Below are 492,014 nucleotides of genomic sequence, written 5' to 3' on the forward strand. Positions count from 1 at the left end.
GCGTGGTCAGATTCTGGGAACTGGAGTTAGAGATTGTTGTAAGCCATCATGTGTGTGCGTGCTTGTGACCTGAACCTGAGCCCTCTGCAGAAACAAGTGTTCCTAAGCATCGAGCCGTCCTTTGTATTTTTATTTTTATTTTTATTTTTATTTTTATTTTTATTTTTATGGAGTTGTCTCTAAATCTAGCCTCCACTAACGAGGGTAGTAGTGGATCAGTGGTAGAGCACATTGGCTGGGGCAAGACTTCCCATCCTTACAACCCACAGTTCCCTGGACCATGGTCCTCCCCAACGTTGACTTCTGCTTCAGAGAGCCGCAGGGTGAAAAGGCTCCAGGAAAACTGTCCTGGGCCACCTGTTCCTATCCTTGGACTTTCTGACGTGGACCTGGTGCTTCTGGTGGCAGCTCACCTTCATCATGAGTGCTAGGATTGGAGATGGGAGGACCCTGTCAGGCGAGGCCCCTATTCCAGAAGTGGGACAGAGTGGAACTTAGTGATTTCCTTGTCCCCTGGTTGCCCCACAATAATACCAGGCCTTGGGATTAGCTTATCTCTCTATCTTTCTCCCGCCCGAGTCTCCCTGTGGTTGTGCTCCTCTATCGCTCTGCTTAATCAATACCTAACGCTTACAGCAGCTTCAGTGGGACGGATGTAATTCTAGAACCAGTGAGAGGCACCTAGTCCCTGCCTGCGCCTGGCTGTCTTCATTTCTAGAGCTGTGAGCAGGCTAAGCATTCAAATGCCTGTCAGTACGGCGGCTTTATGAAGCTGCGGCTACCCAACTGTGGCAACCAGTGTTTTGAAATTCTGATCACAAGACAATCCTTGAAGGCAGCCGATCACCTGCTTGTGGGTTTACAAAGTCTTCTGCTTGGGTGATGGACTCTTATCTCTGCTGCGTAATCACCCGCTCTGTTCTCTTTTTTTTTTCCCCAAGGGGCGTCAGTTCCTTTGGACAGCAGGCTCCTGGTGTCTGCAGAGTAAAGGACTTGGGTTGAATTGCACCTCGACCAGGTACTTTGTACTGGTCAACAGGCTCGGCAGAGTGGCTTCTGTAGAAGGGATACCCAGCCAGCACCAGACTTCTGAGTCATGGACATGTATGAACCACTGGCTAGTGGTATCCCTTCCCAAACTGGACCAGATATTGGCTCTCAAAAGGCTCACCCCCCCCCCCTTTTTTTTGTGAGCAGAACAATACTAGCTTGGTGAGTCAGGTGCCTCTCTGCCTCCTCTCTCACACCCTTGTCTCTTATTCGGTCATAGGTGGCCTCATCACTGTCCTTCTGGAAGAATAAATAGAGGCTTGGATTCTTTCTCTGTTTCATCAAGATGAAACAACAAAAACAACAGGAGAAATGCAGACACAAGCTCATTAATTTGTATAACAGAAGAACCAGCAGCCAGGAGCCAGGCATGTGTCACACGCCTACCTCCTACTGAACACTTGGAAGGTCCAGTGGGAGAATCAAGAGTTCAAGGCCAGCTCTGGCCCCATGAAACTGAATGTCTCCTCCCAGATCCTAAAACAAAACAAAACAAAACAAAACAAAACAAAACAAAACAAAACAAAACACCAGCCAACCCCAGCTAACAGGTGTCTCTGAGAGATGAACAGTGTGGAGAGGGGCAGAACTTTTCTGGGACTAAGAGAACTCAAGTTTCAAGTCACCTGCTCTTTTGGAGTCTGTTTTCTTACCTGAAAAGCAGACAATATGGTCTGGAGGATGGCTCAGTTGGTGCAGTGCTAGGTTTGCAAGTGTGAGGACCTGAGTTTGACCCTAGCATTCTTGGGAAAGCAGGTGTGGTAGGGCATGTCTGTAATGTCATCCCCAGAGCTCACTGGGCATCCAGCCCCACCAGATCCTAGTGCAAGACCCTGTCTCAAAAAACCAAAGTGCATAGTTCTTGAGGAATAGCACCCGAAACTGACCTCTACCCTCCATATGTGTCCCCACAAGCCTCCAGCTTGAGGAAGGCCAGAGTAAAGCTGATAAAACTTCTGGTGGGGTTGCAATGCAGCGTGAAGTTGCCTCTAAAGCTAACGAGGGTCCAGGCACCTTCAGTCCCACGTATCACGATCAATTGTTGTATGGAAGGGGGAAGGGAGGGGAGCTCACTATGGCTTGCAAGGAGGAAGGAGCTGAAGCTCCAACCTCTGACACGTTCCATGACATCAGACCTCCTCAGAGTTGCTTCCTTGTGGGTTGACCCTGGGGCCATATGGGCATGAGGGGGAATCAATCAGTTGCTAAACTGGAGGTGACCTGTGACCTCTGGGCAGGGATGCTGTTTCTTATTTCATTCATGTCTGTCTCGGTCCACATTATTTACTGATCACTTTTCTGGAGGGTGCTGGGGTAGGTAGGGATTTTAAAAAACAGACTTTGAAGAGGACCTGGGTTGGGTTCCCAGTACCCAGTTTGGGCCGCTCCCAAATGCCAGTAACTCCATCTCCAGGGGCTCTGATGTCCTCTTTTGCCCTCGGTAGGCAACTACATTTGTGTGTATATACACAAGGGGACACACTGCGTACACATAATTTTAAAAACCCTTTTTAAAAAAAGATTTATTTATTATGATGTATGCAGCATCCTGCCTGCATATATGCCTGCAGGCCAGAAGAGGGCACCAGAGCTCATTGTACATGATTATGAGCCACCACGTGGTTTCTGGGAACTGAACTCAGAACTTCCGAAAGAACAGATAGCACTCTTAATCTCTGAGTCATGTCTCCAGCCCATTAAAAAAGTCTTCATTAAAAAAAAAAAACTAACACTTATAAAATGAATTTTTGTAAGTGTACATGTGTATATATATGTGTGCACCATGTGTGTGCCTTGGCGGTCAGGTCATTGGATCCACTGGAATTGTAGTTACAAATGGTTGTGAGACCCAATGTGAGTGCTGAGAATTAAACCAGGGTCCTCGTGATATGAATGTATTTGGCCCAGGGAGTGGCACTATTAGGAGGTGTGGCCTTGTTGGAGGAAGTGTGTTGCTTTGGGGGCAGGCTTTGAGACCCTCTTAGCTGTCTGAGGATCCAGTCTTCTCCTGGTTGTGGCTGGATCAAGGTGTAGAACTCTCAGCTCTTTCCCAGCATCATGTCTGCCTGGATGGCTGCCATGCTCCCACCTTGATGATAATGGACTGAACCTCTGAACCTGTGAGCCAGCCCAATTAAACATTGTCCCTATAAGAGTTGCCTTGGCCATGGTGTCTGATCCCAGCAGTGGAAACCCTACCTGAGGGTCCTCTGCAGGAGCGAGTACTCCTATCCACTGAAGCACTCCTCCAGCCCTCACTCCTTATCTCTACATTCTGATGTATCTATGAGAGGAAAGACAATTGCTCGGTTCATATGAAAGAACACGGCAGGGGCTTGGGACTTAGCTCAGCAACAGTGTTTGCCTGGTGCATGCAAGGCCTTGGGATCCATACCCAACACCACAAAACAAAACGGGTGGACCCACAAGGCAGGGCATCTGGGAACTCTCAGACAGGGATGCAGGACCTCCCGGCACACAAAATCCCAGTGGTAAGATGAATTCTCTAAGACTTGGAAGCGGGAGGCTTCATTCTTCTTTCCCAGGGCTCCAGGCTGGAGGACGGGTGTCCCACCCCAGTGAACCCAGGCAGTAACAGGGCCGAGAAAGAAAACTTATTTATAGTAAAATTAAAAGGCAGCATCTTTTTTTTTCATAAAAGAAACATAGTATATGACATCTCAAAATTTACGAAAAAATAATTTCTATCTAAATCTATAAAGAGGGGTTGCAGAGAATAAGAATGAATGTTTTTGATTTATTCAAAGTTTTGATCTAAAACCTTAATGAAATCTACCACCTTTATTACAAGGGGACTGACGGGTCTTGAGTGGAAAGAAACAGGGTCAAGAAAGATGGCACTGGACACTGGAGAGTGACCCAAACTGGCTGAGGGTGCAGGTTTGGTCCGGTAGATCGCTGCCTGGCTGAAGGCGCGCTTTGTTGGAACTGAACGTGGGCGCTGTTTGAACAGTACAAATCTGCATAAGAAAACTAAGGAGGACCACGGGACACAGACTCTATTTCAAATCAATGATGTCTTCCTCAGAGGAGGCCGTGAGCTGGAAGGGGCTGCTGCCTGTGCCCGGGCTGCCCTCTTTGTCCAATACAGGGTCCTGCTCAGAGCTTGTCGAGTGGTTCTGGCCCTCGGGAATGGCTTCTGACGCTGGACTTTCCAACACTCCCGATGGGATCCTGGAAGACAGAAGCTGCTGTCACAGGGTGACTTCCTGTGGGCCTCCCTAGCAGTCTGTGAAGCCCGTCTTCTCCGTGTCTCTGGCCACTCAGCCTGCTCAGAGCACTGACTCAGGGTCCCGTTATCCGTCCCCATTCTCACCATCTGGTCCTAGCCAGCCCTGGGCTGTATGCGTCCTGTTCTTGACCCCCAGCAAAGTGCACCTTCCACCTGCCTTTCTACCGTTATTATTATTGTGTTGTTTGTGTGTCTATGTTGTTGATCATTATTTTTTTTTTTTTCGGAGCTGAGGACCAAACCCAGGGCCTTGTGCTTGCTAGGCAAGCACTCTACCACTGAGCTAAATCCCCAACCCCCATTGTTTTTACTTTTATTTGATGCAAATGATGCTTTGTATGTGTGGATATTGTTATACCATGTGCATCTCTGTGCTCTCGGAGGCTTGAAAAGGGCACCAGATCCTCTAGAATTAGAATTACAGATAATTCTGACCTATCTCGTGGGTATTGGGAATCGAACCTGGGTCCTTTAAGATCAAACAATAAATGCTGCTAACTGCAGCATTAATATTATTACTGTGAGAGGGTCAGGCTGGCCTTGAACTTGCAGTGATTCTTCCGTCTCTGCCTCCCGGGCGCTGATACTCCAGGCCTGAGCCATCATGCCCAGCTACTTGCAGTGGGTTTACTGTTGTTGATTAAGACTCTATTTGCCGGGTGGTGATGCTGCACACCTTTAATGCCAGCATTCAAGAGGCAGACGCAGAGGCAAATGATCTCTGAGTTTGAGGGCAGCCTAGTCTACAGAGTGAGTTCCAGGACATCTAAGGTACATAGAGAAACTGTCTCAAAAAAGCGAAATTTAAAAAAATAAGATTCTTGGGGTTGGGGATTTAGCTCAGTGGTAGAGCGCTTGTCTAGCAAGCGCAAGGCCCTGGGTTCGGTCCCCAGCTCTGGAAAAAAAAATAAGATTCTCTATTTTAATTTTTGATATTTTGAGACAGGGTCTCATTTTGTAGCTCTGGCTGGCCCAGAACTGATTATTTAGAGCACACTGGCCTTGATCTCAAAGACATCTGCCTTTGTGGCCGAATGCTGGGTTTTAAAGCATGTGCCATCATGCCCAGCCTGGCTTTAAAAATATATATTTAGGGCTGGAGAGATGGCTCAGCGGTTAAGAGCACCCGACTGCTCTTCCAGAGGTCCTGAGTTCAATTCCCAGCAACCACATGGTGGCTCACAACCATCTGTAAGGAGATCCGATGCCCTCTTCTTTAAAAAAAAAAACAGGGGCTGGGGATTTAGCTCAGTGGTAGAGCGCTTACCTAGGAAGCGCAAGGCCCTGGGTTCGGTCCCCAGCTCCGAAAAAAAAGAACCAAAAAAAAAAAAAAATATATATATATATATATATATATATATATATATATATATTTAGGGGGTTGGGGATTTAGCTCAGTGGTAGAGCGCTTACCTAGGAAGCGCAAGGCCCTGGGTTCGGTCCCCAGCTCCGAAAAAAAAGAACCAAAAAAAAAAAAAAAATATATATATATATATATATATATATATATATATATATATTTAGGGGGTTGGGGATTTAGCTCAGTGGTAGAGCGCTTGCCTAGCAAGGGCAAGGCCCTGGGTTCGGTCCCCAGGTCCGAAAAAAAGAAAAAAGAAAAACAAAGAAAAGGAAAAAAATATATTTAATATTTATTTTTTATGCATAGTTATTTATCTGTCTGTACCATTTGAGTGCCTGCTGCCAGAAGGCGGCATTGGATGCCCAGAAGCGAGAGTTACAGGTGGTTGTGAAGAGCCATGTGGGTGCTGGGAACTTCTGTCCTCTGTAAGAGCAGCCCGTGCTCTCACCCACAGTCCTCTCTAGCTCCCTTACTGCCCTTTAAGTTTCACGGCTCACCTATGGCTGGCTGAGATGATGTCATTATGGTGAGATCTGTTTCTCCACAGGAGGCTGAAGCAGGAGTGAGGCTGGCTCTTCTGACCAGGCAGGCTCGTGCTTCTGTAACTGGGGTATGGGAGGCTCTCTGCCCAGATAGCAGACACCTCACTGCATCATCTGCCACTCTGCCATGAGGGATGGATGGCCTGCTGCTGAATGCCTGTGACCCTCTGCAGGTGGACGAGACCTGGTCCCCTCCCTGTCTCCCCCAGCTCAGTGCTGAGTAAAGAGTGCGGCTTGGACAGGTGTTCTGTCCTCTCCTGAAGGAGCGCAGGCGCTGCTGCTGAAGGAAACAGCAGGCAGCAGGCTGTGAGTCGTGCATCCTGCACTGCTTTCAGAAGGGCTCTCCCTGCTCACAGGGCCACCAGTTCTGGAAGAGTCTGGCCCTAACTCTAACTCTCACTAAGTGTGATGGTTTGTGTATGCTCGGCCTAGGGAGTGGCACTATTAGAAGGTGTGGCCTTGTTGGAGTAAGTGTGGGCTTTAAGACCCTCATCCTTGCTGCCTGGAAGCCATTCTTCCACTATCAGCCCTCAGATGAAGATGTAGAACTCTCAGTTCCGCCTGCACCATGCCTGCCTGGATGCTGTCTTGTTCCCACCTTGATGATAATGAACTGAACCTCTCAAACTGTAAGCCAGCCCCAATTAAATGTTGTCCTTGTAAGAGTTGCCTTGGTCATGGTGTCTGTTCATGGCAGTAAAACCCTAACTAAGACACTAAGCAATCTTAATTTTTGTGTATCTTCATCAAACTAGTGGGCCAAAAATGGTCCCTTCAGAGTCACCAGTGGGAGGGGGACAAGCAAGAGTAACAGGCATGTGTGTGTGCATCTGTGTGACTATGATCAGAATACATTAGATACATGTTTCTCTCTAGGGCTGGGTGTGGTGGTGTATGTCTTCAATCCCAGCGTTAGGGAAATAGGCAGGAAGATCTCTGTGAGTCTGAAGCCAGCCTGGTCTATATAGTGGGTTCTAGGTTAGCCAGGGCCAAAGAGTGAAACCTAGTGTTGAGACAGTGTTGAGACAGTGTTGAGAAAGGCTCTGCATCTGTGTTGACAGGAAAGGTTCTGGACCCCTTCTAGAGTGATATGGATCAGGTATGACAGGGGGAGACCTCCTGAAAAACTAGAAAAATGCAAGAGAATCAAATAAGGCAGGTAAAGATTCTTTGTGCCATCCTTCACGTGGCATGAATGAGGACTCATTATAACCAGTTATTAATAAAATTAACTCATAACAAGACAGCTGCCTGTCACATGCTCAACAAGGACCATCTTTTCTTTTTTTTTTTTTTTTTTTGGTTCTTTTTTTCAGAGCTGGGGACCGAACCCAGGGCCTTGCGCTTCCTAGGTAAGCGCTCTACCACTGAGCTAAATCCCCAGCCCAACAAGGACCATCTTTAACTCATCTGTGCACCCTGCACAATCCATATGGATATCTTAATGAGACTAGCATTTCGGTTGTGAGATTTATCTACTACAGAATACACAGCTTTGGTGAGATTTATCCTCAGAGATGCTGAACTGACCTGCTAGGATTCCAGGTCACTTTGCCTCGTTCAACCTTTCAAATGGATCTAGTCAGAACTTCAGTCAAGCCCTGAGCCTTCTAAGCATGCGGAGACTGGATAACAGATACTAAAGTTAGCTTTCTTAAAGTCTAACCGAATTTTCTAATTTTCCTTCCCTTTCTAAGAGTTTTTTGTTGTCCCTGTTCAGCCAAAAGAAGTTATATAGAGTCGTCAGCCCAATTCCCTGGGTTTGGGGGTCTGGTAATGGTTGTTACAAATAATAAAAGAGTTGTCATTTTAAGGGATAATTTAGGAATGGTCATAATTTTGAACAGGGAAGAAATAGGTAGGATTAATTGTGTAGCCATAATCTTAATTGGTATAAATCTTTGATAAAAAGTTACATTGGTACAAAGTTTGTTTTGATAGGGGTTTAAGGTTTTCATTGGTATGGATTTCTTATATCAATACAACTCATTTAAGAATATAAAGCTTAGGGTTGGGGATTTAGCTCAGTGGTAGAGCGCTTGCCTAGCAAGCGCAAGGCCCTGGGTTCGGTCCCCAGCTCCGAAAAAAAAAAAAAAAAAAAAGAATGTAAAGCTTAGACCCAGTCCTTCTATAACTGCTGTTACAAACTGTTTTTAGTTGAGTAAGCAATACAAGTTAGGGGCCAGATAGCAAACTCATGGTTGTGTTAGATTCTGACTGAATTATAAAAGGGTGTTTTCAATATATTTCAGTTAGAAATGGCTGAGAGTAGTCAAGGTTGAACTTTCAGATTACTTTATATATATAATCTTCAAAAACATCAGAAATCCACAGAATGTGACATTTAATATTATTTAATTATTTGACAATGAGACATGTCTGTTCTTCACAGCACCCTCTTCTTGGTTCAAAGAAGAATTGGGCATCTTCACACCCTCCAAGTGGCAAGGCAGCCACTGGGCAGAAATTGCCTGTTTGATCTGCAGATGAAACAGTGCCCAGGAAAAGGACACATTATGCAAAATAGTGCACTGTTGGCTCTGCCAAGACAGGGTAAGCAGTCCTTAATAATTCTGTTTTGCAGGGGTCTGTCAGATAGATGATCCTGGGCTAGAAGGCCAAAGACTGATTCTCCAAAGTTTCGAGGAATGAGGGGCTCTCCAGGTAGTCAGCTGTCTCTCCAGTTGTTTGAGAAGCTATGTTTGGGTGCTTCCTATATACCCAGGTGATGTTTAAGTTGTTCTCAGAAATCTGATGGGGTTGAAGATTAGTTTTAGTCTAATAATCAAACTCAAGTTGTTTAACATTGGGAGAGAGGTTTTAGGTTGGAAGACATGGCTTTCAGATAGGGCTACAGGCTAAAATCTAAATATAATCTAGGGATAGAATCATAATTCTTTCAGTTAGGAATGGTGGTAGTGTACTTTATCTAATTGACAAACATAATAGACTATATGTCATTTGTCTATCATACTATATAACTGTTGTGATTGTTATGTTTTTGTTCAATTTATGTCTGAGAAGAGGGGCTGGAGAGATGGCTCAGTGGTTAAGAGCACTGGCTGCTCTTCCAGAGGTCCTGAGTTCAATTCCCAGCAACCACATGGTGGCTTACAACCACCTGTAATGAGATCTGATGCTCTCTTCTGGTGTGTCTGAAGATAGCTGCAGTGTACTCATAAATAAAATACATCTTTAAAAAACATTTTTAAAAAGTTTTTTAAATTTATTTTTTTTATTGGACAGAAAGGGTGAGGTGTAGGGGGTAGTCCTATTCCCCAATTGGTTCTTGATCTATCAGTAAAGAAAGCCTTGGGCCAATTGTTGGGCAGAAGGTACAGGCAGGACTTCCAGGCCCCTGAAGGTAGGGTGGGGAATACAGGGGATGGGGGGCAGTTTGAGGTGCTTTGGGGAGAGGAGAACTGGGCAACCATGTGAGGTCTCAGGAGGAGCTGGGGTCTGTGGCCACTATTACAGGCGGGTGGTCATGGATGTTTGGCAGGGCCTAGATGGAACTAGCCACTGAAGTTTAGGGCGGGTAGGAGGTACAGAGCTAAGAGGATAGATAAGGGCAAGTTTTCCAGGTGGGAGATAGAAGCTCCCAGCAATTGTGTCAAGAAGGCAAGTAGAAAAGGAACAAATTGTGTATCTTTTGTCCAAGGATTCATGGGAAGCTGGGTGGGGGCTGGTATCATGGTCACCTCCTGGAGTAAGGGTGGGTAGAGATTCAAAACTACACTACAAAAAAGTCTCTTTCTGTCTTGTTTATCTCTCATACACATGTGTACACACATGTGTACAGTTTTGTGAGTGTCAGGCAAGGCTCTAGCTGAGCTGTCTATAGCCTCTCATTATATTTTAGTGAACATTTGTTTGATTGCTGGTGACAGTGTCCTCTTGTCTCAGCCCTGTGGTGTTAGCTGTCCTCTCTGGGACCTTCATAGTGGGATGGGTGCTGACCTTGCAGGGTGCTGGGCTAGTAGACTCTTAGTGTTGGTATTCTTTCTAGGTTCCTCCCTACAGTTACCTGGCAACAGCCAAGTGTGCCTGACTCACTATAGAAGTAGCTGCTTGTCCACTCCTCACTCTCTTATCCTCTTACTGTCTTACTCCCTGCCCCCCTTTTCCCTCTTTCTCCATCCCTCTCCCCCCTCTCTCCATGTGTTCCTGGCCAGCCTCTACCCCCCCCCCTTTCTCTGTCTCTATTCCATCCTCAACTCCCCTTCCCATGCCCTAAATAAACGATTCCATACTATATCTGTGTGGCTGGTCCCTCAGGGGAAGGGGTCCTCAGCATGGGCCCACAGAGGCACCCTTCCACCTGACCATACCCAGCTCCATCCAACAGATCCTGGTTCTTTCCTTCTTCTTTATAAAACACAACACCTGGGCGTGCTGGTGTCCACTAGCCACCATACAGCAGTGCAGGGCCACCTTCTTCTTACCTGTCACTGCTAGCTGACCTCATAGTCTCTGGCTTGGGGCTTCCTTGGCTTTCTTCCAACCGCTTCCGGGTTTTTGATTTAGCCCTTGGTGCTCCTTCTGACTTGGGCCCACCATCATCAGAGAGGCCTGCAGTACAGAGGAAAATCACAGGCCAGCAGGCCATTACCATAGGGGGCAGAAAGTTCTTTGCAAATTTCACACAAGCATATGATATGTTTTGACCACATCTATCCCTTCTCCCTCCATTTTCCCTGCCTACTTCACTTTATTTTATTTTTTAGTTTTTTGAGACAGGCTTTCTCTTTGTAGCTCTGGCAGTCCTAGATTTGCTTTGTAGACCAGGTTGGCCTCAAACTCAGAGATCCACCTGTGTCAGCCTTTGAACTGCTGGGATTAAAGGTGCACACCACCTTCTGTTCTCATTGGTACATTGTGAGACCCAAGACAGTAGCAAAGATGACAGATTGTTTTTCGAGTAGTTTTCTTGTTGGTGAAGTTTTCTTTCTCTGATCGTAAAGTATACATACACTGCAATACACAAGTCCTGGAGAAGCCTAATACAAGCAGCCAAGTCCCTAAAGTCCTGTAGTGATCCTAGGAACTGCCTGCCCCTTCCTCCCCTCCATGGAACATGGCTTGGTCAGCTGATGCAGGAAGAGAGGCCAGCAGCATCCCTGGAGGAAATGGTCGGGTGTGGATTATGATTGATGGATTAATAAATCTCTTCTGAGAGGGAGTTTGTTTAAATTGTTTTATCATGTTATTTATTTGGGGATGAGAGGACAGCTTGAGTCAGCTCTGTTCTTTAGTCATGTATGTCCTGGGGCTCCAACTCACATGTAAAGCTTGAAGGAGTATTTGAAGCTCTGAGCCACCTCACCGGCCCGTGGTCCCCATTAACCTCTGGTTTTGACCTCTGGTCTAGTTATAAGCTGGGACACAGCCTGGCGGAGGTGATTACCTAGCAGCTCCCTGCGGGTCCTGCTTGCTATCTCTTTAATTTCCATGCGGGAGAGGGACAAGGAATGTGTGACAGGAATGGCGGCGACTCCAAGGCCGATGGAGGTGGGCGGGGTGATGACCTTGGAGACTAAGGGCGATTTCAGAGGTCGCTCGATGCTTCTGCCCACAAGGTTTCTAAGTGGAATCTTGTACAGATTTTTAGACTGAATTTCACCTGAAACACAATTTGGAAAAGACCAGAACTTTAGGCTCATGTTATTTACAACAGAACTTCTTCCTTTACAAGTTTTCAAGTACGAGCCGGGCAATTGTGATGCACGCCTTTAACTCCAGCACTCAGGAGGCAGAGGCAGGTAGGTCTCTGACTTTGAGGCCAGCCTAGTCTATAGAGAGAGCCCAGAACAGCCGGGGCTACACAGAGAAACCCTGTCTTAAAAAATAAAACAAAAAAAAACAAAAAATAAATAACAACAATAAAATCACCAAACCAAACAAAGCTCCCCCCAAAGTTTTAAATTACATTTATTGAATGTGTGTGTGTGTGTGTGTGCGCGTGTGCGTGTGCACACGTGTACCTCTATGGAGGTCAGGAGTTACAGGACTCAGGTATCTATTCTCATTTGACACAGGGATTCAAGTCAGTTCATCAGGCCTGATGACAAGTGCCTGTACCTGCAGGACCATCTTGCTGGCTTGAAAATAATTTCTTGTTCCTTAATAACATTAGCATGAAGAAACCCCTTTCTCTTTTTTCTATTAACTTACTTTTTTATTCAGTTTTCATCCTGATTGTTGCAAAGCTTCCCTTTTTCTGAGTGAATTTTTTTTTTTTTTGGTTCTTTTTTTCGGAGCTGGGACCGAACCCAGGGCCTTGCACTTCCTAGGTAAGTGCTCTACCACTGAGCTAAATCCCCAGCCCTTTCTGAGTGAATTTGATAAAATACACTGGTTGTCAGTTGTGCTCGCACAGAAAAATAGGTGAGGCAAGGAGAGCAAGGGCCTGTGCCTGGGACACTCATCCTAACAAAAAGTGATAAAGAGGATGGATGGACAGATGGATGGAGCAAAAATGCACACGAAACCCTTGCTGTTCCCAGCCCTGCAGGAGTCTGGTAAAAGCCTCTGGGGAAAATGAGCAAAGCTAGAGTGACACACTGAGGCCTGAGGGCTGCAGATTTAGCTTGAAACTCACTAGCACCGTCCCCACCCATGAGGAACACATGAAACTTGCAGCTGGATGCCCTCTGGCCTATTTCCCTTTTCCACACTGAGGCAGTGCCTTGCATGATGGGATTTCTTCTCTTTGTGTTTGTTGCTTGAGTGCATGTGGAATTCTCTGTCTCACTCAACCTCACAAATGCTGGGCATGCAACCAAGCAAGTCTTCCTTTTTTACTGGCTTTTGATAGTGACAATGTCAATAACTTCTATCCCTACTTTGAATTTTTGTTTTTTGTTTTTGTTTTCCAAGACAGTATTTTTCTGTGTAGCCCTGGCTGTCCTGGAACTCACAGAGATCCACCTGCCTCTGCCTTCTGAGTGCTGGGATTAAAGGCGTGTGATGCTATGCCCGGCCTGAATAGTACTTCTTTAGCAGTGATTATGTCTAATTCTGACAATAAGCCTAAGACATGAGGCCCTAAAGCATCTATTAAGACGACAGGACAAGCTAGATTTTACCTTCCCCCAGGGAAGAAGGAAACAGTGGAGTGTCCCGGGCCGGTGGTGTCTGAGGAGATGTGTGTGCACTGGCCCCCTTTGAGCTGCCTCCAGATGAGCCCTCATGCACAGTTGTGGCTGCTGTGAAGTATATATCTGACTGGAAAGGAAGAGGAAGTGTTAGCAGCTGCCTTGAATGCCTGACTGGTTCCCAGGCTAGGGTATGACTTCCTGACTCAGCGGAGCAGGCAGTGCAGGCCTGTGTCTGACTTTTCCCCAAGTATTTGCTTCCCTCCTCTCTGCACTTGCCTCACATCTGCACACACAACACAACACACACACACACACACACACACACACACACACACACACACACACTTCTCTCAGGAGTCTCAGAATTGGGACAGAGCTGGGGGAATTCCATCAGGACCATTGTGCAGTGGGAAAATGGAGGCTTGCTCCACTCAGTCAGTAGAGACTCCACATGCCTAAATGTGCTGATTTTGGTAACCCCAGTCATGGGACATAACATGAGTCTCTGAGAGCCAACTCTCGGGAATTTCACAAGTGAGAGCTTAAACATGGCTAGCAATAATAATATTTTAAAGCTATGAAATTAGCTTTGTGTTGTAGTGTTTATCCACATGTGTGTGCAATATGCATGACTATGTAGCTGCATGGAGGATGAGGGAGGAGGGATGGAGGGAGGAGGGAGGAGGGATCCTGCTCCATCTCTCTGCACCTTCCTTTCTTAGGACTGGGTCTCTCGCTGAACCTGGAGCTAGGCTGGTGTCTAGTAAACCCTAGTCACCCACCCGTCTCTGTCCCTTATTGCACCAGGCATGTTTGTGACCACACTCAGAATTTCACATGAGTGCTGGGCATTGAACTCAGGTCCTCATGCTTGCTCTACAAACACTTTACCTGAGGAACCTCTCCCCAGACCAAATGGTATAAACTTAAATATGTCAGAGATAATGATCCTCAGCATCAGAATTCAGCTGTTCTTAATTATTCGGCTATATTTACTGTTATTTGGGAACTGCTATGCGGCTCTTCCTGACTCTGGTGTCATCACATCCAGTGGATGGGCTCTCAGCACCACAGACACCGTATGAGCTGGGATGAAAATGTGTCTAGGGCTACATCTGGAGTAAGTTCTGGTTTAAGAGGTGTGATTTTTTTCTGGTGATAAATATTTTTTAAAACTTGCTTAGTTTTTTTTTTTTTTTTGGTTCTTTTTTTCAGAGCTGGAAAACTTGCTTAGTTTTATATATGTGTGTGCGGCCCCAAGTATATGTCCTAAGCACTATGTACATGCAGGAGCCCAAGGACTGGATCCCCTGGAATAGACATTGTGAGCCACCACATAGGTACTGGGAACTGAACCAGGGTCCTTTGCAAGAATACTAAGGGGTCTTAACCACTGAGCTAGCTCTCTAGCCCAGAAAAATAGCTCAACAGTCGATTGCATATTAGATGTTTTTACTTCTGAGTTAAAGTTTTTTTTTTTTTTTTTTTTTTTGGAGCTGGGGACCGAACCCAGGACCTTGCGCTTGCTAGGCAAACACTCTACCACTGAGCTAAATCCCCAACCCCCCTGAGTTAAAGTTTTACTTGTATCCCAGGCTAGCTTGGATATCACTAGGTACTTGAGACTGGCCTCAAACTCAACAGCAGTCCTCCAAATAGCTTGTAAGTGCTGGGCGTCCATACGTGAGCTACATATCGGGCTCACATCTTGCTGCATGACAGATCTCTTTACATAACACATTGGGACAATAACGAGTAGATCGAGGTAGGAAGCCAACTGTAAACTTAGGGTGGAGTTGAACCTGTGGCGTGGTTATGGATGCAAGGGCTCAGAAAAATCAAAAGTGTATTTTCTGAGAACTAAGTGTTCTAGGTTTTGTGAAGAGCATTATTTTACATTATCTGTAAACTAAGACTGTTACACAGTAAAATCACAGTCCACGTGCACACGTGTACATATGTTTTAAACATGTACATATTTTGGAAGCACCGGCTGTGTGTGTGATGCACACAGCCGCAGTGCAGCGGGGCAGAGGGGCAGCTGCCTCCGACCTGCATGATTAAGATCAGGGGTGAGAAGGGGGCCGTAAGGAATGGGGCAGGGCACGGTCCTGTGGGAGCGAGAGGGGCCTTCGTGAGGTTGAATCACGGTGTGGACACTAGACAAAGACACCCTGGGAAGCCATCTTTTCCAGTGTCCTCTGAGTTGCTGGCGTGGGTTAGTTGATGAGCCATGTTTCACATGGCTGCAACTGAAGCTCGGCAGTAAGCATGGAGGAAGGTGCAGGCTCAGGGAAAGGCCACCAAGCCTGGAGGCCTGCCCTTCAGATCTGGGAGACACACGGTGAAAGGCAGGGGCTAACTGAGGCAGCCTGTCCTCTGATTTTTTTTTTTTAAGATTTATTTATTTTATGTATATGAGTGTACTGTTGCTTTCTTTAGACACACCAGAAGAGGGAATCAGATCTCATTACAGATGGTCATGAGCCACCATGTGGTTGCTGGGAATTGAACTCAGGACCTCTGGAAGAGCAGTCAGTGCTCTTAACCACTGTCCAGCCCCCTGTCCTCTGATTTTTAACGTGTGTTTTGTGGTGCATGCATACAGACACATAGTCACAGACAGACAGACAGACACACACACACACACACACACACACACACACACAGTAATCCCACTGACCAATCCTCACAGCAGCCCTACCCTCCTGGCATTTTGACACAGAACCCCTGTGCTGAGGTCATGAGCAGTTTTTGCTCACTTGACCCCTCTGGATGCTAAGGCCATGAAATTGCATTCCGCTCACCCTGGAGGCTACGAGCTGCAGCTGTGGCACAACCGCCGTGTGGACCAGGTTCCCATTCACCACCAAGCGGATCTCCATGGAGTCGGTGGTGAAGGCCAGGAGGTATGGGAAGGCGCAGACTGCAAGGGAAACAGATGTGTTAATGGGATAGGTGGCCACACTTGCTCAGTCATCATTGTGACTTACCCCACACTCGCCAGAGTGCATCTTGACACCCTTTTGGCATGTGAAGGCTTGGAAAGTTCCCTTTGCCCTTCCTGCCTGGCTCGGCCCATGTGTCTCCAGCACTGTCACCCGTCTCTGTGCCCCTCTGGTCTGTGTTCCAGGCAGTAGTTGTGTCCTTCAGAGCACCCCTGCACTGAGATGCTTCTGTCACAGGTGGAGTTCCTCCTCGCAATATCACGATGACACGCTGACCTCTCGACCACAGCTACCTCTCCACTGTCCCTGTGTTCTCTGACTGGTCCTTCAGCTCGATGTCCACCCTGACCTCCCTCTGTACTCTGCATAGGTGACCTGTCTGTTCTTGGGTATCCTTGGTGACTCTTTCTGCTGTGCTCTCCAGTCCTCTGTGCCTGCTCTCTGCAGTGCTTGATTCAAAGCCCAGAGGGCAGTTTCCACTCCTCCTTTTGGCCTACCTCATCTGTAGTCAGAGCCTGACCAGGTGTGTCTCTCAGGTCTGTTCTCTCAAAGCTCTGCTGTGGGTCTTTTAGCAGACAGGTTTTTTTTTCCTTTTGCTTTTTAGATAAGTTGGCCTTGAATTTGTTAGAGGTCCCTGAACATCGTATGAACCTCCTATCTCCATTACCCATGTGCTGGGGTTACAGGTCCGTGCTGCCACAGCCTGCATCACACCGGGGTGACTCTCTTATACCTACTGTGGCTCCATAAACACAACCTTCACTACTCGTATCCTGGTATTTAGTTTTACAGGTTTTATTCCTATTATTAGTAGTGCTGGGACTAGAATCCAAGGCCTTGTGGCTGCCAGGGAAGCTCTGCTCCTCAGAGCCATGTCTTGGCATCTGCGAACTTGGCTTTACTTTTGAGGTCAGAGGACAACTTGTAAGGGTCAGTTCTCTCCTTTAACCATATGAGTTTGGGTCATCAGAACTCATCAGGCTCCTAGCAAACATCTCTGCCAGCTGAGCCTTCATGCCAGTCCTGGTACTTTTTTCTAACATTTCAGTAGCAGGTATTTTGCCAGCCCCTGAGGTTTTGAAAGCTCGGGTTTCAAGGCAGGTAAGAATAGCACTGAGATATGTGTACTTCTCCCCCAGCTGGTCAGTGTACTAGCTGGAGACCTGGCTTGTGGATTTTAGAAAATGCCTGCTAGGTACTGCCAAATTCTATTTAATTGCTTTCAAATTTCATGTGCCTAGGAACCGAGAAGAGCCAGGGGACATAAGAGTTATCTAACAGCAAACTCCTTGAAGGATGTCCAAGCCCCCAGAATATTCAGTAGTTTGGAAGGAAGTTCCAGTTGTTCACAGGGGACCAAACCCTGCAGGTGGGATCAGTAGGGGCACAGAACCATGATAAGGGTTCTTCTTACCAATTGCATATGGAGCCTGGTTCCAACAGAACTGGAAATCCGATGCCGAGGGTTGAAGCAAAAAAGAGCCACCGTTAAAGGGGCAAACCTTTTTATAGATGCAACTGTCTGCAATGAAAACAAGAGCGACTGGTTTTGTTAGAGATGGGACCTAGATCCCTGCAGCCAGAGTCACAGCAGCTAGGGCAGCTAGGGCAGCTAAGGCAACATCCTCCTAGTAGTTCTCTGTACCCAGGCTGGACTCGACTTTGCAGCAATGCTCCTGCCCCAGCTTCTCATGTGCTATGATTACAAGTGTTAGTCACCATACCCAGCTCTCCCTGCTAGTTTATTACAAATAGCTGTAGTCAACCCTTGAGCCAAACTCTGAGGGTTGTGAGGCAGTTACCATGTATGCTAACAAATGCCATCGAGAGAAAATTTCCGTGTGCTAAGCATGGAAGACTGTCTGACTTCAGAAACTAGATGCTGCTATCCTGTAAGCTCACTTTGCAGATAAACGAAAGGCTGAAAGAGATAAGGTGGTCTGTCCTGAGTCTCATAGCTCTACCAGGGGCAGAGTGTTTGGAGGAAGCTAGGCCAGGCTGCAGAGTCCAAGTGCTTCCTGCCTATGCATACCATCATGCTAGACAAAGATTCAGAATGGGCAGCCCAGGGGTAGAGGAGGCCTTTCTACAAAGCAGGTCACTCTTGAGCCTCACTTGTGACAAGCATAGTGGGAGTTGCATATGCCCCCTTGTCAGGAGACAACATAGGACAAGCTAATAACTAGCAGGTGATCTTTCTGAGATGAGTCTGCCTTGGATTAAAATAATTCAAGACAGATTTGCTCCTATAGACAAGGCCCAGGAGCAAATCATTTTAGGAAAGATTCCTGCTACTAATATGCTTTTCCTGTTGTTATTAAGCATATATAACAATCACTAGGTATTAGCCCACCCTTTTGAGAAGATCTCTGTAGAATCACGAAGATGTCCTGTCTTGTAGTGAAGCTATATAGACAAATAGATGACTTTTTAATTCTTTTTTTTTAAAAAAAGATTTATTTATTATGTATACAGCATTCTGCCTGCATGTACACGTGCAGGCCAGAAGAGGGCACCAGATCTCATTATAGATGGTTGTGAGCCACCATGTGGTGGCTGGGAATTGAACTCAAGACCTCTGGAAGAGCAGACAGTGCTCTTAACCTCTGAGCCATCTCTCCAGCCCCGACTTTTTAATTATTAATTAAATAAGAATTCCTAAAATTATGCCAGTATTTATTAAGCTTTTTATAGTGGGACTGCTAGTAGATCATCCCTGATAAAACTGCAATGAGAGGGTTGGGGATTTAGCTCAGTGGTAGAGTGCTTGCCTAGCAAGCGCAAGGCCCTGTGTTCGGTCCCCAGCTCTGAAAAAAAGAAAAAAAAACTGCAATGAGAATTCTGCCAGTCTCTGTCACCAGTTAATTGCTTCTTCTACTCAGAGCACATTCCAAGAGGTTGTAAAACCATTAACCAAAGGTCATAAAAAGGGACCTTATTACATATTATAGGTGCTGTTATATATTATAGGACTTTATTATTGGTGCTAGGGCAGAAGACCTGGGTTTATCTATACAAAACTTCACTAATAACTTAGTTATGGTTTTTAACTCTCCATGAACCTGTGGAACTGTTACAGGTGATGAATGTTTAGCTAGATAATTACTCCTACTGGATACTGTTGTAAAAGTTTTATTTGATTTATGATTTGAATTTATGTGTAAGCTTGTGATGAACTTTTTACCACATGATCATATATTCTGAATGATGTATAATTACTGAGGACAAAGAGAGGAGTGTGAATTTCCCTTGTTCCACTTAGGATCTTTCCATTTCCCCCTTTTTCTTAGAGAGTTTTCATTGGAAACTTTTTGCAACTTAGAAATAAATGGTGGGTTGGGGATTTAGCTCAGTGGTAGAGCGCTTGCCTAGAAAGCGCAAGGCCCTGGGTTCGTCCTCAGCTCCAAAAAAAAAAAAAAAAAGGAAGAAAAAAAAAAACCTCTCTCTCTCTCTTCCTCTTCCTCTCTCTCTCTAAAAAAAAAAAGAAATAAATGCTAAATTTACTTTTCATTCCAATTTTAGTATATGTGCTGCCGAAACGAGCACTAAATTTACTTTTCAAAATGCCCCTTTTTCTTCCAGTGAGTGACTTCAACTAGCAGGCTGAAAGTTAGAGCTGTGCAGTTCCTGCTGAGATAGGACAAAGGCTACTTTATTTAATCCCCTGCTGTTTTAGCAAGAGGTGCTAAGTGCCAGAGACTGCAGTTTCTGGTCTCAGAGGAACACAGAAGGCAGGTCAGTTACAACAGCATAGTAACTTAGACTTAGATAAGTAAACTTTTTATTATATAGCAATCCTAAATACCTTATAAGTCAAAAGTCTTACCCTCCAACAATGCTCTTCTCCCTCTGCTGCCTTAAGAGGAACCCACAACAAAAAAGAAGACCATGCTGGCCCCTGCACCCACCCTGTAATGGATGATGGAGATTCTTGGCTGTCAACCTGATTATATCTACAGTGTAGTCAAAAGACTAAATCTTTTAAAACTAAAACCAAAACGGGTAGTAAAACCTGTGAGGGATTTTTACTCAATATTTGAAGTGGGAAGATCCACTTCTATTCCAGATCTCTGAGGTGATAAGACCCACCTCCAGTCTGAGGCACACCATCTGCTGACAGCCTATATAATGACATAGAAGAAAGAAGCTCTTGCTTTATGCCTGCTTGCTTGCCCTCCATAGCAAGTTCATTCCTTCACTGGCATTAGAGCCTAGTTCTTTGAAATTCCTGTGTATATTGAAGACCAGCTGAGGGACATCCAGCACCCTAGACTGAACAACTATTGGATTCTTGGGCCTTCTGTTTATAGGCAGCCATTGTTGGATTTGCTGGGGTATAGTCTGCAAGTCATTCTAAAAAATTCCCTTTATATATAATATATTATACATTATTATATATATATGTATATGTATATGAGAAAGATCAATTCTCTAAGTTCTGTTACTCTATAGAACCCTGACTAATATACCCTCCTAACATATTGCTAGAAAACTTGGAACTGAACTTCAGCTGCACTAAGGCCAGTTTAATTCAGTTACCTGATCCTGGTCTATTCTGACCTCTGAATATTAGTGTATGTGGCTCAAATCTTCTCAAAGTAAGAATGTCTTTGTAGAAACAAGATCTCTTCTTATTATAGAAGCTGTTTATGCCTACCCATGTATTTTTTTTAAAAATAACAATGGTAATAATGGTTGCATATATGATTTGAGACAGTGTCTTGCTCTGTAGCTCAGGACTTGCAACCCTCTTGATATGCTCTGTTTATGCAGGTAGGTATTACAGGACTGTACCGCCATGTCTATCTTAACATTAGTGCACTTAAGTTTTGTTTATTTTTCGTTGTATGTATATGAGTGTTTTGTCTGCATTGATATCTATGTACCCCATGTAAACCTGGTGCCTGTGGAGGTCAGAAGAGGACATTGGATCCTCTAAAACTGCAGTCATGGATGGCTGTGAGCCACCATATGGTGCTGGGAACTGAACCCTGGTCCTCCTCTACAAGACAGAGAGCAGTCATTGCTCTTAACCACTGAGCCATCTTTCCAATTTGTTTTAAGGTTTGTATTTATTTATTTATTTATTTATTTATTTTTTATTTATTTATTTATTTATTTATATTTTTGTGGGGTGGGGAGGAGAGGGTCAGTTCGTTCCCTACATAGATGTTTTTTGTTTTTGTTTTTGTTTTTGTTTTTTTTTTTTATTAACTTGAGTATTTCTTATATACATTTCGAGTGTTATTTCCTTTCCCGGTTTCCGGACAAACATCCCCCTCCCCCCTCCCCTTCTTTATGGGCGTTCCCCTCCCCCTCCTCTCCCCCTTGCCGCCCTCCCCCCAACAATCTAGCTCACTGGGGGTTCAGTCTTAGCAGGACCCAGGGCTTCCCCGTCCACTGGTGCTCTTACTAGGATATTTATTGCTACCTATGAGGTCAGAGTCCAGGGTCAGTCCATGTATAGTCTTTAGGTAGTGGCTTAGTCCCTGGAAGCTCTGGTTGCTTGGCATTGTTGTACCTATGGGGTCTCGAGTCCCTTCAAGCTCTTCCAGTTCTTTCTCTGATTCCTTCAACGGGGGTCCTGTTCTCAATTCAGTGGTTTGCTGCTGGCATTCGCCTCTGTGTTTGCTGTATTCTGGCTGTGTCTCTCGGGAGAGATCTACATCCGGCTCCTGTCGGCCTGCACTTCTTTGCTTCATCCATCCTGTCTAATTGGATGACTGTATATGCATGGGCCACACCTACATATAGATGTTTTAACAAAGCCACAGGGCTGCATTCTAAAGATTCGCTGTTTTGAGAAATGCTTGGGCTAAAACTTGTCCCTGTGGGAGCTCAGAGCAGAGAGCTGGTGTTCTACCTTCCCTGGGCTATTCCTTGTTAAGTCTTGAATTTTGAAGATGCTACCTACCAGACAAATTTCTGTGTTGATAACTGGGTTTTCCATTTAATTATAAATTATTTATCAAAGTATCTGATCTATGAGCTATAACTAGAATTGCTACTCTAAAAATTGACGATTCTAGGCTGAAAAACTGTGCTTTTAAAATTTTTAGTTAAACCATATCCAGGAAATAACCTTATTCCCATTTGCTCAAAAATAATTTAAAGAGTTTATTCATTTCATGTATGTGAGTGTTCTGCCTGCCTGTCACCTGTTGCCAACAAGGCCAGAAGAGGGCTTCAGTTCCCCTGGGGCTGGAGGTCACAGATGGTTGTGAGTTGCCATGTGGTACTGGAAACTGAACCTGGGTTCTCTACAAGAAGGACAGATGCTCTTGGTCCCTGAGCCATCTCTCCAACCCCCCACAAGCTCATTAGCACATGAAAAGCTGGAGGAGTGTCTGATACATTTGCTCAGCCCAAATGCCTTCTACCTGACCTAAACTAACATAACTGAGTACACAGGCTTGATTTAGGCTGATTTATTAACAGCAGAGAAATGCAAAAAGTCACAGTTCACAGCTCAGCATGCTGGCTCACATCTCTCATCCTGGCACTCAGGAGGCAGAGGCAGGCAGATCTCTGAGTTCAAGGCTATTCTGGTCTACAGAGTAAATTTCAGGGTAGACACTATGAGACCCCATATCAAAACAAAAATAAAAATTAAAAAATAAGTCAAAAATTCAGGTACTCTAAAATAACAACAGAAACTCATGAAATTACTCTCTGGTCCTAAGCAGCCATGTATACAGTACAAATAAATGCTGTGTTTAGACTTGGGTTCCATTTTCAGGATAACCAGACATGTATGTGGAGCTATCCCAGAGTATAAAATACAAAATCTGAAGCACTCGAGGCCTAGGCACTTCAGATGAGGGGCATTCACTGGTCAGTAACGGAAGATAACATCTGTTACTGAGGTCAAGAGGGTCAGAGGCAAACCCTCCCTAGGCTGAGTCGCTACACAACCCTGAGGAAGGCAGCTCACCTTTCCAAGCCTCCTTCTCCTGGCTCGGGTGGAGGGAGATAACAGCCCACTGTGGGCCACTGTAACTGGGAATCTGAATGACCTGGGACAGCTGGCATACACTAAGGGCCTGCTAGCTAGAAGCCACTGTCTTCACCCCAAACCCTGCAAGCAGGTGCATGGTGGCAGCCCTGGTAAGCGTGCCACTGTGAGGCGTGGGCTGCAGCCGGTGCTGCAGGGAGGGATACAGATTTTAGATGCTCCCTGCTGTGATGACATATCCAGCAATGTTCATTAGATCAGCGGGAGGGAGTAGGGAGACCCTGTTCTACCACCCCCAAAACAGGCTGGTTCGTGCACGAGAGCAGAAGGCTCCCTGACTTACAGTTGTAGCAGAGGAGCAGGCCGGCTTCTCCGTCCTCATACACATCAACAGCTGCAACGAAATTGACCTGCAATGACAGCGGGCAGCGCCATGGAGTGTGGCATCAGGTCCCTGAAGAACTTCCTTAAGCTCTGGGCATCTAGCATTGGCCTTCAGGGTGGACAAAGCCATGTTTGCCCCCCCCCCCCCCATACCTACACCTGGGCCTAGGGTCACAAGGAGCCGCAGGTGTAAGAGCAACCTCTTTGCTCTCTCTCCTCTCTGGGTGGAATGTCCTCACCGCATTTCCCTGCCCCTCCAGAAGCTGTGAGTCCAGCATCCTGCTTGTGTGTTCCTGAATGCCATTTACCCAGAATGCTCAGGGTCACAGGGCTGCCGAATGTGCCACTCACTCCATGCTCACACCAATGTTCCAGCAGACAGCACTGAGCCTGTCTCACAGGACGTGAGGTGAGCGAGCCCCTTAGCTGTGGGACCCACAGACCCAATCTTTTCCTGACATGTCGCCTGGGCCTTCAGTGAGGGCTCTCTGTGCTAACACCCAGTACGTCTCCATTTCTGTCTCCATAAAGACAGCATAAAACAGTGGAGTGGGTCTGGGACATGCTTGGCCCTGGGCTGTCACTGTCCAGATTTGACACAGGGTGCTCGGCCTGGGCTGCAGACATCCCTTGGCCTTCTGGAGCCCAGAAACCCCGCCCTTTGAAGGCAGCTCCATGTGACCCAGCCTCAGGAGCACAGCATGTGCTACAGATGCACAGCATGTACTTTTATTATTATTGTTTTGAGGCAGGGCCTTATGTAGCCCAGGCTGGCCTCAAAATACTATGTAGCCCAGGTTAACTTTGATCTCACAATTCTCCGGGCCCCCTCACCTGACTAGAGGATTTTGAAGCACATCACAGTGACATCTAAAATTAGAAGACACAAGCCCCCACTGTCTTTTATTGCCACCTGTTCCCACCACTGTTGGCTCACCTTGTTGGCCTCTACGTGGTGCAGCCGAAAGGCTTCCCCTGTGCTCTCATTTACCACATCGAACTGATGGCGATACGCCACACAGATGAGGTTGTCGCTCTCCTCTGTTGGCCCATCCACTAAGGCCATCACTGCCGGGGAGTCACACAGACAGATTTCCTGTGTGGACGAGGAAGAGTAGGACACATCAGGACACAGTGGCTGACTTCAGGCCGCCTCTACTGCCTGCCCCTCCTTCCAGAAGAGTCCAACCTGTCTGGCCACAACGGAGCTGTACTTCAAAGTTGGCAGAGGTCTTACTGGACTCCTTCCTGTAATCTCTCCTCAGGTCTCTGACTCCACTCTCTGTCTCATGACTTAGTAATTAAAAACTGCTGACCACTTGGCTGAGAGCCTTGCATGCACCAGGTAGAGTGCCTCACAGATCCTTGTACCAGCCCCTGGAAGTGGGTGTGGTATTACTCTACAGAGGAAGAAACGCTGGCTTGCTTACAGTCACAAAGTTTATGATTTGAACTCTGCGAATCTGATTTAGAGCTCATAGTACTAACTGTTCCACATAAGGATTCATTACAGTGTAATCTTGAGAAGGCAGGCACCTTAGAACGAGATCTTAACCTGCTTTAGTGTAACGGGGAGTGTTCTGTCCCAAGAACAGCAGCAGAAACCTATGAGCATGGTAATTCAGGAGGCCTTCATGAGTGAAAACACCTTAGTTCGCCTGCTGCCACACTTGGCTCTCACTGCTGAAGTTGAGCACACTCCATAGCTTGATGACTTTAGCTGACTTTTGTTTTTATGAAACATGGCCATCCTGGAATTCACTCTGTAGACCAGGCTGGCCTCAAACTCACAGAGATCTGCCTGCCTCTGTCTTTGGAGTGCTGAGATCAAAGCCATGCTCTACCATGCCAACAATTGGAGGGGTTTGTTTGTTTGTTTTGAAAAGAGGTGGGTGATGGGAAGGGACAGTTTTCAGAAGGCTTTGATACCTGCAGACAAAGGTGGCTAGACCCCTCTGCTCTACACCTCTTCTGCTTCTCCAGCTACCAAGACCCGATTCTGGCCTTTGAGCAGGTCTGATCGACACGCTTGGTCCCTGTGTGCTTTTCTACTGCCCAAACCATGTTCTGAATGGTTTAACATTCCACTTCTTTGCATTGAACTTTCCAAAAGTTCCTACCTTCTCCTGAGCCAAAGTCAAAGTCTGTTAAGGCTTCTAGGGCTGCAGACAGTCTGCTTCCAGATTTCTTCAGCTGGTCACTTTATCTCCCAGATCGGTCACTCCTGCCTCACTGTGGCTTCACCAGGGTTCAGGGTCCTTGGCCCTCTGTGTGCGCTTGCCCTCAGCACCCCCTTTCTGCGGCCCTCCTTGCACTCATGCCTCATTGCGCATCTGCTCAGCAGAGCCGGATTCTCCTCACTCTACCGTTACCCATGCTCTCTGCGCCTACGGTTCCTGCTTAGACTCAGCACTTTTTCTTTTTTTCTTTTCTTTTCTCTCTCCCTCTTTCTTTCTTTCTCTCTCTTTCTTCCTTCCTTCCTTTCTTAAGTTGGGGAGATTAGGTTTGAGACATGGTTTCTCTGTGTAACCCTGACTGTCCTGGAACTTGCTTTGTGGACCAGGCTGGCTTTGAACTCACAGAGACCTGCCTACCTTTGCCTCTAGGTGCTGGGATCGAAGCCATGTGCCACAATACCCAGCCTCCGGGTTTGGATCAGGTAGGTGTTTGTCTGCTCATCTAGAAGGCAGGCTCTACGGGAAGAGATACTCTGCCCTGCTTTATGCTCATGCCCAGAACTCGTAGAAACTATTGTGAACGAGCACACAGTACAGCTTAGATGTCTGGACAAGTTAGGGCACAGGAGGCTGGGATCCCAGAGGGGTTACTGAGAAGTGGGACAGGCTTAGGACTAGAGAGGGAGACTGTTAATAACTGGGTCAGGAGATAGCAAGCTGCAGAGCAAACCTACCCTGATATACTGGAATTCCTCAACAGGAGACTCAGACATCGGGGACAGGAGTGAGGTACCTGGCACCCCACTTGGCTTGTTGTGTGGTTTCCTTGTGATGAGAAGCAGTTTATTGCGAATTGCAACCACGATTCTCAGTTCTCTGCTGTGGTGAGTATTAATAGCATATAGGTGGCATCCTGGGAAGAGGAAAGATGACATTCAACACTAGCAGGGAGGGTGGTAAGCCTCCAGGCTGGGGACCTTGGGGATGGTTCCTAAGAATCCTGGGACTGAAGTGTAACTCAGGGACAGACAATGTTTTGGACGCCTGGTGTTGTGGTGCTCAATTTGAAACACCTCCCCCTGTTCATGTGTTTGAACACATGGTCCCCAGCTGGTCTCACTGTTTTGGAAATCTGTGGAACCTTAAAAAGGCAGAGCCTCACTGGAGGACATGAGTCGCTGGGGGTAGGTCTTACAGACCAGCCCCACCTAACACTTCCTGTTTGGGCTCTGCTTCTTGACTGCAGATGAAACACGGGCAATCATTGCACCAGAGCAAGTCCTCCTTCCCTTAAACTGCTTCTCGAGGAAAATAACACACCAGGAGAGATGACATAGAAACATGGTTAGGAAAGGTACACGCCTCTATTCCCCAGCTTGTGCACTTGGTTTTGTTTATTAGTACTCTTTTTAGGTTTACTTATGTGTGTGGTGATTGAATGAGACCGGCCTGCATAGGCTCACATATTTGAGTGCTTGGTCCTCAGGTGGTGCAACTGTTTGGGAAGCATTAGGAAATGTGGCCTTGTTGGAGGAGGTGTGTCACCCAGCTTTGGGGTTTCAAAAGCCCACACCATTCCCGGTTAGCTCTCTCTCTTGTTTGTTGTCTCCAGTTATGAACTCTGAGCTCCTGCTCTAGGGCCATGCGCCACTGACTGGCCATCTGAAACTGTAAGCCCACTGTCAACTGCTTCTTCTGTAGTTGCCTTGGTCATGCTATCTTAGCTCAGCAGTACAAAAGTGAGACAATGCGTCTGAGTGTTTGGCCTGCATGTGTGCACATGCACCATGTGTGCATCTGATGCCCGAGGAGGTCAGAAGGGGCGCTACAGGCAGCGTGATCTGCCATGTAGATGCTGGGAATTGAACCTGGGTCCTCTGCAAAAACAACAACTGCTCATGGCCTCTGTGTCAGGTCTCCAGGCCCAGTGCTTGGCTTTGTATCTGCTACACAATAGAAACGGAAGTAGAGGTTGATCAGGACTCCAAGAACCCAAATCCCAAAGTGTCTTTTATTATAGATTAGCAAAGAGAACTGAACTCACTTCAAGACCTGTGGCCCAAAGGCTGAAACTGCTCGTCCTCAACCTGCTTTCCTATTTTTGTAGCTTCTTAGGGAAGTCGAGATTCCATTTAGGCAGTTCTGGGACTCGAACCCAGGGCTCTGCTGGAGTTTGGCAAGTGCGCCTCCCCAGGGACTGAATGCAGGGCCTCAATCTGTCCAGGTAAGCACTCCCCACCTGAGCTCCTCCCCAGCCCTCACCTTTGGTTTTCTCCAACTTGTTTTCTCGGCAGTCAGATCTGCTCCTTCCGGTCTGCCTGCCATCAAGGCCTTTCTGCACCGCACTCAGCCGAAAGACAAAGAGGCGGGCATCTTTCCCTGGTGACAGTGAGAAGGCAGAGTACTCCCAGTCAGACACACAAACCAGGGTTGGAAAGTTTTCCGGGATGCAAGCCACTGTAGCTACCCCATAGCATGCTTGCTCCACATAATCATGGGAGAATGAAACTCCCCTTCCCTCCACTATCCTGACAAGTGGGCCACCAAAGGACCACAGCACTGACAGCGGGGAGGACACAGTGACAAGACCCCAGACCCAGCGACCCTGTGGTTGGCTGCAGTGGGCCACCCGCCATCTTGCTCTTCTCAGAGCAGCCATCTGAGGGGCAGCACCTTTGTCTGCTCTGAGAACCAGAAGGTCCAGAGTCTCAAGCACGTGGATCTGCTTCACGGGTAGAGTTCTGTCAAACACGGGCACGGATGGGAGGTCATCTGGAAAAGAAATCTGGTTACCCTGCTGTACCACCTGTGATGCATGCCCGGGGCTGACCTGAGCCTCTCTGGTCAAGGACGTGGTTAGCTTCTAGAGCTCTCATAAGGTCTTAGAAGGAGTTCAAGCACTGTTCCCTCTGTGTGGGAGAAGTACCGCTATGCCCCACTCAGTGGCATGGAGAACTCTCTATGGGGGTGGGCAGAGCAGCAGGGATATGAAAGGAAGCTAAGTTTTTGATTTTGCTTTTTTTTTTTTTTTTTGTGTGTGTGTGTCACCAAAGAAAGAGCAGGGGAGCAGGGTGTCTCAACCCCAGGTTTACTGGGGCTGTAGTAAAGGACGGAATGACACAGGCGGGAGAAGCTGCAATTTTTAAAATCTTAAATGTTGTAATAGAAAGTATCATATCTTCTACTATTGCATGCATTTCTCAAGAACGTAAACTGAATACTTTTTACATTTAAATATAAACACATCCTATCCCTAGCACGCCCTCTGTCTGTATCAGTAGTCCTCTGTCTGTATCAATAGCCTGCTTCTATGGTTTTTTGTTTTGTTTTATTTTGTTTTTCAAGACAAGGTTTCTCTGTGTAGCTCTGGCTGTCCTGGAACTCACAAAGATCCACCTGCCTCTGCTTCCCCAGTGCTGGGCTTAAAGGTGTGTACCAACATTGCCTGGTTTGCTAATACATTTTTTAAAGAGACATTATTAATTTTAGTTATATGTAAGCCTGCATATGGATATGTGCATGAGTGTACAGGTGCCCTTGGAGGCCAGAGCCTTGAGATCCCCTGGAGCTGGAGTTACGGATGGTTATGAGCTGCCCACATGGATGCTGCGATTTGAGCTCAGGACCTCTGGAAGAGCAGCAAGTGTTCCTAACCTCTGAGCCATCTCTCCAGCACCCCCATATTTAAGTACTTTTTCAGATAGGAATTCGAAATATTCTTTTTTAGAGACCAAAAAAAAAGGAGGGGGAGAAGTATTAGTTAAACTGTCTGCATGGGGGAACAAAGGATGGTACATGAAAACTCCCAGCGAGAGTTCCAGGGAGTGAACTTCTCAAGACATGGTAACTACAGACGCAGTTTGACTTTGAGGATATCAGAAGTTGCAAATGGTAATCGCTACTTTGTTGCCCCTACAGGCCGAGGTTGTATCAGCTGAGAGAATCCCTGTTCTGCTGCAGAAGGACGAGGCTGAGAGCAGCAGGGATGGTGCGGACATCTCGGGCAGAAGCCTCTAGCGTCTTTTCATCTACACTTTTCCTGGCTTTGTTGTGGGCCTGGATTACTGAGGATGGGGAGGGGAACACCCATAAAGAAGGGGAGGGGGAGGGAGGAGGGATTAGGGGGATGCTTGCCCGGAAACTGGGAAAGGGAATAACACTAGAAATGTATATAAGAAATACTCAAGTTAATAAAAAAAAAAAAGAATTTAGGTGCAAGGAGGTGTGGGGCTTGGGCCTTTCCCAGAAAGAGAAATGGCACTCGGAGCTGATCCCTCTCTGGGTGATTCCCTGCAGGGGCAGGGCCTCTGTCATCAGGACCAATAGCATTCTCAGTGGAGAGGGGCTGCAGCTCCAGTTGGCCCGGGAAGTTCTGGATCTGTCTGTAACAGGTCCCATGAGTTAAACAGCCTGTCCATGTTCCCTAGTCACACAGAGCTTGCTTCTAGTCCTTTAGTGGGGCTTAGGGCAGATAGTCTACCAGCCACAGTCCTTCCTTTTCTTCTCATACTATGGACTCGGTAATGTTGCCAGGAGGACTTGTCTGTTCAGAACATGGGACGATAACTCTGGCACTGTTGTATCTGGGTGAACAACTGCAATTATTTTATGGGTCCATAGGACTGTCAGGAGTGGCCGGTCAGTCACAGTCTCTAAGGGCTTAGTGGGGGCCAGACCCGGAAGCATCCTACATTCTTTAATTTAGATACCTCATTTACCAGAATTGTTTGGCACTTGTAACATTCCTAGCGAACCAAGAATGAACCAGATGCTCAGAAGTGTTCAGAAAACTTGTTCACTCCTGAAACCTGTGGAGCCAAAAAGGACGAACCCAATGCCCTTGTATGCTGGAAACAGAGGCACACTGTGTACCGCTGAGCCTAGCATGGACAGCATGCATTCCCCCTCTGATCTTCAGCTAACTAAAGGGTCTGTATGCAGACAGGAAGGAGAGAAGGCAAGAACAGGAAAAAGTGACAAATGTAGTGGCTGCTTGACTAATTATTCCTTTTTGTAATGTTGGTATGAAGACAAAGTCTTCAGAGAGAACTTTCTATTACCATAAAACCGAAAAGGGGACAGCCTACTTACTCAGTGACTTGTCCCTTAAAGCAGGATTTGCTGCACTCACAGTGCAGAGAGTCTCGAATCTTTAAAAACTGTGACCTTAAAGGCTGGAGAGATATCTCAGAGGTTAAGGGCACTGGGTGCTCTTCCAGAAGTCCTGAGTTCAATTCCCAGCAACCCCACGATGCCTTATAACCATCCATAATGTAATCTGGTGCCCTCTTCTGGCCTATAGGCATACATGCAGGCAGAACACTGCACACCTAGTATATAAATTAATCTTTAAAAAAAGATTATGACTTTAAAAGAAGTAGAATCTCCAGGGCAAGTCTAATGAAATTAAGTAAAAGCTATTGGGCTAGGACAGGAGTCAGCCTGAACCGAAAGGGACAGATGGACTCACAAAAGCTGTCTGTGCTATGACCACATGTAGAGCAGAAGGCCAGCTAAGGAGGAATGGAAGGATAGCACATGCTGAGGTGCAAAGAGAGCTCAGGCCTTCTTCTCTGCAAAAGCTGAGGGTGGGTGCCAGTGGACAGGAGAGGAACAGCCTGCATGCCTCCTCCAGGCTGCCACAAAAGACTTTCCTTTGAATGGAGGCCACCATTACACTCTGACCCAAAAGGTACGATTGCAGAAAAGACTTGATAATATCGGTTTGGATCTTAATCTTTTTTTTTTTAATTCTCTCCTATAGTACATCCTGACCTTGGCTTCCCCTCCCCCCAATCCTCTCATCTTCCCCACCCCACATTGCCCTGAGGTTATATCCAGTCTTGACCTGGGATACTTTTCTTTGATTTCAAAGGAAAACTAGAGAATGTTAAACATTTCCTAGTGGTAAAATCCTATAGACCTATTTACCCAGGACTAAGGTTTTAGAAATTGGCATCAAGGTCAAAACAGAAATGCAAGCAGAGTTTGCCGTGTTTAAGTGGAGTGGTTGGTATTGTACCAAGCTCTAGTCAGACCTAGTCAGACCCACCAAATAGCCACGTGATTTTACACAGGCCATGATATTACTTTAGGTCTGTTTCTTCATCTATAAAATTTAAAGACTAAATATCTAAGATCTGCTTTGAGTTTTGAAAATAAAAAGAAACTTTCAGTTGCACTTCCCCAGGATTTTGTGAGCTTTTACAGATCACTGGCAAAGATGACAATGGCCTTTTAGTGACTGGCTATGTATTACAACCAGCTGCAGGCCCTCAGCCCTGCTGCCCCCTCTTTGCAGTTACAGGCCTTGCCCCCAGTGATTTCTCAGCCTTTTGAAGCCAGAGGCTCAGAGAAGATAGATTTTCTTTTTGGAGATGGGAAACCCAGGCCTTATAATCCTAGGAGGTGTTTTTTTTATTGAACTATATAACCCCCCCCCACCCTTGGTTTTCTTCTATTGATATTTTATTGATTTCATTACAGATATAATTAGGTTATGGGAAACATGATCAAGACCTATATGGAAAATCCCAGGTAAGGTCGGTTTGCTCCTGCTGCCCCGCAGAAAGCAGCTGGCAAACAGCTGGGACCTAGTGAGTGTGCTCAGGCAGAGGTCTGGGGGACAAGAGGGCTTACTGTAGAGAGGGAAGGTGACATCGTTTTAGGCTACCAAGCCACTCTCACCAGAGGGTGCCTCTAGACTAATGTAAAGGCACTTCCTCCTGTTCTGGAGTGTACATTCCCACCAGTGCCGTAGTGAGGCCTTGCCTGTGGTGGTTGCTGTGTGAGATTATCTCCCAGGCAGGCTGGTCCAGCTCACTGTCAGAAGGCGCCATTTAATACTGAGTAGCAATCTGTCTTCTTGCCAGAACATTTCTGCTTCTATATAGCCATCAAAACAGTTTAAAATTCATTTAATTTGTTTTAGACATCAAGTTTTTTTTCCAGTCAAGATTTTTTTAAAGGCTTCAAGAAAGCTGTGTCCTCTAAGAAAATGATGTGAAATAATGTCTCTTTTTATTTAAGGTTAAATGCTGGGACCACAATGAGTGTTTGCTGAAGAAGAACCTTTTAGTAGGTGGCTTAATATCCAGGAACTGATTGGAGATTGGGGGAAGGGATGAGCCTCCCAGCATGCTAAGCAGAAAATACACCCCCTTGGAGCACATGTCTGAAATGAGGGGTTCCATTGATTAGAAAATCAAACCTGGCTAACTCCCCTAGGGACCAGGCATTTATGGTCTAAAGGAGCAGTCACCCACCTCAGAAATACCACAAGTCACACAAAAGAAGACATTCAGGAGTGCTACTCACTAACCATCCACTAGCAAGACGCCGGCATCAGTGGAAACCAGCAAGGCCTGGCCCCAGGGATCTGCACACACAGCTTCGTGAGGGAAATTACAGCAGAAACATTGGGGCTCCCAAGGCTGTGAGGCAACACAAGCATCGGAGAGTAAGTGTACCAGAAAAAACCACACTGTGTCCCACAGACGGAAACAGTAACACAGATACTGCACAATAATGAGCGGTACCAGACCTGGGAACTACTAGGTCTGGACTCAGTTATCCTTCTCAAGGAGAAAAACCTCCTTTTAAATATGGATGCCACAGGAAAGCAGTGACTTCTGCACTTCTAGCACCGCTGCCTGTCTCTGCATGACCATATTGTTGTTCTTTGGGCAACAGAAACCTTGGTAATGTTTTTAAAGCAGTTTCCTTTAACACCTAGAAGTTGGGCCAATTGGTGCCTTTTACTTTTTTTTTTTTTTAAAAAGAGGGTTGGTGTTAGTTTAGCATAAAGAGAAGCCCCACATAGCTATTTTAAAAAAGGTAAGATTTCTGTGTTGCTGGTTCAGCAAAATCATTAAACCACACAATGCAAGAGGTTGAGATTGTCTTAATATATAGGTGTTTACTGACCCACACGAAGCTACAAAATCTTACAGAAAAAGTAGCAGGCATTTTGCAGGAAAACAGCAAGAGCTGCTAATGAAGTAACTCCAGGTCCCCATGTGGCACGTTCACATCCACGCACACTTTTTCCAGCCTCCGTGTGAAATGTCACACTGCATCAACACTTCCTGGGACCTTAGCTTCTTTCTGTTCCAGGGATAAAGTTAGCTCTCCCTCACAATGGCCCCCTGAGGTGGATGTGAAGGCCAGGAGTTGGCAGCCATTGCTTACTAGGGTCTTAGTCATACAGCATGGTGGATGGGCTTTTGTTTGTGGCACTGAGAACTGAACCCAAGGCCTCTAGCATGCTAGGCAAGTGTCCACCCACAGAGCTATATTCCCAGTGCTGAGAGCTGCAAACATTTTAACAGACTTCTACTCCTTTTTAGACACCTTTCTTAGCCCCATGCCTTGGAAGTCTTTGTGGGTTTCTGGGCATGAGGAGAAGGGTGATATATCTTTACTTCTACTCTCAACTAGACATAAGGGTCTGACATTACCCAGATGGGCAGCAGGACCTGGCAGAACCTGTCTTTGCTCTTGTAGGTGTGTGGATGCCCAGTATAGACATGTTCATATCCTCTAAGTTCATAAAAGGCTGAGGACCACAAGCATCACCAGAGCTGAGGCTAACACTGTGGCTTATCTCCAGCTGAACCAAGAGTGGGCTTCCCCTTTAGGACACCCATAGCCTCAGGCTTGCAAAGATGGGACCTGCATGGTTCTGAAGAGGCAGCCTAGAGGATATGGAAACATTTCCCAAGCTGAAAAAGGAAAACACAGACAGTCATTTATTGAAATCTGTCTGGCAGCTCTGAGTTGGCTAGAAGTGAAAATGTATTGAAACCAGCACTTTAGGTAATACTAAACCAGAACAATGGAGCTGTATGTGTGCATGGTGTGTGTGTGTGTGTGTGTGTGTGTGTGTGTGTGTGTGTGTGTGTGAAAGAGAGTGTGTATTTGTGAGAGAGAGGAAGAGGGAGAGAGTGCATGGTGTGTGCATGTGTATGAGACTGTGTGTGTGTGTCTGAGAGAGTGTGTGTGTCTGAGAGAGTGTGTGTGTGTCTGAGAGAGTATGTGGAGGGGGTCTGCGTATGCAAGTACATGTGAACGTCCAATGTCTTTTCTCAGTTGCTTTTCTACTTGCTTTTTGAGACAGGGTCTCTCACTAAACATTAAGTTCACCAGTTATGCTAGACTAGCTGGCCAGCAAGGTTTCAGAGAGACCCCATCAAGTACTGGGGTTTTAGGCATGAATTCCCACACTGGGCTGGGGCTCTGGGAATCTGAACTCAGGCCCTAACTTTCCTCATTGAGACATCACCCCAGCTCTCACCTGGGCTTCTGAAAATATTATTATTATTTGTTCATATGGGCATTTTGCCTGCATGTGTGCTCATGCACTCTGTGCATGCAGGGTGTTTAGAGGCCAGAAGAGGGCATCAGATTCCCTGGGGCTTTTGTGCAAACAGTTGTTAGCTGTCATGCCGGGGCTAGGAGTGGAACCCAAGTCCTCTGGATGAGCAGACACCAACTGAGTCTTAGTAGCAAAGTGCCCCCTGGCAGGAGGCAGAAGGGCTCTTCACCTGGAAGACCCAAGACTCTCTGCTTATAAACTGACCCCAACAATGGAAGCAGCTTTTTCTTTTGTGCATTGTGAACAAGTTTTTATTTATTTGGGATATGTGTCTAAGAACTTAAAAATGTCAGAATGAGCACCGTTTATAAGGCGTTTAGGAACTCACACATTCCTACTATGCACACAGTGCAATGTTGCATTAAGTTCTAAAAACTGCATTAACTAATTAATTGTGTGTGTGTGTGTGTGTGTGTGTGTGTGTGTGTGTGTGTAGCACTGTGTGCCTGTGGAGGTCAGAGGACAAGTTATCAGTTTTCTCCTTCCAGCCCCTGTGGGTCACAGGACTGATCTCTGGGGGTCAGGCGCAGTGGGAAGCGCCTTTAGCCACTGAGTCATCTCTCTGGCTCTCAGTTACACTAAAAAGCATAGACGTGGGTGTTGGGAGAGGCGAGAAGGGAATCCCTTGGAGCTGGAGTTACAGGTGATGTGAGCCGCCTGTGTGGGTGCTGCCACCTGAACTTAGGTCCTCTGCAAGTGCTCTTCCAGTCCCTAGTCTGCTCTTGATGAACACTTTCCCTATCCTACCGGCTTTCAAAAGTGAAAATAGGAAGTAGAAGACTGTAGGACTTCCTGCTTGGCTACTTGGCTATATGTTATGTAATGGTTTCTCACCTGAGTACCTCTGAGCAGCTTGATGGTTAACTCTGTCATTAACGTGACCCAGTGTTACTTGAGAAGAGAGTCACAGGGAGGAGGTGTCTACACTGGGCTGACCTATGGGTATATCTGTCAAGGACTGTCTTAATCGATGAGGAAAGACTTGGTCCATTGAGGCAGTATCAATTCCTAGGCAGGTGTGCTGGACTATCCAACAGTGGAGAAATCAAGCAAGTGAGGATTCGAGCAAGGGAATTCTTTCTGTTCTTTATTGTGGGTGTGATGGCAGCTCCTCTCTAAGGAGATGCACTAACCTAGAGCCATGAGCTAAAGTATTCCTCCCCGCCCTCCATTGCTTCTCACCAGGATCATTTATTTCAGCCACAGACAGGAAACCAGGACAGTGGCCTTTCGAGCTGACTCCCAGCCTATTGGATTAGAGCAGTGGCTTTCGACAGTCCCAATGCTGTGGCCTTTTAACACAGTGCCTCGTGTCGTGGTGACCCCAAACATAAAATTATTTCACTGCTACTTCCTAACTGTAATGTTACTACTGTCATGAATTGTAAGTATCTGATATGGGGCCCTCCAAGGGGTTGTGCCCCACAGATTGGGAACTGCTGGGTTAGAGGCTGACAGTGACTTGGACATACTCTGAGAGTCACTGCTCCGGGATCTTGCTGTTGGTACTGGGCTGAGGTCAGGTGACATGAAAGTACATGGAGCTTGAGGAGCACAGTGGAAGAAAGCACCTTGACTGAGCCGGCCTGGCCCATGGCTTGCCATCTGTGAACACACAGGCTATGTGACCTGGGTTCCTGAGGCCTCTGAAGGAGACACCCTCCTGCCCCAACCGTTTCCATAAGTCATGAGCACAGAGGACATTCACAGCTCTCAGAAGTGCTAAGCACTTACCTCCTTTTTACATATCCCTGATGCTGCCAAGCTTGATGGGGCATCCCCTCTCACAATGGACTTGAGCTTCAGGGCCTGATGAACAGAGATGTCCCTTAAGGTTTGGGATCAGGCAGTGAAAGGTCAGCAGGTGAACAATTAAGGTTTGAGAAAAAGCAATGAGTCAAGAGTAATTTGGGGTTAAAGTTGAAGGTCCTCTAAGGAGATGGTTAAGCCCCACTCAGGGTTATGGCCCAATATACAACCAGTGTTTCTAGTGTGTAAATCAGTTCTATTAGTCTTGTGATTTCTAAACTAAGACTGCTGAAAAATAGATGCCTAGGTTCTTGCCAATCTTGATAGCTCAAGATCCCCTAAAAGGAGGGACCAAATATTTAAGATATAAAAAAAATGTTTACATACCTATTTTGTGTGTGTATGCTACGGTGCAAGGATGAAAGTAAGAGGACATTTGTAACAGTTAAACAGAGAACAGAAGACAACTGTGTCAGTTATATGGAGGACAGAGGACAACTGTGTCAGTTATATGGAGGACGGAGGACAACTGTGTCAGTTATATGGAGGACAGAGGACAACTGTGTCAGTTATATGGAGGACGGAGGACAACTGTGTCAGTTATATGGAGGATGGAGGACAACCGTGTCAGTTATAGGGAGGACAACTGTGTCAGTTATACAGAGGATGGAGGACAACTGTGTCAGTTATATGGAGGACGGAGGACAACTGTGTCAGTTATATGGAGGACAGAGGACAACTGTGTCAGTTATATGGAGGACGGAGGACAACTGTGTCAGTTATATGGAGGATGGAGGACAACTGTGTCAGTTATAGGGAGGACAACTGTGTCAGTTATACGGAGGATGGAGGACAACTGTGTCAGTTATATGGAGGATGGAGGACAACTGTGTCAGTTATAGGGAGGACAACTGTGTCAGTTATAGGGAGGACAACTGTGTCAGTTATAGGGAGGACAACTGTGTCAGTTATAGGGAGGATGGAGGACAACTGTGTCAGTTATATGGAGGACGGAGGACAACTGTGTCAGTTATATGGAGGACGGAGGACAACTGTGTCAGTTATAGGGAGGACAACTGTATCAGTTATAGGGAGGACAACTGTGTCAGTTATATGGAGGACAACTGTGTCAGTTATATGGAGGACAGAGGACAACTGTGTCAGTTATATGGAGGACGGAGGACAACTGTGTCAGTTATATGGAGGACGGAGGACAACCGTGTCAGTTATAGGGAGGACAACTGTGTCAGTTATACGGAGGATGGAGGACAACTGTGTCAGTTATATGGAGGACGGAGGACAACTGTGTCAGTTATATGGAGGACAGAGGACAACTGTGTCAGTTATATGGAGGACGGAGGACAACTGTGTCAGTTATATGGAGGATGGAGGACAACTGTGTCAGTTATAGGGAGGACAACTGTGTCAGTTATACGGAGGATGGAGGACAACTGTGTCAGTTATATGGAGGATGGAGGACAACTGTGTCAGTTATAGGGAGGACAACTGTGTCAGTTATAGGGAGGACAACTGTGTCAGTTATAGGGAGGACAACTGTGTCAGTTATAGGGAGGATGGAGGACAACTGTGTCAGTTATATGGAGGACGGAGGACAACTGTGTCAGTTATATGGAGGACGGAGGACAAATGTGTCAGTTATAGGGAGGACAACTGTGTCAGTTATAGGGAGGACAACTGTGTCAGTTATATGGAGGACAACTGTGTCAGTTATAGGGAGGATGGAGGACAACTGTGTCAGTTATATGGAGGACGGAGGACAACTGTGTCAGTTATAGGGAGGACAACTGTGTCAGTTATATGGAGGACAACTGTGTCAGTTATAGGGAGGACAACTGTGTCAGTTATAGGGAGGACAACTGTGTCAGTTATAGGGAGGATGGAGGACAATCCACTGGATACACTTCTCACCTTTTATATGTGAGTCCTAGAGACTGGATTTAGGTGTCATGCTTAGTGGCTAGCTTCCTTACCTGCTTATCCATCTTGCCAGCCCTAGGTGTCTTTAACAAAGCGTGATACATATCTTGAAGCATGTGTCCTGTGATCACAGGACTCTCCTTTTACTTGCCTTGCTGCCTAGAGCTCTGGTCCTAGATATCCCTACCTGCTGCTGGAGGCCCTGACCTCTCCTACTGTGCTGTAGGTCATGGAGGGTTTTAGTGTTAAATCTGGTGATTCTCAAAATAGCTTCCTCTTCTTCAGAGAATTCCTACTAGGCAGGTGAGAGATCTTAGCTCCTTTGCCAGGAGTTATCTGGACAGCAGGAGCTGTCCCCCTGCAGTAGAGCATTATTCTTTTGCAAAGGGAACCAAATCTACACAGCTGTCAAAGCCTTTTGTCTTTCCACCACAATTTTGAGATAATTATGAAGCCTGCAGGTGGGAAGTCTTTTTGTCAGCTTGATGCCAGCCAGGGTCATGTGGGGAGAGGGAACCTCAACTTAAAAAAAAAAAAGCTTCCATTGAACTGGCTTGTGGGCAAGGGTGTGGGACGTTTTCTTGATTAACAATTGACATGGGAGCTCACTCTGAGAGCTGTGAACCAGGGCATGTGGTCCTGGGTCGTGTTGGAAAGCAGAGTGAGCAAGCCGTGGAGAGTGAGGTGTAAGTAGTGTTCCCCCACGGCCTCTGCTTCAGCTCCTGGCCACAGGTTCCTGCCCTGAGCTCCTGCCCTGACTTCCTTCAGGGACAGATTGAAAGCTAGAAGAAGTAAAGCCTTTTACCTCTGGGAAACCTTTGGTCAGGGCGTTTATCCACAGCAGAAAAATGTCCACTAGGACAGCAAGGAAAGCACAGCCTCCGCCAGGCAGGCTCACACCTTTAATCCCAGTATTAGGAGGCAGAGGTCAGCCTGGTCTACAGAGTGAGTTCCAGGACAGCCAGGGCTACACAGAGAAACCCTGTCTTGAAAAAAACTAAAAATAAAAAAAAAAAGTCTGGTTGTGGACTGTCTAGTTTGGAGGGACTTAGAACCACACTTCTCAGGAGCTGTGGAATCAAACATACCTGCCCTATTCTAACAAACTCGGCCTGGCGGGCCTCCTCTTTCTTCCGTGCTGACTTGGGTGACTCGGGTAAAACATCACTGAAAGATCGCCGATTGAGCATATTCTGAAAAAGACAAACAGGGTTGGGATTCCTAAGACAGTTGCCAAGTCTCATCTTTTGGTGTCTACACACATGTGCGCGTACACACACACACACACACACACACACACACACACACACACACACACACCCATTTGTCTAAACAGTATTATTTCTGCTCTCAGCATCCGTTCAGCACTGTGGCAGATACAGGAATAGAGTCCAGACACGTACGCCCTGCACTGTGTAAAGACTGAGAAAGAGCATGGCCAAGCAAACCAGCAGCTTCATTTCCTAGCCTTGTGACCCAGGCCACCACATTGCCCAGCTCCAGGATCCAGTCCCATGGAGTGGCCCTCCAGGAACCTAACATATTCCATGGCAATGGTACCCCTGGGACTGTGTGGTCCTGGGATCCTATGTGTTAACTTCTGAGTCTCCTTGTCCCCTAGGCATGTGGTGGGGATCAGTGAGGTAGTACACAGAGGATACTTATCACTGTGCTTGGTCTTTCCCTCTAGAACATTCATCAAGCCCTGGCTGAGTGCCACTACTCCAACAGACATGGCAGACCTGGCCTCTGTCTGTGTAGGCACAGAGCCTGACTGGATTAGCATGTTTGGTGTGGTCACAATATCTTAGCTCAGGCCCGAGGACATGAGGATTCATTATGGTGGCTTCTCTGAAGCCTCCCCTGATCTCTGTAGATTTGTTGTGGGGTCCTGGGGCTAGCCTGGTCAATCCCTGAGAATTTTTAGAGTACACCAACCAGACCAAAAGTCAAGTGATGCTATAAAAGGGATCATGTGCAGAGAGAAAGGCCAGTTTGTTCTAGTTTATTTTCATAGCTTGTCTCCCTGGATGAGTGACAGACACCTCTCATTTACATACATCATTAGATGTTAATTACTTTTACTGGACTTTATGAATGAATAATCAAATTTTAAGAGAATTATTCACTTGTCAAATAGGAAAACTTAAAAATTAAATTACATTTATTTATGTTTATATGTATGTTTTGTGTGTGTGTGTGATGTGTGTGTATGTGTGTGTGTGATGTGTGTGTGATGTGTGTATGTTTGTGTGTGTATGTGTGTGTGTATGTGTGTGTGTATGTGTGTGTATGTGTGTGTGTATGTGTGTGTATGTGTGTGTGTGTATGTGTGTGTGTATGTGTGTGTATGTGTGTGTGTGTATGTGTGTGTGTATGTGTGTGTGTGTGTGTGTGTGTGTGTGATGGAAGTTAGAGGACAACTTGGGAGTTGGCTCTTTCCTTTTGCCATGTGGGTCCTGGAAGCAAACTCAGGTTGGAAACCTCCTAAGTAGCACACACGCTAGAGGTGACAAGAGAGGATAGAGTCATCAGTGTACACAATGCTCTGGGCCTACAAATATCTAGCATGAGGTGGCTTTCCATCAGTGGAGACAAGAGTTCCAGTGCGCGACTGACTATAGAGGCAGATAGAAAACCACTAGGAGACCCAAGAAGGCACCTGGTCTCTTTTTTTTCTTTTTTTTTTTTCGGAGCTGGGGACCGAACCCAGGGCCTTGCGCTTCCTAGGCAAGTGCTCTACCACTGAGCTAAATCCCCAACCCAACACCTGGTCTCTTTTCTCTCTTCACAACCAGTATTTTGGCCAGGTCATCAGCTCTATGGTGCTAGCACCAAGGACAGCACCACCAGCACTCAGCTTTGGCTTGGAGGGGCTGACTTACACTGTGCCCATCTCTAGCCCACTTTCACAGGCTTTGAAAGGAATACGTTGTTCTCACACAGACGCTTAATGACCCTCCCGGTTACTTCGAGGCAGTCTAGGCAGCAAGTACCATGGGAACCCAGCTCTCCCCAGGGCCCATGGCTAGAACTGTGCCTTCCAGAACCCCCATAGGAGAAAGGAAACCCAGGTACCTTATGCAAATCCGGCATCAAATCCTGGTATAAGGAGCGGATCAACATGTCCAGAGTACGCCGGCGTTTCTGGGCAAAGGTTGGGGTTTCCAAAGTGGCTTTTTCACCGTTAATTACTAACACAAGTGAAAAGAGGCATGTTACTGTCATTAATAGCTATCGAAGAGTGTTCTTTTCGAGCAGAGTCTGCACAGTGAATGCTAACATTATGGTTGGGTACGGAGTGTCTCCCAACATGTGAAGGGCATGGACCCAGCAGGTCGATCCAACCACTGGGAGTTACTGTAGGTCATGAAGGCTCGTTCTCATCAGTGGCCAGTCTCCTGGTGGGTTAATACTTTGATTATTGGCAGGCAGTGGAGACATGTGGAAATGGGGTCTAGTTGAAGAAGCAGGTCACAGGGATCTTGTCCTCTGCTTTTCTCTTGCTCTCCTTGCTTCCTGGCTACCATGAGGTGAGCAGTCTTTCTCCATCATGCCTTGTTGCCGCCATGCTCTGCCTTACCTCAAACTCTCAGTGACAGACCCATGTGACAACTGAAGGCTCCAAAAGCACGAGTCAAACAGCCTTCCCCTCCTCTCCATTGTTTTTCTCAGGTATTTTGCCACCATGATTTCAACTGACCAAAGGAGTTGCCTGCAATGTCATTGGTTTAACTCCCTTTCATGGGAGAATGCTTCCAGTTTAAAATCTGAAGTATGGATTTATGGATTTATATTCCTGTAGGCATGCTTACCTTCCCATTCTTGTGGGACAGTAAACTTCCAGAACAGAGAGCAGATCTGATCTTCTATTTTCCTCTAGACAGGGTTTCTCTGTGAAGTCCTGGCTGTCCTAGAACTCACTCTGTAGATCAGGCTGGTCTTGAACTCTCGAGATCTGCCTGCCTCTGCCTTCCAAGTGCTGGGATTCAAGGTGTGCACACCACTGCCTGGTAGCTGTGGAGTCTTGAGCAATTTCGTTCTACCTTTCTGGGGCTTCAGTTTCTACCCTACACAGGGGTATGATCCTATCTTTATAGAGGGCTGCTGCCATCTAAGTGAGATAGTGCATTACACAGTGCAGTGCTAGGCACACGGAGCTGGGTAAGTAGTTACCTTAGTTTTCTCCTACAGAGGGCCAATGGGAAGAAGAATGAAAACAGGACTCATTGGGAACAAGGTGTTCCCTAGATACATTCTGTGTGCTGGGGAAGTCGGGCTTGTGGGTTACATGACCTCTCTTAGGGGGTTTTGAAGTGTGCATGCCAAGGTGTTTTCTTTTCCTTTCTTGAAGAGTTTCCCATTAGTATCTCAGAAAATTACTTTCCACCTGTTCTTTTCCTCCTTCCTTCCTTCCTTCCTTCCTTCCTTCCTTCCTTCGAGACAGATTCTCTCTCCATTGCCCTTACTGTCCTGGAGCTCACAAATTTCCACTTGCTTCTGTCATGCTTGGCCCCCAAACTACATTTTAAGTAACTAATTTTGACAGAAGGGAAAGACCTGAGTTTTGACTGAACCATTTAGAGCTATTTTGGATTTTTCGACCTGGCTGGCTTCCTCCATTCTGCTAAACCTGCTGTGGGATTCAAACAGCCTTCTAGTTTCAGGCTTCTATTGTGTTGTTGACTGTGCAGCCCAATGGTCCTACAAACCCATATTCCAGCACTACAGAGCCTCCTCTGTCAGACCTGTGCTCTAGCACTGCAGAGCCTCCTCTGTCAGACCTGTGCTTCAGCATCCATGATTCTCAACCTAGATATATTTTTTAAAGGCAGCATTTCACAATGTAGCCCTGGCTGACTTCAAACTCAAGAGATCCTTCTGCTTCTGCCTTCAGCTTCCTAGGAATAAAAGCACTGCTCCTATACCCAGACAAACCCAGCTATGTTTAAAGCTTTACCATCAGGTCAACTGACCCCCAATCCCATTTCTCCTAAGATGCTGAGGGTACTGATGTGCCTCTCCTAGGCCCTCTGTGGACATGTCATCTTAATGTATGGGTTCCTCTCACAGATGGGTCCCAATGCTGTCCTCTAATTCCTCTGGGATTGAAGCACTGCAGGCCCTGGGCCTAGCCATGCTATTACTATCCCCTAGAGCACTTATCGACTGGGCCTGGCTCCTTCCTTCCCTTTGGCTGCTGGCTGCAACAACTGCTCCCTGTTTGTTTCTTGCTTCCTATTTGATGGCCTGGGCTTGAACCACATGGAATTTCCCAAGTCTGGCTGGATGTTTTGAAAATGCAGAAAGGAACAGAATCATCATCACCTTTGCCAAGTGGTTTATAGTCTGCTGCTTCTCATGCTGGGGGCAGAGCTTTCCCCCTAGACCCTGCTGTGGCCCAAAGCTGGGAGCTAACAGTGTGTGGGGGGCACCGGGCTGCGCACCCTTAATGGCTTCCTCTACCAGGAGAAGGTTGTGAAGCATGTGGAGACCTCTGCAGGGGTTCCTGGAGGGATGACCACTGTCAGCCAGCTTGGCTAAGAGTGGCAGGTATCTGGTGACTGGAGTTGAGTGACATTTATCCTTTCAAGTGCCACTGAGACGGATAGATAAGACATGGAGGCTGGAGAGAGGGCTCAAGGGCTCAGAAGCACTTGCTGCTAGCGGCCCATGTATTTAATCCCAGATCAATGGCAGAAGCAGGCAGATCTGTGAGTTCAAGGCCTGGTTTATATAGTAAATTCAAGCTAGTTGGGGCTACAGAATGAGACCTTGACTCAAAACAAAACAAAGCAAAACAAAAAATTTCCACTCCCTGCTCTAGTAGGGGATCTGGGCAGCTTATAACTTCAGTTCCAGAGGAATAACCCAATGCCTTCTCTTCTGGCCTCCATGGGCACCTGCATACACATGCACATACATACCCTCAAGCATACACACATACAATTAATCCTTAAAAGATAGTACAAAGGAAGGACAGTGTGCCATCCAGCTCCTGCCTGGCCTGCAGCATTAGTTTTGACCAATTCTGAAAGAGACTGAGGACTTGAAGCTGAGGAGCCTGAATTGATGTGGGATTCTGTGAGGCTCTGGGGCTCTGGGCTCAACTGATGCCACCTTGGGGCCAGGTGACCAAGCTGGACTCAATGAGAGGACAGGAGCTTTCCCAAATTCTCTCAAACTACATGGCAACAGTGACAGAATTAGGCACTGTGTGTGTGGGTGTGAGGGGCAGGTGGATGCCAGCAAAGCAGCTGCAGTCCCTACTGGGTCTGGCAGAAGACTGGGGCCGGCTGCAGAGGGCACAGACTGGGCACTGCTGGAGCTCCAGGGCTGACAGACTAGGCTTCTATGAAGAGACAGCAGTGGGTGAAGCCAAGTGACCTGACTCTGATCAGTAGGTCCCGATGGGCCTAAGCATGCTCTAGGATGGTGTGGCTCCATCTGTCATACAGAAGATGAGAGCTCAGAGTCAGGCCCTGGGAGTCACCAGTGGGCTGAGGTGCACGCGCTCTGGCTCGCTGACTCTTGTGGCCTGGGGTGGGAAGGTTCTACTCATTTCACTCACAACCCACCTGCCTGCACACTCATACAGCCCACAGCTCTCTGTCCCTAAGGGTGTATCACAACCATAGCTCCCCACCTCCACTTTTCTTCCTAGAGACACAGATGTGTGTGTGTGTGTACAAATATATAATGATGGAGACTCAGATGACGGCACCAGAACCCAGGGCACACAGGTCCATTAGAGGCCTCCGGCACTGGGTGTGGTGAAGGGATAAGCTGCAAAGTCGTGGGCAGGATTGAGGAGCAGATGAGGCCCCAGAAGAAAGCCTACCTAACGTTACCAGAAACTAGACACAGGCCCTGGGTGAACCGAATGTGAACAGCCCACCAGCACTTCTGTATGCAGTGTTCTGGGAGAGTATGGAGAACGCATTCGGATATGGAACAGCCAGAGAAGCATTTCCAAGTGACTACTTACATTTCACAAGCAAAAAGTCCCTGAATTCCTGGTGGTCTGTAAACACCGGAGGGGAGGGCAAGGGTGGGCCAAAAAGTGGCACACTTTCTTCTGAAAATATTTTCAGCCTATGTAGAGAACATTCCAGATTAGTTGGCTCTTTTCTTCAAGGATCAGTAACATTTTTACAAGTCAGTGTGTCGCCCTATGTAATATGTGAGGAGGAGTCATCCCAGAGGAGCCCGTGTCACTTCTGAGCACTCTCTCCTAGGGGAGAGGCCATGTCCTATGGACAGGCTGGACAACAGCAATGGTGCCCTGAGCAGCTGCTGCATACCAGGCAGGTGCTCTGGATTTCAAGGCCTGCTGAACAGGAACATGCCAGAGGTAACTGTGCTCTTATTCTACACCAGGCTCAAGGTGCCTGGGGACAGATGTCTCACAGATCCTCAAGGTCAGTAAATAACTGAGCTGAGGGTCAACCCACTTCTCCTAAATGGTGGGAATTAACATTACTTTCACAACATCCTTCTAATAGATTCATTGTGAGAAACAGAAGGACAAGTGGGCAAGGGGCACTCCCACCAAGGTCAAACAGACAATTTCCCCTGTAAAGTACAAACAGTAAACTAACCCTGACCCTTAGGCCTACTGTGCATAGCAATACTACATGGAACAAAAACCTTCCCTGAAGAGAGGCAGAATATTCTAGAAGGTGAGAGTGTGTTTAATGAACCCCCGCAGAAAGCACATCAGGGTCATCTGAGGGCCAATACCAACTGGTGACACAAATTTTAGAATCAGAGACGAGGTCATCACCTACCTGTAGTTGTCATTTTGCTGGTCATACCTCACTAAGGCAAAAATATCTGTGGGGACAGTCAAGGTAACTCATCAACACCCTTGATGCTCACACCCAACAGCCGTGCCCTGAGAATCCTTGCAGAAGTGTTCTTGAGCAGGCCTCCCTGTGGCTAGGCACTTACTGCTCTGAAGTTGGGACAAAACTCCACCTCTTTACAAGAGACAGACACACAGGGGAGCCCTGCATCTAGTGTCAGCATCTGTGAAGTCTTCTCCTGGGGGAAGGTTAGGCGGCTCCTCCACAGCTCTCAGAGGAGTGTCTAAGAAAATCCACCGAGCACCCAGCAGCCAGCAGAACCAGAAGAGCAGTTCCTGACACAGGGTACTCATCTATTTCACCACACATTCCGAAATGGGGAAACAATCGAAATGTTTCTGCTGGACACCTTCCCTCTCCTTCTGCCTCTGGTAGACAAAACAGACTGAGCCAATGTGGCTGCTGGCAGCTTCTAAGCAGAGGCGCCTCTGCTTGGGATAAAGCTGGAGGTGTCCAGAATAGCTCAACTGCTGAGGGTGTGGATCAGCGGCAGAGCACTTGCTGAACACGTGGGAGGCCTGGCTTCCACCAGCGTTTAAGAAGAAAGGATAAATGATACGCTTCGGGGCTTCAATCTCAATAAAACTCTTTGAAAAGAAAGTCAAATAGCACAACTACCCAGTCGTGCTCTCATCTCTCACCCCCAGCCCTGCTGCCGATGGGGGCTCAAGGCAGCAACCCTCGGGTGCATCCACTCCTGTACTCTTTGGGAGGAATTCACACTGACTGCCTTTTGGTTCCCTTCAGAAACCCACGTGCCCAGGCCAACGTGGAGAATGTCTATTAGAGAGCACCCTAAAGTGTCTCTAGCTACCCAGCCACCTTGTCTTCTGGGGCTCTCCTCAGAGAAGCCTTCTGTCACCACAAAAAGGGGAATATTAGTGCTGCAACCCAATGACTGGGGGACATTATGCTGTTAGTAGGATGAGCAAAGGAGGTTCGACTCCCTACCCTTGTGGAAGGAATTTGGCCATTTCAATTTTTTTTTTTTTTTGGTTCTTTTTTTCGGAGCTGGGGACCGAACCCAGGGCTTTGCGCTTCCTAGGCAAGCGCTCTACCACTGAGCTAAATCCCCAACCCCGCCATTTCAATTTTTAAACACTTCATTGCAAGCTCTGTTGTCTGGCTTCAGAAGACAAGTCAGTTTTGTCAGCAGGCACCTGATGTACAGTGGTCTGTCTCCCAATATTTTTACTGGGGTCTCTTGGGAACAGAAGTAATGAGACTAGACTTCATTCTGACAATGACCACTAGACATCCTTTACTTACTGTGGCCAACCTTCAGAGCCTTGAGTTTGGCTCTCCTGGCCTGTAACCATGGCAAGTAGGCCATGATTGAGGCCTGGCAGGCCAGGATGAACACATGCCCTGGGGTTGTCTGGCTGAGCACTCTTTAGAAGTGAGCTGAGCAGGATTAGGGGACATGAGTAACACTGTTAATGTTACCATGACACATTCTTCAATTTAGCAGTACTATGGGGCTTAGAATAATTTCTCATGGTGACCTCCTGCCTCAGCCTCTCGAGTGCTGCCCTTACAAGTGTCAGTCTGCATACCCAGATATTTTGTTTTCATATTTGAGACAAGGTTTTGCTATGTAGCCCCAGCTGGCCTTCAACCTGTTGTCCTCCTGCCCAGGCCTTTCGGAGTGTTGGAACTACAGGCATGTGGTAACAGATTTTATACTTGACATCAGCTTCCCAGAGGATGATTCGTCACATTCATTCACTCCCAGTGCATAACAGGGAGCTCCCCTCATTTCACAGACTTCCTGAGGAAAGAGAGGGCACCCTAAAAGTCAAAGCTGGCTGTGGTGGCATCATGTGTTTGCAATCCTAGCACCCATGGGTCTGAGGCAGCAGGGCTGGAAGTCAGCTGTAAAGCACTGTCTTCTGACCTACAATCCCACAGCCAGAGCGCCAGCCTGTACTCACCATCAACATCCACTGTGGATGAGGAGGGGTTCCCAAGGCCCTGCTCTCCCTGAAGAGCTATAGGCAGTTAATGGCTGCTGAGGTACAAAGAGTCATTTTCTGGTTAAGAGCACTGGCTGCTTTTTCAGAGGTCCTGAGTTCAACTCCCAGCAACCACATGGTGATTCACAACCATCTGTAATGGGATCTGATGCCCTGTTCTGGTGTGTCTGAAGACAGCGATGGTGTGCTCACATACATAAAATAAATAACTCTTAAAAAACAAAAAGAGTTGTTTTCTCAATGGTGTAGCCACTGGTAAGTTGCCTTCACTCGAATAAATGGCCGCTTGCCCCAGCCTTAAAAGCATCCCTGGTTAGGTATAGTAGGACACACGCAGTTGAGGAAGCAGAAGGGCCTTGTTGGGAAGAAGGGGTGATCAGGAGAGGGAGGATGATGGGAGGGCAATGGAGGGTGTGGTGAAGGTAACCCTGCATGTGTATAAATTAAGAAACACAATGAAACAGTCCCTGAGAATTCCTGCTTGCTGCCTCAGAGGTGGGGAAGAAGGAAAAATGCAACACTTGGTCAAAACTGCCCAATGGTGGGTGTCAGCCTAGGTGCTCAGGACCTGCCTATTACATGTCCTGTGAGGGCCCGTGAAGCTATTGAGCTGGAACATTTATGAAGACCCAGGATACGTGTAAAATGGGAACGGATCATGGAAGGCTTAAAGGCAGGAGAGGACTCCTCTCCTTCCTGGAACACGATGGTGACAATATCGTTTCCAATGTGGCGCTTCCTTTCCACCTGTGAGGAGTAGAAATGATATGGTGAGAAGAGCTGCTCTGACAAGGGACACTCGGTCAAGACACTCTAGCAAACCACCACAGCCACTGCCCAGCCCAACCTCTACGTGGCCTTGACAAGCCACTGGGCTCGCCCAGTGAAGGACTCATCTCGACAACCCTCAGCTAAAAGCCCCAGCCATCCTGAAGGCCTGCGTCCTTCCAGCCTGTGTTAGCTCGTGGAGGACTAAGGATGCTTACTCGGTCTTTGGTTTGCCCGTCACTGAGAGCTGGAGTCATCTGCTCTCACCTTCACTGTGGCTGGCTGAAACCTGCAGTCTGGCATGAACTTTAGCAAAGGTAACTGTGGGCCAGTGCCCAGACTAGCTTTTAAAAGGACTGGAAGGGGGCTAGAGAGATAGGTGGCTCAGTGGTCAAGAGTGCTTACAGCCCCAGAAGGTCTAGGCCTGGGTCCCAGTACCCCTGCCAGTTGTCTCACAATGGCCTCTGACTCCAACTCCAGGGACTCCGATCCCTATGGTTTCTTCTGACAACCACACACACATGCTTCAAATGAACTCACACATGTACATGAATAGGGAAGAAATTCATCAGTCATGAATAAAGAAATGAAAGGACAATCGGATTTTGCCACCTTCGTCTCAGAACATATACTTTTGGGGTCCTGAGTCAGTGCAGAAGTGCTGATGAGGAAGTCACTGAGAGGCCACAGAAGTGGCCTTGAGACTCCATTCTGTGGGGAAAGGCAAATCTGCCAATGTCCTCATTGAGCTTCCAAATGATCCCAGCTCAGCTGCAGTGGTTGAGAACCTCTATGAGACAGCAGAAGACTTCTCTGCTGAGTCGTCCACACAGAGCCTTAAGAAACCAACTAATTACCTTCAACTGGTAGGTTCTGGAGTGGTTTGTAGCATAGTAATAAATATGCAAAGTGTAATAAATATGGTCTGTTCTTGCCAACTTATCTTGTCTAGCCTCGTATGGCCAAACATCTTCCACATAGTTATCTGTCTAAGCTCAGGCAAATGGCACCTTCTCCAGGAAGGCCTCCTTGACTTTTATTAGTTATCATGCTCTTTCTCCCTTGCAGCCACAGAAGTTTTGTGATAGCATTAAATTTTAAGTGTGTGTGTGTGTGTGTGTGTGTGTGTGTGTGTGTGTGTCCACCAAAGCCAGAAGAGGACATCAGACTCCCCGGAACTGGAGTCACAGGCATTTTGTAAACTGTCCAATGTGGGTGCTGGAAACCGAACTCTGGTCATCTGAAAGAGCAGCAATTGCTTTTCTCTGCTGCGCCTTCTCTAGCCAGGGATGTCATTCTCATATGGAATGGCCCTTGGTTATGCTTCCTGTCCTCGACTCCATACCATAAACTCTTGGAGGCTCGGTCCCTGCCTGACGCCTGGCATATAATCCCCTTTACCAGTAAGGAAGTTAACCGGCGGAGAACAACTGAGTGCGAGTCAGTGCATGATTGCTTGGTATCACTGAAACACAGACAACAGAAGAAAGAGAAAGAAACAGAGCCTCTGTGAGATCACATTGTAACTGGGAGTTGGAGAAAGGATGGTAAGGCATTCCACTGGAGCTTGTGTGTCTGCTGTGTGGGGGGTGCTGGTTCTGATGCTTGAGCCCAGCACCTCACATGTTAGACAAGCACTCCATCCTTGAACCCCAACCCACAGTGTAAGTGTTCTGATGCCGCTGTTGACATGTACAAGGTCAAGAGCATTGAGGGTGGCAGAGAAGATGGTGCGTTCTACCCTTTCCATGTGGTCAACAGGCCTAGCAGCAGAGACACGGGGCTTCCCAACCAACCAGAGTAGACAACTTGCACACAGCAAGTCTCAGCCACACGTGCGTCCTGTTTCAATATACCTGACCAGAGCTCTCCTAAAACAAGGACAAGTTCAATGCCTTCATGGTCTCCATAGCCCACGAGACTCCCATCAGCTACTTTTTCCAGTCAGACACAAAACAGCACTTAACATTTCACCCCTCCCTGCATGTTCTCCCCAGAGTGCCTCTCCCCCAGTTCTGCAGTATCACCCCAGGGCACTGATCCGCTGTGCGCATCACCCTTTTACTGGAGTCAGAATTTTACATGCTCAGTGAAAAGCCTTCCTGGTCCCTTTGAAGCTTGTACTCGTTTGCTGAGCAACTGTCCATTTACATCAGTGATATTTATTCATGGAAATGCCTTCTCTGGATGCATGGAAAGGTGGTAAGCGTCATACAAGCTGGGCATAACTCTCCAAACCTCATCTGTCTAAACCAAGCCTGGGGATGGCTCGGCAGTTAAGAGTACCTGCTGCTCTCACAGAGGACCTGGGTTTGATTCCCAGCCCCCACGTGGTGGCTCACAAGTCTCCCTCACTTCTGCTCCAGGGGCACAGACTCCCTGTTCGGTCTCTGTGTATACATCGAAGTGCACGTACAGACGCAGGCAAAAACACTTAACACATTAAAGCCAAGCCAATCACCGGCAGCCCATATATTAGCTGTACCTGTTCTAACAGGTTGGATTTTTTTCTCCTAAAACCTTTCCCAACCTCTGAGTTGGGAAAGGAGAACTCTGGGGGACATTCCCAGCATGGCCAGACCACGTAGATAGTCATGGTTAACTCCATCAATCTGAAAGCCGCTCCTAACACCACACGACCATCTGTCTTAGGATTTCTTGGGTGTGATAAAACACCATTGACCAAAGTCAACGTGGGAAGGAAAAGCCTTACTTCAGCCTTCAACTGTCACATTCCGTCATCTAAGGAAGTCACAGCAGGAGCTGTGCAGGACGGGTGCTGCTTACTGGCTCGTTCCCCATGCCTTGCTCAGCCTGTGTTCTTATAGCAACCAGGACCACCAGCCCAGGGGTGGTACCACCCAGTGAGCTGCCAGTCCCCACATCAATTATAAATAAGGAAAATGCACCACAGGTCAATCTGGCGAAGCTCTCTCCTCTCAAATGACTCTAGTTTATGCCAAGTTGATACAGAACTAGGTAGCATACTAACATATCTCATGTTCCAGACTCCTATTCTGACAAGGCAAAAGGCACACTGACAGAGACGTCCCAGGGAGAAGACAGAACAGTCTGAAAGGTGTCTCCTTGTGATCTGAGCAGTCTCTCAGTTACATGTGCTGCAAACCTGACTCCAAGTGTGGAGTTGCTAAGGGATTGGGTCGGGGGGAGGTTAGAGGAGAGCCTGGTGTGAGGTGATGAGGTCTTGGGATGGGTTAAAAAGTTTCTCATGGGAGTTCATTCTTGCTCAGTTAGTTCTGTCTGTAATCTAACCTGGACTTCTCATGCTTCCTCTATGCCACGTGATTTCTTCTATATCTGTGCCACATGCTAACCACTGTGAGGGCCTCACTAGAGCTCAAAATACCAGTGCTCTTGAAACTACATGACTCTGAGCTACATAAACTTCTATATCGTGCTCCCAAGCTCCAGGTATTTTGTTATGACAACATAGTGTAGACATTTAGTCTTTAAAATCATAGCTACACATGTACAAGTACATACATATACACACACACAGGCCCGCTAATATCTCTGATCCTGTCTTGAAGAGGACAGAGCCAGTAACAACAGGCTTCCTATGCCTTGTTTGAGTTCACACAGACTGTAGAAAAGTGCCCAAGTTGGTAGTTAGTAACTGAAGTGGAGCTCACTCAAATACATCTCGTCTCTAATTGGATACAGCACCGCAACGCTCAGATACATCCAGTCATGTGATGGTTTGTGTTCTCAAAGAGCCCAAGGTCACACGTACCTGTTGTCTGTTCTCTTTGGAATACGGCAACATGGTGGAAACGTGAAACATGACCTCATGCCCTTGGTACACAGTATAGACCGAGTTGATCCCTGTGGTGTTATCTGTAAAACGCAAGGGCAGAGTCAGTGGCCCGGTTTTACATGAAGCGGCTGAAGGCATGCAGCTCACCATACACTCTCAAAGGCTTGGGCTTGTCAGCTGTGGTGAGCGAGAGAGAGAGGCTCACCGAGAGAGGCTCACCGAGAGAGGCTCACCGAGGGAGGCTCACCGAGGGAGGCTCACCGAGAGAGGCTCACCGAGAGAGGCTCACCGAGGGAGGCTCACCGAGAGAGGCTCACCGAGGGAGGCTCACCGAGAGAGGCTCACCGAGGGAGGCTCACCGAGAGAGGCTCACCGAGAGAGGCTCACCGAGAGAGGCTCACCCTCTACTTCAGACGAGGCGCCTTCTCATGCTAAAACCCCTTCCCTTCCTGTGGCCGTGGGGGAAGGATACAGTTCACACAAGCTGTGATGCGCATGAAATCAAGGTGAGGTTCTGAAGAACTGAGCAGTGATTAAAGACAGCCTCTGGATGTAGATGGACCAGCCTGAGTTCTCACTGGCAAGGACTGACTCCTTTCCCCTCCCCAAATGTAAATCCTTTTCTGTAATTTAATTTTTAAAGCTTGTTACTTAGTGTTTGCATGTGTGCACATGTGTGTGTGTCTGGGGTCCACATGCAGTGATGTCTTCACCTGCTCTCCAGCTGATTCTCCTTCACCTCTGGCTGTGGGGTTTAGAGCAGTGTTCGCTATATACTGCTGTGTAAGTTCTTCCAAAGCTTGGCGGACTGAACCAAGGACTAATACATATTTTAAAGGGTTATTTATGTTTATTTTATGTGTTTGAGTGTTTTGCCTGCATGGATGCCTGTGCACCATGTGTGTGAAATGCCCATGGAATTCAAGAGGGTACTAGATCCCTTAGAACTGGAGTTACGGACAGTTGTGAGCTGCCATGTGGGTGGTGGGAATTGAACCCAGGTCCTCTGGAAGAGCAGCTAATGCTGTTAACCACTGAGCCATCTCTCCAGCCCCCTCTATATTTGTTTGTTTATTATTCACTGATTTGGCTTGAGTAGATAGCTAGTGAGTCCCACAAACTCTCCTGCCTCCATCTCCCTAGTGTTGGGATTACAAGCATGTACCCCACACCTGGCTTTTATTATGGGGTGCTGGAATCAACCTCAAGTCCTCATGCTTACATGGCAAGCACTTTACCAGTGGAGCCATCTCCCCAGATCCCCATGCTACTTTTGATAAGTCACCCTACTTTTCTCTTATCCTGTTTCTTAATTTGAAAATCAACACAGGGAAGACTCAGCAAGCTGGTCCTTGCAAAGCACTTAACCTGGCAGAAGACCTGGTGAGCAGAAGAGCTCAGGAGATGGTAGTCAGGACTCCTACAGTGAGGCCGAGAGCTGACCGTGGTGGTGAGCTCGCAGGTGCTCAGGAACACATCACACACGTGTGAAAGTGTGTCAGGGGGAAGCTGGTAACCGAGGCCTTTCCACAGCCATCCTCACACATTGCTGTCATGCTCTGAATCTGTGTGTGCCGCCGGAAGAGAGGCTGTCAGGCAGTCAGGCTACCTGGACAGGAAGTCTGTCACATTTAGGCTACAGGAGCCATGTACTACTGCCTGACTTTCTTTGAGACTTGACTGAAGATCAAACAAAATAGCAAACATGGAAGCCCACAATGTGGGGGAAATGCTCCTCAGCTGGAAGCTGACCTAGGGGCTCAAGCCTGAGTTTGCCCTCTCGCCCCCTCCGAACATCCCAGGCTTCCCCTTCCACACCCAGCTCTCCACCCACTACGTCAGGCCAGAGACCCAGGGACCCGCTGAGAATCCTTCTTCCTCTTCATCTCCACTTTCTTAATATCATGGGACCCTGTGCCCCCCACCCCAGAGTCCTCTACCTCAGAGCTGGGATTTAAACACTTGTCTCCCGGCCAGCCTGCTGTTCCCCAGCCATGACAGCTCCCCGTCCCCCATTTAGACTGTGGACTCTGGTTCTCTAGGGGCTCCCCTGGCCTGCTCCCTCTAGGTTATCTTCCTCACAGTTCTGCCCTAAGGAGATCTGGCTGCTTTCCTACTCAGTGACAAGCAAGGGGACTTCAAACTCCCTGCAGGGCCACCCCTCCCCTTCTCTAGTCTATACTGCAACCTTCTTGGTCCTTCTGCTCCTTCCAGCCAGAAAGCCACTCTCTTGGATTCTAGAACACACCATGTTCTTTCCTGCCTCAGGGACTCCACAGATGCTCCCTGCTTGAAATTCTTTTCTCAGGACTCTCCAACTGTTCCCCACTCATCACTCCACATTCCCCCAGAGAAGTCTTCTGTAATCCCCAGAGTCGGCAAAGTGCCCATGCACTCTCTGCGCCTCCTCAATCCTGTAGGCACCGACTGCCAATCTATTTCATAACCATCATCCGTGCGACGCCTGTGCTATCCAGGGGACTCTAGGCTCCTGCAAGGCAGGGATCATGCTGAGCCCAGCCCGGTCCTGGCATACTGATGGTGCTTATTGGTAAAGGCAACTGTGGGACAATGGAGACTTTTGTTGTAAGGCAGCTTTGCTGTGTGACTCTCACTGAGGCAAACTGCACTCGCGACTGTGTTACCAGGTTCTATAACCTCCCGAGATCCCACAACAGATGTGGTCCTTCACTGATTGAAATGTCATTCGTTTATGCATTGGCTGATCATGTCTCCTGGTGCGTCCTATGAATTCCAAGGGCTGATTATTCTTCTAAAGCCAAGAACTGGAGTCAATGACCATGCTCATGTTCATGTCATACTGGGGATAACTCTCAGTCTTTCCAGCTTCTGGCTCATATGTTCCCCTCTCTTGTGTATAAGTAACAGAATTTTACTAATTTTGATAAGGGGCATGCTTACTTTTGGTGTCCAGACCGCCACGGTAGCCTGTCCAGCCCTTTAGAGTAATGGTGTCACCAAGGAGATTTAAAAATTTTTGAAAAGCTTCACTTCCAATTTCTGCAAGAAAAGGCACAGATGTCAATTCTCTGGTCCTCATTTTCTTACCACAAAGAGGTCATAGATAATGAGATACCGTTGCTGTGCACAGTATCAAAGCATGAGGTCGCATCACCTCTACCCAAGGGCTATAAAGAAGTCTTGTAATTTTCAGGAACCCAAGAGAAGGAAAACAGAACCAGATGAGCCAGGCCTGGGCGTGCAGAATTGAGGGATGAAGGTGCTATTGTTGCTCTGCCCAATGATAAACAGGGATGGTTATGGAAGACACAAATACAGGAAGAGGATACTGTCTTTATATTCACTCAACCAGAGACAGCAAGGAAATATTTTACACTCTGTAGAAGTAGGTTTTCTAAGCTCACGTGTGTTCCTCACAGCCTCTGGCTGTGTTCTCTAGTGCCCATTGCAGGGACTGGCGGACTTTAGGTGACAGTAAAATACGGAGCAGATGAGTGAAGCTGGTCAAGGACCACCTTATAAAACTGTGAACTGCCTCCCGGATTGGAAATTGGTTCAGTGGTGGGGAAGGGTTCAGTCAGAGGCAGGGGTGCAGGGGGGATGCTCACCATTGCTGAACATCTCGTCGTCTGTGAGCTGCCCATCTTTGGCAAAAAGAACCCCAAATTTGAAATTCACAGAGCCCTTACAAGGAGACAGCAAAAGATACCCCAGTTAGTTTCACCGCTAAAGCGCACCTAGTTGTAAGCCAGTGTTTGCCATTTAGGATCACTGTAGTCACTGGAGTGGGCACTTGGGGGATCCTTTCCTCCCATTGGCCCCAGTACTGACCGATGTTAACACGAGTCACTCATTTTTTGTAGGTTAAACAATAGTGTACAGGTGAGGTGATCCGTGTTTGTTTCACTTAATCCAATTGTAATTTCACTACTGACAGCATCAGTGCAGGGGCATTGTGGTGCTTCTGACAAATGGCCCCAGGCACCCAAGGTCTGTACAATGTTCTGACCTACGCATCAGCAGCAGTTCCAAGAAGAGCAGGGAGCTAATTGTAACTGAGAGCCAAACATAACAATCTTAGGCTGACGTCTGGTAGGCTCTTCTAGAAATAGATATGGAAATTGTGGGCAATTTATACTAAGAGCTCACTCCCCCATTCCTGCAGACATTTACTCTGAACAAGTCCAGATGTGCCAATGAAGCCAAAGCAAGCAGCGGCTATTCCCAGTCTGAGTTTCTAATTCTCCACTATGTGGATGACTGATACAATCTGAGCCTGTGGAAATGACAAACACCAATGGAAGACAGTAGCTGCTTCAGGGAAGAGAGGTAGACAGAGGGAAGGAGTCAGGGAGCAGGAAATAGGGTCTCAAACTGTTACTTTTTGAAGACGTGGTTATTATTTATGTGTTTGTATTACCATAATTCATTATCACACTGTATTATGTGGAGGTTATAGTCACCATGCAAGTGCAGGTACCCTCAGAGGCCAGAAGACAGTACTGGATCCCTTGGAACTGGGGTTACAAGGCAGTTATGGATTACTGGATGTGAGTGCTGGGATCCAAATCTGGGTTCTCTGTAAGAGCAGCGCATGTTCTTAGTTACTGAGGCATCACTCCAGCCCCTCAACTCTATGGTTTTAATGACTTTGCCCTTAATCTGGGCAGGGGATTTGTATATTATCCTCTATTCTCTGTGGATGCCTGAATTAGTTAACAAAGAAAGAGTCCATTGTTGGAAGAATATCAATACCACAAGGCCATCTGACCCATCACTAAATGAAGGGTTCTGGATGTTGGTAGTTAAGGTGTCGGTGGTCAGTGGGATCAGAGGTGAGAGGTCAAGGCAAGGGTGTTGGGATTCGGAGGTTGAATGCTAAAAGTAAGGCTCTGGAAGCCCAGCCTGAGCTGGTGGCTCAGTGACTAAAGTACTCACCACAGCTGCCAAGAACAGGGATTCGGATCCCTAGAACCCACAGAAATGCCTGGTACGTTTGGTAAGGTGCCTGGCATTCTAGTTTAGGAAGGCAGAGAGAGGGGCAGAACAAGCTGGCTAACAAAAGTGGACATATCAGGGAGCTCTGCATTTGATTAGGAGATCCTGCCTCAATGAATAAGGTAGAAGAGGGATAGTGGAAGAGTCCTGACATCAACCCAAGGCATCCATATGTGTGAGTATGTGAAGCCACACATGCACACACAGCATATACACATACAGCATATGAAGAGAAGGATCTAAAAACTCAGATCTGAGGTTTGTGCTTCTAAATTCTCCTCTGTCCCCAGTACACCTGGGAGACAGATTCACGTCCTTCTGTAACAGTGGCTTTCTAGATAGACACATAAGCAGGGCGGGCATTTCCGCCTGAATATTGAATACTGGATACTGGAACTCTCCCCAGTTCTTGGGGGTGATGTTCTTCCTCCTAGGCAAGCCTCAGTTCCACTGACAACTTTCAGACAGGCCACCTCTCCCTGCTGCTCTACCACAGCACCACTCACTCTTTACACCACCATCCCCTCTGTAATTCTGACCTTGAACAGGTACATGTATGTATCTGTTTCCCTCTAGGATCACACACATTTTACTACTGAATCTGCAGGGCAGAGCAAAAGGCTGGGCAGTGAGGAAGACAGACAGGTGTGACTCAGTAGCTGTGTATAAGCAGCAAGAAAAACAGCCAAGCTGGACAGAAGCACTTGCTTTTTATCAGCTGCTCAGGTTTCAATGCTTTGTTTTTTTTGTAGATTTTTTAAAGGCTTATTTTTATATTTTTATTATTTTAAATTGTGTGTGTGTGTGTGTGTGTGTGTGTGTGTGTGTGTGTGTGTGTGTGTACATGAGCACAGATGCCTGTGGGGGCTAGAGGTGTTGTTGGATCCCCTGAAGCTGGAGTTAGAGGAGGTTCTGTGAGCTGGGAATGTAACTCAGGTCCTGTGAGGACAGCATAACAGTCTTAACCCCAAGTCATCTCTCCAGCCCCAATTTCTGTAGTTTTGTCAGGACTTTGACCTCTTTTGGGTTTCTATGGCCATCATGTTTCTTCTTTTTTTGGAGCGATGACAGCAGTCACACATCTCTAAGATGCTGGCACCTCTTCTGTTTCTGAACCCTCATAAAAAGCAGTCACAGCAATGTGTAGTCTAGCAGACAGCCAGCCCTTTTGGAGTAATCACGAGAGGACTGAAGCAGTGAGGCAATGGCCCTCTATACTTGGTGTCCAGCTTGACAGCATCAGGAGCCCTGGAGGGGTTGCTAGGAGACAACTGGCTCCCAGCCCAGTGTTCCAAGCTCAGGAAGTAGGTCTGGCATCTGGCTTGGAAGTTTGCATCAAAAAGATTTCCCTGAGATGTTCTCACTGCTGGTCCTGGAAACAGACTCTAAGAACCAGTGAACAAAAAGAACTGACTGGGAGGCTTCCAGGAAGCCTGGGATTGGGTCCAACGGAGCCAGCAGATAGTAAGGATAGGGCAGGGGATTAGGTATATATACTAGCAGCTCAGGACCAGAAAGGACCCACAGGCCACAGGCAGCGAAGTCCAGGAACAAGAGATTTGGCCGTAAATGAACAGCAGGCAGACCTGGGATCTAGGTCTTTTGACTCTTTCCAATAGCATGACAGTATTCACAGGGCAGGTCTGCACTGAGCAAAGCTGAGATCACAGGCAGAGATATCAGTGGCCATGAAACTTCATGGGGATATTCTGAGATTGGCAGCATGATACCAGTACCCTGGCTGAGGCCTTGGAGGGGATGGAGTTGTGAAATGTGTTATTGGGTCAGGCTGAAGCACTACAAGGTCACTGGGCAAGGAGGATGCAGGATGGGGATTATCTAGGTACCCTGGAATGATAAGATTTTCCTTCTTCGAGGTCACCTATAGGGACAAGAGCATGATTCCAGGTTTGCCATGATGAACCTGGCCTGCATCTCTTTTTATCCGCTGTCCAGCTGTTAATACTCCATAAAGAGCCCCAGTTTAAATTAGAAATTACACAGAACCTTCTGCTTCAGGTGGACATTTCAGGAATGTTGTCATAGGGTTCTCTGGTACTTTAAATATGCTTGGTTCAGGGAGTGGCACTATTAGGAGGTGTGGCCTTGTTGGAGTGGGTGTGGCTTTGCTGGAGTAGGTGTGGCCTTGTTGGTGGAAGTGTGTCACTGTAGGGGCGGGCTTTGAGAGCCTCCTCCTAGCTGCCTAAGGATCCATCCAGTCTTCTCCTGGTTATAGCTGGATCAAGGTGTAGAACTCTGAGCTCCTTCTCCAGCACCATTTCTGCCTGGAAGCCGCTATGCGTCCTGCTATGATGATAATGGACTGAACCTCTGACACTGTAAGCCAGCCCCAATCAAATGTCCCAATATGAGTTGCCTTGGTCATGGTGTCTCTCCACAGCAATGGAAACCCTAACTAAGACAGGATCTCTTGAAATAACCTGGTGCCTGAGGCTTCTCAGATGATGCCCACGTTGACTAGAAAGCACTCATCTGTTTTCAGAAACCAGGGTCAACATAGTGAGCTGTCTTATACTTTAGGAGAGGTAGTTTGATCTGGGACTACCTGATCATAACAGGCCATTTTGAGTTGTCATCCTCTGGCTCTGGGTACTGAACATGGCTTTACCATGCATGCTAGGCATATACTCTACCACTGAGCTCTAGCCCCCAATGGACTACTTTGGAAGAAGCCACTATTCACATCAGCGCTTCATGAGGTCTGGATTTGGAGGGATATAGGGAGCTTTCTAGTCCCAAGTTCAGTCTGGGCCACCAGAGGAAGCTGCCATTTGGAGAGTTAAGGTACTGATTTTCTCAGGACACAGTCCTGCTCAGACACACAAACAGGCCACATTTGTCATTTATATTTATCTAAAAGTTAAAATATTTATTTTTATTTTATGCATATATTTGTTTGCCTGCCTATATGTGTACTACATGTGTGCTTTGTACCTGTGGTGTCCCTGGAACTGGATTCACAGATGGTTGTAAGTCACTGTGTGGGTGCCAGGAACTGTGGACTCAAGTCTTCTGTAAAAGCAGCCAGTGCTCTTAACTGCTGACCCACCTCTCCAGCCCCTACTTCTAATTTTATCTATGGAATTAATACTCCAAATTATATTCCTTTTTAGAAAAGTGAAATCTGAGCAGAAAGTTCTAATGAATCCAGAAGAACCATTGGAACTGAGGAAGGATGGCCTTATTTAAGACAGCATGGCTGGGGGGTTGGGGATTTAGCTCAGTGGTAGAGCGCTTGCCTAGGAAGCGCAAGGCCCTGGGTTCGGTCCCCAGCTCCGAAAAAAAAGAACAAAAAAAAAAAAAAAAAAAAGAAAGAAAAGACAGCATGGCTGGGTCCTTGATACTGTTGCTTGGTCCTTGATACCTGGCTTGTATTATGACACAGCCAGAGTCACCTGAAAGGAGGGAGCCTTCATTGAGAAAGGACATCCATAAGATTTGGCTGTAAGTCATTTTCTTTCTTTTTTTTTTTTTTTCTTTTTTTCGGAGCTGGGGACCGAACCCAGGGCCTTGCGCTTGCTAGGCAAGCGCTCTACCACTGAGCTAAATCCCCAGCCCCTGTAAGTAATTTTCTTAATTAGCGATTGTGGGAGAGGGCCCATCTCACTGTGGGTGGCGCCACCCGTGGGCTGTTGGTCCTGAGTTGTATAAAGAAAGCAGGCTGAGCAAGCCATGCTAGGCAAGCCATGCTAGGCAAGCCATGCTAGGCAAGCCATGCTGAGCAAGCCATGCTAGGCAGGCCAGTAATAATCAGCAACCCTCCATGGCTTCTACATCAGCCCCTGCTCTCTCTGAGTCCCCGCCCTGACATCCTTCAGTGATGGTCAGTGATGCATGAGAGGTAAACCCTTTCCTTGCCAACCTCTGGTCATCGTGTTTATCACTAGCCAAGACAGACGGCCTTTTGTAGGCATGGGGTTCTGCCTGCTCACAGCTCACTGGTTTACCTGATGTGTACTGTAGCACAAGACACTGAATCTCCCGTGGGGACGCCAGTCTGTGCAGTCATGAACACACAAAACACGGGCACCACGCCACCAGCTTCACTTTACTAAGTAGCTAATCTCTCAGGAACATCACCACTGCTCCTTACTAGGCTTCCCCCGCCCATCATCACAACTCACGGTTTACCACTAGAATGGACTAGAGTTAAGGTCAATGCTCCCAACTGATTCTAGCTGTGGGATTAAATGGGAACGCTTGGGACACTCATCTCTCAGAAAGCTCCCATGAATGATGACCTCTGCTCACCCCTTCCCAAGTTATCAACAAGGGACATTTGCCTCTTCAAGCAAACAGTCCCTTAGTAAAGAGACAAAATTGAGATCTGGCCTGTACAGTGTAGGCCAGAAATGAACCAGATGCTGCCACCACATTGGAGTGCTCATAACAAGTGCACTGCAACACATTTGAATTCAGGGCATTTTATAAAGATGTGTCAGCTAGGTGAGGTGACAGATTAGGCTTGGGGTATCAGGGAAATGGAGGAGTCAGGATTTTACCAAGTTTGACCCAAACAACTAGATAAATGATATTTCCATTTCTGCTGTGGGTAATATACTCAGTTATCTGGTGATAACATGCTGTATATCTCTCTCTCACACACACAGGTGCACAGTCACATGCACACACCTACTCGCACACACTTAAAACGGGAGTAACAGAACGAAGCCTGCAGACATCTAATGCATAGGCATCCTACTAGATGGAAATGAGCCCCTCTGTACAATACATTCATAGATGTATGCAGATTTAAGTAAATTTTTCTATTTATAGATGACTGTATGGAAAATTCTTCAGGAGACCTTGGAAAGCCCATTTAGCCAAACCTCTTTGTGAGAACGAGCTCATACTGCAAATGCACAGAAGTCTGACTCAGAGAGAAGGCTGTGCTCACAGTGAAGGTGACAGAGAATAAATATGTTCATAAACCACTTACCTCTTGCTCTTCCAGAACCAGCAAGTCCTGTCAAGCAAAGATTCAGAAGTTATGTTTATGTCATAGTAATTAGTGGATTTTGGCTCTCTGTGAAAGCCAAGCATGACATAGTCACATGATTTGATGTTATGATGTTTTGGAAATAATAGAAGTTGGTTATGGGATCTCTCTTTAAGGGAAACGAAATCAAAAGTAAACAACAACAGAAAACAAAACTCTGGCTGGACACACATCCCTCAGGGATCTCTGACGGACAGTAGTGCTCACCCTCCCTGAATCAAGCACACTTCCTGCTTCAAGACAAAACTTCTTTAAAAGGAGACAACATTGAGAAACAGAGAGCTCAATACCGGTGTCAAAGGCTGATAGCCAGGGTAGATGTCTGGTTCACACACATCCCATTACTTGCCCAACATCTAGTCAGCTGCCTGAAGAGACCCTCTCCTAAGATCAAATGGGGCACGGTGACCCTAAAGAAGCCTGGCTTTGAGTCCTTGCTCTGCTCCCTCCAGCTGTGCTTGGGTACAGATTATTTGACCTGTGTCTATTCCTTACTCATGGTTCAAGGATAAGCAGGTCACTATGGAGAATGACAGGGTGAGAGTGGGGGATGCCTTTCATATGACCTCAGGCCATCTTCCCGTCTCACGCCCAGTTACTTCACAGTAAACTCCTGAAGAAGCTGGTGAGCGGATCCCAAAGGTTCTCATAGAGGTCACTGGGTGAGTGAGGTGGGGAAGGTGGATCCTGGAAAGTCATGGCTGCTGGCTGGTGAGAACAGAGAGGAAGAGGTCCAGGAGAGAGGTGGATGAGACTAAGGGACCCTCATCCTCTGTATCAACCGGGGAGCTGACAGCTCCTAAAGAGGTATGCAAGTCACACAAAATCCTCCATTTTTGGTAACATAAGGGCTCTTTTGTTCAGAATTCAGCCATCTGAATCCCAGGGAAAAAAACAAGCCTGCTCTGTGTTTTAGACTTTGAGACACATTTCATATTTGCATGCCATTACACACTTCACTGAAAGATACTCTCTTCCAGAATTTCCTTTGATGGCAACCACCCAGCCATGCAGCCCCTCATTCCAGAATTACAGGTAAGGAATTGGCGATTCAGTGGACTCAGGTTAAGGTCACATGGTCTGGTTCTTCTGACACCTGCAAGGGCACAGCCACGGTGAATGAGACACAGGGACTTCCCAACTGCCTTTAGTCCAGCGGGCCTCAGAACTGGGGCATTTGGCTACAGCCCCTGGCCTGGTGACAGGATTTTCCTCAGTGGCCAGGCTCTGGGAGCAGCCTTGCAACAGGAGTCCCCAGGGTCTCAACATTCAGCCCTGGCAGCAGGAGGGATGCCACCGGCCACCAGGCCACACTTTCTTTTGCAGCCTCCTTGCTTTGGATTCTATCTGCTTAGGAGAGGGTGCTCCTGCCAGGCATTGTGGTCTACCAATGTCCCACTCGACAGCATCAAATTGTAAAAAAACTTTCATTTCTGGATTTGTAGGTACCAACTAGGTCTCTTTTTGTTGTTTTCCGGTTTGTAATTTTATCCTGGAAGGTCTATTTTATATCAGTAATGGTATTTCTTAGTATAGTTCTGTTGGTGATTATTCTTTGTGTCTGTTTATACATGTTTGTTACATACATATGTACATATGTAGACACGTGTGTGCCACAGATTGTATGTGATGCCAGAAGATAAGTTGTGGTGCTGGTTCTCATGTTCTACATCGTCTGAAACTGGCTGTCCTATTGTTTCCACTGTGACGGGCTAGCTGCCCCACAGGCCTCTGAAGATCCGCCCGTCTCTGCCTTTCATCTTGCTATAGGAGTGCTGGGACTGTGAACTACGACTTTAGCTACTGCTTTAAGTGGGCTCTGGGGATCTGAAATCAGTCTTCAAACTTGTGCCAGCTCCTGGTATTGTCTTTTATGGAATTTTGATTTTGATTATTAGTTTGTTGCTAATGTTAAGTTCTAAAAAAACCAAAATATTAGGTTTAAGAGTGCATGGTTTTCCAGGCAGCGGTGGTGCACGCCTTTAATCTCAGCACTCAAGAGGCAGAGGGTGGTGGCTCTCTAAGTTCCAGGCCAGCTGGACTACAGAGGGAATTCCAGGACAGCCAGGGCTACACAGGAACCCTGTTTCCAAAACCAAATTGGTTTTACATGTACTTAAAAAGCCAAGAAGTGCTTTAAAGTTGAGGTTTCCTTCTGTATGTTCTTATTTATCCATAGTCATCAGGAAAAGTTAGCTTCAACTATCTAGATGCAAAGGTGGTAGAGAGGGGCAGGAAGATAACACACATGCCCACCTCTCCCACTTCTCCAAAGCCAACTTAACCACACACCACGCATCGCCTCTGGGAGGATTTGGGTCAAGAAAAAACACCACTGCATCCTAGCAAGGAGAGGTAGAGGGACAGCGCCTTCCTGCTCACACCGAGGCTGGTTCAGCTACTGTTCACCCCGTGAGTCCTGTGACTGACAGGGTTTCTAACAGTCATGTGTAGAAGCTGGGGACAGCTCTGAGAGTGTGACTGTTGTGAGAGAAAGGCACCCCTGGGCAGCTCCTCCAGGACTTTGGGGTGGGGCCTTTGGAGTGGGCTAGTCAAGGTGACGAGAGGGAACGAAGCAAGAATCGGTTCTTATACCTGGTGTGGGAGTATTCCTGTTGCTCAGTCCTCCAGAGGCTAGGGAGGAAGGACATGAGCTTGAGGTCACCCTGAGGTGTGAAGTGAGTTCTAGGGTAGCATGGGCCATATGGTAAGACCCTGCATTTAAAAAGTCCAAGTTGTATTATGAAGTACTAAGGCACATTGCTACTGATATAGTTATAAGTCTAATTTGTTTTTAAGGCTGCCATAACCACTTTAAGCATAGCACAGCTTAGTTTGCTTAGTTTAATCTAACACTAAATTTTGCCTGAGTTTATTCTAGCAGTGTACAAGTACTATTTAATTGTGTTTTGTTTTGTTTGGTTTGGTGCCTCTCTCTCTCTCTCTCTCTCTCTCTCTCTCTCTCTCTCTCTGTGTGTGTGTGTGTGTGTGTGTGTGTGTGTAATGCACACATGTGCTTTGCAGCACAGAGGACAATCAGAGGACAACTTACAGGAGTCAGTCCTCCCCTTCTACCCTGCCAGTCCTCATGGTTGAACAAACAATATTTTACAAATTAAAGGAAAGGAAAGGCATGAGAATATTCAACTCTGTATGTTGAGTTAAGCAAAGTCGAAAGGCAATGGGTAGCCTTAGTGTGAAAGCTCACCTTGAAGGCATACAGAAAAAAACTGTATCATCCATTCTGATCAGTCCTCTACCGCTCTCTTGAGTCATTTCCCCACAAATGAACACATTCACCTCACTCAGCACAGGCCCCCCAATGCCTCCTGGACACAACTCCAGGCCTCCTCTCCAGCCTCTTTGCCATCTAACTCTGGCACAACCTGAGCTCAGCTTTGCTCTCTTGACCAGCATCCTGGTGAGGATGGCTACAGTTTGACCAGCATCCTGGTGAGGATGGCTACAGTTTTAAGTTTTCAGAGCTAAACTGATTACAGCTACATGACAAAGGTTATATATACATAAAAGACAAATATATATGTATATTTAAACCTGACAACCTGACCTCAATTATGACACCACACTTCCTCCCTCTCCCTGGGCAGACTAGCCTGCCCTATCATTCTGGTAAGGTGAGATCGCATCTATGCAAGTTATAAAACCGTAAAGCCCCATGGCTTCCTTTACCTTTTGTATCTCAGGATGAAAAATTTCCCTAGGTCCTTTCTCAAACTTGTCCAGGTTCATGGCACTGAAACAGAGCAGAGTGAGCCGGTGAGGCAGGGACTGAAGCAACAGGGAGTGAGGCACAGTTTCTCTGGATAGATGATATTATCGGAAGAATCGTGGTAGATTCTCTGAACGGCCTGACACACTGGGAATGTAAATCAGCAAGGGAGGGGAGAATGAGTGAATCCGCGAGCTTCAATTGCCACATGTGACTGTCCCCCCAGGGCACTCGTGCAGTTAGAGGCAGTCATCAGGGACTCCTCACTGTTCTCCCAGACTGCTATTGACTTATTTGTTGTCCGTCATTGGCAATTTCATATAGCATATGATACTCTTTACCTCCAAACCCCAAAGCCATAGAGACCTAGGTCTAAATCTTGTAGACTCCTGACTCTGCTGAATCCCTCCTGCTCCCCGAGGCCCTCATTCCTCATAGGCGAATGGAGACAACTGTAGATGGACTTTGTGCAGTGGAATTAGTCACTGAGAAAATGCTAGGCAAACAGTCGTGTCTGACACAGAAGCTACTGTCACCAGGGTGTCATATCTTATCTGGGGACAGTGACAGCCTCCATCTGGCGAACAGCTTTCCCCAGGCCTAGGAAAGAGATGAGAGGGAGGTGGGGAGCCAGGGGCAGCAGCCAGATGTGGCAATCCTTTCACTCGCTGTTCAGTGAAGAATAAAGTATTCCCCAGGGAGCCGCTGCTGACATCTGGGCTTCTACTGCAAAGTATAAAAAGAAAATGAAAACCATTTTTTGATTTTTTTCTAAGCCCGAAGTATCCAAGTGAACACAAGAAAAAAAAAAATAGCAGTGGGCAAAGAATGTGCGCACAGAGAGAGGCTCAGGAGCCATGGCTAGATAGATCTGCAGGATATTGAATATGCGATCCCTCTTTGAACCTCCACTTTATCACCTGTGACAGTGACGGTCCTGCCGTCTGGGGCTACCTTGAAGACTCTAGGAGGGAACGACTGGCTTGTTAATCAAAGGAAGCTAATGCACAAGGACCCTAGGAACAGGCAATCCACAGAGGCCTCCACGCTGTGTGGGCTCTGTCCTGAATACTCACCTTAAGATGGACTTCACAGACAGCGTTTTGGTGGGACTGTAGGGGAGGCATATTTTTTGCGTACCCTGGAAGAATCAAAGAACCAGTGAGTGATGAGTCCAGCACCCTTCACCTCGTAAGAGCCTCACCTGCTCACTGTGGTGGGACCAGGCCTGTGTGTTTGAATTCTTCTTTAAGGGTGGATATGGAAATAAACATTCTACATAGGGAAAAAAAAAAAACCCTGCCCCGGCTGACCACACCCTCCCTCTGGTTACATATTTCTGGTTCTGAGCAGAACTCTTCAACATATCAGCCCTCAGCATCTTGGTGCCATGGTGCACAGCTGAGCCATCTGCTACAGTCTGGATATAAAACACACAACTGCCCATGTGTTAAAGACTATGTCACTAGTCTGCGTCACTATTAGAAGGTGCTAGAAGCTTTCAGAGCTGGATCTTGTGGGAAGTCTCAGGTCACTGGGGTGATGTGCTCTCAAATGGGGATGTAGACCCCTGGTCTCTTGGTTCCAAGTGGCCATGAGGTGAACAGCGTCGTCTGGCTCCACAGACCCTGCTGTGAGGTATCGCTTCACCACCAGCTCCAGAGCGCAGACAGATGACCAAGGTCTGAAGCCCCCACAGCTGTGAGCCAACACAGACCTTCCTCTTTTCATGGCTGCCACCATCTCTGCTTAACAGAAACCCACGAACCACACCATCTAATCTGCTGAAAGGGGATTTGTTTGGTCTCTGAGCTAAAAATCAACTAAAGCCCAAACAACCCAAAAGTCTGTGTTTGTTCAATGAGACTCAAGTACCGTGTCACCAGGTCAAAGATCCTTAACCAGAAGTCACCCAAATCTTCAGCAAGGATTTCCTAATGTTTCCATTGCAGGCTTATTTAAGTCATTTGTTCATTTAATAAGAACTCACTGTGCTAACTCATAGGACGGGCTGGATAATTTCTTATCTATTGCACAGGACCAAGGAGCTGGCCAATGGTCCCGTTCTAGACCACCCAGACCAGATGAGTTGGTCTAACCGTCTCTCCCCACCACCTACACAGGAGCTCCACAGAGAGCAGATGAGGTCATCAAATGGAACCCACTCAAAGGCTACTTTGTAATTCTGGCAAATCATAATACTGGCATCACTAACCACCAGGAAAGGGTCGGGACATCTTTGCAGGAAATGAACAAAGAAGTAAATACTTGTCTTGTGTGTTGTGGGACACTTCTATCAGCTTCTCTGTCCAAGCCATGATCAAGCCTGGGGGTAGAGGTCCTTGGCCTTTTCCAGCCTGTGATCTCTGTTAGTAAAGAAACCAATGGACTTAGAGACCCGACTCTCGCCACTGGTCATGAACAATTATCCCCATGTTGGGCCCTCTACCCTATTCCTGGGCTCTTCACTGGACCAACCTGCCTTTGCCATACAGATTAGAAACACCGTCAAACTCACTTTTTAAACTTCCCAGGTCCCACTACCCGGAGCTGAGCTCTTCCTGTGGCTGCTCAGCTACATAGGAGGCTGACCTGCTCCAGGTGCCTCAGCTCTGTGCCTCTGCTTAGCCTCCTCCTCCCCACCTCCTCATCAAACACACCAGAAGCGACTCTAAAGGCAAGCCCAGAACAGCTTGTGTTAGGTGACAGTGACACCTTCACAAGTAACTATGTGCACAGGAGCCTGGGCCTTGCAGACTCTGAACTTACGGTTTTCTTCACTACACCCTGGCAAAGTTCTCTCTTCCCATCTCCTGTTTACAGCTTTCCAGAGTCAATACTCAGATAAAACCACCCTACTTTCAGGTGGAAACATCAAATGCCATAAGTAGAAGTCAGTAGGTATCAGGCAACCAGAGGCAAGCACTGTGCAGGCTCAGAAGAACAGGCTGGGTGTCACCTAGTCCATGTAATAATGCACATGTGCACGTATGCACGCATGCTTGCATGTGTACATGTGAGTGCACATGCCTTTGCACTCCCGTGTGCACTTGCAGAGACTCCCAGAAGCGTGCTGGGACAGGCTGAGCAGACAGACGTTGATCTTCCTCTGTTCACCTGCTGTACTGTCTGGATGGAGTTTCTCCAGTGAGTTCGAGTTGTTTCTATATATAATCTTCCCATGTGTTTAGACGGGAGCCAGCACAGTGCTGGGCTTTACCCTGGTTTCATTCCCAACACCTAAAAACCCAAGCATATATACACAGAACAGGCCGCTTACAGTAGGGCTATACATTTTGCTGTTCTAACTGCATTTAACCTGAGACAGCACAAACCTTTGTGCACTGGAATGGGCGGAGCCTCATATTTGTACTTCCCACAACCCCTAGTGCTAGCTTCCAGTTCCTGGAACTTTGTAACTGGCTTCTGTCAACATTCTGACTTTACTTTTCTCACTTCTCTTTAATATATCATTCGTAGCTAGGAGCAAACACTTACCCTGCTGTTGGCCCACAGGTTTAGCATCTACAGGAGAGGCTTTAGATGAAGGGATGGGCACTTGTCAGTGGACGGGGCTAATGCTCTTGATGGGCAGCCCTGGGCTACTTTCATGGTAGTCACACTCACACTTCTCTAACAGTGGCCAAGAGAAGTTCCACAAAATACTATTTATTGTCTGTTAATCTTTATTCCTTTTGCCTGGAAAACTCCTCATCTCTTGTTCTACTTTGCCAGTGCCTACAGCCTTTATCCTTCAGATCCCCGTGTGCAAGCTCTCTCTGACCTCATTTACCGGGGTCTCAGTATCTCCATTAGCTTTGTTCCCTAGAGGGTGCTGACCACGGTTGCTATTAATACAGACAACTGCTTCAGAAATGGAAACAAGTCAGCTTTCCCCTGCATTTGTCCTGCCCGCCCTTCCTGAATACCCACCAACCAACATAGGTGATGTCAAGAAGAAAGAAGACAGGACATCAAGGAAATTCTTTCTAGAAAGCAGAAGAGGTTGGAAGGAAAGAAGGAAAAGAGGGGGGCTATGGGGTTAGATGCCAGACCCCGAGGGCATGGTGAAACTGCAGTTTTCCCTGTAGTGGCAGCACGGCACTGGGGCAAGAGGCTTCTTCTTAGGCAGGACCTCTCATAGGAGTCTGAAGCCCATGTGGCCCCTGTGGAGCCATGGTGAAGGGCAATAGCTGCCAGCATGGATGACTGGCAAGATACAGACATGGGACTAAGGCCATGGCTTGCAGGGGTGAGTCCGGGGTGAGTGAAAGAGCTGAGGCCCAGAGGTGAACAGAAACCTGAGACAGCCAAAGAGGATCTTCACAAGGGTCAGATAGCAAGACCCATGACTTCAGGATACAAGCTTTCCCAGGACCTAAGACACCAGAAGGGACCCACTAGTCCTCTACCAGAGGTCATGGGGGGGTATGCATCCCTCTGCACATAATTAATTCTATATGTAAACTTCTTACTCAAATGTGTTCTGCTGTCATGAGGTCGCAGCCCCTCCTCATATACCTAGAGACCAATTGCTAGAGGAACAGCAAGAGGGAAAGTCCAATTATCTACCCCAAACCACTCTTCCTGAGGAGGATCCTGAAAACAGAAGGGTCTGGAATGTTGTAATGAGCACACATAGGGCAAAAACAGATTGATTGATTAATTAATTACTTAATTACTTAATTAAAAAACCCAGAAACCAGAAAGTCATCTGCCTGGTGTAGAGGGTGAGGGGCTGGATGAAGGCACAGAAGTTTTTCACTATGAGAACAATGGACACTCGCTTGCGTGTGTGTCTCCCCACAACCCCGCCACTCACAGGAGGCTTCTAGATGTGCTGATGGCTCTGCATGTCACATAGGAGTGCTGGAAGCAGGATTATGACCCCATTTCTGGTGGTGACACGGGGAGGGGATGTGTTGGTCCTTTCAAATCTTTTGAGTCATTGGAAATCACCTATCCCTGTAAGCCTTGGTCTCACTCAAGTCCCTTGTTAAGGACACACCTCTGATGGAAATGAGTGAGTGAGAAACACCAAAAAAGATTTTTACCCCAAAATCGCTTCAGAAAAAGATCAATTCCTGAAAATACTATAGAAGTTTACTTAAATGGGGCGGCGGGAGACAGAGTTGTTAAGCTAGGTCCTGGAGTTAACTATTCATTCAACACAGACTCCTGGAGCTGTGACACATGGTGTGGACACTAAGGGAGACAGGAGTCAAAGATTTACACACAGAGTGAATTACGTACAGTGGCGACACCTTGGTCTCTGAGCTCTGGAGTATCTTGGTCTGTGCATAGACCATTTTATTTCTGCAGTTGCAATAGCAGTGGGTGAGATTTGCATAGTTAAGAATATATCTAGTGGTTCTCGATATCTGTGGGGTCACCTAAGGCCATCAGAAAACATGGATGTTTACATTATGATTCACAACAGTAGCAAACTTACAGTTAGGAGGTAGCAACAAAAATAGTTTTATGGTTAGGGTCACCATAACATGAGGAACCATTGGGTTCGGTCCCCAGCTCCAAAAAAAAAAAAAAAAAAAAAAAAAATGAGGAACCATGATAAAGGGTCACAGCATTAGGAAGGTTGAGAACCACTAATCTAGCATTTAGTAAGAGCATAATAAATGTTAGTTTTTATTCTTCTTATTATTTTAGCTCACTATTTTAATGTTTTTTGTATTCATTTATTATATGTAAGTACACTGTAGCTGTCTTCAGACACACCAGAAGAGGGCATCGGATCTCTTTACAGATGGTTGTGAGCCACCATGTGGTTGCTGGGAATTGAACTCAGGACCTTTGGAAGAGTAGTCGGGTGCTCTTAACCACTGAGCCATCTCTCCAGCCCCTAGCTCACTATTTTAGAAGTACCTAATCGTAATTTGTTGAAGAGTAGTGGTTCCTAGAAATTTTTTCTTGGCCTTTTCTTTGTGAGATAAAGCCTCATATCCCAAACTTATGTGTAAGTGGCCTTGAAACTCCTGATTCTCTTGCCCCAACTCCCAAGTGCTGGGATTCCAGGCATGCGCCATTGCATCTGGCTTATGCAGAGTGTGGATCGGACACAGGATTTCACACAAGCTAGGCACATGCCCCATCAACAAAGCTGTATCCACAGGCTTTCTTTCTAGGTCATCTGAAATTGTTAGTTTACTGCTATACATTTATGTATACATGTAGGTGTGTAGGGGTGTGAGTGTATGTTTTAGGACAGCCAAGAGAAACCTGGTCTCAAACAACAACAACAACCCCAAAAGTAAGCTAAGATTAATGAAGTAATATGTTCCATAGAATATACTGCTATTTCCCAGAGGCCAAGACTTAGGAAGTGGCTGTGTCTAGCGTGGCTTAGAGATGGGGAGAAGCTGTTGGTAAGCTTGGAGGCCCCTGCACAGAACAGTGGGATTCTGAACCATACAATGAGAGGAATCACCTGAAAGGCACCAACTGAATGGAGATGGGGCCAAACTGCAAGGTCCCCCAGCACGTGTGCGGGTCAAGCAACAGCAAAGAACAAACACAAGTCAGGTACTCACTGTTTTCCGCCACAGAATCGCACGATACTGAGGGACACGCTGGTTATTCTGGTCAGAGAGTGTGACAGACAAGAAGAAGGGACTCTTCTCGGCATCATTTCCAATGTAATTCTGATGGACTAGAGAAGAGACAGTTGGTGACCCAGCTGGTTCCTTCAGACAGAAGTGGCCAGCACTCGCATGCTAGCCTGCGGCTGACTTGGGTAGGAGTTGAGCACTCGAATGCTAGCCCGAGGCTGACTTGGGTAGGAGTTGAGCACTCGCATGCTAGCCCGCGGCTGACTTGGGTAGGAGTTGAGCACTCGCATGCTAGCCTGCGGCTGACTTGGGTAGGAGTTGAGCGCTAATCATGCACACACTTCTCTCTGCAAGCAAGTGGCTCAGAAATGACACGTGTTTCAATGGCAACTGAGACAGGGTGAGAAATCTGCCCAGAGCCTGATGGGAAGGCTTCCCACACTAAAAATGGCCCCTTCCTCTGTATGTCGTAGTGTCAGGTGATGTCTGGAGCTACTGCAGCCACTGTATGGTCCTAAGGAGGGCAAAGCCACTGCACTAAGGTTGAGAAGCAGAAAAGGTGGAAGGTTCTAGGCCTTGCTACCACTGAACTGTTGCTGCCACCAAGCACAGAGCCTTCCCTGGCTGAGCTGTAACTTGCTGTGTCAATTATGCTGGCCTCAACCTTTGCTGGATTCCTTCTCGTTTAACCCAGTTTGAGGCTTTGTATCACCTCTTTGGATGCTGGTGGCATTCAAACTCACAGCTTTTGGCTGTGAAGCCAACACTGTGGGTGCTCTGTGCCCAGCCATGGAGAAGATGACTGACACATTTCTTTCTTGGTAAATGCTTCTATACCCTCACCCACCTAAGAACCCTGCCTGGCCAGATCTGACCTTTTTAGAATAATACTGTTACAGTTTTCCTTGTCATTATGTGCAGCATGTTGGTGTGTGTGTGTGTGTGTGTGTGTGTGTGTGTGTATTGCCCAAACATGTATGTGTGAGTGTGCGTGCATGCCTGTCTTAGGAAGCCAAGGGAGGATACTGGGTGTCTTGCATCACTGCTCTCAGCAGGATCTCTCGCTTGACTGGACAGTCTCCATTTTGACCACGTCACCTGCCAGTGAGCTCCCAGTATCTCCCCATGTTGGTTTTCCAGTGTGGTGTTGCAGGCATGCTCAGCCATGTCCAGATTTTTTACATGGGGCTAGGGATTTGAACTCAGGTTGTCATGTTGCAGTGCAATGGCTCTTGCCATCTGAGCCCTGCAACTGGTTTTTAAAAAGACATCACTCACTCCTACATCCTGGCTTGAGTATCATGTTCCACAATGGATCCCCTATGGCGTATCTCTGACAGTTCAAATTCACACCAGTTACTCTTGCTCTCTCCAAGTGGACAGCCTAAAACCTATGCGCAACTGAGCTCTCAGTGTGTATTAGGCACCAAGTTTTGTTATCCTTGCACCTCTCATTGGAAGGACTAGAAACAGACCCACTTTACAGACAGAGAAGCCAAGTCCAAGTCCCAAGACTAATGAGAGCAGAACCAAATGCACATCGGATCTATAGGCTCCGTGAGGGCAAAGGGTGTGGTTCACTTTGCACTGCACTTCACGGCTACATACACTGTCCACCAGACAAGTACTTGTCACTGGTGAGGGAATGTGGCAGAGTCCACAGTGTTATAGCCAAGAGGTGGCTCAGGAAACTTGTTCTCCTTCATGGTCTCAAATGAAATGCTTAAAATTCATGCAGATAGGGAACTGACCTTGCTAAGTTAAAGCCTTTTTTCCATTCTGAAAATTCTTATCTATCAAAGCACTCATTGCTATGAGCTAATTCCCTCTTAATAAGGGATTAAAACAGCATCAAAACCCCAACCCCCACAGCACTCCTCACAACAGACCAACCCGCAATCAAGAAAGCTCTGAGTTGAGGCTTTTAGCCCACAAAGCTCACTCCTGACCTTACCATAGAGTGCTCTGACACTGTTGTCCTGAATTACTTCATCCACTCATGCACTGTTTGAAATTATGCAGGTTTGAACATTTCTTCCCCCAGTCACCTCAATGACATAATTACCTTGTCCTAAAAAGTACTTGAAATACCACCGGGTGTGGTACTCTGGGTTTTCTAAGTGCACGTCTGTCCTTCGCCAAGTGCCTGGCAGAGCAGCTGCGTTCTGTATGGACCAAAGCAGAGTTGTGTCATTAAATGTGTACTCAGAAAGTGAACACAAAGCTAGCAACAAGCCAGAAGCTGAAGAACCAGGAAAAAAGTCAGCATTACAAGCACACACATAAGGGCTGTAACCATGTTCTCACCATCAATGACGCCCAGTCTACAAATCTTCAGGGTGCAGGAACAAACACGAGTGAACTCAGCTCTAAGAGTAAAGCTCTCTCTTGTCTGGTGTATGGCATATGGATACCTGGGGATCTTTGTCCCCTAGGCACCAATTCTTGCTACCCTACGCCAGCACGTTTCATCCAGAGGACATCTGTGCATCTTACTCGAGTTCATTTGCTTTCTAGAACTTGTAACTGCATCTTATCAATCACCTAGTTGGTGTGTAATATGGACAGACACAGGGAATAAGCCTATCAGAAGACAGTCGTTATTAATGCTTTGCATATGTGATGATTAATCCTGGTTGCCAACTTGACAGAATCTGAAATCAACTAAGAGGAAAGCCATTGGGCACATCTGTAAGAGGTTTTCTTGATTAGGTTGTCTGAAGTGGGAAAACCCACCCAAAATGTGGGCCACACTTTCTGGTGGAGGCCTGAGAAAAGGAGGTCTAAGGAAAAAGGCTTTTTATACCTTGCTGTTGAATCAACTACCCTGTTACTGTTGTCACTGCTGCTGTCACTTCTGCTGTTTTTCTTTGCTGATATCAGAACCCTGAAGACCAGTGGATTTCCAAGAATTCTCCAGGCCTTCAGCATCAGACTGGGACTGCTTGAGGCATCTATCCTTGTGGACCAGGTAGCTACTGGATTCTCAGCCTTTCCAGTATGAAGCCAGCCATCATTGGAGTACTCAGATCACACAGTGAAAACTGAGCTAATAGATCTCCTTTTAATGGACATTCATCCCATCACTTCTCTTGCTTTAGAGAACTTCAATTAACAGCTGAACTGCCCTCCACCATCCACACACAGCTATGTTTTCTTTCTTTCTCCCTTTCTCCCACCTTTTAAGGACTGGGTTTCTCTGTGTAGCCCCGGCTGTCCTGAATTCATTCTGTAGACCAGGCTGGCCTTGACCTCAGAGATCTGCCTGCCTCCAGAGTGCTTCGATTAAAGATGTGCACCATCAACACTTGGCTGGTATTTTTTTTTTCCTTAACAACATGGAATCATACAAAACCATGCAGTTTGAAGGATTTCCTTTCCACTTAATATGTTTTTACACACACACACACACACACACACACAAACGAAATATCAGGGTTTTTGTTTTGTTTGAGACGGGGTGTCTCTACAAAGCCATGGCTGTCCTGGAATTCACTATGTAGACCAGGCTGAACCTGAACTCGCAGAGCCCTCCTACCTCTGCTTCCCAAGTACTAGGATTAAAGGCGTGTGTCACCACACCTGGCTTATCAGTTTTTAAGTGGAAATAATGTTTAGTCGATCGATTAGATTAAGGAATTCAAATATAAACACATTAAGATTACATCTTTACTATTAAATTGTTAAGAAATGCCAAGGTATAGGGACACACACACACATGCGCGTGCACGCACATGCATTTGAGGAAGGCTCTCTCCCTGAAAACGAAGCTTGCCTTTTCTCACGTAGGCTGCAAGTCAGCACTCTGCAGTGACCTCCTGTCATTCACAGGTGCCTGTCTGGTTAGTAGGTGCCGAAATCCAAGCCCTGGATATCAGGGTTGTGCAGCAAATACTCTTAAACCATGAGCCACCCTCCTTCCCATCCTTCACTGCGCGCCGTCTGTGTTTGGCAGCCAGCATCCTTACTCACTGAGATGTCTTGCCGACCCACTTCTTTATTAGGCACTTACTCCCCTGAGAATTAACCTACTCAAATGATAATGGCCTTATCCCAATTTCTTCATATTTATTGGTCATTTATGATTTTTGTTTTGTGGGATACCTATTATATCTTTTGTTTCCCTGAGTATTGTATAGTATTTTAAAAATGACTTCTGAAACCTTTGAGACACAGTGCAAATCATTTATTTCTTCTAAATAAATTTTTACTTCAAACTTGTTTATGGCAACTTTGGCCTCAGGGATGTTCTAAATTCCTCAGGTCTGCATCGGGTGGGTCTAATGTGTCCGTGTTGCATTAGAGAGACTCCCCATCTCATTACTGATAAATCTGCTCACTGTCGTCTTATACACGTTCTCGCATGCTTCACTGTCACCAGGTGGATACATATTATCAAAGATCAATTTCACTAACTCTGTGTCAACTAACCCAGATCTAATTATTGAACGATCTGTCACTTATTTTATTTTCATAAAAGATTCATTTGTTTTTTTTTCATTTGTGTGTGTGTGTGTGTGTGTGTGTGTGTGTGTGTGTGTGTGTGTGAACTTGTGCGTGTCATGTGAACACAAATGCCCACAGTGGTCAGAAGAGGCCATCAGATCTCCTGCAGCTGGAGTTTCAAGTAGTTGTGAGCGCCATGTAGGTACCAAGAACTGGACCTGGGTCCTCACCGAGAGCAGTGAGAGTTCTTCCCCTCCGAGCTGTCTCTCTAGCTCCTCTTCCCCTATCCTCATGACATTAAATCTTCTCACTGTGAACACGTGGGTCTTGATGGCCAGGCTGAGACTGTGTTAAAAGTTATTGGAGAGAAGCTCTATGGAGTTTACATCATGTCATGGATACAGAGTATCTAGAACATGTGTTGTGATTCTGTGACATGTGACTCGTGACATGCCTTGGTGACTTTCTAGATAGTTGTGATCAGTCCATACCATGTTAAAGTTCTCTTCAATTCTGAACTTACATAGAGGCTTTCAGACTTTTTTCTTTGCCAGATCCAGACTAGCTTAAAGGAGGAGAAGGCCATGCCGCAATAGCGCTTCTGATGGTGAAGGGGTCTTGGATTGCTGAACCTCCCTATTGGTCATGATGTGTCCTCTGAACTGACCGCTGGTCTTTAGGGGATGGGTGTGCCGTGGTTGTTCCTGAGGGGATCTGCTGGTCTCTGCTCTGTGTGTTTCCGCCATGCTTTCAGGCTCACACTGCCTCGTGAGGTGAATGAGGAAGCCGTCTGTGCCACAGCTCTGGGCATCCTGACATCTGTTGAGTGCTCTAAATGCCAAGTTGCATGCAGAACCTTCCCGCTGCCTTTGTCTGGAACCAACAGGTTTATGAGGAAACTGAATGCTGCCCAAGCGTGTGCTGCTGGCCAGCAGAGCTGGGGCTGAAACTCCTCCGGTCTTATGTGGGTTTTGCTTGTTTTTAAAATCTTAACAATTACATTACTGTTTGTGTCCTGGGAGTAAAACTGAAGGTTAACAGTTTGTTGTTTTCTTCAGAGACAGGCTTTCTGGGTGTAGCTCTGGCTGTCCTGGAACTTGCTGTGTAGACCAGGCTGGCCTTGAACTCAGAGATAAGCCAGCCTCTGCCTCCTGAGTGCTGAGATTAAGGTGTGCACCACCACTATCCAGTTAAAGTTTCTTATTTTGTCTTAAGATTTTTTTCTTGATTTTTCCCTCAAAACTGTGTTTATACATATATAAATAGTTATTTGGGAGTGATTTTAAGCTTACCTAACTCTAAGAACAATTCTGTAAGAGTAAGAACAGGTGTATTGTGTATGTGGAGGCCTGAGGTTGACGTTACCCCGCCTGTCATTGAACCTGAAGCTCACGGATTGGCCAGGCTTTCCAGACAGTGAGTTCCAGGGCCCCAGCTGTCTCTAAACCCCACACCTGCTGCTGCTGTGCCTGGCTTCTAACATGGTGCTGGGGGTCTGAACTCAGTCCTCTCATTTGTACAGGTTTTCTGCCAACAGAGCCATCCACCCAGAGCACACCTTTCCTCCTGAGCCACTGAAGGCTCAGTTGCACAAGGAAAAGCTCTTTATCCCTAAGCACTTCAGTGTATAGCTCTCAGGAAAAGCGGCCTTTTCTTATAGAACTAGAACATAGCCTTTTCCTTGGTGCTGGGGTTTGAACCTTGATCCTTCTATATGCGAGGCAGGCACTCAACCATTGAGGCACATCGTCAGTTCAGCTTTACCAGTTCCCCAAGGTTAACATCTATACAATACATTGTCATCTGTATTCCACACTTGTCACCGTGCTCAATGCTGATGAAAGCTCCCAGCTTTGGCACATGAGCATTTTGTTGCTGGGTCTCATTTAGATTCCTTTCAGAACATTCTCAGATTTTTGTCTTCCGTGACACTGGCATTTTGAAGCACGTCATGTTCTCCCTTCCTTGCTTTTTCAGTAAAGCATTCTCTGTCTTATGGCTGTCTGATGTGTCTTCACAAACCCAGCCAGAACACCACGTGGGGCAGGCTCGTCCTCAGCTCATCTGGATAAACTCCCTGTTGGAAGGTTAACCGTGAGCACCTCACGGTGTCTCCTCTTCGTCCTGACCTTTTGGGGTGACTCAGGAGCAGCATCGGGTTGGCTTGTGCTCCTTGGAGAGCTTCTGCGTGGTTCGTTGTCTGCAGTCACTTGTCTTTCACCACGAGTCCCTGGCGGCACACATGCTCCACAAACCGTTCCATTATGCAACCAGGTACATACAGCTAAGGCACGATCCTAGGGCACACTGGCCAGCCGCAGGTCACAACCTTCTCAACAAAGGGGCACCCAGGCTAGGGAGCTGGCCTCAGTCACTCAGACTCCACAGAGCTCTGAGAACGCCATGACCCAGGCCCCGGCAGAATTCTGGAGCTTCCGGGCCCAGGTGCAGACGCTAGAGCCGTTTCTTTTAAGCAGAGCCTTAGCTCAGTGCTCCTCAAATGCGCTGCAATGTGTGCTTTTGGCTCTGCTACTGACAGAGCTCTCTGGGTGGAGCCTGTGAATCTTCTCCACTTTGTCCCTTCGTTTTCTCTTTCTTCCCCTCCTCCTCCCTTCTTCCTCCCCAACCTCCCTTCAGTCCCGAAGACCAAAGCCAGGCCCTCCTGCATTTGAACAAGCATGCAGGTCATTCTGGCCTTGGAAAAGCAATGGTCTATATTACCATTACAGAGCCTATGAAACCTGATGCTGGCTCAGCTCTCTAATATATTAAAACCCCATGTATCTGTACCATACATTATCTTTAAAATGTTTTCCCTTTATCATAGTCTGTGTTTTAGGCGTTTAAAAACAAAACTCTGAGAGGGGCTTACAGGCTTAACTGCCAGAACCTTTGATGTTTGTGCGTTGGACCCCACATGCCCTCCCTGCGTACCCCAGGACTGAGCATGGACACTGAGGAACAGAAGAATCCAGCGAGAGGCGGGGCTGTGAGCAGTGACATTCTGTGTACCTACTGAGCCAGCTGGAAAGGGTCAGGTCGCTGTTTTAAGGACGGAAGAGTTATTTCACTTGTATCTTCACTGAATACTTAATGGAAGGGGGTGGTGGGGCTAGTACCCAAAAGTTGTCCGTCTCACAGAACGAGACGCCTTTTCTTCCTGTTAAATGCACACAGTGAGGAGAGTTGAGTGCACATAGGAATGACAAAGGAAATGGAGAACGAAGCAAAGCCCTCGGCCCAGGACCCACAGAAATGAGCTCTGCATTCTGATGAGAACAGAGGGTGAATAGGAGGACAAAGTCAAATGGTTTCCTATGTGGGTCAGCCTCGGAACTACGGCCTAGATTGAGACACAGTGCTTCTGGACAGCCCCACCATTCATTTCCCCAACCATTACCCGATCACAGCCAACTCCAGACTTCTCTCACCACGGGTGCTGGACTTTCACGTGAGGGAAACCCTCTCACGTGCATTCATTTAAGCCAGGCTGGTTACCCTTCAGTGCTGTGTCATCTTGTGACTGGTGCAGTGACTTACTTCTTCACCTCCATCTGGCCCATAGGACGGATCCCAAGAGCGAGGCACTCCTGTCCTGTGGTTGGATGTTTCGGCTGTATGCACCTGACGTCACTGTGAACAGGACTCTCCTTGGTGGACACTCACACTCTCAGGCACTCGGTTTCAGTCGGGATAGCCAGATAGACTTCCAAAGAAGACTCACCACCAGGGGCTGGGGATTTAGCTCAGTGGTAGAGTGCTTACCTAGGAAGCGCAAGGCCCTGGGTTCGGTCCCCAGCTCCGGAAAAAAAAAAAAAACCAAAAAAAAAAAAAAAAAAAAAGAAGACTCACCACCTTATGCTCCTACTAGCAATGTAAATTTAACCAAAACCCATGTAAAATACCTGATTCTGCTCGGATGTCTCCAAATATTTGTCTTCTGACAGGAAATCCCCACATACATTCAGGCTACAAATGAGACCAGTTTTATGTTATGGTTGTGAGTCCTCAGAGTCCTCTCCATGGTAGGGGTGACAGAGGGCTGGATGCATTTAACTAGCTTCACCTCCCAGGCTAACTTCGCGGTAACACCAGGACAAGGCAGGTTGGACTGTTTCCTTCTAAAGATTCTCTCTCTCTCTCTCTCTCTCTCTCTCTCTCTCTCTCTCTCTCTCTGTTTTTAAATCACAGTGGCAGTGACTGCAGTGGGAAATGTCTCCCACAGACCAGGAATCTGCAACTATTTGGGAGTGTTGGATGGTGCAGCCTGGATGGAGGAGGTATGTGTCTGGGAACAAGCCTTGACATGACACAACCTTGTCCCATTCCCCTCTCACTCTGTCTGCTGCCTGCATTAGCGGACATGAGTTCCCAGCTTCTTGCTCCTGCCACAGTGCCTATTGCTCACTGCCATGCTTCCCAACCATGACATACTCTTCCCCTCAGGAGCCATAAACCAAAACACACTTCCTCCCTTGAGCTGCCTTTGGTCCTAAGATGTTAGCACAGCCACAGAAAAAATGAACATTGAAGCGTTACAATTATAAAAATAAACATAAGCAAAAAAAGTGAGACCAGACAAAACTGCAAATCTTTTCTTCTCCATATTCCACATGCCAATCCACTTCTTTCCCACAGTAAAACCATGAGACAAAATTGGGTTGAATACTCCTCGGTCTTCGTTATATATTTACAAAGACGTGGAGGTTGGGGATTTAGCTCAGTGGTAGAGCGCTTGCCTAGCAAGCGCAAGGCCCTGGGTTCAGTCCCCAGCTCCAAAAAAAAAAAAAAAAAAAAACAAAAAACAAAAAACAAAGACGTGTTTACATATACACACACACACACACACACACACACACACACACACACACACACATGCTCTATACATTCACACACTGTACCTACGAGTACACACATTATACACACAGTAGGGGTACGTATTATACTGACACTTGTTTTTTCATTAAAGAAAATGCCTTGAGGCCTGTGGATGTAGTTCAGTTGGTAGAGCGCTTGCTGAGCACGCCACGAGGGTGTGAGGTGGGGTGGTGGCTCTGCTCCCATCCCCAGAACCACAGAAAGCAGGCACGATGGCACAGGCCTCAAGTCCTGGCATTTGAGAAGTGGAAGCAGGGAGATCAGTTTAAGGCCACCCTAGGTTACACACATTATAGCTAGGCTGAGGCAAATGAGCTCAAAAGAAAGAAGGAAGCGAGGGCTGAGGGAAGGAAAAGGAAAAAAAATCTAAAAAACCTCTATGGAGAACAGCTGGATCTGCCTTGTTCCTGTTAAACACTTGAGTATGCATGGTGGCACACATCTGTAATCCCAGCACATGTGAAGTAGAGGCAGGAGGCTCATGAGTTCAAAGCTCCCATAGGCTACACAGAATTCTAGGATAAACTGAGTAAGCTATGTGGTAAGACCCCAACTCAAAATCAAACACAAAAATTTAAGACCCAAACAGCAATTCCATCGACTAGAGGCTTGTAAAATACGTAGCTTGCATAGAAATGAATAAATTAAGATACTGAGGCCCCACCTCATTGTTACTCTCCAGAGGTACATAGTTTTTAAAGATTATTTTTAAAATTATTTTCAGTTATGTGCAGTGTGTGGGGATATGCATCTAAGTGCAGGTGACTGCAGGGGCCCCAGGTGACCTCAGGATCTACCTGTAACCTCTGCCCTCTAACGCTGGAGCTGCGGGCACATGCAGCCATGGCTCTGGCATGGGTGCTTGTGGTTAGGACTTGGGCTCATGTTTGCAGAGAAGGTGCTCTTACCCCTGGGCACTTCCCTAGTCCAACCTCACTCTATCTAAAGAACACAGTTCTGCAATTAAGCATGCCAGTGTGCAGCTGGACTGAAACCTGCAATCAGTCTCTAGGATAGAAATGAGGGTTGTTCTGGGTCTTCCCTGATTTGAAGTATGGCTGCAATACCGGAGAGGAATTGCTAGCCAGATGATTCACTCTTCATTATTAACCGCTCCTCCCCCAGACAGGATTTTCACATCCCCAAACAGTACACAACCTCCTCGTGCTGACAAAGGTAAGTGTGTGAAGAGCTGGAAGGCTGTTCCCGATGTTCTGCCATTGACTAATTGACATAAGAGGGAGCAGGGAGGGAGTCCCCCGTGGTCCACCCAGGGCAATGCTCGTTTTAATTAATATTTGGAATGAGCACACAGATGGCAGGACAAGCTCATCTGAAGGAGACGCAAAGCTGCTCAGTGGGGGAGCTAATAGGACAGGTGACAGAATCAAGATGTCACAAAACTCCTGACAGTTCGTAATTGTGGGATGTGTTAATGAGATTACACTCAATGTGGACTATGAAAACCTGGTGCTTAAGTAGAAAACACAAACCGCCGGCAGCGAGACCAGGTGCCGCAGAGCAGGAACGTCTTGACCCTATTCGCAGAGACCTGACTCAGAGACAGTAAGTCACACTAGTGCTAGGCTGGGATTTAAACCCTGCAGCCGTCATCTCCACCACGCCCTGATGCTGCCTCGCATGGCGGCCACAGTCTCCTGAGCTCGACTGCCACACAGAGGAGGCTGACAGTTCTCAGAGCACCTCCAGTAAGAACAGCTGGGTCTGCTGCTTCTGTGGCTCTGTGACGCTTACCCAGTGTCCGGCATTAAGTTGTGAGGACATCAATTTAAAAGGCTCCGGGTCGTGAGGGCAGCGTTGTGGTATAGCATTTTCCTAGAACAAATGAGGCCCTGGGGCTGGCTGTTCTCAGCACTGCAAACTATAATAAAATAAAATGCCTTTATTTGGGTATGCTAATCACCCTTATTTGATAACTCCATGAGATATAGATGTATTGAAAGTTTACATTGTGTGACTGGGGACGAAGCTCAGGCAGAGTGCTTGCTTAAGATGCATGAAACCCTGAGTTCAATACCGAGCATGCACGAACTGGCATGCTGGTGCATGCAAACCTGGCGTCCAGAGTTCTGAGGATGTGGAGCAGGAGGTCTCATCCTTAGAGAAACTGAGATTCTTTAAAGAGGCGGTGAGTCTCCCTTTGGCTACTGTGGGTAGACCAGGCCCACACAAAGTCTGCTTGACTTTATGATGATCTTTGAAAGAATATGTGAAATTATCAGCACCTTTTATGATCCCATGATGGTATTTCCCTTTCATGTCTGCTTTGTTCAAAGCTCTGGAAAATTCTTATCTGTCCCTTCCAGGGCTCAGTTTAGACAATTCATCTGTACTTGTGGGGTCTCTGTCCCCTGCCACAGCTGAGTGCTTGCTGGTGATACAGGAACTGGAGCATCCCTACCTCATCTGTAGAGCCATTTTCCACTCGGAATCTTCCTGCTCTTTGGATGGCTCCATCTGCATCACTAGAGATGAGCTAGGAGGAAAAGAACATTCAGTTAGGTACCCGGGCCTCCATTTGCAAAGTTCCTGTGATTCCTTTTTCAAAGCAGCCCCATCTCCCAACACTAGCTGGTGGGCACAACCTAGAAACAGTCTCTGGGAGCCTCAAAGCCCTAGGAGCCTGAGAGCAAGTCCCATCTAGATGGAACATTTTCCCAAACTGAAAAACATTAAAGCTACGATCCACGGACAAACAGTCCTGATCCACAGCACATGTGGACAGATAGCAGCTCGCAGATGGCAGACCTCAAAGCTAAGCCCCAAGCTTAGCCACCTTCCTAGAAAAGCCTAGAGAACAATTAGTGGCTGGCACAAACTCAAGGCATAGCCACCAGAGAAAGCTCTCGGGCTTCGTTCAGTTTTAAATAGTTTCTGGAAGGCCAATGTGGCCCTTTTAGGGCCAGCTGTGTGCAGCTTGCCAATAGACGAGCCTTTAGGGAGCTCGACGCTGGGAAGTAGTGAGCAGAAAGCAGACTGGAGCTCAGCCCAGCAGTCCTTAAGCTGCTCTCAAGACAGCTCCCTTCCAGCCTACTCAGAGCAACGTGGGACAATGGTGTATCTAGGCTTTTCAACTGTTAAAATCTCCCTGCAGGTTATAGAAAGGTCTGCCAACAATGTCCACATCCAAATGTATCAGAACACATTTGCCTCTCTCGGGGGGTGTCCTTCTCCCCTCTAACTCAGGCTCTTTCCACACCAGAATACAACTCTTACAACTGCTACCTCATACTCTCACCCCTGTTTAAAAGACATGAAGGTATGAAATAAAGCATCCATTTTCAGAACCACCCCACCCAAGCAAGTCCCACCATATTAAAGGATCTGAAAAAGAGACTGGAATATTTTTATCATGGTAAATATAAAAATAGAAGGCAGGGGTATATTTGAGTTCAAGGTCTACATAGAGAGTTCCAGGTTAGTTGGGGATACAGTGAGATTCTGTTTCACAACACAAAGGGGTAGTGGGGGTGGGGGTATGTTGGAGAGATGGCTCAGCAGTTAAGAACACTGTTGCTCTTGCAGAGGACCTGGGTTCAATTCCCAGCACCTACGTGGTAGCTCACAAGCAAATGTGATTCTAGTTTCAAGGGATCTGATGCTTTCCTCTGTCCTCCACAGATACTGGGTATTTACGTGGCACCCAATATACTGGCTAAAATCTAAATGAGAAACAAAGAGGACATGAGGGCCAGGCCTCATGCTTAGACCACTCGATGCTCTTGCAGGCGACCCAAGTTCAGTTTCCAGTGCACACATGGCGGCTCACAAATGTCTGTAACTCCAGTACGAGGGGAATCCACCCTCTTCTAGCTTCTGGGGGGCACCAGGTATACATGTGGTGCACATACATACATGCAGGCAAAACCCTCAAATGCATTAAGCAAACAAACAAACAAACAAAAACCCAAATGTGAACTTGTATGCAGTTTTCCTTTATTACGTGCTCCTGTATACCTTGTATTCTTAGCCCCTAACACATACATTTACCTTGTAATAACAACACAAAGTAGGCACTAGCATTAATCTCAGTTTTAATGAGGAAAGGGTTAAAAAGAAATCACAGCTAAGGTTGCATGTCTAGTTGACAAAAGCAGAGCTTAGATGTGATGGTGGCAGCCAGGCCTCAGAAGCTGGCAGCTATCCTCCAAGCATCACCTCACCTAACAAGCCCAGGGTGTACTACCAATCCTCTGCCTACAAACTAACCTCTGGATACACACAGAGGGTGTCTATGTCTATGGCTGGCTATTGGCAGTGTACAATCTCACAGTGTCTTAAAGCAAAGAGTGGGCAATGGAATTTCACCTTGTCCAAACAGAGGTCTGAGTCCCTATTTTGAGTGACGGTGTCTCTTTTCTTAAGAGCTTCAAGTCGTACTGTCAAGTAATGTGTAGTTGGTGGGGTTTAGGTCATACATGCTAGTTTCCCTCTGGAGAGACTGAGGGCTAAGGTCAACCCCATGATCAAACCCACCAGGAAGCCAGTAGGTCTCAGCCAGTGCTCTGAGCATCACAGCCATCCAAGCCAGAGCTCCAATGGAGAGGACGTTTGGGGCTCTATGCGGGACTCACATGGATTCTTGTTATGCTGACTGTGTCCTTTTGGCCGTCACAAAAGTGTGCTAACAGCTCTGTCAGTGAGTTCCACAAGTCTTCCTAGCAAGCTATAAAAATGGAGGGTGCTCAGGGCACACACTTTGCAGGTGGGATAAGAAGGGAAGGGGAGCTTGTGCACTGACCTTCTCTGAGGCCAGTTCTAACTGTGGGTGAAAGAGTCTAAGAGATGGCTCAGTGGGGGGAGCCAGCCTGGTAATGAGCTCGATTCCCAGAATGCACACAAAAGGAGAAAAAGAGATTCTACAGAGTTGTTGTCTGGGCTCCTGTCCACACATATACTATGGCATGTGTCCCCCCTCCCCACAAACACACAAAATAGTAATGAAGTGCAAGTGAAAGACAAGGTTAGGGTCCAGGGACAGCACAGAGAACAGCAGAGAGGCCATGAGCATGGAGACGCTGCTCCAGGCTGCAGCAGGGACTTGGGATGAAGTGTCTGGGCGTCACATCAGGACACGGCAGGAGCAGAGCACCACGGTCAGCTCACAATGTCTCTCGTGGGTAGAGGAAGGGCAGAGGCCATTCACTCTCACTTGCTACTCCTGAAATCTGGGTTGGTAATGTCCTGGTCATGTGAGCCTCATGGAGGACTTGGGAGAGGAGCTGATGCCATTCGTGACTCACCCACATATCCAAGAATGAACATAAACAGTGTTTCCCACTACGCCCCCAACACTGCCAAGCACAGGCAGCGCATTCTTTCCCTTTGCTGAGATTAGGACACGGGGCATAAAGCTTGTCTCAGTTCGGAAGTCTGAGAAGAAAGGAAGAACAAACTTCATGATTTAATAGTTGGGAAAGAGTGTGTGCCCTCTGAACTCAGGGTCATGAAATCCAGAAAGGGACAACTCAGATCTCAGATGAAGACTCTCTCACCCCTACCTGCCTGGCTGCGGCTGCCCCCTAACTGACCTAGTCTCATATACCCCTGCTTCCTTCCAACCCTGCTTTCATGCAGTGGCTGGAGGACCTGGTAAGTCCCAAATGTTTGTGACCCACAGTCCCACCTCCCTGCTGTCTCTCCTCTTCCCTCATTTACAAGTTCCTGTTCTCTTCCCAATCTACCCAAGTTCCTATTGCTTCAAGATGCCTTCTCTGACCTCTTGCCTGGGCAAAGGCCAATCAGCAAAGCTGTGTTTTATGTCCTTTCCGGTGATTACTTGATTTCACTGGGTCTCTCCTTGGTCACACCCTTTGTTCTTTACTAAGCTCCATGAGGACAGTGACTGCATTCCTCTGTGGCCACCACAGCATCTGCAGAGCTAGGCTCACTGTGTGCTGTAGAGTAGAGATTTATTGGGTGTCTATAAACAACAGATGGAGGCTGAGAGCCTATGGAAGATGGAGTTGATCCCTGGAAGGCACAGTAGGCTCGTTACTCGTGTGCAAAATGTCAGATAGTCTACTGGTTACCACATGGGAAAGGACAAAGAGAAGGAAGGGCCATGCAACCCCAGTCAACCAGCACAGGGGGAAGTCAGCCTGGGGAGTCCCTGATAAACTCTTGGAGGCTTAAACAAATGCCACTGGCATGTCCTAGAGGGCCTTCCCAGACAGACTGAGGTGGAGCACTGGCTAGGAAGGAGGTTGTGCTAGTGACGTGCAGGCTGGATGCACAGTGGCAGTCCCAGTGAGGCCTGCCCTGTCCCCATTCTATAGCTGTCTAGGGCCTACAGAGACTGTCACACTGGATGATGAAAAGCAGAGTGCCCCAGATAACTAAGGGACCAAAACCCCCAACATTACAGAAAAGTCTTTTAGCACAGTAGAAACGCTGTTGCCTGGTAGCCCTCCTTATCTAATTACTCCTCACAGACATCTGGTCTGGCCTATTAAAAGCACAGAAAACCTGGCACAGAAAATCGACACTAAGCATTTTGTTAAAGGATTGGACTTGGTATCCTCCAGAACCATCAGGATGCCCATAGCTCAAACCCGTAAGACCTCTCTTCCAACCCATCCTAGGGGCACAATGGTCTATGTGCTATGAGGTCCACTTCCTTCCATGATGCCATAGTCATATTTGGACACAGAGCTGGACTGCATTTCCCATGAGGTAGCTGATCACCTGACTTGATTGTCTCCATCAGCAGGTGTGCAGAAGTCCTGGGTGGCTTGTATGGAAACACCCTCAAGAGGGGAATGCCTTTTCTCGGTCCCTTTCCTTAACTCTAGCAATAACCCCAGAGGTCAGAACCACTGAATCCCATACAAAGATGGGAGAATCACCCTGAACCTGAGTGGGGAGCCTGGCCACCAGTCACTCACAGTAGCCAGCTGGGTGTGAGGGGAAATGAACGCATTAGATCTTGCTTCACTGTTCTTCCGTCTGTAAGGGAGGAAATAAGTAAGTTCCACATTCAAAACACAGAAACTGACCAGAAGCATCAGAACATGTGTATTTGAAGAATAAAGAGCATAATGGGCTTTGCTATGTAGCCCAGGCTATCTCCGAATTTATGATCCTCCTGCCTCAACCATGTGAGTGCAGGGACTACAAGAATGTTCCTCTATAGCTGCTCATAAGTGTACAACTTCTCAACACATTTTTTCAGCTCAAAATATGAAGGTAACATTGAACAGTAGCACGAATAACCCTATAAAGACAATATAAGAAAAGTATCCTGGAAACTGCTGTAAAACTGTGTAGATCCTATTCATTATAATGCAATGGGACGGGAGACTCAGTGTGAAGAGCAAAGCGACTGGAACGCAACACCTACACTTGAGGAGTAGCAGATTATTAGGTTGTGACAATGAGGGCAGTCACAACATACGGTGCCACAGATATTTTAATTACAAGAAAACTCATATCTGAAGTGATTAAACAAGGAGGAGGAACAGGAACTGAGGCATTTGCTTCCAGAAGATACGACAAGGAATCATGGAGCACAGCCAGGGCAGGGTGCACAGGGGCCAGGAAAAAGTCAGAGAGCAAAATGCAGGATGAGAAGGAAGAGAGGTGACAGCCTGAGGTGGCCACTACAAAGCAAAGGGCCCGTGGGTAAGGTGGGATACCCCTATCACCTCAGCTTGGAAACTGAGGCAGGAGGAGCACAGCACCATCCTTGATTACAGTGAAATCCTGCTTTTAAAGGAGACAGATGTACCCCGCCTAAGAGAAGAAAATATGGTCCCTAAAAGGAAAGGCTAATTTTAATGAGACAGACAGCTATCTGGGCAAACAGTCAGAATCAAGAGGGGAAAGAAATTCAAATATTAACTGTAAAAACTAAAGACGTCAGCTGTCAGGACACTACCACAGAGGTGGACTGGCTCTTCTGAAGAGGGCCTAGTGCCCACACACTGCGACGACACAGATGGGTCAGGGCCATGTCAATGACACAGAAAGCAGGGCCACTTTCTTAGGGAAGAGTTTGCTAATCAGGGTAAGTGACTCAATGTATCTATTACATGTTTGATTTTAGAAAAAGAGTCTATGTAAACAATATCCATCTGCAAAATTTAAAAATTAATGTAAAAGAAAATAAAACAGGAAATATGTTATTAAATACCATCTAGTAAAAATGTTATTAGTTTCATATTAAAGGTAATTAAATGACAACTTTCTTAAAAATTAATGCAAATATGTATTTCCTCAAAACCAAAAGCGTTCTCTGTTATGCTTAGTGGCTCTGATTCTCAGGGCTGTGACTTCTGTTCTCGGCAGCTCATGGTTCCTGTCCGGCCTGCACTGTGCCCTTGGCCTTCAAGTGTACAACCCTAGGAACATATTACACTTAGAAAAAAACAAATTTCCAAAAGGTTATGTAAAGAACATCTTTAAGAATAGTGTTTCATCTTTCCCCTCTTTTCCTTGTAAGTGGAGATTGTAAGGGCCAGGCGACCGGCTCAGGTCCAAGTTTCCTTCTGTTGGTTCTGTACCTGAGGGCAGGGTAGGGGAGTCCATCTTTGTTCCACATCTCTACAGTGAGCACAACAAAAGCTGGAGGCAGGAGATTCAAGTTCAAGGTCAGCCTGGGCTACATGGAAGGTTTGGAACTAGCCTGGGCTACTTAGATTTTTTTTTTTAAAGTACCATGTATGGGTAAACCAGATGAAGATTCTATCTGCATCTAAGTGTGCAGAGAGAACTCAGTAATGAAAAACAGTTAATGAGCCCAGAATAGTCCCTGGACATGGTAGGCACGACACAATACTATACTACTACACTACATGCTATTGTGATAATGGTTAACTTAAGATCTTCCGGTTGCTATTAAAGCATTAAGGAATGTATTGCTGATCAAAGTGCCGTAATGCTCGATTCAAAATCTTGGAAAACCTGTTTAAACATTGACATAGTTGGCAGAAAGAAATGGGGAGAGCACATTGTCAGGACCTGTACTGACTGCTGCATTAACAAAGATAAACACAGCCCAGTTCTTGCTCTAGAGGACCCCGATGCTACTGGGTGCATGTGAGAGGGACAAAGGCGTATAAACAGATAAATCACAACCCAACCTGGTTAAATGCCACAACAACAGAAGCCAGCGAGGGTGCTGTCTAGAGGAGGTCAGGAAATGGAGACCTGCTCTGCTCTGCCTGAGGGAGCTTTGGAAGGTTCCAGTGCTCTAATGCAATTTATTCTGCAACTCTAATACAATTTATTCTAGTATAGGACCTCTGAGAAATGGTTTTCAATATACGTAGGCTTATGAAACTGTAAACATTGGTCAAGAAAGCAGACTCCTTTGAAGTTTTATACGCAAATCACACACACCCTATACACATACCTTGCTTAGAAAGTATTCAGAAGGGAATAAGGTTTTAGCTTTGAATCGGTAGAAGGGCAGAGTCTGCAGCGTGGCTCAGTCCTGGGGTCTGTCTCCGCAGTATCAATACACACAAGAAAAGGGTGGGAACAGGCAGGAGGGTGGCTGGATGGAGCCATGCTGCAGCTGCGTGTGGTGCTGTGTGGTTCATCTCCTGTTCTGTTGTGCCTCACTTCCTGTCTGTGTGCACTGCATGCAGGGAGGGGTAAAGACATGCTCTGGGGTGCAGGGGTCCCCTCTGGCTGTCTCCTTGTTGTCGGTCCTGCTCTGCTGGGACAAGAAACAAGGTTGCAATATGGGAAGATTGGCAGTCAGGGAGCTTAGCATCCTGGTGTCTCACTAAGGCATCCTCGAATCTATGGAGAGATTCCAGGGGGACAAGAGAATCACCGGCCACAGGCCAGTTAGCCTGGAGCTCACAGTACAGTGACAGAAACCAAGGAGACTGCCTCAGCGTGCTTGCTGTGTCCATACACAAGTACTTAAAAAGTTGGGGTGATCTTTTCATTTACAAGGGTCCTATTTGCTAGCACCTCTGTTTTTCTTCGAGAAAACAGTAGGCAAGATGGGGGGAGGGCTCTTTTCTAACCACTCACAAAGAGAGCTTGGAGGAACAGTAAAGAGTTCTGCAGGGCTGAGGGGTCAAGAGCCTGAGAAAGACGTTTGGCCAGAGGATGTTCTGAGAAGCAAGAAGGAAGCTTCTCTGTGCAGTACCCAGCTCCACTACTACCAGGCTTACAGCAGGCAGGCCAAGTGCGATTCAGCAGGCTGGGAGAGAGGGTACCCTGGCCCCCCTATGTACTTGTAGAATCCACATTGGCAGCAGATATTGGGGTCAGAGTTTGTAGAGGGAAGGTGTTAGCCCAAGGGTCTGACAGAAGTCACAGCTTCGTGGCCTTGGCCATCTTGTTAATGCTGCTTTGTCAGGCTCAACAGATCTTCAGTTAATAGGCCTAGGGCCAAGAGATCATTTGTTCTTTAGGGTACTTGCCCTGAAATCACATGAACAAACTATCTGTGGGATCACAAAAGACACAATGGCGTCGTGGTTTCATCACCTAGGAAATGCAGCGTAATCTGCAAGAGGGTCAGCTGCTGCAGGCATACGCTGCTGGAAAATGCTCCAAAGGAGCAAGTAAGGAGGCAGGACCAAGAGAGGACCTCTGTATTCCAGAGTTGGTGACAAGGATATGCAGGTTAACAAGCTTAATCAGGGGATGCAGTAAGGAGTCCGTTCGGTCTCTCCGTAGTATGGCTAGTTAACGAACAGTGACTACTCACAAGCTGAAAGGAAGACATACAGAAAAGTGGCTCCAGATCGCTGGCACTTTCTCCAGCTGTGGTAGGAGCTGAGCAAACACGACTCCCATACTCCTCTTCCAACCAAAGCCACCGTTCTATGGAACTTCCAGAGCTGCTGGATCAGATCAGCACAGGAAAGGGACCTGCCTGCCCCTCCCCTCTGCAGACCACTACAAGACAGACACCAGCTAGATGCTAAAAGTTACGAGCAAGCTTTGTATAAGCTGCTGTGCAGCTGCTTGGATCAGTGAAGCTCCAGCCCAAGAGGCCAGTGATGTCTGGGGGCTGGGTGGATATTCTGAATGCAGAAGATACAAGGTCTGAAGAGCTGTTTGGTGTTGCTTGAGGGTTTTGTAGGAAGAAAAACAATATAACAACCCTGTAACTTAGAGCCATGAAGCCCTGTGCCCTCCAATCATAAAAACAAAGTGGAAGCATGTGTGCTTTAACAACTCTTTACTATAAAGCTGAAACAAAAGGGTAGCAAAGCAGACGTTCCTTGAGGGAGCAGAGGACATGCTGTCCTTATCCCAGCCAGCTCTGTAGCACACAAAGCCCATTCTCGTGGCTCAGACAGGAGGCTCCCAGGAACCTCAGATGGATGATGAGGGGCTTTCCTGGGGGAAAGGAAACAAAACAGTTTTTGAAGACGTAAACAGCAAATCTAGGGGCAATTGTGCTTGCCTGTCTTTGCCTGTCTTTACAGCCACATGGGAGGACAGGGCTGGAGGATCAGGAGTGTGAGGCCAGCTTGGGCAAAACAGCAAGACTGTTTCATACAAAGTAAAAGGAAACTGAAGTGGGCGTAATCCTCAGTTTAGAAGCTGAGCAGAGTGTGAGAAGGGACAGAGTGAACCAGAAGTCGGAAAAGGGAAGCTGTGTGGGCACGGAGGGGTGGGAAATGCCCGCTCTCTTTTTTGATGCTGGGAGTGGAACTTAGGCCCTTGTAATTATGCAGCAAGCACTTTGTGAAATTATTTCCCTGGCACCTTGATTCTTATTCTAAAGGTCACAGCCAGAGAATGAAATTAGACATAAATAAGAAATAAGAGATCTAGAGAGGAGACAATGCTGTTGATAAGAGTGGTCATTATTCAAAAGATGACACTTGTTTTTAAATAAAGAAGAAGAATAAAATACAGAGGCCTATTCTGTGTATTAATGCAATTGCTAAAGACACACACACTGAGTCTTCACAGTGACTACCCCCAGGCTATTGTAAGATATTAAAGATGGACTCCATTGTTGTCTCTGTGCTTTTCAGTTATTTCAAACTCTCCTATAGCCAGCATACATTCTCTTCCAAACCACAGAAGGGTATTAAGAAGTATATCCACTTTTAATGTCCATATCCATATGCATATGCACAAAAATAATAAAATGTAACCAGAAGAAATCACCAGATACTGGATTTTTAGCAGAACTGATGCTCTAGCTGGTATATGGACATCTGGCAGTGAGCTTGGAGCTTGCTGTGAGCACAGTGAATAAGTGGTCCCCATGCTAGGCAAGTTAAAGAATATCTGCAAATAATTACAAGGCAAAATATGACTGGCATCCTGGAGAAATGCAAAGAGATACAAGGTTCCAGAGAGTAAAAGATGAGTGGACCATTAAGGCAGACAGGGAAGGATGCAAAGAGCTGAGGCTTGGCAGAGGCATATGGAGAAGAGCATTCTGGAAGGATGAGAGAGTATGAGGAGACCTGGGAGGCTCTGACAGTCACAGGTAGAGGGCTGCTTGCTGGACTCTGGGCCCACGAGCTAAGGCTCAATGACGGATGAGAGCAGGCTGTGGAAGCTCTGGGACATGAACTTCATTGCCCGGTAGCATGAGGTTGAGGGCCTGATGCTGGTACCTGTTTTGGCCAAAAGCATCAGGATATTGCTAGAACTGTACATGAGGGCTCCCCATAGTAGTAAGGAAATCAAAGCTCCACACTTCCTGTTAATTACAGCTGAGGGTGCAGTCAAACTAGATCTCATCTTATCGAGAACCTTTGAATGGAATCTTTTAAGTCAGGGGAGCCAGGAAAAAAATGCCAGGTCAAAGAAAGAGGAAATGAAACAGATGGCACCCAAAAAGGGACGTGAGAAGCACGCCTCTCTGTCTGTTCCCATCCCTACCTCTGCTGGAGAACAGGCACGAAGCACGTAAGGAAACAAATATCACTTTCAAAATGGAAACTCCTAAAAAATGCCAGTTGATTCCAGACAAGTGAGCTGGAACCCAGAGCTGAAGCACAATGTTCTATGTTGTTAGGTATTATCAAGTTTAGGGGGTACTGGGACAAGGTAAGATCACAGTATTTTGTCTTTTATAAAGATTTACTTTTTAGTTTATGTGGTGTGTGTGTGTGTGCGCACATGTGTGTGTGTGTGTGTTAGTTAGTATGCAGGCACTCCCAAAGCCAGAAGAGGGTGTCGGATCTGGAGTCCCAGTGGCTGTAAGCCACGCAGCATCATGGCTGAGAACTTAACTTGGGTCTTCTGGGGGAACACCAAGAACTCTTAATCAGCTAACCATAGATCCTGGGGTTTTAAAGCAAATACAACTGCAGATAAAGTACGTGTATGGGCGAGTGGGCAGCCTATCATTTCCTATCTACGTGATCTTGGGCAAGTTAGCTAGCCTTTCGGAACCGAAGTAATCTCTTCTTTTTTTATTGGATATTTTATGTATTTACGTTTCAAATGTTATTCCTTTTCCAGGGTCCCCACTCCCATCCCCTTCCCCCTGCTTCTGTGAGGATTCTCTCCCTCCCTCCTACCCACCCAACCCCACCTCAACACGCTGGCATTCCCCGATACTGGAGAAACGAGCCTTCACAAGACCAAGAGCTTCTCCTGTTGATTCCAGACAATGCCATCCTCTGCTACATAGGCAGTTGGAGCCATAGGGTCCTCCATGTACATATACTCTTTGGTTGGTGGTTTAGTCCCTGGTTGGTTGATATTATTGTTCTTCCTATGGGGTTGCAAACCCCTTGAGCAATCTCTTCTTTAAGATGGGGAGATCACCTCTGTGGATCCTATGAGATTTCAATTATTTTGCATGTATAAAGCACCCAAAGAACCAATAGCATTGGCTATGTACACTGATGTGAATAGCAAGAAGGCCTTTGGTGACCTTGCTAGGACTGGTTTGGATGGGAGCAAGAAAGGCCACATCAAAAGAAGGGAGGAGGGGAGTCACCTCCTTCCTGAGAGAACTGGGGTGTGGCTCAGTACAAGAACTCAGAGAATGGCTGAAATGCTTTCCCTGACTGAAATGCCCGCCAGTTTATGGGGCCAGCTCAGTTTGAGAGACTGAGACACCCCAGTAACTGCAACTGAGTAGCTAAGAAGTGGAGGCTGAGAAGCACATGCTCTCCACAGTACCTGCTTTTATTGAGGGTAAAGTAATTCATTATAAACTCTTATCCCCTCTAACAGTAACTGAGGTGTGAAACTGGGGCCTTTTCTGGTCTACCAGTCACAGTAGGAGACATTGGAATATTTTTGTCATGAATTTTGCTGCTAAATTTACTTAGTAGGTAAAGGGGGCACAGAGGTCTCTAAGGAAGAGGCGGTGAAGCTCCTGGGACTGTGGAATGGGTATGTATGCCCGGTGAAGACGATGCTATGCCCTGAGTCAGCAGAAAGCTGTAAGAGGAGACTCTTGGCTTAAGGGCCCCAAGGCCCAAGATGCCTGCAGAGGCCGGTTAATACACCGAATAAACACGTGCACTTCCGAGAGCCCACAGCTGTTTTCAGAGTCCGTGTGAAGACAGGCTGACAAAAGACATCTTTTGTCGCCCATTTTTAACAGCACCATATGAAGTAAGAGAGCAGTTGTCACTCCCATGTTCACAGCACATTGTCAAGTTCTATGGATTTGATGGCAGACCCACATAAACTCAGAAGAAAACCTGGGGCTTTTCTGAAACTTTCAGAACTGAAAACACTTTCTTCTCATCAGAGCAGTGTGCAAGACAACCTCATATTTCTGCCAAGTGGAAGCTCTGCTTTTAGGGGCTGCAGAGACAGCTCAGTGATTAAGAGCACTTACTGCACTTGCACAGGACCAGGGTTTGAATCCTAGCACCCGCCTGGGGCAGCTTACAACCACTCGTGACTCCAGTGTCAGGGCACTGGACACCCTCTTTGGCTTCTGGAGGCTACTACATGCATGTATATAGTACACACAAGCAGGCACGCACATGTATATAACAATAATTTTAAAATGTTTATGGTCACAACTGGTGATCCACACTGCTAACCCCTGGCCACAGGTCTGTGAGTGGACACGGGCATGCAGTGGGCACATGAAGGACAGAACGCCATGGCACCTGAAGGTGAAGGCCAAGGCTACAGTGGAACAGGCACTATGAGAGACTGTGTTCAGACACACATGAGGACCTCGCCATGACCCAAGTAGGAAGCTGTTCTATTCCACTCCTTGGATTGAAGAATTAACCAAATAGGCAAAGTGTTTGCAGTTGCTGATTATGTTATCTGGTTATAGAATATAAAACGAACACACAGATCACGATTGAAAGTGTCTCCTACGGTAGAGCAGGGCACCACTGGAAAGGCCACGAAGCCAAAGAACACCTCACAAGCTGAACGAGCCAGAGATGTGCTGAGCCAAGATGGCTGGGGAAGTAGACAGCCATGCAGAGGCTCGGAGCAGAGAGCAAGGCGTGAGGAGGGAACCAGAACACACAGAAGTGATCTGTGGCCTGGGGAGGAGTGGGGGGTGACACTCGGCCCACAGAAGGCAGGGAGCAGGGAGAGTGGCAATCATCCTGCCTGGGCCTGCTGGCGTGAAGGTGACAATCTCAGGGCTGACATCATCTGGTATTCTTACATGGCGCGTATGCGGCCACTGGTACAGCCTTGTGCCCCAGTGATCCATGTCACTAACAGGCCTTGGTGTTCAAGGTGGTCACTAAATGGTAGTCTGCTAAATCTCATGTTTTGTTGGTGCTGGGAAAATGAGTCATAGAATTGCACTGTAGAGAAAAATAGGGTGGCTGTTGGGGCAGCAAGAGTCAAAGCCATTTTACACACCAGACAGGTGTGGTGGGAGCAGACACCCACTGTCTGCTGCTCAAGGCGGGGTAAAATGTAGCTTTGTTTACATCTTACCTCATGCTTTAAAGAGGTTTGAGGCAGCTTATGGAAATACATCTTACTCAAAGGATAAAATTAGACACAAAGCACAAGAGGTTAAGATTAACGTGAGTGTTATAGGAGACAAACCACAAAAGACAGTTCTGAGCTTCCTGGAAGCCACTGCAAAGAGAGAAACCCCTTTAACATGCACTACATACATGCAGTGCCTAGAGAAGCCAGAAGAGGGCGTTAGAACCTTGGGAACTGGAATAACAATTGTTGCTGTCAGAATGGGAGATGTGGCCTAAGACATAGACCTGGGTTTAAACGTTACTTCTGCTGTGTGTTAGCTGTGGGACCCCAGACCATTAGTGCATGGACCCATTCAGGACTCACACATGTTTTCTGGGCATCCACAGGATGAGGCAGAGCCAAGCAACACCTACCTCATCTGGTTGTCTGAGAACATTCATTATGCAACTGCATCTCCATGTTCAGCACAGCACATGGTAAGCATCTAATAAATGTTAGAACTAATAATAGCAAAGTAAAGTCAGAGCCACAACAGAAGACATCTGAAGGCCCCTCCAGTGCTACTCTTGAAATTGAGGCCCCTCAGGGAGCTGATCGGCTGTGTAAGACTCAGACACAAGCCAGATACACTAGAGAACATCTGCCCAGACAGGGAGTTTAGTTGTAGAATGTTTAATTCTTGATATTCCTGAGGGAAGTATGCTGTTACCCTCTCTAATCTCTCAATTTGGTTGTGCTATGTGGAATATGATTTTGCTCATAAAATTCCCACCATTTCCCCATAAACAGAAGGCATCATCAGCTCCAAACGGAGAACAAAATTGCTCTGTTAGGGATGCTGACCCAGCAGCTGAGTTACTCATTAGCAAAGGATCGTCTCTGTAGAACAGGCCCCTGTGCCTGGGCAAAAATACAAACGACTCCTCACCAAAACATGAGGGTGGCTTTGAGAAAGCTTGGCCAGAAAAGCACTTGCTCAGTAAGCATGGGGATCTCAGTTTGCTCCCCAGAAGCCATGTTCAAAAGCTAGGCACCCAACTAGACGTCTTCTGTCACCAAGTAAAACCTCCAGTGTCGCAATGGGTTACATCTTGCCAAGTCACTGGACGAAGGTACATCACAGACACCCCCACCCCAAACATCATAGGTTACCGTCAAAGGTGTTGGTTTTTCTCTCCTCAGCCTTGGTAAAGCTCTACTGCTGAAGACATTACAATGAGCTGGTGGAGGCTGCACCCCTGCTGATGGCATTCAGGTGACCAGAAGGTACAAAGTACTAGATGGAGGGGAAAGTATTCATTAGTGCCACCTAGCTGTGATCCCATGAACCTACAAGCCGTCCACAGGATGTGCCAGTGTAATAGTGGGATAGGTTATGGGCCTGAGCAGCCACTGTGTGAGTTGAATACTGGATTTAAGGCCCACTTCATGAGATGTAACCCACACCCGACACTGCCAACATGGGGAACTGACCCAAGACTGGATAGGCCATGTCCCAAGGGAAACCTACTGCTGTTACTGTGCTAAAGGAACAGCGATGATATAGAATAACAACAACAACAACAACAATAATAATAATTTTAAAAAATGAGAGAACTACCGCAGCTTAGTGTGCAGGGAGTGAAGGGCTTCTCAGCCTTAAATGGATGACTTTATCAAACTTCTCCCCTCAAGGCTCAGAAATGTATATGGAAACAGATGACTCCAAGGAAATGTCTTACAGGCATGACAGGGTTGGGTGAAGCACATGTAACGTCACAGAGACCGGCTGCATGCATAAGACCTGTACAGGTTCAAACCAGACAAAAGCCCAGCACTGGGGAAGGGATGCAGACACAAAATCCCACCCTTAACCAAGAAGCTATTTGCAACTGATACCTGCTGGGAAGGGAAAGTCTGTTCTCTCCAATGGAGTGTCATTAGGTATATCAACCACACTCAACACCCATGCCCAGGAGTAGTTGGTGTACACAAGATGAATTCCCATTGTGTGTGTGTGTGTGTGTGTGTGTGTGTGTGTGTGTGTGTGTGTGTGGTGTGCATGTGTATGCACACATGGACTTTCTGTTTTGTTTTGCTATATTTTGTCTTATTGAGGTTCTCACTTTAATTTTCGCTTTTTGTTTTTGCTTTCTGACAGAAAGAGGAAGAAAGAACATGATGTTGGTAGGCAGGGAAGCAGGGAGAATCTGGGATGAATTGGGGCATGGGAAATATGCTCAAAATATGCTTTCTGCAATCTTTATAACAACAGTAGTAATAATAAAAGTGGAGCACAGTGGCGTGTGCTTGTGTTCCACTCCCCTTCTGAGGAGACATAGGTGGGAGGAATATTGGGCTTCCTGGCCTGGCAGCCTAGCCTATGTGTTGAGTTTCAAGACAAGTGAGAATCCCTGTCTTAAGAAGCAAGGAGTGTGGGACCTGAGGAATGTCAGCTGATGTTGACCTCTGGCCTACACACACACACACACACACACACACACACACACACACACACACTGAACAAGAAAACTCTGAGGATCTTCCAATATGAAAGTCTGCAGATTCGAAACAGGTTCATTGCCAACTATACAGACAGCACATATCTTTTGAGGCCACTCTGAGTTCCTAACAATAAAACCCTGCTACCGTTGGAGGCAAGCATCTCTCTGCTTCTTTCCCGCACAGCAGAGCAGCAGCGTACAAAGAATGTGGGCTCGGTCGCTAAGACAGGATGCCAAAAGAAATGGACAATATTCCGAGCTATGCCGATCTGAAATCACTTGCAGATGGTGACTTCGCAGAAGTATCGAGAGGCAGGGGTGCATGACGACCTGCAGCTGGACTGCACTGGGCAGAGGTCTATATTGTGCCCACGCCATTTATCACTTCTACCACATCAGTTTCCTGCCTATCCAGTCAAAGGCCAAGAACAGATCAATAAAAGCTACAAATAATCTTTTGCCGCCCCTGACAGGTTTCGATAGAAAGTAATGAGAGACAGTTGATGCTACACTTGCTGGGCCTTGCTTGGCCTGTTGCCAGGAGAGACTGGCCTTGCAATCCATCAGGAAGAAAAACTGCATCTGTTGAGGTGGGATGGCCAGCAAGCTAATGAGTCTAACTGTGTCGGTGGCGGTCAAAGGGCTTGGTTTCTCTTTTGTTTTTGTTAGAAACTGTTCTCCAATTTCTCTCAAGCTAGAACTCTCGTTCTTCAATCAGTATTATTGAGCTATAGTCCATGGCTATACAAGCAAACAAAGAGCTGGGATTTCTAGCTGGGAGAGGCTTACTAATCTGTATCCTTACTTATGGGACCAATGAAAGAGGCAGGGCTAAGAGTTCACTAGCAGAAGAGTTTCATGAGATGCTTTTAAACAATCCATTGCATGAGAGAATGTTGTGAATCCATTGTGTGTGTGTGTGTGTGTGTGTGTGTGTGTGTGTGTGTGTGTGTATGGCCCATGTGTGCATGCATAGAGGCCAGAGGTGGTCTTTGGTGTCTTCCTCTGTTCCTCACCACCTGATTACTGAGATGGGGTCTCATCGAATCTGGATCATCGATGGGCTCGACTGGCTGGCTAGTGGTCCCTCAGGTCCCACCTGCAGCTGTTTCCCGGGCTAAGGTCAACAAGCGTGTGCTGCCACACCTGTTCTGAGGTGCGAAGGATCTGAACTCAAATTCTTAGCTGCAAGCACTCTCCCTGCTGAGCTCCCTCCATAACACGACACCACTCATGTTTAAGCTGGCCTCCTCCTCAGAGAGTGTCTGCCCTCTCCACAAACTATTGAGGGAGGCTTTCTAGAGGCTCATTTGTATCAAATGACCCCATTGCTGTGATACATACCTGATCTAAGAGGAATGGATCTATAATTTTCTATTTGAAATCTGAAATTCAAGAAATGAAGAGATTATGATAGGAACTAAGAGTTGGAACCTATGATCCAGGGGGATTGGGAAATTAATACCAAATTGAATAATACAAAATCATGAAAATTTGACCAATCTAGTGTCAGGTTCTAGAGATACAACAGTGAAGAAGACAGACATGGATCCTCCCTCACTGCAATGGATGTGAGAGTAGTGGGTAAGTCAACTGCTGTCCAGTTAAGGGGCAGCGGGGGTGGGTGGACTGGGAGGGCTGAGCCTTGGGAGGTGGCATCAAGCTCAGGCATGAGAAGCACAGAGAATCCTTGCAGAAAGCAAGTGCAGAGGCTTTGGGGCATGGTAAACTGAGGCTGCTCTAGAAACCAGTGAGGTCAGAAGTCAAAGCATGGCGAGTAAGAGGCAGGAGACTAGAAAGGGCGAGATGGAGTAAGGGTCACAAGGGTCACAAAGATGATAAGGGCCAAAATGACCACAAGGGCAATCAAGGGGGAAAGGATCGCACATTCGCAGCATTTTGGACTATCGCTCTGCTGGAAGACGGGCGTGTAGTGGTACCAATGAGGTAGAAACTCGAGGAATGGACAGTCCAGCAAATGGTGCTGGGAAAGTCCAGTACACAAGTGTAAAAGAGCGGGGTGGGGAGGTGGAGGAAGCTCTCCATTCACACATCTGTAGAAGCGAACTCGAATGAATCAAGGATATGTAACTATAAAACCCTTAAAAGAAAGGGGACCAGACAGGTGATGTGCAACAGAGGCGGCTGGTTTGCAGAGAGAAGACTGGGACAGACAAGGAGAGGAGAGGACGAGGCATTCCGTGCGTTTTTTCCAATGAGACTTGCTCAAACACATCCGGCAAGTTACTCCATAGTAGAGGCAGACTGAATGCCTAAGGCTCAGCCCGCATGCTTCTTGAAAGGAAACAGCTCTGGGTACCGCAAGGGGCACGGCTGAGATCCAGGTGGTTTGCAGGCTAGGGACAGAGAGGCAGCTGCTTTCTGAAGCTAGACCACTGACAGCTGACAGACTGACTTATCTCTCCACTGCCACTGAGAACCCAGCATGGTGCCCACCACATGGTAAGTCTTCAAAAAAGGAGAGAAGTCTAAAGAACCCTGTCCTGAGTCTACAGAGATCTGGGCTTTTCATGACATTTATGGCCAACCAACACCTGTGGAATGAAGTCCTAAGTCTACTCTCATTACCAAGGTGAATGGCCATGCTTAATTCTGCCCAAAGATTTCTATAGCTGTTTTTTTTTTTTCTTTTCTTTTTTTGGAGCTGGGGACAGAACCCAGGGCCTTGCGCTTGCTAGGCAAGCGCTCTACCACTGAGCTAAATCCCCAACCCCTATAGCTATGTTTTTTAAAGGCAACATTTATGCTAAACTTTTCCTGGCACTGTTCTCTCAAGTCTGAGTTCTGTGGTTCCCAACAGTCTTCTTCATGCCAGGTTAAGAAAACCCAGACTCATTTCCTGATGAACAGAGAACATACATATCAGATTCTTTTTAACCACACAGTAGGTCATCAACATGGACATTTCACATCAGGGGGTCCAGCCAACCGCATGGAAAATATTAGGAGGAGACTGTCTTTTATGAACATGTGTGGGTTGTTTTGTTTTCCTCTAACTTACAGTAACTGCTGGCTCTGTGGCATTTACATCGTATAGGCATCGTGAGTACCCAGGGGTGACTTAGAACATGGAGAGTATGCATCAGATATATGCAAAGATGCTCTTTATGCAAGGGGCTTTAACAGCCTTGGATTTTAATATCCAAGAGAGACCTGGAGCCAACCCACCCACAGATACCAACTGCAGTATATCTGAGGCACAATTCTTAGGCCCCGAAGCTGGACTTCTGTTCATCCCATCTTTCTCGGTCGTTCTAACCATCAGTGTGGATGTGGTTTCTGATGTGGAAAAACCAGCACAATCATTTTATAAAAGGAAGGAAACTGTTACACACAGAATGGTTCACCATTCAATTGGACTGCCACATCCAAATCAAAATGGTGACTCTGCAGATGACACACAAAGAAGTTACTGACAAAACAATTAAATAGGAAAAAGGATAATGCAAAATTCAGTGGATGATTTTATTATAACTTGGAAAAGTAAAATGTATGGCATTAAAGAGCAGAGGGGCTGAAGAGAAATGGAAACACTTGCTACAAGGTAACAAGACTGTCCACTGAATTCTAAAATATTTAAATGTTAATTAAATATTTATTTACTTATTTTTATGTGTGACTGTTTTGTCTGTATGTATGGCTGTGGCTGTGGAGGTCAGCAGAGGAGTCAGAGCCCCTGAAGCAAGAGTTACAGTCGACTGTGAGCCACCATATGGGTACTGGAACTTAAAACTGGGTCCTTCGGAATCATAGCAAATACTCTTAACTGCCGAGCCATCTCTCAACCCTATTTAAATGTCATTTTATAATATTTGTAGAGGGCTAAATGTCATTTTATAATATTTGTAGAGGGCACACACAACTCCGAGGGAAATCATGAACAAACGGAAGAGGAGCTTTCTGTCCATCGGCGTCACCAGCCTGTTAGCTGTGGATGCTGGCTCTTCAGGTGTGGTCCTGGGCCCGGCGACATCAATGGCAGTCTGGGGACTTGTCAGAAATTCAGACTGTGGGTTGGCTCTAGGCCTGCTGTGTTTGTAACTCAGTTTCCCTGCTGACTCTGATGTCTGCTTAGCTCATCTGCGGCTCTCAAGGAGCATTCTGTTGTCTGTGCTATGCACACGTCTCCAGAGTTCATCCCTCACACCCATGGTATATCCCTAAGCACCACCCTCACTGTGTGTGCACAAGGGCTCTGGACACTTCTCGGACCCAGTCTGGTCTTCATCTGACTATGGAAGGTCTACCTCTGCTACTGAATTTCAGCATCGCTACTGTGGCAGGTTAACGTGGAATCCGCCAAGGGCTGAGGAGAAAATGTTCCTAGCCCTATTTTGTGGATGAGAAAACTGAGGACAAGAGATGCTCAAGATCATGTGAGTAGCAGATGATGAAACAAGAAAGATTTCAGAGCACACACCGAGAAGTCACTTTACTGATGACTGGTGAGGTCTGTGGAGGCGTGGAGACGTGGACCAAAGCCTGCTCAGTGTGTCACCACCACTTCCTGCAGCCTCACCTCTGCCAGGCAGGGCCATTTGCTCACTGCTCTCATGGGACAGCATTGCCACGCATGTCTGCTATCTATTCATTACCACCCTCCCATATCCTACCATTTTCCGTCCTTCATGAGGCCTTCTAAGTCGCCTCCCTCAAGTTCCCTTGTAGGGTGGGTGGTTCCCTCCCTTCATGCTCCTATCATGTCACCTCTGTATCTCTCTCTATTTAGCCTTCCTACTCTGAATTATACTCTTGCTCAGGCTCCTTGAGGAGAGGCAGTGTGTAAGGGGTTAACAGTGATGGAACAGGCACCGAATCAACTGACATATCGTGGATGTGGCTATACTCATTGTTGAGATGATGCATCGAGTCTGCTCAGCTAAAGGACGGAAGCCCCTGAGAAAAGGGGCCAAGCCCTCCATGTATTTTATACTTGCAATATGCTGAGCCCTGGGCCAGGAGCACAGTCCAGTCTGCTGGACACGCTTAGCATCAGAGGGCTGCTAGCACTCTTGAAAACTGTTCTCCTAGTTAAGGCGTGTAAAGGTTCAGCTCGCATTAACAGTGGGAACCTGGCTGCTAAGCCAATAGACAGAAGCAACTCATTTTTAGTCAACACAATAGTAGAGTTAGTGACCAGCAATAGCTAGTTCCGTTTATAAGCACATTTTGAAATTGGTTCAGATCCCAACGCAATTGGAAAACTAAATCACAATCCTGTCTTAAAAACTGAGTTCATCAATGCTTTCATTTTATTCCCCTCTTTCATGAGGAATACACACTCTAAAAATCATATCACCAACTCTAATGTCTCTTGTTATAAAAAATTAGATATTTTCATTTTAGACATTTATCATCTGTCACAGTTACTGACCTGATACAGCGAATAGGCTTATAACGGGAAATACCTCACGTGTGCCAACTCCTGTCCCATACCCAGGAAGCAAAGATAGACCCCGAATGTTTTAAAACTAGATCTATAAACTTTCAGGAACAAGATAATATAAAAATGAAATGCCAGCTCTCTTCATTTACAAACCACTTAATTCTATGCTCTGCTTAATAGGGAAGAATACCGAACCACCACATGTGTTTAACAACCGGCATGAGATTAAAAGTACTGGCAATGAAGAGGACTGGAGGTGACAAAATGCCCATAACCTCTCAGCCATCACTGACTCGAATGGAACCTTGCACCGGACACAGTCTCATAGGAGATGCACAGCAAAGGGGTTGGCAATCCCTCGGTCTGAATCAGTACCACTACTGAACAGGCAGCATTAACTTACCAGCTCCACAGATCCATAATGTTTCCTACTGAAATCCCCACGTCTACAGCCTAGGTCTTCTGAGACAGAGCTGGAACAAAAATGCTTCATCAGTATTACACATAGCGATCTGGCTACACACCTTCTGAGAAAGGAAAAAAAAGAAAAGGAAAGAGAGAAAGAAAAAAAGAAGAAAAAAAGGCTGCTATGGAACAGGTCTGCAGTGCCCCAGCCGGCGCCTCACTGCAGGGAGCATCCTTGCCACAGACACCGTCCCCAGCAGCCATTGCAGAGTCAGGCTTTCATGAAGCCCTCAGTCAAAAGAAAAATGTCCAAGTCATCCCTAGAAGTACAGGTAATGATTGAATTAAATATTTAGCTCACTTGGAATCAATTGAAATTCCCAAAGCTATTGGCGGCTTATGATTTCACTCAGCATTACCGAAGGGGATGGCAGCCCCGCAGGAACTTGAGGCAAGGGACAAAGCTGCCGAACCAGATCTTGCAATTATCTTTTGCTTAAAAGAGTAGAGTCTCTTTGTCCCAAATATGCAACATAAAAATAACCAGCATCATTTAAAGCTGCATTTTAAGGAGGAGACAAAAATTCCCAAATCCTCATAGGCTCCCCTCCCTTCCCCCAGCTTTTAATTTAAGATTTTTACGTGTTAACATGAGAGAGAGAGAGAGAGAGAGAGAGAGAGAGAGAGAGAGAGAGAGAGGGAGAGAGGGAGAGAGAGAGAGAGAGAGAGAGAGAGAGAGAGAGAACGAGAACTAGCAGAAAATATAAAAATCTAACATCTGAGTATATTTATTTTTGACATGGCAGTAACTAATACTTCCCACCTCCCCTCCATCCCCACCCAGACAGGCTTAAATCAGATAAGCAAACTCACATGCCAAGGTCCAAGAGCAATTAAAACAAGGATGCAAATTGCTACTGCGTTTGCACTGCATGCACAGCTCCCCTCTCACAAGGCACATATCTAATGGGCTACTCGGTCTACCTAGGACTCCACACAGTAGCCATGAACCCACAGACAGCCCCCCAGTACCGACAGTGTTTGTAAGTTTGGCTTGACCATGTCATGCAAACAGCTCCAACACAACAGAAAAGAAGCTGCAAGGATCACGTTTCGCCAATTCCAACTGGTCGGACTGTCGCATGCAGAGACAGGTGCACTCGGTACCTTTTCATCCTTCCTTACAAGGTAGCTACATTTTCTAAATGACAGCCCTCCTGGCACATTCGGCAAGAGACTGACTCTGATGTTCAGCGTCCACAGAGCTGACTCTCTGCCAGGACACTGTTTGATAGGCTCCAAGAAAGACAGCATGAGAGAAATGAGATTAGAGTCTAATGGTATTCTGCCTCCACCATTTCACAGAGATGGCTGAATTAATCTTATATGAGAAATTTAACCTTTTCTCGCCCTCACTCCTTTAGCTTAAAATGTGTGGCATATCAATGAAACAGCCTGGCAGGGGTGCCTAGGCTACCTTCCTGCTTGGGTGGGCATGCTCTACGCCCCTCACTTAAAACACTCCAACAATCTTTAAGAGAGACTAACACAACTTTCCTCTGTGGTCTGTTCCAGTCTGGCCTCTCTGGTCAGAAAACACTCTTGGAGACACTGTCCCTGTCCTGCATTTTGGCTCCCATGTCCTTTCCTGTAAGGCTGGGTCACCATGGGACAGCAGCTGTTCTCGAGAGGTGGGTCTCTGTACAGCAAAGACCAGGCAGGATGGGTGCTCTGCCCAGACTGCAGTCCCACTGAGGCTTCAGTGAGGACCAGATGAAATCACCCTCAGCAGCAGGTCAGACTCAACAACCCCTAGCACGAAGAAAGCAAAGATGGGGGTTCTGGGCCCCTCCCTGGGCTGCCACTGAAGGGGTTCATGACATGGGGCCAGCACCTTATCGTTGTAAACAGCCAAGATGACAGCTCTCAGCCCCGTGACTCTGCCGCCCGAGAGTATCTACCTTCCCTAGATGTCTCTCAGAGGGGCAATAGCACCCCATGAAAACATGCAAACAACCAAGGGAGCCACGGCTATACGACACGACACCTGCTCTTGGCTGCCCTTCCCTCCCTCCAACACATTCCATCTGGCATGAGCTTGCTCACGGGAAGAACCAGGTCGAGGGCACCGATCATGGACTGTAAGAGGCATTCAAAGCAGCTATATGTCAAAAATCCCTCCCTCCCCAGGCGTCCACATACAAGGTTTCCAGTGGCAGGGGTCGTCCAAAGCTCTACCAAGAACGTGGATTGTTCCATCCACTGCCTGGCACAGGGTGGCTATGCACTAAGCATGCAGTCAGGATGTACAGACACATCAGACAGATCTTCCTAGCTAGTGCTCGGCAGTGCTCCTCATAGGTACTAAGACAGGTTGCCTGGTGCCCTTCTCCCTGATGGGCCTTTTCAGCCTCTCCATTTAGGAAGGCCTGGCCTACAAGGTAGACACTGCTGTGTGTCTAGACTGACAAACCTACTTCCTTTTCTGGACTCACTGTTGGACTATATTTGCTTTTTCTTGTGATGAGACCATGTGATCTAGCTCTGGTCAAGACAGGATTGGACAAAAGTGGCGTATCCTGCCTGAAGTCCCGTGCTGGAAGGCGCAGGGTGCAACAGCCTCCCTGGTATAGTGGGATGGGAGACTTGGAAGGCCTGCAGCAGGGCAGAGATTCAAGATGAAGAATCTAGGACTCCATGTGCCTATGTGGATGGCATCGGTGGAAGGAAAGGCTCATTTACCAAATTGTCTTACATTAGGTGCTAGGACCACAATCACGCAATATGTGGCCCAGATTTAGCAGACAGACAGAAATAATCTAATCTTGGGGGCTAGAAAGGCAGTGATCTGCCTTACACACAGCAAAATATTTGGCAAAAGTGAGATCTCCAGCAATTCAGAAGGTGGACCACATACCCCCTGAAGCAGCAGCTCCTGGAAATGACCTGACATTATTAAGAGTGAATTCATGTATTGGCTCCCACTGGCTTCTTCACAGGGAAGAGAGCAGGTTCTAGAAAAACCTACATGGCTGTTCTGGTGTGTTTTCACTATTAGCTTAACATAACACAAGAACTGCCTCAATCAGACTAGCCTGATTGTGGGCTTGCCTGTGAGAGACTGTCATTGATGACTGATAGTGGGGAGGGGGGACCAGCCATGAACAAGCTAGCAAGCAGTACTCCTCTGTTCCTGCTTCAAGTTCCTAATCTGTTTGAGTTCCTGTATTGACTTCCCTCAACCACAGACCACTGCCCGGAACTGTAAGCTGAAATAAGCCCCTCCTCCCTTAAGTTGCTTGCGGTTACAGTAGGGTTTTTTTGCTTGTTTTGTTTTTACCATACCTACAGAAAAGCAAGCTAGAACAATGGATTTAAGTAAAGTAACACAGTGCTCTACCACTGAGCTATATCCCTAGCGTGTGTGTGTGTGTGTGTGTGTGTGTGTGTGTGTGTGTATAACTCTATTTTAGAATAGAGTCGTTCTAAGTTCCTGAGGCTAGCTTTAAACTTGGATCCTCCTCCCTCAGCCTCCAAAACAGCTGGATAGCAAGCCTGTACCACCAGGCCCACCAGAGTAAGCAACTCTTCGTGCTGAATGCCTGGGGAGGGGGGCTTTCTGACACAGCTGTTCTGAATGCCCCACTACAACCTAAGCAATAGGATTCGTGCCCGGTTCCCACCATGAGTAAGCTCTGCAGCTAGCATGAGGTCTGATGTGACTTCTGTAGAAGGGGATTCAGAAGATGCACAGACCAGGATGACTCTGCTTCAGGACAGCAATCCACTGTCTGCTTTGAAAGCAGCTTTCTTGGAACGAAGCCACACCCACTGCTTAAGGCATTACAACAGTGGCCTTGAGTGGCCCCAACAGAAACCCCTGATGGCTTGTAAAGCTTGAGCTCTTAACTGAGTGACTCTCAAAAGGAGACAAACAAAAGACACACTGTCATGCCCTGCAGTGGTCTCATGAATCCCTACAGTTGGTCTCGGGGACTTAATATCCATGAAACACTCTACCTGACTCCCCAGAGAGCTCTGCAACAATGCAGATTTCCTGGTCCTGGTCATGGACCCAGAGACCAGGTCTCTGAACACAGAGAATCGTGTTCAGCCATCTGCCAGCCAAGCAAGCAGCCTGGGGAATTCTGCTGCAGGTGGTCACAGGTGACACTTTGAAAACTGCTCTTCCAGATGCTTCTGGAATCCCTGGAAAACCTGGTAACCATGCTATCGTTCATAAGGAAGCACCAGGCCTAGGTTCCTGCTGATGGGAGGAGGTGGGTGTTTTCCCTCCGAGCCACAGCTGCAGCCACAGACCTGGCTCCTCGCCTCTCTGGACATCAGTTCCCTCATCTTTGAATTGTGGGTGAAATATCCTGTTTAAGAGGGTTACAAAGAATCCATGAGGAAGAGCAGCCAATGTGCTAAGTTACATGAAAGCTCATCTGAGTGTTTGCTATGATTATAACCTCAATTATTAATCTCTGTTTCTCTCAGGATTTTAGAGAGATCCAAGACGAGGAACTTGACATAAATAATTAACCTTTAAAAGACTTTTAAATAAACTCCTTCTTCCCTCATGCATCAGTAAGAGAGAGTCTGATCTAAGTGGCAGGCTTCCTGGGGCCAGACTGAGGGGAATGTACCAATTTTGGCACCCATCTCCTCCTATCAGGGTGACTTCAGTTAGAAAACACTTGAGACCTACTGCTGTCCTGACAGAATAGACAAATGAGGCCTGGTTAGAATGGCCACCTGAAGCAGGCAGGTGCAGACAGGAACCAGGAAGCTTCCAACTCCCTCTGTGCCATGCTGCCCAGGCTCTAAATAGAAACCCTTCTGTTTCAGCAAATTGATGTGTAAGGATGCTGGATCACACTTTGGAAGCTTGAACAGTGTGGAGGACCTCCATGCTAAGTCTCTACATATGGCCTGGGATGGAAGCAAAACCTTCCGCTCCACATACAGGCTAGAGCAGCTGCTATTATGCAAGTCAGATTCCTGGAAAGCAGGATCAGGTCTTCTGCAGAGTCAAGAGCTGCTAAGACTGAGTAAGAAGACAAGGGGAGACAGGTGGGTCCCAAGGGGAAGCCCCCCCCACTGGCCCTGAGATCAGTGCCAACCCTCACAACTGGCCAGACCCATGCAGCCAGGTTCCCATGGGTCTCAGACCCAGTTAATGGTTAAAACCATCAGCATTAATAAATTCTCTCTGGGTCAGTGAAGAGACTTTGTGAGAAACACCAGGCAGTTTTCTGAAGGTCACTAGTAAGAGAGTTCAATGTCGAGAGCTCCAACCCAGGCCCTAACCCCCTGACAAGCACGTAGTAAGACACTGATAGAAAGGATCCCCCAACTGAAGGCCAAATAAACTTTTTAATGGTGCCAGACTATAGACTGAGGCTTGGAAAGAATCCAGGATTTCCTAACAACAGGTACTAAAATAGCATGGTATACAAAACACCAGTTGTCTTGCTTCCTGAGATATATCAAGGACACAGAAGAGCAGAGCTCTGATTGTACATCCATTTCTAATGATGACATACAAGACTTCTAGTGAGGACCTGGAAGAAATCAGAGAGGAGGAAGCAAGGAGAAAGGTTTGTGGAGTGAATGCACCCCCAAATCAGGGCCCTCTGATTGTTTTTATTTTTAATTTTTATTTTTTAATGTGCATGGGTGTTTTTACACATAAATGTATGTGCATCACATGTCTGCATTCCTTCAGAGGCTAAAAGAGGGCACTAGGTCCTCTGGACTGGAGTTATAGATGATTATGAGATGCCATGTGGGTGCTGGGAATTGAACTCTGGTCCTCTAGAAGAGCAGAACATGCCATTAACTGCTGAGTCAACTCCCCAGCCTGCTAGTCCTCTTTTTCTTTTTCTTGAACACTTTGGAATATATTCTTCACCTAATATTTATGTATCCACTTCGTTTCGAGAAAGGCATGTACCCACAGCCTACCCGGTTCCTTAGCATAAAGAGGCCTGAGATCATCACTGCACAGCTCTCTTCGATAACAATCTCTTCCAGTCTTTAAGACTGCTGCTCTGGAATGAAAAGGGGTGGCCTGCACAAATACTGCAGAAGGTGTAAGACGCTTCCACACTCGCTCACTGTAGAAGAGGCCATTTCTGATTAAATGAGATACACAGTTACATATGATCCTGCAGTTACACCATGGGGCATTTATTCCAGAAGAATGAAAATATTATACCCACAAAAACCTAGGAAACACATTCAGCTTATGTTTATTAATAATAGCTTCAAATTAGAAACAATTCAGATGTCTTCCTAGGGGCAAAGAATAAAATAAACTACAACATATGCAACCTTGGAATACTACTTACCAACTAAAAGGACTAAAACCATTATGCACAACAATGTGGATGACTCTTTAGGGAACTATGGTGAGTGGATTTAGCTGTTCCCAAAGTTTTCTTTGTTACAGTGCCTCATATAGCCTAGGCTTGACTTGAACTCACTATGTAGCTAAGAATAATCCTCCTGTCTCCACTACTGAGTCCTGGGAATAAGTATGCACCCCCACTCCTGGCTTTATTTAGCATCCTTGAAATGACAGGTTCTGGTTATCACAGCGCCCCCACCCCAGATGGAACTTCCTGCTTCTTATCTGTGGTGCTGGACAGTCTTTTACCCATGAGATCAGACTACATGTAGAACCGGGGTGATTTAAGCAAGACAGTGGGTTCCATCTCTGTTTCCTGCCTGAGATGCTGTATGTTGCTGGACTCTATAGTCATGCAAGATGTTCCCAATAGTATTCTCTGTGCTAGTTCTCAAAACTGAATACAAGTCTGATTATATGTCAAAATAGTTTCACTAAATCTCTAGGGTAGAGTGGGACACAGCCGTACCTCTAGCTTCCTGGTAGGCTGGGGCAAGCGGAATGCGGGGGTTCAGCAATTCAAGGCCTGTGCAGGTACCCAACAAAACCCCACTTCAAAGAAAAAGAAAAGTTTAATAAAACAAAACAAAAACCGTGTAGGGTTGGAGACGTAGCTTAGTGGCTAAGAGTGTCTGCTGTTCTTCCAGAGGACGTAAGTTTGGTTCCCAGCACCCACATAAGTGGCTCATGACAACCTGTAACTCCAGTTCCAGGGAATCTGACACTTTCTTCTAGCCTCATGAATATGTCACTCACACACACACACACACACACACACACACACACACACACACCCCACCACCACCACCACCACCACCAACAACAACAACAAAAACCCCACCAAAAACCTGTATCTAAATCAGTGGTAGTAAATACCTTCAATCCCAGCACTTGGGAGACAGAGGATCTCTGTAAGTTTGAGGGCAGCCTGGTCTACATAGCAAGTTCCAGGTCAGACAGGGCTACACAGTGAGACCCAGTCTCAAAAAAGGATTGTCACCATCAACAAAACAAAACAACAACAAACAAACAAAATCCCTGTATCTGACACTGGAGGGCACATGCTCAGTGGGTAAAGTGCTTGCCACAAGCAGGAGAACTTACATTCACCCACATGAAAACCTAGCACAGCAGCACACATCTATAACCCAGCACTACCAGGGTAGAAACAGGTGGATCCCCAGAGCTCACTGGCCACCCAGCTTTAGTGAGAGACCCTGTCTGAAGAAAAAAAAGATGGACCATCAGAGGAAGACAACTCATATTGACTTCTGGCATCCACACCCATGTGTGTGCACAAACATGCGTGCACACACACACACACACACACACACACACACACACACACACTCAGAGTCTACAACCCTTAGGACTTCAAAGGATGCTGGCCAAGTGCCTGCCACTAGCACATGCAGTCTGTCACACACTCCTCAGCTCAAGACCCAACTTTTCGACGACAATGTTGGCTTACATGAGGTTAAGACCAGAGGGCTTTTTGGCTCAGTACAGTATGTTTGGAAGAAACATTGTTCCACTCTGGCATCTATAAACTCTATGAGCAAGTGTTAATATAGAAACTATAACCAGCCAACATCTATGCTGCTAACCACCTCCTTTAACTGCCTGAACCTTTGAGGAAATACTTCTGTCCTGGTTTTCACTGTCAATTTGACACAATCTAGAGTCACCTAGGAAGGGGAAACCTCAACTAGAAATAGCCTCAGTGAGACTGGCCTGTGGCCATGCCTGTAAGAGGCTGTCTTCATTGATGACTGATGTGGGCAGGGCTAGCCTGCCATGGGCAGCACAGTCCCCAGGGGCTGGGCTGTAGCCAGAGACTGGGCTGTAGGAGAAAGATAGCTGAGCACTCAGTGAGCAAGTCAGTCAGCAGCACAGCATTCCATGGTTTCTGCTTTGGTTCCTGCCTCCAGGTTCCTTCCCTGACGTCCCTCACTGATGCTAAATAAAACCATTCCATTTGTGCTTGGTATCTTCCTTAATCAGGTTTTTAAAAAATCTCAAAAGTGAGCCCAGATATTTTTAATCTCCTCCATTATGGTCTTAGTTTTTCTGCCCCAAGAGCTCTCACTCTTTCCCTGAGAAAGTTTTAAAGTTTGCTCTAAGAGTATTTTTTGCCTAAATATAGAAATGCCCAGTTTGCACTGCCAACTCCTTGATATGCAGCTTCAGGAGTGGGATCTACGCACCTGCAACTTTAACAAAAATATATTCCATCCACGGTGCTATTACAGCCTGCGCAACACTGGCAGGCTCCCTTTTCACCCACCGGATGCCAGCACAAGGCACTTCCTCTGTAAAATCCCACAAACCACCCGTCTCTGTCTCCTTTCCTTGAGGCGGGGAGGATTCCAGAGACTCCCAGGTCCAGAGACTTAGGCACCATCTGGCGTCCAACCCAGTGTCTTCGACTGAATGTCCCTTACCAGCTACTTCAAAAGGCTCTCCTTACCCACACTCTGCCCCAAGGGTCTCTATTCTTCCTGTTAAACAGGTTTTCTCTATATCAAGTTGAAATACATGCAGCTTAATTTCCGCCAGCTGGTCCTAAATCTACACCCTTTCATTTTTCCTAAACTTCCTCGCCATCACTGACGCCCCCGGCCACCTGTCTAGTCTGGCTCTGCTCCCCTCTCCTCCAGCCCTCCAGCCACACAGCCTTCCTCTCTTTCTTCAACTTGCTGAGTTTCTTCTTGCCTTAGGGCCTACGGTGTCCTCTCCAAACTTTGCCTTTTCTGTACCCCCTTTCCCTACGCTAGAAATTACACAGAGAGATTTGATTAGCATTTGTCTCTCCACCAGAATTCTATCTTGTTGCTTCTGTTCAAGACTGAATCCTTAGCATTTGACATAAACCTGGAAAATTGTCCCTTCATAGGGTTTTGTTTTGTTTGCCTGTTTGTTTTAATAATGGTTGGGTGGGTCAATGAATGCATGGGTACATGCAGGTCAGTCCTTTGGGGTCACACAAAACAAATTAAGGTCACTTCTATGACAATCTTTCACATACACACACAGGCACACACAAGAGTTCCCATGCCCTGGAGGTTTCTCCTGCATGGGAGGTTGGGAGTAACACTGGAGACAGGTCAGTCACACTGCAGAAATGACTAAGTTTGGGACAGGACAAACACACAGACCATTTTAGAGTCCTCTCTAGGGTCAGGCTCAGAGAGCCCACCCCTGTGCTCATGACTCCCACAGATTGCTAAAGTGAGCTGAGTTACACAGTGCAGACATGAAATTTGTTTTTTAATCAGACATAAAAATATTATAAGTGCCTCAGGTTAATCAAAACAAAACATTTCATATGCTAATACCAGACCAGTAGTGTGACTGAACAAAGAAAATGCAGTGTGAGCTACCACAATGGCCAAATATCCCTTCGCCAAGCTGGTGTTGTGGCCGGCAGCTTTCCTAAAAGGCACTGCACCTGAGGCTGACACACTACAAACCCAGTGACCTGCAACCATCAAAATGAACCCGACTGATCTGCTTCATAATCCTGTGCTTTTTCTGGGCAGTGGTGGCACACACTTTAGTTTCAGCGCTCGGGAGGCAGAAGGAGGTGGAGCTCTGAGTTCAAGGCCAGCTTGGTCTACAGAGCAAGTTCCAGGACAGCCAGGGCCACACAGAAACCCTGACTTGGGGGTGGGGGGTGGTTCTTGGGTTTCATGCAGATAAATTATAGCTTAATGAAAACTCCAAAGCCATGTGAACAAAATTAGGAAACAAGACTTAGATGAACTAATACCTATACATTTAGAGAAGTTATATACTCATAAAAGTTGCCTGATGGGGTTGGGGATTTAGCTCAGCGGTAGAGCACTTGCCTAGCAAGCGCAAGGCCCTGGGTTCGGTCCCCAGCTCCGGAAAAAAAAAAAAAAAGTTGCCTGATAATTACTTAATCTGTCTAGTCCACAAGTAACTCATGCCATGACCCTTGGCAAGAAACAGCCCCTTCACAGGCTTCAGTAGTGACAACAGGATTTGATCAATGAACTAATTCAACAAGTGCTGATCACAGTACATCCTGTTGAATTTGATGAGAAGAGGCATATGAAATGACTTATGGTGGTGTCATGGTTTGTGGAAAATGTAGGAGAAAGCTAAAATTTACACACACACACACACACACACACACACACACACACACACACACACACACAATCACTTTGGAAAAGTACCTAGATGTCAGGGAGGAAAATTTTCTTCCTCACTCCTTATGCCTTACTTATTCCTTCCTTACTCCTTACTACCTGATGCCTGCAAATTGAACTGTCTAAAGACAGAGTAACAGGATTAGAAGAGGCAAGCACAGCCATTTTTAATTTTATACAAAGGAGACTTGAAAGGAAGGAAAGGAAGAAAGACCAAAGAAACAATTAGATCTGGGGACCTATTATCACTTTTAACATAGTGTGGTGAGGAGAAGAGAGAGGGGAGGAGGGAGAGAGAGATTTGAAACTCCCAAGGTGGATGTGTAGAAAAGTGATGGTGGGCAGGGCTCTTTAGTGAGGCTTGTTTATTCCTCAGATGCCTTCATTTTCCATTTGAAGGCAGCTGTTCTCTTGGTTTGGGAGAGGAGGGGCAGTTTCACAGTGGGAGATGAGGCCCTGCTTTCCGTAGAGACAGGGAGAGCCTCCTGCCTTTGTTTTTTCTCAGTTACTTTCACCTCAAAATATTTCTTATGCCAAAGTGGCATATTGTGCTTCCTTAGTCGTCAATACCAATATGTCAAAAGTGTAGTCAATACCAATATGTCAAAAGCATAGTCTTAAAACATAGTTTGTTGAACTGATATGAACCTTGCCTTGAGTAACCGAGGAGAGAGATGGCCCTGGACTACCTTTTAAAATGATTTTGGTGTGGTACTTTGAGTGTGTGCACTGGGTTAGATCTACTCCATGAGGATCTACGCTCAGATGCCCTCCAGGCACACCCAGACTACACTGTGGGGGAAGCAGCCCTTCCTTGGTGCTTTTACAGATCACATTATGAGCCTAAATTGCTTTCCATAACACTTGCTTTCTAGGCTGCTCTGACTCAGGGACTCTCCTAAGAAAACGAAACTAGGAAACTCACAGCACAGGGTGTTTGAGAGAAGAGAGGATGTTCTTCAGAGTAAACAGATAAATTGATCACACAGAAGATATGCAGGAGACAGAACTACTAGAACTAAGAACATGCATTACTCTAAGAGACTACAAGAAAAAGCCAGCCACTCCCTAAGGTCAAAGCAGGATTTACAGACATGAGTACTGTGAAGGGGAATTCTGGGTGGCACCACTGACATAAAAAGGCACACTACTATGTGATCAGTATTCACACTGTGTCCTTGTGATGTTCTGGTTCTGTACTGACGAGCACCCCAAGTGGGTTTCCGGTCCTTATGGAGTATAAAACTGGAAAGAGCGAGACTTGAATAGTCAAAGGTGTGCCGTTCTTAGCAGTGGCATAACCTCCTTAGGGAGGGACGGTAGCTTTTGGCGGTTATTCCTGCAGGGGCTGTGGAGCTCAATCCTGAGCTCTGGGCATCCAGAAAGGGGCCAGGCTGTCCTCGCAGAGAGCAAGGCCATCTTCTTGCCTGTTTTTAGGTCACACAAAGCAGCACAGGGTGAGTCCCCTCTGTGGGCTTCAGTCAGCATTGTCTTATACTCCATGCCAGTGACTGGCCTTCCCCCTTCAACTCAGGCTCCCTCCCTCCCTGGGTACTTCATCACCCCTGAGCCTGCACACGTGACCTCAGTGCTAATCTAACTCCTCACAGCAAAACCTAGCTCAGACCTTTCCATCTGCAAACTATAACTTTCAACTGCTAAACACAGTTCAACACATATCCTATCAGCCCCTCTGAACAATAGCACACCCTAAGTCAGACCCTGTCCTGGTCTCATGGGCCAGACTGCCACCTCTGTCCTGCCATCTGGGTCTCCTTTCCCATCAGTATCTAGTTAGTCCCCTCCACAGCATTGACTTCAAGACCATGTGATAGGATCTGTGTATATGGACTTTGTTCTTCAAAGCGGCAGGGCACACACCTTCAAATCTCAGCAACACACAGATGTAAACAGAAAAATCTCCCTTCTCCTGCCCCAATTTTCTCTGCTCACAGCAACATGAATGGCTTCTCATCTTATTGCCAGACATACTGCTGTCCATATTCACAAAGAAGAGTAATGCAAACCCACCTTCTTCTCCTTCCTTCTAATTTATCATGGCTGTGCGTTTGGGTATGTTTGAGAGGGGTGGTGTGTGGAGGCCAGATGAAACTTGGAAACTTGGTGGACTTGGTTTTCTCCTTCCATTTTTATATGGGTCCTGAGGATGGAATCCACATGCTGCAAGGCTTGCACAGAAAAAGCTTTACCTTCTGAGCAACTCCGCCTGTCCTCCCACCTCTTGTTCTGCATGTGCGGTGCATATACAAGTTCACATGTGTGTGTATGCATGCACACATGTGAGTACATTGTGTGGGCATGCCTGTGGAGGTCAGAGGTTGACATCAGGTATCTTCTTCAACCACTCTCCATATTATGTATCAAGGCAAGGTCAGTTGAACCCAGAGCTCACTGATTTGGCCATTTTAGCCAGTTTGCTCCAGGAATCTTCTGCCTCCATGAGTACGGGGATTATAGGCAAGCCACCATGCTTACCTCTGAACTACACTTGTGTGGCAAGGGCTTTACCCACTTAACCCTCTGCCAGCCCTCTCTTTCCTCCTTTTAGTACAAATGGGGGCACACTACCAACCAGCTTCTGCACTCACAGGTTCACATCTGTGGATTCAACCAAATGTGGGTTGAAAGTCTCTGCGTCCTCACCCTAAACTGTCTCAGCATCGGTAGTCAACACACACCGGCCCCTTTCTTGTTCGCTAAACAATACAGCACGTATTTACGTAGCACTACATAGGGTTTATGAGTGGTGTTGGGATGACATGATGAACAGGGGAGGAGGTATCTAACTTATAAGCAAACTCTGCCCATACATGCATGGATTTTGCTGTCTGCAGGAGCCCACATGTCCTAGGATGCGTCTCCCATGGAAAACAAGTCATAAGGGCACACACCACCCTCCTCACACCCTTGTTGCAGTTAGGCTTGGTGTACCTTGGTAGGTTTTGCTAATCCAGTAAGGCTCCTGCATTATTATGACTGTGCAGTACTCTACTGAATCCAAGTGTCCTATTTTCTCCAGCCACTACTCTGCTTACGTGGCTTCTGGTGGCTTCTGGTATTTCACTACTGCGGATGAGGCCTCAGCATACCCCTGTGGACCCCTGCGGTCCCTCCTAGTGTCTTGCCTTCCCTCTGTTATTCCACTGTGTCTCTTATTTCCTTCAGCACAGACCTGCACTGTTATGAAGCCCCTCAACTGGCCTCTTTGCTTCCTCTTAACTGTCACCTCACAAATATTAGTGGGTCCTTGCATGTTCAGGGCACTTCGGATAAGTCAAGTGAATAAGACACAGGAGAAAGCCACTTTGAAACCACCCTGGCCTTTCTCTTCTCCATGACTGCAGTCAGAAAGGGAGTGACAGGAGTCAGGCGGGTAGAAAAATGCAAATTTCCTTGTTGTCAGTGTTTTGTTGGCAAAAAATAGGCCAAGTTCTACAGCCAAACAGGCTCCTTCTGCTTCTCCTCAAGATCAGACTCTGATCAACCCTAGGGGAGAGATGCACATGTAGAGGGACAGATGGTTGCTCGGGTGGTGGCCAAGAGCGCTGTTGTCTCATGACTGCCAAGCTCCCACAGGGGACAGATAGACAGGCCTCTATACCAACCTCTAGCAGACTCAGGTGGGTTTTCCCAAATGGAAACAGGAGGCAAAGTACAAGTCCCACCACCAGCAGCAGATCCAAAGGAGGGTGGGACAACTCGAGGGCTCTCGTGGACTCTGTCTAGTCACTCAGTTTAGGGCCATCTCCTATATCCCCTTTCCCATAAAAACACAACAAGAAAGGGAATGGAATGTACCTAATTGTAAACCACTCTTATCACTCAGTACTGTGTTTTAAGACAAAGTGGCTTTTCATTAGGAACATGTGTGGTCTTTCAAAGCTTCTGAAAGCTATTTTTCAATGCCTACAATAAAAACAACATTGCTCAGTAGTATGTATCGGTAAATACATGGTAATTTCCTCAAAAGATCAAAGGTAAACTATCACTGAGACCTGGGAGAGAAGTGAGTCTGAATTACGGACTTCTTGGAAGTGTGCCATTACCCCAGTGGGGAAGACGACCTGACAGACAAACAGAGGGCATCAAATCTAACTTCTTCCCTCCTGACTGACATACTTAGGAAACACAGCCCAGAATGGCCAGCCTTCTGACAGTTTCCTTTGTTGTCTCCCCATAGATTGAGCTATAACACCTCTGTGAAGAAATTTTACCTCATGGTCTGATTAGTCATAGATTAGAAAAGTGAAGAACCCTTCAGTCCCAGCATGCCTTGCTTCTCAGAGATGTGTCATGGCTTCTTGATCAACACAATCAACCAGTTCTCACTGCTAAGACTTTTGATGCACTTGTCACCTTCACCCAGATTCCCGGCTCCTACCTCTAGGTATTCTCAGTAAACAGATACCACGAGCTTTGTTTTTGATGAGACCTCCTCAGTTCTGTGTGTGGTGAGCTGTACTATGTCTCTTCAACCACTAGCTGCATCCTGTCCTCTTGCCTCCTGGCCACTCCTTTTCTTCTCCAAGGCTGCTCTGCTTACCAAGGCTATCACATTGACCCTTGATGAGGGACACTCCCTGGGAGACCAGGAAGAACCTGTGACCCAGGCTGGATAACTAGAGCCCTTCCCCAGAGTCTTCTAACTGGAGAGAAGTGTTGTCCCCTGAGTCACGAAGCTATAAAGATAATCTGGGCTGCCTGGGGTCACATGGCCTGTGTCAGGGGAGCACGAATGGGTAGAGGAGGCAGATCTGGGGTGAGAGGTGGAGGCAGGGGTGTGAGAGTAAAGGAAAGCCATCCTGACAACAGCACTGCAGGCCTTGCATCTTGTCATGCCAGAAGCCAGACCCGCTGCTGTCACCAGCCTGGCTCTATGAAGCTTTCTACCCCCTTTCCTGCTTAAGCTAATCTGAGTTGAGTTTCTGTGACTTAAACTAGCTGACAGCCCCCTCAAGTCCATCTTTTACCAGCCGCCGACTTCCTCTTCGAACACACTTGGGATGTGACTAGTACACACACACACACACACACACACACACACACACACACACACACACACACACACCTTAAACAATCCCTTGCTCTCCTCTTGGCCCACGCAGAGCCTCACAGTGCTCCTAAAACTCAGTCACCATCTCCCAGTGAGTCTCTGCTCTGACTCTGCAGATTCCGATTACTTTTTGACAACTAAGCTAGCAGAACACGTCATTCCTCAAACACACTCCAATACCATCCTGCCCAAGCCTTGCCCATGCTGACCTTGCTCCTAGGACACCCCTATACAACTCTGTTTGTTTAAATCTACTGGAGAGAAAATGGGGGTCCCACTGCTTTTTAAGGTCCATTCTGCATTCCCAAGTCTTTTCTAAGTAGGCTCAGTCTATACATGCATGTAACCTCTTCAGCTTCATAGCACTCGCCTCACGCTCTTGCCTTGGCTGGATCTTAGGCTTTGTGTTGTCATGTCTCAGGGCCCTGAGGCCACAGTCAGAACTCTGAGGCTCAGCTCCTTGCTACCCATGCATACTGAGGTCCGTCCTAATTCCTCTAAAACACTTGTGAGGTCAATCCTTCCTAGAGGAATCCAGCCACCCTACTAGCAATGTGGTCCACCAGGTGGCAGCCAACATCTCACCTCCAAATAGGCCCTGCCCCTTACCATATAAGCCAGCCCTCCCTCCCTCACCTCTCACCCCTCACCCCTCACCCCCCAAGTCCTACCAGCTTGGGCAGCTATTTCATTTAGTTTTCTGACTGTCTAGCCGCCTTGACCCACCCCTTCATATGTTTCTGCATGGTGCACTCTGGAACTTGTAGTCTACAAAGGAGGTCCTGCTTGCTAACCAACTCACCTGAGCTATTGCTAGACAGTCTGGGATCGCCTACAACCTGCATGCCAAATTCTATGCCCTTAAAGAACAAGGGGGGTAGGAGGCCAAGCCCTATTTCTTTGGACACTGTTGGTAGCTGAGGCCCTGGGTGAACTGTGTATTAAAGTACAACTTAATTCCACTTCAATAGAGGTGACAATGAATTTTCAATTGCTGAAGAGGCAAATTATGGGTGGTATGGGAGTGGCTTTGAATGGCAGTGGGGACTCAAACCAGTTTCCCTTTGGATACACTAGGAATTGGTGATCAGGAAGTTCTCTTTCCATATTGTCTTTCACATATCCTCTGAAATTCTCAAAGCTATCAATGGCTTCTACTGCCTAACAGTGGTTTAGAGTCCTCAGTGGGCAGAGAGGGCTTCAGGACTGATCTATGCCCACTTCATCATGGTGGTTACAGTTGTCTCAATGTTGGTCAGAGATGAGAAGCATCTGGAGCTTGTGACCAATTCTAGACATCAGAACTTTGGAGGGACAGTGGGGGCTTCTGTAGATTCTCCACAGGTGACTGTCTTGCACAGGCCAGGCAGACAATGGCTGATCTCCCACCTGTTGACAATGCTGGAACACACTCTCCTGGATGTTAGCCTTTCTATGCATTGGCCAATGTTCAAATTAGTCTCGGTGCTATCTCCCGCCTGACCGAGCTCTTCCCACAATGCTGAACTCATCCTTCCCCATCCCCCAACACTCACTTCCCCATTAACCTTTTCTCTGTTTCTCCCACAGCTTGCTCCTCTGGTTCCTTGGTTGTGTTGTGAGCTCCTTGGAGGCAGGCACCTGAAAACGGCTCCTTTCATCCCCTCCAGGTCCAGAGTCCCCGGGGGGTGGATCTCAGACCTAAGTTGTTTCTTAGACTTCCTGGATGATTCTGAGCCAAGCCCTTCCACCTGCCTCTGACCGCCCTAACACACTAGGTACAGCAAACCTGACAATTACGTGTTGGACGGACCAAGCATCTCCTCTGTCTTGAAGCCAATCACATCGTTGTACCTCAATATTACTGATTCCCATGAAGAGCTAAGCTTTTCTTTCCTGTGATACCTTCATCTAACCTTCATTTTATCACATCCTAGGACAAAGGCCTTGGGTGCAGGAGCATACAGAAAGGTATGGGACAACCCCAAAGCACTGAAAAGTCTCCTGATGCATTAGGTACTTTACATTAGCATTAATATTTCTTCTGTGTTGAAGTTGTTTTCTTTTTTTTTCTTTCCACACACAATCTGATATTGATGGGAAGAGAAGAGAACCTCCCTTCTACACCAGGATGCTGCAGACACACAGAAACACTTCCTAAATAGTTACTGAGTCAAGACAACCATGTCATGGCACTTTCCCTAGCCTGTCAGAACTCTCCTTAGCAACGACACATGTGAGTGACTATCTGCATAGGAGCTATAAGTCCCCTAAGGCAGAAACAGGGATGGCCACTCTCATCATGCATGATACAAGGCTTGGCTAAAGGAGATGCCCAGTGAATATTGCCGAATATGTAAGGAAGACATCTCAGAAGCAGAACATTCTCCCAAGGCCCCTCCCCCACGTAGAGAGACATTGAACAAGGGCCACAGCAAGACACTCCTCTTTTACTTACTTACAGGTTGACCTGGGACTCTAGTTCAGGATCCTTTGTTGGCCAAGTCTGAAGGGGCTGGATGCCGAAAGAGAGAGATGACTTCGCTTTCCAGAGGAGGGTTTGTGCCAGCTGACTCCCACAGGACCCCTTGGTCAGTGGATCCATCAGTGGGCCTGGAGGCTGAGGTGCTGTGCTGAGAGAAGGAGAGAGTTATGGTGCTGATTATCAGAGAAGAGGGTAGCCTCACCACAGCCCAAGGACAATGGCCTATTGGTTCAGGAGGACACTAAGGCACAGTAAACTCTCAGGTGCCAAGCAAGGCTACATCATGACCTGTTTGTAGTGTTTCTCAGCCAACTGTGTAAGGAGGAACTGCTTGGGATCAGTCCAAATCCCAACACACCCCTCAACTATGATCACATCAGCCATAAAGATAAGTCAAAAGGATCTTCCTATGATTTGGATATGATCTGAGTGTCCTTGAAGGGTTAGTACATTGAAATTTAATCCCTACTGTAAGTATTAAGAATTTAATCCCTGGGCTGGTGAGACCACTCAGCGGTTAAGAGCACTGACTGCTCTTCTAGAGGTGTTGAGTTCAAATCCCACCAACCACATGGTGGCTCACAGCCATCTGTATGGGATCCGATGCCTTCTTCTAATGTGTCTGAAGACAGCTACAGTGTACTCATATTTAAAAGAAAAAGTGAAGTGTCTTCTTTAAAAAAAAGAAAAAGAATTGAATCCCCACTGTGAGACATTCTAATTATAGCATGCAAAGGCAGAACCTTTGGGAAGTGGTTAGGATTAGATGAGGTCACTGATGTTGGTTGGGCCCTCATAAGTGAATCCTGGTTGGCTTAGGAGAGCAAGCTCAGAGGTACGTATACACACACACACACACACACACACACACACACACACACACACACACACCTTGCATAATCTCAGAATTCTTCCAGAAAGAAAAGTATCACCATGCAGTCCCCCTCCTAGACACCATGACCATGACAACTCTTATAAAAAAAAAATCTTTTAGTTGTGGCCGGCTTACAGTTTCAGAGGTTTAGTCCATTATCATCATGGCAGGAAGCATGGCAGCCTGCAGGCAGACATGGTGCTGGAGAAAGTGCTGAAAGTTCTACATCTTCAACTGAAGGCAGTAGAAGGGGATGGTGTTGCACACTGAGCAGAGTTTGAGCATAGGAGACCTCTAAGTCTGCCTCCACAGTAACACATTTCCTCCAACAAGGTCACACCTACTCCAATAAGGCCACACCTCCTAATAGTGCCACTCCCTATGGGCCAACCATTCAAACACATGAGTCTATGAGAGCCATACCTATTCAAACGCACGTTCAAACATCCACTCCCAAAGGCTTGTAGTCATAGCATAATGCAAAATGCATTTATTCCAACTTCAAAAAGTCCCCACAGTCTATCACAGTCTCAACAACGTTTAAGAATCTAAAGTTCAAAGTCTCTTCTGAGATTCATGCAATCTCTAAACTGTAATTCCCTATAAAGGAAAATCAAAAGGCAGATCATATACTTCTAACGTGCCGTGGCACAGAGCGTACATTACCATTATAAATGGAAGCGCAGTAAGGAACTGGGGTAAATCTCCATGTCTGTGTCAAAGTGCTCTTCAGATCTCTAGCTCCTTTCCCCTTCATTGGCTGAACACAATTCTTTCTCTTGGGCTGTTTCCAATACCTGTCAGCCACTTTTTCCTACAGGTATACCAAGGCTCTGGCATCCTTAACCTCTTGGGGTCTCCAAGGTAATCCAGGTTTCCACACCTGGCCTCAGGGAACTTGAACTCAGAGATCTGCATGCCTCTGTCCCCCGAGAATGCTAGGGTTTTAAAGGCTCCTTCTACTGGGAGTAAAGTCACGTACCAGGTGACTCCCGGACCTAAACTTTTTTAAAATCCCCTTTCACAAGATGGAAGCTTAGCTGGGTGACATCTTGCCCTGAGGTAATTCCACTTAATATCTTTAATCTGTTTCTCTCCTTGAACGCAAAATTTGGCTCCATTCTGCTTCCTGATGCCCCTTTAATCCTTGAACCATACATTTTGTATTTTTCTCACTTAGTTTGCTAAAACATGTTACTATGGACAGAGTACACTCTAGGCTATTTTGGAATTTCCTTTGCCAATGCAGTTAATCAGGCTCTTCACTTTAGCTTCAGGAAAAACTTTTTGGATAAGGGCAAAAGCAGCCACAATCTTCATCAAAGTATCACAAGGATTATCTTTAGGCAACGTACTAAGTCCTTTCCTCTGAAACCTATTAAGCTACCTACACAGTTCTCAGAACCACTGTCTTTCATGCTCCCACTAGGATGGCCCATTAAGTCCCATGTAAAATATTCCATTACTTTCCCAATCCAAAGTTCACAAATCCACATTCCTCCAAACAAAAGCATGGTCAGGCCTGTGAGAGCAGTCCCTGGAACCAACTCCTGTCCTAGCATTTCCATTGTTGTGAAGACACACCATGGCCATGACAACTTTTAAAAAGAAAACATTTAACTGGGGATGGCTTACTGTTTCAGAAGTTTAGTCCATTATCATCATGGCAGGAAGCATGGCTGTGTGCAGACAGACATGGTGCTGGAGAAAGAGTTGAGACTTCTATATCTTAATCTGAAGGCAGCAGAAGGGGACTGTGTTCCACAGTGGGTGGAGTTTGAGCACAGGAGACCTCAAAGCCTGTTCCCACAGTGATGCACTTCCTTTAATAAGGCCTCACCTCCTAACAATGCCACCCCTATGGGTCAAGCATTCAAACACATGAGTCTATAAAAGTCATACCTATTCAAACCACCACAGATTGGAACTGAGAACCAAAATAAAGTCACCCAGCCAACAGTATTTTGTTATGGCAATGAACAATTTATATATAAAGATGCAGTGGATATTTTTTAAAAAATCGGGGTTGGGGATTTAGCTCAGTGGTAGAGCGCTTGCCTAGGAAGCGCAAGGCCCTGGGTTCGGTCCCCAGCTCCGGGAAAAAAAAAAAAAGGGGGGTTGGGGATTTAGCTCAGTGGTAGCGCAAGGCCCTGGGTTCGGTCCCCAGCTCCGGAAAAAAAAAATAAAAAAAAAATAAAAATAAAAAAAAAATAAAAAATCACCAGCTAGCTGGGGTTGGGGATTTAGCTCAGTGGTAGAGCGCTTGCCTAGCAAGCACAAGGCCCTGGGTTCGGTCCCCAGCTCCGAAAAAAAGAAAAAAAAATCACCAGCTAGGGGCTGGGGATTTAGCTCCGTGGTAGAGCGCTTACCTAGGAAGCGCAAGGCCCTGGGTTCGGTCCCCAGCTCCGAAAAAAAGAACCAAAAAAAAAAAAAATCACCAGCTCACTTATACAAGAGGCAGACCTGACTGAGCAAGGAAAGCTATGTGTAAATGCTTTGTGAGACTAGCAACGATGGGGACTGATGCCACCGCTCCCAGTGCCCAGTAGCACTCTTGGTTCATCTAATGTCAAGTTTAAAGAGCCTTGAGGGATAGAGAAATGGCTCAGTGGTTAAGAGCACTCACTACTCTTGCAGAGGACCTGGATTCTATTCCCAGCACCCACATGGTGGCTCACAACCATTTGTCACTTTAGAAAATCTAGTGCCCTCTTCTGAATCAGGCAAACAAATGGTGCATAGACAAATATTCAGGGAAGACATTTATATACATAAACTTAATGAATCTAAAAAGGTTTTAAAGCTGTGACTAGCCATCAAAGGGCTCAAGACTGACAACAGAACTAGAGACACAGCGAAGCGAAGCCCTCTTCAGGAGTAACAGCATCTAGTGTGCAAAGGGCACATGCCTGTCGATGTGACAACTGGACTGCACATAGGAATACTCACTAAGAAGGGCACTCCTGAGGTGTGCCTGTTCCTTTCCAGATAGCACACCGAGGGAGATGGGACAGACAGTTCTGGGAAGGAGGGGCTGGTCTGCTGGGAAAGCAGCAGCCATGGTCTCTCCAAGTGGAATGATTTCAATCAGTAGCATCTTGGCTCCCCTCAACCCCACGTGAAAGACAACTGAATCCAACTACTGGGCAATGGAAAAATAGAAAGAAGGAGTGAGAACACATCACTCAAATACCTTGAAGCTTTGTTCTGGGCCCATGGCCACTCATGTTTGGTTCAAAATAAACCATTTTCTTAATCTCTTTGAAAAAAGCAATATTTAATAGCATTTGGTCAAGAAGCACTTTTTAAACTGAATTTTTCTGGAAAGATTGTGACAAGGGAGCAGGCAGGAAGACTAGAGGGTCAGGGCAGTGTCACCTGTGAGGGGGTCTACATAGGGAGCTACATGCCTCTGGGTATTTGGAATCAGACAGGCATTGTCCATTCTGAGCTGCTCCAGAAGGTGCTAAGAAGGCCCCAGACTGAGATACGCTTTTTAAAAAAAGCCGTTCTATGCCTAATGCAGAAGGAATCCACATCTACCTGTGTCCCTCCTGTCCCTTAGACCATTCTCTTGCTAAGAGTCTCTGGTGTTCCTTCTTTGTAAGGGGTGACCCAGCTCTCCCCATCACCTTTTCTGGGTTAGAGAAGCTGCCTGCAGTACAACTGACCGACAAGTCCACTCGCCTCCCGTTTACCCCACAGTAGCTAAGCAGACTCAAAGGCTCACACCTCTCACCTGGGACAAAAGGTAAAGAGCTATCCTGGTACATGAACAGCTCTTGTGCATGTGTACGTGTGTGTGTGTGTGTGTGTGTGTGTGTGTGTGTGTGTGTGTGTATGTGTGTGTATGCATTTACATGTGTACAGGACTGTGTGGAGGTCAGAGGTTGACATCAGTTATCTTCCTCAGTTGCTCTATATCCCCCCTTTCAAGAGTATGAGTGATTTGCCTGCATGTATTTTTTGGGCACCATGTGTGTGACTGGTGACTGCATTTGTGAGCCACCATGTGCTAGATGCTGGGAACCAAACCCAGATCCTCTGCAAAACCAGTAAACACTCTTAACTGCTGATCTATGTCTCCAGTCCCTACATTGTATGCTTCAAGACAGGGTCTCGTACTGAGACTGGAGCTCACTGAATGCCTACACTAGATGGCCAGGAAGACCCAAGGGTCCTCCCACTTCTGCCTCCCAGTGCTGGGATTACAGGCATGCACTGTAATGAATGCTGCAAATGTGAACTCCGGTCCTCATGCTTGTCCAGCCGGCCATTCTCTGAGCAGCCCTGCCTCCGAGGCTCAGTGCCACCGGAGTTTGTTGTTGCTCCAGCATTAAAACAATAACCAATAAACAAACAAACAGGCATAGCTTCAAAACAAGCAGCACTTTCTTTTCACATGAGATTTCTTTTGATTACGAAGATCAAACTTGCATGCAAAAGGCTGAGAACGGGGGCTGGGGATTTAGCTCAGTGGTAGAGCGCTTACCTAGGAAGCGCAAGGCCCTGGGTTCGGTCCCCAGCTCCGGAAAAAAAAAAAAAAAAAAAAAAAAGGCTGAGAACGTGCTCTCCAAGTCCAACAAGGGTTGGAGGAGCAGCAGGAAGCTGAGCGAGGCTTCACGTTCAAGCATAGTCCTATAAAGGGACAGCTGGCTAAAGCTGTGCTGCTCATCTTGGTGGCCACTTTGACCACATCTGGCTACTAAACAGTTGAAATGGAGACAGGCCAATGGGGGCTGCATTGAGTGCTTCTGGAAGACTTAGTACAACTGACACTCACCAAACATCTCACTGATAATTTCTTACACTGATTACATGTTGAGTTCTGTGTTACATATGCAGCCCTCTGTGTGGACATGTGCAGCCCAGAGGTTAACACTGGATGTCTGTTGCACTCTATTTTATGTTTTGAGACAGAATCTCTCACTTGACCTGGACCTCAGTTGATCTGGTAAGACTAGATAGTCAAAGAGCCCCGGAGTCATCCTGTGTCTACCTCTCAGAGACAGGATTACAGGTATGCTCTGCCGTGCTCCCCAGGCTTCTTACATGGGTACTGGAAATCTGACCTCAGGTCCTCAGTTTCGCATAGCAAATACTTTCTTGGCTGAGCCATTTCCCCAGCCCTGGGATTCTTTTTAATGTGGCTAGTAGAAAATGTAAAATTGCATGTGACTCATTTTCTGTTTCACACAGTGCTGCTCAAGGAGAAATGGTGCCCTCGAGTTTTCTCTGAGGTAAGGAGCTGGGTGATCGTTATCCTGCAGCATCAGTCCTCAGCTGAGGACCACTGTCTTATTAGGGTTTCTGCAGCTGTGACAGAACACTCTTAGTAAAAGCAACCTGGGGAGGGAAGTGTATACCTTCTTCTTACAGGTTACAGCCCATCGTCCAGGGAAGTCAGGGCAGAAGTGCAGCCTGGAGCTGATGCAGAGGCCATGGACGAGTGCTGCTTATTGGCTTGCTCAGCCTGCTTTCTTATAGCACTCAGGACTACCAGCCCAGGGATGACTACCCACAATGGCTGGACCTTCCCATATCAATCACTAATTATGAACTTGCACTGCACACTTGACTCCAGGGAAATCTTAGAGGCATTTTCTCTACCCAAATGACTCTAGCTTGTGTTGAGTTGACATAAAACTAGAGAGGATAAGAGCCTCTTGCTAACCTGACACACCAATGCATTATTAAACAATAACCTTTTCTAAAGGCTAATCCCGAAGACCTCATAATAACATCACAATGCAAACATAGTATAACTTTAAAAGTCTCACAGTCTTTAAATTCTTAATACTTTAACCAGGCGTAGTGGCATATGCCTTTAATCCTAGCACTTTGGAGGCAGAGGCTAGCCTGGTCTACAGAGTGTTTCAGGGCAGCAGAGCTACATAGTGAGGCCATGCCAGAAACGAGACAAAGCAGAACAAAACAGATACTTTAAAGTTCAGTCTCCTAAAATAGCCCGTCTTTCAAAGTTCAGGCATCTCTAAAATACCCATAGTCTCTTTAAACTCTCTAAAATCTCTCTGAAACTCCAGAGTCTCTCCAAAATCTCTTAATTGTGGGATCCAGTAAAAAAAAAAAAAATTAAATACCTTCTTATTCCAGGGTGAAGGAACAGGGCAGTCACAATCTTCAACAGAGTGAATATCAGTGTTTGAGGTCTGGGACTCACTCAGGATCCTCTGGGCTACCAAAGTCCTCGGTAAAACTCCATGTCTCTAGCTCTGAAGCAATTAGGCTGCATTTCCATCAGTAGCCCCTCCTGGGCTCTTGTAAGGGACTCTAAGCCTGGTACATGATGCCAAGCTCCAACTTCTGCCCAGGACTATCAATTCTGGGGCTCCGGCTGTAACTGAGGCCATACTTTCACCAATGGCCTCTTCAGCACTAAGTTTCAGCTGCTCTCCATGTCTCTTTCATGCCTTTAAAAACGGTATCAGCTGAGAGACTCTTACACATTACCAAGTCCGGCTGTCAGCATGAGATGCAGCCCTGTCCTGTCTGGACCACAAATGTTCCTAAATTTACAATCCTAGATGGTTCTGGTCACTTTCTAATCACCGCTGGTTTCTCAGCTCCAGCTAACCCATAAAGCAAAGGTTTCACATCAACTGTGCTTGGCTCTCGTTAACTACGGTGGACTCTTAAGCTCCAGCTAACTGGACACCATGGTTTCTTAGACAAAATATCAAATGGTTCCTATAGTCTTTAAGCAACTCTTCAACTTCCCTCTGAACTTTCACAGCAAGGTCTCTAACATCTCAATTAGAGATAGAGTCTCTATCTCTCAGCATTATCTTTTAAGTTTCTACAGAGGTTCATTTAGCTCTGAACACTCAATGGCTTTCCCAGCCCAAACTTCTAGCCTTTCTAGTTCCTCCCTGAAACGCTGTCATTCTGTATATATCAATGCTCTACTCCTGGTACCAATTTCTGTACCTATTGATGCTCTTAATTCTGTGTCAAACACAATGACCAAAAACAACTTGGGAAGTAAAGGGTTTATTTCATCTTATAGCTTATAATCCATCACCCAAGGCAGGAATCAAGGCAAGAACTGAGCCACAGAGGCCTTGGAGGAGTGCTGCTTTCTGTCTTGCATAGCCTGCTTTATTACACACTCCTAGATCACCTGCCCAGTGTGATCTAGGACACCACCTCAAGTGTAGACCTTCCTACATCAATCACCAATTTAAAAAACCCACTACAAACTTGCCTCCAGGCAATCTTATGCAAGCATTTTCTCAATTGAAAATCTCTTTTCCCTAATGACTCTAGCTTGTGTCAAGTTGACATAAAACTAGCCAGGGCAGTGATGTAACACCCCAGTACTCAGAGCTCTCTGGCAAGTAGGCAAGGCAGCTGCAGGTGCGAGGGGGTGCCCTGTGGATGGTGGAGATGTGTTGAGAAGGTAGAGGAAGATGTGGAGAACACAGAAATGTAGAAGGTTCTACGGCCGCTTAAAGGACTGAGAGGACTGATGGCATTCTCTTTAGCTAACGGTTTGGTTTCCTTAGTGGAATCTCTGATCTTTCACTTGACCAAAAATGCAGGGGCTCCCCAATATAACGGGACTACTGTATTTATTTACAAGATTTTAGACATCAATACAGATATGGACCAGACATGGAATGTTACAGAAAGAGAGAAAATGCTACATGGATATTCTCTTAGCTTCTTAATTTTATAGTATTGGTAACATTTCAACACACTACTTTCTAGCTTTTTTTTTTCTAGGTTTTACTTTAAAGACTTGAGAATAGTATCTCTTTGAAAGCCACCATTTCCATTTTGACCTAACTTTACCCACCTTTGTGCTTCGATTCTCTTCCACACCATTTGGATTCTGTCTTGTCACTGTTCATTTTCATCTACTCATTCATTTTTTTCATAACTTTTTAATTTTAAAAAGTAGGTTTCCTTATCCCTGGAGCATAGTTTGTCTTTATTGTCTATGTAAAATATTCACTCGAAGGACTTCTTAGGGAATGGGAAGAACTCACAAAAATAGGCAAACTTGTTCAATAAGAGAAAAATGTATCAAAAGTAAGCAAATGGCCAAAGTCCACACTGCAACTCTGGAGGTTTGCTGGTATGTGTGGACACAGGGAAAGAGACAAGGAAATTTCCCATCTTGCGTAATGTGAGGAAAATAAGCAAGAGTGCTTTTCGGACCTAACCTGCTCACGTTTGCCTTAAAGGGACAAGGACTGGCAGGTGGCTTGGGCAAGACTGGCAGTGGTATCTTCTTTATACTGCCCGCCTGGCTAATGAGAAGAAGTATTCACCCGAGAAAAAGCTGAGTGAATGATAAGCACAGCTTAGATCAGAACTTCTTGAGAGGTTGTGAGTAAACGTTCATGTGAACCCACCCAAAAAAGGACCCACCAGCCATGGAAAATCTCCAGAGACTCTCTGAGATGGGGCTGGCTGCCTTCTGTGTGTAGGAAGGAGGATACCAATAGAAAGCCAGACAGAGGGTCAGATGTGCTATTTTCAAACCTACCCACCATTTATTCAGTGATATTGTGGACTGTTCTCTTCATTCAGATAGTATTCACAGCTAGACAGGCATGGCCAGGCCTGCTAAGACCTCATGATGCAGACAGTTTGACATCACAGAAAACCATAAGTGCGGCACAGAAGGCAACTGCACTGGCAGGAGGCAGGCATGACAGCATAGACCAGGAAGCTCAACCTCAGCTCGGGCACGTGTCTCGCCACGCTCATCACTGGTTGTCAGCTATGCTTTACTAAGCGCCTGTAAGGTAGTACATCCCTTTAGTTCCTGGAGACTGACCCAAGAAAATCTCGGAGTTCAAGGTCAGCCTGGAACAGAGCAAGTTTTAGATCCAGGTGTGATGGTACACACCTTTAATCTGGGCCACGCCTTCTGCTGGAGGCCTACATAACGACATTGAAGAAAGAAGATTCTTCCTTCTACTACTTGCATTTCCTAGCCAGCACATCTGTTGGAATCTACTTCTCTACAGAAGAGCAGCTAAACAACCAGCCTTGTGGGACTGAGTAACTACTAGATTCTTGGACTTCCCATCCACAGCTGCCCACTGTTGGGTTAGGTGGACTGCAGACTGCAAGTCTTCACAATAAATTCCCTCAATATAGAGAGACATTCCATAAGTTCTGTGACACCAGAGAACACTAAGACAGCGCCTGAGGAACTACAGGGAGGCACACCCACCCACAAGCATCTGTGATCTCACACACTGCTTGTACTGACCATTTACTGAGGAAAACCTTACTGCATATCAATCAGGATTTGTTCCCATCTTCAAACCAAGCTTTGGATGTCTGGGCTGACAGCCATCAAGTGAGCAGTATTTCCTAAGGAGCTGCAGCAGTGGATGAAGCACCCAAGTCAAATCCCTCCACTCCCACTACACTCTCCTTATCTCAGAGACTTTTTATACTTCATGATGGTGAACTGTCCTGCTCAGACATTGGCTTACCGGCATGTGGTCTATTTCATGCTACTAGGATGTCAGCTCCGTAAAGGAAGGAACCCTATCTCCCTGTTCACAGCATTCCCACACACCCAGCACACAGAGGGACTGTGTGACCAATTTGTCCAATGAATCAATGCCTAGGTAGATGCCAGGAGCACAGAATATTCCGTTTGAGGAGGGAAAACATGCTAGGAATCTTGGGCCTTTCAAAACTCTTTGATTAGCCATGCCTTTGGATCAGGCAGCCCCACTATCTCATTAGTCTCTTGTCAGGGAGCTGCTTTGTGAGAACTGAGCGGGCTGCACCTATGGCACATTGACCCAGGCTTGGGTGGAAGAGACGTGAGGATATACTTGCTGCCTGGCAGCCCCTCTCTCTGGTCAAAAATCAAGGCAGGCACTCATGTGCTCAGTTCCATCTGGGCTATGCCATCGCTTTTTATGCCTACAGAGCCCAACTCAGTTACATCTGAAACAGGGGTACAACTGGCCGAAGAGAGATGCTGCCCCCGACACACTGTGACAGGACTCGCTCCCTGCCCTCTTATATTGTGACAGGACTCGCTCCATGCCCTCTTCCTCACATTGCAAGAGTTCAAACTGCAATGTCCTTTTGCTGTGCTGAGAGTTCAGGCGTGATTTAGATTCTACCGATCAGAGGTGTTTCAGAGAGCCTCTGAAATGAAGCCAGACAGGAGGAGAGAGACAGGCATCATTCTGCTCTGCAGAGGGCAAAGGGGTTCTGTGGATAAGAACTTGGCTGCCTTTCAATTCCAGAGTTTTCTGAAGCAGCGGTAACAGTGGTAGAGACTAAGGCAGTGAGGCTCTGCAGTTAGTGACGGCAGTAACAGAAGTTTCCAACCTCTGATTTAGCTTTCTATGCCACTCAGTGTCTCTGGTGTTAGGAATTCAAATCCAGAAGCTTATACATTCTTGGAGAACTTTCTAACTTGCCCTCTAGCCCCAGGTTCCTTCCCTACTGGTTTCTTGTCATGAACCTTTCTTTCCTGATGACTGCAAATCACTAAGAGAGTACAGACTAATCAGCCCTCTGCTTCTTCCAGGACATTATAAACAGTTCATTCTTTGTGTCCCTAGTAACCCCTTCTGTTATGCTGAGAAGGGTGGATTCTGTTATCTGTAACAGATTACTGTTCCTTTGGCCTTTCGAGTGTTTGGCTGATTGGATTGTTACAGTTTGTCAAATTGGCTTAATAACAGACAGAACTCTATGTGGCATAGGACAGGGTTCAGATTTCTTCTAATTGGAACAATGTTCAAATTCCATGAGCAGCAGAAAGAGGCAGTGTACTTCTATTGGAACACATAGGAGTGCAGCCCTGGAGTAGAAGAGAAACTTTACTTCATGCACTAAGTACTTCCCTAGCATGAAGAAGTGCTACGACGACAAGCAGACCACAGTACACAGACAGACTTTCCAGGTCACCGTGAGGGCGCACACTTTGTTCTCGATGTTGACAACTTGCCTGACATTGTGTTAAGTCATCTATTGAAAACTGTGTGATCCTAAAGTGTGCTGAGAAAGTAAAATGGCTGAAAAATCTGAGTCTAGCTGGCCATGCACTAACATGGCCAACAACTGAACCACATCTTAAGGCCACTCTAGCTTGGAGGTGGGGTAGGCACTGGCTGTTAGGGAGCCCTTCATACACCAAGTTCATTCTGCTTTATTAACCTCATGTCCACTGTGATGGTAGATAGAGCTCAGGGCCACACACCCAGTTGGCCCCATTCACTTTTCAGGAAAGGCCACCATTATCTCCTTTGTAAATGTTTCTTTTATCTCTTTTGTTTTCCTTCTTTCTTTCTTTCTTTCTTTCTTTCTTTCTTTCTTTCTTTCTTTCTTTCTCTCTTTCTCTTTCTTTCTAACAGATGAAACACTTTCCCCATTTCAAAATCTTTTTTCCTTTACTGGATAGGTTTTGTCCAGTATAAACATCTTTACAAAAGAAAAAAAAAAACAAGTCAACATACATAAACCATGAGTTTTTTCTAACACACCCTGCTACTCCTGCAGAAGTGACTAGTTGTTGTTTCCAATCCTCTCCTGTCATTATCTCCCCCTTATTCCAAAAACAGTCTTGTCAAAGGCCAGCAATGACCTGCAAGAGGTCAGACCTAGTGGTTACTTCTTGGATGATTTGATTTGATTAAAAAAAAAAAAACAATAACACTCCTCTTTACATAAACTACGACTTTTTACTTATGTGTGTATATTAATTGCATACATGGGGTGCATATGAGTATATTGTCTGCATTTGTGGGGTGCATACATGTGTGGATGTGGAGGTCGAGTGATGTTGGATACCTTTGATTGCTCTCCACCTTACATATTGAGGCAGGGTCTCTCCATAGGACCCAGGGATTGACGATTTGGCTAGCTGGGTGAGCCAGCCTCCTCTGGGTTGGAGGTAGGTCAGCACACCCCCTGGAGGACTAGAGAGCTAAATGTGGGTCCTCACAGCTGCACAGCATGTACTTTTTCTACTGAATTGAGCTCTTCAGCCATATATTTTTTTTCCTTACGCTCTTCTGAAAACTTTCCAGAATTATACAATACGGTCCTAAAGTCTCTGTTATCTCTTAGTTCCACATTTTTTAACCTATATTCTAGTAATCCCTAATGAAATGAAAGGTCAAAACTTTGCTACATTCTTCCAAACATTTATTACCCAAAGATCCATCTCTACATCATCTTTTAAGGCAAACACCAAGCACACGGGGCTGGTGAACTAGTGGGCAGAGCAGGGTAAAGACTCAGGTCGGCTGTCAAGCTCAACGACCTGAATTCAAGCTTAGGATCTACTTGATAGAAGGGGAGAACCAAGTCCTCACCAGTCACTTCCCTGATCTGCACATGTGCACTGTATGAGTAGAGTGTGTACACAACTCCACACTAGATAAACAAAATGCTAAATTTTAACTGCTCTGAACTGAGATGTACTCTAGGTTAAAATGCACATCAGATTTTGATTGGAAAAAAAGTAAACTATCTTGGTATTTTAAAATATTTGTTACATGTTAAAATGATAATATTTTTGACATACTGGGTTAAATAAAAGAATCAAATTGGTTTCATATATTTTTGTTTTCAACAGTATGGTTGCTAAGGGAAAAAAATTAATTTCGTATGTAATTTCGCACACTGGGTGTCCCCCAAAGAACCTGCAACTTTTCACTGAAATGCCTATTCTAGATAGCTTTCCAATCAGAAACACAGGTTGACAGTCGTTCCCTCTAATGATTTCCGGTGATCTCATACAGTTCGGTAGACATTTTTCTCTCTTAACTTTTGTCAGTCTGAATGTTTGTGCACCTCTCCAGAGTCATCCTAATTCACGTGCTGAAATTTAACCGTGGTCTAATTAGTATGGAGAGAGCACCCTTGGGGGCTTAGTCAGGCACAAGAGTTTTCCCAGTGCAACTTCCAAAGGAGGCAAAGCTTATTGGCTGCAGTTAAGTCTATACCATATAACCACACTTCTAGAAGGCTCTGTATCTGAGAAACAAGCACTCATCAGTTACAAAATCAAGTGGTGACCTAAGTTTGGATTTTACAGCCTTGGGAACTGTGACAGCACATTCCTGCTGGCTACAAATTACTAATAATGTACTCTAAACGGCCTCTGCCAGCAAGCAGCTCCACAGAGGACAGCCTTCTACTTGAGTCTCTTTGGAGTCAGGCTCCTATCTGTTCTGTCCTCTCAGACTATAAGGTTTAGGAACAACCCGATGTGTTCCCCACTCCACCCTACCCCCACTGCTGCCCTCATATGTATGAACACTGCTTTAGTGTTTCCCAGCAAGTCTTGCTTTAGAGTTCTCAGTTCTCCAATCTGCCTACAGCACTGTCTGTCAGACTTCATCTCTCTTCAGATCTTCAGTTCTGGAAACCAGACGACCAAACCTAATTTCTCATATTAACCTTCTACAGCAAAACTAATTTAACTATTGTCTTCCTCCAAGAAAGGAAGCTGGTTTGCATTAATTTAAAATCTTAGTGAATAATGAAGGTTGGTTTTGCTTCTCCTGCCCTTAGGAGAACAGATATGATATGAAAATTAATTTTCTTCTGTTGGCCTTCGGAGCCCATTATGTTGGCCCAATGCAAGATGGCTTTTCATAGTCTTTCCTAAGAAGACTGCTGTTTATCCAAAAGAAAACTGTCAGTAGCAGCTTTATTTATGATTAAATACTTAAGGCCTTGACACAAAAGAATAGTGACGTAATATAGAGGAACCAAAGACAGCAAAGGCCTTTTAAGTATCATTAACAAAACCACCCCAAACCCAGAAGGCCCCTACAAAACACCAAAACTCCAAAGTCGGAAGAAGCATATGGAAGAAGGGAAGGCAGTCAACTGCATGCATAATGATAACTGCTCATTTCAGAGCCCAGTTTGGCCTGGAAAGCAACAGGAACAAGAAAGCACTTGTCTTGGCATCAGATCCGTTCTAGAAGACGTGGGCTTTCTGCATGACTAATGAGGAGGCCATCATGTACGGAGCAATATTTGGAAAAGGACAAAATATGTTTTCCACTCATAATTCCAACTCTTCTGTCTAGTGGGGGCTCTGCAGCCACTGTGGCTATACTCAGCAACTGTAATGTAATCATGGAGTTAAGATAGTCTTTTAGAGGGCTGGAGAGATGGCTCAGTGGTTAAGAGCACTGACTGCTCTTCCAGAGGTCCTGAGTTCAAAACCCAGCAACCACATGGTGGTTCACAACCATCTGTAATGGGATCTGATTCCCTCTTCTGGTGTGTCTGAAGACAGCTACAGTGTACTTATATAGAATAAATAAATAAATCTTTAAAAAAAAGATAGTCTTTTAGAACAAGAACTAAGTCATAGCACCAACCCCACTGTGGCTATGGACAGCGCCATGACACCTGGATTTTAGGGTTTCCTATATCTAACAGCACTCTGGTCAACCCAATACCCATTTCCTTCTGAAAAGAGCACTGTGATTTCCCCTAGGAAGTCACTACCTACTGGTCTCTATGAATGGAAGTGGTTTACCCATCAGTTCTGAGTTGAGTCCATGATCCAGGTCTGACCATTTGGTTCAGGGATGTTCCCTAGCCAGTGACAGTCACTCCAGACATTTACTGAGAATAAAACAGTATCTTTCTGGAATAGGAAGGAAACCTATAGTAGTTAACTTTCTTTGCCTATCTTGAGAATAAATCAAGCTGGTTGGCTTTTGTCGGCTTGACACAGGTTATCTTCAAAGAAACCTCAGTTGGGACAATTCTTCCATCCGATTTGCCTACAGATGGGATGTTTGCTTGACTGATGGTTCATGTGTGAGGCCAGCCCACTGTGGGTGGTGTCAAACCCTGGGAAGGTGGTCCTGGGCTATATTAAAAAGTAGGCTGAATAAGCCCTTAGAAGCGAGCCAGTAAGCACCATTCCTCCGTGGTCTGTACTTTAGTTCCTGCTTCCAGGTTCCTATCTCAACCTCTTTCAATGATGGACTATGGTGTAGAAATGTAAGATAAACCATTTCTATCCTACGATGCTTTGGGTCATGCTATTTATTACAACTAGGACAAAAATCAACACTGAAAACAAAGACTCGGATGACATCACTGATGGAGGACCCAGACCGCCTCCTCCCAAAGCTTGATCCTACCCAGAATTATGCAACTGCATGAACCAAAGCTTCTCTCTTGCTTGCCATTCATAGCCTTTGAGGATATTTGAAAACATGCTCATAAGTCATGGATGCAAGCCTATCAAAATGATGGTGTCTTATTAGTCCTGTATGGAGGAGAAGATTTCAATGGTGATTACAGTTGAATAGCCAGGAGTGAGAACTACCTAATCTAAGCCATTATCATTCACCTTGAGTTCAGACCATGGAAATGACACTGGTACCACAAGTGGTTACACAGACAGAAGTATGAGTGATGGGCGGCAAGGACGAGGCAGGCTTCGACAATGCTCTTAGGAAAGCAACAGAGCTGCTTACTAATAAAGTGCTTTAAGTTAGGCCTAGAGAACTGAATTGGCAAAGTGCTTGGTATATTAGCATAAGGACTCCATGTTAAAAAAAAAAAGCTGGATGAGGTAACATGTGCTTGTAACTGCTGGGAAGATAGAGACAGATGGAAAGTTCCTAGGCCTCACCGGTTAGCTAACCAAGCCTAACTGGTGATCTCCTGACCTCCTGGTATATGAGAGACCCTGACTTAAAAGAACAATGTGGATGGCTGTTGCTGCTGCTACTACTACTACTACTACTACTATATCAAACACATGCACACGCACTAACCTGGGCCCATGGGGACTCACAGAGACCGAATCACCCAACCAAAGAGTATGCATGGGCTGGACCTAGGTCCCCTACACATATGTAGCAGATGTGCAGCTTTGTCTTAGACAAAGATCTAAAAATTAGATCGGGGCTGTCTATGACTCTAACTCTGTTCCCTGCCTTTGGATCTCTTTCCCCTAGCTAGGCTGCCTTGTCTGGCCTCAGTGGGAGAGGACGAGCCTAGTCCTGCTGCGACTTGATATGCCAGGGCAGGCTGGTACCCTTCTCTGAGGAGAAGGGGAGGAGGGAAAGGAGAGAAGGGGTTGTGAGGGTAGGACTGGGAGGAGAGAAAGGAGGGGCTGCAATTGGGATGTAAAGTGAATAAACAAATTAATTAAGGAAAATAAACAAAAGAATTAAAGACTCCCTGACCTTATACAGAACATGAAGAATCTAGGTGACCAGCTACAGAAATTGCTGGAGAAAAGTTTCTTGCATTACCATGGAGGATTGGCTTTCAAAGTGGGAGGGGCTTGAGAGGGGCCATTGAGAGGAGCTGGAGGAGAATATGATCAAAATACATTATATGAAGTTCTCAAAGAACAAAAAAAATTAATGAAAAAATTCACTTGGTAAACTCAGAAGCTCAGCCTCTGAGAACTGTGGCAGCCCAAGTGACACAGCTCAGCAGGTGGCGACTATTTAACATAACACAGGTTCATTCCTCATCTTTCTTGATGGTTAGAAGTGGGGGCAAAAAAAAGCAACAGAATCTTAAAATACCATGTACCTGCCTATTAGTGTCTTACACGAAGTAGACGTGGCTAAGAACTTTCATCAGAAAGTTAATCATTCTGTCCGCAGCTGTCAGTCCCAATGCATCCCACACTCCTGGAAGGAGCACTTCACGTATGTTAGGTCATTTAAAGCTCACATCAATACAGGCTGCTTTAAAGATGCATTAACCAAGATTTCTAGAAGGCTAAGCAGCTTTCCTAAGTTCACATGCTTCGTTGAAAACGGCCAGGTCCTTGTGCATGGATATCATCTGATGCCTCCAAGTACACAAAGCTAGTCCTTCTCATTGCTACCAGCCTGATGCCCAGGGCCTGGGCCATTTCTTGCACCTTCACTTTCCTTAGCTTGCTGTGTTTGCACACCAGTTATGGGAACCAACAGGACAGTTAGCAAGGAGAAGTGCCAAACTGTCAATGCTGCAGAAAGTGCACATTCATGTAGACACACACATCCACACGCAAAGGTAAGAAGATGATTAGGTGAATATGGTTAAAACTCATTCCCAAAGGGCTTACCCATGAGGCAGGGGCATTTAAACTTGATACAGTTGGCCATGAGAAGTAACAGATGTGGCAAGGTTTTCCCTCCTGGTTGTGTTCAGAAGCAGCCAACATGCTCTCGGACAGCTGCAGGCCTCTGGATCAATGGGTTTGGTATAAGGAGCCATGCACCCCTTCGATTAAGATGTATATAAGAGGTTCTGACACCCAGCCAGAATTGTGAGGTCATTTGGATTACTGAATTAAGGAAGTTGCTTTTAGAACAACAAAGATAATGGAGAATTACTTTATATGTTAACTTTAAAATTTAATTAAACATGGAGGAAATGTAGATGAATATTTATCTATTTAAGTTAAGGGATTCTTTTACATGAGCATAAACAAGAGGAAGAAATCAGTGGGTCTAAAGTTCAAGACAATAGTTAACACATACACACACAAACACACAAATACACACATAAACACACACACATATACATACTACACACACAAACACACATACACAAATACACACACAAACACACACACAAGCACACACACACAAAAATACACACAAACACACACACTACATACACACACACTACACACTACACACACCACACACAGACACACACACACAAACATACACAAACACACACACAAGCACACATACACCACACACACAAACACACATGCAAACACACACACACACACACACACACACACACACACACACACACACACTGGAAAACCACCACAGGGAAAGTGAAAAGGCAAATAATTAACTGGAAAAAAAATATCTGCTATATATTTACCCCCAAATTTCCCCTTATAATAAATAAAAAGAGCTTCAATTCTATAAGGAAAGGATAAATATTCCAAAGGAAAATGATGATTATGTATACACATACCCTAAAATAAGTAAAAAGTATGATTCATGAAAAACTTCATTATTAAATAGAGAAATTCGGGGTTGGGGATTTAGCTCAGTGGTAGAGCGCATGTCTAGCAAGTGCAAGGCCCTGGGTTCGGTCTCCAGCTCCAAAAAAAAAAGAAAAGAAAAAAAATAAATAGAGAAATTCAAATTAAAACAAGCTATTACTTTGGCAAATATAATAAGGCCGAGGGGAGCCCTCTGGAATCTCGATTCAGAAGACTTTAAGAGGCTCTTTTGTTCTGACCCATAATTCCCATCACTTTCGTGATCTTATCTTATGGACCAGTGAGGTCATCACACGGAAGTGACTACACATAGATTAACTGCAGCTCTAGGAAAAGTGAAGTAGTAAAAGATAGACTAAAAATAGTTATACATCCATATAGTAGATCACACAGCAACTGAAAAATTTTAAGGAATATGAAAGATTTCTTCCAGTGTTTATGATGTGCTGAGTGAAAAGTCAATTAAAATGATAAATATTCATGGAGAAAAGGTCAATTATACCTATAGTAGGATTATGTATCAATAAACTATCCACTGAGTGTGGTGGCCTCTTATCCCAACAATTGAGGGGCAGAGGCAGGCAGGTCTCTGAGTTTGAGGCCAGCCTGGTTTATATGGTGAATTTCAGGCTATATGAGACCTGTCTTAAAAACAATCAGGCAAACAAACAAACAAACAACAATAAAACACTACCACCATCAAAATAATTTAATTATCCTGTTTATAATTTTCTTTCATTTTCAAATTTCATTCGATAAATTATTTTTAGAAGACAAGAAAAAAAGCTAATCCTGATTACCTACAGGCCACAAGATAACGTCACAGTGTTGCAGAGAACAAAAACACCTGGAGGCTTGGAAGTCATTTAGTCCTTGAAGAATCTGGTCATGAAGACAAAGGGGAAGGAAACCTAATTTCTATGCCAGTGCTGACCACTATGGTAGGCATTTCTCGTCCTCAAGCTCTTATGGGAACTGCTGGAGGAGGTGTGTGAAGGACAGTCTGAGAAAGCCAATTCATGCTGATGCGAGTCTTGTGGAGGTGGTAGTGCTGGGACCAAGGTGGTCACTTACACTGAAGGGAGAGCACAATTCAGCACTCGGGTGTCTTAGTGAAGTCCACAGCCACAGGTGTCTGTGGCTCCCGCACTCTACAGGCTGCACCACACAACCATTCATCTCCAAAAGTCCTGTAGCCGCACTGTCCTAAGCACTCTGCCTCAAACCTGAGAGATTCTCTTCGCTCCAATCTCTTCCTGTTTTTCATGCTCAAGCCGTAGAGAGTGTTAGCTACCTGGGTCTCCTATCTAAGGGCAATGCTCCACACAGGTCACCACACACATATTTAGAACCTTTTTGGCAGATGCCCAGGTGCTGATAACACAAAGCAAAGCCTGAGTTCAAAGAAAGACTTTCAAAAGGAGTTGGTGAGCAGTTCTACAGCCTGAGGGAGGAGTGACGAGCCCTTCAGACTTTGTGATGGGCCAGGCCTGAGCCAGCCGTGGTCTGTGGTGGAACAGGGGCGAGGACAGCCTTGGTATCTGTTCTCATCACACAGCATCAGAACTGTTGGAGCAGTGTGTCAAGGACTGAGTCTGAGAAAGGCCAATTGAGGGCATCACACCTTCCTTTAAGGATCTTGGCTGGTTTGCTCTGGGCCTTAGCAAATGAACTCTCTTTTCTGCCTCAGTGGAGGTTAGAGTCCCATATCTTTTCCTTGTCCTTACCCATGCTATGGCAGTGAAAAACTCCTCAGGGGTACAAGCAGAGCAGTAGGCTAGGGGGAAGGAGGTTGGCTTCGGGATAACCTTTCTAAGGCCGTTATTACAGAATATTGGTGAAAATCTGGCCGCGATGGTGGTGCTGGAGTCATCCTGAAAGGAAGGATGGAAGCAGGACCCATTTCAAGTTACAAGGAAGGTGGGAGTAAGCTGGGCATAGGCTTTGGCATCAGCCGCAAAGGGAAGGGCGTGTCCGGCAGCAGCCAAGCTTCACCTAAGGCCAGGCTGGCTCCTCAGGAGGGCGCCAGTTAAGGAAGGTAAGTTCGGGAGGGGCTCGGACAACCTGGGAAAGAGAAAGGACCTAGGAACTATGCAGGGTGCCCCCCACCCCAACCACAGATGGGCGGGGCCATAGGCAGCAGGTGTCCAGGCACCCGGGGTGTGAGGAGGATTATAGAAAGCGAGAGGAGCCTAAAGGGTGTCCTTTTGGGGGCTTAGGGGTTCCGACCTTGTCCTTGAGAATTTAGAAGCAGGCAGGTAGCATTCTCCACAGCCCAAGACCTCCCTGAGCTGTGGCGTGCAGGGCCTGTCACAGGGCCGAGGCTTCGGACGTCCACAGCATCTGCTGGCCGGACACAGGTTCCCCAGCCCTCCCGCTGGGCACTCCCTCAGTGTGGCCCGGCCGCTCTACCCCGCTCTGTGCGGACTCCCTCCCACGCCGCGGCCTCGCCACGCTCTGTCCCCTCACATCACCAACCCCCCACGTGGCCTACTCCCCTCTCCCGCCCCTAGAGGCTGCACCCCTCGGGGCAACGGTACCTGGGACTCTCAAAGCTGCACCCCCTGCGCCGCAGCGCCGCCCTCTTCTGCCGCAGGAGCGCAGCGGCCGCCCCGCCGGGTTCCTGCTCCATCGCCCCGGGCGGGGGCCGACGGCTCGGGCACACTCGGGTGGGCTCGGGCCTCGGCGGTGTTCGGCTGGACGCTCAGCTAGCGCGCCGCAGCCCACGCCCCGCCCCGCACCCCTCACCGGACCCAAGCCCCGCCTCTGTCCCGCCCCAAACTCCAGCCAAGCCCGGGACCTCAGGCCCCGCCCCGAACTTCAGCCTAACCACTCCCTCATACTCTCCACGGGGCCTAGGCCCCGCCCCTACCCTAGCAGGTTCCCTTAACATTCCTTAGGATTTACGCCCCGCCCATACTCTAGCCGCCTAACCACGCCTCAGGATTTAGGTCCCGCCCCACCCTAGCAGCCTAACCACGCCTCAGGATTTAGGTCCCGCCCCACCCTAGCAGCCTAACCACGCCTCAGGCTTTAGTCCCCGCCCCTACTCCAGCAGGTCGCAACCACCACTACCACGCCTCTGGCTTTAGGCCTCTCCTCTGCCCCGCCCCCATTCTAGCAAGTACGCCTCTACCGAAACTCCCCGGCTTTAAGCCCTGCCCCTAACCTATCCAAGTCCGCCTAATTTCTGGAGCTAGTCTTAGGCACCGCCCTGATCTCCTACCGAATCCTCTCCCTTAGGCCCGTTTGAGGCCTTGGCCCGCCCCCTGCCTCGCCCCTAATTCTAGCAGATCCTCCCTCATCACTCAGTTGGATTTAGGCCCCGCCCCCTCTCCAGCCTATCTGAATCAGGTTCAGGTCCCGCCCCTGTCGGTCCTTGCCCCGCCCCAATCAGGCAAGTCCCCTCTCAGCTCGCTCAGGCTCCACCCATGTCCCGCCCTAAGTACCAATCCTTACCTATTAATGAACTCAGGCCCCACCCCAAATCTTTATCCAGTCAGTCTCTTTGCCCTTCAGCTTTGCCAAGGCCCCGCCTCATCTCCTTAGCCAAACCCACCTCACGCCCTAGTCTGGGCACAGGCCACGCCCCGAGTTTCTGATCTCTGTTTCCCTGGCTCACCTCCGACCAGTGCAGGCCCCACCCTGCCTCTACCCGGAGCTCCAGCCACGCCCCTCCCGAGCCAGCCTCACCAGCCCTCCCTCTGCGTTTCTATGTAGCGTATGCAGGCTCCGCAACTTCGTTGGGTCCACGGTCCATCACTTCCGCTCTTCACCATCCCCACAGATCTAGGCCATGCCCACCTACCCCTCCACCACAGAGCGCTGTATCGGTCCTCCACACCGCAGCTCCGCTTGCTGGCTTCGCTGCTGACCCTCCTCACCTCAGCACCTCCTGGTCCTTTCTATCGTAGTACCGCCTTCTTTTGGGGGCCGCCTTTCTCCATGTCCCGCCCACAGGCATGGCCCCCCGACCCTGGAGCTCCGCCTCTTCTCCCTTGAAGCTGAGGTCTGTACTTGGAGCTATTCTGCGTCTCTCATCCCTTGGCTGTTCTGCCCTAAGATCCCTCAGGCTTCCCTGCCTACACTATAAGCCCCGCCCATCTAACCCCGCCCACGTCGCCTCTTCTTCACTTCAGGGGTGCCTGGATGATGCGGGTCTTCCTGGATGAACTGGGGTCCACCACGAGGTACTCAAGTTTGTAGCTGGAAGGGTGAGGAGCTCAAGAACTAAATCAGGACTTATAGATCTTCCTCTGGCTTGCTCACCTACTTTTCTTACCCAGCCAAGTCCCACCTGCCTCGGGGTACCACCACCTACAGTGGGCTGGACCCTTCACAGTGCCACCTCCACCACCACTACCAAAAATCCTCAGTCTACAGGCTAATCTGATGGAGGAAACTGCTCAATTGAGAGTTCGTTTTCCCAAGTGTAGGTGTGTGTTAATTTGTGCAGCAGGGCTTTCACTGTGATCATGCGGTTCTGGTCTCCCTTGATGCTGCACACTCGGGTGAGACAGGAGCAAGAATGGGTGTGTATGCCTGGGAGCTGCCACTGAGATCTCCAATCTAGTTCTCTAGTTCATGCTTTCCTGCTCATTCACGCTCCCGCTCCACGTCTCCCTCTCTTCCTCTGTCCAGCGTTATTCATACCCTTCCTTCCCTTCGCCTCTAATCAAACTGGAGTGGGTTTGCTTTTTGCATCATGACTTCCTCCCGACATCTCTTTTCAGATATCACATTGACTGGAATTCTCCCTCAGTAATCTCTGCTTTTCTCAATGTTCATCCTTTCCTCTCTGTCTCCCTCTCCCCAAACCCCGCTCCTACTACCAGCTTCCTCAGTGTTCTGCAACTTCTAATCTGAAAACTCCCAAGGCCCCCTGTTTCTTAGGCATTCCCAGACCTTCCTCCAAGAGACCCACAATAATGTCCCTGTCCTCTCCCTCCTATATATTTACATGCCAGTTACTCTCAGATCAGTCCTGAACAGTCTATGCCTTCATGTCTGCATGTAGCACAGCAGCTGCCTGCCAAATTGACTGCATGTGACACTAATAAATGGAACGATATTTATTGGAAAACACATTTAATTTCAAAGTAAACAAAGATGTCTGTACATGAAAGTATTTAATTAGTGAAACAATTATCAGTGTAACAAGCTGAAAAATACAGCAACTTGATACAAGACTGAGGTAACAAAATACTTCACCAAAAATCTAAAGAATCCCAAGGAGGGATGATGTTCCATGGTTATTGCAGATGAGACAATTTACAAATGTTAGAGAAAAATCCTCACATAACTGCATGCAGGGTCTGCTGGGAAAAAAAAGCTTGGGAGGTGTAGCAGATTTAACAAGAAACAGAGTAAGATGTAGAGTAAGATGTGAAAACTTATTTCCAGTTTACTTGGAAGAACACATAAGAAATTGAAAACTACTCTCTACACAACATTTTGAATGCTAAGTGGGAAAACATGCATTTTGGCACAAAATTTATTAAAGAGTATACCTCACTAATAAATACTATTACTTCATTACTGAATGGTCACAGTCCTTCCAAAATGGCTTGCTGCTGTGAGTGGCAATTTGGGGCTGTCCACGGGACACACACTTGTGCAGCAGCAGGTTACAAGGTGGACCAAAGTCCAAGTCCTCGGCTCCCAAGGACTTGCAGCTCCCACTCATACTGTATTTGAATGGAACACTGAAGTTAGAGTAAACAGGGAGGGGAGGGAGTTGTGTATTCTGCAAGCACTCAGACCCTACTCTCTCATTCTACCTTTGGCGTCCTCCTTGTAACCATTCTTGAACAAAGACCTGTATCTGGCTGTTCAGAGCCAGACAGCTTCCAGTGTTGGGACTCCAGCTAGTACTCATGGCAACTTACTCTCCCAACATCCCCATTCAGTCTGAAGTCTTCCTGGAGGAACCAATGCACAAGATTTGTATTCAGGGGTAGAGGAGAGGCAGGGTCTTGCCAAAGTTGGCGTGCGAGGTGGTGATTATTTGATCACTGACTGGTAAGTTCTACAAAGGTCAACATTGGATTTGTCTTGTTTCTAGCCATTTCAGTCTGGGTAGAGCCTGGTGAATAAGAAGTATTCACTAGAGATATGGATGAATGTTTGTGCAATAAATACACTTTCAAAAGAGCTTTGTGCAGGGTGGGGTTTTTGTTTTTGTTTTATAACATGAAATCACCCAACATATCAATATGACATAGGGTCACACAGAAGAGAAGCTGTGCTTTTGGCAATATTCAATAGAGGTTGCAAAGCTCTGGACCCCACATGCAGATGAAAGCAGTCTTGGCTTATAAATGGCTTCCCAGTTTTACAGATCATTTTCCACCTGAAAGTTGATAGTAACAAACAAACAAGGAAACAAACAAAATACCAGCACACCTTTCTTAGGCTTGAGAGGCAAGAGTTAAGTGACGGAAGAGACTCTGGCCTTCTTGGTAAGAAGGAGAAATATAGAGAGCCTGCTAGCAAGACACGGCTGTGTCCACCTGCTCAGCATCTTGGTCCAACAAATGCCCCGGGGCGTCTGGTCAGGGGAGGGGAAGGGCCAAACTCTCCTGCTGGCTTATGTAGGAGAGTGGTTCAGGTGCTTCCTACCAAGTCAAGTCTCCTCAAGGTATCTTGCTTGCCAGCATACACTTGGCTAACTTTGAGTTACAAAACTTGTACATTAAAGAGGGACAGAGGTTACTCCTATTGTAAGTGAGTGGGCTTTTCTTGGGACTTCATAATACTACCAGCTGCCCATCCCAGTTTCTAAATGGCATTCTACAGCTCTCAGGTTGGGGTGCCATGGTCTGTCTGCAAGGCAGTAACTGGCAGGACCACCAACAGTTTCACAGTATGTGTGCTATGGACAATGGAGCAAAAGTGCAGAACATTTTCCTTCCAGGCTAAGAATCCACCTAGGACCTCTGCCCCTGTCATGTGACCTGGCCACCTCCCCTGCGACAAGCCAGCACTGGGGATATTAGCACTGAGCTTGTATGCTTGGCCTAAGTCCCTGCTTGGAGAGTCAAATATCTTTTAACTCCATCTACAGGGCTCTCCTGCCATGTTCGAGGCTCACAAGAGTCCCATGAGGCTTTTCACTAATAAAGTCCAAGCAGTTGTCTTCAAGAGTCCATGATAAGGATGCTTGTGGGAGGGGAGGGAATTTGGTTTCAATTAGGGAGATTAAACACTTGGAAAATAATTGTGATTGTGCTCTTTCAGATTAGGCCTGGAAGAAAACACTTGTGTCTGGTAAGACAAACCTGTAAAGGGCAGAAAGTTCTCTGAGTGGGACTGAAGTTCTGGGGCTTTTGATGTCTGACACTGATCATGTATGAACTCCAGAGCAGAGGCGCCTCAAGGAAACTAGAAGCTGACATGCTGGCTTTCTAGGAGTTAGCAGGCAGGATCAGGGTTGGTAGAGGTTAAAGAGTGACCATATATGGTTCTGCTTGGAGATGCCTGGAGTGTCTGACACTGTCCTTCATCTTCTGGATTCTAGCTGGAACGATGTTGGAAGAATCCGCTGCACACACCTGGACCCCTGGTGTGGGTGGATGTGCAAGGCAGCTGTGGTCAAGGTTTGATGCCATCAACTTTACCACGTGGAGTTCCTCTCAGCATGAAAATATCCAGGCTCTGACCACAGGAAGGCTAGCTTCAGAGTACGGCAAGGCTTGACCAAAACGTACCTCCATGGTGACAACTACCTGCCCCCACCAAGTCATCCACATGTTTAGAGCCATGTCACCATTTGTTTGTAATGCAGTGCTTTCTGGTGGCAAGTTCATGGTCATGGTGCTGTCTGCAGCTTCTCCACTGTTCTTGGGACAGACTCATGATTGGTTAATATGATACCTACAGGGACCCAGAAATTCAGCCTTTTCCAGAAAACTGAGGGTTTTTCTTGTCAGAGTTAGGGTACCCAGATTGAAAGAGGAAGAGGAAGAAGAAGAGGAAGAGGGACAGAGAGCATTAGTGATGACAAGGGGCAATACACTTGGATTAAAATGTGCAAAGTGAAAATCACCTTACTTATGACAACAGGTGACAGATAAAGGTTCATGAATGCAGAGGCTGGACATCTCACTCCCTAGGGTTTGGCTTTCTTGTCACCTGGTCATCAACAACTGGGCCCTTGGACTTGGAAAACTTGCTGGTGACTACATTTAGAACAAGACTGAGGGGGCTTAAGGCCTCCGTGTCACTCAGCTCCCTGTGTGATCAGGAATCAGTGTGGCCGGCCCTGGCAGTGGTGGCAAGGGTGAGAAGACAGGAGCACAATTCTGTCCTGTGGGAGAATGCGGGGTGGCATAGCTTCTGACCACCGATCACTATGGGGGCCTCCAAGCTGCTGGGAGAAAAGGCCCCAGATTCCCACACCAGCATGGCAGGAGTGGGAAAGAGAAGGAAGGCCATAGGCCCACCAGGAAAGCTCATGGCAGGGAGCAAGCAGGCCAGTGTCCAATACACGGTCCTGAAATGATTCTGCCTCAGGCGGGCTGACAACAAGACCCAGGAGGGCCTGGGGCCCAGGGAACAGGCCGTCCAGATGAATAGCACCCATAGGAACAGAAAACGAGACACGATTTAAGGCATCGTTTGTTTACAGTAAAAGAACTCAAGGGACCCTTAACACGGAGCTTCTGGACTCCCTTCAGACTTTTCTTAGAGGACAAGGCTGTAACTAGAGCTTCAAGCAGGGCCTCAAAGCCAGTAAGTATGTGATGTTACAAGTCTTGTGCCAAAATGTATGTTTTTCAGAGAGCTCTCTCTCTCTCTCTCTCTCTCTCTCTCTCTCTCTCTCTCTCTCTCTCTCTCTCTCTCTCTCTCTCACACACACACACACACACACACACACACACACACATACACACACACACACACACACGCACGCACGCAGAGGATGCTTTTGGGGGTATACAAAATCTGAGGCGGCCCTGTGGGTGAGTGGCCTGTGCACTTGGGGTGTAACAAGCCTGTCCAGCAGCCCATCTCTGCTCTCCAGCCCTCTTGAAGATTACCACCATCTACTCTGTGTGCAGCACAAAGCACGGAGAACCCAACATGGGTCAAATGCTCCCCTGATGCAGAAGCAGCTGGTGAACAGATGATGGTCCAGAGAGGTGTACAGTTTGGGGTCTGACAACCACCTGGTGGGGTGCTGCTGCAGGATGATTCATGAGAGTTGCTGTGGGTTGATAGGTGGATCTCACACTGGGGAGCCATCCAGGACTGTGAGGCCACAGCCATATTCCTCGAGTCCAGCTATGAGACTCCAGTGCCTTGGCCCACAGCTTACGCCCAGAGCTGCCCTCCTCCGCCAGACCTAGTCTAGGCTCTCAGAAGCCTTTGCTGTCACGCCAAGTCCTGCAGATACTCATTCAAATGACATAAGGTTTGCGGGTACCTAGAAGAGAAAGCTCGCCCTTTTGTCAAAGTTTCAATCCACAGAAAGGGTCAAGGGTAGGGTAGTTCCTACAGTTAGGGCCTTACAAGTATGGGGAGGGAAGGACATGGCAATGAGAACTGCCACTGGGGAGTGACTGCCTGTGCCAGGCAATACTCTGACTGTTTCATATGCACTGTTTCTGGAGTCCTCACATGAACTCTATTGGGCAGATGCTAGAAGGGTCACCATAATGAAGATGAAGAGACTGAGGCCAAACATAGAGTTAGTGCTGGGACCTGAACCCACATTCTTCAGCACCATCCTCTCAGTCAAAGACAACTAACTGTGTGGTGTGGTGGTGACTGTCTCTGAGGGGAAACTAGGCCAGAGTGTGGGGAATGTCTTAAGGGAGGGTGGAGAGTGGCTAGGAAGGTGCAAGTATGGGAAGATCATCTTCTCCAAAACCTCCCCACAGGCTGCCAGTTCCCTGCCAGAGCACTGCCTGGCCCTCAGCTGCCTCTAGACCCCAGCTCTGAACTTCCCCCTTTGGCATTACTTTTGTGTTCTAGTTGGTATGATTAGACACTATTTCACAAAAACAAAAACAAAAACCCATCTTGGTGTCAGTTTCACCAAAACGAGAAATCAGAGAAAGATGCAGTTCCAAGAACGTTCATGGCCTCATAGGAGCAAGGAACAGGGAGGGACTCAGTTCTGAGATGACAGGCAGAGCTGATGGAGAAGAGAGGTGTGGCAGTGACCCTGTAGCCACACGTGGTGCAGAGGAGCAGGGAGCAGGGGGAGCACACAGGCATGGCTGTTTTAAGTGAGGTTTTTACACTGTGAATGAGGGCTGGGCATAGCTCAGTGGCAGCACTTGCCTAGCAGCTGAGGCCTGGGTCTCCTCCCTAGGACCACAGTAAAATAAGACAGGGAAGTAACACACACCAGGAGAGGAGGGGAGTTAGGGAGGGAGAGACTGACTTAGGGGAGGGGAGGTCTCAGGACCTGTCAGGGTTTCTAGGTTCTGTCTGAGGTGAGTATATAGTGTTTCTCTACTGCTGTTTTTGTTTGTTGTCTTCTTTGGTTGTTTATGTAGCCCAGGCTGGCCCCATGATCTTCCTGCCTCAGCCTCCTGAGTGTTACCACATCTAGCTCTACTGTTGTTTGTTTCTTACACACACATTATAAATAAGCTTAAGTAGATTCAGTGTCAGAACAAACAAGTTTAAGACGTGCAGATAGAACCAGTCTTCATCACAGATTCCATGAGGAAGGCCACACCGCTGTGATGCCCTTTTCCATGCCTTTCCTGAGCTGTCTCTCGGGTGCACGGTGACTGATTTAAGTAAGCCTCTACCATGGAGTATTGAGGTTGTCCCCAGGTTTTATACATCACAGTATAAAAGCAAATTGGTGAAAAGCAAATTGGAAATAAAAAAGAAACAAGGTGGGGTTGGGGATTTAGCTCAGTGGTAGAGGGCTTGCCTAGGAAGCGCAAGGCCCTGGGTTCGGTCCCCAGCTCCGAAAAAAAAAAAAAAGAACCAAGGTATAAAAAGACAATCCTTCTTTCCCTACGTCTGAACACTGGAGACAAACACATGACAGGACCTGGCCATGGCATACCGTACTGGCCAGTGCATGAAATCCCACTGAGGAGTCTCCTGGACAACATGCCAGTCTGCTGCATGTGTTTGCTGCACTTTCTGGCTGCTGTTATTCCTGAACATGAAGTCACTCAGGCCTCCCCTTGCTGCTCCTGGCTGAGATTGTCTTGTCCCCCCACCAGGTGCCTATCTCAAGGCTGCCAGGCAGACCTAGAACCACATGGCGTCTTGCATACAGGTCCTGGGGCCACCTATGTATGGCTGGTGAGCTTCTCTTTGCTGATAGCTCAGGGAAGGGAAGGAAGCCCAAAGCTGATGAGACTGGAATGGAAGATCCAGGTTTTCCTCTTAATGCATCTTGCCGCAGCAGCGACCTCGTTCAAGCTTCAGCCTCTTGCTCTCCTTGTTGCCCTGAGATGGCAGTGGGCGCAAATGGGAGATGGGCAGTGACACTGATGTAATGGGTAGCTATAAGCAAGCTTGGCCAGGAGTGTACCTCTATGGCAGACTAATTACCCAGCATGCTTGAGGCCCAGGGGTCAACCTCCAGCACCACTGAAAAAGCCTTTGTCTGTCTATCTGATCATCTATGCCACAGGTAAGTAAGCACTCTAAAATTATACAATTATAGTTTCTTGTGTACCACCGTAGAAATCTTACATGAATGTGCTCACATACATACAGTAAATCTTCACGTGTATTTAAAAGAAATGAGATCATCCTTGCCTACTCCAAAGCCTTCTGACCTCCATAGGCCTGCCACCATCTTGCTGATAGCTGTCTGGTGTTGCTCAGGGAGCTCAGGCAGGCTGGAGGTTTCTGGTGTCCTATCATGGACGGCACCACAGTGAATGTGCTTTGACATTTGGTCGTGAGGACAGGGTGGGCACACGGCAGGCGCACAGGTCAGTGTACTCTGGGCTTCCTTGTGGCATCAGTGCTGCCCGTGTGGCATGCAGGAAGGACACTCCGACTCAACCCCACCTGTGTTAAGGATGGAGGCTGCCATTTCTGTGACAGGTGTGCCCGTCAGGGGCTGTACTCCTGGCTCTCTGTCTGGGACAATGACAGGGACTCTCAGTCAGGAGCTACAAGGTGTTGAGAATCAGGTGAACTGAGTTGGGTCCCAGCTCCACCATTCACTCACTGTGGCACCTTGCACAGGTGTCCTTCACTTCCGAGCCTCAGGCCCCTCTGTGTACAATGGAAACACTAAGAAAACCCACAACATAGGGACATAGAAACACTCTGCCAACGGCTGCATGTAAAGCCATGGGTGACAAGGAAGGGGGTGGGAACAGCAGAGGAAGAGGCTAGACCAGACCTAGGTCCAGTAGCCTTGCCTGGCACATGGTTGTCCCTAAATATTTTATATATTACTAAGACACTCCCCAGGTAGCGGGCAGAGAAACAGACCTATTAGTCAGTTTGCAGTTTCCCTATGAAATCAGCTCTGGGGGACAAACTAAATAGATGCTAGAGCTGGAACACTGGATGACATCACACTTGCCACCTCCCTGTTCCCCAATGGGTATGTCTGTTGCATTTTTTTAGTGGTCTAGGCCAGGCTTCATTCGTGCAAGGGTTGCCTTGACTCATGGGAAAATCTTAGAACAGGTGCCTTGGGAGCATCCCTAGTGGGCTCTGAGGGAAAAAGGGAGACCTGTTGTCTAAAGGTTTCTGCTGACATGCAAGATCTGAGGAAGTTACCTGAGGCCTGTTGCTTTTACACGCATCATCCAAATGCTTGTGCCACAGTATCGCATGAAAACGGGAGCCCGTCTGGAACTTGTAAACATTGCCTGATATGGAAAGGAACCCCTGGTTAGGAAGGACACGCAGGAGGGCTGGCCTGAGTGTGCTGTGGGGGCATGAGTCTGTATGAGTAAGAAAAGCTGCCATAGGCCAGGGTGAGCCCACATGGCAGGCCAGGTATGTTTGGGCTTAAGACCCTTAACAACCAGGTTCCCAGCAGTTCTCAAACCAGTGTTTTCAAACATATGAAATAAAGTACAAAGAAAGTCACTGACACTGAGATTCCATACTGAACTGCCTACACAGCATGCTGTGCAGGGAGTCTGTCTGTCTGTCTAGATCCTAGAGCTGGCAGCAGATATAACACCATGCTGGGATGTCAAGAGGAGCACCAAAGAGGTCCTGAGATGTCTGCAATCAGGCTTGCTGTGGAAATGCCTAGAATTTCTCCTGGAGACAAAACCCACAGAATTTCTGAAATTCTTGCTGATGCTTACATTCATAATGGAAGGAAGATAACCCTACTTGACACTGAAAACCAAGATACAATTTTTCCTATCTAATTTATAGACTCCTTTAATTCTATCAGTGGCATTGGCCCCTGACCTCATGTCCCATTGCTTCTGCTTGGGGACAATGCTTTCCTCTAGGCCAGTAGTCCTCTGCCTGTGGGTTGTGAACCCTTTGGGGGTTGCATATCAGATATTTACATTGTGATTCATAACAGTAGCAAAATTAGTTATGAAGTAGCAACAAAATAATTTTATGGCTGGGGGTCACTACCACATGCAAACTCGATTAAGGGTCACAGCATTAGGAAGGTTGAGAACCACTGCTCTAGGCTCAAAAAGAAGTGGCCTGTGGTCCCCATGGCCACAAGGGCTCATGGAGCTTGCACGGGCATAGCTTTCTTCCTAATGAAAACCTCACTGGCCCTGGCAGTAGGTGACGCACACTCAGTCACCCCAATATAGAGCAGAGGGCCTGACACTCGACTGCCTCTCTACCCAAAGAGCTCCTTGAGGTGGTTGGGCACCCTTACTTCTCAGCTGCAACTATAAGAACATAAACTTAGAGGCCCCTGGACTGGACCCCTATCATCCCTCCCAGGGAACTTGTTAGACATGATATGTCTTGGTCTCTAGGCAGGTCTGCATACCCCAAAGACAAGCTTTATGTGGCCCGATTCCCCGGATGACTTGTCTGTGCGTGGTTCTGAACTCGTACATGTCTATTACTGTAGAAGCATGGGTAAGCGTCTAACTATGTGGCTGCTGTTAGATCTCTGTTTTGTACGTTGGGACACCAAGGAAGCTGGATGTGGACGGCTGGACATGTCAGTGAAGACAAGGTTCCTGGGCAGGATGGTACCAGGCCCTTTAGCAGGGACCAAGAGGGAAGTGGGGAAGATCAGCTTGGAGCTTTTGGAAGTCACGTGGGTTCTGAGTTGCCGTTGGACCTGGACACTGTGCAGTCTTATAGTAAAGCTACGTTGAGAGTCCCTGAAAACCAGGTCCCAAGACCCTCCTGGTCCCAAGGTTTTGCCTCATCTAACATTGGTTGCTATTTACTCTATGACCCTTGGGCTACAGACTGAGAGAGGACAGAGCCATTAAAGTCAAAGGCAAGGTCACGCTCACTGCTCAATGGAAGCACCAACCAAGGTGTAAGCAGCAAGAGGGACTAGACAGGGCGCCACACAAACCTAGGGTAAAGGGAAAATAGTGATCTCAGAGCTTCAGGGTACACATGTGCTTAGAGAGAGAACAGAGGCTCCAGCCCGGTCTGCCACCCACCTTTGTCAGGGTTATTCAGCTGGAAGATGTCTGGGTGCTCGGGGTCATCAGGCAGCTGCACCATCCAGCCTACGATGGAGACCTTCTTGCCAGGTGTAGATTTATACTAGGAAAGAGCAACAGTCAGCTGGGAGGCCTGGGCCCACACCCTGAGCCAGGGAGACTGACACAGGCCAGACAAGGGCTGCACCCTAGCCCTTGTAGCCATGGGGGTCACTCCCACTAGAGGAAGTCCAGCATGGGCCATCTTTTCAGGGGACTTACATGTTTTCTGTCTGTGCCCCGCAAGGACTTGGCTCCATAGTAAAGGAGGGTGGATCCTGAGAGTACAACCCAGTACCTGGTCCACGAGGGCAGCTGCAGAAAAAGGACAGGCAGAGTAATGATACTGGGGAAGGCAGTGGCCTCCGACTGCCAGATCATGGACATGGCCATCCCAACTCATGCCAGCCCAGGCTTCCTCTTCTCTGCCCTCTGTCATCCCTTGGCAGTGCCAGCTCTACCCAGGTCCGGGAGATCTTCTCTCCCTCTTACTCCTTCCTTTCTTCCCCTTGTGGAAGGTGCCTCAGGGCATAAATCTTGTGCACCAGGAAAATAGACACGCCAAACTGCCGCCTAGGAATGGAAGGCTCTGGTTGTGGGCTGCTCTGACAGACTGAGGGCTGGATTTCCAGGCCTTCAGTAGTGCTTGCATGTCTGCAATGCCAATGTAAGTCCCCACTCTGGAAGGAAGACACCACACGTCCCAGGTGCAGGTTAGTCAGCATTCTGATACAGTCATAGTGGGAACAGCTATGCCACAACCAAGGAAAAGGTGTCTTTCAGCCTTTCTGACACAGTAGATGCATAGCAACAGACACATGCTGAACTGAAAGAGGCTCAAAGAACACTTATCTTTACTGTTTGTGAAGAATGCAGACATTTTCCATTCTGCTTAAAAATGCTAGTCCCTGGCTGTTGAGATGGCTTATGGGCAAAGGTACTTGTCCCCTACCTCAACAACCTAAGAGTTATTTGTCCCTAGGATTCAAGTGTAGAACTGACTCTTGCAGTTTGTCCTGTGACCCACTATGTACATGTGGTGTGGTGTGGAGAGGGAGTAAGTCCTCCCCACGGGTCTGACATGGGGCCCAATGCTGTAGGAAGCTTTTTAATACTCCAGCCTTATGAGACTGGGGTGGAAGCTCTTCACCTTATTCATCATCCAATGATCTAACTGGCAACTAGAGACACGGACTCTAAGAACACCTGCAGAGGCAGGGGACAGGTCCTTGGCATCTTCACAGCAGCTGGTGTCTCTAGACACCTCTGTAGACAGGAGTTGGACCAGAGCAGGACAGGAGGCAGAACAGATTTGGTGAGGAGAGGCAGTATGAGAATGAGACTGCCAATCAAGGAGCTGAAGCTGTCATACGGGGTCATGGTGGCTGCGCCATCCAAGTCTGACACAAAGGCTGGTAGCAGGCACAACGATCCTCCTGATGCCTTGTCCCCATGCTTTCCCCACTGCTGCTCGAATGCTGCTAGGGAGGGAGGTAGTCTACATGGGAGCACCACACAGTGAACCATGCTGCCTCCTGGGGCTGAGTGTCCAGGCCTTGTCTATCCTCTAGACCCCCATCATGGCTCTAACTTGCCCATGTAAGGCTCTCTCCACAGATGACCCTCAGGAAGAAACATAGTTTCATCCTAAGTCACATATAGAGAAACTGACCACCCCACCCCCAACCTCCAATGGTTACAGCCAGGGGTAGGAACCTGGTTGGCAGGTATGGTGGTTTGAATAGGAATGGCCCCCATAGGGTCAGGTGTTTGAATGCTTGCCCATAGGGAGTGGCACTATTAGAAGGTGTGGCCTTGTTGGAGGAAGTGTCAGTGCAGACACGAGCTTTAAGGTGTGATATGCTCAAGCTAGACTTAGTTGGGTAGGCCTCTGCTGCCTGTGGATAAAAATGTAGAACTCTCAGCTCCTTCTCCAGCACTATCTGCCTGTATACCACCATTTCTCCCACTGCGACAATAATGGACTAAACTTCTGAAACTGTAAGCCAGCCCCATTAAAATGTTTTCCTTTATAAGAGTTGTCACGGTGTTTCTTCACAGTAATGGAAACCCAAACTAAAATCACAGGACTCTAGACCACCTGAGCCAACACTGCCTCTGATGAATGCATGTGTGACTTACTGCAGGCTTCCGGCCTTCCTTGAGCAGGGTTTTCCGTCTCAGAGGCCCCTCCATAGTGGGCACAGTGGCTGAGCTTCCCACAGTACAGGTGCAAGGGCTCGTGGGGCTGAAGGGAGACTCTCAGTTAGATACGGCCCCAGAGCAGCTGAAACCTGGTACCTTCCCACTCACTGTGCCTCCCAGGTGAGTCTATGATGTTCCCATAGTCAGAGGACTCTTGGGGTTGGGCCAAAGTCACCAAAGAAAGAGTAGGGTAAGCTCCCTCAGAAAGCTTTCACCAAGTTTCTCCACCTTAGCCTGCTCTCCACTTCCTGCTGTCTGCTTCCCATGCTCAAGCCAGCTCTGGCAGGCCCTCCTCATGTTAGCAGGAGGGTGTAAAAGTCGTAAGGTACAGTGGAAGGAGGAACAGAAGCCCCACACTACCAGCCTGCTGTCCCAGTGACAATGTTCAAGTCTTGTCTCATGCTTTAGAGTGGTGCTCTTGTTTATCAGATGTCCACAGGCACCCGGCTTAACCAAGCCGGTCACCAAGCCAGGAGTGAGGTCAGACCCTGGGGAAGTCTCTTCCCTTACTCGTGACCTGCAACTCAGTTCCAAGGATGTTCTGATCCTAGGTCCTAACCATGTCTGGTTGTCATCCCATCTCTCCACCAAAGCAAAGCTACTGTATCTTTTAGACGACGGCCCAATGCTGTCTCAGGTTCCTGCTTCCAGTCCTGCCTCCCCCATGTCCTCTCCATGCACACAGTTCTCCACTAAACCTCCCTGGGTCCCCCTGTGTCTAAGGGGCAGGTGATATCCTTGCTCCTGCTGGATGTGGCTCTGCCCACCTTCCCACCTCCTCTCTGGTTTCCCACAACTCAGGGGATCTTACTCTCACTGAGCTGCCTATTCCTATTGCCTCACAGCCCTGGTCTCTCCTGCTGGGAGCTTTGGCCCTGTGAGTCCCTCTTCATCATTCTTTCAGCACTATTTCCTCTGGTGTCCCCTCCTCTCCCCCAGAGGGCCCATACCTCTCTAGAGCAATTGGAGCACCAGAGATAGTGTTATGATATATCTGGCACAGAGCCTTTCCCTCAGTAAACACCCCAAAACCACCTGTCACATGAGAAAATGAACAAATGTATACCTGTAGACACAGCTCCGAGTTCTGGGAGAATTCCGAACTGGAACCCGCCAGTTAGGCCCCAGCGTGGCATAAAGACGTCCCCTGCTTCAGAGGAAAGGGAGTACATTTTAGTCAGTCTGGAAAAACCAGCTGATCCTTGCGGCGTCAAGAGCATCCCAGACAGTGTAGGTCAGCCCAGCCCCTCCCCTCTTCCTCCTTGGGTCCTTGCTCCCACTACAGCACAACTGGGACAGATCTGGAGCCACCTGGCCAGGGAAAACTTGTCCCACTAAGTCTCCAGCTAGGAAAGCACAGGGTCTCACTGGACAATTTCATGAACATTTTGACTGTTCGCCCTTCTCCTGGATTCTCCAATGTGAATCCGAGGTGAGCTGTTTAACAGAAATGCCATGTTGTCCACAGGTTCCAAGATAGAAGCATGGAATGGTGAACAGTCCTGCACATCTGGCCAGGTCACATGGAGTGGCATTCACCAGGATGTTTCTGGATCCCGTTGCTACACTTCACTTCTGAACTGGCTCTTTGCTGGCTCCAGTGTCCTCTGGAACTTTTTTTTAAAAAAAGATTTATTTATTATATATGAGTACACTGTAGCTGTCTTCAGACACACCAGAAGAGGGCACCAGATCTCATTACAGATGGGTGTGAGCCACCATGTGGTTGCTGGGAATTGAACTCAGGATCTCTTAACCACTGAGCTATCTCTCCAGCCCATGCTGGAACTTAATGGCCTCCAAGAGCTCTGATTCCAGGGCCTCCTTGTGGGCTTGGCCTGGCTTCTCTCTTCCCTGCTCCTGAATCAGGGGAGTGTGCCACTTCAGTTCCACTTCTTTGTTGTGAGGGGCAGGCACTGCCTTGCCCTGTCCTTGCCTGGCTCTGAGGTATAACCTCTGTCCCCACCTAGAGCTTCTCTGCCTGATGGCCAGTGGATGACAGAACTGTCTGTATAAAGCAGATTGAAGTTTCTCCTTGTCTAAATGTGGTCTCTGTTGTTCATAGCTGGCCCAGGCTGTGACTTTATTGCCAGTGACTCTAGTGTGTGTGGCCTGAGGACAGCCTCTCTTCCTGAAGCCATGAGTGTCACACTTGACTGGGCGTCTGTCTTCCAACTAAGAAGACATTTCTGATGGCCATCTTGGAGCCCAAGTTCAGGGCTGGTCAGCTGTGTTGGTGGCCCCAGGATCCTCCTTTTCTGTTCTTCAGCCCCTCCTTTTTAAGCACCGGTTAACCTAGGTCCTCACAGCAGCTGGTCTCTGGGTAGTCACGGGCTGACTCTGCTCTGCTGCATCCACAGCAGGCTGGGGACATGCCGATTCAGTCTTCCTTGAGACCTGTGCCTCTGCTGTAATTGCCAGTGGGTGGAACATGTAGACATTACCACTTCCTGACCCCGACACACGTCCAGCCCCAAACCAAAGCAGCTCCCAGTCCTTGTTGAACAGCTGCTCTCCTAAGTGGCTGTCCTCCCCAGCCACTGGCAGGAATTTCAGAGCCAGCTCTGACCACAGAATTTTCTGAAGTGCTGTCCTCTGTAGCTCTCTGTGCTTAAGATATGCCTCTTCCTCCGCTCCTCAGGACTACTGCCTGGAGTGGTAGCTTTCCCTCCGCCAGACTCTTGAAGGTCTTCTCCCTGTTGCTTTATGGTGGTTGGAAGTTAGGACTGTCCGAAGTTGCCAAGGTTGCAAGCAGGAGGCACTGCTCATTCTGTGAGACCACCTGGGGCTGCATCTTTGACAGATGTTGCTAGAATGGACATCTGTCAGAGAGCAGCCTGAAATCCATCTCTTCCAATCAGTCTAGGCTGGTAGGCAGCCAGCACTCAGGCCCTTTCCAGGGGAGTCCAGTGTGAGGGACTGGGCATGAACAGAGACAGAGCTGCCTCACTCACTGCGGTCACACAGAGCAAAGAGGCTAAGGTGGTGTACGCTCATGCACACCAGGCCTCTGTGTTCACTCTCACTGTGCTAGTCCAAACTGCACTATATTCCTTCCTGTGCTTGTCCAAGCACCACTATACTATCCTTCCCAAAAGGAGAAACTGAGGCTCAGCACACAATGAGGATCTATTTGTCCAAGGTATAAGCCTCATCAACCAAGATTTGAGTAAAGGTCTGCGTGACTGCAGTCCAAGCCCCTCGCTATGCCAGGAGACAGGACTTTTACAGCAGAGAGTGGCAGGGACCGACTCTGGGCGCTGGGTCCATGCCTAAATTCTGTGTCAGGCCTTGCTAGCATTCCATGTTGCCATTTTGAGTGTCACAGCTCCCACAGCTATGTCTGTGTCCATGTACATGAGGCTAAACGGCCAGGAAATTCTTAGGTCTGAGGATCTTCTCAGATCGGGTGGGGCACTTCTCAGTTCTGTGCTCTGCAAGGGGCTGCCCAGCACTTCTGTGTCGCTGTCCTGTCAGATACTTACAATGTGCCATCCATACGCTTTGGAGAACACACCCGCCCACCCTACAGAAGGGATGCTGCCCTCACGCCTACGTAAGATGAAGACACTGAAGTCAGAGAAGATGCTGGCCTGCTGTTGAGATGGGAGATGCAAGTGTCCACAGAGAAGGCCTGCTTCCAACATGGGGTGAAGGGCCTCACTGTCCCACAGGGAGGGTGAACACCACGGCCTGTCCTTGGAACCACTTGGCAATCCCAGGTGTGAAAGGGCAGCACAGTGGTGGCCTTTCCCACCCCTTAGAAGAGAGTCGGGGCAGTATCTATCCTCTCCCCATGAACTGGGGGAGGAGGCTTGTGTCAACTTGGAGCAGCCAGGATCTTCCATCCCGGAGCTGGGCAGCCTGGCACCTCCCAACTGCCCTAAAATACCACAAAATGCAGAACGTATGGACAATAGTATTTAATGAGCCTCCCAAACCATGGGGCCCCAACTTCAGAGCCACAGGAATCTCCTAGAGTCATTCTGAGAACATGTAGCTGAACGCAGAGCCCCTCCACTTCAGGTGGATCTGAGGTATCCCAGACCAGAGGCTCACGGGACATTTGCTCTAGGGAAGATGTAGGCAAGCAACCAAACAGAACAGCTTACCCCACAGGGCTCATAAGACAATGACAATGACGATGATGGTGACTAGATGAGACGATGGCACTGCTGGGGCTGTCGAGGAGGAGGTGGAGAGGATGGTGGAGTGAGGAGGAGATGGTGGGGCAGGCAATGTGCTCAGCAGTATTCACTGTCTCATTTAACCTCATGTATAGCGCTACAAGGTAGGCACTCACTTTACCCAAGGCCACAACACTGGAAGAGGAAGCCCAGGTAGAAGGAACCTGTACCACCGGCCTCAAGAACACCTGGGCAGAACAAGGCATTGGTTCCTAGATTTGCACCAGATTGTTGGTGTCCCATAGTTGAAATTCATAAGGCAGCTGCTCATATAGGAGGTGGAGAACAGGAGACATCATAGATGACAACCATATCTAGGCCCTTGGAATCTTGGTCCTAGCAAAAAGTCATATTCCTATACCTGCTACTCTCGTGTCTCAAATTCTCAAAACCGCACTGGGAGTGCTGCGTGGAAGGCCCATGAGATTCCTGCACCAGTCACGTTGGCTTCCCTGGCAGGCCCAGAGAAGCTGCTAGTCACACTGGGTCACATACAGGTGAGTCTCTCTCATTTGTGGGCAGGAAATGCCAGCCTGACCCCTGAGGAGCCCCGGGAGAGCCATTCTTGTAGCTCCATCTGAAGGACCTCCGCTCTCCTTGTGCACATGCCCTTCTTGGGTAATGTCCTGGAGTCACTAAATGGTGCCTAGAAACCATACTAGTAAAACAATGCATGTTTTCCTGAGTGTAAACCGAAGCCAGATTTCTCTCCTGGCCATCAGGACTTAGGTCAGGCTAGAAATCCGGCTTGGTGGCTGGGTAAAACCACCACACGATCCTAGGCACTGTGAGGCACCTAATACCCTCTGTGTGCTGAGACGTTCAGAAACATGGGAGGCAGTGGGACCAGCAGGCACCCCAGAGAGGCAGTAGGAAGGACAGGCAGATGGAAGGATGGCCAATCCATTTCTAGACTGGCTCTGAAGGAGTCAGAACAAGAAGCTGGGGGCTCCCATGAAGCAGCTGCTGACTGACAGGACCCAGCCTTGATCACACAGCCAAGGACAGGGTCTAGCTCCAGGCCCAGACCCCTTTGCCTAGTCTTCTCCAGAGGAGTCTACCAGGAGTCTTACTCACCTCTAAAGAAGCAAAGCAAGATATGGTGTCTTCAGAGAACCATATAATTAGCTTGGCAAATCAATCAACCGGGCTGCCACCCTGTAAGCCTGGGCAGGGAAGCTCAATCCATGCATATGGGCAAACCTACAGAAGCCAGAAGTCAGGGAGCCCTAATGAGGGCTGAGATCCTGGGCTTTGAGTTTTGTCACTCACACAGGTAGGCTACAGTAGAGGGAATCACTTGCTCTTGAGCTGGGCCCAATTCTCTCCAAATACTGCAAAACTTGGGATTTGGGAGACTTGACACATCTCCTAGAGTCCTCTGACCATAAGGAAGGATGCATGTCTGAAACCATTTTGGGCTGCAGACCTGGCATTCTTGCTACCATGACTCCCCTTGTCGGCTGCTCTTGTTAAGAATGGTGGCTGATTGCGCTCACCAAGACCAACAGGAAACCTCACCCAGAACAGAGACTGTATCAACCACCTTCCTAGGATCCTCCTCCCCTGACTAGTGCTACCATAGAAGCCAGCAGTGGTTGGTGGAAACTGCTTTCATTCCAGTCCATACAGTCTATGAACGGCAACCTGAGGTGTGCTTGACATTCTAGCCTTGTCTCTGGTAGCTTTCTTGTTGGGCAGAAGCACCCACTACGGCACTGCTGAGAGCCCAGGCCGATGCCTCCTGCAGCAGCTCTACACTCGGGCTAAGGGTTGAGCATGTGTACCTCTACTGCGCAGCTAAGGGACTCGGACTCAGATAAGTCTAAGACTTAGACTTAGGCTCTGACATTAGACTCCCTGCTTTCAAGATAGCAGAATATAGCCTGTAGAAGTCTCCCAGAAACCCTGAGCATTCACAGCTACCTTTCCCACCCCAGGTCATAACCTAGAACCCACTTTGTATCCTCATGCCCCAGGACCATCACAAAGGCTCATCAGGGTTCGCTTCAGCAAACTCCTTCAAGCCTGTTAACTACCAACTCTTGGAGAAGCTGCCTGAACTTACAGCTGATGCAGGTTACCCCACTGGACAACACTGTGCACTGGATGATGCACAGCAACCTCTGTGCCCCTTCCCCTCTGCAGGGAGGAAGACAACCCTCTACTGTAGAGAGAGCTGCCCCTTCCTCGAGGGGAGGGTCTTTTTCTCCTAGTCGGCTACTGCTCACCACTGCCCACCCCCACTGCCCACCTCCCCTTCCAGGCAATGTCTGCCTGGGAAGAGGGTTGGGGAGGATTTGTGATAAACTCTGACACTTACTTTGTCACTTCTTCAGAAACAATCAGTGATCATTTCTGATGACATCTTTAGGAATGCCAAATGCCAATTACTTTTCTGAGTAAAAAGACAGACTAACACTGGTGAGGTTCACAGAATACAAGGGTGGCAATCCTGTGCAGCAGAGATAACCAAGGCCAAGGGTGCTGCATGTTTCCATTTCGGTCTCTATTCACCTCCATAACCCACCTCATTTCTCCTTTCAAAATCTTTTTAAAAAGACTTTGGACCTAAGGGTGATACCTGTTTTCACCTTAGGGTCCAAACTTGCCTTTCAATCTAAGTATAAAAGTGGCCATTGGCCAAGCCCTGAGGCTGGCTGGTCTCTAGGGCCTGAGGCTGGCTAGAACCTGGCCTGGTGCCCACCTCCAACCCTATTCTCCAGTCCATTTAGCACTGCTGTGCTATACATAAAGCCTGCAGGGCCCTCTCCTCAGGGAAGTGGCACGGACAGTGAGACTTTCCTTCTGCCTTCGCCCCTGCAGGCCAGGGCTGTCTGATAAAATCACAGAAGATTGGGCACACCCTCACTTTCCTCCCGACTCTGGTGTTTCTCTGCCTTTTGCATTGGTGTCTGGCTGTGTTTCCACCTGGCTTGGGTAGAGCTCACGACCAGGGCTTGGGGAGCTATGGGTTAGAGGCTAACCATCTAAAGACTATAGTTTCTGGACTCCATCACACACTAGCCACACCCCATTCCTCTTCACACCTTCATTCCTTTGAAGGAGCCCAGTCCCTTTCTGCACCCTTGTCCCGTATCTTCTGCCTTTGTTCTAGCATGCTGTACACCTTACAGTATCTGTGGATCTGGTAGGGAGGCTCCTTCTGGCAGATGCTGGCCTCTGGGACCAGCCAGGGGGACACCTAGAATCCAGTCCTCTCTAGAGAGGAAGAGCATTGGTCTGGAGGAGACCTGGGAGTACACGGTGGGGTGCCTGGGGGTTAGAATGAAGGGGGCTCAGGAAATGACAAGACGGTGACTGAGCTGGGAAGAGGCAGAGTGGTGCTCTTCTGTGTGCCCAGTCTGCAGAGCCCAGAAGCCTGTGTGGGACTGGGTTCTGATGAGATGCAATCATAGCCCCACTGATATCTCCTCAGTCAAGAAACAGGGGGCCAAGACCCACTCTGTGCAGAGCAGAGGAAAGGCTGCTGGGCGCAGGACTGTTCTAGGCCTGGGCATATGCATAGAAGAGCCAGAAGGAGGCCGGTGCTCAGAGGACAGTTCACTTGAGAGCATCTGCTACAGACATTCAGTGACCTAGACCATACAAAATACTGCTGCCTGCAGTGGCCATCACGGCATGTGACATCATTTCCATTGGGCAAGGAATGCCCCCTTGCCACCCTCTTTCCTGCTGGCTCCACTTGCAGTCAGCACTAACAGGACCTACAGAGCCTACCTGCATGGCTCCTGTGCAGGCAGCAGTGCTAACTAAGCAGCTACCGAGTGACTGATGAGTGAGGAGGATGGATGAGTGAAAGGACGGACAACGGAGGGGACATACAGGTCTGCTGCCGTGCGTCTTGGCACCATGCCACAATGTGCCACCAGAGTGGCCAGAGGAGGTGCTACATTGCTTGTGGCCTTCTTTACAGGGTGTCCCCAGGAATTCCCACCTAGACCAAGAGTTTTGGAGTCTGTCCCGTGGGGCCTGTGGGGTTCTCCTTTCAAAGCTATGGGGGAGTGCACAGGCTGCGGGCAGTCTATGCATGGCTGCTGTGCCCAGACAGAGCCTGTGCACAGGGGACGCTCGGCCTGGGCCACCAACAAGCCTCTCTGCGCTGTGGGAAGTGTGCGGGTAGGATGATTTCTTCTGGGCACTTTGCAATTACAGGGACTGAAGCTTTAGCTTCAGAAAAGGAGTGTGCGCATGCACTGGTGCATGTGTGTATGCTCTTAGTGGTGTAATGCATACCACATGCATCAGCAGGAGTATATGAATCAATTAAGGATGTGTCTGCTTGTGTGCATGCATATGTGTGAGACCTGTGTTTAGTGTATGCACACAGAGGTGTGACAATGTGATTGTGCATATGTAATGGGTATAAGCATTGTGTACGTACATGTAAATGTGTGAACATGTGTGAGGGCTGTAACTATGTGCATATGTACACATAAGACTGTAACCACAGCCACGTCTATAGATAGACAGTATAGTTGTACACATGTACACATAAGGCTCTATCACTTTGTGCATGTGTACTTGTAAGAATACAGGTAGTCCCCTAGGCACTAGTGGAAGGACCATCCTGAAGGACAACGGAAGCCTGCACCTTGGGGACCTTTTCCATCACTCAGACCTCTAGTCACCAAGGTGCCAAGACTTCCTGGATTCCTGATGGTGACCCAAGAAGTATTTGGACCTGGAGTACATGCTGCAGGTGAATTCCTGATGAGAAGCTGATGGGAATGTGGATACTTGGGACAGACAGGCTGATGGGAATCACAACCAACAAGGCAGTAGTGTTCAAACTGGTCCAGGCCTGAGGCTGCACTGGTGCAATACTCTCAGCTATCACTAGGTGGAGCCCCATGCACATCTCAAGACTTCCAAGGGGACTCTCTTAGAGGTCCAGGGCTCATTGCAGGTCTAGTAGGCTCCCACGTCTCTAGCAGCTTGGACCCAGTGCTCTGAGTGTCAGCTGACAAAACAAGGGAGGGAGCAGGAAGAGAGCACTCTCTAAGCCTGTGTATACATTCACAAATGTTATAAGTGTATAAGTGAAGTATGAATGTGTCCACCTGTGTGCATGTCTGTGAGATTAATGTGTACACACAGAGGTGTGACCGTGTAATCATGCATATGTAATGTATGGGTGGGGCAGGGGCCCCTGACTCCAGCTCCCTGGGCCCTGAGAGGCCTTGCTGAGGCCACACTCACCTTTCCAGCCCTGCAGACATTTCTTCACTAAACTCTGAGCTCTCACTACTGCCTGGAAAAGGAACACAGATCAGTGAGCATGGCAGCCTCGAAGAGAGGGGCCTGTTTTCCTGGGCTCCCAGTCACTGGACCTCGGTCCCCAAGCTCACAGCATTCTAACCCTGTGGGTCACTAAAGGACTTGAGTTTCTGTTGTTATATCTGTCTCTGCTCTGGGGAGGTTCAAAACACTTAGTCCCGCCATTCTCAAGAGCACCCTCCACTCCCTTCCCACTATCTACCCTCTGGCTTGTAAGGCCAGGGGCCTCACATTTGTCTGCACTGCTCCATGCCTGCTGCCCCAGGGCCTCTCCTGAGGGTATTGGCAGGGTGAGCACTTCTGGGCCCAGGGACAGGTAGGTGGATCTGTCTGCACAGGAGATGCAGGGAGAGTGCAAGCAAGGGTCAGTGCAGCCCCTGCCCATATTGTTACTGAGAAGGTCTAAGTTGGGATCTTTTGCCTTCCTAGTCTCTTCCAGGCCCACATTCTGGAGCTGACCATGGTCTGCTGTGCCTGAGTGGGACACCTTGGTTAAGTGAGCAGCACACTGCTTCCCTCCTGGCATGTCCATCTGTGGGCCTGGCCTTTGTATTATCTTAGACTTTGTAGCTCTGAAGTTCAGGGCTCTGCCAGAAAGATCTCTAAGACTGAGCAGTGGAAGAGGCTAAGTGGAATCCCTCTTCCCTGCTGTACGGGTTGGAGGACAGGGAGGGGTTGGGAGGATAGCACCACCAGGGCACACACTCTGCCGCTTTCTCAGAGCTTTCAGCTCCAGCAGAAAATGGCTTGAGTTCCCTGACTTGATGAGCCGGAGCCAAACAATCTTGTGATCTCCCCTGGATGCTGGACAGCACAGCACCTGACTCGCTCTCAGGAAAGGCAGCCCAGACTCAGGCACAGCTCAGAGTTTCCTGGATGTCAAATAGCTGCTTGGAGCTCTACTGTGCATTCACGGAGCCTCATAAGAAGCCAGGTCCCGTCCTATACTCTAAGATGAGGGCCATGAATGACCCTGCCAGGCTGAGGGGTCAATGCCCAAGGGCACAGTGTAGGCTCAGGAAGCAGCCTCATTACTTCCCCAGCTCAGGAGCCCCAAGCACTTTTCAGCCCATACCTACGCGCCTAAGATGCAGTCTCCTACGCGCCCCACACTTTAGTGTCCAAATAGGACGACCTCTTCTGAAGACAGAAGGCAGATACAAGACTTGTCATAACATTTCCAGGAGGCAGCTGCTCTGTGCTAAAATTGCTCCTGACCCCCAAAACAGGGACATGTGGCATGAGATGCCCACCCGGTGTTCCTGCGCCTGTTTCTCCAAGCTCCCGGCCCTCTGCCCCGCTGCCTTCACCAGATCAAACACCAGCTCACCACCATTGCTAGGAGGACTCTGCTATGTAAGGCAGGCAAACACACAGGCACACTGGAAGGCACGGGCCATCAAGAGAGCACTGGGCTGGTGATGGTAATCATAGGGTAGTGTCACTTGCCATAGGTGACCCGAGGTCTCTGAATGCAGTTCCATGTTAGTCTCAGCCCTAATATCAATATTTCTCTTCTGGCAACAGCAGCCCTGTCTCTAACTCCATGGGACAGGCTCTTCCTGCCACTGTCCACAGGGTAATGCCATCCCTAAGGCTCACGTCTTCATCTTCCCTTCTGCCTTCTCTGGGTAAAGATAAGCACACAGCAGGAAGCAATGGGCCACCCACCTACTGCTCCTAGCAAGGCTTGGACATAAATGCCACTAAGGTAGCAGCTGGCCTTAGGGGGTTGCAGTGGACTCAAGTCTAGCCTCCTTCTTCAACCTGACTGTCCATATGGGGAGCATCAGGAGAAGGCCAACCCTGGGCTCTTCCTGCAACAGAAGACTCTTGTAGGGAGCCATTCTTTAAGGGTGAGGGGCCACTGGGCACAGTACAGTGACACAGAGACAGACACGGAGCACAAACTGGGCCTGCTGCCCCTGCCTGTGTGCACAGGCCAGAGCTGCTTACCTAGGGAGAGTCCGTTGGTGATGGCGGTAGAGGAGGTGTGGGTGAGGCCCCTGCGGGGGCTGCGGGACTCTAGGACACTGTCGTCCAGCAGATGCCTGGCCTTCTCCGATGGGAATGTGGCACTCTTACTGTCAACTACACTCAACTGACACATCAGACTGGAAAACGGAGAGGAAGAGAGAAGCAGAGCTCCTTATCCTGGGAGCACAGTGGTGCACTGGCCGCGGAAGCCAGAGCCAGGGACTTACTGCTGGAGACGCCTCTGCCCAGAGCCCATTGGTGGACCAGGCTCAGCCCCTTCTTATGGTATGACCTTGGGCAAGTCACATCCTTTTTCTGAGCCTCTACTTCTCTCTCTGTCAATGGAGACTAGTGCTGCTTGCCCTGCCTGTATCCCAGGATGACGGTGAGGCTTGTGAGATGAGGCCAAGGTGAAAGGCTGGTCAGTAGGCTCTGCTAAGGAGTGTCAGAGCTTTGTGACCTAGTCAGAGCTGCTAGACCTACAGTGAGCACAGCAGAAGCTGCTCAGAGGTTTGCATGGTTCAGTGAGATGGTGACCATGGGTATGTGGCAATGTCTAGAGAAGAGGAGACCCCAGGGATCCAAAGCACTTTGTCCTGCTCCTGCCTCTGAGCCCCACAAGGACCAGCCAAGATGCATGGCATTTGTGCCTTAGTGCTAGGGTGCAGGTGCAAGGAAGGAGAGAAGAAAGGGAGGAATGGGAAGGGACAAAGGGTGCCCCTTATTTGGGAACCTGTGACCAATACCCAGAGGATACAGGCATGACTTTCCCCAGCAATGCTGAGGACCTCTATGTGTCCCAGCAGTGGGTCCCAGTGAACCAGCAGGTACTCTGAGACATTCACTGCTGACTTGCGGATAGTCTCTGGTGTCTGCTGGACTCAGTTCTCCCTAAATGAGCTGTAGACCAGGTTTAGGCACATTTCTTCACTATCTACTGAGCCCAGGTCCCTGGTGGTGGCATACAGACTGCACCTGTCGCCCCTCTCATTCCCAAGTTCACACCAGCCTTAGGAGGGTTTGTCTGCCAAGAACATCAAGAGCTTCCAAAGGAGGATGGGGAAAGACCCAACCTTCCTTCACCCCGGAAGAGGGTTTCTCGGTCACCCACTTGTTGCCCAGACTGTGGCTCTTCCTGTGTCTGGGGACTGGCGGTGTGGGGAGGCTGCCGGCCACAGATGCATCTGGACAGGTGGGCCTCCGGCGGAACCTGGCTGAGCTGGAGCCGGCAGAGGGGCCTATGAAAAGAGCAGAGAGAGAAAGAGAAAGAGTTGGCAGGAGTGATGGGGGTGAGAGTAGGGCAGAGGCTCAGGGGAACTGGGCTCCAGGCTTGTACTATGGGCCTTTCTCCAGTTATATGTGAGACAAGACTCACGTGAAGCCTACAGCAGCTTCCCACTCACCAGAAACTGACCCTTCTCTTCCAACATCATCAACTCCCAGAGTGAAGGCCTGAGGTGACCAGGCCCAGTAGCTGGGCAGCTCTGCCAGGCAGCCGACTGATGAGCCATTCATAAGAACAGAACCAGAAGCATAACCTTAAAGCAAATGTCCTTCCTAGACTGCGCAAGCCCAGAGAGGTATACAGGAGGCCTTGAGTTGGGCCAGCTGGAACCTATGCCTCTGTCTACACTCTTGTCCCTGGCCAGGACTTGCATACTGGCATTGGCTGCTCTAAGGCTCTACCTCTCCATCACAGGATAGAACAGATGTGCCCTGAAGAGTGGGCTGGCCTTTGGAGGCTCTGCCTGTATGGTCACAGGTGATCTGGGCACCAATGCCCAGTCTCTCAGTCGGCCCTGCAGTGTTCTGAGGAGGATCCTCTGGCCTACATTCTGGGACACAGGATGCCTCTGCTCCTGAGGAGACAGCTGGTGCAGCTGCTGTAGAGAGCAGGAGAGGAAAGAGCAGCGTGTGGCTTTGTTTTGCTTTTGCCCTTAGAGAAAATTCCAGAGGGTGGAGCCCTTGTTTATCAGCAATCATAGGAGGGTGACAGCCCCACTGCCTGAGTCACTGTGCTCCCACCCTGCCCCAGTGCTCTAAAGGTCAAGTCACAAGGATCCTCTGCAGGAGACCTGGAGTAGAAGCCCAGAGACCCTCGTGTTGAAGCAGAAATGACCATGGTGATAAGCAGAGCAGGCCATTGCACACTTGGCACGCTGCTTTGGGACTGTGCTGTGAGCCTTGAGGTATGACTTAGTATGTATGACTCTTAGTTGCCCCATTAGATGGAGGAGAAGGCAGGCTTATAGATCTACTACATACTGGAGGGAAGATCCAAACCCTAATGCACAGCACGCATGTGGGTTGGGAAGGAGACTGTCAGGGGTTCAGAGTACAAGTGCTGGGCAGATGTCCTTGAGAAAGGAAAGAGGTCACCACATGATATGACATGGGAAGCCCTAAAGCTGTATGGCAGTCACATGGCCGCATTAACTTGCTGCCTCCCTTGGCCACTCTGAGGACGCTCACTCTCGCTTGGCTCAATGTAGCTCTCGCCTTCTAGCTCTGCTCATGCTTTGAGTTATCACAGCCTCTCTGAGTTGCCTTGGCTGCTTCCACTCAACTCTGGACTCTCTCTCCAAGGCTAGGCCCGGATGCACCCCTTTCCTTTCTGCTTTGGAGCCTTGGGAGGCATGCCTGGCCTCAAATGCCCCTGGACCAGATGGGAGGGTGGGTGGGGGCCCCCAGCGGAAGAGCCTTGGCCTCTTGGGCCTATATCAGGGCTGCTGCTGCTCTCTGGGCTCAAGGTCTCAGCCCCCTCCTCCCCCACATTCTCCTAGCATTGTTGACCAACAGCCTAGGTCTGACGAGGAAACAGAAGAATTTCCATTTGGCTGAGACCCAGAAGAGGGGCCTCTGCCAGTAAGTGACACCCTCTGCTACCCGAAAGGCCTCGTGCTCCTGCCCCTCTGAGCCTGGGGTGGCTCCCACGTGACAGTGCCAGGACTACAGGCCTTCTGAGCTGGGTGGCCCGCACGCCTGTTGGTCATGTCTTCAGGCAGGGTAGGGGTGGTGATGAGCTGAGGCTCTGGTCTACATAGCAGAGTAGATATGGCACACACAGCTGGAAAAACTGACCATATGGCTTGACTATCTCAAAGGATTGCTCTATTTTTCCTCAGCATAAGTTTTCCATGAATAATCTTTAAAGCTCTTTAAGTGGCTGTTTCTTTAGCAGTTTTATGGGACCATATGAGAATTGACAGTTTCTGTAGGCAGCCAGATATGCTGAAAAAAATCTGGTTTTCATTACCAGAAACCAACATACTGCCCAACAGACCACTCATTGATTGGAATAGGAAAACAAAACAAAACAAACGGCCTTCTACTAACTGCCTTGGAGTGGCCAGGATGCCAGATAGTGTATGGTGACAGAAAGGGACTCTGGTCCTTGGAGGCAAGGGAAGCCTGGGCTCTGTGCTTACAGGTTGAATGGCCTTGGGAGGTCACCTCTAAGCCCTGGATCTACATCTATAAATGAGGGATAATCCTGGTCTTCCTGGTAAAGAGTTAAACACACAGTGTCTCTCTTGCCAGACCTTGGGGCTGCCCCTGGGCCAAACACTGGAGCGATGTCACAGACAGGAAAATTCCTGATGCTGCATGGGAGTAGCAGTCAACAGTCAAGGGGGGGGAGGGGCAACCAGGGAGCTTCGCCCAGCAGGAACATACACTCTGACAGGAGGATAGCCATAATCAACATGGCAAAGCACCACTGCCACCAACAGCACGACAGGATCAAAGATGAAGTTGGCAACTCTAACTAAAGCCTCTGCTCCCTGTCAGAACTAATGGTATACACTTTTCCACTTGACATTATGTAAGTCTCAACATCACAGAGCTTTTGGGAACATAGGGGAGGGATGAGACAAGACTTCTGGAAGGTTCAGCATCCTGCCTAACATGGGCAATGATACAGGTAGAACAAACAGTGTGTGCAAAGGCCCAGAGGGAAGACGGCAGGGCCCCAGCAGAGACTCAGCCCCACAGGCAAGGTCTGGTGATGTGCTCAGACTCACATCTTAGGAAGTTCCTCTGACCGGATGAGTAACTGAATTTGGTCATGACTGGAAGCTGCAGGATTTGAGAGAGAAATATGTACAAGAAGTGTCCAGTGGTTAGCAGGCAGGGAGGGAACTGAGAGTAACCCTCTGTGTAGACTGGTGTGCACCTGAGACACAGATTTGGGGGCACATGGAGAAGTCCAGTGTGGGCTGACATCAGGAGGTCACTGGGCAGATGGGCATGGCAGCAAGGAGAGCTCACCGTGGGCAAAGGAACCTCTTCTCAAGGATTTCTGGCCTGGCTCTGCTCTGGGCTAGCACTGTCCCATTCCAGCTGGCCTTTCCAAATCTCACACATCGGAAAGTAATGGGAGGCAGCTGTGGCAGAGGGGAAAGTAGCAACTTGAAGTCACAAAACTTGGTTCCAGTCCCTCCCCTAGCCCCAGCTGGACAGAGACTCATGCCATCTCCTCCTTGGTGTGCTTTCCCCAGGCACTGCAACTGTGCCATCTGGATCTCCAGCCAGTACAGCTCTGAGCCTCGAGAGGCCAGGGTGGGCTGTCACCCAACTCAAGGGTTCCATGCCCTCTGCTTCCCACCTGCCCCTGTGGAGAGCCCTCCTTTGAGATCCAGAACTTAGCCTTTTAGATCTGCCAGAGCCCTGCAGCTCTTGGGCCATCCGGGCCCTCTACAGTCTCTGTGTGGAAACTTCTATAGCCAGGTCTCTGGCGGGGCCTGGGAGCCGCTCATTTCTATGTTCACACACACTCTGCTTTTCACACATGCAGCTCTCGTGGGTCTTGATGGGAGCCAAGGTCTGTCTGTCTCTGTGCAGAAGGTCCAGTTCATTTCCTTTTGAGAAACACTGTGCGTCATCTCTGGGCTGAAGTGGCACTGTGCTCTCCTTGCAGTCTCACAGGCCACAGAGAGTGGGAACTGCTAATGCTTGGAAGCTGCTGGCACTCTGCAGAGCTATGGAACTGGACAGATCAGGCTTGAATCTTGTGTCCCCTGCTTCTAGCCCATAAGCTGTCTCAGAGGACCCCATTCTGAGCCCTGGAAAGGTTGGCAGAGGAAGGGCGTTAGAAGGAAGAGGGCCAGGCTCTTTTCATTGAGCATTTCCATGGTGTGACCACACAAACCATGATGGCCTTGAAAGCTGTCTCTATACTAGGGTCAGGGCACTGTGGGTTAGTGTCTCACTCAGCCCTGAGGATGTAAGAGCGAATAGCAAGCGAGGGCAGCCGCGCTCTCACATGTGTTAAATGAGGGGTTACCCGGCCTCCTGTGGACGAGATGGCTCTAGTAAGAAGATTGTGTACAGCATGGAGGGTGTGAGGGTTTGTATAGGCTCAGCCCAGGGAGTAGCACTATTAAGAAATGTGGCCTTGTTTGAATAGGTGTGTCACGGTGCCTGTGGGCTTTAATTCCTTAGTCCTAGCTGTCTGGAAGCCAGTGTTCCACTAGCAGCCTTCAGATGAAGATGTAGAGCTCTCAGCTCCTACTGCACCATGCCTGCCTGGATGCTGCCATGTTCCTGCCTTGATGATAATGGACTGAACCTCTGAACCTGTAAGCCAGTCCCAATTAAATGCTGTCCTTATAAAAGTCGCCAAGATCATGGTGTCTGCTCCCAGCAGTAAAACCCTAACTAAGACAGAGGGTTTGAGTGGATCTTAGCAGGAAGCTGCTGGTGGGAAGGTGGCTCTGAGGGGGGCTTCAAGGTCCAGGGGTGTATTTGTATCTGTCAAGGTTGAGGACATCCAAGAATGTATCCTGGAGAAAGGACAGCTTTATAACTGTCCCCTGAAGGCTGTTGTGCCCTGAGGCAGCAACACCCACTGTTACCAGCTGTGATTAGCAAGTTGAGGGATCTGGGGAACGGTTCAGTGAGGAAACAGCCATGCTGCTGCTCTGTTGGCACAGACAGCCAGGCCTGAAGCAGCCCAATTGGATGAGTCAAGAGGACCAGATATAAGGTAAAGTTTGTGGTTCTGAGTCCTACAAACATCTGTGTGACTCAAGGTATCTGTAGGAAACTGGGTGTTGTGACATATCTGCAGGCCCAACACTCAGGGGAGAGAGGAGGAGAAGTAGGAGTTCAAGGCCATTCCAGGCTACACAGGCACACATATACACACACACGGAGGCACACACTCATAAGCACACAAAGATACACACATGGAGACACACACACACACACACACACACACACATACACACACACACACACACACACACACACACACAGCCCTACCTGTAGGAAAGGCAGAGACATGTAGGTCTATTGCCCAGAGCAGGTCTTAATGCCCTGAACGAGTAGACAGGATGACAGGAACAGGAACAGAGCCCACCCTTATGGCACCCTTCATGCTCCATGTGTTAGACAGAAGTGACAGACCTGTCCTGACCCCCAACCCATCAGTTAGCTCAGCCACTTCTGTGATGTGTGAACCTGAGTGAGCACTTCAGTATCTTTACCTACAGAGTGGGAGTGGGAGTGGAATAAGAGCGGCAAAGGCCCACTGTGTGCTGGGAGGCCCAGCAGACTCCCCAGGCAGGGCCTGGGTACACTCTAGTGAGCATGTGGGCAGACGTGAAAGATGCTCAGTGCAGGTCGGCTGCAGTGAAGATGAGCGATGGAGGGCTTTCCTTATGCAAACTGCCTAGAGTGCTCCACAAAGTCCTTGGCTGCTCAGGGAATGGCAGGGCCTCTGACTATCTCTCCTTGGACCCAGACCAGCCTCAGAGGAAGGCTGAGGTGAGGCTGCCTGGCTTTGGAGGCTGGCTCATGGGGAAGTTACTTCCCAGTTTTCTAGCTGCCCTCCCATTGTCTGCTCTGGGGACAGCCCACTGCCAAGCAGGAGCCTGCTGTACTCTGGGGAAGCCTAGGGTACTTTAAGAGGCTGCAGCTGTGTCCTGCTGCTGCTGCTGCTGCTGCTGCTGCTGCTGCTGCCGTCCCACAACAGGTACCAGGCATGTGAGTAACAACCCCTACAAGTGACTCCAGTCCCAGCCCTGCCTATCCTGATGCTGACACACAAAATGTATGTATGACATTAAGGGCTATTTTTTTGCCCTAAGTTCTGAGGTAGCACTGGAGCTGGGGCTAGATGTGGGTCCTTGGGTTCCCACTTGGAGCCCAGGTGGCAGACTCACACTATCTCTCATTTAGATGGCAGGAGAGCCTGCCTGAGAGGGCCAGGAACTAACATTCCCAAGAGGCATTATGCTGCTAGCAGCATTTCTGGCATAGCAGTTTCTAGAGCTCCGGCCAAAGCCCTGTGATATGAACCGGCCTGAAGACTTCCTGTGCCAACAGCTCTGCGTACTGGTCTGCTGGCCTAGCAGGAGGGTCCTTGCCACCAGGTAGTGAACATGGCCATCAGCCTTAAGTTTGAGAGGGCAGAGACAGAGGCCAGGGCCGGGATTTTCCTGGTTTAAAGCATGGCTCTGGAACTGTCGGAGGAAAGAAACCTGTCCCTAGGGGAAGCCATGTGGGGGAAGCTTGCAAGGTCTGGAACTGTCCTCACTAGCTCCAAGACACACACAAACATCACTTGCCCTCTGGGGTCTGGGACAGGCACTATTATGAACATTACATGTGATTTTTTTTCTCTCTGGGAAAATATTAGTACATTTATATACACAGCATCCCACAGAGAGGGAAACTGGAAACGTGGCATCCTTGGCCATTTTTTTCTCCACAGATCAAAAACAGAGTTAGTTTCCTCCGCTTCCTTTCTCATTGTCTCCTTGTGGGGACAGACTACCCACATGGCCATCTCCCAGAGCAAAATGGGGGCAGCTCTTGGCAGGTTCTGGGGCCATCAGAGGCCAAGAGAACGTAGCTCAGAGGCTGCTATTAATCAAGGCTCCCAAGAAGGTCATAACTGCTTCTACCTGGTCAGGGTTAAGGTCTCCCAGTCCCTGGAAAGAGCTGGTTAGATAAGAGTCCTAAATAGTCCCTCACACACACAGGCCATTTTGACCTGTTCACACTGGCTTCGTTTTGGCCTCCAAATGTGCCTGTCCAAGCCTACTCGACCTCTGTTGCCTGTCTCCCCAACTAAGACACAAGCTCCGGGAGGCTGAGGCCCCTGCCAGGTACCCAGAAAATTATGAGGTAACTTCTCCATGAGCCAGCCTCCAAAGCCAGGCAGCCTCACCTCAGCCTTCCTCTGAGGCTGGTCTGGGTCCAAGGAGAGATAGTCAGAGACCCTGCCATTCCCTGAGCAGTCAAGGACTTTGTGGAGCACTCTAGGCGTTTGCATAAGGAAAGCCCTCCATCACTCATCTTCACTGCAGCTGACCTTGAGTGCTTGTTACACACAGACCTGCAGCCTGAGAGCCTTGTGCAAACGAAGGTGCACATCTAAAGGCTTTTCCTTGGCAAGTATGGGGGTACCTAACTGCTGGGCACAGCTTTGAGCTGGAGCCTAGCCCCTCCTGAGGAACAGGGGGAGGCCACGTTCCTTCCATTCTTGGGACTGCAAGAGGCACATTCCTGTCCCTCAGTCCTGTGGAGTTCCTGCCACGCAGCTCAGTGAGTGCCAGAGCCCAGAAGGCTCCCTTGGAGCTGACCCTCCGGCCACCCTCTGTGGGAGCCCTGCTATGCCACAACTCATGCTGCAGCAGGGCTTCTTATCTTTCCTCTGACACTTCAAAGGGGGAGACCTGAGTCACTGAATGGCTATGAGCTTTCTAGAAAGTCACTGACTCTCTGGTGATCAACATAAACCCTGACATCCTGCTTTGAGGCTGAAGCCAGGGATTGGAAAGTTGGTGGAAAACACTTCTGTGAGCTGAGCTTCCTCTGCAGTGCAGGAACTGTTGGGCTCAGCACTTTTCCAGAAGGTTGTGCAGAGTCAGCAGCCAGCCCACACTGGAGCTGCTCTCAAGGACAGGTGCCCACAGGGCTCCCCAGACAGCGATGCTGATCAGCCCCCAGCCCTAAGAGTCCTAAGAGGCCACCGTTAGGACAGCAACAACCAAGCTGCGGACACTGAGCATATTCTGACAGTGAACAGGCAGAGCACAAGACAGGCCTGTGCTCACCCAGCATCAGGACAACATTCTAAGACCAATAGAGTCTTCACTCTCACCTGTAGATAAGGCTATGGAGGACCAGAAACACAGAGCTGAAGCTAGAGCCTTGCTCTGACAGCAGATCCCTAGGATCCCACTGCTGGTGACACTGTGTTTCCCTCAGAGGGGATACATCTAATGTATCTGGTACATCTTGGGTACCCCCCTTTGGGACACATAATTCCAAGTGTGGGGCAGGCTGAAGGACAAGGGTCAAAGTGGTCTAGGAGAGATTACCTTGTGCATGCTTCTAAGTTGGGGATCTGATCTTTTGGGGGTCCCACACTATTAGGAGTCTGGTAGGGTGGTAGAAGGTGCTGTAAACAGGGACAGTTGAGCCTGCCATGTAGTGAACCCAAATGTGTTCTTGGGCTCCATGCAGGGCCTATCTTGGCACCTGTCTAGGCTGTGAGCAGTTTTGTACTATTTGAGGAGCTATAATACCTGCAAGATCTTCCTTGGAAGAGACTAGTCTTGGAGAGCTGCTTCCTGGTTCGATTCTGAGTGACAACCTGAAACCAAAGATTTTCACAAAGTCAGAGAGGCCTGGGTCTACCATGGGATGGGGGAGGGCTGGCAGCTTTGTCAGGGCGAAGGTGGCTGTTCATGCGTATATCAGTCACAGAACTGAGGCATACTGTGAAATCTGCTTCGGGTCACAACTCATCCTCCTTCTGATGCCTCCCAAGGCCCTTGCTTATGTACCTACAACTCTTACTGAAGTATGTTTTAGAGCCTAGGAAAGCAAGGAGAAAGGCCATGTGGCTTCCTTAGCCAAGTTCATGGCACTGGTGGGTGGCAGGCAGGGATGCTAGGATGGAAAGCAGGCTCCATGGGACCAGACTTGCACTGTGAGGATGTCCTTTTGTGGCATGGAGAAGAAGGGAACCTCCTGCCTCCTTGTGGGAAAGGGAATGCTAGGTGGTCCTGGACCTTCCAGCAGCCGGAGAGGAACCAACCTCCAGTTCTTCCGCACACATGGGAGGAAAGCCAGTCAAGAGTCTCTCAATGGTAGCAACACTTCAGACCTTGTCTCACAGAAGGAAAGAGAAAAGTAGTGACCCCCAGGCTCCTCAGGAGGTGGCCTCTGAACCGAGGAGGGGCCTGTAAGAACATGAGCTGAGTTCAATAAAACCTGAACACCAAGGTGACGAGAAAGAGGAAGCAAATGAAGCAGGAGACTAGGGACGTGGAACCAAACCAAGAATGGAAACCAGAGCAGGCTGGCTGAACACCTCACAGGAAACAGACCCCTCGGGGATGCTGGGAAGCAGCTCATGGAAGAAGAGAAGGAAGGCAGAAAGCATGATCACAGGGGCTCTGGGAGGCAGACGCCAAGAATGGCTGTGGAAGAACTTGAAGGTATAACCTGTGGGGGCTGGTCTGCAGTGGGGAAGGCACACTGTGCAATTGGGGCAGCTGGAAAAGGCCCTCCTCTCTGAGGCTTTCTCTGGCTGAGCTTCTGAGTTTCATGGACTTCTTCACCCACCTGGCAGAGCAAGAGGAAAACCCAGGCAGGTTTCAGAGTTCTTCAGCAGCAGCACCCAGTGTCAGGAGGCCACCAAATCTACAGGCCAGGGGGAAAGTGCGAAGCCATGCTCAGCTTCCCGAGGAAGGAGGGCCCAGCTTCCGATGAACCCAGCTAAGCAAGGGATGGTAAGCAAGGGATGGATTTCACACAATGAATGGCTCCAGGGAGCAACAGGTGCTAAGAATGGAATTCCATTACAAACAGGATTGCAGGATTGTGGTTCTTGAGTGTGGTTTCCATGTTATGCACTTGGAGGGTGGGGTCCAAACATAAGAACTAATGAGAACCTGGAGGCTGGTGAAGCCCAAGTGGGGTGTGTGTGTGTGTGTGTGTGTGTGTGTGTGTCTGTGGTAAGGTGCATGTGTGTGTAAGTGCCTGAGGAGGCCAGGAGAAGTTGTTGGACCCTCTGGAGCTGGGATTACAAGGAGATGTGAGTTGCCTGATGTGGGTGCTGGGAACTGTACCCTGTGTCTTATGTCAACTTGACAGAAGCTAGTTATCTGAAAGGAGGGAACCTCAGTTCAGAAAACACCTCCATAAGCTCTGGCTGTAGGGAATTTCCTTAATTAGTGATTGATGGGGAGGGTCTAGTCCACTGTGGGTGAAGCCATCTCTGGGCTGGTAGTACTAGGTTCTATAAGAAAGCAGGTTGAGCAAGCCATGGGAAGCGAGCCAGTAAGCAGCATCCCTCCATGGCCCTTGCATTAGTTTCAGGCTCCTGCCCTGTGTGAGTCCCAGTTCTGACTTCCTTTGGGGATGAACAGCAATGTGGAAGGAAGTGTAAGCTGAATAAATTCTTCCCTCCCCAGCTTGCCTCTTAGTCCTGGTGTTTCACTGCAATAGAAAACTCTGACTAAAACAGGTTCCCTGAAAGAGTAGGCCTCTTGACCACTGAGCTCTCTCTGCAGTCCCAGAAAATAGGATTTCTTGTGGAAAATAAATATTTACGTAGAGTCATCACTCCTTCCCTGGCAAGGAGAGTGGTGTGACCTCACTGAGGAGACCCTGTCCTTGCACTCCTGTTTATCCACTCTTCTCTGTGTACAAAGTTCCCACGCACAGTCAAGTGTTCAAACCCCTGCTCCCTTCATGCTGGCCATGCTGTCTAAGTGTGGGAACTTGGGTCATTTTCCTTTAAACTGATGAGAGATTAACATGGAGAAGGAGAAGACACTGGCTGGGCCTCTTGGTAGAGAACTGGCAAGGCAGATGCTAGCCAGGCATCAGAGGAGCAAGGTCACTGATGTCCTCAGGTCTTGCATCCTTGACATTGAGGGGCTACCTTTAGGTGTGAGTTGGTACTCTGACAGAATCACACCTCCTGCCCTCATCCTGCCACTTAGAAACAGGACCTCCTTAGAAAGAGGGCCTTCCGTGCTGGGGGCAGAAAGGCAGCCCTCCTCTCTGGGTTCAACCAGCTTGGCCCAACAAAGAGCCTTTATGAGCACCAGGCTGGCTGTTGTTTAGCACAGAGGGGTGGGGGTGGGGGTGGTGCTCCACTTCTTCAGAATGGAAGGAGTAATTACTCATAATCTGCAGCTTGTCCAAGGATTGTCTCATGTTCACAAGTATTTATAGGTCATTTTCCTCCTTAAAGCATATTAGTGTTAATGAAAAACTACTGTCTCTTTAACGGCAAGATTGGAACATGAATGGAAAACATTATACTAGAACCTAAGTGGGAATAATTTCGCACTCCAGGCCACTCTTCAGGAACAGCAAACACTTTGTAAATAAAATGAGTCTGTTTGTGACAGATGCAGAGTGAGCGTGACCTCTGGCCCGCATCCGTGCTCCCATCGCCATGAGCTAACACACACCTCTACACTGTTCTTTATTTTGATGGATGCTGGGATAGCAACAGGGAGGGCAGGATGTCTGTACCCAAAGACAGGGAGTGGGGGGAGGGTACCCCATGACCTGGAACCATAGCTAAAGCTTTGAGCCACTGCTGCTGCACTGGCCAGGTGGGGATGCCTGAACAATGGTTCCCTAATCTGTTAAGAGACTGGTGGCCATGATTCTGGGTCACTTTCATGTACTGAGATGACACAAGATCAGGCTTTCGACACAGAGCTGCAAGGGATTAAGCAGTACTAGCTAAGAGGAGTGAGGAACGCACAGCGTACTGAAGCAGCAAGTGAGATGGGATATGAAAGGGATTCTGTGACAGTGACATTCAGGTGGCCAGTGATCAATCTCAAGATGGCTGAGATTTGCTTTGATGTAAGTCAGAGAAAGCACTGAGTGGAGAGTATGTCCAGCTAAGATGGGCAGCCAGAATTGACTTAAACCTGCTCTTCCCTCAGATCCTAAGCAATGCAGGGTGCACACTGAGGTGCCATCAACGAAGGGAGACCTGCAGATTGGAGCACGGCAGAAAGAGGATGCGTTGGCCCTTTACAGTTTTTCCGAGAAGTATATCTATTCATAGAAGCACAGAGACTGTGCCTGGGGCCCTTGGCTAGAGCCAGATGGAGAGTCCTACAGAGAGCTGAGAGGCCCAGGGACTGCCTGTGTCATCCATCTGTGAAACAGGACCTTGGGGAACGCTGGCCTAAAGATATGACCAGCTGACCTTCTGTCCAGTGCCAAGGGTCCGCTTGAGAGCCTGTCATGCATGGCTTTGGAGTCCACATGTGTTTCCCAGGCCACATGGGAAAGTGAACATACCACCTTCCTCAGTTGTGGGGCTTGAGGGACTGGGGCAAAGGCAGGTATCAAGGGCTGTGCAGACGACTGTTCTGGGGCCTTGTGTGGGGAGGATGGAAACTCTCAGGTCACCTCCCAGTCCCAGTCAGCACCAGGTCACCTGCAGGCACCTGGGTACTAAGAACAAGAGTGGACAGGCAGGATTCTCAGGACGGACGAGGACTCACTTGTAATTATCGTCTTCTACAAACTTCTGGAGCTCCTCAATGTAGCGCACAGACTTCAGGTACTTTTGCACGTGTGGCAGGGTAGTGAGGTGATCTGCAAAAGTCAGAACAAAACTCAGAGGCCTGACCGCCCAGCCCAGGGTACACTGACACAGACACACTGGGATCTTGAGGCTGGGTCACTGTCCTTGGGGCCTGGACCTAGAGTGGGGTCAGGTTTGAATTCCGCCCCTGTGGAGAATGACCTCAGCACTTAGCTGGGAGAAAGAGAGGGACGCTAAGGCTGGGGAAAGAGGCCCTGGCCCTCAGAACACACCAGAATCATGTGTCTGTGCCCAGAGAGATCTCCAGTGACAGCACTAGGTTTCTCCTTCTGTGCCATGAATGCTGCCCAGCCAGTACGGAAGTCCGTCCCAGAAGGTAGGTTCTGTGCCAGGTGACAGAGTCTGTTCCAGACTTCACATTAGCTTGTGTTGGACAAAGGCTGCTCCTACCACACAAGGAGTGATGGCGGCAGTGGGTGAAGTGAGCGGTGACAAGGCAAGGTTCTACTCAAGCCTGTGAGGCCTGTGCCACACTGTGTCACAGCCTTCCTGGAGCGACTAGGCCTCGCCACTTCTCTCTCCTTAGCCATCCCTGTCACTGCATTTCTGAGAAGGGGGCGGCCATGGAAGGAGAGAGGCTGTGGAGAAGCAGAAGTCCTGGAGAGCAGCAGGGGCTTCAATCTGCAGGTTCTAGGCTCCTCCAAGTCCTTGCTGTCCTCATCTCTGACATGAGGACAGTGACACCTGTGTCTGAGCTGGTGACGCCTGATACAAGTCCAGAGCACTGTGACATGAGTACATTTTCTCTGGGTAGAATTCAGAAATTCTGGGCCAGGCTGAGGGCCAGGTGCCATGTTTGGCTCTCTTTTCATGTGTGAGCAATCCACGGAGAAGAGGAAGTGACTTCAAGACGGGTACTGAGACTTGCTCCCTGGTGTGACTCTAAGGCCGAGTGTGCCGGCGGCTTTGCTGGTCTACGGCAATGATGAGGGTGTCTGAAAGCCCCAGAACAAGCATGCCAATGGGAGTGCAGGCCTCAGAGGAGAGCTGCCCTACACTATGGACCTATCTTGCCCTGAGATGAAGTGACCTGTGGCTTCCCTGTGGTCCTCCCAAGCAGAAGTGGCTGACTGTCTCACACCCTGTGTGACAGGTAGGACTCTCTTTTCTCATGCCCAACTGGTGTGTGGTGTAGGCCGGCTTACAGCTCTGTTCCTCACTCTCCCTGCCACTGCAGACCCCTGCCTGGATCTCGGTTCCCTCCCACAAAGGACTAGAGCACCTGACTCACGTTTAGCCTCACACCAAGGTCACAGTCTTGTATAAAATCGGTGCCTATGTGGATGGCATTCTGACTTCGCAGCTATAGGAAGTCTCCGATGAGCCTCTCTGTATCTTCCAGGCAGCTGCTGCCCTGCTGTCCCTCTGTCATCTGGCCACGTGCAGCAGAGCCTGGCCCATTGCTCACCACACCATTACCCCATTCCACTTAGGCCCACAGCTAGACTACATGGCCTAGCCTCCTGTGGCAGAAGTGGTGTGTGTCCCTTACAAATCCGCCTGACAAACTACCCTTGTCAGCTACTCCTCATCCCTGCCCGCCTAGTGCAGAGCCTGTGGGAGGACTCACAGGGAAGAACCACAAGAAGAAGGAATCTGGACCCAAATGCACTTGAAGAGCTGTCTGGGAGCTCCCCACCAGGTTTCTTGTGGATAAATGACGCAGAGTCAGCCAGACCGGGGTCATGCCACTTACTGGACCATGCTCCTCGTGTCTAACTAAGGATCTTTGGAAATGTATAAAAGGCCTAGCCCATGCCTAAAGCTCAAGATATCCCAATGGGGCTTTGTGGGCCTAACCTGGTTCTTGAAGCTTTCTGGCCAATGTGCTGCATTGAGACTGCAACCGCACAAGACATTACAATTCTAGCAGTAAGGTACTAACCATAGCTGCAGGAAACTTGTAAATCGGCAATGATTCGGAGGATGTTGTTCATCTGGTTGGATCTTTGTTCGTTTTCCATGATGCTGCCAGAGGCAGGGTATGCAGAATCAATGTAGATCAAGTCCAGAAGGTAGATTCCTAGGATTAAAGAAGACACCGAGTTACAGTAGGACACGTTACAAACCCTAGCGTTATAGACTCCGCCGAAAGAAGGCATAAAGAGCAACATGTGGAGGTGCGGCATGCTGTTTGAACTTGAATTCTACGTCTAACTTGTTCTTTGTGCGCGACTATGCACCAAACATTTGAGCAATGGCCGAAATGGACACAATGCTGGCAGACTCTACCCTGTCTGATTTGCATACTCTTCAATAAGGTCTTTTACCTGTAATCCAAATAGAAAATAACAGCCTATTTTTTAATGACTGGTGAAGTTTAATAACCAAGTCTAAGCTGCCATGCCCAGGAGAGCAGCTTTTGCTGGTTTTAATCATTTATTCAGTTATTTGTCTGCCCCTGCACATGTGCACACATTCATACAACAGTGAATTATGAAAGGACAGAAGAAGTTAAGAATAAGATATTTCTCTATACAAACAAAAAAAAAAAAAAAACCATCAAAAACTAAAAAACAAAAGACAGCACCAGGCAGAGATTTCTTCTAAGACGCTTACCAAGAAATAAGATGTGATGCAAACCAGGGCTCTGAGGGCCGGTGATGAGCAGGGTTGGGATGGGAATGGGGGCTCCCAGACAATTCAGGTGGGGAAGAGGGGGCAGGGCAGGGCCTGGCTTTGGCTGAGCCTCTGCATGGCTATCAGCTAGCTGATGGCAAAGCTACACTACAGACTCTCTGGAGACAATAAAGAGAGGTCAACACGAGTCCTTCATGGAGCTCCACGAGCAATGCTGATGTATAACGCACAAGGGCCTGGACAGGAGAAGCCATGCACAGTACAATTGAAGACAAGATGATCAAGATGAAGAGAAACGTCTGATGCAGATGAAGACGTACCAATGGGGAAGGTGTAATGACTCCAAAGCTGTATGCACGGAACAACACCATATTCTAACACATAAAGCAAGAAACCACCAGGGATAAAAAGTGAAATTACAAAATGCTTCAACTTCCCCAGCAGTGGGGGCATACACTTTTAATCCCAGCACTCTAGAGGCAAAGGCAGGTGGATCTCTGAGTTCAAGGCCAGTCTGGTCTACAGAGTGAGTTCCAGGACAGCCAGGGCTGCATAGGGAACTGTCTCAAAAACAAAAGAAAAAAAACCAAACGCAAAACAAAAACAAACAAACAAACAAACAAACAAACAAACAAGGCCACAACGCGTGGTGTGCTACACCATATAGAGAGCTCAGTAAATTCAAAACTCAACTCCACGGTCCCCACATCCTCTGACCGTATAATCTCCATCTAGGAATGAAGCACAGAAAAATGCTGCCATTGGGAAGTGCGCACATAAGAAACATCTAGGTGAAAACAGATCGGACGCTAAGGAAGACCTGCCCCACGGCTCTAACCAGCAGTTGATCCCTACAAGAGGCACAGTGCCGGAAGCTCCGCACTTGATCGGCGCTGCAGGCAGGGACCTGATTTCCTGGGGCTAGAGAGACCGAGAGTGCACTACCCTTGCAGAGGACCCAACTTAACGACTGGCAGGTTGCAATTGCCTGTAACTCTAGCTCCAGAGGGAAGCTGGTGCCTCTGGCTTCTGTGGGCACCTGTATACACATGCACACGTCCCAACATTATACACACACATCTTATTTAATATGACAAAAATAAATCTTTGAAAAATGTACACTTTCTATATTTAATGACTTTAAATGTAGTAAATCCTAAAGAAACCTTCATTCTCAGAATATGGTGCTAGCTTTAGACTAACTTTATCAAAATGATTGTATACTAAATCCTGACAAATGTCAAATATTACAAATTGCAAATGTAATACCATATAATTATAATTTACATTCATTGTATATACTTTTATATATTACATAATTGTGATATAATATATAAAAACAGACAATCTGTTTGAAGAAACAATAAGAACTTTTTTTCTTTTTCTTTTTTGGTTTTTTGAGACAGGGTTTTACCACGTAGACCAGGCTGTCCTGGAACTAGCCTAGACCAAATATTACGTACCTCTACCTCCCAAGTACTGAGATCAAAGGTGTGTGCCACCATGCCAGGCACACGCTCATTTTCCTACTTATCCTTCCAAACTCCCGCTGTGTAAAGCAGGAAAACGAAGCTCAGAGAGGATGTGAAATTGGCTAAGGTCACACAGCTGGTAAGTGACAGAGATGGGAGTGGAACCTCAGCTTCCTCCTCTATCTCAGGCTTCTTGCCACCAGGGAGGACTTTGCTCCCTCGCTCGCTCACTCACTCGCTCGCTCGGGTGCTGGGTACAATGAGTCACTCGTCTGCTTTTAAAATAGCTTCGCATTGTTCCGGGAAACCGTTAAATCACAGAAGCATCTGCTGGCTCCTTACAGGGCCCTTATCCGTTTCCTTTCCTTCTGATGTACTGTTTTCCAAATTTTAATAATTAATAATAATTTCCCTTGAATAAACATCCTAAGTGTGGTGGGTTTGAGTTCACAGATTCATTCTTTCTCTTGAGCTTAGCTCTTCCTGCTGTTTTTTTTAAGTGTAACTCAGTTGCCTCCCTGAGGATTCAGGACAATCCTGAAAACCCCATTATGTCTGAGACCACAACAAAAAGCATCCCCCAGTGCTGTGTGGGGTGGAGGGATGCGGGCCATGGGATGGGGTGGTTCCAGATGTAGTGTGCAGACTCCACTTAGCTGACTCAGAGGGCAGCAGCAGCTCAGCCCAGGAGCAGGGCAGGAGGTGGGGACTGAGGTTTCCTAGGGTCCGCTGGGAAGCCCTGACCCTTCCTAGACCAGCACCCCTGGGAGAAGGAGACTGAAGAGATAAAGGGCTGTACAGTCTCGCTACTGTGTGCTAAGATCTACATCAGCTCTGCCAGGCTGCAGCTCCCATATCCATCATACTGGCCTCCAGAGCAGAGCGGCCCTTGCTCAGACTCAGCTCTACTTGGAGACTCCCTTGTGTGGCCCAAGCCTCATTCCTGAGTAGTGCTCTACAAACCAAGGCCAGAGGAGTTCAGCGTACCCTGGGGAGGGGTAGGGGCTTGTCAGCTCCTGAGTCCCTTCTGTAAAACACCCAGTCAGCTCCTGAGTCCCTTCTGTAAAACACCCAGTCAGCTCCTGAGTCCCTTCTGTAGAACACCCAGCCTCTAGCATCTGACTGCACTTCAGACCCTGAGTAGTTAGAGTCATGTCACAGTGGTAAGGACAGGGTAAGTGACTGGGGACTGAGTCTTGTGAAGCTGGGCAGCAAGACATTCACAATTTTGTACTCCCTCAACAAACATGGCTGCAGAAATGGTGCACTACTGCAAGCAGTGCAGGGATCCAGGGAAGCCTCTTCTGTACTGTACCAGCCAACCACAGGGGACACGTCTGTGCCTACGACGTAAACCAGAGGCTTCTTCATGTCCCTTGAATCCTGACAGCTGACTTGTCAAGGTCTGGGGCAGGTCTCTCTGCTGTGGGTGCGAGTCCCCATGAGGGAAAAGGAGACTGTGAGAATGAAGGGTGTGTCTGTGTTAACCCAGACAACAACCTGATGAGATGCTTCTCATCACTCTCACTTCGGAGGTGAGGAAAGGTATCAACTCAAGAGACGGTCAGACGGGGCTGAGGCTGGAGCTACAGCTCAGTTGGAAGAGAGCTTACCTAGCACGCACAAAGCTCTAACTTTGTTCACCACATTTCATAATGAGACCCTGTGCAAAAAAAAAAAAAAAAAAAGGATGGCACTGACTCAGGGTTACTAAGCACTTACTACATCCTGGTCCTAAACTGAAGATGCGGTCAGACTGTTGTGTAAGGACAATGCAGACATCAGGAAACCATGGTCCCTCTTCTACCGACAAAGGAACAGAAGCTAGAAGAGGCTGCATTCCTCTCTTGAGGGTCCAAGTCAGGATCCATACACAGCTCTCGCCAGCTTCCACATTGTTAGTCTTGGTTACACTGCAACAGGCTGCCTGGAGTATCTGGAAGCCAGTGAGGCAGCTGAACCATGGCATGGCTGCCTGGGCTCCGGCTCTTTCTCCTCATTTCTACTTTGGGATTAACATTCTCCAGAGGGGCTTAGAGGGAGGCTGTGGCTCCTCCCTCCTCTTATGCATCCCAGGCCTGCCTGAGCACATCGGTCTCAGGTCTCAGTGGCCCACCCAGACCTGGGGGCCCTGCCAGCTCTGCCACATAGACCCACAAGGAGTAGCAGAGGGATAGCCATGGGAGGGATGGTCTGGCTACAACTGCCATAACCATGGAAGGTAGGTACCCAGACACCAGCCGTACGGGACCACCCAGTAGCTGGACCAGTGCTGGGAGCCCATCTGGCCTGGGATAGTACAGCTCCTGTTCCTATTTAGACAGTGACTGCAGCAGATGACACTGTGCTGTTGGCCTACTACCACAGGCAGTAATTGGTCCAGCCACTGGCTTTGGCTGCAGTGGCGATGGGTGGTGCCAAGGGACTAGGCTAGACTGTGAGGTACTGACACAGTGAGGGAGGCTTAGGTGACGGGAATAGCCACTGTCTATCATGCAGGTGGGGGAGGGGGATGTGCTGCTAGTCTCAGGGCTCCTTTATTCTCATTGGCCACACTCTGTTAAGAAACTGAGGCTTAGGAGAAAAAAGAAGATAGGGTGGGAATTCAGGCTTATCTTGACAGCAGTGCTCAGGGTAGGGACTGGGAGGCATGTGGCTGCAGCCTCTCACTTGGGGCACTGTAGCCAGTGAGCAACATCACACAACCATTCCAGCCCTCCTTTGAGGCAAATGGCTCCCCCAGTCTCACTTCTGTCCTGTGCCACCTTTGAACCCACTGACAAAGGAGATGCCTTCAGAGGGGACCCCTGTTGGTGGAGTGCAGCGGCGTCTGCAAGCCAGGAGCAGGCAGCCCAGCTGAGCCAAGGCCCACGGCTGGCCCAGCACCCCACAAGCCCAGGGAAGACTCACTGCGCCCTTGTTCTTTCTAGCCACCCTGTCTCACTTCCACCCCCAGTCTGGTTTTGGTTTTTCTCACACCGCTATCTTTTCAGTATGGAAAATTCTGCTGGGTCGAGGGGAAAAGAAACCTGCCCGGCAGGAGAATGCGCCACTTTTCCATTTTACCGCTTTCTATTTTCTCTTTCAAAATCTGAGATGAAAGACTTTTTTCCATGCTCTTTTTGCTCTGCCTAAAAAGATGACTTTGAGAATTCAGAAATGAGGAGCTGGCACCCAGAGCTACACTTGTGTGGTTCCACCCCATAAACCATCCTGGTAAATACCAAATGAAATAACAGAGTGCCTGCTCATTAGAGCCTGCGTGGTTTGCTTTGGTCTAAGACAGCACCAAGCAGACCCCCTGTCTGTGGGCAGCCCTGGCTCCCTGAGAGGACGGATATGATTGTATTAATTAATGCCTGCCAATTAACATCTATCATGCAAACTGGGAACTTCAGAATGAATCCTTACTTAAAGTCTAAGCCTTATGGAAAGTTTGTGGCCTCTGACTGCCAGAGAGACAAATGTTTCCCAGGCCCTCAGCAAGGGACAGTCACGTGTCAGGTGGGGAGAACCCATGGTTTCCGGTTTGAGCACATGGTCTCGTTAGTGATTGCAAATGCACGTGGGCAAAGTCCTGTAGCCAGGACAAAACCCTGGGGTGCAAGAGAGTCCCATCCCCTCCAGACTCCCTAGGTGAAATGAGGACATAGCCTTAGGTTTCCTCAGGAGATCTACAGGTGTGAGTGGGCTGGTGGCTGAGCCAGAAGCCCCCCAGAGAGCCATGAGGCAGAGCATGTCAGACTGTTTACTGTCTGCATCCATCTGTTTACTGTTATTGGGCTTGTTTTGCGCTGGACACTGTGCTGTGTTAAAAAAACTTCTCACTTGATCCTTCAATAACTTCACTGGCGGAAGAAAAGAAGCTGACGCGTTGGTCTGCCCAACACCCTGCTCCCCACTCTTGGAAACAGCCCCGTTTTCCTTTGGGAGAAATCATACCTCCCACGCTCAGAACCCATGTGCTCAGTGGGTCTGGAGCAATTCCATTCCCTCCTCTGCCCTGGGAGTGAAAACAAACTTTATAAAATAACTATACTGAAAAGAGAAAAAACCTCACCAAATTGTTCAGAGAAGACAAAAATAAAATTACAAACTATCCACATATGATGCAAAGTTGTATAACTGAGGGAAAAGAAATGTAGCTACAAATACTTAACACTTTAGACTAAAAAAGGGAAACTATTTTATAGAAATCGAAAAACAAAAGGAGCACAAATAAAAACAGGAAAGCAGAAAACTTTAAAGATTTAAATTACGTTTATGTATTTCTGCGTGTGTGCACACACGCACACTACAAGGCACATGCCGAAGGTAACTCACAGAAGTAGGCTCTCACCTCCCACCTCATGGGGTCTGGAGATGGAACTCAGGTGGTCAACCTTAGTGGCAAGTGCCTTTCCTCACTAAGACATCTTGTTCACCTATAAAAATTTTAAATCAGAAGTGGCAAATAAAGGTGATGTTTAATTCTGAAAAAAAAAAATGGTGGTGGCACACACCGTTAGTCCCAGCCCTCGGAGGCAGAGGCAGGCAGATCGCTGAGTTTGAGGCCATGTTCCAGTACAGCCAGGACTATACAGAACAACTCTGTCTTAGAAAAAAATAAATAAAACCCCCCCAAAACAAAAAACCTGTCAAGTTTTTAATATGTATGATTAAGGGGAAAATAAAATTTTAAGAAGACTGGCGTCTAAGTAGGGATGAGGGGTATGATCCCAAGCATGCAGAAGTTAAAGAGTTGCAGTTCTCTTTTCAAGGCGCCTTCTAAATACCTATGTTCCACCCACAGACTGAGCTACTCCCAGCCCTGGTCCAAAAGCTTCTCTGTTGAAGAGGGCTGGCACCACTGGAGAGACGAGAACACCAAAGTGCTGAGAATAAGACACTAAGTACTTGATGTGAGAGGCTTGCACTGCCCTCTGAAGCCATGTTGACATCTGGGTCCATGGTCCTGCTGCAGCTGGCCATGCTATGTCTGTAACCTGTATCACCACTGAAGGCCATACAGATATCCTTGGTGTGTGCTGCCACCTGAGGCCATGTTAATATCTGTTGGCCATGATACTGCTGGGAACTGTGTCCAAGACCATGCTACCACTGGAGACCATGCCGAGGTCCACGGCATGTGCTGACACTGGAGGCCAGGTGGATATCCATGATTAGTGTTGTCATGAGAAACCAAGTAGAAGTTCATGAACCATGTTCCTGCTGACTGAAATGGACAAGGACACTTCTTCTGCAGTGATATTGATGACTTAGGACTCACATTTGAGAGAAACACACACTCATACTTACATGCACGCACGCGAGCGTGCGCGCATGCGCGCGCACACACACACACACACACACACACACACACACACACACACACACACACACACACAGAACAACCTAAAAGGAAGCCATCGAGGAGAACTGTACAAACGGTGATGCGGAAGCTGAAGTGTGGCTCTCCACAGTAGATGGCTCTGGCAGGGTGTGGGTGGTGGGAAGGGCTCACGTTTAAGGGCTGGTCACCAGGAGTGTGGACTGTATGGACAGCACAAACTGGACTTGGCTGGTTTTTGTTTTGTTTTGCTTAATTCTTTTTTTTTTTTTCGAGCCACAAGGGTTGAGGGGGCAGACTTGGAAGGACTGGAAAGTAAAGGTGATCAGGATGCACTGTGTAGAACTCCCAAATAATCAGTACAGGTAGGTTTTGAAAAAGAGAGAGGCCAAGTACTCAGTCCTCGGCAAGACATCTGTATCTGTTCTCTCTCCCATCTCCTCTCCAGCTCAGGGCAGACTGTGTAGAGGGGTGGAGAGAATGGCAAGAGTGAGAAGACAGGGAAGCACTATGCCACGCTGTCCTCTGACATACATGGCTGTGCCACTCTGTCCTCTGACATACATGGCTGTGCCACTCTGTCCTCTGACATACATGGCTGTGCCACTCTGTCTTCTGACATACATGGCTGTGCCACTCTGTCCTCTGACATACATGGCTGTGCCACTCTGTCCTCTGACATACATGGCTGTGCCACGCTGTCCTCTGACATACATGGCTGTGCCACACTGTCCTCTGACATACATGGCTGTGCCACTCTGTCCTCTGACATACATGGCTGTGCCACTCTGACTTCTGACATACATGGCTGTGCCACGCTGTCCTCTGACATACATGGCTGTGCCACACTGTCCTCTGACATACATGGCTGTGCCACTCTGTCCTCTGACATACATGGCTGTGCCACGCTGTCCTCTGACATACATGGCTGTGCCACGCTGTCCTCTGACATACATGGCTGTGCCACGCTGTCCTCTGACATACATGGCTGTGCCACGCTGTCCTCTGACATACATGGCTGTGCCACGCTGTCCTCTGACATACATGGCTGTGCCACACTGTCTTCTGACATACATGGCTGTGCCACGCTGTCTTCTGACATACATGGCTGTGCCACGCTGTCCTCTGACATACATGGCTGTGCCACGCTGTCTTCTGACCACACAGCTATGGCACATGAACTCACAGCAGCTGAGGCATCTACAACACAAGATCAAGCTGGCCAAAATCCTGGCACAGAAGGGAGACAACCTCAGGCTCCACACCACGCTGAGGAGCTCTGGCAGTGGTGGTTGCTGGGGACGGAGAAGAGCTCTCTATTGAGGATATAGTCTCTGTAGTTCCCCATGCTCCAGTGGGTGGCCCGCCCCACTCGCCCATAGGCAGCACCACATGGCCTTGCTGGGTGACTTTAAAAACTTGCATGAATTGGAAGGGGTTGTGGAGGGGAAAAAAGGAAGAGCTGAAGGCAGGAGATGGGGTAAATAAACTCTCAAAAATAAGGAAAAACCTAACAAGATAGAGGAAATGAATACTTGAAACAGCTGTCTTCTTTAAGTTGTGTCAAGAAGATACAGTGAACTTTTTAATAACCAAAAAAACCTTTTCAATAACTAAAAAAGAGAAAACATTGAGAAAGTTGGTAACATTGAGAAGCATGACAGCGACTTGGTTCATAAAACTCATCCATCAAGCCTCATGAGAGGAAACCGGACACTACTCCAACAGAAAGCAAACTATCTGCAGTTCTTTTTTAGGACTGGTTTGTCTGTTGTAGTAAAACCTGGCAGATTTGGTACAACAAGGGGCCATTGAGACCACCTGAAGAATGATAAGAGACCAGATGATAACACTTCCCACAGAGCATAGACCAGCTAACAGAAACCCCAACACTAGCTATGAGAAGCCCTTTTGAGTTGTTGGTCAAGGATGTCCAAGAGACTCCCAAAATATTATAGACTACTGCTGTTACATTTGGTTGTCCCTCAGAGGTGAACGAGAAGCCCCTATTGTTGAAAACACCATAAAGTTTTGACATAGGACCCAGAGGATCTGGATCTGACTCGAAAGCCTCTCCCTGAGGACTAGCTTTCTTGGTACCAGAAGGTACCATGCAAGCTTCCAAAGAAGTTAAGCAGCCAGCAGTCCTGCTCATCTGTGACACTTATGAACCACGACAGTGAGCGTCATGGCATGACAAGCCTAAGGGTGCAGGAGACTCACACTTTGGTGTCAACCAACAGCTCTCTAGCTACTCTTAGGGACAGCTCAACAAGATGGAAATCACACCTGATTACTAGAAACTTCCTCAGGACTAAGTCATGGTTCTTAGAGGAGAATCCACAACCACAACCACCACTTTACTAAACCAGCACAATCCCTAACTGCATTCTAAATATTTATTCTTATACCCATAGATAAGTGCAGTTCTCATCCTGCATCAAGGAAATTTCTCTTTGCAACAGATGGAGACCATTATAGGCTCACCACCAAGCAAACCCAGACTTTTAGAACATAGTCCCAACATATACATCTTGTACAGCTGAGGCTCAGGGATCACTGTGGAAGAGGGGCAAAAAGACTGTAAAAGCCAAAGGATTATACTGTTTGCTGTGAGATTGTACATACAGGATGTCTGACCAACATGGCTGTCTGAACAAGGGTGACACCAATAGACGTTAACGTGGAGTGGGAAAGCCCATGAGGCCTCTGCCCCTAGATAAAGAACTATAGGAAAGGAAGGAATGCTGAGTGTGTAAGAAACAGTCTTCCAAAGGGAAGAGCAAACCGAACAGTTATCCAGTTCCAAAAGATCATCCCCTAAAACATTCACATACAAATAACATTATACAGACTGAACGGGGGTTGTATTCATGTGTCTACACACATATGTATACATGCATACACACACATGCACACACACCAATACAACACCTTCTCTGTCCACATAACACGACTTATGTGTATGTTTTAGAGACTCTGTGTGTGTGTGTGTGTGTGTGTGTGTGTGTGTGTGTGAAAGAGAGAGAGAGAGAGAGAGAGAGAGTGTGTAACAAAGATTAAGGAAAAAGAGGCCATGAATTTGAGGGCGCATAGGGTGGGTACATGAGATGTCAGAAAGAGGAAAGGAAGGAAGGAAAGGGGGAAATGATATATTATAGTTTAAAAACATAAAAATTATTTTAAAAAAAGAAATGAAAAGAGGAGCTGGGTGATTGTTCCATCAATAAAATGACTGCCATGAAAGCAAAAAACAAAAAAAACCAAAAAACAAAAACAAAAAAAAAAAACAGGTTAAAATTGGGTGTGGCGATCCCTGTCTATAACACCAGCACTGGATGGTCAGCCTCGCTGAGCTAAAATGCCTCTCCACATTCAGGGAGGAACCCTGTCTCAAAGACAAGGTAGAGAGCACCTAAGGAAGACACCTGATAATGACTTATAGCTACCATGCATGCCCCCATACCTATGCACATACACTGACATGAACATGTGTCAACATACATGCAAAAGAATTAAAATATCTCCAAATAAGTTAATAAAATAATCAAAATACTAAAATACTAAGCCAGACAGGTTTATTTCAAGAGGGCAATTTTATTGCATCATGTGTTCTTGAGAGGTGCTAAAATGGTTTTGAACCTTTAATTCCATTCCTGCAATGCACTGTAAAGTAGACTTCTTCAAGTTGATGAGAGATGAGCATTAGAAAACTACACAACTGGGGTTGGGGATTTAGCTCAGTGGTAGAGCGCTTACCTAGGAAGCGCAAGGCCCTGGGTTCGGTCCCCAGCTCCAAAAAAAAAAAAAAAAGAACCAAGAAAACTACACAACTACACAGAGCTTGTCCTGCAAGTTTGAGGCCAGTCTAGTCTACAGATTGTGTTCGAGGACAGCCAATGCTACAGAGTAAAACCCTGTCTCAAAAACAGGAGAGAGAGAGAGAGAGGAGAGAAAGGAGAGAGGAGAGAGAGAGAGAGAGAGAGAGAGAGAGAGAGAGAGAGAGAGAGAGAGCTCGAACTAAACAGTCTCGCTGATATTGGAGTCTGAGTAGGTGGGGGCAAGTGTAACACGTTTGCACATGTCAAAGGCATACGTCAACAGGATGAGACAGAGCAGCGCATGTGAAGTAACGAAGGTGCACACAGCAGGGCCACTGTTTACAGACGACATGATTAGCTACTATAACAGTTATGCAATGAGATAACCTAGGATAGCCAACTGAAGAACCATTAGTCCTAATAGTAGAGTTAACTTCAAACTAAGACACCAGTACCTTACATGCCAACAGTCATTATGTGGAGAACGTAATGGAGAAACAGATCAGCAAAAAAGTATCAAACACCTGGAAGTAAACCCAAAAGAAACGAATAGGTCCTGCACATAAACAGTAGATAGAAAAGTTAGACTAAATCATTAAAATTAAATGTGACATTTTCCAGGCTTATCACTCCTCCTATGAGTAACCCATTTTATTGAAATAAAGGTAGAGGGTGGTGAGACGGCTCAGTAGAAGATGCCTGTTGTGGAGCCTGAGACCTGAGTTCCATGCCTGGGACCACACGGACGAAGAGAAACAACAAAGGCTGGCAGCTGTCTGAGTGCCACATGGCCGGGGTGCACATGCTAAGAGATAGGTGTGTGTTCCCTTTCTGTCTTTTATGTCTCCTTGGATCTGACTTCCTAGGTGAGAACACCAAACTTTCATAATGAAAATCAAAACCAACAGGGACCCACAATTTGTCACCATGAAGAGAGTAAGACACTATGGAGTGCTCAGTCCTAAATGGCATACCTGTTAAGACACTCCTCCTTCCTAAGCTCAGGGATCATCTCAGAGCCGCTGCACACATGAATTCACAGCAGTTGTAACAGCACACGAGAGACCTGCCTGAGTTCAAGTCAGACAGAGTTCCAGTGTGGAGTGGGAGACAGACACTGAGTCCCAGGCTTAGTTGAAGAGTTATTAGCAACTGATGGCTGCTGAAGGTGGGAAGCCAGTTTTCTTTATGAAGGCATGGCCCTTGGATGGCTCTACATGCAAGACTAGTTAGGCAGCACAAACTGGACTTGATGGGTTAAAAAAATAACACAGAGTTGGGTGGGTGGGAGGTGGGGGTAAATATGGGAAGAGCTGGATGAGGGAGGTAAACAACAAAATATACTATATGCAAGTCTCAAAGAAATCAAGAATCTTATAAAGACTTCCAAGGATATCAAATCAGACGTAAATAAGTGATGAAATAAATTCTATTGCTAGATGGGAAGGCTCAGTCTCACCAGCAGGTCAGTAACTGCCATTCATGTCCAAATGCCATGATTCTTGAGTTCCTCTATCGTTAGAACAGAGCAGCTTTGAAAGAAGAATAAGGAGGGTGTGTCCTCATTAATGCACACGCTTTACAAAATCTGAAATGCATCCTAGTTTACCTGCACGAGGAAACACTTCCTTGCCTCCTTCCCTCCTCTCTAACAATAAAGGAACAAACAGCAGTTTTGAGCATCCTCAGGACTTGGCTGAGGGCTTGGTTGTCAGGCTTAGCTGGAAGAGCACACTCATCTGCAGGATTATGAGTCCCCCATCTGCTCTGCCACAGGGCTCAGCCACTCAGGGAGGCTGGATGCAGGAGTTCACTGTGCTTACCCTACCTGTCACTGGGCCGGTGTCGGGCTGTAGGGAAGACCCTGGAAATGGCTCCAGGGGTGGGGAAGCACAGTCTGAGGCACAGGACAGCTGGAGCTGGCTTGGGGGTCCCTGGGCCTTCAAGGAAGTGGGGGCTGTTTGGTTCTCAGGCTTTCTGATATCTAGGCGCCAAGGGGGAAAAAGAAGGGAGCTCCGGCTGGTCCTGTGGGGAGAGCTCTTGGCTTGATGGCTTGAGGCTTGAGCTTGGGCTTGGTGGCCGCTGTGAGCACAGCAGCTCTGGGAGCATAGAGAGGCCTTCTGCCAGAGATTAGACAGTGGCTCTATAGGCAAGGGCCTTCTCTATGGCTCCCCACAGCAGATCCCAATGAAAAGAGGCCGTCCATGGCTTCAAGGCATTTATTGTCATGGCGGAGAATGGATGAGTAAAACCGTACCCTACTTCTCAGGGTGGGCCTGAGATTAAATACCCTTTGCAGGGAGAAATGTCTGGGAAGGAAAGCTTATTGGCTCAGTCCTCCAGGCCTTTAGCTACCTCATTATAATGGAGATCTGTCTCGAGCCTCCATGACCACAGGTCAAGTCCTCTACATGTGGAGAGGCTTGGGTTGTTGCCCTTGTATAACTGATTGCCACAAATCTATGGGGGTCTGTGGCTAGTGACAGGGGCCTGGTAGCTGGGAACAGGGGAAGGGCCTACCATCCCTTCAGGGTCACCAGGGTTTCAAGCCTTAGCTCAACCAGGAACCAGGGTGCCTTTCATGGTCCCACAGACCATGGTCTCTTCACAGGGACCTTCTTCATCTCTATCCTACCTGCCTGCATCTAGGCTATCTAAGGCCAATCCACTGCACCCTGAGATCTTTCCCAATCCCAGCACACTGTCCCCTTCCCCTCAGAGTCATCCATGAGTTTCCCTCCTCAGTAGAGAGAGAAGTTTTATTGTCCCCTGTGCTGCCCTGGGTGGCCTCTCCAGCCTCTCTACCCTTAACCAAGAATGCCCAGATGGACTGCTGATGCAAAGACAACTCCCCCACTCCTGTCCCTGTGCCCTTGGGCTTACTGTCCCTTCTTTTGTTACAGCATGGATACCATGTTCACAGGTCAAGGCTATGTGTAGCTTGACTTCTCCATTTTTCAGATCCACCTCTGAGGTGCACAGAATAGGGCTTAGAGAATTGGATCCAACTGGAGCCAAATCTGAGGCTTTATTTGCATGCATGGCTCTTCTTCTGCTGCAGGGTGGAGGAGACTAGTTGCCCCTGCCGGCACCCGACCCTACAGCCACACTGTGAGGGAGCACTGGCCTGTCATCTTCACACTAACCACCCTCCCTTCTCTGAGTGCTATAAAGAGTATCCAGAGGTGCCAACGTCATCAAAGGAAATGGAAGATGGCTCCCAAAGTGAAAGGCTCGGAAACCTGCGCCTACACTGGGTAGAACGGCGGCTGCCACGTGCCAAGTAAAACACTCCCAAGCTTGTCTTTCCAGTGCTGGCTCTGAGATCAGCTACTGTGCACAGAAAGGCTCCCCGAACGTCCCAGGCCATCAGGATCCCAGCCAGAGTGTGAGCTCACAGACGGCTGCTTTAGTCGCCAAAGTATTTTCCATTTCCCCTAATACACTTACAGATCTGTGGCCACTTGGTGCCTAGTCTTTAAGTATACCAAAAATAACAAGGCTGTCAGCTTTATTCATGACTCGATGGAGACTGTAACCGACCCCATGTTCTGGGCCTCCGTCATCAATTTCCCTGCATCCTCTGGGAAATGAGCAGCAGATTTTTCAAGGTCTAGGTAGATCAACACTGATCTCTTTCTCAGAGCAGATCTTCTTCTGTTCTTTCAGCAGTGAAGTCCTGAAGGTCTCTTCTACCTGCACTCACTTATTTGTGGTTGTCAGGCTTAGAGGGTTGGAACTCCCCATTTCTCTTCACAGTGAACGGATACATGCAAATCCCTTCCAGGAAGTTTTAGGGAAGCCAGTTTTAGTGGCTGCGGGGGCAGTACAGTGGGCCATCTCCATGAGTCCCACCCTCTCCCACTATGGACTGAGCCTATGCTCTGCCAGATCTAGATGGCCTAGGCCTGGTTTTCCTTCCCAGACCACTCCTATGGGCAGGGACTGCAACCCAACCAGCAGGGGGAGCCCGAAGAAACTAGTATTCTGGCTTTTCTGCCATTGGCCAGCACTGGCTGGGTCAGGCTGCAGACTGGAAGGCTTAACCACATCTGTTCCCCTTGTGTACCAGAACTCAATTTTCTTGGACAGTGACCCAAGACACTTGAACCCTGGGCTCTGGCCTCCTAGGCACCTCCTTGAAATCCATACTTTTTCTGTCCATTTATCCAGCACTAGTTTTATCCCATTCTACCTCCCTTCCTAAGAGCACATTGATGTCCCAGTAGGATCTGCTGTCCACACTGGTCATCAGGATACCCTTGCTACACAATCAGAGGATGGTTTGGGGTGAAGAGAGTGATCACAGGGGCAGGGAAGCTGATGACAATTGGAAAGGCCCAAGAGCCTGAGGGTAAGTGACAGGCTACTGTGGAGAGGGAAAGCTGCAAGGACACAGCTCAGTTGATGTCCATTGTCCCTGGGCAAGGGTATTGATACTACAGATACTCGCAGAGTGCCTCCCACATCCTAGACATAGGGGTGGGGGACTAGACAGGGCATGGCCCCTGATCCCAACAGTCTGATGAAGAAAGGCATTTGACAGGCACAAAACATATGAGACATTAACATTCTTAGATGAGACAGAAAATGGCCTAGTTGTGTCCTTGACATCTGCGGTGTTTGCTAAGATGCCCTTCCTTGCCTCCACCTCTCTTTAACTCCAGAGAGTGGCCTGCTTCAGGTCACTGGCCGCTAGAATTCCAATGAAGGAACCTGGTGGCTGCAGTATGTCTGATGCTCGGAATCCCACATGCACACTGGGGGAAAACTGGGGGCGCCAGGCATCTGTGCTCAAGATCCAGCATCCTAATTTATGACTGATTTGGTTGCTGTCCATAGCTCTCACAGGCTTTCATGGAGACCAAGGGCTGCCAGAGTATCTGAACAGAGTGGACATTCAGTAAAGCTACTTGAAAAACAACAGCAACAAGAACTTAGGAGGGATGGGGATGTGTAACCAACCCTCACAGAGCCTCCCGCAGTTCAGTTGTCACTAAAATTCCTGTAGATAAGAGACAGAAGGCCTCTCATTCACTGAGACCAGGGTGAGGGTGGGGTGTGTTATTGCTAGAATCTATAAATAAGTTCAACACACTTTAGGTAGATGTACAGGACAGAGACTGAGCAGCTCTGGGCCAAGGCTTTCTAAAGGGAGATCATTTGGACTCATCCTTATTCTCAGAAATCCAGGGCTAGAAGACTTAGAAGCCTGGGCAGTGCTTGAGGGCTGCCGGGCAGGAGCTGACCCGGGCCTCTGGCGTTCCTGGTGCTCCTCTGCTCACATGCACTTGCGGTTGCTACTGGCAGGAGAGGATGGGAGTGTGCCCAGAGGGAAACCCAAATGGCTGTCTCTGATAAACCTCAAGCCCCATAGACTCCACCACATCCAAGGAGACAGTCTATGGAAAGAAAACTCAACAAAGGGACATGGGAAATTACCAAGTCATGGGCTGGACTACAGGGAGCGCAGGGCCGCAGAAGTATAGTGCTTTGCTCCCTCAATGGCTTGCTCCAAGCTCTGGGACACAGTATCAGAAATACAGCCCCAGAAGACAAGGCTTCTGGCAGAGGTCAAACTGTGGGAGGGGAGTGGGATGGGGGGTGGGGGGGCTAACAAAAGTAAAAGCACACTAAAGAATTAAGGCAGGGGAACAACTCTGTGCTTGCCCAACATACATACATACATAGCATTGCAAAAAACCCACAAAAAACCAAAGCAACCTTGGAGCAGAAACACCATTAGAGGCACCAAGGCGCCAAGCAGGCACCATGGGAGATTGTGTGGTAGGTGTGGAAGGCCAGCCTGGCAATTCGTGCCAGTGCCATGGAAAGGGGCAAGGGAAGAAACCTGTACGAGGAAATGGGGGGCCTGGGAACAGTTAACCAGGGCACAGCCTGTCCCCCAGAAGAACTCAGCCTGTTCCAGGAAAGAGCCCTGTCCAGTCACATCCTGGCTAAACATCTAAACTAAAATAAAACCAAAAGTGAACAAACAAGTCCAGAGGAAGGGAAAACCCCAAGCCCGTGGAGGTGACCCCTGGCTCTCCAAGCAAGTTTTGGGCTCTCTTCGGTCTGCTCCCACTGAACCTCATACAGGCTGGAAATTAAGTAGCTCACACTGGTGCTTCCAACTGTCTCCTCTGTGAGGAGAACGCAGGAAGAATAGTTTATCTATAGAATATCAGCACATGCTGCGTGATTCGCCAGCTGCTCTGACTCTCTGGTTTGTTTGTTTGTTTGATTGTTTGTTTGTTTTGAGATAGGGTCTCATATAGCCCAGGCCACGTCACAGATAGTGACCCTGTTTCTATATCCCATGTCCTGGGATTATAAGCCTGTGCTACCATTCGCGGCTTGGTATTTTTAAAAGAAGAAAAATATTTTCCCTTACTAATTATGGTACTTAGGTATAAAGACTCAAAGAAGTACTGTATGATTTCCCATAGCATAAAATGTGGTCAATGCTCATTTTTTCCATATAAATTCATGGAAGTGTATAATTCACTGCAGACCAAGGCAGTTGACATCAGTTTCTGAATTCTCCATTAGTAGGTCACATCTGAGGTGTACAGCCATGTCAGAGGTCTGGGAAGGCCGGCAGGCTGCCCACACCACTGAGTAAGCACTCGGGAAGCTTTGAGGGCTCCATGTGACCTGGGTGATAATGGTGGGCTCTGAGGGTGGATATTGCTGACATACAAGGTAGGCCACTTGTGTGAAGGAAGACCAGTTTCTGGTGGGGCGACAGTGCTTTGTGCTTACTTCCTATGTGTAGTACAAGCAAGGGAAGCAAGAGTTCTCGTCTCTGCCCACTCCCTACAGGAAGCATCTATCAAGGCTGATGACGCTGTAGGATCAGTACATGGCCTAGGGCCACCAGTAAGGAGATTCTCATGGTGAGGGACCAGTAGCTGACTGCAGGGGACACTGAGTTGAAAGACCAGTCCACACGCAGAGACCCTGGGAGAGTCAGGGCTCGAAGGAAGCTCCCATCCCGAGAGCCCAGCCTCAGTACAGGGAGAAGCAAGGCTACAGGCTAGCAGAAACTAGGGCTGGTGATGGACGCTACTGAGCTCGGAGCTGAGACCTACACCTGCCCTGTCTCACGGAGTCCTGATTTTTACATAAGTGAAAAATGAGGCTCCGAGGGTCACACAGTGAGTGTGTGACCAACCAAGACTGTACCCTAGGTCTCATTCTAGAGTGTAAGAGCTGATCCACAGGCAGCCCTGTTTTACTCTGCTTTGTTCTGACTCTCTGTGACAAGTAGCCTTGTGCCATTGGAAGACTGACCCTGAACCAGATCCTGGCCCTCAGAGATCTGGGTCTTTTTAGCTGACCTACCTATGGCCTGCAAGGGAAGCATCACTTCTGTTATTGACCCTGTAGAGGACACAGACTCGGAAAGGCAGGGGAGCTTTCCAAAATCTCCCTAGCTAGCAGTCAGAGGAGGCACGCTTTGGCCCAGACTGACTGCAATTCTGCTGTCAGCCAGCCAACTATGGCTCCAGGGGTCCTGCTTTCCAGTCATGAACTTTCAGTTTCGCATCTATACCAGGTACAGGGTTCTGTGGTCCCTGACCTGCGTGACTGTGAGTTTAGTTCTGGAGGGTGGAGCCACAGAAGACTGATGTCCTTCTGGGGACTAGAAATCTCTCTGGCCAGCACAGGTCCTACGATTGAGCTCCAAGCGTGTATGTAACCAAAAACTCGGAAGCCAGAGCTGAGTCACAGCTGCTACTGGCTTCTGGGGCCTGGCCCTCCAGGTTGCTGGGCACAGGTATCAGAACCAAAGGCTTCCTTCAAGAAGAGTCTCCAGTCAAGATCAGCACTGCCTTGCATGCACCCCACAGCCCAGCCCTGGGAGCTCTCTCATCTCAGACACTGAAGTCGACAGTAGTCTGAGGCCCAGGATCTGGTTCAGGGTCAGTCTTCCAATGGCACAGGGCTACTGACAGGCTAGGCTTAGGAGTGGAAGGCCGTCAGGCTCATGAAGGCAGCAGCTGCTCCAGGATCAAGTAGCCTGTGGGGAGCCAACTTAGATTGGGTGGGGCCCTGGAGCCAAGAGGTCTATGGGGAGAGCCAGCTCCCTTGGCTTGTTCCCGGTGACCTTAGGACACTTCACAGGATGAGAGCTTCTCTCCTGCAAGGCAAGGAATGAAATGAAGCCCGGTGTGGACCTCTTCAGCAATGCACAGCACAGTAATGCCAAAGCACTGCTGGTGACATCAGCAGAAATAGAGGACCTGGGTTGCAAAGAATGGATGCATGCCGTAGCTTCTGCTTCCACACCATGACCCTTTTCTGTGGCCCTACATCTTGCTGTGCCTATAGGAAGGTCCGACTTGGATGCCTGCCTGGATAGCAGCTTGCTCCTCCCTGCCCCGCCTCCTTGAGATGCACTAAAACCCTGCTGTGGCAAACCCAATAGTCCCAGGAAGGGGAGGTGGGTAGGTGCTTTCTATTCTTCAGGGCAGCACAAGGAACAGGGAGACCTGAGATTGACCAGGATGACCAGAGGTAACCTCATCCCTCTGGGCATCAAGCCATCTGTGTGTGTGCTCTGCTCCTAGTACATTCTGAGTAATCCTGGTAAACTGTCAGGGTATCTGGCATACGGCACTTCGTTCATTCAGTAATACATTGATTTTTTTCATTCAGGCAGTTCCCTGAACCATGCAGACTCCACTCACCAAGTCTCTGCCAGTTCTATACCAGCTCACACACAATAGTGAGGGCCACCAAACATAGCCTTTCTGTCTGTCACTGGCTGAGCACAGATGACATGCCTATAGGTATTATTTCGCCCTCCCATGAAAGCCCCACAGCCAGCAGGGAGTTGGCCCCATGGGGATGTACATAAAGCACCCCTGGTGGGTCACAACTGGGGAGTCCTGCTTCTTCAGAACTGAAAAGTCTAGTCTTATGAGCAAGACAAATTCTGCACACACCAAACAATAGGTAAGAGGTGTTCAGCTTCCCACAAAATGTACCTACTTCTAAGATGTAGACCCTCAGAAAGTATCATATCATTAGTGACCTGAGGGTTCCTGACAGGCTTGTTCCTAAGAGGTGGCTTGGGCTGGTTACCGGTATTTAAATGAACCTTAACAAACCACAGTCTCTGTGCTCGGCACTTACAAGATGAGCGTGCCAACCTTGGAAGGCTATTTTGAGAGTCAGGGCTACCTCAGGAGAGTTTTCCACAGATCAGTAGTAAAGAGAACCGGAACAGCAGCTGCTACTGCAGCATCAGGGAGCACCCCTTAGCGTTACCTAGTTCCCAAACACTGTGCCAAAAGCCTTTCCAATCTTTAGTCAACAAGTATGCCTTGAGGAGCCCACTGTGTCATCAGGCCAGCATGAGCCCTGCAGGGCCTACAGAGATGTCAGATAGTAAATAAGGCATGGCATGGCGTGGTGGAACCAAACTGTGATGTAACAAGTGGAAGCCCACAGTTTGCTCCAGTCACTGCCATTACAGATATTTTCCAATTGAGGAAAACAAGGGTTGAGAGGTTATATAACATGTCTGAAGGCCAGAAATGGACAAGTGGAAGGGCCGGGTCCCAGATCTCATTCTCAAGCCACTATGCCTATGACTGCATCAGAGTTCAAGAGCACCTACAGACTAGAGTCACCGAACAAGGCAAACATGGGCCTAGAAGGTGATGTTTGAGCTGGGCTGGGGGTGTAGCTCAGTTAGCAGAGTGGCTGCCTAGCATGCAAGAGAGTCTGGATTCAACTGATCCCCCACACCAGGCATGGTGGGGAAAGCCTGGAATCTTACAATTCTAGAAGAGAAGGAATCAAAAGTTCAAGGTCACCCCTTGTCTCCGTAATGTAGGTAAAACCAGTCTGGCATACATCCAGTCTGGCATACATCTGAGTACCCGAGAACAGCAAAACCTGCTGTCCCTCTATGCCACACTCCTGGATGAATCAGAAACCTGGAGAGCTTGTTTACTTATGGTCACCTCACCCTGGAAGCAGGCATCAAGAGGACAGAGGTCTCTGCAGCCTTTAAAAGCAGGCAAATGAATTTAGGAAACTTTCTGCCCATTTATGGAAGACACTCCCACAGGGTGTCTCGGAGGAAGCCTGGGCACCAGCTGCGGGGCATCACAGGGCCTAGTAGGTGAGTGTTGTCCTGGTTCTCAGGGCAGCTCTGTGGTCTGTGACGTGGTGAGAGCAGTCTGTTGGGAAGCTGCCAGGAGACCCTACAGACAATCATCTGTAGTTAGTGCTGGCCATGAAGCAGGTGTCCTGAAGGTCTCGGTGGTCCTCACCAGAACAGTCAGAGTCATAGGTACAGGTGGAAGCATCTAGAGCACAAGATGGACCTTGCATTTGTTCCTGCTTACTATTCTGTTACTATTTCTGCTTTCATCATATGTAGATTCCTTCATGGCTTTTACCAACACAGCACCCTACATAACTGTATGCTTTAGAAACATCTTTAGATTACTTTATATGTATGAGTGATTTGCTCTCATGTATGTCTGTGCATCAGATGTGTGCCTAGTGCCCATGGAGGCCAGAAGGAAAGTTGGATTCCCTGAAACTAGTTAGAGATGATTGTGAGTCACTGTGTGGGTCCTGGAAACCAAACCCTGGTCCTCTGCAAGAGCAGGAAGTGTTCATAACCTTTGAGCTGCCTATCCAGCCCTCAATCATTGTATTCTTAATAGGGGCAACACACACACGCGCGCACACACACACACACACACACACACACACGACATAAAATTCACTATTAGTGGCATTTAGTCCATCCTAAGTACTGGGTATTTCTATGCTTTGTATACTATGAATGGTGCTGCCATGAACAAATTATTTGTGTTTTTGTTCAAATATCTGTGGTTTTGATTCTTTGGGAAATATACTAGAGTTGAATTGTTGGCTCAAGACATTACTGCCTTAGTTTTCCTCTATGAAATTGTGGATTTGCCATGATAATCATATTTAGAGAAACAGGTATCAAAGTAAGAGAGCTTTCAATGTCACCTAGGATCACCAGGACAAGAATCATTAGGTGTGCACCCTTGGAAGCTCAGCATGGGTGCTCCCGTGCAGCCCAGTCACGTGGGCCTTTGCTGGCCTGAGACTACCTGAAGATCAAAAGCCCTTTTGACAGGGAGGGACCAACTTCTAGCCACAAGAACTTGAGGCTCAGGGGACAGAAGTGGCAGGGAAGGAGTAAGGCTCTGTCCCAGGACTTGGGAATGGAGAGACGTGGAAGTGATTGGGGGGACCAGAGCCAGCCCCCTGGGAGGACTGATAAGCAGAAGACTTTGTCCATCAGGAGCCCCAGTGTGGAGGAGCTCCATCTTGATGATTAGGGAATGCCTAGAAGGAAAGAGCTGGTTTCGTGGGGACTCAGAATTCTACCTCTGCCTTCACTCATACACCATGAGTTAGCTTAATGTGCTCTAGACTTCAAATGAGCCATAAACATTCTCCTGGAGTCTGCATTCATACTGGAATCACCTTGACCAAATAAGAGATGTCTCCAAATCTATTTATAGTTTAAACATCTTTCAACTATCTTTCTTTTAAAATGTCTTGTTGTAGTTTCCACCCAAACAAGGAAGAATGTCCATTGTTGCTTAGGGCTCCATGCTGGGGGTGTCAAGGGCACCATGTTATGTGGTGGGGTGGGTTGGAGTGGGGGGAGTACAGCAACTGTAAGCAGAGTGAGAGACAGAGAGATGCAAATGGAAAAATATAACCCGCCATGTAAAAGCCATGACATCATTAATTGAAAACCAGCCCACGCGGAGAGCTAAGGCAGCTGTGGAGAAACGGGGAGACAAATCCAGCAGGATGAGAGGGTGAGAGCTTTGCGGAAAGTTCTAGGGATTCCAAAGCCAGAAAGAAACAGTATCTTTTGACTAAATAATCCCACCCCTTGGAATTTATTCTGAGGAAGTAATTCTGAAAAGAGATGTGTGGGGAGAGAGAGAAGAAAGCATCTTAGACACAAAGTAATTTAGTATATGAAAATTTACCAACAACAAAAATAAAACAGAAACTGGAGATATTTTGATGTCGAACAGAAGGGAAATAGCTAAGAAAATTAAAGCATATGACAGAACGTGGGAACACCAGATTCTAAAGGGGTGGAATTTTAAGTGCTTCAAAATTTCTACAACACTGGTACACAGCTGTGTGTGAATTTACAAACTGGATTCATCTTTAAGATGAACCTGTTTAGGGGTTGGGGATTTAGCTCAGTGGTAGAGCACAAGGCCCTGGGTTCGGTCCCCAGCTCCGAAAAAAGAAAAAGAAAAAGAAAAAAAGATGAACCTGTTTGTAGTCACTGATATTTACTGCCCAGGCATAACATAAGCCTAATTCTCATTACAGATGGATGGATGATGGACGGATAGATTCTCATTCTCTCTCTCTCTCTCTCTCTCTCTCTCTCTCTCTCTCTCTCTCACACACACACACACACACACACACACACACACACACACACACACAAGCACCATGCTAACAGACAAAGCAGTGATTTCCTCCCTTACTATCGGAGACGGCCACGCCCTCTGATCTGTTACTGAACTGGCTGGCCATCACGTTCCTAAAACGCCTATGGCTCACGAAACTCCTGGGTGTGTAGGTGAACCCCACCCAACCCTCCAGAACACTGTGCAGTGCCCTCTGTCCATCCTGCCTCTTTCCAACATGCTCCCCTCCCAAGTGTTTTAGCCCCATCTCCCCAACAGTTCAATGGCTCTCCTGAGCCTGGCTCTTAGGCCCTGTGGTTCCATCTCTGCAGGACATAAGCCCTCGGTGACGGATGGGCTAAATGGTTGCCAACTCTTCCAGACACTTTGACCCTACACTTGGAGCTTGGGACCCAGGTGCCCAGGCTGATCAGTCAGGACAGCTGACAGTCTGTCTACTCCCTCTTGGAGGCACCCCATTCCACATAAGGAGGTCTGTTCTGCTCACACCGACAAACACCCCAGTCCATTAGCCTGACCCCCTAACTCTCCCTAACTTGTGCGCACCAGGCTGTAGGCTGAGGACACTGAGACTGACTCCAAGCTGGCTTGTACAAGAACCGTAACAAACACCAGGCACTGGAATGGCCTGCGACTGTGCACCAAATGACGAATTCGGATGGACAGGTTTTCCAAATTACTCCAAGGTAAACATGGAGAGAATTTATGTTGGATTTCCTATATTTAAAATATTTGGGGGGCTGCCAGGATGGCTCTGTGGGTAAACAGCTTGCCATCTAAGTCAAGCTACCTAAACTCAATCCCTAGAACCTGGGGAGGCTTGGAAGGAGACCTGACACTGTCAATCTGTCCTCTGATGCCATGTGCTTCTGTTGGCACTCGTGTCCTCTCACAACAAAAAGAAATTAAGACAAATATATTTTTAAATACATTATGAAAAAAAACCTTTAGAATATGGTAGCAAATGGCTGCCAATTCTCCTCATAAGGGTTTTGGTGGTGGTAGGGGAACATAATTTTTCATATTATACTCTGTTTACATTATGGTATCGAAATATCCCTTTCTCCAGGAAATGATACTGAGAGTTGGCAAAAGCAAAAGCCAGACAACCAACCAACCAACCAACCAACAAACAAACAACAAACCCAAAACCAAACAAAAACAACAACAAAAAATAAACCCCCAAACCTGGCAGCCTCTCGATAGTCCCTAAAATTTCTTGTTGAAGTCTCTCTCACAGGCCCATGAAACTCTGGGACCCTGGCCTGTGGTCACAAGGGCTCTCTAGCAGAGTGCTAGACAGCACAAGGCAAGCAAGAGCTGGAAACGTTGAGAGGCTGCTGAACAAGGAGGCCAGACATTGAGAAGGAGGGGCAGAGAGGGAAGGAGGGAGGGAAGGAGGGAGGGAGGGAGCTTTGCATGACTATTGGCTGGATGGATGATCTTGGAAAATTGAAAACGGGTCTTGTCTCTGGCTAAGTGAGTGACTTCAGTCTGGATGGAGTCTGAGGCTTTACGTCACTTCCACATTTTTCCCAGTAGAGTTTAGGAATTATGGCAGGCTGGTCACCCAAATCCTAATCCAACTGTCACCTTTAAACCTGGGCACTTCTTTCCTGGTATCAGCCAGGAAAGCCCTACTGTGTATCATCACAGGGGGCATCTCCCAGTTGCTACAGAGTGCCAGGGCAGCAGGACAGAACAGCCAGCCCAGAACCTGGCTCTCCTCAGTGGGGCTCCCAGTCCACAGCATAGTCTGCCCTTGAGCCTTCTCACTGCCTTTGTCAGAGCTGCTTGTCCCTGCACCTGCCTCACCTGTCCCAGCTGTTGTCTCTACCGGCACCTGCCTTCCTCACCCGTGGTTCAGGCTCTGGCCCCCTATCTCCCTGTACCAGTTTTCCTCCTCTCCACTCCCTGCCTCTGCCCCTCACACCTCCCCACTCCTGGGTCCCCTTGGCTGCCTGTCTATCTCAGTGTCTATTGCACAGATCTTTAAAGGACACTTTTGATGAAATGGGAAAATTCTGACCATTCCAGAAAATACAGTATAGTGAGGCTGCCCACCATTGTATGTCTGTGGACTACTTGGTCTCAGGATTTGGGCAGTTCCACACGGCCACATAAATGCCCTTTGGGGTTCCTAGGAAGTGGACATGGACTGGGGGTAGGGGGTCTTTGCAGGACGAGAGCTGTCACTCTACACAATGTGTCACTGATCCTAAACTGGTGACAGATGATCACTGCTGAGCACCTGGCCCTGTCCATCAGGGACTGACCTGCCTCCCTGCCTTCCAGATGCTCCAAAGTCAGCTCTCAAAGCAGGAAGAGAAAGAACAGGGCTGGCCTCCATGAGAAGGAGGGGAGAACTGGAGAAAGCCTTCCTCTGTTCTTCTGCACTCTGCCATGATGACAGTGATGGCAGTAATAATAACTAGGTTGGCCAGTGTGTGGAGTCACTGTGCCAGCATGGGGACAGGCCTTCAACGTGTGGATACATCCCACTAGGGGATGGCAGGTGGGAGGGAAATGTGGCCTCCTGTCTATTTTAATATGCACTTGAAAACCCAACAGTTCTTCCGTTCCCTGAATGGATATCAGTAGCACCGACTTCAGGAGAAGGTTGCCGGAAGTTGCGAGGATGGCTATGAATGTTGATGGTCTTGAATGCACTGGGCTCTCACTGACTGGACTCACAGCTGCTCTGCCTATGAGGAGACGAGTACGGCAAGCCTGGTGCCAAGCAGGGAATGGGAATGGTGCAGGGCCTGCGCAGTGCCAGTGTTTGGGTCTCCAATGCCCAGGTCGCTGTGGAAGCAGGGTCTTCTTTCCTTCTCCTTTGCCCGTGCTCTGCTAATCCACACATCTTAGCCCATCTACTAGTCACAAGTGGTCCAGGAAAGATGCCCTGTCACTGGGCTGTGCCGCTAGCCATTATGCCTTCTCCTGGCTTGCCTGCTGGCCCTGCTCCTCTCAGGCTCTGCAGGTCGTGCGGCTCAGCTGCTGGTGTGGCAGGTTGGGCTCAGGGGTGCTTGTGCGATTGCTGGTAGGATTCTTGCCTGAGGAGGGGCCTGGGTAATACGGCACCAGGGGAGTAGGCCTTGGGCTGGCAGTGAAAAAAAACAGCCTAGAAATGGCAGCTTGGCCATTTCTCATGGCCACAGGCTATGTCAACAGTTGCCTGGGTACAGGAGCAAGGAGTGACTTGTTAGTTCTTGCCTGCCCAAGTCTGCTTCACATCATCAGAGGGCAGTGTGACCCACCTCCTGGCCAAACTTTCCTGAAAGGCAGGCAAAGTCCAGGTAGCATAGTGCTGGCCTTGAGGTCAGCCCTCAGGGAAGGAGCTTCTCCCATTTTCTGGGAACACAGTGCTGAGATGCAGGGCGGGAGCTCTAGCAGGAAGGGAGGGACAGAGGGACTTGGGAGCCTTGGAATCTCACATCAGCTGAGGACCAAGCCAAGGATGAAAAACTTGAATTGAGATAGCATTAAAGCTTGCAGTTACTGTAAAGGCTTCCCAGCAATGCTCACCGAGAACACCAGCAATGGGCCCAGGGGAGCCAGTGGGCCTAGATCCTGCTAGGTTCTACTCTGGGCTCATCCTGCATCCGTGAGTGCCACTAGTGCTCATGTGGGCCTCTGAGGAAAGTGAGTCACACTTGTGGACCTGCTGCTGTGCTCCAGGTCACACATGGAGGAAGGTGTGGAGAGGCAGACCTAGCTGCTCTGTTCTTTGATAGCTAACCACTATGGGACATTGTAGTGCTAAGAGCTGGCACAAAGGGTTTCCTTTCCAGGTGCACCTACCATCGGAGGATGAGTACTGTGTGGGCTCATCTGTGGACCATTCCCTGGGGTGAGCTGTGTCTTTTGCACTGTAGTGGTGGCTTGATGACTGACAGCATTTTTAAAAGATATATTTATTTTATATATGTGAGTATGCTACAGCTGTCTTCAGATATAGAAGAAGAGGACACTGTATCCCATTACAGATGATTGTGAGCCACCATGTGGTTGCTGGGAATTGAACTCAGGACCTCTGGGAGAGCAGTCAGTGCTCCTAACCACTGAGCCATCTCTCCAGCCCCTGATCATGACATTCTTAATCATATACAGAGCTGTACAGGATTTGGTTCTGGCTTCTTGCTTCAACTCTGCACAGATAATGCCACCAGGTACGTATTCCTACTCTGATTTATGGTTGGTGTGATGGTCTGTATACTCTCGGCCCAGGGAGTGGCACTATTAGAAGATGTGGTCCTGTTGAGTAGGTGTGACATTTTGGAGATGGCCAGTACCATGGGATGATGACCAAGAACAGCAGTGGCAGTGGAGTGGATCAATCTGCGCTTAGAGTGCTACAGAGGGCAGAGCTGGAGAAGTGACGCAAGCCCTTTGAAGGAGTCCGGAAGATCATGTGTGGGTCCCAGACACTGAAACAAGAAGCTGTAACATTGAAGTTGCCTTGGAGATGCCAAGATGTTTGAGAATCCAGAGCTGTGGGCTGTCTGCTGAGGAAAGCTGCTAACAGGGAGTGGAACAGCCCAGGAGAAAGAAGTTATTGTAGTCAACAAAGATGACAAAGGAGTGGAGATCTGAAGACCACATTGACACCAGACATGGAGATGCAGAGTTCAGAGTTTGCCCAGCTGGGTTCCTGTTTTGCTTTGGGGATTATAGTTAAGTGATTGGATGAATCTCAGAAGAGACTTTGAACTTTGGACTTTTAACACTGTTGAAAGTACTATAGACTATGGGGACTTTTAAAGCAGATTTGCTTTATGCTATGTTTAGGTATGGTCCACATAGACTCATATGTTTGAACAAGCCAATGGGGGTCAGGGAGTGGAATGTTATGGTTTGAATATGCTTGGCCCAGAGAGTGGCCCTGTTCAAGTAGGTGTGTCACTAAGGGTGTGGGCTTTATGACCCTCGTCCTAGCTGCCTGAAAGCCAGTATTCTCCAAGTAGCCTTCAGATGAAGATGTAGAACTCTCAGCTCTTCCTGCACATGCCTGCCTGGATACTACCATGCTCCTACCTTGAGAATACTGGACTGAACCTCTGAACCCATAAGCCAGCACCAATTAAATGTTGTTCTTTATAAGACTTGCACTGGTCATGGTGTCTGTTCACAGCAGTAAAACTCTAAGAGAGCTGGACTCGCTTGTCAGTAAAGGGCACTTTCTCCTTGGTCTAACATTCAAGAAACTTCTAGAGACTAGTATGTTACACCACAGAGAGTTTCTATTCATGAGTCCCTCTGCCTGGGCCAGGCCTCCTCGATCTTCAGGTCAAGGCCCTGAGCATCCCTGAAGAACTCTCCTACCCTGACACTGGGTTAGCGTGACCATTGGAGGCTCCTGGCATCTTCCCTCTCCTTTGTGATGCTCAACCGCTGTATGATTAACAAATCTGTCTTTAATGCACTAGTGGCTATTGTCCTCTGAGGGCCATGTGTGAGCTGACATTATCCCATGATTCCTTTAGGAGGGCCCTATTCATGGAAGATCTGGGGTCCAGAAATGAAACAACCTGCTTAAGGTCAAAGGCCTGAGCATGGCAGAGGGGACTGAAGGCCACATCTATCCAATCCCTTTACCTCTCTCCACATGGTATTCAACACCTGCCCTAACTGTGCATCAAGCACAACAGAGTCCAGCCCTCCCCTGATCACAGCATCTCCTCAGCACCCAGCCCAGGTAGAGTTCACTAAAAGGTCTCAGGAAATGTTTCTTCAGTGACAGAAGACACACAGGCTAGAATCCTTTGGGTTGCAACTGATGGACATCATCTGGAAGCTGCCAACTAGAGAGTAAGGGTCTGTCTGAACCTGGGGTGACCTACAAGACAGAGAAAGCACCACATATCAGGAGCCTTACGGCTCTGGTGGTGAGCAACATGAAAGCTGGTGGCTGGCTGCCTGCATGCCTCGCACTGCTGTGCCTCACAGGACTGACTTCTCCCTCATTCACACACATTCCATGTCACCAAGGTCATACAAGTGGCACCTGTAATGTTATGTCCTCAGGATTCTAGAATGAAGGACAGGCAGCCTTTCTCCCTGGGCTTCAGGATCCATTGGCCTGGCTAAGGCACCAGAGTGTACAGAGGATGGAGTGCTGATTCTAGTGGGCCATGGGTTTGGGGAGATAAGGTGTGAGGTTGGCTCTAGTGGGCCACCATTTGTGTGGTGACTGCACCAGATGGATCATATGCCTTTCCTAAACAGGCCACGATCTCATAAAGCTACACAGGTTTAGGGTAGTCAAGAATTTGTACACATCCTAAGACTGAAGTAAAAATGTCCTAGCAATCAGGCATAAGAGCTTGTACCTACATCCCAGAACACAGGAGGCTGAAGTACTAGAGCCTAGGAATTCAAGACCAGCTTGGGTAACACAGATGCCTGACTATATGCTATTCCTGTGGCCATCTATTCCCGTAGCCAACCACTGAGCTTGTCCTCAACCTTGGAGTCTACTGGTTTCCACTTCAAAAGTCACCACTTCTTCCCCACCGTGGAGGATGACCAGATGATGGAGCATGGCATAAGAACACATAAGAACAAGGTCCATGATGCACCTTGTCTACCAGGGGCAGGGAAGGGTGTGACAGACTTCCCTCACCTGGAAAATCAGCTGCTCAAGACACAGTGTGATTTCAAATCAGGAGACGGTGAAGGGGAGCACTCACACATAAGAAGTCTCTTGGGGACCAGACAAGCTCCGCATTCCCCACTGGCTCACATCTGATGATCACCTACGATCTCCTGGGGACCATCTCACCACTACTCCATAAGCAGGACATGAGGCGGGGAGGGCTGAGGCACTTTTGCCTTAATACTTGCAGTGAGCCAGAAACAAGGGAAGGAGGAGGTCTGAAAGGGCCCCAGCAGTGGTCAGAAAGAGAGTGGGCTGAGAAACGCCTACTCATGCTCCCAGCAGGGTTTGCTACACTGCCATCCTTCCTACATCAAGTCACCTGCACTGCTCAGGACCTCCCCACTGGCAAAACTGGGGTTGGGGCTCTAGTTCATTTGGGTGTTGCTGATGGTAGGAGCCCTTTGTTGGCACCCAGCTGGCAGAGGCTCTTTGGACAACTGTAGGCCTCCAGACAGCTGTGAGAGGCCAGACCAGGTATTCACAACCTGGGAGTCAGACAGAACTATCTAGGCCATCACAAGTTCAGTTTGTATCCACTGGGAGTACAAACAGGAAATAATGGGTTCATCGTGCATACGCCTCAGCTGTGCTGGGTAGTCAGTTTCTTCTCTTCAATTTTGGGCAGCAGGTCCCTAAATGAAATGTAGGCTGCATTCTGTAACTTTGCAGTCACTTTCTGGTATCGTAAGAGTCTCATGTCAAACTTTCAAAATATAAGGCTTGACCCTGTTTATTTGAAAACTTGACCCAAATTCAACCCAAAGTTCATCGCCCTTCGCCTTTTGTCCCCTCCCTGGCCTGTCATCTAGTTATAGCCTAGGAACCAGGGGAGGGGCAGGGTTAGGGAGGAGCTAAGGGAATAAGCTTCTGTCCTTCGCCAAGTCTCCTGCCCTGGTTGTTGGGACTTCCTAGTCCCTTCACACTGACACTCTTGCTGCAGGCGGCCTCACCCCATCAGGGATCACACAGGCATCAATCCAGGTTTCCCAAGGCTGCTTTGGAGTTTGTCCTGGTCCCTCCATCACCAAAGGCTAGCCAAGTGTCCTTGCCTTTCCACTCATGGTGCAAGTTCTGACTCCTTCTCTGGACTGGGTGGGCTCTCACAGCTCCTGCCCCCTGCCAATCTCTGTGCTCCCTCACACAGAGCTACAACAACTTCTGGGGTGGATCTTGGTCTCCTGGCAAGATCACAGAGAATTAGATAGTGGGTACGGAACCCACCTCTTCCCAGCTGCCTGACTCTTCTTCCTTCCCCTGATGAAGGAGGGCTGGAGGAAGGAAATGGACACACTACGCCCTGCTTCCTGGCAGCTCTCTGTAATGATCCATTTTAGAAGTCACCTTGACAGAATCTAGACCACCCAAGAGACAGGACTCTGGGCATGTTGTGAGGGGAGGGGTGTTTTGGTTACATTAAATGCGATTGAAAAGACTCCCCTACTGTGGGTGGCACAATTCTTTAGTTGGGATCTTGGGGTGTAGAAAGGAAAGAGTGTGTACTTAGCATGTACACTTAGTCCTCTGCTTCATGAGTATGGATGCCATTTGAGCAGATGCTTCAAGCTTCTGATGCTGATGGACCTGAACTGAGTCATAGTAATTCTTTTTGGTCAGCTGGATCTATGCAGGACACAATACTATGGGTTTGTATTAGACTCAGCTGTTCAGAAGCTCTGGTTAGCTTCTTCATCAACAAAGACTTTAAAAACAGTACAAGCAGCACAAGTTTGCGGAGGGAGGGTGTGTATAAGGCTAAAGCAATGAGGATCTGAGTCAGTGCTGGGAGCCAGATGATGCCTGCCTATGCCCCCAGCAGACTTCCGATGTTCCTAAGCTCATTTTCTATAGGAGGGGTGAGAATCGCCACACTCACACCAGGAAGGACGGAGCTTCCCCTTCCACCCGGTGCAAGTTATCATCAACTTCATGGCTGCATGGCTGTCATGCAACTCACAGGTAGCCCCAAGCGGAGGAAAGGCGATGGATGGTTCACCCTGATTATCAACCTGACTGGATGGACTCTAGGAGACACAGCTTTGGTGTGTCTGAGGGAGTTTGCAGAGAGGAAACCGAGGAGGGAAGAGCATTGTGCATGTGGATAGCATCACCGTGCTGGCTGCTGTCCTGGTCTCAGCAGAAAGGAGAAAAGTGGGAGAGTTGAGCACCAGAGTCCACCTCTCTCTGCTTCCTGACTGGGGATACAATGTGATCAGCCACCTAACAGTCTACTGCCACATGCCTTCCTGCCATGAGGTACTTACTGTCTTAGCTCTGGTGTCTGTTGTGATGAAGCACCACCATTACCAAAGCAACTTGGGGAGGAAAGGATTTATTTGGCTTAGCATCCAGATCACTGCTTATCGTCAAAAAAGTCATGACAGGAACTCAAACAGGGTGATAACTGATGCAGGAGGCAGGGCTGGTGCAGAGGTCACAGAGGGCTGGGCTTGCTGAGTCCACACGGTTGTGTGTCTCCGTTAGTCTTCAGTTGCACTGAAATCTGGAAGAAGTAGATTCTATACCAGTGAAGGAATGGACTTGCTCTCAGGGTGAAGACAAGCAAGCAGAGAGCAAAAGCTTCCTAATTCCACATCCTTATGTACAGGGTTCCAGCAGAGGGTGTGGCGTAGATTAGAGCTATGTCTTTCTGGCATGTCTTTACCTAGCTCAAAAAACTCCAGATTAACGGCATGTCTTCCTGTCCAGAACACAATGTCTTCCTACTTCAAATTAAGGAAAAATCCCTCACAGGTGTGCTTTCTGCCTTTGGATTTTAGTTAATTCCGTGTTTCAAGTTGCAATCAGGTTGACAACTAAGAGCAGCTGTCAAAGACTGTAATCTCTCAAACTGTGAGCCAAATAACCCCTCCTCCCTCAGTCTGCACTTGCCAGGCGTTTTACTTGAGCCATGAAAAACGAACAGACAGACAGACAGACAGACAGACAGACAGACAGACAGACAGACAGAGTCTTGGGAAGGATGCAGTGCCTTCCAGGCTCTTCCCACTCCAATACAGCAACATACATTTCGCTGAACAGATATTCTTAAATCCAGGATTATATTTAGCTGATACTAATTACTAATGAGGTGTTCTGAACACAGAGTTAAGCTGCATTTAATCCAGCAACCAAAGGAGAGCGTGGACCTTAAAAAAATAAAAGGAGAGCCCCATGTATGGAGGTGGGGGTGAGGTGGGGTGGGGCAGGGCGGGGTGGGGTGGGGGTATAGCCACCATCCCTGAGGGCAGCCGGCTAGCAGGAAACGTTACTTCAGACGCCTGGCAGAATTGAATAAGCTACATGGCAGTGTGAATGCTTTCTTTCTTGAGTGAAGTTCCTGTGTGCGCTGAATCACAGTATTCACAGGGCACAGGACAAGAGCACTAAGTGGATCCTAGGCCTAAGACATGGGCAGGGTAGGGGTGGAGGCAAGGAGGCCTGGCTGGGCCAACACTGAGCTAGGAAAGGAACCTGAAACCAGCTTTGTCGGTCCTTAAAGCCTGTAGTGGGTGCTGGAGTGTGGGGGTGGTGGGGACGGTGAGTGCTCTGACCACAGACCTCAGCCAGAGAGAAACCAGGCCCAAAATAGGCTGGAGCCTCTGGGCGTCAGCTGGGATTCACCCCTTCCAGCAAGTCATAGCTCAAGCATTCTGTTTACCAAATGCTTCTGCACACATAGAAACGAGGGAAGGCCTGGGCTCTGTGTAAAAGGGGGTGGGGAGGGTCTCAAAGGGTGGGTTTAAGGTGTTGGAATCTTGTCTGAAACTCTGTGCCAGAGCAGGCAGCTCAGGGCCAGCCTGGCAGAGGAGAAAGGACAGGATGCTGTGGAGCCTGCCCCTAAGTGGTCTATTGTGCTGGCAGGTAGCACAAAGGGTGGGGGGGGGGTAACACCTCAGCAGGCATCTGAGCTCCTGTGAGTGTGGACTCCCTGTTCTTGCCAGGGCTTTGTGGAGGGAGGACGAGCCTCAGATCACTGTCCCCAGGGCCACACCCAGCTATGCTCTTCTCTCTGCAGGGATGGGGCTGAGGGTAAGGTGAGAAAAGGAGGCTCTCCTAGGGTACAATGGATCCTCTTCTGTGCTCTGCCTAGGGTCCTACAGCTGTCTCCCCATGGACTCCTTCCTGCCTTCTCTGTAGATCTATGGAGGGGACAGAGTCAATGTCACTGAAACATCTGGCAGGCACGAGTCCCCAGTGGCTGGGCACTTTGTCAGCTGGTGCCCCTCGCTCCACCTTACAGAGGACATGGAAAAATGAAGAGGTGACGGGCTGAAGGGTAGGCACACTAGCCTGCCCGGAGGATAATACCACTGAGGACAAGAAAGTGGGAAAGCTCACTGCATAGGTGCTTTAGCCATCCATCTTCAGTCCTGTCACTCACATGCCAGCCCTGCACAACACAGGTGCCATGTCTACCCCCGATTTGGAAAGAAAAAAAGAGACCCATGCACTAAGCTATTGCTCTGGGCCATTCAGTTGGCAAGAGAGGCCCAGGGTTTAAACCTGCCTCCCTATGACTCTAGTGCCCGACACTGTGCCACCAGGCCCTTTATTTCTTTGCCCATCAACGTATGTTATGCTCTGGGCCCTCGAGAGGCAACGAGGTGGCCCATCTGACCTCCCGTGCGGGTGTTGGGAAAGGAAGTACACATGCCCACCGTCACAGCCAACCTTCCACCCCTGAAGTTCACTTGCACTTATCTGAGCTGTGCTTCAGGAGGCACTGTTTGGTTAACTGGCAAAAGGGCTTCCTGTGCACAGTCATTTTTCCAGCTCCTTTTCCTTCCTAGTATGTACCAGGAAGATCACTGGAAATCAGGAACAGATGAGAAAAATCAGTCACGTGAATCCTGGTTCATCGGCCAGGTATTACCATGTGTCTTACATGCTAGGTTTCCTCGTCTTAGAGGCATTGACATCAGGAGAGGGAAGCCTGAGAACCAGCTTCTAGGAACTACCAGGAGAAACCAAGCTGCACCCTTCCTGTTTGGTGCTGGACCAGTCTCTGTGCACAGGAAACAACCTTCAGCAGTAGGGCAAGGGTGCTGCCTGGCCAGCCCTAGCTCACGGGTGCTCCTGTGTGTGAACTTGCTGGCACTAACTGTGAATTGTGGGCCACATCCCAGATCTACTGAGTCATAGTGTCTGGGGGTAAGCCCATCAAACTGTATGTTCATGGCTCTCGGTGAAGTCTGAACCATTTAAGGAACACTAATCTTAAGCTCACTAAAGTCATAATCACAAAGAATCCAACACCATTTGAGCCACTGTGTGTGTCAGTCACACATTTCAACCTTGGCACTAACCCTGGGCATTAAAAGTAGTACTCTACTAGGATATGGTGGCACACTCCCATAATCCCAGCACTCAGAAGGCTGAAGCAGAAAGCTTAAGTTCTAGACCAGCCTCAGCTATACAGCAAGTTCCAAAGCAATCTGAGCTACACAGGGCCCTGTCGCAAACAACAGCAACAATAAAAACAAATGGCTATTCTAGAGAAAGATATATCAGGGAGTCAGCAGCAGCCTTAAGTTGCCCCACATTACCTTGATGGAAACATCTGTCCAGAATGTGAACTTTGCATCTCCAGGGGCCTAGATTTAACCTTTGACTTAGTTACTACTGATGTATGACTTCACCTCCCAAACCTCACTGAGCTAAGTCACCCCAGCAGGCACAATGGGAGACAACGGGGAGAGCCTTTCCTGAAAGAGCCCATTCTAAGGATGCAGTGAGCACATCCATGTGGCAGGCCTCCCAGCAGGCCAAGCCCACGAATGCAGCCTTTCCTTAAGAACAGCGATGCTCTAGGCACTGTATCCCTGAGCTCCCAGAACTGGAGCTCTGGGACCTCCCACAGGACAGCCCTTCAGACTAAGCTAGTGCCACTTTAGAAGAAGCACTACCAGGTGGCTGGTACCTTGGCTGGTAAGAAGCAGCAAATGAGAAGCTGGCTGGGGGGCTGGGAAGAGAAGCCACTGTTAGCTAGGGAGAGTGAGCATAGCAACAATAAACACAGCTGCCTGGGTTTATGGGGCTCCTGGAAGCAGCGGCCTCCCCGAAGAGAGTCACACTAAAGCCAGTCTGCTGAACATGACTGAGTCACCCAGTTAGATCAGTAGGGTTGGCCAGAGAGCACGTTCATCTGTGTGTCCTTGGGGCTCTGTACAGAAGGCCTAACAAGAAGGGATGAAACTGGATATTTAAAGAGATAACCTGTCATTTTCTATCCAATTAGTTAACTATCCACAACAGCTTGCTCCTTGGAACCCAGGAGCCAGGGCTTCTCTGGCAAAAGCAGGTATCTAGAAGCTGAGGTGCAGGCTCTGAGATGATCATTCATGAGCAGCACTGGCTACTGTGTGAGCACCCACTCCTGGGAAGCCTACATTACCAGGCTTTTCTAGAAACCCTCATTTGTCTGCCCATCTGCCTCTGATGTCCCAGGAAGGTTAACGAGGTTAGCAGGAGGCTGACTTTCTCCGTAACAAGGATTTTAGCAGTACTATTAGTAGGAGGCTTGTAGTGACTCCCCAACCCCACCCTCACACTGTCCCCTGGAGGTCCTGTCTGTCCAGACTAGACACCGGACATGACTATACTGTTTTCAGGTTTACACTGAATGGGAATGCCTTTAATCAGATTTGGAGATTTTCTGTGAGGTTGTGATTATGAGGAGTTTTTGCAGCTCACACAGTAGGACAGAGGTTGGATTCCAGAAGTAAGCATTTCTGAACAATATTGTTCTAAGATAAAATGAAAGCCAGGCAATAGAGTCTCAGCAAACTGCCTTGAGGCAAACTGATGGGTCAACAATCTCTGGCACTCAGATGACACTTAATCAACATTTGTTGATTAAATAACAAACATACTTGATATGTGGGGTGTCCTCCTCCAGAAAATTTGCTGCTTTGACTGTCCCCAGACAAGTGGATGGAGAAGTCAGGAAATAAACTGGGTCACATGTGAGCTGCTTTACACAAAGTGTGCAGTCCATTTGAGTGGTTGGATACACAGGTCAGGCCGGTGTTTAACAGACACTGCATCCTAAGAGTTCTCTGTGGTGCCTGGATGCCCTTAGTGACACTGGACAAAGCTATGCCATGGAGCCTCCCTGCAGACCACGTCTTCAGACTGTGTTCACTGGAGCCAGAGATCATGCAGCTCCCTGTTGGACTCAGGGCAGCAAGTCACAGGACTGACACAGGCTTCCAGGAGGGGAGGGAGCAGCTGGCCTGTGTCGGCTGTTTTATTAGAGCTGGGTGGACGGAGGCTGCAGCATTCCACCAGCTTCCTGAAGCTTGGACACTTCTCTGAGTCTGCCTAAGCCCAGCTGACCAGGAGAGGAGGGACTATGCCTTTTCACCCCCAATCTCACTGAAGCCTTAGCTCCTAAAACTGCCACACTTTCTTCCACCTGCTGAGTCTTCGATGTTAAAAAGGTGCCATGCTCTAGTAAGAAACAAATGGTTTAAATGAAAGATCATTAAAAAGGAGGGAAGGAAGGGAGGGAGGGAGGGGGGAAGGGAGGGAGGGAGGGGGGAAAGGGAGGGAGGGAGGGAGGGAGGGTAGCCAGGCAAATACTTTGGGGAAACAAAGGTAAATGCCGGGCATGGTATCACACATCTTTAACCCCAGAACTTGGGAGGCAGAGGCAGGTGGATCTCTTGAGTTTGAGGTCAGCCTGATCTACAGAGTGTGTTCCAGGACAGCCAGGGCTACACGGAGAAACCCTGTCTTGAAAACAACAACAACCACCACCACCACCACCACCACCACCACCACCACCACCACCACCACCACCACCACCACCACCACCACCACCAAATAAAACGCACAAAAAGGTTCTGTTAAGGGAACAGCTGCACACCTTCAGCTAAGAGACGCATCCTGATTCCAAAGAGCTCAAAATGAACAAGAGCCGTGGAGTGAAGAAAGGTAACTTGCTGTCAGTGTGACGTGCCCCTCCTGGCCATGCAGGCGCAGGCTCAGCTCCACTGCTTCAGCTCCAAGGGCCCCACTTAGCCAAGCCCCAGCCTGTTTATTAGTAAAATGGACCTGATACATGTCGCTCTCTCGGGTTTCAGAGATTACTGTTGCTATGACATGGCAGCGGAGACAAATTACCAGAAGGAAAGGTTTACTCGAGCTTACAGACTCATCCTTGTTGCTTTAGGTCAGCGCCAAGGGTGAATGGGATGGTGGGAGGCCATCACGGAAGAGCCCTGGTCACATTACGGTGGCTTGGAAATGCAGAAAGACAAGAGGGCAGTACCTGCTCGGATGGAAAAATGACCTAACTTCCTCCCACTAGGCTGCACCTCCTGTAGGTTCCAGTAGCACCACAAGCTGGGGAACAGTCAAGGTCTACACTATAACAAAAGAAGGAGGTGGACGGTCTCTGACATGCATAGCTCCCTGCTCTATCGAGGCACTAGAAGACTGCCCAGCTTCTATTTCTTAATGCTCAGGAGGCACTGTGAGGAAGACTACTCCCAAGAGTTTAGTCTGACCCAGAGCAGACAGGCAGGCCAGCTGAGATCCGCCATTCGACTGCATTTACCATGGGCACCAGCAGGGCCAGGAGGCTCCTAACAGCTGCAGCGCTGCAGAGTGCATTTGAAACAACTCTCAGAGGCCTCAGGAACAGCCAAGGTCCTGGCGAGAGTGGCGCATACAGGGAAGCCCCAAGATTGCTCCACAAATTCCCTCCAAACCTTAGCTTGCCCTCAATCGCCCATGTCCCATGTGGGGAGACTCTAGGGACATACACTAAAGCCGCAGCTGGAAGACAGCGATTTCAGCAATTTGGTGGAAGGCAGGGTTTAGAGTTCAAGTCCTATCAAAAGCTGTGCTGTTAAGAAGGTTTTTTGACACCACAAAGGCGACATCCTACATTAAACCCACAAGATAGAGATAGGGACAAAACCAAAATAGGCCCTAAGACAGTCAGGTGTTCTCACTGTCAGCTATGACAAACACACATTCTGACAAGAAGACACAGTCTTCACACATGCCACTCATAGTGACAGCCACAGACACACAAAGAAGCAGGAAAATGAGACACATGGGAAAAAAAGAAAAAGACACTCTCCTGCCCCAACTCAATAAACCCAGATACTGGACCTGAAAATAGAGTTTCAGGAGCTGAGGGCCAGAGCCCAGACCCTCTCAGAAGGGAGCTAATAGTCACAGAGGCTGCAGGAGCAGGTACACCTGCTCAGCTCTGTGGACCCCTTAATACAGGAGTGGTGTCGTCTCAGACAAATACCACAGTTGGCAAGGTTGGCACTGCTGGGCAGAGAGCCCCTTACAAATGGGGAAAGCGGGGAGCATGGCTGACCACACCCCAATATAGAGAACAGAAGCTTTGCTTGCCTTGTCAGACAAGGCTAGAGATCTTTGTGATGGGGAGAAAATGGTTTCATTCCCTCCAGGGGATACCTGGAAGCCAGGAGGTGAAAAGCAGGTGTGGCAGGCCAGGGCACTGTGCCCTCTCACACAGCTCAGTGCTTTCCCTCCAAGTGTGACAGGCCAGGGCACCCTGCACGGACAGACCATCAATGCTGAGGCTACCTGGATTTCCGTCTTCTGGAGACCAGCCAACTCCTGTTTGTGTGACCCTCAGGGTGCGCCCCCACGCCCAGCTGCTTGATGACTTCTGCTTTCTCCATCTCTAACTGAGGAAGCACACCATCTCTCACATTTACTTCTCTATCTCCTTCCAGCTGCTGCCGCGATCTCTAGCTTGCCTCTTCTGTCGTTTTGTTTTCCTCTCAAATTCCAATAAATTATCCTTTAGTTTTTAAAAAAAACTTTTTACTGTTTCTTGTGAGTTTCACATCATGCACCCAGTCCCACTCATCTTTCCATCCTCTCATATCCACCCTTCACCTTGCATCCTCCTGCCAAAATGACACATGCACGCGCGCACACACAACAACAGCAAAGCATAGACATCTTATCATGGACGCAGTAGTGTGTTACATGGAAGCGGTGGCGTGTCACAATGTGTCCCACAGTGTAGCCCTCTGTGCACTGCAGTGAGTCACTGGTGTGGTCCCAGATCTCTGGCTTCTGTGACGCCATCAAGATTGGATCCTCATCAGGACTCCTCCCAGTTATCCTGTTGCTGCCCTGTGTCATGGAGATCCTGCAGCTTTGGATCAGCAGGACTGGCCCTTTCATGCACCCCAACGTTTGCAGATGATAGAGATTTTAGGGCGGGCCAACTCAGAGCCCTGGACCTGGGCCTGGGGGTAGCTGAGCTGCTCAGCCCCCCGTCTCTCCCTTATCTGCACCGCCAAGGCTAGTTCTCCAGCGCTGCTCTGGCGAGCCCACCAATGCTGCCACAGGCAGGGTCAGCTCTCCTGCCCTCACGACCTTGGGGCCAGCTCATCCACATCCAGGCCTCCAGAGCCAGTTTCAGTGCTACCCAGTCAAGGTGTGGGGTCCACTCTCCCGAGTGCTGCAGCCTGTGAGGGGCAGGGCCATCTCCCTTGCTCACATGCTTTGGCCAGCTCACTGTCCCACCATCACTACCACCAGGGCCAGCTCTACTATGCTGCTCAGGCAAGGTGCAGAGCCTGCTCTCCCAAGTGCTATAGCCAACAAGCAGCCACTCCCACTCTCAGGACCCAGGGGCCAGCTCTCCCCACTGCCACAGGTAGTGAGGGACAAGGGGGAGGGGCATCATCCCCACACCCAGGCCACTTTATGGCACATGATTGGGTTACTCAAGAGTTTCTAGTTGGCTTGGGCTAAATAACCAGAATCTGCCTTTTAAAAAATTTCAAGTGAAAATTATGAGTGAAAAGTACAATACTTAACAAAATCTTTCATTTGCTCTTAATAGATTGATACACAGAAGAAAGGAAAGGTGAGCAAAGCAGGAACCAGAGAAAAGATCCAAACTGAACTGGGGGAGGAAATGTACAGATAGATCCTCAGTGATGGCAGTGTGCAGATGGGGTTGTAAGAGGAGGGGAGAAAATGCTGCATGAAAACATGTAAGAAACAAAGCTCCTCTCCTAAATGCAGTGAGAGGGAAGAGCAGTCACTGGCCCAAGAGCCTCAGTGAACACAGCAAGGAATCAATACAAAGAACATCCCTTCTAATCACATCCCAGTCAAACTGCGAGAAGCCACAAAGAGAAAAACTTCAGAGAACAGAGGAAAAGATAAGGCTGTAGCCAAATGTGATAGTCCCTACCTGCAATCTCAACACCCAGGCTGAGGCAAAGGGGTCTTATGACCTAAGCCAGCCTGGGCTACACAGGGAGACCCTATCTGAGCCAACAAACAAGGCTGGAGGGATGGCTCAGCAGAGTGCTTGCCTATCGAGAAGAAGCAGTGGGTTTGATCCCTAGGGCCGCATGAACCAGATGCAGCCATGCACACCTGTAAATTCCAACACTCAGGAGGTGGACATGGGAAAATGCAAAGTTCAAGGTCATCCTCTGCTACATGGTAGATTCAGTCATTTTAGGATACAAGAGACCCTGTATCAAAACCCAAAGTGGATGAGGAAACATCTGTGTATACAGGTACTGACCGCCTAGTTAAGGAGGCACCAGCAATTATTACAGTCAGCATTCACAAGTTGTACAGAGCCAGAGAGCCTTAAACTAATGTGTTACAGCTCATTTAATATTTTAAAGATGTTTTTTAAATATGTATGAGTGTTTTGCCACTATGTGTGTCTGTGCTCCACTGTGTGCCTGGTACCCAGGGAGACCCCAGAATGTGGTAAAGCCACAGATGGTTGGGAGCCACTGCTCGGGTACAAGAACCACACTCATCCTCTAGAAGAGAGGCTAGCACTCTCAACAGCCAAGCCCTCTCTTCAGCCCCTATTTAGTTTTTATAATAGCTCTGAGGTAGATCTGAGGGACTATCTACCCCCACTCTACAGACGAGGGAAAATGGGATCCAGAGGCATTTTCAGTAGGAGAAGTAGAAACTGACTCTGAAGCCGAGCTCCCCAGAAGGACACCTGATTGTCGTGGGCCACCGAAAGGGCCAGAGCTGTGCAAAGATGGGTGGGGCAGGGCCACTCTGGTGCTATTGACAGTGTGGAGCCTTGACTCATGCAAACAGCAATACTATGACAGCCCGCTACATAAGCTACAACTGCTACCAGAGGAGGTGCTAGTCCTGGGGACTCCTTTTGCCATCAAGTAAGTCCTACGGCCTACGACCTGTCTTTCTCACCAAATGGCTCTAAGCACAGCTTCAGATGCCCAGCCTGTGGCTCCAGCAGCAGACCCCTCAACATCGGCCTTTTACAGAGACAATGCCAGCTAGATCCTTGGGATTTAATCTCACCTCTCTAACAGAGCCTCATCTCTTTCTCAGCCAAAATGCTCTTCTCTCAGCTCCACTGAAAGAACACCTTCTGGTTGGGCATGGTGGTGTGTGTCTGTAATTCCAGCATTAAGGAGGCTTAGGGAGGAGGATTTTGAGTTTGAGGCCAGCCTATGTAATAGTATCCAAACTCAAACAAAACAAAATACAAGAGCACCACATAGCTGTTCTTGCCCCTGTCTCTCCAGTTACTTCTGTGGTCTAACAAAGGCATCAAAACTCAGTAGTCTATAATGATTCCATTAACTATGAGCCAGGAACTCAGATGTGCAGCAGTGGAATGGTTTCCTTCTCTCCTTCACAACCAGGACCCTGACAAGGAGACTGTATGGGTGAGAGTAAAGTACAGGTGAGGTAATTCGGTAGCTAGGGGCTGGGATTACCTGGAGGCAACGCTCCACACATGCCAGTGGAGGCTGTACTATCATGTACTGCGAACCCTGATTTCCTCGGGCTCTGGCTTGCTCAAGGCTCCATGAGAAAGTAGTATCCCAGTGGACAAAGCAGATGTCACCAGGCCTTTAATTAACTACCTGTTCTTTGGCTATTGGCATTACCAGTACAAACTGGTACCATACAGAGACTTGTAAGGGTGGAGAATGGATACTACCTCTCACTGGGAGGAGTGTCAGAATCTCCTGGTAATCTGGGGGATGTGGGGACTATCATTGAAGAAGCAACCATAGCATCTTTACCCATTCCTCCTATCCCTGTCGGTCCCCCTCTACCTGAATTGCCTCCTGGGTCTGAGCCATCCAATGGAACTGGGCTTAGAGGCTTCATCTGGCAGCTGCCCTGGCTGCTGCACCTCCTGTAAGATGCATCCCCAGTATGCAGCAGTTTTCTCCCAGCCCAAGTGCTTGCTGTCAGGGGACAGGGGCTTTGGCTAACACATCCTAGAAGTGAGGGAGAGAGGGGCAGTCCCTCAGTGTGCTGCGTGACTCGGCTGCCAAAGGTGTGGTGTGCAGTCACAGAACCTGTCCAGGTCCTGGGCAGAAAGCAGAGCAGGTGACATCTTCACCCCTTGGTAGAAAAGGATGTCCTGCCCAGCCCAGCCCAGCTCTCTGGCTAATGGTGTCCTGTAAGGTCTGTAGTTTCTTCTAGGAAGGGAAGAAATTGACAGAAAAAGGGAGGGGCTAGGTAGGCTGAGGAAAAGCAGAAAAAAGAATCTGTTTCCTGAACAAAAGGATGGCAGTCCAGGGAGAGGGAGCCACAGTGGATCTATCTAAATTTTAGAGACCAGGAATATATCCCATGGTACCTTGCTGTAAGAGAGGGCCACTAAAGTTTCTTCCTAGTTTGTACCTAAATTTTACCATCACCACTAACACTTTTCAAAGAAGAGTCATCACTAGTGTCAAGCACAGGGTGAGCCTGTGCATGGGGCTTGGGGTCTCCCCATCTCCGCACCCCTGCAGGAGGCCAGTGGCCTTCCGCTGACTGGCTCAATAGATCTGATGCATCTGAAGGATGCTGGCCTGGGCATCACTGTCACCTTTCCTTCTCTACTCGGAGCCAACCGTCTTCGAGTTCCACTCACTTGGCCATTCATAGATGGCAGCTCCTGGGGACTCAACCATGTGTTACCTGAATAGCCCCCCAAGTCACAGCTGAGAACTGAGGCTGGCAGGGGCTTGGGATTCAAGCCCAGCTTACCTGCCTACCCAGCACACAAGAGCCCTTGACCCTGTAATCAGACCTTTCCAGATGACCTCAGTGAACTCAGCAGTGGCAGTGCTGTTGGAATGTGGCTCGATGTAGGGAAGGACGCTCATGATAGGTGACTCAGGGAGTGGGTAACAGCTTCCTTTAGCTTGGTCCCCGACCCAGCCACGGCATTTTCACTGTCCTCATCCACTGCAACATGCTAGCCTTCTGCAGGGATGAAGTGGTTTGGAGAGTGTGAAGAAGGGTGCTGAGAGCTTAGTAGGGCAATCCACAGAAAACGAGTGAGGAGGGCTTCCGCTTGCACAGCTGCAGCTGCTCAAAACCCATTACCCCGTCCAGTGGAAGCACTTTGCCTGCAAAGGGCACCCCAATAACATCAGGCTTCAGGGAGTGGAGTGCAGGCTGGTGAGCCAGGAGCAGAGCTGGCCAGTCTTCCTATGCCAAAGGACGGGCCCGCCCAGGCTGCAAAAGCGGGCAGGAGGGGCTGGGCCAGCTGGGGCTGGAGCTAGTGTGACATCACCAGGCGGCCCGCCCCTGTCTGGAGCTGAGGGGAGGCCCAGAGCTTTTCTGGGGCCTGGGGGATCCTCTTGCACTGGTGGGCGGAGAGAAGCGCCTGCAGCCAACCAGGGTCAGGCTGTGCTCACAGTTTCCTCTGGCGGCATGTAAAGGCTCCACAAAGAACCTGGGAGTTCAACTGAGGCTGCTGCTGTCGGCCTGGGGATGGACCCCAAGCCCTGAGTGGTGCTGTTGGACCCAGGACCTGCAAGGAGCACGCACTAAGGCAGCTACGGACCACGCTGTGAGGGAGAGCAGGTTGGGAGCAGCCCCAGTGACACCAGAGCCAGCCTCATCCCTAAGAGCTTCTAAGAGCATAGACTGCTGCCAGCTGAGGCCAGTAAGGCAGGGCTGCTTGGCGGCCAGTCCAGCCTAAGACTCGGGACCTCTCCTGGAGGCCACGGCCAGGCTGTCCCGCTGATGGCACCGTGAAGCATGTGAGACCCTGCTCCAGGGCCAAGCAGGAGAGAAGAGGTAAGGGGCCAGCTCTCAACTGCAGCAGTCAGGGGAAGACGGGTTTGAGATGGGCAACCCTGACTCCTCCAGCTTTGGGGTGCAGCTGGACCCCACAGGGGGTCATACCTTGCTTTTGCTTGGAGCTAAATCAAGCATCTGACCAGGCAGAGGACTGTGAATACTTGGGCAGGGTGGTACAGAGGCACAAGCACATTGGGCTGGGATGTTGAGGACTTCATCGGTGAGCCCCGCTCACCTCTTTCAGACAAAGAGCCTCTGGGTGAGCTGGTGTGGCTGTTGGACACAGGGTGGTAGCTGGGTATGTGCACGTGTGTAGGTATGTATTTGAAAGGGCAGCAGGCTGAGAGCTGCAGGGCAGTGTTGGACTGGGCAAGTTGTGTTGAAGCTCAGGACTCCTGCACACCCAGGCTAGAGAATATGCTACGGCAGAATCAGACGTAACAGAGCTGAGGCAGTGGAAGCCTCTGTTCAGAAAGTGCCCTGGGCCAGGCAGCGCAGGCTGCCAGCGTGCCAGGAGCAGAGGCGTCCTGTACGGGACACAACATGTCACCCACAAGTTTCTGTCAATAGGACTGGGGCAAAGTGCTGCCCTGACTTTCCCTTTGCACCCAAGGACAGAGAAGGACCCCAGGTCTCTGCCCGGCAGGACATGGCTGAGGAAGGGAGGACATACTTTCCCAGCAGCCTAGTGAGGGGACACAGCAGGCACCACATAGAGTCCCTTGAAAGCACTAACCCTCGGCATGAGATAACATTTCCAAACAGAAATTCTCTGCTGACCCCTCCCTCTCCCTGTGACATCTATGTCACGGGTCAGCTATTGCCTCTGCTGTGGGATTAGGAGAGTTCCCAGAGGCCAGTGTTGTTACTCAGAAAAAGGTCGAGTTTTGTAGGGGCAGGGAGGAAGACTGAGAGCACAAGTTCCAGAGCTAGCTCAATGCTCCTCACGTGGGCTCTTCAGAGCACAGGTCTAGTATGGCAGAGACTAGGAGCTGGCTCCTCTCTGAACTCGGTTAAGTGGTAGATCACAGCTTTTCTAAACCTCAGTTTCCTGGTCTGTGATAAGGAAGGTTGAGGGCCCAGCTCAGCGACAGCTGAGCAGGCACCGGCAGCTGCCCCGCAACACGCACCTAACTACCCCTGCCTCCCAGACGCAGCAGCCTGGCATGTGACTTCAGGGCCACTCGAAGTCACACATCACTGCTCTCCAGGGGCGGTGCACGAGACCTTAGTTCTCAGCCCAGTGCCTGCATACAGAGTCTCTAACATCTAGTTACCAGTTATTGAGAACCCAACCGCAGTACTGGCCAGAGGGAAGAACAAGTACCCCAATTCTTTCCCTGGCCTGGATGCATTCTCTAAAGCAGTGGTTCTCAACCTGTGGGCTGCAACCATACCAGACAGCTTACATATCAGATATTTGCATTACAATTCATAACAGTAGCAAAATTACAATTAAGAAATAGCTTTCATGGTTGGGGAAGGTCACCATAACATAAGAAACTTTTCAAAGGTATTAAAATCCCTTTATTTTATATCTTATTTATTATATATTATTTATACATTTATATTTTAAATATAAAATAATAAAAGGGTATTAAAACGTATTAAAGATATTTTGCATCTAGGACTGGGCTTTGGGGACACCTGTAGCATTTCTGCACCCTAGAAGTACACTGTAAGAAGAAAATATACACCCAGACCAAAACTTCCAACACCACTCTCACAGCAGGATGCTATCCAGTATCACCCTTGGGTAGCAGAGATCAGGCTCTGGCAAGCCTGGCCATGGTGTACTAGTGCCTCACAGCACCAGTGTAGCTGAGCCCAGCGCTGCAGGCTCCTGGGTTCTTGGAGGCATCTGGAAAGCAGCTGTGAAGTTCATGCTTCCAGCCCAGGCCCTGGCATGGGTGATGGTGAAGGTTTCCTGCTGTAATGTGGACTTGGTGGCTTTCTGGCCTCTGCAAAGGTGCTGACTGACTTTGTGAATGGACACACAGATCAGGGCAAGGAGAACACCGTGGAAGGAGCTAAGTGGGCAGCGTGTATGATTCCAGAGACTCCTTCTTGCCCAGCATGGCCGTGGGCTCACAAGTTGCCCCCGGGCTTAGTGAGCAGGCACTCTATCTTACTCCATCTTGATCCCTCCCCTAGAAAGTGGGATCCTATTTTAGCACCCCCTTCGCAGGTGAAAGGATAGAGAAAGGCTCACGAAAGCTAACCTGCCCAAGCTAACAGCTACGTGATCCATGGGCTCAGAAGCTCGCACTGCCGTTCCAGAGCCCACCCTCTCTCCATCCTACCCCACTGCTCCACACGGCATCCTGACCCCTTCTGTCCTGATGCCACCCTGTGACCCTGGCAGTCAAGTCTGCTTTTTGCTGACCTTAATCCCTTAGAGAATGGTGTGCTTCCCTGGTTCCCATGCTGCCTTCTCTGTGAGGCCCACATTTGCAGCATGGGAAGCACAGCTGCACGCTCCACACTGTCCCCACACCCTGACACCACCCTCTGCACCCTGTGTGTGGAGGGCAGTGCCTTGGGTTCATCCACCTGACAAGACAGGCATTCTCTCATCACTCCTCTGGGGAACCCTTTGGGGCTGCTGTGTGGGCTCAGCATCTACCCTGGGCCACACCTGGCAGCTCCTGAGGAGCACCAGGCATCTGGAAATGAACAAAACAGACAGAAGGTCTCCCAGAAGGGCAGCCATATTCAGCTTCTCACTGAATCATGGCCTACTTTATCCAGAATGTTCTCAGCTCAGAGTGCACATGGTAGAACTGTTATGTAGACCCTAAGCGCACTAGGATGAGGCAGGCAGACTGTAAACAATCCCACACACACCCAGCAGATGGCATGAGTCTTCAGAGGTGACCCTGGGAGCTGAGAGGGTCCCCAAGGGTACAGAAGTGGAAACTGAGGCTCAAGAACACAGTGCATCTTCCACCAGTGGCCCAAAAAGGAAGAATCTCAGCTCTAACCTGTCCCTGTAGCCCAACTCACAGTCTGGTACAACCATGTAGTAGAAATCTCTGTGACGAACTGATGTAGAGAGAAGTGAATCTTTCTTGTAAACTTATGGGAAACAGCAAAGAGGCTGCTTAACTTCAGGCAGCTTGGAGTTTGTAGTGATAGACAGTGCACATCAGAACCCTTATTTGGGGGAGCTTCTGTGGCCAAGCCATGTCCTGCTCTAACAGGGCTGGGGTAGGGTGGGGGTGTTACAGCATCCGGTTCCATGTACACATCCCCGTGAGACACGTGAGTACACGGGGGAATGCTAAGATGCTGTGCTGGGTGCGTGTGGAGCCAGGCCCTGACAATTGAGCCATTGTGCAGGTCCACTCCCTGCGAAACCGGCCTGTCTTGAGGCCAGCAGCCCTAGAGACTTGGCCTCTGTCACTCAGTCCTCAAACAGGCAGATGGAGCCCACCACAAAAATGCCCAGAAGGAACCTTATCTTGATCTCCCAAAGATTCCTAGTTTCCAGAAGGTCCAAGCGCTGCCAGGGGTGGGTCCTACTCCAACCTCTGCCATGGAAGGTTGTATTGCCTTTGTCCTGCTGAATGATTCTCCAGAGCCCACCCTGGGCAGCAGAGGAGATCTGCAGGGTGGATGAGTCTATGAGCACTGAGACAAACCTCAGGCACTTCCCCTACCCCTAGATCCACCACCTCTAGCCCCCATCCCATTTGGGTCATAGGGCTCCTTAGCTCTCCTGAATGCTGCCACCCAAGTTAGGAATGCCTGCTGCTCTGGGCCCCTGGAGCACAGGCCCTCCCTCATCTCTTTGTTCCTGCTCTGTCTCTTACGACTGACTAGCCAGGAGCATGTGTGGAACAAACGCAGTCCTTGGCATCTAGTTGCCGAGCTGCTACACAAGCAGCTGGGCATTCTGAGGCGACTCTAAGAAGCTCACACTCTGGGGCAGCCAGCCAGTACAGTCTGAGCTCTGGGTGCTGGGTGGAGATAACTAACTGTTCTTGCAAGCTGGAGTAGAGAGGAGACGTCTTCACAGAGAGGTGGCCTTATGAGATCGCCTTAGAAAGGAAGACAGACACATACCAGGTAGGATTGTAGGGAAAGGTTCTCCAGGCAGAAAGCATGTAAGGTAAGATACACGTATGGATGCTGACTTGACACCATGTGAGTTTTATTTAGACCTGGAAGTGCATATGGATTGAATTATAGGGTAGTGAATTATAGGTAGCTTAGCACACCAGATGACCCGGGTTTAATTGCCTAATACCCCTAAACTGGGCACTGGCACACAGGGCCTGACATCTCAGAAGGAGTCTCATGGGCATACCAGCCTTGGCCAGACCCCGGTCCATTCAGATTACATGAGTCTGTCTCACACCCACCCAGATGCAGGGAGCCACTTAGGAGCGTGTGGGTAAGAAAGCTGCCTTGGAGCCCACCCCTACCATCTGGCAGCTCTGGTCCTGGCCCTTGTCCTCATCCCTTGCCTCCATGTGTTTATCTCTGAAATGGGAATGATTGCAGTCCCTACTTAGAGTGCCTGTGCTGTGTGAAGGAGGCATCTCTGTTGGCTGAGGTGACCTTTAGTCAGCTACTCAGCTGGGCTCAGAAGAGAAGCTCCAGGCAATGCCCAGGGTTTCCAGGAAGCTGCCTGGGGCAGTGATGTGTAGCCAGCCTCAGACACCTCCCACCCTGGCCCCCAACCCAGGGCTCCAGAGCACACTAGGCACAACAAGAAGTGCAGTAGCCAACTCAGAAGCTGGACTCTCAAATGGTTTCTCCAGACACTCCCTGCCTCTGCTCTGCTCTCCTGACTCCTGGCACGGAGGGTTCAGTGTGTGGACTTTGGGGGAATCTCAAAATGGTTCCCAAATAATACAGCAAGAAAAAGTAACATCAGTATCCTCATCCCCCTGGCATAGGCACCCAGCTCCCCAGGCCTAACCACATCCCCTATGATCTCACGGTGTGACCACAGTCCGCCTCCACACATTCAGCCTTCCCTGGAAGCCAACAGCTCACCCGTGGCATGTGCACGAGAGCCTGGGACTTCAGGCTTGCCCCACCCCATCTCCATCACTCCCCCAAGCACAGCTGGAGGATTTACTCCTAGCCTTTCTGCTTCTCTGGTCTGTGCCTCTGCCCAAGTCTCCCACAACAGGGCTGACCCCACGATGGAGCCAGACTGGCAGAGGCTAAGTCTGTGGGTGATGGGAGGCTGAATGGAGAGGGACTTATATAAAAGTCTGACAACTGCTAAGCTGAGGAAGTGTGGAGCTCTCGCTGCAGCCTCCCTGGGGGCCCTCATGGTCTTCTGGTGAGGGATGATTCACAGGATCCTGGGTTAAGGAGGGTGGCGGTTGGAGACTGGTTATTCCCACCCTGGCCTCGAGGCTCAGGGTGAATCATGGAGGACAAATGATACACAGTTCCTTCTCCAGGTTGCCCAAGGTGAGTCTACCACTGTTTGTGTATGATGCCCATTCTGGGGTCGTTCCACTCACAGGATGAAGAAGCTCTTTCTAACATCCAACAAAACTCACCCTTGTGCTGACTTGAAAGTCAAGTCTGCTCAACAGTAAGAAGCAACTGCATCCTGGCCATTAGACAAACAAACAAACAGGAGTCTTTTATTCATACTGGTGGAGAGGTGAACTTGGAGTGAGGACATCGGGCTAGGACTGATCATCAAATATGGTTTGGTGTTTACTCCAGGCGACCTAACACCTAGGAGCCTGGGCTTCCCTTGCTGCTCAATGCGAGTGTGATCTGCATCCCAGGTCAGGGATCAATACTGTGTTTCCTGGGTGCTAGTAATAATAATCAGAGGACCACCATACCCAGAGCTGCCTATGCACAGAACTGTGAAAGCCAACAAGACACAGGGTGGGGGTACGCACATGTGTAACAAAGAAGACAGCTAGTGTTCACACCACTACTGCCACATTCCCCACCTGATGACTCTGTTTAGAAACTTAAGTCTGCAGGTATCCTTCCCAGCCTGGGTCAGTGGCGGGCGTGGGAACCACTCTGCAGGCATGCTGGGTCTTCCCACAACCTTTATAGTAATAACCATTTGCTGCTGCTTAAGCTTTGCTGGGCTCTCTGCTGTCCTGACCTTGGACTTGCCATCTCCATTCATGCTCTGATTCTTCAGACTCACTCAAGCACAGAAGCTGGAGGGGAGGGCCAGCCAAACACACTTGGGCCTGTGGCCTAGGCAAAGGTCACGTCTTAGGTCTCCGGCACGGCAGGGACGCCTCCTCAGGTTTGTGCTCACAGCTGGCAGTGAAGTGCTAGCCGGGGTGGACTGACCAGGATAGCACTCCCCCCCCTGGAGCCAGTGCTGCAGACCCCAACAGCACCCCTAGCCTCCACCTGCCTAGAAGATCCGAAGGCTTTCCTTGGGGTTCCCTGTCAAACTGGCACTTCCACAGCAGGCCTGCTTGGTGTCCCTGGTGCACCTGCTGCCTGCTTCTGCCACTTCACAGTTCCAGGCCTAGGCCAACAAGTCATGGTCTGCAGTCTCAGCACCAGCACCCCCGCCCCCAGCCTTGAATGTACCTTTGTGGTAATTAGGTAGCTGTACTAGGCTGGGGATACATATGGCTCAGCAGGCAGAATGCCTGGCTAGTTCTCATTAATCCCTAGCACTGCATAGCAGGGGGAGCAACACAGGCCTCCAGTCCCAGCACTGGAGAGCTGGAGGCAGGGCTGATCCTTAGCTTCACAGGGAGTTGAGAGCCAACCTGAGACACATGCGACCTATTTAAGGAAAAAGGAAAAAATACTAGAAATACACAGGCCCACAAAGACCGTGAGTGTGAGAGCTCGCCAGCAAAGTCCCTTAGGATGCACGTGTGGGCCCCCAGCACCTGGCTACACGGTTCTCCTGAAGTAGTGGGCCCTTCCCAATGGGCACTGGGAAGATTCAGGGACATGATTGAGACAAGGTGCTTGGTTCCCACAACTAATTGGCTGGAGTTATTTTTATTATTTGAACTTTTCTCATTTCTAATCTTTGTGATAAGAACTCAGAAGCATATCCCAGGCCAGTAGCTTCTGCCACTGGGCAGGATACAGCTCTGTTTTACCAAAATAATGCTTCATCCCACGAAGTTGCCCAATGTCCAGGCTATAGTGCTGTGATGGCCAGAGGGATGCAGACGCGCAGTGTGTGGCCCTATCACACAGGCCGAATGGGGACACGCAGACAGCCCACAGGAGCTGGGTGAGACCCAAGCCCAGGGAGTCCTCACCACGTGCAAAGGCTGTCCTGCCACGTGGTCACTGCAGCCCTGCTGCTAGGGAGAGGGAAGCCCGCCCCTCACAATGGAAACTCCTCACCACACAATGTGGAAAAGCGATTCCGATCGGTGTTTTTATTTTAATTTCTAGGCCAAGCAAAACAGTTGGGTTTGCTTTTCTTTGTTGGTCATGGGGAGAAAGCAAGGAGGGGCACTTTGCCTACAGTTGAGCTAGTCTCCAGCCTAAGACAGCTGGAATGCTGGGGGGTTACTTCTCTTGGGATGCAATTAGCTGAATAAATATCAAGAAAGCAAAAGTAAACAGACTCATTGCTGCCCATTCAGAACTGCCAGACTAGCAGAGGGAAACAAATGCTTGCTATGGAGGCTGAGGGACACACCAGAGCACAGCCCTGGTTAAGCCCCTTGGTGGTCCAGCCTGGACTTTACCTGCTGCACGGTCCTAGGCAGGACACCCTGTCTACCTGGATGCCAAGTTCTCCCTCCATTGGTCACTAACACTACCAACTTACCTAGAGTGGGGATGTCAGCTCCCCCTCACCCCGGGGACTCAGTTCCTTGCCTTCCTTTCCGTAAGGCACCAGACTCCAAATTACCCCACCAAGCTCAAACCCATGCAGATGGACCCGGAAGCCTAGACTCTGCCAGAACACTCGGTGACTATCAAGTCTCTCTGAGCTTCCACTTCCTCACCTTTACGTCAGGTACAATACAAATACTGCACTCTGGCTTCGGAGTGAGCAGAACAGGTGTGAGCAGCACATGTCAAGTTTGGTTTGCTTTTTAGTCTAATGATGGCAAGCTATGTTTGTCCAGGAAAAGGGGTTCAGTAACCATGTCCCTAGCCACCTGGGTTCTCTATGAAGTGGGCTATTAGTGGCCTTTCCTTCAAGAGGGCAACGGCTTCCTACCCTCTGTGGAGCCATCATCTGTGCTCCTCAGTGGGATTCTGCTGTGCCTGCCTTCATGTGGCCATCACAACATCCTACCCTCATGCATCTCTACCCAGTGTGCGATGGGGCTGAACCACCCCATTCCACAAAGGAGGTGCTCAGTCTTCAGGATTTCAAGTTCAAAGGCAAGCAGTGAGGACTCAGAGTTGAAAGGGACAGAACCCTACCATAAACAGTACAGCACATCCTCCAGGTGTAGATGCCCAGGTATGTTTAGAAATCAAGTTTTTTCTCTGGTGCCAAGTTGCCTCCATGGCATTCTGACAGTTTCTTGGCCACAGCACAGAGGTGTTTGTCACCAAGTAGGCAGGTGAGCTGCCCACAGAAGGTGTGGCAGGAGGGCCAACCCTAGCCTGGAGCCCAGCTTCTCCCCATTCTTCTACAATGAGGGCGTGACCATCAGCTCCTAAGGAACCAAAGTTTTGCCAGGCAAACATTGTCAAACCACCCTATTTCCACTGAAGCCCCACCTCTCTGCAGAGCAGCTCTCCATTAATACTCTCCCTGCCTGGCCCAACAGGCCTTCTCTGACTGCTGGAACCAAACATGACTCTGGCCTTTGGTAGAAAACAGCCCAGTGGAGCCCCATGGAGAATAGGGTCTGATCTGCAGCTGCCCATTGGCTGGTTCATGGTGCAGCCTGCAGCCAGGGATTCCCAGAAGAAGCTTCTATGGGCCCCTGTCCCACAACCGGTGTTCAGCAGATATGAATGTCAAGTGCACTCGAGATGATGCTGATGGCTTTCAACTGCTAACCGCCATCAGCACAGGGCTGAATTCCAGTTGTGCCACCTTCTAGCCTTGTGATCTCGAGAGTTGAAAACGGAGTCCCAGTCTCCTGCTCTGTGATATGGGAGTAAGAATATCTAAGTCTGGTGAGATTGGCCAGTGGGTCAGAGTTCTTGCCGCCACCAAGCCTGATGATCTGAGACAAGACAGATATGATAGAAGCAGAGAACGGACTCCTGCAAGCTGTCCTCTGACCTGTGCAACTGTGTATGACACTTGTACTCCTACATATATACACGCAAATAAATATATGTTGCAAAAATTAGGAAGCAGAGCAGCTGCCATCAAGGGCACTGTAAAAACACAGAGAAGAAACCCCAGGTCAGACACATGGTGGCACCCAACCCATGAATGCTATGAGTGTTACCACTGAATCTGACCCATGACCTCCACTGCAAGGGCTGACCACCTCTGTCCCACACCGGCTCCCTGCTTGCTAGTTCTGTCTCCACAGCTCTCTCCACTGCACTACAGCTGTTGCTGACTGTCTTTTCACACACATATCACCACCACCACCACCAAGTGTCTATTCTAGGTCAGGCAGTAGACATTACAAATGGTACAGGGACCAAAAGTGACTCCCTAGAGGTGCTGACATTTGGGGGGAGGGACAGCACAAACCTGATGATGAGGACTCTGAGGCGAAGTGGGGGGCCCAATCTTAGGTTAGTCTTGGAGGTGGGAGAGAGCATGTTACTGAGAAGGTCATCTTTAAGCAAAGACATGAAGAAGAAAGGAAGGTGAGCACAAAGAAACAGGGGAGAGGTGGAGATCAAGGTCTTTAGTGTACCCGAGAGCCTGAGGGACAGCCAGGGGGCCAAAGTGGCTGCAGGACATGACTAAGCAGGGAAGAGACCAGAGATGAAATCCAGGAGGGAACAGAAGCTGAGCTAGGGAGGGTCCCAAGAGTCCTCGCCTTTCTCTTTAAGGTGAGAAGCTGCTGGAAGTCTTGTGTTAAAGAGCAACTCCAGACTCCACCAGGATTTTATAAAGGATCCTCTGGCTGTCAGGGAGCAGGGACAGGGTTGTGGGTTAGGGGGCAGCCACAATAATCCAGGTACACAGTAAAGGCAGGGAGTATAGGTGACAATGGGGAGTGGCTGAGGACAGCAGGGGCATTGGGGAGCCAGAAGCTATGGCTGCCACATCTCTGGTGCATTAGAGGCATTAAAGATGGAGAGGAAGCTGAGGAGCTGAGGATTCCTTAAGGGCTGCAGCCTGAGTGACTAGAACAGTCGCTATTTGCTAATGTGGGGAAAAAATCGGCGTGGGTGGGGTGGGGGTGAGGGAAGAGCAGACTGGGAGGGAGGTGTGAGGAGGAAGAAGACCTCCCACACAGACCCCTGCAGAGTGGGCAGAGGGCAGAGACTGAAGGGGAGAAGCTGTCTGTGAGTGTGGGCAACTCTCTGGAGGTCTTTGCCAAGAGAGAGGAGCACTGTCCACTACTGAGAAGGGAGATGAGCTCCAGGGAGACAGCGGTAGTCCTATAGGAAACCCAGACTGGGAAGACTGCTGGAGCGGTGCCCTTCAGGGGCCTGGAGGAAGGACAGCACACACCCTAGCATCCCTCTTGGCCTATCTAGCTCCTACTCATCCCTCAAGAGTCAGTACAAAGTTCACTTTCTCAGGGAAGTGTTCCTGGCCCCTCTACTGGGTCAGGGCCCTTTCACAACCTTTCACAAACATGACTTTATGTCTGAGAAGCATATGGGCAAGGGATATATTGTCCCAGAAACAAGTCAGAAACACATGCCTAACTTGGCGATGATCAGGACCCTGAAGGCACTGGCTGTTACAAGAGTTTGGGTTTAGAAGAGGTCAGATTATTTCTGTTTGGAGCTCTGTAGCCCAGCTAAAACAGCGACACAGACTTCTTCTGACACTGTCCACTTCTAAGTGAGCACATCCCATTCTGTGTTCCTTTAACTTCAAAGCCTTCTCAATGCTACATTCTAGAGACATAAGGTTGAGAGAGACCCTGCATCTGCCCTTACAGAACTTAGATCCAGAAGGGCTGAGATCAGAGAATTAATGGGCAGAACATAGGGAAAGCTCAGGGGTATGAGAGTGTAAAACACAGAAATGTGAAGGTCAGAGGGTCCCAGGACAGGACAGAAGGACTGGACACTACCCCAAGCCCCACCATGCCCAGTGTGAAATTCCTGGGCTCTGGGCATGGCAGATCCCTTTTCTTCTCTACCTCTGCAGGGCCCCATCTATCGATATTTCCACAACAACCGTTCTGACTCCAGGAGAGTGGAACACAGCTCCCCACATGTATATGGGGAATGTCCTACCTTGCACAAGCCACTGGCACATGGGGCTGTCACTGACCTTATTTCTCCACTCTCAGGCTTTCAGAGACCTCATTCATAAAGACCAAGGAGCACACTGCAAGGACCATGAGGCCACTGTGTATGACCTACTGGTGGCTTGGACTGCTGGCCACCGTGGGAGCTGCTACAGGCCCAGAGGCTGATGTTGAGGGCGCAGAGGATGGTTCGCAGAGAGAGTACATTTACCTCAACAGGTACAAGAGGGCAGGTGAGTCCCCAGACAAGTGCACCTACACTTTCATTGTGCCCCAGCAGCGGGTCACAGGTGCCATTTGTGTCAACTCCAAAGAGCCCGAGGTGCACCTGGAGAACCGTGTGCACAAGCAGGAGCTGGAGCTGCTCAACAATGAGCTGCTTAAGCAGAAGCGGCAGATCGAGACGCTGCAGCAGCTGGTAGAGGTAGATGGCGGCATCGTGAGCGAGGTGAAGCTGCTGCGCAAGGAGAGCCGCAACATGAACTCTCGGGTCACACAGCTGTACATGCAGCTTCTACACGAGATCATTCGCAAGCGAGACAATGCGCTGGAGCTTTCCCAGCTGGAGAACAGGATCCTGAACCAGACAGCTGACATGCTGCAGCTGGCGAGCAAGTACAAGGACCTGGAGCACAAGTTCCAGCACCTGGCTATGCTGGCACACAACCAATCAGAGGTCATTGCCCAGCTTGAAGAGCACTGCCAACGTGTACCTGCAGCCAGGCCTGTGCCCCAGCCACCCCCAGCCACGCCACCTCGGGTCTACCAGCCACCAACCTACAACCGCATCATCAACCAGATCTCCACTAATGAGATCCAGAGTGACCAGAATCTGAAGGTGCTGCCACCCTCCCTGCCCACCATGCCTGCCCTTACCAGTCTCCCATCTTCCACTGATAAGCCATCAGGTAAGTCCTTTGGAGAGCCCAGTTCACATGGGCCTCTGAGCCCCTTAGCCTGGGGGGTACAAGTGGGCATGTGAGTCCCAAGACAGTTGCATAATCCTCTAGCAATCTCCTGGGATGGCTGCTGAAGTTGGGTCGATGGGAGCGAGGGACTGCACTGCTTCAATAAGGTGGTAGAAAGTAGAACCCGAAGGCTAGAAGCTTCGGGGGTCAGCTCTGGTCTCTAAGAGGAAAGAACCCAGTCCTGGATATTCTGAGGTTTGCACTTACCCTGTCTTAGTGGCTAGATGTCTAGCCACTAAGTGCCTGTGTTAGCCCAGAGCTATCTGGAAATGTCATGTGATAAGCACCAGGCCAGTGGAAGTGTGCTATTAAGTTCAAAGTTAATGCTTCGCAAAGACTAGGGGACCAGAGGGAAGTTTCCTTTGGTTAGTTGCTGCCTAGTTTTCAAAAAGGCTTCCATACACCCTCAGCACACGTCGTGAGATTCTTGGGACACTGTTATGAAAGAATGGGGTCCTTGGGAGCATGCTCTGGGAAGTGTAACCAAGTCCTGCTCTGGGGTTTTCATGAGGGTCCCTTGACTAGGCCTGCAGCTCCTTGGGGACAGGATGACTGACCTGTTCATGGGCTGAAGATGCTCAGGTGGAGCTGGGCCTCTCTTCAGACACATGGAAACAGAATTACAGCGTCAAAGGAGCACATCATGAAAACAATGTGCTATGATGTCACCAGGGGGTTGCCAACACTGCCTGTGCCCTGCACTGACTTGGTGAAAACTGTGGTCCCTGGTCTCCAGGATCCCCAGTGTGGGGAGGTAGCAGGCGTGAAGACTCTGGCAAACCTTCAGTGGAGGGGAGCAGGCTGGAAGGTTCCTCTCTGGGGCCCAGTTCCTGAGCTAGACGGTGTTATTTTCCGCATGTACTAACTGAATTCATCTCTGAAAAAGCTAGCCTAAGACTGTGCATGGGGTACTAACCTCTTTGTTGGCAGGGAATGTTTTTACTGGAAAGATCCTTTATAACTATTTCACACTTAAAAAATCAACCAGTACTGAGCTGAACCTGTGTGTCTGAGGGTGGAGAGCGGGCAGATCAAGGACTGACAGGCCAGTGGGGACTGGAGGAGCTAGGTGTGTAACACAGCATCTGCCACAGCACCTCAGAAGGACTTGGACTGGTGTGGGTGGAGAGCAGGTGTGGGGAGAGGACCAATCTTGTTTCTTCTATTGGCAAGCTTTCGGCAGGAGGCAAGTCACCCTATCCCTATGTTCCGCATCTAAGCCTATGGGCAGGCTTTCCTTCAGTCTGTTCCCAGCTGACAGTTCTAGGATATGAAATACTGCAGAATGTGTGCATGGCACTGGGCCCATGGTAAACTGAGCCTCCTTTGATCACGGTCTTGCATCTTAACCAAGGGGACTGGAGTGGACAGTTTGTCTTCAGCTCTGTGTCCAGGGCCTGATGAGTGTGCCATCTGCACCCACACCTGGTTTACAGCAGAGGTCAAAGGCAGGGTGGAGTGCGTTCTGTGTTCTGACAGAATTCCTAGAGTGGACACTGCCCTTGGGCACCACATGAAGGCTCAGATGTGCTTACAGCCAGGCTGGGTCAGTCAGTCAGACCTCCTTTCAACACAGGATCTCTAGTTTCTAACTCAACCATCTCAGGACATTCCTGAGCTGGAACAAAACTGGGATAAACACCTGGATCTGCCATGGCCATCCCTCCTTCTTATATTTGCTAAGGAGAAAGCTACTTAAATCAGCTGAAGTGCAGCTCAATGTTTGCCCAGCATACACGAAGCACTGAGTTCAATCCCTGGTAATGCGCCAAACCAGGTATGCTGCCATGTGTCTGTAATCTTAGAACTCAAGAGGAGGCAGGAGGATCAGAAGTTCAAAGTCATCCTTGAACTTCTCTATATATGGAGAGTGCACAATAGTTGTTCGTTTTGGTTTTTAAACCCTTCTGAGCCTTAACTTTCTTCATGTGAGGAGACGGGAACAGAGTTACAGCTTCGTAGGAAGATGTCATGAAAACACAATGTGCTATGATGTCACCAGGGGGTTGTCAGTATTGTCTGCGCCCTCCACTGATTTGGTGAAAACTGGTCTCCAGGAAGCCAGTGTGGGGAGTTGGCAGGTGTGTGAAGGTATCTGGAATCTGTCCTGCCTCCAATCACATCTATTCCTCAAATTCCACATAGCAGGTCTGACAAGATTTCTCTGGAAGGACCCAAATTTCTGGAACACTGAGAATTTATGAAGCTAGCATAGCAAAATACCAAGAGTACAGTGAGCGTTGTCTGGCCGCGGTCAGAACACTGCAGAAAGGCAGATGAAGGACTGTGCCATCACTGAAGTAGCATGACCAAGTCCTGCTGGACAGCATGAATGGCTCAGAGATGAACTTCTGTCTTGCACCTTGAAGGCTTTGTAATTTTACCAGGTGAACCAGGGAGTAGGGACACCAAGTTACTAGTTGGTCCCTGATGGCAGAGGGCCCTGCTCCTAGCCTCTCAAATGGCTCTGGCACAGTTGTTTATAACCCAGAGCAGGCTGTGGCATCTGCAGTCTGCGTACCCAAGGCAGCCCCCCTCAGTGTCCATGCTCACTCACTGAGCATGAGAGATAACCTGTGTGTACTCAATGTCTCTCTTTCTGCGTCCACCTCACCAGAGTGTCCAAACAGGGCAGGCAGAGCAGAGAGGAGGATGGCAATGCAAAGACCCTACCTTTCCTGGGTTTGGACTGATCTGGAAGGAAAAATATGGTCTCCAGTACTGAGCCTTGGTCCAACCAATGGGCACAGAGTGCTTATCAGCCCTCTTCCAGCTCAGGCAGGTCTGTTCCTAAAAGACAAAACCCCTCTGTGTTCTCCAAACAGAGCCTTGGCTTGCTGCCACCACACAGCCAGAAACACCTTTACAATCCAACACCTTGCACTCAGCCACACAGCCTCTGGTTTCTCTCTAGGAAGTTCAGAGTCATCAGCCTTTTGTCCCATTGTTGTAGCTGCTCAGGAATCAACACGCCTTCTCCACAAGGTAAAGGCAGCCAAAGCCCCTTAACTGAAGCAGATCGTGACAGGCTGGCCCCGGGGCCAGGAGGTACCTGCTAACAGCTAGAATGAGGGATCCAGGTAGGTCCTAGCCTAGCTCCCTGGCTTCATACCTAGGTCCCACCTCATTCAAGGATGGTCAGACTAGAAGTATTTTGGTTTGAATGGTGCTTACATTGTTGCCTGAGCCAGTGGCCATCCCATGGCCCTCTGCTGTTGGAGGTGCTCACAGGAGCACAGCCCTCTGCTGTTGGAGTGCAGCATCAGAGGCCCTTCTCTAGGGAGCACAGGAAAGGGCAGATGAACTCTGAACTCACCCCAGGCAGCCGCCACTACATGCCAGTCTCTGGTCATAAGACCCACTGTGGAGATGGCTAGGAAGCACAGTACTGCCAGCCACCAGTACTACAGCACAGCTTCCCTAGAAAGATGTCTTTAAAAACCAACAGGCAGCCAGAAGGTGATGGTGCATTCCTTTAATGCCAGCACTTGGGAGGCAGAAGCAGGCAGATTCTGTAAGGCCAGCCTGGTCTATAGAGCGAGTTCCAGAACAGCCAGGGCTACACAGAGAAACCCTGTCTCGAAAAATAACCCCCTAAAACAGAAAACAAAAAACTCGCCTACAACAACAACAAAAACTCCAACAGGCTCAGGCACATCTAGGTATTGCCTCTTCTGCTCAGTGAGTTTCTCCAGAGATAAAGGAAGAGCCCCGATGTCAGAAGACAGAATTGCTAAGGTACCTTGGTCCGCAGCGTGCACCTCCCTTGGTGCAGAGCAGACATGGGTCACTGCACTTGTAATTCCCAGGATCCTCAGGTTCAAAGTTACTCAGCCACAATTACATAGCCCACAATCCAGGGAACACTTTGGGCAGTGTGTGGAAAACCTGCTCTAGGAATATGTGACAGCACTGACCACTACGGGTCTGGCTTCTGTCAGCTTCATGTGTGTATATGTGGGGGTTTGCAGGGACCTTACAGTGTTACACAGACACAGCAGCTACTGCTATGCCAGGCAGAACAAGCCACTCCTCAGTCCTCAAAAACCAGGATGTTTACTCGATGGCCAGGCAATGGGTCTTTGGGAAGCTTCTAGTAGATCTAGCTGTTAGCTCCTGTCAGGTTTGGGCCCATCCTTGGGGCTATATGTTAGCCTTTTCACAGACAGCTGGGCCTAAGGTCACCTTCTCCTTACATGTTATGACCCCCTTCTCAAGGGCCATACTGCTTCAGGGACAACACAATGTGCTAAGAAGCCTCTCACCCTGGGCCTCTGGAGCTGTGGCCAGGAGACGCTGATCAACAGTACTTCCTAGGTAGACTTCCCCATGGCTTTCTGTCACTTGTCCTGAGATGGGAACCATGAATAGCAGACCATGGCTGCCCAGAACAACAGCGTGTCTTAGAACTGACTCAGTTTACATCACAGCACAGAAAAGCTCCCGGTCCCAAGGTGACAGAGCTGGGATGTCATGCTTCAGGCGAGGGGTGACTGGCCAGCCCTGATTTTGACTTCGCTTTTGGGGCTGCGGAGACTGAGTGAAAGCCACCCGGTCTCCTGCCTCTAGACTGTGTCCTCTCCCCTGTATTGTACTTTCTTTTTCTTCAGATATTTTCTTAAATGAGTTAAGATTTCCAAAATTCATTATGGCAGACATTTCAGAGGACATTCCTTTGCAGCTTCTGCCTAAACAAGAACCACCGAGGGGCAGTTCCAGGCCAGCTTCCTTGCACCCCACCCCAGAGGTCTGCTGAACTCATCACAAAGGGCCTTTGAGTGTGACTGTGGCTATCCCTCCACCCCTCAGGCCACGGTCCAAGGATGACAGTGGCTGAAGGCCCCTGCTATTTGTAGGAGATAAACTATCAACTTTGTAACTGTTAGAAGTTGGGCATCTGGCATCTCAGGGCCTTGAAATCCCAACAGTTTGGCATTTGGCAAGCCAGAAGTAATCGAGAAAATCCTGGAGATTGGGCATCTGTGGCCAGCTTGCTAGCTACATAAATGGATCAGTGTGGTAAATTTACAGTCACGGCGGGCCGCCAAACTCATTTTTGAAAAGAGAAAGCAGAACTGAGCTAGCAAGTACGGCCCTGCTGGGTGCCTAGCCATCATGCCCACTGAGCCTGAAGGCCAAGGCCTATGACCAAGGTAATGACAGACACTTGTTAAGGAGGGCTACAGGACCTGTTCACCGAACACTGGAGAGGGTGCCTTCCTGATGGCCTAGCAGCTTCAGTCTCCCTGGGTGACTGGATTGAGAGTGCCTTGACAATACCTGGATCTCAGAGGAGATGGAGTTGCTAAACCCAATCACGTACGTCATCCTTGTTTCCTTTTAGGTCATCCCTGCCCTCTTTAGACACAAAATTTTAAAATTCTGTATACATAGAATAAACTGATAGGAAAATCAAATATTATTTTAAATGACAAAGACAGTAATTAAAATTTTTTCCTTTTATGTTGAGACTGAGGGACCTATATGATTTTCTTAAGAATAGTTTCTAAAAGACCGGCAAAGGCAGCACTACTCTGACACACAGGGCCTCCATTGCACATGGTCTGCTCCAAACATCCCCATAGAAAAGATTTCACTTTTAAGATTTGGTTTGGATCCAGATGACTGTCGGCCATTGAGGTCTCTGTTTTTCGGGCTCTCACACTGAAAGTGATATAGCTCACTACATTCCCGTGAAGAGGAGACAGGTGGTGGCAGGTGACCAGGGACTCACTGCCTGACTCCCACAGGAGCCCATTGCCATCAACTGGGGGACAGATCTCAAACAACCCTGACTGTGTGATAACAAGACAATGGAATGAGGAGCCTGATGCCAGAGGCAGCTCTTAGCAAGAGTCCCAGACTTCTGAGCCTAGGCTGCCTTCGTCACAAAGGCTCTGAGAGGAAATGGCATAGGGGCAGATGTCTGGTTACCTGGTGACTGGCTCTCTGAGACTGGCTGCAGGTGCTCATGCTGTACTCCAACAGAAATACATACAAAGGCTTTTAGGAAGCCTAGGTAGGATAAAGAAGTCTTTTGGGGCTGGGAAAGGCTTTCTAGAGGAGACCAGGCTCTGCAGGGCTGAGGCCCTGCAAATCGGCTCTCAGCCATGGTCAGCAACTATCAGGAAACCATAAAGACCAGGCTCTGTGCTGGGTAAGTGTCCTGTTTCAGACAGAGAAAAAGGCCAAAATGCCACAAATTACATACCAAGTGGCTTGCGGTCCAGTCCCATGGTAAAATGGCAGAACAGAGGATAAAGAGAACCTTGTGAGCATGTGAGAGATAAAAGGTGACAGGAAAGGCCAACATAAGTTCTTTAAGAAGAGCCAATGAAGAGGCCCCCTTCCTCGGAAAGTGTCCATAGGCTGGCTGACCACAGGACCACCAGCCACTTGTTCAGCATTTGTGGATTGAGAGTCCCGGGTCTGATCAATTCTTCCGTGGTGTGTCTGCACTCAACTGTGAGCCCTTCATCCAGTGCCTACCTCACCCAGGCAGCCATGGAAGCTACCAACAGCAACACGGGGAAGGCAGGCTCAACCCAGACCCCTGGAGCACAGAAAGCTGCTCACTTCTACCCAGTAAGGCTTCTAGGACTCTGCTAGCTTAAACATTGTTCTCTTTCTCTCTCTTTTTCCCCTATGGTGTTGGTGGTTGAACCCAGGGCCAGAGAATGACAAGCAAGAGTTCTGTCACTGAGCTCTACCTCCAGCCCCACCCCTTTCCTAAGCTGTTGAAAACTCCCATCTCTCTTACCATTTGCCTGCTGGAAACCCGAGTGGGCACATACTTCCCAGCCTGCAACTAACACTGAACATTTCAGTAGAGCAGTATTATTTATTTTGAGGTCAAACAGGCAGGCTGGGGCCCCTGCAAGCCCTTCATGGGCCCTAAGAGCTCTTGGGAGGCCTGGAGCTGCATCAGATACACTCAAGTACGCTCACCTCACACAGCCAATATAATTTTTACTGTAACAATTTTGAAAGGGGCTGAATAATTCTGCTTTTGAAATTATTTGGCCAGCAGTAACTCAATTAATTTATGGTTGGCTCTGATTTCTCAGCAAACATCAGGCATGCTCGGGAATTCTTGGGAAGTGAGAAAAATCTAACCTACAAATTGTTTCCCAAAGTAATAACATCTTTTATGGAGGTGAAAGTTACCAATCAGTGAATCCAACGGACGGTTGATACACTTTGTAGAAATTTAATCATAGGTTGATAAATTTTTATTTTGTAGTTTTCTTTTCACACCTGCGAACCAGTGAGATTTCTTTATGTCTCAAACATTTTAGTGGACCCCTTCAAGCTCTCTGCCCGAGGCCCTCATGCTGAGGACAGAGTAAGTTCATGTGCACCCTCACTGCACAGAAGAGACAATGCAGACATGCAAACGCTTGGCGGCCTGCAGATCAGCCCTGCAGTTAGACCACTGCTTGTGCTCTTCGTCACAGAAAGGTAGCCATTGACAAGGACAACAATTCTGTCAAACTTCTTGAAAAATGAGACCCAAAGAATTATCAAAGTTGTTCCTCATGTCCTTGACAGGGTCTGACTTCAGGCCTGCCTGTTCAGGACACCCAGGGACCTGCCACTGGCCAGGGTGGCTCTCATACCTACAAAGTACATTTGCCCTGGCATTAAATGGGTACATTTGAGTAGGCCATTCCAGATCCAACTTACTATCTAGTCATTTCTGTTGGTAATAAGACTCCCCGGACACAAGCCATCGATGAGAACTGAAAAGCACACGGTTCTCACACAAGAGGGGTCTTAGTGTCCAGAGTGCCATGAAGACTAAGGCACTCTCAGGAACACTTCCAAGGACACTACCACAGCTCCCAGGATCCTCCATTCAGGCTAAGGCCACCAGGTCCAGAGGCTCAGAGGCTGAAGAGAGCCTTCACTTGTGGCCAGCTCTGGAAGGCTCTGCTCTTACCTCGTCCTTTGGGTGTGCTGGTAGAGGTGCTGTACTCTGCCTGATCAGGACCACTGCCCCAGCTACAGGGCCTGGGTCAACCCGGCTGGTGCTGGTCATCCTCAGGTTACAGAGAAGACACAGAAGATAATACTGCACTTGAGTCTAGCCTGGCTGCTAGCCTCAACTTGCCTTTACCAGGAAAACGACCAGTGAAATACTCCCTGTTCTTCATGGTGGCTGTGTGCTCTGTACCTGTGATGCCTCCATTGGGAATGCCAGAGGAGAGGTCAGGAAGTAGACCACCACCCCAATCAACCCTACATGACTGCCGAGAAACCAGAGCCAACCATAAAGTAATTGAGTTACTCCAGGTCAAATAATTTCCAAATTCCCAGGGCCGATCCCAGGGTACCAAGGCCCAAGGCCTGCATATCTTATGTCTGAGGTGGCCAGCATCCGTCCCCCATCCTCAGCCTCAATCCTGTGCCTTTCCTGCACTGTTGCCTCTCTCTAGGGATCCACATGGATCTGCTTGCCATGGGAGCCGCACTGCTCCCATGTGGAAGAGTCTGACTGTGGTGTAAACATGGTCTGTATAGAGGTGAGCCTGGGTGCCGCCGAGTTAGTGTTGGCCTGGTGCTCCGGGCAAAGCTACCTCTCAGAAGGGGAGCCAAGGCAAACACCACCGGGCACTCGCTCTGTGCCAGAAGATGCTTCGCCCACTGCACTTTGAACATTCAAGTGTACTCAACAGAAAAGATTCTCATTTTCTACTGCAGTGCAGTTCTGTAGCCTCCACTGATTCTGACTTTTAAAATGTGCCTCGTGGAAAATATTATTAATGAATATAGACACAGACACAGACACACACACACACGCCTGTGTGTACGTGCATGTATTACAATGTATACTTAGTTTTGGAAAAGAGCAAACAGCATGTATATCTCAAGAAAGGGGTTGACCTACTCCAACAAACCAAGCTTGTATCTAAGAGGAGAGAGACGCTATCTAGCCCCTGACCTGAGATCTGCAGGATGGCTAGTGTACTTTCCCTGTGTCACAGCAGTAAAACTGAGGCAGGAACCTGCCGGGAGTCACACTGTGAGTAAGAAAGGCCACCAAGATCTGACCCCAGTGCCTCCGACACAGTGTCAATGATCTTTCTCCAAAACCTGAGTGCTCTGCTTGGCCCTTGTGGCACTGTCCAAGTGTAATGACAACAAATTTGTCACAAGGTATCTACAGTTGCCGTGCTGAACTCTCACTGCACTGGTTATATGTAGCACAGACTGGTCACTGCTCCATCTCTGTTGCATAAAGGCTTCTCATCACAGCAGGGTGTTAGTGGCACATTTTCAATGCAGTCTATAATTTGAACTGATTTCCAGCGTGCAGATCTGTGAAGCTTCTGAGAGAGCCTCAGCTATGTAACAAAGCTGATGGCCTGAGTATTGTACAAACTGCAGGGTGTGTGCAAGGCAGAAAACATGAATGCTTCTACATCATTTCAAACTATTCCACATGTCTAGAAGGCCTTACAGAGGCCAGATTTGCCATATACACACAAAGGAACCTTCAACATCACAGGACACCAAAATAGGCAAAGGACAGAGTAAGTAAATATGTGTTGGGAGTGGGGGTAGGGGAGAAGACAAAACCTGTATTATCAACAAAGACAAACATAAAGGGGTTTAACAACCTGACAGATATACTCATCAGTATGCCAAGACCAGAGCCAGACCCCTGTTCTCAAGGCCACTCTGGCTGGGGAGAAAGAACGGTGCATCACATCAAGCACATTCCAAAGCATATCATTTGAGATCTTAGACCACCCTGCCTTCAAGGGTCATGTAGCCTTGGGGTGTTCCCTAAGGTCTCTGGGTTCTGATTTCCTCATCTGTAAAATGAGACGATTACAACTTCCTACCAGGGGCATGGAAAGACTCAGCAGTGTAAATACCTAGGCAAGGCCTGCCACAGACTGGGGCCACAGCAAAAACCATGCGTGGGCTCCAATGGCAAACTGTTACTCCTGCTTATCCAGACAGGCCTTTCTTAGAGTGAGGTATTCTTGCCTGGGCCTCAAGAATCTACTTACCTTCTGAAGCATATCCAAAATCTGTTTAAGCCTGCATTTTTCTTTCAACAAATTATTTATTGTATATGTGTGTATATATATGTGTGATTATTTGTTTTGTGTATATGTGTTTTTGTACTGTGTATGTGATATTTGTATGTGTTTACACATGTGGGTATGGGTGCATGAGTGTCTCTCTTGTCCATCACTATGGTGGCCAGGCTAGCTGGTCCCCAAACATGAGAGGTCTCCTGTCTCTATCTCCCATCTTGCCGCAGGAGCACTGAGATCATAGGTATATGCCATCACGATGCTTTGCAATGGGGACAGAATTAGGTCCTCATGCTAAACACAACAGGCTCTTTACCTCGAGACATCTCCCAGGCCTTTCTACTAATTATTACTACTAAAAAGATTTTACTACTGAAGACCTCAAATCATTCTAAAATACTTATCTTAAAAAACAAATTTAAAATTAAAAAAAATTTAAAGCCCATTTTCAAGAATGCTAGAGGTGGACTGGAGAGATGGCTCAGAAAGGGCTGGAGAGATGGCTCCGCAGTTAAGAGCACTGACTGCTCTTCCAGAGGTCCTGAGTTCAATTCCCAGCAACCACATGGTGGCTCACAACCATCTGTAAAGAGATCTGATGCCCTCTTCTGGTGTGTGTGAAGACAGCTACAGTGCACTCATGTAAATATAATAAATAAGTCTAAAAAACAATGCCAGAGGCAAAGCTGAGCTGTGGAAGGCAGCACAGGCTGGTAGCTGTGAGACCAACCTGTCACCTCTCCAGTGGCCTCCTAGGCCTAGTTATGTTGTGCCCCCTTCAAGAATAGCCTGTTTCTACACCTCCCACCCACCCCAACCCCCTTTTCCCCAGGAGCTGGGTGGCTGTGCAGGAAGAGGCCTTGCTGCTAGCTTTGGTGGGAGTTATTCTGTAGTCTCCCTTGCTTCTGTCTTCTATCCCAGCACTCTCGATAAGTGCCTCCCTGTCCTGCTGACCAGTGGAAAACTGGGAGGCCTCCCACGCCACCGGCGCTCTGCTCCAGCTGTCAGGGACAGACTCTCATTCTCTGTCTCAGTCCCTGGAGCTTGGGCCAAAAACAACGAAAACCTTTTTCTCCTTTTTGAATGTTCCTCCTGAAGGTCTAGCCTCCCCTTCCCCAGGACAGAAAGTGGGGGGCAAGGAAAAGCAGAAGTGGCATTAAGGAATAAAGGAGGGAAAAGAGGGAAGAAGGGCAGAGAGGGAGGGGGAGGGAGGGAAGGAAGGAAGGGAGGGAGGGAGGGAGGGAGGGAGGGAGGGAGGGAGGGAGGGAGGGAGGGCTTGTGTGCTGTGCATTCTGCACAGGCTGGGTACGTGGGAAACCTGCTTGTTCTGAGTTCAGAGAAAAGGCAGGGGAGTAAGAAGGCCCTAGAGAATGAAGAAGTGCTCTGACTGTCAGCATCCAGCTGAACTTGCACCGAGTCTGACAAAGAAGCAGATGGTTCCTGTTCCTAACAGGTACTTCACACTGCTTGCAGGGCCCAGGAAGGTCCCCAAATCTAAGCTTTAGCCACCACAACAGGCTAGCAGAGCCCAAATGCCAGCCTCTAGGAAGCTGCAAATGGGCCTTTGCAGGAAAAATCTGGTGAACCCACCACCGAGGGCTGCCTCCCATCATAGAGAGAAAGAGGATCACCAGAATCATAGCTAAGAATGCTGGTGAGGCCTGGCCACCAGAGACAGCCTACACCGCCCTGGGTTCTCAGACCCAGGGTAGCCCTTAGGGAATGGAACGCAATGAATAGCTGGCTTTGTTGTTTTTATCTTTGTTTCCTCAGACAGGATCTCATTACCAAGGCTGGCCTAGAATTCACTTTGTAGCAGAGGCCGACCTTGAACTCCCGATCCTCCTGCCACCACCTCCCAAGATGGCAGGTGTGCACCACTACAGTCATGGATTGAATAGTTACAGAACAAACACACAAAGTAGGAAGCAAGTCACCTGTCTAGCACATTTCATCGCAGCCACTCTCAGTCTGAAAGACATTCTGAAAAGCATGCAGCAAAGTATAATGATAATTTTAAACTATAGAGTCTACTAGGTAGGTCTTGTAAAGTTCCAAAAATTTCCTCCAACCACTAAGGAAGACCCTAGCTAGACTAGACCATTGACTCAAGCATGTACCTTCTTGTAATGTGAATAATCTCAAAACATACTACATCATAGAGGAGAGAGAGCCATGGTCAGGGACTGAAAGACACTGCAGCTACAGGCTCCTAGAAGGATTTTGGTGTCACCTGCTAAGGAGAGCCACGGATTAGACTGGCAAAGCACAAAACTGAGCCCAATGACACTGAAGAGTGTGGCCGTCAACAGCAGGCCCACATCAACAGCAGTGCACCCATGGGAATGACTTCTTTAAAAATCACTCACAGAGGGGCTGGAAAGATGGCTCAGCAGTTAAGACATAGCTGTTCTTCCAGAGGTTGTGAGATCAATTCTCAGCAACTACATGGTGGCTCACAACCATCAGTAATGGCATCTGATGCCCTCTTCTGGTGTGTCTGAAGACAGTGACAGTGTACTTATATACATAAAATAAATAATACATCCTTTTTAATAAAAAAAAAAAGCTACTCAAAGAATATCCGCCCAAATGACCTGTAATCTAACAGTTCTGATGAGAAAAGCAATGACTCACCTGCAAACAAGGAAACTCAGGCGAGGAGCCGTGCAGAACTGTTCCCATCCGAGGGAACGACAACATGTGAGGGAGGAAGAGCAGAGGCGGGGTGTGGAGTCCAGGCCTCTTGACTCTTAGCCTGGACTCTCCCTTTTACAGTAGATGACTTCTCAAGCATACAAAATAAAGATCTGCCCTTCAAGATGTGTTCCTTAGCTCTCTGCTGGAGTTTATACCTGTCTAGACTATAGCTACAGTGTAGCCTGGCAGCAGACAGTTGTAACACACACATATTGTGTCTACAGGTCCATGGAGAGATTGTCTACAGGCCCTAGAGGATGGTCACAGCACCAGCTCCATCTACCTGGTGAAGCCGGAGAATACCAACCGCCTTATGCAGGTGTGGTGCGACCAGAGACATGACCCTGGGGGTTGGACTGTCATCCAGAGACGCCTGGATGGCTCTGTCAACTTCTTCAGGAACTGGGAGACCTATAAGGTGAGATTAGTGGGCCTATATGCATTGCCAGCAAGGTGATTAGACAGGACAAGGACAGGACTATTTCTGCAAAGCCACCTGAGTGATAAGACCAGGCCCCTCCTTGTCTGCTGTTCAGGAGAGGATGGAGTAGACAGCAGCTTACTCCCAGCCGGGGCCTCTATAAGGTGGCTCTGCTCTTGAGGTCAGAAGGGGAAGGGGCCAAGGCTCCAGGGCCTGGAAAGCTCCCTAGAAGCCATGTGTAGGGAACTCTGACAGTAAGTGGGCCCTAACAATAAGGTCTATTCTCTGGGCTTTCCAGTGTCCAGGACATTGAGCTTCTCCTTGTAAGTCAAGTACAAGGGATCCACCACACCTCCCACCCAAGAAGGGACAGTAAGGATGACATGAGCAGCTCAGGTCAATGGAAACATACCCTGTGTCAGGTGCTGTAACAGTGGTCTTGTATATGCCTTGAGGGAGGTACTGCTATGAAGTCACCTTACAGGTGAGAAGGGAAAGCATCCTGCACATGGCTTACAGCCACAGCACGGTAAAGCAGCAACTGCAGCTGAGGGCTCCCCTCAGCCCTGATGCCTCTGTGTGGAGTCCATCCTGGCTTGCCCTGGGCACCTGTATATCTCCTGCTTGTCTCTCCTCCAAAGCCTAGCCTTGAGGTCCTCCTTGCACTCCTCCATTCTCTCAAGGAGATGGTACCACACAGCAAGTGCCCATGCATCCTGTGGAGGCTGATAGTATCTAGCTCTGAAAATCACTTAAAAGACCTGGGGCCACTTCTCAGCTGATGCCCCAAAGCACACATCAAATGAATAACAAAATTACTGCGTTTCAAACCTAGAAGGGCCCAGGTGGACGCCATATGCCTATCACAACTCTTAGCTGTGGTAGTCTATGCTAGAGATTGCATATAACCCACACATATAACCCATTTCCAGAGAAGGCAACTGAGGCATGGGGAAGGCAACGGCTCTTGTCTAAGCAATGGCTGCATGCCTTCTGGGTGCCAGGCTCTCAAGTGACCACATCTTCCTGCCTTTGAGAAGTTACAGAATCCCCAGGCAAGGACAAGAAGCAGGCTCACATGATAGCAGAGAAAAGGTGTGCTCGTGAGATACACGTGACTGACAGTTACAAAAGTTCAGTAAGTCACCCAGACAGAGCCTCATACACAGGTAGCAGGGACTGGAGCCCAGGCCTGCCTTATGCTCCGACTATTTCTGGGACACAGACTCCTCACTCACGCTCTCCTGGGTCTTCCCCAGCAAGGGTTTGGGAACATCGACGGCGAATACTGGCTGGGCCTGGAGAACATCTACTGGCTGACGAACCAAGGCAACTACAAATTGCTTGTAACCATGGAGGACTGGTCTGGCCGGAAGGTCTTTGCAGAGTATGCTAGCTTCCGACTGGAGCCAGAAAGCGAGTACTATAAGCTGCGGCTGGGGCGTTATCACGGCAACGCAGGCGACTCCTTTACCTGGCACAACGGCAAACAGTTCACCACCCTGGACAGGGACCATGATGTCTACACAGGTAGGAAAAGTAGAACCAAACCTAGGTATTGAACAGGGATGAGAGATCCACCAACACTAGAGGCCCTGACTCCAGGGCCTGGGGCAAGAAGAGGCCGTTGTGACAGGCAGTTTGGTAAAGTGAGAGACACTGGCTCTCAAAGTCCCTTTCTTCTGCCCACTGCCCTCAGACAAGTGGAAGCAGAGGTGCACAGATCTCACAGATGAGGGCTGCCCTGGGCCAAGGCACTCATGCTTCTCAACTCTGCCTGAGAACGTGTGTTCACAGTCCACTGAGGCTGCGTCATGCACTCTACACTCCAATGCTGGCCAGGCAGCCTCAGCGAGCTGCATAATCTCGACTGGAAGTAAGGACAATGCCTCCTAGAAGGTCAGGGAATCGTAGGAGAGCATCTGCCTCAGTGTCTGGTCAGGGCGCAGCATGCAGTGAGGAATCTGCATGGTGCTCTCTTACTGGCTACCCGTAATGTGAAGGCAGTACTAGAAGAAAGCCACTAAGAGGAAACAGGTAATGGAGAAGAAGTCATTTGTCTGTATTAGATCCTCAAAGCCAGGTCTTAACTAACCAAGAAACAAAGAATACAGACAAATCCAAGATGCCCAAGTAGGCTTAGCCTTAAGTATAAACACCCCATGCCCATGTCCTCCATTCCAGCTCAAGGCTTCAAAGCCTCTGACCCAGAAACATTTCGTGAGGTCCAGGGCCCCAGAGGCTGACACTACCTCTGAACTGAGACTTCATCTGTTTCCTAGGCAGGCAGCCCATGCTACCTAGCCACCCGTTATGTTCTGGTCTGAAAGTGGACCTTGTCCCTTTGAGGAGTGAGCTCTGGGGACTGTCTCAGAAGCAGCTTATGCTTCAAGTGATCCCTGATACCTACATATGAAGTCAGAAGAAACTCATCCCAGGTCCCCAAGGCTGTAGTGGATAGTTTATACAACTTCAAGGCCAGACGGAACAGGGCCTGCCTGTCCTTATACCACAGAGATCTAGCTATTCATTTTGGCACTGAACTAACTCTGCTGTAAGGGCCACAGAAAAGCAGCCATTGCTCTGTAGTGTGTATGGGGTGAGGGTGGGGGTGGGGCAGGGTGTCCTCTGAGCCAACATTACAAAAGCTTTCCGAAAAGGCAGAAGGATGGCCTTCATGTTCCTGATGCTGGGCTGTGGGGCTACAGCATGTCTTTGAAAGCTATCATAGGGAGTAAAGAAACTGTCAGATGGGGTTCGAGGGTAACAGGGCTGGGGCCAGGGTATGCATAGAGAGACTGTGGGGTCTCTCCCTGTCCACCCAATGCAGTACTGCCACTTGATCCTAGTGTGTTAGGACGTGGCTAGTAGAAGCCCCAAGAGAAACTCTAGGAAATATGGGACAGCTGAGGTTAAGGCTCAGCTGAAAGCTGCCTGTGACCTCCTCACCCTCCTCCTGTGACTTCTACCGGAGACAGCTCCTCCTTGAGGAAGGGGTGGCTCTTAGGACCAGACCCCAACTAAGTCCAGGTGACCGGACTCTTCTTGTCCTCCCTCTGTGGGATACCATGCATGCCTGCTTGTACCTTGTCTGCACTTCTTATTCCTGAACCGCTTGTCCTTGGCGGCAGGGTGCAGTGCAATGTGACAATGCCAAGGGTTTCATGGAAATGTCCCTCTTTACGAAATAACACAGAAAGTTATCTGGACAGAATTCAGGCTGGAGAGTCCAAGAAGGGCATTTCATCTTAAACACCTCCCTCAGCCATCTGAAAGAGTCTTTTCCAGCCCTTTCAAATCTTAAAAATTGTAGAGAGAGCAGTTCTCCCTTTCTCCAGCCCACAGCAGGCCACTTCCATTTTCATCCCTGAGTGGACCCCAGGCCAAGGGCTAAGCATGGCCCTTATTTACCTCACACAGTGCCCACCACGGGCATTGTTTTGTCCTTTTACTGAGAGGCTAAGCCGCCTATCTGCAACCTACCATCAGCTCATCATAAAGCTAAGCTGCAAAAGCAGGCCTACTACGGAAGGCTCTGTGGAAGACTCTAAGCACACACAGCTTAACATTCCTGACACCATTCTCTCCTACAGGAAACTGTGCCCACTATCAGAAGGGAGGATGGTGGTACAATGCCTGTGCTCACTCCAACCTCAATGGGGTCTGGTACCGTGGGGGCCATTACCGGAGCCGATACCAGGATGGGGTCTACTGGGCTGAGTTCCGAGGAGGATCTTACTCACTCAAGAAGGTGGTGATGATGATTCGGCCCAACCCCAACACTTTCCATTAAGCTCTCTCTGCCTGGCCACTTACGGCATTGCCAGAAGCCATCCCAACTGTGCGACGTCAGCACAGCTCTTCACTGGCCCACCTCAGGCTGGGAGGACAGAGTGCTGGACTCTGCTCTCCAAGTGGCTGTCAGATGATGGAGATGAAAGGGCTTCTCTGCCCCTCCTGCCTTCTTTTACACCCAGCCATCCCTGTATTCCAGGACAGGACAGAACTGCAATCTTCCAATCAGTTAAGTCTTAATAAAAATTTCAACTGCCAATACTGCCAGATATGACAGACGTGCACACGAGCCACCACGTGTGTGCTCTTAGACACACACGTGGGATGTCTAGATACACCCATGGGTTTCCACATATACTTAACCTTTTCATGCTCAGTTCTTAGGTTCTGACTCCAGCACCACAGCTTCCTGCTTAAGACAATGTATGTCAAGGACAGAACAGGCCATGGAGCCCTGACTTCAAAAAGTCCTTGGCACTGCCTGGATTTTTTCCAGAGTGTCTGCAAGTTCATCTCCCACATAGGAGTTCCTGGCCTTCTCTCTTTTGAACCCCTTTGGGCACATGATCAACCACCTCCCCTTCCACGGTTGTACTTTCCCCTCTCAGGACGGCTCAGCATCACTCCATCCAGTTACCCCTCAGCCTGCATCTTCTGTGTCTGGCTACTCACTGGAAGTCAAGGGTCCTCTTCTCCCTTCTCCCCTGGCCTCGCCTTTTCTGCCACACAGACCTTTATTTCTGGCACAATTCATTAGCCTCTGGGCAGGAAACAGTCTGGGCTCAGGTTCAGACTGGGAAAGGGAAGGCCCAGCCAAAAGCCACAGTGGCAGCCTCAAAGACCTGCATGCACCTTCCATTCATACTTTAGCCTCCACAGAATTTTAACCTCTACACAAAGAGAACCCTGCTTTGCCAGAGACACTCCACTGGAGAGAAGTCACTGCCAATAGGTTGGGACCCCAGAGAGCTGCGGATTTGAGGTCCTGTGCCCATGGGGAACAAACTTCATTCATCCTGTCACCAAGCTACATCTCCCTAGAAGATAAGGCCACAGAAGGAAAAACTGACTACTTTCCATGAGCTGCAATGCCCTCTGGGGTTCCTGGTGCACTGCAGCACAGTGGCTTCCTGAGTCCTGCTTAGAGTTACCAGATGACTGCCACGCCAGGGGCAACAGATAAATCAAGAAGGCGAGACCCTCCGGTGGGTGAGTGTGCTGGACGTGTGAGGTGGGGCACTTGGTACTGTCCACATCCGGGGGCACAGCCCATTACCTCAGCACTTCTCCCAGTGTACCATGTAGCATGTCTGTGTATAAATACAGGGGGGGTGTTTCATTTTTGTTTTTTTAAAATATATTGCCTTGTAACGACACAAATCTGCAATAAAAGCCATCAGTGTTGTGTGGATATACCCACACTGTGTGTTGCTCTTCTAGAATGCCTTCCTGGGGCTTCTGTTAGTAAAAGCAAGAGCTGCAGCGTCTCGCATATGTAAGGCCATCGAGACCATAGCCTCCTACCTGCCCCATCAGGTCCCCATGCCAGGGAACCTCTAGCCATTGTGGCTCTCTGTAGCAGAGCTTCCATTTCTGGCTAAGTTTCAAATGCCCAAGCAGCAGGTCAGCAGGTAGTTAATGCAAGGGGGTAAGGGGTGTCTCAGAGCTGTTCCTACGTAACCAGCTATGGCCCAGGCCTTCCCTTATCCTGCCAAAGCTATTATATTATCTAAGCCAAACCTCCTTAAAGACTAGTGCAGGCAACAGGCTCCCACACTGCCTGCCAGGATCATCTCCTTGTAAAACAGGGAAGTTTGAGGCGTGATGGGAAGCTCTCAAACCATGAAGGAAGAAATCAAGGGCAAAGATGAGCAAGACTAGTATCAAATAAGAGAAGCCTCTGAGCTATGTGGTACTTTGTATGTTAGCTCCGAATACAGAATTAATATTCATACCATGTCCAAACTCAGATTCAGCAGGTATGAGCACTATGGCAGAGAACTTGGTAACGCTCATGACAACTTAGATGTCCCAAGTGGCTGATGGGTGAGAACAAGGGAGGTGCCCTAATGAAGGAGAAGACATCACATGCTGCCTCTTGGGTTTGCAAAGATGGAAAGAAATTCGGGTTGATAAGACATGGAGAAATATCTTCTTCTAGTTTAGGACAGAACTAAAAAGAGACTCAAGGTACCATGGCCTACACTCTTGGCCCTAGTGGTCCTTAACCACCATGGGAATGCTCCTCTGAGCATTAAGCTGGGGTAGTAGTCAAGCATTTCCAGAAAGTTAAGAGTGGGCTTGAAGTTGGACTTGCTGCTTTTCTGACACAGTAGAGAGGGAGGGGGGTCAGCATTCTACCTTACAAAAGAACTTGAAATGATCCAGAAGAAACCACCCAGAAGGTACGGGGTGACGGGCACTCAACACAAATTCATAACTTGTTCCCGTCACCTGTAGTTGTTGGGGTAACTGGAAGCTGGACACTGCCTAAGGACAACGTCCCAACCTTGGTGCAGATGCCAGCCACACCTCCCACATACATGGAGTTGGGGTGAGGAAACAGGGCTGAGGAAGACAAGGCTCATCCCTCCAGATCCCTGGTCTTGGGGTCAAATCCCCAACAGAGTTCTGGTCAGGAAAACCAGGCTGAGCAGTGTGAAGCAGGTACCCCCTCCCCCTCCCCCCAAAGAATCTGAGATCCAAATGAAACTGACACCAACTGTTTCTCCCAAACCTCACCCCAGCACTCCCATCCCACTTTGTATGCACACATGATGCTGTATGGTGTATGTATACATATATGTTATGTGTGAAGAGGTTAGGGGAGGATGTCAAGTGCCTCCCTCTATCTGAAGCTCCCTGTTTTGCTAGATTAACTAGCCAGTGAGCTCCTGGAATCTGCCTATCTCCAACCCCCAGCACTGGGGTTAAAGGCACTTGCAGCCATGCTTAGCTTTTATGTGGGTGCTAGGGATTTGAAATCAGGGCCTCCTGCCTTCACAGCAACTCCTCTTACTCACTGAGTCATCTCCCTAGTCCCCAAGTCAAGTCTTACTCAAATCATATGGTGGGTGTGTGAAAAGACAAGGAGTGAGGTTTGCAGAGACAGATACACAGTCTGTTCTCCCAAGGAGGAGGGGGAAGTCAGCTCAGTAGCAGTAAGTTGAAGCCTGGAGAAGGAGTTGTGCTCAGGAATCCTGAATGTAAGTGCACATACACAGCCAGGCAGCCTCCTGGGCTCTGACCAGGCAGAGAGTGATACCCTGACCTTCACCAGGGATATTGCAAACCCACAACCGCACAAGTTCCAACAGCACCAAATTCTCTCTCCGTGGTGGGCTCACCTGTCTACAGATATGGCTATAAAGCAAGACAGTCCACCTTCCTCCTTCCTGTCCCTCAGTGTCAATCTCAGCCAGTCTCTGGAACAGCAATGCTGGCTGGTACCAAGAAGCCCTTTCCACAAAGGCTACTGCTTGAGCAACACTGAAAACGATCTACAGGCTTCTGGAGGTCATGTGGTGTGAGTGCACAGGTCCTCAGCGTTTGGTTTCCCTGGATCGCCCATCCCTGACCTGTCCCAGTCTTGCTATGTTACTATAGCAAGAAACCTGAGAGGAGGAAAGGGGCACTGTTACATGTGCAAAAAGGTGTCTGATGAGGGTGGTTTCACCTGAGAGTCCAGAAACTACAGAGAAAATAACAGCTACTGAGGACCCAGAGCAAGTGTGAGCACGCTCTGCAAGAAGGTTTCTGGAAGTAGCCTCTGCAGCTTTAGCCAATGCCCTCCTAGGATCTGTGCATTCAGTGACTGGAAAAGACCCCAGAGGAGGGAGTGTCCTCTAGCACTCCAGGGAGGGTTGGTGGCCCCTCACCCCAACAGAAAATACCAGGATGAAGGGGCTCACCACTTTCAGAATAGATCCCAAGTCTAAGGCACCAAAGCAAGGAGATGGGGAGTCTAGGCCCAGAGTGTAGCCTGGTAGGGCAGAGGCAAGGCAGAAACCTAGGGCATAGTGGGGAAGCAGCATTTTTCCTTCAAGAAGAGGAGCTGGGGTAAACAGAAGGAAAGTGAAATACCACCGAGAGGGGAGGGGATGAGCCAGCTGAGTTTTTAAACCCAGCACAAGCACTGGATGAAAACCAGGCCACTGCAGACACCTCCCCACCCCCCATCCCAAGCCCAGAGCACACTAGGCTGGTGGGAAAGGCAGTGGGACTAACAAAAACCCAACAAAAAGCCCACCTCGTGTTTTGCCAGGCTCCAGGCATCCAGACCAGATCTCTACACAGAACCACCTGGAATGAGGGTACAGTTAGAAGGGACTGAGTTTTGTCACTGATGAGACTAAAGGGCCTGAGAGTCTCAGCTTCATCTGGGGAACAGGGTTGAGTGGGAGAAACAAAAAATAAAATATCCACAGAGAAGGCTTGAAAGGTACATGGAGGAAAAATGAGGTTGGTTTCTTACACCTGGCTGAGTCTGGCTCACTTAGTAAGAGGGTCACATAAGGACATGAGCTCTCTCATAAGGGTCAGGAACCAGAAACTGCCTGGAAAGTCTTCAACAAACAAGGAATAGCCACCTCTCTCCCCTTCCTGTGTCTCTCTCTCTGGGTTTCTCACTGGGATCCATCTACAGTCCATTTTCACTGCTGTCTGGGACCATCGTGCCAGGCCACAATTCTCAGCAGGGGATCCTGGCTGAGTGCCAGCAGTTCCACACCAATGCCAGCTCCTGGGCAAAGGAACCAATGGCCAGCCTGATCCACACCATCCTACCTTAGAGCACAGCTGGGTGGAATGAATGCTGATGTTAGGGGATATCAGGTTCTCAGGAGATGAGGAGGGATCACAGGCAGTGTGTATATCAATAAAAACGTTCAGACACATATGAAAAAATGTTTAGACACACTCCAGTGGTGACTAGTCCCCATTCCCTCCAGGATACTAGCTTGATGGATGCCATGTTGCTACTCATCATGGGGTCCTAGTCTTCAGACCCTCCTCTGCTGACTTTTACCTCTCCTGAAATGAACACCCACCCCTCCAGGCCTACCTGAGTCATTAGCATGATACCTAGTAGTATCCTAAGGGCCACAACCTGCACTTTATAGGTCTCTCTGGAGACGAGAAGCAAGAAGGTCCCCACTGCTGGCTATGGCTAATGCCATCTCCCATCTGTTACACACTCTCTATGTGTGTGTCTCTAGATGTTTCCAACTGGAGGAAGTGGACTATATTAGTAACCTCTCTTCAACACAGAAATCTGAGGCTCACACATGAAAGTGATATGTAGCCCAAGACACTCAGAATTTGAGTACACACATTAATCTGATTCCTGAGTTCACAGCCATAGAGGCAGGGATGAAGGGAACCACGTGGCTCCTATTACCTCATCTCCAATGAGGACAGGGGTAGCAGCTGGCCAGGTACTGGGACGCCAGGCCATAGACATCTGCGCAGCTTACCCTGGCATATGGGCACAGAATAGCAGGGGGTAGTGAAGAGATTTTACTGTTCCTTGGGCACTCTGGCAGGGTGAAAGCCACTGGGCCCTGCCTTTCTCTTTTTCTTCCATCAGAATCAAGAGCCAATCGTCCTACACCCTACACATTCAGTAGTCCTGACCTCTGGCACCATTTACGGCTGGCCTCCTCCATCAGATAGTAAGTGGACCCTGGTCAGGCTAGTCCATCTGGCCGCCACCACCAAAGAGTCTGTCAGATCCGAGAATCAAGCTAGAACTAACCCTTGCCTAAGCTGCTGCTCCTTGTGGATGCACACACCTTGCTAGAGTCAGTCACGTCCCTGTCTTCTGGAGCTGGTGTATCCGACCTGCCCGGATATAGAGCATCCTTCTAATCTGTGCTGTCTCCCAAAGCACTGCCTGGGATCCTTCCCCACAGACCCATGCTCCAGCTGGCGGAACTCCATGACAGTTCCGATGAAACTGGATCCACAAGCTGATCCGAATATACTCCCTTCCCTCTGCTTCAGTATGACCTGAAGCTAAGGGACATCACATGATAGGAGAGGGTACCTTTTCACATCTGCCTGGAGACTTTGCAAAGCTGGCAGAAGTCAGAGTCTGGGAGGTGGTTCATGTGGAGGGAGCTGTACGATGACAGAGGCCTGCAATCTCATCTCAGTAACAGAAGGGTGACATCTCAGTGTCACCCCCTCAAAGTCTGGAATGCTGAGCAGGCGCCAGGCATACATTTAGGCCAGCCTGTTTGCCATGGGCAGTGCATACAGGGAGAGGGGGCTGGAACAGATAGCCAGGAAACAAACCCGGAGTTAGTAACCCCTGTGGGAGAATTCAGAAACACCTACACTCTAGGCTGGAGACTGATCACCTTCTGAGAAGGCCACAGTGACTAGGGGACTGAGAAGGAAGGCTCTGAGAAGGACACAGTGTCTAGGGGACTGAGAAAGAAGGCTGTTGGCAGCAAACAATGGGAGCCTTCTCAAAGGTGTCTGGACAGCAGCTACCACGAAGCCTCTCTCCATCCTAGAGTTCCCCGTGTTTATGAATGCTCCACTGGGCAGAGAAAGGTGCAGATGCCCAGGTGTGTTCCCTGTAAATGGAAGAACAGAAACATCACAGCTCCTCAAATGGGCTATCACCCAAGTATCCGAGGGTTTCACAAGACCACAAGAATGACAGTGTGTATATTTGCACTCATTAAAAAGGATCCATGACACTGGGTGGAGAAAACATGTACGGGACAAACAATATGCACAAAAAGCTCCGTCTGGTTAAAAAGCTCAGGGTAGGACCCTGGCGTGACCCTGATAGCTGTGGACTGTGTGGACAGGGTACACTCCAGCTTCTAGCAATGGTGCCACCAGGGTGAAGCAGAGCAGCATTCACGCTTTACTTTATAGGCTCATTTCTAATGTGGATGATCTTCTCAGCAAGTAGTAATTTTTAATGACATTTTAGAGTGGGTGCACAGTGCCATCCCAGGGCACAGCCTTTCTGTGTGGTCACATAGGAAGGAATGGAGTTTCCCTCATATGCCCGGAGCCCAGGGTACACTTGTCTACAGACACAACCCTCCTCAAGAGCAACCTTCCAGGCCTTTCCAGACCCCAGTGATCATCCCCAGACATCTTCCTCCCTCTAGAGCGACAAGTGGCAACCACCGTAGAACATCCCCTGTGCGTCGGCTTCGGGGAGGGACTAAGCATGCTCTTTACCACACAGTCTCCAGCAAGCACACAGTGAGAGTTCATCTTTCGTTCCCATAAAGACAGAGCAACAAAGAACATCGTCTGAGTAGGGTGTATAGACCAGCTACCTTCACCTTCTCGCTGCTGCCTCAAACACCCCAAACAACCTTAGGCATTCTTATAGTTTCTACGCAGAGAACATAGGCAGGTCTGAGGCAGACGCCTCTGCCTTCAGATGTGAGGCAGCAGTCAAGCTGCAGCCCAGGGCTCTGGTCTCATGTGAAGGCTCAACTCTTGAGCAGAGTCTGCTTCTTTGCCACAGGGGCTTCTCCACAGGACCACAGAGCACAGGCTGGAGTCCTGTGGGACGGGCGACCCCTGAGTAAGAAGGAACGGGTGTATTCTCTTATCTAATCTCCTAGAGTCACCCCATCATTGACCTTATTCATACCCTACAGCTGCAAAATAAACTAAAAACAAAACCTCAGAGCAAGGGGGTTGGGTGACTCAGAACCTGTCACATGAATGATGAGACCACTATTAATGTTACTTTCTCATTAGAGAGCCAAAGGCTAAAGGAAGTCAGGGGGATGGGTTCCCCATGATGTTGGGTGACATCAAGCACCTGTCACATGAATTATGTGGCTACTATTAATGTTACTTTCTCATTAGAGAGCCAAAGGCTAAAGAAGTCAGGGGGATGGGTTCCCCAGTGAGAACCCAGGTCCCTGCTATGAGAATGTTGTCTAGTGCATGGCAGCATGCTTAAGCCCTTACCTCATTTGTAGTCCTAGACAAAGCCTGACCCAGAGCAACGCTGACGGTATCTACCTCCGGTCCCAGCCTGGCTGGGAGCCATATGCCCTGGGGCTCCTCTCCTGACCACTGTGTTTTCCTCCCTCTGTTTATCTCCATGGAAACAGAGGTGGTGAACTGAAGGACCTTTGGCTAGGTGGAACCCTAGCCCCAGCATGAGCTCAGTTAAACTTGGAATTCATCTGGCCTATGGTTGTGTAAGTAAGAGGTCAAATTGTGAGGTAGTCTCGTTTACAAATTGGGGGTATTTGATAATATCCATTGGCCTCTTGCAATGTCCTGTAGAAATTTAATTTTTAAGGTAACAAATCTGGAGGCTGTGCAACTAAAAGTAATTTTCTCCCTTCTGGAAGGGAATGACTTAAAGCAATACACAGTTTACCACAAAATCATGGGAAAGTATCTTCCAATCACTTGTCTGGTTGAGCCTGGGCTGAGAGAGAAGTCCCTTCCTGTTTGTTGGATCCCAGGCAGGCTTGGATAGCTGCCTTGAAGAAGGAGAAACATGTCTAAACAGTCTCTCAGCTAGAAAAGGAGGACAGCAGTCAGCACTGACAGAGCTGTGGACACAGCAGCAGGGAAGAGTATGCAAAGAACACCCATCACCCTTCCTCAGACCCAGCTTAGACTTCCTCTGTGGCCCTGAGAGCCCCTTTCCGTTCTTAAGACCTGCAGCCCCAGCGGAGCAAGAAGAGGTCCAGCTAGAGAGCCAGGCTGGGAAGGTAGGAGGCAACCAGACAGAAGAATGGGAGGAGTCAGCGAGCTGGGGCCAGGCACGCACTGGAACAGCAACCACAGCAACCGTTAGGCAGGAGCTATGGAACAAGTGAGTGTTCCTGAGGGAGCCTCTGAACACAGGGGTAGGCACTGAAAAAAGGCCAGGCTCTTTCCTGTGAGTGGGTTTTTCTCTGCTGCACATTAAAGGAAGAGACTACCTTAGTGCTGGTTAATTTGGTGCCATCTCCATTACCCCACGGTATGGATATGCTGCTGTTGGATTTGGTCTGTGGCAGGGTGGCCCCCACTGGGGTAACAGCTATTCAGATGAATGTCTCTAAGGACAGTGTGCCTCAGCCCTGCTGGCACTGGCTGCACCCAGTCCCATGCTCACTCTTTCAATTCCATGATAAGAGGAAGCACGCCTGAATTCTCAAAGCCCAAGGCCAGGCTGTGTGTGGGTCTCCATCAGGTGCAAGGGCTGTGTTCACTTGGTCTTGGGTCTTTCTAAGACTCTGCTCTCAGAGAAGTCATCTCTAGAGGCCTTTCCCACCCCTTGGTAGTCTGAACAGCAGTGACTGATCACACACTCACACATGGCCCCTGGCTAGTCTTCTCTCCTCCATCCATACTCCCTGGAAGCCATTTAGTGTGCTACAGTCACAAACATGAAAAATGTAAACCCAGCAGGGGCTTTGCTTAAAACTTTCCCCTCCCCCACAGCCTGGGCTTCCCACTCTTAGTGTCCAGCCCCTCAGGGATCTGTTCAGCCTTGTCCTCTGACACATTCCCTTCTCCATCATTCTTGACTCTAGCCAGTTTTTTGGCCAAACATGTTTTCCCAACTCACTAGAACCCAGACAAGGTAAGCCCTCAGCTTCTCCCTTCAGAGTGTCTGGCTTACTTCTCATTCCTTGCGAACAACTAGTGCCCAGGGCTAGTTTGTGAGAGGTGACTGACTCCATGCAGTGGCACTGAGGTGTTCATCTGCTGTTCTGGAAGATCCTGAGCACTCAAGTGCATAGGTTGGTGGGTGGGTGGTTCTTTAAGGTTCTTTTAGTTTCTGGCAGAACTTACCTCTGTTCTAAACTTCAAATTTTATATTTAAGAATAAATGCTTTATTTTCCAAATGGAAAGGCCTACTTGTCTAAAGGAGTAGCTCAGACTCTAGAATTTTCCTTCACACACTCAAGGCATTGGTAAGTTTACTTCTTTGTATCTCCTTGCTATTGAGGGCTGTCAGGAGGCTTGGTTCTTTGCTCCTTAAGACGGTACAATTTTCCACACTGCTACAGTACTTTGAGATTGGCATAGAAGCATTTCGAATCCATTACATTCCTAATTTTATTTAGCTATTTCCTGGAAGAAATAGTGAACAGTGAAAAACCAAATACCTCTAGATCGAAACAGTGGCTCCGAAGTGAGCAGTAAAGCCGATCTCCCCTCCCATCCCCATCAGAAGTCAGCACTCAGACAGGGAGGGGCTGTCACACTGACTCAGGGACAAATGTGGACATCTATTCCCTTATATTATTTCACAGTTTGGAAGGAGCTAATGTGAAGTCTGGTTTTGCTTTTAATATAATGTTTTTTCTCTCAATATTTTAATTAATGTATTTAATTTTTAAAAATGTATTGTATGTGTATGTCTTCGCACTATGTGTATGTCTGGAACCTCAGAGGCCATATGAGAGGTTCTGGATCCCTGGAACTGGAGTCACAGGTATTTGTGAGCCACCGTGTGGGTGCTGGGAATCAAACCGTCACTCTCTCTGCAAGAGCCATCAATCCAGCCCTGCAGTGTTTTTTAAATCATGCTTTACGGGGTACACAGGATACTGAAGTGCGGCCAGCCGTCTCTGAAATCCGGGAGTGAAAGAGCAGGGTTAAGCTAGGGACAGCTGTGAAGACCAGTGAAGCCATCTTGACCAGGAATATGCTAACCTGGGGACTGGGTCAGCGTCAATCCTTCCACAGAGGGTCACAAAAGGAAGCCTACCCTGGTGGATAGAGGTGGACCCCTGCCGCGTCAGAGAGGAGACATTATCAGTGGGACCTGGAGCATCAGGGACCGGCCAAGTGTTTCCCCTCCCACCCTGGAAGAGACCTGTAATGAGACTCTGCCAGGGGAAAACAAATGGCTTGGACATTTTTTTCCTGTATTGTCCTTTCCAGGAATTACATAACTGCTCCCATTTAGATAAACACATCCACCCTAGACAGGTTGGGGTTTCAGAAGGATCCACTGGGCAGGGCTTAAGGATGGCAGTCAGACAGCAGATGGAAGTCCAGACCCATCAGGCAGATAGAGGAACTTACTCCATGTTCTCTTATGCACATGAAAACATGCCACGGTCACCCCCATCCTGAGAATGGGACGCAGTAGGCCCAGGCACACCCTACCCCTCCCCTCTGACTCTTCTGAGCTAGGGTTCTCTGCTTCAAGATAAGAAGTGTAGTTTAACTGTGACAGGGGGAACAGAGCCACCTGAAGGCTGAAGGAGCAGGAACATGATCACTTGAGGGGCTCTCGCAGAGCCAAAGCAGGCGATCAGAGAGCTCAGGGAGCCTCCAGGAAGCACCTGCTAGAGAAAGGCGATCCAGGGCAAGGAGGGCTGCTTCTGTCCAGACATGCCAAGTGGCAAAGGTCCCAGAGGCCAGAGCAGACCCGCTGATGGCCTAGGAAACCCCAAAACGACACTGCTTCACAGTCTAGGAACAGCCACAATCCAGAGACTCAACAGGTACCTTATTAAGGGTCAGGCAGGGAAATGATTGCCTGGATTACAGAGATGGGAAGGGCAGTGTCAACATTTTAGAGCTATGGCCTGTCCATGTTCATCAGCCTTGGCTCTGACACTTCCCACTTACATGACCACTGCGACCTCGGAGCCTTAGTTATTGAGATCACACAGACAGCACAGCTAAAGGGTCAGCAAAGGGCATGGAAGGTAAGGGACACACAACAGACCTCACAATCATTCCTAGGGAAAAATGACCCTTGGGAGATGGAGGTAAGAAGATGGAGGCAGGCAGCATGTTCATGACCATCCTTGACCACATAGTGACTTCAAGGCCAACCTAGAATACATGAAACCATGTCTCAGAATAAACAGAGAGCTGGGGGACAAGAACAGAATTCTTTCTGACATCAGAGCACCCTCTCTGCCTGCCTGAGCACATGGCAGCCGTGGTCCCTCCCCTCCCCTCTCCAGCACCTCTGTACCATATGCCCTCTCCTAGATGACAGTCCTGTCTAGCTACAGGAGCTGTCCACAGGAGCATGTGCTCTCTTGGGACAGCCACCAAACACACATACACCACAGCTCACAGCAAGCCAGAAGAAGAGAATGGGGAAGGAGATGATTACACTGGGAAGAGAAAGAGAACGAGAAAGGGGAGAAGTAACAGCAAGACATCTCACATTGGGTAAAGCCAAGAAAGCAACTTAAAATTCTAAATTCAAACCCTGGTCAAAGAGTTATGAGCTATACATTCATATATAAGTGTATATTTATATATATGTCCTTATATACATTCATGTATTCTTACACCATCAAATTAGAATGTCACCGGTTATAGATAGATTAGATATCTATATAGCACCAAGAATAATACTGTCAATTAACGTTACAAGTGTTTTATCATAAATTTCAAAGGAGTTAAAATGTGGAAAAAAACATACCCTATATTAATAAAGTACAGTAAATTCAAAAGCAGAAAGATGTGACTGATTTTGAAAATCTAAAATCTAAACTTTAATTATTTGGGAAGTTCAACAGACAAACTAACAGGGCATGCAAGGAGGGGAGGGGAGGGGACAAAGATATAAACTAACGAGGACCATGAAAGCAAATACACCTATAATCCCAGCATTAGGAAGACAGAGGCAGGTAGATCTGCATGAGTTTGAGGCCAGCCAGGTCTACAGAGTGAGACTTTGTTTTTAAAAAAAAAACAAAAAAACCACCATATATACAGAGAATTTGATATTTATAAGAGAAAACTGCATAACACAGTAACACAATATGGTCCAAAATTTAAATAAGGAAAAACTCTCCATGCTAATAATTTTGAAAGGTTGGGGCTGGAGAGATGGATCAGTGGCTCTTCCAGAGGTCCTGAGTTCAATTCCCAGGACCCACATTGTGGCTCACAACCATCTGTAACGGGATTTGATTCCCTCCTCAGGTTTTGTGTGTGTGTGTGTGTGTGTGTGTGTGTGTGTGTGTGAGAGAGAGAGGGGGGGGGGGTAACTCGTATACATAAAATAAATAAATTAAAAATAATAATTTTTAAAGATTGGTCAAATAGACATTTTCCTATCTAGGAATAAAGAATCCATGTACAGAATGCTTACAGAGGATGCTTCAGAAGCTGCTGAAGGACAGGGTAAAGAACAGTACGAGTCTCACAAGTCTCTTCTAGAAAAGCCTTTCCTCTCCTGGTTATAAAAACTGTTTCAGATCAGAACAAGATTGATTTTCTCCTGAAGACAAAACTACATACAGCATTTTTCATGTATCAAAACTGGCAAGATAAAAGGAAAGAAAAATAGATTTGAAATGAAAATGCCTGCTGGGTAGTGTTGGCACATGCCTTTATCCCAGCACTTGGGAGGCAGAGGTATCTCTGAGTTTGATCTAAATGAATCTCTGAGTTCAAGGCCAACCTGGTCTACAGAGTGAGTTCTAGAACAGCCAGAGCTACACAGAGAAACCTTGTCTTGAAAATGAGAAAGAACAAGAAGAACGGAAGCAGCAGCAGCAGCATGATCTCACCTTGTTTCACAACAGCAACAACTTTTAAGGTGTACTCCGAACACATATGCTCACCTACCTCCAAGGAGCCATGACAAAGCCATAGCCATACGCACTCCCACAAGGTCTTACAGCACAAGGCCGTTCACCACAGAGAGGAAAGGGGTGTAAAGAGCAACAGAGAAGAGGAGGACTGAGCCTGAGAAATCCAACTGATGGAATGGAGCCACAGTGCAGAGAGACAACAGGAGATGTCTGATGTGAGTAAACATCACTGCCAGGGCAGTGAGTGAGTGAGTGAGTGAGATACAAAGCTTTTAATGGATAACTAAAGAAACTTTTTCCTTCTCTGAACTCCTATAATGAACACAGTTATAATTTGAAATTTTAGCAGTTGTTACTAGAATTTCTTTTGCTGAATTTTATGAGACATACAAATAATGACCAGAACACTCAAACAGAGGACTTATGCCTAGGTCCCCCAGTTTTGAAGGATCTGAATGAACCAGCAAGACATCATGACCTGCCAACATCGTGGCCCATCTGGGCTGCAGCCTGGAAGCCTGGGGCCCTCACAGCAGGGGAGCCCCAGCCCTCAGAGTCCAGGAACATAAGACAAGAGTTGCCTTGTTTCCACCTCACTAGTGTTCCCTATCCTGGGAGGCATCAACAGCGTGCCCCCACCAAGGAGCCAAGCAAATCATCCCTTTACCCATGATCCCTGCCGCTTTGGGGACATCTCAACTAGAAACTGTAAAAACATCTTATTTGGCCCCAAGCATGTTGCCTGGAAAGTTAGTAACAAAATAAGCCAACTGAGATTCATACCTAGATAAGGAATGCTGGGCACCATCTTCAGACTTCGGATGTAGTCTCGAGTTCGCTTGTAGTTGTCTTCTTTTGACATCAGGTAGTCCAGTTTCTCGAAAGTGGTCTTGTCTTTGCGATTTAAAAGCTGGAATGAAAAGAAATTATCTGAGAGAAGAAAAAATAAATCTGAAAAGCTGATAGGACAGGGGCTGTGACAAATGGCAAAAGGAAACACCTGAATGTGTGTCCACAACATATCAAACCCTGGATAGAAGTAAAGGTGCTAAAAGGCAGGACGATGACTCCACAGTGTCAGTCTCATAGGAGTCAGCATCGGAGCCACCGTCCACTGGCCTCGGGATGATCACCAACTCCTGCAGTATACATCCAACACTGATCTCTGCAGGGATAAATACTCCACAACAGCACAGGGCTCAGAGAATGCAGCAAATTACTCGCGGTCCCCAGGAGAGTCAGTCCAAAGCTCTAGCCAGTCTCTTCCCCCAAACACATCATGCTGAAAGATGCCATCAACTGCCACATGACTCAAGCCATGTGCCATGAGGAATTGACAGTGCTGCAACTCAGGGCTCTCTTCCAGAACCCCCTACACACACACACACACATCCTGTGTCCTATTTCACTGGGCATGGTGTTCACAAAAGAACATTCTTTTCTTTAAGTAGCCATTACAGAGCCAACAGTTAAGAGACTCAATGTGAGCAAGCCTATGGGAAAGGAGACACAGGCTCTGTGATGACTGAGTGCTTGGTATGGGAAGCCACTGCCTTGGGAGAGAGAGGATGGCTCAGTGTATACACACTGAACCTTCCAGAAAGGGCAGAGACCTTAACTCCTGGAGTCTAAACTTGACACTGAGGACTTACAGTCATGTGCCAAGTCAAAGTCTAGTGCCAGGAAATGCCAAGATGCATCTTCAAATGCAATGGCTTTGAGTAAAGGAGTTTAGAAGCAGCAGCTAAGCTTGAAAAGAGGGGTTGGGGTAGGACCACCAGAGTGTGTAGTTTGGGTATAACATGAGACTAAGTGAGGAGGAGTTCTCCCAATTCTGGTTCCTGAAACTGAGGGTCAATGGCTAATGGCTAAGGTCAGGAATGCAGATGAAGGAGACCTTAGACCTGGGATGTCCTTGGCCAAACTTAGTCTTGAGATCCCAATGGTCTATGTAAGGATATCAGCCCTCACAGCTGCCACGCCCACCAGACTGAAGCTGGCCACTGTCCAACACTCCACACAGCAGAGAAAAGTGGAACAGGTGCTGTCAGCACCAGGAAAGCAGAGACAGCAGTCAGCTCCTGGGACCTCAGCCTGCAGGAAACACCCTTGGGTGCAAGTGCCTGCTGCCTGAGAGAGCCCCAGCCTGCTTTGGGCTCTGTCAGATTCCTCCATCTTCAGTCTCTGGAGCCAACAATGATTTAGCCATGGGAGAGCCCACTGAGTCTGTGTGGTGACAGCCCAGGTACAGCGCAGGGGAGGCAGATATATTTTAGGGGAAGCCTCCAGGGCTGAAGCAACTAGAGACTGAGGAACAGCTTTCATTTTTTTCATGGAGATGTTCCTGACACACAAGGGCAGGGACATTATACAGATGCTAGGCACAACTCTGCTTAACTGGCTTGTTTCAAACTATTCTTCATGGTAACAAGTGGGTAGGAAATGATGCTATCCTCTACTGTGTGGAAAGCACTGCTGTATACAACTCAGATGACCTCTGTGAACCCAAAAGCAAAAAGAAGTCGGGACTACCGCCTGTACTTCAGGGTCACCATCACCAGGACTGAGTAGTCCTGGGACCCATGGTTCAGTGGAGAGCTGGACAGACACACATTTTAGCAGCACAGCAGGTGAGTGAGGAGAAGGTGAGAGAGCACCTGTCAAGCAGACACATCCCATCACGAAGAGCTGTACTCAGGGGCTGGAGAGATGCTCATAGGAACACTTGCCAAGGAGCCAGATTTGAGTCCCAGCACCCACATGGCAACTCGTGACCATTTGTAACTCCAGCCACAGGGGATCCAATGCCCTCTTCTGGCCTCTCAGGGCACCAAGCATGCAATTGGTGTTCAGACATACACCATACACATAAATTATCCATACACATAAATTAAATAATGCCTTTAATGTTTAAAAACACCAGCTCCATACCTCCCACCTGCCCTAAACCTCAGTGGCTAGTCCCATCGAGGCCCTGCCAAACATCCATGACCACCCTGTAATAGTGGCCACAGGTCCCAGACCTTACATGGCTATTGGTTTCTTCTCCCTCCAAAGCATGACAAAAAAACTCCTTCTCTCCTTGCCTTTTCCTTCTGGGACTAGGAAGTCCCGCCTGTACCTTCTGCCCAGTTCACTTTACTGATATTTCAAGAACCAATTGGGGAACAGAGGCTTAGCATTAGAATTACCCCTTTTGCACCACCACACCTGTTGTTTTTTTTTTAAACTGATGCATACGAACTAGAACCCCACTGACTTTTTCCAATCATCTGCATTCATCCAGTTGTCACACAAATCCTGCTGCCTTCACTCAAACTGAGGCTCAGCCATTCTGATCCCCACACTGCTAGCATTCTGGTCCCAGCTGGGCCACTGCCTGTGCTCCCCAGCATGTTCAGTCCACCTACCAGGAACCCAACCCTGTATGAGCAGCACCCCAGATGACTCTGTGCTCAGACTGTAGGTCTATCACCTCTGTCCTCCCTGAGTGTGTGTGTGTGTGTGTGTGTGCGTGTGTGTGTGTGTGGTGCTCGCATACACACACACACACACACACACACACACACACACACACTTAAGAAGGGCTGGATTTTGTGACCTTCCTAAATAGCTCCATTCTATACCTACAAAGAAAATCAGGTCATGATTGTATTTCTGAAGAATAATTGCTTTTAACATAAAGAAACTTAGCAGATTTTCCCATGTGTTTGACAACTGACTGAAAATTCCCTTTACTAAACTAAAGGGATGAACCAGATAAAAGAGGACACTAGACACAAGAGATGGGCATGTGTTCCTACTCAGGAACAGTAAGGAAGTCTGGGATACTCGATGACATGCGGGTCTTAAGAACAGCTGGTCCACGTGGACAGCTGAGAAGACCACCTGCCTGGTAGCACACCTGTGGCACGAGGGATAGTTTATGGAATAAAAATATACAACTTTAAGATGATATGTAAGTCTGGAGAATAGGTGGCTAGTATTGGAAGGGAAACTTTACACTATCTATCTGCTGTGTCTACGACATGAGCTTCTGGGACTGAGCTCAGATCCCAGGCCCAGGTAAAAGTGCCTTTACCTGCTGAGCTGATTCACTGCCCTGGAACTTTTCTAAAGAGAGAACTGGAATGACAGGTAAACTACTCAAGGAAGCACACGATACTCCTGTTTCACCTTCGGACTGTACAGTGAAGCCTGCTCTCACACTGTTAGCACTAGGACCCTGAATACTCATTTAACAAAGATGGCTGAACTATTGTGATGGAGAAATGTGGAGGCTGGACCTAGAAAGCTAAGCTACTATGTCTAACCATTACTGAAGTTGGTGGATCAAGAAACTAGTAAATGCTTGGGTGGAACTATGTAGCACAGACTCTAAGAAGAAACCACCAGCCTGGAACGCTTACCTCTGAAGAGGGAGAGAGTGGGAAGGGCAGGGAGTGGAGAAGCAGGGAGGATTAGGGGTGTCGATGAGCCTTTCAGTACTTGGCAATCTTTTTAAACTGATGTGCATGTATTAAGCAGATAAAATTCTTTTTAGATTTAGGTCTTTTAAATTATGGTTTGCTTGTTCAGAAAATAGCAGCACTTTCACATTTTAAACTTTTACTACAGGTAGAGTCAGCAACTCTGACCCTCACATGAACTGAGAGAGGGTCTTTTAGATTTCAGCCATTTATATGAAGCCTCAGGAAAGTGCCATCAGAACTACATGTAAGAAATTCCAGCCTTTGCTCAGCCAGAGTCAGACATACACTGCAGCTATTAGGATCAGGAAACAAGGCAAGGAAATGAGATTGTGAAAATCCTGACAGCCTGAGACAGCCGGGGGACTCTGGATCTCAGTACGGAATGAGTAAGGAATAATATGGAGCGTTTTAGAGTACTTTTTCATCTCTTTGGCTATATAATAACAGTCAAGAAAAAAAGCTGTATCCCACCTCTAGTGGCAGATACCAGCTACACTGGAGGACACTGTATACAGCACTCAGAAAAACTGTGACTTTGAAACATAGTCAAGTCAAGAAGTATTGGGGCACTGCCATTCCAACTTACTGCAAGGCTGCATTTGTGTGCTTTGTGTCTCACTTGGCAAACGAAGCCTGTGAGGACATAGTGGTACTGGCCTAGCTTGCTCTCCTTCCCATTCCCGCCCCACAGAAGGACTGCAGCAGGAAGTCAGTCACAGGACAGAGCAACAGATCAGACGAAGCATCGTGATGACTGGAAACCAGGTGTGTTAGACACTTCTGAGTCTCAGTAATCCTTAGACGATAAAGGGAAGAAAGGCCAAGGCTATGGATTTTTGACAAGATATACTTGAGCTCACAGTAGGCTGAACCATTATTAGCAGAAAACCATACTGAAAGGAAAATCTATGCTAATGAAAATCACCTAAAATTAAACAAGGACGCCCAAAATAAATGAACTGAGCATTCCAAACAAGAGGCTAGAAAAGTGGGGAGGTAGGAACTCCTTAATATGAAAACTGAGAAACTGGTGAGTTAAAAACAAAAGAAAGCTGACCACCACACTTCCAGCAGGGACCAGACCTGCTGAAATGAATGAGTCTGAGCCATTTTATAAAATGTCAACAAAACAGAGTCAAAACAGAAACCTTTACTGCAAAGGCAGGAAGCAGTTATATACTATCAGCACCAGACAAGTCCAGACCACATTCTCAACATGAACTCCAATTACAAGGTAAAAACGGTGTCCTTCATTGTTCATTTCACAGTGCTGGGTGACCCTTCCAAAGGGCTACTAAGACTGAGAAGCACAAAGGACTGCATGAGGATCCAGGCCGGAGAGACGCCCTGGCCCGGGGCTGCTCTTTTCACGCTCCCAAGGGCCACAGTGTGCACCTGCTATTTGACACCCATGAGCTCCTCCCTGGTCTGGTAAAGTAGCTCAAATGTGGAGGTTATCTCCATGAAGAACAAAAGAAAAGTCCCTCCAATTCCGACTTACAAGGACAGTGAATTGTGTTCCTTTGCCTTAAGAGGAAAAAATAACATTTCCTCATACATGGGTCTATTTTCAACAAAGAGCCTGTTGCTCCAGATATAGTATTTAAAAACTGGCTCCAAATCCTACTTCAATTCCAGCGTCTGCCGTGGCTGGCTGGAAAGAATGCTCAGTGCTGGTGGGTGCAGGAGTACAGTGTGGAATCTGCAAGGAACTAAACTGGGTTGTTGTTTTTTTAAGTATTTTTTATTAACCTCTAGCTATTTAGTGTCTGATTCTGAAAGACAAAAAGGCTGCCAAGGTCCATCCCAGTGCTACACATTGACCGCAATGGACAGCATTCATGGAAAAGCTGGTACTTTGAATTTTAGAGGTATTTGGCAGTTTGCCTTTGTCTAAGGCTATTTTAAATCCGTACAGATTGAAATTAGCTTATAGAAAATAGTCATAAAAACAAATTTCTGCCCATAAGCAAAAGTCTTGTCTCATGGATACCACTGACAATCCCCTTGGGAATCCTGACTAATTTGATATCCATGTTATCAGTCTGCATTAGAGATGACTGGGGCATCTCCAGCTGGGGGCTGTGACAGTGCGGGAGTCACTTACTACATCTTACTGTTAGCTAATCTCTGGCAAGTACTCATCCTGTATTTTAAGAACCAGAATTGTATCTTGTAAAATACTGCTTTAACAGCCACATGGACACGCAAACTCACCACAGCACATGTGCACACACATTTCACTTCCACTTCCATGGGACCATTTTCCTCACATATTTCTTATTATTTGTTTTATTCTACTCATGGCAATCTCAGTAGACAGACCTCAAAGAACTCCAGTTTGCTGTACAACTAGAAGGCAAAGATCTATTTGCTAACACACACACTGGCCAAGGCTCACCTGGGGTACAGAGTGGTATGCGAGCGGGCACTCTAACCATGTTCAGCTGTGCTGAGCACTGAGAAGGCCCCAAATGCAAGGAAGCCACAGAACACTTCATGACGGCTCAGAAGGAAGTGAACAAAGCCATTTTGAGGTGGGGGACATTTAGCATAGAGGGGTCCAGAGAGGCACCAGAGGCCACAGAAGTCAGGAAAAATGGCCTGGAGGTAGGGGTACTGAGGGATGTTTGAAGGAACAATTTGGCTAAAATACAGCAAGTATTACTTTGGATAAGAATGAAAAGGTAGGGGCTGGTGAGATGGCTCAGTGGTTTAGAGCACCGACTGCTCTTCCAGAGGTCCTGAGTTCAAATCCCAGCAACCACATGGTGGCTCACAACCATCTGTAATGGGATCTGATGCCCTCTTCTGGTGTGTCTGAAGACAGCTACAGTGTACATATATATAATAAATAAATCTTTTAAAAAAAGAATGAAAAGGTAGGAGAGGGAGGGAAACTTGCCTTTTGACAAAGTCTGGTCACATGACCACCATTTTGCCAGCTTATTCTATTTTCTCAGCTACTTCAGCTCAACCTGCAAACAGGATACTGACCACAAGCCAAGGAGCATGAACACTGAATAGTAATCAAAAGTGGGAGAGTGAGCTGACGGTGGCTGTGTTAACAGACCCTCCTCTGGCCAGCTCTCCTTTGTGGAATACGTGACTTGGAGCTCTGAATGGCCATGTAGCTGGGAAGGAGATGATGAGCTGGCAAAGGCTGGTTTACATCAGATACGTACGAAGTACGTAAACTGGTGTTTGCTCTCACTGTAAAAGAGCCTCTGTAAGGCTCTTGGTGCTCAGTAAAACACTCACTGCCTGTGAGTGTGGCACCCCAGGTGTACCACCCATGAGCACATACCAACCCTCTAATTCAAGCTCAGAATCTTTCCTTTATTCAAAAGCATCACTGAAGTAGAGGGTTGGGTGTGTAAATGGTGAGATTGGCTGGTGATCTTTACCATAATGCTGTATGAGAGCATTAACATGCATTGGAGCTGCTTTGCAAGAGCAGTGGAATGTGAGGCCTCTGACCAAGAAAGGTCAGGTAGGGGCAGGGCAGGACAAACAAAACAGAGCAAAGCTCTCTTTAACCAGGTGTCCAAACCCCAGCACTGTGTATACAGGGAGATCGCTCCAGCATGGTATGAGAACGAACTGGTAAGACCAGAAGCAAAGAGATTGATGGAAGTCAACGATCATCCAGGTCATACATACAGGGTCTGCTTGCAGGGATGGCAGCTTCTGCAACCCATTTAAGAACAGCCAAGGAGAGCTGAAAATGAATCTCTATGCTGGGCACAGTGCTAAACACTTTTTACTTATCTACTCTAATCCTCGCCCTCAGATGGACGCTGAGTGCAGCTCCTTCTTACTCTCCAGGCCTCTCATTTCTTCCCTGTAGCCTTAGCCTCTTATGCCTGTAAAACTGCATGCACTCAGACCCCTGCATGCACTCAGACCCCTGCATGCACTCAGATCCCTGCATGCACTCAGACCCCTGCATGCATTCAGACCCCCTGCATGCACTCAGACCCCTGCATGCACTCAGACCCCTGCATGCACTCAGACCCCTGCATGCACTCAGACCCCTGCATGCACTCAGACCCCTGCATGCACTCAGACCCCTGCATGCACTCAGACCCCTGCATGCATAGCCACACATGGCTGGATAAGGATTATCATAGTTGTCTTCCCTCCCTTTGGATCCTCCTGACTGCAGTCGCTCTTGAGGTACCATGACAACAGATAGCTGTACACAGCATGGGCCTGAAACTGGGCCTCTCCTCTCCAAGTCTGGGCCCCAGCTCCAAAGGCCTAGTCACACTGGATCATCCTAACAGCTCGAGGCCCAGACTCTGGGACACAGCTCACATTTTATTTTTAGCCCATGGTAGCTTCTCTTTCTTGGCTGGCAGAGTGGCTCTGCTTGCTGTGTTAACGTGGCTATATTTATGTGTTCACATGGTGCAGCAGGAGACAGGGAAGGCAGGCCTTATTCGTCATCATCTCTGCCTGCCATTTGTCCAAAGGTCCAAAACAGTTTGTGAAGATAGTGTCCTGGCTCTCTGGCTCTCTCCTGGAGTCACTGTCAAGATTTCAGACATGCAGCATATGTGAGGTTAAAGGAACACACAACTGGAGGGCTGGAACTGGGTAGAACAGGGGTTGTGGGGCTCAAGAGAAAGGTCTGGCCCTGTAGAACTAAGAGACAGTTGAAGCCCTCCAAGCTGGTATGGAAGCTCACCAAGGAAAGAAACATCAAGGTCAGAACCTTAGAGAACCTCCATATCTAGTCACAAAAGAAGTCAGCTGTCAGGAGGGAGGAGGAAGAGCTAGCCCTGGGAAAAAAGGCTTCCAGGAGGTAGAGGACGGGGCAGTGCCCAATGTTATAGCACTGCAGGCACAAGAAGGTGAAATGCCAGCTTCCCCATCAGTGTGGAACTTTTGAGGACAGTTCCAGGCTGGCTCCTGCTCAATGACAGGAGCAGTGGCCAGGGGCTTCTACCATTGCCTTCCTTGGCCTTCCATCTCCCCATCTGCCTCATCTGGCTCAACTTCCACCCAGACCAAGGCTCAGAGCCATCTGAGACCGGCAGCCCAGGCTTCCTGCAGCCTCCTCTGTCATGCCACAGGAGAGGTGCCAATGGCCCTTCTGAAGACACAGGGAGCAGCAGTGCTTCCTGGACAAATGGGTCTCAGACCCAAAGCACGAGAATGCCACACATCTGGTGGCCTCGGTGTCTTTCTCATGCTGAATTCTGGAGACTGAGAACGCTGATCTTATATGGTGCCCTTCCAGGTCACAGCCTGCAGAGCAGGCCACTGCCCATCAGCAGTGACCGCCATGCCAAGGACTTCAGTTCTCACTTTGCTGCTGCATGTGAGTCAAACCCTGGACCAGTTCGGTAGGAAAGAGAGGGTTACTCTGGGCAAATGCACAGACAAACAGACCATGCATGTGGCACATGGAAGCAATAGGTGACTGCTCTACACTTCACAAATTCCATGGCCCAGATCTCTCAGGAATGAGCTAGCCTCTTCCAGGATTGTTCAGGTCACAAAGAGATCTTGGCAGGTAACCAGCTGCTAGGGTTCAAACCAAGGGGTTCCCCTTTCCTCCCTTTTCTTCCTCCCTCAACAATCTAGCCACAGGGACTCCTAGAGGCCTTTCCTCAGAAAACTTTGCATCACTCTGTTCTCTGATCCCCCCCGCTCTACCCACTTAGCTCCTGGACTCTGCCCTCACCCACTCACTGGTCCCCTGGTTTCTAGTCTTGGTCTCCGTTTCTCCTAATTTGTTCTCTATACATTAGTGTAGGGACTAAAGACACAAAAAAAACAATACAAAACGAGATTATGTCCATCTCCTGTTCAAAGCCCTTCTGTTCAATTAGAAAGGTACCCTCTGTCCCAGGCTGAGCCCAGCCACACTGATCTATGGGTCCCTTAGTGACCAAAGCTCTTCTCCCTACACATGTCGGTACCAGCTATCCCCACCCCTCACCCTCTGTAGTTGTCCATGCTCTTGTCATCCAAGTCTTGGCATAAAGGCCACACTGTGGGAGTGCTCCCCTGAGCTCTGCCCTCCTCCATCCACACCCGCTACAGTCACCCGTCACTCTGCTCCTTGCTCATTATTTATACATTCAACCAACATTCCTTGGTCACTGTGCCAGCCAGGGAAGCACATGCTAACTTCCAAGAACAGCAGTATGCATCTTTCCCAGATTATAGGAAAGCTGCGTGCACAACGCCTGAGCCCTGGGACCTGGCAAGGAACACACATTCAATAGGTATCTGATCTGTAGAATGAATGAGAGCCGCAAGGGGGTGTATGCTCAGGAAACCAGGATTGGCTGGTCTAGTTTCTTGCTTAGGCTTCATGGCTTTGAGGAGGCAGTCTTCCAAAGCAGCCCCACCTCTGGAATAAATAAGTCAGTGCTTGTCTTTTTCCAGGCTGACCATGACTCCATGTTATGGATCCAGTCACCATGTATTCAGATCCTACTGTGTGCAGGTCTGTGCTCAGCTTCAGTCAGTTCTGGCCAGAGGCAGGCTCACTGGCTACCCTGACCTAGCTAGTGTCTGACTTAACCAGTACTAAAGATCACCCAGAGTTTAGTCAGACAACAGCCCCCCCCGCCCCCACCGTGCTTGGACACAACCACCTTCCTTATAGGTCTCCCAGATATCCAGGGTCTCAAAGCACACCAAAGGACAACACTCAGAGGCAAACATGCTCAGTGGCCCAGTCATGTGCAGTGGGCCAGCCACATTTCTCAGCCTCACTTTCTAAGGTGGGTATAACCCTATCTGCACTGGCCTTCCACCATCACAGGGGGTCCACATGATGGGCAGCCAGATTATAGTGTCCAACAGGACCAGGCTGTGTCCCACTCGTGCTGGTACCTACTTAGAGATCTTTGACTACATTACTCAGTTTCTTCTTTGGCAAATCAAGTACTATGAAAGCACCAGACACTTGAGCTGCTGCCTGTCCTGTGGGCCCATAAAGTCTCAGGGGTCCCAGCTCAAGGAATACAAGAAAGAAGAGCAATGTGTCTACAGCCATTCTCATCGCCAGACATTAATGGCAAAAGACATTAATGGCAAAAGAATACAATTAAGGACAACACGTAGTTCAGACTGTGTGTGCTGGGTGGTCCTAGAGATAGAAGAATGGAGGAGGAGGCAGACAGGGTGGCAGAGAACATGGCTGCTCTACCATAAGTAGTGACAGAGGGTCATCCTTTCCACAGGGCCTGGGGACAACAGCTGAGTGAGGAAGAGGATGGCTTTGGGACCCACTATTCACCAATGCTCTGTACCAAGGCTGATTTGAATTAACAAGGCAGCTGGGTGGCAGGGGAACAGATCTGAATCAAAGCTAGATAGTAGCTTTTCTAACAATGAACCACTCCCTCACCCAATGACTTGGAATCCTGAGGCTATAATCCACACAGCGTGCACAACCTCCTTCCCCTGACACTTGTCTTCCCTAGAATGTTGTGTCCTCCCACCCTCTGCCTTGGCAAGTGGCCTTCTGTAGCCAAGGAAGCAGCCCAGCTGGCAGCCCTTGGACATAGTAAGAAGGTTTTTTAAAAAAAGAAGGATGGGGTTGGGGATTTAGCTCAGTGGTAGAGCGCTTGCCTAGGAAGCGCAAGGCCCTGGGTTCGGTCCCCAGCTCCGAAAAAAAGAACCAAAAAAAAAAAAAAAAAAGAAAGATGACTACATCCCCCCAGGTCTCCTGATTATTGGTAAGATAGAACCACAGTTCCCTGCCGTCTGTCAGCCACATGCCCCAAAGTGGCAGAGACAGCAGTCCTGCGTGAAAGCTTGGTTCAGGCTCCTCTAGAACCTGTAGGAGTTCACTTTTATTACAACATAGACACAAACGGCACTGCAGGGCCAGCCCTGTGAGCTATAACTGACAAGCCACACAGTCCTAAAGCTACTCCAACCTGACACTATCTGCAGCCCCAGAGCAGCCAGAACCCTCTGGGTACACTGAAGCTTCACTGAGGGTCCTGCTTGTCCCTGAGTAGATCAACCTTCTGTGATGACCTGAATAGAGCCCAGCTGCTCCTGTCACTTTACTCTCTTGGCTCCCCCAGGAGGTCCCACACGTCACAGCACGGCCCACAGTAAGTCACAGCATGGCCACGGTAAGGTCTATGCTCACACGAGGAGTTGAAGCTCAGCCCTCTGGGTGCCTGTATGATGCCCAGCAGCACCAAAACAGTGAGCATCTTGACCAAGGAAACGTTATTTTAAAAAGAATCTCCAAAAACTCTGAAAAAAGCCTCCCTGCTCAGGCGGCCTTGGAATCACAAGGCTGGCAGCAACTGCAGAGACAGTAGCTTCCACATTTGCTTTGACTCCAAAACCACCGCTCATCTGCGATTCGCCCAGAAACCCCAGATGCAAACAGGTTGCTCCAGGGGAGACCGGGTCAACTGCTTGGTACCCTCACTTCTCTCTTTCAGCTCTAGAGAGTCCCTTAGACAACTAAGGACCCCTAGGGCCCCACAAGGCACTGACAAAAACCCACTACGCCAAGTCAACTATCCAGAGCAGAGATGAGGAAGGAGGTCCAGCTCTGAATGGCGTATGAACCAAAACCAGCTTCTAGACTGCAGGCTGACACTTGTCACCTCAGTCTACCACAGCCCGGCACCTTGTACCTAGAAGAAGCGAGGCTCCCTTTAGATCGCCTATAGCATTATCCTTGTGCATCTCAGAGGCCTGAGCCAGCCAAGTAGGAAACTGAGTCCAGCCCAAGGCTGGCAAGAGAGAAAGTCGGAAATGAGTTGAAGAAACATGTCTAGCAATTCTATAGAGTTCTGTCAGTCCCCGGGACATAAACAGGTCTTGAAAGGCCCAAGCTGTGCCCTGTGAGAGACTCTGGACCAGGCAGCCAGGAGGTAAAAGCTAATGCGCTATGGAAATAGCGATTACTTCCCCACATCAGGCCCTGGGCCAGCAACGGAGGATAAAGAGGTCTGAGATATTTTTAAAGTATTTTCGCAGCAGAAAAACTTTCCTACAGACTCAATTATATAACTATCAGACTCCACCTCTGAGTTGAAATTACCAAAGGCCTCAGGATGAAAAAAAAAAAAGAAAAAAGGAAAGAAATAATTTTTTCCTATATGAGGGTCATAGGTTTCTCCAGAGAACCCTGACTACATGGCCAATGACCCATGGCAGCTGCAAGCCATCAATCCCCAGACCTTCTCAAGGGCAATTTGAAACTTGCCAGAGATGAAAAACTGGCCAGGCCAAGGGCAGAAGTCACATGCTGAGCCCAGCCAGTATAGATGATGTCGACAGGTCCAGGAAGATCTATCAAGGGCTTCCAAGCCCAGCCACATCAGCACCCTCCCCATTCCCTGGAATCAAATGGGGCTGGGATCACTGATGCTATGGGGATGTCCAGAGAATGCCTCTTTAATTCCAGTGACTGTCCTGCCCTTAGCAAAGCACACAAACACAAGTAAGTGAGAGAAAGCCTGGGGTTTAAGCCATGCAGACATTCAGCAAGAATAGGACGGTCAAAATCAAAGGGATAGACTGAGGGAGGTCAACTTACAGCCCAGGTTTTTGTCAGCCTGAAGATGGGAGCACTTTGTAATGCTGACACCACAGACATGAGAGAATGAAGGTTGTTGAGTTCTAGAAGTTTCTGGAGGGAAAAAAGATATGGAATTCATTATTTTGCTGCCATAGACAACAGAACGAAAACATGCTTGAGTATTGCCAAATGTTGTCATATTTATGAAATTCAGTTACACTTAAAATATCTCACATAGAAAATACAGTGTAGCGGCTCACAGGAAACATATGCTCCTTTCCTCAGAAGGTGTGTCTCCAATTTCCACAATCTGACTTGTCTGACTGTGACGAAAACATGGTACCATATAATCCCTCTACTTGTGCACTACTTGTGCGGCCTCCGGCAAGTGACCCAGGCCTTCTGCATTTCAGTGACCTCAGTTAACTGAGCACAGTGACTGCAGTATCCGTGCTACCTGAGATGGTACTCTGTCCTCTCTACCCAGAAGGCTCATCTCCAATGCCTGACTACTTGTCCTGGGTACTTTCAGCCTCAGGTGGCCCTTCCTCTACCATGTCTTTCCTAAACATGTTCTCAAAAGGCTGTGTTGACACACGTGTCCTCTGAGCACGTGGATGAAGTGTTACCTATCACTCTGCACATGGACCTTGCACAAAGGCCAGCTCAGCAGGCAAGATAAATAGTCAAAAGTCTGTGGGGCTGGCCCCACAGTTCCGCTCCGACTTGGAAACATGGCCCTGACCAGACAAAACCAGTGCTTTACTTAGACATCTTGGAACGCTCTGATTGTTTCCTGTGTGTAAGAATAGATGCTCCCAGGGAGGTTTCAGTTGAGCATCTGACTTGCAGTGCCTGCCACAGACTCCCTTCCCAGAGTGGCAAAGCCTTTAGGGCATTAACTAACCTGTTCCTTTCTCTTTTAGAGACTGGGAGGGAGGTGTGCACCAGGACACACATGGTGCACAGCCAACATGACAATCATCAGTAAGAGAAAAAGCAGAGATTAGGGAGGGTCATTTGGGGCTCCTTGGGTGGAGACATTGCTCATTTCCAAACAGAAGCCCCATGAGGACTGAAGCAACATCCTCTTCTGACCCAGCTACAAGCAACACAAAACCAGCACCAAGTGTTTCCAGAGAACCCAGGACAGTGACCTCTGTCCCTGACAGTCAGACTGCTACCCTTAACCTTCTGGGAATAGGGGCACAGCAACTTGGCTGAGGGTACAAATAGAGTCCTGTTCTGTTGGCTGGAGCCCTCAGCATGGACCCACCACCTCTCTTTGCTGCCCCTTCCTACTGTGCAAATGGAATGATACCTTGTGTACAGTGACTTCCATCACAGCAGCTGCCACAGAACTTGGCCCTGAAGGGCCTGAGTCCAGGGCAGCTTTGGTCTAGGATCCTGGTGGAAAGACAGCATGCGTGCACTTGAAGGAAGCTATGAACTAGGTAGAGCGATGCTGCCAAGGAGACTTTGGAAGCACCAGGTAGTGGGAGCAGGGCACTGTTGCTGAGTATGACAATGGTCCAGGAGAGCCACAGCATAACACAGCCTGACAGGCAGCTGGGAAGAGAGGATGGGAAGGAGGACCTGACTTGAAGAATGGACAGAGCCTATGAGAACAGCGGAAGCAGGGTCAAATGGTCCAGGCCTTATCTCAGAATGGGTGTGGGGGACGCTGTGGAGATGACTGTGCGGGACATGCCTAGATCAAGGCATTGGGGCTAACTACAATACACCAGCCCCCAGCACTGGCAAAAACCCAAAGGGCAATGGATCAATTCCAGGGAACCACTGGACCACAAGCAGAGACCAGGTGCCTAAGGAAGGCGAATGACTGGCCACAGAACTATGGGATGCGAAGGGGCATGTTTCTAAGGCTCACACAAGGCACCAGCAGCCAGGTGGATCTCAGAGCTGGCTCTGCCTAGGGAGGTCAGGCCACAGCCTCCCACCCATGGTAAGTGGCCCTAACCAGCAGGTTCAAGGCAAAATGTCTGCCAAAGTTCTAAGGAAATATATTTCGAGTAATAAACAAACAGCTTACCTTGGCTATTTTCACAAAATGGCTCAGGATTTCTGCCCTTATTTTTAAAGTCTGTGCTGTTAGAATTTCTCGTACGACCCAAAAACTGACCTGTAGAGTTAAAGATAGACACACACACACGCATGCACACGCGCGCGCGCACACACACACACACACAGAGAGAGAGAGAGAGAGAGAGAGAGAGAGAGAGAGAGAGAGAGATGGTTAAATGCCAGGCTGCTCATAGGACCCTTTGCCCACCATCACAGTGGATCTCCATGAGGCCAGGCAGTTTTGAGAGCATGGCCTTAAATCGCACAAAGAAGACAGCTCCATGTGACACCTAATCCCAGGTAGGTCTGTCCCCCTGCCCTGCCTCCTCTGGTGTAACACAGTGGGGACAGACACTCTCCTTACCATCCAGAGCAGTGCTGGGCCCCACTACACAGGTCAGTGTCTCTGCAGCCACCTCAGAAAACAGTGAGATGACACGGCCTTGTCTCTGCTCAGGAGAATCCAGATGTGGAGAGAAGATGGAATGACGAATGGATGAAGGACAGACAGATGTTCAGACAAAGGGAACTGTCTACTTACCACACCTTCCATAAACCCACATCCCCAGCCAAGCCCAAGCCAGGGTGGATTGACTGATATTTGTATAGTTGAAACAAACTTCACTTTGGTTTTTTGTCTGTTTTGCTTTTGGTTTTGGTTTTTCGAGACAGGGTTCCTCTGTGTAGCCTGACTGCCCTGGAGCTCACTCTGCAGACCAGGCTGGTCTTGAACTCAGAGATGCACCTGCCTCTGCCTCAAGAGCAATGGGATTAAAGGTGTGACCACCATTGCCCAGCTCAAAGTTCACTTTCTAAAAACGGTTTGTCACTGATTCCACCAGGCCTGGGGGTATGGGTCTTCTGGTTGTGGCATCGGCCAGCCATGAAGTAGCTTTGGTGTAGATCATCATTCATGGCTGGCCTCTCACTTATAACAAAAAATCCTGGGTCTTGAGTCTGTTAGAGGCAACAAGAAAGTTGTCTGTCAACATGAGGCTGACTCACGGCACAACAAGGAAACACAGAAAGCAGCCAGCCAAAGAATGTTGGGAAGTGCTTAGTGCTTCTCATAGAGTCTGGGAGGACCAGGACAGCTTGGCAGTGAAATGGCATGTACACACAGCAGGAGCATGGTGGGAAAGGAGGGGGGATGTTGAAGCTCTTACTTGACAAGGAAAGAGAGTGAAGGACAGCCTGATACTAATAAAGAAGCTTGCTAGGCAAGAACCCACCTTCTTCTGACTGAACTACTGCTGCTTTACAAAGAGAAAGCACGAAATGCTGAGAATCAGCAGTTGGCTGTTTACATAAAGCAGGAAAATCACAGAAAGGCTGCCTCAGTGTAATTAGCCATGGCTGCCTACAGGACACGCCTAGGTTTCCATAGAATCATTTTTTCCAAGGAATTGTCAAAATTAAGTTCAGATTCAAATGTTTACCAGTTGTTTCTGAAAATAGTTACTCTGGGCACCAAACAGGAGCTTGTAAAACTTATATTTAACACGTGCAGTTCCTATACCACATAATCACAAGTGTGATACTTTACATGTGTAACTCAACAGACTTGTATGACAAACCTCACGGTTTCCTGGTGTGGCTCTGGAAGGGACAGAGCAGATTAGGAACACACAGTGTGCAGAGGTTCTTAGGCAAGAGCCGATTCAGCAGAGTTGCGTGAAGCCCTGCTCTGTGCAGAATCAGGCACTGTAGGTCCGCCTCTGGCCTGCCATGGGATAGACCAAAGGAGGCGGAGCCCTACACAACTGAGCTGGAAGGTAGTTGCCGTAACTTTTGTGTGCATACATGTATTACTCATGTCTACATTCATGGCTATATTTCTCAGTGTAAACATATGGGGGTGTTTGAGGCAGGGTTTCTCTCTGTATAGCCCTAGTTACCATGGAACTCACTCCGTAGATCAGGCTGGCCTCTGCCTCCTAAGTGTAGGGATGAGAGGCACCACCACCGCCTGACTGCATCTTTAACTGAAACTCACATGAATTCATACTGTTATTCACGACTCTAAGCCATTAGCTTATGGAGTGTTGCTCTTTCCTTGTCTGCCTATAGTCTCACAGCACAGAGAGAACCCAGTTTCCAGGGCCTGCCTCCACACCTCAGCTGTCCAGTGCCAGCACACGTCCATCAGCACTACTTCAGAAGTCTCATCCAGCCCAAGGGCACTGTTTACTCTCCGACACAGTTCCAGCTTCAGAACACGTCCCGTGCGACTCCAGAGCTAACTCGGACCAGCAACCTCTGCCCTCCGCAAAGAAGTTACCTCAATTTTGTAAGTGTGCGCTTTTGTCTTGTATCTATTCTAGGAGCCCTCCATCTTTAAGTTGAAATTTCTAGGGCCAGTATGTTGAGGTCTTGGTGCTCTAATATTCTGTAGGTTGTCATAAAGACACTGTCATATATCTACCATTACCATATATGGAATTATCCCATCCTCTTAAACATGCAAGTCTGGGCTGAAGGCGCAGCTCACTGGCAATGCTTTTGCCTGGCAAGTACAAATCTGAATTCAATCCCTGGCGCTGCAAACACTGCCTACCCACTCAGACCTCACTCCTTCCCAACCATTTGACGACAACTATGGATCTAGTCTCTACCGTTTTACCTTTCCCAGAGTGTCAAAGAAATAAAATAGAAGGCAACAGGCCTTCTACACTAGCTTTCACCTTATGTATACAGTGGCAAGCCCCCTATGTCTATGTAAGGCCACAGCTCATTCTACTTCTTACATTATTCCACGTGTCTGTCCACACCCTGCGGAAGGACATCTCAGATCCTTCATCTTTGACAACTATTAACAACCCGCCATGAACACTGCTATGGTACGCTCGTGCTCCCTCCAGCCCGTGTGTGTGTGAGTGTAAGAATGTGTGTGTGTGTGTGTGTGTGTGTATGAGTGTGTGTGTGTGAGTGTGTGTGTGTGTGTGTGTGCGCGCGCGCGCGCCTGGATCCTACACAGAGCAGGGCTTCACGTAACTCTGTTCAATTGACTAAGAACCTCTGCACACTGTGTGTAGGTCCCTAATCTTCTCTGTCCCTTCCAAAGCCATGCCAGGTCCTCTGCAGCTTCCCTGTGTTCAGACGCAGTGGGAGCGATGGCTAGTCTGTGCCCTGGGAATGAAGGCCTGAACATCTTCTCATGCTCTTTGCTGCTGCCTGCATCCCCTCCTCCTTACCGATGCTGTTCAATCTTCAAACCATATTTTTTTAAACAGGTGCTTGGTACACACAGCTCCCACTCTGTGTTGGTCTTCATGACTTCTTTTAACCATGTCTTCTCCACAACGGTAAATCTTGTCTTAACAAACTGCCCGCTTACTGATTGCCTCACAGATCGTCTTTTGGTTTCTAATAGCTCAATATCAAACCCAAGGGCACAGAGATTCTTTGCCGATGTCTTCTCCTACAAGTTTACATCTGAATATCTTATCTATTTTGAGTGAATTTTTTGAAAAGCTTAAAGTCCGTATCTAAATTCATTTCAACAGACACAAACATAGAGACAGACAGACAAACGGAACTCTTCAGTTGTCCCAGCACTACACTGGTTATTCTAGGTGTCTGGTCTCCCTCACAGCCTTTGGAATGAGTCTGCTGGGTTGTCCAGGCAGCAATTACTGTAAATGTCAAGTGGGAACTGACATCTCAGTGACACCGAGTCTTTTCATCCATGAACATGAAGCCCCTCCCTGTTTCCTAACATCCGCTCTGATTACTTACATCAGTGCTTTGTAGCTTTCAACATACAAACCACATTTTGTAAAAATAAACAGGACCTAAGTCTGTTTGGGGCCTGGTGCTATTACGAACAGTGCTTTCAACCTTCAGATCCCAATCTTTCATTGCTAGCACAACAAAAGCAACCCTTTGTGTGCAATGAATGGCCTTGTACCCCTGGCTTATTTTTAAAATTTTCTGTAGACAGTCATGTCAACTGTGCATAAAGACACCGCACTTTCTTGCTCTTTCAACTGAACATCTTTTATTGTTCCTGTCTCATTGTGTGTACTCTGACATGGAGCAGGGCCAGAACCACACTGTCTCATTCTAGGTCTCACAGGGCATGCCCGGTGTCTTACATTAGATTGCAGGGGACATGACATCATCTGGGATTAAGGATGCTATGGATTTCTCTAGAAAGTCCCCTTTCTAATTTTTTAAATCACAGGTAAACACTGGAATGTGTTCTTCCTCCTCCTCCTCTCCCGCCTGTTAATCCAGTGCTTACACTAAATTTCTGAAAGTTGAAACGGCCGTACACACATGGAAAAACCACCATGTGTCCATGAGCTGAAATATGATCTACAGACTGTCACTTAGTACATAAAACTATCATGGCTGTAACTCACTGTTTTGATGTTATAGTACTCGGGGCCGGGTGGATGTACAAGACCTCTCTTGGGAAATGCCAGAGCAGTATTACAGATGACTAGAAAAGAATGGTTGTGGATACAAAACACTTTATTCAGTTAGTCATCCACAAATAAACAAAACAAAAAGCAAACGGGGAGAGAAAAGGAAAAGCCCAGATTTAAAAAGAGTGGGCTGGGGAGATGGCTTGGTGGTTAGCTGTGTAGGCAAGAGGACCTGACTTCCAAGTCCCCAGCACCCACATAAAAAGCTAGGAATAGCTGTGAAGAGCTGAGAAAGGAGGACTGGTGAACCTACTTGGTGAGTTTGAGGCCAGTCAAAGATCTGGTCTCAGAGGTGGGGAAAGAAAGAGGTGCACTCCACCCAAAGAATGGCACCCGAGAGCAACCTCTCGCCTCCACATGCACACACATACACAAAGGGGTAACTGTCTCCTCCTCACCAAATTTTACCTTTCTCCTTCAGCAACATCTATGACATCTTTGCAAATGAACATGGCCTCCCATCCCTTTTCCTCTCTGATTGCGGTAACTATCACCCCCAGTCCCTTCTGTCACCTCCTTCCTCACTGTCCAGGGTTGTTCATCAGCAAAAAAAAAAAAAAAAAAAAAAATCCTATGTTGTCACCTTGAACCCAAAACCTCGAGTCTTTTGAGTCTCTACTCTCCTATTTCTTGCTCAGTCCCCTCCAGTCCTTTCACCTCTTAGTCAAATTGTTCTTGCCATTTGTCACTCACTCTAACCCCTTCTTTGAGGAAGTCCCCTTGTCCCTCAATCCTTCCAGCCGTGTGCATGGAGAGACTGCCCACATGTCCTCAAATGCTCACACTGGCAGGCTGCAAATGGAATGGAAGATACTTAAGTGTTGTGTGCTGTCTCACCTGGGCCGCTGTCAGCGCTTGAGACTCTCTCTTGGGCTTGAACAGTCAGCTTCCCACCCCAATGCCCCCTTTGTCTCCATTCTTTCAGGCTTCACACTGTACCTCTAGGCTGCCTGCAGCTGTGTCTCCCTATGACAGCTCCCATCTCCTCTAGGCCTCTGTCATACAGACCCTGCCTCTCCTCACCTTTGGCTCTCCCTGGCATCCTGGACCCTTCTGTTCAGACATGAGCACCATCGCGGGGCTGCCCACTTGAAAGAAGGAAAGCACAACCAGCTTGCTGGATGTCACTGGATCTGCCGGCCTCCCTCCATCTGCAGAGCTGCTGCGGCAGCACTGCCTACTCCTCTTCTGTCCGTAGGTGCTCTACCCTGCTGTGTGCCTATGGCTAAAACCAATAGGCTCTCTACCCACTCTGCTCAGGTGGCCTGAGCACTCCTTCACTCACGTGCACTTCCAGATTCTGCCCTTCTGACAAGTTCTTCCCACTCTTAAGAATACCTTACCCAGCCTCACCCTCTGCCCACGGATGTCTGCAGCCCTCGGTTTTCAAATCCCCTTGAACACACTGTAGCCCTCACACTCTGAAGCCTTAGCCTCTCATTTTAGCCTTACCTTCCTTTTAACCAAGTGCTTTGAGCTAATGAATCATTTCCTCTGGGTTGACTACAGTTTCTCAGTTGATCTTCAAAACCCACTTGGAATGGTCCCTGAGGAAGAGTGCAGAGGCCAGAAGCCAGTTCAATATCCCAAAGCTGTTAAGCCATTGCTGGGGCTCACATCCAGCTGTGTCCCTGCACACACGTCAGACAAGCTCTGAGCCCCAAATCAAATGCAAGTGCATGTATGTGTACTGTCAGATGTGCTACTGTCCGATCCTCTCAATAACACAAAAGACCAGGGTAAACTCTATGGCACAGGGACATATCGCAGACCTTGGCTGGATCTGGCTAAGTTCTGCCATCCTGTTGTTTATGAGAAAATCTTGAGGCATTCAGATCCCACAAAGGAGCAGGCAGGCTGAGCAGGAAACTTGCCACTTGGTTTCTGGTTTGGTCCCAGAATCCCAAATGCTCCAGCAGCTTCCTTCTGGCCTTCTGGCCTTTGGGTTTTCCTTGCAGCCTCTGAAACATCTGCAGTCCCCTATCTGCCAGATGCCACTCTCTGATAACCTTACAATAGCTCCTTAAAGTCAGTGCTATTGACATTCCTCGGTACCGGTGAGGAAATGGAGGCTCTGAAGAGGTTGGTGGCTGCTAACTCTTATCTGGAGTCTAATAAGGTGTCTTGTCTTCATGTGGTTCAGGTCTGTCTACCCATAAGAAGACCAGTGAGCTCATCCAAAGACAGCAGTTCCAGAAGTAGGCCAAGGCTGGCCTCTGGCCAGTTTTCAAGCCCGAGCTCCCAGGCTGTGTCCAGAAGCTGCTGGCTTTCCATGAGCCTGCATTTCCTGGAGCATAATGTTTGAGAAAACATGGCTTGACTGCTGGCTCACTGCACCACTTGGTCTGGGATAGCCATAATACAACTGTTTGCACATGGGCTGTACTGCCTTTGCCAAGCTGACCCGGCACCCCTGTGTAAAACAGATTACAGAGTCCCCGAGGACCCATCCTCCGTGAGCTCCATGGCTGGCCCAAGGTGGGGGCTAGATTGGCTCTCAAACAAAGATTTTTGTTAAGGAAACTATGAATCCTCTGACAGTGTGTACACATCTGGCTTTTCCTACTCCTCTTCTTCCCTCCCCCTCCTCTTCTTCCTCCTCCTCTTCTTCATCATCATCTTCTCTTTTTTTGTTTGTTTTGTGTGTGTGTGTGTGTGTGTGTGTGTGTGTGTGTGTGTGTGTGTTTTGCTTTACCTTGTTTTGCTTTTAAGACAGAGTTTCTACATGTAGCCCCAGCTGTCCTAGAACTTGCTCTGTAGACCAGGGTAGCCTTGAACACAGAGGTTCTTCACCTGCCTCTGCCCCCCCCCCAAGTGCGCACCACTACACTGGGCTTCTTTTCTTTTTATTCAAGAGTAAGCTCAGTTTGAAAGGAAAAGGTTTACAGTACAAAGAGAAATCATTTCTCTGTTAAACAAACTGTGCAGCCCCCCAACCCCCAGAACAGAGGCAGTTATGCTGTGCTTGGCTCTGATCTGTCCGTCAAACAAACAAACAAACAAAGCAAACAAGTCCTCCTAGGCTTGATCTTCAGACTACAAGCCAGTGCTTGTCTGAGACTCCTGCTGCCCATGGATGGACTCGGAGGCAGCAGAAGGCAAAGAGGTGGAGCAACAGTGATGTTCAGGGCCAGGCATTTCCGAGAGGGAAGGCCCAGATGAAACCAAGACTCCAAGGGAATGTGGGTCCCAGGACCCAGAGGGCCAGCCACACAATTATGCAACCTTTGGGTCACTGTCCTCGCTGGAAACCAGAAAATAAGGGGAAAACACTGAGGAAAACACAGAATCCTGTGTGGAGGTCTGGCTTGTGCAAAGGGAGCTGTGAGAGCTTACTATTGAAGCCCAGCACTGGAGTTCTGGGGAAATCAGAAGCACTGGCTCTTCAGTTGGCCCATTTGCCTCTGAGCTTTGCTCCCGTGACCCTGAATCTTTGCACTGCACGGGGAGACAGCTCTTCACACTTGAAGCCAGGGCTTGGCTGGACCCAGGCAGACTGCAGCAGGTGGGCATCGCTCACTGTTTCACGAGTGTTCGCTAAGAGTCCTTTACACAGGAACTTGACATGGACAAGATGGCAGGCTTGAGGATGAATAGGCCAGACAAGTCATCACAGAGACCACAGAACACACAAACCAAAGACAGTCAAACTGGGGACCACACAGAGAAAAACAAAATGGTTGTAGTGAGATGTTTGGTGTGTGCTCCCTGCACATGTGACACTGGAGTGAAACAGGAAGAAGAGTCCTGAGCCAAGAACACAGGATATGCGACAGAGGTATGGCAGAGAGGGCAGACCTGGGGGCTGGAGAAGAAAGGAGGCAGAGAAGTGAGGCTGAGCTCCTGTGGAGTGGCTGCAGCACAGGGGACTCAGCCCCACTCACTTTGTGCACCACATTGGATAGCAGTGGGCAGTCAGGAAATGGTGATGGGATCCAGGGCCAGAGACTGGGATTGAACCCTAAAGGGCTTCGAGCTCGGTGGGCAGCCATGAGGACAGACACTCCAGGGATACTGCTTACCTGGTTGAACCTCCGAGTAAAGGCCACGACATTGGGGGCAAGACTGTGTTTCTCCTTTTTACTCCATCCGCAGCTGGCCAATTCCTGTGAAACACAGAGTCAACAGGAATTCAGTCAGGATGCAAAGCCACAAGGCATGTGCCTCGATTGTGGGCATGGAAGTGGCCTAAGCTCACCATGGGGAGGAGGGGCGGGGTCTACAGGTGAGAGTGCAGCAGGCAAAAACATGGAGTACTCTCCCCTACCACTGTACCCCATTTCCCAAGATTTCTCTGCCAAAATATTTACTATTGTCACACTGCCAGCTTCTCTGGGACAAAGAAGCCTTCTTACAGTGCAAATTGTCTGAGACAGGTGCAATGCTTAAATAAGCAGGACTCACCCCATCCTGGACATGGATCCAAGCTAGCTTAGAACCAAAATCTAGCTAAGGAATATCAGATTTTGCTGGTCACACAAAATCCTTCATTTTTGCCATCAGGCAACTAGAGATGCTTCTGGGATTACCTGGGATTCCTTCCTGAAGTTACCCCTCCCACATTTTATAGAGGCAGGACAGGAAAGTACCATCACTGCAGGAACATGTGTCCACCAATTTCCCAGAAAGCTTAGCAGTATTATTTGATAAATCAAAGTGGCTAAGTTTTACCTGTCAGCAAAGGTGGCTCCTGTTTGGATAGCAGAAGCCATTGTGTGGGGTCATGTCAACACAAGCACAGGGTATGGTTTATCCACTTCAAACTCTATTTGGCATGGGTTGTACACATGCCCCTCTTCTAACACTGCACACGGGACACCTCACACCGCATGAGCTGTACACATACCCTTCTCTGAACAATCCACCTAGACAACTGTTAGCAAGCCAGAATACCCACCTCCACTGAGCTACAAGCATTCACCTCTTAGAACAATGGAGTAAGTTTCTCCTGCCATTTAATGTTCATTAGACCGAGAGAGTCTATTAAATCACACTTCAGTTATATCCAGGCATGAGGCTGAGGGCCCAATCCAACCTGAATTTGTTTGTGTACCTAAACAATAAGGCAAACGTATCCTCTGCGTGAACTTTTGGGAAGGATCTCTTATTCATCATCTCATGCCTGTACATAACTGGGCCCACACATGACTAAAACCAGATGCATTATGGGAAATGACATGTACAGTATATGAAAGTTTGCATAATTCAAGTTCACCAATCAAATCAGAGAATCACCCATGCCATAACCCTTAGCAACCATACTCCTTCTCTTGACCCCCAACACTAATCAGGGATCTTGAGTTCCCTACTCATGTGGCCTCCATCACTCTTGACAGCGTGTTTCTTCCTGACATCCACTATTACTTTTGCTCCAAATAAAGTTTTTCTTCACTTTTGCAATCTGTGCGAATAAGAAACCAAGAACTAGGAACCACCAAGACAATCCAGAAGCTTTAAGAAGACCGAGTCAAGACTATCAAATAAAAGCCCAGCATCCCCAGCCTGTGCTGTGGGGTGTCCTGAGAGAAGTAGGGGAGAAACTTTCTCTACCTAGACTTGCTGATTCCAACCAGGCCTCCACTATATTAGCCACTTTTTAAAAAGTATACACCTGGAACCTTTTAAGATCTTCAGTGAGAATCAGATGCCAGTGAGCTGGAACAAACATGGAAGTCAGGAGTTGAAAGAGTAGAAACAGAAAAAAAAAAAAAAAGAAAAGAAAGAACTTGCCAGCTGGACAGTGATGTCTGAGGCAAATGCTCATCAGGGTAAGTACCTCAGGACCCAGTGATGAGTCCCAGCAGATGCATGTGGGAAGCCAGCTATAAGCAAACTGTAGCCTGTAGCCTGTGTGACTGAAAAATGACCTGGCTGGACATGGACATACATGAAAACTAAGCAAGAGCCCAGGCACACCTCTTCATGGCTGTTCACATCTGTAAACAGCCACTGTCACCCCTATGAGGACAGAGAGCCAGGACTTAGTCAAGTCTAAAAACAATATCAACCAAGAGTAGTGTTTGACAGATGCCACTGGAGCAAGATGCGCAGGCAGTACCCACACAAGCACCTCACACACAGGCCCTTCGCAAAGGTTTCCTCATAAAAACCACCATCACATCCTATTTAACTCGGGCTAAGTACTCATTCTCCTGAATGAACGCCATGACTCTACTTCTTAAAATCACACCTAAATGTATCTCTTGGTGCTGTAGGGTTTACCTGCTTGTCGTCTGCATCTTGTCTGAAATGTGTGCCTGAATTCGTTTCCAGTGCATAGTTCATCTGCCTCAATGAAATTCACTCCCACTGTGCAGCACACACCATTAAGCACACTGTACAGGGACTTTAATCCTGAAGCATGAAAGCATGATCCTTTAATCTGGCAAAGGATCACAGCCAAAGACCTTCTAGGAATACAGACATGTTCTGCATTACAGCATGATCTGGCTGGAATACAGACACACCCTTAATACCACTGTTAATCCCTAAAAAAGAAGTTAAGGTTCTAAGAGGAAGCAGCTATGTTTGAAAGTGATGTCTAATCGAGGGGCAGACAAAGTGATGAATCAGAGAAAGATTTGACAGACTGAGTCAGAGATAGAATAAGCCCAACTCACACAAGAACAGCAGGAAGAAAGGCCACTTTAGAGCAAGGAGAGGGAAAAAAGGTGGTATGGTATATGGTGGGTAGTGTGTATATATGGCAGTTTTACCAGGACAGTTTTACAGAGACAAGTTACAGAGAGAACAAACTATTCATGAAGATAGAACAAGCCAAAGACTGAGAAGGAGCCCAAGATTAGATCATGTTGCCAAAGTTAGTATGAGGCTAGGCAGAGCAATTCAGTCAGAAGCCAAGAGAAGCTGGATTGAATCAGTCAGCATGGAGAGGCGTTTGAGCCAAAACAGCTGAGCTGGACCAGAGTTCAGAAAGATATAAGAAGGGTGAGCTTATTCAGCAGTAAGCCTCTGAAACGACAATTACATCTGGCAAATAATTGCCCTGCTACAGATTGTCAGGGCAAAGGCTTCTCATTCAATGCTGAGAAACTGCAGATTTTAATCAAATATAAAACTTGCACATTTGAACAATGTTCAGAAATTAGACTGCTTAGTGTCTAATCTCTGGTGGTGTTTCCCTGCATTCAAAACTAAACAGCAGCAGGGGTGTGTATGCTGGCAAGGGTGGATGTGCACATGCATGGGTAAGTGTGTGTTCAGTTCAGACTCCATGTTCTCATTTCTCCACCATGACAATCTGAGAAGACACCTGGAAGGGAGACGGTATAGGACCAACCCTGATCCAGGCTGTCCATACCCCAGTGGTATGATACCTATCTCTGTAGAATTTCTATTGTTGTAGGATATAGGAACATGGAATGCCTAGGCTCTGTGAGCACTTGACACAGGTATCTTCCCCAGGGATGGGGTACAGACCACAGTGAGGGTGGCAGGAGCTCTGCTCAGCACCAGCTCCAACACCAAGTGCCTCCTTCCCTCTCCCGTCCCACTACTATTCGAAATGGTTTCTATTTCTCTTTTCACCTATGTCATACAGCCAAGAGTCAAGGAAGGTACTTTGCACATCTACTCTGAATTGATTCAGTTTGAATATCTCTGAGGCCTTGATTTGAACACTGGCATTTGGTGGAGGGGTTGGGGTAATCTGTCAGTTCTCTAGGGAGCCTTGTGCAACAGGAGCCAGGATGCCTTTCAAATTACAACCTCATGGGACTAGAGAGATGGCTCAGTGGTTAAAAGCATTGGTTACTCTTCCAGGGGTCTTGATTTCAATTCCCAGCAACCACATGGTGGCTCACAACCATCTGTAACGGGATCTGATGCCCTCTTCTGGCAAGCAGGTGTACATGCAGATAGAACACTCACATAAAACAAATAAATCTTTTTTTAAAAGTGTGAAACTTCCTGTGTCTGAGAGGTGCTTTGGAGGCCTGCACTGAGCAAAAACCTTTAAGTAGAAAGGCTTTCTTCCGAGTACAGCCTGCCACCCTATCACCAGGGTCAGGGCATCAGTCCCATCCCTGAGGATTATGTAGATGTTGGCGATCTCCCTGGGCTGCAACAGGAAGTGCAGGAGGAAGATTCTGGAGCAGGGTGGTGGCACATTGGGCGTGTGGCCTGGCCTACAACATGCGTCTCAGTATCTTTTGAGGGGATGAGGTCTGAGAGCTCCTTGGCACTGGAAACTCCCAACCTCAGCACAGAAAGATTTCTCAAGATGTCAGATGGGATCAGCCCATTCTATCTATACTAAGCCACTCTCTGGGCCAACCTCCTTGGCGCTCTTCCTCTTCTGTGTCTGGCCTTACAGGATCACAAGAGACTCCATCTGTGTCAAGTGCAGTTGGAAAATGTGAAGGCACAGAACAAAGCTCTTCCAGTCACCAAGGCCTAAAAGGGCCCATGCTACAGAACTAATTTGATTGTGATCAAGTTAACATTGACCAAAGGAGACAAGGTTGGCTCTAAGAGAAAAGGAAATCTGGGTTGAGGCTGGGAAAGTCTGGCAGCTCTAAATCCCGGATGAGCCAGGGTTGGCAAGGTCCTTCCCAATGCTCTAGACCTACAGAGCATCTAGGCTGGCTAGCTCTGACCCTGGGCTGACTCCAAGAGGGTATAAAAGAAGGCTAAGAGTCTCTGGGTCTTGTCTTCTGTCATGCGATTTCCTGAGTCCACCAGAAAACAGAAGTTAAGAGGAGGAGCCGTGTGCCACTCAGGTCTCCCCCCTCTGCCTCCCACCCTGAGGCCACACAACCTGGCCCCACCCCTAACGCAGCCCTCCCTTCCTCCTGCACGTTGTGTGCATTAAGCCTCACTCACTAGTAATAATATCGGATGTCTGGCACATCCCACCTATCTCCTCCAGTCCCCTTCCTCTCCATAGCAGACTTCCCTGAACTGCCTTCCCCTCTCGCTCCTGCCTTCCTCATGCCCTGATCCTACCACAGGTCACTCCTCTAGCAATGTCAGCTCCTGCCTGGGACACCATGGCCCTGCACTGTCCTGTGAACCCTCTGGGCCATGTCTTTGCCTGACTGCCCTTGCCTCAGCCCCACCTCCCAGGCACTCTCTCCCGATGCAGGCTCCCAGTCCCACCTGGATCTGTCCATGCCTGCTTCTCCATCCTGCTGCTTTGTCTGGGGATCACATGTGTGCCATCGGCTTCAACCCTGTGCTGGCCATGTTCCTGTCCTGAGTTCAACCAAGACCCCATGTTCCTTGTTGGATACACCTCCCTTGGTTCCCACAAAGCACCTCAGTTTCTGTAGGCCCAGACCCAAAGGGTGTGTCTACACAGCTGCCATACACAAAGCCCTCAGCAACATGAGATTAATTTACACATTCTTTCTGCCAGTCAAAGGCAAATGTTTATTACTAGCACTGTCTATGGAAAGATCTCTACCTGGCACAAAAACAACTTCCCTTAACATCCTCACCTGTGTGCATTGTTAGGCAACAGTAATATCAACATTGGTCTTAGCTCATCTGACATAGCATCTCTGAGATCCACCAGCTTTGTGCTTAGAGCTCTGTAAGTCAGACACCATGATATATCCTAAGAAAGGCATAACTCGGAGTTGGGGATTTAGCTCAGTGGTAGAGCGCTTGCCTAGGAAGTGCAAGGCCCTGGGTTCGATCCCCAGCTCCGAAAAAAAGAACCAAAAAAAAAAAAAGGCGTAACTCTGAGCATAGAGCAATGAGGTAATCTCTGAAAGTGGAACCTTGGGGCAGGGTAACATTGTCCCTGATGGACCCCCTGCCCCCATGGTGTCTCGGCCTCCAGGCCATAGGCAGCTAGTATCAACATGAGGCCTTCCTCGTGTGGCTTAATTCCAACTTCAGGCTTCCCCAATGCACACTCTCTCAGCATGTCCACATGGAAAACACGTCACCTAAGGAAGAGTCACTGGCCCAGACCTCCAGGACCACCATGAGGCTGGCACCAGTCACAGGCACCATGCCACCTCTGTGAGCCCCTACAAGCTTTATCCCACCTCCTCCCACCCCACCTTCTGGCAGAATAAAAACAAAGACCACAGAGACAAAGAGGAAAGCTGCCAGGTCCATCTATGGAGTTTTCAGAGGAGCTGGCAGACAAAAGCCAGGAGGTCCCTGAGAAGTGGATCAGGGCCAGTACAGACAGGGATGGGGTCTGACTGAGGAGGGGAGTGCATTAGAACCAGCCTCTGCTAGAGAGGTTAAGAGTGGGTTCATGGGGCTGGGGATTTAGCTCAGTGGTAGAGCGCTTACCTAGGAAGCGCAAGGCCCTGGGTTCGGTCCCCAGCTCCGAAAAAAAAGAACCAAAAAAAAAAAAAGAGTGGGTTCATGAGAGAGACAAGCCCCTGAGGGATGTACAGGCCTTGCCGCCCACAGGAAGTCATCTTTGAAGACGTTCACAGATGAGGAATGACAGAGCTCCCGAGAGATACTCCAACTGATGCCTGGCAGAGTGCTGCCCTTACTCTCAGGAGTTAGGAGCTGAAAGCATGCACATCACAGAAAGGCTGGAGAGTACAGTGGTTAGGGAACCAAACAACCTACTGACACCTTCCTTCTATGGCCCAGGACAAGTCATTAAGTCTGTATGCCTGTCTTTACTTAGTCATTTGAAAATGGCCCTGAATCTTTGGCTACTGCACCATGAACAAGATAGACCTCATCTGAAAACAGCCCTGAGAGTAGCACTTGCCATGAACCGGGTTTGTATGTGCTTGGAACAAAGGCCAGCACTTTCAACCTGGTGACTAAACTAATAAAACAGCATTCCCACGAAGAGGGGCGGTGGACAGGCAGAAGCAGGGCCAAGACCTAGGGTACGAGTCTGAGGGGTTGGGACTCCCCAGTGCCTAGGAGGGTCCAGGTCAGTCAGCATGAGCTGCAGGATTTTCTAGGCACACACTGCATGCCCACAGATGTATTGATGCCTCACTCATGTCAATTCTGTATCTTGCAAGTGCTCTAGATCACCAAGCACGGCACCATCTTATAGGACCTGCCCCACTACTCTGACCTCTGAGCTCTAAAGAAATAAATATATAACAGTCAGGCAGCTGACCTGTCCAGACAGCAGGCAGGCGGGTAGCAAGGCTCCATCCTTCCCTGAGCTAAGGGAGGGCTCCTGGACTCCACAGAGCTCCAGCAAGTATGGGGCAATCAGGCTGTCACTCCCTACAGAACAGGATGGTCACTTTGGCTATGCTATGCCCTAATGACTTCATGTTGTAGAACAGAGGCTTTCTCTTCATTTTGAGCTCAAATGCCAAGGCAGTTTGACCTCACAACTGGTTTGCACAAGAAACCAACCACTATATGCCCAGCAGCAACAATGGGGCACAGACTTACTTTCATGAAATATTACCACCTACCAATATATCAAATTAAGTCAGGAATACATGGATATATCAAAACCAGAAATCAGTCCTGTGAACTTACCAAACATACCAGACTAAAAACTGATGCAATCCCCTGTTCTGGGTCAAATAGCACAGGGACAGCTCATCTTTCATGGGGACTTGACTGGCTTAGCTCCTCCTAGACTGGGCAACGTCTGCAGTGGGTGTTTCCAGCGGTTTGAAAGAGATAAGAAAGCCCATACCAACCCATGGGCTGAAGTCCCAGACGAAACAGAAGGGAAAGGAAGAGAGCCAGCTGAGTATTATTTCTCAGTTTCTTGATTGATTGACAACATCAACCAGGCCACTCCCACTACATACTACCCACCATAATGGATGACACCCTTCTGAACTGTAATACAGAATAAATCTGTCCTCTTGTGGTCACATTGTCACCTAACCATTGGGTGCCTGCATCCCATAACCAATAGGCAGTGCACTCCTAACTCTGTCCCTAGGGCTTCAACTTGGTTTGACAGGATATCCCTGCCTGAGTTGGCTTACTAAATGAAATGCATCCATGGCCCCACCTCCCACTCTAAGACATGCTTTCTCTGATCCACTGGCAATGACTCCTTTTATCTGTGGCTGATTTCCACTTCTGCCTTAAGTAAGGCCTCTTTGATTCTTGTGCTATTTCTCTGTCTCTGTCTGTCTGTCTCTGTCTTCCTCCTCGCTCCCCCCCCCAACACACACATACACACACACACACACACACACACACACACACACACACACACGACAAACATGTGACCTGAGAGTTAGTAATTAAGATTGGAATAGAAGGACATGTGTTTGCCAGTGACCCTGTCTGCCGAGTGAATCAGTAGTTTTTAGTGAATTGAAGAGAATGAAATTGATGTCACCTGTGATTCTATTACTCATGACAAGGTGCCATTCAGACACCCAGACAGCTGGGTGACAGGCCACAACTTAGCATGGCTGTGCCTAGGCAAGGACTTCTAAGAGCCTCAGCATGTGTCAGAGCTGACTCAGGGATCTACCAACCAGAAAGGGGCATTCGGCCTCTGGCTGCAAAGGCTGAATATAGAAGATAAAAGGGATTTTAGTCGTGCGCTAACAGCTCTCCCAGGAGCAGAGACTCAATGCAAATGGCAGCGTTTACTGAGTGCCAAGAGCCCCATGGACTCTGGAGGCCGATCTGCATGTTACCTACCTAGTCTACATGGCAACATAGGATTAGTGTCCTTTCAGCCTGGCTAGACAAGGCTCAGAGAGACTGCCACTTACCTAAGGTCACAGCTAGTAGGAAGTGTCCCCATCTACTGAGACGGCACATCCAGAGCCACATGCCCTCCCCAGATCTGAACACAGTACAAGTCGTTATGTACATGTGCCACTGTCCACATAAGTCTGAGTCTTTCTCCGCTGCCATGGTCTCTGAGACCGGCTGTAGGCAAGGGTAAGAGAGTGATGGGCTTAGTCTGTCCCTGTGACTACCCCCCAAACCACCGACAGACACTTCTACTCTGAATCCAAAGCAGGCAACACATGTGAGTGACGCATTGCTCCTACAGTACCTGATATGTATGGCCTGGGAGGAGAAGTTCACAGGAAAGATAACTCAAGCTGCCAAGAAAGTGGGGGCGGAAGGAAGGGCCCTATCCATTAATGAGTGACTCCACAGGATCTCTGGAAATCAGTGTGTGAGGTTTTGTTTGTTTGTTTGTTTGTTTTAACCTGGGAACAGAGCCCCTCAGTAGACTGTAATAAGAGAGGCTGTGGAGGTGGTGGGATCAGTTGCCTAGCATTGGCATGGGGTGGGGTGGGGGTGTCAAATAGCATCCTGGTTACCAGGACCAACAAGAGGAGGATGAAATTTGGACAGAAGACAGTGCTCAGACAGCATACTCATCAGGAGAAACAGGGTGGAGAGGTTGAGGTTTCCCTCTGGTACCCCAAAATAAATTTCCAAACTTGCTGGCATCTCCTGCAAGTCCATCATCTGACCTGTCTTCGTGCAGGAGGGGTATACAGTTCAGTGTCCTGCCCTGGTCACAGAGAAGGGAAAGAATATACACAGCTACAAGCCACCAGGTACAGGACTGAACACAGAACAGTAAAGCAAAAGACCAGGGCAACAAAACCTAACCATGGAGCAGAGGGCGACTCAACACTGATCTGCTACTTACTATAAGCAAGCACAGCCAGGCAGTGGTGGCTCACACCTTCAATCCCAGCACTCAGCAGGCAGAGGCGGGCACATCTATTTGAGTTTGAGGCTAGCCTGGTCTACAAAGTGAGTTCCAGGACAGCAGGTCTACACAGAGAAACCCTGTCTGGGAAAAAAAAAAAAAACAGAAAGAAAGAAAAGAAAACACAAAGGACTGAAAAATTACATTTTACATTTGGTAATTTAAAAAAAAAAAGGACATACATAATATACAAAGAATTGTTACAACTCTAATAAGAAAACCAGCCTGGAGAGGTGGCTCAGCAGTTAAGAGCACTGGTTGCTCTTCCAGAGGTTCTGAGTTCAAATCCCAGCAACCACATGGTGGCTCACAACCATCTACAATAGGATCCGATGCCCTCTTATGGCACACAGGTATACATGCAAATAGAGCACTCATATACATAAGATAAATTTAAAAATCTTGAAGGAGGGGGAGGGGGAGGAACAGAAGATCATTCAATTTTCTATTAAAAAAAATAGACATTTCTGATTTTTGAGAACCTTTGCCTAAGAGGATGTGTGGAAGGCTGAGATCACACAGTGATGCCATACTTGGTGTGTGTCTTTATAGCCACAGATCATCTGTGTGTCAGGTGTCAAATGCAGCCATTTGGGAAGGCGATGAGTGGACTGCAGTAACCCCACTGGTAGATAGGTGTGCACCCACTGAGGTCCTCCATCTACCCTACACCAGGAGTGTCCTCAAGGCTTCTGCATCTTCTACTCCTGCCAGCCAGTGAGGGACAGACAATCCTAGGCTACCCATGAAACAAAAACCACTCAGCCAAGAGGAAATACAGGAGCAGTGCACACATCCAGCACTTTAAGCTAAGGAAGGGAACTGGCACACAGAAGTGTCACATGATCTCAGTCCTGAAGACAGTCTGAAAAGAGAAAAGGGCAGGGGCAAGGTCAAATTGCTGGCTTCCAGGGACACAGGCAAACTGACAAAGCCACAGAAGTGAGCTGTGGCAGACAAGCACTTCTCCCTGTGGCTATGTGGTGGCTAACAGGACAGCATTCATCTCTAACACTGCAAGGAATTAAGCTCCCCTCACTAAGCATGCCTGACTAGAGACAAACCATGGGGAACCTCGAGGAAGTGCTATAATGGCAGCTGTACAAAGGGCTGAGGAGCAGCTCGCTCACCCTGGGGCAGGAGAGTGGGCTGCTGGCGGGAGAGAACCAGAGCAAGGAAACCTGATATGGATGAATTAGGACAGAAAGTTGGGACATGTCTTCAAGACTTGATGAAGGCAAACAACAATAGACAAGAGGTGACTAGAAACTCAAACCAAGGGACTCCTCACAGCACATGTTTAAACAGTATATATACATCTACTGTTTTGTCAAACAACAAAGCACAATCCAGGCTCATCGCTCACTGGATACCAAGGAACAGGTGCCAACTGTGGTGACAGTGGTGCCATCTGTGCCATAGTAACAGTGGAAGCTGTCTGTTAGCTTGCCGTTATTCATGTCTACCTAAGGAAGGCATGATGTTCTGAATGAGAAGTTCAAGGCTTGGGCAATGGAAAGGTGTAGCTGCCCAGCAACTGCAGGAAGTATAGGGCGAACGACAGGAACGAGCATAAGAAAGAATACTCAAAGTGGATAACAAACAGGAAACCCAGGTCTCAGGGAGCCAAAAACTCTAACATGACCAGGAAAGAAAGCAGTTGGTTTTAAGTTTTCTCTACAGTTGGGGGTGGGGGGAGTGATGTATGGCGTACCACTGTTACAATTAAGTTTACTTCAAAATACTATCATAAAGTCACATCCTGCTTACCACCCATTGTCTTAGTTAGAGTTTTACTGCTGTGAAAAGACACCTTGACCAAGGCAACTCTTAAAAGGACAACATTTAATTGGGGCTGGCTTATGGGTTCAGAGGTTCATTTTCATCAAGGCTGGAACATAGCTATATCCAGGCAGGCATGGTGCAGGAGGAGCTGAGAGTTCTACATCTTCATCTGAAGGCTGCTAGCAGAATACTGACTTCCAGGCAGCTAGGATGAGGGTCTAAAAGCCTACACCCACAGTGCCACGCCCATTCCAAAAAGGTCACATGTACTCAAACAGGGCCACATCTTCTAATAGTGCCACTCTGTGGGCTGAGCACATACAAACTATCACACCTATCAGCATGTATAAACATGACTGGCAGCCCCACATGAGCAAGAGAGGCTCTGCCCTCTCCATGAGGAAATCTGAAGACCATGACCAGCTGTCCACCAAAAACAGTGTCGTGAGGAAAGAGCTAAGGCTCAAGCAGAAGCACAGAGGTCTTATGTGGTGGGGTCCTTACTAAGGGCTCAGAAAAAGCTGGTAGGTGTGAAGCTGCCAGGACCTGCCCTGCCCTGCCCTTTCCTGGGACAAACCTAGCTGCTATGAGAGATGAAAGGGCCAGGGACTAAGACAGAGAACAGGAGATAAGGGAGGATGGGGGGGGGGAGCGAGGGAGGGAGGGAGCGGGGTTGTTATCCAAGTAGCTGGCACTGTACTGGAGAGGTCCCTACCCCTGAGGACCTTGGTATCTTCTGGGCCTGGGGCACAGGAATTCCAATTGTCAGAACTTAGGACAGCAAAGAGCAACTGCCTTAGCTTCTAGGTTGATGTCCACCCTATGGGACGTTTTGTAGCTCCAAGTCTCCTATGTAGCACGTTCTCTCTCTCTCTCTCTCTCTCTCTCTCTCTCTCTCTCTCTCTCTCTCTCTCTCTCTCTTTCTCTCTCCACTGTGTCTGTCTGTCTCCTCTTTCCAGGAGGAAGAAGAGGGAAGAGGAGAGAAGAAAGGATATGAAGAAGACAAGAAATATGAAGGGATACTAGTGATGGGCAGACGTAAGTGTGTCTATTTCCACTCATTCCAGACTTAGGGTGGGTCAAGGAAATATAGCAATGTAAGTTTCATATACACTCATGCCATGGAGCACAGGAGAAAAGAGAGAATAACTCTGTAATAAGTAGGAGAAAGGCCAGTATTCTGGGGAAACACTGGCCAGAATGAAGGAGAGGGATTTCTGGAGAGACTGTCTCCAGGGGCCTGTCTGGTAAGCTGGCCTAGCCTAAAGGTTGGGAGGAATGAGGGTCATGCCCTGCAGCTATGCAGCAGAAGAGGATCCAGGAAGAAGGAAGGTCACACACAAAGGCCAAGTTAGGAGACCCTCAGCATGGCCCAGGATATCCAGAACCCATGTGACCGAGGAAGAAGGTGGCTGGGAGAGTGGAGGAATGAGGAGGAGAAGGAAAGCACCAGGCCAAGCAGGCATGGAATCATCTCTTGAGGGGAAGCCTCATCTGAGTGTTAGACAGGTCTATACCCTGATAACAGAAGCAAGAACAGCAGGGTGGGCCAGGTATACCAGCTATTTCTGCTTTGACCATTTTGGCTGGTGACAGCAAGGGGTACACACACTGTCTCCTGGGGGAGCAACTCTAGCCATTTGAAACAAAGGCCTGCTGGAAGCTGAGGTGGAGAAAGGAAGGAAGGCAGTGCCCAGGGGAAGGCAACATACCGGCTCCAGGACTCTTGCCAGGCGCATCCCACCAACAGGGTGAGAGAACAGCCAGCCGGGACAAAGTTGGGTGTATGCATGGGGAAGTCACTGAATGAGCAGACGCAATCTGTCTTTCAGTCCTTGGCATTCAGTCTTGTTCATTCTATAGAATAACAACTCATTTCCAGCCACTACTGTTTCTGCAAATCCTTAACTACTGTCTGCTGGAAACCATGCACTAGATTTAGGGTCACGATGATGCAGATTTCCCAAAACATTCCCTCTGCAGCCCTTGTTCTGCACAGCTCTGCACAATTAGATCCAGCTGTCTGTGCCTGTGGCAGCCAAGAGCAGCCCTGCAGTCTCTGGTCCATGTGACAGAGGAGGGGCCCCAACTAACAGAATATAGCACAACAACCAGCAGGCCACTCCACAAGGCAGGGGCCCCACAGGAAGACCGTAGGGCAACATGTCCATTTCCACCCTGCCACTAGGGACAGGACGGGACACAGCATCTTTTAAATGTAACAACATTTAGTTGTCTTGATCAGAGACTCAGTAGGTGTTCACTATGAAAATGGTGAACAACACAGAGCGAGCGCCCTTCAAATAACACTGAAGTCACCATCGGATTGCACGGCTCACAGCTCACACTTTTACCCACTTCCCTCACAAGAAGCCCATGAGACAGGCTCCATTACTGCCGCACTTGGCAGAAACCTGCTCACACCCCACCTGTAGTTGCTGAAACCAGAACCCACAGTCACAGGGACTTCCATCTCAGGTGTACGTGCACTGGACACCCGCTGTCCTCCAACTCACACTGCATCTTTCCACAAGCTTCTGGCCTTAAAGCATTACGACAAGGACTTTCTCACATCTCCATTCCCTTTCAGAATCCTAATACCCACCAGTTTCAAGAATTTTCTTGTACGGAACCAGGCCATATCTATTCTGCTCCTTCTAAGGTCCCAATGAAAAACCATGACTCCATTCTACTGATGTTCTCCCTGGGGAACCAGTGAATTTGCTAGACTCAGTTACAGAGCATGGGTTAGGGATTCCTAACAGCACTATGAGCCCCTAAAGTAGGCACACTGGAAAGACTTCATGTTGCACAGACGATGGCTCTCCCATAACCAGATAGATGGGGCTCCCACTCCCTGATCTTCCCCAGCCCTCCCACAGACCATGAGACCAGTATAATTAGGGCAAATTTTGATTAAAGAGGCTAGATGCTCATGTGAGAGTCTAATCCCTCCCACATCCTCCTCCAAGGGTGCTGGTTCTCAACATGTAGGTCTCAACCCTTTTGGTAAACTTCTATCTCCAAAAATATTTACATTACAATTCATTACAGTAACAAAATTACAGTTATGAAATAGCAATGAAATAATTCTATGGGGGGTCACCTCAATATGAGGCACTGTGTTAAAGGGCTGCAGCACTGGGAAGGCTGAGAGCCACTGGGAATGCCAACAATCAGTGAGCCCACCACTGAAAATCTTTGGAAAATCAGAGCCATCTGGTCTCATGAAGATGGCGGCGGCTCTGGTCATGGAGTGGTGCTGCAGAACAGCATACACCGGCATTGTTTTAAGGGCACATGGTGTTTTGCCCGGTGCCTGGGGGACCAGAAGAAGGCATCGATCCCTTGGAAATGGAGTTACAGACAGCTATGAGCCGCCATGAGGAATCAAACCCAGGTCCTTCCTCTGGGAGAACAGCCAGTGCTCTCACCCGCTGGGCCTTCTCTCAGCCCCTTTACCTGTTCTCTGAGCATCACAAGGAAATGTTAGTTTGTCTCCTGACTGACTGCTCTGAGTTTTGGCAATATCTAATTTGTGTCTCACCGTTCCCAGTGGAATTTCAGCCTGGTCAACATGCTTCTCTACACAAAGCAGTGTGTCCTTGATCATCACTTGATTTCACTGTGGGAAACACTTAACATCAGGGAGAACACAAAGAAGCATTCTCCAGCATCATGTACTTCTGAGGAAGCTGCGGGTTCGTCACGTGGCCCTCTGTGTTGGGCCAGATGAGACTTCGCTAGTTGATTAGTGTGCTAAAACCACGTAAGAAAAGGAGGGAATTAACCTAGTGCTTCACAGTCATGGACTTTCTAAATGCACTCTCTAATCCTTATATAGAACATGTAACTTATGCTAATAGGCTTACTCAGTAGGAAAGTGAGGGGCAGCCTCTCCAAGCCCAACAAGCCTGTCTCAGAAACTTAATCCACTGAAACCTAAAGGGACAAAGAGGATGCCAGGCCCAATGGCCTGAGTTTGATGCTCAAATTCACATGGTAAAAAAACCGACTCCCTCATTTGTCCTCTGACTACCGCACGTTCTGTGGTCTGTGCCCCTCCCCCACAGTAGATACATGTTAAAAAAGATGAAGAACACTTAGAAGCTCAGTGAACTCTATCTGGGGCTAGCAGCCATCACTTCACAACAGAGAAACAGTGAAGCAGCATGCACCTCTGCCTAGAGCCCAACCTCACCCTACTCCCCACCCGCTCCGCCCCTGCATCACAGCAGCTTCCTTTCCCAGTTATGTGCAGAGCGCAGATGCCTGCTACAGTCAGGAGCTGTGGACTCTGGGCACTGTGCCGTGCAGACGGAGATGACCCAGAAGAGACTTTTCCGGAAGGCAGCAGCAGGAACCCATGAATGGAAGGAGGAGACTGGGGACAGGATCAGGGCACTCAGGGTTCAGAGGCAGACAGACAGAAAAGCAAGGGGAACAGGAAGAGGAAAAGGAGACAGGATGAGGAAGGCGTAGACCTCACCATTTATTGTGCTGTGTAGGTAAGAAAGCTAAGGTTCACAGACAACAATTTAATATATGCAAATTAATCAAGGCAGGCAGCATTTACTAGAGGAAATCTACCGGCAAGACTGAGGAATATGGGACAGTTACCTGACAGGGGACAGGCATAACTTGGGAAGGAAGGAAACGTGCCTGCAAATACAACACACCCAGAGGTGGCACAGGGACTTTAGGCTGGTCGGTCTCTAGGGCCATCCCCCAAGCTCTGCAACAATCAGCAACCAGGCATGGCTGACAGCTGGGGGATGCACCACAGGACTGGCCAGCATTGCTTAAGTTCCTTTGAGCACCTCACACTGAAAGAATCCTGTCCCGCCCCAGGACCGTGCTTTTGGATACAGTTGCAGTCCTGGACAGAAGAGGACCTCTGGAAATGACGCCAGGCTCTTGATGAGTTCCAGCAAAGGCCGCACAACACAACACCCATGCGGCCGTGAGGTTGTTTTGATGGGTGTACTGTTTGACAATGACCATAGAAGGCCCTGTCTTACAGACCAGCAGGAATGGCTCTTTCAGAAAAGCCATTTCCTCCCTGAAAGCAAGAGGGAAAACCAGCCCTTCAGATGTTTGCTCTACACATGAACACTCACTCAGCAGTGTACGGAAGCCTTCCAGACACTGGAGCCATCAGCCTGCTCTAGTGTGAAACCACTGTTTACATGGCAGGGAGTGAGACCTCAGCTTCATTTCCAACCTCTGGCCAGTAGCAGGCAGCCTGAACATCTCGGGGGCCACTTGCCTTCAATGAGGAAAACAGACATCCAGTCTGAACACACTACTCTGCACACATGTTGAGTGTGGTCAGAGGTTATAAAGGGGCTGAGGAAACAAGCATGATGGGCTGCACAGCCAGAATACAGGTCTGAGGGAGAACCAAGAGCCTGGGAGGAGCTGTAGCAGGTAAAACCCAGGAGACCAGGAAAGCATCCTCATGTGGCCTGTACACGCATCCTAGAGACCTGGGACTGAGCTATAACCTCTCAGGAAACTACTGGAAAGTTGAAACACACATGCATGGAAACTTTAAAAAGCTACAGGTAAAGGGACGTTAGGGAAGGAAGAGCAAATGTGGGTGCAGAAATATACTCTGGGAAATAAATGTCAAAGCCCAAGGGAGGAAAGAGGTACAGGTGGAAGGAGGGGACAGGCAAAGAATGAGTAAGGAACACATAAGGCATGTGTCACACTGCTAGCATGACCAGAGATAGATGTGCCACAGAAGAGGTGGAGGACATTGTAACTCCAAAGAAGCAAAGCACTCTGGGTCCTGCTGAGGAAAGCTAGATGCCTGTCCACCTGAACAAAGCTCAACTCCCAGGAACCACCGGCTCAGCCCCAGCCAGCCACTCCCAGTGAGCCAGCCACTCCCAGTGAGCCAGCCACTCCCAGTGAGCCAGCCACTCCCAGTGAGCCAGCCACTCCCAGTGAGCCAGCCACTCCCAGTGAGTCTCCCCCACCAGTTGGGTTTCAAACCTTGCCCGATCCACCCATCGCCTCTGACCTTTCCTCTCCTTGCCTTACCTGTCTGTGTTCAGCTGCCCCATTTATCCAGGACACCCCTTCTTTCTGTTTTTCTACATTACAACAGTTCTCTAGGCTACAGACAAATGGGACCCCTCAAGGATGCCCTGCCAATTGCCCCAGCTAGGAATACTGACTGGCTCCTCTCCCAGATGGCCTTCAACTTGTCTTCCTTAACACGGCCTCTGTAGACATAAAGGTAAATTTCTTAACATTCCCCTTAGAGCACGGATTCCCTGACCAATCCTGGACCCTAGAATACCAGGCAGAGAGCCTGACACGTGCTCTGTGTCTTGTTCACATGAGAAACCAAATAAATGTTAAGCATGAGACTCACTACCCCACCTGCCCGAGGAATGCCTAAGCCAACATAGAAAGTTAGTGATTGCACCCCAATCTCTAAGGCCACTCTAAGACCCCAGACATCTGGATACGTGCACACTGGCTTCCTCCAGATGCTACTCAGACTTCAACTTGCTGAAGGCCTGACCTCAGCAAATCTAATGCCAAGACTGGTAAAGCCTCTCTGTCTTATTCCTACATCTGATAGACAGCTGACCCAGAGATTCTCACAGGTCCCACGGACACCTTGGGGTCATGGTGACGTGACGACCATAGCCTGTGTGGGTCCCAAGTGTTGTGGGTCCAAAACAACTGTGCTCTGAGCAGGGGCAAAATGGTTCAAACACTGCTGCATGTGGAGAACCAGGTATAACCTCCCTTCAAGTGTGTTACGCAGAGGGGAAAAACTTAAGCAAAAGGCCATAGCCTGTCCTATGAGTCAGATCCAGGAAGCCACACTTTCCACAGCACCTATGCTCGGGAGCAGAAAAGCTATTTCCAGCCATAAACTGAAGCTTTGCTTGAAACTGCACTTGCAGACATGCCAGGGCTTTGGAGCTCTGCATGCCCTCAAGTTGGACCCTGCCAGCAGCTGTCTAGTCAGAAGGCAAACACAGGCTATCTTTAATGACAAGCAAACACTAATGAATTTCGAAGCATGTCTGGTGCTTGCTTTTATAGATCATAAAATCATCTGGCTGCTTCCTGCCCATGCTGACGGGCCAGTGAGGCAACCCCAAGAATGTACAGGCAGCAGGCACTGCCAGGACCCGGTACAGAAGTAGGCTGTGGGGTGGGGAAAGAGAACAGCCTTCCCCTCCACACAAACCCACTTGTGTCATCTGACATTTGGCCTGAAAACCGGCAAGCAAAGCCCATCAGGAAGTATTTGTTCTTTAAGCATCTTGTGGTTAAAAGGGGGAGTGAACTTTGTTGTCCCAAATTGAGTCCAGGTACAAATTTATTCAGAAACTACCAAAATGACTTTTTATGTGTTAGCCAGATCTAAACAAAGGATTGAAACACAGTTGCTCTGTGAAGCATAAACATTGTCTCCACACCTATGGACTTCTCAAGTCCACAAGAAGACTGTTCCCTGCCTGTACTGCTGATGACTGTCCTGAGCCTCCAGGTCATACCCTCCCTATCCTCACAGAGCTGTCATGGCCACCCAGTAGAAAGGGTCTCTTTCCACTTCCAAGGAGTCCAACAGATACTTGGCAGAATCCAGATGGGCCAGTGTAGGCAGCCCGGAACCCAGCCTACAGAGGCTGCTCTCACCGCCTAGAGCCAGCATTCACAGGCAGTCTCAAAAAGCAGGGGATCCCACACGAGGGTCTCTCCTAATCCCAAGGAGCTTGGGAAAGGTCACTTCCCGACAGCCAAGTGTCCCCAGGCTAACTAAGCCCCATAAAACCAAAGGCTTTGTTAGTAACTAGGGTGACTGGGAGGCTGCTAATCTGCAGGGGTCTCACTCAGCAGCGAGCTCCCCCACAGGTTCTCACAGCAGCCCTGAGCCACCTTCCCAGCCCTATGCAGAACCCTCCCGGTAAGGAAAGTAAAAAGCACTGTGTGAAACAGACTAGGTCTCAAGGCCAGATGTCTCCAAAATGTAGATGGTCTATTAGGCTCAGGGGATCCTCCCTGTGGGTCCTGGGGCTAGCTAGCTCTTCTCTGGAATCTGCCCCTCACCTGGATCCCATCACAGCATGGGGAGCGGCCACTCTAAATAACACATACCACACAGCACTGGGTAATCACTAGCTCTGGGTGGAAGAATGTGAAATCTAGGTGGAGGAAAAAGAAAGACACTGCCCAGCCTGGAGACACGGCTTCCAGTGCTAAGGTTCTGTAGATTCTCGTGATATTCTGGGTGCACAGCTTGGTTTCCCTGCAGTTAAACATCAACAAAGACAGGGCTGTGAGCTAATTAATCGCCATGGATGGGAAGAAGAGGAAGGATTTTAGGCAGTTTCCCATCCCAGAAGCACAATGAGGAAATGTTCCCAGGTTTTGAAGTGGTGGTGGCAGCTTTAAAGAAGAAGAGAGCACGGGGAAGAGGATCTGATACAAACTGTCCATGACTGCATAGCAGCAAGGTCATAAGGCCCAGGTTCCAAGGCTGGGAAGCCTAATGAGGAGCCATGCTCCCAACATGTCAGCCAGCAGGTCAGAGGAAGATGTGATCATTATAGTAAAAATATTAGAATTGGACCCCACCGTCAAGGAATTATAGACACCCATAACCATCCAGGAAGGGTGGTCTTGTTTCCTGAGTTCCCTCAGGGTTAGAGGACACAACCTGGATAATGGGCATGGGGGAATCTGAGCTGCTACCAGAGAGGAAAATCAGGTGCTCCAAGGCAGAGGAGAGGCCAACAGAGTTGGGAAAGCAGGATGTGGTGGTTTGAGTAAGACTGTCCCCCATAGGCTCATATCCTTGAATGCTTAGGCACGAGGGAGTGAAACTGTTTGAAAAGATTACAAGGATCAGGAGGTGTGGCCATGGCCTTGTGGGAGGAGTTATGTCACTGGGGTGGGCTTTGAGGTTTCAAAAGGCCAAGCCAGATCCAGTCTATGTCTCTGTGTCTCTCTCTCTGTATCTCTGTCTCCATCTCTCATCTCTCCTTCCTGACCCCTCTCTCTCTGCCTGCCTTCAGACTGGGATGTAGATCTCAACTGTGCCTGCCGTGCCTCCTTTATCTGCTGCCATGCTTCCCAATATGATCATCACGGACTAATCCTTGAAAACTATAAGCAAGTCCCTAATTAAATGTTTTCCTTCATAAGAGTTGCCATGGTGGTGTTGGGGATTTAGCTCAGTGGTAGAGCACTTGCCTAGAAAGCGCAATGCCCTGGGTTCAGTCCTCAGCTCCAAAAAAAAGAAAGAAAGAACAACAAAGAGTTGCCATGGTGTCTCTTCACAGCAAGAGAACAGTGACTAAGACATGGGACAAGGCTCACCAGGGAGCAGAGCACAGGACAAAGCACCCAGCGGCTGTTTCAGAAAACCTTAGGTGAGGCCTATGTGCCTGTCAGTGGAGTCCACCTGGCTGCCTAACACCAACGGGTCTGTCTTCCAGGAGGGGCCTGCAGGGTCCACACCACTGTGTGACACAGAGCACAGTCAGTTTTTGTGATAGGAGCTCCCTGGGGGAGCTTGCTGAGAACTGGAAAGCAAGCCCTGGCCTTCCTAAACTCAGGCCTGGGGTCTGCCGTCAGCTGTTCACAGCCCACTTCCTCCTGACCTGCCTCAGAATACCAGAGAACACAAAGCTATTCCACAGAGGCCGAGGTTGACGCAGGAACTGCTTGAAGCTCCTCCATCCACTAGGAGCCGCCCTGCTCTGCCTCACCCCCAAGCCACTCTGCAGCTCTTAGCTGTCAAAGCAACTTCTGTTGTAGCAATAAGCAAGTCTGAAGGTCAGCACACACTGGGGACAGGGGAAGGTCAACCAAAGTAAAATATGCATGAAGTTCCATATGGAAGTTTTTAATTTTATGTGTTAATTTAAAAAATTTAAATTTAAATTTAAAAACTCCTTTTAAAAAAAGGCATTTCCAACCTTCCTGGCTAGTTTTTACTTTATGTTTTTATTTTATATATATATGTTTGACCTGCACCTGTGCCTGGTGTCCATGATGGCTAAAAGACGATGCTGGATCTCTTGGATCCAGTTACAGACAGTTGTGAACTGTGTTGGTGTTGGGAACTAAACCCAGGTCCTCAGGAGAAGCAGCCAGTGCTCTTAACCACTGAGCCCTCTCTCCAGCCTCCAGAGCCCAGTTAGTCTTAACTGTCAAAGTCATCTCAGAGGAAAGCCTTTGAATAAAAAATTATGAAAATTAAACTGGCTCATGGGCATGTCTGTAGAGGACTACAACTCTATCAACTGAGCACGAGCCTGTGAGCGAGCCAGCAAGCAGTGGCTCTAAGGTCCTGCTTTAGCTCCTGCCCTGACCTCTCTCACTAATGGCCTGTGACCTGGAGTATAAACAGGAATAAACCATTTCTTCCTTATTTTGCATTGCTCATAATGTTTGTCCCGGCATCAGAAATTAAACTATGACACTGGCCTTTCCAAGCTAAGTTCCTTAGTCACAAAATAAGGTCCTATTTCCTCTTAGAAGTCTGAGAGAGGCTGGTAGTCCCTGCTCTGTGCCATTGCCATGTGACCAAGGGAAAGAATTCTATCACTGAGCATTTGGGGATGGGTACCACCAGAGGTAACTTGAGCTACTATACTTCCAACCGACCCAGGATCAATGTGAACAGAAATTTAAGGACAGGACCTGCCTTCATAAATTGTTTTCAAATGGGAGAGATTCTAGTCACTGTGACACGGAGGACAAAGAAGCTGTCATCTTGCAGGCACATGGCAACATCTTGTACGATCCTGAACCCTTTGGGAGTAGGACCATAAGCTGGTATCAACTGAGGAAAAACAGCGACTTTTCCTCAGAAGAGCATATTGAAAATAAAGACTCTATCCCAAAGCTACTGTCTCAGTGACTGAAAACTGGATCCCATTAACTCCAACAGTGACAGCGACCTGAGGAGATCATGGGCAACAGAGCAGCCAGTCAGAGACAACAGAGAGGTGAAGTTCATCAGGAGAACGTCTTTCTGTTTGCTGCTTTATCCTTTGACAAGATGGATCTCTGGCAAAGACACAAACAGCTGACATGCTGCCAACAGGAATGGAAACAGGCACAGCACTGCAGAGGAGAGGCTGAGCAAAGCTCATAATGAAGGTACCTGAGGGCCAATCCTCTGCTAAAGGCCCCCCAGACAAGGTTTAGAGACCCTCAGTTAAGGGCTCTGACCACTCTGGCAGAGGACCCACAGAGCAGCCAGCAACACCTGTCACCCCAGTTCCAGGGGATCCAATGCCCTCTTCTGGCCCCTGGGGACACCTGTACACATGTGATTATGCACGCACACCTGTACACCACACACTAATTGCATAAAATAAAAATAAATAAGTCCTTTAAAATATTTTTGTGTCTTTTAAAACCCTTTCTAGAACAATGCAGCAATCACCCTCCAGGGCATTTGTCCAAAGGAGTTAAAAAACTCAAGAGCACAGCAAAGCCTGCAGATGAAGATTCCTAAGGTCTTTCCTCACAACTGTCCAGACTGGGCTGTAACAAGACGTGAGGGAGAAGCCACGGTACAGCCAGACAGAGAGGACTAAGCACTAAGAAGGGAATGGGCACTGCTATCACTGAGTTTACAGAGCAACCAGGAGACGGAGGCCTGATTACTTGGGTTAAAAGATGTCCTGAAGAGGCAAAACTCTGCCACCGTAAAGAGATCCGTTAGTGCAAGAGAGAGAGAGGCTGGAGTGGAGGGTGTGGAGGAGTTTCGGGGCACTCCAAGTGTTCTCTGTGACTCACGTGTGTGTGTACTGTCACACCTTTATCGCAGCGACACTATTGTATCAGGACTGTTCACCAATCCTAACTCATACACTGCAACAGCTGGGGGTGGGGGCCAGGTGGGAACTGCATACACCTTTTCCTTAGCTTTGCTGTGAACTGGAAACTTAAAAGATTTTATGTGTATGACACATGCATGCAGTACCCTCAGAAGCCAGAAGAGGACATTATGCCCCCTAGTACAGTAGTTATAGATGGTTGTAAATTGCCATGTGGTTGCTAAGACTTGAACTCAGGACCTCTGGAAGAGCAGCCATGCTCCTTACAGCTGAGCCATCTCTCCAGCTCCAGCTTCTTTTATTATTACTATTATTTATTTTATTTATTTACATCCCAAATGTTGCTCCCATTCAAGTCCCCCTTACAGAGTTCTTCCCCCCATCTACCCTCCCCTTTGCCTCTGAGAGGGTGTCCCCCTCCCTGGGGCATCAAGTCTCTACAGGATTACAGCCTCAGCTTCTTAAAAATAAATTCTATTTAAAAGGAAAAGTTGGGCTGGAGATATGGCTCAGTGGTTAAGAACACTGACTGCTCTTCCAGAGGTCCTGAGTTCAAATCCCAGCAACCACATGGTGGCTCACAACCATCTGTAATGGGATCTGATGCCCTCTTCTGGTGTGTCCGAAGACAACTACAGTGTACTCATATACACAAAAATAAAATTTTTTGTTTTAAGGAAAAGTTAATGAACTTTGCACAAAGAAAACTTATGCCCAAGTGGAGTGAAATCTGTAAAACGTTTTAGGAGAAGTCACAATGGTTTGTACAGATTCTTTCATCCCAGCTTCTGCTGAGAAGGAGATCAACATTATATTGTCACAGTAAGGTAGCTCTATGGGTTAAAGCATTTGCTGGACAAGCCTGATGACCTAGGTTCAAGTCCTAGAACCTACAGTACAAGGAGAGAACTGACTCCCAAAAGTTACCTTCTGATTTCCACATGCATGCCATAGCATGTGTGCATCTTCACTTATACACACCTTAGACACACACACACCCCAATAATTAAAATAAAAAATTAAATATTATACTGTTACCAAAACTGAACAATAATACTTCAAAAATCTATATATTCTTATATAAATATAAAAATACCAATATACCTTATCATGAACAGATACAAAAACATTAAAAAAAAGGCTTAATAACATAAATATAACAACCTATTACAAGAATTCTATACCATGCTCAAGCAGGACTTACCAAGAAATACAAGGTTGGTTTAACATTTTTTAAGTCAGTCCAACTAGGCAATTTCTCAAACGGAATCTTCCTATCGTGAGTCTCTAGATTCTAAGAAACTGACAATTAAAGCTAGCCAAGGCACCATGTGTCTCCATTTGCTTACATCTTCCATTTATGTTGGTAATCATAACCCAGAGTGTTCTGCGGGCCTTGCCAGGAAGTGTCTCAACTACTGACTGATGTAATCAATCCAAGACACTATGGGCGGCATCATCCCTAGGCGAGTGGTCCTGAACTGTATTAAAAAGCTAGCTAAGCACGAGCCTGTAAGCAAGGCAGCAAGCAGCATTCATCCATGATTTCTGCTTCAGGTTCCTGCACTGACTTCCCTCAAGAATGGTCAGTGACCTGTGAGCTGAAGAAAACCCTTTCCTCCCGAGTTCCTGTTGATCATGGTATTTGTTCCAGGAAGAGATGAAACTAGAACATAAAATGTTCGTGGTCCAAGTGACTCAACGTTATTAGGATGCTGATTCTTTCCAGATCCATCTACGGATTCAAAATCCTAGGAGGTGTTTGCTGCAAAATATAACAAATATTTCTAAAATTCACATAGAAATGCAAAAAACTAGAATAGCCAAAAATTCAAACAGTAAAATTTTAAGGATAAAAGTTAGTGAATAAAGAGGGGAAGTGGGCTACAAGGGGTGGTTTCCTGGGCACACACTGTGATCAAACTCAACTCATGGCTTTGAAAACTGAAAAATGATGTCATTCAGTCTCAAGTCCAACCTTTTGAATTCGCCATGTCAGCATCCCATTCTACAGGCAGAAAAATGCAGACTCGAGGGACCAGGTGGCTTAAACTGCATTCTTCTCCTCTGGGTGCTTAAGTGTTTGGTCACACTGCCAGACATGCTTTAGGATATCCCTCTCATCCAGACAGTGGGTCGAGTGCTGACCGCGTCTACCATTTTCTCATTCTATCCTTGTCTCCTGAGAATGAAGAAATGTCTTGTAGGTCCTCTGTCTACACCATCACCTGTACCCATCATACTACTGGACACAGTTTACCACCTCTCCTCTTGCATTGTCGCTCCCCACCACTGTGTGTGTGGTGTGTATATGCATGTGTGTATGTGTGGTGTGTGTGTTGTGTGTGTGTGTGTGGTGTATGTGTATGTGTGGTGTATGTATGTGTGTGTATGTGGTGTGTGTGTGCATGTGTGGTGTGTGTATGTGTGTGTGGTGTGTGTGTGCATGTGTGGTGTGTGTATGTGTGTGTGGTGTGTGTGTGTGTGGTGTATGTGTATATGTGGTGTATGTATGTGTGTGTATGTGTATGTGTGGTGTATGTGTGTGTGTGTGGTGTGTGTGCATGTATGGTGTATGTGTGGTGTGTGTATGTGGTATGTGTGTATGTGTGTGCGTGTGCGTGCGTGCGTGTGAGAGAGAGAGAGAGAGATGTGAGGGAAAGCATGTACCACAGCATACTCATGAAGGTCAGAGGACAGTTCCATGGAGCTGGTTCTCTTCATCACCTTTATGTGGGTTCTGGGGATCAAACTTGTCACCTGGTGCAGCAAAAGACCTTACTCTCTGTGCCACCTTAAAGGCCCCTCACAGCTACTTTACAGATAAGGAAATGAAGACAGCAAGAGGAAAAGGCACAGCTAGAGACCAGCAGAGCTGGATTCCTCCAGCAGATCTCACCAGCAGGGCTGCCTGAAATCAAGCTGCTCCTCCTGAAGTCAGAGCCCAGACAGAGACTCCCTCCCTGCTGTCTCTATCAGCAGCAGGAGCCAATCCGTGGGCAGAAAATCGGCTGCTCAGTGTGAGGCCTGGGTTCTGGGTTGTGAGGCCCAGGCTCTGGGTTGTGAGGCCCGGGTTCAGGGTTGTGAGGGGCTGCTGTTCAGTGTTGGGTTATTAACTCACTTAAAAGGAAATGTGGTTTCTAACCAGTACTCATGCCATACCCATGCTCAAGAAAAAGAGAAAAAAATGAGTCTCAAAGTCCCAAAGTGCATTCATTCTCATGTGCTGCTGGCCAGGTCTAGAGCCAGACCTGACTTCTGTCTCCACCATGCCTCAGCTGAGGAGAACCCTTTCTACTGTGTTTCCAGTGTGACAAAAGTCACTAGACGGGACAATCACTGAAGACCAAAGAACAAATCACAAGTGTAAACAGAGCAACAGCAGAAGACAGGCCCTTGGTGCTTGTTGGCGCCCCCTCTGATGAGCCCTGTGCTCAGAGTCATCTCCCTGGAGGACAAGTGGCTACCCTGCCACCTCATTCTACAGTTTGAACAGAGGGGGACAGTACTGCACGGACAAAGGGCAGGAGGGGGACTCATTACAGTAGTCTCACCCTAAATACAGTCAGCAAACAGCACTGGGCACCACTCTAGGTCCCAGGAGATGGGGAAGAGCCCTGCATGAGCCACATCCTGAGGTTACAATCAGGAAGGAGGCAGACTTGGAGCAGCAGACTAGTTAAATGAATACTAGTAGGCAAAGGTGTCTAACAAGGAGTGGGTTAAAGGAAGCCATAGAACCCTGAAACTCTAACTGCACCCCATCTCCTGAGGCATCAGGACACTCCAGGTAAAAGGGGAGGCCCGCAGGAAAGGGAAGTGGGAGGGAACATGAGGGAGTGATGGAGTGGTAGGCTAGCTATTACAGAGTCCATGGAATGCTGAGGGACTAGGGCCTGTCTCCTGAGCAGGAAGAGGAAGGAGGGAAGGCTCTAGGCAGGCCAGGAAGATGGCCAGAGAAACATGTCTCTGGCTCCAAAGGAAAAATGGGAGCCAGGGCTGATGAGGGCTCTGCCATCCATGAAAGGAGAAGTGGCTGCAGCTTCCCCGGGTAATGTAGAGGGGGATGGTCTGTGCACACTGCCCAGAACTTGACCTGAGAAAGGGGTTTCAATGATGTCAGTGAAACCTAGCTCTTCACCACAGGCGACTGCCTGCTGGCAGCTCTCCCCCTTCTCCCAGGGCCAAAGAGAATCAAGGACACGCAGGGTTTGTCCCACATCCAACACTGATCTCGGCTCTCCGGAATGTCCATGTCTTCAGAGCAGGCAGCACAGCCAGACAATAGGCCAGAGGGTCAGCTCCTGACCCATACAGCAGTGTCTTCCTGAGTCCAGCGCATCCCTGCTGGGGAACTGTGGGCCTACACTGAGCCCTGAGCTCCTGCAGTCCAGCCAGTGTCCCACAGATGGCAGTCAGGTCTCCAGCTCCACAGGAGGGGAAGTTGAAATCATTCTTTAGACAACGCCCCTTTGCCTCAAACATTTGGTTCTCAAGGCCCCACCTCTTCACTATTCAGAGGCAGTCCTCTCCAAGGCCACAGACAGTGAAGCAGGAAAATGGTGAGCCTCTATTCAGACCTCCCTGCCTGGCTGGCCTAATGCCTGGCACCCAGGGAAGATGGCTGTACACTCTGGGTGTCACCCTCCTTTTTTACAGGACAAACTCAAACTTTTTTCTGGTTGTGGTTTCTTCCACAGTGCAGCCATCACCCCACATGCAGTTACCAGAGCTTGTCCAATTACAAAACTGCGTTTCCCCACCCGCATTTCTACTTCTTCATTCTCTGGAGTCATCCATGCTACCTGATCCTCTGTCCTTTTACCCTCTCCCCAAGGCAAACACTGCTGAATCCTGAGCTGTCCTAGGGTCATCCTACTCCAGGATCTGTATCCATTCCCTTCCAGGCCCTGGTGCTGTTCTCTGCTTTCCCTCACAGCAGCTGGAGAGCGGCCCCTCACCAGACTTCCCACTCTCCAGATCTACAACCCTGCAGAAGCCCCTAACCATCCTCAAGGCTCCACCACTCTGCTATCCAAGTGCTGTGTCCTCCAGGGTGCTGCTCCTGCACAGGCTCTGCTGGATAATCCTGCACTGAAGACCTCCATCCACAATATACAGAGCCAGCCCAGACTCAGCAGCAGCAGTGACCACACACTAAGTGCCTGTGTACCTGCTGTAAGTTAAAAACAAAACAAAACAAAATCACATCCCCCATATCATGCACAAGGAAACAGACATAACAAGAGTAAGCAGTGGTCCAGCATCTTAGCAGGGATGAGAGCAACCATGCCCACCACAGTTCTAACAGATGTTATATATGGTTACTAAGCAGTTGCTCAACTCTGATAGGGAGAGCAGAGATCCTCCGTGCTGTCGCTTGGTGCTTCTGAGGAACTGTGGAAGCCTCAGTTCTGTGGGCTGGGATGTAAGTGTGATAGACTTGGTAGGGAATAATACTGTAGACACAAAATGCTACGCCGAAACAGGCCAGGCTAAGCAGGCTGCAGCCACCAGAACCCCTCAGACAGACCCCTTCATGGTGTAGCATCGCCCAATCCCTAGCAGGCAGGAATCCAACCAGAGTCTGCTCCCCAGTTCATCCGGGTGGCAACAGCACCCTAACTAAGCAGTTATGCTACAAAATTACATGTACGTTAAGTTACCAACTCTTTATAAACTGGTTACTTATTAAGAGTTAGCAGGGACCAACACTATGCTTGTGACTTCCACATTCCTTACACTCTGCCAATTCCCGAGTCCTAGGGTGAGGCCTTATGGTTACCCCAACAGAGAAGAGCACAAGTTACAATGCTACCCTGCAGCCCCAGTAATGGGAGCCATTTAAATTCAAATCTCCTAAAGGCTGAGCTTATCAGACAGAACCCTTCTTTGGGGAAGGTGGCCACTGAGCAGCCAGGAGACACTGCTCCTGAGATGGCCTAAGCCAGTCAGAAAACACAGTGCCAAGATGCTTCCCCTCACTGGGTACTGGTCTTTCTCCATTCAGTTAGGGCAGATCCCCTGAGTAGCTGCTGCTCCAGGCACTGGGATTACACCAGGGCCCCTGGAGTACGGGATCTCCAGAACCAGCTGCCTGTGGCCACTTTCTTCTGAAGACTTTAGAGGTAAAGAAAAGAAGGAAGGCCCTCAGAGATGTGTGAGGAGGAGGAGGAGGAGGAGGAAGAGGAGGAGGAGGAAGAGGAAGAGGAAGAGGAAGAGGAAGAGGAAGAGGGAGAGACAACTGAAAGGAAGGAAATGCTACAAACAGAATCATGAAGTGGGAAACCTGAACGGGCACTCCTCTGGCTAGTGGTAATAATGGCATTGTTATTTTAAAGCACCCAGCTCCCTCCACCCTGTGTACATGCACATTCGTGTGTGTGTGTGTGTGTGTGTGTGTGTGTGTGTGTGTGTGTGTGTGTGTGCGCGCGCCAGGACAATGCAGGAAAAGTAACTAGTATTGTTCAGAATGAAAAACTGCCATTGTCGGGGGCTGGAGAGATGGCTCAGTGGTTAAGAGCACCCGACTGCTCTTCCAGAGGTCATGAGTTCAATTCCCAGCAACCACATGGTGGCTCACAACCATCTGTAAAAGAGATCCGATGCCCTCTTCTGGTGTATCTGAAGACAGCTACAGTGTACTTATATATAATAAATGAATAAATCTTAAAAAAAAAAACCTGCCATTGTCAAATAAAGTACAAGAAAATCAAGATCATTAAGAAACATCAGGATTAGGTCAGATGAGAGGTAGGAAGACGGAATCAGCCTCTAGGACAGGACAATGACATGTAAGGAATGCACTCAGCCCGGAGGGGATTATGCCACCATTCTTCATTCTCAGACTGGACCAGAAGAACCAAGGAACTGCTGGGGTCATGTTCCGGGGTCTGCAGAGTGGCATGGCTTAGCTGGTGGGTGGGGGTCCTTTGGCTCAGTGCAGGTCATCTGCAGCTGTCCTCACTGGTGCCTAGTGAGACTGAGTGAGGCGGGAGCTGGTATGTCTGTGGAGAGTGGAAGTGTCAAGGGGCCTAGAGGAAGCTAGTGGAAGGTTGCCAAGCCTCTTGCCACCTCAGTCAGCATCCGTACAACTGCTCGTGCTCATGATCACAAACAAAACCCAGGCAGAAGTGGCGCCTACGCCAAGGCCTGGCAGAGGCCCTGAGGGAACAGCTACACTACACAATGGCATCCCAGAGTCAGCATCTAAATCGCACGCATTGGCATCCAACAGCATCTCACCAAAGAGACCCACAGCCCCGGCAAGGCCTGACACGACGCTAAGCACCTTATTGGGCCAAAAAAGCATGAAGCAGTCAATACCAGTGCAGTCATGTTAAAAGGTTTCAGGGCCAATGCTGACATCACCGGTCAGCCAAGGACAGGACACTTATGCAGCAAAGGAATGTAAGCAAAACTGATAGAAACATACGGGAAGTATAAACCCACAAACTCATCACAAGGGACTGCTTACCAAGAACAAACACACACACAAACCATCATCGCTGTCATCATCATCACTGTCATATACACATACATACATGCATACATGCATACACACATATACACATGTATGTATATATACACACACTCATACATGCGTACATACACACACATACATATACATGCATACACACACATGCATGCATACATGCATAAACACATACATACATTCACATACATACACATCATACATGCATGCATGCACAGGCATATGCATATACACGCACACATGCATACAACAATGCCAGCTGCAAGGGTATAAACCCAGCTCCCATCACTGGACAATTAGCTCCTGCACTCACACCACTGTCTGTAAGTAGACTTAGCCCATGGGAAGCTGAGAGTTAAATGACATTGCACAGGTAGTCTTTGACCACAATGCCCAGCATGAACCCTGGCCTCTGTACCATGTATTCTTCATACACTTCCCATGTTTAAATGAGTTTCCACGGGTGATGTTCACCATCCACAGCCTATGAATGAGGAAACACAAACCTGAAGAGGAGAAATACCAAAATCCCAATGACCAAAGTCTTAGAATCACACAGACTCTCACAGGCAGCACCAAGCTGTCCTAGTAATTCTCACTTCCCAGTGTTCAACCGTGTGTATCTGCCTCACTGAACGGGGGTGATGTGTGAGTAGAGTAGAATACTGTGGGAAGGGCAGGCCTGGACTCTAAAGCCAGGCCACAGCCATTATGGCCTCTATCTTGCTTCTTTAGATAGCCACTAGAGCACAGCACAAGAGCACTAACATACCATGTGGGCCTTTGAGTAGCTTTATGGAAGCTTCTATATGACATCAGCCAGGACTATCCTACCAGGTGCTCAGGTGGAAACCATGGTGGAGGTAGGTCTCCAGACCTCCGGTAAGCCCCTGCACCGTGACCACCTATCCCAGTAGCTCTTGGATCCCAGTCTGCCCGGTGGCTTGTCACCCAGCAACAGAGAACTGATGTGGCACATCACAGCACTTCCTTTCTTTAGCACACAAAGGAAGTAAGGGACACAGGTGTCTCAGAAGGTAGTTGAAAGAAGCCAGTGCAACCCCCGCCCAAGATGCCTGTCCCAGAATCCATACTCACTTCATACCACCCAACATCACCCCACAACATCCGCAAGCCCGCATACAGGCGATGGGCCACTGAGCATCAGATGTGCAGGGCAGGGACACAGAGGCAAGGGCCTGAGTGGGTGGAGCTCTGAGCACCACTCACTACTGGGAACTCCTTTCCTAGCAGCACCAGAAACTCAGACACACACGGCTGAGTTCTGCATGGAGCTTCAGGTCTCTCCTATCCCCTACTTCCGTCAAAGTCTCCATGACACATCTGTGTACGTGTAAATCTCACTGCCTAGAACACTGTTCTAGAAGGACCCCTGGATACCATCCAACAATGTCTGAATCTCTCCGTAGCTGCAGCTAGACGGAAGACCTCGAGAAATTCAGGGTCAAGAAAGCTGCTGAGCCTTCTTAGGCCATGTTCCAGCTCCACACTCCTAAGGACAATGTCCGCAGATGACATGACAATAACTATGGGAGGAAGGCATGGGGAACGAGGTCAGCTACTGACACAATGGACAACAAGGAAAGTCAGCTGATATCTCCTCCCAAGGAACGCCCAGAAGCTCAGACAGCAATGCTCTACTAGAGAAGGTTCAACAACTACTTTCTGGACATGGGCTCCCTGAAACCATGTTCACATCTACATCAGCAAAGGCAGAGGCCACGTGCCCTGCAGGAGTAGGCAGACAGACGGGCCTCAGTCAAGTTCTGGCTGCACAGTCTGCAGTCACAATGATTCCTTTTATCTATATAGAGCTGAACTCAAGAGTAATCTGAATCAATGACCAGGAGAGCACGCCGTGAATGGCCTTGAGGTTTCACAAAGCCACTTCCATTGGTTTTAGAGTGTGCTGCTGGGGTTCTGAGCTTCGGCTCTAGACCATTCACTCAAAGCACATCAGAGAGCCCACTCTAGCCATGCGGCTGGAGCCTCCAGCAAGGGCGTCCAGGCAATTGGACTTCGTCTATTTGTTTTCATTCTACACACAGCCGGGCCTGGAAGGCCTGGTCCACAGAGCTGCTCCCCTGCTAGCAGTCCAGCCTATTCACCTCTCACACACTAGCCTCTGCTTCCTGGGAAGTCTCACCTACATCACACAACTGCCTTATTTATGCCCTTCCCACTCCAGGATGGTCTTACCACAACACAGCAGGCATCCACAAAAGGAAAAATTTCAGTTTTTAGTCTGCTAACAATAACAGCAGCAGCAAAGGGGGGCAGCTCCCAGGTCCTTCCAACCATAGTTTGACAATAAAAAATGGCCTCCATTTGGGAGTAGCTTGTCATAGGCTCTAGCAGTTCAAGCCTGGGCTGCACTAAATAACTCACAGCAGTTGGCTCTGGCTCTTCACTCTGATAGTCATCACCTTCGTACCAACTGGGTTCCAGGCCCAACCAACCCAGAGGTGCAGATTCATCAGGCCCAGTGGTGCATGGGAACCCCATGCTTTGACAGCTGTCCTAGTGACTGAGACTTAGACCTCCAAGATAAAATTTTAAAGGAAAACACATGCACTTTAATATCTGGGCACAACCTTAAGATGTCACCTGGCAAGGCTCCCTCCATGCGACAGTACCCCAGAGCCCTTGTTGATGAGTCGATGGAGTGGTAGACACCCTGCTGCCCTGATCTGCCTCCCAGTCATACCAGGACAGTGAGGGCCACCTGACAGACCAAGTCATCACCCTGACATTCAGGCTGCAGAAGAAGGCCCCAGACATCTGAAGGGCTCCAGATCAGCTGCCAGGAATGGTAGCACATACCTGAAATCCCAGCACTCAGGAGGCAAACGCAGGGTGGCCAGGGGTTCAAGGTCATCCTTGGCTACACAGGAAGTTCAAGGGTAGCCTGAGATATGTTAAGACCATAATACCACATCACAAAAAACTGAGTGAAAAAAAAGAAAGAGAGATCTAGAGAGAAACTCAGCTGAGAATGAAGGCAGCCATCATATGACTGCAGCCAGCAAAGCTCCCAGAGGCAGAAACCGGTTAACTAGAAACAGTGAACAGTTCCACATTGGGATGAACAGGAAAAGGTGGCATCCCCATGAAAAGCACGCATAGCTAAGTGTCAGTGTATGAAATCTGTGGTTGGCCGCAGCATTTTGGCTCCACTGAAAGCTGCAATCACTGTATGCGCTCTCCACACTGCTACTGCTGGCCCTCCAGGCTGTCTCCATATCAGCAGCTCACACAAGGCCAGGCACATCAGCAGTGTCTGCTCATCCTGACCCCTTGGCCATAGATGATTGTGCACTGGCCACGTGACTAAACTGGGCTAGAGAAGGAACTGTGCTGTCAGTGTGGGAAGCTGTAAATGTGGATCCTTTGGGGAGGTCACTTGAGGTCACACATGCAGACAGAAGAGAGAGGAAGACAGGAAGTAGAAGATAATGGTAGGGACACTCACACCCAGTAGCTTCCTGTGTGTGGAGACACTGTGGAAAGGTTCTTGTCTCTGCTTGCTTTCTGAAATGAATTTGTGTTACTTGCTAGCAAAGAAAAGGAACTCTGGGTAAAATGACTAAAGCTCTTTACCAACTAGAGGATGTCATTCATCCTCTCCATTTCTGAAGACCCAAATTGACTCTTTCCCTTTATCACTTCTAAAAATGCACATATGCTTTTAATATAAACATGTGAGGTTTGCTGTGGCAACTAGTTTCAAAAACAGAAGCAAGGCAGCCACCAGGATGTGACATCAGCACAGAGAAAGTTCCAGACCAAACAGCCTTCATTTGCCTGGGACAGGGAGGCAGGCTGCACAGAACAGACTGGGCCAGATGGGCTTTTCTCAGCAGAACCCAAAACCCAGCTCAAAACAGGCACACATATCTGCGATGCTTCAGCAGATCACCCTCCCCAGCCCTAGCCCCAATGACATTACATAATGGTACAGACCTCTGGCTGGATGGCTTTGAACACGGGGATGTCCATCAATGTGATCTGACTCTAAAAGAGAATAGGGATACTGGGTTAGAGGCTTTCAAACTGATACTTGAAAAACAGAAGTCTTCAGTATTCATGGGGTACCACGTGACGGCTGAACAACCATGTACAATGGGTAGCATTTAAATCGGTTTGATATATCTGTCTTCTTGGAGCTATCGTCATTTCTTCATGATAAAACACTTAAAATCCTCCAAGCTCTCTGCAGCCAGAGTTCACCCTCTGCACAACCACAGGCTGGGACTTCTTTCTCCATGGATCAGTCCCTCCCTACCCCATCCCTCTTCCCAGACTCCCTCACTTCAAGAAGCCACCTCTCCATATATGCAACATACAAGAGAGATCATGTGGCACATGTCTGAGCCTGGCTTGCTTCACCTAACAGAATACTTTCTGGTTCTACCTGTGTTGTCTCAAATGACAAGATTTCATTCTTTTTTATGGTTGAATAATAAACCACTCTGTGTGTGTGTGTGTGTGTGTGTGTGTGTGTGTGTGTGTGTGTGTGTGTGTGTGTGTATGGTTTACCCGCTGCGTTTGTCTCTATGTCTCAGCATTGCAGACATGGCTTCTATATGCAGAAGTATAGAAGTATAGACTGGCTGGCTTTGGAGATACAGCCAGTGCTGGGCTGCTGCAGCACAGAGCAGTTCTCTGGGTTTCTGAGAAACAACTTCACTGTTTCCTGTAACAGTTACACTAACGTGCATGCCCAGCCACCGCACACACAGGTGTTCTTTTCTCTGCATCTTCATCAGTGGGTGCCGCCCTCAACTCTGTGGTAGCAGCCAATTTCCTGGAGTTAATGAGCTCTCCTGGATTTGAGCTGCCTTTTTCTGGTAACTTCTGGGCAACCTTCCACATTCCATAGCCTTCTGCATGCCTTCTCTGGGCAAGCCCACCAGGTGACTACTCAGTCGTGAATCCCATCATCTCTGTTTATTTTGGTTTCATTTGTGCTTTTTGCTAGTGAGTTTTCTGAATGTATGGTTTGCAAGTGTTTTCTCTCATCCTGGGGGCATTCCTTCACCTTGCTGACTGCTTTCCTTTGCTGGGCGAGTCTGTGTTTGACGTAACCCTGTTAGTCCATTACTGCTCTCATATGGTTTTCAACCCTCCCAATGCTGTGACTCTTCAATGAAGTCCTCATGCTGTTACCTCAACCATAAAATTATTTTCGCTGCTACATCATAACCGTAACTTTGCTACTGATGTAATCTGTAACGTAAGTATCTTACATGAAGGATAACTGATGTGCAACCCTTATGCAGGCTGTGACCCACAGGTTGAGAAGCACTGCCCTGAAGCATAGCTGGTCATGCCAGCACCCGAATGCATTCTTCAGTCACCTTCAGTTTCAGGTCACCTTACGATGTTCAGAATTGCTTTTTTAAAAAAGATTTATTTATTATATATAAACACACTGTAGCTGTCTTCAGACACACCAGAAGAGGGCTTCGGATCCCATTACAGATGGTTGTGAGCCACCATGTGGTTACTGGGAATTGAACTCAGGACCTCTGGAAGAGCAGTCAGTGCTCTTAACGGCTGAGCCGTCTCTCCAGTCCCAGAGTGACTTTTTATTACTGATGAGAGACAGGATAGATTTCTGTGCTGCCCACCCTACCACATACCTCCTTATAACTCTCTGACCATGCCCTTCCCTTTGAGTACATGATGAACTTACGCCGCAGAACTGATCAGAGTCGTTTGGAAGGTGAGGCAGGGAGTAAGAGGAACATTTTAGTTTGGAGATATTTATGCTATTTGGGTTTCTGTTTCAACTATGAATTATTTTTCTAATTTTAAAAACTTCTAGATACAATTTTTAAAATTTGCAAGATAGAGACACTACTATTCAAATTTTTTTTTCTTTTCTATTTTTCAGAGCTGGGGACCGAACCCAGGGCCTTGCGATTGCTAGGCAAGCGCTCTACCACTGAGCTAAATCCCCAACCCCACTATTCAAATTTAAACAAAATTTGACTTCTCTTCTGAAGTCTCTACCTCCAGACTTGCATGGCAGAGAACTACTGTAGATGTGTCTAGGGACACGCCTGAGACCCTGAGCTGCTTCTCACCACTGGCCCTCGGTGAAATCAGAGCAGAAGCTATGAGGCAGCTCTAGGAACTCGCAGGCAGTGTGGCATGGCCACCCCATCTCTACTGCCTCTTGCACAAACTGAAAAGCAAAGACAGGGTCCTCTCACAACAGCACACAGGCTGCTGGGATCAAAAGCAGATGCTCATTTGGGGACCAGGGCCAAGGTCACTTCGTGACATACCCATATGGGAGCCAGGTGCCTCTGAGACAGGGAAGAGGGCCATGGACCTTTGTGACACTTGGTCTACTCAACCTACCCAGTGGAATCCACTCAGAGCCTGCAGTCCACATGGTAGAAATTCAAAATAAGAGATGCAGAATGTCTGATGTGACAATACATTGTGTGTGCATGCATGTAGTGAGGGGGTAATGACAAATATAGCTAATGCAGATACACAGAAAGACTCGTGTACTAGCACATGCATGTACAGCCCAAACGCCTGGACATAAGGCCAACTGTTTTGGCTGAACATTCACATGCCAAAGTTGCTCTAGAGAGAAGGAAACAGAGACTGTTATACTGAGCCACCAAAAAGTCTTATACCAAGAAAACACTGGAGAAAAACAGCAACATGTTAGCTGTGACCAAAGGCAGGGCATATGCATAGAGCTATAGCCAGTTCCTGGCACAATTTAAAGGTGTTCTGAAGTTACTGGGTTGCTGAAAAGCACAGAACAACTGACCACAGCATAGCATCCTGAGAATCGAACAGGAGGGAAATGAGCAGGACAGGACAGTAAGCAGCGCAGCCTGTCCCTCCCAAGACACAGAGGGGAAACACTGCCACTAATGGTACCAAGAACAACGAGGTACCTGACAGAATCCCAGTTCCTGGGCTTTCCCCATGGTGGCTAGGGTTGTGTGGCATCTGCATACCTTGGGCCCTTGTGATGGTTTGTATATGCTCGGCCCAGGGAGTGGCAGGATTAGAAGTTGCGGCCTTGTTGGAGTAGGCGTGTCACTGTGGGTGTGGGCTTAAGACCCTCATCCTAGCTACCTGGAAGCCAGTCTTTTAGCAGCCTTCAGATGAAGAGTAGAACTCTCAGCTCCTCCTGCACCATGCCTGCCTGGATCCTGCCATGCTCCTGCCTTGATGATAATGGACTGAGCCTCTGAAACTGTAAGCCAGCCCCAGCGAAATGTTGTCCTTCTAAGAGTTGCCTTGGTCATGGTGTCTGTTCACAGAGGTAAAACCCTAACTAAGATAGGTCAGTCCTCATGATGTAGGGAGAGTGGCTAGTGAGTACTGTAGGCCCACAGATCACAGAGCTCCATCCTGGGCAGTGCAGACAACTGCCAGCTTTTCTGTTATATATGCACCGGGATTATTAGCCATGTGCTACCACACTTGGCTCAATTGTTCCACACAGGGAACAGAAAGACCCTTTGAAAACAGGAGATTTGAAGTCAAGAGCTTAGGGAACATTGAAAACCTCCCCTGTGCTTTTGTCGAGTGAGGACCAGCAGAGTATGTGCAATGACCACTCAGGAGAAGACCCAAGTCAGGCCGATGGGAAAATAAGATGTTCTCTCCTCCAGCCATTTGCTTGCAGGTCTACTACAGAATGTCCAGGCAATGACCACATACCAGCCATGTCTCTTTGAATGGTCTGTTCCACATCCTGAAGCCAGCTCAGGCTGTCAGACTGAAACTGTGCTCAGATGGTCTCCTCAGGCACATCAGTGGATGTGGACACAGGCTGATGGGTAAAACGATTGCTGTTCAAGCACAAGGACCTACGTGTGGATGCCCAGCATGCTCATAAAGTGCTGGCCATGGCAGGCAGTATGTGTTTTTAATCTCAGTGCTGGGAGGCAGGGACGAGGACTCCTGGCCAGCAGACTAGCCTAGTGTGTGAGCCCCAGGCCAATGAGAGACCCTGTCTCAAAACATAAGATGGAGAGCCATAGGGAAGGACACCTACGGCACTGACCTCTGGCCTCTATACCCATGCACACCAAGTGCACATGTACACACAAAGAAGAAAACAAAACAATAACAACAAAAATATTAACAGAGCTGATCCCAAGATGGGGCCTGTTAGTTCCTAACACAGAGAACCTGTGTTTCAGAGACCTGATCCAGTTCTACCTCTCTACTCTGACTAGAATGGATGCAAAGTCCAGGACAAGCCTCTAATAAGACAAATTCCCAAGAAAAGCTCACCAAGTCGCCAACCCCACAATCCTTTACTACCAAACTTGTTCAAAGGCTGCTGCTGAGCAATCCTTCCCCAGTGGTGAGGACTCCAGAGTTGGCAGTTATAGCCAAGGAGCTAGGGGCCTGCAAGGTGAGGCCAGGGGCCATTCCCCACTTGTTTCCAGGCACCAATTCACCCAGTAGAGGACCTGAAGAGGAAGCATTCATCAGAACTCAGGTCAACTGGCCACACCTGCTGTGCTTTGTCTCATCCTCAGAGCCACTCAACACTGAGCCAGGCTCTGAAGAGAAATAGCCAGTAATCACACACTACATGACACTACTGCTGGGATGAATGTTACAGTCTGGATGGGACCTATCAGAGCACCGTACACCCCCACACCCCCAAGAAAAAGTGGTATGACATGGGAACTAACTGGTTAGCCAAAAAGAAAAAAATTTTAATGAATATACAGATTCCTAACAGCACCACACTAAAGCTGTCTCATGACCATAATAAGCAAACAAAAGCTGCTGGGTACTACTTACTGTACAGTTGAACCCAACTGATGGCTGCCATTAGATGCTTCTAGCACTCACAGAACACTAAGCAGTCAATTCCGATAGTACCCCTGAGTTAAGAGCTCACAGGAGCCAAGGGAGGTCACCACTGAAGCAATGGTAGTCATGGCCAGAGCCACAGCCACAGTCACAGCCACAGCCACAAGATCTATGACCAGAGCTACTGGAGCCACAACCCAAGCCATAGGAGACACAGGAGGTCAGAACCACAGTCACACAAACCCCAAACTACAGCCACTGAAGCTGTAATTAGAACCATGGTGAACACAGCCATGGGCGGTCTTGACCATGGAAGTTACAACTAACAGCAATGAGGACCCTCCCTTCCCTAACATTAAATTCAGAGCAAAACGACTGAGTTCAGGAAACACAACCTGACGCACAGAGCATGACGCTGCTACTATTCCCATCCTGCTAAACAGTGCGCTCCCCTCAGCCTTGGGTCACGTCCTAGGTTTACACATTATCTCCTAGAGAGAGAATGATCGCATCACTGACAGGACCCTGAGAGATGCAGGAGAAGCACAGTCATGCAGAACTTTCACAGAGACCGAGGTGACAACACAACAGAGACACATACATGTTGTTGTAAAAATATAAAAATAAAAAAGGTTTAGTTGTCTTTTTCCCCTGCTAGGTCCGCACTGCGGTGCCCCAAGATATCTGCTAGGTATCTTGGCGGAAACACATCCCAGCCGCACACTTCCCTACACTCAAACCCTCACATAAAAGAACACACAACACAATAATCTTAGATCCAGTTGATAAGATATAATTGCCCACTTAAACATACAAAACCCGGTACCATCCATCCCTTAGGAACATTAATAACAACCTGTAAATACACAGAGCAGAATCTTAACATCACCTGCCATCTTGTCCTGCCACGGCTTCTCTCCCCTCTCCCTCCTGTCTCTCCTTTCTCTCTCGTCTCCTCCTCTTCCTTCAAACTTATCTCCCGCCCATCCTTCCTTCTCCTCCAATGACAGGCCTCCTTCTATCCTGTACCTGCCTCTCACCTGTACTTTACAAATTCAATGGGAAGAAGGTTCTGGTGAAGTCACCTGATTCCAGAGTAGGAGACTAGGCAGCAGTCCTTGGGGCAGTGGAATTAGCATCAAAATACAGATAACTTCAGGGCAAACCACAACACATACACAACAGAGACACACACAACAGAGACACACACAACAGAGACACATCCACGACAGAGACAACACACACAACAGAGACACACACACAAGTGTGGCTAGATATTGGACCAAAGGCTATAGCAGCAAAATTTTGAAATATGGATTTGATTTAAAATCATGGTTCTTCAAACATCTGAATGTTACATATACATCTATTAAAAGTAGTGAATGGAGATGGGCAGAGTAGCTCACACCTTTAATTCCAGCACTTGGGAGAGAGGCAGGTGATTTCGAAGCCTGGTCTACAGAGTGAGTTACAGGAAAACCAGGACTATACATTAAGTGCCTGACTTTTAAAAAAATAGAAAAAGTTAAGGTTGGCCAGGGACAACTAATTCCTGCTAATGCTGGATTTCCTCCTGACATTTCTGTCATTCTACTTAGGTTATTTGATCTCTTCACATACTCTGACAAAAGTTTCCTCCACTAAAGCATTTGTGTTCTAATGACTGTTGTGTCCTTCCAGAATGCGGGCTGCAGCTGCTGTCATGTACACAACAGCCACACACTCTGAGGATTCAAATACTGCTGTCATATGCACACACACACACACACACACACACACACACACATGCTGAGGATCCACATGCTCCTGCCATGTGCACGTGCACACACATGGGCACGCAGACACACACACACACATTCTGTAGATCCACATGTTACTGTCATGTCCACATACACGCACACACTGTCATTCTGTGGGTCAACATGCTGCTGTCACGTGCACACATATGCACACACAAACACACATTCTGTGACTCCACGTGCACTTATCATGTGCACACACACACTCTGAGGATCCACATGCTGCTGTCATGTGCGCGCGCACACACACACACACAGACACACACACACACACACACTCTGTGGGTCAACATGCTCTGTCATGTGCACACACACACATACTCTGTGGATCCACATGTTCATGTCATATGTACAGACACACAACATGTACACACATATATTCAAAAGATCCACGTGCTGTGCTTCTATCATGTACACACACACACACAGACACTGAGGATCCACATGCTCATGTCATGTACACACACACACACACACACACACACACACACAGGATTCACATGCTGCTGTCATGTGCGCACACACACACACACACACACACACACATGTACACACACCCCCTGTAACTGTTACGTGGACCCCCACACTTTCATGGACCCTTTCTTTCTGTTATTTAGATCCAGTCTCACTGTGTAGCCCGGCTGTCCTGAAACTTACTATGGAGACCAAGCTGTCCTCCAACTCACAGGGATCTGTCTGCCTCTGCCTCCCGAGAGTAAAGATTTAAAGTGTGCTCCACTCTGCCAGCTCCAGGGAACTTTTTCTAACTCTGTGGCTGGCTTATGTATTAGCAGCATGTAGCAATTATGTCACATGTCATGACATGTCAAAAACATGTCAGTGGTTTTGAGATTTCTCATGTACACTTTTAATTAAAGAGAATTAATTCAACTCTCTTTTTTTTTGTTTTGTTTTTTTTGTTTTTTGTTTTTTTTTTCCGGAGCTGGGGACCGAACCCAGGGCCTTGCGCTTCCTAGGCAAGTGCTCTACCACTGAGCTAAATCCCCAACCCTCAACTCTCTTTTAAAACATGGTTCCTGGAGATTTGAAAATGAACAAACCAAAACAACTGTCTTGGTTAGGGTTTTACTGCTGTGAAGAGACACCATGACCAAGGCAACTCTCAGAAGGACAACATTTAATTGGGACTGGCTTACAGGTTCAGAGATTCAGTCCATTATCATTGAGGCAGGAGCATGGCAGCATCCAGGCAGGCATGGTGCAGGAGGAGCTGAGTTCTACATCTTCATCTGAAGGCCGCTAGCAGAATACTGACTTCCAGGCAGCTAAGACAGGGTATTAAAGCCCATGCCCACAGTGACACACCTACTCCAACAAGGACACACCTTCTAATAATAACACTTCCTGGGCTAAGTATATACAAACCATCATACCAACCAAGTCTGTTTTTGAGGAAACTCCATTTGGGGCTAAACTCCAATCCCAGCTAGAAAATTAGAGTCTTTCTGAGCAAGTCTCCTGTGGCAACCCACCCCGCTTAGCAACAGTCAGTCAAACTACAAGAGAAGGGTCGAGGTACATAGATAACTTAGCCGTCCTGTGTGTCAGGTGTTTTCTCCCCCTGTTGGATTCCTGCAGATTATGTTAAAATATTAACTTGCTGACCAATATGGAAACTGCCCATGTTTGTTGTAACCACAATAAAAAACCCTGAACCCTAGACTGGGGGCTCTCATTTTAACCTGCTGCAATGGTGGGAGTTTAGGTCTAGTTCACAAGCTCCTAGTAAAGACCCTTGTGCGTTTTCTATAGGAATTGGCTCCTTGGTGGTGTTTGGGTACCTGAAACTTGGGCATAACACCCTAATCCTTAACCCCTAGTCCCAACCTCTAACTAAGACCAACCAAAATGAAGAAGGAGAAAGAGGAAGGGGTGGGGAGGAGAGGAGAGGAGAGGAAAAACAAGACATAGCTAGTCTGGGTAATATCTCCTGAGTAACTAGCGGTGCGGCTCTGGTGTAGTTAGCCACAGCACATGCAGAAAGGGAGCTTCCTCTCCAGGTGCTGACTCCTTAGTAGACCAGGATAACAAAGCGGACTGGAAAAACAATGGCACTGGTGTACAAGGCCTTTGGGAAAAGGAAACTGGGAAAAGCTTATGCACCTGTGAAGTCAGGTGCCATCACAGACAGATTAACCCACTGTAGTGGACATCATGGGCGATGGCTTCGAGCTAGCGCTGGCCGGATGATGTACAAAAGAACACTGACCCCTAGGGCTTCAGTCTCTCTATAAGAGCGTCAGCTATGGTTCTATTGATGTGACAAAACACCATGACAAATGAAGGCAACTTATTATTAAAAGCCCACAACAAGGGGCTTGCTTACAGTTTCAGAGGGTTAGTCTATGACTGTAATGTAGGGAATAGGGTAGCAGGCGGGCAGGCGGGCATGACACTGGAACAGTACCTCCACTTACCTCCGCGCTTACAACCTGGTCCTCAGACAACAGGCAGAGAGAGACTGGGGCTGGCATGGGCTTTTGAAACCTCAAAGACCACCTCCAGCAATATGCCTCTTCCAACAGGCCACACTTCCTAATCCTTTATGAACTGGAAACAAAACTTTCAATACATGACCTGGTTTGGTGGGGAGGGGCATTCTTGTTCAAACCACCACATTCTAATTCCACGGGCTTGTAGCCACACAATACAAAATGCATTTAGTTCAACTTCAAAAGTCCCCACAGACTTCCGTGGTTTTAACATTGTTTAAAAGTCCAGAGCCCAAAGTCTCTTCTGAGACTCAAGGCAACCTCTTAACTGTAACCACTGGAAAATCCAAAAGCAGATCACAGACTGCCAACGTACAATGGCATAGCATATACATTACCATTCCGAAAAGAAAGATAGGAAATACTGAACCAAAACGAGACTGAAAACCAGCATAGGAAACTTCAGATTCTACATCTCCATATCAGGTGTCCAAGGCTTAGATGACTTTTGACATCTCTCCACTCCTGTTCCACACTCTGTCTGCCCTCTGCCAGGTAGCCCACAACTCTGGCACCTCCAGCATCCAGCAGGGTCTCTAATGCAATCGAGGCTAAACCTTCACAGCTTCATGCAATGGCCTCTCTGGCCTCCAGGAAGGAACTACTCTGACACATGCCTGGCCTCAGAGGATTCCCCTAACCTGGGAGGAAGATTTCATAACCCCTGGTATCCTTCTTGACTAAATCCAGAACCACAAGGTCAAAGCTGCCAGATCCTTTAGTTTGCCAGGGAGGGAATCTGGCATAAACTCTCACCAGTTGAAGGTTTCCTTCCCTACAAAACTCCTTCTTAGCAGCTGCAGGATCAGCTGAGCGGGTCTTACCCAGAGGTGCTGCCCTTCTAGCCTAGTTAGCTTGGGGCCTTTCTTTAAACTTCTCATCTCCTGAGCACAGGATGTAGCTCCAACATCTCTTTTTCTCCCCAAACTGGACATTTTGTATGTCTTTTTGCCACATTTGCTCCTTTTCGTTGTACATCTGGACAAGTGACCACTAATAACCATGTGACACAGTCAGTACACTAAGCTGTCTTAAAATCTCTGCCAACATTTATCCAAAACTCTTCAATTTTGCACCTGGCAAAATTCTGGACAAGGGCAAAAAGTGGCCACATTCTTTGGCAAAATCAGAAGAAAGGTCTCAGTGCTCTTATCCCCTCTGAAGTCTCTCACATGCCAGGCCTCCACAGCCCACACTGCTGTGCCTCCCATGCTCCCCCAGGATGGTTCACTGAGCCTTCTTATAGCTTTCTAGTCCCAAGTCACAAGGTCTTTCAAATTTCTCCAAAATCAGTATCCTAAGCCAGGCTCCCAGACTTCAGCACAACTGACGCCATGGCAGAAGTATCATTTGGACCTGGGAATCTGCACGTAGACAGCAACCCTACCAAACAAAACCAACAAAATACCAACGATGAAAACAAAAAACAAACAAACAAACAAAAAATCAAGAACAAAGACCTAATCCATCAAAGTCCTGGGAAAGTCCCTGAATGTACTAACCTTGTTTTTTTTTTTTTTTTTTTTTTTTTTTTGGTTTCTGTAATTCTGCTTCTGGCTAACTGATCTTGTTAACTGAATATGTCAACCCAAGATCTAACTTTTGTGCTTCAAATCTCACCTTGAGAAGACTTGGGACTGTACTCAGGTCCCAAACGCCTAGGCAGGCCAGCTAATAAAGACGTTCCATTGGTTTGAACCACTGTGTCCAAGTGACCTTCTCGGTGGATACCTCACAACATCACAGTAATACCCCAGTGCCTGGGTGCCAACTCTGTTACTGTTCTATTGCTCTGAGGAGATACCATGACCAAGGCAACTTATAAAAAAAGAAACATTTACTTGGGAGGACTTAGTTATAGTTTCAGATGGTTAGTCACTGACTGTCCTGATTATCGTGGTGGGGAACATGGTGGCAGGTAAGCATGCTATGGAGCAGTAGCCTGAACCTCAGGCAGCAAGCAGAGAGAGACAAGGCCTGGCAAGGGCTTTTGAAACCTCACTGCCATCCCTAGTGACACACCCCCTCTAAACAAGGCCACACCTCCTAATACTTCCTAAACAGTTCCACTGACTCAGCCAAATATTCAAATATATGAGCTTATTGGGGCCATTCTCATTCAAACCACCACAGGAGGTCAGACAGGATGCTTCACCTCACTGCTGTGAGGACTGAATTCTTTCAGTCCATATGTTTAGTAAGCACCTCCCATCAGCACATTTTGGACACAAAAATTGAAAGACAAGTCAGGCCTTGTCCCTAAGTTCATCCTCCAGTGCAGGAAACACAAGTGATAAATCAGGTCACACATCAATGTTACATCAAGTAATAACTGCTGTTCTGAAAAGAACAAGCAGAAGGAGAGAGAGAGATGAAGGCCCTGCTAGCCCAAGGCAAGCCCTCGCAGAGGACTAATGTGACCAAAGGCTGAGGGCACAACTAGGCTGAGGCCAGAGGCTCTGAGAGTGGTTTGAAAAGGTGGCTAGAATATAGCTGCGGAGGCAGGGGAAGGGGCAGGAGAAAGCATGGCCAGACTCTGGGGTAGGGCACTGTGGGCATCAGGAGGAAAGCTGGAGCAAGGAGCCACTGGAATGAGAATGGACTCTTGCTGAGGATTCGCTTTAAAGTATTGTGTGGGCAGCATAGAGGACGTTCCTACAGAAGCCCGAGCTGGATTCCCTGGGACTCTGGTTACAGAGAGTTGTGAACTAGCCACTTGACATGGGTATGGGAACAGAACTTGGATCCTCTACAAGAGCAATACACACTTTACCCTCTTCACTACTGAGCTGTCACTCTAAACTTTTAGACATACTGAGGCCCTGCAGAACCCGACTAAATGAATATGGAAGCCCAGGATGGCACAGCTGCATGGCACGGCCCTGTAGTTGACATGGACCCTCCGTATGGTGGGAGACCAGGAAGAAGTGGGCTTGTCAGGGAACAGCCATGGGTCTGCAGAGAAACACGGCCCTTGAACAGTGCTCAGAGTCAGGCTGGAAGTCACCCAGTGTCAGCATTCCCCAAGGGATGGAAGCATCATGGGAGGCCAGCTCTGCTCCACTAAGGGATCATGTCTTGTCAGACCAGCAGCCAAATACAGGCTGCAGGAGAAGGTACGTAAACATACAGACGGTGGGAGTAAACAGAAAGGAGGGAAACTCATCACACACGCTGTGTCCACAGCTGGAGAGTGTAGTGAGCAATGTGGCTGGCTTTGTAGACATGTCAGCAGCAGGTCTAAATCTTCACCAAATGTGCTGTGTGTGCTCTGTAAACTGGGCTGAGCCCTGCTCCTTGTCTTGCTCTGTGTGCTTCCCAAAGTGGCCAACGGTAAACCAAAAGCATCCCTTATCCATCACGTGCTCTCCTACTGTGTCCATATGTGGCATTCCCAACCTGTGACTCCCTTTGCACCCTGTGACAGCATCACTGTCCCCACCAGTTCCATGTCACTTACGGCAAACTCCTCAGGAGTCACTTTCAGAACGTCGAAGACGACAGCATCGTAGCTCTTGCTGGCATGGTCGCAGCTCTGGCCCTCCAGTGAGTCGGAGCTGCTGCTGCCCTATGGAGAAGGCAAAGAGATATGCCACCTGGTTGGTCTGGCCTAAGGCTGCCGCCACCCCAAACCACCCCAGAGAGGAGACAGTGAGTGACACATTCACATGATCAAAGATGTCTGCTGCTTGTCCCTTTGCTCTGTGCTAGGCTCTGAAACACTACATATACCGCCTTAGCTCTCTACCTATACATGCTATGATGCCCATTGTACAGATAAGCAAGCTGAGCTGATGCTATGTCTCCAAGCTTTCTTACCCATGAAGCCAAAAGCCAGAATGTGAACCCAATTTTCTATCTGAACCCCCAAAATGGGTTGGATCATTACCCTTACTGCTTCTGGCCAGCAGTGTAATGACAGGAGAGTCAGAGCCCAAGGCTGGACTGCAGCTCAGTGCAGAACACTCGCCTTACATGTTCAATGTCCGGTTCTGTCCCCAGCACCCCAGAAGTGAGAGAGGTGCCCTAGCCTAATTCTCACTCAGAAAAGGCCTCTAGACTGGGACCTGGGGAGCTCTCCATTCTGGTTTTTTTTTTCCTTTTAAAGATTCATTTCGTTTATGCATATGTATGTGAGCCATGCGTACATGGGTGCTCAGAGAGGCCTGAAGGCCTCAGCACCCCTGGGGCTGGAGTTACAGGCAGTTGTGAGCTGCCTGACACGGGTGCTGGGAGGCACACGCAGGCCCCTGCAAGCTCAGCCAACACTCTTAACTTGGGAGCCATTTTTCAGTTCACCTTCTTCCTAGCTAAGTAAGGGCAGGACATGGTAAGAGGCGTGGGATCTCTGGCTCAGAGGGTGGCTGCACACACAAGCTTGGCTGTGAGCTGAGGGTTAACTGTAGAGACTCAGCAGTGGCAGGGAGCAGGGTCCCTGTAAGGGTTACAGAGTCCTGCAGGGGAGGACAGGGGCCTCCCACAGGGAACAAGGGGAAACCCCCCAATCTGGACAGAGGTCATGGTGCCCACCCAGGGGAAGGTGCATAAAGTTGGACACGCCTTTAATGTGACTGCATTCCCTCAAGTTCCTCCTGGGTACTCCAGCATGCTTCCCACCCAAACCTGTGCCTGTTCACAAATGGTTTTATTCCTCCCAAATCATGTACTTTCTGCTCATTCCACCACCTTAGAGCAGGGGTGAAAGAATCTGCTTTTGTTAATTTTTTCTTTATTTCAGTTTCTAAGATGGCCGGATCTGGGAAAATGTTGTCTTACTGGAAGCCAGACTGTTTGGGGATCACGGAAGAAAGCTAACAGTTATGACAGTGTAAGGGCAGAGAGCTGAGAAGAAATGCAAGCAGCCACCTGAGGCCTGGGCCTGAGGTGTCTACAGGTGAGTCTCCCACACTGAAACCCCACCTGGCCTCAGAGGACAGAGCCCTGTGCTCTGCAAGCACACAGGCCTGGATGAAATGCCAGGCCACCTGGCCCCAGGCACTCACTTCATCTTGCTATGTCTCATCAAATACAAAATCATATTCTTAAATCCCAAATCCTAGACAGCAGCACAGGTTACTAAGCAAGCCAAAACCACCACTGCCACCACCTCCCTCCCCAGACATGCTGGCTCGGGGTGTGCGACAGGTGTTATTTCCAAAGTTCCTTTAATGGAGGAAGGCTTTGTCCCCTGAGAATAATCTAATCTGAAGAAAGCTGAGGAGAAAGAGACTGGCCCTGTGCAGTTAGAACTGGCCAAGATCTATATCTATGAGCTTCACCTGCTTCAAGACATGGCCCAGTCAGGCTGACAGGGCAGTATGTTAAGGACACCAACTCAAAAGTCAGGAAGAGTGGGTTTCAACGACCTCCTGCCCAGGAGGAGGAACCACAGCTTCTTCTCCCCTCTGTGCTTTGGGTTCCTCATCCAAAATCTTACGAAAGGGTGCATGGCTGACAGGGTTACCGTGGAATGAGAGAGCCTGAGGAGCATGCAAAATACTGAACTATGGTGACCTAGGTACGCGTGGAAGTGAACACGCCATCAGACACATGGGGTTGCTAAGCACCTCAATTTTACAGGCATGTATTCATTCCAAAAACTTATAGCCACATACATGGAGGCCTTGAACAACACTAAATCTGTAAGTGCTCAAACTCCATGCATATATATAATGCTTAGCACAGAGCCTACATGTGTATATAGACCCTCATGTGTATACAGAGCCTACATGTATACAGAGAGCCTACATGTGTAGTTCCACATATTCTGGGGCCTCTCCGATGACTAATACCTAATACAAAATCAATGCTGTGCAAACAGTTACTGCTGCCCTTTAGAGAACAATGACCCGACAGTCTGCACATACCTGGTGCAGGACTGATTTTTTTTCTGAACATTTTTTTATGCACAGTGGTAGTCCCATGCATACAGGGTTGAACATGCACAGAGTAGCATATGACTATACACATCTACACACACGCGCGCGCATGCGCCAAAGAAGGATGCTTCACTCTAGAGAGAGTGCAGGTTATAGACACAAAGAGAAGTGTGGCTCCTCTGTACTGTAGTCTGTTCCTGGGACATCAGGCCTTAGGGCATTTTTTTTTTTTTTTTGGTTCTTTTTTTCGGAGCTGGGGACCGAACCCAGGGCCTTGCGCTTCCTAGGTAAGCGCTCTACCACTGAGCCAAATCCCCAACCCCTTAGGGCATTTCTTTAACACTCCAAACCCTCAGGTAAAGGGTACCTGTTGAATCAAAGCTGCCCCAAACCTATCTGCAGGTGAGTGACAGTGGTGATGAGGATGACTCAGCACTCCATGGACCGACCCTGGCCTCCTAGAGAACAGCATCCACTGGGCTGGAGAGATGGTCCAGTGGTTAAGGACAAAAACCTGCAGTTTACGCAGCACCCATAACTATAACTCCAACTCCAGGGGCTGCCCTCCTCTGGCCTCCATGTGCACTGCAGTCATGTGAACATGCACATATAATTTAAAATAAAATTTTAAAGTCTTTAAAGGCATCCAGAAGTTTTTGATTTCAAGACTAGAGATAAATCCAAGGAAAAAATGTTTGAAACCCTGATAAGAAAATGATTCCCTGGCCTCTGGTTAGTTAATCTGAGGTCACTTCAGAACTGCCTGTGGGAAGCTCAGATTCAACCCTGCTTCACCCACATGCTGAGGAGCCAGAACAACACCCCAGACACAGTGGCACCAGCCTGCAATGGCACCCCTCCTGGGTGACTGTGTCATTACTGAGCTTGGAAAGCAATCCCAAACCGCACACAGAGCGCCTGCCCAGGCCGTCCAGGCCACTGGTTCTCGAGGCCATCTCCTAAGAAGTAGGTAGGTAAGTATGGGCCAGCTGGATCAGCTTCTGTCTGACCTCATCTTGGAATGCAGCTTCTTTATAATTAACAGTAGCTTTTTCTGAGAAAGATCTGAGCCCTTCTTGCCACCAAAATCGAACATAGCACTTGCCATGGCTGGACTGAACAGGTATTTGTCTTTCTTTGAAGAGAACAACTTCAGAAAACACTGCCATCCACAGGGCTAACTGTCTCCTAGACTGCTCGTCTGGAGTGGCGGGACCTAAGAAGGCCTGTATCATGGCCAGGGCCCCATGTCGTGACCTCTTCCTCCTGCTACCCTCCCATAGCCCTCATACCTGTGGAGTGGCAGAGGTGACCAACACGCTAGCCATCAGACCATTCCTCTTGTACATAGTCTCCAGGCCGCAGGGAACTTCGGCGCCACCTCTGCTGGTGACATAACCTGGCTGAGAGGTCCTGTAAGGCAAAGGAATCCATAAAACCCTGCTCTGAGCCCATAGGACCACGCCATCAGAAAAGTAGGAACTGGTAGCCTTCGAGCTCAGGCTAGAGCCTGTGCCTGTTTCCCTCCATGGAAAATGGTGTGTCTGGGCCATTAGTGAGCTCATACAGAAGGCAGCATTTTTTAGACAAATACTGGCGTCCAACAGCTGAATGCATTCTGCTTCCTTAGCTCTTCTGGTAGCGCTCACTCACATCTATGCCCGACCATCCTGCCCCTTGCAGATCACTGGGTCCCACCTCTGCAACCATCCCAGGGTGCCTGGCCCTCACAAGCCCCAGAATGTGTAATTCCAAATGAGATGAAGGTTGGTGAAGAAGCCAGACACCGCACTGTGCTATCACAGCTGATCCCACGAAGTTTTCACCAAGGATCATGTGCTCAATTCCTCTAACTCATCTCCCTTCCACTATCCCAAGGGAGGCCTTTAATTCTGCCCATTTCCTATGGAGGAAAACTGAGGCTCATAGAGGTCATGCTCTGGTGCATATGCTTATTCTATCCAGCAGCAGTATGTCCCAAGAGCCACCTGAAGATCTGGTCTGGTTATTCTGGCTGGACTGCTTATGTGCACAGAGTATCTATCGCCTCCCAGAACACTGAAAGTCACCAACAGCTTCTCAGCAGAAGAGCAGGGAGATCTAGGCACAGCACTTACCAGACAGTGGGTGCCTTGAGCTGGGGTTGCAAGGGGTAAAGATGGCTGGGAGACAGCAAGAACAGAACCCACAGAAAAAATGCAGCACAGGTGAGAGAAGCAGACTAGACCCAGCCATTTATGGCAAGTACTGAGGGATAATGTAGCTGTCATCAGGGAAGGGACATAGAGGTGGAAGAGGTCTGGCAGGAAAGTGATAAACTTGACTCAGGGCATGGTGAATCTGGCAGATGAGAAAGTCCACCCTGGAGGGGCTACAGAGATGTTCAGAGGTTAGGAGCATGCACTGCTCTTTCCAAAGGACACAAGTCTATTTCTAAGCACCCAATCAGATGGCTCACAACTACCTGTAATTCTAGCTTCAGGGATCCAATTCCATGGGGCTCCATGGGCTCCACATATGTGTGCACATTCATGCACGCATGCATACACAGACACACACACACACACACACACACACACACACACACACACACACACACACACACACACAAACTAATAAGGGGAAAGCCCTCAGGGAAATACAAACCAAACCACAAAGACACAACTTAAGACCAAACAGGATGGCCAGAACTAGGACAACAAAACCCAAATCAAGCTAGACTATATCTAATGTTTTGGGGGGGTCTGGTGGGGGTGGGTGAAGTCTTTGGGCATTGCTGGTGCTATTCAGAACACAATTTGGTAGCTTCTTGACTGGTTAAAAACCACCCTGTGATCTGATTCCCAGGTGTCTACTACAGAGAAGGAACACATCCGCAGACTCACAGAGGATGCCTATCACAGCATTACTCCCCATAGCCAGCCTGGAACCAAGTCAGTTACCTATCACTCAGCGAACACCAAGGCAGTGTGAGCTAACCACACAGCATGCTACTACTCAGCTATGAAAAGAAATGAGATGCTACCACAAGCCACAATATGATCAAACCTCAAAAACACTACACTAGTGAAAACAGTCAGATTCAAAGGAATGTACAGTGTGATTCCATTTTAGGAAATTCCCAGAAATGGCAAATTTATAGGGGAAAAGTGCCTGTGGCAAGAGACTGCACACAGACACAGAGTGCTTTTGAGGTGATGAGAGTGTTCCAAATCTGAACGATGACAAGAAAGCCCAAAACTGTGGGACCTGGGACCTGGGACTGTTAAGCTGCAATGCATGAGGCACCCTGCGCTGCATAATGGGACCTCACCTGACCTGCCTGCCATTCCCTTTGAAGTGACAGAGTGAACACCATGACAAACTGAGAAGGGAACGTTAGTTACTATGGAAGAGATGGGACCCAGAACCAAGGGAAAACCCTCCCAGGTTCCTCCCAAGGCCCTTCAACAGAATAGGGGTCCCAAAAAAGATGAAAAATAAACCCAGCTCAAGGGCGCAGCCATAGCAATTTGAGGCCACGCCTCTTAGGCTGCCTCAAACCAGCCCAGCCAATCTGCTCCAAGTTCAAGGCTGAGGTACATGTTGCTCCTATCTGCATGTGCCTGGCCCTCTGTGGGTCTCCTCAGGGCAACCAGGCCTGGACCCCAACCTTCTGAGTACAGACCAAACCAGAACACTCTGAAGTTGTCCTGGTGCTTCCTCCAAAGGATGCTGTCATGGCCAAGGAAATGACTCAGTGGGCAAAGGCATGTGCTTACTAACAAGTCTGAGGACCAAAGTACAATCCTTGTGACCCACTTTGTAAAATGTTATCCTTTGACCTCCACATGCATGCTATGGCACATGTGTGCTCATGCAAGCGCACTCACACACACACACACACACACACACACACACACATATAATGTTAAAGGGAGGAATGTGCTGCCAGCCCCACCCTCTCCTCCAGCCCCATTTACAGATGGGCACTCTACGCACCATTGTCAGCACCCATCCTGAGGGAGGCACTGGCTAAGCATCACTCACACCTTGGCCATAGAGCCCCAGGAGGTACAGACCACTCAGATCAGACAGTAGGAACTACTTGAATTTCTGGGAAACTGAGGCCCCATAAGTTCAAATCCTGGACAGTGTCCCAGGACCTGAGCTTATATGCATCCTGATACTGTCTCCCACCACTGCGCAGGAAGGGCATGTGAAACACTTATGCAGGCCAGGTCAGCTGCTATGACTTACTGTAATATTACTGTCAGTGTTATTACTTACTGTAACATTAATTGTGTCCTTCCCTTACAAGCTTCTATTTACACATTTTTATTCTCTTTTCTTAGGCAAACAATTGGCTTTATTTTTTGTTTGTTTTGTTTTATTTTTCAAGATGGGGTTTTTCTGTGTAGACCAGGCTAGCCTTGAACTCATGTCCCAAGTACTGGAATTAAAGGCAGGCACCACTATGCCTAGGGTTCTGTGCTTTGTGAGACGTCCTACCCATGTGAAGCCCATCATATTTTCCATAGAAGGCAGAAGCTAGAAAGAAATACTTGTTTCTGGACTGACCCCTACGGGTCTTGACAGAAATAGCCTCGCTGACAGACGGCAGCTCTCAAACAAGAGATAAATCTATGTGCAGAAAATGGCAGAAGCGATCGGACAGAGCAACACAAGTCTCATCCAGGTCAGGTCCTGAGGCTGCTGAGTACAGCTCCTGTGTCGAAGGCCATGGGCTGTGACCTGGCAGGAGGCAGTGGGCAGACAGGCTAGGGCACAGTAGAAGGACACGTAGACTACAGGGAGGGGTGCATGGAGCTGTACAGGGGGAGTGAGGGGCTGGGGTTACAGGTTCTCCCTGGAGGTACTGGGAACCCTTAAATTCAAGATTGTGAACAAGTGGTAGCAAATTCCATTTCAATTTTATTTCTATTGTGTGTGTGTGTGTGTGTGTGTGTCTGTGTGTGTCTGTGTGTGTCTGTGTGTCTGTCTGTGTGTGTGTATCTGTGTTTGTGTGTGTGTGTGTGCATGCGCACACACACCCTGTGTATACTCAGATATACCCTCAGAGGCTAGAAGAGAGCAGAGTCCTTTAGAGCTAGAGTTACAAGCAGTTGTGGGGCTGGGAACGGAACTCAAGTCCAGGAGGGGAGCAGAAAATTCTACTAATCTCTGAGTCTTGTCCCAGCTCAGCATGCATGGACTCTGAAGGAATGGGGCAGGTCTAGTTTTCCTGAGCATTAAGTGTGTAACCAGGGCATTAAAAGGGCCAATATGGGCCCACTAAGAAGAGCCACAGTGCTGGTGTGAAGCATGAGGAGGGGTCTTCCAGGTCAGGAGATGGGAGGTGGGGCCTCGAGCATGCGAGCACAGCAGAAAACATGGGGCACTGGGTACCTATGGCACACAGCAGAGGCCCCTTCTCACCTCCTCAGCTGCGTCCTTGGGTTCTCACAGGTGCTGGGAAAGGAAGCCTGTGTGGCCACAGCATCAGTGCCTGCCTCTGCTCTCCCTCATCTGTCAGAAGTGAAGTGTTCACCAACCCTTGTTCTGTGCAGAGGATTCCAGTCCTGGACCCTAAGGATCGCAGATACAGCTTGGCCCTCAGTGCCTCTGCCACAATCTGTTACACAGAGGCTTTGCCCCAGGCTTTGGAGCCAGGATTTATGTGCATTCTGTAAAACCCATTTGTGGTGGTCTGAATGAAAATGGCCCCCATAAGCTCACAGGGAGTGGCACTCTTAGGAGACATGTCCTTGTTGGAGGAAGTGTACTCCTAGGGGTGGACTTTGAAGTTTCAGGCAGTCAAGCCAGGCCCAGTGTCTCTTTCTTCCCACTGCTCGTGGGTCAGAATGCAGAAGTCTCAGCTCCTCCAGCACCATGTCTGCCATGCTTCCCACCATGATGATAATGGACCAAACCTCTGGACTGTAAGCTGGCCCCAAACAAATGTTTTCCTTCTAAGAGTTGCCATGGTCATGATGTCTTTTCACAGCAATAGCAATACTAAGACAGTATTTTGCAGATGTGAATACAGTGCCCGAGGGAGAGGGTTTAAACTATTATGTTTTCACGTCTGCACTCTCTGTATCCGTCGGGAAGGCAGTATCTGCTTCTTAGTTTGGACATAGCAGCCTGTACACACAAAACCCCATTCTTCCCTCCCTCACTCAACCTCTTTACCTCTCAACCCTCCCCCACCCCATCTCCTGCATACACAGGCAAACACACTCTTGCTGCCAACCCTCCTGGAAACCCAAACAATGCATGAGTAAAAGCAGTTCTCATGATGTAATTCCTTAAGAGCGTGGCAGCTGTTATCAGACCCACAGAACAACCCCACGTCTTTCTCTGCTCATTACAAGAGTCTGGTCTTACAGGGGGAGGGGGAGGGGGAGGGGCACTCCCAGAGAGGGTAAGGAAAAGCCCAGATGCAGCCCTGGGCGCCTTCCAGGCAAAATGCTCCTCAACACTTTCGGCTCAGGAAACCACAGGATGGCCTGAGATGAGCAGGCCAATGAGCTGGCCCTGTGAGGGAGAGAGAATAATCACTTTTTCCTAAGACAGTAGAGGCTGTTTCAAAGAAAATACACACAACTAGGCCTGCCTGATTACAAGAGTATGATTTCTTCCAAATGTTGCAAGCAAGTATGAAAATGGATCCTAAACTGGGTGGGAGAAAGAGTCGCATCCAGGGGTGAACTGGGATGTGCTGTCGCGGTCACTGCACTGGGAGCAGCACTCTTTGCTGGCTGCTGAAGCTAGCATTCACAGAAGCTGTGTGGAGGACCAGTGGGGAGGAGCCTGAGTCTGCTCTGCTTCTGCCCTTCCACCAGCACTCTCTATTTTAGGAGTCATAAGCATGGGCCTTCTAGAAACAGGGCCACAGTGAGTCAGACCTGCTGTGGCCAATGGGCTTCAAAGGGAGCTCTGGGAAATGAGTGAGGAGACGCCCACAAAAGCCCTGGAAACATCCCTGTGAGGTGCCGCCACCTCGGAAGCCTGGCTGGAAGGCTCCCTTCTGTGCTGTTAAGGATCAGAGTCTAATGCTCTAGGCCTCTCTCCAACTCTCGACAATTTTTTTTTTCCGGAGCTGGGGACCAAACCCAGGGCCTTGCGCTTGCTAGGCAAGCACTCTACCACTGAGCTAAATCCCCAACCCCTCTCTCCAACTCTCTAGGGCCCTCACTCAATCACATATTTGATTTTAATGGTTCAAAGAACATCTGCCTTGGGACTAAGCAGTGTCACCTGAAGGAAAGGCCATACATAGTCTCTGCCTGGCAAGTACAGAGATAACTCTGTGCATCACTGTAGCCAAGTCTCCTCCCAACGCCCAAGCCACCCAAAGCAGCCCTCCACTATGCCCCTGCCTCCACACAATGACCCTTGCCAACGTAGTCAGAAACAAGGTGTATAGTAAAGGGGTGCATTCTCCTACACACAAAACCTCGGCGGGAGCCCCTTTGACAAGAGCGCTCTGCACTGGGACGCTGGTGCTGGCTCGGCTCACACTGAGGCTCCTGTTCTCATTGGCTGCTCCTCCTTCTGAGACCAAGTTCCTCTCCTGGAAACCACAAGGGCAGAGGCAGGGTGTTGGATCTGGAAACGCGTGTTCCTTGACAAACACCATAAGTACTGTCCTTAACAAGTAGCTGGGCACCCCGCCCCACAAGAAGAGGGAAAATGTGCAGCGAGGACAAGGCAAGTGGGCAGCTGGCGCAGACAGAGGCACACAGGGTCAGTCACCTGTGAATAGAGGCTAAGGCAAGAGGCTCAACCAGTCCTCCAAGCTCTCGCAGCCCCATCACACACTCTACAGGGCCCTGTGGAGTGAAAAGTATGTAAATGTCCACAAGTGTGTGAGGACAGGTGACATTTTCACAACACTACACTGTATGAAGTACACCTCCATATTTGCTTTCTCCTCTCCAAACCTTGCAGAAAGAAACAAACAGACTTAAAATATGAATGAAAGGGTTTCAGCTCTGAATCCAAGGAAGGAAGACTGAATGGACAAGCAGGACTAGTTGAGGGGAAGGAACTGTGGGTGCCGGGCATGCGGTCTCAAGGTCGTTTCCTTTCCACTAACAGCATACAACAATAAATACAACAGCACAAACAGAATGGGTCTGCAGGGAGATTAAAGAAATGTACAGAAGCCACCTGAAAAAAACTATAAACTCTCACTGAAAGGTTTTAAGGGCCTAAGATGGGTCAGAGGCAAAGGCCACCAAAGCCTGACAACCTGAGTTTGGTCCCTGGGAACCATGTGGTAGAAGACTTCTGTAAACTGTCTTCTGACCTCCACATATACAGCATTTAAACACACATACAAATAAATGTAATATTTTTATTAAAGAGTTCTAGGGGCTGGGGATGGCCCCATGGTTAAGAGTACTCACTGCTCTTGCAATGGACCAGGACCACTGCCAGCACCCACGTGGTTGGCCCCAACCATCTATAACTCCAGTTCCAAAGGAGCTGACGCCCTCTGCTGGCCTCCATAAGCAGTGCATGCACTCAGTACACGAATTCATGCAGACAAAACATCGTACACATAAAATAAAAATACATTTAAATCTTCCTTTTGAAGAAGATAAAAGACTTTTCACCGCCTTGGAGACAATACCACAAATTCATCAATTCTTCCAATTAATCTATAAATAAAATAAATGCACCTTTACTTTTGAGCCAAAGAAGCTTCCTTTTGGAACTCAACAAATTGATTCACAATTTTTATCTGGAATAATAATGAAAAGTATCTTTAAAAGTCTTATGGTGAAAATAAAAGTGTAATCAGAAGCACACTGTCCTGTCAGGAGTTCACAGCCAAGGAAAGGTCCTGAATCAGATGAACAGATCAGCCTTGCGGAACAGGCTTGGAATGTCACTTAGGACTGCCATGCAGTCAAAAGCAGTTCAGATAGCAGAGGAAGACACATCATTTCAAAATGTTACTATTCACTTGGGGAGGGCAGACACTCACTAAAATCCTTATCTAATATTTATAAGAACAGTGTTTGTCAAGCATGGTGGCACACACCTCCATCCAAGCACCTGAGACACGGAGGCGGATCTCTCTGAGAGTGAGGCCAGCCTGGTCTACAGAGTGAGGTCTAGAACAGTCAGAGCTACATAGCCAGACCCTGTCTCAAAAACCAACAACAAAAAAGCAAAAGCAAACAAACAAACAAAAAGAATAAATGTTTGGCAAGGGAAATATTTAAACAGACCAAAAAAATTAAAACATTTGAGGAAAAACCAATTCATGTGTTTTTAGTCTTGGAAGAAAGAAGTCCTCACTGAGGGTCACAAGAATGGCAGGAAGCCAAGGAAACCAGTGACCAGCATGTACATGAGTGTGTGTGTGTGTGTGTGTGTGTGTGTGTGTGTGTGTGTGTGTGTGCGCATGTGCGTATGTGTGTTCTGTCTAGTTTGCTGTAGTGTTGGGGATGGACCTGGGGCCTGCTGGGTACTAGGCGGATCTTCTGCCACTGAGCCACCCTGGCCCAACTGGCAGATTTAAATATGTTATAAGCTTAACTCCAGGATAGAAAAGGAGCATGGAAAGACCAAAGGCAGCCAATAAAGTCAGGAAAAGGTTTGTGGGTGACATGGCAGGTGATGAATTAGCACCTTTGATGTGGAAGGTCCCCTGGGTGCCCTGGCTGGGCTCCTGGCAGACATGGCACCTTCGTGCATGGAAACATGAAGATCCACAGAGCTGAGAGCACAGCATGAGGCTTTGGCTGCACTCAGCACGGCAGGGACCATCAGGACAGGCTACCAGGCCTGCGCCAAGAGGCCACTGATTCCAGCCCACATGTGTGCTTCTGTGCCCGATTACACTGCACATCTGTGGCAAGTAATGAGCAGTGGATTAGCGACCCAGAGCATTGGGACTTACAGACAGGGAAAGATGCCCACAGCTCAGGGCCTGCTCGCAGCAACACACTCACCAGCAACAAACATTTGCCCAAAGTCCTGTTTGTATTGGGCACTATCCTGGAGTCCAGGGGCACAGCAGCAAGGAAGAAGCCAGAAACCCCTCAGTAGACAGCAAATATGGCATTCGGTAAATACACGGCTTGTTAGCAGGTGACAGATGCATAATAAAGAAGAGAACAAGGGAGGCACGTGAGCAGGACCAGGAGAACTGGCTTACAATGCGTGCCTCTCACTAAGAAAGTGCTATTTACTCATGCTTGAGACACATGCACACACATGATGAAGACATACAAAAAACCTGTTAAACTAACATCCCTGCCTCCCAAATTCAGGTGCACTTGAATTTTCTACCGTTTTGTACACTGCAATGCTGTCTATTTATAATAGGTATGGAAAACACTTGGAGAAACACAGCACCTACCAGGTAAAAGTAGTTGCAGACTTGAAGGGTGGCTCACTGGATTAAAGACAGCCTCTGGGTGAGGAGGCCCAAGCTCTACATGGCAGTTTGGTGCCACCTGGTGGCCAGTTGCTTAAATAAATACTGGTACTCCAACAGTGCCAAGTCAGATTTACCAAGGTGTACAATAGTATGAAGTCATGTCTGTCCTCTGGGCAGTGACAGTGAAGGACCAGGATGTCAGAGCCAGGGTAGAATTTGTTTATCTGGCTTGAATTTTAAATCATAGGTATTTAATGATTCATTTATTTTTTTACAAATTAATTCATTGCAACTGTCGATATTCATCCACTCACTCAGCACTGGACTGAGTGGAGTGAGAGGAAGGCTAGCAGCACAGAGCCAGAGACCAGGCCATTAGCCGTGGGTGGTGGACTCGTAAAGGAGTGACAAGCCTCGGGATTTCTCAGATGTGGGGCTGGTCTCAGTGGGAGTGCCTGGAGTGAGACCGGGAACCTGGAGTGTAGCTGGTGGGGTCTCTAGAAGAGAGACGAAAGATCAGTAAGAGAAACGAGAGGTCAAGAAGTGAGAATCTGACCACAGTGGACAACAGCATAGCTTAGTTCTTCAGAGTCGGGTAAGTGACTGCACATACACACACACACACACACACACACACACACACACACACACACACACACACACGCACGCACACAAACACACACACACACAAACACACACACACAAACACACACACACACAAGCACACGCACGCACAGCCACACATGCACACGCACACGCCAGAACTTAGATCCTTAAATCCCCAAGAGGCTAGTTATATCTTGGTGAGGAATAGGAAGAGGGTTTTAAGCTTTTCTGAGCCCTAAATCTGCAGGCTGCAAGGAGGGGCCCCACACAGCCAACACATGCCCGCTGTCCTGATGGAAGAAAGCCATGTCAGCACAGGAGAGGGACATCAGGAGTACTGGATGCCTGACGGAACAGCAGAGTGTGCCTGGAACAGAGGGAAGAATGGCAGACGCAGAGGAGCTCGATGGGGCATCAGCTCAGTCTGCCAACGGTGCCTAGTGCAGCTCTGTGTTGGAAGCTGCTTGTTAAACAGTCACAAGTTCCTTAAAACACCACAGACCTGCTGTATACAAAATAGTGAGAGGCTGAAGAGAAAGGCTGTAACACACCCCTGTAAGGGAAGGAGTGGAAGGACGGAAGAGGTGGGGAAATGGGAGCTCCATACCTAGGACCTTCACCACAGGCAAAGCTGTGTCTGTTACAGTTCTGTTTACTGCAGACGGAGGCTGTACTGTCTGAGTCCGAGTTTTCAACAGACTAGGTATCCCCTGTGCAGCAGTGGCTGAAACTACAAGTTAGTACTATCTCAAAAAGGATCGGAGAGATGGCTAACAGCATGTTTCATAGTTGGGCGGGGACTTGAAGTCATGGCTTTTGTTTAGCCAGTCTATTGGGTTTGGCTGTGCGTTATCTTCTCAATTAAAACAGGAAATCCGCGGTTTTTAGTTGGAGCCCGAACCTCGCTCATCCCAGCCCACAGCTCCCTGCTCCCAAACCCGGTGGGAGAGAGCGCTCACCGCCCAGACAGGTGGGTACTCGTGAGACTGCAGGGCGGGAGAGACCTTAGATACAAGCATCACCAACAGAATACAAGAGATAGAAGAGAGAATCTCAGGAGCAGAAGACTCCATAGAAATTATCGACACAACTGTTAAAGATAATGTAAAACAGAAAAAGCTACTGGTCCAAAACATACAGGAAATCCAGGACTCAATGAGAAGATCAAACCTAAGGATAATAGGTATAGAAGAGAGTGAAGACTCCCAGCTCAAAGGACCAGTAAATATCTTCAACAAAATCATAGAAGAAAACTTCCCTAACCTAAAGAAAGAAATGCCCATAAACATACAAGAAGCCTACAGAACTCCAAATAGATTGGACCAGAAAAGAAACTCCTCCCGTCACATAATAGTCAAAACACCAAATGCACAAAACAAAGAAAGAATGTTAAAAGCAGTAAGGGAAAAAGGTCAAGTAACATATAAAGGCAGACCTATCAGAATTACACCAGACTTCTCACCAGAGACTATGAAAGCCAGAAGATCCTGGACAGATGTCATACAGACCCTAAGAGAACACAAATGCCAGCCCAGGTTACCGTATTCAGCAAAATTCTCAATTAACATAGATGGAGAAACCAAATTTACACAATATCTTTCTACAAATCCAGCCCTACAAAGGATAATAAATGGTAAAGCTCAACATAAGGAGGCAAGCTACACCCTAGAAACATCAAGAAACTAATCGTCTTGCAACAAAGAGAAGACAAGCATACAAACATAATCTCACATCTAAATATGAATATAACAGGAAGCAATAATCACTATTCCTTAATATCTCTCAACATCAATGGTCTCAACTCTCCAATAAAAAGACATAGATTAACAAACTGGATACACGGGTTGGGGATTTAGCTCAGTGGTAGAGCACTTGCCTAGCAAGCGCAAGGCCCTGGGTTCGGTCCTCAGCTCCAAAAAAAAAAAAAAAAAAAAAAACAAACTGGATACACAATGAGGACCCTACATTCTGCTGCCTACAGGAAACACACCTCAGAGACAAAGACAGACACTACCTCAGAGTGAAAGGCTGGAAAACAACTTTCCAAGCAAATGGTCTGAAGAAACAAGCTGGAGTAGCCATTCTGATATCGAATAAAATCGATTTTCAACCAAAAGTCATCAAAAAAGATAAGGAAGGACACTTCATATTCATCAAAGGAAAACCCCACCAAGATGAACTCTCAATTCTAAATACCTATGCTCCAAATACAAGGGCACCTACATACATAAAAGAAACCTTACTAAAGCTCAAAACACACATTGCACCTCACACAGTAACAGTAGGAGATTTCAACACCCCACTCTCATCAATGGACAGATCATGGAAACAGAAATTAAACAGAGACATAGACAAAGAGAAGTCATGAACCAAATGGACTTAACAGATATTTATAGAACATTCTATCCTAAAACAAAAGGATATACCTTCTTCTCACCACCTCATGGTACTTTCTCCAAAATTGACCATAAAATCGGTCATAAAACAGGCCTCAACAGATACAGAAAGATAGAAATAATCCCATGTGTCTATCAGACCACCACGGGCTAAAGCTGGTCTTCAATAACAATAAGGAAAAATGCCCAGTATACATGGAAGTTGAACAATGCTCTACTCAATGATAACCTGGTCAAGGAAGAAATAAAGAAATTAAAAACTTTTTAGAATTTAATGAAAATGAAGGTACAACATACCCAAACTTATGGGACACAATGAAAGCTGTGCTAAGAGGAAAACTCACAGCGCTGAGTGCCTGCAGAAAGAAACAGCAAAGAGCATATGTCAGCAGCTTGACAGCACACCTAAAAGCTCTAGAACAAAAAGAAGCAAATACACCCAGGAGGAGTAGAAGGCAGGAAATAATCAAACTCAGAGATCAAAATCAACCAAGTAGAAACAAAAAGGACCATAGAAAGAATCAACAGAACCAAAAGTTGGTTCTTTGAGAAAATCAAAAAGATAGATAAACCCTTAGCCAGACTAACAAGAGGACACAGAGAGTGTGTCCAAATGAATAAAATCAGAAATGAAAAGGGAGATAAAACTACAGAATCAGAGGAAATTCAAAAAATCATCAGATCCTACTACAAAAGCCTATATTCAACAAAACTTGAAAATTTGGAGGAAATGGACAATTTCCTAGACAGACACCAGGTACAGAAGTTAAATCAGGAACAGATAAACCATTTAAACAACCCCATAACTCCTAAAGAAACAGAAGCAGTCATTGAAGGTCTCCCAACCAAAAAGAGCCCAAGTACAGATGGATTCAGTACAGAATTCTATCAGACCTTCATAGAAGACCTCATACCAATATTATCCAAACTATTCCACAAAATTGAAACAGATGGATCACTCCCGAATTCCTTCTATGAAGCCACAATTACTCTTATACCTAAACCACACAAAGACCCAACAAAGAAAGAGAGCTTCAGACCAATTTCCCTCATGCATATCGACACAAAAATACTCAATAAAATTCTTGCAAACCAAATCCAAGAGCACATCAAAACAATCATCCACCATGATCAAGTAGGCTTCATCCCAGGCATGCAGGGATGGTTTAATATACGGAAAACCATCAACGTAATCCACTATATAAACAAACTGAAAGATAAAAACCACATGATATTTCATTAGATGCTGAAAAAGCATTTGACAAAATTCAACACCCCTTCATGATAAAAGTCCTGGAAAGAATAGGAATTCAAGGCCCATACCTAAACATAGTAAAAGCCATATATAGGGGCTGGAGAGATGGCTCAGTGGTTAAGAGCACCCGACTGCTCTTCCAGAGGTCATGAGTTCAATTCCCAGCAACCACATGGTGGCTCACAACCATCTGTAAAGATATCCGATGCCCTCTTCTGGTGTATCTGAAGACAGCTACAGTGTACTTATATATAATAAATAAATAAATCTTTAAAAAAAAAAAGCCATATATAGCAAACCAGTAGCTCTCTCCCTACTTATTCAATAATATAGTTCTCGAAGTTCTAGCCAGAGCAATCAGACAACAAAAGATCAAAGGGATACAGATTAGAAAAGAAGTCAAAATATCACTATTTGCAGATGATATGATAGTATATTTAAGTGATCCCAAAAGTTCCACCAGAGAACTACTAAAGCTGATAAACACCTTCAGTAAAGTGGCTGGGTATAAAATTAACTCAAATAAATCAATCGCCTTCCTCTACACAAAAGAGAAACAAGCCGAGAAAGACATTAGGGAAATGACACCCTTCATAATAGTCCCAAATAATATAAAAAACCTCAGTGTAACTTTAACCAAGCAAGTGAAAGATCTGTATGATAAGAACTTCAAGTCTCTGAAGAAAGAAATTGAAGAAGATCTCAGAAGATGGAAAGATCTCCCATGCTCATGGATTGGCAGGATTAATATAGTAAAAATGGCCATTTTACCAAAATCAATCTACAGATTCAATGCAATCCCCATCAAAATACCAATCCAATTCTTCAGAGAGTTAGACAGAACAATTTTCAAATTCATCTGGAGTAACAAAAAACCCAGGATAACTAAAACTATCCTCAACAATAAAAGGACTTCCGGGGGAATCACTATCCCTGAACTCAAGCACTATTACAGAGCAATAGTGATAAAAACTGCATGGTATTGGTATAGAGACAGATAGACCAGTGGAATAGAATTGAAGACCCAGAAATGAATCCACACACCTATGGTCACTTGATTTTTGACAAAGGAACCAAAACCATCCAATGGAAAAAAAGAGCATTTTCAGCAAATGGTGCTGGTTCAACTGGAGGTCAACATGTAGAAGAATGCAGACCAATCCATTCTTATCACCCTGTACAAAGCTTAAGTCCAAGTGGATCAAGGACCTCCATATCAAACCAGATACACTCAAACTAATAGAAGAAAAAGTGGGGAAGCATCTTGAACACATGGGCACTGGAGAAATTTTCCTGAACAAAACATCAATGGCTTATGCTCTAAGATCAAGAATTGACAAATGGGATCTCGTAAAACTGCAAAGCTTCTGTAAGGCAAAGGACACTGTTGTTAGGACAAAACAGCAACCAACAAATTGGGAAAAGATCTTTACCAATCCTACAACTGATAGAGGGCTCATATCCAAAATATACAAAGAACTCACGAAGTTAGACTGCAGGGAGACAAATAACCCTATTAAAAAATGGGGTTCAGAACTAAACAAAGAATTCACAGCTGAGAATGCCATATGGCTGAGAAGCACCTAAAGAAATGTTCAACATCTTTAGTCATAAGGGAAATGCAAATCAAAACAACCCTGAGATTTCACCTCACACCAGTCAGAATGGCTAAGATCAAAAACTCCAGCAACAGCAGATGCTGGCGAGGATGTGGAGAAAGAGGAACACTCCTCCATTGTTGGTGGGATTGCAGACTGGTACAACCATTCTGGAAATCAGTCTGGAGGTTCCTCAGAAAACTGGACATTGCACTACCTGAGGACCCAGCTATACCTCTCTTGGGCATATACCCAAAAGATGCTCCAACATATAACAAAGACACGTGCTCCACTATGTTCATAGCAGCCTTATTTATAATAGCCAGAAGCTGGAAAGAACCCAGATGCCCTTCAATGGAGGAATGGATACAGAAAATGTGGTACATCTACACAATGGAATATTACTCAGCTATCAAAAACAATGACTTTATGAAATTCATAGGCAAATGGATGGAACTGGAAAATATCATCCTGAGTGAGGTAGCCCAATCACAGAAAAACACACATGGTATGCACTCATTGATAAGTGGATATTAGCCCAAATGCTCGAATTACCCTAGATGCATAGAACACGTGAAATTCAAGTAGGATGACCAAAATGCAAATGCTTCACTCCTTTAAAAGGGGAACCCTTTTAAAGAATCCTTTAAAAGAATACCCTTGGGAGGGAATAGGGAGGCAAAGTTTAGAACAGAGGCTGAAGGAACACCCATTCAGAGCCTGCCCCACATGTGGCCCATACATATACAGCCACCAAACTAGATAAGATGGATGAAGCAAAGAAGTGCAGGCTGACAGGAACCGGATATAGATCTCTCCTGAGAGACACAGCCAGAATACAGCAAATACAGAGGCGAATGCCAGCAGCAAACCACTGAACTGAGAACAGGACCCCCGTTGAAGGAATCAGAGAAAGGACTGGAAGAGCCTGAAGGGGCTCGAGACCCCATATGAACAACAATGCCAACCAACCAGAGTTTCCAGGGACTAAGCCACTACCCAAAGACTATACATGGACTGACCCTGGACTCTGACCTCATAGGTAGCAATGAATAGCCTAGTAAGAGCACCAGGGGAAGGGGAAGCCCTTGGTCCTGCCAAGACTGAACCCCCAGTGAAAAGGATTGTTCGGGGGGAGGGCGGTAAGGGAAGGAGGATGGGGAGGGGAACACCCATAGAGAAGTGGGGGAGGGGTTAGGGGGGATGTTTGCTTGGAAACCGGGAAAGGTAATAATAACTGAAATGTAAATAAGAAATAACCAATTTAATAAAGATGGAGAAAAGGAAAAAAACAGGAAATCCATTTTTTATTAAGAAAATTTAAAAATTTTAGACTTTAAAATTTAAAGTCAAAGAACATTCTAGATAAGAAACTACACCTTTCTGTGATTTCTTCTTTTGAGATTGTGTTTACAAACAAAGCTGTTTTAAAAGAAGACATGAAGCCCGTGGAAATAAGCCTGAGATGACCCAACCCCAGCTTGGGCCAGGTTTGGGGGCAGGGGTAAAAATGTGGCCTGGTCAAGGAGCAACCCAGAGATGATCACCAGTTCAACACTGTGTAGGCCTGGGCAGGCAGACCACACCCTAACAACCTCCGCCCAGTGCCTGGTGCCACAGTGTGTGGGCAGGGCATAGCGCTTCTGAGAAAACCCTGGGATGATCCAGACACCAGAGACCGCAACCCACTGAGCTGAGCAAGGAGACAGTAGGAAAATAGAAAAGAAAGAGAAGCAGAAGATATGTGCGCAACGAACAGAGACAGAGCTGGGGATTCCCAAGTGTGGGAATAGCCAGTGGTACCACCTAAGACTATGCTGAGGTCCTGGCCTGTTGTGCCACTAAGGGCCATGTCTGGATCTGTGGGCCTGCTGCAGCAGGGGTCTGATACAACAGCTAGGCAGACATCCCTGGTCTGGGCTACCTCACAGGACCATGTTGATGTCTGAGAGCTTTGTAGAACTGGCCCCACCCCTCGACTGGACAGCATGGGAGAGTGGCCCTAAGGGGTGAGAGCAGGAAAGCTGACCCCAACCCTAGCCAGCTGTAGTACTCAGGAGAGCAATCCCCACCCCAACACCTATCCCACCCTACCCCCACACATCATTCCAGGAAGCACAGTGGACCTGGACCTGGCTCCAGGAGTTTCAGGCAACCTGATTTTGAGGATATGAGTATGGGAAGGCTAGCCCTGACATTCATTTCCTGTGGCATGGATAAAAGAGAGATGTCCTGCCCCACTTGCCCCTTGCCCCTTGCCCCTTGCCCCTTGCCCCTTGCTCCTTGCCACCTAATGCAGGTAGGTGAGCTGGCCTGGAGGTCATAAGAACAGGAGAGCTGGGTTGGGGATTTAGTTCAGTGGTAGAGCGCTTGCCTAGGAAGCGCAAGGCCCTGGGTTCGGTCCCCAGCTCCGAAAAAAAGAACCAAAAAAAAAAAAGAACAGGAGAGCTGGTCCTGACCCTTTGCTGCACTCAGGAAAGCAGGCCCTGCACTTTGCCTGGGCAGCACAGTAGAGCTGGCTCTGAAGGGATGGGTGTGTGAGAGCCAGACCCTGGGGGCATGAGAACAGGAGAGCTGTATCCATCCCTTGCTCGCTGCAACACTGGATGATCTACCCAGGGTAGGGTTAGAGAGCTTGCCCTTGTGCTGTGGGTGCAGGAGAGCTGCGACCCAGGTCCAGATCCAAGGCTTTTGAATTGGCCCACCCCAACATGTACCTCACCAATGAACTGCTGGAGCATGTGAAGAAGCTGGTCCTACGGATCCAAAGCTATAGGATCCCATGGCACAGGGCAGTAACGGGATAGCCAAGGGGAGTCCCACTGAGTTCCAGTATTGATAGTGTGGCAGAGGCCAGAGGCTTCAAACCAGAGCAAGGGTCACTGCAATGACCATTTGCAAGCAAAGAAGTACGGACGAAAGGGTAGAACTATAGCCTTCACAGCAAGATTTCTTTCTTTTGGAGAGGAGTTTGCAAGGGAGAAGGGTAGGTCTGAGGGGACAGGGAGATGAATAGGATTGGAGTACATGATGTGAAATTCACAGAGAACCAATAAAAAGTTTAAAAAAAAAAAAAAGAGGATGCGAGATAATGGGTGGATCATACTTTCCCACACCGCCCCTCCCATTTCTAGGCATTCCACTGCTCCTGTGTCTGAGCCAAACTCCATCCACTGCCCTCTAGGCCTCAGTCAGATATGGGAACACGCAGAGTTTGCTCAGAAGAAGACTGTGGGTAACTAAAGGATAGGGCTCTGAGTGATGCCTGAGTGACCCTCTTCTGGATATCTTGGAAGGGTAGCCAAGAATGTGGCCACGCTGTAACCCAATCCAGTAAGGAAGGTGACACATGGTCTATGACCTATTTGATGAGTGCTGTAGGAAGTCTGGATGCAGCCAGCCTAGAGATGGACACACAGGAGAGACATTTGCAGGAGGGTTGCCAAAGGAAAAAGTGGCCTTTCAAGTAAGGCACCACACCAAGAATAGATGAGGGAGAGAGGCAGCCCGGTCTGCCAAGGCATGGCTTTGCTCATAGCTGGCCGCAAGCCATCTTCGCCTCCATTTACAACAGGCTATCTGTTCAGGTGGACCTATGTAGGGTAAGCTGGTAGCCTGTGACCTCACCGGGACATAGATCAGCCCAAATGCCCTGCAGTTGGCAAGGGTGGGGACCCCCTTCCAGCATGCAGGCAAGTGGGTGGCTACTGCACCTCTCAAGAGATTAGTGCAAGTGAGTGGCTAGTGCAGAGGACAGCAGAGAGGAGCCCATCTTCAGAGCCAGGCTGACCTGGGCTAACCACTCTGCCGCTTGCTTGCTACGTGCTTTCTAAGAAATCCTCAGCTGAGTCTATGTCCCTTTATGCTTCACATAGTAAATCAAAAGATCTTTCCAGCATCCTCCTTGAGGAACCAACCTCACACAGGTGGGTATGTTTTAGGGAACCTGCTTATGTGTAAGTTACAATTTACCTTCTGCTCCTCAGGATCAAAGCTGGCAGGCGATGAAGCTACTAGAAGAACCTGGAAATGTCCTGTCACAGTCTAACATTTTAGTGGCTGTACCTAACTAAACAGAATCTTGACACTTCAGGAAACACTCTGCCTCTTCCCCTACTCTTTCCTTAAACTCAAGGCCATGGGCACAAAGGGGTGGAAGCTGGGAGCCAGAGCAGAGCCCATTCTGGTTTCAGTGCAGTAGCAGTTATTAAGCAGCTACTGTGTGGGCTGCCTTCAAGGAGCGGAGCATCGCCAAGGTCAGGCAGAGCAGACTGAAAGGTAAAAATGCAAAGCACAGCAGGATGCGGGAGTGTAGCCAGGGCCCTGAGAGGAAGCTCTTCTCTTCAAGGGTATTAAAGGAAAGAGCATCCCTGAACTGGAGTGAGAGGAGTGGGGAGGGAATGGCCAGCATACTCCAGTGCCTAGAAGGCAACAGTCACGCCTGCTATCCTCCATTCCTTCCACCCATCACTCCAGAGCCACCTGAACCTCATACAGTGATCTGAGCTCTCTGGCCAGGGGTTTACAGCAGAGACAGCTCAAAGGGAGAAAAGAGCTGACCTGGACAATGAGAACTGCTCTGTGGTGAGTGCACACATCTGACGGAGAGTGAAGACCAGTGTCTGAGTAGACGGCAACAAGAACCGAAGAGTGACAGCTATCAGAGTGGCCACAAGTGTGCGCCAGGAGGGAACAGAGACAGATGGGAAAGCTCTCAACATGAGAACCAGAGGAAACCCACCACAGCTTGATCTGAGGTGGAGGGGCCTGTGCTACTCACACTCTGTCACCATAAGACAACACTAGAGAGGACAGATTTACATAGTTCTTCAGGTTCCAGTCCCAATAAAGTGAAGGCAGAACATCACCAAGGGACCATCAAACTAGGGCAAACTGCTCTCCTTATCAGCTAGGAGGCAGAGCCAGAAAGAAAGCAAAACCTAGACTTCCACAAGCCCCATCTTGGGCAGCCCCACACCAAGTCTTAACAGTAAACTTTGCAGGACGCTCTCTCTATGCACAGGAAATGGTCAGCCCCACTATGCATGTGCTTATCAAGAATGCCTGGTGCTCCCTCAGCCTCCCAGGCCCACTAGGGAGGTTGTCTCACTGGCCACAGCCCTGCTGGTTCATGCACCCAAGGGAACACTTGCTTGGTGTGACTTAAGGAACACCAGTGCGGCCATGACACCTCATCCAATGTCCTTGCAGAACACTACCATGAAAAGCTGGTGTCCCACAGGGTTGTGACTTTCTTTTCTAAGCCCATGCAACTCAGAACAAATCAACCATAACACCATGAGATTAGGCTTCAACCTGCTGCTTGAAGTGTCATATGCCTTACCCATGCATTGATATCTGGTATTACTGTCCTTGATGGATGCTGCTCTCTTTTCTCAACTCGGAGTGATGGTTTGGATATGTCCAACCCAGGGAGTGGCACTGTTAGGAGGTGTGGCCCTGTTGGAGTAGGTGTGTCACTGTGGGGTGGGCTTTAATACCCTACTCCTTGCTGCCTGGAAGTCAGTCTTCTGCTAGCAGCCTTCAGATGAAGATGTAGAACTCTCAGCTCCTCCCGCACCATGCCTACCTGACTGCTGCCATGCTCCTGCCTCGATGATACTGGACTGAATCTCTGAACCTGTAAGCCAGCCCCAATTAAATGTTGTCCTTCTGAGAGTTGCCTTGGTCATGGTGTCTCTTCACAGCAGTAAAACCCTAACTAAGACACTTAGTATGCAGGGTTGACATGGGAAATTGGCTTCAAAGAATCTGATGGATCAAATATATCAGATCAGAGTCCAAAGGCTCAATCCAGCAAGGAAGGAGCTCAAGACATAGACTAAAAGGTGGGACATATATACCCAAGAGCTGGGACCAAGAGATGGAGGTGTATTTTGTGTATATGGGGTTTTGGGAGGGTTTTGTTTTGTTTTTAGCTTTTTGCACAACTAACATTTAATAAAGATTTTAAAACAGAATTTATAGGGCCCAAACTCACTCTTTAAAATTCTGGAGTTTAGTGGTTCTCACATACTCTATAAGGGTTTGGTCATCACCGCTTGCTAACTGCAGAGCACTCTCGTCACTGTCCCCCAATCCCTCTCCACACACATTAGTCACCCACCACCCCTCACCAGCCCTCCAGTCACTGATCCCCCTTCTGTATCTAAGGCTCTGCCTCTCCTGGATGCTTCACACAAATGGAATCTAACAGTCTGCTGTCTGCAGCTCAGGGGGCCCACACTCTGCCATCCTTCTAGCCATTCATCAGCTGATAGGAATTTCTGGTGTTGTAGGTTCTATTACAATGCAGCTCTGAACATCAGGTAAAGGTTTCTGTCTGGGCATTTGTCTCTTGGATATGCAGCTCAGAGTGGAATGACCTAGGTCACATGATAATTCAGGATTCACCTGTTTCAACATCGCTGTTTTCCAAAGACTAGAACAAAGGTGCCCAGCAAACTGCTCCACAGAGTATGAGACAGTACCCCCAAGGGACTGCCCTGAAAGCAGCTCAGATAGGTGGCATACCTGCACAGCACTACATAAGCCAGGAGGGACATATCCAGAAACACTGGAGAGCTGGCGATGGCTGCCAGACCTCAGCTCTTTGGAAAGCATTCACATGCAGGAATTTTGCTTTGAGCTAGATTCTGCTCCTGCCTTAACTGTTATGACTTCATGCTCTGCCTTCTTTCAAGAGTTATTTCAGGCTCTGTTTTACAGTCACAGTCCTGGAATGGCTCCACCCCGCTGGTCCTTTTCCATTGTCATGCCTTAGCATGCCTGCTACCAGATTCACCCCCAGGAACAGTGTTAGTGTGGGTGGAGCAAAAGCTACACATAAAAGGTGGGTGCTGGACTACCCGAAACGGGTACCAGTAACAATCAGATGTCAATCAAACTTGGCTAGATACTGATCACTTCTCTGGCCACTGCTCCTTCCCCACAACTGGATCGCAGTGCTCCACTGGCCCCAAGCAGTTCCACTGTGAATGAACTCTGTCAGCACGGTATTCTTCCTCCGAAAGGTTCTTAGGCAAGGGATCACAATATGTCTTCCTTTAAAATGGAAATTTCACCTAGAGGTTAGGTGTTGGAACATCTTATTTTGTCTGGTTCATGAGGAGGCTTATAACCTGCAGAATGGAGTCTTTCTCTGGTTTAAATTGAGGACTCCTTTTAAACCCCCTGACCTGGCCTCCAACTTAAGCACTACAGAGGACACACACTGGCCCTCCTCATCCAAACATCTCAACTTCCTTCCTCCTGGTCTAGAATGCTTGGCAACCATGGGCACCACTATTCACTTCTGATGCTGGCATGTATGATTTATTTTTTTTTTTTTGGTTCTTTTTTTCGGAGCTGGGGACCGAACCCGGGCCTTGTATGATTTATTTTTAATGTCCTTTGGTCAGCATGTTATTTCTTCCCACCTCCTCTCTCAACTTTCAGAGCACCTCTGACTTCCTCAAGAAAACAAGAAGGCAGATGACAAGACACCTGTCCATTTACTGGGCAGACAATACTGGGCTGAGTCTTCTTGGTGCATCTGCCTTTACTACCTGACCATTCTTTGTTTGCTGGCTTGCTTGTTTTGAGATAGTCTCTCACTGTAGCCCAGGTTGGCCTCAAAGGTCTTAGGTTAGATGGAAAAACTTAGATGGAAAGACTAGAGCTCTAGCAGCCATCTTAGGCCATGAGGTAGCCTCAGAATTGGAAAGAACTTTGATCTCTGACCCAGCATGCTCCTTACCTATTTTGAGCCAAGAACCTTATAACTTCTCACATCTAAAGAAGAAACTTGTATCTCATATCTTTGTTTCTGTGGAGTTTTGTTTGTTTGTTTGTTTGTTTGGTTGGTTGGTTGGTTGGTTGGTTGGCTGGGGTTGGTTTTGGTATTTGAAGACAGGCTTTCTCTGTGTAGCACTCCCTGGGTGTCCTCATTCCATAGGCCAGGCTGGCCTCAAACTCACAAAGATCTGCCTGCCTCTGTCTCCTGAGTATTGGGTTAATGGCATACATGACCCCCTTAATTCCTCCCAAAGCCCCCCTTCCCCAGCTTCTCTTATGTTTATAACACTTGTACCCCAACTGTGGTGGTTTGAATAGGAATGGCCCCCATAGACTCACATTTTTTGAATATTTGGCCCATAAGAAGTGTCATTATTGGGGCTGGAGATATGGCTCAGTGGTTAAGAGCACTGACTATTCTTCCAGAGGTCCTGAGTTCAAATCCCAGCACCCACATGGTGGCTCACAACCATCTGTAATGAGATCTGGTGCCCTCTTCTGGTGGGTCTGAAGACAGCTACAGTGTACTTATATAATAAATAAATAAATCTATTTAAAAAAAATTTTTTTAAAAAGTGTCACTATTAGGAGGTGTGGCTTTGTTAGAGTAGGTGTGGCTTTGTTGGAGGAAGTGCCTCCTTAGAGAGATCTTTGAAGCCAGATCTAGTGGCTCAGTCTCTTCCTGCTGCCCATGGATCCAGATGTAGCACTCTCAGCTCCCCCAACACCAAGTGTGCTTGCATGTCACCATGCTTCCTGCCATGACGATAATAGACTAAACCTCTGACTTAGCCATAATTAGTGAGCCAGCCCTAATTAAATGTTTTCTTTTGTAAGAGTTGCTGTGGTCATGGTGTCTCTTCACAGCAGTAAAACCCTAAGACACCGACCCAGAGTAACAGCTAAATGAGAAAATGGCTTACAGTAGCTCCAGCCATTTGTCACTTAGCCTCGACACCCACTCCCCTGGATTTAGAACCACACTCAGAAGTCTCTGAGGGCATCTGCAGATGAGTTTAACTAAGGAGGAAAGTGGCAGCACCATCCTATGGCCTGGAGTCTGGGGCTGAATAAACATGAACCAGCTTTCACCTCTCTGCTCCATACCATGACCACAGCCTCCCATTCCCACCATCACGGTTTCCCTGTCATGGTGGACTGTATCCCAAAGTATCTACAAAGATAGCCAATGTAAGCCATTCATGCCCCATCAACAAAGTCTAGCACAGTTTTTACACATATCAAACAATCAAACACACTAAAAGGAACAGGAATCTTCTGTACAAATGAGGGTGCTTTCACTACAGAAAGGCTAGCCAGACTCAAAATGGCCAAACCCCAGTTCACTACCTTCTTCCTCCCCACCTACTATTCCTTTCAAATTCCATTTTCTCAGTTACTGAACCCACCCACCACCATCTCCTGTCAACAGAGCAAAAGACAGACATTAGCTTCCTTCCTCACCACGGCACTGTGCAAGTGTCTACTACCTCAGTTTCATAAAACAGCCACCCACGGCCAGGATCTGTACACTACAGCAGGGTCAGCAGTGACAGGGCTTCAACCAGCCTCCATCCATCTCAGGACAGGGACTCACTATCCACTGGGCACTCTCAAGCCCCCTTCCACCCAACTCCGCCTCCCAGTGTCTCATCCAATGACACACTAAATACACACACTGGCCTGACCAACATACCAGCTCCCAGACTTCTGTGTGGCTGCCCAAATGCACCTCCTATCCACTTCCTGCACCCAGAAAGCTGAAACCTTTCTCTAAGACTTAAAGTTTTATGTGGTCCTATGAGCTTCCGTCTCTACTGTGTGGCCTCCCCCAACACTGTTCTGTCCTCATTTAATGTCTCCTGACTATCAAGACCACAGGGTCCCCAGGGCAGTGACACAGTGTAAAGCTCAGTTACATGCTTCATAGATTAGCACATCATGATTAAAAACCAGTAATGAGCTCAAGGTGTCCTCGAATACCCTCAAGAAGAAGGGGGCAGCCAGTCTTCCAAGAAGCAGAAAGAAGGCTAGCTGCTCTCCTGAAGCCAGAGAAACAACAGCTCAAAAATCAATGCTCAGCAGACAGCTGGAAAGTCCAGAAACCAAGTTCCACAGCTAGGACATAACATGGCAGAGGTTGCTAGCTCAGTCCAAGCAGTACCATTTCCTGGGACTACCATTCATCTCTCCCTTGTTCTCAACATTAGCCACACAGACATCCCCCTGCTTGCAGCTCTTAAGTGTTGGATGATAGACATGTGTCACCACACTGGGCTGTAGTTAATATTTTACATGCTGATTTGTTACTGCTTCATGCTCAAGCATTTAATGTTTGTACAAGACAGAGCAGGACTGTTTTCACTGCACCACAGGCAGCATAGTGCTGGCACTCACTAGTCCAACAAGGACAGGCCAAGACAGATGGACAGACAGGTCTGGCAGGACAGGGAAAATGGAGTGGCAAGGCTGCCCTCTGCCTTCAGCTGCAGGTATAGTCTGACCCCTCCAGCTCATCTCGACAGGCATCCAATCTTGAGCTTCCTGACTCAGAAGGATGCATAGACACCAGGAAACCCCTCAAGGTAGATTCTGGCTCCACATTGGGTGATTTGTTTTTCCAAACTACAAGCTGTTCCTCCCCATCTGAGGAGCATCACTGGGCATGCTGGTAAATCGGGTTCAAGGCTCTCCCAAGACCAAGAGGTTCCCTCCTTACAACAGCCCAGAACCAAGATGGAACTGGAGACCAGAAACACTGTAGCCACTGTCACCAGGCTAGACGGCAGAGCCTCACACCCGGTCAGGGCTTAGCCCTGCTCCCTGTAGTCACAATGACGACTCAGTTTCAGAGTCTGTCATCTGACATAAACCCTTAACCACTGACATGCTTTATTAGCAGTCATGTATGACCTCCTGGCAGCTGTTGCAAGATTGCTATAGTCACACGGATTTGCTCACAAGACTGAGAAAACAGGACACCTGAGCATGAAAGCTGGACGAAGTCTCTGCCCCCGTCTGAGACGGGAGGAAGCTTGGTCCTCCAGACTGACAGGCCACCTGATGAGCACAGAGGCCATGGGTGCTGGGTACAAAGGTGCTGAGAGATAAGGCACATAAGAAAGTGAAGTAAGGTCAGCAAGGAGGCCATATACCAACCAGCAAACCACCTCATCAACCTCCCACACAACCCAAATCTTAACTCTGGTCATCAGGCACCAAGCACACACGCCGATGATCACTATCTCAGTACTGACTACAAAGTAAGGTTTCACTGGTCCGAAGACACTGAGTTGAACTGAACTCCCCAAATCCAATGAGGGGAAGTTAAGTCCGCAAGTCAAGCAAACCCGGAATAGGTACCTCTGTCCATGCAGCTCTATTGCCTCAGCTCGCCCAAGACTCCACAAGTCGAGTGTCCGACCTCACTCTAAGGTGTCTAGGGGTCAAAAGGCACCTACAGAGACAAAAGAACCCCAACTCTCTCATAGCCTCAGCCCGGATAATGGACCTCTCTGAGCTTCTACTGCCTTCAGTGAATCACTCCTACCCTGCTCGATAACTGCCACCGAGACACAGCGCTCTGAAGTACTCCAGGATCATATGATGGAAGGGACCTCTGAAGCAACAGCCTTCTATTTTATGGAGTCACATTAGTCCACTTTCTTCACCAGTTCATTCCTCACTCATTCACCCTTCAGATACCCACACAACAGCTGCTTATCTAAAGAGCTTAGCGTCTGGTTTGTTTGTTTGTTTGTTTGTTTGGAGACAGGGTTTACCTGTGTAGCCCTGACTGTCCTAGAATTTACTCTGTTGACCAGGCTGGCCTTGAACTCAAAGATCTGCCTGCCCCTGCCTCCAGAGAGCTGGGATTACGCTAGCTCATTTTTCAGTTCTGCAACTGAAAGTCAGCCTAGGACAAAGAAATACCCAGAAAAAAAAAAAAAGAAAGAAAAGGAAGAAGTGAAGGAAGGAGGGGAGAAGCTACAGAGAAAACAGAGCAAAGGAAATGGTTAAAACAGCCAGTCACGGGCTGGAGAGATGGCTCAGTGGTTAAGAGCACTGACTGCTCTTCCTAGAGGTCCTGAGTTCAATTCCCAGCAACCACATGGTGGCTCACAACCATCTGTAGTGGGGGTCCACTGCCCTCTTCTGGTGTGTCTGAAGACAAAGCCGGCCAGAGCTCCAGAATGAAGAAACCCTGTCACATATAAATAAATAATTAAAAAAACAGCCAGTCACTAATTCCCCATAACACTTTATTTCCACAAAGAAGAGAAACAAGTTCTAAATTTATTAACTTGTTTTTCATAAATATTTAATTCAAAAGCGTACTAACTGAACTCCCTTGTCCCACTTACCAAAATCCACAAAGTGGGTAAGAATTATCAGACCCAATAGACGTGGCCTTAACAGATGCTGGTTGTTGCTCCTCCCTTCCCAAACAAGGTCCTTCCCAAGAAACCTGCCACTGCCAAGGCCAAGCATTTCCTTCTGATTACCCGGGGCTGCAGAGACATCTCTGTAGTTAAGAGCTGCTCTTCCAGTGGATGTAGGTTCAGTTCCTAGTACCCACACGGTGGCTCACAACTGCCTCTAACTCCATTTCCAGGGGGTATGATGCCCTATGCCAGCCTCCAGGGACACACACACACACACACACACACACACACACACACACACAAGAATGTTACATTCACAGTCTGGAATCATATAACAATGAAACAGGAAAGACCAGGACCACAAACCTCCAGGACAGGCCCAGTCCAGTGTCTCTCTCCCTCTCTAGCACCATCCATCCTCCTGAGATCAAGGCCTGCATCTGCCTAGCAAATACAGAAAGAGGCTGCACCTTCCTGGCTGTACTGGGCAGCCCCATTGCCAGCTCATCTGAGCTTTAAGACATTCTTTGAACATGAGTCACACAGTTTTCACATATGATCATTGGTAGTCCCCAAAAGGGACAGACAGACAGACAGACAGATTTTTTAAAATCTATAGGCTACCTAGTCATCTCCTTAGGCCTCCCTCCTCCAGCCCAGCTACTGGCAGGCTGAGAACAGAGGAGACAGAAATACATGTCAGCAATATGACCAGCCCATCTTCAGGCCTATTGTTCTCCCAGCTCTGCCCACTCTAAAGACTCCACAGGGTGACCACTGCAGCCACACCTGCAGCCATGGATCTGTCTTTGGATTAACACTTGGGAATTTGGATAGAGTCCAGAGACTAGGATAACTTACAGAAAAACCATAGGCAACCATGTTTGGGACATGACTCATCTGAAGAGAGGTCTACTATGCCATGGCCCAAGAAGCCTATTCTGGGCAGAGCCTGGGACTCAGCAGCAAGCAGACTTTCTGAAAGCGCTGAGAAACACAGGCCTAACGCCATACATGCAATAACTCAATGCATGGCTGATCATAGTATGCACAGAAGGACAGTGAAGAACTGAGTAGCTTTCACAAAGGAGGAAATATGAAGCCAGGTGGTAGTGTGCACACCTTTAATCCCAGCACTCAGGAGGCAGAGGCAAGCTGATCTCTGAGTTTGAGGCAGCCTGTTTTACAGAGTAAGTTCCAGGACAGCTAGGATTATACAGAGAAATTCTGTTTCAAAAAAAAAAAGCAAAAAGGAGGGAAAATGGAGGCTGGGGAGACCCCTCCCCAAATTACCCAGGGAAGTCATTGTTCCCTGCTCATCCCTACTACTGGGCACTTTGCTCTGTACCTATCAACTGGAGTATGTCTCTCCACACAACCCGTGAACAAGCAAAGGCCACAGGTCTGTATGCCAGCACATTATGTCTCCAGGTTCACCTTTGACTCCCAGTGAGCGTCTGCTGGTAAGGAGTGGAGTCCGCCTGGGGCTGTGAGCCACAGCAGCTTAGTGGCTCCAGGCACCCATAAGACCTGCCACCATGCATGCTTTGCAAGCATGATGTCTTCTCCTCTCAAAAAGCCCAAGACAGATTATCATCACCCAGGACCAGTAAGTAAACTGGCCCATGTCATACAGCGAGGAAGTGCCACAGCTCAACTCAAATCACGGGCTAAATGGAAAATCAGTTTCAATTCCAGTGAGCAAATCCCCTTTCCTTTCTCTTTCAGTTCTCTGTCTCACATCCAAGTACATGGGCTGCCCTTTAACCTATTGTTCACTGGGACCAGAGCCATTTCATCCCTAGAGAAGAAAAGGGACATCTCTTGTTAGTCTTCCAAACAATGACTACTAGCCAGGAAAGAGTAAACACCATGGGGATGGGGAGATAAAGAACAGTGCTTACACTATCAAAGCAATTCTATGTACCAGCTGGAGCAGTCCCCACAGTTGGAAACTTTTCCAGACTAGAGTCAACGGATACACAAAGGGGACGGGGGTATGTATAGACTGCTGCAAGAGAAAGAATATAGAATAAACAACCGGTCACAGCAGCCTCCTCCAAGGAAAGGACTAGGAACTGCCAGCTTGAGGCAAGACAGACACCTAACATCTGAGCCCCCTACTTGCTTAAAGTAATCCCTGTAATTTTAGTTTAAGCTTGTGAGATAAAAGTTTTAAAGCACTATTTAAAAGAACTGACTGAGAAGGAGAAAGGCTATATGAACAAACACGCATGAGCGCTGTGTGCACTTAGACTGTGAAGAACTGAAAGGTAGCCTTGCTCTCTCTCTTTCTCTCTTTTTAAGTAGTTCATGTGAGAATTTCACATGGTGGGTTTTCATCATATTCACCCCCAACTCCTCCCAGACCCACCCCTTCCCTACCCACCTAACTCTGTGTCCCCTCTGTTATTGCTCTAAGTCCAGCTTGTGCTGTTTATATATTCCTGGATGAATGGGGTTGTTTTGAAGCTTGGAAAACGTACCAAGGATTACACATAAAGGAAACTGACTCACAGCCCTGAGCCAGAGGTGAGACTTTGTGCCCACCTCTCCTTCCCATGCTGGAATCTGGTCTGGCTTAGGCTTGCACAGGTCTTCTGCATATTGTCACAACTGCTAGAGTTCCTATGTGCAGCTGCCCTGCTGTGTCTGGAAAAGTGTTTCCTCCTGGTCATTCACCACTGTGGCTCTTACAGTCTTCTCATCCCCTCTTCCTCTTTAATGATCCTGGAGCCTTAGGAGGAGGGATGTGACACAGATGACCCATCTAGGGCTGAGCATTCACCATCTCTTCTTCTCTGCACCTTAACAAGTGTGGATCTCTGTGTTAATTGCCATCTACTGTAAGAAGCAACTTGTCTGACGAGGGCTGAAGGATGCTCTTCTCAACAGGTGTAATGACAGGTATTAGTTCTTACCTGGGGCACATGACCTATCTAGCCACAGGTTCTCGGCCCATAATGGTTCCAGATATTGGTCATCATGTGAAGCGGGTCTTAAATCCAATCAGGAAAGGATGGGTTATTCCCATGACATTCATGCCAGCAGTGTACCAGTGGGCGTGTCCTGCCAGGCCAGGCACTGTAGTTCCTGTAGAACTACAGGGTTCCTAGCTGGTAAGATTAATGATCACTTTCCTCCTCTGGTGAGTGTCCCAGCCCTATGAAGCTGGCCAATAGGAATAAAGCTTTGCAGCTCAGTTTCTCTGTGGCCTATGATTTAGTTATGTGGCTTCTTCAGCAATGGGGTCTTACCATCAAGTTCTGAGCACAGGCAGGAGCACTGGCAAGAGCCTGTAATGTTTGAGGGGCTAAAGAATCTCGCTAACTAAAAGAGGCAACTGAGTCCTGGAACTGAACTCTCTGTTAGTCTGTGGCACCCAGTGGAGCATTGGTACCCTGTTATAGAGTAACCCTATTTTAGCTTGTGTATAGTCTATGTGTCTGTATTCTTCCATGTATAGATAGTTTCTACAGCAGTAGGTCTCCATGACTTTGTCATTTGTCCCTCTCTGTATCCTCTCCCATCAACTTAACTCTTCCATAGTTTTTGCCTTTCATGTTGAAGCTTACAAATCCCACTACAACACTGTGATATTATTTTCTTTGTTCAAGACCAGGTCTCATTATGGCTTTAAAAGCACAGAGATCGGGCTGGAGAGATGGCTCAGCGGTTAAGAGCACTGACTGCTCTTCTAAAGGTCATGAGTTCAAATCCCAGCAACCACATGGTGGCTCACAATCATATGTAATGGGATCCGATGCCCTCTTCTGGTGTGTCTGAAGACAGCTACAGTGTACTCGTCATATATAAAATGAATAAATAAAATCTTTAAAAAAAAAAAAAAAGCACAGAGATCTGAATGCTGGGATTAAAGACGTCTGCCACTATATCTGCCTGTGACATTCTTGTGCAATGGACCAAACACATGCTGGAGGCACAGCAAGCAGGTGAGACAACCAGACTAACTTCCTAGAGAATGTCCTTCATCTGCTCCTTCAACAAAGAGTTGGTGACTCCCTACCAGTTGCCAACAGGAGCAATACTGCTCTGTTTTATTTTCTGAAGCAGGCCGTTGTGAGCTGCCTGATATGAGTGCTGGGAATAGAACTCAGGTCCTCAGAAGAGCAGCAAGTGTCCTAACCACTGAGCCACCTGTTCAGTCCCTAGACAGATATTTTTAAAGAAGTAAACCATGGGTCACTGACTTCTGTCTCCCTGCTTTTCTGAAAAATGTTAAGATTTTCAGCTTGCCAAGCAGGGGCCAGAGTTAGCTAGCACTCCTAGGGATCACACTGTCTAGCACTATCCCCCTCAGTTAAGAAAGCGTAGCTCTGGAGAGGAAGGAGACTGGTTTGAGGTTATATAAGAGGCAGAGGCTTCAGAATTCCTGGTCCTCATCAACTTGTGCCCATGCTGCTCTGAGTAACCAATGTTGACAGCCGGGCAGCAGGGGGTGGGGCAGGGAGAGACAGGTCCCAAAACTGGGTACCATGTAACTACAGTACCTTCAGACAGCTGCTTGACTCTTCACAAGAAATTTACAGGGGAAATCAGGCTTGTTCTTAATGTTTACAGCTAAGGGAACCAAAACTCTGAGAAAGCAAAAAGCTGATGTTAGGTCACACAGCAGAAGGAACAGAGGGAGGCTTCAAGCCAATCTGCTCTAAGGGACAGGCTGGGGACAGATCACAACAGTTTCCTATTATGCAGTTTTCTCTCAACCCTGAATGATGTTGCCCTAATAATAAATTAAAAAGCCAATTATGAAAACAATAAAGTCAGTTATGGGGCAAGTGAAAGGGCTCAGAGGTTAAAGGTGCCTACTGCCAAGCCTGAGTTTGATACCTGGAACCCATATGACAGAAGCAGAGACTCAACTCCCCACACGTTATTCTCTGACCCCCACATGCACACTGTTACATGCACACACAAAAATACATAAATGTAATAAAAACATTTTTAAGAAGGAAAGAAAAACCAAACATCCAGTTTTCTGATATGTGTTCTTCCTGTCAACCACCAAGCTTGGGGCTTCATTTTACCACAAAGGGCAGGCGAAGAGTGGTCCCTAAGAGTCACATAGCTTCTGCCAATACAAGATGGGACAACTCACAGATGCTGCCTCTAGACCTAGCACCTGCTGCACAAGTGCTCCCCCAACAAGAGCGGATCCTGAGACATCTCCATGATGTCACTGGATCACCAAAGTGAATGGTGGCAAGGGGAGCCAGCATTATGGCATCTGGTCCCCAAAAGTCCCAGACTTCTAAATGAAGACAAATGAAAGCTAGCAAAGAAGTTTCTGCACCTTGTATTCGGTCCATATAACACAGGGTGAAGTATTACAGGTTAGATTGGCCAAGTACTAGTGAGGTCATACACAGATAAAGGGTACTTCTGGAACACAGTGGCCCCATCAGATCTCTCCCTTCTGTATCCATAAACACTTAATGAGGGTCCACTGTGCTTTTCATTTTAAAGGCTTCCTTCTGAAACATGACAGAATCAAGTTGGTAGTGGGAGCATTCCATAGGGCTGCACTATAAGCCTAACTCATCAGCAAAGAGTCCATAATGGGGACTACAGGTCTACAGGTCAGCCAAAAACTTAAACACACTTCACTTTCCATTGATCATGGCTCCCCAGGACTACATTCCTGCCAAAGCTTCACAGGGAGTACCATAATCTAAATAAAACACCTCTAGTTTGGTTGGAGAAGGGAGTTCCCCAACACAAACCTGATTCAAACTTTCAAGAAAGAGGACTAAATTCAGTTCTGGACAAGTAATTCCCCTCTGGCCCCTGGAAGGTCACAATTAGGTACCAGGGACGGTCATTTTGCAAACAACAAAACACTCAAAAAAAAAAACAAACAAAAATAACTCCCACGTGTCTGTCCCAGTTCCAAAAAGCTGAGTTCTTGCTCTCATTCCGCCTCTTCACCCTCACCACGCTGCCTTTTCTATCTTTTTGAAACCAGAACTGTCAAGATCTGCATGGGCACCTGCTACCAGGAGTCAACAATCCAGAACTCTTTCGAGCATTGCAACAACGACTACTCTTAAGGAGCACCCAGTTTCCAACAGCTAATCAGCCAATGAAACCCATCCACCCCGAAATCGAGCCAAGCTCCTTCAACAGCAACAGGGGAGAAAAGACACAAAAACAAAAACAAAAGCGGTTCGCCCCACTTAGAGCTCAGTTTGGCACAGGAAAGCAGTCGGCCTATTAACGAGGGCAGCTGCGATCCTAGTGCGACTCAGCAAAGACACAGGCTGCCCTGGCCAGCCCCTCTAAGAGACAACTAGGATGCCTTCAGAGCCCGCAGAAAACCCAAAACCCAAAGACAGAGGAGAGAGTAGCTTCTCCCTTCGCCTGGAAGAGTCCCACTCACCCTTGGGCTACTCCTCACCTGCAGCCCCGCTTCTGGACCTGCCAATGATCCTCAGCCCCGCCCCCTGCCTCCTCCCGCCCCTATTGGGTTTCCCCAGCCCCGCCCGCTGCACCTGTGCTATTCCCTAGACTCCCTGCAGCCCCTCCCATTGCCGCCACATGCCCCGCCCCTCACACCTGAGCCCTTTCCGCGCCGCTAACCTACACAGATTCTCTTTCTTGTCCCAGGGCCCGAACCCCCCTCAGACCCCACGCCAAGGCCCCGCCCCCAGTCCCTCAGGCCGCGGGACCCGCCTCCCGCACCTGCGCCCTCTTCCCCCGCCGCCATCTCCCCCCAACCACAAGCTGTCATTCGCGCCCCTGGGACCCGAGCCGGCCATGGTCCCGCCCTCCTCGAGCCGAGGTCCCGCCCCGCCCCCTCAGGCCGGGGATCTCGCCCCGCCCCCCCGCACCTGCAGCGGCCGGCGCCCAGGGCCCCGCCCCGCCCCGCCAGCCGCTCCTCTCACTGCCTCTCTCACCACTGTAGTCCGGGCTGGTCACCTTGACGAGGGCCGCAGTGACTGCCGCCGCTTCTTCATGGCCCTGCGAGAGGCCCAGCGGCAGCGGCGCCTTCGTTCTGAGACCGGGGCCGGGCCGACCTGGGTTGAGGTTGAGCCAGGCGCAAGCTTGAAACGCGGGGCCGACGCGGGAGCCCAGCCGGTGCCCAGCCGCAGTAGGAACCGTCCACTCCTGGGCCTGAACGGCGGCCGGCTCAACCAATCGGCGCGCGGCACCCTGCCGGGACTCTCCAACCAGCTTGTCGTAGGGGCGGAGACACGCAAATGAACCGACTGGTTGCACCAGTGCGCAGCCGCTGCAGCAGCGGTCCCCCACCGGCCGCGGCCTGCGCTTGGGTCTGGCAGACGCTCAGGCTAGCGAGGATGCTCTGCTGCTCTCATCGGGCTCAGCCGCCCGCCACGCCCACCCCCTGCCTAGAAATAGACTCAGTCTACAAACATCCTTCCAGGCCTCACCCAGTGTACCTCTTAAATTCCTACCTAGAGTTTATCGTTTTCAACAAAAAAATGGCTTTGTGAGCAAGGCATCATCACCTTAGTTCCTATTCTTCACAAACATCCAGAGGTTTCTTTATGTGATTCTAAATCCGTCAAATTGACCATCACAATCCAGTAACACACTTCGAGGTCCTTGGGGCTGATTCTTGTTTTTCACAACAGGTAAAAGTTAGGCCTGAAGAGGGTCTTGCCCAAGACCATACCATTCAAAACGGGGAGGATGGACCTGGAAGCTGTCTTCCTGCACCCAGACCCTTTTGTAGCTGGGCCAGGCAAATGCAGTGAGCAGAGGTTAAGACATCTAGCTTAAAGGCAGAGATAGTAAGTTACAAAGACTGTGGAAGCCAGGGGGTGGCTGTGAGGGCCTAAAGTTGGAACCATGGCAAAATTCTGTTATGCCTACCAGAGAATGGAGGTAGGATGCTTCTTGGACGTATAGACAGAATCATCGCTTTGATAACGTTGTAATTTGTGGTGCTGTGGTGGTGCTTATGGAAAGATTTAGATACTGAACTATTCAAAAGAAGAGGGAGGATAAAAACAATAGAGTCAGCAGAAATTAAACCACTTATATGTGAGGTGAGGGAATGTGGGGGGGGGGGGGTCTCTGAGGCAAACGTCTGCCATTTGGCATGAAGTACACAGTGATGCCAGAAGTTTAGTCTTAACTGTTTCCCTCAGATAAAACAAGAGATGCAGAGTGTGCGGGTTCTTTTGGAAGATTCTGAATCCAGAGATGTGCAGGGTGAGAGCTAAGTGCAAGCTTGAGGAAGCTTGGGGAGATGGCTCTGAAAGGTAATAATGTTTGATGGGCACACATAAAGTCGAGTGCTCAGAATACACATAGAAAGATGGGCATATTGAAGAGGTGCCTGCTACCCTAATGCTTAGGGTATGGGAGATGGAAACAGGAGACAGTGAGTTGCTGGCTGGCAGATTCAGTGGGAGACCCTGTCTCAAGGGAATGAATGGAGACTGTAAAGCAGGACACTTGGCATCTTCCTCTGGCCTCTGCATGAGCGTGCATCACCTGCCCATATACACACTGCATACAATAGAAAAATGAAGTACTATACACACACACACACACACACACACACACACACACACACACAAATTATTATAAGGCTTAGAGGGACTTGCTGCCTTACACCAAGGCCTGGCTACGCCAGCAGCTAGCTGTGTGCACACGTGCAAGTTACTTTTGCATGCCTCGGTTTCTTTGTTGCAGATGATTGCTGAGGAGGCTGGAGAGATCACTTAGCAGTACATAGTGCTCTGGTAAAGGACCCAGGTTCAGTTCCTAGCACCTATATCAGGCATCTCACAACTGCCTATAATTCCAGCCTGAAGTTGATCAGTCACCTCTGGTATCCACCTCCACAGGAACCTGAATTTGTGTGCACATACCCAGACATTCACATGTACACAAGCACACAGTTTTTTAAAAATATTTATTTATTTTATGTATATGAGTACACTGTAGCTATCTTTAGACACACCAGAAGAGGGCAACAGATTCGGTTGGGAGTCACCATGTGGTTGCTTGGGAATTGAACTCAGGACCTCTGGAAGAATAGCCAGTGCTCTTAACCTCTGAGCCATCTCTCCAGTCCTGCACACACAGTTTTTTTTTTTTTCCTTTTTTGTTTTTTTTTTTGTTTGTTTGTTTGTTTTTTTTGTTTTGTTTTTTTTTTTTTTGGAGCTGGGGACCGAACCCAGGGCCTTGAGCTTCCTAGGCAAGCGCTCTACCACTGAGCCAAATCCCCAACCCACACACAGTTTTTAAAGGTGATTTTAAAATATTTTTAAAAGAATGAATATCTTACCAGGTGGTGGTGGTTAACAGCACATGCCCTTAATCCCGGTACTCGGAAGGCAGGTAGATCTCCTCAAGTTTGAGGCCAGCCTGGTCTACAGAATGAGTTCTAAGACACCCAGGACTATACGGAGAAATTCTGTCTTATGTTTTTGGTTGTGAGCCTAATCTTTAATGACTGAGTCATTTCTCCAGCCTGAGAAACACTGTGTTGAAAAACCATAAAAAACAAAACAAAACAAAACCAGACAGGCTGTTGGAAGAGTGAGACAGAATAAGTGAAGGAGGACCTGGCCCCTCGCAGGAGCTCAGTACGCCTTAGCTACCACTAGTGTGCCTGTGCCTCTGTGCGCACACAGGTATTAAGCCCAGTATTTGAGATACACATGCTAACGACCTCAGGTGGTTAATCCTGACTGTCAACTTGACAGATTTAGAAACACAGAAAGAAACCTCTGGGCACGTTTGCGAAGGATTTCCTAGACTGTATCTACTGAGGTGGAAAGGCCCAGCCTGAGTGTGGGTGACTCACTAGCCTGGGCTCCAGGCTGACTGAAACAGAGAACAGAGGCTGACAACAAAACCTGTCACCCTCTGCTTCCGGACTGTAATGCAATGTCACCAGCTGCCTCCTGCTCCAGCCACCAGGCCTTTCCTGCCATGACAGACTGAGCCTTTAAACTGTGAGTCCAAACAAACCCTTCCTCTCCTAAGCTGTTTTTATCAGGTGATTCATTGCAGTCGCATAAATAATGAATAGAACAGCTTTATAAGAGAACCAGCAGGGGTTGGGGATTTAGTTCAGTGGTAGAGCGCTTGCCTAGCAAGCGCAAGGCCCTGGGTTTGGTCCCCAGCTCCGAAAAAAAAAGGACAAAAAAAAAAAAAAAAAAGAACCAGCAGTGCCCCTGGGCTGTGGGATGCTACGGAAGCCCTCCACGAAAGCATTCCCTCAATGCTGTGCTCAGTGCCATGCCCGCTTTCTTTGATGGCATCTAGAATTGAAGTTCGGACTAACTGGATGAGGATGTTACACTTAGCCAAAAAGGTAGAGGGAATATACACCAAAATTACTGGGAATAGCTGGTCCGTGCTGGCTGGTGCCACAGGGTTAACCCTGGGACTATATTCCCAGGGTGCTTCATCAAGAACTTGAAAAGGACCTGGTGAGTGGATTTGAGAATATTCTGAAGGCATGGAATATAAAACTCTAATAAGAGTCCCGGCAACACTGGTGGGTCTCAGAGGGATAGGGAATGTGGCAGTCAACTCTCAGTGAAGAGGAAACCTCAACTGTCTTTCTTATACCCTGGCAGATGGTAGACACAGGCATGCTGTAGTTAATATACAGGCAGTCAGTCCTTCATGCAGATTGCAGTTCCCTACTGTGGAGTGGCCTGCTCAGAAAGCATTATCTCTAACCCCAAACAAAAATGGACACTTGTGGGCATGTGCAGAACAACCAAACTAAGTCAAAGTCTAAGTTCCCAGCTGAGTTCAAAATTACGGCATGCAAGGCTAGAAAGATAGCTTGATGGTTAAGAGCACTGGCTACCCATGAAAAGGACTTGGCTTGGGTTTCCAGGCCCCACAAAGTGACTCAGAGTCATTTAAGTCCAGTTCTGGGGGATCTGATTCCCTCTTCTGGTCTCCTGAGCACCCAGCGTACATATGGTGTACAAACATACATACAGTCAAAACATACACATTAAAAATCTTTTTTTCGGGCTGGAGAGATGGCTCAGTAGTTAAGAGCACTGACTGCTCTTCCAGAGGTCCTGAGTTAAAAATCAAAGCAACCACACGGTGGCTCACAACCATCTGTAATGGGATCTGATGTCCTCTTACTCATATATAATAAATAAATCTTTTTTCATGGTGGTCTGCCTTCTTGTCTCAGCTCTCAGCACTAATTGCCCTTCTCCATTTGTTGCTGACTTTTGCATCTTTGTGCTTTTCTGGTGACCTCACTGTGTCAAGTAGTCCCTAGACATGCTGCCCCAACTAACTGCTTATCTTAATTTCTGTTAAACTGCTTGCTTGCACAAAACTTACCCCTACAGCTGCTGAGAAAGATAACTGGAAGTTGATTTTGCCTTTGAAAGCCCTTTGCTTTAAATGCTTAATGCTACACTTGGGCCCTGAATACTTGAATATAGTCTCAGCTGTTTAGAATAAAGATACTCAGTTGGCTACAGACTGTATATAACGTGGTCTTCTCTGGTGGACTCCCTGAAATCCTACTTGTGGTTTCTAAGCATTGCAGGCTGTAAAATACCTTACTGAGAAAGTAACTGTGTTAGAGAAAGCATACATAATGCTGTTGGTTGAGATAGCTAGATGATAGATGATTAATAGACGTGATTGATAGGTGATAGGTGGACAAATGATAGGTGATAGCTAGATTGTATAATTGATATAATTGATATTATGATAGAAATAAGATAGATAGAAAATAGATAGATGAGATAGATAGATATTGACATATCATTGAAAGGGTCTTCCCTACACCCAAAAAAAAGTATGCAAGATGTTGGTTAACTGACAAGAATGTTATAGCCAGGAACTCAATTCTATTTTCCTCTCTTGGCACAAGAGTCCAATATTTTTAGCTTTACAACAATAGGACATAACTACTATAAAAGAAAGAACTACCCTTCTCATTGGCATAATAATAATCCAACAAGAAATGCAGGTAAATGTAGTTCTTAGACTGACTTCCTCTACCACCATTTGGTTTTTCTTTTTTGTTTAAGGTTTATTTATTATTATTATTATTATTATTTATTATATACAAGTACACTGTGGCTGTCTTCAGACACACCAGAAGAGGGCATCAGATCTCATTACAGATGGTTGTGATTGTGGGATGTGGTTGCTGGGATTTGAACTCAGGACCTCTAGGAAGAGTAGTCAGTGCTCTTAACCACTGAATCATCTCTCCAGCCCCTCATTTGGTTCTTCAAGGCAGGATTTCTCTGTGAAACACTGACTGTCCTTAACTCACTCTGTAGAGCAGGCTGGCTTCAAACTAAGAAATCTGCCTGCCTCTGCCTCCTAAGTGCTAGGATTAAAAGTGTGTGCTGCTGTACCCAACTCAGACTGACTTTTAAATTCTGCATTGCATGGTACAGTAAAAAAGGAACATGTCCTTGAACTGTGAGACAATTAATCACAATAGGTGGAACTATTTGATGCTTTAGAAAAAAAAAACAGTTACCCTAAAGTCTACTTGTGTGTATGTACTATGTATAGAGGCCAGAGGCCAATAACAAGCATCTTCTTAATCACTCTCCACTTTATGATCTGTGGTAGTTTGACAGTAATTGACCCACAAAGACCTATAGGGAATGGCACTATTAGGAGATGAGGCCTTGTTGGAGTAGGTAAGACCATGTTAAACAGTCTCCTTCTGTTTACAGATAAAGATGTAGAACTCTCAGTACTTTTTTCCAGCACCATGTCTATCAGAATGACCCAGCTAACTGCTTATCTTAACTTCTGTTAAACTGCTTGCTTGCACAAAACTTGACCCCACCTCCCTAACAGGAGGTGGGGGTTGCCTTTAAAAATCCTTTGCTTTAAATGCTTGGTGCTACACTTAGGTCTGAATGTATTCTCAGCTGTTTAAAGACATTAGTTGCTATCAACTGTGTATGAGTGCTCTTCTCTGGTGTGTTCCTTTTAATGCCAAGGAGCCATCTGTCTCTGCTTCCCCGATGTTGGAATTACAGATGTGTACCATCATGCCCAGCTTTTTATGTTGGAGATATGAACTCAGGTCCTCGTGCTTATACTTAAGCTTTCTCCCGAATCCTTATAATATAGTTTCATGTGTATGTGTGCTGGAATTGAACCCTGGGCTTTGTGCATGCTAAGTAGCTTCCTCTCCTATTGAGTCACACCCCCATCCTCTATAAGTATTTACTCTACTTTCAAGGAAATGTATCTATTTCATATGCAGCACTAGGACCTCATTGCCCAAGAAACATAACTGAAGAGGCAACTCTGGTTTCTAGAACTGAAGGTGCAAAGAGTCTGAACTTAGAAGTTCAGAACAGGGGGCTGGGGATTTAGCTCAGTGGTAGAGCGCTTACCTAGGAAGCACAAGGCCCTGGGTTCGGTCCCCAGCTCCGAAAAAAAGAACCAAAAAAAAAAAAAGTTCAGAACAGAAATCCCAGACCTTTGAGAAGGGCACACTTCCAACTGTTGTTGGTACTAGTAGGGGAATGACTCTGGTTCTGGGAGTAGAAAGAAAGGGGGTACTAGAAACAATTGTTGCTGCCAGAACATAGTTCTGTGCACTACCAACAGTAGGAGAAATAACAGAAAACAAGGGCAAAGTCCCCTGTTGTAGCTCAACGGTAAAGCACTTGTCTAGCATGAACACTTGCCTACCTCTGAGTTCAGTCCTCATCTTCAGAAAGATATCACTGTTCATAATTTTTTTCCTAATTAAAGTTGTCTATGATATTTTTGTTTTGTTTTGGGTTTTTTGGAGGGTTGGTTTTGTTTTTTGTTTCCGAGAAGGGATTTCTCTGTGTATTCCTGCAGTCCTAGAACCCACTCTGTAAGGCAGGTTGAACTCAAACTCAGAGATCCACCTGCCTCTGCCTCCCAAATGCTGGGATTAAAGGTGAACACCACCACTGCCTAGCCTTTAATGTTGAATTTTAATCCTTTAGCCAGTCACATTAAGAAAAACAGAAAAGGCCAGCAAGGTAGCTCAGAGGGTAAAGTGCATGCCGCCAAGCCTGATGATTGGAGTTTGATACCCACATAATGGAAAGAGAGAACTGACTCCTGAAAGCTGCTCTCTGCTGCTGATGTTCCTTCCCTGGGTTCCCAGTGACACACAGAGGTGTGATTCCTAGGGAATTCACTCCAGGGAACCAATGAGTTTATATCATGCTTTCTTCCAGAGCAATGAGTGAGGGGTTGTGGGCAGAAGCATGAAAGACATCAAAGTAGCTCTTCCAGAAGCTCTGTACTATTTTTTTTTCCCGGAGCTGGGGACCGAACCCAGGGCCTTGCGCTTGCTAGGCAAGTGCTCTACCACTGAGATAAATCCCCAACTCCCATTCCAGAAGCTCTGTACCCAGCATAGATGATGACTGGATGATGACTTCACCAGGGCCATTCTGATGGAAACCCCTTCTGAAATGAGCGGAGGAAGTCCGGAGTGAGTGAAGTATGAGTGAATGGGTATTGTTGACATGGGCACAGCCATGTCAAGAACATGAGGCCTTGGGCCCCACAGGAACTGGCAAAGCCATTTCCCACATGGGTTTTCCCAGGCTCAAGGCTTTCCTCAGGGGTCTGAGTGTGGATGAGTAGACAGTGTTTGCAAAGTCTAACAACTGTAACTTCACCCTCCTCCCAAATGTTTATGGCCCGAGTGACCCCACCTGACCCCTCCTAACCCCACCTGACCCACCTGACCCACCTGACCCCACCTGACCCCACCTGACCCACCTGACCCCACCTCTTCTATACATGTGCTTGTGTATCTCTCCCTTTCTTCATTCCCTCACTGCCCCTAGTCATGATTCGAGGGCTCAAGCCTGGAGGATGCAGAACCTCCAATAGTCCTCCCCACCCGTGTACTCTGGCCCTTCCCTGGACTACTAAGGCAGAACTGTACACCACTGAAGGAATAGCTGGAGACTCAGGTGAGAGTCGCATGATCTTTTCCTCCCACTCCTCCGAGGAGGGAACATCAACAGTTAACAAGCCCAGGTATGATGACCATTTGCAAGCAAGCCTAGCTGAACTCCTGAAGATGGCAACGCTATGACTCAGAAGACAGTCCTGTACAACAACCTCTTACTTCCACCTGGCCATCACTACATGTACACACCTGCACATACACATAGATACACAATAAATAACTAAAAATAATTTTAAAACATTTAAAGACAGAAAAGTGGGATAGCACACACCTTTAACCTCAGCACTTAAGAGGCAGAGGTAGGCAGATCTCTTGAGTTTGAGCCAGCCTGGTCTACAGAGAGAATTCCAGGACAGCCAGAGCTACACAGAGAAACCCTGTCTCAAAGAACCAAAATGATGATGATGATAATGACGATGGTGATAATGTTGACAGAAAAGGAAATTATTTGTATCTAAAGGTAGTGATTTAATTATGATCTAACCCTTATGTGAAGGCTTGAGGAAACATCACTGTTAGCCTAGGCTAGCAACAAGACAAAGTATTTAAGCAGCACTACTAGGTAACTGGACAATCTATGAAACCAGCATCATCTGGCATCCTATAAAACAAGACTATTAAATATACAGATCCTTAATTGCTATAGGCATGGGAGTATGTTTCATTTATAACAAAATGCATTTATGAACTCAAAAGAATAAGACATAACCAGCTGCTCAACTTTCTTTATTTGTCCTACTTTCTGAGACAAAGAATTATAGACAAAAAAAATCCCTTAATGTACACACACACACACACACACACACACACACACACACACACACACACACAGAGTGTTCTTGAATGGCTCCAAGGATTGACCTAACTGGGGCATCAAGGAAATAAAGAAAGGACAGGTACATGGACACAAAATAGCTGGGATCAGGTTGGCTGGGCTCTCTGATGGAGAAGCTACAGCACCCTGGAAGCTCAGCATGTTTATTATATACAGTTGAATAGGGAGACGGGGTTCATTAAACTGGAGTTAACTGAACAAGGAGTCCAATTTAGCTAACCTTGATAGCAGCAGTCTCTGTAGGAGACAGTCTTCAGGCCATAACATGAGAGAGTGGAGAGTGCTTTGTATACACTGTCTACAACCACACTTGCACCAAAGGAAGGTTGTGCCATCCCTCTGAGCCTCACAATGCGGAAAAAAAATATTTGCTGTTGTGGGGGGTTTGAATATGCTTAGCCTGGAGAATGACACTCTATTAGGAGGTATGTCATGGTAGGGGAGTCTTTGAGACCCTCCTCCTAGCTGCCTGGGAGCTACAATTGGATCAAAAAGTAGAACTCTCAGCTCCCCCAGCACCTTGTCTGCCTGGACACTGCCATGCTTCCTGCCTTAATAATAATAGACTGAGCCTCTGAACCTGTAAGCCAACACTAATTAAACATTGTCTTTTATAGGAGTTGCCTTGCTCATGATGTCTCTCCTAGCAATGGAAACCCTAACTAAAACAGAAGTTGGTACCAAGAGTAGAGTATTGCTGTGAAAGGCCTGACCATGTTTTTGTTTGGAGGAATGTGGATTTGGGGACTTTGGATTTGGAAAGCAGTGGAATGCTTTAAGTGGGGCATCCTAGTAGGAATATAGAAGACACTGGTGCTGGAGGTGATTTGAACTGTGGGGGCCTGGTTCAAGAGGTTTCAGAGGAGAAGAATATTCATATGCGGTCCAGAGACTGTTTTTGTGATATTTTTGGCGGAGAATGTGTCTGTTTTTTATCCTTATCTGAAGGGTCTGCCTGAGGCTAAGGCTAAGGTGAAGGGATTTAATTATATTGACAAAGTAAGTCTCAGAAATGCCCAGAATAGACTTTGTCCTCTGGCTGACTCTTATGAAGAGCATTTTGATGAAAAGGAACAAGCTTAGAAAGGAAAAATACAAAATGTATGATCCAGGTAATAAAAGGATTCAAGGAAGTGAAATGGAGCTGAATCCTGTGTTCAAGGAGATAAACAGATAAATGGAGTAATGGATCTTAGATCCCACCAAGCTAAACCTATTGCTTATGCCTTCGTAGTTGACCAAGAAACAGTTATGTCGTGATAGGTGTTATCATCTGGTTGTTTTCAGTTGAACTTCTATCTGGAATGAACTACAATCCAGAAATGGAAAACATAGGCTTTTGATCCAGATCTTGGGGAATAGTGACCATGAAAAACTTAGGTCCAGGCACGGAAGTACATGACTTTACTCCCAGGAGACAGAGGTAAGCAGGTATCTGAGTTCAAGGCCAGCCTAGTACAGAGCTCAAGTCCAGGCATAACAGTACATGCCTTTAATCCCAGGACATGGAACCATGCAGATCTCTGAATTCTAGGTCAATCTACAGAGCAAGTTCTAGGACAGCCAAGCTTAGGCAGTGAAGGAGTTGGAAATCAGAAAGCTGGTGGTAGTGTGGTAGAACAAGGGGGTCATTTTCCAGTTTCAGCAAGCAGCAATATTTTTTTTTAGATTTATTTTATGTGAGTACACTGTTGCTGTCTCAGACACCAGAAGAGGGCATCAGATCTCATGACAGGTAGTTGTGAGCCACCATGTGGTTGCTGGGAATTGAACTCAGGACCTCTGGAAGAGCAGTCAGTGCTCTTAACCGCTGAGCCATCTCTCCAGCCCCAAGCAGCAATATTTTAAAGCTTCGGCCATGTGGCTCTCTGGCTTTAGAGTCAAGAATAGAAGGGATTACTGGAATAATTGATGCTGGTTAGCTGGAGCTAAGAAATTAGTGGTGATTAGGAAGAGATTAGTATTACTGAGGTGAAATCTTCTGGGAAGTGCTTTCTGAGAGCACAAAGAAGCCATGTTCCAGAGATAGCAAAAGTTGTGCCTTGTGCTGCAACTGGATTTTGTAATGTCTAAGAGTCACCCAGGTGGTACTGGTTTTGAAGGCATGAAGGGGTCATGAAGAGCAGCTGAGGCTTGGCACTGTGAGAGGCCATGGAAGGCCATTGGTGCAAATACAACCTCAGTTGCAGTTGATGGCCCAGGACTGAAGGGGTCAAGCAAAGAAGCTGAGATTTGACCCCACGAAGAGAGCCTATGAGAGATAATGGCGAAAATTAGTTGCAGTGGAGACCCCAGTGTATTGGAGATGCCAGTGCCATGGGATGATCGCCAAGAACAGCAGCAGCAGTGGGGTGGATCAACCTGAGCTTAGAGTGCCACAGAGGACAGAGCTGGAGAAGTGACACCAGCTCTTTGGAGGAGCCCAGAAGATCATGTGTGGATCCCAGACATTGGAACAAGAAGGCGTAACATTGAAGTTGCCTTGGAGACCCCAGATGTTAGAGATGTCAGAAACGTGGGATACCTGTTGAGGAAAACTGCTAACAGGGGAAACAGCCAAAGAGAAAGAAATTTGTGGCAGTCAACAAAGATCAAAGGAGTTGGAGATATAAAGAGTGCTTTCACAGAAGACATGGAGATGCAGAGTCTGGAGTTTGCCCGGCTGGTTTTTGGTCATGCTTTGATGCAGCACTTTCTTGCTATGACACTTTGGAATGGTAATGTGCATCCCATGATGTTGGAGATGTGCTTTTTGATTTTGATTTTATAAGGGATTACAATTAAGTGCTTGCATGAATCTCAGAAGACTTTGAACTTTGGACCGTTAACCTGCTTGAGACTGCTATAGACTATGAGGACTTAGCAAATTGGACTAAATGTACTTTTTGTTGTTGTTGTTGTGCTATGGCTAGGTATGGCCCCCATAGACTCACGTGTTTGAACAAGCCTATAGAGGTCAGGAAGTGTAATGTGGTGGTTTGAATATGCTTGGCCCAGGGAATGGCACTATTAGGTGGTGTGGCCTTGTTGGAGGAGGTGTGTCACTGTAAGGGTGGCTTTGAGACCCTCCTCCTGGCAACACAGGAGACAGTCAGGAATCTGCAATACTCAATACTGACTTGTGTCTGAGCATTGCAGTGTCCAAAGGCTGTTCATTATCTGTGAATGAACGAAGAGACAGATTGCTCTATGGGCAGCCTGTTCGAGATGAAACCCCCTCTCCTCAAGTTCCGGGGATTCCCACCAGTCACCAATCATTCTTTAGAGACCCCTCAGTGGTAATGTCTCCCTTTAATGTCTGTCCCCATCCTGATACTGCTGACTGCACTCTGTGCCTTTGAGGCTGTGCCCATGGCCCTTGTCTTGAAGCCGCCAGTCATCCCCTCAATCATAATCTTAGCTCTCTTTTCTATAACCATAACTCTCACACCTTTGTTCACCTTATCCACATGTTAGACCCAGTTCGTGCATTTCATTTCGAATAAGAAAAAGAAAGTTTATTTTTTATAATATTATTTATTTAATGTATATGAGCACACTATAGCTGTCTTCAGAGAGACCAGAAGAGGGCATCAGGTCCCATGACAGATGGTTGTGAGCCACCATGTGGTTGCTGGCAATTGAACTCAGGAACTCTGGAAGAGCAGTCAGCACTCTTAATTACTGAGCCATCCCTCCAGCCCGAATTTTTTTTTAAATTTAGAGTGGTTATCTTATTACATTAAAATTAAAAATAAAATCAGATGGGTTTATCTGATTATCATCACAAAGGGCAACTTTACCACGAGGCATAATGGTTTGAACTAGATATTCCTTCCCAAGGAAAGCGAAATTGAACACTAAGCAATGGTACTTACCATGGTAACGATTTTTTAAAATTTATTTTTCTTAATTATATAATTCAATTAGAGAATGCCATTATCATGTTTGTTGATATTCTCTCTTGTTTATTAGCACATTACTTATGCATAATAAACGGTTTTGTTATAGCATTCTCATCCCCACCTCACCACAGTTGCTCTCTCATGTTCCGCTTCCACTGCCATTGATCCCCTTCCTCTTCCCAATCTCCCTTTCACTCTCTGGCCTTTATTTCGATGACGCACTTTGGGTTTCATTAGGATTGCTTATAAGAGTCTGCGTGAGGGGTTGTATACAGGAGCCCAAGCTCCGGCTACCAGTGGCTACACAATTAAAGAAAATGTCGGGCTGGAGAGATGGCTCAGCAGTGAAGAGCACGGGTGCTCTTCCAGAGGTCCTGAGTTCAATTCCCAGCAACCACATGGTGGCTCACAACCATCTGTAATGGGACCTGATGCCCTCTTCTGGTGTGTCTGAAGACAGCTCAGTGTACTCATATAAATAAAGCAAATAAATAAATCTTTAAAAAAAAAGAAAAAAAAAAAGAAAGAAAATGTCTCCCTGCTCTATAGTGACCACTACCTGCAGATCGCAGCAAGGGGTGGGGCCCTCACAAGTCCCTCCCCCTACTTATCATTATCTGCCTATCGGTGGTGATGGGAGGGACTCACACCTGCTACTCACTCCATCAAGACAGGATGTTGAGAGGTCCAATCTTGTCCAGATCGCGTGCAAATAAGCCTGGCTGCTGGGAGATAAAGTGTGTGAAGTGTAAACATGATGCGACATTGCAGCGCCGCGGTCCTCTTCCCTCCGGCTTTCAATCTCACAATGTTCTCAAGAGTTGGAATAGGAAATATAGAAGACGCGTGTATGCGTCAGGATGTTGGGCATTTAGGAGTGTCTGTAAGATAACTGAATTTTTTACATCACTTTTTTTTAAGACTATAGTAAATCCATGTTTTTTGGGAAGCTGATCTCCAGAGAGTTCACCGGACCCAAGGACTGAGGCCAGGGGAGATGCCATGAGAAAGGAGAAAGAGGTGGGAGGGGGAAGAGAGAGAGAAAGAGCGTGCAGAGAAGAGGAGAAGGAGAGCCTTACATCACTTTTTTATTTGTTGGGATTTATTATTACAAAGTAGAGAGAGAGAGAGAGAGACAGAGGGACAGAGACAGAGAGACAGAAACGCGAGAGAGAATGCATACGTGGGTTCAGGTGTTCTTGGAAACCGGAAGTTACAGGCATTTATGAGTCCACTGATGTGGATGCTGGTATCTGAACTCCAATCCTAATGAAACAGCAAATGCTCTTAACTCTGAGCCATCTCTCCAGCCGTCTTCTTTTTAAAGAAACAGGTTTCTACACTGAAGAGAGCTAGATGGCTTAACACTGGGTGGCTCCCAATCAGATGTTAATTAACTCCAGCTCCACGGAATCTTACACCCTCTTCTGGCCTCCACAGGCATTCCACACACATAGCATATAGTCTTTTTTTTTCTTTTTCTTTTTCTTTTTTCTTTTTTTCGGAGCTGGGGACCGAACCCAGGGCCTTGCGCTTGCTAGGCAAGTACTCTACCACTGAGCTAAATCCCCAACCCCATAGCATATAGTCTTATACAGAGACATACACATTACAAATTAACAATAAATATATAAAAAACTTTAACTAACAGGTTTCTTTTTTTTTTTCCCCCTTTTTTTCGGAGTTGGGGACTGAACCCAGGGCCTTGCGCTTGCTAGGCAAGCGCTCTACCACTGAGCTAAATCCCCAACCCGAGTAGCAGATTTCTTTATGGCATTTTCATACATATTTCATTTGGGCTGAAACTTCCTCTATCTCCCCCTCCTCCCACCTACCTGTCCCCCCTCCCCCATTTATACCATTTTATTCCCAATACCCCACTTTTACTCTCATGTTATTTACATTTTTTCTTTAAAATTTATTTTCTTTTTTTTTTTTCTTTTTTTTTCGGAGCTGGGGACCGAACCCAGGGCCTTGCCCTTGCTAGGCAAGCGCTCTTCCACTGAGCTAAATCCCCAACCCCCTAAAATTTATTTTCTTATTATGGGCGTTGGTTTGCCTGCATTTATGTCTGTGTGAGGATACTAGAGCCCCTGGAACTGGAGTTACAGACAGTTGTGGGCTGCCATGTAGGTGCTGGGAATTGAACCTAGGTCCTCTGGAAGGACTGTCAATGCTCTTAACTGCTGAGCCATTAACTGCTGAGCCATCTCTCCGGCTGCATATTATTTACATTTTATTACCTTCTTTTTTTTTTTTTTTTTTTTTTTTGGTTCTTTTTTTCGGAGCTGGGGACCGAACCCAGGGCCTTGCGCTTCCTAGGCAAGCGCTCTACCACTGAGCTAAATCCCCAGCCCTTTATTACCTTCTTTTTTCCTCTCTCATAATCCCTTTTCTAGTTTCCTGGCATCTACACATACTCACTCCCACACGGGTACACATGCATGAAAATGAGACCCTGAGATCTGCGAATGAGAGAAAACATACCATGTTTGTCTCTCAGAGCCTGGGTTCACTCACTTAATATAATATTTTCTAGTTTTATTCTTGGATGTCACTGTTTCAGGAGAAGGCTGGGCGTGGTGGCACATGCCTTTAATCCCAGCAGAAGCAGTCAGATTTCTGAGAGTTCTGGCCCAGCCTGGTTTACATAATGTAATCCAGGACTGCCAGAGCTACACAGTGAGCCCTTTCCCAAAGAGGAGAAAAAAGTAGAAGATAAATCACAAGTCATCATGATCGTCTCTAGGCAGAATGCATGTCAAGTCCCCCCAGGCTGCAATAACCACTTGGATACACAGTCACAGCCTGGCAAGAACGCTATAACTCTGTAATCCATGCACTGGCTTAGTATGTATGATAGGGTATTGTATTTAGCCGTGTGTGTGTGTGTGTGTGTGTGTGTGTTTGGGCAAAGGATAACCAAGTCTTCAGTTGGCCATTCCATCAGGACAGCTACTTCTGGCAACACAATACTCAGTGAAAATATTAGTGGCCATATGCATGGGTCTAATGGCCAGTTTTCATTGGAGAGAGGGCAGGGGTACTCTATCCACACACCTCTTCCCAGATCCATACTGTGCTGTGGTCATCTTCCAGTCCTTTTCTTTATAAATCCCAACATCCAATCAAACCATTAACTTTTAAACCTGTAAACCTTTTGTGATGGTTTGTATATGCTTGGGCCAGCGAGTGGCACTATTAGGAGGTGTGGCCTTGTTGGAGTAGGTGTGTCACAGTGGGCATAAGTTTCTTATGAAAGTTCTCTAGGAAAAAAAAAAAAAAGAGGGATCAGGGCCCTGTCTTCGCTCTTTGTCTTCAGCACTTATACATCTTTCAGAGTACATGATTGTATGGTAAAACGATCATCACAAGTTTACATTGAAATCATAAATCAAAAAAGAAGTTTACGGGTTGGAGATTTAGCTCAGTGGTAGAGCGCTTGCCTAGGAAGCGCAAGGCCCTGGGTTCGGTCCCCAGCTCCAGAAAAAAAAGAACCAAAAAAAAAAAAAAAAAAAAAAAGAAGTTTACAACAGAGAATGTTTATATGCATGTGATGGTTTGTATATGCTTGGCCCTGGGAGTGGCACTATTAGTAGGTGTGGCCTTTTTGGAGTAGGTGTGTCACTGTGGGCATGGGCTTTAATACCTTCATCTTAACTGCCTGGAAGCCAGTTTTCTGCCTTTGGAACAAGAGGTTGAACTCTCAGCTCCTCCAGTCCAACATATGCTTGGACGCTACCATGGTCCTGCCTTGATGATAATAGACTGAACCTCTGAACCTGTAAGCCAGACCTAATTAAATGTTGTCCCTTATAAGAGTTGCCTTGGTCATGTTTTCTGTTCGCAGCAGTAAAATCCTAAGACAATGCATATCCACTAGGAGTAATTATCCAGATAAACATTCATCATCTGTCACCAGCTCTACAGGTTCAGGGAGAGTTAAAGACCATAAATTTTGTGACTAAGTTATGAGTGAAGTTTTGCATAGATAAACTCAGTCAATATTTTATCTTCTGTCCTTTCGCCTATAGTAAATCTTTAGTTAGGTCCCTTTTTGTGACCTTTGGTTAATTGTTTTACAACCTCTTGGAATGTGCTCTTAAGTTGTAGATAACCTGCTTGCTATCTCAGAAGCAATTAACTCATGACATTTGAAGTCTGGCAGAGTTCTCATTGCGATTTCGATTATCAGAGAGGACTTAATAGCAGCCCTATTATAAAAGAGCTTAATAATTACTAATATAATTTTAGAAATTCTTATAGGATCTTCATTAAGGATTAAGAAGTCATCTATTTATACAGCATCACTACAAGACAGTGCATCTTCGTGGTTCTACAGAGATCTGCTAAAGGGTGGGCTAATACCTAATGATTGTTATATATATTTAATAGTGTCAGGAAAAGCATATTAATAGCCAGAATCTTTCCCAAAATGAAATCTCATGGGCCTTGCCTACAGGAGCAAATCCATTGTAGATTTTTTTTTTATTAACTTGAGTATTTCTTATATACATTTCGAGTGTTATTCCCTTTCCCGGTTTCCGGGCAAACATCCCCCTCCCCATTGTAGATTTTTAATCCATGGCAGGCGGAACCTGCTAGTTTTTAGCTTTTCCTTGAGGGCTCCTGGCATGCAACTACACAGGAGGAGGTGGTTGTGAATATTTGGGTCAGTTATGCATACTACTTACTGAAGTGGAAATTTCTGGTTTTGTTGGAGACTCAGTTGTGTTACGTGATGTTTTTTCTGGAAACTGTCTTATGGGAGGATATTTTGCTGAAGTAAACATATGGGAGGATGTTTGGCTGGAGCAGACACGTGACAGGACGTTTTTCTGAGAACATACCTGGTGTTTTTTCTAGAAGCTGCCTGGTGGCTGAGCATGTGATGTTTTGCTGGAGTGGATGTTTTAGAGGACATGTGATGTTTGGAAAGAGTATACGTATAACCCAATAGGCAGTGGCCGACACTGGCATTGGTTCACCTTGCTAGGGTTTGCTGATGATACATTTGCATTGATTTGCCTTGCTCTCTTCGCACCAAAGTACTTCTGGTGGTAGTCTGGCTGTTCCTTGGGTTTTCAGCCACCTTTTGAAGAATGACGGAGTGGTTTCTTCTGGATCAAGCTGCTGCTGCTGATTTGTGTTTGGTGTTTTGCTGGTGGACTGGACTGCTGACAACGGAAATTGGAATTGTCCCAAAGAACTACTTCTAAACAGGCCCACATCCCCCTTGTCCTATTAGCCATCTCCCTTCCCATGGGCTATAAGGGAGGTGGAAGCATTTAAGAACCCTTATTAAGGTAGGTTTTGAGAAATATAACATACAGATTACACTTTCTAAATGGTCTTAGGAGCACTCTTCCTCTGCTCACTCCCATCTGATGCTGGCCTGCTGCTGTTCATGCCAAACAATAAGGTTGTGCTTAGTTCATGATGAGCAGTTCAGTTATATATGGCCAATCGACAGTCCAGCATTAAATGTCTAGTGTCAACAAGGCCTCAGTCGCAAACTAGAAGTGACTCATTGGGGAAAAAAAATGAAGTTTTCTGAGACACGGTTTTTCTGTATGGTGCTGGGTGTCTTGAAACTAGCTTTCTAGATCAGGCTGGCCTTGATCTCATAGAAATCTGCCTGCCTCAGACTCCCAAATGCTGGGATTAAAGGCATGCACCACCACTGTCTAACTGAAAACCAAAAAAGGTTTTAACACTTGTAAAATTTTAAATTATTTTTTACATCTATTAGTGTTTTAACCTGAATATGTTTTAGTGCACAGTGAGCATACATGACCCTAAGAGTACAGAGGAGGATGCTGGATCCTCTAGAACTGGAGTGAAAAGCTCTCAGGGAGAACTTTCCCTCGGGATGGAGACCCTCCAACTTCAATGACCAGACCGAGACACCACAGGATGCAATCAGCAAGAGGATTTGATTTATTGTCGGGATACACAGGTACCTGTGGGCGCTTCAGTCACTCGGGGGACTGGCGCGCCCCACGGAACCAAGGATGGGCTTTTTATAGGATTCTGGGGAGCAGAAGCAAGCATACATTAGCAGATGTATGGTTACAGGGATATAATTGGTGGATTCTAATGTGGCAAGGGTTCAGCCCGGGGGCAAGTTTCCTAGCTACCTTCCTGAAACATAAACTCGGCCCCCCACCAGGGTGTGGGACCTCTCCCTCTCCCGGGGCTTTTCTCATTGTCAGGTGCTCAACCGCAGTCGTCCTGTTGCCAGGCCTTCAACCAAACATATCTTGCTTGGCAGCCACTGTGTACTCAGTGTTCTAACCTTTCCCTGAACCAGTCATCTTAAGTACAGCCTTGCAAAATGGCGTTACTGCTGCTAAGCTGGGGTCTTTCAGGAGTTAAAGAAAGCTGTCGGCCACCATGTAGGTGCTGGAAACCAAACCTGCATCTCTGGATGAGCAGTTGGTGATGTTAACTGTGTCACCATCTCTCCGTCCCCTGGAAGAAACTTAAAAAGAATTTTTTAAAATGTTTATGTGTGTTTTGCCTACATGGATGGCTGTACGCCGTGTGCATGCCTGAGGAAATGGGAAATGGAATTACAGATGGTTGTGAGCTGTCATATGGGTGCTGGAAACTGAGCCCAGGTCCTCTCTGTAAGAGCAGCCAGTGTTTTTAGCCACTAGCCATGTCTGTAGCTCCCCCCCAGAAGAAACCTAGCAACAAACAAGAATTCCACTTTGTAGGGCTACCTGCAATTCTGTCTCCTGTTGAGCTTGGCGGGGTCTGCACAGGGCACCCTATCTGTAGATCCTAGTTTCTGTGTGAACAAACAGATCCAAGATCAAAGTGCCTTGCACAGCAGCCTAAATCCTTCTAAACCTCTCTTATGCCCTGGGTCTCCCTCCAAATCAGTAGCCCAATGGGATATCTGGTAATTGCTTTAGGGCAACTCACTCAGATATAACAAATTTTGCCTCCAAAATCCCCAAGAAAGGGGTCAGCCACCTTAGTGACTGTCTTAGTTTGGGTTTTACTGCTGTGAACAGACACCATGACTAAGGCAAGTCTTACAAAGGGCAACATTTCATTGGGGCTGGAGGTTCAGTCCATTATCATCAAGGAGGGTGCATGGTAGCATCTAGGCAGACACAGTCAGGCAGAACTACATCTTCATCTGAAGGCCGCTAGCAGAATACTGACTTCCAGGTAGCTAGGACAAGGATCTTAAGCCCACGCCCATAGTGACACGCCTACTCCAACAAGGCCACACCTACTCCAACAAGGCCATACCTCCTAATAATACCACTCCCTGGGCCAAGCATGTACAAATCATCACAGTGCCTAATAGCACTGGTTGCTCCATCAGAGGACCTGGGTTTGAGCTCTATCACCCACATGGTGGTTTATGATCATCCATTACACTAGTCCCAGGGGGTCTGATACACTCCATAGGCTTTGCACACTTGTGGTACACAAATATACATTCAGGCAAAACTCTCATATACTTCTTTTTTTAATCCTTAAAGGTTTACAAGCATGGTGTTCTTTTTGCTGAAAATCAGTGTAAGGTGAGACGTTTATTTGCTATTGGTAGCAGTCTTCCAGGTTCCTGGATTCTGGGGCACTCCGTTCATGAAGTGGAACCCTGAATCTCTATGGGGTCCACACCTCACTCTCTAGTTCACATGCCTCCCTAAGTTATCTTTGGAAGATATAGACTGTGTCCTCTGAGCAGGATAGCCATCTTAGAGCAAGGTGACTATCCTTAGGTGATGCTTCCTCACAGAAGGGCTTGCTTAGGGACACCCAGAGGACATTCCAGCCACTCCTTCCTATACCCCCTCCCAGATGATATCAGTTGCCGAGTTGCATGTGGTCTGTGGTCTCATGCACATAGAACATTGGATGGTAGTTAAAGAAGAGACACTATCTATGCGGCTATGGGAGAGGAAGTTATCAGCTATGCTGGGAGATGTATCTGTCCTGGAGTTACCCAGAGTCCTATAAGGAAGCCCTGACTCAGCCACTGTGAAAAGTCCAGGAAACACACAAATTCACCAAGCTTGACTTATGTGGAATTGTACTCTGGTCTGTCTGTGGTTGCCTGCCTAGTGTTAAGAGGTTTTTGCATCTCCCCAGGAAAGGTCCATGCAGCAGCATTTGTACTTCCTATTGAACCCTATCACCATTGAAGACTGGCTCCTCCACGGTGCTCTGGCAACTAGCACATGTGCACACAGACTGTGCAGTACATGTTTGAGTGACAGCGTATCTGAGACTTGGAAGAATGCCCTATAATCCTTCTGGAGCACGGGGGAAATGGAAGTTTGTGGCCCCGCCTCCGGAGGGACCATCTGCCGCTTTCCTTCTCTCTCCTGGAAGCTTCATGAGGCAGTTTATCAGCTCCCAGGTTCCGAGAGGGTATGATCTTCCTAGGGCAGCTTCTCAGCACAAGCCTACAGAATCCGCTCCGCAAACAGCATAGCTGTGGTGTAGATGAGCTCCTTTGCAACTGGGGAAGTGGACTCCCCACAGTGGTAGGTGGCCTCCTCCATTTGGGTGTGGCTCTTTTTGCTATCTCAGATAATAGCCAGAGGGCACCTGTGTCTTTGGGTGCTTCCCTTCTTGCTAAAGTAATAAATTGAATCTAAACTGATACCGACACAATCTACTAATGTGATGGACTAGTAGGGGGTTTCAAGACAATCAGGATTCTCTGTGAATGATGGGCTGGGGATATAGTTCAGTAGACAGAGTGCCATCTAGAATACACAAGGTCCTGTGTTCAATTCCCCAGCACTGCATAAATTGTATAAATTGGGGGGGGGGGTGCATGTGCATGTAATCCTACCCCCCAGGAGGCAGAGGCGGAACAATCAGCAGTCAGTAATTCAAGGTCATCACTCAGCTACATAACAAGTTCAATGGCAGCCTGTACTGGAAAAGATCTCGCTGGAGAGATGGCTCAGCGGTTAAGAGCACTGACTTCTCTTCCATAGGTCCTGAGTTCAACTCCCAGCAACCACATGGTGGCTCATGACCATCTGTAATGGAATCCGATTCCCTCTTCTGGTGTATGTGAAGACAGCTACAGTGTAACTCATACATAGAATAAAATAAATTAAAAAAAAATCTATAAAAAAAAAAAGAAAAAAGAAAAGATCTCTGTGGAGAGAAGAGAGAGGTGAGAAAGTCCCCGGGCAAGACAAAAAAAAAAAAAAAAAGTGTGTGTATCACTGACCGTGCTAGGTTAAAATTTTGGTGGCTGTCTTATTTAGGGTCACTGTTCTTATAATAAAATACCACAACCAAAAGCAAGTTGGAGAGGAAAGGGTTTACTTGGCTTACACTTCCACACTGAAGGAAGCCAGGACAGGAACTCAAGCAGGGCAGGAACCTGGAGGCAGGAGCTGATGCAGAGGCCGTGGGGAGTTGCTACTTACTGGCTTGCTCAGTCTGCTTTGTTAAAGAATCAGAAAAAGAAATACTCAAGTTAATAAAAAAAAGAATCAGGACCGCCATCCCAGAGACAGCTCCACCCACAATGGACTGGGCCCTCCGCCCGCCACCAGTCACCAATTAACAAAATGCCCTACATGCCCGACAGTGGAGGCACACACCTTTAGTCCTAGCACTCCGGAAGCAAAGGCAGGAGGATCTCTGAGTTCGAGGCCAGTCTGATCTACAGAGTGAGTTCCAGGACACCCAGGGCTACACAGAGAAACCCCGCCTCGAATAAAAACGAAACAAAACAAATGAACGAACAAAGAACTCTAAAGGACTCTACCTACAGCCCAATCTTAAGAAGGCATTTTCTCCATTGGGGTTCTCTTCTCTCAAATGACTTTTTTTTTTTTCCGGAGCTGGGGACCGAACCCAGGGCCTTGCGCTTGCTAGGCAAGCGCTCTACCACTGAGCTAAATCCCCAACCCCCCTCAAATGACTTTTTGTCATTTGTGTTTGTGTTAGGTTGCCTGTGCAATTTTGTAAAGAAAAAAGGCTTTGTTTCTAAATTTCTGCCTGAGTTACTGTCCCAGGGTTTATTTTGATTTGTTCCAACGGAGATTTCATATCCAGAATAGTGTTAGCAACAGCAGAAGCCAACTGTACTGTGAAATAAGAACGCGTATTGGAGCTTCACCCTGGTTTCTCGTAAAGGGCTCGTAAACTCTTTATCGGTGCTCAGCGACGGGGTGGGCGGGGCCTCTTGTTGCTCATGCTGTGCCCCTTTCCGCAAACCTCAGTCTGGCTGGAGAGAGCTCAGGAGCCTCAGGATAGCCCTAGGATGGGCCTCTCATCTGAAGAACCAGCGAGAAAGCAGACGTTTTCAATTTCATCGCTTCTTCTCCACTTCCAGCAAACGAAGACCAGTTAGACATTAAGTTAATTACTACGGGGCCTTCCTAAATCAAAGGTTGATTTACAGCTATGTCTACTGAAGTAAGATAAAAAAAAAAAATCCCCTTAGCCATGGCCTTCAGATTGCTTTCAGACTGAACACACCCATAGGCTGCTTTTGAATTGGATCATATATGTGATGTATACATATGTAATAATATATTGACATATTACCACATATATATCATATATATTACACACACACACACACACACACACTCCAATTAAAGAGCAGCCTCTGGGAGTATTCAGTCTGAGAGCAACATATAGTCATATGTATAGATGCTACAGTGAGCAAAGTTCCACTGGACCCTTTGAGCCATTTTAGCAAATCAGCAGTCCTACAGAGGGGGTTTGTGGGGAACCCTGACTGGCAGCTGGCTGACCAGTTGTAGGGAGGTCCAGAGTTATAGTTGGTATCTGGAGCAAGGAAGGGACCAAGAGAGAGCTCTGTGATTAAGAAAACATGTGGCTGCTGCCGAGGACCAGGGTTCAGTTCCCAGTACCCATTTGTTGGTTCACGGCCATCTGGGACTAACAGTTCCAATGCCCTCTCCTGACCTCCATTGTCCCCAGACATGCGTGGAGTGCATGTTACATGCATGCAGATAAAACATTTATAGGTGCAAAACAATATAAATAAACCTAAAAATAAAATCCCTAAGTCGGGGGAGTCAAGGTCCACATAACTCCAGGTATGTGTCATATCAGGGTTGATTCACTGGGTGCCTAGTTTGTGTCCAGAGAGTTAAAGAAACGGTTATTGGTATAAAAGTAACTTTCTCTAACTTGGTGTGAATACGGCAAGCCAAACTGACTATAAGGTGCATAAGTCCTCTGCTATCCAGCAAGTCTTTGCTTTCTGTACAAACCACTCCCAACTTACAGATAATAATAATAATAATAATAATAATAATAATATGGGCAAACAGCATACACTTTAAACAATATGAATAAATCTAAAAAAAAAACTAAAGTAAAGAAAGTAACCATAACAATAACTAAGTTGGGGCTGGAGAGTGGTTAAGAGCACTGACTGCTCTTCCAGAGGTCTGAGTTCAATTCCCAGCAACCACATGGTGGCTCACAACCATCTGTAATGAGATCTGGTGCCCTCTTCTGGCCTGCAGACACATATGCAGGCAGAATGCTATACATAAAATAAATAAATAAATCTTAAAAAAAAAAAAAAACCCAGTAAGTTTTTATGGCCACCACTCCTAGTGTGTGTGGTGGAGGGAAAAGCTGTGGCTTTGAGGATGGAGTTATGGGTCAGTGACAAAGTCTGTCCTTGGCACTGTCCTTGGCATGTGTAGACAGTCCTGCATTCCCAGAACTAAAGTTAAATATGTAAACAAGTAAAATGTTGTCTTCCTATTATGGAGACTTAAGCAGGTCTCTGGCAACCAGGTATATTTTCTAGTCTATTAATGAAGCCAGCAACATTTTAGTAGGCTGACCACCTTGTCCTAGAGATTCCTCATCAGCAAAATAAAATGTCAGCTAACACTTCCATTTCCATAGAGGGTCACAACTGCCTTTTTCTTTGTTTCTTTGTTTTCTGGATTTATTTGTGATCTTAGTGAATGCAGGTGTATCTGTGTAAGAGTCTGCTGTGTGTGTGTGAGTGTGTGTGTGAGTGTGTGTGTGAGTGTGTGTGAGTGTGAGTGTGTGTGCGAGTGTGTGCGAGTGTGTGTGAGTGTGTGTGAGTGTGTGTGTGTGAGTGTGTGTGTGTGTGAGTGTGTGTGAGTGTGAGTGTGGTGTGAGTGTGAGTGTGTGAGTGTGTGAGTGTGTATGTGGGTGTGAGTGTGAGTGTGTGTGTGAGTGTGGTGTGAGTGTGTGTGTGAGTGTGTGTGTGAGTGTGTGTGAGTGTGTGTGTGAGTGTGGTGTGAGTGAGTGTGTGTGAGTGTGGTGTGAGTGTGTGTGTATGTGAGTGTGAGTGTGAGTGTGTGTGAGTGTGGTGTGAGTGTGTGAGTGTGTGTGAGTGTGAGTGTGTGTGAGTGTGGTGTGAGTGTGAGGGTGTGTGAGTGTGAGTGTGTGTGTGAGTGTGGTGTGAGAGTGTGTGTGTGTGTGTGTGTGTGTGTGTGTGTGTGTGTGTGTGTGTGTACACGAGCGCTGGAGGGTGCCACTGGAGGTCCAGAAGAGGATGTTAGACGACTCGGAGCTGGAGGTTCAGGCAACTATGACCTGAACTCGGGTCCTCCAGAAGATCAATAATTACGTGTTCTTTATCGCCGAGATCCTCCCTAGCCTTCCTTTTGGTTGGGTTTGGTTTAGTTTTGTCTTTTTTTTCTTTTTCTTTTTTCTGTTTTTCGGAGCTGGGGACTGAACCCAGGGCCTTGCGCTCGCTAGGCAAGCGCTCTACCACTGAGCTAAATCCCCAACCCCTAGTTTTGTCTTTTGTTTTGTTTTGTTTTGTTTTGTTTTGTTTTGTTTTGTTTTGTTTTGTTTGAGACTGAGTCTCATGGGATCCAGGTCAAGCTCCCTATGTAGCTGAAGATACTTTGAATTCCTGACGCTCTTGCCTCAGCTTCCCCAGTACTGGGATTTCAGGCAGGTTCTATGCTCATGACATTGCTACTTTGTCCTTGCTGCCCATGGTGGCTATTTTGAGATCTTATTCTCCTCTAGGAGTTCAAACTTTGGTCAACCACCGAGTAAGCAGGATTCCTGCTACCTGCCTGAGCTGATTCACTATGCCCGGACTTGTTGGTAAGCAGAGTCGTGGTAACAGATTCAGCCTGGCCCCAGAATTATATTCTATCTTGCTTGGTCTACCCTTGCCAAACAAATGCTGCCAGTATTTGCTGATGTTGGTGGCAAAATCTTACGCTCCGCCTGGAGTATTAACTATTTCCTTCCAAGCCACCCTTTGTATTCTGAAGCATGTTTAACTCTGAATTTATACATCTATATCTGTAATTCTTTTTAATTGTGTGTATGTGTTCATGTGTGTTCATGTATGTGTATAGTGTACATGCCCAGTTGTGCCTGTGTGAGTGGAGGCCCCAGGGCCTTTCCCTTCTAGATAAATTTCCAGATAAAATTGCTCTTCTTTTTATAGTTATTCCTCAGGTGCTGTCGCATTGTTGAGACAGGCTCTTTCGCCAGCCTGGATAATACTGTGCAGGCTGGGCTGGCCGGCCAGTGAGCCCCAGGAATCCTCCAGTCTCGGCCTCTGCAGCTGGGGTTGTAGGCATGCACTGCTATGCAGTCTTTGGATTTGTTTTCCTTAACATGGGTTCTGGGGGCCCAAACTCGAGTCCTTACTGGCCAAGCTGTCACCACAGCCCCACATATAATTCTAGAGGTGACTAAATAATGATTGGAGTATACCCTGAAGAGAACAGACACCCCCCCCCAACAAGGGAGCCATCTTGGGTTTCAACAGGAAGATGTTTGTCCTTGCTATGTCTGAGAGCTGTTTCCTTTCCATGGAAGAGACCCCTAGCAGTTCATGACTCTCAAACTTATTGGAGTCTGCCCAGAAGCCTCACCCAGAGCCTCAAGGGGTCCCTAATGCTTTTCATGAGAAATACGTTAAGTCTCTGATTTCAAATAACATCTTAATTCTGTAACCTGCCCAATTACACTTGGGAGTGATTTTCATTGCAGCCACCACAACCTGATGCTGCAGCTGTCCCTTCCACCTCTGACTGACTTACTCTGAATACTTAGCATTGCGGCCAAGGATTGCTGTTTGGAAATATCTCCTGCAATCTCTCTGTGTTAGCCTTTTGTCTTGCCTCAGCCTCCTGAAATATGCCCATAGTATGTGTCTCCATGGAAACCCTCTTCTTTCCCCATAGCAATGTTACCCAGAGAAAACTGGTGGTCTTTCACTTTAACCTGAGTTTCTCTCAGCAACACTCTCCCCGACTCAAGGGAGGACAATATTTGCTGTGTGCTGGCACATCTTTAATCCAAGCATTTGGGAGGCAGAGGCAGGGGGATCTCTGTGCGTTTGAGACCAGCCTGATCTATAGACTAAGACAGCCAAAGTTACACAGAGAAATGCTGTCTTGAAAAACAAAACAATAATAAAAAAGAGTGTTGAGTTTTATTTAGTTTCTGTTGTTTTTGTTATGTTTTGGTATTTTTAGGTCCATCATGAAAGCCCTCTGGTTCTCCAAACATGACTTGAACCTCAAGCATTTCCTCTCTTTGTTTGTTGTCTGTCTGTCTGTGTATATGGTACGTGAGGTCCACTCTTGCATCTGGAGCCAGAAGTCAACATCATTCTTTGGCTTAATTTTTGAGACAGTTTCTCACTGAACCCTAAGCCCCTGACTCTGCTGGACTGGCTGGCCAGGGATCCTCCTACTTCTACCTCCGAAGCTCTGGGCTCAGAGTTTGAACTCAGGTCCCCATGCTTGCATGGCACATCTTTCTTTCTTTCTTTCTTTCTTTCTTTCTTTCTTTCTTTCTTTCTTTCTCTCTTTCTTTCTTTCTTTCTTTCTTCCTTTCCTCACACATTTTCATACTTGAGGTGTATGTATTCACATACATAAAATAAATAAATCTAAAAAAAAGTTATTGACTATGCTGGCTGGTGGTAGAACATGCCTTTAATCCCAGCATTAAGGAGGCAGAGGCAGGTGGATATCTGTGAGTTCAAGGCCAGCCTGGAGCAGAGCATTTTTCTTATGACGGTGGAGGTCAGGGTATGTGGTACATTCCCAGGGCGTGGGGTCAAATTCCAGAAATGTCATGGTCAAATGTTTACAGTAGTAAACAGAAAAGAACAGATTTTGACCTTGTAACAAGATGACTACTGATGTTAAGGTGCAGTCAGGTTGACTCTGAAAGTGGGCCGCTTGGTCACTGTGGTGGTAAATCTTGATTGTCAACTTGAGTAGGCTGAGGCAACCTAGAGGAAGGGCAAAACCAGGTCTGGGTATGTCTGGGAGAATCTCCAGAGACCATTGGATGACAAATGTTCTGATCTGTCCTTTCCACCAGAGTGGGAACGGCTCCACTCTTCCACAATGCTTAGGTGAACCGAAATAAATCCTTATCCTTCCCTCAGTTCTGGTACAGTAGTGAGGAAGGAAGATGTCTGACTTAAAAGTCACCAAAGGGGCTGGAGAGATGGCTCAGCGGTTAAGAGCACTGACTGCTCTTCCCAAGGTCCTGAGTTCAATTCCCAGCAACCACATGGTGGCTCACAACCATCTATAATGAGATCTGATGCCCTCTTCTGGTGTGTCTGAAGACAGCTACAGTATACTGATATAAATAAATAAGTAAATAAATAAATAAAATATTTAAAAAAAAAAAGTCACCAAAGCCCCCATGGGGAAGCTCAAAACCCAATCCTAGAGTTAGACCAAGTTACTACATAACCAAAATTCCCTTGGAAACCCTTGCAGTTTGGGGTCTGTAAGAACCCCACTTCTCTTGTGTTCAGGGCCATCCTCTCAGATCTGGCAGTGGCTGGACAGACTGGATTATGCACATATAATAAAACTTGTTTAATTGGACTAAAAATCCATTTGGGTTGGTGCCCTTTAATACTGCTCTCGGGCCGCTACCCTGTGCTGCAGTGGCCTTGGGTTTTCTGCGTCTTGTAACAAGCCAGGAGCTATGCCTCCACCTTCAAGGCCTCTGTTCATGCTGTTCCCTCTGCCTGAAATCTCTCCCTCCTTTTCTCTCGTCTTAGCCGGTCCACTGGGATTCACCGTCAGGTTTCTCTCAAGAGTCACTTTCCCTGACTGCCCCCCATGTGGTCAGGTATCTCAGCCTAACTCTCAGTTGTTCCCTGAGTTCTGCCTGCTTTGTCTACTGCCGAGGCCCTGATGTCTAGCGTATATTCAATCACTCTGCCTTACACTGTGTCAGGGTGCGTGTCTCCAGTCCCAGAAATGTGTTTCTTTCTTTGTGGGTCAAATAGAAATAATAGTGGTTAGTACTCGCCTTATCAGTCAGCCCTGTGTTGCCACAACCAAACAAGCGAGGCTGTTAACTTTATAAAGAGAAAAGGTTTAAATCAGACTTGGTGGTACACGATTTGATCCCGGCACTTGGGAGGTAAAGGGAGAGGCTCAGTAGTTCAAGGTCAGCTTGGGTGGCTGGGTTGCAAGAGAGCCTGTTTCAGAGAGAGGGTTGGGGTAAACATGAGTGTTTATTCTCTTAAGTTTGGAAGGATCCAAGCGCAAAAAGAGGTGGCCATAGGCTTGTCCTCTGGTGATGGGACACATTAGGGCAGAAGCATCTCAAAGCACTGAAGAGGAAAAAGAGGATAGGGAGGGAGGGACTACGTCCCCAGTCACCTAAGAATCTCCCGTTGGATCCCACCACTTCAAGGCCCACAGCTCCTCGAGATCCCAACACCTAGGGCGCAAGCTTCGAGCTGAATATCTGAAGCACACGCCACCTAGCAGAGTCGCTCAAGGATTCAAGAAATAAAGTGGGAGTGTCTGAGGCCATAGCCGGCACCTGTTAACTGGTAACTGGCACCTGCTAGCTGGTACATAAGAGGCAGCTGGCACTGTTAGTACTACTAGGAACAGCGACTTCAAATTAGGTACTAAACCGGCTGCATTTCAGCATTCCACGAGGGACTCTTTGGAATTTCACTCAGTTTCATTCTGATGCTATCAGTCTGTCTTTACACCCAGGGGGCAGAGTCCAGATACCTTTCCCTGTGCATCACTGGCTCCAAGGCCTAGAGCTGAGGGCAGACACCAGATGCTGGCTAGCCTCCAAGGCAATATAGACCCCGGGGGAGTCAGTAGGCTGACCTTGCCTTTGCCAACTGTATGTAGAAACGTTCTGTGCAGGAGCCTTTTAAATGTGGACTTCTACAGCAGATGCTGCCTCTGTGTTGGGTGAACTGAGTTCTACTGCCTCCCCGTGGCCACAGCGTAGAATCCACATTTGTTAGCTTGAAACCAGATACAACAAGCCTAATACACGAGCTGTAGCTATTGTGATCCGTGTTCTCATTTAACTGTTATTCTTCGGATTCAGCTACAAGTGTTAGAGACGCTAGAGAAGCTGGGTGGTGGTCCCGTGCTCCTTTAAATCAGCACTCAGGAGGCAGAGGGAGACTGGGTCTGTGACTTTGAGGCCAGCTGGTCTACAGAGCAAGTTCCAGGCCAGCCAGGGCTACACAGAGAAACCTTTTATCAAAAAAGAAAAAAAATCCTAACTCATGGTCCCAAACACATCCTTATTTCCTAACTACCTGTATTTGGAGTCTATTGCTATCATTAAATATTAAGTATTCAGTTTAAAAACTCAGATATCTATAGGTGGTGAATCAGCACATGTATTCTTATGTAATGCATACATTGCATATGTGTGTACTCTAACCTCACCTCATACTTTTAAAGCCTTGTTCATTTTGATTTGGTCTGGTTTTTAAAAGATTCATGAGTTGTTGTTGGTGTTGTTGTTGTTGTTGGTGGTGATGTGTGTGTGTGTGTATGTATGTGTGTATATGTGTTTGTGTATGTATGTATATGTGTGTATGTATGTGTATGTGTGTATTTGTGTATGTGTGTTTGTATGTGTGTTTGTATGTGTGTGTTTGAGTATGTATGTGTGTATTTGTGTATGTGTGTTTGTGTGTGTTTGTGTATGTAAGTGTGTATTTGTGTGTGTATGTGTGTATGTGTATGTGTGTATGTGTGTGTGCATGTGTTTATGTGTGTATATGTATGTGTTTGTATGTGTGTATGTGTATGTGTTTGTATGTGTGTATGTGTGTGTGTGTATGTGTGTGTACGTGTGTGTGTGTGCCTGCCATATGTATGCAGCCTCCACTTCTTTTGTTTGTTTTTAGGCACTACATGTGGCTTAGGCTCACTTCCAACTTGCTGCGTAGACTAAGAAGACCCTGGTCGTTTGGTCTCTGCCTCCCCGTGTACTAGGATCACAGACATAAGCCACTGTGCTGGATCAGAGGAATTTCTTTAATTCTTTTCTGTTGTTTTTGGTTTTCTGTATGTCTTGCTGTCCTGAAATTTGCTCTGCAGACTGAGTTGGTCTCAAACTCACACAGAGATCTGCCTGCCTCTGCCTCCCAAGTGTTGGGATTCAAAGCGCGCGCCACTACCACCCAGCTTGCTCTAAGCTACTTAATCCACCTGACTTTTGTTTCAAGATCCTGTCCCTTCGCTGAGCCTCCTCTTTCAGACTAAGTTTTATCTGGCTCCTCTTCCCTCTGGCAAAAATCTAGGGTCTCAAGGGTCCTTACAGCTAGTCCCAATCTTTTAAAAGATGGGGAGCAGGGGACTGAGATGTCTTAAGAGTGTAGCACTGGTACAAGCCTGATGAGCTTCGTTCTGTCACTGGAACCCCTATGAAGGCAGTACAGAGGACAGAGAACCAAAAGTTGTCTTCTGACTTTTACAAGTGCTGCGGTGTGCCCACTCCCACATCATACACACTTTCACACATTAAGAGTTTCTAAAACTGTGTGTTTATGAGCAAAATGCCACAGGAAGTGGAGCCTTTCAACAGAGCCTGGTGGCAAGAGGCCTATTCAGGGGGGCCAGGGAAGGGGAGCAGGGGCACTGCAGAAGAGGGAAGAAGGCAGTCAGTGGTTGTTATCGTAACCTGGTAGCACCCCCCCCCCATTTCACCACCCGCCTAGCCACAGCAGAGTAGGCAAGAAGGGCTGAGTGGGTTAGCTCAGTTAGTGCTGTGATGCTTGCCTCTAACATGTGAAGGAGTCAAAGTAGAGGAGAGAGTTTTGGAGATATTGTGATTAAAGGGCAACAAGAAAGCTGAGACGAGCAGTTGGCTCAGCTTGTCTCCCATATCCACAGATGGGCAAAAGCAAGACAGGAAGTCCTGTCCCTATCTGAACAGCACCAGAGGCCTGGCACCCTGGGGAATGGAAGCCAGAGCACCCTGGAGAAGAATCATCGATCAAAGCAAGGACACTCTCAAGAAACTTAGTGAGGCCTCAAGGAACTGCCATAATGGAATCTAGCCCCAGAGCCTGGATGTCTCCATGTCAAGGCAACAGCCATCTTTTGATACTCACAGTAATACTTAGAAAACTGAGGGAAGAAAGTGAAGGGGTTGAGCAGAGGGGGAAAAATCACTTAGGAAATCCTCTGAAGCCAGCTCCAGGGACCCAGATATGTGGTGGAACACATCTGGAAGTGACTAGTTAAAATGACAGTCATTGGCAGTAACTTGATTGCCAAGGCGGCAATCCTCCAGGTTCTACCAAGACTTGTCAAAAGTGGGTCCCATAGTTGTACTGGCTAAAAGTCTGAAGGGAGGCTAGGGATGTGGATGAGTTGGCAGAATGCTTCCCTAGGAAGCCCCAGCATGGAAAAGACAGGGTGCACGCTTCTAATCCCAGCAATCTAGAAGAGCAGGAGGGGCATCCTTGACTATATAACAAGTTTAAGTCCATCCTGGACTATGTATGTGTGACCTTGTCCCAAAAAGTAAAACCCTAAAGTGGAAAGGAAGTGCAAAAGGAAGTTGTGGGACTCAAATCCATGGTCAGGCAAAGGTAAGACTCAAAGCCAGGCCTCTATTCACATAAGCTAATGCAGGCAGGCTCCACTTAGAAGGGAAGCTGGTTCTCAAATAGGCCTTCCATAGCATATACCAACTCAATGTCACCTGACTGTAAAGGAGCCCTGCTCAAATGGGAGAGAACTCCAGCAACTTGAACACACAAGCAAGAAACCATTGACTTATAGACTCGTGGGAAGCCATGCTGGCCCATGCTTGCACGCCAGCCCTACCGCCCTGTGGTACAGGGTCTGTGCTAAGAACATAAGGTCCAGAGTTCAGGATTTGTGCATTCAGCTGAGGCTGAGTGGGTGGAGACAAGTTGACTATAAACAGTCCCTCTAGTGGCTGTGCAGTAGACAGGAAGCGGAAGCACCCAGTAAGTCTATTGTGAAGGGTCTAACCCTTGCAGGGCTGCTGCAAGGAAGAAAGGCTTCTGAGATGGGGGTGAGTGGGAGCACGGAGGAAGAGAAGGAAGAGTAGGAGGAAGACAAAGAGAAAAAAAGTGTAGGAGGACGAAAAAATAGTTCTGGTCATTGCCAACTGGCTAGGCACAGATAGAGCACCCACCCCACTGTAAGGACTGGGCAGGACACCCCGAGGTGGCTGTGCACTCAGCATGGTGCATGTTGAGGATACCCCTCTTGGCCACACAGGAAAGGTTCAGAGCACCACAGTACTTCAGTCTTCCTAGGAGACATCTAGCCTTTCAGAGAACCAGTGGCTAGAGAAACAGATGCCTGTCAGAGGCAGGGGTGCTCCTGGAGGACATGGGTGGGGTCTGTCAGAGGCAGGGGTGCTCCTGGAGGACATGGGTGGGGTCTGTCTGAGGCAGGGGTGCTCCTGGAGGACATGGGTGGGGTCTGTCTGAGGCAGGGGTGCTCCTGGAGGACATGGGTGGGGTGGGAAGACAGAGACCACAGCAAGGTTGCTCTAGCAGCATTTTTATTTACAAACAGCAATCTCCATTGAATTTATTACCATAAAAAAGCCATTTACAAGCAAGAAACAAGAATTCAGAACGAAATGAAGCAGCACTGAAATATTCATGTCACAAACCTAAAGCAAAATGAATATGAGTAAAATATCATTTGAATAAATAGTCTTCAATTCATGCTATAAAATAACCTTAATGGCAAGTTACTAGTTGATACAGCATCCGCTTAGCTAGCTTCATTTACTTCACGTGGTGATGAAGTGTGGCGTTGAGGTTACCAGTTTATATTGCAAGATAATGACACCATGTGAAGTCATTCACATTGCTCAGCCATTTGTAACAGAAGACTGTTAGCCCTACTGCTAAAGTGGTAAGAGGTGGTTTCACATTAGGAAAATGGTCGTTCTCAGGGGAGGCAGGTGAGTTTACCTCTTGCTCTAGTCAGGGCAGCAGCCTGGAGCTTGTTCTCCAAGTCCTGAGGCCGCATTCACAGCATGCTTGTCACTGAAGGGCAGTGAGAGATTTGTATGCTCAATCTGCCACTCAGGGCAGTGAGCAAAGCTTGCTCCAGGAGCTAAGCAGGAGCAGCAATAGCCCTGTCTGTGCCAGACCCAGGGGGGCACCTGGAGTTAGCAAGCCCTGGCAGGAACAGTGGGAACTCTGGCACTTACTGAAGACGATGTGTGTGACGACCATTACAAATCTGGAACAAAGTGAATGACTTCTCTGAACGTTCAGTTCAGCTGCACTGAGTATATGAAATCTATGATGTAAGAACTAGATAGTCTCGTATAAAGAGTTTACATAATTCCCCAGTACTTTCATATATAAAATTTAATAAATAACCCTGACCAGGCTAGAAGCACCATTCAAGGGGCATGAGCCCTTGGAAAATAGTTTAGATGTTGCATATTTGAGTCCCTTTCAGTGGAGGCTTCACAGGAAACCATTATAGAATCTAAGAACAATGGTAACTACAAAAACAGAGCAGTAACAAGTGGGAAGCTTAAAGGGAAACACAGCAGCCCGAGGCAGAGTCTGTTCACACGGACATGTCCCCTAGCCCTTGCTTTGTGTTCTTGCGGATTCTCCCTAGAATCCGGGCTGTTAAAACACACACAGACACAGACACAGACACAGACACAGACACAGACACAGACACAGACACAGACACACACACACACACACACACACACACGGAGGCAGGTTAGACTTGCCATCATTAGAGGAGGCATATACACTTATAGACCTCTGGGAGATTTAAAAATTACCACCTTAGTTCTACCTACAGTATATTCTGCATAACAGTGAACTGACAGTATCCTTTCTGCTGTTTAAACAAACACACACACACACACACACACACACACACACACACACACACACACACACGAGAGAGAGAGAGAGAGAGAGAGAGAGAGAGAGAGAGAGAGAGAGAGAGAAACCTGCCACGGCAGAGCCGATTGATCGGGGAGGCTTTCCCACTGACCAGGAAGATGAACTCATCTGTGTAACTGTATTTACAAATGGTTTCTAAATGTATTTACAGCTTTAGTAGAAACAAGAGGGCAGAGTACTGATGAGAACAAACAAAGATTGAAAACCACAAGTGTTAGCAAAAGTATAAAACGTCTTCACAGTTTGTGCAATGGTACTAATGTCGCAGGGAAGGGCGGGCGCTGTGGCTGTCTTCACATTGTCTAACATGGAAAGGTAGCTGAGAGGAGACTCGATCACGCACAGGCCTGTGGGAAGGCAGGACATACTTCACTGTAAAACATGTCTTCACATATTGTTTATCTTAGTGGACTTGTGCACCAGCTATAGTGAGAGACCTAACCTACTACTGTACAGGGACAGGTTTGCTGTCCACAAGGAGTTACACAGTACGCTTCAGGGAGAGAGGCCTGCTAGGTGGCCTCGATGCCTCTCCTGGCACATTCTCATGTGGCTAAGCACAATGAACGGCTGCTGCCCCATGGTGACTGCAGACAGGCTATGCAGCACTGTGCTGGCCTGGGCGCTGCCTCCCTCGAAGCCCTGTGAACTTTACAGTACTGTGTTATGGCTTGAGAATTCATTCTTAACACTGCTATCAGTGGAGAGGGTAAAGTGTCAGCAACACGAATGGGAGCAAGCGCAATTTGTCAGATGCGGAATCATGATCAATTAAACTCAAGTCGGTTTTCTGCCCTATACCAGTCCCATTACAATGTTTGAACCTGAACTGTACAATCAAAGCAATGTATATTTTTGTCAAAGACAATTTTGGATAAGTCACTCTTTGGTAAACTCAAACCAGCTAAACAAGTTGACAAATACAAGAACTCCGTGTCTATGAGTTCTGACAGACAGTGACAAGGCCCAGGACATGGACGAGCTGCCCAAGTGTACTATGCTCACCACAGAAAGCTCTGGAAGCATCTCAGAAGGCCCCAGGCCTAAGTAAAAAGGAGGCTCCTTCCCTGAGCCCGACATCTCACATCCTTAGATTTAGGGCCTTTCTTGTCACAAACTTAATTGATAACACAACATGAAAAAAAAAGTTTTGCATTTAATTAAAAAAAATCAAAACCAAACTCATTCATGTAAGGAAAATGAGAAAATCACAGACATTTACCTGAAACCTCAGAACACACTTAAGTAGGTAAACACTTGGGGCCCAGCCTCCCCTGAGGCATTCAGCTTTCTCAGCTGAACTAATGCTTCAGGGAGAGGACAAACCCCGACTTAGGCAGTTTGACGAGGAAAAGGCATACCGTATACCCGATTAGCAAGAGCGGCTCCTGGGAGCAGCGGGATTAGTCATCTACAGGAGTTAACACTGAGGTGAGGCGTTCACATATGAGCAGATCCTGTGTGCTAAGGAGGGGCTACTGAGCCGCCGCTGGGGCTGCTGCTACACACAAGGGCTGGAATCAAACTTTTTCTCAAAAACAAACAAACAAACAAACAAACAAACAAAACCAACAAAAAATTTCCCCCCAAGCCCATCATTCTTGGTATCTTAAGAGCCAAAAAAGCATGGCAAACCAACAAACATCTTAAAGTATTCCTTAGCTCCTAGCCTTTGAGGTTGGGCCTCAGATTCTGGGTTTCTGTTTGTTTGAGTCCAGGTCTCAGAGCTCAGGTCTCAGGCAGAGAGTGGAGAGCTGCTGACTCCCGGCAGCCAGCTGTATGACTGGCCCCTCAGCGGCTCCCTGAACTGCTCTCTGCCTGATCCACAGCACCAGAGCCATCTGCGAAGCTTGTTGCTGTGTATGAATCTAACGGCAAACAGACATTCTCCAAGCACTGACCGGACACAGCTCAGACAGTAAGCAGTTTGCCAGCACATGCTTTTGAGGTTTCTTTTCAAGCTGTGAACTTGAGAGGAAAGTAACTAAGTCATTACTACTGGTAGGTTTCACATTTTCTAGACTGATACTGACCTATACTTAACATAAAAATAGCACCACATGACCAAAAATGGTGAGACATACACAGATCTGGTAACACACAGAGGATCTTAGAGAGTTCTGACTTTTTTCTTTAAGCAGGAAACACTGAGAGTGAGGGAGCCACTGGGGCTCTCACTAGCACACACAATACTAAGATAGATATATTGCTTGCAATTCCCGTAGAGTATATAGCTTTACAAAAAGTACAAATTCCAAGGTCTGCAGTTTCCCTGGGAACTGCATAGAAAAGTTGCTGTGCACCTGAACTGGCTGATTTTGAGGAGAGAGAGAGAGAGAACCAAAAGGAAATAACAAAAATAACAAAACCACAACACTTCTTGGAGAATTTTGTAGACAAGCTCTACAAATTCCTGTCCTTTAGTCAGAGTACTAACTCAAGGTGGAGCGATTTAGTTACCTGGTATGTATGCGTCTACAGTACGGAATGAAGGTAGAGTTGTAAGCCAGTAAAAACCTTGAAAACCACTGTTCCTTTGGGGCTGGCTAATGTAACACTACACTGTGTAGAAAGGTCAGCACCACAGGTTGTCCAGTGTACCTGGACAACAAACAAAAATTCCAAAATGGTTTCCCACTACAGTTGAAGGAACCTTATTTATGGCATTTGGTTTATGTGTTTGTTATGAAGCAGAGCTACGAACACTGTGATTTGCTTTGCTTGCATTTGGACACAATGATTACTATATATGAAAGTCTACTGACATTCTTCTGTAAGGGAAACGAAGGGTTAAAACTAACATAGTAGGAGGGGCTGAAACAAAGCCAGAGCTCTGTTCACATTGTATTAAATTATATATTCCTCTTACATTCACCTCAACCAGAATAAACTCAAATTTGAGAATGTATATATACTATATATATAATAACCACTTTATTATATATATATATAAATTGTCTAACTACCCCCTAAAAGTAATTTTAAATTAGAAAAGGTTACCCATTTGTACCAGCTGACGGCATCCTAGCCTCTCTCCGTGAAAATGCACCCAGGCTAGCACCTACAGTGAGTGCGGCCCCTGGCAGAGCATGTGGGGTCAATCAGTTGGCATAGCTGAATCACTGGCAGAGTTGGGAGAAGCATTTAGCCAAAGAGGAATATTGTCAGCCTGTGTTTTCCCTGGATACACTGCCCTTCATGCTTTGAGCTCCTTGGGGGAGAGGAATGGAGGGGAGAGTAAACACAAGAAGTACCCCACCCAGAACTTTCAGAGAAACTAGCGAAAAACCGAGAGATTTGGTGGGGAAAGCAAAGATTACAACAAAGCAAATCACGACGATGATGCACTGACTGGTGTGCTTTGCTCGGGTCCTAGTCAGGCGCATCAGACACTGTGTGGATTTCCAGGCGGGAATCTAGCGCCATCTCTGAGGCTGACGCATCACTTTCAAGTTTCTGTTCCCCATATACATCTGTTCTTTCGGGGGACTCCATGCGACCCCTGCCCTCGGTGACCCCTGGGTGGTTTTTCCGCAGGTGCTGGTTGAGGGTGCCCTGGAATGGAAAGCACTTCCCACAGACCTCACATCGGAACGGTTTGTCATCGGTGTGGCCCCGGATGTGATACTCCAGCTGGTCCTTGCGCGTGTACTTCTTCCCACAGAACTTGCACACAAAGGGGGTGATGCCCATGTGCAGCCGCATGTGCCTGTCGAGGCTTCCCTTCTGGTTAAAGGACTTCCCACAGTAAATACAGATCAACCTCTCGTTGTATGGGTACCAGTACCCTCTGGCACTCCTCTCCCGGGGACTGCTCTCATAACCGGGATTGTTCATCATGGCTTCACTATCAGACCCCTGCACCACACCCTGCAGGTCACTGTGCAGGTGAACAGACAGAGCCCGCTTCTGGCGGGCCCCACGGCCTCGGAAGCAGCTCAGCATGGACCTGGATGGACTGGAATTGGTCTGACCTCCAAAAGCTTCTGGCACACTGGAAGGCTGTGAAGCTGCCTGGGAGTAGGGATAGGCGTGCTGGAGCACAGAGCCGTAGGTGCCCACATTCACGGCCACAACTTGTTCCCCATCAACCATCTCCGTGTGGTAGCCATCATCACCCAGGGAAGAGCTGTCGGAGCAGCTGGGCCGGTCAGACTTTTCCATCTTTACTTTGACCTCGGTGATCTGGCTCTCTCTCACCAACAAGTCCCCTTGCTCATGGTCCCCTTCTATCTGAACCTCATACTCAGACACGCTCCCACTGCTCCCCCGATCTGAGTGCCCCTCTTCCTGCAAGCGGCTCCGAAGGGCTTTGTTGGGGGTCGTCTCCATCCGGAGATCACTGCTGACTGGAGGCTGTCGTACCTGAGGGCAGTACGGAGGGGAGATTTCAACAGGACTGGTGAAGAAGCTGCCATCTTTCACCCCATTCCGGCTCTCAGGAGTCTCTTCAGCACCAATGGTAACAGAATCAACGTCTCCCACACTGATCTTTGAGTGGATGCTCTCTAGGATCTGTGTGCACTTGTCAATGACACACTGCATCTGAAGAAAGCTGGCTGCGGTCAGAAAACTGACAACATCCTTCAGCTGCAAGGACATTCTTCCAGTGTAACAGAAGGAGAGCAACTGCTCAAACACGCTGGGGTTCTTAATCACGGATATCGACAAGCCACTCATAGTGCTCAGTGCTGAATGGTCCCGGAAATACGGGGAGCTGGCTGCGAGGACGGCTTTGTGGGCTCGGAAGGGCTGGCCCTGAATGTGGACGATAATGTCACATAGCTTCCCCTGCAGGCGGAGCTCGTTTAGTTGGCTCAGAACGGTGCTGCTGTGCTCAGGCACATCAAACTGAATGAAACTGCTGCTGTCCATTTCTCCCGACACGAGACGTAATCTGCAGAGACAAAGAGCACCCGTAATTCGCCAGGGCTCCTCAACAAGAGCAAGCAGCATAAATGGAGCTCGCTGCGACTCTGTCGCTAGCACTAAGGTCTGCCTGGCCATTCTTCCTCTTGCTCGGTTTTATCTTCCATCTTTCCATTAATTCAGCTACAGCCAAATAAGCCACTAGCCCAGTGGCACTCTTACTCAATACTCAACGTTATCAAAAGTAAAGCACGGCATGCACAGGAGGGCTGCCTCAGCTGAGGAAAAGTGGCGTCCTTCATGAAACATTCCCATTCACCTGCTGCTGAGGGTCTCCAAGGAGCCCTACAAAAATGCTCCAATTCATGTACAGAACATCTGCCTTGTCTCTCTCCCTCTCTCTCTCTCTCTTGCGCTCTCTCTCTCTCTCTCTCTCTCTCTCTCTCTATGGTTTATGTCTGTGTACATGTTTACATACACATGTGTGAGCATGTTCATAGAAGCCAAATGACAACACTGTTTGTTATCTTGGTTTATCTTACTTTCTGAGAGTAGCCTCAAATTGAGATGGGTGCTCACCAACTGCTAAGTCTTGCTGGTCAGCAAGACCAAAATATCCATCTGTCTCCAGCCACGTCACTAGGATAACTAACAGGCACATGTCCCCAAGCCCAGGTTTTAAATCTCTATTATTTATGTGTTTGACAGTTTCACCTGCCTGTATGTTTACGTCCCATGTGCATGCAGTATCCTCAGAGGCTAGGAGTGAATGCTGGACCCATGGGACTGCAGTTACAGATGGCTGTGACCAATGACGTCAGTGCTAGGGATCAAACCTGAGTCCTTGAGGAGCAGTCAGTGCTTTTAACCACGGAATCACCACTCTAGTCCCCTGTTTGCTTGTTATTAGATTTTATTTATTTATGTCTGGGGTGCCACAGTGCATATGTAGAGGCCAGAGAACAATGTTTGGAGTTGATTCCTTCCCTCACAAAGTTCTGGGAGATTAAATACAAGCACTTTACAGAATGAGCTGTCTCCCCAGCTCCCACTTACAGATTTCCAATTGGTAGTTTTCAAGTGTGTAGTCACAAGGACTGGAACAAATTTCTTTCCAGTGCAATCTTGATTTGGGCTTTTCCTACATATCTTTGCAAGACAAGCAATACTCCGTCCCTTATAGGAGAGAGTTATTTCAGGCAAAAGCAAGGAGTGATGGGCACAGCACAAGTGCAGGGCCCTCCAGTGGTGCTCATAGAACTGGCATGCTTGGGACATGCTCCCACCACTCCTGGCCTGGAATCTGAAGCTCTGAACCACTTAAAACCCCTGACACCAAAGGAGCCAGTGAAATGGTTCAGTGAGTAAAGACATTTGCCACCAAAACAACCTGAAAACCAAAACAACCCAAAGCTGTCCTCTAACCTCAAGTGCACTGTGACACACACACACACACACACACACACACACACACACCCCACAGCTGCTGAGGTAAACACAAGACTAGATCCAGTAACAATTCTATTTTTGATTTTGTTTTTTTTTTGAGACAAGGCCTCAGTCTGGCCTCACACTCAGGCTTACCCTGAGCTGAGCACGCTGAGCGCTCAGCTTGGCTCAGGAGTGTGCGCCATCACACCTGCCAACCATCAGAAAGTAAAACACTCCTTACTAAGAACTGAATCAAGGGCAAGAAAGGCACCAGGGACAGTTGGCCTCTGTGTGTCTCTAACTGACTTGAATACTAACTTCCAAACCAGATGGACAGACAAGAGGCGAACACAGTAAAATGTTACAGAGGTACACAGAATGACAATGGCTACTGTAAAAACCTGTCGAACCAGGCAGTGGTAACACGTGCCTTTAATCCCAACACTTGGGAAGCAGAAGCAGGCAGATCTCCGAGTTCAAGGCCAGTCTGGTCTATGAGTGAGTTCGAGGACAGACAGGTCTACACAGAGAAACCCTGTCTCCAAAAACCTAAAAAGCAATTTTTCTGCAGCTTTCGAGTTTTTTACAATAAAACGCTGAGGGTTAGAAAGCATCATCTACAATAAGAAGTACAAAGGAAATTGGTGCCTTAACTCTGTAAGCAATAAATAGTGAAAGTAACGGACTCAACTCAGGAGGCCAGACAAGCAGGGACAAGAGGAACAGATAACTCACTAGCAAAGAGCCACCGGGGAAAGTAGGAGTTGGCAAGTGTACACTAGGACTCCTGCAGGACAGGCTCAGTCAGCCGGTCTGACTGGATCACATCAGCGTTTTCGATCTTGTCAGAATGTGAGTTAAAACCTTTTAGTCAAAAGAAAATGCTTCTATTTATTTACCCTGGCTTACAACTGAAATCACTTTGAAATCTGCACGAAATGGACATCTGTTTAGATAACATAAATTGGCAGAACTAAATGAAAAAGACACAGAAGTGCCAAGGCACAAACGCTCTCCAGGCCATTCACACTGTCCTAGCCCCATGTGGAGACACGGAGGGCAACTCTGCATCGGGTACAAACCTGACACCAGAGGAAGACAGGGAACTGACAGACATCTGCTTCCACTAAGGGATTATAAAGCCTGTGTGCAGACACCAGGGATTAGGACTGAGCGACTAAGGTTAGGGCTAAGATGATCTGGGCACCAGAAAGTCAAAGGAGGTCTCCATGGCCATTGACAACTCACCAAACACTCACCTCAGAAGTAAATACTCTTTCAGAGTAAGACAACAACAACTTGATAAGCAAGAAATAAAGCACTACTTATAAAAACATAGAAAAGAGTAACTACTGCGAAGAGTAGCATCGTCCTTAGTCAGGGCTCCTCACAATGTATTAAATGTATTCAACACAACAGATGCTAGCCACAGCATCCTTACTTCCGGTTAACTTTGCCACAACCCTCTCTTTCCTTTCACCAAGTGGATCCCAGGTATTGAACTCAGTCTTCAGGCGTGGTAACCGCACCCTCTCCACTGAGCGAGCTTTGTAACGGGTGAGTGAAGAAGCACATCCGTTATGAGCCTTAGCTGCAGAGATGAGCACTGTCTCTAAATGAAATACAGGCCAATGGAACTGTTTGTTAAATTCCTTTTTAAAAGACAATTCTAAAATGTATCTATTATACAACACCGATGTGCCGTAAGAATGCAAGCCACATGTTTCCAGTGTTTTTCAGTAGTTACCAAGCCTTCCCCCAATTCTCCCCCACCACTAAAGCACCGTGCTGGGCACAGAACCCAGAGCCCCCTGCACTGCCAAGGTGCTACTGCAGCACCCTGGCAGTTGTGCTTGTGAAGTAAAAAATATATATACTTAATTTAATCCAATAGAGCAAACAGCATTTTAAATTCCTCACCACTTCACACCAAAAAAAAAAAAAAAAAACCAAACAAAACAAAACAACAACAAAAAAAACCTGCCTAAAAAAGAAAAAAGAGAAGAGAAAACTCTACCCAGATTTGGTGCACAACTGGGCACCACACCAGGGAGTCCTAGTCGTCCCCATCAATCCTGGTAAGAGCAGGTCATCCTCACTCTCACTGAGGAGTCACTCGAAAGTCACAGAAGGCCAACTGAGCAAATGCTACTTGAAACAGGGTCAAAGGGATGCAGAAAGGTTATCCAGACCTGTGAGGAGGTGTGAGTCCTGCAGGGAAACTGACCCCACAGAAGGAATCACATGTCTCAAGAGAGAGAGCCCGAGTCAGGACGGAAGGACTTCCCGGAAGCTCCTCTTCAGCAGGGCCAGGGCACAAGGGAAGAGCAGGGGCCAAAGAAGCTGCTGGTGACGTGGACTTCACACCAAGACTTCATTCACTGCCACTTCAAGTATAGGGAAAGGACAATCTCTAAGTAGAGATGGTTTTGGGGAACTTGATAAACTTCTGGCTAATCCTTCCTGTACAGCATCATGTTGATGTAGAAATGTAGAGGTATAACTACAGAAGCAAAACTTTTATACCTTAAAAATGCTTACAAAAAAGGACAAAAAACAAATTATGAAAGGAATTTACAAAATACAGAGCTGAGAAGTATGAAATTCACAAATAATAAATACCAAATATCACAATTGAAAACTCCATAAATATGAGCAGATGTTTTTTTAAGAACAAGGAATAAAAATAGCCTTTTAGACAGAGAAAAATAATCATTTCATCAGTAAACAAACAAAATTTAAAAAGAGATGCAATTCTTTATCCATTTGGCAAGACTTACAAAAATACACCCATCACCTAAGAAAAGGTCAGGTGTCACCCATCTCATAGCATTTCCCAGCGGAAGGTGCTTAAATAGCAAATCAAAGGCTGAGAGGAAGGCAAGGAGTCCTCACCAGCAGCAGAGCACTTTGTGATGGGACATAATTACGGTGAAAGGGGCTTCTTCGAGGTCTCCTTAGTGGGATGGCTGGCCTCAACAGGGCAACAGGAAGCAGCATACCATGGCTAATACCTAGAAGTTTCCATTTTCCCTGCAAAAAGTGAAAGGGGGTGCGCTCTGCCTTGTAGCAAGGCTTCCCTAAGCGCTGAGAGGTTCAGAGCAACATTCAAAAGCTTTGGGAAGTAAGCAAGGTGAATTCACAGTTCACTCTAGGCACATCACCAGGCTAAAGAGAATAAAAGGTGTGATTAACTTCACTTTCCATATGCCCCATGGCCAGATTTACTCTAACAGGCCCAGGACAGAAGGAGAGGCTTTGTCAGGACATCAGTGTCACTCAGGATCCTCAGCTCCTCGGGACCAGCAGCCTCCTACTTCTTCCCTGCATGGAATTCCAACAGGTCGGCTTGAAGTAAAGTTTTTAAATAAGCTTGTCTTTAAAGTAAAAACATGCATATTATAGCACTTCTGAGCATAGGATAGAACAATATAAAAACAAGAAAACTCTCCCCATTCCAGCGCTCACTTCAGAAGGAGCCCTCAGAGTTCTGAGCATGAGCTTGCATGTGCTGGGTCCTAAGCAATGTAAGTAGGTCTGGAGCGGTGGTTGGCTGCTAAGGGCTGCTCTGCAGAGAGGCCTGCGTTTGGTTGGGTTCTCAGCACCCACACAGCAGCTCCAGGTCCAGGGGGTCTGATGCCCTGAAAGTCTCCTTGGGTACCCGAAGGCATGTGATGCCCATACAGACGAGATGTACTTTTCTTTTTTCCATATAAACCGTATCTAATAGACCTTAAAATCTTCATTTCCTCATCAACCTCATTGTGTCCAACTTCATAGACCTACAGACACCTGTGTAACAATGTATTTAACCAGTGTCACTGATGCAAAACCAGGAAGCAAACTAATCAGCTGTTACACAGAGCATGGTGACATGTTACAGATGTCTGGGCTGGCTCTCTTTTCTAATTCCTTGCAGAAGAACTGAGAGAGACTTTGCATTTCAACATGTAATGCCAAAGCATCTTCTAAGAGGTGCCAAGTGACCACTGATTTGCCCAAACAGGGAAGAGCTGCTCCCCACAACTACCAGCATCACGCATTAAACTACTTCACCTTTGCGGAACAGGAGGGGGGAAAACAGTACCTCCTTCTGTGATACACACGCTCTTTTACCAAGGAGGCCACCCACCATGTTTCTAACATCTGTCCATGGCTAACTGAAGGCAGCCATCACTGAACTGCCTCTTCTTATCCTCGGCATGCAGTTGCCTTTTTACTGGATTGTCAGAACTCTTTGTAAATTAAGGGAATTAGCCTGTCATTTGTGCTGCACTAGGATTTAATTGCAATCAGTAAACGGCATACTAACCGGGGACTTAAATTATTTCTCTACACTTACAGGAAATACTCACTCGACATCAACTCCTCCATACAGCAAACCACAGGGAATGCAAAGACTCACAAAGTCTCTGGCTTGCAGTTTGACATGGGCTTAATGCAGCTTCCTCCCAGCTCAGGGAGAGATGGAAATCAAATTCATTTTTGATAATGCAGAGATGTGATTTATATTCATTTTTCATTTAGATTAAGTTTGCAGCTGCTTCAGAAAACAATAATGAATTTGATTATTCCACTCACTAAAAACATTAGGATCAGTGTTCTTTAATTTAGCAGATTAATCATGTCTTCCCAGCACATTATAATAGACGAGAAAAAAAGAGAGAGAAAACTAGTCATATTTTAACTCTAAAAACGAGCATGTATAAACTGGACCCACCCCCATGGCGCCATTAGTAGCTATTTTGTTTTTGTCTGAGAGAGCCATGCTGTGGATAAGAACATGGACACTGGCTACCGCTTGCTATCTTCATGGTTCTCTTCTGCTGTCCAACCAGTGGGAGGGTTATCTTCTCATTCCTCCAAGTCACCTGCAGTCCTAGCCCTCAGCCTTCCTGGGCATGAGGGTATCCTATGGAGGTCCAGTGCTGGGTTCTTGCTAGGAAGAATGCAACCCAGGCTTCACTTCAAGGAGCCCACGTCTCCTCAATGAGACAGGTATTGTCACTCCACGAGGCTGGTTTCCCAGCATGTTTCCATGTTTGTAATCTCACCTCCTAGGAGGATAACCTCCCCATTTTACTAGGCAGAGGAGCGGAAGTAAAACAGCAGTGGCAGAAGAGGAAGGAAGATGACAGGGACAAGTGACAAGCACCTTCCTACTGACTAAGATAGTGAAGGTATTTTAGTAAGAGACCTTGAAAGTACAAATGCTAAGTGTCCTCTTTGCAGCTCAAAACCACCTCTTCATGGCCTGTTCAGCCAGCATAGCAGGAGGAAGACAGGAGGCCAGCCTATGTTAACAACAGATCATTTCTGAAAGCATCAAAACCAGACCTGTGCAGGTCAGAGCTAGGATCAAGAAAACATTTGGGGGGGCGGAGGCAGCTCCTAATAAAGCGCATGACCTCTTCTCAGATCAGTTTTGATGCCTTGGATTCTTCAGATACCTTTTTCTCTGGCTCCGTTATACCTGCATTAAGCAAAACGTCCTTTCTTCATACAAAAGCCTTAATTAGTTAGAAACCACAAAGCCAGGGCTCAAATGACAGCCCTTTGGTGATTCAAAGTGGACATCTTAAGAGACAAGATGCCCCCAAGACAACACAGGTTCAGCCCACGCTCAATAGAACACAAAGCAGCACTGAGAGACGCTGCAGGCCAGAGAGCAAGAGTTAACAGAGAGGTACATAGACAGGGCCGTGAGGCTGCTAGCAAACTCCAGGCAGCAAACGACAAGGTTAAGTTCAGAGTAACGGCTTACAGTGGGAGAACTTGGGCACACCGAGAAGCCACTCACAAGACCCAAGCACTGTGGCATGGCTACGGGAAGAGGGGCTAGTCCTTCAACTACCATTCCTCTCACAGAGCAAAGGAGAAGGAAACAAAAGGCCTAACAGAAGACTGGATGGCAATGAGGTTAAAGCTCTGCATGGTCTCACCAGAAAAAGCTCAGGATACACCACTGCACTGTGGGTGCCACACGGTGCACTGCTCTAAAATGCAAGATGACCTGATACTAAGCTCAGTTCCAAGGCCTCCCTGCACAGAGATGTTTTTTACCTGCAGGAGCTCTGGAAGAAAAGGGCACTGTACAGAAACGGAGACAGGGGCAGAGTCAAGCAGCAACAGGCATGCTGAGCTAAAAAGAGACACCAGTGACTAGCCCTGTTCCTTCACATGGGTGTGAACAAAGGAGGTAAAGAAGCAAGGACACTCTTACAGGGAGTGTCTCTATAGGTGACATGAAAGCCTGGCCAACCAGAACACAGCTCCTGAAGCCTTCAAAGCAGTTGCCTACTTGCTAGTGTCCTAAAAACCAGTAAGCAATGTTTGGCTGCTTCAGCTTTCTACTGAATACCATCAATATTCTTACATTAGTATTTTGTATCATCAAAAAAATAACTAGGGGGGTTGGGGATTTAGCTCAGTGGTAGAGCGCTTGCCTAGGAAGCGCAAGGCCCTGGGTTCGGTCCCCAGCTCCGAAAAAAAAGAACCCCCCCAAAAAAAAAAAAAAAGAAAAACAAACTAGGGCTGGAGAGATGGCTCAGTGGTTAAGAGCACTGGCTGGGGGCTGGGGATTTAGCTCAGTGGTAGAGCGCTTACCTAGGAAGCGCAAGGCCCTGGGTTCGGTCCCCCCAGCTCCGGAAAAAAAAAAAAAAAAAAAAAAGAGCACTGGCTGCTTTTCCAGAGGTCCTGAGTTCAAATTCCAGCAACCACATAATGGCTCACAACCATCTGTACTGGGATCTAATGCCCTCTTCTGGTCTGTCTAAAGACAGCAACAGTGTACTCAACATAAAATAAATAAATAAATCTTAAAAAACAAAAAACGCACCTCTCTCTCTAAAAAGCCACAGGAAAATGGAAATCCCTTTTTTTTTTCTTTTCTTTTCTTTTTTTTTTTTTTTGGTTTTGATAGTGGGCTAGCTCCAAATTACTTAATTTGTTAATCAAACTGGACTAACACAAACACATTTCCCCCAAAAATGGGCAAAGGCTATTTACAACTAAAAAGACAAAAACCTCACCAAAACATGTTTTAACTTTATTTGTGATTTAAAATGTTTGGATTACAAAAGAAAAAAAAAGGTACTTTTTTTTTAGTAGGAGTCGGTACTGGGGATTAAACCCAGGACCTTTCATGTGGTTCAGAAACACTACCACTGAGGCACACCATGCTCCAAGGTACCACTTTTAAGCCATTACACATATAAGCAAGCTTTTAAGTGCTGGCAAATGGAATCCTGGGGTATAATTTGGTGATATTTATCAGCACATAAAAAGCCTTTGGTCTAAAGTAACTGCTAGGGGCTAGAGAGAACTCAGCAGGCAAAGGCACTTGCCACATAAGCTGGACCCTCCACGTGTGTACAGTGACATGTACATTACCTACACACTAAATAAATGAATGTAATAATTATTTTTAAAAACATGGAATATAGAAACTGTGCTTGCAGAAGTGTGTATACATGTGTGCTGCAGAAGTATGAAACTAGTATGTAATAAGGCATACACTGTGCTTTTCTTTTTTGGTTTCAGCCACCAAAGACTGATTAATAAAAAGCAGAGAGCTGGGTGGTGATGGTGCACACCTTTAAGCCCAGCACAAGGGGGGCAGAGGCAGAGGCATCTCCATGAGTTCGAGACCAGTCTGTCTACACAGAGAAACACTGTCTCAAAAAAACCAATAAAAAGGGAAAAAGGAAAAGGAAAGGTAGGGTACAGGGGCACGCACCATAGTTCAAGCTCCTTGGGAGCCTGAGGCAGACAGCCACTGATGTATATGCACATAGGACTTCCTTTCTTGGTGACAGTCTTTTTTTTTTTTTTTTTTTTTTTTTCTTTTCTATTTTTCGGAGCTGGGGACCGAACCCAGGGCCTTGCGCTTGGTAGGCAAGCGCTCTACCACTGAGCTAAATCCCCAACCCCGTTGGAGACAGTCTTATTCTACAGTCCTGCTGGCCTCAACTCAAGGCAACCAACCCTCCTACCTCTGCCTCCCAATACTGGAATTACAGGTCTGCGCTATCATGTCCCGCTTTACAGTTGACTCAACCACACAGGGGTTAAAAGTGCTAACAAGTACCTTTTGATTCTGCCATTTGTGCAGCTACGATTAAAGATGGCATTTTTGTTTGTTGGGAAGACTGGCCTGGAACTCACCAGGTACAGTCATCCTCTCTGACTCCAGCAATAACACTGTACCTCTGTTTGTTTACATTTCATAGACTACAAAAGTCAGCACTTCTGGTTTGCTTTTACACATGCACATTTCGTCCTGTCCACATGTTTATGCCTTTGAGACACACCTTTTTCTTATTGTTTCTATCAATCTAGGCTACATGGTTTCTAGGATTTTTTTCCCAAATTGTGGGAAAAAAATAAATATATTAAAAAATACATATTAGGGCTGGAGAGATGGCTCAGTGGTTAAGAGCACCCGACTGCTCTTCCAGAGGTCCTGAGTTCAATTCCCAGCAACCACACGGTAGCTCACAACCATCTGTAAAGAGATTCGATGCCCTCTTCTGGTGTATCTGAAGACAGCTACAGTGTACTTATATATAATAAATTAAAAAAAAAAAAATACATACTAGATGGTGGTAGTGAGGTGCACACCTTTAATCCCAGTACTTGTAAGGCAGAGGCAAGCGGATCTCAGTGAGTTCGAGACCAACCTTGTCTTCAGAACAAGCTACAGGATACCCAGGGCTACACGAAGAAACCCTGTCTCAAAAAACCCACACCAAGCAGGGTTGGAGAGATGGCTCAGTGGTTAAGAGCACTGATTGCTCTTCCAGAGGTCCTGAGTTCAAATCCTAGCAACCAAGAAGTGACTCACAAGCACCAGTAATGGGATCCAATTAGCTCTACTGGTGTGTCTGAAAAAGCTTCTTCTGCAAGGAATTAGAAAAGAGAGCCAGCCCAGACATCTGTAACATGTCACCATGCTCTGTGTAACAGCTGATTAGTTTGCTTCCTGGTTTTACATCAGTGACATTGGTTAAATACATTGTTACACAGGTGTCTGTAGGTCTATGAAGTTGGACACAATGAGGTTGATGAGGAAATGAAGATTTTAAGGTCTATTAGATACGGTTTATATGGAAAAAAGAAAAGTACATCTCGTCTGTATGGGCATCACATGCCTTCGGGTACCCAAGGAGACTTTCAGGGCATCAGACCCCCTGGACCTGGAGCTGCTGTGTGGGTGCTGAGAACCCAACCAAACGCAGGCCTCTCTGCAGAGCAGCCCTTAGCAGCCGACCACCGCTCCAGACCTACTTACATTGCTTAGGACCCAGCACATGCAAGCTCATGCTCAGAACTCTCTGAGGGCTCCTTCTGAAGTGAGCGCTGGAATGGGGAGAGTTTTCTTGTTTTTATATTGTTCTATCCTATGCTCAGAAGTGCTATAATATGCATGTTTTTACTTTAAAGACAAGCTTATTTAAAAACTTTACTTCAAGCCGGCCTGTTGGAATTCCATGCAGGGAAGAAGTAGGAGGCTGCTGGTCCCGAGGAGCTGAGGATCTGGGTGACACTGATGTCCTGACAAAGCCTCTCCTTCTGTCCTGGGCCTGTTAGAGTAAATCTGGCCATGGGGCACATGGAAAGTGAAGTTAATCACACCTTTTATTCTCTTTAGCCTGGTGATGTGCTTAGAACTGAAGTTAGCTGTGAAGGACTTGGGGTGTAGGCTGGCATGCTCTGGCGAACAAGCGTCCAAAAAGCAAAGCTGCACTTAGGCTACCCAGTGGGAAGAAAGGAATGGGAGTGGGAAGAGACTGGGACTGATCCACACTGCGCTAACTGAGGAGGAAGCGGCATTACAGAGCCAGATGGAAGAAAGAAAAGCTGGGAACCAAAGACTATGCTCACTGCTCCTCAGGAAAGAGGCCTAGTAGCAGCAGGTCAGTGCACATGACCCTCGCTCAAACACCATTTCCAACGGCTAGGATGAAAAGCAAAACACTGCACCACGCCTAACATTACATGTGAGGAGAAAGAGCACAACAGTCGGTGGCATCCTCATCCAGAGGGCCTACCAGCCAGGGACTCCTAAATGTCACTTGGGAAAATCAACACATGCAGGCCTCAAGTCTCCTCCATATTGACCAAGGGTAAAGCCTCAGAATGATCTCCCTATGACACCCAGAGCATTAGCAGAGCACAAGGCAAGCAATGGGAATGGTCTCACACCCAGATGAGCTCTTGGGCTCACAGCTCACTGTATGGGTCAGCTGATCTATCCTAAACCAAGCAGGTAAGTCAAGACCTCTGGACTGCCACCGGCAGCAGTACCCTCAGCACTCAAACAGCCCCGGGGCAGGACAGGCAGGATCCAAAATCTGCAATGTGGCTGACTGCCTTCTCACCTGGAAACACTGCTGCTCCCTGAGATGCTACACATCCTTTAAAAATGCCCAGTTACACTTCCAAGAAAAAAAAGGAAGGTGACAAGTCTAGAAGGGGCTTCAGGTACGAGGAAGGACCATTATTCCCAGGCAAAATGTCTGTGATTCCAAACCCATCTTAGAGCAGGCCGAGGAGCAGCAGGGCTGCAGGAAGCATTGTGATGCTGATGAAAGTCAAGGCAAGAAAAGGGGGGGGGAGGGGAGGAAGTGGCATTCTGTGATGGATATTCATGAAGGGCGCTTCCTAATTTAAAGGAAAACAAGTTTAGAGTTCTTACTGCATTAATTCATGTGCGAGAACATTTTTATCCGAACTGCTACATTTCTGAGCGAGGCGCTAACACTCTCCAGGTCTGCCCAGATACACTAATTTGGGGAGGGTGTGATTTGTCTTAGTCAATGCAAAACATTGGAAGCTGCTTCTTAGTTTTCCACCCAGGAGAGGAATGGCTGCTGCAACCTCACCAGCAACAGTGAGACCTGCCCTTACCTCCTGCCCTAAACACTGTACAGAGGAAGCTCCTCCTGGCAACAGACACAGACAGTACAACTATTCCCACTGCACAGATGAGGAGACCTAGTCCAAGAGACAAGGAACTTTCCTGGGGTCACTCAGCTAATGACTGACCCAGTCTCAAGAGCAAACGTTCTCAGTAAGAAGAGAACTTTAATTCAGGCTTCCCGTTGAGAGGTATGGCTTTTCCTGGTGCTGATCCTCATGACCCATGTCAAGTAGAAAGACAAATTCAATTCAAGAAAACCTACAAAAGTCAGCTAGTCTGACATGGTGGTAAGGGGCCATAATTGAACCAACACTTCAAATCATTTTCAAAATTTGACTGTGAAAATTTCCTCATTGTTTTTACTGAATAAGTAGGCCCCCAAAAGTGTTTCAAAATCTTTGCTTTTCTTCTTAAGATAGGGTTTTTCTATATTACCCAGTTTGGGCTCAAGCTCATGGATCCGAGTGATCCTGTCTTGGCCTCCCCAATAAGGCACCAGAGTTTTGCACCACTGTACCTGGCTAGACGGTTCACACTGATCATGAGCTGAATTCAAGGATGTTTCAAGCAGGAGAAGTAAGCTTTCTTAAAACAAAACTCTCAATATACATTAAGACGCAGCAGCTTATCTGCTCCTGGCTGGCTTTTCAGGAGACCTGGAAAAATACAAACATTCCACTTCTTATAACAAACGGATTAGAAAGGCTCACCTTGAATTGCATTCTTCCAGGGTGCTTTCCATGCCAGCAACATCAACAGAAAATAACCATTAGAGGCTTAACTGTGCTCAGTTGGCGACCTTCACTAAGCTAAATTCAGCAGTTTGTCAGCTACAAAACATTAAATGGACACAGTGAAGAAGTTTGAAAGCATGAAACAGAATTTCAACTAAAATAACATGAAAATGAATGGAAATATAACAAAATGATGGGGCTCTGGGTTTATAATGTTTGACATTCTTGCTTCAACTGAAGGCAGGCTGGACGCATGTACAGAGGGCCTTGGCAGTCCATCTTCACTCCTAATACACCACACCTAATCATAATAATAAAATGTCTTCAACACTTCCAAGGTTTTGCTATCTTATCTCCCTTGTATGCCATCTCCATTAAAAATCCTAGTGGCGTGCTCGCTTCGGCAGCACATATACTAAAAAAATCCTAGTGGCTGTGGAGAGGGCTCAGTCTATACTGAAGAGCTTACTTCCAGTAGGGCCTGAATTCGGATTCTCAGCACCCATGTAAAATGCCACGCACAGAGGTTCACGCTTGGAATCCCAGCACTGGGGAGGTGGGGACAGGAGCATCTCTAGGGCTTGCTGGACAACCAACCAGTCTGGCTGAACAGTGAACTCCAGATACAATGAGACCCCGTCTCAGAAGATAAAGAGGAGATGGGGGAGGTGGAAAGCACATGGACAGGCAGATGCACATGACGCTGTAAAACTGTACAACCCCGACTTCATTACACATTATAGGTAAGAAAACTCAGGCTCAAGGCGGGGATGTAATTCAGTGGTAGAGCATTTGTCTAGCATGTGTATGGCCCTGGGCTAATTAACTCTGCAGCACCAAAAAAGAAAAAAGAAGGAAAGAAAAGACAAGCTCAGCAAACATAAGAAATGGCTCAAGTTCATAACTAGTGAGCAGCTGTACAGAGGTTCAGACCCAGGCCCGTCTGGTCCCCTAACCTTCCCCACATAGCCTTAGACTTAAGAATTACATGTTTTTTTTTTCTCTACTGATTAGGAATAAACATATTTTAAAGAATTTATTCTGGGGCTGGGGATTTAGCTCAGTGGTAGAGCGCTTACCTAGGAAGCGCAAGGCCCTGGGTTCGGTCCCCAGCTCCGAAAAAAAGAACCAAAAAAAAAAAAAAAAATTATTCTGTGCTTTCTGCATCTGAGAATAAAATTGAAAACATCCACCTGGAATTGCAGCATTAAATGCCAGGAGTCACAAAGGACAAGAAGAGTTCATAACTACCAACAGCTTCTCCTTTAAGAAGAAAGTTGTTTACCAACAAAAATCAGGAACTACATGAGGACCTATTCTCAAAACTCCAGGTCCAGCATCAGGTAGCAGGAGTCTGAAAGAAGCATTCACATACATGCTGTGCCTTCAGACGAAACTCCTGCTCTGGCTGGGCCAGGACAAGCTCAATAACCAAGGAAGCTTGCTTTGGAATCCCAGTGCCACAAAGGCATGGGGGTAGGGCGGTGAGGGAACACCCTCTGGAGGAAGTGTATCTTCAGCAGGGGCTTGAAGGAAGTGAAATGGAGAATGTGCTGGGAGGCCTGGAACTGCCCCACAGGCAGTCATAACCTGGCCAAACTAGGAGAACAGAGACCGGAAAAAGGTCAGGTTCAGGTGAGAGGGAAAAAGCTAAGAGACCCTTGAAAGGGGGTGGGGGAAGTAGCAAAGTCTGGACAGCATGATGCAGGCAGAAAGGACAGTTCAGCTCTCTACTGCTGACTGCCATGGCTCCCTGGCTCAGTATCCTAGCCTCTATTAGGTTCCACCTCTAGCAAGCCTGGTCTTTTCTTCCTGGAATATGCTTGCCTTTAGAATAGTTTCAACTTTGGCCTAGTATTCAAGATCTTGCAGGAACCAAGCCTAATCAACCTTTCCTCCTTCTCTCCCACCTTACCCCTCCTCTGCCAGGAGGCTGCTCTAATCACTAACTCCATAGGATCCTTTTCTCCCCATCTGAATCCTACTCCCTCTTAACACACAGTTCAAGTCCCATCCCTTACTGACCTCTACCTCTCCTGCTGAATTCTATCGGTCACAGCTTTGTGTCACAGACATCACCTATTCACAGGCAATGTCTGAACACCCACTGTAAATAAAGCCTTGGGAGAGTCACAGTCCATCCACTACTCACAACATTTTGACTTTTACTAAGCAAGCACTCAACTATTTTTTTTTACTTCCTATACTAAGTTTGGCGTTAGCATAAAGGAAGGATGGGGGAGGGTGAAACCTCTGGAGTCAGAGACCAACTAAGAAGCTGTTGCAATAATCCAGATGTGAAGCAAAAACAGCTTAGCCTAGGGAACAAAGAGAGAATGGGCAAATACAGACAGCAAAATGTTTGCAAGCAAAATGCTCCACGGGAAAACTATGGACGGCAGCAAGGAACGGTGAAGGATCAGTAAAGCTATTTCCAAGAAAACATTTGTGGTAATCATTTTAAACCTCCGTGAGACAAAGTGCACGAAGTGGTTAAAAAAGTCTACATCTGGAGTGGCGGGGGAGACTTCGGTAGAACTGCCTAGCATGTTGAGCCAGGCATAGACCTTGCAATGTCAGACATTCACAGCATGAGGGGTCTGTAGGGAGTTCATCTAAACTCTCAATTCTTACGTGGACAAACTGAGGCCCAGCATGGAAAAGACTTACTGAAAACCCCAAGATGGAGCGTCCCTGAATTGAGTAGCCCCAAAACAGTTACCTGGCCTACGGGAGCAGTGTTTCACACGCCCCCTCCCCAGTCCGTCCCCAGCCCTGCGTCAGTGGCCACGCAGACCACCCGGGCCAAGCTTAACACGCGCCGCCTGTTTACCTGGCGCAAGGCGGTGGCCAGAGGTAGCAGCTCCTGGGCAGCCTCCCGCTGATCCCCCCTCCCAGACGGGGCCTGGCTCTCCGGGGACAACGGTCACTGAGACCCCTCGGTACGGGAGAGAGAGCGAGCCTCCCGGGGCGGAGGCTGGAGGGGTGCATGCAGGGCAGCTGCCCGGGTTCGCCGCCCCTCGGGGCCAAGCGCCTGGCCTCCGGCAGGTGCCAGGGCCTCAAGACCCCGCCCGGCCGGCCCCGGCACTGACCAGGCAGCCTCTCGCCCGCCCCGCCGCGCCCACGGGGGAGTTCGGACAGCCGCCCGACGGGCCACCCTGACCCTGCCGCCTCCGCCCGCGGCCCGCCAGCCTCACCTGGGCCGCGCGCCGCGTTCACATCGCCCGCCCGCGGCGCCCCCTCCGCCGCCGCCGCCGCCGGCGCCAGGCCCTTCCCCGCCGCTCCCGCTGCCGCCCCTGCCCGCGCCCCCCGCCCCCGGAAGCGCTTCCAGGCCCCGCCCCCTCTGCGCCCGCGCTTCCGGGCAGGCGCGGACACGGGCGGGTGTTAGTATGGCTGGCTTTCTCGCGGCGGGCTAGAGTCTGGTCCGAACCCGGGTCCTGGCCGGTGCTGCAGGCAGACCAGTAGACGGGCGGGTGGCTGAACGGCAACCCGGCTCTGGAGCCTGAATACCCGACTTTGCCGCCCGTGGCCTTCCGCCCGCCTTCTCCTCGGCGCCCCCTGCTGACCGGAGCAGAACTCGACAGTGTGCACCGGGACCCTAAGTCCACTATGGAAGGCCCACACCTACAACCCCCTTCCTCATGCTTTTTAGTTCTTTATTTCTATGTTTGTTATTTTGTTTTTTTTTTTTGAGACAAGGTCTTAAAAACATATTTCTACTATATAGATGAGGCTGGCCTTGAAATCAAAAAGATATGACTACCCCAGATTACATTACAGGGATGAGCATGAGTCCCCGCCCCCCAACCCAGCTACCTGGGCAGGTTTTCTCTTCTGCAAAAAGAAGGTTACCTTGCTTTAAAACAAGCAAGAGCCCGTGGGCTGGAGAAATGGCTCAGCAGTTAAGAGCGCTGAAGTTCAATTCCCAGCACCATGTGTCTGTAACTCGAGTTTCAGAGACCCAACGCCCTTTTCTAGCCTCCTCCGACACTAAGTATGCACGTTGTGCACAGACATACATGGAAGCAAAACCCCCAACACATAGAATAAAAATGAATAACTTTCCAAAATAAAAAAAAGTTCCAAGAGTAAGAGCAGCGGACCCAGAGCATAGGAATGCTTCTTGTCAGGCTAGACTACCTCAGGCAAGACGTCTGGGCTGGTTCATAACGTAAGGTCCATAGCAATGAGACTCCGTTTCCCTGGGAACATAGCTTTGGGGCTCATCATTTTAACCGAATCTTACTAAATGTGTGGGTAACAATCTGGATTCTTGACTGACACAGTGTTTGCTCCTGTTAAGGACAATGGAGTTGGGGCTGGGGATTTAGCTCAGTGGTAGAGCGCTTACTACCTAGGAAGCGCAAGGCCCTGGGTTCGGTCCCCAGCTCTGAAAAAAAAAAAAAAGAACCAAAAAAAAAAAAAAAAAAGGACAATGGAGTCTAAAATGTTCTTAAGCATTTGGCCTTCTTGCCAAGTGTCTTTTTTTTTTTTTCTTTTCTTTTTTTTTTTTCGGGGCTGGGGATTGAACCCAGGACCTTGCGCTTCCTAGGCAAGCGCTCTACCACTGAGCCAAATCCCCAACCCCCCAAGTGTCTTAAAGGTATTGCCCATTTACTATTTGATCCCAGCCCACTTTGCATCGGTATCTCTACGGGCAAATATTGGAGTCCTTAGAGGGCACACCTGACTCAATTTGGTCTCCTCAGGATAGACACCTGATGTGTTCCATCCACCTGCCTCCCACGGAAGTAGTACTGGACCAGCAGGGGGAGCCTGACTCTTTTTAACAGATCCAAGATGTCCACTTGCAGAACCTCACATTGTGAGAGTTCCTTCACGATGCTGTTTCTTGGAGAGGAGTTGAAAGAACACACATTTACACACACACACACACACACACACACACACACACACACTTAGCAAGAGAGCTCTCTCTTCTTTGGAGACCTACCCCTGGCACTCACGCCCACTGCCTGTGTGATGGAGACAGGTGCTAATTCTGACCTAGAGCTTCACCTTCTGTTAAATGGTACTAAGGCTGGGGATGGGGTGTGATTTGTAGAGTATCCACTCCCAACTCCCAGAAAAGAATGTAGGTAGGGAACACTATGGTTTAAGAGAGAGAGAGAAAGAGGCAGATCCAGGGCCAAAGCAGCACTCAGCTACACTGGAGCTCCTGATTTTGAAGCAAGGCACTTGATGCTGGCCTGTCCGTCTGTGAAAAGGACAGCAATAATACTGGGAAATCAAAGTACTCCATCTCAGCTTCAAATCTGGGTTTTAGGATGCACACCATACTTAAAAGTTCTCGGGCTAGGGAGATGGCTCAGGGGTTAAGAGCACTGACCCCTCTTCCAGAGGTCCTGAGTTCAATTCCCAGCAACCACATGGTGGCTCACAACCATCTGTAATGGGATCTGATGCCCTCTTCTGGAGTGTGTGAACACAGTGACAGTGTACTCATATAAATAAAATAAATAATAATAAAAAAAAAATTCTCACTCTCCCAACAGTGGCTCACGATGTAGCCCTGGCTGGCCTCGAACTCATAGACCCACCTGCCCCTGCCTCCGGAATGTTGGGATTTAATGGGTGCAGCACCACACCTGGTACAAAATATTCTTGATCAGAAAAAAACAAACTGTAAAAATAAAACCCGGTGGTGGTGGTGGTGGTGGTGGTGGTGGTGGTGGTGGTGGTGGTGGTGGTAGTGGTGGTGCACTTTTTTTTTTTTTTTTTTTTGAGCTGAGGACCGAACCCAGGGCCTTGCGCTTGCTAGGCAAGGCCCTCTACCACTGAGCTAAATCCCCAACCCCGGTGGTGCACATCTTTAACTCCAGCACTAGAGAGTCAGAGGCAGGAAGATCTCTCTGAGTTTGAGGTCAGTCTGGTCTACAGAGCGAGTTCCAGGACAACCAAGGCTACACAGAGAAACCCTGTCTTGAAAAAAACAAGAACAAAAGAAAGGAAGAAGGAAGGAAAGAAAGAAGGAAGGAAAGAAAGAGAAAGAAAGGATTTGGTAAGGGCTGCTTCCGCCCACCCCCCACCCCCCAACTATTTCAACATTGCCATTCTCACAAGAGAGATGGCTTGTTCTCTCCTCAGCTCCTGGCTCACCCTGTCTTAGACCTGAGCCCTTCTGACATCCACTGACCCCTGAACCTTGCCTCTGACGTTTCCCCTCCTTGAATTTTCTTCTTAGCTTGCTCTCTGGTTTTCCCATTGATTCACCGAGCCTGTTCCTGATAATTGACTTTCCAACACCGTCCTTTGTAATTGACTCTCTTGGTCTTCCGTAGTTCTTTGAAGTAATCACAGTGTGATTAATTAATGCCCTGTACAATTGTGTGCTAATTACCTGCACTACCCACCGACCAACCATCTTATGAACTACATAAGGATGAGAGAAGTCGTTTCTTCCTTATTCCTTCACGCTTGGCACTTAATAAATACGTGTTGAAATAACAGGAACAACTACCTGGTTTTGCTTCTAAGATTATGTTCCCAAGGGCAGGGACTATTTCCATGTGGGGGTGGGGAGGTGTATGTGCAGAGGTGTGTGTACATGCTCATGTGTGTGGGACAAGGCACTGAGGGAGTCCAATAGGAAAGATCCAACAGGAAAGACAAGCTGCCCGCCATGTTGCCTTGCGTACAGAGTCAGCTGGCAGGGATGCACCTGCCTCTGCCTCCCCCTCTGCTGGGATTAAAGGGATGCGGCACTGCCCGACTAACCAAGACTTCTTAAACGGACTATATAATTCACATGCTCTGTCACTTGCAGCCAGGAAAGAGGAGACATCTGCAAATCTAGCCTTGTTTGAAACAGTGACGGCGGCCCCAGCGTTATAAGCAGGCAGAAACCCGATGGGCACACCCTGGATTAGAACGCAGTCGGCAAGCTGTGCAGGAGAGCATTCCCTGCAGCCACGTGTGTTTCATGTAAAGCCAACCTCCTGTCCATCAAACATCAGACCAGGGGCACTGCTGGCCTCCACTCAGAAGTCAGAGGGCTTTTCGGGATGGCTTTGATGACCAAGGCCTTTTGTAAAGACACCCTGGAAGATAGAACCTTCTCTTTGCTCCAGGCAGATCTCTGCCGGAGCAAATAGTTAACCTTAGATGTGATAGGAGCTCGCCCTTCAGAGTTGAAAGCTGTTGAAAAATAAAAGTCATGACATGTGATTGCTTGGGGGGCCTCACCTAAAGTTTCAGAGAGAAGCATCGGGAGATTGGAGGGGGGGGGCTCTGTAATTCCCCCCTTTCATAGGCACTGTAGGAGGGGCAGGGACACCCTTCCTTGCCTTTGTTTGAGTTTTCTTTTAATCAGCTTTAACAAGAGAAGAGGGTTGACCAATGTCTACATTTGTTCGTTGTTCTTCAGGTTTAAGCAGAGTGTTCGGGTTCTGACTTTGATCCTGCCTCCTGGGGTCCTCGCACATGCGCACATGCTCGGCTAGCTAGTTCAGCCTGCAGGACAAGAAACTGAGGGGAGTCCCTCAAAAAGGTAGTAAGGCTGTCATGCCGCAAAGCAGAATCAGCTGGCTGTGCAGCCCCACAGAGCCTGGAGACCCCGCTGTGAAGTTCCTGTCACATGCTCAATCATTCCACAAATGTTTATTGAACATTCACTGAGCACCGTCGGGGTGGGGGGGGGGGGAGATGCTGGAATCCGGAAGTGGACCGGGCAGGAAAAAAAAAAATCCAAGCTCTGATGATACTTATACACTGCTACACTTTCATGGGAAAGAGACATGAATGTGGACACATGTCACAGGAGAGAGTGAGAAGAGCCCTGGGAAAGATAAACCGGAAATGGAGAAGCATGTCCCAAGTGACTGAACACTAACCAGAGTCCTATCCTTCCTTTTGATCTTGTCCTTCTGTGCAAACAGGAAACCTACAGATACCCAGGAAGAGTGAGCTCGCCAGGCCCTGCGTTCCTACACTTGACCTTCACCAAAAGACCGAGAAGCAATTAACTGTCTACCTGATAATCTTCCTCCCATACCCCTAAGCTGAGCCTTGGGAGCCAGCCAACTCTGATCTGTTTTCTTCTCCTGGCCTTCTTGCAGAGCCTGTTCTGTGCGTCCTGTGTATCTGTCTCCTGGTCTCCCTTCATGCTGGCCCACCACTTTCTCTAATTCAGTGCTTCCATTATTATTAGACACTTGGACTTCCTTCATGTTCTCTCTGGGGCTGGGCATGTGTGATGGGAACTACTTGATCCCATGAAAGTTAATCTGACACTTCAAACTTCAGTTCTCTTGTCTGTAAAATGGGTCTGGCATTATGCCTGCCCCAGATGGCTGCTAGGATCCTATGGTATCTGGTTTGTGGGTGCTGAGTCAGAAGGCACAGTGGGCTTGTGAGGGCCTGAGATGAGGACAGCACCCCCCTCAAGGGGTACACCCTGATTGTCTCTTCCCTGCCCTGTGTCGACCCCCTCCCCCATCCCCACCTCTGACAGGCTGTCCCTCTCTGCTCCCCTTTCATCACAAAGCTTAACTCCTTTGGAATCTTTGCCTCTGGCCACTTAATGAGAAAATGCTTTGACTGATCTGAGCTCTCCCCCTTCTCCTTTTCTCATCAGCCTCATCCTCTCAAAAGCAGCCTGTTCAAAGAGAAGAGGGGTCTTGCTTGCTAGTCAAGACTGGAGAAGGCTGAGCAAGAGCTTGTGAGGCCCCTTAGTTTTAATGCCTGGCTTTGACAGACACTGTCTTATACCCTCAGAGAACAAGTCACCATTTTGGAACTCCCAGAAACCTTAGTGCTTGGTGTCAGAGAAGCTGGGAGAGAAGTTTATCCAGTGGACTCCTCTGAACAGAGACCCTCTGAGACCAGCCCTGCTTCTGCTGGAACCAGAACCCATGATTTTTTTTTTCCAGCATGGAAGCCTGGGGAATGTTGGAATGACACACGACACAGAAAGCCTTTCCCTATACCTGCTTCTGTACTTCCTGGACATTCAGACATCGGGTCACCTGTCTCTCCCACAGACTTTCAGAACTAAAGTCTCATTAGGGATGCTCAACTTCTGACAAAGCAGTAAATTACAGACCTGAAACTCACTGCTTTGATTTTTTTTCACATGTCTTCAGGAGGAATATAGTGACATGGGTCACCAAGCCAGGGACCTGTGATTCTTGCTTCCACTTCGGGCAGTGCTAGATCAAGCTCAGTTATGTCCAACTTACCTGGGACCATCCCACTGCATCCTCAGGCAGTCTGCTAGTCCATCTTTTAGACATAAGCAGCTGTCTTGTTCTTCTAAAGTTCTTAGAAGATCCCAGAGTGCACTGTTGTCAGGGGCTGGGTCTTGTGTCCCACCATGTCCCCTGAATTGCATTCAGTGCCAAGCTGGGCCCAAGGCAAGTTATTAAGCAATGTTTTCAGATAAGGGCCATGAGAATGTCAGAAGAAGGTAGTAGGCTCACAGCTGGAGGACATGGATTCAGAGGGCTCTCCTGGGAGGGTAACATTCCAGCAAGTTTCCAATAAATAGGCTAGCATATCCCATGCCTGTTCTACATGGTTCTCATTCCCATTGTCCTCTCAAGAGATTCTGGCCCCCCAGAACCAGTGTGCACAGGCCAGAAGAGGACGTAGGTCATCCAACTGGTGGTCAGCAAGCTCCAGAGAGCCTCCTGTCTCTGCCCTCCTTTCCAGTGATAACTGACTGGGGTGACAGATGACAGTGGCTGTGTGCCCAGTCCTTTTTTAACCTGGGTTTTGGGAATTTGAACTCAAGTTCTCACATACACCTCAAACCCCCTTAACCACACAGCATTCACCCTAGTCCACAAACCCAAAGCAACTCCAGGAACCCACCCAGAGGAAGCCATTCTTTTTAATGAAATACATGGTAAACTTCATGTTGTACTGAGTGTCTACGTCTGGCTTCATCCATGGAGTAAACAAAAAGACAGAAAGTCCTTTTTTTTTTTTAATTCTAAGGGCCTAGTAGGCACAAATTTACACACAGCCCTCCCTGCCTTTGCTCAATGGTCAAGCTATATCATTTGGAGTACAGATCTCTCCTAATACCTGGAGTTATAAGTAAGCAAGGCTGTCCATAGGGAGCTGAGGATCAGGTCTGATGATCTCAGATCTGAAACTGTCTGCTGCTGATTAAAGTGCTCTAATGGAACTAGACATACCATGACAGGGAACATCTGATTTAAAGAGCAAATGCATCAAGACTGAAGGACGAGGAACTATATAATCTTACGCAGCCTGGCCAAAACTCAGGGACACTTACTTGATGTGAGAGTGGCCAGAACACCAGATCGGGTCTGTGATCTAGTGTCTACGAAGATCAGTAAAACTGGAAGGAACAGGGTTCCCTGGACTGAACCCACAGAGATCAAACACCTCACTCCTTTTTCCAGAGAACCCTTAGGAAGATCCACAGGTTCTTTTGTGGCTGGCAGGAAGCCCTGAGGTCGTGGAGTGACTGACTTGAACGTAGACAGCATGGGTAGGTGTTGCTTATGTTTAACTGGGCAGCACTAAGTGCTTGCTGGACTCTCCTGTATTCACAGGGCTATAAACACTCCCAGGAGAGAGTATTCCTCTCCAGTGAACTAGGGGAGAGACGGTCCCTCGGGGGCTATTCCTCGGATTACTGTCTGAACAAGTCCTGTGTTATCAGTCTCACGGGAGGTCAAGAGGTCAAGCCGCGCAACCCGGCGCAGCTGCCGCCAGTGTCTTTAAAAGCTTGTAAGCATCTTGCCTGGAGCAGCCCAGGGTCACTCACACTCGGGGGTGGGGACTCCAGCCTCAGATTTGGAGGCTGCCCTTGCAACCCCACGGAAATCCCCCAAATGTCACTCTGTTCACAGGGAGCCCTGCCTCCCAGGCTTTCTGTGGAGTAACAAATAAATTGACTTTCATCCCGACCTAGACTGGGGGTGGGGCTGAGGCTGGGGAACTCTTTGTGGGCGGGACTTCCGAAAGGAGTGGTCTGTGGCTCCTTGAAGCTACTCGGTTAGAAGAACGGTGAAAAAGTCCTCAAAGAACATGGTCAAGCCTATCCTTTAAAATACAGCCGAGCGGGGCTGGGGATTTAGCTCAGTGGTAGAGCGCTTACCTAGGAAGCGCAAGGCCCTGGGTTCGGTCCCCAGCTCCGAAAAAAAGAACCAAAAAAAAAAAAAAATACAGCCGAGCCAGTCATTTCTCTAAATTCAAAAATAAAACTGAGCCTGCGGGTGGAGGGACCCAATGAAGCAAAAACAATCCAGTCATAGGCTCAACTTTAAATCTTTTTTTTTTTCTTTTTTTAGGAGCTGGGGACCGAACCCAGGGCCTTGCGCTTGCTAGGCAAGCTCTCTACCACTGAGCTAAATCCCCAACCCTCGCCTTTAAATCTTTAAATCAGATGGGCTCCAATCCCAGTCACCAGGGCTGTTATAGCCACTCTCCCAAGTCGGGAGGCAGCCGGGCCCCACAATGTATTAGAATATTTCAGGGAAGAAATTGCAACATGGCAAAGCCAAACTTTGTCTCTCCCCGTCACCACTGAAGCCTTGGAGGTGGCTGGCTCTGCAAACTCCGAATCTGCCAGCTCACTGGACTCCCAATAGGGAACTGGAGCGGTAATGGTACAGTTTGCACATTTTTAGCTCTCTCTAGAAGAATTTGATGTCTCTGTAACCAGGGGAGTATTTTAGTCTCCTGTCTCTCACCTGGTGGGTGCCATACCCACGCTCGCTCGCTCGCTGGATTGCCTCAAGACCAGAGGAGGCAGATGCTGTAACTTCAAGCGAACAAGAGCTCACTGACTGCCTGTCCTGAGCTGCAAAGAACAAAAGCAAAAGGCTCTTTGAACCTTTCAGCGCCCCATCCTCACATATGCAAATGAAGCCTGTAAGACAACCCAGCCTAGACCTCCGGGAGAAGAAGGAGAACTTCGGAGGTCCAGCTGCTGCTGGGCCCAAAGGAGATGAAAGGTGTTTCTCAGAGGAAGCGGTCTTTTTTCTTTCTTTCTTTTTTTTTTTTTCTTTTTTTCGGAGCTGGGGACCGAACCCAGGGCCTTGCGCTTCCTGGAAGCGGTCTTAATAGTCTCCTTGGTCACTGGCAGGGAGGAAAGACAAAGTGGCATCCCCAACAAAGGGGACTGTTTTAGCAACGCTCATGGGTACAGGAAGTTGAGGCAAAGTCCGAGGGAAGAGAGGACAAGAAGAGAGGAGGGTGGCTGGAGAGGCAGAGGCAGTGGAGAAACCAATCAGGGAGTCTAAGGCCACAGTCTGGAGAGTTTGGGTGTGGTGTATGGAACCTGGGGACCCCATGAAGATTTCTGAGCTGAGCGGGCTGGTGCGGGGAGGGAGCAGGAAGGTCTGGATGGGAGTATAAAGTAGTGAGGAGGTCAGGCTGGTGCAACAAGCTGGGTGAGAGACAATGAGGACAGGGTGGGGGCAGCTACCTTCCAAGATGAGGAGTCAGACTTAATGGTGTGTGTGGGAGGGATGTCGCTCATGATGTTTTCTGTTGGCCGCCCTTCCCCTCAAGACCATCGTGAAAACTGGGTATAGTACAGTGAGTGGTTCACACCTATAATCCTGACACTTGAGCACCCGAGGCAGAAGGATCACCGTGAGATCCTGGGCAGCCTGGACTAAGAGTGAAGTCTGGTCTCAAAGACAAACCAAACACACACACACACACACACACACACACACACACACACACACACACACACACACACACACACACACCAGAAACAGACAAACAAAAACAGACAAGTCTCCTAAAGGAAAGGCAAGGTTAGAAAGAGCTTCTGTAACTCGGAGGACAGGTTCCCCAGCAGCTACAGGAGTCCATTTTATCTTAACTTGATCTACCTGGGCTCCTAGAGGCTCGCCTTACAGACACCTGTTCCGAACCCAGGAGCCACTGCATTAACAAATCTGTGATTAGTCCCTTGACCCATGGCGCAAACACCATGTCCGAGGAGGTAATAGCATTCCACCAGGTTCATCTTTCTGACAGGGCAAATCATGGCTTACTGAATCCACTCTTTGATCTTCAGCCTGCAATCCGCTTCAGGTCATGGCCTTGCACAACATCAGGGTGTGTGGATCGTAAGCTCAGGTTACCTCAGGATCGGCCATGTTCTTCAGTCTCTGAGCCTCAGTTTCCCCTTGCCTTCAAGCTGAGCTGTAGTGCAGGTCTAACTGAGGTATTACAGGTAAAGAAGAGGGCCAAGAGCGTGGCCCAGCATTCTCAGCAGGAGATGCTCATCGCCATGGTAACCCTATTTCCTTTCCTCATTAGGTTCCCACAGCTACTTTCAACCCTCCCCATTTCCAGGTTTTTCCTTCACACCATCCCCTCTGGGGAGGACGTCTCTTTTTCTGCTTCAGTTCAGACTCTGCAGGCTAGAGCCTCATCCCGCATCTTTTTTTTTTTTTTTTTTGGTTCTTTTTTTCGGAGCTGGGGACCGAACCCAGGGCCTTGCGCTTCCTAGGTAAGCGCTCTACCACTGAGCTAAATCCCCAGCCCCATCTCATCCAGCATCTTAAATCCCGCATCTCCATCCTGCTCCACCCTCAGTCCCTGGCCCTAGTGTGTTCCGGCCTAGTATCTCTAGGGAATAAAACCTAGAACTTCAGGGATCTTAAAATAAACCAATTGGTTGATACACCCTAGTGGCTGGAGCCTTACTTCGTGTTAGTCTAAGTCTACGTTGAATCTCTGAGATAGGGTGGGTTTACATAGGTAGCCCAGGGTGGACTCAAATGCGAGATCTTCACACCTCAGCGTCTGAAATAAGTAGGGTTGCATGTGGCCATCATGTCTGGCTTGGTATTGGATTCTTCTGCAGCTCTCTCTCTCTCTCTCTCTCTCTCTCTTTTTTTTTTTTTGGTTCTTTTTTTTTCCGGAGCTGGGGACCGAACCCAGGGCCTTGCGGTTCCTAGGTAAGCGCTCTACCACTGAGCTAAATCCCCAGTCCCTCAGCTCTCTTTTTTTGTTTGTTTGTAATTCTGCCTCCTAGAGAGAGCATCCTTTGGGAGACTGATTTATTTTGAAATAAGTCATTACTGACTTATTCTGTAGTTTGTATGTTCTTCTGGTGAATTCCACGAGGGTGGAATATGGAGAAGCTAATATGGTAGGGCATACCTGGAGTCCTAGCGCTTTGGAGATCAGGCAGGAGGATCAGAAGTTCAAGGCCAGTTGAAGCTTCACAAGGGTTCAAAGACATCCTGGACCACAAGAGTCTCTGCAGGGGGCCAGGGTTTGGTTCCTGGAACCCACATTGGGTCACTCATAACAGTAGCAGGGGTTGCTGGCCTGATGGCCTCTGAGGGCACCTGCAGACACTTGGTGTACATTCCTACACTCAGACTGACATAAAATAAATAAATAAACTGGGGCGAGGACATTCTGAGAGGCGGAAACAGATATCGCCACGCGGAACCTTCATCCTCTCTACCCCGAGTTGATGGTGAATGACGGGTTAACTAAAAATAAAATAAAACAGTTTTGTAAAGCATGAGGGTAGCTATCCAGCTATCACAGGAAGTGGCTGTAACTCGGGTCTTTTCAGGGCAGTGAAGCTCGGTGGTTGAGATCTCCCCAGCTAAGAGTTTGCCAGCTGCCACCCACCCACAGTTGGCTTTGTTTGAGAACTATTCTCTTGAATTGATGGTTGATATATTTATAGGTCTGGATTCGAGAAGTTTAGCTAAATTAGCTAACTGAGGAACATACACAGAGCAAAGGGCCAATCAGAAAACATCCATTTCTTGGTCAACTAACTGGAACGATTTTTTATAACCCCCAAAGGTTATAGGCCTGTCTATAGGCCTGTCCCTGGGCCAAAGCAGGAGGTCTATAATCATTTGGTAAGCTAGGCATTCCTGTAGCCCTGCCTATTTGGGAAGCTGAGGCAGGAGGATCACTTTAACACAGAAGTTTAAGGTTGTCCCAGGCAGCATAATGAGGACTTGTCTCAAAAAGGGATGTGGCTCAACTGGTAGAGTGATTCTCCCAGATTCAGTTCCCAGCAGCAAATAAACCAGATACCATAGTGCATCCCTGTAACTGCAAACCGCTAAGGAGGCAGAAGCAAGTTCTGGGTTATCCTTGGCTATATAATGAGACGGGGGTGAGCCTGAGCTACATGAGACCCTACCTTAGAGAGAGGAAAAAAAACCAAAAAACAAAAACAGTAGTAAAAGGAGTGGATTTTCAAACCTCAGACTGGACCCTGGTCTCTGTGGTATATACTGATATATAATGATATATATTGATATGTATTGATATGTATTGATATATATTGATATATATATGGCAGAGACTTTGACATTTCCTCTGTGATAATACCAGACAACTGTATGGGTTTTTTTGTTTGTTTGTTTATTTTTTACCATTGCTGAATTTATAGCAATGTTTTGACATTTAAAATTGTGTGTGTGTATGTGTGTGTGTGTGTGTGTGTGTGTGTGTGTGTGTGTAGGTGCACATGTATATGTGGTGGAGGCCAGAGGCCAATCTCAGGTGTCATTCCTTAGGTAATATTGGCCTAGTTTTTTTTCTTTTCTTTTTTTTTTTTTTTTTTTTCGGAGCTGGGGACCGAACCCAGGGCCTTGCGCTTGCTAGGCAAGCGCTCTACCACTGAGCTAAATCCCCAACCCCTGGCCTAGTTTTTTTGTTTGTTTGTTTGTTTGTTTAAAAACAGGGCCCAAGGCTTGCCAATTAGGCTAGGCTGGCTGGCCAGACAGTAAGCCCTCGTGTTGCGCCTGTCTCTACCTCTCCAGTGCTGCTTTTTCTTTTCTTTCTTTATCTTTTTTTTTCCCCATGGGCTCTGGGGATCGGACTTGAATGGCAAACACCTTACTGTCTGTGGTATCTATACCCCCAGCACTGAGAGTAAAGTTTTCTTGTCTCAGCCTATCGTCACGTGGTGGGGAGGAGGCTCTGTAAAACATCCTAATATCTAGAGTGATCCCTCTGCATGGGAAGATGGGGAACAATTGCCTGACACTTCTCCAGCCACTCCCTGAGGGACTGTACAATGCAGTCTTGGCCACACTCCAGCGTGAGTCACGGTCCTCCCAGTTGCCTTTTCTAATTTCAGGCAGTCAGAAAAAGCGCCTGCCATGCCCCCTCCAGAGCCAATCCACAAGCAACACAGTTTTTATTACATGTGCCATCCCTCGCCGGTCGTCTGGCCCAGATTCTGTACTTTCCAGTATAAACACTTTCATTGCTTAAAGCCCAGATTGGTAGAAAACACAATTTGAAAGGGATCCAAAGCGAACTTTTTTGAGTCTTGATCTATTGCCTCACATTTTAGGGTTAGATGAAGAACCAAACAACAGGTGAATGCCTGCTTCGGAAGGTGCCAAAGTTTCTCTGGACGTATGTTTCTCTACTCAAATTTCCAGCAGAATGAGCAGTTAATCCCACCCCCCCCCTTCTTTTTTTTTTTTTTTTTTAAACCTTTGGCTTTAAGATTTCTCCGTCTATGGCTGCCTGGAATTCTCTTTGTAGACCAGCAGGCTGACCCTGAACTCTCAGAAATCTAGTGCTGGGATTAAAGGCCTGCGCCAAGACCGCCCTGTTAGATAGAGTCTCTTTCTGAAAGGTCTCCTGACCTTTCCTGCCTGATTGTACTTAAACCAGAATCCTCAGGAACCATCAACCTTGCTTTCAAGAGAGTCTCTCATTCCCTTAGATAGGAAGCCCTAGGGATGGATGTGTCTGTCTCTACCTCTCCAGGGCTGGAATTTGTTTTACCGATGCCTGCCCCTCCTCCACCTTCGGGTCAGGTTCTGGAGATCAAACTCAGGTCCTAATGTTTCTAAGGCAAGCAAGCACTTGACTGGCTGGCACCTCCCCAGTCCAGTAGCTAAGTTACCTGTTCTGGTATGAAACCTTTCACTCGGGTTGAGAAGGGGACTCACTCACTCACTCATGCTTACCTTAGAGTTCTCAATCAGCAGGAATTCTGAAGACTTCCTAAGTTTATCAGGTGCCACATTTTTTAAGAAAGGTGTTTGGCTGCAGGGCTGGGAACGAAAGTGTTCCACCACAAAGTTGCATCCTCAACCCTCCCTTCTGCGAGTTTTTTGTTTGTTTGTTTGTTTGTTTTAGGTTTTTTTGGAAACAGCCAGGGCAAGGGGAAGCAGGGGTTGGGTGGGGCTGGTGAGATGGCTCAGTGGGTAAATTATCTCGTTGTCAATTCTACCTTGGTTCTCAAAACTCACACGGTGAACTCCTATGTCCTCCACACGCGCATACCATGATACCCATACTCCTCCAACAATATGTTGGAAATATTTTCTTTTAAAAGATTTATTTATTTATTATATATGAGTACACTGTAGTTGTCTTCAGACACACCAGAATAGGGCATCGGATCCCATTACAGATGGTTGTGAGCCACCATGTGGTTGCTGGGAATTGAACTCAGGACCTCTGGGAGAGCAGTCAGTGCTCCTAACCACTGAGCCATCTCTCCAGCCGGGAATTTTTTTTTTTAATTAAACAAAATAAAAAGATTATGAGAGCAAGCACGGTGGCCCACACCTCTAACCCCAGCATTTGGGAGGCACAGCAGGCAGATCTCTGAGTTCAAGGCCAGCCTGGTCTACATAGTGAGTTCCAGGATGGCCAGGGCTACACAGAGAAGCCCTGTTTTGACAAACAAAGCAAAAAGAGTTTATGGTAGCAACTAGTGGATGAATACCACATGGCTCATCTAGAAAAGAGAAATAAAAAGAAACCTAGCAGCGTGTATTAGCTGTGAGTCAGGACTGTGCCAGGGATGACCTTCTGACTACAATGTGGCTTCTCAGGTGTGGTGGCACGCAAGGATACTGAGGCAGGATTAAAGGAGGTTCAAGGCCAGCCAATAGTGTTTTTCTAGCATGTGTAAGGCCCAGGGTTCCATCTCTAACTCCAAAATAAATGAATAAATAAAAAACAAGAATGATTCATGTTCCTTAGGACGCCTGCTGTTCTGCTAGGGCCATGGGGGCAGGAGGATGAGGAGTGGGTGACCTCTGAAGAGTTCAGTTCAGTGACAAGTGCCACCACAGACTGACGCTCAAAGCACAATGGGATTACTGAAAGTGGTGTGGACTTGGAGGCCCTGGCAGAGTGGGGAGTCAGAAAGTTGTCTTTACAGAGCCTCAGTTAATAGAAAAGAACCTTCTAGAAGGACAAAGCCTAGGGCAGGTTGATAAAGTGAGGTGGAGCAGGGCAAACCATCCCTGCAAGGACCAAGAGAAGTGGAAGGGGAAGAAACAAAGGTTGGGCAAGCGGGCTGGCTTGGAGGCAGCAGGAGGAGCTAGGGTGTGAGTTAGGGAGGTGCAATGTCAGCTTGCACGGCGGCAGCAGTAGCGGCAGCGGCAGGCTCTGCACTGCTTGGAAGAAGACATTTTGGAGCAGTCGAGGGTGGGAGACAGGTGTAGAATGGCGGCTCTTTGCAACACAAGATACCTCACGGGGCCCAACAATGCAGAGCTTAGCAGGGTTGGCTAGTGTACCGACCTGGTGATAACCGCACTGATAGGTAAGTCTGTGACCTTTGATCTCTTGATACCAGCAGGCAGTGGGTTTTCTCTGGAAGCTCTGAGCCCTGGGCTGGAAGTCTGTGGATGAAAGGTGACTCAGGTAGAAGACCAGTGTCAACATCAGATAGCCTTCAGGAGCTGTCCACCTTGTCGTCTTTTAGAAGTGTGTCTTGTGTGTGTGTGTGTGTGTCGTGTGTGTTGTGTGTGTGTGGTGTAAACATGTGTTGTATGTGCGTGTGTTGTATATGTGTGTTGTGTGTGTGTTGTATGTGTTGTGTGTGTTGTGTAAACATGTGCTGTGTGTGTGTTGTGTAAATATGTGTGTGTTGTGTGTGTGTTGTGTATGTGTGTCGTGTGTGTACACTACACTACAGGTGTACAGGTCAGGGGCAGCTTACAGGAATTGGTTGGGTCTCTACTCCCACCATGCGGATTGATCTCGAATTTTCAGACTTGGTGACAAAGGCCTTTTAGCAGCTGGGCCACCTCTGAGGCTCCACCATGTTCCTTGAGACAGGTTCTGTCACTAGAACTTGGGACTCACTGAGGAGTCTTCCTGACTGGCTGGTCAGCAGCCCAGAGTTTCTGCCCCTGCACCCTCATTGTTAGGACTATAGCTAAGCCACCATGCTGAGCTTCTCACCGAGGCTCTAGAGCAGCAAGCACTTCTGACTGGGCTCCTTGCTTTTTCTCCTCTCAAGTCAGAGTCCCGCCTTGCAAGGCTGGGGACTCAGTCCATGCAGGGTCTTTTGATCAGAGTGAGGGAGGAGTTATTGGTCCAGGCAAGGGAGTAAGCTGGTGGCAAACTGAGCCCTGGAAATTAAACTGAAAGGGAATGAGCTGCTGATGTCTCAAGCCTCACTTCTCCTTGGATGGTGGAGTTCAGCAACTTAAGGAGGACGAATTGCCTCCCACTATGCCTCAGCACCAGGAGGGTAAGTCAGCTTAGGCCACCGACTAGTGTCAGAGCCAGGCCTCATACTCTAAGTGTGGATCATCTTTATAAATCTCACCCTTTATGTGTTTAATTTAAGCAAGTGATCCACCACTGAATTGTGTCCCTCCTGTACAAGAGAAGGGCTTAAAACAGCTTCTTTCTCGAGGGAGACAACCCCTCCCCAACAGAATCTACGTTATCATTCTTTCCTGCTACCAGTGGTGGCCAGGAAGGAATTCTACCCAATAACCCAAATTCTTCACACAATAATAATGCTTCACATGGTAGGGCCCTAAACCCAACTCATCGACTTCAATGCTCTCAGGCCAAAGTTGCTATGGTTGAGTAGCCACTAAAAGAAAGAGAGAGAGAGAGAGAGAGAGAGAGAGAGAGAGAGAGAGAGAGAGAGAGAGAGAGAGAGAGAGCAAGCAAGCATGGTGGTTCCTATCTGTAAAGTCAGCATTTGGGAGCAAGTGGTTTTGAGAATTCAAGGCCTGCCTCAATCCTGAGGGACTGCCAGGCTGTTTACAGTCCCAACATCCATCTATCATGACTGGAGTCCCCAGTGGTTGAGGGTCTTTTTTGAGAACCCTAATAAGTGAAATTTTATCACAGCATTGCTGACCCCAAAGTAACAGGATGGGCACTTCTGGAGGGAGCTTTGAGCTTCCATTCATCAAGGTTAGCTGCAATATTTGGCAGGCTAGAACCCTCGGGGGAGTAACTACTATCTTATTAGGTTATAAATACATTTAATAGCTTTGGTACTGACTTCTTATTCTGGAGTATTGAGGAAGAAAAAAAAAATAGAACTGGTAATCACTTGAGCCTGAGTGTAAAGTCACTATTTTTAAACGGCCAGTTTACCTGCAGTATTGATCCTGAATGCTCTCCCACTCAGGACGACTCCACCTCTACTGCTGTCTACATTAAGGAAGGCTCCGCTGGCCCATCATCTGCTCCCAAGAATTAAAAGGGGCCCTAGATTTGAAACTCAAATAGTCTCATTTTGACTCAAACTAGACCAACTTAGTTCAAAGAAAGCCCCAGAGGCTCCTCGGGGCTCCCCCGCCCCCACTCTCTGTGGCATCTCACCTTCAAATGGACCTTTGTTTAGCTTTGTAGAACCGGCCACGGAACCTCTCACGCTAAGCGCTTTACCATTGAGAGCACACCCACCACTTTAACGTGAGAGAGGTCTTTTCCTTCATGCATCTGAGAAAGAGCATACTTAAAGGAATTCACCTCATGACGACTTCTGGTAGAGCGGGTTTGAGCTTACCTCATTTCCAGCTGCTGAGTGACCTCTGGGTCCATGGGGCTGTACGGATGGACCTTCCAGTCACCAGCCACCAGGACTGCCTCGAGGAATGCTTTGGTGGCTTGGTGGGAAGCAGTAGTCCCTCACTGACTACGAAGGAAGCTAAATAAACCCACACAGGTGCTGCGAGCTCCATCTGGGTGGGTAACACCCGTTGCATCTACCCTCTTCTGCTCCCACTCCCGCCATCCCATCTCCATCTCCTCCCTGTGCTCACATGCCACTGCCTCTAGCCCTGAAGCTGCCACCCTGGGGTGATGTGTGCCCTGTAGCTGCTTTGCCAGTGACCTCTGCTGCACTGTTGTCCACCAGTGTCTCAAGGAAGGGGTGGTAAGGGGACCAGAGGAGTCACCATGGTGCAGATATAGTGCTGTCTACCCATGGCCTGGAGGGACAGGCCTCTACCTCAAAAGGAGGCTAGACAGGGTCTTCTGGAGGACTTCCCCACCTAGAGACCGCTAAGTGAGTCTGGGCAATCTGGAGCTGGCTTTAAAATCAGCAACGGGGTGGTGGGGGTGGGGAGTGGCTTACAACAAACAGTGAGAACAGAAGGTTTGTGTGGGAAGATGGTCTAAAACAAGCAGTGTCTGTGGTAATGAGCTGTTGTTAGGAAGTATGTGGGGCCTCCAAGGCAGGCTGCTGCCTTTCCAGGGCTGGGCTTTTTGGGGAGAAGGGATGCAGGAGGGCAAAGCAAGGACCCGACTGAGGCACTTGGGGACATTATAGAGCAGAGAAGTCCACTAGTTTGTGTGGCAGCCATGCTGGCCTGCTCTTGAATCTTGGCACCACTCCACTGTACTGTACGACATCCAGGGAAATGAGGACTTGTGAGGTATCAGCAGGAGTCCCAGTGAGAAACATGGCAGGGTGGTGAAGCACCTGAGGGCTGGCAAAAAGGAGAGGGACCAGTCCAATCTGGAACTGGAAGGGGCAAGAAGAGGGTGTGGTACCAAACGTCAGCTGTCTGGAGCTGTGTGGCCTTAGAAGGGGTAGCAGTTCACTGCCAACCTGCACCTAGAGGGAGCCAGGTGTAAATTCCCTCAGCATCTCTATCCCACCCCACCCACTTTGGCTCCTGACCCCTAGCCAAAGGCCAAGGGGCCGGTCAGGAAGAGGAGGGGGCCAGGGAAGACTCAGAATATTCTGCAGACTAAATTCCAAATACCCCACGGTCATGGCAGATGGGTTTGATGAGATAACCATCGGCAGCCATTCCTGAGATCAGCACTCATGGCTCCTGTGAACGGCCCGTGTAGTCCTTACAAAGTCAAGGATGCAACTTCAGTATCAGACCACAAAAGCCAGACCCAAAGCATGAGAACACGACTTTGTACAAAATGGACAGGTAACATTTATTAAAACTTGTCATACAAAAGGACATGGTCTCTTCTATAAGAAGAAAATATTAAACAGTAACATTCAATTAAAACCACGCTGTACACTGAAGACAGCAATTCTAGAGAGAACTATTTAACTTCTAAAACACAGGTGGTTCACCAAGTATCCATGATACGCACCTAACAACAATCTGCTTACCATCCCATGGTTCTGGGGCCTAAGAGTCACCTGACCTGCATAAATAAAATAACTTTCTGGAAGAAACATTGGGAACCTCATAAAAAGAAAGGAGGCAGCAGCAACTGAGACGACACAGGCTTCAAGCAACATTTAAAAAGAAAAACAAAATCACATTTGCAAACGGCGTTCCAGCATCTTCCCACAGGGCACTATCAGTAGAGGTTTGCAAAACAGTACCTTTAAATATGTAAATAGCAGAGAGAGAGAGAGAAACAAAACAAAACAAAACAAAACAAAAAACAAAAACCAAGAACAAAACCCAAAGCAACTCAGGATTCACTGGATAAAGTTAGTTACCAGTCAAGGCAGCCTAGATTCCAGGAGGCCTAGATCCTGGCCCGCTGGCCTCAGCATTCCCCGTGTATCTGAGAGTTTAGGAAACAACCACATTTGTGGACGAGGTGGAGTGCCACCCTGACCCTAGGGACTTTCCCAAATATTCCTCAACTTTGCCACCCACTGCAGCTCGCAGCTTTCCCAACTGCTAAAAACCCGCCCAGGTCAGAGTAGTTCAGGAAACACTTCCTGCAATGTAGGGGAGCCTTTAATGCGGGCTCTAAGAATGTGGGCGGAGAAGGGGAGAACAGAAATTCGAGGTCATGGGCCAGGGCTCAGAGGAGCACGAGGGCAAACCACAACACAAAAGGAGCTCCTGTGATGTACATCCAAGAAGTTAAGCCATGGTGCCTGCCGATTAGGAAATGCAAGCAGCGGGGCCTTGAAGCCCTTTCGTATGAGGACTGGAGAAAACCAGCCAAGTGTAGAGACATGCGCTTTGCTGGTGGGCCACTGACAATCCCTGAAACGCTGGACAGTGCTGCCCACAACTACTCGAGCTTGTTCGGAAGGGTGAGGATTTCTAAGGCAGTGGTGAGGGGAGAGACTAGTACTGCAGGAGGCAGGCGGCCAGAAAGACTCTCTATTGGGAAAGGGAGGCCAGAAGCCTCACTTCACATTCTAGACCATGACACCCCACCTTCTCACAGGGTTTGCCACATTCCAACTCAAAAGCTTTGTCAGCACCATGACAAAGGATCCTGACTCAGTACAACCCCAGGACCAGGGTGTCCCCATGGTGGTTCTTTTACCCTCTAATTCTTCTCTGCAAGGGTCTCAGCTCTTGTACGAATAGACTCCGATGGGAGGCAGGTAGGTGTGAACAAGAGGGCTGCTTCTGACAACAAAACGGCTTAACTGCCCCAGTGTAGAAATACTAAGAAGCCAAAACCACTTCGCCCTCACACAGCGGGTCATCCCTAAACCCGCTGGCCTCTGTGTGAAGAGTAGGAGGCGTGAGTGTGCCTGTGTGACTGTCCATCTGCACTCACTTCTCAGGGACAAGGACAGTCGCTGACTGGCAGACACTGGAAGATCTTAATGTAGCAAACCACTAGGAGGTAACATCTAGTTTCTAGGTTAAAAAAAAAAACCTACATCTATACTTATAATAAAGTTTTAATACAAAGTGCTTTATATGCCAAGATTGATACAGTGTTTGTAAATAGATCCCTGTTTTGTAATCTTGATTACAAACGTTTACTGGCCAGTCCACATTTTCTTTCCTCTTTCCAGACAAAGGTCAAAGGTACATCCTTTGTTCAGAGCCTGAATATCAGACACTTTTGCCAGTAATGTCTGTCATATTAGAGAAAGTCGAACTTTAGGAACGAAACAGATGATATAGGAGTAAAACCCTGTCCTACTGCCTAGCTAGCTCTGACACAACCTAGAGTCATAGAGGAAGCGAGTCTCCACTGAGGGAGTGGCCTGTGGGTATGACTGGCCAACTGTCTGGACTGTCAACATTCCCGTTCCTGCTGTGGTTTCCTCCATGATGGTAGTGTGAGCTAATACAAACCCTTTCCTCCCTAAGTTGCTTTGCTCCGAGTGTATTATTCCAGTGATGGAAAGAGCACTAGACCCCTACCCAGCAAGAGCCTCAGAACTGTCACACGCTTAAAAGCTTTCTGAACACAAGCTTTCTTTCCAACCTAAGACGTCTGACCATGCAGAAAAGACCTCAAGGGCAGCCTCGTCCTTGCGGGAGTGAGGAGATGGTGGTGGTGAAGTGTGAGTGTGGGTGTGTGTGCGCCTGCACATGTGTGTATAAACTATTGGGACTTGTAAACGCGGCTTTCTCTGTGACTGGGGAACAGAGTCTCTAGATGATGTTGCTTAATGTAGGCTCCCATCCCCTTGGAAGCCATGTTCCAGCTCTCACAAAGCTGACAATACTGCCTAGCCCACCCTCTACAACAGCACTCCCCACGCCAGTGTTTTTAAGATTCTTTTCTCAAGCCTTCTGTTATAAGTGTCTTGCTCACAGGGAACTCTTAGCCACACATTCTGGCTTAGTCTCATGAGCTGTGGTCCCTGGCTGGCCTTGTTGGGAAGCACCGTGATCTAAGGCAGGGAGCCACAGGCCACTACTAGCCAGCACTGTCGTGTGTCACTGCAAACCGGTCATCTCCTGCCATTAACTGAGGGAAGCTTAGGACAACACACCAACTAGAAAGCTCTGTCTCTGGCACCTGAAGACTTAACCAAACACAAACATAAAACTGTGCCTTCTCCAGAGCCTGCAGCACGGTGACACTGTCTCCTGATTCGGACTCAGAAGCCCCGTCTAATGTCACCATGGCTTTAACTAGAACCTTTAGAACATAAGAAAATAGAACAAACAGAGCTCTGCTCGTAGCTCAGCCCAGGAGTCCTCGCTGTAGCCTTGAGGGGAGCAGCATCCAGTGACGCAGCTACCAAAGCAAAGCCCAGAAGCCCTGAAGCTACCAGGAGAACAAATGTAACAAGACCCGGGACAATGGTGACAGCCGGCCGCTGCCACCTGGGCAGGACTGGTGTGAGAGTCTGCCATCCAGTCCCCTGCCTTAACCACTGCTGGCTGGAAGGGCTGTCTTGCCAGCTGGGCACTGGGTGAACTTATCCCCATCATCCATTCTAGGCCAGGATGGGAACATACAGATTTGAGAAATTAAATCTTTTAATTGGCCTACTTAGAGCTGGTCTTTCAGAAATATCTTCCTTTTTTTTTAAGCCTCTCTCATAATAGCAAGTGGCACGCATCATCTGTGCCCAGATTTGCATTAATTACCATAGTTTATTTTTGTGCATGCCACTCAAGGGCCAGACCCTATTTTTAGTTAGCCTCAGTCGTATTCTGCCCAGCCTTTGCAGCTTCATAGGACTTGGTACAAGAAGTCACATGCCTGTGGAAACTGTCCCTCCACATAAATCTCTTTGCACAGATATTACACTCATAGGGCTTTATGCCGGTATGAATTTTCATGTGGCCCACGAGATGGTGCTTCATTTTGAATTTCTTACCACAGACACTGCAGCCATACGGGCGCAGACCGAGGTGCATGCTCATGTGTCGATCTCGCTGACTTTTGTGCGTGAAACTTTTCCCACACTGACAAGGATACAGCTTGTCGGTGGCTGAGAATCCTAAGTGGGACGCCTCTTCTTTTATCCCCATCACCATCTCAATGTTCTCACTGTAGCCTGCTGCAAGGGCAGTCTCCTGTTTGTGTCCAATTAGACCGCCCCCCAACTTTTCTCCAGAGAACTCCTCCATGGAGGAGCCGTAGAAGTCCACCTGCTCGTCGTAGTTACTGCCCTCTGCATGCTCGTCGAACTCTACTTCCACTTTCTTCTCCACAATCTGGAACTCCTCCTCCGCTCCCGAAGGCTGGGCCGAGTGATCTGTCTGCATGGTGTTGACGGACTCGGAGACCTGGTGCTCATCGTAGGCTGCGTGCACATCCATGCCATCCCAAGGCTGTTCCAGGCGCTCAGGCTTCACATGGATCCAGCGCCTGTGAGGCATGATGCTGGGCTTGCTATACAGAGGCCGGGTGTAGTGGAACTCTGTGCTGTCGTTGGTCCCCTCCTCCCCGTCCTGGCTGGCCATCTCGGTGCTCAGGCGGTCATGCTCCGTGGACGAGTTACTGGGCAGATACTCGTGCTCGGTGACCTGAGATGACAGCTCGTCTTTGGTGCTCTCCTCTTCGTTTTCGCCATCCCTCAGCTCCTGGGCTTTGGGGAAATCAGTGTGGCCCCCAGAGCCCAGCTCAAAGCTCTCGGCCAGGCCATTGTAGTTACTGCTGCTGGGGGACTGGTGGTCACTGCCATGGTTTAGCTTCTGACACAAGACTGTGGGGTTTCCCTCCAGAACCTCGGTGCACTTGTCCACCACATGCCACATCTGGAGGAAGCTGGCTGCTGTTAAGTAACTAACAATTTCTGGAGCAGGCATTACAAGGCGTCCTGTGTAACTAAATAAAAGAATGTTCTCAAACACTCTTGGGTTCATCACATCAGGCAAAACAATTCTCCTACTGTTTTTCAGGAGTACTTGGTCACAAAAGTAGGGTGAACTGGCAGCAAGAACGGCTTTGTGTGCCTGGAAAATGTGGCCTTGGACAACAATGGAGACGTCACATAACTGTCCTTGCTGGCGCTGCTGGTTTAGTTTCTGCAGAATGGTGCTGGAAAAATCTGGAAACTCTACTTGAAAAGAGTTTGTTCCAGGCTCCATTTCATCACCAATCTTGTTTAGTGCTGCAAGAGAAAGAAAAGTTAATACCAACTCCAGCCTCCCCCCAGTACTAAAAACACCAAAGCAAGTTCCCAAGTTCCAGCAAGTCCCTTTGCCTCTGAGCACTCATCCATGGGCGTCCATCCCCTGAGACTGTAGGAGCTGTAGGAGCTGAGGGTCCCAAAAGTAAGAGCCACCCCCTACCCACATAGCAACTCTCCATTTTACCCTGACTGTGGGCAAGGAGCCAGAATCTACTGAGGACGTATCTCCAAGCGTACAAGTCCTCTGAGCAAAGCAAACCATTTCTAACTAAAACAAGCACGAATCTTGTAACTCAACATAACCCCTGGACTCCCACATTTACCAAAACTAGAGGAAGGAACAACAGGATTGTGGGAGGGTGGGGTGTGGCTGGGGGTAGAGTGTATGCTTAGCACGTACAGTTCTCTAAGCTCCACCCTCATGTATACTCCAAAAGAAAAGGAAAAAGAGAGAGAAGATCTGAATTGTAGGAAGACAGAAATGCCCATGCAAAGGTTCTTTGACAGGAATGAACTAGGTCACAGCCCCATAAGTATGGGACAAGTGCTTGGTTCCCCAGGGCCGGTAAAAGGGTGGGTATGGTAGCTAATGGCTGCAATCCCTAATGCTTCAGGGTGAAGACAGGAGGATTCCCTCACCCCAGCTCTTGGCTAACTAGTCTAGACAATCTAGTTAGCTCCAAGTTCAAAAAAAGAGCAGAGGACAGAAGGATGACTCCTGGCTTCCACATACAAGCTCGCACGTGTGCACATGTACAGACACAATAGGTGACCACTGGACTTGAGTCCGGGAAGAACTGAGGGAGATGGTGCTACAGTCAAGTCAGGAAAATGACAGATTTGCTCTTTTAGCACTAGGAAACGCTCACTGCGGCTGAGCGGCTGAGTCGCTCTTGGGATCATGTACATTAGCTCCTTAAGGATTTCTGAGAAGACAAAGGCAGGTTTTCTATCTGGTTGTTTCTATGCTACAGAAAGACTTATTGACCTACTAGGAGTTGCTACTGTCCCTGGTACCAGAAACATCTGGTGGACACTGCATAAGAGTTCCACACAGGGGGTTAGGGATTTAGCTCAGTGGTAGAGCGCTTGCCTAGCAAGCGCAAGGCCCTAGGTTCTAGGTTCCATCCCCTGCTCCGGGGGGGGGGGGGGGGGGGAAGAAACACCTAGAGCAAGGGGTCAGAGGGAAAAGTGCTCCTTTCAAAGTATGAGGCTGGGAGCTCAGGTCCCCAGCACCCATGTAAATGCTGGGTGAGTGTGGTGGCCAGCCTGTAATTCTGGCAGCTGGTGCTGGATCCCGGGAGCTATCGGAATGGGTGAGCTCCTGGATCTGTGAGAGAAGGTGCAATGTGCGGCTGAGGGTAAGCAAAGACACTAGATATCAACTGCTGGCTTCCACACAAGTGCACACATGAGCATGCACTCTCCCCACACCACACACACGCACAAGCACGCGCACACACACCATCGCCACGCTTCACCCTGATCTAATGCTATAAACCAATCATCAATACCAAACTTTCTAAGTAACATACAAAGAGCCAGACAATGCAAACAACGATGGAAAGCCACTCTTCCCACTCTCTTCTTTAGAACTTAGTTTGTATGAGGTTTTTTTTTTTTTTTTGGTTCTTTTTTTTGGAGCTGGGGACCGAACCCAGGGCCTTGCGCTTCCTAGGCAAGCGCTCTACCACTGAGCTAAATCCCCAGCCCCTGTATGAGTTTTTTAATGTGAGTGTGTGGAGGTAGGATCCTCTGTGCAGGCAGACTAGAGGTCAGCATTGATCTGCTTCTCAGGGGCCTCCACTTGTGATTTTAAGACAACCTCCAGGTTGGCTAGCCATCCAGTCCCAAAAGACCCACCCTGTCTGCCTTCCCAATGCTGGGACTACAAGCACACACCACTGCACCAGCTGCTTAAGTGCTGGGGTTTGAACTCAGGTCCTCATGTTTTCCTGGGCAGTGCACCAACTGAGCCATCATTTACAGTAGTTCTTAAAAATCTTTCTTATAACCCTTGTATCATCCTTCAATTCCTCACAAGTCATGCTTGAGAGGCAGGAGAGATGACAAAGTGAAGAAACTCAGGTGTTCTTAACAATTGCTTGTTCTTATCAAGTGCAGCACAGTATTCTCTCTCCTCTCCCTGGCCCTCTCTCCCTGTAGTCCTGGATAATCTGAAACTCTATAGAGCAGGCATCAAATGCAGAGACCTGCCTGCCTCTGCCTCCTGGATGCTGGGACTAAAGGAGTGCACCACTAGGCCTGGCTCTCACCCTTCCCTCCTCTTCTCCCAGGGCTCTGTACCAGGTGACTGACTGCAGCTGAGCTCCAAACCAGCCCCTTCCTAAGTCCTTCCAGGTAATTTTGCAAACGCAGGGCTTGATGTTCTTAAGTTCAGTTATTTCAAGCTTTCCTGAAGTTAAAAGCTTGTCTGAACTAAGGAGAGAGATTAAAACCAGGTCAATGTTAACTCCAAAGGCCTCGGGGTTTTTCCTATCACCTCATGCTGCCTCCTCCAAGGAGACTAGAATGCTGGCCCAGTCACTAATAATGTTTAGCTAAGACCATGCTGTTTGAACAAAGCATGACTTTCTGGCTTTCTATATCCCACAACATCATAATAACTTAACAGAGCACGAGACCGTTTAGGTGCCTCGTTTGTAAAAGGGAATGAGTCTGCATGGTGACCAGGTGTCCGTGTAAACTCTGAGAGCGTCTGGGTGGAGAGCCTCTAGGTGCCTCTCCCCACGGTAGAGTGCAGGTTTGAAAGGGGCAAGAACAATGCTGGAATGGAAGCAGGAGGGTGTTATCACGATAGCTGCACTGTGATCACAGAATTGCTACTTGGAGGACAGCCTCCCTTCAAGATCAGCTCTGGACCACACTGAGAATATCCGCATTTTAAGATAGGGAAGCATTACAACTGGCCCTCCTACAGGTTTAAAACATCATATGAAAGAGGAGAGGGTGGAGGTATTGGGATTTAGTTACTACCTCAAGATTAAAACAATAAAACCTTGGCCATGGGTGGAGGCAAGACACTAAACATTACAGACTATTGTCCCTTCCTTTAATACTCAGTCTAACTGGGTTTGCCAGGAGATCACCACCACAGGGAAGCGGATATACTTGAAGATATGCTAAGGAGATGAGGAGACGAAGAATTACCTTTTACAGAGACAATATACACAGCATAAACGCTCCTCCCTCAGAGCTACAGAATTCCCAACAGCCTGCCTACTTTTCTACCTTCTTTTACCTACTTTTCTATCCGTGAAATTCAAAGCATGTTTGCTCTGACTCAGAGCTTTTTTAAAAAAAGTTATTGTTGGGGTTGGGGATTTAGCTCAGTGGTAGAGCGCTTGCCTAGGAAGCGCAAGGCCCTGGGTTCGGTCCCCAGCTCCGAAAAAAAAGAACCAAAAAAAAAAAAAAAAGTTATTGTTATATATAAGTACACTGCCACTGTCTTCAGACACACCAGAAGAGGGCATCAGATCCCCAATACAGATGGTTGTGTGGTTCTGGGAATCAAACTCAGGACCTCTGAAAGAGCAGTCAGTGCTCTTAACTGCTGAGCCATCTCTCCAGCCCGATCCAGAGCTTTCTTACCCTTCCTCTTTCTTATTCATCGCCTCCCTTTCAGCAGTTTCCAAGTCTACCTGTCCCGTTCTCCCACCCATTCTAATAAAATGTTCCTTGAGCTTCCTGGATTGCCATCAAGGAGACAATGTCTGCCACAGGGGACTGGAACCCCTGTTGGATGGCTGCAGTGCTGGTTCTGCAACGCTGCTGTAGTTAATGCGTCTGGACTCACAGTCAAGTCAAAGTTGGGCACAGAGGGGTACCCCTATAAGCCCAGCACAGAGGCCTAGGTAGGACTGTGAGTTTGAGGCCCACTTGGGTTACATGAGACTGCCTAGAACAACCAACAGTTAAATGAAGATCACACATTTCACCAGAGGGCAAAAGTAAATATGTGATGCCATGCTTGTTTAGCTGTGTCAAGGTGGTAATTGACCCTGTCCCTTACGATGGATGGATGTAGCCTTGCTCTGTAATCTCTGACCTTGTGAACACTCAGAAGTGGCTGTAGCCTGTTTAAACTACAGCTGCTGTTTCAACTGGCTAAAAAAATATCAGTTCCAAGATTCACTAAAAGTCAATAAAGCAGCAGCATGCAAAGTATGGGTGAGGAAGACTATCAAGAAGAACACTACTGGGGGCTGGAGAGATGGCTCAGTGGTTAAGAGCACTGGCTGCTCTTCCAGAGGTCCTGAGTTCATGTGAGCAACCACATGGTGGCTCACAACCATCTATAATGAGATCTGGGGTCATCTTCTGGCCTGCAGGCACACATGCAGACAGAAAGCTGTATGATGTATACATAATAAATAAATAAATATTAAAAAAAAAAAAAGGTCATCCTTAGCTACATAGAGAACGCAAGGCTAGCTATGAGTTCAATTCCCAGCAACCACATGGTGGCTCACAACCATCTGTGATGGGATCTGATGTCCTCTTCTGGTGTGTCTGAAGACAGCTACAGTGTCTATAAAAATTAATAAAAAAATGTTTTAAAGAACACTATCATTCTTACAGGTCGTAACCCAGCAGAGGAGACAAACACTCCAACCGTCATTCAAGGCAAAGCCTGGCACCTTAAGAAGCCAAGGTGGGGGGCTGGGGATTTAGCTCAGTGGTAGAGCGCTTACCTAGGAAGCGCAAGGCCCTGGGTTCGATCCCCAGCTCCGAAAAAAAAGAACCAAAAAAAAAAAAAAAAAAAAAAAAAGAAGCCAAGGTGGGGCTGCACATGGGTCCAGTCACTATAAAGTCTGAGTTACCAGACATCAAGACAGACTCTCATTCTTCTCACAAAACAAGCATTTACTAAAATTATCCAAGTGATAGAAAAATGATCTGAACTCCAAGATCCCAGAGCTGTGAGCCACAGGCTTTAAGAAATCAGATACCCCTGACCAGCAACTCCACTTCCTGCTCCCGGCAATCCTGGCAGGGCAGCACCGATTTCAGAGAAGCAGTAACATCTCATCCTGTCTGCTAGAGGCTGTGTCCTAGTTAGGTTTTATTGTCTCCACAGCCTAGAGCCAGCTGAGAGGAGAGCCCTAAGTCAGATTGGCCTATGGCTGTGGGTGACTGGATGACTAATTGCTGTAGGAGGGCCCAGCCTACTGTAGGTGCTAGCATCCTTAGGCAGAAAGTCTTGGGCTGTGTAACTACCAGAGCGTAAGCCTGTTGAGCCAGGCAGTAAACCGATGAGCATAAGCAGTTTTCCGGTTCCTGCCCTGCGTTCTCCTCCTGGTTGGAGCGTGACCTGGTAGTGTAAGCTTTCTTCCCCCATTACGTCTAGACAGGGTTTGTCACAGCGACAGAACAGAATGATACTACAACACGGGACTGAGGCAGCACCAAGTATCTCACAATAAGATGTTGTGAGGTTAACATATTGTTGGGCTAAGGCAGAAGGGGGCCTGAAGTTGGGGCTAACTGCAAGGAAAGCCTCATCAAATGTAGTCAGGGTTTGAGAAATAAAATAGTATGTCTAGGGGTTGGGGATTTACCTCAGTGGTAGAGCGCTTGCCTAGGAAGTACAAGGCCCTGGTTTCGGTCCCCAGCTCCGAAAAAAAGAACCAAAAAAAAAAAAAGTATGTCTAGAGAAAAGTGATGGGATTTACAGAATTAAGGGGAGGGGCGGCAGGAAGCTATTAGGAGTGTGAGTGAACCATAGTGGTACCATCAAAAAAAACAAAACAAGGGGCTGGGGATTTAGCTCAGTGGTAGAGTGCGTACCTAGGAAGCGCAAGGCCCTGGGTTCGGTCCCCAGCTCCGAAAAAAAGAACCAAAAAAAAAAAAAAAACAACACTCGAATCAGTATTTGCATATCATATTACTATGATAACCTGAACTGAGTGCATACAAAGCCGAGTAAACAACCCAGGTGAAAAGAAAGGGCAAAGATTCCAAAAGGCCTTTCTCCAGAGAACAAGACCCCCGTGAACAGAGTCCAGCAACAGCCTGCCATGTTCGAGACACCTGGTTCCAAGCCCACGCATTGCCCCCAGCCCTAAAACAATGAACACTACCACAGGCACCCTTTTCTCACCCACCAAGCTGGCAAGAAAAATAAGAGACACTAACAACTGTCAGTGGTGCCCTGTGGAGAACAGAACCCTTGTACACACTGCTGGTAGGCATGGAGATAGTATAAAAGCTGCAGAAAGGGGGTTGGGAGTTTCTCAGACAGTCAGTCACAAGGATACAGACCAGCAATTCTACTCTTAAGCATACTCAGCAGAAGAGAACACAGAACGTCCACACCAAAGCACGTGTGTCCATCAGCAGCAGCATACGGAAAAGCCCAAGCAGAAACAATTCAAACAACAAAAGTGTGTGTCGAGGGACAACTACGAAACTACAGCACATCCATCTGAAAGGTTACCTGGCAGGAAGAAAGAGCACAGTAACCTGGAGGGCCCGGAACCCTAGGAAGAAGCCAGGCTGAGGCAGCTGCTGGTCCAGCATGCAGCAAGCTCTGGGTTTTACAATCAGCACAATAAAGAACAAGGGAATGAGGAGGATGAGACCAGTGGGGGAGACCAGTGGGGGAGAGGAAGGACGGGGAGGAGGAGGAGGGCAGGAGAGGGCAGGGGAGACTGAGAGTATAGGAAGGGCGGGGAAGAGCTAACACAAAAGTCCACACAATTACATTCCATTACAATTGAGTTCAAACACAGACAGTGATCAGTGCCTGTCAGAAGCAGTCAGAGGTAGAGAAAAGCAGGGAGTGCTTAGTAACTGAGAATCTTGCCAGTCAGGATGCCCCATGTACACCTTTAATCCTTGCAGAGGCAGATACAGCCAGATCGCTGTGATTTGAGGCTAGCCTGGTCTGTAAAGCAAATTCTAGGACTGAGAAACCCTGTTTAAACCCCACCCCAGCCTGAAGAACAGCTGGGTATCCTGTAGGAAGATCAGAACTCCTACAGTTCAGTTGTGGAGATGGATGCGCGTAAGTATGTGACTATACTAAAAAAGACCTCCGAGGGGTTGGGGATTTGGCTCAGTGGTAGAGTGCTTGCCTAGCAAGTGCAAGGCCCTGGGTTCGGTCCCCAGTCCGGGGGGGGGGGGGGGGGGGGAAGAGACCTCCGAATGTGCATGGGCTTAAGACAGCCAGGGACTAAGCCCAGGGCTTCACATGTATTAGGCCAGCATCTTCAGGTTTCATCTCCAGCCCATGAACTGTTTTATTAAATCATTTATAGAATAATGTAAGGTAAACTGAGGTGCCAATGTCCGGTTGTTTTCTTTTTGGAATACATTTACTTAGTTTTGTTTAGTGAAAGCCTCACACTCTCGATCCCCCCTACCTCAGCATCCTGAACGCTGGGATTACACCCAACTGCCAACTGGGAAGGTTTGTGACTGGGTACTGTATCATTTTGGAGTAGGAAATACTTTGGCTGGGTAGCCATGGCTACAACAAGCAAAACAACACAGTGACAAACAGGACTATGGTTGACACTCCCTAGCACATGAATGAGGGAGGGTCCAAGACCATCGAGGGAGGGGCTTCAGCTATTTCTCCCTCATGCTCTCCCACCCCTCACTCCCCAAGTGAACTATAGGATGTGAGAGGGGACTCCATAAGGCTGCTTCCTTGAGGTCATTGGCCACGCTGGAGTGGAACTTACCCGTGTCCTGTAAGCAACCCCTCACCCACTCCCTGTAAACAAGCCCGATACACTCACTGGTTCGACAAGTTGGACTTTGGTGGAATCGTACTTTGCTCTGTCCTTGGTGCCCTATCTGGGATGAATAAACGTTTGTTGGCATCTCCCTAGGAAAAGTTAATGCGACACTGGGTAACTGGGAAAATGTCATCATTAATACACATGTAAGTACGCACACAAACACAACTGTCTCACAGTATCTGTAGGAGCTGGCTCTAGGACTCCTCCTCAAATTCCAAAAATCTGTGGATGCCCAAGCCCTCTGAGGAAAAGGACGCATGCTCCCATGCCACCTGCTCATGTCTTCAGGAATATTTTGAACCATCTCAAGATCACTTACACTTCCTGACAGGTTTGTACACAGTGTCAGACTGCACTGCTCAGAGGATGACAACAAAGTCTATACGTGAGCAATACCGTTATACCTTCTTTTTAAAAAAGATTTATTGTATCTTAAACTATGTGTATATGTGTCTATGCGTGGGTTTGTACACGTGAATGAAGGTGTTCTTGAAGGCCAGAAGCTGGTCTAGACCCTAGGAGCTGGAGTTCCAGGCAGTTCTACCCAACGTGGGTGCTGGGAACTGAACTCCTCTCTAAGAGAGGAGGATATGCTCTGAGTCACTGAGCCACCTCTTTGGCCCTTCCTAAACGTTTTCAATCTGTGAAGGGGAGACTCCTCTGTCCACAGACAGAGAAGCAGCTTGTGTATAAGATGTTTCACCCAGACACTGTACCAGACATTGCACACTTAGCACTTTATAAGCTCTACCTCATTTGGTCCTGCTTGCAACGACCCTTGATAGTCACTGTGACAAGACCAAGAGGCCAACCTATTTGCCCAGGGTCATTTAGCAGGAAGTGGTCAGATTAAGGCCAAAGCACACACTCAGGCCAGAGTCTGAGAGGTGGGATGCAGTAAAGCAGAAAGGAAGGTAAGCATCAATATGCTTCCCAGTGTATTTAAATAATCCTTGCTTTGAAACAAGGTCTCACTGTGCTGTTCAGGATAGCTTCAGACTTGGGGCAATCCTCCTGACTCGGCTTCTTCAGTGATGGGATTATAAGGTAGTGCCCCCACACCAGCTAATTCAGATTACGAGCAAACCATTAATAATAGTTGGGTACTCGTCAACATCAGATTTCAATGAACAAGCCATTTTATGTCACCTTTCACATAATTTTAAAACTCCAAGAGCAATGATTCTTCTAACTATGCCAATTCCAACTCATTCATCACTCATAGAAGCTATATGCCTTCCCTAACTACCCCCCCCCGGCCCCCCAGGGTTTCTCTGTGTATCCCTGGCTGTCCTGGAACTCACTCTGTTAATCAGGCTGGCCCGGAACTCGGAGATCTGCTTGCCCCTGCCTCCCAAGTGCTGGCATTAGAGATGTGCACCACCAGCATCAGCTGCTACTACACGGCTTTTTAAAGCGAAGAGCAGAGCTGGTGATAGATAGGGCTTAGTGAGTAATGGGGTCTGCTACCAAGCCTGAGTTCAATCCCCAGGACACACATGGTGGATGGAGAGCTGGCTTTCCCATGTTGTCCCCTGACTTCCACATGTGGTGGGCACAGGTCCATGCACATAACAAAGTAAATAAAAGTGTAATAAAAATTAAAAATAAGGGGCTGGGGATTTAGCTCAGTGGTAGAGCGCTTACCTAGGAAGCGCAAGGCCCTGGGTTCGGTCCCCAGCTCCGAAAAAAAGAACCAAAAAAAAAAAAAATTAAAAATAAAATCAAAATAATGCAGAAGGCAAGGGGCCTTCCTTGTATTGAAGTCTCTCTTGAAACAGACTGCCTCTGTCACCCTCCATGCTGACGAGCTGAGCAGTAGACACTATTTATTCTTCAGCTAAGAAAACCTTGTATCAGATCTCAGACACCACTTCAACAGGGAATAAACACCCTAAAAGAGCAGACAGCGGAGAAACAGGGAGGCAGGCCTACCAGCTCCAGTACTGGAGCCCTCCAGGGATGGCTGTAATCGGAGCATATGGTAATTTGCATGCTCACTGTAGAAGGCACAGCAAGCGCGGTAAATGTTACTTTAGGAAATTTAAAGTCTGGCACAAACGTAGAAAATACCAACACCCTGTACCTACCAAAATTCCTCTTGTTAGTCAAATGCCTTGCATCCACAAAACAGCCTGTAAACCCGGACCCTAGAGCCTCAACATCCCACTGGGTTCAGAGAGCAAGCGGAAGCGCGCAGGTGGGGGTGGGGGATGGGGGCACCTCAGACGTCCAACTCCAATTCTAATGAATACTTTTTTAAGTAAAAAAAAAACAAAAAATCATTTGGCGGAAACTTCCCTCTGAAATTAAGGGCCTTGTTAATGTAAGGTAGCATAGTTGAGAAGCCTTAAATTAAAATGCACAGCATTTCCTCTACGGAGGAATCATCTGATCTAGCCCATTAAAATCTTGGCGAGGGGTTAGAGAATGGCTATGAGCGTTGGCTGCTCTTTCAAAGGACCCAGGTTTGATTCCCAGCACCTACATGACAACTCTCAACCATTTCCAATCCTAGGGGATCTGATGCCCATTTCTGGCCTCTGTGAGCACCAGGCACACACATGTTGTACAGGTACACATGAAGGCAAACATCCCCACATATAAACAAACATTGAAAAACAAACTTGAAAAATTACATTGTTCTGGTGATAGAAAATTATTTCAACATAGTCCTAAAAAATACATTATTAGTAACTGTGTGGCTTACCCGAGAGCAAAGTTGTGTTCCCAGGATAATGTTCCTTATGTCATGGCCATCGAAGAGCAGTCTGAATGGATACAGAGAGAATGCACTTCTCAGTTTTGCTGTAAATTAAATCACACTCATTTCTGAAAGGAAAAATCACCCCAAAAACTTAAGGTGCTGGGTTTGAGATAGCTCACTGGTTAAAGAGTTCTTGCCGCTCTTTCAGAGGACCTGAGTTCAGTTCCCAGGACCCATGTCAGGTGACTCATAACTCCAGCTTCAGGGGACCCAACTCCTTCTGGCCTCTGTAGGTACCCAATACACATGGCATGCAGGCACATACTCACATAGGCAAATAAAGTTAAATCTTATAAGAAAAACGGGACTTGTGTGTAATGTGCTTCCCTGATGAACAGTATGAGGGGCAGACAGTGATTATGGCTGCTGCTAGCCAGTCAAAGTAATCCCAGAACTAACCCTACACGGCAGGACTCCATCAAAGCAAAATTTTTGATTAAGAACTTTCATTCTAGAAACTCTTGGCTTCTGCGGTATTTTTAAATAAAGTTTTATTACACTTTAGCTTCTTTTCCTATTGTCAGAAGACAACCTGTCCTCTCCTGCCCCCACATGGGTGCAGGGGATCAAACCCAGGCTGTCACACTCAGCAGTGTTGAGCAGGGCCAGGCCATTTTGTACCACTCCTCCATCTTGGCTGAGCTGTGTGATGACTCTTGAACTAAAGTGATGTTTCTATAGGTTCTTGCCTTCCTGCCTAGTCAAACCCAGGAATGGCTGGCCAGGAAAGATACATATTGATTACCTAAAGGTCTTAGTCACAAGTGACTACTCATCCATTACCCACCAGCAACAAGCAACTGCAGAACCAAAGAGAAACTTGTCAATCTCTTTTCCCTCTACACCACTAAGGGACCCTCTGCCACGGTTCTCATGCCCTCCTGAGCCCCTGCCGCACTAGTGTCTACATTACCCGTGCAGGGCATCACTCTTCTAGAATGTTACCCTCAGTGGTCCCCCTCGATCTCCAAACCTTTCAGAATGGTGTGGAAACCCGGAGAAAGCTCCCTGACGTAGGTTCCTTCCCAGGACCCCACCACCCTGTTACTGCTTTCTCCCCACACAACTCTGGCCTCCACGTCCACGGATTTTCCTGCCGTTCCATCCATTTGTTGCCCTTTCCCTGAAACCTTGAGTCAGAGCTTTCTGGTCAGGCTCCATTGCCTTCAAAGCAGCTGTCTAAGGACACTTATTGTCCTCAGTTCACTGTTAATGACAGTGTCACACCCCTGGAAGGGACTTCTGCTGGGAAAGAAAACTGAGGCAGCAGCATGTGGTCTGTGAGGGTTTAGAGACCCACTCAGAGGGTTGGCTAAGCAGCTCGGCCAGCAGGTGCACTCATCTCCTCAGTTCAGGGAGCTACCTGGGCTCCACCAGACAGGATGTATGTGGCAGTTTTAACAGCTGTGGCTACTGGGTAATGACTAAAGCACTCCTGGCAAACAGTTTCTGATGACACGAGGGATGACTCCACTTGGAAGAACTATAGATACAGTTCTGAAGCAGACAGTACTCAAAGGACTCCCAAAGCCGGGATCTCCTGAGGTGCTAGCTGATGGCTCTTTATTTATGTTTCTCCTCTTCTAAGACCCATAGAGTGTGCACTGATTTCATTCTTTAAAACTCTAAGCCAAAGTGTTTTAATTAGGACGAAGAAGCACAAGTGCTGGGAATGAATTCTGCTCCAGGCAGGGTTTCTTTTCTTGGTGAAACAGAAAACACTTGGTGGCATCTAAGAGTCAATGAAATACGACAGTAAGTCAACTGTTAGGCATATTAGAAAGTTTGAAGCCAAACCCGTTGGCAAAAGTCTTTAATCCCCAGCACTCAGGAGGTTGAGGCAGGAGTATCTCAGAGTTTGAGGCCAGCCTGTCCCTATAGAGATCTTGTCTCAAAAAAACCAAAACAAAACAAGGCCAGGCATGGTGGCACGGGTCTTTATTCTCACCACCTGGGAGGCGGATCTCTGAGTTCAAGACCAGCCTGGTCTACAGAGTGAGTTTCAGGACAGCCGCGGCTACACAGAGAAACTCTGTTTCGAAAAAAGCAAAGACTAAAACCAAACCAACCAACCAACCAACCAACCAGCCAGCCAGCCAACCAAAAAAAAAAAAAAAAAAAAAAAAAGACCTTAAAGGTAGGTAAATCAGAAAAAACAAACAAACAAACAAACCCCAAAAGGCCTAGCCTATGAAAAAAGAACAGACCACCTTCTACGCCAATAAAGGAGTATTTTTTTCAGCTTTACAAGTTCTTTGCCTGTCAAAGGTACTGTGTTTCTCAAATTCCCCCTCAGTAGATCTCTGCAGTGACTCTAAAGGGGCCAGGAGGGAGGGAGGTGGAAAAGTGCTGCCACAAGATTAAAGTCACTCAGGGCCCCAATCTCCTAAGCCTCGGCTGAGCCTGCTGCTGTGAGGGGCTTGACTTGCATCACGAAAAGGGATTCAATTAAGTGTTCCAAACCACGGTTACTTGTGTTGACACTACATCGTTCACACTGATGTGCACAAACCATTTCTAGAATGTCCTGACCATCTCTTAAAACTGTATCTACTGAATGGCGGCCTGGCACTTGATAAATTATGTTTCGTGTCCTGTCTGTCCCAGACGCTCCATTCCAAAAGTTTCGGTGTTCATCCCTGTGTCTTCCTCTCAGACAGTACTTTGGAAACAAGCAAGGAATCAATTTCTATTACGTTTTTTAAGTTCTTCACTAAGCTGCTCCTAGAGACTCTGCTACTGTGCTAAGTTACGGGTCTCAAAGGCAGGTGGAAGTCTGGCCCTCCCTAAGCCTGTATGTAGATGCTGGCCTGGTTAAGCAGGGCACTTCCAAACAGTCCTGAAGGCCGCCTGGGGTTCCTGGAAAGAGCAAAGAGTTGTGGAGACCAGTGCAAACCTCTGGGAAGAGAAGTTCAAGATACACTGAACTGCCTAGATCCTGAGATGGGACTTCACTTAGGACAGTAGCTCGTGACACTTTGCTAGGTTTGGTGACACTTGTCAGAACTGAGGCCAGACTGTAGTCAGACTACTGGTAATGTTGCCTGGGCAGGGGAGTTTCACAGGGTCATGAGTCACCTTCCATGTCTCAGAGGTCCAGGCAAGGCCCGCCCTGCCTAAACAAACCCAGTTGGGAGGGAGAGAAAAAAACCCAGACAAATGGCCAAGAAGTCGGTGTGACATTCGGGCCCTGAACCAAAGGGCGGCCCGAGGGGACAGTAGCAGGGTCAAAACACACTGAGGAAAAGAGGAGACAGAGGTAAAGACAAAGTCCAAAGACTGTCAGCACCAGAGATGCAAAGTGTAAACTCCAGCTGACAAGAGGCCAGGTGAGGACAAAAACAGGTGACAACGGTCTGACAAAGAGGCGAAACTCAGAGCAGCGAGGTTCTCCTTCACGGCGTCGGTTCGCGCGTAGGTGGCTCGACCCCGAGGTCGCCCCGGGAGCGGATTCTCCAAGCTCTCGAGCCTGCGGTGCACCTGCCGCCGGGTGACCTTGGCCAGGAGGTCGCCCGGGAGGCCGCAGGACTCCAAACCGGGGAGCCGGGGCTTCGGAATCACTCGCGCCGTCCCGCATCACCGCCGTCGGAGGGAACGCAGTGTCCCGTGTCGCGGACACTCGTGACCCCGACCGCGACCTCGCGCGCGAGCGCCCAGCCTCCCCACACCGCCGTACCTTCAGACGGCTCCGCGCTCCCAGCTCCAGCCTACCGGAGCGTCCCTGTTGCCGTACGAAGGCCTTATTCTCCGCCGCCACCGCGGGGACAACTTCCGCCCGAGCCTCTCGCCCCTCGGATACGCTTTCTGATCCCGCCCCCGAAACTGCCAGTGCTTCCGGAGGCGTGTCAGCGACGCTGTGGTGTGCGTATGCTCCAGGAGTCCTTTCTGGGCGGGTCTTCAGGAGAGCACGCTAGGGGCTGGCGCCTGCGCAATGGTTTCGAAGCTAGTTCGTAGTTCGTAGCTCTTTGAACCTAATCGATAGTTCAGCGTATAAAGGTGCTCGTCGCCAGGCCTGGGTACTATCTCTGGAGCCCGTGGTGGAAGACTAACTCTTACAAGTTATATGCTAACCTCAAAAGCGAACTATGGTAAACGAACGCTCACTCCTCCCCAGTCCCCCAAAGAAAAAGTAATAAAATTCCAAGATGGCTTTGAACTCACTATGTAGCTCGAGTTGGACTGACATCCACTCGTGCATGTACCTACTGAGTATCAGGATTGCAAGGATGTGTCCCCATTGTTGGTGTAGGGTGGATACCCCGACTGGACCAAACATACATTTGCTTTAGGTTAGACAGTTTCCTAGGTGTGCGCGCCAGTAGGGCTCTGGAACTCAGACGTATTCAGAGAGAAGGCTGTGACTCTCCAAGAGAATTATTCAAAGAAATTCTGGGACGGCTGGAGAAATGGCTCAGCGGTTAAAATCACTCATTTCTCTTCCAGAGGACCTGGGCTCAATTTCAAGCACCCAAATGGTGGTACACAGCCTCCTTAACTCCAGTTCCAGGGTATTTGTCTCCCTCTTCCGGCCTCCACTGACACCAGGCAGACAAACAATACCCAAAACCGTTTGCAGGCAAAACACGCATACACATTTAAAAAAAATTAAAATAAAAAAAGTTCGGGGAAACAAAACAGAAGAAAACAAATACTGAAACACAGAACTGGGAACAGGTGCAGAACATCTTGCTAGGGGGAAAAATGTGGGGCTTAAGGAAATGGCTCAGTTGGTAAATCTTTTGCAAAGAATTGCAAACTTGAGGACTTGAATTCAGTCCCCAGAACTATATAAAAATAGCAGGTGTGGGGGGCTGGAGAGATGGCTCAGTGGTTAAGAGCACTGACTGGGGCTGGGGATTTAGCTCAGTGGTAGAGCGCTTGCCTAGGAAGCGCAAGGCCCTGGGTTCGGTCCCCAGCTCCGAAAAAAAGAACCAAAAAAAAAAAAAAAAAAAAAAAAAAAAAAAGCACTGACTGCTCTTCCAGAGGTCCTGAGTTCAAATCCCAGCAACCACATGGTGGCTCACAACCATCTGTAATGGAATCTGATGCTCTCTTCTGGTGTGTCAGAAGACAGCTACAGTGTACTCATATACAAAATAAATAAATCTTTAAAAAAAAAAATAGCAGGTGTGGCGGCAGGATTTTAATGCCAGAGCTTCGGAGGCAAGGATCAGAACAACAGGGAGCCTGCCTAAAAGGAGTAGATGGCTGGGGTTGGGGATTTAGCTCAGTGGTAGAGCACTTGCCTAGCAACCGCAAGGCCCTGGGTTCGGTCCCCAGCTCCGAAAAAAAGAAAAAAAAAAAAAAAAAAAGGAGTAGATGGCATTACTGGTGGTGGCATTACTGATTATGACACTGGAGGTTATCCCTTTGACCCGGATAACCACCCATAGGTCTGTATATCCACATCCGCACGAACACATACAAATATACATGCATATAAAAAAATCTTGGGGCTGGGGCTGGAGAGATGGCCCAGAGGTTAAGAGCACTGGCTGCTCTTCCAGAGGTCCTGAGTTCATTTCCCAGAACCCATGTGGTGGCTCACAATCATCCATACTGGGATGTGATGTCCTCTTCTGGCATGCAGGCATACAATCTGATAGAACACTCATAAACATAAAATAAATAAATCTTTAAAAAAATTGGGGATGAAGAGATAAGTTATGAAGCTGTCTTGGGCTACATAGGTCATTCTGGGTCAACTTGAACTGTGCAGTGAGATCTTATCTCAAAAAAGCAAAGCAAAATAAAACCACAGCACAACCGGTAGTAAGGTGGTTAAGACTCAGGGCAGCTGTTTGGCATCATCTGAAAGCTACACTCTGTCTCCAGACTTCTTGCTCTGCCTGCCTTAGACCTTGTCGTATCATGCGTGTCTAATGATGCTTGAAGTTCCCAGCTTGTGTGCTCGGAGTCCAGAAGAAACTTGAAAAAAGTGGTGAATCATTTAAGGAGCGTATTCAACTCGATGCACTTAAAAATACTTTCTCGGGGGCTGGAGAGATGGCTCAGTGGTTAAGAGCACTCAGCTGCTCTTCCAGAGGTCCTGAGTTCGAATCCCAGCAACCACATTGTGGCTCACAACCATCTGTAATGGGATCTGATGCCCTCTTCTGGTGTGTCTGAAGACAGCTACAATGTACTTATAGAAAATAAATAAATCTTAAAAAAAAAAAAAAACTTTCTCCCGATCCTCCCACAGTGATGTTTATGGGTTCATTTTCTTTGCCTGCTTGTGGCAAGAAGTTGGTCAGTCTATACCTGATCCAGTACCACCAGCTAATCATGAGATGACCGAGATGGGTTGGGTCAAGTCTGAGTCATCAGAGACAGCAGAGATGAGTCTAGCTTCCTCAAGTTCAAGAACCCACACCTGCTCCCTGAACAAACTATTTGTTTGATTTAATAGTCCCTGGGGAAGTTCCCGGAGGCATTTCGGGAGGTCATACGAGTGCCTGGGTCGGGGATTGGGGGTGGGGTCAGAGGACAATTTATGAGAGCTGGTTGTCCCCTTCTTCCACGAGGGTCTCGGGGATTGAATTTAGGTCATCGGGTTTGGTGGCTTTACTTGTTGATTCATCTCACTGGCCCTAGAGTAGTTTATTAAGAAGTAATTTAAAGGTAGACTTTAAGAGACAGGGAGGCACTTGAGAAGAAAGGAAGACATAACTAAGAGCATGGGTGTGGGCTTCCCAAAGGAGGTCCTTATCTCATTGGCTTACAATGATCACATGTGGGGTTTGGGAGAATTTTGAAGTTATTATCTTCAAATATTTACTTTTGAGATATACCTGACAATATTAAAATTGTGCATAGGTGTTTGTGGATGCCAGAAGAGGGTATTGGATCCCCCTAGAGCTGCAGTTACAGGCACTTGTGAGTCACCCAACCCTGGATTCTGGGAACTGACCCTGGGTCCTTTGAAAGATCAGGAAATGTTTTAACCATTGAGCGGTGTCTCCAGCCCCTTGAATTAGTTTCATCTTTAAAGGCCATTTAAATCGATAGGTTCCTCTCCTTATCCAATATGTCCCTTATTTGCTTGTAGCCAAATGTAGTTCCAACTGGTGAGCCTTTCCAAATAGAAACACTAAAAGATTCAAAGGAAATATTAATGTGATTTTAAAGGATGAGCATCTTCTAAGGTGGTTTGGAGTATGCTCTGACAGTATATTAACCTTCAGGACATCTATGCTGTTCAGCTGAGAGCCTCAATGTGTCTGATCAGCAGGAAACACCCTGGAGTAGTTTCAGCAGGAAAGGACCACAAAGACAAAAAAAGGAAGTCTATCAGATAGCTGTTGTTAACCCCAAAGTGGTGGATGGCAACAGAAGTGTGTTCATTTGTGGACAAGGTCTTCAGACTTGCTTTGAACTTGCCACAGAGAGGAAAATGACCTTGAACTGCTTGCCTCTGTGTCTTGAGTGCTGGCATCAGGGACATGAATCATTATGTCCAGTCCATGCAATGCTGAGGGTTGAACACAGGGCTTCATGCATGTCAGGCAAGCACACTACTAATTGAGTTACTATGTGTGTATGTGTGTGGTGTGTGTGTGAGAATGTGTGTGTATGTATAGATATATATGTATGTGTATATATGTACGCATATATGTATGTACATGTACATATACACATATATGTATATATACACATATGCATCTATATCGATATCCACTTCCATTTCCATCTTTATATCTTAAGCTACGACCATTTGAGCTTAGATCTTCCTCGCAGGTGAGCCAGATTTACTCCAAATGAATTCATTCAGGCAGACCCAGCCTAAAGGGATAGCACCAGCCCAGGAGCTGCTCTCCTGACCAGTCAGAGGGTCTAGCACTTTAAATTTTCTCTTGTGGGCTGGAGAGCTGGCTCAGCGGTTAAGAGCACTGACTGCTCTTCCAGAGGTCCTGAGTTCAAATCCCAGCAACCACATGGTGGCTCACAACCATCTGTAATTGAGTTAGTGTCCATGTCTTCGTGTTATGTGCCATTGGGGATAATTCATAGCCACAGTAGTGAACAGATGACAGACTGTGGGGAGACCGCCACTCAACCTCTGTTTCCAGGACCTGAGGTTAGAGTTTGTGTTCAGCCATATGTTGGGAGTTCCGAGATGCATGGAACAAGATGGGTGTCACTGGGGAAAGAATGCACTAAGGGGCATTGAGCAGGTCACATTGTCTTCGGGAAAGCTGGGATTCAATCATGTAGCCAAAACCCACATGACTATCAGGATAGAGGACTAAAGCTACCAGCCATTGACTATTGCCACTGCTCACTGCAGTCTGCAATCTTGTCATCTCTGCCGCTTTGGAGATTGATCCTCTGCGACTGCACACACACACACACACACACACACACACACACACACACGCACACGCACTCCAAGCTGCCTATGATCAAGTCAGAGCAGTGACAAGGTAATGCACAAGGAGCAGACATTTTTGTGTTAAACATGGCAGGTGTGGGGGTTTTGATGTCCACATAAAGCTATGCACGCTCAAGCCTTTGTTCCTCTCTGTGTTTTTTGTCTTGCTACCTTTGAAGGATGAGAGACACGAAGGCTCTCTTTGATTAGTCTCTTCCTTCAGCTCCTTTCCATCTCCCCTCTCCCAGAACTGTGCACTGGGAGGGCTATGTGGGTGGACTTCTTTGTCTCCTGGCTTTGGTGTGGCCCGTGGGAAGAGATTCAGAGCAAACTGGTGGGAGGCAGGATTGTGTATGAAAGGATTCTTTGGGGTGCTATCAGCTGCAGACTTGTGGACTGGCTGCAGTATTTGCCTCGGCTTGGACAGTGGCCTTCTACTTCCAGGCCCCCTGCCTGAATCCCTTCTGACCTCAGGTGGAAGCAGTTCTCTGGAGTTAGTAACTTTGGGATGCTGTACAGTTGATTGATTCCCTTTTACTCTCCTAGCCCTCCGTATCTTTGCAAATAAGCCCGTTACTGAGTGCTCCCTAATTACCCACCTGTAGGGAACCCTTAGTGAAGCAGGTAAAAGTTCCCAGCTCCATGAATACCCTCAACTAACATGCACCAGTACATGGGATTTGCCTTTCAAACTCAGAGAGGGTTGGGAATGCTGGGGAAACCCAAGAAATGCAAAGCACATGGCCTTTCAAAGGGCAGCCTTTGTTGCCATGACAACAGCCCAGCTCGCCAATTTTTCCCTTATTCTTCAAGAGCGGAAAGACACCCGATTCTTTTGTTTACATGTATTTTATTTATTTAATTGTAGGTGGAGGAACGCATGTACCATGGCCCCCAGAAGTCAGAGGACAACTTGTAGAGTCCAGTTCTCTCCTTCTGAGGTGTGGATCTAGGTCCCAGGAATCCAACTTCGGTCTCAGGTCTTCAGGCTTGGTGTCAAGTGCTCTCTCATACACAACCAATCTCACAGGAGTCCTAAGATAAGATTCTTAAAGGAGTCTTCTGGTTGTTAATGTTTGCTTAATTTTAGAACCCTTGGTTTGAGCTAGGCAAACAATTAGATGTTTGAAACTGACCCAGGGGTTCACCGGCCCTTAGTCTCTGGATACACAGTGTTCAGTTGGGTCTCAGAAGAGAACCTGTGCCAGCTACTGGTGAGACCCTTGGGGGTGTCCCTGCAGGGGTGCACAGAAGCCTGGTCACGCCATCTTCTGCACAAGGGCTCAGTGATGGCGCCCACAAGAGACTTCCTATATCTTGGCTGGGCCTCCTGCTGAGTCCATTGGGTCTAACATGGGTGTCAGCAGAACGTAAATTAAATCAGAAAGGCTCTAATTTTCGAGCAGAACATGTTGTGGCAGGAACTAAGTGAAACATTCTGTTTTAATCAGGTCTTTAAAATGTTTTAAGCATCATGATAGTGTGGAGCCTTAGCCCTGCCATTTCTTAAGTGACAGGATACGAACGTGATGCCCTCTAGTCTAGATGTTTTGAACAGCCAGGGCATTTGTCTGAATTGCTCTTTAAAGATCTATAGATGTTTAAAAATCTATATATGTTTTCAGAGTAGAAAAATGACACCACCCTCCAGCTGCTCAATGGGGTGACTCCAGATGCAGCTTTCTTACAGAAGCTGTCTTTTATCTTGTGCTTGAGAGAGGTACAATTACTCTTGCCTTTCTCTTTCTGTATGTGCATGTGGACATGCACGTGTGTGTGTGTGTGTGTGTGTGTGTGTGTGTGTGTGTGTGTGTTTATTTAATGAACATTTACCTACTGCTATTTAAACATTCTGTAAATAGTTCAATGAATTTTCTTACAACCCCTTGAGGGAAATAGCATTCTCTCTCTCTCTCTCTCTCTCTCTCTCTCTCTCTCTCTCTCTCTCTCTCTCTCTCCCTCTCTCTTCAAATGTGCAAATTCAAACACACAGGGGAAAGGACTTTATGGAGGCCACACAGCTAGTAATTGGGAGAGTCAGAAGCCTGGTTTCTGAGTCTGGAGCCTGATTCACCTTGCTGCATGGCCTCTGGAGCCCGTAGCTTATCCATCTAATATAATATGAATGTCAGCAGACTGTCATTAGATCAGGGACTTTCCTCTGTCCCTCTTTTCATCTACAAATATTCACAGATATTCACATATTTCATGAACTCTAAGCATCCGTTCTGCTGGGGGCTGCATTTCCACCTCTCTGTGCTTGCCTTTTTTTTTTTTTTTTTTAATTTTTATACATGCTCTCTCTGTAGCTCTGCTGTCCTGGAACTTGCTCTGTAGACAAACCTGGTCTCAAACGTTTGAACTCACAGAGATCCTCCTGTTTCTGCCTCCTACATGCTGGTATGAAAGGCTTGTGTTACCACGCCCCGCCCCTCTCTCTCTTGATTTATTTATTGTATTATTGTACATGAGTGTTCTATCCGCTTATACACCTGCATGCCAGAAGAGAGCATCAGATCCCATTACAGATGGTTGTAAACCACCATGTAGTTGCTGGGAATTGAACTTAAGACCTCTGGTAGAGCTGTCAGTGGTCTTAACCACTGAGCCATCTCCTCAGCTTCTCATGCCTGGCTTTCTACGTTTAACTTTTTGAGCCAACAAACTGCTTCCCACAGTGGTTACGGTCTTACTTTCCAACCAGCAACACAAGAGGTCCATAGATAATTTTGATTCTGGGCATTAGAAACATGGGATTTCCTGTTTATTGGTACGAGTCTATTAGTTGAGGTTTGGTCTGTTCTGTAAATTACAATGCTAAATTCTGTACTAAGTATAATGCTAAATTCTATGGATTCTATGGATTGTAATGCTAAAATTCTGTATCCCAAGGTCTAGTTGCCTCAGGATAAGTGAATTCTTACTTGGACCAGCTTTTGTTGTGCAAACCTTGCTCCTTAAATTAAAACTATTGGTTGAATAAAAATGGCTACAATTACAGGAAGGAATAGAGGACTCCAGTTACCTTGTTTCCGGACGGGGAGAGAGAGGAGAGAAGGGCACGGGAAGACAAAGAGGATGTCGCCCTTGGGGAGGTGGATCTTGAACACATGGACACAAGGGTGGGTGTGTTGAAGTAGGAACAGCCCAAGCAGAAGGTGGCAAGGGATATGTTGGGGTTATTGATAGGGAAGTAGACAAACTGGTATAGAGGTTTGATATCTACACAGCTAATGCTTTAAGACTTATTATAAATATAAAGAATTTGGGCCTTTTATTTAAGAAATAAGTGATCTAAGGTGGGCTAGAAACCCCCAAATACTATTTACTGCAACGCCCATTCTATTAGGAAGTAGAACATTTTGGCTATTTCCCCGCCTCACTCTGATGTATCACCCAGCATGACCCAGATTATGACGACCTGGACAGGGAAGACTGTGATTTGAAGACTGTAGTTATATTGTTGCTCTTGGGGGAAAGCAGCTTTGTCCAATGTATCCATCAAATAAAAATGCCCAATTTCTTCACATTACTTTTTAAAGACCTCTATTTTGGATCTTAAAGGTCTCTGGAAAGCCTATATGAGAAAGGCTTGGTCCTGAGGATCCCTGAGAAGTAGGGAGACCATTGAGAGGTGAGGCCTGATGGTAAGTCCTTAGGTCATTAGGGGGCACACCCTTGCAGAGGATTGTGGGGCTCCAGTTCTAGCCCTAGCCCCTGTTTTGCTAGCCACAATGGTAGCAGTTCTGTCCTGTTATATATTACTGTCACAGTATAGCACCAGGTCTGGAACAACAAGTCCAAATGACCATGGCTCCAAAGCCAGTAGTCAAAATAAACCTTCCCTCATTTTCTTCTCCCTCTCTCCCCTACCTCTTTCTCTCTTCCTTCCTTCCTTCCTTCCTTCCTTCCTTCCTTCCTTCCTTCCTTCCTTCCCTCCCTCCCTCCCTCCCTCCCTCCCTTCTTTCCTTCCTTCCTTCCTTCCTTCCTTCCTTCCTTCCTTCCTTCCTTCCTTCCTTCCTTCCAGTGCTGGGGATTGAACCTGGGACCTAATACATGCTAGGTGACTGCTCTACCATAGAGCTACATCCTCAGCCCTAAACCTTCCCTCTTTTCAAGTTGATTATTTCAGGCATTTGTTCCAGTTATTGAACTGGCATAAAGAATCCGTGCTCTCCCTGCCATTCTGCAGGTACCTCTGCCACATGTCAAGGGTCTGCATGTGGTGGGCAGCTCCTGTTTTTGTTTTTCTCCACTGACCTTTGTGCTGGTCCTTGTACCGATGTCATTGAATTAACATAGGCAGGCAGTGAGGAAGCCAACACCTATCTACCTGTTGTTCTCAGCAATTTTGGGCCATAGCAATTTATTTTAAAAGTCTGACTGGGTGCTGGAGAGATGGGTCAGTCAATAATGTGCTCTCTTTGTAAGAATAAGAGCCCAAAGGGAGGTGAGGTTCAGAACCCCCACCTCCAGCTAAGGAATTATTGACAGTTGGTAGTATCTGGGGAAGGAGATACAGTTTTCATTAAGGGTGTGGTCCCTAGCAAGTCAACCAAGCTCCAGAGGATGGCCCTACACCCACAGGTTTATAGGCAGTACAAACTGGACTTGGGTTATTTTAAAAGACAATTAAAAATTAAAATTAAGGGAGCTGGAGAGATGGCTCAGCAGTTAAGAGCACTGACTCTTCTTCCAGAGGTCCTGAGTTCAATTACCAGCCACCACATGGGATCCGATGCCGCCTTCTGGTGTGTCTGAAGATAGCTACACTGTACTCATATAAATAAAATAAATAATTCTTAAAAAAAATTAAAATAAAAAAAAGAATACTCCACTGGGGTTGGGTGGAGGAGGTAGAGGGAGTGAATCTGGAAGGAGTTAGGGTATGAGTGTTGGGTGAGAATACTCAAAGCATGCTGGATGCATATATGAATTTTTTAAAGAACTAGTACAGCTATTATATTAATAAAATGGGTTGGGGAGATGGCTCAGTGGTTAAGATCACTTACTGCTCTTCAGAGGACCCAAGTTTGGTTCTCAGCACCCACACAGTGGCTCAAAAGTATCTGTAGTTCCAAAGGATCTGTGCTTCATGAGCACTCTATGCATATAATGTATGGATATACATGCAGGCAGAACACCCATACACATAAAATAAGAATAAATAAAGCCGGGGTTGGGGATTTAGCTCAGTGGCAGAGCGCTTGCCTAGGAAGTGCAAGGCCCTGGGTTCGATCCCCAGCTCTGAAAAAAAAAAGAACCAAAAAAAAAAAAAAAAAGAATAAATCAAGCCAGGTGGTGATGGCATGTGCATTTAGTCCCAGCATTTGAGAGGCAGAGGCCGGTAGTGTAAGGCTCGAAGTGAGGCTTAACTCCCCGGAGACTCCCCAAGTGAGACACAAAAACGGAGTTCGATGCAAAAGCAGGAGGTTTATTTTCAGGCGCGTTGGGGTCGACCTTCAATCAGTCCCTCGTGACTGATGACTGGAAGGCGAACTCGAGTGGCTGTAACAAGCAGTGTTTATACTTTTTAGGGGTACAGGTTACATCAGCAAGGTTACAGTTTAAACTTATTGGCTAAGCATATTGACCTTTGAATCTATTGGCTAGCAAGCATATGACATGCATTTGAACTCTATCTGGGACCAAAGGGTCAGGTGACTATCAGTACATTTTGCGGATTTTCAAGAATGTCCCTGCTCCTCCCAAGAACTGTGGGTGGAGAATGGAACTTTGCCTAGCCTTGACCCAAGGCAGGAAGCTGGTACTTGGCCTAATCTTGACCTGAGGCAGTGGGTGTAAAGCTGGCAAAAGCCCTTAGGGTCCTCATAACCTACCTACTTTCTACCAGGCCAAGCCTCCTAATAGCTCTAATGCTTCAGTAAGAACTAGGGTCCTTCAGTAGATCTCCAAGTGCAAGGCCAGTCTGATCTACGTAGTGAGTTCCAGGACAGCCAGGGCTATACAGAGAAACCCAGTCTTGAAAGAATAAATATTTTTTAAAAAATTAATTAATTAATTTAAAAATTTGGGTGTGGTGGTTTAAATGAGAATGGCCCACAGGCTAACATGTTTAAATGCTTGGTCCTCAGTAGTGGAACTGTTTGGGGAGGATTAGCAGGTGTGGTCCTTGTTGAAGGAGGTGTGTCACAGGGAGGGTGGAATTTGAGGTTTCAAAAGCCCACGCCAGACCCAGTCTCTCTCTCTGCCTGCTGCCTGTGCATCAGGTTGCAAGCTCTCAGCTACTTTAGACAGGTACTTCAGGTACCTGTCTCCATACTCCCTGCTGTGATGCTAACCTCTGAAACTGGAAGCAAACTCCCATTTAGATACTTGATTTTGTGAGTTGCCTCGGCCATGGTGTCTCCTCATGGTAGTGGAACAGTGGCTAAGACACAGGGAGGACCTCATAATGACAAGAAAACCCTGACGGCGGGCAGCCTAATCTGGGCACAGAGACAGTTATGAAGCAGAGAGAGGGAACCAGAAGTGGGATGAGGCTATAGAGTCTCAGAACCCTTCCCCAGTGGTGTGCTTCCTCTGGCAAGACCACACCTCCCCATAACCTCTCCTCATAGTGCCACCAGATAGGGGGCAAGTGTCCAGTTATGTGAGCCTGTGGAGGACATTTTTAATTTGAACAACCTCCAAGGATTTGGTTAGGATCGCCACTCAGCACACACAAACATAGAAAAAAGTGTTTCAAATACTATATTAACTAAATATTTATGTCAAATCTCTCAAGTCTTCTTCTGTGGCTTATAAAAAGGGGGTCAAGTTCATAATCCAAGTATTAGAGAAGACTAGAGCAGTGTGTGTGTGTGTGTGTGTGTGTGTGTGTGTGTGTGTATGTATGAGTGCATGTGTGTGTATATGTGTGTATGAGTGTGGGAGTATGTGTGTGTATGTGTGTGTATGTATGTGTTTGTGTTGTGTGTGTATGTGTGTGAGAGTGTGTGTGTATGAGTGTGTGAGTGTGTGTATGTGTGTATATGTGTGCATATGGGTGTGTATGAGTGTGTATGAGTGTGTATGTGTGTATGTGTGTATGTGTATGCATATGAGTGTGTGTGTATGTATGAGTGTGCCTGTGAGTGTATATGAGTGTGTATGAGTGTGTATGTGTGTATGAGTGTGTGTATGAGTGTGTGTATGAGTGTGTATGAGTGTGTGTGTATACGAATGTGTATGTGTGTGTGTGGGAGTGTATGTGTATGAGTGTGCATGTTCATATGTACACATGCCACAGCACATGTGTGGAGATCAGATCACAGCTGGTGGGAGTTGCCTGTACTTGCCCATCTTATCAGTCCCTCTTCTTATGTAGCCCCTAAGAGCTCCTCTGTTCAATTTCCCAGCATGCCCTCAGGAAAAGGGCAGGCAGGAACATGAGAAGGATAGCAGCTACTCACACTCCATAATTTTTTCCTTTCTGAGCATTGTCCATTGTGAAGAATGAATCCAACTGGTCTTTGTGGGCTGGGATCTCCGCTCCCTGGCATCTGGTTGTCTCTGCACTGTGCCTCTTGGTCTTTCCCACCAATGGCCTCCTCACTGCTCCTCCATTCTTCCCCTCA

The 492,014-nt window shown here is 47.9% G+C and overlaps 5 protein-coding genes across 95 annotated transcripts; 1 reads left to right on the forward strand and 4 right to left on the reverse strand.

The window, feature by feature from the left end:
• Positions 1-3,788: 3,788 nt before the first annotated feature.
• On the reverse strand, positions 3,789-148,030 carry Garnl3 (GTPase activating Rap/RanGAP domain-like 3). Of its 53 annotated transcripts, none has more exon segments than NM_001430653.1 (30): positions 3,789-4,245; positions 10,651-10,777; positions 11,613-11,828; positions 13,294-13,432; positions 16,113-16,231; positions 17,668-17,775; positions 23,552-23,618; positions 24,530-24,688; positions 26,504-26,682; positions 28,032-28,148; positions 28,443-28,541; positions 33,091-33,202; positions 36,880-36,954; positions 39,921-40,025; positions 41,911-42,026; positions 45,821-45,927; positions 46,623-46,668; positions 49,315-49,423; positions 53,199-53,302; positions 56,145-56,243; positions 56,813-56,888; positions 63,163-63,189; positions 66,913-66,976; positions 68,029-68,093; positions 73,501-73,619; positions 75,584-75,683; positions 85,265-85,339; positions 106,985-107,054; positions 125,095-125,265; positions 147,856-148,030. In NM_001430653.1, coding segments are annotated over 30 exon segments (3,225 nt in total). In that variant the 5' UTR covers positions 147,936-148,030; the 3' UTR covers positions 3,789-4,070.
• A 1,012-nt stretch (positions 148,031-149,042) lies between these two features.
• On the reverse strand, positions 149,043-385,873 carry Ralgps1 (Ral GEF with PH domain and SH3 binding motif 1). Of its 36 annotated transcripts, none has more exons than XM_087645619.1 (21): positions 385,655-385,873; positions 351,609-351,729; positions 347,898-348,005; positions 335,272-335,322; positions 300,563-300,646; positions 292,076-292,165; positions 290,041-290,133; positions 276,811-276,937; positions 187,745-187,882; positions 185,756-185,849; positions 181,790-181,857; positions 173,362-173,488; positions 172,230-172,387; positions 170,196-170,247; positions 161,852-161,935; positions 160,723-160,828; positions 158,803-158,895; positions 158,539-158,644; positions 156,698-156,789; positions 152,844-153,398; positions 149,043-152,802 (listed from the first exon to the last, which is right to left on the reverse strand). In XM_087645619.1, exons 2-20 carry the CDS (start codon positions 351,663-351,665, stop codon positions 153,369-153,371), a joined length of 1,758 nt encoding a protein of 585 aa, XP_087501745.1. In that variant the 5' UTR covers positions 351,666-351,729; positions 385,655-385,873; the 3' UTR covers positions 149,043-152,802; positions 152,844-153,368.
• On the forward strand, positions 232,925-262,765 carry Angptl2 (angiopoietin-like 2). Its single transcript, NM_133569.2, has 5 exons — positions 232,925-233,261; positions 244,613-245,478; positions 258,515-258,708; positions 259,971-260,241; positions 262,305-262,765. Exons 2-5 carry the CDS (start codon positions 244,662-244,664, stop codon positions 262,502-262,504), a joined length of 1,482 nt encoding a protein of 493 aa, NP_598253.2. The 5' UTR covers positions 232,925-233,261; positions 244,613-244,661; the 3' UTR covers positions 262,505-262,765.
• A 33,315-nt stretch (positions 385,874-419,188) lies between the features above and the next one.
• On the reverse strand, positions 419,189-441,847 carry Zbtb34 (zinc finger and BTB domain containing 34). 2 transcript variants are annotated; one of them, NM_001399597.1, is given in 3 exon segments: positions 419,189-425,492; positions 438,530-438,649; positions 441,751-441,847. In NM_001399597.1, coding segments are annotated over 2 exon segments (1,557 nt in total). In that variant the 5' UTR covers positions 438,562-438,649; positions 441,751-441,847; the 3' UTR covers positions 419,189-423,967.
• Positions 441,848-460,668: 18,821 nt separating this feature from the next.
• Positions 460,669-479,859, reverse strand: Zbtb43 (zinc finger and BTB domain containing 43). Of its 3 annotated transcripts, NM_001012094.1 has the most exon segments (4): positions 460,673-465,500; positions 473,291-473,379; positions 476,004-476,064; positions 479,737-479,836. In NM_001012094.1, coding segments are annotated over 2 exon segments (1,512 nt in total). In that variant the 5' UTR covers positions 473,376-473,379; positions 476,004-476,064; positions 479,737-479,836; the 3' UTR covers positions 460,673-464,073.
• Positions 479,860-492,014: the final 12,155 nt, after the last annotated feature.

This window comes from Rattus norvegicus, chromosome 3 (genome assembly GCF_021556685.1).
Source record: "Rattus norvegicus strain SHRSP/BbbUtx chromosome 3, alternate assembly SHRSP_T2T, whole genome shotgun sequence".
Taxonomy (NCBI): domain Eukaryota; kingdom Metazoa; phylum Chordata; class Mammalia; order Rodentia; family Muridae; genus Rattus; species Rattus norvegicus.

Bases quoted from the DNA above. Each gene is read 5' to 3' on its own strand.
- Garnl3 (XM_087653783.1), bottom strand. From the start codon at position 125,237: ATGGATCCACTGACCAAGGGGTCCTGTGGGAGTCAGCTGGCACAAACC. The intron at 85,340-106,984 runs GTAAGTTAATGC...TTTTCCTCCTAG, and splicing joins ATTATGGATCTGTGGAGCTG to CTCATCTCTAGTGATGCAGA. The intron at 33,203-36,879 runs GTAAGTGCTTAG...GTTGCCTCACAG, and splicing joins CAGGGATATGTAAAAAGGAG to CCTTGGGAGCCCCAATGTTT.
- Angptl2 (NM_133569.2), top strand. From the start codon at position 244,662: ATGAGGCCACTGTGTATGACCTACTGGTGGCTTGGACTGCTGGCCACC. The intron at 258,709-259,970 runs GTGAGATTAGTG...GGTCTTCCCCAG, and splicing joins GGAACTGGGAGACCTATAAG to CAAGGGTTTGGGAACATCGA. The intron at 260,242-262,304 runs GTAGGAAAAGTA...TCTCTCCTACAG, and splicing joins GGACCATGATGTCTACACAG to GAAACTGTGCCCACTATCAG.
- Ralgps1 (XM_087645612.1), bottom strand. From the start codon at position 351,665: ATGTACAAGAGGAATGGTCTGATGGCTAGCGTGTTGGTCACCTCTGCC. The intron at 185,850-187,744 runs GTTAGTACCTTA...TGACTTTTGCAG, and splicing joins ACAAGTTTCCTGCAGCTATG to ATCACCTCACTACCCTGCCA. The intron at 158,645-158,802 runs GTAAGTCCCCTG...GCTCTTTCCTAG, and splicing joins GGGGCACAGACAGAAAACAT to TATAAATCTACACCTGGCAA.
- Zbtb43 (XM_087652725.1), bottom strand. From the start codon at position 465,477: ATGGAGCCTGGAACAAACTCTTTTCAAGTAGAGTTTCCAGATTTTTCC.